Source organism: Mirounga angustirostris, unplaced genomic scaffold (genome assembly GCF_029215605.1).
Source record: "Mirounga angustirostris isolate CCGP_5_RB_7025 unplaced genomic scaffold, mMirAng1.0.hap1 SCAF_6, whole genome shotgun sequence".
NCBI classification, from domain to species: Eukaryota; Metazoa; Chordata; class Mammalia; order Carnivora; family Phocidae; genus Mirounga; species Mirounga angustirostris.
Window position 1 is genome coordinate 63,871,822 of NW_026991714.1, and position 576,716 is coordinate 64,448,537.

General features: G+C 46.1%; 3 protein-coding genes across 7 annotated transcripts in view; 1 reads left to right on the plus strand and 2 right to left on the minus strand.

The window, feature by feature from the left end:
* The first annotated feature begins 34,498 nt into the window (after window positions 1-34,498).
* On the plus strand, window positions 34,499-474,537 carry KIF26B (kinesin family member 26B). Its single transcript, XM_045877594.3, has 15 exons — window positions 34,499-35,498; window positions 36,308-36,709; window positions 208,193-208,729; window positions 246,956-247,122; window positions 340,886-341,069; window positions 389,599-389,805; window positions 394,174-394,267; window positions 395,300-395,562; window positions 398,349-398,532; window positions 411,919-412,078; window positions 454,789-454,951; window positions 455,758-459,151; window positions 463,282-463,484; window positions 464,004-464,154; window positions 473,748-474,537. Exons 1-15 carry the CDS (start codon window positions 35,436-35,438, stop codon window positions 473,894-473,896), a joined length of 6,321 nt encoding a protein of 2,106 aa, XP_045733550.1. The 5' UTR covers window positions 34,499-35,435; the 3' UTR covers window positions 473,897-474,537.
* LOC123846307 (ATP synthase-coupling factor 6, mitochondrial-like) lies at window positions 48,501-49,003 on the minus strand. The gene has a single exon (XM_045877593.3). The coding sequence runs from the start codon at window positions 48,956-48,958 to the stop codon at window positions 48,632-48,634; it is 327 nt and encodes a 108-aa protein (XP_045733549.2). The 5' UTR covers window positions 48,959-49,003; the 3' UTR covers window positions 48,501-48,631.
* Window positions 474,538-509,219: 34,682 nt separating the features above from the next.
* SMYD3 (SET and MYND domain containing 3) overlaps window positions 509,220-576,716 on the minus strand; it is a 713,262-nt gene continuing 645,765 nt past the window's right edge. The window contains exons 7-8 of one of the 5 annotated variants that reach the window (XM_045877597.3): window positions 526,061-526,169; window positions 509,221-510,042 (exon numbers count right to left, since the gene is read on the minus strand). In XM_045877597.3, the coding sequence (XP_045733553.1) occupies window positions 509,941-510,042; window positions 526,061-526,169 (211 nt within the window). In that variant the 3' untranslated portion in view covers window positions 509,221-509,940. Of the gene's footprint in view, window positions 510,043-526,060; window positions 526,170-576,716 lie in introns of all 5 variants that reach the window. The other 4 variants (XM_064594436.1, XM_054508102.2, XM_045877595.3 and 1 more) reach the window with 4 other exon arrangements.

Consider the following 576,716-nt stretch of genomic DNA (forward strand, 5'->3'; position numbering starts at 1 on the left):
TGCTGAGTATGTTCTTGTGAAATAGATCTCCAGAACCTTTTCATCTTGCAAATCTGAAATTTTATACCCATTAGACAATGCCCCTTTCCCCCCTGCCACTAGCAAATGCTATTCTACTTTGTTTCTATGAGTTTGATGACTGTGAGTTAGATACTGTGTGTAAAATGAATCATACAGTATTTGTCTCTTTGCGACTGGCTTATTTCACTCAGCATAATGTCCTCAAGGGTCATCCATGTTGTAGCAGGTGTCAGGATTTCCTTCCTTTTAAAGGCTGAATAATACTCCATCATACATACATACCACATTTTGTTCATTCATCAATCGGGGGGGCATTTGAATTGCTTTTACTTCATGGGGTGCCTGGGGTGGCTCAGTCGGTTAAGCGTCCGACTCTTGGTTTCAGCTTAGGTCATGATCTCAGGGTGGTGAGATCGAGCCCCGCGTGTGGAGCCCCAGATCGGTCTCTGTGCTCAGCAGGGAGTTAGTTTGCTTGAAGATTCTCTCCCTCTGCCCCTCCCCCAACTTGTGCTCTCTCTCTCTCTCTCTCTCTCTCTCTCTCAAATAAATAAATAAAATCTTTAAAAAAAAAAGTGGTAGGAGTAAATATCTGGGTCCTGTCCAAAGGCGGCTGTGCAGAAATAGGCACCACATTTGAATTGCTTTCACTTCTTGGCTCTGGTGAATAAGGCTGCTATGAACATGAGTGTACATCTCTCTCTCGGAGACCCTGCTTTCAATTATTTTGGTTAAATACCCAGAAGTGGGATTGCTGGATCTTTCTTCTTTTTTAAAAATTTGCTGGCAGCCATAGTGCCTTTTTTTTTAGTGCTTTTAAAGTAGCATAAATTATTCACCTCACCTCCTGGAGAAAACTCTCATTCATTTGAGGAAACAGTGTTTTATTTTGATCAAAAAAATTCATGAAGTTGAAAATTTGGGGCCAACTCCAGTTCTTTGGAGAAGGAGATAGGATAAAATAGCTCATTCTGAAAATGCGGACATAGTTTTATAGGCGTGGCTGTGCAGATGATCCTTCCCTAGTTGTCGTCAGCTGCTCCATACGAAATCTTGACAGAGGCGTCTAACCATTTATCACTAAGTTTATGCAATTTATGAAAGTATGGATTATTACCTGACTTTAAGTGTACCTCAAAAAATTCAGGGTTTGTTTTTGTGTTCTGAATGCTTAGTTTTTATTTTTATTTATTTTTTAAAAGATTGTATTTATTTGAGAGAGAGAGCAGGGGAGGGGTGGAAGGAGAGGGAGAAGCAGACTCCCCGCAGAGCAGGGAGCCTGATGCGGGCTTGGCTCCATCCCAGAACCCTGGGATCAATCATGACCTGAGCCGAAGGCAGACGCTTAACCGACTGAGCCTCCCAGGGTCTCCTGGACATGCTCAGTTTTTAAATATCTTGCCGGCTGTGGTGGCTCCATTCGGAGCCCGGTTACCCGCTCAAGACATGATATCCCCGGGGGCAAAGTTCATTGTTAGTGAGAATGAAGGTAAATTGATTTGCCGGCTGGTCTTCTTGATAATTCACAATCTTTTTTAGTTGCTTTTCACGAAATCAGATGAGACTTGTCACTTAGCTGACACACAGCTCTGCCATTTTCTTGGTGCTCACTTCTGCTAACAGGGCCAGTGCTATTTTCAATTCCAGGCCACTTTGTGGGAAACTTTTTAAGCCTCTTATCAGTTTAGGGAGGCTAGTTTTGTTAAAACCAGATAACATCTGTGAATGCTCCACTTCACTGGGCACCCATATATTTAGTAAAGGGTGAGAGTGCGTAGGGGGGCCAAGGCACCCCCGTGCTGCCCTTAGGACACCTGCCTGCCTTCCTGACACACGGACCCAGTGATGATGCATGTGGTCAGATCTGATTCTAATTTTGAGAGTCTCCAGAGGAGAGGGTCTTTTGGGAAAGCAATGTAAAACGTAAAATACTCTAAAAATTGTTACAGTATTTTTAAAGCAATGCATAGCTATTAAAAAGAAATTAGAAAAATACCAGGAAGCAAAAAAGAAAACCCCAGACTATATATCTTTTTTTTTTTTTTTTAGATTTTATTTATTTGTCAGAGACACAGAGATAGCACAAGCAGGCAGAGCGGCAGGGAGTGGGGAGAGAGAAGCAGGCTTCCCGCGGAGCAGGGAGCCCGATGCGGGGCTCGATCCCAGAACCCTGGGATCATGACCTGAGCCGAAGGCAGCTGCTTAACTGACTATGTATCTTTATAGAACTTCTTCAAAATATCACGGGGGAGTCGATTGGTTGGGGTTCTTGACTATAAGGATGGAAACAAGCCTGCTTAACGAAAGCAAAAGGGGATTGATTATTCACTGGGAGGCAGGGGTGTTCACAGAGCCCACGGGAGTGGGGGAACGAGGCTCAGGGCAGACAGGAGCCAAGAGGGCTTCTGGGGGCAAAGAAACAAGGAGCAACACATAGCAACCACCTTCTAACTGGGACAGCCTGTCAAGGGCCCCTGTCTCGGGGGGGTGACCTTGCATGGGTTCAGGTCAGAGTCCTGGGAGGGATAGCCGGGGGCTGAGGAGTTCCTGCTCCTAGTCATCTGTGGAAGGCAGGAATCATCCCAGGGATCATTCAACCCCTGGCTACCCCACCTGGGGGAGGAGAAATAAATAAACACAGCAAATATTTATGACAAGGTTCATATGACACATGCTATTATGTAATCTGTACTTCAATACACCATGAACAATTTTTCTGTGTTCATGTATCTTCACCCAAAATATAAATTTAATCACAGAATAGTATCTAATTGTTGGGATCTGTTGTAATTTATTTAACTAGTTCCTTATTCCTGGTCATTTAAATAATTTCCAGTTTCTCTCTATTATGATAAATCGTTATAAACATCCAGGTAGTTAAATCTTAATTATTTGCTTAGAATATATTCTTAGAAGTAGAATGGTTGAGTCATCTTTAAAGAGCTGGGGACGCCCCTATTTATAAGCCTATTGTTAAGAATGTATTTTCGAGCTGTTCTGGAGAAACCCCCAGCATTTTTTTGGCTTTTAATATTGCCAATTTGACAGGCAAAAAATAGTATCTATTGATTTTTTTAAATGTCTGCATTCCATTGGTGACTTGAGCTTTCTAAAGGCCCATGACAATGTGTACTGGAGGATTCAATTGGATTAGTTCCAGGAGGCACCAAATTTGAGCCCTTGCAGACTGTTTCCAGCCAGACAGAAACAAGAACCGCCCCCCACCCCCCACCCCAGCTGCAGTGAAATGGAGCCCACAAAGCATATCATTACAGCAGAATCCCAACTCAAGGGGCACCGGCGGGGGGCTCAGTTGGTTAAGCGTCTGCCTTCAGCTCAGGTCATGATCTTGGGGTCCTGGGATCGAGTCCTGCATTGGGCTCCCTGCTCAGCGGGGAGTCTGCTTCTCCCTCTCCCTCTCTCTCTGCCCCTCCCCCTGCTCATACTTTATCTCAAATAAATAAATAAAAATCTTAAAAAAAAAAAAAAGAATACCAATTCAAGAGGTACACTCTCACTCTGAACAGTTATCAGTTGGAGGAGATGCTGAGTAAGAATGAGCCACCGTCACACCAAACAGTTGGCAGGATATGTCCCAAATATTCAAGCAAAGAAATAGGAACTGGGGAAATAAACACGCAAATAAGAGGGGAAGAGTGATCACCGAAGCTGGAACGAGGGCCCACGTGGCCCTCTGCTCCACCACCAGCTTCTTGAGATGTAATCGCAGTTCCTAATGGCAGTTCGTCTGCTCATTCAGTCAAGTTTTATTGAATTCCCAGTATGTGCCGGATGCTGTTCTGGGCACCAGTGATGCCACAATGAATGAGACACAGTCCTTGTCCTTGAGAGGGTTCAGTCTTATGGGGGAGACATCAAGACAAGCAGTTATACCAAGCAATAGGTGTTCAGCAGTGTTAGCGAGGTGTTTTGGGATCAGAGCAGAAAGCAGCCAGCTCTGCATGTGGGACTCCCAAAGGGCTTCATAGGGGGGATGACTGGATGAACCACAAGAGGTTACTATGCTCCTGTGGGTATTGCTGCTAGTACTGGGTGGGAGAGAATGTTCTGGAATGAAATGGCTTGAAGCTCATGCTAAAATAGTTTTACAGCATGGCTTAGGGGAAAGAATGGACCTGCTTCTGGGATTCCACCTGTGCGAGGTGCAGGATACGTGACCCTGGGATGGGTCTCTACTTCGGTTGCCCAGCTATAAGATGGCAGTCATCATATCTACCTTGTAGGGATACTCTGAGCATTAAGGGCTTGATAAGTATCTGTCTCTACAAAATGCTCAGTCAATATCTGTTGAGTGATTAATAGAAATACGTTCTTATATAGTAAATCTTTTAGAATTATATAATGAGGTTGAGTTCAGGCCCTTGGAGTATTTCTGGGAATCAGGAAGCCTGTTTTCCTAAACTAGTGACCTCATGAATTTTATGAAAAAGGGCAGACATGTCATTTTAACCTCATTCATTCCGTAAACATTTATTCAATGTTACTCTGTGCTCGGAACTGCTCTAGTGAACAAAACCAAGTCCCTACCCTAATGGAACTTGGCTTCTAGTCGGGGAGACGCAATGAGTCAATCAATCTATATGTCATATAGGAATAAACACTGCAGAGAAAAAGCAAGATAAGGATAAGATGATACTGGGGCTCCGTTCCAGCCAGGGCAATACGGGATGTCCTCTCCAAGGAGGTGACATTTGAACAGTGACCTGAAAGAAATTAAGGAACATTGGGGAAGAGCATTCGCTGCAGAGAGGACAGCAAGTGCCAAGTGTTTGGCAGCCTGGAGGAACAGCAAGGAGGCCGCTGAGGCCGTGGTAGCTTGGGTAAAGAGAGGGGGGCAGGAGTTGGGGATGGAGAGGGAGGCAGGCCCAGAACATGAAGGGCTGCGTAGTCTGGGAAAGGACTTTGGATATTTGCTAACTGTGAAGAGAAGCCACTGAATGGTGTGGAATCAGTCCGTGGCCTGTCGCATGGGATTTTGCCTCTCAGACAAGGGTGACAATGATAGTTGGGGTGAGAAGTGGTTGGCCTCGATCCATTTGGGAGGTAGAATCAAAAGGATTTCCTGATGGATTCAATGTGAGTGGAGAAAGAGAAAAATGTCAAGGAAAACCACCAGGTTTTGGCCAGAGTGACAAGGTGCCATTAGTCAAGCTTTAGGGGGAATGGAGGGTATGGTGGGGGATGTGGCAACATGGAGAAACCAACTAAACACCCAGGCTGGTTGTCAGAGCCTGGAGCCCAGGGCAGAGGCTGTGGTTGGAAGAGTCAGTGTTTGGTGATGTTTAAAGCCGTGGGGTTGGGTGGGATCACTTAGGGAGGGCAGTGGGATAGGGAGGAGGAGGGCTCTGAGGTCTGAACCTGGGGGCGATCCAAATTTAAGTTGGGGAAGAGGAGAAAGACACAGAGGAAACGAAGTATCCATAAGATCCCGGATCCCGCTGCATCCCCATCCACCAGTACCACTGAGGGCCTCTGTGTGTCTAGACCCTCACCCAGGTCTTTCTTTTCAATGGGCTGTCAGACTCCCTGAGACAATTTGGACTCACCTAGATTGGAAAATACTGCAGGTATTTTGCGTCGAACTCAACGACAGCTCCAAACTTTTTACTTGCTTGTGAAATCCAAGAATATCCCTTCTTGTCACATTCTTTTTTTTTTTTTTAAAGATTTTATTTATTTATTCATAAGAGACAGAGAGAGAGAGAGAGAGGCAGGCTCCCCACTGAGCAGGGAGCCTGATGCGGGCCTTGATCCCAGGATCCTGGGATCATGACCTGAGCCGAAGGCAGACACTTAACCATCTGAGCCACCCAGGCACCCTCCTCTTGTCACATTCTTAGTGAACTATCACGATCCCCATGATTTCCCAATTTCTTTTAAACGCTCATGATCTTCAGCCCTGAGTGGAAAGGAGTCAAGATTAATCAGGGCCCAATTAGCACTGTTGGGGGCTTCATTAGAAATTATAGGGGCTAGATCTAGATGAGTCAGCAGCGTCATGGCTACCAAAAGTAAGTCGTTAACAAAAATTGTGTGTCTAAAGATAAATGCGAAGAGATTTGGGGTTCGTAGTGTTTCAATATCAGGAAGGAATTAATGGATAACATGATCCTTAGCATGAAAAGTGACCATCACACTCTGGTGCCTTTGTTTTTGTAAATCGAGTCTGACTCCCAAGTACCTAATGTCCAATCATATCGTGAAGAGCCCTCAGCTTACCTGTGTCACACAAGAATCCGGGCGCTTTCATAATACCTCTAAAACCGACTATATTTACCACAACATGACCATTGTTTCTCATCACCCAGCACCACCTGAGACGTCCTATCATCTTCTCGGGTTGCTGTATGGGGAACTAGCATGGCCCTTGTGAAGAAACCAGTGGGAACCTGAGCACCTTCTCTAAACATGGAGCTTTCTCCACATGATGGGTGTTAAGACTACAGTGAACTATAGAAGAAGCTGAGCTGTAGAGGAGGGAACCTTCCTTCCCCTCCTGCATGCCCGCCCTCCTCTGACCTTCCCCCTCCCCAAGCTCAGAGACCCCACCTGCTCTCTCCAGACAGTTCAGCTGTTGGCGTGTTTGTGGGAAGGCTTTTGAAAGCAAAGGCCTTTTGCGTCTGCCCTGTTTGCGAAAGAAGCCCTGGTTCTCCGGGACTCAAAGCACAGCTTGCCCCGGGAAGGGGTACCTGGGGAGGAGTAGAGAAAGATTCACTTTTAATTTTTTTATCTCTTTTAATAGCTGTAAGAATAATAAGAATAATAACAAAATAATAACTCCATAAATTATCCCGCCAGGCTACAATATACATGTTCTTATAAAATGCTTTTTTATGGGGAGTTTAGTGGGCAGAGTACAGTGAATCCCCACGTCCATCTTCCTGAGCAGCTGTCACCTTGAGGCCAGTTCTGACTCCATCTTCAGGCATTGTCCTCACGCTTGTTATTCTCCCACAGATCCAAGACATCATGTCACCTCATCCATAATATTTTCAGCATGCATATTTTTTTAAAGATTTTTTTTACTCATTTGAGAGAGAGATAAAAAAAGTGAGCAAGAGCATGGGCGGGGGAGAGGCAGAGGGAGAGGGAGAAGCAGACTCCCCGCTGAGCAGGGAGCCAGACTCGGGGTTCGATCCCAGGACCCTAAGATCGTGACCTGAGCCGAAGGCAGACGCTTAACCCACTGAGCCATCCAGGCTCTCCCTCAGCATGCATATTTAAAAGATAAAGATTCTTATTAAAAAAACAACCACAATACTATGATTACCTTTAAAAAATAAAAATTGCTTACTGTTATCAAATACCCAGCCAATGTTCAAATGATCAGCTTTCCCATAAATGTAATGAGAGGTTTTGAAAAAAATATAGTTTGAATTAGAAATCAACCAAGATTGATTGTATTGTAGTTGGTTGATGTGTTTTTTTAAGTTTCGTTTAACATATAATTTTTGTCTCCAACCTTTCTTCCCCCCCCCCCCCCCCAACACGTAATTATTGAAGAAACCACATCGTTTGTCCTGTCGAGTTTCCCCAGGCTGGATTTGGCTGGCTGCATCCCTACAGTCTATGCAGTTGAAAATCGTTCCCCTGTCCTCTCTAATCCATAAATTGGCAATTATATCTAGGCTTGATCAAATTCTGGTTTGATTTTTTGAGACTCAAATTACTTTGTAGGTGTTGTGTCCTTTCATCATGAAGTGCATGATACCTGTCTGGGCATCAGTGCTGTTACTGATGAATGCTAGGTTTATTAATACATTAGGGGCTGCAAAATCATGACAATCTACTTCTTCCTTCTTCATTTATTAGTTGCAATTCTTCTTTAAAGAAAACTATTCCTCATCTACTATTTGGTTACCCAGTGGTACAGTCCTACAAGAAAAAGGATAAATGTTGGGAGGGTTTTTAAAAAAAATTTTTTTAACAATTTTGAAAATAATGATTTGGTTTCCTAGCATTCTCTAACAGTGACCAATGAGTTTTTGTTTGTTTGAGTTTTAGCATTGTCGTAAACTTACATGTGTTTGTTGTAAACTTATGTGTGTTTGGTGTGTTTCCCTCCATTGCAGTTCCTCTTACTGATGCTCACAGTTCCCCATCTTCACTTGGTGGAAGTCTCTTCAGGTTGGCTTCTGAGAGCTTCCTGGGTATAGGGTATGAGATGTTTTAGGCTCATCTCGTCCAATATTTAGTTTTTAATGATGTGTTGTTGATTCTTGGTGACCTGAAATTGGGGCCAACACTGGACCTTTCCTGATGATGCGTTAATAGGCAGTAAGTAGAGGAAGAAAGGTTTGGTTGGTCCAGACACCTGCTTTCCACCATGGCTCTACACAGTAGTGCACAGTCATAAACCCACTGGTTAGACGGGGGTCAGAGAACCTCCAGGATGGTTTATGAACAGCCTGGTATCTCCTGACTCTAGAAGCTAGATTGGAGAACATGGCCGGAACCTGAAGCCAAAGTGGGGGCCTCCTATTTAGCTCATGTCAAGACAGGAATCTCTGGGGAAGTCATGGATGTAGAACCTCTGAATCCATTCTTACAATCACCATATTGAGAGGCAGGCCCCATACAGAGCAAGGAGGTCTGTGAACACTGCTTGGCTTACAGGAACCTGTGCCAGGAGCGGGATCTGGGGAAGGAGAGGTGGGGTGAGGATGAGGGGCCGCTCCTGGAAGCGGGCAAGAAGAAGATGGCAAAAGAAGCACATTCTTGGTCTAAAATCTAAACATGGACCTAGGATGGAGGGTGGCTCAGGGACAGAACAGGGTAAAAGAGGCAGGAGGGGGCAGGATACTGAATACACAGGGCAAGGGACAATGGTCACCTGGCTCACAGGGTCTTTTGGGGGGACATTGGAAGTTAGAGGGGTGCTTTGATGGAGGGGGTGAGCAGAAGAAGTAACAGGTGGAGAACAAGCAAGCTTATGTTATTCTGGAGCTGCCTTTGCAAGGCACTGATCACCCGTTTGAGTGATTCAAAAAGGACTTTCTAGTAAGAAATGTCAACACAAAAAGAATAGGATAAATGGACCCCTGTGTATCCACCACCCACTATCAGCCAGTCTTGCCCTATCTATTCCACCTCTACCATCTCCCCTGCTGGATTATCTCTGAAACAATTCCAGACATCATGTCATTCCGTCTGGAAAGGCTTTGATACTCTCTCTAACAGACAGGGACCCCCTTCCCTTTTTTTCCACACAACCATGAAACTGTTACTATAACTAAAAAAAATTAACAATAATTCTTTAATATTGTCTGATACATAGTCATTGTTCAAATGTTCATAGTTGTCTCATAAATGTCTTTTTACTATTGTTTTATTCCAATCAGGATCCCAAGGAGATCCACCCACTGCATGTGGTTGATGTGTCTTTCAATCTCTAACACTCCCCTCCCCTTCTGTTCTTGTCATTTATTTGTTGAAAAGCCTGGTCACTGGTTCTATAGAATTTTCCATGTTTGGGGCTTATCTGATTGCATTTCTGTGGTAGTGTTTGGTGTGGTTTTCTATTCCCTGTACTTCCTGTAGACCAGTTGTTAAACCTAGAGGTTTGATCAAGTTCAAGGTCAGTTTTGGTTTTGTTTTTGCATTTTTGCAACTTCGTTGGAGGTGGGGTATTTTTATGGCCGTCCCTAGGGAGGCACATGCTGTCTGCATTGTCTCTCTGTTCATCACTTGCTCGGATCCAGTTGCTGTCAGATCCAGTGAACATAAAGTTCCCCATCACCCTTTCCCTAATACTTACCTAGAAACATTATTTATTAGGAGTTGCAAAATGGTGATTTTTAAAAATGCTGTTATTCCTTCTGTATTTAGTATATTTTGATATTTAACATATTTAAATTATATATTTAAAATAATGTGTATTTTATAATAAGAAAACCACCCACACAGCTCGGATGTGCATCTTTTTGGTTCTGTGTCTTCCACTTTAAATTTGGTCATCTGACAACACACACTGGTTACCACACAGTGTGGAGTTGTAAGCCAGAGAGAAATTTAGTAAATTTCTGCAATAATCAGGATGGACCAGACAGTTTCAAAATTCCCTTAATGTAGGAGTGGGGAATTCATGTGGCATAGGAAATAGAAATACTTCCAAACAGTTGTAACCTAACTCCGAAGAAAGGTTGCATTTCTAAACCCCTGATGGACATTACCCGGATACACGGCTAACACCAAGGGCTTGGGTCCTGGGAGCAACGTAGCAACAGTGAGCTTGAGTGGGCAGGCACCAGCCCTGATACAGAGAGGAGAAACCACGGGCCCAGAAGGTAGACACGGGGCCCCATCAGCAGTGGTTGAAAACTGTGCGGGGAGGAGGGGGATCAGGGAGTGGCTCCAGGGAGAAACACACACACACACACACACACACACACACACACACACGGAAATCGTGAGGCCTGCAGGGCGCCATGCCCAGGATCAGCTAAGGCGTTTTATTGACTTTCTGTGCTTGCACGTTGCCAAGTGGAGGCGGGGCCGAGTCGAGAGGCGGGAAGCAGAGGTGTGCATGTAGGTAACAGACCGCCCAGTGCCATGGGGGCCAGGCTGTTCTCCGGACGCACACCCGGAGCTGCACACCGCACCCCATTACCGACCTCCTGTAATACAAACGAAATCGAAGGCTGCTCCAGATGTTGGCAGCTCTCCTACGAGTTCCTGCCGCATCCCTGGGCCTCAGTCTGATCCGAGGACCTGGCCTCTTATTTGACAGACTTGCACACTCTCGGCAACCCGTCGTTGGGCAAATGACCCCTCCAGGACCCCCCAGGCCTGGAGGTGCGGACCCAGTGGGGCCCCGCGTGCCGCTGCCGCCTCCACACTGCCCCCTCCTGGCTCGCGGGCCCCTTCGTCCCGGCTGACGGCTCCCGGGCCGGTTCCAGAGCGACCCTGAGTCCGGACCCCTGGCGCCAGCAGCCCCTGCCAGCGGCCCCTCGTCTCCCAGCTGGCCTGCGCGCCGCCACCCGTCCTTACCTCCTAGCCTCCTCCCTACCGGTCTTCCTCAGCCCTGCATTCTCCTTCCTTTTCTCTTGATCCACCTGTTGATTTCTCTCCGACCCTGATCTTACTCAGGTCTACCCCTCTTTTAAAGAACACCTCCCTTCCGTAGGACGCATGCGCCCCAGCCCTGGTCTCTCCCCGCCCTTCACCACTGGCCTCTGTCCGGCCCTGCGGCCCTTGGTCTGGGGCCCCTGGCCCTGCCTTCTGCCCTCCGCTCGCTCTGCAGCCGCTGACCAGCTCACCGCGCATCCCAGTTGCCAGTTCCAGCCTTAGCCTGTGTGAGTTCACTGCAGCGTCCCACACTTGTTGGATTCAAAGACTTGCTCTTTCCAGATCCCCTCCCCTCTCTTGATCCCCACCCTTAAACATTTGTGTCCTCAGGATTCCAGCCTTAGCTTTCCTTTAAACAACTCCTCTCACCCCTGCCCAAACCCCTGGTAACCACTATCCTCCTTTCTGTTTCTGTACGTTCGGCTACTCTAGAACCCTCCTTAGAAGTGGAATCATACAGTATCTGTGTTTTTATGAATAATACAATACTGGGGTATTTCACTTAGCCTAATGTCCTTAAGGTTCATCCAGGTTGGAGCATGTGACGAAATTTCTTTCTTTTTTATGGCTGAATAATACTCCCATTCTGTGCACATACCACATTGTGTTTATCCATTCATCAAGAGAATGGTTGCTTCCAGCTTTTGGCTCTTGTGGAAAGCGCTGCTTGAACATGGGCATGCAAATGTTTCTTCAAGATCCTGCTTTCAGTGCTTTTGGATATATACCCAGAAGAGGGACTACTGGATTGTATAGTAGTTCTATGTGTAATTTTTTGAGGAACGACCATACTGTTTTCCATAATGATTACACCATTTTACAATCCCATCAACAGTGAACAAGGGTTCCAATTTTTCTGTTTTTTAAACAAGATTTTATTTATTTATTTATTTATTTATTTATTTAGGGCACGAGCAGGGGGAGGGGCAGAGGGAGAGGGAGAGAGAATCTCAAGCAGACTCCATGCTCAGCGCAGAGCCTGACGTGGGGCTTGATCCCACAACCCTGAGATCGTGACCTGAGCCGAAACCAAGAGTCGGACTCTTCACTGATAAGTCACCCAGGAACCCCAATTTTTCTGTTTTTGCCAACACTGTTATTTTCTATTTTTTTGATAGTAGTCATCCTATCACCTGTTTTGATTTGCATTTCTCCGATGATTAGTGATGTTGACCATTTTATCATATGCTTGTTTGCCATTTGTATATCATCTTTTGGAGAAATGTCTATTCAAGTCCTTTGCCCATTTTTAAATTGGGTTATTTGATTTCTTGATGTTGACTTGTAGTACTTTATATAGTCTGCATATTAACCCTTTATCAGGTATAAGATTTGCAAATATTTTCACCTATTTGGTAGATTGCCTTTTTCACTTTGTTGATTTTGATGCACAGAAGTTTTCAAACTGGATAGAGTCCTACTTGTCTGTTTTTGCTTTTGTTGCTTGTGCTGGGCATGCTTATAGAACATGTTTGAGTCACACAGCTCACTGGCTCACAGCCACAGAAGGGCAATAAGAGGAAGTGCCACCATCTTTGTTCCTTACAAGGCTGTTGAATTGGGGTTTGCTAGTTTTTAGTGTGGACTTATCCACCTAAAATTGGAGGGAAAAAAGCTTCTTACTGGGCAGAAACTTCCACCAGGTCCACTGTAATAGACCAGCTTATAGATTGTTGAGAAAAGGACACTTTTCCTTTTTAATAAAACAACAGCCAATAACTACATGTGCAAACTTGTAAGAACCCGTCGACACAGAGTACTAAACCTGCTAGTAAATATATCCTAGGAAAGCAAAGACCAAAATAATGCATACTTTGCTACTAAAAATTAACTTTGTCATTTACTTTTTGACAAAAGGGGATAATGAGAAAGAGCAATGAAGACAATAAAAAGGCAGCGGGGAGACAGCCCTCCCCTTCTTCTTCACCTGGGTCCTGGGTGTTTGTCTAGTGCTCTTGTGCACTGAGTTGAGACCACCAAGTGTGTACGTTGGTGCGAGGAACCAAGGGTGACCTGCACAGGATGTTGGTGCCCAAGCATCTGCCCACCTGCTGACCACAGGGTGACGTGTTTGTAAAAGAAAAATCTGGCTCACCACCCCCTCAATCCTCCACAAGCCATTTGCAGAAAAGAGGGAGCTAAGAACAGTCTCTTTACAGGGCACATGGACTTTCCCAGGACTGCAAAAATCAATTGACTAACGAAGGCTACAGGAGTGTCTTTTAGTTTCATGATATCTGTGGATCTTGGCTCTTTCTTACCTCTTGCAATGTTTCCAGTGCCTATTCTGTTTGTCTCTTTTCTCTTCACTTTCGTGGAAGACAGCTTTTTCCTTCTGACTTTAAAATTTCCTGTGTAAACAACGTAACACCTTTTGTACCTGAGTCCATCCAAGAGAACACAGCACGAGAGCTGGGGGACTTCTCGAAAACCCTCTGGTCACCATCGGCGAATCTGAAAGGATGTGAATGATCCTATTGCTTAAGTATTTCCTTTGAGGTCATCTTTACCATTATTGGAGTTTAAAAGAGGTATCTGTAGCTGAGGGAGAGAAGGTTACTGAAAATTTTACTATATTTGTGTGTTGCTATGTTTAGAAAAATGTGTGAAAGTAAATATGTGATTTTAAACTTTTTCATAGTTTTTTTTTTACTGTGGTAAAATATGCACAACACAGAATTTACCATTTTGATCAGTTTATGCACATGGTTCTGTGGCATTAAGCACATTCACATTGTTGTACAACCGTCCTCACCACCCATTTCCAGAAGTTTCTCCTTCTACACTGTAGCTCTGTACCCATTAAACAACAACTCCTTGTTCCCTCTTTATACTTTTTTGAGAATGATTTTTATTTTTATTTTTTTAAGATTTTATTTATTTATTTGATAGAGAGAGAGAGTGCTTGAGCAGGAGGAGCAGCAGAGGGAGAAGCAGGCTCCCCGCTGACCAGGGAGCCCGATACGGGGCTTGATCCCAGGATCCTGGGATCACAACCTGAGCCGAAGGCAGACACTTAACTGCCTGAGCCACCCAGGCAACACTAGAATTATTTTTATAATAAAAGCTTATATTTTGAAAAACAGGATATATTTTACCTTGATCTATAAATAATGCTTGCTCGTTCTGTTGTGCTCCCAACTTTATTTTTCTTGTGAAGTTTCTCCCCCACAAAAGCTCATTACAGTCTCTTACAAGTGAGTCAGTCAAATGAGACACAGTTGAAATGCCAATTTTATGAGGTTTCCGGCTATTTTTCTGTAAGGATTCAGAGAAAGCCAGTGAGAATTTATCTAGAGTGACTCTTAGTGATCTTAACCTAATCAGTGTTGAGATCGATTACAGATTTTGTCCACTGTGTGAACTATATCTTTGTATTTCTTTGTTGTCTTTTCATTTTTATTATTTTAGGAATAAAATTTATTGTTGGTACTTTTTAAAAGAATTTTAATTGCAGTGTAGTTAACATACAGTGTTATATTTGTGTCCGGTGGACTATATAGTGATTCAACACTTCTGTGTATTGCTTGGTGCCCCTCAAGGTAAGTGTCCTCTTAGTCTTTAAATTTTCTTATATTTGCTTCAGTCCCATGTATAAGGCCCATTGTTGGCTCTACACTGTACTGGGCACCATGGAAAATATAGAAGTTGAAAATGTGGTTATTGTTTGGAACAATCATGCAGTTATGGGGAAAAATGCAATAGAAGGAGCACATACTGGTCCTCCATCTAGAGCTGGCTACAGAAAACATGATTTCCAGTGTAAAATTAATGTGCCACTTATGAACATATGATATGAAATCAGAACTGAAGTCTGGAAACATATTAGAGTAATAATAATGATGATGATATGAACACTTAACAGTCATTAAGCACTTACCATGTGCCAAACACCACACCGGGTACATCCCTCACATGATCTCATGTAAGCCTCAAAAAACTCTACAATAAGTCACTGTCGGTGTCCCTATTCTACAGTGGAAAGAGCTGACGCACAGAGATTCAGGGCACAGTGCTGGGGACGCAATGAAAGGGAGATGGGCATGAGTCCAGGCACCGAGCGTGACATTCCCCATCACTGTTTGGACAACCATTGGTACGCCGTTACATCATTCAGAATGTCTGATCTGGAACTAAAGGAGTTGATCTTGTGCTGTTAGATTTTGTTTGTCGTTGAAATGAAAATGAAAAGGGAACATTGATGAAAAGACTATCTGAATTTTATAATGGTCTCTTGTATCATGTCCCTCATTGGTTTGCAGGCCAGGGTTCTTTTTAAAAAAAGCTTTCCTAGGCTGCCTCCAGATCCCTTCCTGGATGCCTTTCCCTGTGGAAACCACTGTGCAAAGCTCCGTGGTTGACCAGAGGCCCATTTCTGCCATTCTTCATGTCAGGCCGAGGACTTGTTCCAGAGGGAATCCAGTGATACCTGAAGAGCCCGACTGATTGATTGTATGGTCAGGTTTTTCATTTCTTAAAAATGTACTAAAGGGAGATGCTATCGATCAGCTGATGTAAATTATTTTTTTAAAAGAACTATTGCCCACTCTTGAGCTATGAGGAAGGAGAGTTCTTTCACATCCCCCCCCCAGAGATTCAGGGGTGCACTCTCAAGGCAGGACCTGGTGATAGCTGAACCCCCGAGCCACGTTGAGTATCTTTGTCTTAGACTATAGATGTCGAGATGAATGCTGTCAGAGTAGCATAAATACTGCTCTTGTAAAAAATATTTTATCAAATAACTACACAGAGGAACTGTATAATAAAATCCTGGCTCTTTTGCTCCTTATCGTGTGCTGTGTGGTACAAAATACTTTGTTTTTATCTCCCTTCTTGCGGCTGATACTTATAAAGCCAGCAATGATTTTTATCTGACATTCAGAAGTATCAGTGTAAGAGCCTCTAAGCCCTGTAAAGAAAATTACTGTTTTTCCTCATTCTTTTCTCCAATACTGAGAAGCTCGCAAACACATCCAGTGTCAAGCAATTTGCAGTTGGTGTGTTGTTACTGCATGCGGCTTCCTTCTGTCACCAAATGACAACAGCAGAACTAAAGCATGTCCCCTTAGTTTTAAATCTGTCTCGAATGGGAAATAATGGAGGCCAGGCAGGGGGATGGAGACTCATGCAAAAGCCGCAGGGACAGTGCGTGAGAATTACAAAAATCTGACTATTTTTGAAAACTCTGGGAAGGGACTGCCTGTTCCATTTTTACATTATATTGGTATCGGAACTATCCTTGAGTCAAAGACATTCCAATTGTGCCGTGAGAAATAGACAAGAAGGGAATTTGAGTGAACTATGGCACCTACGATGTATTTTTCTAGATGGAAACTGCAGGCCAGTCTCTTCCAGGAAGCCATGAATAAATCTGGAGGAAAAGGAGCCGGGAACAACGTGGGCTGGGCTGCTGGGGAACCCACGGGTGGTTGCGAGGTTTCCAGAGTGCCCTTGAGGTTCACCGTGCAGCCTCCTCTGCAGAATGGGGAGAGACCTTCCGGGATCTTTAGGAACTAAGGAGAAACCCACGGCTGGAAGGTGCTCTGTGTTGTGCAGTCGGTGATAATCAGTGTGCAGGGCTTTGATTTCTAGCAGATAGGATACAGAGAGAAAACTGTGCCTGCTTGGGATGGCTGGCAACTCCTCGGCTTAGAGACTCTGGGCATGATTCAGCCACCTGATGAGGAGCTGGGCAGAGGTGGTGGAGAGCTGGGCGTGCTCAGGCTAGCCACGGCTGTGGATGTTGGCAGAGCACAGCGTGTGCCCCTGGCTATTACGTGGCGGTGGGAGCACTCCACTTGACTAGAGCCGTTGCGATTGCAGTGATCTACTGGTAGCAAGAAATTGTGGCTAGGTTGACAGCTGATTGCAGCAAGGACTTCAAATTAATGGACAAATAAATGAATGCGTAAATAAGCAAATTCTGGACCAAGGCATAGTCATGATTTTTAAGTAAAATAATTTCTCCGTTCTGCTGTGTTTAATGATTATAGCCAACCACACATTTAAACGTAACACTAAGGGCTTTATTAACTCCAATTTCCTCCATCAGAAAACAACATATGAGAAATTGAAGAGCTGATTTCTTTTTCATAATAAAAGTGACCATTATGAGTGAGGAACTGATCCAGTGTGAATGCCAGAGGCTCAGGGAGAGGCTGGTGACCATTTGGTTAAAGAAATAAGGTTGATTGTGGATGTAAAAATTTGAAATCATCTAATTCACTTCTCGAATGAATAAAAGTGCACTTGGTGCAAAACTCAAAAGGTGTAAAGGCTCTTAGGATAAAAATGAATTCTTCTTTATAAACTTGTCCCTCAACCACTCAGTTCCCACCCCACCCCCTCCGAGTTCACCAGTTCTCTGGAGTTCTGTGTAAGCGTGTGGGTGGGGCGCCTACGGTATGCAACTGTATGCATCACACTTTTCCACTAAACAATAGATCCTGCACACCCAGTTCATAAATATCATAAATACCTACCTCGTACACTATCTGCCTCGCATTCTGTGGTGCAAATGCACCATATTTTATTTAACCAGTCCCCTTTTAAGGAATATTGACTTCTTTTCCAATCTTTCAGTAAATCTGAATTCTATTGCAGTGGATGTTCTGGCTTATAAGTAACTAAATCCCAGCTTTGTCGTTACTTTCATTTGCCTGCTAGGTTTTTGGCTCATCCTTTTATTTTCAACATGTTTCAAGCATTTTGGGGGCTGGGGGCTTTCTCTTGTGTACTCAAGTGGTGATTGTGACAGTTTTAGCAACTGCTGTAAGTTCCATTTTAGATACAGAGACACCTGTCACTTAGTACATTGCATGAAAGGGTTCTGAGCTAGTTTCTCAGATGGGAAGTTGCCTAGTGTTTGATATATACACAGTGTGGGATGACGCAATTGGGGGGATAAGTTAAGGGCAGTGTTAGACTTGGCTCACTTTGATTTGCAGCCCACTAAACCCAAAACAATGTGGTGCCCAGCCTTCTACAAAAACCGAATGGTGTATGTGTTGATAGGTATTGTGTCAATCCAGCTCTGCTCTGGGTTTGTCAAGCACAGACTTCTGTTTTCTAAATATTTAGGGCAAGTATAAATCAAAATGAATTTTGCCAATGACATTTTTCCTTTGTTTTGAAAACTTTATAGATTTTTTATAACCATTGAAACCCATACAAATATTTCATAAGTAGAATTTTCAGGAAGCTTTATCCCCTTTTTATAAACCTCTAGTGAAGAAACAAGTAACATATTAAGGAAATAGTAAAGTGCAATTTTGCACAGTGTATATGCTCTTAAATACGAATGCCTGACTCAAGATGGGATCTTTGTTGTTTCAAGTAACAGAAAGCTCAACCCCTAAAGAGGAATTAATCGGCTCGTATACAGAGCAGTCCAAGAGTAGACCTAGCTTAGACACAGCCCTGCCCAGGGCGCACAGGTCACCATGAGTACCTAAGGCTTGGTTCTGTTTCTTTGGGTTGGCCCCACCTTCAGACAAGCTCTTCCCTCATATTCTCAAGATGGCTGATGGCAGTTCCGGAACTTTCTCTTGAGAAGGTGTTCGGCCAGGAAACAGTGTTTCTATCCCTTGTCATGGGCTGGTGTGGTGAGAGTGAATCACTCACATTACTGCACACAATTTATATTTCAATATTAGCCCATTAGAAAACCAGCTTTATGGATGTCGTTCACATGCCATGGAATTCGCCCTTATGAAGTATACAATTCAGTGGCTTTCAGCATATTCACAGAATTGTTGTTCTGATTACCTGACATTGTCATCCTCCCAGAAAGAACCCCATGCCCGTTAGCGTTCCCCTGGTGTCCCTTCCCCCTGCAACCAGTAATCTGCTTTCTGCCTTTATGGATTTGCCTCTTCTGGAGATCTCATATAAACGGAATCCTACCACATGTGACCTTTTGTCTCTGGCTTCTTCTATTTGGCGTGATGTTTTCAAGGTCCATCCCCATTGTAATGTGTGTCAGCTTTATTTCTTCTGTGGTGAATAACATTCCATGGTGCGGATGTGGCCCGTTTTCTTGGTGCGTTGGTCAGTTGGTGTGTGCATGTGGGTCGTGCCCACTCTCTGGCTACTGCGAGTGAGGCTGCTGTGAACAGGGGTTACCTGAGCCCGTTTTACAAAGTGCCTTCAGCACAGCTACTGGGTGGGATTTCTCACTGGCTGCCTTCCCTCTGCACCCCAGTTGCCCCCGGGGTTTTGTCCCCGTGCAACCATGTCAGGGAAGTGCCATCAGCAGAGACGACCAAGGCTGCAGGGGAGCGTCTGTCCCCACGATCAGCCCGAGTTGGTGTGGGATGTGCCGAATTTGAGATGTCCATCAGACATCCAAGTGGAGACTTCTAGAAGAGAGCTGAACCGAGGGTTCTGGAGGGCTGGTGGGAGTCAGGGAGTCTGGCAGCCCTCAGAAAATGGAGACCAGTCAGAGCCTCGAGCCTGGATACACGCACCGATGTGGGGGTGGCGAGTAGACATGAGGACTGAGGGCTGGCCCTGGGTGCTGGGAGGGGACTGGGAGGGAGCCACCAGGGAGGCGGGGAGCCGGGGGTGTGCAGCTGAGTGGGACTGCTGTCCACAGCAAGGGCTGATCAGCCAGGCCGGGGTGCGTGGTGCTGGGCCGCAGGTGGGAGCCCACAATCAGGGCTGTGAGGGGTAACGAGCAGATGGGGAGGTGATAGGAGCTAACACTTCATGAGTCACAAGGTGGTAAAGAGTTGCTGCGCGAAAAGGATAAATCAAGAAATGGCAGGAATAGTAGCATCAGCACATTCAGAAAAATGGAGGCAGACACCTCAAGATGTTCCAAATGGTTCCCCCAGAGGAGAGGGCGCAGGTGGGCAGTGCAGGGGTGCAGCCCGGGACTCTAAGAGACACCTTTGGGTACTCTGTGCCTGGCAGCCTGTTGGACAGGGGAGGGAGGGGGTTTCTTCCATAATGAAAATATAAAGGACAAAAAAAGTGGGCATTTGTGCACACCTGCCCCCTCCACCCGCACTCCCCTACCACACCCCTACACACCAGCCCACACTCCACATACCAGCCTCGCCACCCCCCACACCACACATGCTGCACACACTCCCACATACGTGCACCACATACACACACCAGCCCCAACACACATACACACATCCCACGTCCCCCACACATACACCACACAGACACACCCCACACACATGCTACCCCCCACCCCACCCCACACCCCCCCCCCACACACCACACCCAGACATGTACATGCGTGGTGGTTTCCGAATGGCGTTTTGTGGGTGGTGAGGGCAAAGAGAGCCCTGCTGTGGTTGTGGGGCTGGCAGGGGAGCTTCCCCGAGGACCCCTGGTTTCATGACATCCTATGCGCACTGCTGGGACATTTCACTCTTTCTTCACTAAGCTCTTCTCTGGCTCCGTGAGAGAAAACCGGAGCCCGGGCGGGGCGGGGAACAACACAGGCTCCTGGGGCAAAGAGATGGAAGGAGGTAACTCCTTCAGAAATCTCTTCTTTCTCCCAGGTTCTAGCCCTCTGCTGACTCCCTTCTGCTGGGGTTCCGTAGGGAGAACAGGGTGACACCCCCCCACCCATCCCCGCCACCTCGTAACCTCCCTGGCATGTCACCCACTGCGCCACCCAGGCTTGCGAAAGGTAGTGTGGCCTTTTACTTTGGAAACAGAGAACTCTCAGGAGACCGGCAGAAACGCACGTGGAAAATGGCTGCCATCACCTCGTCTGAGGAGAGAAAGGATGTGGGGAGGCTGCATGGGGTGGACGGGCGCCAAGACTCTGTAGTGACACGATGGGGACCTCTTTGCTTCTTTTCTGTGGCTGTTGCTCCAAATGAGAGGTTTTGGCTCTCACGGGGAAGTGTGTGGCACACCCCAGCCTTCATCATGGCGGCTCCGGGGGGCAGGGGGTCCAGAGGTTTCCCTCGTTTGAGGAAGGGACGTTGGGCATAGTGACACCCCTGAACCAGAAAGAACCAGAAAGAAAAGAGAAAGGGAACCGCCGCTCCAGGCTGAATGTCTGCGTCCCCACCAGCTCATAGGTTGGGGCCGGAACCCCCGCCCCGCGGTGTGAAGGCGCCAGGAGGCAGGGCCTTTGGGAGATGAGTGGTCAGCAGGTGGCGCCCTCAGGACACAGCGGTGCCCCGACGGGAAGTGACAGGAAGATCCACCACGTGAGGACACGAGGAGAGGTTGGCAGTCTGCAACCAGGAAGAGGGTCTCACCAGAAGCTGGCCGCGCTGTCGCCCCAGTGTGGGACCGCCAGCTTCCAGACCCTTCCCAGACCTTGGGACCTCCTGCTTCCAGTTTGCTGTTTAAGCCCCCTGCTCTGGGGTGGTTGGTTATGGCGGCCCACACGGGGACAGGGACCACGAAACAGGAGGTCCAGTGAGCTGAGAGGAAAGGAAGTGATTTAAAAGGCAGGCGGTGGGGGGGATAGGGCCAACACACGTGTGTGTGTGGTGTTCGTGTGCGTGTGTAGGAGGGGGGTGTGGGGGGAGTGGTGTGTGTGTGTGTGTGTGTGTGTATAGGGCTTCGCAGGAAGAGAGGAGGCTGGCCCAAGACCTGGGTTTGGGGTTCTTTTGTGGACTGATACAGTGACTTAATGTGTTAGCTTGCCGGGGCTGCCATAACAGATTGCCACAAACTTGATGGCCCGAAACAGCGGAGGTGTATTCTCTCACAGTTCCGGAGACCTGAAGTCCAAACTCAAGGTGTCGCCAGGGCCATGCTTCCTCCAAAGGCTCTAGGAGGCTACTGCCTGCCTCTTCCAGCATCTGGTGGCCCCAGGAGCTCCTTGGCTTGTGGCAGCACTGCCCCAGTGTCTGTCCCTGCCTTCCGGGGGCCTGTCCCCCAGGTGTCCTTGTGTGGGTGGGTCTCAGATCTCCCCTTCTCTTCCAAGAACACCTGTCATTGGATTCAGGGCTCCCCCCAAGGCCAAGATGGTCTCATCTCCAGATCCTTAACTTAATTACACCTGCAAAAACCCTATTTCCGAGTCGGGTCACGTGCACAGACAGGGGCACATGAGGACTTGGACATATCTTTTTGGGTGCACAGTTCACCCCACTACAATTATTTACATGGTTTTGACTTAGATACAGGGTGTTCTCTAGAAGAAGAGTTTCTCAGGAGAAAAAATTAAAGTTCTCTTTTGGTTTTTGTTTTGCTTTGCAAAAAATAAATAAATCAAATGAATGGGTCCATAAGAATATATTAAAAAAACTGGAGTATGACAGAAAAAACAGGACAATTAAGAATCTGAATGTGAGGCGCCTGGGTGGCTCAGTTGGTTAAGCGACTGCCTTCGGCTCAGGTCATGATCCCGGGGTCCTGGGATCGAGTCCCACATCAGGCTCCCTGCTCAGCGGGGGGTCTGCTTCTCCCTCTGACCCTCCCCCCTCTCATGTGCTCTCTCTCATTCTCTCTCTCTCAAATAAATAAATAAAATCTTTAAAAAAAAAAAGAATCTGAAAGTGAGTACAAGTCTCTGATGGAAGTTAGGGTATGTTTCCCTGTGATCTCACTGGGTTCTGGGATGATGCACAGCAGGCGTGTTGCAAGGAAACAAATATGATGATGACATTTTCAGGAATCCCTGTGCTGAGTGATGTTCTAGTTGCATATTTGACTCAAATGAATGATTATCCCATCTGCTCATCAATCGAACAAACTCTGAACCCCAAAAGACAGGGTCCTGTGAGGGGAACCAACCGGAATATGGCTGAATGGTGTCCCGGGAGAGTTTATGGTCTGATAGGTCCCAGGAGCCCACACAGGACAGCCGTGTGGATTTGAGGAAGAATACAGTGCATTCCATTGGAGGGATCAGCGAAGGGCTTCCTGGAGGAGGTGGCTTTGGGGCTAGGCATTATAGGAGGGAGGACTGAATACGTGGTCATGGAAGGAAGGTTGTTCTGGGCAAAGGCAAAAAACAGAGGTTTGACTGAAGATGTTGTAGTGTGTGGGGGGAATTCAGTTCAGCGGGACGTTAGAGTCTATGCTAAGCTTCCCTGTAGAAGAATAAGAAGGGGAGGGGGTTCTACTCACTCATTATAAATTACTCTGAAAATCCAACTGTTACAGAGTAATGTCCTACGCAGGCATAGAATTGAACATTGGACTAGAGGATCATTCAGGTGTCATTTAAAATTCATCAGGGGTGGGCTTGCCTCCAGGAAGACAATTACACAGTCTGCTAGATTTTTTTTTTTAAGATTTTATTTATTTATTTGAGAGAGAGAGAATGAGAGACAGAGAGCAGGAGAGGGAGGAGGGTCAGAGGGAGAAGCAGACTCCCTGCTGAGCAGGGAGCCCGATGCGGGACTCAATCCCAGGACTCCAGGATCATGACCTGAGCCAAAGGCAGTCGCTTAACCAACTGAGCCACCCAGGCGCCCCAGTCTGCTAGATTTTGCAGTCATTATATTTACCTTGAAAGCTTACCTACACTTTCTTAACTTTAAATCCATCACTTTTAATTTTAATCTCCTCAGACGAGTATGTGGTCCTGTCTTTATTCTCACCTCTAGAAATGGACTCACTGAAAACGGTCTTGTTTTACAACCGTAGTTATTTTTAGACTTTATACATATTCTCGTTGCTTCGGTCTTCACCGTTAAGTGATTTCTCCTAGATTCTTTGATTACTTGTGGTCATACACTACATTCGTCTTTTGGGCTATAAGGCATTCAGAACACAATGCGGTGTTTGACGTCAAGTTTGAAGTGAGCTATTTCCCAGGAAAAGCAAAGCACTCGAATACTGATACACATTCACTTTCACCATAAACGTGTATTCGGAGCCACACCCGGCACTGTCCTGAATGTTAGGGACATAAACATTAAGGACGTGGCCAGTGGCCTCGAGGAGCTCACAGCAGGTATGGTGCCCATAATTTTGAACCCTTAAATGCCTGTCTCAGATCTTAAGTTGGACAGTCTTAGCAACCATCTTGCACTCCAGCATTGCATCGTGGCTGGAGAACTCCAGGGTTGTTGGGGGAAAGGGCAAATGGGAGCAGACCATGGACAGCTCCTGCCTGGCGATGCTGCTGTGCAGCTGTGTGCCTGAAGGGGGATGATGAGGGCCGGGGGGAAGTTAAGACCACAGTACCAGCGGATCTGTAGAGAATGCCCTGGTTAAGCTGGACTCGTTGGGAAGAGCTTCCTCTGCCAAGTGGGCCTGTTTTACTGTAGCAAAAATTTATTTTTAATTTTGAGCCAAATCTCTCTCACTTGTCTTTTAGGGAAAACTGCTTTCTAATTGTCGACCATTCTGAGTCTGGGGTTCAAAATCCACCTCCTTGATGTCGGAAGTTTGATGCTTTTGGCTTGCTTTGTGCTTTTTGTTTTCTCACACTTCTGAGACTCTGCATTTTCACACATCCTCTCACTTTCTTCAGGAGTGTTGGCAACACCTCTCAATTTAGCACAGCTCTGCATTTCATGTGTTGCTGTTTATTCCTCCTTAAAGATCATTTGTTAAGATGATGACTAAGGCCAGACCAACACTTGGCCCCAGGCCCCCCTCCCTGTCTGGGGACTGAGGGCCACACATCACAATTTGTGGTCTTCGGCCTTGGATTGTGCTTTTTTTGGGGGGGGGGATGGGAAGGGCAGAGGGAGAGAGAGAATCTCAAGCAGAATCCATGCTTGGCTTGGAGCCTGATGTGGGGCTCGATCTCATGACCCTGAGATCATGACCTGAGCTGAAATCAAGAGCCCATCATTCAACCGACCGAGCCACCCAGGAGCCTTGGGTTGTGCTTTCAATCCACATGCCCGTGTTCATCTGAGAGATGAGATTTTTAAGATTCACTGCAGGAAAAGCTTTACCAAAATAAATATCTGGCATTTCTAGTGGGCTTTCTTCACCTACCAAATAAGCGAAAGTCTCCAAAGGCAACCTTGTATTCAAGCCACAGCTTCTGTTCTCTGACACCTGGGTATTTGTTGCCCTTCTTCTGAACCTCCTTCTCGTTGGAGGGAGTTTTTCTTTCTCTTTGTAGGTGTTTGTGCTTCTGGGCTGGTAATGAAGTTGGTTCTATGGAGGCCAGCTGAACCAAAGCTCTACAGGATTTCTCCCACTTGGAATAAAAGCCTCTGGTTTTTATTATTGCTTCTTTAGTTGCTTGTGACTCAGTCCTCAGTGGCAGCGGTTTGTAAAAGCTCGCCAGAAGGACCTAGCGCACAGTAGGCATTCAGTGATGATCAGTTTTATTCATGCACTCTGGGCAGCCCGGCTGTCGGCATTTTACCCTGCTACCTGTTGTCACGTGGAGAGTCGGATTAGCCAGCAAGGCTTCAGCTGGGGTTTCTCCAGGCACATTGTTCTTCTCCTGGGATTTGGTTTCTTCATTCTTAACGTGGGAGTGAGAAGGCTGCCTCCCTCACAGGTGGCTGCTAGGAATTATAAACCAATAAAGTGATTGCTTAGCATATGGCTGAATGTCAAGGGCAATATAAATACTTGATCTCATTTATTTAGTAGTAGTTGGGTGGCCACGTGAATGTTGCTGTGGAAACCATAACTCCTGAATTCCCTGACACTTGTCTGTGTTGTTGTTTTTAAATGAGGCTTTAAATGTAAATCCTGTGATTTAAAAAATATATATATATTAGAAAAGTAACAAGAAGGATCACGGCTTGATCTCAATCACAGCCTTTTTATAGAAACAGTGTGAGCTGCCACTGTCCCCCCACTCAGGAGTGTTTGTCATCCAGTTACTCTCACTGGGTCCCTCTTTTTGTGCAGGGTCATGTCTCCCATCCATTCACCCACCCATTCACCCAGCCACCCATCCACTGCCCCCCACCAGCCCCCCAACTCATCCACTCACCCACCCACCCATCTATCCATCCACTCACCCACCCATTCTTCCACCCATCTACACACCCATACACTCCCCCCACCCACACACTCCCTTACCCATACACCTACCCATTCATTCACCCATCCACTCATCCATCCATCCACCCACGCACCCATTCATCCATCTATTCATGCGCCTATACACTCCCCCTACCCACACATCTCCTCACCCATACACTTATCCATCCATCCACTCACCCACCCATCCACCCACCCACCCACCCACTCACACACCCATCCATCCACCCATCCATCCACCCCCCCACACCCTTACCCATACACCCACCCATCCATCCATCCATCCATTCATCCATTCATAAAAACTGCATTTCCAGTTCATGAGCTGGAAATGAGCCCAAGCATGAGTAACTCAGAACTAGTGGTTTTGCAGGGAAGGCACAGCACTGAGAGGACGTCCTGGGTGATGGGGACAAGCAAGAGCAGAATTTGTGCAGCTGGTGCAACCAGAGGCAGAGGCAACAAAAAGAGTGGTTGCTAATGTGAGAGTGGAGGCTCCTCATGCTGGTACCTAGGGCAACGGCAACACACAGCTGGGAGACATCCATCAAGGGTGTGGGCAATGACGGCACTGGTTAGAAACATTGGTCCTGATTTTAAGTCCTCATTGGAGAAACTCCTGGAATCCCACACCTCCTGTAAATTGCTCTCTTCTGCAAACAGGGTCTTCATGTGGCTCCCCTCCCTCCATCATGGTCTTTAAAGCTCTTCCCTGGGCTGTATGTGCCCCTCTGCCTGTCGCCCCCTGTGGCTGGCTGGTGGCTCCCGGTCACTCCTGCACTTGCTGGTGCTCACATGGCTTAGGGGCAGGCAGCCCACCCCCCTCTCCTCTGAGACCTTGCTCTGACGGTCCTTACTGAGATCATAATACCACAATTTTTTTTAAAGTGCACACTTCCAGTTTGGTTTCTGACCCCTCAATTCCCACCAGCAGTCAGCCAGTGTCTCCTGATGCTCTTCCCAGTGTTAGGGTCTGCTCTGGCTGACTGACGATGCCTGCTGTGCAGGGGGTCCTGAAGTGGCACATGATGACCCCTCTTTCTGGGGATTCTGCTTCAGAGGGTCGTTGTGGCCGGATCTCTTTGAAATCTAACATGCCACCTTCCTCCCACGTGCCTTGTGTTGGAAACACTATTGCCACATTTTTCTTATCCCACGCACTGGCCTGCAAACCAGCCTCGACATGGCCACCTTCCTCCTCAGGTCCGTTCAATCTGCAAGCTGAGCTGGCCCAGTGCTGATGACCCGGAATGGATTCCTCATTTCCATCCCATTTGCCTCTTCCACCACTTTTAAAAACAGCTTTCTTGAGATAGATTTTACCTATAATACAAGTCATCCAGCCTGGATGGCTCAGTCGGTTAAGTCTCCAAGTCTTGATTTCGGCTCAGGTGATGATCTCAGGGTCATGAACTCGAGCCCTGGGTCAGGCTCCACACTGGGCATGGAGCCTGCTGAAGATTCTGTCTCTCCCTCTGCTCCTTCCCCCATCACGTGCTATAAATAGATAAATTAAATAAATAAATACTGAAAAAGAAAAAGTCATCCTACTCATGCACACTTTTGTTTTTGTTTTTGTAGATGTACAGCTGCGACCACCACCATACAGCAGTCTCTAGCACCCTGTGAGGTCCCTCAGGCCAGCTAATCCCCGTCCCTCCCTGATCCCCAGGCAACCGTGGGTGTGCTTTCTGTCTCCACCATTTGACTTTTCTGTGTATTTCACATAGAAGCAATCCTACAGTGTGTGGTCTCTCGGGTGTGGTTTCTTTCACTCGGCCTGTCCATCCCTTCCTTCACAAGCCGCAGCCACTTAGGTTCTCTCCACGTTGGGGCTGTTATGAACAATGCTGCTCTGAGCAAGTCTGCTATGTGCAAGCTTTTGTGTGGACATACACACATTTTTTCGTTTTTGGTTTTTTCTCTTGCATAGATACTTAGGAGTAGAATTAATGGGTAGGACAGTAATTTCCTATTGAACTTTTTGAGAAATTGCCAAACTGTTTTCCAAAGTGGCCACATCATCTAACATTCCCACCAGCAATGCCCAGGAGCCCCCATTTCTCCATATCCTCCATGATCATTGCTCATGTGTCTTTTTGATGTCAGCTGTTCCAATGGTACCTCATTGTGGCTTTTAATCTTCATTTCCATGATGACTAATGCTGTTGAGCATGGTTTCATGTGCTTATTAAGCTATTTGTCCACTTTTTTGGGTGAAATACGTGTTCACATCTTTTGCTTGGGGATTAGGTTATTTTCTGATTATCAAATTAGAACATCTCCCATTGCTTTTTACCTCCTAATAGGTACACCTATTTGGAGAAATGGTGCCCTTGTGACCTCCCTGTCCCTTGTCTGATGTCTGTTCTATCTTTTCCTAATCCCTGCTCCATCTTGCCCTGCCCTGTCAAAGGCTCTTTCCCCAGGGGACCCTCGCTGCCCCCTCCAGTGGGAGTAGCCCACCATTCTCTGACCTCCCCTGACTCTGTTTCCTTTGTTGTGCTGGGCTGTACTTGACCTGCCTGTAAGCTGAATGCTGTTCTAGAAATTTTAAATAACAATGTTCTCCCGCACCCACATGATGACATTTGGCTCTAGTTCTGCCCTCAGTTCATCGGAGCAGTCATCCAACAGATGTGGTTTGGTTTTACTTCATGTCCCGGACTGCCACAGCCTTCTTATTTCTACTTGTTGCCAACCAGCTGTTCCTGGCTCCTGACTGGGGACCGAAGAAGGCTCTGTTTTTTTCCTGGGCACTCTCCATTGGCTGGATCCTTGTCTTTGGCCAAACCGCCTCACCTCTAAAGAGCACTGAGTTCCCTCTCTTATAGTCTTAACTCCAAATTTAAGAAGTGGTACAGACAAATGAAGTGTGATTAGTTTCTTCTCTTTTTTTGGTTAAGTGCTTGGAAAACCTATTTTATTGTAAACTATTTAATCACCAACATCCTCTACTCATTTCCTTCCCTGGCTTTGGTTGGTTTTGTTTTGTATCTTGGCCTCAACTAAGCATGCAGGCGTGTGCGTGGGCATGTGTGCATGTGCGCCCGGGTAGGTGTCTGACCACGTATGACCAAGGATGTTTGTGGGGCAGCCCTATCCTTTACCCTCTAGTTCCTTGTGATCCCTTTCCTAAAAATCAAAACTTGCTCTGATTTCTTTTCTTATTTTAGTAACCTTTTTCTTATAATAATAACAAAATTACATTTGTCTCTGAAAATAGAATTGGAAACTCCCAGAGAGCTGTTATACTCTTAATATTTGGATGGATTCTATTCTATTGCCTGGATTCTATTCTTTTTTTTTTTTCTGATTATATACTTTTACTGAGATATCATTATACTGTACCTACTTAAAGTTTTTAATTCTAACACATCATCACTGTCTTTCTATTACTTCCATAAAATTCTTCTTTTATGAAAACATTTTTAATGGCTGCATAGTATTTCCTGGTCTGAGCACAGTGATAAGTTATTAAACCCATCCTCTACAGATGCACGTGTAGGTTGTTTCTCTTCCTTCACAATTATAAACAGTGACACGTGGGATGCCCTGATCCCTTTTCAAAGCAGGTTACTTCTTGTGATAAGTGGTGGCATGGTTTGTGGCTGTCACATCCATGACGTCCGTGGGCTGAGCACATTGTCTTCCTCTCTGTTTTCAATAACTGGTCTTTTCTTCCCCAGCCTGAAAGCAAAATAAAAATAATGATAAAATATTTATCACTCCAGCCACACAAATTTGGTTCACACCCTTTCTCTTTCTCTACTTTTATCTACGGTCAACTTGGGACTGAACTCAAACTTGGAGGTTAGCATAAAAGGAATTTATGAAGATAAAATGATTAGTGATTGAAATGATAGTCCAAGAGTGGAGAGCCTTCCTTCACTTGCAGGATAACAACCGTCCTCTTACACTACAGTAGTGACCAAGCACGCAAATGAAGGTTACGAGCTTGCTGATGACTCTTTGGCAGCCCACACATGATCATATGGTCCCCAGAACACCAGTAGATCAAATGAAAATATTGTGTGCATAGTCATCAAGATACCACATGGACAGTGTGAGCTGCAATATATAGTTAGAGTCTTTAAAGACTAACTTTTTAAGCTGCTAATTCACAAAATAAAAACCCTTGAAACGACAGGAATTCTAAAAACCTAAGGTAGACTTGAAAAAGCCACCATTAAGACTAAAACTGGGGAATACTTTATATACAATTGAATTCCCCAAAGAAAACAATTACAAGCTGGATAACAACAACAAAAAGCCTATTTAAAGGCACGGGAGAGTGGCTAGAAGTAGGCAGCGGCAGAGGGGAGTCAAGGGTTCAGTCCCTGAAAGAAGGATTATATGGGTCTGTTCCAGTATGCTGGGCACAGTGGCTATAACTTAAGGAGAGAGACAGTCTTTCTGGTGTGAGGCACTACCTGGTGGAGTTAAGGGCTGTCACTGGAAAGGGAGAAGGAGAATCTTGGAAAGGAGAGAGGCAGCCCTAAAATCTGCAATTTCCCCAAGTCCTTGGCTGATATTTTTGAATTTTGTATACATAGGAGAGCTACAGGAAGTCAGAGGAAAGCAGCATCTAGAAGCTGGAAGAATTGATTTCAGCTGCTATCACTGAGGGGAGCAGAGCGTGGACTGTAGGTCCCAAGTGAGAGGGTCTGGCAAATACTTTGGGCTTTTTACTGAAATCCCAGAAGTGCCCCACTTTAGGGGTAAAGAACAAGTCTCAGGACCAAGTAATTTTTCTTAGATAGTAAGCCACAGCTGACATAGATCTGGTTTAACAAAGAATAAAGCCAAGTTGCTAACAAGTTTAAAGTGATCCATAACTAGCTTAACTGCCTATTGTAGAACAGAATCAATACTCTTTAAAGGAAGATAATAGAATCTGGCATCTCTATGATGTAATGTCCACCATATTCAGCATGCAGTTAAATTTTATTGGATATCAGATATGAAAAGAAACAGGAAGATGGGATTCAGAGTCAAGAGAAAAATCAGTTCATAGAAAGTGACCCCCAAATGAGCCAGATGTTGGAATTAGCAGACAAGAAATTTAAAGCTGCTCTCATGACTGTGTTCAAGGATTTAAAGGAAAAAGAAGCAGATAAATGGAAACTATGTATGTATGTAGGCATGTATTAAAAATTACAATATCTAAAATAAAGAATTTACTGGATATTCTTAACAGAGAGTGGAGATAGCAGAAGCAATGCTTGGTGAACTTAATAAAGGATTGACAGAAATTATCCAGATTGACGAACTGAGAGGTAAGGATAATGTTAATAAATAGAACCACCTCGGTAACTTATGAGACAATTCAAATAGTATAATAATATGCATGTAATTGGACTCCCAGAAAGGGAGGAAAGAGAGAATGGGGCAGAAAGTAATTTGAGTAAAAAATGGCTGAAATGACCCCAAATTTGGTGAAAAACTTCTAGATTAACTTATATGTCCTAGAAATTCAGCAAACCTTAAGCAGGATAAGTACAAAGAGAACCATATCTAGGAGCATCAGAGTCAAATTGTTGAGAATTAATGGTAAAGGGAAAATCTTCAGAGCATCCAGAGAAAAAGGACATATTACACACAGGAGGAATTCCTATAGAATTACTGTTGATCTCCAATCAGAGGCGAAAAAGGCTGGGGGGCCTGGGTGGCTCAGTCAGTTAAGTGTCCAAATCTTGATTTTGGCTCAGGTCATGGTCTCAGGGTCCTGAGATCGAGCTGGGCTCCACACTCAGTGAGAGTCTGCTTGAGACTCTCTCTCCTGTTCTCTCTGCCTTTCCTCCCCTTGTTCCCTCTCTCTTAAAAAAAAAAAAGAAAAGAAAATTCAAAAAAAAAAAAAAAAAAGGCAAAAAAGGCCAGGAGGCAATGATTGACATCTTTAAAAGGCTGGAAGAAAAATAACTGTCAACCAAGAATTCTACATCCAGTTAAACTATTCTTCAAACACAGAATATGAAAAAAAACTACAAACATTTTCAGACAAGCAGAAGCTGAGAGAATTTGTTGCCAGGAGACCCTCAGTACAAGACCTGCTAAAGGGCATCCTACAGTCTGAAGGGAAATGACCCATTTGGAAAGTTGGCTCAATAGGGAAAAAAATGAAGAGTCCCAGAAATGACAAAACTGGGTACATAGAAAAAACTATATTTAAAACTTTCTAGTTTCACTAAAAGACAACAGGTTGTTTAAGATAAAATTGATAAGATTGTATTGTGGGTTTTCTAATGTAGGTAGATATAAAATTTATCCAAGTAGCACAAAGAGGGAGGTATAATGGAATTTACTCTTGCAAGTTTCTTACATTTTAGGTGAAATTTAGGTGTTAACTCTGAGTGGCCCATGATAAATTAAAGATGCACATTATAATCATTAGAGCTCAGAGGCCAGTAGAGAGATGAAAGCGGAATCCCCCCAAATATTCAGTTAACAAGAAGAAGGCAGGAGAGGCAGGAATGAAAAACAGTACAGGCTGAATACAGACCCGTACCCAAAAACATGAAGCTCAGAAACTTTATATTAAGCGACAGAAGCCAAACACAAAAGAATGCATACCACCTGGAGTCAACAAATAAAAAGTTCAAGATCAGACAAAACTCATCGATGGTGATGGAAATTAGAGCAGGGGCTGTGTGCGAGGGGTGGGGACGGCCTAGGAAGAGGCAGGGGAGAACTCTGCAGGAACGGACATTTATACCTTGACTGAGGTGGTGGCTTATCCGGGAGCCTAGATTTACCAAAATTCACAGATCTGTATCCTTAAGATTTGTGCATTTCACTGTGTGTAAATGTTATGTCCAATTCTTTTTTTTTTTTTTTAGATTTTATTTATTTGACAGAGAGACACAGCGAGAGAGGGAACATAAGCAGGGGGAGTGGGAGACGGAGAAACAGGCTTCCCGCAGAGCAGGGAGCCCGACGCAGGGCTCGATCCCAGGACTCTGGGATGATGACCTGAGCCGAAGGCAGACGCTTAACGACTCAGCCACCCTGGCGCCCCACGTCCACTTTTTAAAAGCCTGGAACCGAACTCTCTGGCGGGGCCTCCAGTGTAGACTGTGATCAACAGAGGGCGCTCCGAGCCCACCAAACACGCTTTGGGGACCCAGCTACTTGGGGATGCAAAGCAGACCAGCTCTGGTCTCCTCCGTCTTCAAGGTGGATCTCGCAGCTCCGCAACAGTTCACCTTGGACACCCCACCTCCCCACCACCCCCACCCGCCGCGGCTTCACCCGCTAGTGCATTTCAGGAGGCCTCACGCTGCTGTTGCGCAGCGCCGAGCTAATCGCGAGGCGGTCTCCCGCCGCACCCCCGCGGAATACAGATGTGGCTGAGAGCTGCGGTGGGCCGCCTGGAGGCGTACCTGTCCCCCTCAGGTCCTCTCTCGATGTGATCGCTTTTAAATTGGAAGCTGGAACGTAATGGAAACTTCCACACTGCTGTCAACATCTTCATTTTGACCTTCTTACCTCGCTTTGGTGCCTGTGAAATCTTCCCACGCGGGGCTGCGGCGAGGAGGTGGGGTGGGGTGGGTAGATGGCAGTGGGAGGGAGGCACAGAAGGAATTTTCCCCGAGCAAAGCGGGAGGGGCGTTGCCCCAGGGTTTCAGCACCCTCAGAAGGCTGTCTTCCTGCCCCCTCCCTATCTCAGAAGGAAGCCAGCGACTGGAAAGCCCCAAACGTCTTTTGCGCCCTCGCCCACCCCCAGGCGGGTGCCTCCGGGCGCGCAGATGCCATTACACCTCACGTGATCCCCGCACTGGGCCGGTCCTTCTCCAGGCGTCTGGCGGGGTGTTAATTAAAGGTCACAACAAAACAGACCTGCAGGCTCACCAGAGGAAATGTCCTCCCGGGAGATGAAAAATGACACCCCGGAGCAGCCACGTGTGGAGCCTGGCATATGCCGGTTTCCTGCACTCCCCGGCGCTGCGCCGGGGGTGGCGGGGGATCGGACAGGGGGCGGTGGCCGGGTGCTCCCGGGGCTCCGCGGGCCCCAGGTGCGGGAAGAAAGGGAAGGAGGGGTGCCGAGGGGACCGATCCCGGAGCGGCGAGGCGAGGTCAGCCCGCACACACCCCCTTTCCAGGCCCGCGCGGCCCGCGCGGCGCTTGTGCACCGCGGCTAATCCCTCAGTTTCCCCTGCCGGGTGGCGGCCAGCCTGATCCCGGGCTCACCTGGGCCAGCCCTGGGCGGCTCGGCACGTCTTAGCTTGGGGCTCGCGGGGAGGGGGTCGAAGGCCCTCAGGTCCTCTGGCTGTGGCTGGGTGGGTGTCCGCCCCCCCGTCCCTCCCGTTCCCCCTGTCCCCACCGTCCCCGGCCGGCCGGGGATTGGTAGGGCAATTCCAGAAAAGGTTTGCAGGGCAGGTCTAGGAGAACAAAGGGCGGGGGGGAGGACCCGGCATGTTTGTGGACTTGTTTGTGACTCAGTCCCTTTTACACGGCGTTTCAAAGGCAGAACTGCAAGCCTTGCCAGGAAGAGAAAGAACTTGGGGGCGGGGAGGCTTGGGCGCATTTCTGTCCAGCCCTTTCGCTCGGCGCTGCCCCTCCGCGTCAGGCTCGCGCAGTGGCGTTTCATTAGGGCCCTGGCCACGGGCCACTCTCCAGGAACTTCCCCGCAACGGGCGAGATTTACGACCCCCGCCCCCCGGCGCTCGCCTCGCAGTGTCAGGCGGGCGCGCCGCAACATAAAATGGATCCCGGCCGGCGCGGCGGCGGCAGCCAGGCGGCGGGCTCCCGAGCGGCGGGGCGGCTGTTCTTGAGGCTCCGCGCTGCGCCCGGGCGCACACGCGCGCGCTGACCGCGGCGGCGCCCGGGCCACGCCGAGCCGCCTCTCCTTGCCCTCGCGCGACTGTCAGGCCGAGCGGGCCGGCGGATATTGGCTCCGCGACGCGCCGAGGCTCCTCCCCGAGTCTGGATCTTTATATTTTGGGAGAATTTCTTTGAACTCAGTTACCGAGCTCCGTGAAGGAGGCAAGTTCCCACCGCCGGCTCGCGGGCGGGAGGCGAGGCGCGGCGAGGGCTCGCCCACCTTCCCCTGCAGCTGCGTGTGCCCGGCTGCCCTCCTCGCTTCCCTCGTGGAGGAAAACGGACCCACTTGGCTGAGGAAAATGCCAATTATCTGGATGTGACCGTGAAAAGAGAACGTGTGACTGGAGGAGGCAGAAGAGGATGAGAAAAGCATTATTTGAAGAGAAGAATAAACCAGCCACTCCAACCCGTTCTGCAAATTAGTGCTATTACTTCTGGGCTCCATTTGCTTTGATTCTTCATTCTCTCCCCCCCCCCCCATTAAGAAACCTTGACTTGAGGGCCAACAGGCAGCCCCCGACAACGGGGGGACCCTTCAGGGTTGGAAGACCTTTTGGATGTAGCGTTGCTGGAACATTTAGACACTCTCCTCTGGAAAAGCCACCATGAATTCGGTAGCCGGGAATAAAGAGAGGCTGGCGGTCTCCAGCAGGGGCAAGAAATACGGGGTAAGTTGTGACGGGTACAATGCGGAGGCGCTTGACCAGAGCCCCCTCGGCCGGGGTCCCCCTTTCCGGGCGCCGTGCGGCCCGGCAGGGCGGCCGCGAGCTCTCCTGCCGCTGCAGAGGCGCCCCGGCCGGACGAGCTGGGCGTGCGCGCACCGAGGCGGGTCCGCGGGCGAGGACGCCGGCACACTCGCCTGGCCCTCGGAATTTTCCCAGTCCTCGCGTTCCTGGCGGTCCCCGCACCCCTAACTTTTGCGGCATTCGTGCACTTCCAGGCAGAGTTAAGCCGAATGCAGGGGGAGTGTACATGAATTCTCTGCCGTTCCTCGGGATCATTGCCCTGGAGCGCGGGGAGCCTTCCATTTACCTTCAGGATCCGGAGGGCCGTACCCCGAATGAATGAAAACCCAGATGCCCCCCACCCCGCCCCCCGCCAGAGCGTCTTCCAAGATCTTGAACCTGGGCTTTTTCTGGGATGGGTGTCGGATTCAAAAGCGCGGGGCGCCGACTGTATGGGTTCCCCCTGCAGAAACCATGGGGCCCCTGGGCGAGCCCTCTCCTCCCGACCCGAGGAGGAATCCGCCGGCGCCCGGAAGGCCGGGACCCACTTAAGGACGATTAACGGGGCAGATGGAAGCAGATTCGGCCGCAGGGCTCGGAGAGGTCCCGAACGCGCGCCCCTTGGCGCTCGGCCCGGCCCTCGGGGGCGCGCAGATCCCGGGCCGACGGGAGGGCGCCCCCAGCCCGGCCCGGCCCCGGGGCGCGGGACCCCGCCGCCCTGCTGCCCCTGACTCTGCACGTCTCCCCCGCAGGTGAATGAAGTCTGCTCGCCCACCAAGCCCGCGGCGCCCTTCTCCCCCGAGAGCTGGTACCGGAAAGCGTACGAGGAGTCGCGCGCCGGCAGCCGGCCCACCCCCGAGGGCGCGGGTTCGGCGCTCGGCTCGTCGGGGACCCCGTCCCCCGGCTCGGGCACCTCGTCCCCGAGCTCCTTTACGGGCTCCCCGGGCCCCACCTCCCCGGGCATCGGCACCAGCTCGCCGGGCTCCCTGGGCGGCTCGCCGGGCTTCGGCACCGGCTCCCCGGGCTCGGGAAGCGGCGGCGGCTCCTCCCCCGGCTCGGACCGCGGCGTCTGGTGCGAGAACTGCAACGCCCGCCTGGTGGAGCTGAAGAGGCAGGCGCTGAAGCTGCTCCTCCCGGGGCCCTTCCCCGGCAAGGTGAGCTCGCGCGGGGGCAGGCGGGAGGGCGGCCTCGGAGCGTGGGGGTGCGGGGCCGGGGGAGGCCGGGGCGGGCGGCCGGAGGGGCCCCGGGGGGCGAGCCCGCGCCTCTCGCTCGCCAGGCCGCCCCGGGGCACAGAGCCGGGAGGTGCGCCCAGGCCTCTCCGCCCACTGGGTACGCCCCAGCTCATCGGTCCCGCTGCCCTCCACTCCTAACAGCTCGCTGTGCTCCCCGCACCCGCCGGGACCTGCTGTTGGACCTGCGCAGGGCGCCCTCCCCGGAGAGCCTCTGCCCGCGCGCCGCCAACCTTTGCGGTGCGGCAGGCGGGGGGACAGCCGGCACCTGCTCGTGGGGGCTTCCTTTCTGCCTCGCGCGGGCACTGCCGGCCGGCGCCTTAGGGTCTCCTCCCCACCGCCAACCGTGATCCTTCCTAACAGGCCCGTGGGAGTGGTGAAAGCAAGCCGATACTTTGGGCTTGGCGTTTCCCATGGCCTGTTCGTGGGCCTTCGTTCCCAGGATGACAAAAACAGAAACTCATTCTCGAATGCCGGCATGTCCCCCTTAACATTCCGCGTGTCTGCCCGCGGAAGATTAGGGGTGGGAGCGCCTGGGAGCGGGGCTGCCTCGCGGCCGGCTCAGCTCCGAGCACATTCGCTCCTCCATGGCAACGCTGCGGCCGTGGTGTGTGCAGTGTAACACAATGCAATTGTATTTGCACTGTTGGGTCCAAGTACTATCAAATGATAATATTTACTCTTCCACTTCAGAGAGTTTTTATCAGTGGTTAGAGAGAAATATCGAGAAAACAGTGCATAGCTGTGGGGGTTTCTGACACTGCTCAGTGACATTTTCTGATTTATATTTCTGTGACTTTCGAAACGAAATACTGTGATTTTGAGTCGTGAAATTTAACGGTAACTGCGTCTGCTTGCCTCATCTGCTTATCCAAATTAACGCACATCAGTGTTTTCGTATGAAAGGGTTAAATTAAACAAATACCCACAGAAGTTGTAAAAATTTTGCATGTGGAAAATTACCACCCAGAGAATTGGTTTTATGAATCCCGAATTTATCTCAAGAATAATTAACTTGTGGATTGTTGTCAGTATGCCATTTTTGTAGTTTGATAATAAATCTGTCCAGACTCCCCCAAGAACAATCTCAGGAAATCTGAAATCTTATTTTATACTTGCATTCTATATTCTCCAATTTAACACTGCTTCACTCACACATTTATTTGTGTGAGTCATTTCTTTTGATCATTTATTAATAGTCTTTGATTTCCTGCTGCATTCAGGGCACTATGTTAGGCACAGCAACGAAATAACAGGTATCTACAGTCCTTGTCCCTGTGGAGCTTATATTCAAATGGGGGATACAAACGACCACAAAATGTACAATTCATACTTTGTTCCCATTTGCCATAAGTGCTTGAGAGGAAGAGTGTGGGGCACTGTGAGATGGTACAACCAGACTAGACCCTCTGATAAATTTTGAAAAACCTCGGTTCTTAAAGATATTATCTGATAGGTGGCAATCCTAGTAAGTTGCAGTCTACCAAAGCATTCTAGGACATTCTCAAGGATCTGTTCTTAAATAGCTTGGTGGTGGTGGTGTTTGCTTCTGTGTGCAAAACTAAATCAAAATCTACTCTTTTCATACAAACGGAGGAAGAAGGGAAGGAAACCTATAGGAAGAAGAAATAAATGTTTGAAATTCAAATGCATCCATCCTGTGTTGTGGACTCATGTGACAAAGTCGATTTGGGGTTTTGTTGGAAGCACCTGGAAAATCCATTCCCAGTGTTACAGTTCAATATATTTGCCAATTGTATTTACGTGATGAGATTTTTTTTTTAAAGATTTTATTTATTTATTTGAGAGAGAGAATGAGATAGAGCGAGAGCATGAGAGGGGGGAGGGTCAGAGGGAGAAGCAGACTCCCTGCTGAGCAGGGAGCCCGATGCGGGACTCGATCCCAGGACTCCAGGATCATGACCTGAGCCGAAGGCAGTGGCTTAACCAACTGAGCCACCCAGGCGCCCTACGTGATGAAATTAAAGTGACCTGGGGAAGCGGTCAGGAGTCTCTGAACCTCAGTGCTCTGCACCCAGACATGTCTGAGGGAGAGCTGTCAGTCACCGGGAGGGCCGCGCGGGGTCACTTGCCGGCACACATCAATATCACCCAGGACCACAGTTGCCTGGTTGCGCAAGACTTAACCAGAAACAACAGTGACCTGGATCGCCTCCTTGTTAGTCATGAGGTATGGGGCCTCAGTGTTAACTACAAATCTTCTGCACGTTTCTCAGGATAATAATAATAAAATTTCAGCTTTGTTTTCCCTTTTTTAAGCATCGGTACCCTCAGATGAGGTAGAATTTCCATTCCCCTTTTAAAGCCTGTGATATTTTAAGGAAACACATGCTGTGTTCTCTTGAGCAGGATGGATGGAGGCCCACAGAATTCAGACATAAGGCCTCCCTTCTTCCCAGGGCTGGATTTATGAGCAAGCTATGGACCTCTGTAGCCCTCAGGCACAAAAAGAGTTAAGTTTCATTAGACTAAGAGATGCCACTGTGACTCCAACATGCAGTTTGCCCTGGAGAGTAAGAGTCTAGAAGAAAAAGGCATGTTCTTGAGGGGTAATTAGCAAAAACCATCATTGTAATTCACCTAAGATGCTTAACGGTATTTAGGAAATATTTTCTTAAACGGAGTACTAAACTCTTCTAGGTGGTATTAAAAATCTCCTAGGTGGACATTTAGAAGTCAGAGGCAGAATGGCACATCCAGGAATCTTTTATTATTTTAGGATGGATTTGGTTTTAGTTCTTTCTCCACCGCTGATATATTTTGTGACCTTGAGTAAATCCGTTTTTGTCCATATTTATAACTTTCTTTGGAGAAAGATGTGGGGTCGTTGATGATTATTAACGAGCCAAGATACTGTTAGATTTATGTTTTATTGAGTTAGGGTTTTTTTTTTAATCAAACATTATCCACTTTCAGTTTCTAATTTCATCAGTACATTTTCCAAATATCCCTACAGCCATTGGAGTCCTCACCCTGCACTCATTTGTAGGTAGCAAGCCCTGTTGAATCCCCCCAGTTTTGTCTCGGGGACAGTTGGTTAAGGAGGGGAGGTGAAGTGCTGGTGAGCCCATCGGGGGTGTCTGGCCGGTCACCCCCGGTGGCCTGAGGAGTGACCGCCCTATTTTGAGCACTCTTGGGGGTCACATGACCACAGGAGACCAAGGCTTCAGGGCAGAAGGCAGCAGGACTCAGAGGTTTCTAAGTCAGGTAACTGCACCTAACTGCGCCTGGCGGGGTTGGTGTTAACTGAGGCAGGAAACGGGAGGAGATACATATTTGGGAGTGGCTCAGGGAGAAGGGTGATAATGGGTTTGGTTTTCCATGCATAGAGTGTGAGGTTTCTGGAAGGAGGCAGGGAGTGGAGGCAGATTGAGGAATAAAACAGACTCTGGAGTAGAGAAACGGCAACTATGATCCTCGTGCACCTGTTGATGCTCTGGGTTTGTCCCTTCAAATAACAACTTACCTGGGTGAGTAAAGATCTGTGCATGGTGGCAGATTGTAAAACATTTGGATTGACTTTTATTGCCTCTGTCAGTAAAAAAAGTACTCACTGGGTTTATATCATGTCTTTCTAGAGCTGGTAAGTAGAAGGGGTCAGATAAAAGAATACTGATTTGTAACGTGTTGGGGGTTGCGGTAAACACAGTACTTTTGCCCATGGTAGCATTCCAACGTGTAAATATAAAACCATTACAGATCCACTGGCATGAGCATCTTTCCTGTTTTACACACAGTCAAGGCACTGAGCAGAAATGAGGGCCAAGGAACAAATCTCCCATTTTGGGGCTATCCTCGATCATTCAGATAACTGAGACGGAACTTTTGAATCAACAGTGTAAGCCCTAAGAAACATCAGCCCAAAGGAATTCCCTGGAGTAGGCAGAAATGTTTCAGGTTGGCAGAAGGGTCTCGGGCATCTGTTCATTTCCATATCAATACAAGAAAATCTTTTATGTTAAAAGGTTCAGAACTACATTCCTATCTGATTTTTTTCTCAGTCAAGTATTCTGGGTCCATTTATGCCCCAGAAATATCAGGAAGATTAGCCAGCCGTACCGAGAAGGGTGGCCAGGAATCACAGAGATGAAAGAAAGGAATGTGTCAGAGGGGTTTAAAAACACCAAACGTAGACTCTAAATAGCCAGAGCCCAAGTAAGTCTAGACTTGGGGAATATGTGTGTGTGTGTGTGTGTGTGTGTGTATTTCTGTATTTTCCCAGCTCCAAAATGGGTATGAAAAAATAACTCTATGGAAAAGTTCCTCCAAAAGCCATGGTGTGATTCTTTATAGATACAATACATATTGCATTTTAAGTGCTTATTGAGAGGTGTTTATCTGAAACCTTTTTAAGAACACATAGTAATTTTCAGAACTTGTGATTTAAATCTTTTCCATTTCAGAAATATTTTCGATAGAAGATCAGCTAATAGATAATATCAGTAATGAGAACATTCCGGAAACATTTTAGGGATTCTAAAAACATTCCCAGTAGAGACACGTGAATGGTAATCTGTTCCTTCGGGCTTAGCAAGCTATGGAATAATGGCATTTCATTCCACCAGACTTTTAATTGTGAACCAACATGGTCAGTTTTTATAGTGACTTAATTCACTTTGTAAAAATCCCTGGGCTGTAGTAATGTCTTCCACACACATCGCAGATAGGATTATTGCATTAGAAATGTGATTTTTAAATGACTGAGGCTAGTAATTTGTCAGCATTTGGAAGGATTAAGTCAATAAAATTTAGGCAACATGAATTGCTCTTTGGCATAAATATCACAGATCGTGCCATTCATCAACTAATCCTAATGGTGATGGTAATGATGATGATTATAAATGACTAGCAGTTATCGGCCTTGGTGTGTGCCGGGCACTGTACTTGGATGTGCCTCCCCCGTCCCCCATACATCAGATCTCTTACAGCAAAGTGCAGATGAACCTAATTTCTTTCCCCAAGAATTCCAAATGATTGATATGGTTCAGGTCACACAAAGGAAGCATGAGTAAAGATGCAAGAACAGAGAAATCCAAGGAAGCTTCCCCCCAGCCAAACCCCTTGAGGGTCACTGTTAGGATAACTGCCTGAGTGGGAGGCCACCCCCCTCCCCCGACCTTGAGAGAGAGAGAGAGGATTATTTTTCCTGGGCTCACAGATGGTAGCATTACTTTTGGGGGGAAATGTGTGGGGTTGTCAGGATGGTGAGCTGAGTAATTTTCTTGGCTGGAATGTAATGCAGGGGGGAAAGGAACTTCCTCATATTTCTATTCACTCACTTGAGACTCCTCTGTTGCCTGCCCTTTCTGGAAAACCTGTTGGGTGGGGGGGCCCTGCGCTGACCTCCTAAGGGGAAGAGTTCCTCAGGGGAACGTCTCAGCACCAGGTCCGCAGGGCTGCCAGACTTAGCTCTGTTTCGTCCTGGCAAAGGCTGCAAGTTGGCTGGCGTCTGTCAGGGTTCCTGGTCTCTTTTCAGGAATACAAACTGATTTCCTTTTTACTATCTTGGGTCCCAGGCTGACCGTAGCATCTTTTCTTTACCCCTCTCTCCCTTTTTTTTTTTTTTTAAACCTCCTGCATGGTCTTACTGTGGCAAAGAAGCACGGTTTCAGTGGGTTCCTGCTGATCTTTCATACTTAGGTGCACCAGTCCGAAATCTCGTAGAGTGCATTTGCATATAGGCACAAAAGGACAGGGAATAAACCTGTATTCCTGGATTACTTTAAAAATATCAATCAAGGTGTGCTTGGGTGGCTCAGTCAGTTAGGTGCCTGCCTTTGGCCCAGGTCATGATCTCAGGGTCCTGGGATGGAGCCCCAAGTCGGGCTCCCTGCTCAGTGGGGAGTCTGCTTCTCCCTCTCCCTTTGCCTCTCACTCGTTCTCTCTCTCAAATAAATAAAATCTCTAAAAAATGTTTTATCAAGGGGTTCCTGGGCGGCTCAGTCAGTTAAGCATCCAACTCTTGATCTCAGCTCAGGTCTTGATCTCAGGGTTTGAGTTCAAGCCCCATGTTGGGCTCCACGCTGGGTGTGGCGACTACTTAAAAAAATGTTTATCAAAGTAGTAAATCAGTTTGTATCCGTCATCCTGCTTACCTCTGCCTTTGGACTGCTCCAGAACCCATCTAAGAAAGTTGGATTTCAAGTCATGGTTACAAAGGCTGTCTGCCTAGCACTTCCAGGTTTCAAAGGAATTGACCTGTTTTCTTTGAGTATTCCTATGGCTTCCTCTTAAATATTTAGATGTCTCATCCACTGGGAAGTTACTTTGGTGTATAATGAAATGTACAGATCAATTTTACCTTTTTCTAAATATCTGTAGTTGTCACCAGACCCTTTATTAAAACATCCAGCTTCCCTCCACTGATCTGAGATACCGTCATTATCATAAACCAACTTTTCAGTTGGATTTGGGTCTGTCTCTGGACCTTCTGCTATGTGCTATTTATCTGTCTCTTCATGTGCCCGTTCCACGCTATTTTATTTTATTTTATTTTTTAGATTTTATCTTTATTTAGAGAGAGCATGCATGTGCATGCGTTGGGGGTGGGGAGAGAATCGGAAGCAGACTCCGTGCTGAGCGTGGAGCCCAACGCTGGGCTCAATCCCACCACCACTGGGCTCAGTCCCACCACCAGGAGATCACGACCTGAGCCAAAACCAAGTCGGATGCCCAACCAACTGAGCCACCCAGGTGCCCACACACTATTTTAAGTACAGAATCTTTGTAGTAAGTTTTAATATTTGGTAGGGCTAGCCCTCCCTCTCCCAAACAGCACCTTTCCTTTCTGGGAGTTTCCTGGTTATTCTTCCTGTTTTCCCATATGAACTTTAGAATCAACTTGCCTAACTCCAGAAAATAACTATTTTAACTGGGACCATGTTAAATTTATATATTAACCTGGGGAACATTTGCCATCTTTATGATGTTGAATCTTTCCCAAGAACGTGGAATGTTATTCCATTTGAACAAGTCTACTTTTCAGCAATTTTCAAGGTTTTTCTCCTATAGAATTTGTGCATTTCTTGTTAAATTTACTCTTAGGTATTATATCTTTTATTGCTGTTATAAATGAACTCTTCACTTTCATCTTCTCTTCTAATTGATAATTGTTTGTATATAAGAAGGATATTTATATATTAACTTTATAACCTATTAAATTCTATTAATGTATTCATTAGTTTTTAAAATTGGCACTCTTGGATTTTCAGAAGAATTTATCTTATACAAGTAGAGATATCATTATTCCTTTCCTTTGCTGTTTTTATTCCTTTAGGGGTCTTCTCTGTTATATTGATTCATGCCTCAGATACAGTGTTAAATGGTAGTGGGATAGTTGATATGTGTATAGTTTTTCCCATTAAGTAAGATGTGGGCTTTTGGACTGAGGTGTATATATAGTTTTATAAAATAAGGAAGTATCCATCAATTCCTATTTTATTTAGTGTTTTTAATCAAAAATGGGTGTTACGTTTTGCCAAATATGTTTTCAGTGTTTAGGGAGATGATCATATGATTTTTCTCCTTAGATGTATTAATATTGTGAATTGTTATTGATTTCCTAAGAATGAACCATCCTTGCATTCCCCTGATAAACTCCACTTGGTCACAGTGTATTTTTAAAATATGCTGCAGATTGGATGTGTTAATATTTTATTTACTGTCTTTGCTTTCATATTCATATGCCCATAAGCATTTTTGATTCCTGCTCACGTGTCAGCTGCAGTGCTCTGCCACATTGTAACCAGGGAACAAAGAAGATGAAAATCCTGCCCTGGGGCAACTCCCAGTCTAGTTTAGAGACAGACAAGGAGCTGGAGTTTGAGAGCAGTGTAGGAAGTTCTGGACCACAGGCTGGGTGGGCTGCCAGGGAGCAGAGGGGAGGCTAGAGCTTCTTTGGCAGGTGGATGGGAGTTCGGCTCACTGAGCACAGGACAGCACCGACATCCAGCTGGAGGGAATGGCAGACATGAAGCACAAGAAGGTTATGCACACTGTGTACCCTTTGGGGAGCTGCAGGGGTGCATAGTAACACAGCTGGTGCATGGGCGAGTAATGCACTGGGAAGATGGCAGGAGTTAGGATGAATGGCCTTGCAGCTGGAGAGTCTCGTATGACCCTGTAGGCCTTGGGCAGCTGTTGATGGGCATTCGGGAAGGGAACGAGGTGATCAGTTATCTATCTACGACAGGTTGCTCTGACAGTGAGGGAAGATGGGCTCAAGAACGGCGTCGGGGAGTGCATGAGGAGGCCCCTTGCCATGGCCTGGGTGATGGAGGGTGCAGGCCTGAGCTAAGGCAGTGCAGTGGGAATGGGGTGGCAGCTTGGACCAGACAGATGTTGTCCATAGAAAACCCATGGGGATATGGGACAGAGGGAAAGGAGGAAGATGAGGGCTCTCCCGGATTTCTGGCCACAAGGGTGAGGAGCTGCTGCCATTAATTGAGACAGAGAGTACAGGAGGGGGTAAGGCTTTTGTTCTTGTGGGTCTGATTTACGAGGATGGTTGTGGATCATAAAACTGTCTGGGCCCTGTAGAGCTTGAAGAAGAATGTTCTGGTGGGTCCCAGTGGGATTCAGAGCTGGAGACACGGGTCTGGGGGATGTTGGCATGGAGAGGGTGGTGGCATCCCCTGAGGGTGAGCTCTTCCCAGAGAGTGAGGCTGTGGACAGTGAGCAGAGCATGGAGCTGTGGGACCAGGGACATTGAAGGCACAGGCAGCCTGAGGAGTCAGGAAGAGAAGTCAAGGAGAAGCCAAGAGAAGGGGAGGAAACTAGGAGAAAGTGGTGTCATGGAAGCAGAGAGGAGCAACTTCAGAGGGAGGTGTAGGTCAGATACCTCAGAGAGATCCAGGAGGTAAGCATGGAGGTTTCCCTTGATTCCATGAATCGGAGGTCGCTGGGGATCTTTGTTGGAAGAGTTTCTGGTGCCTGGAGAAAGGCAGGCAATGACCGTGTGTCCAGGAGTGGGTGGAGAGGTGAGGACATCCAAGGTAGCATTTGAGTCATTGACGACACTAAGGTTAAGAGATCCACTTTTGAGGCTCTTACGACCTTAAAAAGGAAGTTCTGGGGTCAACAAACTTGGGTGCAAAATCAGGTCACGTCACTAAGTGTGTGACCTTGGGCACAGCCTTTCTGAACTCGGTCATTCTCTTCCTTACAGTGGCAGAAGTGATAGGACCCCAGCGGCGTTGTTGTGAGGGTCTGTGAAATGGGCGAGATGACAGTCAACCTTCACTTTCTGTTTATTCCAGTGACTTCCTCTAGGAAGGTAAATTTTATAAAACCAACCTTCCTACCTACCTTCCTTCCTCTGTCCCTCCCTTCCTCTTGTCAGTGGTCTGACAGCAAAATGGAAAAACCGCAGTCAGAGCCAATGAGCTCATCTCCTTTTCCATGTCTTCACCTCCAAGTGGATAAAATGCTCATTTATTCCCTTGTAGGGTGACTCCACAGAAAATTTGGGAGAGCTCAGTTGACGAAAATAGCCACTCCTTTTAGTTGAGAAGCCATGAATATGGAGTGCTATTCCCTGTCACAGATGGAAATCCCTTCTTTGAGCCCTGCCCGGCTCAGAGGCCCTCCAGGGAGCTTGGCAGACTGCTCGTTTGGCATTCGCACTCCTGAACAGAGAGCGTGCCTCCCCCAGTGAGGGTGGGCGATGCTGCGGATCTGGGTAGCACCAGGAATTTGGGCTTATCTGCTTTCCCATCCGGTTTTATCTTTCGCAGACAGTTTTCTTTGCAGTTATGCTTTGCTGATCCTATCGCATCGATTCTGACCAGACTTTGTGGAGGAGTCTGGAAATATAGACCCCCTCCCCCACCAAGCGGTATTTCCTGCACACGTTTCAGCTCTCAGAGCCTTCTTGTAAACTCTTACCCAGAAAGGGTCAATATTCCTGTGCTGCTGTGGGGGTTAACATATCAGAAGGCTCTGGGGTAGCATGAATTCTTTTGATAAGCAGAACTATATCTAAATATATCTTAAGTGTTATAGGCCATGTTGCAGCTGAGGGGCTATTTTGACTCACCATTTCTGCTTAATGGAGTTTGAGTTGGACATTGTTGCCAACCACAAAAAGATCTTGGAAAAATGTTTAGCTTTCCACCCACAGCATGGTTTTAAAATCTTTGATAGTTCTTATGTACAAAATGTCTATTTTTATTTTTTTAAGGATTTTATTTATTTGAGAGAGAAAGTGCGTGCACAAGGGGGGGTAGGGGCAGAGGGGGAGGGAGGAGCAGATTCCCCGCTGAGCATGAGCCCTTTCATGCGAGCCCAAGCCTGTGTCTGGCTCCATCCCAGGACCCTGGAATCATGACGTGAGCCACTCAGTCCCCCCCAAATGTCTTTATTTTTAAAGTGTCAACTGCAAATAATAAGTTAAATCTCCTTTGCCACCACAGAGGTGACAAACATAAGCTTTCGATACTTCTTTATCTAATCTGAGTGATGTCTGAGATTTATAATTGTTAATTCAGAATTTTTTTTCTTTTCTGGGAACTTAAAGAGCTTGAGATTTTTCCGTGGTGTGATTCCATTTTTTAATTAGCAGTGATGAGCAGCTACACTTCCCCGTGAAACACTACCATCTTATTTATCGCGGTTGCTTTCTTTGGAGATAGAATTGCTGCTTTCTTACGCCCTGCTCCATCTACATGGTGGTTTCATGCGGCAACGGGAGACTGACTTATTAACTGAGTAGGAAACCAAGAACAGCCCAAAGCTGTGGAGCTATCTAACCAGCTGGTTGCACAGAGAATAAACAGCCAATCAGGCAAACAGCTAACAACCACACTGCTTAAGAAAAAGGATCAGCTGCCTGGTTCAGCTGTGTGCCTTTCTGTGGAGGGACGTCCTGGTCCTGAGCATGGTGGCTGCCCAGGTGGCCTTGAATGTCTTCCTTGAATCTCTGCCTAGCCAGGTGGCAGGCCATGGGGCTGAGGGCTAGAGGGAGAAGGATGGCAAGGGGAGGAATAAGATGAAGGGGAAGAGGAGGAGGAAGGACAAGAGAGGGGTGACAGAAACAGGAAAGAAAGGGGTGGGGGGTTGGTAGGCATTGTAGGTTGTCGACGATCCCAGATGTTTAGATGAGAAGGGACTGTCCTTAGATGAGGAGACAGAGTTGCTGTCTTGTCTGCAGCACTAATTAGCACTGGGATCCCGGCAAGCCAGCTTGCGCTTCATCCCTCCTTTGTAAACCAAGAGGGTCAGAGTTGATGGTCTCTGCAAGTCTCTGAGAAGCCGGAGAGGAGCTCCAGGGCTATGGCGCCCAATCCTTGCTCCCACATTCCGGAGGGATATGCTTGACAAGGCCCTAGATGGATTTCTGGCCCAACTGGGAGCCTGAAGCTGTTCCTTGGGTTGCCACGTTTGTGGGACTCCCACCACCAGCCAACCAGGCCTGTCCCCCAGGTTTGCCCATCCACACAGGGGTGCTGCCAGCACCGTTATCCCTGAGGTTCCTGCGTTTGGAATCTGGATCATAAACGGATAGATGGGATTCTTCCTGTTTCTTAATAAAGCTGTTTACTTTATTGTCTTCTGTGTTTGTACACAGAAATAAACTTGGGCAGACAAAGACAATTGACTTTATAAGAGCAATTTGGTTAAGGAATGTCTGAGAAAAAATACTGCCTTAGATATAAAGATGCTTATAGTTAGGTTTTGGTTTTTTTTTTTATACACCCAACATCACCAAATAATTTATTTGGAATCAGAATTAAAAGAACAGTTGACAGCTGAGAAATGTATGTTTATTCTGATACAGCTGTACAACTAATCTAGGACAAATTACCAAATAAATTTTACATTCTTTCTTCAGGACTGGGGTTTTTCGATGACTTCAAATTTAGGATCTTCAAATTTGAAGTCCGGGAACATATTCTTGTCTGCTTTACCATACATTTGCTTAAGCTTAAGAAGCTCCCTCTCTAGGTCTTGCTGGTACTCTGGGCCAGTATCAGCGGGTGCTCCAGATGCCTGTTGCTTAGTTCTGTATTCTCTAATCTTGTCCACGAAGAGTTTCTGTACAGGATCAAGTTCCTTATTAAATGACACTGCTGTAACACCAATGTTCCTCCTCAAATGAACTGAGACTGCAGACCAAATGAGAGAGGAGAACCTGAAGAGCCTCTGAAGAATCATGGTGATTTTGTTACTTGCACTAGGTCCTGAGCTGCCAGAGCCTCCGTGGCCACCACCGTTCTCGGCTTATAGTTAGTTTTACATGAAAAAAAATCTGTCATACTGATTAGGATTTATTTATTTTAAAGATTTTTATTTATTTATTTGAGAGAGAGAGAGCATAAGCAGAGGGAGAGGCAGATGGAGAAGCAGACTCCCCACTGAGCAGGGAGCCTGATGCAGGACTCCATCCCAGGACCCTGAGATCATGACCTGAGCTGAAGGTAGATGCTTAACTGACTGAGCCACCCAGGTGCCCCTGATTTGGATTTAGAAATAATTTGGGGGGAGTTCGTCCTGGGTAGCAGTCCAGGCACACCAAAACTCCAGACATTTCATTCATCTTTCTTTAAAAAAAAACTACACCTGGGGGCGCCTGGGTGGCTCAGTTGGTTAAGCATCTGATATCACCTCATGCCATGATCCCTGGGTTCTGGGATGGAGTCCTGATTCAGGCTCCTTGCTCTGCAGGGAGTCTGCTTCTCCATCTGCCCCTCCCCCTGCTTGTGCGTTCTCTCTCAAATAAATAAGTAAAATCTTTTTAAGAAACCTCTACATCTAGATTTTTTTCTAAAACCTTTCTCCCCCCTTTGGTCCCCCCTTTTCCCTCTGCTCCTATGAATGTTTAGACAAGGCCTCAGTTGTTTAGACCAATATTTACATCCCCCGAGCCCACGACCTGGGCGTAACAGTCCTGTCGTTTTGAAGGGTGGCCCGCAGTCAGAGGAGGTGGCAGGTGGCCGGCTGGGGGTGGACAAGGTCCGTTCATTCATTATCCATTTTGTTTTTCTTCCCCGACAACTAACCCAGCTTGTCTTTAGCCCGTCCGCTTCCTATGAGATGTCCCCCTCTTATTTCAGCTGTAACACTTGGTATGTGCATTGTCGTCTGAACACCACTCAGGGAGCCCTATAGATACTAAAGCAGAGCTTCATCTGACCTTGAGCGGGATGAGGACAGTGGTGCCTGCACGGTTGAGGGCAGGCACAGAGCAGCGGGAGTGTACTTGACCCTCCACATTCTTGCACTCGGTTCTCTGCACCAACCCCGGCAGAGACTGACTGCACACCTTGCTGCCGGGCACGCCCAACTCAGCACTGCACACCCTCCGCGTGTTTTCCTCGATCGTGTTCCCAGATGTCAGAGCCTTTGTTTCTCCTCTCGTCCTTTCCCCCTAAATTTGCTCCGGTAACTCTTTCTGGAATTTCTTTTTTTTTTCTTTTTTCTTTCTTTCTTTCTTTCTTTCTTTCTTTCTTTCTTTCTTTCTTTCTTTCTTTCTTTCTTTCTTTATTTATTTATTTTTTAAAAGATTTTATTTATTTATTTGAGAGAGAGAATGAGAGAGAGCACATGAGAGGGGGGGAGGGTCAGAGGGAGAAGCAGACTCCCCGCCGAGCAGGGAGCCTGATGCGGGACTTGATCCAGGGACTCCAGGATCATGACCTGAGCCGAAGGCAGTCGCTTAACCAACTGAGCCACCCAGGCGCCGGACTTTCTGGAATTTCTAAGAAGGCTTTCCACTCTGCTGGGCAGTGCACGTGCGCGCATGCGTGTGCTCACTCTGCAGGAGCCCGGGAGGAAGCCCGCAAGCTGGTAACGCGGTAGACAGCCAGTCTCAGGTTTCAGACATTGTTAGGCTCGAACCTTTATTGGAGGCCAAGGCAGCTCATAAAGCGGGCGGTGCCATTCCAAGGGCACTGAGCGGGGAAGGATGGCGAACTGTCTGGGCGGCCTGCGAGCGCAGGAAGGGGAAGCCCGTGGCAAGTCCGCTAAGGATGGCTTGATGAGCATTTTTGCAGCCAGGGTGGCAAGTGTAATACAAAGGTGTGGTTTTCCTAGGCCTCATCAGGCTCCCTGCTTCCTGTGTGAGGCAGCAACCCCGGGGAAGGAAGTTGCTGGCTGTGGGCTTTTTCTTGGTGGTAGTTTGTGCTAATTTACTTTTTTTTATGGAGTACTCCTTGCTATTAGTGATTCTCCATAATGGCTCTTTATGGTGGTCAGGAGGAGATAACAGAATGATGGAGAGGTGTGGGGGGCTGCTGGGGATCACCCGGAAAACCTCTGGCTCCCGAGGTTCCATCAGGCTCTAGTAGGATTTATTGTTTTGCCCATAGATCTCCTGGACTCTGAGCCCTGGAGTGTGGTCATGGTATTATGGATTTTACATTTTGCTGGGATCTGTGCACCCACCAGACAGTAATTTTTTTTTTGAACATGTGAATTCTCCAGGGATTTCTGGCCTTTGGGGAAAAGAAAATCTCCCCCTTTCCACTTCTGTATGATGGAAACATCCTGGGAGATAAGGGAAGAGGCTTCTGGAGGAGGGGATGCTGGTGGGAGGATATGGTGAGGAGGGGCGTGATGCCTGCCCCCTGACCTGGCCTCCTGTTCTAGAAGAGTGAAATCCACAGGGATGAAATGTGAGCGTGGCTCCTTCACCGGCGTGGGTTCCAGTCTAGGTATTTCTGGATCAGCTAGTTTGGAGGCCCTTGAATTTCTTGTTAGTTGCTATGATCTTGTTTTTGCTCCATTTCATGTGGTTGTATTCATTTCTGGTTTGGAGAATAACAGAAATGTGGGAGTGCTCACCAGATGCTCAGAACGGTCCCAGGTATTCCAGGGAGGAAGCCTGGTTTCACTGGTCAGAACTAAGCCAAGAGGGCAAGCTCAAGGCCACACGCCCGGACACGGGCCCCTGATTTAATTTCTGCCTTCATCTGAGAGTCGATCTGCACAGTTGATACGGCACTGCCTCTGCTGTCTGGTGAGATGGTGACGCACGCTCACATCCAGGCTGGAGGCGGGTCTGCAGTAATGAAGGAACCCCGCTCCCTCCAAGGCTTGGATCTGCCACGCAGTGAGAGGGGAAATTCACTAGGCTGGTTTCAAGTCCTCTGGGGCAGAGTAACAAGGAAGTGGGCTGGTGTTTTCCCCAAGACATGAATGGGGTCGCGCTCGTTCTGAAAAGAAACACAGCAGTGTTCACTGCTCTCTGTAGAGCACACATCAGTGTCTTTTTAAAAGGATCACGAACTTTCCAAGCCCTCTTTATAATCCTTACACAGGGCAAAATTCAATATAATATGTCAATTTAAATGAACACCATGAATTTTTAATTTTATCTGTCACCTCTACTCCTGGACACCTCAGAATATCCTTTTGAATCATTAGCATTTCATAATCCTAGAACTATAGCAGAGAAGGAGCCTTAGAGGTTATGCAGTCTTGGGTTACTTTTGCTATTTTTTTTTTAAAAGATTTATTTATTTTTTTAAAGAGAGGGAGAGTGAGTCACAAGCTGACTCCCTCCTGAGTGCAGAACCCAACATGGGGCTCCATCGCACAGCCCTGAAATCAGGATCGACAACACAGAGATCAGGAACTGAGCTGAAACCACAAGTCGGATGCTCAACTGACTGCACCACGCAGGTGCCCCTGGGTTACTTTTGCTCTTAAGAGCATGGTTCCTGCAGCCAGACCCCTGGGGTGTGAATCTTGGCTCTGTCATTTGTAGCTCTGTGGACTTAGAGGGACTTGCTGCTTTCTGCCTCAGTTTCCTTACTTGGATAATAGCATTAACAGGAATAATTACTTCATTGGTGTGTTTTGTCTGACACATAGTAGGAGTTCACTAAATATTAGCATCCAAACTGCCATTTTATAGAAGAGAAAAGTAAAACTGGCATCTCTAGATGGTGACCTCCTGACCCCAGGATTCATTTCACACAATTAACATCCAGTGTATTTATTTTCTACTTCTCTCATGCTCCATGTCTGTCCATCTCTCGGTCTGGCCAACATTTCTTTGGCTGTTACTGTATGGTGTGCGGTGGCCGGACTTGGCACCGGGACAGAAAGGTGGTTAGGACACAGCCCTGCCCTTGAGCCTCCCAGCCTGGGGGGTGGGCGGGTGCTGAGCTCCAGGCCACCGGGCCCTTTCACAGCGTCCCCGCAAGGGATGGCACGGCCAGCTATGGAGTGGGCTGAGATGGTTTCCAGAAGGGGTGACGGCCGCACTGAGGCTAATCAGTGAGTAGGAGCTGGTGGGCGAAGGCTGAAGAAGGCGAGGTATTCCAGGCATCTCACAAACAGAGAGGGGCTGCAGGAGCCCTGAGGATCGCAGTATTGCCAGACGTAAAGTGTCCAAAGAGGGGAGCCCCTACACCGCCTTCACAAGAAGTTAAATGACAACGTGAGCTTTATATGCCCGGCTTAACAACCAATGAAAGCACGTCAGACAGCAAGATAGCAGTGCTACACCACACTCACAGCTGCATTATTCAGCAGCCCTGAGGTGAGAGCAACCCAAGGGTCCGTCAGCAGGTGAGTGGACAGACAAAATGTGGCATATATACAATGGAAGGAAATATATAACATACATATATATTAATATATATAGTATTTCCTTAATATACAAAAAGGAAGGAAATTTGGACACCTGCTACCACATGGATGAACCTCCAGGACATTATTCTGAGTAAAATAAGCCAGTCACCAAAGGGACAAATCCTGTGTGGTTCCACTTACAGGTGATGCTTAGAGTTGTCAAATTCATGGAGACAGAATGGTGTGGAGTGATGGTTGGTGGGGGAATGGGAGGGCTGGGGGGAGGGGGATGGAGACTTGACACTTAATGATAAGGAGCTTCAGTTTGGGAAAATGAAACAAGTTCTAGAGATGGATGGTGGTGGTGATTGCATGAACATGGGATGTACTTAATGCCACTGAACTATGCCTTTAAAAATGCATTTAAAATTTTATGTTATGTAGACTCCCCCCCGCCCCATGCCACCCACAGCAGTGTAAACTGTGTCACAGAATAGTGATCTAGGGGCGCCTGGGTGGCTTAGTCGGTTAAGCGTCTGCCTTCGGCTCAGGTCATGATCCCAGGGTCCTGGGATCAAGCCCTGCATTGGGCTCCCTGCTCGGCAGGAAGCCTGCTTCTCCCTCTCCCACTCCCCCTGCTTGTGTTCCCTCTCTTGCTGTGTCTCTCTCTGTCAAATAAATAAATAAAATCTTTAAAAAAAAAAAAAAAAGAATAGTGATCTAAGGGAAGAGACATCCCCGTGGATTGCCTGGGCAGGGACACTTTCCTCCAGTGGCTCGTGAAGGGTGATCATGACAACATTTGTTGGTCTGACCACCATCTGCTTCCAAGCATGTTATGTGCAATCACATTCAATCCTATGATTGGGTATGGTTACTGTTCCCATTGCACAGATGAGGAAACTCAGCAAGGTTAGGGACCCAGGCCTGTGTCCTGCAGTGGATGTGGGGCGGGGATAGGATGGGGACCTCCCTGTGAGCCTCCCTACAGTCCCGTGGGAGGGACGGGGCCAGGCGAGGGCCTGTGGAGGGATGCGGGAATTGGCCCCTCACTGCCACTTACCTTCTGAGAAGCAGCCTTTTTATTTGTGCCTGTAAGAGTTTGAAGGTTTTACATGGGCTGTCATCCTCACTGAATAAACCCCTGAGGCTGGCCAGTTCATCTTTTTGAGGGCGGCACGTTAGTGGTCACCTGCATAATAGTTATTAATATAGTACTATGATTATATTGCACATTTTGCAGTAAACTAAAAAAAAAAAATGACTTATTAGCTCTTAGGTTCTTGAGAGCGATATGTTCAGTGGCAGCAACTCTCTTCTGAATTTGCCAACACATTTTATTGTGGGCATTGCGTTTTTGGAGTTGGACCAAACGGACGCCTTTAAAGATTCGATAGGTGGATACAACCTTATATTTAAATAGCTGCTTTTTTGAGGTTACTGTACTGGGCCTTTGCCACTTGGTTTCCCGACTCTGTAACATTCCTTACAGGGATGTGATGGCTGGATATAGGGGTGGGGGGGGGTCTGTCTTAACCTCATTTGACAAACTAGAGAAAGAAAGGAGAGAGAGGCCAAGAGATCTTTCTTCGGTCCTGTTCAGCAAGTGTTCGGACACATCTGCTCCATGCCAGGCACTGTCTGGGCCTTGATCACCGTCACCAGTGAGCTCACTCAGAGCCTCACACTCCTGCCTGCTCTCTTCTGGAGCGCTGCCGTTCTGAGTTGGTGGGATTTCAGGGCTTCATGAGATACTTGCTGTTTTATAATAGGTGTCTGACTCTTCCCAGGTTGCGGGAAGGGAATTTGGCCATAGCGTCACTTACCCCCATAGCATCGACATCAGACTCTAAAACCCCCAGGCTTTTCTCGCAAAGGTTCTCCTTCAAACCATTCTCGTGGGTTCTGGCTAATATGGAGTTTCTTCTGGCGGCTCGTGCGTTGCTCACTCCTTACTGCCTTTCCTGCTTGAGACGTCCTGCAGGGTGAAAGGCTGGAAAGTGGCTTTTGTCTGAGGCAAAGCCATCCACGGCACAGTAACTGCTTTCAGATGCTGCCGAGGTGGCCCAGACTCGGGATGGTGACCCGGAGGTGAAAGACTGCAGATCCCATTACAGCCTGGAGCCAATCCACCTCCAGACTCCGGGGCGTTTGGGCCGAGAAAGGAGGAAGGATAGGGTGACATAGGTGCTAGACAGCAGCGAGAAGTAGGCATGGGAAAGTCTAAGAGTGGGGCTTTAGTCTCTAGAGACGTTTTTGTCAAAGGCATTGCCTATGTCAATACAAAAATATCAACGATGCAGTCCTACAATCTTGGAACATAGGGTGCGTGTCTAGAAGCTACGTGTGTATTATCTGTGAACATATACGGTAGAAGGACATGAATTACAACGCACTAGGTTCAGACGCGGGTTTTTGTTTTTTTTTTCTTTCGATAATCTCGAGAAAGGGTGAAATCTTAGTTACGTTGTTTAGCGCCCCCCAAAAGGAGCGCAGGTCCGAAACCATCTTAGAAGACTGAAACTCTCTTCCTTGCCCGGTCTCGGGTCCAGTTGAGCCTCCTCCCCTGGGCGTGGCTGGTGGGTCACCGTGCTGCGGGCATGACTGGCGGGGGGCTCAGCGAGGTGGTGACTTGAACACATAGCCCCAGAACAGGGAGCTGCAGGGGGTAATGAAGTAGGAAGCAGGGTAGCCTTCTGACCATGAGGGTCTCCATGGCTCACCCTAGAAATACCAGCCTGCGGCCGGTTTCCATTGGCTGAGATCCTTTGAGATTCTGTCAAGTAGAGATTTGGGAAAAAAACAAAAAACAACAGGCACAAAAAATTAGAAGATATAATTTTGTGGCAAGATGTAGAGAGTCACTGAGTCCAGCTATGATCTGAAAAGAACAAAGAGGCCATAATCTAAGTTCTGAGATCTCTTTTATTGTATTCCTGTTTCCTCAAAAGCCTCTTTTTGTTTGTCCTCTAATTGTTTTCTCTTCCCAGCTAGAGTTCAAAGGGTAGAGCCGCAAGCATGGAAATGTTGCTTTTATTGAAAGTGGTGAAATTGTACCTCCATTTTTATTCCCTGTGAGACAGTGGGGTTACTTTTCCAAAAAGGTTTGTTTGGGAAGAAATAGATCTACGGTCTACAGAGACCGTACCAGAATTTACTAGGAAGTAGGAAGTATTCTGTGGAAGGGGGCCAGAGACGTTCGAGAAAGACGCATCCTTGAGGTCTAGGCTGGGATTTTGTTTCTTTTCCTCCTGGCATCCCCTCTGGTATCTGGGATATTCTCCTATCCCACATTTCCCTGTGTGTTTGCTATAGCTGGGCCTGCCCTCAGTAGCCAAAAGACTGGGCCTGCTGGTCATCCGTACCCACCCCTGTTAACTCCCTGGATTAAAGCTGCCCGCCATTGGGAGGGAGGCTGGCAGCCGAGGGCATAGAAGGAGCCGGAGGCCCTGACAGGTGTTATGTAATGAGCCACATCAGCTATGCTCCCCAAGACGCTGGGGAGGCTTGGGAATCTCGTTCACGCCTTTCATGCTCAATATAAGGCTTCGGGGACACCCGGTGGGTCACACCTGCTTTTAACTGTGCCTTCAGCTGCGTGGGGGCTACGGCTGACAGGTTGGGCCCACAGGTGATGGTGCCGCTGAATTTCAGATGATCGTTCTTTATTTTTTTTTTTTAAGATTTATTTATTTATTTGAGAGACAGACAGCATGAGGTGGGGTGGGGCGGCAGAGAGAGAGGGAGAAGGAGACTCCCTGCTGAGCAAGGAGTTTGATGCGGGGCTTGATCCCAGGATCCCGAGATCATGACCTGAGCTGAAGGCAGATGCTTAACCCACTGAGCCACCCAGGCGCCGCTGAATTTCAGACGATGCATTCTGTGACTTTTGTAGGAGATGTGTACTTCTGAGCAGAACCCGGTATGAAGCATTTAGTACTCTGGTACTTTGGTGAAGAGGCAGTTTGCAGGGAGCTGTGCCGTGGTCCCCGCAGGCCATTTGCTGTAACTTCTGCAAAGACAGACAACCCTGCCTTCATGGATCCCTAGTTCCCTCTGAGCAAACACTATCTTTTAACAAAGGAGCGTGCTAAGTAACCCTCCTTGCAGCTTTTCCTGGGTCGGGGGTCATGAGGAGCGTGGGCTAGTGTGGGTGCCCTTGAGCTTGATGCGGCAGCTCATCAGGGCGGCCAGGGGAGCCGATGTGGACACGGTGGTGGCTGGCACCCGGGCGTCTGGGCGAGCCGGCCTCCAGGGAGCCGCTCGCTATGGCAGGGGGGGAGGGGGGGCCGCTGGGATTCATTGCCTTTTGGTTTTGATTTTACTTGTCTTCTGGTGATGGATAACGGTGGTGGAAGTTTGGGCCTGTTTCTGATTAGTGAAATGACCCTTCACCTGAGACTAAGTGCAAAACGCTCTTCTGAGCCCCCTGAACCCAGGTTTTTCCGATGGTGAGTTTAATGGGCTCCGGGCCTGTGTTTTGGCTGAGAAAATGAAAGACGTGGTGTGTGGGGGATTGCAGCTTTTTGTTTAGAGAGAAGGAGGAGGGGTCACACTGAGCTGGTATAGGCTCGGCTTGGCTTCCCCTCAGGAAGGGAACGCTGCAGGTGGAGGGCCGGCTGGGGGTACAGGCGGGGAGTGTCTGTGGCTGCCAGATGAGGGCACCATGCATCCGGGCAGAGACTGCCTTGTCCCTTAGGAGAGGACCGTGCTGAGCTCAAATCCCACCCCACCTGTTCTGTTACAGGAGACAGCCTGGACACCACGATGATTTCTATGCCTGGAGCTGCTTCTTCAAGCGATTCTAGAACATTCAGGAAATAGTTAGAACATCTAACATGTGCCGGGCATTGTGTTAGGAGCTTGGAACGTTCAAGTACAACCAAATAACTGAGTTTGACCTTGGAGCTGCTACCCTGGGTTTGGGGTTGTGTTTGTTTGTTTGTTTGTTTGTTTGTTTGTTTGTTTATTTATAAGGATCTTTATTTGAGAGAGAAAAAGAGAGAGAGAATCTGAAGCAGACTCCACGCTGAGTGTAGAACCCAAGGTGGGGCTCGACCTCACAACCGCGAGATCATGACCTGAGCAGAAAACAAGAGTCGGTTGCTCCACCAGCTGAACTACCCAGGTGCCCCTGGGGCTGCGTTTTAAAATAAAAGAAGTGCTGCTCAAGTGCTTTTTTCTTAGTCTTTTTGGTGATCAGATTCTTAGTCAGCTGTGTCTTGGTGGTCTTTATTCTAAGCGTTTTCTTTTTTAACTGTGGTAAAACACACCAAGTTTGCCATCTTAAGGGCACAGTAAAGCCTGAAGCACGTCCACGCCGTGCAACCGTTCCCCCCCGTCCACCTGCAGGTCTTCCTCCTCTTCTCACACTGAAACTCTGAACCCGTTGAACAGTTCTCCATTCTGCCCTCCCTGCTTTAAGTTATTTTGAAATAAAACAGTGCTGGAAGCACTCCAGAGAATGCTCTCGGGAGAAAGACCTAGATGATTCATTAAATCACTCATTCACTCCTCGAACATCCCTCTCGGCAGCATCCCGCATGTGCTGCTCTCTGTGTTACATGTTCCAGCTTCCAAACCACATGAAACCTGGACTTTGGTCTCAAGAGGTTGATCAACTCGTAGAGGAGACAAGGGTGTACACAAATGGGTCCTTAAATGGGTTACAGAGGCTGCAGGGCAAGCATGGAGGTGCCCCGGTACCCCAGATCCTTCCCAGTTCTCAGTGTGGGAGGGACTCCTGTCTCTCTGTCCTCGGTTGGAGTGTCCAAATTTAGGTGCTGGGGGCCATAGTCCAGTGGCTAGGAGAGGGTACTGGTGTCACTTTTAAAAATGCACACACCTGCAGTGCAGTCCTGAGCCCAGGTTAGCCTTTCTGGCCAAGGATGCTGGGCGGGTTTGTGGCAGTGGTAAGTTGGGGGGCTGTGGAAAGAACCAAACCCCAGCCGTGGGAACATACTGCCCAGAGTGGCATCTGGGTCCCTCTGGAATCAAGAGCAGACTCTTGTCCTCAGCTGGGGGTAGGTGGGTGGGGGTCTGCCCCCCCCACGCCCCAGCCCAGCCAGTCGGAGTCGGAGACCTGTGCCCTGCCTGTTACTTAGCCGGCTCTCATCGGACCTTCTGCACTGCACTTTCTTCTCTCTGTCTCCCTCACACACAAACTCAATCCCTCCTCTCCCTTGAAATCACTTTCATGCTGTTTAACCTCTCTACCCTGGTCCCCCTTCCTCTGCTGCTGCTTTTATGATGGTTTCCGCTGATGGATCACCTGGAGGAGATGCCGCCGGCTTTGTGAGCAGCAATTAGTGCTCCCCCCAAGAAGGGGCTCGGTTGCCTGGTGGCCTTGGCTCGCAGGACAGATTGGGCCTTTCTCTCTTCACATGAAAGTAGGTTATCGATGAGCTCAGGTGCCAAAGCTTACTGCACGGGCTCTTGCCAACCCCTCCTGATCTCATCGTGGTGTACATTTTCAAGATCATATCACATTAGCTCAGGAGAATTCAGGAGAGAAAAATGTACTAGTAAAGCAAAAAAAAAAAAAAAAAAAAGAGAGAAGAAAATGATGATTTCTTTCATTATATTATAACCCAGATGAAAATGAAACTGACTCCACCGGGCTGTGTTCTGAGAGAACCCGCAGAATGTATGTGTGGAGGTGGGTGGGTTATAAGGCATGGAGACACCTAGCCTCAGGTTAAAAGGACTTTGTGTTTTGGTTTCTTCTTTGGATTCCTTGTAGGATTGGTTTTCTTGGGAAATCATGATTTTAGGGAAAAGATGAGACAGGGTGTGTAGCTGGCAAGATCCTTCCAGCGTCGGCTTTGTGAGACATGGAGGCGGTGCCGGCCACCGAGGGCGGGCTGGTGCTACTTTTGGAGACCAGGTTGTTTGTTGTTGGCCAGACTGTTGCACACGCAGGAATGTGGGATCATTCTTTTCTGTTTTTCAGTAGCTTTACTGAAATACAATTTACATGCCATACAATGCACCCATTTTGAATGTGCAGTCTGGTGGGTTTTAGTATACTCCCAGAATTTTGCAACCATTGTCCCCAGTAATATTAGAACATCTCTGTCCCTCCCCAAAGAAATGTGATGCCCATTATCAATCAGTCCCCATGCGCCCATCCCCTCAGCCCCAGGAAACCACGGCTCTACTTTCTCTCTCTATGGATTTACCCATCCTGGACATTTCTTATGCATGGGAATCACGCACTACATGGTATTTTGTGACTGACTTTTTCACTCAGCACCATGTGGTCAGGGCTCACTGCATCGTAGCATGGAGCGGAATGGCATTCCGTTGTGTGGATATACACACTGTGTACCTGTTCACCAGTGGATGGCTATGTGGGTTATTTCCAGTTTTTCGCTATTATGAAAAACGCTATTGCGAACATTTGGGCATCAGTCTCTATGAGGACATATATTTTCCGTTCTCATGGACTGATACTTGGGAGTGGAATTGCTATTGAATGTGGTAACTCTGTGTTTAATGTCTTGAGAAACTTTCAAGCTGTTTTTCAGTGTGGCTGCACCATTTATGCTCCCGTCAGCAACAGATCAGATGTTCGTCCTCCATTGTCTGTCTTTTTGATTCTAGTGGGTGTGATGTGGTGTCACACTGTGGTTTTGATCTGCATTTCACTCATGACTAGTAAGGTCCAGCATCTTTTCATGTGCTTATTCCTCATTCTTAGGTTTTCTTTGGAGAAACGTCTAATCAAATCTTTTGCTCATTTTTTAGTTGGGGTTTTTTGTTGTCGTCACTGAGTTGTGAGAGTCCTTTATATATTCTGGGTAGAGGTTCCTTGTCAGATATGTGAGTGGCTGGTGTTTTCTCCCGGTCTGTGACTTATCTTTTCATTTTCTTGGTGATGTCATTTGAGGCACAGATGTTTTATTTTTGATGAAGTCCAACTTACCACTTTTTCTGTTGTTGCTGTGCTTTTGGTGTCTTATTTGAGAATTCACTGCCCAACTTGAGGTCATGAAAATTAATTCTTGTGTGTCCTTTTAAGAGTTTTATAGTTTTAACTTCAACTTAGGTCTATGGTCCACTTCTTAATTAAGATCTTTCACTTTTCCTACAGTAAAAAATTTTCCTGGACTCATTCAGGTTTCAGTAAGATAGATGTGAATTTTCTTTGATGCCCTTTATTCTTTAACACAACATACCTAGTGGCCATCTCATGCTGGGTAAGCATCAAGACTGCGGAGATGGCCGTGAGAGTTGGCACGTGGACAGGCGGGGGATAGATAGCCCTGCCAGAATCTTGCACGCGTCTTTGGATGGATGACGGGGAGAATGGTCACACGGGCAACTTGCAGGCAGGAGATGGACTCCAGGACCTTGGCACTAAGCAAAGGAAAGCTTGACCTCTTGACCAGCATCACAGGTGACAAAGCAAATGAGCCATCAGAGAGAGACCTTGTGGGATGGCACAGTTGAGTCGTGGCTCCAGGGCAGTCTGCCAGGCAAGCTGTCCGAAGGGCAGGCAGTGATCAAGATTTTTGCTGGGGTGCTGTCATGTAGTTACTTGATAAAGCTCTCTCTCCATTCTTGCTTTCAGTGTTTTGAGGTTTTTTGCTTTTGTTTTTTTGCTTGTTTGTTTGACATCCTGCCCCTCACCCTCCTGCAAAAGGTGCAGGAGCTTTCTTAAGCACACCTTTGGTTTCCTTCTCAAGTCCCCCAAGGATCAGCTATAACTTTTGGGGAAGGGAGGGGGAGAGGTGAGATGCTAGGCTTATTTTTACCAAAAACCAAGACCAGTGGCACAGGATGGAAGTCACGAGATGCAATGACCTCATAGGATGTTCCCTCCTGCGGCATGAATCATAAAAGCAAGTTGAGTGGTAGCCTCTCGAGATGAACTTTAATACTTTGTAACTTGAGTTCCAGGCCAGGTCTCAAAACAGTTTGGGCACATTGCCAGACAGAGCTCAGCCCTCTGGCAAACTGAGTGATAGTGGAGAGCGTGGGTTGTTCTTAGGTGCTGATCTCGGTTGTTTGTACACATGCCTGCAGACCATCATCTGTACACACAAGTACGCGCTGTGTGCACATTCTCTCCAGGGAAGCTCTGCTTCATGTTTAATGTTCTTCCATCCACCACTTGAGTTTAAAATCTTGAGGGAAGTACTGAAAATCAAATGGGGTCATCTCTCCTGCATGAAAATAAGAAGAGCCAGTATTTAAAATTCTGCATTTGTGTAACAAGTCAAATGTGGAGTACCAGTTCTCATCACAAAATGACACATGTCCATGGTTTACCTTTGGAGAGCAGGTTCTCCTTGGTGTAATTGAAATGAACTTTTCAGAATTCTCTTATTAAATATGGAAGCACACCTAAACCTCCCCACTCCCAGGGTACAGACCGAGGCTGTATAATATATAGTAGATGATTTTTAGCAAATGTGGCTCTTTGGTTTCTTCCTCCGAAACCCCAGAGGATTGACATAGGTTTATTACTGCCACAGTAGATAGAGATGTATTGCTGAATGCGTCTCTTGTTTACATCAAGAAAGTCTTTCCAGGGCACTTACTTAAACATTTCTCTGGGTATTTATATCCCTGTACAACAGGAAACCATATGATTCTAGATTGGAATCCAAGACACTCAAACCCACAGTTAATTTTCAGAGCCAAATTTTTTGTATTGCTTCTCTGGGATTATGCTAATCATCCAATTCAGATTAACTTCAACGCACATTTTTGAGAGCCTGCTGTGTGCTAAGGCAGAGCTGGAGATACCTGATAAGATGTGGTTCAAGAATGGTATAGCGAGGGGAGAGTCTGGACAGTATCCAGAGAGGCGTGTTGTGTTGGGACTAAGTGAATCTAAACATCCTTTCCTAGGTTGTCTCACTGCTCTGAAATCAGCTCTGTGCTCCATCAACGAACACTGTCGTCTGCCTTTTGTCTTTGCAGAGCCTGAGGGGTTGCCCTTTGCAGTCTTCATCACAGGGGTGGGCCGTCATCTGGTAATTTAACGACCGACATCAGGAATTCCCCAAAATAGGAGTTTACTCATATTTTTAATGTTTATATTTTCTCAAATTGGGTCCTCCCTCCCCGCCCCCATGTGTGCTGGTTTTCTAAATAAGAGCAGCAACAAATCCCCCCACGACGAGGTGTAGGCAGAGGTGCATTGTGGAGATGCTGGGGGCATCCCCCGAGAGTTGTGTGAAACCTTCCCCAGCAAAGGATGGACCTGCTTCCTTACCTCAGGCCACACGTCATGCACCAGCACCTTCCTTGGAGTCTTCATTTCCCACATTATTTGGGTGCAACTAACCCAGCAAAGCAGCCTTAGTAAGTTATGCCCTGGGATAAAGCAACCTCACTGTGCCAGTGAGGAAAAGGGAATTTCAATAACTGTGTAGAGAGGAATGCTGTTGTTTATAGAGAAGAACCCTGCAGGGCAGTGGGAGGTCCCAAGGTCAGGAGTCAGAACTCCTAGGGGCTCTCGTCCCACTTTCTGCTCTGAGAGCCATGTGGTGAGGAACTTACCTCCAATTTGGTCTTCCATAGAGTGGGAGTCTTCATACCTGTCCTGCTTACCTTTTAGACAAGAATCAAATGCAATAATTGAAATGTCTATGAAATTAAAGTGACATCATTGTCATCATCACCACCAGGGGAGGTGTGATAATATTGGACAAAAGGTCCAGTAGTTTTCTTTTTTTTTTTTTTAAAGATTTTATTTATTTATTTGAGAGAGAGAATGAGATAGAGAGAGAGAGCACGAGATGGGGGAGGGTCAGAGGGAGAAGCAGACTCCCTGCCGAGCAGGGAGCCCGATGTGGGACTCGATCCAGGGACTCCAGGATCATGACCTGAGCCGAAGGCAGTCGCTTAACCAACTGAGCCACCCAGGCGCCCCAGTCCAGTAGTTTTCTTACAATTTAATTGTCCAAAATAAAAGATAATAAGAACTTTGGATAACTGGTGGGGTTTTTTTGTTTGTTTGTTTATTTGTTTGTTTGTTTTAAGAGAGAGAGTGGGAAGGGGCAGAGGGAGAGGGAGAATCTTAAGCAGACTCCATGCCCAGTGTGGAGCCTGATATGGGGCTTGATCTCATGACCCTGAGATCATGACCTGAGCCGAAATCAGGAGTTGGTTGCTCAGCTGACTTAGCCACCCAGGCCACCCGGATAACTGGTGGTTTGGCTAATGAAGTGGAGTGTTTCTTTGGTCACTTGCTTTGGACTAGCCCAAGAGACAGTAAAAGGGATGATTCGGGTTCTTGTTTTGACCAGATGCTCAGTGCCTCCTCTTGTGCTTTAGGGGAATGTGGATTAGAAGGCTCTTGGCATTTCAGTTTTGTGACAGAATGAGTAGTCATGGTGGGGTGGGGGTGATGAGATGGTAACTTAGTTTTCATGGCTTACAAGCTGATGTTAAACAGTTGGTTATTAGAACATTTATTAGTCATGTGGTAGGGTCAGTTGGTTAAGGGCATTGAAGGACCAACAAAGGATCTAGGATTAATTCATGTTCTTGGGCTCAAGACTGAGCTGACGATAATTTGTGGTTGAGGATCACCTTTCTGATCTTGGAGAAATTCAGGTTTGAATGTGTGAGAATCTGACTGAAGATTGAGACAGGAAACAAGGTGCAGATTTAAGACCCTGTAGGACATAGACATGGCTTGTGAGCTGCATGAGGTGGGGGGGCGGGTAGTGAGGCAGTTGTAGGAACAAGCAAAGCCCACCTCTCTCTCTCTGATAGCCTCTGTTTGCTCTAGGATTATGTTTTCATATTGTCATGTTTGGGTTGGATTTAATAGCTCAATTTAGGGAAGACATTTTAAATTTCCCTTTATGCTCTGTAAACTACTAACAAGGTAAGTTTTGAGAAACTAGTTCTCAAATAAATTCCGCTTGCACAAACATTTTAAATTTTAAAATTGTGAATTGTGTGCATTGCTGGTAGGAATGTCAAGTGGTGCAACTGATAATAGAAAATAGTATGGTGGTCCCTCAGAAATTAAACATAGAATTACTGTACAACCCAGCAATTCCTCTTCTGGGCATATACTGAAAAGAATTGGGAGCAGGGACTCAAACATATATTTGCACACCCATGATCAATAGCGGTTTCATTCACAGTAGCCAAAAAATGGAAGTACCCAGTCATCCACTGATGGATGAATGGATACACAAACAAACTATATATGTGACATTTTAACACACACACATAAAATTCAACCTTAAAGAAGAAAGACCATTCTGAAATGCTACAACATGGATGAATCTTGAGGACATTTTGCAAAGTGAAATAAGCCAGTCATAAAAGGACAGCTATTCTGTGATTCCACTTACATTATGAGTCCAGACTGGTCAGACTCAGAGACAGGATGCAGAATGGTGGTTGCCGGGGTCTGGGTGGAAGGAACTGGGGAGTTAGTGTTTAATGGTACAGAGTTTCAGTTTGGGAAGAAAAAAAAGTTCTGGAGATGGATGGGAGTGAGCACAACAATGTGAATTACCACTAAACTGTACACTTAAAAATGGCCAATATGGTAAATCTTACATACTCCACAGGAAAGAAATGGTGAACTGTTCTCTTGCATTGGTGATTTTTTTTCCTTGAAATCCTGGCAAATATAGATTCTAAAATTCTTCTCTTACATTTTCCAGTTCTGGAAAGTTAACTATGGTCATCCTTTTCTTTTTAATGTCATTTGCTCTAGAAAAAAAAAAAAAAAAAGAAAAAAGCAATGATATTTCCTAGGCTAAACACACCCTGTTAACATGTTCATTAACATGCTGCAAAGTGTAATTTAAAGTTTATCTCACTCTGTTGTATTGTTATACCACAAAGAGGCAATGTGTATATCAGGTTTTATACTAGCAGTTGGACTGTCTTGAAATGTGTGTTTGGGGGTGCACTCAGGACTTTGTGGGCCTAAGGCTGTGGAAATGTATGGGTCCTTTCTTTCTGAAGAAGACCCTAAATTCAAGGTAAACCTCATCCCTCCTGTGTGATGCTCCTGAAGTTAGAACTTTGTGTCTTCTCTTTGTGGCCAGGAAGAGGATCATCCTCGCTGGAGTTGTGAGAATGGTAACGGAAGGTGAAAGTTGCTCAGAGAACAGCCCGTAGAAGGGCTCCAAGCCAGCTGCCCATGTCACCAGGACCCCCTTGTCCAGACCTTCCTCTGTCTGTACCAGCTGTTATCTGAACCAAGCCACTTGGTTCGTAACCTTTCCATCTGAGACTGTCTCCTGGGCCTTTTGCCCGGAATTACATGGCATGCGGTCTGGACTCTTGATTGGAGGATGTGGGGTGTGGCCTCATAGCTGCCCACAGTGGAAACAGTCTCATTTCCCCAAGAGCAGCGTCTGCTGATTTTGAACACACCAGTTCCAAATTCCCGTGCCAGTGTCCATTTTCCTTTTCCCTCCATAAGATTCCTGAAATGATTGTCTTAGATTTCTCACCGATGTCACTCAAACTTCAGCACCTTTGTAAAGCGTTCTTTGATTTCAAGAAAGTGGCCGTTTTCCCTTAGTGTTACAATGCCTCAGTTGCCCTATAATAGATGCATACCAAATATGTGTAAATATCAACATTTGTTTATTTGTGATCCTAGCTTTTATTGTGATAAAGTATCACCGAGATTTGGAAGACAGTTGGAAAGAAGCTACCTTCTAACATGGACACTAGTAAAATCAGCACCTATTAGGTGATGTCATCCATGTGTAGAAAACCTTTAAATGAATCCATTGAAGAAAGGATTGATCAGGGATGAGTTGGTATGGCTAGGATGTGCTTTCTGGAAGATAGGACTGGATCATTACTATGAAGAGACATTTATAATCAGCTCAATTGAATTGGTGGTGTCACGGCCGACCAAGAAGAGAATTAAATGTTATTTGTCTGCGTGCCTTAGAAACCTCCAAGGGTGAGGGTGTTTGACAATTGATTATATGCATAAAATAATCCCTGGAAGGAGGGCAGATATCCAGCTGCTGTGTACCAGAAAAGCCTGCCTGGCTGTTTATGACCTTGCGTTTCCTGATTTATTGGGCACCCTTATTGATGGGTTGGGCATCTCTTCTAATTATAATTAGTCAGGGCCCAGGTCAGAATTTTCTGTCTCTACGAATTTGCCTCTTGTAGGTACCTCATCTAAGTGGAATCATACAATATTTGTTCTTCTGCAAACACTGTTAATTAACTTGACAAAATAACGATGAACTTAATCACTGTAATAATTATTTCAAGATTCCATTAAATTGTGAGCATTATTGTTGTCCTCAAGATGTAATTAAAATACTGTCTACTAAAATAAATTTTAAATAGGTAAGAGAATTAAATGTAAGAAAAAAATTAAAAATATAGAAAAATACAGGTGATTAATCAATGGATGGAGAAGATTCTAAGCTGGAAGGAATGAAAGGCTCCCCCATGTTCTATGTCAAATATGTCTCAATAAATAAAAGGGAGAAAGACAAAAAGAGATTGGAAGGTATCATAAGAGAATATAGGGACGGGTGTGATGCTACACATGCATTCTGTATCTCAGAAAACAGCTGAACATTGGGTAAATAAAACCAGTCTGTAGAGGATGTGAAAAATTAGAACACAGTGTTACCATACTTCATATGTAATTTCTTTGTACACTTTTTTAATGTAAACAGCAAGACTCCAGTAGATAAATGGACTAAATTTATGTACAGACTTCGCAAAAGGGGAAGCACAAGTGGCCAACAAATTCAAGGAAAATGGTTCAGCCCCATTAGGAATCAAACACATGCAAATCACAACAATACCAAGATGCCAGTTTTGATTCAGCTTTGCAAAGCTTTTTAAAAATGTGATATTCTTTCAGATGGCCAAGGGCACGACGATAACACCTGTTTTGGAGAGCAGTTTGATGAGCCTTAAGGTTACTCTTTACCGGGCGCCTGGGTGGCTCAGTCGTTAAGCGTCTGCCTTTGGCTCAGGTCATGATCCCAGGGTCCTGGGATTGAGTCCCACATCGGGCTCCCTGCTCAGCAGGAAGTCTGCTTCTCGCTCTCCCACTCTCCCTGCTGTGTTCCTGCTCTCGCTATCTCTCTCTCTGTCGAATAAATAAATAAAATCTTAAAAAAAAAAAAAAAACTGGCTTCTATTTAAAAAAAAAAAGGTTACTCTTTGCCTTTGACCTAGTAGTTTCACTTCTGAGAATCTCGCTGAAGGGAATAATCATAACTACAAAGATCAATGCACAAAGGTATTTCCGAAAATATCATTTCTGATTATAAGAAACTTAAACGACATGTTCAGCATTATAGAAATGGTTAAATGAATTATGACCAATCTGATCAAACACTGTGTGGTCATTTAAATGAAATTTATGAAAAGTTTCCAAGGCACAGGGTGAGGGCTCATGGTGTAATTGACGCTAAGCGAGTAGAAAGCAAGGATGTGGTGCTCCATGGGCAGCATGCCCATGCTCTAGACAATTAGAAAGTTCTCAAGGAAAAAAAAGTGATTGACTTTTGGCTAAAATATTAATGGAGCAAGGTGAATGGCTGCTAATCTTGTACGATAAGCTGTTTTTTGAATTTGTCACAAAGGGCACATATTATTTTAAAATATTTAAAAATTTGGTTCATTTTGCAAGAACTCCATTCTCATGTACCCATTTTTGGGACTTACCTATTGGATGAACCTAGAGAAGTTACACAGTTTTCAAACTTTATATCCCGCTACATGATCATCTGTATGGCTGGCTTTTTAAAATAATTCAATCTTGCAGAAGAGAGGGAAGAACTGTGTTTATTTCGGGTGCCTGCACAGCCCACAGTAACTCCTGCCTTCTGTGGGGGGAGGAGGCCAAAGAGAAGTCACCAGTTTGTGTACCATCTCCAATGTGCTTGACTTCTTGATGCCATTGTGCTCACTAGGCTTGCAGTTGGATATGATGTTGTCTGTTTCAGTTGGCTTTGTAAGAAGAAAACGGGGACGCCTGGATGCCTCAGTGGGTTAAGCATCTGCCTTCGGCTCAGGTCATGATCCGTGCTGGGCGTGGAGCCTGCTTGAGATTCTCTGTCCTTCCTACCCCGCCCCCAAATAAATAAATCTTTAAAAAGCCACCTTTGTGTTCCTGTCTTGCTGCACTTGCATATCTTCCACCTTGGGTTTCATTTCTGTCCCTGTAGCCGGGCAGGTAATCCAGGATCACGTGTTACTTTGACTCATGTGGGCAGTCTCAATTATGCCCATGTTTTCCTGCTGCTCATTTGGTACCCAGTTCGGGGAGCGTTCCTCTTTCTGAGGTGGGAATAGCATTGTTGTTTTACCCTGCTGCTGTTTCTCCATTGTTTAAATAGCAGGTGTGCAGGGCTGGCGAGCCGCCTCATCTGCACCTGCTGGTGTGAGGTGTGCTGGGTGGGCTGCACCCTCTAAGCGGCGTGTTGCTTGACATCCTTGGGAGAAATGGGCCACAAACGTGAACCTGTGATTTTGCTGGGGTTGAGTGTCTGCATTTGCACTCGTGTGAAGTCCTTGCCTTTGATCTTCCCAGGCAGGTCTTCTTGGCCCCTCCTGAATGCTGAGAGAAGGAGGCAGGCCTGTGTATGGCACCCTGGAGGAGAGTCGGTGGCTTGTTGTGCTCCTGCGTGGACGGCAAAGCTCGGGAGCCCTTGCCTGGGACTGAAGTGATCTGCTAGGTCCTCAGGCTGTCCTTCTGTGGAACAAGGATCCTTCTGGTGTTCTTCTGTCAGGCATTAGGACCTTCTGTGTCATGGCTATAGATACAACACAGTGGTTAGACGCTGTCCCTATGGCGAGACTCTGCTTAACAATGCCACCGTTCTCCTGGTTAGGGAGGTTTAAAATAAATGGTCTTTTGTCTCCTCCCCAGCAGCTACTTTGTGGCCGAATCCAAATCCTGCCTATTCTCACTCTGGATCAGGATGTCTGCCTTCCTCTTAGTCTGCACCTCGGCCTCCTGTCTGGTCTCCCAAATTTTCTTTTCCATTCCTAATGGCTCTGAGCACAACGTTCCCTGTGTTTTTCAAGTACGTTTTAAAGGGTGGCTCTTGTAATGTCATGGATCTGCTCAAAAGCCTTCACTGGCTCTGTGCCGAGTGGTGAACTTAATGCAAATTCCTTAGGCCCCCAGGTCTCCTACCCCCCTTCCTAAGGCTGGTCCCCTGGATGTGTCCTATGCCCCAGGCCAGTGCTCTGGAGTCACCTGGAAGACTTGTTAAAACATGGATTTCTGGGCCCCACCCCCAGAGTAGGTCTGCATTTCTAACAGGTTCCCAGAGAGGCTTTGCGGACCACAGTTCCAGCCAAACAGTCTGTAGTCTAACGGACCTCAGACCCTTCCTTGAATTTCTTTTCACTGCTTCTTCCTTCACTTTGAGTACTCCCCTTGGCCCATTCTACCCATCAAAATCCTACACGTCTATCTGAGTTTTGCCCAATGCCACCCTTCAAGAAGTGATTGTCAGTCCCTCCAAATCCGAATGGCTCTGAGCATGCCTTCCTTTGGCCGCAATCCTATTACCTCTTTTATCAGAGCCTACCAGGGGCTGTAGTTATTTATATTCAATCTTCTTTTCCCCTCCTGGATGGTAAACTCTTTGAGAGAAACAAAGTAGAACTCCTTTGGTTTTGGTGGATAAACAATTTTTTTTGAGATAAGAAACCCCACTTCTAGTTGATTCTGTTCTGTTTTAAGGTTCTGTTTTAAAGGTTCTGGCAAATGCTTTGAGACTCGTAAAGGGTGGGGATTATATCTTATTCATATTTGAAGCCTCTGCAGCACTTGACGAATTCCTTGTCCATAGTAGGCCCATAATAAGTATTTGTTGAATGAATAACAAGCTTAAGTACTTGAGATACTGCAGGCCTGAAGAAATAAGGAGGAAGCCCTGCCTAGCCTTCTCGCTTCTCTGCCTGTAATCTTCTTTTAAACTGTGGGCCTTCTAGGAGAACATTTATTATTTTTAATGAACTGGTGTGTGGCATAGTTTAAACCTATTTATTATCCTTCCAACATGTAGCCTTGAATAGTCTCCATTGGCCAGGAAGACCTGAGGAGGGCGGGGCCTGCCTCATCCCCAGGATATTACTTTTCCAGAGGAGAATGCTTTGAAGAGAGAAGACTGATCTTTTATTTTAGCTCAATATAATTATAATAACCTTGTTCTGTAAGACGTACACACACAGTTGCTTATGGCCAGTGATGGTGGCCATGTAGCTACGCACTGGGAGGACTGGAGAAGCAGGGACAAGTGAGGGAGAAGTACATGTTTTTAAGGGTTTATTTTCAGTACTTGATTTTAAAAATTTACAAACTTAAGGAGCAACTGGGTGGCTCAATAGGTGAAGTGTCCTGGGATTGAGCCCCGTGTCTGGTTCCCTGCTCAGCACGCAGTCTGCTTCTCCCTCTGCCTGCCGTTCCCCCTGGCTTGTGTGCGCATGCTCTCTGTCTCTCAAATAAATAAATACAATCTTTAAAAAAAATTTATAAACTTAACATATGCTCACTGTAAACGACACACACTTTACAGAAATAGATAGAGCCTAGAGTTAAAGTACCCCTAGGGCTGGATCCTTTATAAATTTAATGTGATGTATTGGGAGATTTTGCTGTTTTAATGCCCTAAAAGTAAAGTACATGATGTTCACAGGACAGACAGCAATCCGATTCTTCTGATGGCTTCAGCATTATTTGCACTTCTGTACATACCTGAGTGTTACAGGTATGTTTCAGTTTTCCATTTGAGTGTTTCCCCACAGTTCCCCGCCTCAGCCAGCGCGCTCTCAAGGAGCGGCCCCTCATCCAGCTGCTCCAGAGAAAAAGCAAAGGTCTGAGATCCTGCCTTGTGACTTTTTCCCCATCCCTCCCTTCTTTCCTTCCTTCTTCTAGATGATATTCACGGAGTGAATAGTGGCAAGTAGACAGACCCAGTGCCAGCCTTTCGGGAGGTTTGAATCAGGATAGAGTCAGTGCCGTCTCTGGAGACACACAGCTGAGCCCAAATCCCACACCAGGCACTTACTAAGCTGTGTGTCCTCAGACAGCTACCTGTGTTTCTGGATCTCGATTTCCTTATCTGTAAAATGGGAATGGGAGAAATGTCTACCTCAAAAGTTACCATAGGGATTAAAACACATAGTGCATGTCAAATGATTAGAGAGGACCCTAATATTTGGTAAATGCTCAATAAATGTTATTATTTGCAGTTGGGGGAGCACAAAGGCAAAGAGTGCTGCAGGAGGGTATGCCCAGGCGTCCTAACACAGACTGGGACAACAAGGAGGCACAGTGGGCAGCGGGGGTGGGAAGGAGGTCCTTGCGGCAGGGAGGAGTGGGGAGGGAGGACGTGTGAGCCGAGGCTGGAGTCCGGAGCAGGGACAGAGCATGTGGGGCCAAGGACATGTGGTTCACTTCATCCACCTTAGAGATGAGGCAGCCAAGGCCCTGAAGGATGATTGCCTTCAAGTCCCCTTACTCCTGACACAGTGCCTAGAAAACCCTTTACTCCTCAACTTTTATTACTTTCAATTGCCATCGGAGGCAAATCTGAATGTTTTTAGACTTGGGCCTGGTAGCGTGAGAGGTCCCCATGCCCAAAGAGGCCAAAGTGTTGGTGTCTGTAAGGGACCGCTGCCGCTCCAGCCCCGCCCCCCCCCCCCACGTGCCCACATCTGCCCTCCCTCCCTTCCTCTTTCCTGCCTTCCTTCCTTGGCCTGGGGGCACTCAGAGGGATAAGTTGGGTGGCAGGGGGTAGCTGAAGGGGGCAGAATTTGGGCTGCTCCTTTGTTTCCAGATTTAAATGATCTGATCCATGCATCTCTCATTTATCCAGCCAGCCATCTGCTATTCGTTCATTTAGTGACACAGTCCACAAATATTTATTGAAGGGCAGATATAGGTCAAGCATTTGTGTAAGGTATTTTTGATAGTCAACCAACTAACCCGGTCTCTGCCCTCATACGGTTTATAATCTACCAGTAATAAATCAACAGCAATTTAGCACGTGTCCACACTTGATATGTGCTACGGGGTGTGAAAAGGTATGCAGGCTGGTCCTAACCCCCACGAGGAATATACGGGCCTGTTGATCCCACCAGGCTGTTCCTTTACAGCTTATTTATTTTTAATTTCCACAATAGGGGCGGCGATAGTCCCAAATCTCATTTCTCTCCTGCATCTCATCTTCACAAATGCTCAGTGAGGGTTGGGAGAGGGTTGAGCCGCACATGGTATTCAACAAGGAACAGAATTTCGTGAACCAGTGTTTTATTTTCCTTCTGGTCTCTTGAGTCTGGTTGATCTTGTCTAGAGCCCTGATAATCTCCTAGACAAAATATTTAAATCTCCCGCAGCTCTGGGGACTTTGAGGGAGGAATATTGTGGCTGAAATCCTAAATATTTTGGAATATAATTAATGCAAGTGTTACACACAGATGCTGCTCAGCACACTCTCCGTCCCAGGAGAGTGTCACTGTCTTTGTGTGTGGAAGTGTACATGTATGCTCATAAATTTCTCCAGCCTCCCAACTGTGCATCCCTCCCCCTCAGGGGCTACCCCCTGCTTCCCCCCTTCAGTCCCTAGTTGCCTTCATGGACATTTTTCTCTTTGTTTCTAGAAGAGGATGAAAAATTGTCATTGTAAAATGACTATTACGTGTTCCGGAGGAACTTGCCTTTTCGTAGAAATCAGAGCTTTACTCGGAAGGAGTGACTATCTCATTGTTCCATTTCAGATGTGGGTGGGGCTGGTTTTGGGGTGGCAGAATTTTCCAAGCAGTCTGGAAATCAGCACGTACAGGTATAGGCATAACACTCACTGCACCGGGGAGGCTACAGGGTCGCACATTTTTCAAGGAGGGTAAAGGCCTTGTGCTGTCCTGCTGATGCCTTTTTGTCCTGATTTTTTGAAAAAGGAAACCAGATTCCAGAAAAAAAAGTTTATTAGTCCCACAACCAGATTCCAGAAAAAAAAAGTTTATTAGTCCCACAACCAGATTCCAGAAAAAAAAAGTTTATTAGTCCCACACCAGGAACCCAGGATCACCCCTAGAAAAAACCCTGAGAAGGAGGTGTTGCCACTTTATTTGACCCACGAGGCAGCTGGCGATTCCAGCAGTGAAGGGTCTTGCTCGAGGCCACACGGCTGAGTCGGGCTTGAGCCCTGGGCCCTCCGGCCTGGCTCATCTGCCCCAGGGAGACACCGCTCCCGGATCCCCACTGCCTCACCTTGCCTACCTCTTAGCCATTTTCAAGTTGTTACAAGTTACACACACAAATGTGCCAGGTCAGTTCCATTTTGAAATAACACAGCAGTTAGAAGGTGGGTAGTACTGAGAAGAATGTTATGCCCGAAAGAACACCATCCGGGCACAGCCACCTGCCCTCGCGATGGCTGGAAGAGGGGATGTGGAGGTCTCACCCGGGCCAGGGAGGGCCAGTGACTGGCTGCCGAGTTCTCCACGTTTCCAGATTTGGCCCGCTTGCCTTACAGTCCTCAGCCCTGCCTACAGTTTCGTCTGTGACCGCTGGAATTCTGAACTCAGAAAGGTTATTAGCCACCTGGATAATTGCACCTTTCTAACTTTTAAGACAACCACCTAGAGGCAGAGGATCGTTGCAATAAATGTCTTGTAATTCAAGGTCTTAGATCTTTGCTTTGTTAAAGCTGGTTAAAACCAGCTTTCCGCTTCCTTAGATTCACAACCTGGAGAAATCAAAGCTAAATGTTACCAGAAGCCATTATCTACTATTTAAAGCATGTTCTGAAATGGAAACAGGCCTCCTTTTCAGGGCAAGCGGGGTAAGGGGGTCCACTTTAAATTTCGCCAGGCTGCCATAGGGATTGGCTTAATAGGGAGAATTTTTTACCCCCAGCCATTCTTCACCACCGGGGTGTGATGTATCAGAGGAGGCACTTGCCTTTCTGTTTCAGGGAGGAGATGTATTTCCTGTGGGATTTTAAAGTTACTCCTGTTGCTGTTGTTGCTATTTTATAAGTCTCTCTGAATATTGAACGGCAGGAGGCCTGTCGGGCTAGTTATGTTGGCCCTGGGGCATTAGCATGACAGAGCAGCTTTATTTAGGGTTGCTAGGCAGGCCGCATGCACTCAGTTATCCCATTCGGAGCGCCTGTGTCCTTTGTATTGCCCCCCCCCCTCCGGGCAGGCCACCACTCCCTGTCCCTGAGCACTTGCAGCAGGACCTGGGAACCCCTGGCAGGGAGAGCTCATGTTTGTATCCCTGGCCCCTTGCAATACCACCCTGTGCACCCCGCACCTCACTCGCACTAGAGTACACACACTAACGGGGTGTGGTGGGAGGAGCATGGGCTTTGACGTCTGGCAGACCTCTGTCGGTCCAAATTCCGGTCCACAAGTTACTTAAATTTTCTAAACCTCAGTTTCTCCAGTTGAAAGTAGGTTGAGGTACAAGGAAGCTGATCTTGGCACCATAAGACAAGTGGGCCGAAGGATAGTTGCTTCATGTCTGGGCTGCCCCGAGGATGGGTTCTGACACAGCAGATGACCAGAACGTACATGTGACACACATTACCCTCCTCTCCAGCTTCCCTCAGAGGCCCTCACTCAACAAACATTTATTTATTTAAGGATTTTATTTATTTATTTATTTGAGAGAGAGAGAAGGAGAGAGACAGCACAAGCGGGGACAGAGGGAGAGGGTGAGGGAGAAGCAGGCTCCCCGCAGAGCAGGGACCCCGATGCCAGACTCGATCCCAGGACCCCGAGATCATGACCTGAGCCGAAGGCAGACGCCCAGCTGACTGAGCCACCCAGGCGCCCCTACCAAGGCTTCTTGAATATTGTCAGGAATTGGGTCCGGTTCCCCAGAAGAGAATAAACCCCAAGCTCTTCATGTCTGTACACAGATAGCTCACAGGGAGTCAGCAGTTAGCTTACATTTTCACACTAAGATGTTTGAGGTTTATCTCACACATCCTGCTGCAGCCATTGTCGTGCCTGGCTTGGGTGGGACCGAGATGGAAATAGTGGTGGGACTTGGACGGGGCTCTCCTGAGGGGGCTGGAAGATCCATCAGGCCTAGGAAGGAACAAACAAAAATCACCTTGGAGCTTCATGGGTGATGATAATTCACATATGAAATATTCCAGCTGGAACACTAAGTCGAAATACTATTTGGAATGTCACCCTAGAAACTGTACTAATTTGCAGTTATAGTGAAATGCATCTTATGGGTTGTAAGGATCTCTTAAATTCCTCTTATGGCTCTGTCTCAACCTCAAAGCAAATAATTCCTCTCAAAATTTTGGTTTTTATCTTTTTCTGGTACAGGGTTTTATTTTGTGAGATACAACTTAATTGTTCATTAACAGCCCTGATTGGGGCTATAAAGGGGAGTCAATGTGTTTGTTTAACATCCTTTGTAAATTCAGGCCACTAGAGTACCTTCTAGCACACAATCTCCCCAAACACTGGATTTTGTGCATGCCGGGGTAGCAGAGTCTATTAAAAGGGCCATTACTGTAGTTTGTTTTTGTAAATGCAGTTCACTCTAAGCGCAGTGTGCCAGAATTATTCCTATAATTTGTGGTGGTATTATCATTAAGGTGTGTGGAAAGAACACTAATTCTTGTTCGTATAGAATAAAACAGCGAAGGCACAGAAATAATTCTGCCTTATTGAATCTTCTTGTAAGAATCTAGGGGAAATAGTGCTTGAAGTGCACAATAATAATAGTAACAGCCAGCTACACCAATTACCCTATGAGTGATGTGGGTGCAAACCACATTTGCACAATAACTATACAACTGCTCTTCACTTGGGAGAGCAGGCAGGGGGTGACACGGCTGTAACGTAGCCAGCACATTTCCCCATGCACCTCCTTGCACCACATCTGGTTCGGAGCTGATGAGGAACCTGGCGAGGGGCGCAGAGGCCTCTCCATTGACTCCCGCTGTGGGTCCTTCCCAAGGAGCAGGAGTCCCTCATTAATCACCAGCACCCTGCAAAGGCTGAAGACATAACTCTGGGAAAATCTTTTGCTCTGCTGGGGAGAAGTGGCGGGTCCAGAAACGGGGTGAAGCCCGGAGCCTGCATCGTACCTGCATCCGTTGTTTGCGTCTGTCCTGGGCACCGTCCACTACCCTTGCATTTCATGTGACGTGTCTTAAATTGATTTTCCTGATGAGGGGTGAAGAGGAGTGGGAATAGAAGACATCCTGTGATGTGTCTTCTTCCTGGAATAATGTGTTGGTGGCATTAAAATCACAGTGTGTGGCTGTGGAGTAGCCGGGAGCGCAGCCGTGCGCCGCGGTGGAGGCAGCGACTGAGCGGCAGGAAAACCCTCCGTGGCCACTTTGAGGAATGAGATGCATCTCTGTTAAGAGAGGCCGAGAGACTCCTGGACAGCGAGGCCAGCTGCTGGGGCTCTAACCCCGGGTGCGGTGTTGCCATTAGCTGCAGCTGTGCAAACCTGCTTGCCGGCGACACCGCCAGTGGGACTGACTGGTGGGACCTCTGGCTGCAGGCCACTTCCGCTCCCTCTTGCTTTGTTCTTTAAAAGTTAAGTTCCCTTCTTTTTTTCAAGGTTTCATTTATTTTTTTGAGAGACAGCACGAGCTGGGGGAGGGGCAGAGACAGAGGGAGAAGCAGGCTCCCTGCTGAGCAGGGAGCCCGACGCGGGCTCGATCCCAGGACCCTGAGGTCATGACCTGAGCCGAAGGCAGATGTTTCACTGACTGAGCCACCCAGGCACCCCTAACAAGTTCTATTTTAAATAAGAAATTAAAATACTTTTGCTTATAAAAGTGATATATACCCATTATAGAGAATGTGGAACACACAGAAAGAGAGCAAGAATACAAAGGCATCTAGAATACCACCCTCCGGAGATCACAGAATTGTGCCGGCGTGATTTTTAAAAAATTTTTTTATTGTTATGTTAATCACCATACATTACATCATTAGTTTTGGATGTAGTGTTCCATGATTCACTGTTTGTGCATAAACCCAGTGCTCCATGCAGAACTTGCCCTCTTCAATACCCATCACCAGGCTAACCCATCCTCCCATCCCCGTCCCCTCTAGAACCCTCAGTTTGTTTCTCAGAGTCCATAGTCTCTCATGGCTTGTCTCCCCCCTCCGATTTCCCCCCTTCATTCTTCCCCTCCTGCTATCTTCTTCTTTTTTTTTTTCTTAACATATATTGCATTATTTGTTTCAGAGGTACAGATCTGAGATTCAACAGTCTGGCACAATTCACAGCGCTCACCAGAGCACATACCCTCCCCAATGTCCATCACCCAGCCACCCCATCCCTTCCACCCCACCCCCCACTCCAGCAACCCTCAGTTTGTTTCCTGAGATTAAGAATTCCTCATGTCAGTGAGGTCATATGATACATGTCTTTCTCTGATTGACTTATTTCGCTCAGCATAACACCGTCCAGTTCCATCCATGTTGTTGCAAATGCGCAGGGTGATTTTGACCCGTGGGAATGATCCAGTCTGAATCAGCACATGACATTTCATTGGGGTGTGGTTTGCTCTGAAGGTCTCTGCCCCTTCTCTCAGAGGAAGCCTGGGGTCCCGGCACCCAGCTTGGGGCTGGCCCAGAGAGGGCAGAAAGGACTGTTGCTCAGGGAATGAATGAAGCGAATGCAATAGTATGCACCAGATGAAGGCAGGACTCGCCGTGGGAAACATGCCAGCATCGCTGGGGGCTCCTTTTGGATGAAACCTATTCTGAAGGGTTTGGGAGCTTTCCTCCCCACACTCTAAGCGCAGTGTGCCAGAATTATTCCTATAATTTGTGGTGGTATTATCATTAAGGTGTGTAGAAAGATGCCCCGGATGAAGGCAGGTTCACACTGCCCGCCTAACACGTGCATACATCCAGTTCCCACCCACCACATTAAGCGTGCTTTTCGGTCATGAGTCAGGTCGCTCCTCAGCAGGTGCACAGGTTAGGTCTGCTGACATAGGGATGCAGGGACCCAGGAAGGGGCAGCCCTTCTGGTGGCTTCCTGGCTGCAGGAAACCATGGAGAGGCAGATGGAGAAGTCCTGGGAGGTGGGCTCTGCAGCCCCAGCCCCGCCTCAGAGGGACTCAGGCTGGTTTCCTTTCACAGCAGGTTTCTTTTCTCAACAGACAATTATTCTCTGTGAGCTAATGGAGGGCTCCTTGGATGGAGCTCCTCTTCTCTTCTCACCTCTACGCCAGGGACGTTTTCTTGGCAATTGAAACCAAAGCAGTAGATTGGCAGGGGGACTGCACTTGGCGAGGGGTAAAATAACCAATGATTGCACATAATTGCAGAAAACAATTTTGAATTTTATTAATGAGGTGCTCCAAACAATGTCTTTTAGCCCATTGTCCCACTTAATAGCCAATTCACTGGAGTTCAGTGTGCTGGAATGTACATTTATCTTCCCACTCTGAAGGCACCAGGCCCCTGTGTTCTGTAATTGACACAAGTTGGTCATTTTCAGGGGTGGCTCTTCTCCGAAGCTGTGAAATAGACAGACTTGTTGGAGAGCTGCCTTGCTTCAGCCCCATCCAGAGTGCCAGTTGGCTGTGTCTGCTTGGAACCTCTTTTCTTTCCTTAGAGGTGGTGCGGACACAGAGGGTCCTCAGGTTATCGGTTTTGAGGAACAGAGGCCCAGGGAGGCATGCGGATGAGCTTCTTTTCCTCCCACCCAGTGTGCAACATGTCTGGGTTGAGTGGATTTTCAGGGTACCTGGGAAGCCTTCTGGGGTAGGAGTAGAGGTAAGGTGGGGAGCAGTGTGCTGCCATGAACCCATGGCCCCTTTCATGCGTCTGCTGAGCATCGTGTGGCCATCTGCTTTGGGCTTGGCACTCAGGGAAAACGGAGGTGAAACCCATGGCTGTCCGAGGTGCGTTCTGAACACTACTGTGGTTACTTATTTCCCAAACAGGTTGTAAGCCCCTTGAGGGCATGGACCTTGTCTTCCCTTCTCCATCTTTGGAGGCTGCCTAGAACCTGGAACACTGTGGATACCCAGAGAACATTAGCAAATGGATTAGTCTAGTGGAGGAGGGAGGTCAAGTGCAAACATACATGCAGAACTGGAAAGGCAAAGACCCGAAATGATCATTAGAAGGTTCCAAAGGGGCTGTAGGACTTAGACTTTGCCCCTTGAGTTTGGGGTAAGCCAGGAGGGCTTCCTGCGGAGGCTGGCCTGGAGGACAGGCATTGCAGGTGTGAACTCAGAGAACACTGGGCGCACAGGTGAGAAACACTACCAGGTGCCCAGCTGCCATTGGCTTTGACTTGGGGGTTAGATATGTGTAAGGACAGAGTTGGAGGTCAAAGGGGAAATGTAGGTTGGAAGCAGGTTACAGGGGTCTTGAATGCCAGGCTAAAGATGGCACTTGATTTACTGGCTGTGAGGTTTTCTTAAAGGTTTTTGAATATCAGGTCATGTGATCATTCTCATAATGAGGTGGCTTTGTGCAAGATGGAAGGGGAGGAGAGGTGTGGTTGCTCCATCTGGCCCGTGGGCTGCTCTCAGGATATGCCAGGGAGCCACCGCAGGAAGATAATCCTTAGGCAAGGCAGGGGAAGGGAACCCTTGGAGTAATATCTTGAATGAGGATCTAGTATTCAGTTTGGGGCATTTTATTTTCTTCCTCAGCAGAGTTCAGGGCTATCTCATTCCAGTTCTGAGGGCCCAGAGTCTGTATTTTTTATTTTTATTTTTTAAGATTTATCAATTTATTTTAGAGACAGAGAGCATGAGCAGAAGGGGCAGAAAGAGAGGGGTAATCTCAAGCAGACTCCGTGCTGAGTGAGGAGCCCGACTCTGGCCTCAATCCCACAACCCTGAGATCACGACCTGACCTGAAACCAAGAGTCACACGCTTAACCGACTGAGCCACCCAGGTGCCCCCAGGATTTATATTTTTAGTGGTCAGGTGAGAAGTGCAGCTGGAGGATGAGAGCATTTCCAAGGGAGCTTGTCACCAAAGGAGAAGCTCACTCACAGGGTCCGGGAGCCCAGGAGCCTCCCCGGGGCACACACGTTGGATCTTCGGGCATCTGTGGTCAACTTCATCCCTGTGTGGGCCTCAGCACGTGGTGGAGTAGGGATGCTGCCGGTTGCTGGAGGAGCCAGGCTGTTCCTGGAGCGCTGCTTGGAGCATCTGGGCCTGTAGCTTTTTTCTGCCCCCGAGGAACCCCCAGATGAGGGAAACCCTTTCCTAACACGTTTGCCTCCTGAAAGCTGTTCTTTATACCACTGGCGATGTTGGGTTCTCCATGGGATGCCAAATAAGCCTGATTTGTTTTTCGAGACCAAAAATATGTCCCGGGCACCTCTGGCTGTTGTAAAGTTCACACCAAGATGGTGTTTGCATGGGCTTTGTGTTTTCTAGTTGAGAGGTTTCCCAGCAGTGGGCTGAAAGGGAACACAAGCCAACTGCTGCTAAATGCAGTATTCCCTGGTGAGTAAGAAGGCCCGGCTTCCAGCCAAACTGGGGTCTGGCTGGGCTGGGCGTGGGATGGGAACAGTCACCACAGGATCCCCAGATATCTGTCTGAGCCCCTGTGTGGCCTGAGGCTCTCCCCGTTAGGAATGCGATGGAAAGTCTCTCTCCCTTCTGGAGACGGGCAAAAGATGCACCATCCAAACAACTGGAGCCATCCGCAGACCCACCACAATTGTCTAGCTTTCTGCCTGTTGACGGGACTAAAAACTATCAGTCTTTGGAGGCCAGCTTTATAGACCCAGGGCAACTGCAAAGGCGTAGTCACTGTGGGATATGAATGTGGCATCTTCGTGTCCCATAGCATCCCGTTTTTGGTCTGAGCTTGGGGCTTTTCTCCCTGTGCCTGCTCATGGACTTGTCCTTCTGGAAGAAGCCTTCGAATGTGATGGTCATGTTTTGTCTCTTAGGCCAGATTGTGGATTCGTGTTGTTCATTATTATCTTCCTTATGCTCCTTAGTATGTCTGAAAGAGTTCATGATAATTTTTTTATCAAGAAAAAAAAGCCTCTTTTCTTTCTTTTCTTCTTTTTCCTTATGGTGCCTGCAAACAATGAAAGAACTTTCTATCAAGATTCATTTAGTTCTCCCTCGGGAGCAGTTTTTCTTCTCTGTGTCTTAGAAAATACAGTCGGACTTGTTGCTGGCACCAAACCATATCAGACACGATTATTTTCCATTCAGTATGTACCCAGGGACGTGAGCTCCTCAGGATGTGCCCTGGGGGAGGGCGTGGGACTTGGGAGAGAGCGCGGGGCCCCTGGGATCACGAGAGGTGGTGCTCCCCACAGCATAGCAGTTTGGAGGCTGGAGGAAGGGAGCACCCCTTCGCCGTGCCCCAGGATGCCGCTCCTCCCTGCCCCTCCTGGGCCCTCCTGGACGAGGGTGTTTGTCTGGGCTGCTCTGGCTGCACGTGGGTAGTGGGCGTGGCCTCCGGTTCAGGGCTTGGTGATGGGGTGCGTGGGGCCGTCCACAGGAGAAGCACTTTCTCTGCATAGGGAGAGAAGCATACCGTTCATCTCCATGTTGAAGGCTGGGAATTGGAGGCCCAGTGGGGGTAAGTGGGTTGCTCCTGACAAAGTAGAAAGTGGTGGGGCTGGGCCTGGAAGTCCGGTTCTTGCAGGCCACCCCGCCACCTGCCACTGTGGCAGGTTCCTCTCTCGGGATGGACACAAACCCTTGAGGGTCCCTGTTATCTTCTGCTCCATTCTTGACGATGCTATTTCCCTCTCCAGTTGATGAACAGGTTAGGATGCCCAGAGTGAGTCCGGAGTGAAAAACCAATGTAGGTTTTCTGTCCCCTCCCTCCTCGGGGACCCCGCATCGCCCCAGCTCCTGCCAGGCATGTGGGGTTTGCCTTTCTCTTTCACGCCGTGGAAGAGCCACAGTCCAGTGGGCTGCATTCAGCTTTCCTGCCGGTGTGAATGCAGACGTTGCCCCTGGTTTTGGAGCCAAAGTCCGTTCACCTGGTGTGCTTCGCGTGAAGTCACCGCGACAGGTGTCCCTGTGGCGGGACCGAGCTGCCTGGGCTTGCTCGTCCTACTTCACCCCTGTTGCTGCTGATCATGGGTCGCTCTTCAGTTGGAGTACCAGCCACTTAATGAAGACTTAATATCCACAAATTGAATACAATTATTCTACAGCTGGCATTTTCCATGACTATAATCACCAAAGGATTCCAATCATCATTTATGGGTGCTCTCCCTGGAGCGAATGCTGAGTAGGAAGTTGACCCACTTAGTTGAAAGCTCAAGTTAATAAACAACATAAACGCATTTTTAGGTCTATTGACTGATATCCTTTAAATCAGTAGGGTTTTCCAAGGCGGGGGGACCCCTGATGTAGCCAGAGCATTATTTTTTTTCAATTAACCTAGTTCAATTTTGATTTCCTTTTGGTTCAAAACAATTTAGGTCAATCTCCGATTTTTAAGAATGACTCTCTGGAGGGAAAGGAAATTAACTGGCCCCTAAGGGGGCTCAGTTACCACAATTAACCCTGAAAGACAGACTCTTAGGCTGGTGGGGGGCCTGGAGAGGGGCCATATGACCACTTCGGGCCGTCTCACACCGAGACCCTGGTGGGAGCATCCTCTTTTCTTGCTTGCTGCCTGGTTAAGTAAACATTGCCTGTCACAGTGCCTTCTGAGGACTTTCCCATTTCTCAAGCTCTTCCTGTCTTTTTTTTTTTTAGTTTCAGAGGTAGAATTTAGTGATTCATCAGTTGCTATAACACCCAGTGCTCATTCCATCCAGTGTCCCCCTTAATGTCCATCACCCAGTTACCTCATCCCCTCCAACCTCCCCTCCAGCAGCCCTGTTTGCTTCCTAAAGTTAAAGAGTCTCTTATGGTTTGTCTCCCTCTCTGATTTCATCTTGTTTTATTTTTCCCTTCCTTTCTCTATGCTTCTCTGTTTTGTTTCTTGAATTCCACATATGAATGAGATCATATGATAATTGTCTTTTTCTGACTGACTTATTTCCCTCAGCATAATTCCTTCCAGTTCTATCCACATTGTTGCAAAGGGCAAGATTTCTTTTTTTTTTTTTTGGATGGCTGAGTGATATTCCATTGTATATGTATACCACATCTTCTTTATCAATTCATCTGTTGATGGACATCTTGGCTCTTTCCACAGTTTGGCTATTGTGGACATTGCTGCTATAAACATCGGGGTGCACATACCCCTTCGGATCCCTACATTTGTATCTTCGGGGTAAATACCCAGTAGTGCAATTGCTGGATCATATGGTAGCTCTATTTTCAACTTTTTGAGGAACCTCCATACTGTTTTCCAGAGTGGCTGCACCAGCTTGCATTCCCACCAACAGTGTGGGAGGGGTCCCCTTTCTCCGCATCCCCGCCAACATCTGTCATTTCCTGACTTGTTAATTTTAGCCATTCTGACTGGTGTGAGGTGGTATCTCATTGAGGTTTTGATTTGGATTTCCCTGATGCCGAGCGATGTTGAAGCTCTTCCTGTCTTTTAAAGTAGACTGTTCTCTCTTCTCCTGAGAAGGGGGCTTGTCAGGCTTTACTCCCAGGGATCACTGGCGGGGTTCAGGGATGGAGGAGATGGCCCCAGGCAGACCTCAAGCAGGGGCTGGGGAGAAGGGATTGAGGCCAGGACTGTCATTCTCTGCACCCCGGGCCGTAAGTCAGGAGCAAAGTCCTCATAGCCTTTCCCCATCCTTAAAAAGCATTTCCTCAGTGTGGATTCTCACGTGGCCATGTGCTGGACTATTCCTCACTCCTTAATGAGATAGTGGAGGACGTGGTGCCTCAGCTGGACTGCGGGATTTCCTGGTTGAGGGTGAAACCCGGCGCTGCCCTGAAGTAACTGGTGCCATCCTTATACCTGGAATGCAAATGTTTCCAAAATTGGAAATCTGAAATGCAGTTCACTCCTTCCCACGGAGTAAGACCCCTCAGGCCTTCTGTGCCCCTTCCTGTGATGCTCTTTCTTCAAAGGAACCAGAAGCTGAAATTTTGTTAGCAGGGAGATCGTTTTGGAGGAAGGGAAGACATGTGGATGGTACCCACACACTCGAGTTCAGAAACGGGAGGCCCCTCTGGGATGGTTATGCCACGGCTGGAGCGTCTGGGCATTCATTTTTCTTCCTGGAGATCGGTACATCTTCTGCCTCCATTCCCCACAGGGTTCCAGAACTCGGACCTAAGTTAGAAGCCTGACTGCTTTTAGGAGGACCGTTTCCATTTCACAGCCTCGGCTTGCAGGGGCTGGCTGGCAGTGTCCGTGCCTCACGCGGCAGCGAATGTCCTGTGTTAAGGGGAGTGAGTGCCCATCCAAAGCTGGCCCTTCACCCCTCTCTATAAGTGAAGGAGCTTAAAGAACATGCAGCACATGTGGTCACAAACCCCTGTGTTCACACCAGTGGGTATCTTCCATTTAATTCTAAGCAAAGTATACTTTTTTCCAGCCTGCCAGAACTCCAAAAACGAGTTATCTTTGAACAGAGTTGGCTAGCAACTAAAAAGAAATTTTAAGGGGAAGACCTTTTCCACACACATGAATGTATGCTGTGCTGGTCGTACCCGAATGGCCCCATTTTCCCGAGTTGAAAAACGCTGTTCTGCTTCTTGCTGTCAGATGTCATTTCAGTCTCTTCTCCAGTGTCTGAGGCCACGTGGAAGAGAAATCTTTGATATCGGCGTGGATGGGTTTACTGTGATATTCTGACAGGAGGGGTGCGTGTGTGGCACAGTCGGTTGGGCTTATGACTCTTGCTTTCGGCTCAGGTCATGATCTCAGGATCCTGGGAGCAAGCCCCATGTTGGGCTCCCTGCTCAGCATGGAGTCTGCCTGAGATTCTCTCTCCCTCCTGCTTGTGCTCTCTCTTTCTCTCTCTCTAAAATAAATAAATCTTAAAAAAAAATTAACAAAAATTAATAACGAAAGCTAATGTTTTTACTTTCTGCACTTTCTGGCTTGAATTTTGCTTCATCGTTCTCTTGGCATATCTTCCCTTGATGTTTTGTTCTCGTTGTGCCATCTTCTGTTCATCTCTGAATTGCCATACAGCTCTAGTCCTGTCTTTCTCGAATCTCCCAGGCCCCCTCAGAATCTGTAATTTGCTTCTGTCCCTTCTTTTATTCTCAGTTTCAACTCCATTTCCATCAGTCGATGTTTTCTAAGTGCCAGTCATGTCCCCGCACCAGACTGTGGCCCTGAGCAACAACGGAGGTGAGCAAGACGTCATCTTGTCCCAAGGGAGCGTGTGGTTTATTGGGAGTGCGGCAGAGGAAAGGGGTACATGAGTAACTGGTAGCTGCTAACGGAGAAAGGAGGAACCACAAAATGGGGGCTCGGAAGAGGGAGCGTCGTGTCTGACGGGCTGACGAGGGAAGGAGTAGGTGACCCTTCAGTTGGACCTCACTGATAGCTGGTGGGTTACTTCTTCTCTTCTGCTTAGATCTTTCTCTTAGCCCTTCCCTTCTGTTTCTCTTCCTTTTCCCAGACTAAAACTCTTCCCCTGCTGCTTAGCCTCTGCATGGCTCAGGTGGTGCTGAGAGGTGTCTTTGGTTTATGTGCCCGCCCGATGGCTGCCCCTGGGGAGGGGTGGCAGCCGAGTGCAGTTGGCCCTTGAACTACCCAGGTTGGAATGGTGTGGGTCTACTTATATATGTTTATTTGTTTGTTTTTAATAAATACAATCCAGTGCTATAAAGGTATTTTCTCTTCCATATGATTTTTAAAAGTACTTTTTCTCTAGCTTACTTTATGGTAACAATACACCATATACCACATAGAATATACAAAATATGTGTTAATATTGGCTTCCAGTCAACACTAGGCTATTAATAGTTTAGTTCTGGGGGAGTCAAAATTTCCAACCACACAGAGGGAGGGGTGTTGGTGCCCCAACCCCTGCATTGTTCAAGGGTTGACTGTACTTCCTGGCTCCTGGGTGACCAGCCAGGTGCCCTGATGGGATGTGGTCTGAGAAACCTCCCTTCACTGGATTTTTGGGTGGATGTCGGGAAGAATTCCTGTGGAGTAGATACAATTCCGGAGAGGAACAGAGCTCCCCAATTACGGAACATGCCTCTCTGAAACTAGGGAGCTGATGGGCTCAGTCAATTAGGGGATTTCTCTCTTCAGGGCGTGTGGATACAGAACTTCTCTCCCTCCCATTTCTGAAAGCCCATGGAGGCTTTTCCTTCTCTGAGGATTCATCTCATTTGTTAGTTCACTCATTCGTTCGTCTGTCCATCCATCTATCCATCCCTCCATCCATCCGTCCATCCATCCATCCTCCATCTGTCCATCCATCCATCCATCCATCTGACACATGTTCCTTCAGCATCTCCTCCATGCCTGGCATTATACTGGGCTCAGGGGCTGCAGAGGGAAATGGACCTGGTTTCTACTCCTGAGGGTCTTACATCCTTTAAGATTGTATTTTGGACCTGGGAAGCTGGGATAGTAGAAATTGGGTCTCCGTGTATCATATCTGTGCTTTTGTGTTTCTTTAGAGACTTACGTGATAATGTTTTTTTTGGACTAATAATGTTAATTCTTTAGATTATTTGAAGATGTGCCCTCTATGTTCATCATGTGGAATGCTATGACTTTGGCATGACCTAATCTTCCTTTCAAGATTTCATATTAAGGGAGTCAGACCCCAGCATCATAGTTTTAGTGCTAGTTATTTCTTTAGGAGAAACCCCTTCTTCTTGCGTTCCGTTCTTTTTTAAGATTTTTCTTATTTATTTGAGAGAGAGAGAGCACAAGCGGGGGTAGGGGCAGAGGGAGAGGGAGAAGCAGACTCCCCACTGAGCAGGGAGCCTAACATGGGGCTTGATCCCAGGACCCCGAGATCATGACCTGAGCTGAAGGCAGATGCTTAACCCACTGAGCCACCCAGGCGCCCCGTGAGTTCCATTTTTATTGGCTCGACTTGTCTAAATAAATTCCAAACTGCTCGACATTGCACTGATAGCTCATGAAGATAAAGCACCATTTCTTTTAATGGAGCGCTTCACAAGAGCAGATGTGTCTGTACCAGAGACAAGAGCAGGAGAGAGATCCTGCGCTCATGCTCACAAGCGGAGTAAACTCAGAAAGATGGCAGCCCCTCTGCCCACCCTGCCCCCACTCTGTCCTCAAGAGCTCCCAAAGAACAAAAGGCAATTCACACTGCAGAATATTATTTCTGTCACCGTAGCCCCAAACTATTAAAAATAAAACTGTCCCTCAAGGCAAAACATTTCATTTATTTTCCTTTGAATGAGTAACTTGTTTATTAAGATGAACTAAGTGGCTAAGTCTAGATTGTATACAGGCAAGAAAAATTGATTTATTGTAGCCTTTCGGAAAGTGTGCGTTGTGTTCTCGGGAATTATCTTTGGATTTTAAATGAAGAAGAACTCGTATAGTCATATGGGGAGCCACTCCCCTGGAAATAAGCCTCAGCTGGCTCTGCAGCCTTCCGGGTAGGGGTCAACCTCGGTTCTTTTACGGGTTGGTCCTTTTGGTCTAAGTCAGGGTGTGGAAAGATTTGACTGGCTTTAGTGATCCTTCAAGGAAGATTGTATTTTTGCCTTCACTACAACTATAGTTTTTGTTTTTAATTGTTTCATATGAAACAGTGTTTCACTTCTGCCTTTTTTCATATCTGAGACCCTTCTAGGAACACATCCATCATGGTTCTGGGAGAGCTGGGGCTTTGTGGATTCCTGACCCAGCTCAGAGGCACTCCCAGGGCAGGGAAGGATATCGGTCTCAGCAGGGAGAGCCCCCCCGTTGCTGTCTGCTCATCTAGGGATGGAGGCCCAATGGCTAGCTCCCCTCCTAGGCCCTTTTTGCTCTATAATGATAGAACTCAAGAAGAGAAAGAGCTATAAATGGTTAAAAAACAACAAAAACCTGTACCCAACTTAGCAGTGAAACAGAGGAAACTTTGTGTTAAGGAGAGATGTTTTTTGTTCTGGAAAACTTTCCGTCTAAAATTTGGACCATGGATGATTCTTCTATTTTTTGGTTGTAATTGTTTTAATACTGCAACCCACATATTATTTCCAGTATGTAATCTCATGACATTCCCTGGCCCCCCAAGAATCCTGAGCAGTTGCCTGCTAAAGATTATTAACCTCATTTTTCAGATGAAGACGCTGAAGGTCAGAGTGACTTCCTGGCTTGCGTGATGATGACCATGGTAATCGCTGCCTGGGAATGCACAGATCTCATTTGGTCATCACCACCCTGCCCGTTAGGTTTTTACATCACCCCAGTTTTACAAGCGAGGACCAGAAAGGCAAAGGGAGAATAGATGACTGCTCGAGATTAACCAACTGGTGACAGAACTGGGACTTAGCCCAGTGTGTTTTCCATTTTTTCCTGAGTCCCAACTTGGTGATACAGTATTTGGCCATTTTGATCAGTGACTTTTTGCGTTGTGCCTCTGAAGAGAGCCCACCTCCAGTTCAGTAGATGTATGTCCTGTGTGCTGGGCAGAGGGCAGAGGGCAGAGGCTGTGGCTGGGACCCCCAGAACTCTGAGGCTGAGTCCCAGGAGTCTGGCTTTCTGTCAGGATGTTCATGTCACCTGATCAGTGACATCAGGCTCTGGGAGGAAGACCATGCCTGCGGCTCTTCAGTGGAGTGCATTATAGCCACTCCAGCTAATGGGGTTCCGTCCCTTTGGTCTGCTTGGGGTGAGGTGAGCTGGTATAGGATCAGCAGCTGCCTGGGAGCAGGGGAGCCCAGGTGCAAACAGAGAGAGCTCCCGGGCACTCTCCCTCCTTCCTGCTTCCCTTTCTGCCCATCTGAGAAGGAAGGAGAATAGCAGGGTGAGTGAGAAAGCACAGGCAGGGGCTGGATTTTCACCCAGTCAGCTGTGGGATCTGAATATTAACTCTCCACGGGAGGACAAGAACCCCGTTGCCAGCCCCAGAGGGAGGGGGGACCCCAGGAGCTCTGTGGCATGCTGTACTGAATTCGGGGAGCTGCTCAGGAATGGACAGTGTCCCTGCATATCCCACATGTGTGCTTCAGCTAAGGATTTTAATAAACAAATGTGCATTGTACTTTGCTGTAGAGGGGCTTTCTCTTTCCAAATCTATGAATTAGTAAACAGGATGAGGCTTTTTTAAAAGGGAGCTTGGGGCAGAAATGAGCCACTAAAAAGTTACTGGCTCTTAACTCCTGTTTTTTGTACATCTTGGCAAGGTCCTCGTGGCCACACGTGAAACCCTGTTCCCCGGTCGTGGGGGTGTTTCTGATTTTGCCACCTCGGGTTGCGGGAATCCCGAGACTCCGTGCACCAGGAGGGAGCACTGTGCACCCAGGCTGATTCCGTGGAGGTGTTCTTTCTGCAGAGCCATGAGCGGCTCATTCTGACCCTCGGTTTCTTCTCTGCGTCTGTCTGAGAGTGAAAGCAACTGTCACTACAGGAGGCACCAAACACCTGCTTGTATTACAAACCAGTGCCATGCGGTGCCTGGGTGGCTCCGTCGGTTAAGCGTCTGCCTTTGGCTCATGACCCTGGGGTCCTGGGATCGAGTCCCACTTTGGGCTCCATGCTCAGCGGGGAGTCTGCTCCTCCTCTGCTTGTGCTCTCTCTTTCAAATAAATAAAATCTTTAAAAAAAAAAGAAAAAGAAACCAGTGTATTAACTGTATCTTCCCAGTTTCCCGCCTGATTGTTGCTTTTCCTGTCAGCTCCCCCCTTCCCAACAAAGGTGGTGGTGGCAGGGGACAGCCACGAGCCCCCCTCCCGGTTGCTGGGACTGCCCCATCCGGGTCTCAGTAGGCTTTTGGGGTGAGGGGCAGATTCCACCTGACCTCACTCCTCTGAGCAGCTCTGAACAGCCCACGCTCTGCTGAGCTCCTTCATCTGCCTTTGTAGGAGGCGTGATGACAGGTGAGACCCCAACAGGACACGGGGCCTTCAGGGGGACCCCTGCCTGCCAGACCCTTCCTGTGGAGCTTCTGGCTTCTCTGTCAGCGGCACGTGGTCCAGTTCACAGCGCCCCAGCGCCAGAGGGTCATGGGGGAGGTATGGACCAGAAAATAAGAGGAACAGGACAGCGCCATCCCTTTTGAGAATTCTTTGTCTTCCCCTTCACGGTTTAGATGAACAGTTAATAATAACCACCGGAGTGAGTCACACTGACCCGTCTCTTTAGCCTTTCATCTATGTTCACGTTCATTCCAGCTGTAACCCTGGGGGTTGTAGGGTCAGAATTATCACCACTGGCTCCATTTTTCACAGATGTAGGATCGAGGCTCAGGGAGCTTAAGTGACCAAAGGATGGTCTGCTCCTTCCATTCCTCCTCCAGCTCATCCCCCAGCGGGGCAGGTAATGCCCCTGTTTTGGAGTGGACGATTGCAGGTGGTGAGGAACCAGGGGTCAAATTTCAGAGCGATGGGCCATCTGGGATGGCAGTGGGATGATGAGGATTTCCAATGGGGCCGCAGGCCAAGCTGGACAGTGACCCTCGCTAGTCAGGTGAGAGAAGGGATGAGATCTGGGACAGCGTCGTGTTCTGCTGAAGTGTGTGTGTGCATGTGTGCGTGCGTGTGTCTGTGTGCATGTGTGTGTGTATGCGTGCATGCATGTGTGTTTGTGTCCATGCGTGTGCACGTGCGTGTATGTCTGTGTGGACACACGTGCATGTATATGTGTGTGCGCGCGTGCGTATGTATGTGTGCGTGTGCATGTGTGTGCGCGGATGCATGCGTGCATGTCGGTGTGCGCGTGTATGCATATGTGTGTCTGCATGCATGTGTCGGTGTGTGTACAGAGTGTGTATGTGGGCACACATTCATGTGTGTGCGCGTGCATGTGTGTCTGTGCATGTGTGCGTGTGTATGCATATGTGTGTCTGTGCATGCATGTGTCTCCGTGTGTGCACGTGTGCGTGTATGTGTGGGCACACGTTCATGTGTGTGCATGCATGTGTGTCTATGCGCACATGCGTAGGTATGCGTGCATGTGCATGTATGCGTGCATGTGTGTGTGTGTGCATGCATGCGTGTGTGTGTGTGTGTGTGGTGGGCACCGTGGGTGAGGTTGAGATACGTTCTTTGAGGATAAAACACTGTCTCTTGCAAAAAGAGGTTGAGAGTTTGCAGCTGGTTTTCTTTAACTAACAGCAACACCAGCATTGTTTCAGAAAGCCACAGAATTTCCAAACACAATGGGAGTTCCAGGAGTGTAGGGTGTGGGTTTGGGGACCTGGGGTGGGTGAGGGCAAGCTTGGGGAGGGAAGACCACAGCCTGAGTCATTCCGTTCTTCCTCGGGAACAAATTTCACACAGCTGCACTGTCTTCAGTTCTGTCTGCAGGATGCCCAAATTGAAGCCTGGGAAAGAAGGGGGTCAGGAAGGAGCAGGCCCCAGGGATTAGTGGTGGCCATAAAAACCAAACATTAGCCCAGGACAGCCCCATTTGGTTTGACTCTAATGATTGCCTTCCCATCAACTGGTGTCAGTTAAGCTCCAAAGTGACATTTGTATAAGTAAGTTAATGGGAAATTAATTTTCCCTCCCCATATTAAAAAACATGCAGCCTATACCCAAATAGTTTCAAAATAGCAGCAATAGGAACAGCACACAGGGGAGCTAATATCACCCACAAGACCTGGGGCCAAACCAAAGAGAGAGAAGGAAAAAATGGACAAAAGCAAGAATTGTGTTTTTGGAAAGGGTTTCACATCCCTGCAAGCGCACGGGGCCTATTTATCCCAAGCCTGCTGGCCCCTGGCTTGGAGGTGGCCCAACTTCTCTGAAGTCTGAAGGAAAGGAAAACAGCTTTTGGATTTGCATGCAGCTTTTCACTCGAAAAACTCAGGCGACCAGACCAAAGAGCACAGTTGGTGTGGATTCAATTCTGGGTTTGGGAGTAAAATCTTAAAAATGTGGGGGGTTTTTTAGCTTTTGAAACATAGGGAAGTCAGGACCCTGGGTTCTAAGTCTGGCTGTTCACAAGCTAATTGGAATTGACAATCCATCAGGAGGGTCAGGCGTATGTTCACGAGGAGGTTTGGTGCCTGGCGGACGTGGCCACAGCTGTGGGACCACAAAGAGGGTGAACAGAATTCCCCCCAGTTGTGAAGAGCACAATTCTGGGGAATATTCTTGTTTTTTCCCATCAGTGTAGGAAGAGGTATGTCGTAATGGTTAAATATTACATGCCAACTTCATGAGGGGAGAAAGAATCTCTTAATTCATGGTTCTGGAAGAAACACCAATAGCTAATGACATGTACTCCAGAGGAATTAAATGATGAATTGTAGAAATGAAACTGTGAAAGGAGTAGAAGAAAATATAGGTGCATTTTTATTTGATCTCAGAGTGGGAAGTCTTCTCTAAATGGCAAGGGAAGGAGCAACCATGAACGAGCCGAGCCGACCGAGTCACAAATTGCACGGACACACATATTCATAGCAGCACAAGCATATCGAAACAGCGCGGATGTCTATTGAGAGGAGAATTGATAAACTGTAGAATTGTTCCACAGTGGAATTTTAAAAATCATAGCCAACATTAATACCTGCAGGGACACACAATGATATGTCTAAATCTTAATAGACTATTAAGGGCAAAAAAGATTACTTACAGCACAATGGCATTTTAAAAATCTTATTTATTTTTAAATCGAGGTATAATTGATGTAATATTATACTAGTTTTGGGTATACGACAGAACGATAGCATGTTTGCCCCAAATTTTAATGTGACAAGTTTCAAACATGAAGTTTAGTTGGAAGGATTTTACAGTGAACACCTGGATGCCCACCTTCTAATTGATTCCATTAGCATTTTGCTTTATTTGCTTTACTGCATATCCATCCATTCTTCCTCTTGATCCCAGGGTTTTCAGCTGGGGGCTGGTGTGCCGCCCAGGGGACTCTTGGGCAATGTCTGTGGGCATTTTTGGTGGTCACAACTGGGGGAGCGGGCTAGTGGCATCTAGCGGGCAGAGGGTTAGATGTGGCTCAACGCCCTACATCACACAGGACGGGCCCTGCAGCAGAGAATTATCCAGCCCTAAACTTCAGCAGTGCTGAGGTGGACGAACCCTGCAATCCTTAATCTGTCTTGGTTTTTGATGCATTTCCAAGAAGGTTGGAGACGCCCTCCGGAACATTATCAGCGTCTCAGAAAGGCTCTTGCGGTCCCTCAGACCGCCCACCACCGAGGCAACACTGTTGTGATTTTTTCCAGCATAGACCACTTTTATCTGTTCTAGAACTGCATATGAACAGAATCATAAACCATACACCTACCTGTGTGAGAGCTCTTTTAAGAATGCGACACAGTGGTGTTCAGTGTGCTCTGTGGGCCTCTGGGGTGTCCCTAACCCCTTTCGGGGGGGCGGTCTGCATGTCACAGTTAATTTCATAATAACACTGGGAATTTCTCCCCTTTACACCGTGTGCCCTGACGTTGATGGCGTAAAGGCAGGGGAGGTAAATCAAGGCTGTGGTGCCAAATCATATAGTTACCTGTTCTTCACCCCGCACCTGTAGAAAGAGGCTGGCATTACTTAAGAATGCCCCTGATGAGGTTGTAAAAGTGATCCATTTGATTAAATCCTGTTCCTCGAGTGTGTGTCCTTTTAATCCTTGTGCCGGACCTGGAGGTGCTCGTTCAGCTCTGCTGCTCCATCCCACAGGGTCACGGCCGTTGCCAGCAGAGCGACAGGACTGATCCGCGGCCCGAACTAGCCGAAGATCAAATGCCAGGCAGACCGGTTATTTAGCGTGTGTGCAGATAGAGTGAGCCTGTCCCTCGAAATAACTAACAGTATTTGTTGCCACTGATAAGACTGGAACTTTCAAAGGAAGACTAGGATTTTGGAGACTTGCATCCCCATGAGCTTGACAGATGCTCAGTCCCTCAAGGCTTTGCTCATGAGATTGGTGGTGACTTCAGCACATGTGATTTTTAAAATATTGTATGATGACATGCATCACCATTTGGAATTTCTGCCTAACTCAGGGGATCGTTATTTTCCAGATGGCCTGTGTATGATGTCACATCATCCGTGCTCAGAGTTCCATTCCGAGTGTCAGTAGACCAATGAAGTTTCACGTAACAGAGTATGAAAAGTGGATTGATACGCTTTCAGGTTCCACACTGCAGCTTTCCTTTAAGAAACGGCCACTTGTGAGGTTTTGATTGGTATCAAAGATGAATACCCATAATTATCCGAAAATACTCCTCCATTTCCCAAATACATTTCTGTATGAGGCTGAATTTTCTTTATATGCTGTAACCACAAAAACGGATCATGATAGATTGAATGCAGAGGTTGATAGATCTGACCTATGTTCTATTAAGCCAAATGTTAAAGAGATTTGCAAAAATGAAAAAAAAAAGCCCCCCCCTTTTTTTTTGCTTGGGAAAACATAATTGTTTCTCTCAAAAATGTTAAATTAATTGGTAACAGGTTTGTTTTATCATATGTAAATGAATTAATACATAGGTTGGAATGTCCTCATTTTAATTTCCGTTGCTGTAAAATATAACCCACATAAACAAAAGCTTTTGAATGTTCTCAATACTTCAGAGTGGAAAGTGGTCCTGAGACCGAAACCTTTGCACACTGCTGATTTTCATAATGCATTTAAGATGTACTGTGTTCCTGGGTCAGTATTTTATTCCTCTTTATCGTGAGGTGCACGGATTTCTCTCACTATCTCAAAGCGGAGCATTCCTATGAAAACTTTCCTAAGCTGAAGTGGCACAAAGCAAAGAAGCAATTTCTATTCATCTATATGGAAACATTTTTAAGCATTCCCGGACCCCAAAATTAACCCCTCTTAGTTTTTTTTTTTTTCCTCTGATACCGTAGGACACAAACTAAATCGAGATCAAGCACAGATGCTCACAGACAGAGATCATACTGTGGGGGCTGGAGGCTGAGATGCTTAGTGGGGTTTGGGGAAGGAGCTGGGCGGGACCCCTGTTGCTGCTTGGGGGCAGGGGAGTGGGGCGGGGACGCTGCCTTTATAACACTTAATGCAAAATAGACACTGTTTTCACTTTTTGCCTTTTTTCATAAAAGCAAGAGTCCTCTTTGGATTTAGCTAGATGTACGGCATTGTAAAGCACAATTGAAGCACTAGGTATTTTATAATACAAGGAGAAGGATGCCAGGGAGGGGGGTGATTTCCAATAGAAAACCACCTCCCAGAATCAGGATCTGTGGCAGCAATATGGCCAGGGTCTGAATTTTCCTGTCCAGTCTCTGCGTATCTGAGTCTCCTTCCAGATTTCTACAAAGAGCAGTCTGTGACCTCCCGGGTGGCTCATGGGGAAAGCATGCTTTTGCTGCTTCCATTGGCTGCATGCGACAAGAGGAAGGAGCCTTTGCTCCCGCCATTTAGAAATTCCTTTTGGGAGTTCACTACTTCTCTGTTGGGCTTCCCTCACCCATCCATATCCTGGCTTTCTTTGCTGTGGATTCTCCCCTCCCTTCCAGGGCCAGTGTTGGTGGCTGGAGGCCAGTGAGAGGCTCATGTAGCTTATGATCAGAGGCGCCCCGCCCCCAGTCCACGGGGAGAGAAGGATTTAAGCCTAAGTTTATTCACCCTTAGCGAAGCACGACTAGCTTTTATTATTATTATTATTATTATTATTTTAGGACGTGGGATAAAAAGGCCCATAAAAACAAGAGCATAAAACCGCTTTTACTGAACAAACATTATGCTGATTTATTTGTGAGTGAAATTTGAACCATATGGTCTAGTTTCCCTGAAAACACAGAAGGGGTTCAGGATTAAGGGAACAGCACTTGGCAAATTTGTTTTGTGTTTCACTGAACGCGTTAGGTTAAAAAAGTATAAGAGGGGTGCTTGGTGGTCTCACACCACCCTCTCACTGTGTGCGGGACATCGCGCTTGATGATCCGCATCCCTGATCCCTCTTAATCCACCGCAGCCCAGCAGGGGGCGCACCGGACCCTGGGGCAGCAATGGCGCCCAGCGCAGGGCCTTATCACCCGTAGGGATTTTTGACAAAACAGGGAAGATCTGGAATCCAGGCTTTGTCTAGCGGTGACAGCTTTTCCAACTTAAATCCCTGACAGTGAAAGAGATGAAACTGAAAACGGGCCATGAACCCGGGGCCTTCAGGTGAGCTGGTCTTCTCGGGTTGCAGAGCCAAGGGTGCGGCCCTTTAACAAGCTCGTCACAGGTGGCAGGAAAGCGGGGTCTTCCTGACCGTCAGGGGGCGGGGCCGGGGGCGAGTCTTCTTTCGTGGCCACATCACCTGGCAATCTCGAGTCTTCATGGATACACGGGGGTGTGATCTGTGAGTTTTGGAAAGAAGAGGGCAGCGCAGTCGCGTGCTGCCCGCCGTGATGGTGAGGATGTGATTTTCATTCCTGGCCTCACCGAGGTCCAGGTGCGGGCCCCTGGTTTGTGCCGCGGCATTTTTGCACATTCTTGAAATGCAGGCAGTTTGTTCTGAATGAATTGTGGGGGAGGGTGACTGTGAACTCAGTCAACCCCTACAGTGGGCCCGTCCTAGGTCACTTTTTTTTTTTTTTTTTAAGATTTTGTTTATTTATTTGAGAGAAGAGAGGGAGAGAGCACAAGTAGGGAGAGAGGCAGAGGGAGAAGCAGGCTCCCCGCTGAGCAGGGAGCCGGACTTGGGACTCAATCCCAGGACCCGAGATCAGGACCTGAGCCGAAGGCAAACTTAACTGAGTGAGCCTCCCAGGTGCCCCTCCTATGTCACTTTTAAACATATTCTAGGGAAATTGCCTTTTTAAAAGTACCAGGTGACATTAGTATCAAGATGTAGTTGCTGAGGGGTGTGCATCTCTGGCTGAGCCCAGCGGTGGATGGGTCAGAAAGGAAGGAAGGATGCCTTTGTGATGGTGTATGTCACCATGTATTTACCTGTGCCATAGAGAAAAAACCCAACCCATTTATTCCACAGCCAGAGGATTACAAGTCTCCTGAAAACTCTATAATGTCACTAAAACAACAGCATAAAATGTATGACAGAGGCATATAGCAACAGGTTAAGCCAATATGAGAGGGAACCCTCCATGTGTCTTTGTAGCCAGACCTGAGGCGTGGCCTCCATGCTCTCCTCTGTCCTGGGCTTTTTCTTCCTATCCCTGTCTTCCCAGGTCCCTCTGCTGATGGTTGTGTGCCTCTCAGATCACTTGTGTGCAAAGCCACTGCCTTTTCCACTTGCTCCCTGCTTTGCTCTGGGGCATGGAACTGAAAATCAGTAACTGCAAGAGTGGGAAGAACAGTTAAAATTTTAGACCCCTTGTTTCCTGAGCCACTAAATGTAGCAGACTTTGTTTTATTTGGGTTATTTCTTAAAAATCCCATTGTATTTTTCCCCCAGAACTCTGACTATATATATCATTGAAAACAGTGATATAACATTCTTACACCTGGGGCACATGGATGGCTCAGTCGGTTGGGCTTCCGACTCTTGATTTTGGCTCAAGTCATGATCTTGCGGCCGTGGAATTGAGCCCCAAGTCAGGATTCATGCTCAAAGCAGAGTCTGCTTGTGATTCTCTCTCTCCTTCTCCCTCTGCCCCTCCGCCTGCTTGTGCATGCACTCTCCCTCTCTCTTTCCATCTTAAAATAGATAGATAGAAAATTAATAAATAAAATCTTAAAATAGATAGATAAATAAATAAATAAATAAAATTCTTAGACCTGCCTTCAAAAGCCACATGTACTTAGGGTAATATAAAGTGTATTTACCACTTATAAATTCCACAGCAAGTTGGGACACCAGGAGGACCTCTCTGTTCACTCTCTCTTGCTCCTCCTACTGTCCTAGCAGCCCCTTTAGAAGGCTCTTTCAGAGCCTTATGGATTCTCTACACTTGTCTATTTCCACAGCTGAAATCCCCTTTGTATCTAGATGTTTCTAAGGAAGAGCTATCTTGAGGTCCGTATCTTCCCATGTGTCTGAATTAAGAAACAAATGTCAGTTTCTTCTTTTTAATTACAAAGTTTGCTCCAGTTATAATTAGGGCTAGAGGAAAAGAGTAATAATATTAGTGACAGCACGAGACACCCATTGTTGTTGAGTGCTTCCTGTGTGTAGTGATTTACATCTATTATCTCAATCCTAACAATAATCCTAGGAGATACAATCACCTTCATTTTGTAGCGGGGACTTAGCAAGGTTGCTTTTCCCCCAGAGGTCACACAACTAGTATACCCAGTGTAGGAGTAGAACAGGACAGGAGCTCGGGTTTGCCTGACTCTAGAATTTATTCTCTAACCACCAAATGATACTGTCTTCTCAAAGTAGCCTGAAGGCTTTCACAAAAGTGAGTAAGGTTACATTCCAGCTGTAGGGATTCGTTTTACCCATACCTCTCTGACTGGATATACTTTTACATTCCCCAAATTGTATTTTTAGGGAAGTTGCATTTCCCTTCCAAATGATCTTTTAGAAGCAGGATGCTCGCTGCTGAGAGTGATACAGGTACAATTATATTTCGTAACTCCTGGTGGTAAGGAGCTCACTCTTTATAAAACTTTCAGAGGTAATAACAGAGCTCTATGTGGGAGCCAAATCTTGTCTGTTCACTGATGGTGCACAGTAAATTTGGTCTTGGCTATCCTATTCAATAATCTGATGTTTGCTTACTGTGTTTGTATATATTTTATTAACATTTTTAGCCTTATTGTAGTCTGAAAGTGATGGGGATGGTGACTTGAAAATGCTAGTTAAAGGAAGTGTTTGATTCTTTTTTTTAAAGTAATTGTTTGATTATTCTATAATCAAAGTATTGCTTTGGACTTAAACTAAAGGGACTGCCACCGAAACCTGAATTGTTATTACTTTCCAAATTTCTCTATTCATTCTCCTGTTGGTCTGTATAAAGATCCACAAGGAGAGCAAATAAAAGCATTCACAGTCCACACCTAAAGTGTAACTAGGAGACAGAGAATACTGTAAGTTTCAGTTGCATATAAGTGGGGAAATAAGCATCCAAACCCAGCAAAACCAACTTCTCAGTCCCCCGCCCCAAAAGTACCATTTATTAAGATACTGCACTTTAACAACAGAAGAGGGTGCTCTTGAATTAAGTAGCTTAGTAAGCCACCCAAAGGATTTTAGCAACACCTGATCTTACTGGTTGGGGAATATCCAAGTTATTTAAGAATGACCAGAATGTGGGGCACCTGGGTGGCTCAGTTGGTTAAGTGCTTGACTCTTGATTTCAGCTTGGGTCATGATCTTGGGGTCATGAGATCAGACCCAATATTGGGCTCTGCACTGAGCATGGAGCCTGCTTAAGATTCTCTCTCTCCCTCTCCCTCTGCCCCCCGCCCCCACTCATGCTCTCTCTCTCTCAAAAAAAAAAAAAAAAAAAGATGACAAGTAACATACAGAAAAACTGACTGTAAAAGGAAAACAGAAAATGAGAACAAAAGCTTTTCAGTGGAAGGAATGAAATGCTCCCCCTTAAAACAAACACAAAGCGCATGAAAACTCTAACACTTCTTTCAACATGAACGGAATAACAAGCATTTGAAGAAAGAAAACCTCAAATCAGAAATTTGAAAATCTCAGAATAGAAACAAACACAAGACCAGAAGATAGAAAATGAGAGATTATGACATGCAAGAAAGACATTGAAAAGACAAAATCATCTCAGAAATAGAGACAAAATTACAAGTTGTCCATTCAGAACCTTCTGAAAACATAATAAGGGATACTGAGAAGAGGAGCAAAACCAGTCAAGACAACAAAAATGAGCTGGAAAGGGACATGGAGAAAGTGCTAGATAGAGGATGGGCAGTGAAGATCCAACACACCAATAATTGAAAAAGAAAAAGCAGATCAATAGAATAAAACTAATTGACTTTTAAAATTACAATCCAAGAATTCTTTCCAGAACAAAAAAGATGAGAATCTGCATATTGGAAGTTCCTACATGTGTGTGGGAAAACTGACCCAGAATGCTTAAATTTTAGACCTATCCTAATAAACTTGGAGGTTAAAGATGATAAGAAGGAGAAGAGCTGGAAGAGGAAGAGGAGGGTGATGAAAACAGCCCTCTGAGTCTGCAGATAGAATCACTAAGTCACCTAAAAAAGGAAGAAAATTAGGTTAGTATCAGACCTGTTAACTGCTGTATGCAAAGCATGGCAACAATGTGACAATATTTTCAAGAAACTTAAGAAAAGTGTGAGCTGAGGATTTTATATCCAGCTAATCTGTCCTTCAAGTATCAAGGTTATGGGAAAAATTTTTAATCCTACAAGAACTCAGGGAATACTGTACCAACAACTCCTTCCTGAAGGATGTGCTAGAGGATGGGCATCATCCAACTAAGAGATAAGTGGAGACATTTGGCCAAGTAAACTGGTGATTTGAACAAAACAAGTTGCAGAGCTACTTTGAAAGAGGACTTTGAGTTTCTGAGGCTAATTGGATGTATTCATTTATAAGATCCTTGCTAAGATAGTTTGAGTCATAAAATAATGTAGCCAGGTTGCAATGTTTTCACCAAATGCAGAATCCGTGAAGAGCAGTCCGAGTGTGTCTTTGGAGGCTCTCAATGCCAAGTGTGTAATGCAGAAGGAAGAAAGTGGAAATCATTAATGGAGCTTTGGGAAGACCTGAATCACTGCAAGTGGGAAAAGATGAAGAAGTTATCTAGGGAGAGAAGTGCAAGTTTTGAATTTGGTCAATTTTATTGAGAGAAGGCACCCAGATACATTTCAGTTTGTCATTTTTACAAACATAAGAACTATACTAAGGTGATAAAATCCTTAATTTTGTTATCTAGACTTGGGAAGATCCTCACCTAGAAATGGTGGCAAATTTACAGCACATGTGCTCTTTACTTCTTTCCTTCCAAGTGACATTGGTCAATAATTGATCTTGGCAATGGTTCTGTCTTCCACCGAGCCCCAGTGAAGCGCTAAATTCTGCTCACTGTGGCACACCAGGCAGCCATCATCATCCTAGCTGAATTTATTATGAGCTAAAATGTATTTGTTATCCCTGCCCTAATTGTAGATCTGTGGTTTGATTATTTAGCGTCTTCATCTTCTTTGTGGACACTAAGGGAATTACAGACATGCTCTCTCAGCAAGTGTTTATTAGTAATTTAGTAGATGTCAAACACCATCTTAGACACCAGGCATTACAAAATGATTAGGACATGTTCCCATCCCCCCAAGAGGTTCTCAGAGCCCAGAAGGAAATGAGCGATTCTGTAGAATTTGCCTTGTAGATAGATGTGTTACTCCTAAGTTATGTCCAACATTGTAGGGATCATGCAGTATTCAACTTTGTAGAAAAATCATGGAGTCGTATAGACCTCTAGTTCAAGCCATGGCAAAACGTGATGCACAATTTCTCAAGTACAGTGGATTTCCTTGCCCTCATTGTCTAGAACCTTGTTACACAAAGTGTGGTCTGAGGACCAGCAGCATGACATCCCCTGTGGAATGCAGAATCCCAGGCCCCATACCAGACCTACTGAACAAGAGTTCACATTTTATTAAGATACCAGCTGACAGTAAAGTCTGAGAAGCATAGCTGAGTGTGTTCAGCTAGAACAAGGATCCATCATTTGGCTCTTTCTCCTCAACCACACTTAAAAAGAAGTCTCCTCCTAACCAATCACAGACATGTACTCTAAATATTGGTTTCTCTCTTTGCCATCCTATCCTTATGTGTGAAATGGAGATACTAATATAACATTTCGATACTGTTAGTATCTGGTGGGATGGCTGGGAGGATTTACTAAGATAATCCACGAGTGAATAAATGTTGGTTTGTGAATGACATAGATAATATCAGTGTAATGGAAAATTTGGGACTTAAAAATGGCCTTTCTGGGGGCGCCTGGGTGGCTCAGTCAGTTAAACATCTGCCTTCGGCTCAGGTCATGATCCCGGGGTCCTGGGATCGAGCCCCACATCGGGCTCCCTGCTCTGTGGGGGGAACCTGCTTCTCCCTCTCCCTCTGCCGGCCGCACCCCTGCTTGTGCTCTCTCTGTGTCAAATAAATAAAAAATCTTAAAAAAAAAAATGGCTTTTCTGTACCTTAACCTGTTCCTCATTGTGGGGACTTTGGAACCTTCTCGTTGTTGGACTCTCCTTTGATGCTTTAAAGTAAGCACCCAGTCATATGGACTGAAAGCACCCCTGCAGAGCTGGGAGGGGTACCCACACTGGCACTCACATTTGTGTACGTGTCCCGCATGCACCCAGGGAGACCAGCCCTGCCTGCAGATGAGCTTGGGTGCGGAGCTCTGCCTTGTTGGGTGCTCCATGGAGATGGCCCAGGTCCCTGGGCTACCTGGATGTACCTGTTGTTTCTGGAGCTAGAGGGCCAGACAGGGAGTTTCCCAGCACAGCCAGGGTTGCCGGTGAGACAGCAGTGTGTGTCCTGGGCCATGTATGGGCAGACCTGGGTTGGGGACAGCCCAGAGCTTTGGGGCTTCCATTTGCAAGTTGAAGGTTGTCTTGTGGGGTACTTGCAATTCAGAGTTTTGCAACACCAGCCTGCTCTTACGTGTTTCCAAGATAATGAAAGCCTATAGTGTGAAAGCACCGTGTCCTCCATGAGCCGCAGGGGGTGTTAGCCACTGTTGGAGGCCCAGTGGCACTCAGACCAACTTGGGCTTGACCGTGGCCTCCCTGTCTTCCAGAAGGCAGAGTCTTCCTGAAGAGGTAGACTGCTGTCTGGTGAGATAGCCAAGACGCGTCACCGACACTGTCATTTTGCGCTCCCTGCTCTTCTGTCCCCACACTGAGGGGTTTTGCTGCCGGTGGAGGGGCACCCCTGAACCTTTCTTTGCAAGGTTGGTGTATCCAGGAAAATACTTGCATATGCTGGAGTTCTGTAAGTTCGGCCATTACTCTTACTTTAAGGTTGTACTTTAAAGGCCACGGTGAATTAGAAGTAGGTGTCCTTTGCCATTTGAAATGAAAATTTATATCCGTTCCATAAGAACATTTATAAGCAGTTACATTTGCTTTTTAATTTCTGTTAGGGGATAGAAAGGAAAAGTTCACAGAGTACTGGATGGCTTCATGGTGTGATATCCTAGATAAAACAACTGGGGTACAGTGTGAAGGTCCGTAAGCAGGCGCTGTGCTAAATGGGAACCGTGTGTGCGATTTTTAAGGCATGTAAATGAAATCCGGGGTTTATCATTTGGGTAGTTGTTTTGAATAGTTAACTAAGAAAATGCTTATCACCTCCCAAGCACCACCACCATGGGCAGTTCATACTCACGGTGTAATTTATGTTTTGATGGAGAAGGTGCATATAGGTAAGGAAGGTTGGTTCCATATGTTGGTTACATCATTCACCTGCTGTGGGTTTTGGAAAAATTAGTCTTAACTTCATTCACCCTCACCTTGTTCCAACTGTAAAACAGGAATTAGATGTTGCTTACATCGTTGGTTTGTCATTGAAAGGCAAGGCTACTCAATATGAAAGAGCTTCACACAATGCCTGGGGCGCTCTTATGCTCAATAAGTATCATAATTGTTAACGTGTGATCTATAGCATCCGTCATGTGAAAGAACCTTGAAATGAAGTCCTTTATAAATCTATGATATTAACAATCAACTCTGAATTATATTTGTTTTATAAATTAAACTTTTGGTGTATCGAGTTTTCTTAGAGAATACCCAACTTACATTGTATGATGCATAATACTTGGTTTTATCTTGTGCATTCTTATTTTTGGTAAAAAAAAAAAAATCTAAACTGAAGAGCACCAGAGGTAGAAATAAAAGTACGCTATACAGAGTCCTAGGATGCTAGAGCTGGGAGGAGATACCCAGTCTTCGTGGCTGTGAGCCCACGAGGGCAGGGACCCTCTCTGCTTGGCTCTGAGCACATGGTAGGAGCCCAGTAACTATGTGTTGCTTAAATAAGTGAATGGGATCACATAACTCAAAATTCTCATTTGGCAGATGGAAAAACGGGGTAGAGAGGAGTGAAGTGACATGCCCGATATTACTTAAGGCAAGATGGGATGCTGGTCAGTGGTGATGATCATACCTGCCTCTATGGCTCACAAAGCAGTGGAAATCCTCTGAAGTGAAAGTTATGATGTCTTCAGTAACACAACGGCTGGATGCTTATCCATCTCGCTCCCTCCTTTCTTCCTCCCAGGCTTCTGTCCCTGGTGGTGTGTCCTTTGCCAGTATCGGGGCTTGGACAAAGACAGATGCAACCTACATGTCTGTCTCATACCATGCACCTGTGAAGTCCATCCTTAGACCAAGCCTGGAGCAAATGTGGGTGGTTAATGTCCCTTCTTTATGGACAGATGGCACGTTCCCCATTCTTGGTTAGCAAGCCTATTCTCCTCAGGGTGCCATTGGCTCCTGGTGGCCATCTGGATGGAGTTTTTGTAACAGGGAAAGTTCTTCTCCAGCACCAAAGAAGCCTCAGGTGGGTAATGGTGCCAGTGATCACTCGGCTGTGGCAAAGCCCATTTCCCTGGCTCTGGGAAACCAGGCCCTGGTGAATACTGTGATGCTGAAGCAGGGGTCCAGGGACTTATAAACATCATGGCCAAAAAGCCTTCATGGGACCTCCCAGTCTCCTTCTTTCAGCTTTTTGTAAACAAACATCCCCCCCTTGGCCCCCATTTTTTGCTGGCAACTCTATCTTTTGGACAGAGTGCTTAACTTCAGATTATTCCAGGGGCTATGCAGATTTCTGTGCAAACAGGAAAATCATCATTTGAAAGTCACAAAACCCTTGTCTTTTTACTTTTTAAAGAGGCGTAAAGAGCAGCGCTTCTTCTACTGTCTGTGATGAAGGACTGGTTTTTAAAATTTCCAATATGCTCCATATTGGTACATTTGTAAAATACGATCAAAGTCAATTATGGGAAAATTGAAAGTCAAAACCTAAAGACCTATAAAATCCAAGCTCCTCCTGTTTTAATTATTGGAAACAATAGATGGATTTTATACTCAAATTGGTGCACAAGATTGGAAATGCTTACTCTGAATTTTGTACTTATTATCTCTGGCATCGGTAAACTGTCTGCAGGCCCGACTTTGAGTAGCCATTAATATGGAGATATGGCTTCTTATCTCAAAGTTTGTTTTCCAACATGGACTAAAAGGGGTTTTGTTTTTCTGCCTCCCTTTTCTCTCCCCATCCCTGATCTGCTGATTTGACTTCCCTAATCTGAGGGTGACCTGAATAATGGGGACCCCATGACGCTGGGTGGAAGAGGGAGGCGGGCGGGAGGAAATGGGGCTGCTTCCTGCTGCCCTTGGGTTGTTCTCACGGAGGATGAGGCCCTGTTCCTCTTTCATCCATGCAGATATTTAGCTGAAATCCCACAGAAAATTATGATTTTGCACAGTCAAAAGAAAAAAAAAGCAGTTATTGACATAAGACCGATAAAAAAGAATGTGAGCTAATGAAAATGCTCATCTTTCTGGAAGAGCTGCATTTTAGCAATTTATAGACAATGGATTCTTTCTTTGCATTGACTTCTATCAGAAACTCAGAGGAAATGCCCTATAGGTGGCTAGAAGCTGGTTTTGACCTGCTGATTAGGATTTTGGTGAGCACAGTGATCTCCTGAATGTCTTAGGGTTTTCTCACCCAGAAGCCATTCTTCCTGACGGTGTATTTTTCCTTTGCCACGTGAAGAGTCTCTTCCCCGGAAGCCACGCCATCCTCCTCCATACCTAGGAATTATTCAGATGCTTGGTGACTTCCTGAGTCCACTTTTGCAGCATCCAGTACTGCGTTTCCTTTATTGTTTTTTTCCTTGGGACTGGGAAGGCAGGGTGTCCTCGTGGTAACCCGCAGAGTGGGCTTGCTACATTGTACCTTACCGGTCGGTGCCCTACTGGGGAAGTTCTTGACACTTGTAACCTTGGTTGGTAGAATTCGTCTTCTCTTCCATAAATTTGGGAATTTCAAAATCCTGCATGTTAGGTGTGTACACACACGTGCGTATATGCGTAATGTGTGTGTGTGTAAGATTCCTGGGGGGGAGTCCCACTTTCCTCGGGCTCTTGTGTTTGTGCTCAGTCTTTTCCCTTCATGGGGAAATAGGCAGAAGGTGAAAGGGGGCTCCTGCAATACTAGCATTTCTGCCCGAGGAAGGGGCTGGAGGGGAGTGGGAGCAGGGGAGAGCAGTCAGGAGCATGGGGTGGGACAGTCCTCCCCGAAAGGCACGTGTGTGCTGAGCTAGGAGGGGGCGGAAGACACGATCCAGGGTGGAGGCGGCTGGGGCAGGTGGTGTAGGGGGGTGGGGAGGGGCAGAGGCAGGTCAGAAGAGGCTGGGAGGGAAGTGCAGGTGACTCAGAGGACCAGAAGGTGAGAAACCTGCCTCCTCCAGGCCCTCGTGGAGCTGGGGGACTCGGGGCCGGCCCCGGTACCTGTCCCCAGATTACCTCCCATGGATCCTGGGTTTCCACTCTTTCCTGATCCAGTCCTACCAGGCATCCAGTGTGGATGGTTCCTAATCACTGGACCTGACTAAGCAGCTCTTCCTGGGATCAGAATTCTGTGGAGAAATGAATCATCTGTAGTGAGGAACATCTTCCCTGGTTACTAGTCAGTGTCATTGTTTCCCGAGGGCGGCTCTGAAGGACTGGGGGTGTTGTTGCCCCTGAAAGGAGCAAGGAGCCTGGAGATGGAATGGCTGTGTGGCCTGAGCCCAGAGAGGGACCTGGGGGATGACGACGAAACCTGAGGAAGCCCAGGCGGGAGGGAGGCCGCTGGACCAGCGGTCCTGCAGAGACAGTGCTGCCTTGGGGTCTGCGATCCATGGCTGTCTGGCTCTAGGTAGAAGAGGTGGCACAGGCTGTGGGGAGAGCAGCCATGGCAGATGCTGTCCCGGGCAGCTCTCGACTCCCCTTCTCTCCTGTTGGGCAGGTGCTCCAGCTGCGGTGACAGGAGGAGCCGTGTCTGAGTGGCGCTTGCTTTGGGGAGTGGACTCTGGTAGCTCGCCTGCCTATCCCTGGGCATGAGCTCCGGCTGGACTCCTCGGGTGACCTTTGGGGCTCGTTCCTGACTTGGCAGCCGAATCTCCAGCCACTAGAGATGCAGGAGCTTAATCAGTGTTCCTTGAATTTCCCACATATTCTAGAACTGCTGTGCTTTTCAGACATGCCTTTCCCACTGCCTGCAAGATCTTTTCCTTGCCCAGGAGAAAAACGAGAGAAATGCCTGTTAGATTTAAAGTAGCATCTTGAATCTCATGGTTATTTCTAAATGGTTCAAACACAGAGATTATAGAGAACATGTGGCGTGTCCATCACCAGCTTTGTCAGATCTTAACACTAGGCCGTATTTGCTTCAGATCCCATTTTATTCTATGGATCTGAAGAGATAAGAGAGCTGAGGCTCTCTGGGAGCTCTTTCCCACTCTTGCTCTCCTTCCTGAGAAGTGGTAACCTGTCATAAACTTGTGTTTACCCTGTGCTCGTGCTCAGCCTTCATGTTCCAGCTACTTGCTCACATAACAAATACAGACAGATATGTTGCCTCGAGCCATTAAAAAGTTGTGTATAAATGGTATCATACCTTGCATAGCAAGATTCTACAATTTGCTTTTTCACTTGATACTTTGTGTTTGAGATTTGGCCAAGTTGACACATGTATAGTATTGGCTGCTGTATATATTCCACTGTGAAAATCCATGGTTTATTTACTTCCCCACCTTCTCTGATTCGGGGTCTCTGTCTCTGTTATGTACATGTTGCCATGTGTGCTCTTAGATATGTCTTCTTTGTGCCTACATGGAAGCTTCTCTGTGTATTAGAGATAGTGTTGTCAAGTTATAGATTGTATGTCCCCACTTTACCTGTAATTCCCAAATTCTCCAAACTCTCTAAAGTTGGTAGCTTTAAAGATGGATGCCGCCATCTTCTTTCTCCCTTGCCAACACTTGTTTTTGTCAGACTTGAAATTTTTGTCAATCGTATGGGTGAGACATGATAGGTCGTTGTTGTTTTAGTTTGCATTTCCCTGATTCCTAGTGAGAGCGATTATCTTTGCCTGTGCTTATTAACCTTTTGGAGTTTCCCCTTCTGTAAACTGCCTGTTCATGTCCTTTGCCTATGTTTCTATTAGATGTTCGTTTTTTCCTTACTGATGTAGAGGTTCTTTATGTATTTGAAATAATAATCTTTTGTTGGTTATGTATGGGGCATGTTTCTTCTCTCAGTCTGTGGCTGGTCTTTTCACCGTGTTTAAGGAATCTTTGTTGCATAGAAGTTTTGTTTGTTTTTTTTTAAGATTTATTTATTTTAGAGAGAGAGAGCATAGCAGGAGGGGCAGGAAGAGGGAGAGAGAATCTCAAGCAGACTCCCTGCTAAGCACAGAGCCCAATGCGGGACTCAATCCTAGGACCCTGAGATCACAAGCAGAGCCAAAACCAAGAGTTGGATGCCTAACTGACTATGCAACCCAGGTGCCCCTGTTGCATAGAAGTTTTAAACTTTCATATAGTCAGCTTTATCCATATTCTTCTCTGTCATTCATGCTTGTTAAAAGTGTCTGATCGAGGGCACCTGGGTGGCTCAGTCAGTTAAGCATCTGACTTCAGCTCAGGTCATGATCCCAAGGTCCTGGGATTGAGTCCCACGTCGGGCTCCCTGCTCAGCGGGGAGTCCGCTTCTTACTCTGCCCTTCCCCCCTGCTTGTGCTCTCTCTCTCTCTCTCTAAATAAATAAAATAAATAAATAAAATATTTTAAAAAGTGTCTGATCTAAGGAATACTTCCCTAAATATAATCCCTTACTTTCTTCTAAAAGCCTGTTTGTTTCATTATTCTGAGAAGGACAATCCAAATTACTTCAGTCTCTTCTTGAGAAATCTAGATTGGTACCTTGAATATTGTCATGATATCTAATTCTACAGCAGAATCAGTTAAATCAGTGGAAGGGTGAATATTTCACTTTTAAAGTTCTGTGACTGTGGATCTGACTCCTTTTGCAGCTGGCTGCTGGCCTCGTCTAGACTGAGAGCAGGGCTGAGTCATAGCGGGAGGCAGACGTGGAGTGAGCAGGAGGAACACAAGGGGAGTATCACAGGCATGGCTGCAGCACCCCTCTTTCTAGCGTGGCTCACATTGTCCCTGACCTCTGCTCTGTCTTAGCTGTCTTTGGTGTTCATTAGAACCAAATTCCAAGCTGCATAAAGGGTTTGTGGGAAGGGACATGTGTGCACACGCACACACACCCCCGTTCTGTGATTTACCAGTGATCCCTTCTGTTCTCCTCAGCCCTTCCACTCCTTGGTCCAGAAAGAGCCACAGCCACCTCACAAATCAGAGGATAAACTCAGGATTAAATTTTTGGCCCTCGAGCATTTGCTGTCACCTCAGGACTGAGCCAAATTCATTGTTCCTTTTCATATCTGTCAGGTGCACAATTCCATACCGGGAGCACATGAACAGCAGAGTGATTGAGAGGAGAGAGTCATGGGCCTGGGAGAGAGTGAGAATAGGAAATTCACTTGTGATGAAGAGTGTTGACAGTAGAGCAGGTGGGGTCTGAATGGTGGCTTCACGGGGGATCTGCACCGTCTGGCCTGTGTTCCTAACTGGTGAGTCTTCTGTCCCTCATGGGTTGTGTACCTCACAGACCATGTAGGCCGTCTGCTTTGGATCAGACCCCTTGACTGTGGGTACTGCTGTCACCCCGTGGTTGTGTCTCAGACGGGGAGTTTCGGGATCGCTGGGCCTGGCTGTTGCCCCTTCCTGATAGGGTGACGCTAGGCCAGAGTCCGGTCTCCTTGCTCACATATCACTGGTGCTCAGCAGAGCGTAGGGCTTTGGGAAACTTCATTCACATACCTCAGTCCAGAACACACCCTGCAGAGCCCTGAAAGGTTTGCAGGGTAACCCTGTGTCATTTTCTGGATCCGTCGTGGCGGTGGTGGGGCCGGGGACTTAAGATGTACAATCACATAGGGCGCCTGGGTGGCTCAGTCGTTAAGCATCTGCCTTTGGCTCAGGTCATGATCCCAGGGTCCTGGGATCGAGCCCTGCATCGGGCTCCCTGCTCAGCGGGAAGCCTGCTTCTCCCTCTCCCACTCCCCCTGCTTGTGTTCCCTCTCTCACTGTCTCTCTCTCTCTGTCAAATAAATAAATAAAATCTTAAAAAAAAAAAAAGATGTACAATCACATAACAAACTTAAAGATGCAGCCTTGGAGTTTTTGTACTTCAGATGTCACTTTTGAAAAGACGCCGGACGTGGAAGTTCCAACTTTTAAACATTCGCCCAGACCACTTGCATGCCACCTGACTCAAGGCTCTGCTCTTTTTTTGTTGTTGTTGTTGTTATGATTTTATTTATTTATTTGTCAGAGAGAGAGAGAGCACAAGCAGGGGGAGCAGCAGAGGGAGAAGGAGACTCCCCACTGAGCGGGGAGCCCAATGCGGGGCTCCATCCCAGGACCTTGAGATCATGACCTGAGCCAAAGGCAGATGCTTAACTGACTGAGCCACCCAGGCATCCCAAGGCTCTGCTCTTTAGAACCATCAATCCTGGGCTGGGAGATGCCATTGTCCTCATCAGTAACATCCACAGCAGGACTGACATTTACAGGTGTGGGGTTGTGCGTGGCCATGATGGTTGTTAAAATATTGAAACATAGCCACGCGTGCTGGTTAATTACTGCTTCCTGAGCCTGAGTCCCCACTCCCCCAGGATTTCTGGGTCTACCCTCTCCAATCAGCAGTTGGAGGGTAACAACAGGAACAGCAGAGGGCCTTCAGGACCCTGCTGGTGACTCTGGCCAGTTTATATTCTTGTAGGGAGACAGACAGGCAGACACCCGAACACACAGCCACACTCTCACACACACGGTTGTTGAGGAATACATTTTCATTGGTAGATGTTCATGCCACAAAAATTGTTAAATATCGTGACTATCAAAACATCATAAAACAAAAATTTGGGCCCTTTTCTATGGTTGGAGGACAAAGGAATTCCATTGTATGCTGAGCTATGTGCTGGGTTCTTTGGAGACATTATAATAATAGATGGTGCATGAAAAGCTTGCTTGTTGGGGCAGAACACACACACACACAGAGTTTAAAAAAGCAATGCGTCACCCTGTTGACATTGATGTAGAACACAGATGCCAAGGGGTTGGGCAGTAAAGATATAGCCAGACTGCTCCAGAGTGTAAACGATTTTCTTTCTTTGTTCCTTTTAGTGCCTGCTACCACGGCTGCATAGGATTTGGGTAAATATTTAAAAATGTAATTGATTGGGGAATATCCAGTAAAAGAATTTTTAAGGCAGGTTGGGTGGAATGAGAGAGGAGAGAGGGGGATGTTGTGGAGGCGGACAGGGGCAGGGGCAGGGTGCAGCCCTGGCCCGTCACACTGGCAGCCTCCCTAGCAGGAGGGCTGTTGATGGAGGTCATGGTCAGTGGGCCTGAGGGACGGAGAGGGGGCTGGCAGGACCCTGAAGGCTGGACATCAGGGTTTGGATTGAATATAAAAATCAGTAAGAATGCGATGGTGAAGACATTTCAGCCATCCCTTAATTTCTCGGGCAGGTTCCTTGCCCCAGGATAGTTAAAGCTCACCTTTTTGGAGGAGAAGCAGAGCAGTGGGAGGACCCCTACTTCAATCACATATTTTATTACCATCACCTTCAGAAGGCTTTGCTCTGTTTTCTTTTGCTCTATGCACCTTTCTGAGCTTCTCTGCACAGAGATTCTTCAGCAGATGTCCACAGCTTACCAGAGCCCACATTAGCCCCAGTTCCAATGCTCAGTCTCACAGAGGGGTCGGAAGAAAAGGGAAACTACTTTTATTAGTCACACCACCAACAGTGCAAATACTACCATGCACATTCAAATGGCTTCATTATCCTCTTAACATCCTGGGTGAGTCTGTGGCTTACAGCTTAGATACATTGTTTTTTTTCTTCCCGGCCATAAAAATGCTGGTAGTATACTTTTACACCCCCAAATAACAGTGCACATTGATGGAGACATTGTGACCCATGTGGGAATTTTAATATTACTTGGAGCGCCATGCTGGTAGCAGAAGAACCCTCCGCAGGGGCTGCCTTCAGAGGTCGAGAGCCTGTGTTCGTCACTCAGCCATGGAAGGCATTGGCCCTCTTCTGCCTGCCTGCAAGAAGGCAGAATTATCTTGTAGGTTCTTGGATTCCTCTAGATCCTCATGGTGTTTCTATGACTGTTTTATTTATTTTTTTAAAGATTTTATTTATTTATTTGACAGAGAGAGAGACAGTGAGAGAGGGAACACAAGTAGGGGGAGAGGGAGAGGGAGAAGCAGGCTTCCCGCCGAGCAGGGAGCCCGATGTGGGGCTTGATCCCAGGACCCTGGGATCATGACCTGAGCCGAAGGCAGATGCTTAACGACTGAGCCACCCACGCGCCCCTCCATGACTGTTTTAGAATGCCTGTTCACATATGAAGATACTTATGTTTGGCCAAAGACCAAACTCAGGCTATTTCCTGTACTTGGGAATAATACCTACCGAATTCACTTGTTTTTAACGATTATTAAAGAAACATGCTTGCTTTTGCATGCTCTGCCATGATGAAAGTCGTTAGTGCCAAGAACTAAATTGTCCATAAGCTTGAGATGCTCATGTGCACTTCACAGCAGGGATCGAGGCTTAGATAACACTTTGTTGTTTTTATGGGTAAATCTGCCCGTAAAATCTCTTTAAGCTAACACATAATTATCTCCCACAGTAGTTTAAACTGAACTAGATTTGAGAACTTGCTTATTTTCTCTTCTATTTGAGATATTTGTCAATATCACTGACATATATTCTTCTGTGGAAATAAAAACTAAATGTCACATCAAGGAAATCAAGTGTCGATCAGTCGACACCTGGAGTGGAAACCAGTTGTGGGGACCTAAATAAAGTTAGTATGCTCTATTCCCTTTATATGGAAGGAGGCTTTCTGGAGATTTTCTCTGTCTGGAGAAACTCCTGAGGGTTGCTGTGGAGAGGGATGTTTGAAGTTAGAACAAAGAAGGTGATTTTCTTTGGCTTAGTAAGGTGGGGGCACAGGAGGAGTAAAGGAAGAAGCAAAGGGTGACCCACAACATGGTTGGAGCAAGATGAGTATTAATGGCCAAACAGAATTCCTGCCTCCTAACAATGACATATGTCAGCCCCCTGCTTTATGGATACAGGTTAATACAGTTTACTTTAGATACAGAACCCCCAGATCTCATCCAAGAAGGATCACTTTGTTTTGGAGTTTGTACAAGACAGGTTGGACTGATATTAATGTTTGATCTGAGGGCAACCTTAACTAGTATATCTATAAATTGATATGCTGAGAAACTGAAGAAATCCTCTTTTTCTACTTAATAGAAAGTCCTATAACTGTTTGTGTTGAACTTCAGCCTCTTAGTGTCAGCCAATTTATACAGATTATGCAGTATTTCAATTATATTTAAGTCTATGGGAAATAGCATACCACAATCTTCATCCATATTTAGCATGTTGCCGTCTTTACTTCAGATGCATTTTTGAAAGATTTATTTATTTATATAATAAAAAATATTTTATTTATTTATTTCATTTTAGAGAGAGTGCGCAAGCATGAGTGGGAGGAGGGGCAGAAGGAGAGGGAGAGAATCTCCAGCAGACTCTGCCCTGAGGGCCGAGCCCAAAGTGGGGCTCAATCCCACAACTCTGAGATCATGACCTGAGCCAAAACCAAGAGTCAGAGTCGGCTGCTTAACCGACTGAGCCACCCAGGCGCCCCTCAGATGCATTTTTTAATGTAATAGAAGGCCTCTCACTTTCCTCTTCTTCCCCTTCCACTGCCCATCCTTCCCTAGAAATAATGGAAATTAGCCTATCTGTGCTTTGTGGATACCAACACAGCTCTGTATGTAGGAGTATTATATGGTAGCAAAATATAATACTATATATTTTGTGTGTTTTAAAATCATTCACAATGGGGGCTCCTGGGTGGCTTAGTCAGTTAAGCATCCTACTCTTGGTTTCGGCCCTGCGTTGGGCTCTATGCTCAGTGCAGAGTCTGCTGGAGATTCTCTTTCTCTCCCTCTGCCCCTCCCCTGCTCATGCTTGTGCACTCTCTCTAAAATGAAATAAATAAATAAATAAATAAATAAATAAAATCTTTAAAATCATTTACAATGATAGCATACTCTACATATCCCTTGAGAACTTGCTTATTTCAGTTGATATTGTTAAGATTTATCTGCAGATTTAGTTTTTTATGTTCACTATAACTTTCTAATGAAAGCATGATTTACTTAGCCATTCCTCTTTTGATGGACCCTGAAGTTGTTTCTAGCTTTTCCCTAACTAATATAGGCAATGCTACAATAGACACCCTGTACAAAGCTGGTGCATGTACTACTTCACACACACTCACAGGACACACAATTCAGCTCTACTAGATGTTGCTGGAAAGTTCTACAAAGTGCTTTCTCTACAATTGCACCATTGCTGTGTATTTTCAGATGCCAAAATTTTGTCAATCAGATGATCATGAAAGGGTATTTCATTGTTTTAATTTGCATTTCCCCCATGACTAATGAGATTGAGCATCTCTTCATAGTTTTATTAGCCATGGGGTTTTTCTCTTCTAAAAATACTCGGCTTGTTTCCTTTGCCCATTTTTCTCATTGTCTTGCTTGTCTTTTTCATACCCATTATTGTAATTGAATTTTGAGGTTTGAATGTGAATCTTTGTTGCTCATTGTCTCGGGGATCTCTGAGACCACGCCTAGGTTCAGTGATTCCCGTGGGGGCTCACAGGACTCAGCATATAGTCACACAGCAGAGATTCATTATGGTAAAAGGATGCAGAGCAAAATAAGCAAAGGGAAAAGGGTGAAGTCCAGAGGAAACCAACAGTAAGCTTCCAAGAGTCCTCTTCCAGTGAAGTCACACACACTGATGCACTTAATTCCTTCAGGATCAAACTGTGACAGCAAGTATGGAATGTTGTCTACCAGGGAAGCTTATTGGAGAATCCATGCCCCAGGTTTTTATTGGAGGCTGGTCACAAAGGTGTTCTCTGCCTACCGCATACCAGAATTCCAGACTCCCTGAGGGAAAGCAGATGTTCGGCATAAACCACATTGTTTGTATGAACAGGTTAGGCACAGTGAGCCACTCCTATCAGATCTAGGAATGGTGGAAACCCTTCCAAGATACAAGTCCCAGATGCCAGCTAAGGACCAAGTTTGTAAGCAGGCATTTCTAAGGAGAACAGTCAGGCCTGCCATGGAAACATTTTTCTATGCAAGTATGTTCATTTCAAATATCTCCTCCTAATCTGTGTTTATATTGTCTTTGATTGTAAGTAGTAACATCTATGTTTTCCTCGGTGCTTTATAGTTTTAATGTCATGTCTAAGAAACCCTTGCCTGCCCCATTCACAAAGGTAGCTCCTTATCTTTTTCTTCAATATATTTTTATATGCTCATGTGATATGCAACAAACTAGCTGACTCTTAGTAAGTCTAATACTTTGTGGATTCTCTTTAGTCTTTATAATTTGCAGTTATGACCATCTGTCTCTTTTCAATCTTTGCTCCTCTTACTGACTTTTCTTGTCTTACTCCTCTGGCTACATTCTCTAGTACCATATTGAGTGGGAGTCATGATAGAGAGCATCCTCGTCAGTTCTAACGTTTTTAAGGGAATGCCTCCATCACCTAACCATTAAATATGATGTTTGTTATGTGATGCAGGTAGATGTCCTTCATCAAAGTAAGAAAGTTCTTGTCCCAGTTTGTGAATATTTTTCTAAATTTTGTGAATGGGAGTTGAATTTTATGAAGTGCTTTTTCTGTATCAATTGAGGACGTTATAATTTTTGTCCTTAATATGTTAATGAGGGGGCTTTATTAAGAGATTTTTTTATGTTAAACTACTCTTATATTATTCACATTAAAGATACTTTGGAAATTATTATTATTATTAAATACACTGCTGGGCTTGACTTGCTAAAATTTTATTTAGGAGTTTCTCATCTGTGTTCATGAGTGAATGTAGCCTATAATTTTCTTGTACTGTCCTTATCTGGTTTGGTTTCAATGTTATAGTAGCTTCATCAAATGAGTAGGGGAAGGTTTCTTTTTTTCCTACTCTTTGGGAGAGTTTGCTTAAGACTGGAATTGGTAAAACTTGGTAGAATTTGCCCATAAAACTGTTTAGACATGGGGAGTATTGTGTCAGTTTTTAACCACTAACTTAATTTTTTTTAAATTATAGGACTGTTAATTTTAAATTTATTCTTAAATTATATACAGATTAAAGCATTTTTGGATTATACTGTATATAGAATTTTAACTATTTAGCTACTAGAATTGTAACTTTTTTCCTTTAATGGGCATTTCCTACATCCTTAAATCTTCTTCAAGAAGGTGACTTTTAAGCATTGAATTTAGCAGTGGTTTTTATTTACCATTAACTTTCTTTCTAGGATTTCATAAGGTTACGTATGTAACTAGCTGTGCAAGGCACATAGCAGGCACACAATAATTTCTGCTATACATTGCACCCAGAACTTATCAGGTATTGTAACTTTCCAGAGCAAAAAGCTAGAATTTCCTCATGCTGTACTGGGTGAGGGTAAAGGCAGGTCTATGAAAATTAATGGCCAGGGGTAAACGGGGGGGCTTTCCTTTTTGCTAAAGGAAAATAACACATTCTTTTGGAGTGATGACTTATTTTTGAAACACATCCTGCCTGAAATGATGAGTCCAGATTTCTAGGTCTGAGCAACCTCTGTTGAAAGACATTTGTAGAGATTTCCGAAAGTGCATAGAAAGGCGGCAGGTTCTTAGTTCTGGGGGAAGAGTGACCTGAGGAGGAAATACTTTTCCCCTTTATTCTTCTCAGTTCATAGAGCATAGCATATGGTTTTCCATGGGGTTACTCTGCTGCACACTGGGACTAAGGAGTCAGTTGCCTTGTGGTGGGTTTATGCGATGCCCCCTCAGGTTTGGAAATTTTTTGACCCTAATCGCTAATGACATAGCAATTACATTTCTTAATAAAGATAATCCCTCCATTCCTCCCCCAACCTGCCCAAATCACTTAAGTGCCCACCATCACTGTAGCCAGTGTCCTTTGGACAAGACTCTGAAAACTCATGCCAGAGTTTCCTGATTCTCGGGCTTGTGGGTGAAGAGCCCGAATCAGCACTGCCTAGGTGGTGGGGCTCGGAGAGCAGAAGGAGCTGTGAGCAACCCATTCAGACTGAAATCAGAAACATGGTTAGGCTTGTACATTCTCCTTTTATTTTATTTATTTATTTGAGAGAGAGAAGGTGAGAGAGCGAGAGTGGGGGAGGAGCAGAAGGAGAGGAACAAGCAGATTCCACACTGAGTGTGGAGCTCAACACAGAACTTGATCCCAAAACACTGAGACCATGCCCTGAGCCAAAATCAAGAGCCAAAATCAATAACCAATGCTTAATGGGCTGAGTCATCCAGGCGCCCCACGTGCGTTCTCCTTTTAAAGAGCCCTCACCAGTCCTCACACATTTTTTCTCAAAAGCACTCTATACACCCATGCCACGTGTGTGTTTTCTGCTTGTCACAGTCACACACCCTCTCCAACAAGTGCCCGCGTGAGACAGCCAACCCAGTCCTTGTCCAAGGCGCACAGAAGACCATGTTCCAAGCTCTCGTCAAAAGCAACTTGTCTTCCTTTGAGACATTCCTGTTCTGATTGGTTTAAAACAATTCTTTAAGAAAGCTGCAGACTATCTGGGTAAAAAAAAAAAAAAACTCATGTAGCAAACTATTTAAAAAAAATCTGGGATGTGGAAAACTTCCTTTTTTCCTTTTAGCAGGAGGGTAGCTTTAATGTTCTTCTCATTCTTTTGGCCACAGAGTAGCAATTTCTAAGATGTCAGACATGGTGCTTCTTGGGTCTCACATATACCCATTTCTTCCTGCCACTCAAGGTTGGTGAACATTGAAATATTTCCTTCCAAAGTAGAAATGAGAATGTGAAAAGAGATGAAATGAATCACTTATTCTAAGTCATTTTTTGGGTGTGTGTGTGTGTGTGTGCTTGCTCTTGGCTTCCTGCTCCTAAAACTCCCCCTTCCTCCCACTTCCTGTGTTCGAAGGCTGTGGACTTGGGTATGCCCCTTCCCAGGCGTGTGACCTTGAGCACGCTGTCGGACCTCTCGGAGTCTGCATCTTCGCCTCTATAAAATCTAAGATCCCTTCTCCTTTAATGGCCAAGGAATTTATGACAAGATTTAGGCCCCCAGGTTACCACTGTAGACCAGGAAAATTACCAACATTTTGGGACATGACATAAAATCCTGGTTGGACTTCATGGGATCGGGGACTGGGGCCGCCGAGTGCACTCTAGCACATTTGTTGGCTGGAGACGTGAAACGGACACACACATTCTCATGACACTTGGAGGCAGGTGTCAGTGTTCAATTCAGGAGAGACCTTGGTCTTCATCCAGTCCAGCAGTTTCATCTTCCAGATGAGGAGGCCGAGGGCTTGGCCCTTGAGGACGGTGTGCCAAGGTGAGTGGCTGCTCCCCCCAGTGGCTTCTCAGCGGCTCCCACTTTATGAGTCTGTGATGAGGTGGCTTGAGTTTTTATAGGTCATGTGTGGATTCACAGGTTCATGCATGCTCCCCACCAGCTTGGCAGAAGGCTGAAAATGAGAACTGAGCTTCCTGCTGAAGCCTTCCAGTGTCTCTTGGATAGCACAGGACAGGGCTAGGTCTTTGTTAGCCAGGCTGGTGGTCAGAGGGTTCTTAGTCTCCACACATTCTGTGGAGGAGCTGATTGCTGCATGGGCCTGGGGCCCTAGGGCCCTGGATGGAGCTGCTGTTCTACATTGTGCTGAGTGTTCATTGTCATTTCCTCATCATTGTCATCACCCACGAGTTTCGCTGAGTAATCAGGCACGAAGGCCTGACCCCTTCCAAAGCTGTAACACAGGGCCCTGTCTTCCAGGAGGTGGGTGTCCATCCCGCTGAGAGGCAGGACTGACACATACCAGGTAAACAACCCCACCGGGCCTCCTGGGCCCCCTGAAATACGACCTTCAGGTTCCAAAGTGCATGGGGAGGAGTATCGGGGTCCCCCGGGGAATGGAGGCATGGCCCACTCCTGACCCGAATGGCCCGCCCCTCTTCCTTTGCTCCGTGCTGGGGGCAAACAGTGCTGTTGGTATTGGAGCAGGATCAAAGCTCGCTCCTCGCTAACCTGCAGAAAGGAGCAGGTAAACAAATGGGAACCATAAAAGAGAGAGAGACTGAAATGAAGTTTGTCTCCCTGTGATTAGCAACTGGCCCCTTTCCAAATTCCACCTGCTGTGTGTGTGGAGCTGCTGTGGCTCATCCCAAGCATCTCTCACCGCGCTGACCCAGGCCTTTAGGGAACAACCCGCTGGTGCTGGTCGCGGGGAACAAGGGCAGAGCAGCTCCGGGAGGAGGCAGCGGGGCAGCGTGAGGGCAGGACAGGCAGGACCCACAGGTGCTGGTGAGGACGCGTGTCCCAGGCCCAAGCGGCCGGTGACGGCTGCCGACTCACCGTGTTTCTGGAAGGTTCCTCAACTGTCTCTGCTCCAGCTGCCCCATGTGTGAACTTGCTTTGGCGTCCGGCATGCTAATGGGCCTGCTGCCACCGAAGTCACAGCCGCCCTCACGTCAGGTCTCCGCCATGTGTCAGTCGCTTTGGTGCAGTCTCCAAACTTAGTGGCCCCGGGCAGGGGCACAGGCAGGTCCTAGGGACGGCAGCGCATCAGGTGACATCAGACCACAGGCCAGGTGAGTCTGGGGAATGACACTGGGTCCTGAGCCTCATGCAGCTTTCCACTGAAAGAAGAGGCATTGGATTGGCTGGTTTCTGGACGTCTTCCCTGGCTAAGGTCTTCAGCCCAAGTGTCTGGCTCATGGGTGCAGAGCCCGAGTCAGCGCTGCCTAGGTGGTGGGGCTTGGAGAGCAGAAGGATGACACCCGCCCTCCAGTGTCTTCTCTCCCTGGCCCTGCTAGGCTGCCATGCGTCCCTTCCCACTGGACAAGGGCGGGGCACCAGTGTGGCCGGCCAGGGAATCCAGGAATCAGGTCCAGTGAACATAAACACGCTTGTCAGAGTGGCTGTCTGGATTCTAGAGAATAAGGCCTGAGACTGAGAATGGGGTAGAGAGCCCCTGGGCTTGGGTTGGACCCAGCCCCTCCCTGGGAACCTGGTGATCAACCCCTAAGAATGTAAGGAGCATTTTGCAATGTTGACAATAAGAGCTAAAAAGGATGAGTTTGCTTTATTCGCTTTTCTTGACCTGCCTGCAGCAAGGTCGGGTAGGACGCCATTCGTGTGCCCTCTGCAGGGGTGAAGGGACACCTCCCGCTGCCCTTGTGGTGAGATATGGAGGGTGGCTAGGGGCCGTAGCAGGTGCTTGGAAGCTTATCTCCACTGCTCTGCTAACTTACTGCGTGGCCCAGGACAACCACTTACCTCCTCTGGGACTCAGGTACCCATAAGAAAGGAAACGACAATGTCAGACTCTCCCTGCGGACCTGGAATGAATAACCAATACGAATGCTTTGATGCTTGATAAACACAATCGTGTTGGCCCTATAAGACTTCCAGTGAGGCCTACAGGATGAACAACTTTTGAGGCTTGCGTATTGGTTTGCTGTCACACTACCTGGTGGAATTTACTTCCTTAGAATGGCAGGAAGAGGGAAGTTCTTTCTCACATGTCTGTTACTTTCTGCCAAGTGGAAATGTCATGCAGGCATCTGTACTGGGCTTGAATGGGGTAGGTGCCCACCCTAAACTAACACAGTCCCAAGCTCCTGACTGTGAATGTACATCGTTTAGCTGATGGACTTCACATGCAACATTTTTGCAGGTGCCATCTTGTCTCCTAGTCTCCTTTCGTACATTCTCCATGGCACCTCGCCCAAGACCATGAACGTAGCTTCCCATAGATGCTTACCGACGACTGATTGGCTAACTGATGGAGTCTGAGTGGCTAACCCTTGAATTTCTTGATGGTTCTTTATGTGCAAAGTCTGAAATCTGGGAGACACCGGTCATCTTTGGATCTAACATGATCTCCAGCAGTTGCTTGTACGCCTTTGGTGGCTGGTACTTGTGGTCAACATTTATCAAATATCCTATCTGAACTGGGGCATGAAACACTCCAGGTGGGGGCACATTATCACCACTGCTTCCCATGCTGACAGACTGGTCACATCTTTCTATTTGTCTTCAGAGAGCCTTCTCTCCCTCCTGTGTAATAGGTACACCTAAATGCCCACGGACCAGCAGACTGAAGAGGGTAGGAGACAGCCACACATCAAAGCAACTGTCTGATTGAAGGACAGACCAGGGTCTCTGCTCCATTTGATGACTTGTTCTCATTTTGCTTATTTCCTCGGTCAGAGCCACTTCTTTCCTTTTCCGTTGATGCTGAAGAGATGTAGGGAGGGTCCTTTACACATCTGCCTTCCTAACTGCTTTTCCAGGTAGAGTCTCCAGGGAGGGGATGATTTCCTAATGGGAATTCTCGGGAGTCTCACTCTGGAAGTAGAATGGAATTTTTAGAAGGATGGAAGATGGATGTTCATTTCGCATACACACACAACGTCAGTAACAGTGACATTTTAACCAGTACATAGGGTTTAGCCAGGAAGAGAACTTCATCCTCATTGGTTCACACATACACATGTTAAAGCACTTACAATCACACCTGGCACAAAATAGAAACCCCGTGAGTATTTGTTGTTATGAATATGACCATCTTTTAGTCCATGTTCCATGGCAAGGAAACGTCAACAGCCTGCCTCAGACTCATAAGCTCTGGGTTTGTAGCCCCAGGACGGTGGGAGAACCAGACAGTCAGGGGGCCCCTCATCTGTGGCGATGCCCTGTGTCAGGTGCTGCTTCTCCCGGCCCATGAACTCCCCTGAACTGTTGTGTTCTCCACAACCCCCGCCCCCCCACTGCCTCCCGCAGGCTCCAGTTTGCATCTCCCTTGCTTGGCCCAGCATGGAGAGAGGGTGGAGGGGCTCGCGTCTGAGGCTCTATCTCTGTCCCATATGCCGAATCCAGCTCCAGGTTTGTGCTCTTGGCATTTCAGGGCTCCCTGCTCACTCCACAGGCATAGTGTGGCATGTGTGACGAATCGACATGCTCTAGCGAACGGTTCTCAGAGCATAAGCCAAGAACTTCCTGAAGAGATATGCAGATACATCTCATGACTGACTGCGTACTTGGTGCGTGTGGGCACTAAGCGAGGCAGTGGGGATGGGGTGCTGAGAGGCGGCCCCCCTCTTGTTTTCATCTGCGTCCTGCCCCAGGAGCTCCGGCTATGCGGTCAGGGAGCTGATAGACCGTTGGGCCTCCCAGGCCCCTTGAGACACATGGGACTTGTAAGACCCGATTCCTAAAAGCGCAGGCATTGTCGTGGAGGGTTCTCTTTCTAGAGTCGAACATTGGTCATTTAGCCAGCCTGGGTGATACCAAAAAATTCACTTGGAAAAAAAAGAGAAGCGCAGTTAGCGAACAGATGTCATAATGCTAAATAACTGGTTTGGCCGCCTTCAACAAGCTGACTGGTTCTTTTGTCATCTTGTAGCCACAGTCTGTGTGTCTGCTCGGCTTTCTTATGCTGGGGCTTTTCCCTGAGGATCACCATCAGGTTTTTCCAGTATTTAGATGATTAAACTCACAGATGGCAGCTTCTAAGTTATTCTGCCACTGATTAAAGAATTGTTAAGGCAGATTTATTTCTCTAAATACAAACACATGCAAAACTGAGATTTTGGCTCCAACTTTGCTAGACACAATAGCGCATTGTTTCTTGCGTCAAGATGTGTTTCATTATATCCTTGTGTTATAAAACAGCAGCGCCTGGCATTTATATTATGGTGTCGATCACTAAAGAACTCTAAGCTCTTGACCGCAGTTTTAGAAAGATACTCAGTCTTTCCAGTTTTTTTCTTTTCTTTTTTTCCATCGTCACCAACATAGGTGTGATAATGTATGGAAAGCACCACATTGCATACAGTGGGTGCTCACTAATTCTGGTTATTATCTGTATCAGTAGTCTGATCTGACAGATGTATTTGTGGTTAAACATGCATGGTCCTTGCCCCATGTCTCTGCATCCTTTTTTTTTCTTCTGGGAAAAGTAGAGAACTGGAGTTTGTTGCGATCTCTTCCCTTTGTCCTGTTAAAGTTTTATTAAAAAAAACCAAAAAACAGTGGAAATCACCAGTCTTGGTCTCATGCAAGCTGGTCTCAAATTAGTGTTCTTAAAATATAAAAACTCCATCATTATTCACAAGTATAATTTTGTATGTAGAACTCTCCCTTTCAATTTACAAATAAGTTATTAATTTAGTACAAGAGTTTATTAAGATTTTTGTAGTCAAAATTCAAAATTAAATTGTATTTATTTACATCACCAGTAGTTTGATAATGAAAAGGTACCCAGGAATCAATCTAACAAATGATTCATAAAATCTCTATGGAGAAAATTATAAGTTTTTTTCAAAAGACATTAAGAACTCTAAATAAACAGAGAGCGAATACCATGTTCGTGATAGGATGACTTCGTATTGTCAAATGTCAGCTCTCCACAAAGTGGTCTGAAGATTCACTGCAGTTCCAGTCAGAATTACAACAGGTTTTGGGGAGGAGGGTGTGATACACATTTATATAAGGAGTAGAGAGAGGAAGGGAGATTCATTGTAAAGCTATGTAAATAATTAAGAGAATGGGTATCAGTACCTGGGGAAATATGAGACAGATAGCCTTGTGGAAAGTGGGAGAATGAAGGCTTATTTAAGAAATAGTGCTGAGGGGCGCCTGGGTGGCTCCATTGATTAAGTGTCCGACTCTTGGTTTCAGCTCAGGTCATGATCTCGGGGTCATGGGATCAAACCCCGTGTTGGGCTCTGGGCTCAGTACAGAGTCTGTTTGAGATTCTCTGTTTCCCTCTGCCCCTTCCCACCACTTGCTCATGCATGCTCTCTCTTTCTGTCTTTCTAAATAAATAAATAAAATCTAAAAAAAAAAAAATTGTGCTGGGACAGTTGAAAGCCAGCTAAGAGCCTAGCCATGGAATTAGGTCCCTACCTTCACCATATACAAAAATGAATTCCAACTGGATTAAAGATTGAAATGTATAAAGCAAACTCTAAACAGTTTAGGAAAGACTATGGGAAGGTATTTCTATGACCTTGGTGGTAGGGAATGACTTTCTGAAGAAGACACAAAAAACATAAACCGTGAATATAAAGATTGATAAATTTGTATTTAACTAAGAATGTCAGTAAAAAGACACCATAAAGTAAAAACAAAACAAAAACTACAGATTCAGAGAAATTATTTGAAATATATATAACTGAAAAAAATTAGTACCCAGAATATATGAAGAAATACTACAGATAAATAAGAAATAGATAATTCAAACGAAAATGGGCAAAGGACTTGAACAGGTATTTCAGAGAAAAGAAAATAGGAAGAACTAATAAACATATGAAAAGGTGCCTAACCATCAGAATTTAGGAACCCCAAATTTAAACCATAATGTGGTACCATTTTGTGTCAGCCAGATTGACAAAAATGGAAGTCTGACATTATGAAGTGTTGGCGAGGTTACATAGGCCAGTGGGAACTCTCCTATACCACTGGTGGGACTGCGACTGGACACACTGACTTTGGAAAGCAATTTGTTTTTACCCCTATGATCCAGGTAATGGGCTCAAAGTCCGACCAGTCCATTCCCTGGCAGAGACCCTGGTGGGAAGAGAATGAGCTTTGGGGTCAGACAGACAAAGAGTGGAACCCTAGTTTGAGCATCACCTAGTCATATGAGCTAGAGCAGATGACTTTTTGGGTTCCTTTATCTGTACAGTGAGAGTACAGAATTTGTGTATAATGACTAAAAATTAATGGCACAGAGTTCAACCTCACTAAGTGGCAGCTACTTTTATTGTTTTCTGAGTGAAGGGCAAGCTCCTGGAGGACCCTGCCTCATCCTTCCTGTCACTGCCCGTAGCAGGGACCGTGGATAGGCAGTAAAGGTAGGTTTAATGTGGATTCGCAAGATCTCCATTAAATGCCCAGCTCCTACTCTGTGCATTTAATTATACACCAGCCTCCCTGCACCCTGCCGCCTCTGCGCTGCACCACACAATGTTCTTCACCCATGAAATTCCCCGCCTGCTGCCTTCACATCACCGTGGCGTCTTCTCTGCTGGCGTCAGCCGTAGCATCAACCTTTGAACAGTCGTGTGTCCATTCAGAACACAAAAGCTCATTGCAATGGGAGGATGTGTTCTTCCTCTGTTGCTGGGTACCTTTTGAGCTTCTTGCAAGTTACAAACCCGGCTCTGCAGAGAACACGGGAGAGCAGAGGGCTGATGCGTGGACAGATCCGAGGTGCACTCCAGTGACCTTCTCTCAATGCAGCAGTCTCAGAAATAAATTTACTCTTTCCTGAAATATCATTAAAGGGGCACCTGGGTGGCTCAGTTTGGCTGAGCATCCAACTCTTGATTTTGGCCCAGGTCATGATCTCAGGGTTGTGAGATCAAGCCCCGCGTTGGGCTCTGTGTTCAGCGCGGAGTCTGCTTCTCTTTTCTCTCCCTCTCTGCCCCTCCCCCAGTCACATGCTTTTTCTCTCTCTAACAAAGAAATAAATCCTTAAAAAAAACTCATTAAAGAGTACACTTACCTTGATGAGCACAGAGTGATGTATACAATTGTTGACTCGCTGATTGTTGTACACCTGAAACTAATATAACATTGTGTATTAACTATACTGGAATTAAAATAAAAAACTTAAAAAAAAAAGGGAGCATGGCTTTTGAACACCCTTCCAATGTCACACGTGGGCCCACTCCGACCTTGGCCATCGTGAAGCCATGTTTCCAGGCACACTGTTAGGATCATGTCAGCACACAGAAATCAGAGCCCAGGAGGATTAGATCTGACATTTGAACCAGTCCGGGCCCTCTGCCCAGGTATGTCCTCTAGTCTTCAGCCTCTCTTGATGTGACATTTTAATTTCTCTTTTATAAACATCATACTATAAATCCAAGTCTTTCTGAGCCATACTAAGACAACCAAGCATCCGGTTTGCCTGGGACTTGAGGGGTTTCCTAGGACACAGGACTTTGAGTGCTAAAACTGGGAGAATTCCAAGCAAATGGGACTGTTGGTCACTGTAGTCAACACCTGCCTTGTGCACCTGGTGTGGGCAGGCCACAGCTGTGTGTTTGCACGTAGTGGGTTGAATAGTGACTCACCAAAAAAGATATGTCCAAACGGAGCCTCAGAATGTGCCTTGCTTGGAATAGGGTCTTTACAGATGTAATTAAGATTAGGATCTTGAGATCATCCAGGATTAGGGTGGGCCCTAAATGCCGTCAGTGATGAGGGTCTTCATAAGAGGCAGAAAAGGAGAAGACAGAGACACAGGGGAGGCCGTGGCAGAGGTGGAACCATGTGTCTATAAGCCAAGGGACCCTGAGGATTGTTCCTGCTGGGGGAGGAAGGGACAGACTCTCCCTCACACCCTTGGAAGGAACCAGCCCTGCGGACACCCTGATCTCAGACTTCTGGACTCCAGAATGGTGAGGGGATAAGTGTCCGTTTGTTTGAAGCCCACAAATTTGAGGCCACTTGTTACCACAGCAATGGGAAACTCACCCAACTTGGCAGGTGAGTTTGGGATATTGACTGCCAAAAACCGGGCGGGGATTTTAGATTTTTTTTTTTTTTTGCAGCTGTCAGCCCAGCCCACCCCTTTGCTCCAAGCGAGCCAGCCTCTCTCTGTGGCCATTGTCTGCGGCTATTTTTGGGGGGGCTTCCACTCAGTAGTGCAGCAGGGCGCGTTCCTTAGGGCATGAGGGCTGCGCATGCAGGAACCCTGGGGCTGCATCCTAGGGAGTGTGCCAGGCGGAGGCTGGGCCCATGGTCTTCAGACCCCTGACCTTTCTACACCAAAACAACTGTGTCTTAGACGACTTTTTTTTAGGGGATTTAATATAGGGTTTCATTTGGCCTGGAAAATGCCTTGCCACTTAAGAAAGAAAATAAAAGGGAATCTCCAGAAATCTCTATAGTTTGGATTTTCTCTCTCCTTTCTCTTCAAATGCTGTTTTTATGCCCTGCCATCCTGGGCAGAGTTTGGACAACCCCAGTGCTTGGGATCACACCCCTCCGAATGGCCGGCCTCACCCCTGCAGACCTTCAGGCTCTAGGCTGGGTCTTGCGGTTACTGTAAGCACTGAGTGGGAGAAGGCATGAAGGGGGACGGTGGGGAAGAGTGGGCAGGCAGGAAAATTATTCTAAAAGGGTTACAGGAGAAAGGTGGGGGATCACAAAAGGAGATGTCATGTCTCCAGGAAAGTGCTATAATTTCCCCAAGTACAGCTGTAGACATTGCACACCAGACTCTCCGCCATGCATACATTGCAGGAGGACAATTTACCTGCATTGTTCCCTCCGTGTCATCTGCGTCCTCTCTCCCGTGCATCAGTCGGCAGGGCTCTTTTGGCACATTACCACCTGCTGCCCTTTGAGTGTTCATGTCTTTGCACTCATCTGGCTGCCAAAATGTCCCTTTTGCAAGTCACAGACATCATTCAGTGTACTTATTTTACCTCGCTTATCCTGTTCCAGGCTCTTTATTTCATTTACTTTGCATTCAGAATTTTGGGCCTAAATCAATAGCCTCGACATAAAGGCAGGGCCCTGCTTTCTCTCTTTGGCATTAGCAATTCCTTTCCTGAATCAGACATTTCTTTTTCTCTCTAGAAGTCCTGTGTGGAAAATGGCCCACTTAACAAGTCTTAATTTGTTCAAGGGAGAGACGGAGATAAAAAATTGGGGATGGGATTTCCCTGTGAAAGGACTCTACCTACTTCTACCCTCAGCCTTTTACAGTTTGCGCATGGTTCTTGGTTCCAGAATGTTCCTCCCTCCAGAGAAGGGAGGCTTGGGGGCGCCAGCAGTGCGTGCTGAGCTCCAGCCCTGCTCCGCCGCGCTGTTCAGTGCTTCCAAAGTTAACTTGTCTTCCTGTTTTCTCTGCTATAAATTGGAGACTCACGGAATCTTGGGGAGTATTTTGATTGATGGAGTGCCAGGTACCATCCTGAGACGCACCCCCACGCAGGATAATGGATGCATCCCAAACCAGCCGCACCTGACACCTGCAACTCATGCTCTCCTCTGAGTCCTTGTTTAGAACGCGCCTTCCTCACAACGTCTGTGACAGTCGGTTCCAGCGAGGCCTCTGAGTGCGCATGGAGGGGGGGGTCCCCTCCCGAAGGGGATGGGGAGGAGTGGTGGATACTACCCTGATCCGGTTGATGGGACCAGGTTGGGAAATAAGACTTCCCCGGTAGTCTCCGAGCTGCGTGTGTCTGAAATGAAGTCTCAGTTAGCTGAAGCCAAGAGGAGAAGGTCTTCCTACCTCTTCTCCACTGGCTCAGACCTCCTGCCTGTCAGAGGATAGAGCCCGTGGCCTTTCCTGATGACACCCTGAAGCTAAGGCATTCGGGGCTTAGCGCCCTTGGTGCTTTTACTCTATCTGATTTTCATCATGGCGGCTGGACCTCCACCAGAGGCTGACTGTTCTCATTTCTCCCCGGGGAATCTCAACATCCTCCATGCTCTCTTGTCAGAGTCGCTCCCCAAACTATTGATGGCAGGGCTTCAGACCATCTGCTTTTTCCTACTGAGGGGCTCTGAGCACCTTGCTGGCCATGGTGTGACTGCTGTGTGGGAGTACCTAGCCTTGGAGTGTAGAAGCTGGGGCCGTGTGGCCTCTTTCTTTGATTTTTATAGCACAAAAAAAAAAAAAAATGTGTGCAAAAAAGTGTATATAGTGGGAATATAAAGTTAGAAGAAGAGTAGTGAAAAGAACACCCATGTTCTGTCCATCAAACATAAGAAATGGAATATTCTAGTAAATATTAAAGCCCCATATGCAATGTTCCCTCATTGTACCTTCCCCTTTCTACCCCATGGACGAAGCTCTGTCCTGAATTTATTGCTAATCAACTCATTGACATTATTGTATTATTTACTACATATCATATATTCAAATACCTGGAGCCAAATCTGAGAGAGCTGTGTATGTTCATAGTTTTCTCCTGTGGGATAGATTTTCGTTCTAGTTCACCACCCAGGGTGTCCACCAAAGGTTGACAGGTACCCACCTGTTTCCTGTGGGATTCTCTTATTTAGATTCTTACACTTCTGAAATGTTAGGCTTGGTATACAGCAGTAAAACAGAATTGGTTATCTGTTGTCACAATGGTGAGGCATGACAAGCCACAACAAAACTTAGTGGCTTAAAATACCAATCATTTATTGTTGCTCCTGGGTCTGAGAAGTGAGCAGGGGTGTGCTGATTGAGGCTGGGCTCCACTCCGCTTGGCGCCCACCTGTGGGTTCAGTTCAGTCTGCCGCACGTCTCTCATCCTCCTTGGATCAGTCTAGTGGTTTCTCCTCCTCCTCCTCTTCCTTCTCCTCCTTTTCTTTTAATTGAAATGTAGCTGACACCCAGCGTTACATTAGTTTCCGGTGTACAACATAGGGGCTCCACAAGTCCACATGTCACACTACCCTCACCACCTGTGTAGCTCCCATCTGTCACCATGCAACACCATGACGACACACACCATTGACTGTATTCCCCATGCTGTACCTTCCATGCCTGGGACTTAGTAATTCCATAGATGGAAGCCTGCATCTCACACTCTGCCCATCTCCCCCGCCCCCTTCCCCTTTGGAAACCATCATTTGTTCTCTGTATTTTTTTTTTTGCATTTTTTTTTATTCTTATGTTAATCCCCATACATTACATCATTAGTTTTAGATGTAGTGTTCCATGATTCATTGTTTGTGCATAACACCCTGTGCTCCATGCAGAATGTGCCCTCCTCAATACCCACCACCAGGCTAACCCATCCTCCCACCCCCCTCCCCTCTAGGACCCTCAGTTTGTTTTTCAGAGTCCATCGTCTCTCATGGTTCATCTACCCCTCCAATTTCCCCCGCTTCATTCTTCCCCTCCTGCTACCTTCTTCTTCTTCTTTTTTTTTTTTCTTAACATATATTGCATTATTTGTTTCAGAGGTACAGATCTGAGATTCAACAGTCTTGCACAATTCACAGGGCTTACCAGAGCACATACCCTCCCCAGTGTCTATCACCCAGTCACCCCATCTCTCCCACCCTGCCCCCCACTCCAGCAACCTTCAGTTTGTTTCCTGCGATTAAGAATTCCTCATATCAGTGAGATCATATGATACATGTCTTTCTCTGTTTGACTTATTTCGCTCAACATAATACCCTCCAGTTCCATCTTGTCATTGCAAATGGAAAGATCTCATTCCTTTTGATGGCTGCATAATATTCCATTGTGTATATATACCACTCTTCTTTATCCATTCATCTGTCGATGGACATCTTGGCTCTTTCCACAGTTTGGCTATTGTGGACATTGCTGCTATAAACATCGGGGTGCACGTACCCTTTTGGATCCCTACTTCTGTATCTTTGGGGTAAATACCCAGTAGTGCAATTGCTGGATCATATGGTAGCTCTATTTTCAACTTTTTGAGGAACCTCCATACTGTTTCTAGAGTGGCTGCACCAGCTTGCATTCCCACCAACAGTGTAGGAGGGTTCCCCTTTCTCCGCATCCCCGCCAACATCTGTCGTTTCCTGACTTGTTAATTTTAGCCATTCTGACTGGTGTGAGGGGGTATCTCATTGAGGTTTTGATTTGGATTTCCCTGATGCCGAGCGATATTGAGCACTTTTTCATGTGTCTGTTGGCCATTTGGATGTCTTCTTTGGAAAAATGTCTGTTCATGTCTTCTGCCCATTTCTTGATTGGATCATTTGTTCTTTGGGTGTTGAGTTTGATGAGTTCTTTATAGATTTTGGATACTAGCCCTTTATCTGATATGTCATTTGCAAATATCTTCTCCCATTCTGTTGGTTGTCTTTTGGTTTTGTTGACTGTTTCCTTTGCTTTGCAAAAGCTTTTTATCTTGATGAAGTCCCAATAGTTCATTTTTGCCCTTGCTTCCCTTGCCTTTGGCGATGTTTCTAGGAAGAAGTTGCTGCGGCTGAGGTCAAAGAGGTTGCTGCCTGTGTTCTCCTTTAGGGTTTTGATGGACTCCTGTCTCACATTGAGGTCTTTCAACCATTTGGAGTCTATTTTTGTGTGTGGTGTAAGGAAATGGTCCAGTTTCATTCTTCTGCATGTGGCTATCCAATTTTCCCAACACCATTTGTTGAAGAGACTGTCTTTTTTCCATTGGACATTCTTTCCTGCTTTGTCAAAGATGAGTTGACCATAGAGTTGAGGGTCCATTTCTGGGCTCTCTATTCTGTTCCATTGATCTATGTGTCTGTTTTTGTGCCAGTACCATGCTGTCTTGATGATGACAGCTTTGTAATAGAGCTGGAAGTCCGGAATTGTGATGCTGCCAGCTTTGCTTTTCTTTTTCAACATTCCTCTGGCTATTTGGGGTCTTTTCTGGTTCCATACAAATTGTAGGATTATTTGTTCCATTTCTTTGAAAAAAGTGGATGGTATTTTGATGGGGATTGCATTGAATGTGTAGATTGCTCTAGGTAGCATTGACATCTTCACAATATTTGTTCTTCCAATCCATGAGCATGGAACGTTTTTCCATTTCTTTGTGTCTTCCTCAATTTCTTTCATGAGTATTTTATAGTTTTCTGAGTACAGATCCTTTGTCTCTTTGGTTAGATTTATTCCTAGGTATCTTATGGTTTTGGGTGCAATTGTAAATGGGATCGACTCCTTAATTTCTCTTTCTTCTCTCTTGTTGTTGGTGTATAGGAATGCCACTGAGTTCTGTGCATTGATTTTATATCCTGCCACTTTACTGAATTCCTGTATGAGTTCTAGCAGTTTTGGGGTGGAGTCTTTGGGGTTTTCCACATAAAGTATCATATCATCTGCAAAGAGTGAGAGTTTGACTTCTTCTTTGCCGATTTGGATGCCTTTGATTTCTTTTTGTTGTCTGATTGCTGTGGCTAGGACTTCCAATACTATGTTGAATAGCAGTGGTGATAGTGGACATCCCTGCCGCGTTCCTGACCTTAGGGGGAAAAGCTCTCAGTTTTTCCCCATTGAGAATGATATTCGCTGTAGGTTTTTCATAGATGGCTTTTATGATATTGAGGTATGTACCCTCTATGCCTATACTCTGAAGAGTTTTGATCAAGAAAGGATGCTGTACTTTATCAAAAGCTTTTTCTACATCTATTGAGAGGATCATATGATTCTTGTTCTTTCTTTTGTTAATGTATTGTATCACGTTGATTGATTTGCGGATATTGAACCAACCTTGCAGCCCAGGGATAAATCCCACTTGGTCGTGGTGAATAATCCTTTTAATGTACTGTTGGATCCTATTGGCTAGTATTTTGGTGAGAATTTTTGCATCCATGTTCATCAGGGATATTGGTCTGTAATTCTCCTTTTTGATGGGGTCTTTGTCTGGTTTTGGGATCAAGGTAATGCTGGCCTCATAAAATGAGTTTGGAAGTTTTCCTTCCATTTCTATTTTTTGGAACAGTTTCAGAAGAATAGGTATTAATTCTTCTTGAAATGTTTGGTAGAATTCCCCTGGGAAGCCATCTGGCCCTGGGTTTGTTTTTTGGGAGATTTTTGATGACTGCTTCAATTTCCTTATTGGTTATAGGTCTGTTCAGGTTTTCTCTTTCTTCCTGGTTCAGTTTTGGTAGTTGATACATCTCTAGGAATGCATCCATTTCTTCCAGGTTATCGAATTTGCTGGCATAGAGTTGCTCATAATATGTTCTTATAATTGTTTGTATTTCTTCAGTGTTGGTTGTGATCTCTCCTCTTTCATTCATGATTTTGTTGATTTGGGTCATTTCTCTTCTCTTTTTGATAAGTCTGGCCAGGGGTTCATCAATCTTGTTAATTCTTTCAAAGAACCAGCTCCTAGTTTCGTTGATCTGTTCTACTGTTCTTTTAGTTTCTATTTCATTGATTTCTGCTCTGATCTTTATTATTTCTCTTCTCCTGTTGGGTTTAGGCTTTATTTGCTGTTCTTTCTCCAGCTCCTTTAGGTGTAGGGTTGGGTTGTGTACTTGAGACCTGTCTTGTTTCTTGAGAAAGGCTTGTATTGCTATATACTTTCCTCTTAGGACTGCCTTTGCTGCATCCCAAAGATTTTGAATAGTTGTGTTTTCATTTTCATTGGTTTCCATGTATTTTTTTAATTCTTCTTTAATTTCCTGGTTGACCCATTCATTCTTTAGTAGGATGCTCTTTAGCCTCCATGTATTTGAGTTCTTTCTGACTTTCCTCTTGTGATTGAGTTCTAGTTTCAAAGCATTGTGGTCTGAAAATAGGCAGGGAATGATCCCAATCTTTTGGTACTGGTTGAGACCTGATTTATGACCCAGGATGTGATCTATTCTGGAGAGTGTTCCATGGGGACTAGAGAAGAATGTGTATTCCATTGCTTTGGGATGGAATGTTCTGAATATGTCTGTGAAGTCCATTTGGTCCAGTGTGTCATTTAAAGTCTTTATTTCCTTGTTGATCTTTTGCTTAGACGATCTGTCCATTTCAGTGAGGGGGGTGTTAAAGTCCCCCACTATTATTGTATTGTTGTTGATGTGTTTCTTTGCTTTTGTTATTAATTGCCTTATATAATTGGCTGCTCCCATGTTAGGGGCATAGATATTTACAATTGTTAGATCTTCTTGTTGGATAGACCCTTTAAGTAGGATATAATGTCCTTCTTCATCTCTTATTACAGTCTTTGGTTTAAAATCTAATTTGTCTGATATAAGGATTGCCACCCCAGCTTTCTTTTAGTGTCCGTTAGCATGGTAAATGGTTTTCCACCCCCTCACTTTCAATCTGGGGGTGTCTTTGGGTCTAAAATGAGTCTCTTGCAGACAGCATATCGATGGGTCTTGTTTTTTAATCCAGTCTGATAGCCTGTGTCTTTTGATTGGGGCATTTAGCCCATTTACATTCAGGGTAACTATTGAAAGATAGGAATTTAGTGCCATTGTATTGCCTGTAAGGTGACTGTTACCGTACATTGTCTGTGTTCCTTTCTGTTCTATGTTGCTTTTAGGGTCTCTCTTTGCTTAGAGGACCCCTTTCAAGATTTCTTGTAGGGCTGGTTTTGTGTTTGCAAATTCCTTTAGTTTTTGTTTGTCCTGGAAGCTTTTTCTCTCTCCTTCAATTTTCAATGACAGCCTAGCTGGATATAGGATTCTTGGCTGCATATTTTTCTCGTTTAGTGCTCTGAATATATCCTGCCAGTCCTTTCTGGCCTGCCAGGTCTCTGTGGATAGGTCTGTTGCCAATCTAATGTTTCTACCATTGTAGGTTACATATCTCTTCTCCCGAGTTGTTTTCAGGATTTTCTCTTTGTCTCTGAGACTCGTAAGTTTTACTATTAGATGTCGGGATGTTGACCTATTTTTATTGATTTTGAGAGGGGTTCTCTGTGCTTCCTGGATTTTGATGCCTGTTTCCTTCCCCAAATTAGGGAAGTTCTCTGCTATAATTTGCTCCATTATACCTTCTGCCCCTCTCTCTCTTTCTTCTTCTTCTGGGATCCCAATTATTCTAATGTTGTTTCATCTTATGGTATCGCTTAGCTCTCGAATTCTGCCCTCGTGATCCAGTAGTTGTTTATCTCTCTTTTTCTCAGCTTCTTCATTTTCCATCATTTGGTCTTCTATATTACGGATTCTCTCTTCTGCCTCATTTATCCTAGCAGTTAGCGCCCCCATTTTTGATTGCACCTCATTAATAGCCTTTTTGATTTCTACCTGGTTAGATTTTAGTTCTTTTACTTCTCCAGAAAGGGTTTCTCTAATAACTTCCATGCTTTTTTCAAGCCCAGCTAGTATCTTTAAAGTGATGATTCTGAACTCTAGATCTGACATCGTACTAATGTCCGTATTGAGTAGGTCCCTGGCAGTCGGTACTACCTCTTGTTCTTTTTGTTGAGGTGATTTTTTCCGTCTTGTCATTTTGTGCAGAGGAGAATAGATTAATGAGAGAACAAAATGCTAGCAGAGTAACAACGTCCCCAGAAAATATACTCTAAACAAATCAGAAAAGACCTGAAGCAGTGGAAAAAGAAACGGAAAGAGAGAAAAAAGAAAAAGAAAAAAAAGAAAAAGAAAAAGATAAAGATAAAAACAAACAAAAACAAAACAGAACAACAACAACAAAAAACCAGAATGTGATCAGATATGATCAGGCTGGTATATACATCAGTGCCACACACTAGATTTGGGGTGTATTTTGGTCTTTTAGAAGAAAGTGCCTCCCAAATTTTTAAAGAAAGAAAAACTTATATATGTACAAAAATAAGGGTTAATATGATGAAGGGATGGAATATGACTGTAAAGATGGAAATTATAAAAAATTTTATAAAAAGAATTGATAAGTTTGAAAAAAGAAAGAAGAGGATTTAAAAAAAGAAAAAAGAAAAAAAAGGGGAGAGAATGTGATCAGGCAGAGGAGTAGAAAAAACCATATACTAGAGATTTAGGGTATATTTTAATCTGTTAGAAGAAACTATCTCAAAATTTTAAAGAGAGAACAACTTATATATATATGCCAAAATATGGGTAACAACTATGAAGGGATAGAATATGACTCTAAAAATGAAAAATAAAAATGTTTTTTTTTTAAAAAAGGGATTGATAAGATTTTGGTTGAAAAAGGGGAAAAGAAAAACTCAAAAAAAAAAAAAAGAAAAAGAAAAAAAGACCGTTAAAAAAAATTAACTTTGAAAGACTAAAGAATCATGGTAAAAAAGCCATGAATTCTATGTGCAGTATTCCCCTAGCGCTGGAGTTCTGCCGTTCTCCTTGATCGGTAAACTTGGTCTTGGCTGGCTGTTCTCGCTGATCTTCTGGGGAGGGGCCTGTTGCCGTGGTTTCCAAATGTCCCTGCCGGAGGCGGAATTGCCCCGCCCTTGCCCCCTCCCAGCTAAGTAATCTGCTCCGGTTTGCTCTCCCGAGCTTTTGTTCCCTGCGAGCTTTCCGTACAGCTTTGGAGGCGGAGAGTGAAAATGGCGGCCTCCCAATCTCTGCCCCGGAGGAGCCGAGAACTTGGGGCCCTGCTCCTCAGTGAGCCCCCAGAGAAAAGCAGTCAGTCACTCCCGTCTCCCCGGTCTCCGGCCACACTCCGTGCTCACCTGGCCTGTGACCGCGCGTTTCTATCTCTGGCACCCGACCCCGGGTGGAGTCTCCAAACCCAGCAGATCCCTGCAGTGTGCTCCCGCGGGGCTCCTCCCGGGGGAGGAGGGTGAGTCTCCCCGGATCTGCCGCTTGTTGGGTCCCTGCTGGAGGAGCAGGGGCCCGACTGTGCCACAGATCACGGTTTATGGCAACCCCGAGCTGAGAGCCCGCGCCTGGGCTCCGCCTCTGCAGCCGGCTTCCCTGCTCCGTTACCTGGGAGCTCTGCCACACTCAGGCACCCCCGGTCTTTCTGTGACCCCGAGGGTCCTGAGACCACACTGTCCCGGAGGGTTCTACCCCCCGCTTAGCCACCAGAGTGACGTCCCTCAGCGGAGCAGACTTTTAAAAGTTCCGATTTTGTGCTCCGTGGCTCTATCACTTGCCAGAAGCGGCTGACGGAGGCCCCTCCCCCGCCGTCTATCCTCCCGAATATCGCCTCGGATTCACTTCTCCGCACGTCCTACCTTCCAGAAAGTGGTCGCTTTTCTGATGAGAGAGTTGTTGCTCTTCTTTTCTTCGATCTCCTGTTGGGTTTGTAGGTGTTCAGAATGGTTTGATCCCTATCCAGCTGAATTCCTGAGAGGAGACGAAATCCAGGTCTCCTACTCCTCTGCCATCTTGCTCCGCCCCCTTGTTCTCTGTATTTTTAAAGAAAATTTTATTTATTTATTTGAGAGAGAGAATGAGCAAGAGAGAGAGAGAGAGAACATAAGTGGGGGGAGGGGCAAGGCAGAGGGCGAAGCAGACTCCCCACTGAGCAGGGATCCCAATGTGGGGCTCCATCCCTGGGCCTCCAGGATCATGATCTGAGCCGAAGGCAGACACTTAACCACCTGAGCCACATAGGCACCCCTTGTTCTCCGTGTTTAGGATCTGTTTCTGCTTTTTGTTTGTTTATTGTTTATTATTATTATTAAATCATGTGGTATTTGTCTTTTTCTGTCTGAGGTATTTCACTTAGCACAATACCCTCTAGGTTCATCCATGTTGTTGTAAATGGCATCCATGTTGTTGTAAATCATCTTCTTATAAAAGATCTTATAAAAGTGTCATCAGCCATAAGGCTGACTAATATTCCATTGTATATATATATACCACATCTTCTTTATCCATTCATCTATCAATGGACACTTAGAGTGCTTTCATATCTGCCTATTGCCGCAATAAACATGGGGGTGCACATACCGTTTTGAATTAGTGTCTTTGTGGGTAAATACCCAGTAGTGGAATTACTGGATCATATGGTAGTTCTATTTTTAATTTTTTGATGAACCTCCATACTGTTTTCCACAGTAGCTACAATTTTCATTCCCACCAACAGTGCATGAGGGTTCCTTTTTCTCCACATCCTTGCCAACACTTATTGTTTCTTGTCTTTTTGATACTAGCCATTTTGACAGGTGTGAGGTGATATCTCATTGTGGTTTTGATTTGCATTTCCCTGATGATGAGTGATGTTGAGCATCTTTTCATGTGTCTGCTAACCATCTGTGTATCTTCTTTGGAAAAAAACATCTTTCAAGTCTTCTACCCATTTTTTAATAGGATTATTTGTTTTTTGGTGTTAAGTTCTTTATATAGTCTATATGTTTTAACCCCTTATCGGATATATCATTTGCACATATCTTCTCCCATTCAGTAGGTTGCCTTTTCGTTTTGTTGATTGTTTCCTTCACTGTGCAGAAGATTTTTATTTTGATGTAGCGCCAATAGTTTATTGTTGCTTTTGTTTCCCTTGCCTGGGGAGATGTATCTAGAAAAAGGTTTCTACGAATGATGTCCAAGAGATTAGTGACTGTGTTTTCTTCTAGGAGTTTTTTGGTTTCAGGTCTCATATTTAGGTCTTTGATCCATTCTGAGTTTATTTTTGTGTATGGTGTAAGAGAATGGTCCAATTTCATTCTTTTGCATGTGGCTGTCCAGTTTTCCCAACACCATTTACTGAAGAGACTGTCTTTTTCCCATTGGATATTCTTTCCTGCTTTGGCAAAGATTAGTTGACCATAGAGTTGTGGGTTTGTTTCTGGGTTTTCTGTTCTGTTCCATTGCTTTGTGTGTCTATCTTTGTGCCAGTACCATACTGTTTGATTCCTACAGCTTTGTAGTATAGTTTGAAATCAGAGATTGCGACTCCTCTAGCTTTGTTCTTTCTCAAGATTGCTTTGGCTGTTCAGGATCCTTTGAGGTTCCATACACATTTTCGTGCTATTTGTTCTAGTTCTTTGAAAAATACTATTGTTATTTTGATAGGGGTTGCACTGAATTTGTGGATTGCTTTGAGTAGTATGGATATTTTAACAATATTAATTCTTCAATCCATAAGCATGGTATATCTTTCCAATTATTTGTGTCATCTTCAATTTCTTTTATCAGTGGTTTAGAGTTTTCAGAGTACAGGTCTTTTCATCTCCTTGGTTAATTTCATTCCTAGGTATTTTATTCTTTTTGATGCAGTTGTAAATGGAATTGTTTTCTTAAAATTTTCTTTCTGCTACTTTGTTATTAGTGATTTCTGCATATTAATTTTGTATTCTGCAACTTCACTGAATTCATTTATGAGTTCTAGTAGTTTCTGGGTGGAGTGTTCAGGGTTTTCTATGTATAGTATCATGTCATCTGCAAATAGTGACAGTTTTACTTCTTTCTTACCAGTTTGGATGACTTTTATTTCTTTTTCTTGTCTGAATGCTGTGGCTAGGGACTTTTAGTACTTTGTTGAGTAACAGTGGTGAGAGCAGACATCCTTGTCTTGTTCCTGATCTTAAGGAAAAAGCTCTCAGCTTTTCACTGTTGAGTATGATGTTAGCTGTGGGTTTTTCATGCATGACTTTTATCACGTGAACATTTTCTTCTTATGGCAGTGGCAGAAGTCCAAGGCTGCTGGGCAGAAAGATGCCATGTCACTTAAGGTCTAGGCCTTGCACACTTAATTTCTGCCCACATTCCATTACCCACGGCTCTCACATAGCCCCCACTGGGGTCAGAAATACATTCTTCCTCTAGTGGAAGGCACTGCAAAGTCATGTGATAGGCACAGATAAAGAATTTGGAATACTAATTCAGTTTTGAAGAGATAGTGCAGTGTGTGTGGATCTGTGCTCACTGAGTTTCATTCTCAAAAGTTTAAATGTCTTGAGGGTTGGATTTATTAATGAAGTATGTTCATTTTTACCTCTGGGGTCTCTCAGGTGGAATATTCCAGGTGGGATATTTCCTAAAATTAACAAAAAGGAAAGCAGAGGAATACTAACTCAAGCAGACCCCTGCTTCCTCTTGCTTTATTGCTTGCAAAGGGGAGGGCTCCTGAGAATAGGAATTTATGTGGCAGCCTCATCCCTTAAAACTTGTCCCTCATAGGCCAAGGCTGTCACCTGGTCTATGGACTACCTGTGATTACCTGGGGCTTCTTAGGCTGGGGTGGGTAGGAGAAAGTGAAACAAAACCCAACCCCATATATTTTAGGTATTGCTTCTTAAGCTAGTGGTGAGCAAAAATATCATAATTCTGCAGAAAATTCCGAGATACACATGGGTTCATTTTCAGGATCTCTAGATATTTGGCATATGTATTAAAAAGATAAAGTAGGTGGTGGCTATTCATAAATTAAAGATTATTCACTTTATAAAAGGACTTGGTATAAATTGAAGTAGCAATTTTTTTCCAACACATTTAAAGTTTCAATGAAAAATCTTTGCTTTCCTTGCAACTTTTCACAAGATTTTTCTGTTTTTTGTTTTATTTTGTTTTTTTTTCATCACATGTAACAGGAAAATCTTTGTGGATCTGGAACTATTTTTTTCTCTGTGGTGATCACTGTATATTTTTAGGTATTTAATTTTTATTTTAAAAATGTTTAATGATTCATATATGGTTCATTTTACACACTTGTTAATTGGTATTTAAGTCATTAGATTTTCACATTAAGCAGGATTTAAATGTGTTAAAATTGGCCTGTGTTTCCATATTATTTTAATTATCCCTTAGTGTTTCATGAGTATATAATTTTATTCTATCTCTGTTTTCAAGGCTGATTAAGAGATTATTATAAGCTGCATTTTGGTGGCCTGGCACTTTCAGCACATTACAGAGATCACGTTATTAGTGAGAGCCTTATGTCTTTAGTGACACGTGCCCGAGGAAGAGGAAAGAATTCTAACTCCAAGTAATTTAGCAATTTCATTGCAAAGTAGCTATTCCTTTTCATCTCCCCATCTTTATTTTTCCCATCAGCTTCTGGGTTTTGATAATTATCTTTTGAGTGTCCTAGTCATACTGTTGTAGGTTTTGTTAAAAATAAAAGGAATGAGGGGCATCTGGGTGGCTCAGTCGGTTAAGCATCGGACTCTTGATTTTGGCTCAGGTCATGGTTTGGGGGTCATGAGATCGAGCCCTGCATCCACGCTGGGCATGGAGTCTGCTTGAGATTCTGTCTCCCTCTCCCTCTGCCCTCCCTCCCCCTGCTTGCATGCATGCGTGCATGCTGTCTCTAAAAAATAAAATAAAACAAAAATATTAAAAATAAAAGGAATGATAAGGAAACAGCTAGAAAATCCACCAACAGTCAATTTCCATATCCCATATAATTTTCTTTTGCTGCACCATCCTTTCCTCCCACTCTCTTTTAGTGTTGAGCATTATTGCTGGAAGAACTTTTGAATTTTCCAGGAGTCCATCTGCTCTTGCTACTATCTCCCACCTGAAGTCATAACGTTCCAATCCAAGCATTGCAATAATTTTCACAGCAATGCAGAGTGATTTCACACACGGAGATTATGACTTCTGTGGTGAGTGAGTGGTGTAAAATTATTAACCCTGTAGGACAGGGACCCCATTTCACACTAATCTTCTTAGCAACCAACAGAAAACAGGAAAATGGACAGCATGAATGGATTAAGGATAATGCAGCATCCGATTTAATAATCTGTTCTCAATGCCTCCAGAACATAATCTCAACCAGAAGTGATAGCTGACACCAAGGAGTATTGAGCAAATTTCTCTAGAAAATTTGTGGTGGGCCACGGGGCCAGTGGGACTCCTAGAGAGACAACATCACAAGCTGGGTGACTGTGTTCTGAATAGATTGATTCCAACTTACATCTAGTTTCCTTGGATTTCGAGGAGGAAGAGCTATACATCCATTGAACTGAATCTGTGAATCAACACTTAGAACCTCCCAATCATTAACAGCAAGAATAGCCCAAGAGTCTTGATGTCTTGCCCAAAGGCCTAGTTCAACTATTTTTCCATACCTGCTGGGCATATCATACAGGCATCATATAATGGGCTGTACTGTATTTGATTATGCCTGAGATTTGTGCTACCTTTTTATACCATGACTTATATGTAAAAGAAGGCTGTTAGGACTGGTGAGTAAAAGTTGCTCAGAAATAAGATATTTCCCTCTGAATCACCAGTAATTTTGGAAACCTCACCACAACTGATTGATCAAGTCTCAGGTAACTTTTTCATGAAATGCAGTGAACCTGAATTTTGGCTTAATCATAGATGGGGTTATATGGTGGGATTTGAAGGCATCTTCTGTCCTTTGGATAAAAGACTATCACTGGAGAAATTACTGCAAGTCACAGGAATCCAGACATTGTAGAACCTTCTATTACCCCATTCAATTATTATTATTGTGATTTTTCTAGTTAGGGAGTGTATGGACTTGAAAAAAAATCATCTAATAAACATTGATTAGTAGCTGCTCGATGCCTGATAGCAGAAAATTAGAAGGAACCAGATGCACCCTCTTTAATTAATTGGTGTAATCAGTAGTGGTATGCAACATCAAGGGTGAAAATTGCTAACTTAAATTGCGGCTTTGTGGCTCAAATCAGTTTTTGCAGTCTCAAGGTCTTTTTTTCCTCCTTGAATAACTATATATTTGGAGCTTCTGTGTTTCCCTTACCCATCTACCTGAATTTTTTCTTCCTCTTATTTGGAGGGTGGGAGGGGGTTCAATTAAAACTCTTCATGGAGTTATGGGTTCCAAATTGCTGATTATTCTGCAGGAGAGCTGGGAATTTATTCCCTGAGTTTTCTCAGTTCATTCAAAAGACCAACAAAGAGGGAACATGAGCAGTAATGGAATGATACATATCATCCTCCTTTTGACAACAAGTAGCACAGATTGGAAATAGAAGTCACAAATCCCTGCCTAGAAAAATCTTTTCTGGTTTTCCTCTGCTTGGACATCATTTTCTCTGAGAAGCCCCCCAAACTGTCCCCACTCCACCCTCAGTCCTACTTCCAACTCTGTGAGGCTCCCTTTCCTGTCTTAGTGGTTACGATATTGTTTTGCAATCGCCTATTTATCATCTATGTTTTCTTCCATTTGGGACACAGGGCTGTGTCTTTTAACCTGTGTATCTCTAGCAACTAAAACAGCCTGGCATTCAGTAGGTGCTCAATAAAACCTGTACTGAATGAATGAATGAATGAATGAGTGGAAGCAGTGTCTATCTCATCAAGGTGGTGGGCTCTTCCATACCTCATTCATTTCTGTATCTTCGGTGCCTACGTGGTGTATCCATTATATGTTGCTGCAGTGAGCCACCCCAAAACTTAGTGACTTAAAGAACAGTCATTTCTTTAGCCAGGGTTTTGTGGACTGGCAATTTAGACCAGGTTCAGCCAGGTGGTTCTTCTGGGTTCCCTCACGTGACTGCTGTCAGCTTCGAGGTCAGTTGGGGGCTTGTGATCATATATCTTCCAAAAGACTTGCCCAGGCTTTTTTAGGAGGCAACAGGGCAGTGTTCCAAGGGGAAGAAGTATGCACGATGTCTTGAGGCCTAAGCTGAGAACTGGTAGAGTGCCTCTTCTGCTGTATTTTATTGGCTAAAGAAATCACAAGGCCGGTTGAAGGGAGGGGAATAAACTTCACATTTTAATGGAAGGAGGTTCAAAGTCACACTGCGGGGGGCAGGGATACAGGGAAGAGAAGAATTGAGGACATTTTCCCAAACAATCTACCATACGTGGAAGATAGGAAATACACCAAACAAACAAACAAACAAAAAACCCCAACCAACTTGAATTGAATTTAACTTGAGAAGCATTAGATTTAGCCAAAATCTGGGAAAATCTGTCAGAGATGATAAAGTTTCTCTTTGGTTCCATGTTACATCCCTTTCTCATCCTTCGCCCAATTCTCGATAGCTCCATTCCATTGTCAGCCAAGCATTCAGGTCTTCATGTTGCCCTGTCAGTGGACGCGTCCTCTTCTTCAACTGACAAATTATTCACTGGGCATGTGCTCGACTGCCAAGCACCTAGTGCAAGCCAGACTCTGTACTAGGAATAGAGTGGTGAGCAAGGAAAACGTAATTCCTATCCTGTGCTGGTAAAGATGTTTGAGGAGAAATCACCAGTGTGATTAGTTATGAAGACATGTAGGATTGGAGAGAAGCAAGAACAACTGGCCTGTTGAGGGTATGATTTCAAAGCCGAGACCCTCGGGGTAGGTTGGAGATGGTGATGAGGCAGGAAGGCGATGGGGAGCACTTCCCAGGACGAGCAAGCATGGAGGAGGCCCCCACAGAGGAAAAGAGCAGGATGTGTGGGGAACTGGGGGGAGGAGAGAGGGTGTGCAGATCGGGTCTCCCAGAGCTGCGTGGGCCCTAAGGGCTCTTTCCCAGGAAGGATGAAAAGTTGTTGAAGGGTTCCAAATAGGCAAAGATATACCCTGAACCACTTTGAAAAATCTTCCTGGGCTGCATAGACAACAGATGAAAAGTGTATAAGACTGGATATGAAATCCTTTCCATTCTCCAGCATTCAAAGCACCATCCCCCAGTTCCTCAAAAAATTAAAAATGGAACTACCCTACAATCCAACAATTTTACTTCTGGGTATTTATCCAAAGACAACAAAAACACCAGCTTGAAGAGATACATGCAGCCCTGTGGTTATTGCACCATTATTTACAACAGCCAAGATATGGAAGCAGACCAAGTGTCTATCAACAGATGAATGGATAAAGTAGATGTATATGTACAATGGAATATTACTCAGCCATAAAAAGGGATGAGATCTTGCCATTTGTGACAACGATGAACAGACCTGGGGGCATTATATTGAATGAAATAAGTCAGAGGAAGACAGATACCATGCAATCTCATATGTGGGATTTGCTTATTTTTTAAGAAAAAGATTTTATTTATTTATTTGAAAGAAAGAGAGCACACAAGTGGGGGGGAAGGGGCAGAGAGGGAAAAGCAGACTCCCCACTGAGCAAGGAGCCTGACTCCGGGCTTGATCCCAGGACCCCAAGATCATGACCTGAGCTGAAGGCAGACGCTTAACCAACTGAGCCACCCAGGCGCCCCTTCTATGTGGAATTTAAACAATAAAACGAATGAACAAACAAAACAAAAGAAAAGCAGACTCATAGATGCAGGAAATAAACTGTTGGTTACCAGAGGGGAGCAATTGGAGGGCTGGAGAAATAGGTGAAGGGGATTAAGAGACACAGACTTCCAGTTATAAAATAAATAAGTAGTGGGGATGTGACGTGCAACATAGGGCGAATGGTCAGAACGTCGTAATAACCTTGTATGGTGACAGATCATAACTTGACTTATCATGGGGATCATTTTGCAATGTAGTAAAATATCCAACCCATATTATGTACACATGAAATGAATAGGATATTGTATGTCAGTTTTACTTTAATAAAACAAACCAAGAACCTCATTCTCCCCCTCCCCACCAGGTGTTGGGAAGAAAGCAATATGACTGAATTGAATTCACACTAAGATTGCCCATGATCTTGTCAGCAGTACTCGCTCAAATAAATCTTTAATGAGCACGTTCAGGTCCTTCTGAAGCCCAGGTTGGACAGTGACATCTCAGCCTTGGGAGCACACAGTGGCCCCTGGAAGCCGAAGGGACAGGCCGGGAAGGGAAGGGGAGGGAGCTGTCCTGCCTGAGCACCTGCAGGGAAGGTGCTGGGGGCTGCAGAATCCTCAGATAGGCTTTGGGCGTGGCTGAGCTCAGTGGGGACGGTGCCTGAAGCCTGTTCTCCTGGGACAACTTCCTCCTCACCCCTGACCGGTGCTCACTTTTTTTTTTTTTACCCTTTGATTGGGCATCATTTTAAAACCTTGCAACTTGTCAGAACCTTTTACTATCTTAGGTCTTCCTTCTGGCCTCGTCCTGTGGGAGTGTCTTGAAAGCAGCGCTTTACAAGCTTCACGGTATTCTGGGAATAACTGACACATTTTTGTCCAGGGAGTAAACCAAGTGTGTCTGTGTAGGCTCCAGCTGTCCTCGGTTCTGAGCGGGCCACGGAAGCAGCAAGGTGACTGCCCCGCTTCTTCCTGATGGAACATTTAGAGCCTCTTTCTGGCCAGCACATCCCTTCACCAGGTGGCCCCCATGCCCTCCTCAAGTTTTCTTTTCAGCCCAGGTCCTGCTTCTCGATCATGTTCGGTATTGGGTTACTTGCAGAATGGAGTCATTATCTTTAATGTTCAATAACTGTGCCACAAAGATAATATAATAAAATTTGAGAAATGTAATTTCGAGAGGCTTTCTACCCAAGCCTCGTGTGTGTGTGTGTACACGTGTGTGTGTTTAATCTTTCATAATCCTGTCCCCAGGGTTAAGAAAAACCTGGTTTTCCCTCTGTCTTCTGCTTGGGCTGCCCCTTTGATTTTGTTCTCGTTTTTGCTTGGCTGTGTCCTGAGTGATCTGCGTCAGCAATGCCTCAATATGGGGAGCTGGAAGCAGAGGTCACATTGGGCGCCCAGGGTGCCCTGAGCCGCGTCTTTACTGCAGGCTTGGGGGTGGGTTGGTAGACATGGTGTGCCGTGGGCTTGAACTCTGTGCTTTTCATGCACTTGAACACTGTGCCTGGCTCTGGGCGATCTGACTGATTCCCCCAAGCCTGGGCTGCCTCAGCGTCTCTCCAGAGAGAATGTGGCCTCACAGCAGCTGGATGGTTCTTCGTGAAAAAATTCTTGGGGTAAAAGCCTGGCAATAGAGAAGGGAGATTTCTTCCTTTTATTTTGTTTTTCTGTTGAGGAACACAACACTGAATTTAGTCATTCTGATCTGTCTTGAAGAAAATCATCATGATACACAGTCTTTGAATTGGCAAATGAAAACTCTGATTTCCCGTGGGCGGTGTTTCCTTGAGAAATAAGGCAGTTAGACTGTTTTGACTTGTTGCTTTAAGGAGCATACACCATAATGGTGGCCCTGTTTTGCATCCTGAGGGGCTGTGGACAGGAAGTCTATGGCAAGGTTCATAAAACACTTAGAGCCTTTTCAGAGAAAGGAGCCATAGAAATGTAAGGGGGTGAAGTTGTGTTGGAAACCTCCCACTGAGCCTCCAGGCTCTCACTTCAGCCATAAAGGGGAGCAGGGAGCGGATTTGTGACAAGGTCCCCACCCCCTTCCCTCCCCTCTTACTCTCTTCTCAAGGGAAGAACCAAATGGCCCGAGGCTAACTATCCATGAGAATCCTTACAGCAGTGAACCCGTGGTCTCCATCTTATGTCTTTGAGGGAGTAGAGTAGCTTCCCTCTCAAATTTTACCATTTTGCTTTTTCCTTTTTCTGAAATTGCTTTATAAATAAGAAGCCGACTTGTCTCCTTAAGGAGCCCAAGTGAACAAGGCTGCCCTTGAATGCCAGCATAAAGGTGAATCACGTACAGAGCAGGCGTTTGCTTTTCGGTCAAGATCACTAGGTTCTCTTTCAGGCCTGCTTATGCTGGGGCTAGGGAGGGGAGAATTGGTAGAGGCAGAGGTAAGGACAAGGCTTGGGACCGGTTCTTAAAGGAAATATTCTTAAGAAGACCCCATTTGAATTTCATGGGCACTCTAGTTTTCAACTGCTGGGATGTTTTCTTAAACATATCCCAGTCGCTTCCAACTCCTAGGAAAACATCGTGGAGAGTTAGAGCTCAAAGTAGTGTGGCTCGCACTAATCAAGATATAAATAATGAAGCGTAGACTGGTTAAAGACCTTTATTTGGAATGGAGAGAAATGATCCTTTTTCGAACATTAGACACAACTTCATATCTTCTAGGGAAATGTTTATACACGCCATTGGTTTAACATTTTAACGGAATTAATTAGATACTTCAGTTCAACAAATGGTCAATTCAGTCTCAGTCAGCTTCTTAATGGGTTTTTGACAAAACTGAACCAGTCATCTGCTTGAACCAGCTGGTCATTTGTGTGGTAGTCACGGGTCTGGAGAGACAAGTGAAACTGATCAGTGATGAATGCCCACGGTCAGACCTAAGGAAGATTGGAGTGGAGAACTCCAACCACGGAGCCAAAGCAACACCTCCTACAATAGTGAAATGAAATCACAATCCCCACCCCTCAAGGTTTCCTCTGATTTCACATGAAGTGTTATTTTCAGTTGTTGTTGAAAAGCACACAGAAGATGTTGATGCATTTGGCAGGCGTGATGGAGGTGACGAGAGAGAGAACTTCCTGGAGGTATTTGGACAGTAGAGATGATGATTCTACTTGGAGTTTTCTTAAGTCCTTTTGGAAACATTCCTTTTCAGGGACTTGAACTAATTGACAGAAAGATATCCATTAAGTATACTTAGAAAAATTCCTCCATCTAGTTTTATGTAAACTGGATTTGCCTGAGAAACTTTTTTTGGGACTTCATTCTCAGAATGGCTTGGGTGGATTTGCTTTGACTTGATGGCTTTGGGTGAAAGGAGGCCTCAATGAGTGTGAGGCTCTTCTTGGGAATTAAGGCTTGCCTGAGACAGCATTGGTTCAGACTTGAACTTGTGGAGAGGTCTCTGCCTCTCCATTATTCATCTTTATAACCCTGCACCTAGGCTAATGTTGATTTCAAGGTAGGTAGGTTTCAATGAATCTGGAGTTTGGTTGTTTGCCAGCCTATAGCCCTTGAGTTTATTTGTAGCTCTGGGCTCCATTTGCTTTTTGGACCTGTGGCTTTGGGGAAAGGAAGCTTTAGGGTCCTGGACGTTTTGAGGTGTTGTCCTGTTTTTTTTTCTTATGGGGTGGGAAATTGGCCCCAAGGGCAGAGAACAAGGAGGGTAGGCATGGTATATGGCATTGCCCTTTTAGGAGCAAGGGGCTAGTACCCGTGCTTGCTAATTCAAGTCTCTCCTCTTGGGCTTTGTAGTTGACATCCCTTATTAAAAAGTTCGGAATCTCCATGATTACAGGGTAGCACCATTTAATACCAGAGGCGAGCAGAACAGTCAGAGGTGTGGGTAGTAATCTGAGTGGGGATGATAAGGCCCCAAAGGTGCAGTCAGGGAGTAGATTTCGATCTGTACAGTGTGCACTGGGGTCAGTCCTGGGGAGACTGTGATTGAGGGATCTTCCCCATGGCCATTACCCTCGGGATCCCCTGCCAGCATTACCAGTCTTGATGGGATGCCTGGAATGTCAGGTCAGAAACAAAAGCCTTGCTTAGTGAAGTTGACTTTGCTTTTCCCTGGCCATCTACTGGTTTTCACCCCCTTGTCTTTATTAACTTTATGTCCCTTGCCCCGAATTCCAGCCCCTCACCTCCCTGGTAGTTCACACCCATCACTTTCTGAAAGGACTCAATCAAAACTCAGCTCTTCCCAAATCGTTTCTATGGCCTCACCACAGTACCGTATAATTTTGTGCTTATTCTATATATAACTTGTAGTGCTCTTTAGTGACTTCATTTATGTGTTGACTTATTTTTTTTTTTTACTTTATTTATTTGAGAGAGAGTGCACACAAGTGGGGGAGGGGCAGAGGGAGAAGGAAGAGCAGACCCCCCTCTGAGCAGGGAGCCTGACTCGGGACTCGATCCCAGGGTCCTGGGATCATGACCTGAGCAGAAGGCAGACACTTAACGACGGAGCCACCCAGGTGCTCCCATGTGTTGACTTCTTAAATGGCACATTTAAGAATATTTGTATGTTGAAGCAAGTAGAAATGACGTACTCAAACTAAAGTGTATGAACTGTATATACTAATTTTCAGGTTTGGGGATAATATTTGATTCTCAAACTCCGAGAGCAATTATTATTTCCATTTTATACATGTTGAAACTGACATTCAGAGAGGTCCAGTGACCTCTCTGGTCACACAGCCAGGGGAGGGGAAGAGGCAGGATTTGAATCCTTCTCTTCTCTTTTTTTTTTGAGAGACAGTGAGGAGGGTTAGAAGGGGAGAGAGAGAGAGAGAATCCCAGGCAGGCTCCATGCTCAGCACAAAGCCCAACAAGGGGCTTAATCTCATGACCCTGAGATCATGACCTGAGCCAAAATCAAGAGTTGGATGTTCAACTGACTGAGCCACCCAGGCGCCCCTGAATCCTTATCTTCTGACTCCATATCCAATATTCTTTCCATGATCACACACTGCCCCTTAGCTTGGCCGATCAAATAAATTCTGCCTTCAAAAAGTAAGGAACACAATTTAAAAATGGAAACCTTTAATTGTAGGAAGTATCCTTTTGAACATTATGTTTTTTTTTTCTAGAACATAATTTGACTTATAGGCTCAGCCTTCAGAAAAAGATGTTCTAAAGTTTTACCTATTTCTTTATGAAGCATTGGTCAGGTGCCAGCCCTGTTCCAGGTAACCGTGCTGGTTGAAGGGAATGGGGACAGTGTCAGGTGAGGACATGTTTCCTGCCCTTCCCCGAGCTCTCAGCCTGGTGGGCGGGAGGTGGACACCATGGTGGCACATTCCCTGTGTGCTTGTGAATCTGGGAGACTGATGCCTAGTGTTCCAACTGGTGGGCCAGTGTGATCTTCATGCACTACAAGTGAGCTTATACTATATAAAAACTAGTTTTCAGAGTGCTTTGATGGGTGAACAGATACACAAATACATACAGTGGACTATCATCCAGTGTTGAAAAAAGAACAAAATCATCATACATGCTACAGCTTGTGCCATGAATCCTGAAGACACGGTGTTACGTGAAATAAGCCAGACACAGATGGACAAACATTGTGCAATTCCGCTTACATGGTAGGCAAATTCACAGAGATAGAAAGGAGAGGCTACCAGAGGCTGTAGGAGGGGAATGCGGTTACTGTTTCATGGGTGCAGGCTTTCAGTTCGGGATGATGAATATGTCCTAGAGATGGATGGTGTTGATGGTTGCAAAACAGTGTACTCAAATGCCATTGACTTATTATTTTTTTTTTAGAGAGGAGGGGGAGGGGCAGAGGGAGAGGGAGATAGAGAATCTTAAGCAGGCTCCATACCCAGCCCGTGTGGGGCTCCGTGTGGGGCTCCGTCTCCTGACCCCATGATCTCACGATCATGACCTGAGCCAAAATCCAGAGTTGGATGCTCAACTGACTGAGCCACCCAGGTGCCCCATGCCATTGACTTATATACCTCAAAATGGTGAAAGTGGTAAATTTCATCTCGTATGTATTTTACCATACACACAAAAATGATCTTCCAGAATATCATCCGCGATTCTTATATACACGTTTAAGGGAAGAGGAAGATGGAGATTGTCGTGGCAACCCATCTCAGGAAAGCAGAAGAGACCCCACGTCACCAGGCAGTTTTTGGAATGCAGAACTTGTCAGGCTGAACAGCCTTCCTGGGAGATGTGAGCTGTTTTGAGAGTGTTCAGAGCGGTTCTGGCGAGGGCGGAAAACTGGACCAGGATCTGGGTAGCTCTTTCACAGTCGATTGGGTAATGAGAAGAGCTGTTCTCAGAGAAATGAGAACATGTGTACTGGAAGGCTGCCTTTGCTTAATGTCCCACGTGATCCAGGAGGCCAGATGGCTTTTTATGTGGTTTTCACAACTGTGATTTTGGATTGATTACTCAACCTGTTTGTGTTCCTAACCCAGCTCCCTGCCTCCCGCCTGCCTTTTAGCGTAACCCTCATTCCCAGAGCGGGGTTTGAACAGTTGCATTGTCGGATTTTTCCATCTGATGATTGCATCCACGCCAGTCTCTGCTACCTTCAGACCCCTTTGCCTGCCCAGAGTCTAGCTGAGAAGTAAAATCCTTTTTTTCCAACAAGTCTGATCAAATGAATGGCTTTCACTTTGCATTTATATGCAATTCTGGATTTATCTTTTCAAGCTTGGATCAGCCGCCTGATGGGTTTTGAGAGGACAAGTCCTGATCCCATGTTGGCTTTCCTTTACCTGCTGTCATCATCAGACGGTGTTTTCATAAGAAAAGCAAACTCATTTTATACATCAAATAAGAAAAACATAATAAAAGTAATAAAAAGTAATATTTGCACAACATTTCAGAATTTTCAAAACACTTTTCCCATACATAATCTCTTTCAATCCTTATGCAGTCCTGAGAAGGAGGTGAGCAGGTATCCCCGCTTCATATAAGGAAACTGAGGCACAGAGAATTTAAGGAGGGTGCCTGAGGTTGCACAGCTAACATTGGTCAGAGCTGGATCTGGAGATTGTATCTTCTGGGTCCACATCCAGCATTCCTTCCCTCATCCCACACCTCCAGAAAGAGAAAATCCAATTTAGTGTAAAGAATTTCGGCATGAACCACTATGTTGAGCTACATTCAGGTCATTGTTGTTCTTTATTAACTAAGTCATAGTGGCTATTTGAACCTTGCAAGATCTTCTGTTCATGCTCTTCATTCTTCAGTAGCTCTTGTGGCAACGGTCTGCACTTGACCCATTTTAATAGACTGGCAGATGAGTCCAAGACTGGGCAGCATGTGAGGAGGGGCCCCGAGGCAGGGGACCTGCTTTGGCCTCTGGAACTGGGCTCCCGTTGCCCCAGCAGGGAAACTGGAGGCTATCGGATGTTGCAAAGTCCACTTCTGTGAAGCCTGGCCAAGACTTCTAGTAGTGCTGGTCGAACAGGCTGAAATTCTGGTCCGGGGCAAGGAGCGAGTGTGTCTTCATCCTTCTGTGTCTGGTATTTGACGTCGCTGGAACTCAGGAGCCTCTGCAGACATCTCCCTTCTTGTCAGGAATCACAGTATATTGACTTGCTCAATGAAAAGTCACTGCGGTAAGATTGCAGATTTCTTCTCCCCTTCCTTTTCCAAGAGGTTTTCCCTGTCTTTAGTTCAAGGGCCTCTTAAAACACCACCATCATCCTTTCCTTGGTCAGGGCAGAAATGACCTCAGGTCTCATTGAAAGCACCGTGAGCTGTGATGCCAAGATGTGGGTCCTCTCAGGGGTGTCTCTGGGCCCCCCTTCCTCCCCTCGGCCTGCAGTGTGCAGGAGGGGAGGCTGGGGCTTCCTGGCCAAGCTGCTCTGGGTTATTACAGTGACGTATCTTGGAACTGAGCTGGAGCAGGGATCATCCTGTTTCCTGTTCGAATTGATTTTCTGTCCAACTTTCATTTCCTACTGTGCATTCCTTTGGGGTCAGAGCAGCTTTGTCAGACAAAAGCAGGGCTTTCTCCTTTGGAGATATGCCTGGATTCTCTTCAGCTGTGTGTTTATCTAAGTGGACAGCCAGGCAGCGCGGTGCAGTATCTCCCAGCCGAATTCGGGCCAACCCGCCTGGTGTGCCGCTCTTGGGGCTCAGGGGCGGGGGCTGGAGCCCCAGGTCGCCCGTCACTTGCCCCGTGCCTTACCTCCCCGGCACGTCTTCATTTGTCAGTTGGGCTTCCTTCTCTGCAGCCTTTATAGGGAGCTCTTCAGGAGACAGGAAATGGTATCATCTCAAATGTTTACTGCTTCACTGAGTCTGGTTCAGAGCTTAACAACCTGTCCGTGAACCTGAATCGGATCTCCCAGAAATCCCTGGTCAAGCCCTCTGCCTCCAGTCAGTGCCTGACTATTTACCAAGAAAGCCTGAAGATCACAAGTTCCGGACTATTCGACAGGTGTCGAGATGTGTGAAAACCAAATCTTAGCACCCGGAGATGCGAAGCAGAAGCAACCCCATTGTTCTATGTCCCCAGTATCCACTTATGTTTCAGCTGTTCTGTCCCAGTCCCAAGGCCTCTGCAGGTGTCCCGGGATGTTTGAATCAAATGGAATAGCAATGTCAGTAAACCACCATTTTATTAAGGTGACCAAAGATGAAGAATTTTGTTTGATCTGTTATTGTGACTCCTATCAGGACATCTTCAAGCAATCATCCTCCATCATGTCTCTTGGATTTATGCGCAGGAAACAACATCAATGTATTTGCTCCTTCACAATCAAGGCCCTGTTTCTCGATGTGTTGTCATAACGACAGGATTATATCCATCTACCTGTTATTATCAGCAGTAATCAGAAAAATCTAACATAAGTTTACTGTAATGCTATAAAGAGTGTCAGCCCTTTGGGCCTAAACAATCTCTCGTTGGAAGAGAAAGCTGGTAATGTGGTAAAGGTATTGTGGGGCTTGTCTTGTAATATTTTCCCTTTCTTTCTTTCGTTCTTTCTCTTTCTTCCTTTCTTTTCTCTTATTTATTTATTTTAGAGAGAGGGGGAGAGAGAGAGAGCATGAGCAGGAGGGGCAGAGGGAGAGGGAGAGAGAGAATCCCAAGCAGACTTTGCACTCAGCATGGATTCCAATGTGGGGCTCGATCTCATGACCCTGAGATTGTAACCTAAGCTGAAATCAAGAGTCGGTCGGTCACTTAACTGACTGAGCCACCCAGGCGCCCCTGGAATTATTTCTAAAACAGGATGGTTGATAGTACATGAACATGTTTCTGTGAATTGAGTCATGTGAAATCATCCAGTTTTATTCAACCATCAATTGGACATTGCATTATTTCGCTACAGGATTGAAGAAAGGTGGCTCCATAAATTTAGCAACAAAGAAAGCCATAGCTTGCTTGTCGCTCACCTCCCCACTCCTGTTGTATGTCATGGAAGCAGTAAGAAACATTGAGAATTTTCCCAGTGTATCAGAGAATTATGGTCATTTCCTCCAGGATGTGAAGAAGTACATGGTGGTAAAGATGGGGAATGGCCATCTGTGGCAATTAAGAAAAGTAGAAAAGCCAGAACATTTGAGTTCTGTTCTCAGTTGTGCTTCTAACATGTTCAGTGACCTTGAGCAAATTTCTTTACCTCACTGGACCTGCCTTTCCTTGCCTGTAAAAAGAAATTGCCAGACTAAATGTTCTCGAAGATCCTATCCAGCTTGATGTTGAATTCAGTGCATCAGCTCTCTTGATTTATTTACACAATCCCAGCAGAATTAATTTGGATTTGTTAATTGTTTGCATCTGGATAATCATTTTTTGCACACCTGAAGACTGTCTAGCAGGGGTGGTTTCTTATATTAACTAAAAGTGCTGTGAAGGAAAAGTGGAATCCCTAGGAACTGGAACTAGAAGAAACTCAGTTCTAGAGCACATGCTGATGATGTGTCCACATAGGCCCTCCAGCCATGCTGGGCGATTCTGCCCCCTTTAGCAAGTCCTGAGGTTTCAGAGTCTTGTACCATGAAATGTGTGACAACACATACAGAGGGGTGGGAGTGGGAGACTGAAGACACTGTGCCAGTGTGGCCTTCGCCACAGAGCAGATGTGATGCTTCTCAAGCTGGTGATGTTGTTGGAAGGTCCGCCATCTTCCCTACTTCAAGTGAGGATCCCTGGGGAAGCTCCCAGTAGCTGATCACCTTGCACTGAAGAACAATAAAGAAGCATTCCCATTCCAGGAGGGCAAACCAGCCACGTACTCAGGGGGCACATTCTGCACTGTCTTTTGGAGAAAGGTAAAGAACTAATAACAATTAAGCCTGATGGAGTTTCAGGTGGATTTCTGTCTCATTCTCGGATGATACCAGAGAGCCAAGTTTTGGTCTATTCCCTCCACGCTTGGTTCTAAACATGGAAGTGTTCAGATGTCACAGTATCTCACACTCCTCTCTCTGGTCCAGACCAGAAGAAGGCTCAATAGTTGATGGCAAAATGGAGGGGGAGTCAGGAGGGCATTTTTACTCTGGAAGGTGCATCCGACTAATGATACAAAATGGAGTTGGTGTCATTTTAGATCCTGATCTTGAATCCTTAGAGTGACAGAGAAGAAGAATCCCTTGTCCCTTTCACTCCTCCCCTCTTTGGTTCTGGATATCCTTTCTCTGGGGATCTGCTCCATCCGATTCTCCATCAGCTTATAGACAAGCCCAAGTGGAGATAAGAATCAGATAGTCCACAAGCCTCTCTCACCGTTGTCCTCTCTCTCCATCCATTGTCCAACTTTATGAAAGAAAAGCCTGTGCTCTGAAGAAAAATCTACATTGACTGCCTCACAGCTAATTCACTTCTTAATTAATTGGTCATAAATGCCTTATACTGTCCCGGAACTGCTCTATCCCATGTGGTGGGCAACTTTCTGGTCACCAAAGCTAATCACCAATTCCTAAGCTATTTTTTGAGACCTCATGTTTTGGTTTGGTTTTGTTTCACAGCAATGATACTCTTGACTTTCTTTCCATTCTGGAAAATCTTTTCCTGTATTGGCTTTCTCTGCCATCGCACCGATGAGTCTTAAACAGAGTGACGTGTGTGGAGCGCTCAGAAACTGCTCATAGAGTTAATAAGTAGTAACTGGGGTTCTTTGGGGGGCACTCTGTTCCCTAGTTTGATGCGACATCTCCCTGTAGATATCTCTGTCCTTAGCCCAGACTGGATTTCCCAGGAAGCTGGTGAGGTGTGAGCATTAGGGGCGCTCACCTGCGGGGGCCTCTTCACATGCTGTGTTTCCCTCAGGTTTTCACTGAAGGTGGTTAAGACTGCCCTGTTCCACCCTGCTCTCCCCTTGTCAGGTGGGGATGGAGGAGCTGTGAGCACCGCTGATGGCCTGTGGAGCAGAAGTCGAGTTGGAGATCCATTCATTTTCCATGCGGTGGGTTATGCTTACATGATTCTCAGTCACTTCTATGTCTAGGTAAACTATTGCTGGGATCCCCGTGTAGGAAGGGCTCCCTCCTGCCTGCCGGGCCAGCTCACCCAGGTCCAGAGGTCCCATCCTGAGATGAATTTGTTGTCTACTGTGGGCACAAGTGGAGGAGAAAAGAACAGAGCTAGAAGCTGGACTGTGGGAACTTTTCTAAACTCTCAGTTTAAAAATCACCCCCATGCTGGAAAAAGGACTGAATCCTGTTTCTCTTCTCTCCATAAAAAGTGGAATTATGAACTTGTTTTCATGTGAAGAGAAAATCCAAAGTACACTCACAAAATATGTCAAAATATTCACAAGTGGCAAAAGAAAAATAGGTAAATTGGAACAACTCACAGGATGGGAGGACATCTTGCAAATCATTTATCTTATAGGAGACTTGTATCCAGAACATATAAAGAGCTCTTACAACTCAATAATAAAAAGGCAGCCAAATTAAAAAATGAATGAACAAACTGTTGGTTACCAGAGGGGAGAAGGATTACTAGGGGATGGGCAAAATAGGTAAAGGGGATTAAGAGGTACAAGTTTCAGGGCACCTGGTTACCTCTGTTGGTTGAGTGTGTGACTCTTGGTTTCGGCTCAGGTGGTCATCTCAGAGTCCTGGGATGGAGCCCGATGTTGAGTCCCATGTCGAGCCTCATGTCAGGCTCCTCACTTGGCAGGAAGTCTGCTTGAGGATTCTCTCTCTCTCTCCCTCCGCCCCTCCCCCTGCTCTCGCATGCGTGCTCCCACTCTCTCAAATAAATAAAAAAAGGATGTATAATCTTCCAGTTGTAATAAGTCATGGAGATGAGTACAGCATGGGGAATATAATCAATAATGTAATAACTTTGTCCAGTGACAGACAGTAACTAGATTTATTGTGGGGATCATTTCATAATGTATAAAAATATTGACTCACTATGATGTACACCTGAAACTAACAGGATATTATATGTAGATTATACTTCAGGTAAAAAAAACGAATAAAGGATTTGAATAGACATTTCTCTGAGGAAGATGTATAAGTGCCATAAATACATGAAACGATGCTCAAGGTCATTAGCCATCAGGGAAATGCGCATGAAAACTACAAGGAGATACCATTCATACCCACTAGGAAGACAGACAGTGTGACGTGTTGGCAAGGACATGGAGACACTGAATCCTTATACGCGGCTAGTGAAATGAGAAAGGGTGCAGCCGCTGTGGAAACAGCTGGACACAGCCTCAAAAAGTTAAACACAGAGTTATCGTATGACCCCCCGATTTTCACACCGTGGCATATACCCAAGAGAAATGAAAAAAATACTTGTTCACGGGTGTGGACAGCAGCATTATTCATAATAGCCAGAAAATGGAGACAGTCCGTATGTCCATCAGCTGATGAATGGCTGGACAAAATGTGGTCTATCCATAAAATGGGATAATATTTGGCAATAAAAAAGAAGGAAGTAGCGATGCATCTACAACATGGGTGCATCTTGTAGCCATTCTGATAAGCGAAAGAAGCCAGACACAAAAGACCACACGTCATGTGATTCCACTTTTATAAAACGGTCACGGTAGGTTAGTCTGTAGAGACAGTAAGCAGAGTAGTGGTTACCACGGACTGAGTTGGGGAGTGACAGCTAGTGAGTATGTGGGGGGGGATCAGAGTGTTCTGAAAGTACGGATGGTTGCATTACCCTGCAAATGTCCTAAAAACATACACGTTAACTGGGTGAATTGTATGGTGTGTGAACTATATCTCAGTAAATCTGTTTGAAACATGGAGAAAAAGAGCATTATAGAGGCATGTCTGTAACTCTAAAATTTATTCAGTGCCTTCAGATGAAGTCCAGAATCCTCAGCCTGGCTTTCAAGACATGTTATTTATATAGAACCTTTTTCTTCTTTCATCTATTCATTTGTAAACCATACACCTGTTGAAATGTCATAGTTCGTCAAACCGGGTGCATCTTCTCTTCTGGACGGATACTCCCTCCATCCCTCGGTTACAGCCCCCAGCGCAGTCTGCCTCCTGTCATAGTGATTTCTGGCTTGTCCTGTTAGCTACATTTGATTGAGAGCTCTTTGGGATCAGGAAGTGTGCTCACTCACGTTAGCATCCCCCGGAGCACGGGCCCTTGGTCGTACCTGGCTGCTACCTGATCATTTTCACCTCCTGATAAAATGACTGGATTATGAAATTGTTAGAGGTGACCCTGGAGACGACCCTGCCTTCACCTCCTTCACAGGAATTTTTCAAGAACAATGCAAGACCAGGCATACAAAGACATTTCAGGAAACCCTTAAAACCCTAACTGTGCAGGGCACTATTATGATCCGTAACCCCGGTAACTATTCAAATTAGTGCCAATTAACTTTTGGCGGCACTCTTAAGATCCCTTATCAGCTACATTAGTTTGTCAGATGAGGTAATGCACTTTTTTTGGGTACACTTGTCACTGAAGAGATTGGCAGCGTTTCGTAGTCGTAAACAAAACTGTCTCGTGTGCGGGACCATGACAAAGAGGGAATCGGATACCAGCAGCTCTGTGAAAACACTTACATCCATTTCAGCAAGAAGGAGTTGTGATCTGGTAAATAAATTAGTGTTCTGCTCTGTTCCTCCGCTGGCCGCTAATGAGCGGGCCCCAGAGACTCCTGTCCTGGGCCATAAGCCCCTGATAGCCATTCAAGTTCAGTGTAAAGTGCCTTGTCTCTGGCGATCTTCATTTAAAACCAGAATTCTTTTAAGTAAATATGTTTATCAAACTAAACATAGTTAAAATATACAGAAAAGCATAGAGAATGATGTAATAACACTACCACCTGTGTTTAACAAATGCTGTTTTTTAAAATTTTTGCCATATCTGCTTTGGATTGTTTTTTTAATGCAAAATATTTCAAAGACTGTTGAATCTTTCCTCACCCTCGGAAATCCCATCTTCCTCCCCCCTCCTCAGAAGTGACGATTATCTTCAACCGGGAACCTTTAACTGGTTAATCTGTCGGTCCAACTTTGATGTCAGCTCTTGAGGCCAGAGTTCATGTTGGAGTCCACTGAATGGGAGTTTTCCCCAAGCCCGTTTAAATCGGCCTCTGGCCAAGGGGAGAGCAGTGACACGATGACACCACCACCTTCCTGGAATTCTGGCAAGAGGAGGAAGAAGGCTGTGAGCTCTTATCTTTGAAATCTGAAAGTTCCGTGACATCAGGACCTTTTGGATGCGGCAGGCATAGTGCAAATTTTTTTTTTTAAGTAGGTTCCACACCCAGTGTGGAGTCCAACACGGAGCTTGAATTCATGACCCCGAGATCAAGACCTGAGCTGAGTTCAAGAGTTGGACACTCAACTGACTGAACCACCCAGGCGCCCCATTCGTGGTGCAATTTAGCAGACTGTCAAGTTGCAGATCAGTCCAATTCCACAGCAGTTTTGGGGAAGGGGACACAGAGCTAGGCACTGGGGAGAGGAAAACAAAATTACCTCTGTGGGGACATGCGTGGGAGTACATGCATCTTATTTGCTGTACCTACCTCATTCAGAAATAAACTTGTGATGTCTTTTTAAAATACCTGCAGTGGAACAGAAAGAGAATGGTGAGGTAAGGAAAGGAAGATGAAGGGAAGGTGGGATGGAAACATGAGCTCCAGTCTCAGGTCCGGTCAGCACATGGAATGCAGGCTGCGAGGTGTGACGCTCCCCGGATGTGGCCCACAGACTTGGCCATAAGCTTCTCAGTACAGAGTTGAAAGAACAGAAGGAGATCAGTGACACAGTGTAGGGCCCTTATGATGAAAGCAATCTAGTTGCTCAAGGAAGCGTAGTTATTTCTGGCACAGGTGCCTGGGAACCCTTTCCCCTAGGATGTAGTCCTCACCCCTCATGGGGTGGGGAGAGGGAATGATCAGGACATTCTTGCAGAGCGTGCAATGTGCTGGAGCGCTGTGCATGATGTGAGGGGGACACAGCTGAGGGCCAGGGGTAATGTGATCAGGAATGCCTGGTAACCAAGCACTATTAGTGCCAATAATGTGGCCCGGGGCATGGTGATGGTTACTTTTATGTGTCAACCTCTTGGGCCATGGGTTCCCAGATACTTGGTCAAACGTTACTCTGGGTGTGTCTGTGAGGGTGTTTTGGGATGAGATTAGCATTTGAATCCATGGCTGGAGTAAAGAAGATTGCCCTCCCCAGTTAGGGTGGGTCCAGTCTAATCAGTTGAAGGCCTGACTAGAGCAAAAAGGCTGAGTTTCCCTTGAGTATGAATGAACTCCCCCTGCTCTGCTGCTTTTGACCTGGAGCGTTGTTTTTTTGTTTTGTTTTCCTGCCTTTGGACTAGAACTGAAACATGGTCTCTCCCTGGGTCTGGAGCCTCTTGGCCTTCAGAGAGGAACTGCACCATCTGCTCTCCTGGGTCTCACCTTACCAAATCACCTTGCAGACCTTGGGACTTTTCAGCCTCCATAATCACATGAGCCAGTTCCTTACAATCAATCTCTTTCATGAGAGAGTATGAAATCTTATGTATGTATATCTATGTATACACACACGTACACACACAAACACACGGGTACACATGCACATCCCATTACTTCTGTTTCTCTGTAGACTCCTAATACAAACATTCTCTATGCAGAGAGAGAGAGCATGGGCCTTAGCTTCCAGTTGTAAAATTTCTCTGGATTCACAGGCTAACTAAAATCATTGAATGGCAGGAGGATTTCATGCTCTCTAATCTATTAACTTTAAGTATTCTTATAATAATAACAATATCAATAATGACATGGCATACTTTGAAGCACATATCTTAGCTCATATTATAGCATATATATTACATATATTAGCCCACTGAAGCCTCATCACAATATCCTAAGTGAATTGAGGCCCTTAGAGGTTAAGGGAAGTCGTCCAAGGTCACAAAACTCGGAAACGACGTCGTATTTTCAGGGCCCTAATCTGAGTAAAGCCCATCTTCTGTTTGCTCTTAGGGGTGAAAGTAGGAGAGGGCTCCATGGTGGAGGACCACTCAGTGCTTGCCCCCCTCCCACTCCAGGCTCCTGTCTGTCTCTGGGAGGGAGGGACAGGCATGTGCACAGTGTGGGTTGTCGATGTGGTGTGAGCGGTAGGTGGTGGCAGCAGGGGGTCGGCGGTGAGATAGCTCACGGGAAGGGGGCACCCACAGGAGCTCTTGTGTGGGGATCCACCAGCTGGCTCTGTGGAGGTGTGCAAAGGAAAAGTGGTCACGGCAACCACTGATGTCCCCCCAGCCACGAAATTTAGAAAGCACTTCCAGGGGTCATGCGTAGCCTGCAAGGACCAGAGCAGGGATGACAGGGACGCTGTTGTACACTAAGTTCTATGCTCCCTCCCCAGTTCCGTCTGCACCTCAGGGGTCTCTACCCAGGGCATGAAGCTGAAGAGAAACGGGTCAGGGAGCACATGCGGGTTCTGGAGAGGGGGAGAGAAAGACGAGGCTAATGTCTCCCTATTCTGACGTCATTCTTACCTCCTGGTTTTTCCTTTTCAGTGGTCCACTTCCTGGGATCCTAACCACAGCTCACAAAGAGTGCTCATTACCTGTGGGGCAATGCCCAGAGTAGGTCCATGTTTCTGTTACTGTGGCAGGATGGCCCGCCTTGGGTCTGGAGGGTAGTTGTCTCCACCATCAGTGGATTGGTCTGTGCTTAATAAAGCTGTCTCTGAAGTTGAAGCTGGGTGGTCACCCATGTGTCATTGACCCCCCTAAAACAGTGTCCTGTCTGCTCTTTGGGGAGCCAGCCTTGCCTGCTCTATCTGAAATCAGAATCAGCCAAGCTGGTTTGGGGTGTGGCTCCGGGTGTATCGGACTGCAGGCCTCCTGGGGTCATGGGTGGGGACACAACGTGTCAGTCTCAGACCCTCCAGCGTGGAGGTGGCTGTGTGGGGATAATGGGCGCTGAGATCCAAGGATCCTGATCACCTTCCTGGCCTGTCACCCTGCCACCTCCCTTCCCGCCAGGTAAATACTGCTTAGACACCCAGCTTCTGATGAGAGCTGCATGATGGGACTCGTACACGATGGCCCGTGTCAGCTTGTTGGAGTTAAAAAATATATTTTAATTTGTTTAGCTCTCTGGGGAAATTATCTGAGCCTGCATGTGATAATCAGCTTTCACAAAACCTGAAATTATTTGAGCCACAAAAATGAGATTTTTAATCTACATAAATAAAGAAGTTTTTTGCTCCACCCCCAACCTCTTTTTTTTTTTTTTTTTTTTGACAGGAGTGGAGATTAAGAAAATTCTAATTCATTCCTCCCCTTAGCCCCCAGGACACTGTCATTAGCAGTTGTAAGAAAATGATTATACCCCTAGTACTATGTGCAACATTTTCACATACATTTTCTCTTTTTATTTTAAACTTTACACCAACTCTTAAGGTTAGGGGGCTGGTGGCAAGTATTGCTCCCCCTTTTATGGAAGAAAGTGGGTCACTGCAACATTGAGATTTGCTCAAGTTCACCTGGCTGATGGATTGCAGAATCGGGACTAGAACCCAGTTCTTTTGGCAACCAGCTCAATGCCCTTCCACCCTACCAGGCTGCCTCAAAGTAACGATAGTAGTAGAGGGTTTATAAGAGAATAGAGTTGAAGATTCAAGTGGATTTATAATTGCACCCCATCGGCATCAATCAGGATAAGCTGTGTTAAGTTGTGGTAACATTAAATTCCAGTGGTTTAACTCGTTTATGCAAAGTCCCCTGTGGGTCTGGGTGACTTTCCAGAGCTGTTGCTCTCCATATCTCCAAACGGCTTTGATCTCCCGACCCCCATATGTCAGCATGAAGCGTCAGGGTGCACTGAAGCAGGGAAGGGGGACTGAAGGGCTGCATGTTGGCTTTTAAATGCTTCAGCCTGGAAGCAACAAAATCCAATGCCAGCTGCATGGCCCTGCCGAGCTGCACAAGGGGCCGGGAAGCCCTTGTCTTCAGTGTGTCTTGGAAGGGAAGGAAAACCAGCAATACTGGCAAAACCACTAGCAGTGACTGCAGACCAGAAGGCTCGCACTGGGGAGCAGATCCCCTGGGACAAACACCCATGTCACAGATCCCCAGGAAAGCAATTCCTACCACTAGAAGTTACTCTGGAGGCACATCTAAGGATCTGACAGATTAACAGGCATAAATCATGCCATGTCTCCTGAATGTCTTCATTTCAGTTCAAGGTTCATGATGCCTGTTTTACGGATACCATTTTCCTGATGAACCTTCAGTGATCCCCCCTTGACCTCTCAAGCAAGCTCACTCTCTTACCCCTTGGCCTTGACACACGGTGGCCTGCGCCCTGCCTCCTTTCCCCTCCCTCGCTGGCTCCCAACTCCTCCTCCTCTACGCTCGGGTCTCGGCTCAAATACCATCTTCTCAGATCTGGGGTGACACCCCTTCCTTGGTGTCCCATCAGCCCCCCTGTTTAGCTTTATCAGCAGGTACATTTTTGCAGTGTACTATCTGTCCACATACACGAACCCCCACCGAGGTGGCAAACTGGGGGCCCAGGAGGGGCACTGACCAGCAGTGCTAGCCAGTCTGAGTTACACTCAGCACCAGCTTAGCGGGTACGCCAAAGCAACTGAACACATGTTTGCTAGAGGAACACATGGATGACAAATGAGTCGGGGAATGAGGCCTGACAGGGCAGGCTGACGTGACACACTTGGGTCTCATGCTCTTCTCCGCCGGCTGTGTGCTAAGCCATCATCAAGATGGTTATTTGTGAGGGGCACCTGGGTGACGCAATGGGTTAAGTGTCCCACTCTTTTTTTTTTTTTAAAGATTTTTTTATTTATTTGACAGAGAGAGACACAGCAAGAGAGGGAACACAAGCAGGGGGAGTGGGAGAGGGAGAAGCAGGCTTCCCGCGGAGCAGAGAGCCTGATGTGGGGCTCGATCCCAGGACCCTGAGATCATGACCTGAGCAGAAGGCAGACGCTTAACGACTGAGCCACCCAGGCGCCCCTAAATGTCCCACTCTTGATTTCGGCTCGGCTCAGGTCATGGTCTCAGGGTTGTGAGACTGAGCCCCACGTCGGGCTCTGTGCTGAGCATGGAGTCTGCTTGAGATTCTCTCTCTCCCTCTGCCCCTCCCCCCACTCACACTTTCTCTCTCTAAAAAAAAAAAAAAAAGGATGGTTATTTTTGAGCTTTGCCCCTATTTCTCTTAATTTCGGTGTCAGTGCTCTTGGTAAATACTCTGGGTTTGCCAACTGCCTGATATTCCCCTACCTTTCCTTAAAAGTATTTTATTGTTTTTATTTTATTAAAGATTTTATTTATTTATTTGTTAGAGAGAGAGCACAAGCAGGAGGAGCAAGGAGCCCGATGCAGGACTTGATCCCAGGACCCTGAGATTGTGACCTCAGCTGAAGGCAGCTGCCCAACCGACTGAGCCACCCAGGCGCCCCTAGAATTTGCTTTTAAAAACAGTTGTATCTGTCTTTGCCTTTCTCTGACTGACTTGTTTCACTTAGCATATGATTTCACTCATATGTGGAATTTAAGAAACAAAACAAATGAGCAAGGGGAAAAATAAGAGAGAGAGAGAGACAGATTAAGAAATAGTCTCTTAGCTGTAGAGAACACACTGCTGGTCACCAGAGGGGAGGTGGGTGGGGGGATGGGGGAAACAGGTGATGGGGGTGAAGGAGGGCACCTGTCATGATGAGCACCTGTCGTGATGTATGGTAGCGTTGAATCACGATATTGTACATCTGAAGCCAATACAACCCTATATGTTAACTGTACTGGAAGTAAAGGAAAACGACATACAAATACAAAACAGGTTAAACGACTTCATACCTCTGCATTTACTCAGTAACAATTCATTTATCCTCCCCACACCAACATATCTAGATACCTCTGACCACCCAGCAGGGTTTGTGATGGGCTGGGACAGCTAGCCTCTCCATGTTGACCTGATATAACTGCTGCGCTTGATATAATGCGTAAGCGTGAATAAAAGTGTGATTTCCATGGGGCTTTCAACAGACCCAGACTAGCTCAAGTACCCCATTGTCACCTGCACGGAAACCAGGCGATGGGCGGGTCACTTGGTCTGGTGCGTCTCCTTTAAGAGTCGAGGCGCCTGTGTTGTCCTTCGATGGGCTCGGGGATGGTGCGGGGCTCCCTGAGGCCGGGTGATGGATGCCCTAGTCAGGACTGCATATTGGATCTGTTACACGCCAGTGATATACGATTTCAGCATTTCAGGGGTGATTTGGATTCTCTGTACTCCCTGCCTAGAATTTTGCCGCCACGTTGTTTTGTGCCTTCCTGCCCAGCAAAAGGAGGATAAATCTAGAAACCTGCTTGAAAATGGATCTACTGTATTCAATTCTCTATCATTAAAAGATCTTAAAGGCCAGGCTTTCCTTTTCTTATCTGCGGAAGGAAGGAGTTGAAGGAAGGTTCCTTCCATCTCTGGAAATTCTACAATTGTAGCTAACAAATAGCAGTGTTAACGGGGCCTCATCACCCTGGTGTTTTTCTGTCCGGCAGGTCTGGAGGGCTCCTTGTCTGGGTTTCAGACAGTGGTGTTGCTCTTCCTTGGGGCTTTATTCTAAGCTTGAGGCGGGAGCGACAAGGGAGGCTGTTGGTTTGGGGCACTGCTGAGGAAAGCAGCCCGATCACCTAACTCTCACCTCTTGAATAAAGGAAATGTAAAGGACACCGACTGGGGCCTGTGCTTTGATTTGGATGGAGGGAGAGGGATGCATGGTCAGGCCAAGGAAAGCAGGGAGCTGTAGCCTGGAGCCAAGGGATGGTGGCAAGCAGAGAGCTCCCCAGTGCCTCCGGAGGCTGAGCAGCCAGAAGGATTTGGTTTCCTTACATGGCCAGGAGCGGGAGCCCCATTCCAGAGGCTGACCCTTTGGGGCGCACTTCTGGTCATTTCGCTCATGGCCCTGCAGCCCTGGGGCTGCATCCACAGCCTGCTTGGGCAGGTGTGCTGAGCAGAAGAGCTCAGCTCCGGTGCCTCGGGATGGGACCTTTCTTGCTGGCCGTCGGATGATTTAAGACTAAAGCAAGAAAATTTTGCCAAAGTAGAACAGCCATCCGGTTTTATCTTTCTATCTTCAGTGGCCCTGAAAAATACGGGGCACACATGGGAATGTAATGCTTGGAAGCAAGCTAATGTCTCTAAGATTACAGGTTATACTTCACCTCGCTTCTAGGCTAGCGCAGCACCAGACCTCTCTCCAGGGGCAGGCTCATCTAGAAGCAGAGGAGGCATATCTGTTGTTTCTTAGTTCATGTGGCCCCAGTTATGCGGGCTATTAACTCTTGAGACGAGATCTAGGAGATCTTGGAGCATATTAGGATTTAACTCTGGGTCAAAATAGCAAATATTTATTGAATACACACAAAAGGTAGGGCACTATAGACAAAATCGATCCATCAATATGAAGACCTCTCACTGTTCAGGGGAAAGAAGTAGTACATGAGTGGAAAATACAGGTGTAAATTCCATTTAGTCTCGGCAAGATGAAGGAAGAAGAAGCTTCTGGAAAGAGAATTCTGCCAGCACCCGTCCAAGTATCCCTCAGGGGCTTGACTGACTACCCTGGTTGCTTCTGCAAAGGGCTGTCTTTACCCTGGGAAGTATAAAACCCGACAGAATAACTTGCCCACCAGTGTGCTTGACTCCTGAGCTGTGGGTAACAGGGCTGGAATGTCCTGGAGCTGAGTGTTGTCCTTTCTCAGCGGGGGACAGTGTTCCAGTGTTGACCTTTCTCAGCGGGGGTTTTGCTGTGACTCCTGGAGGTCATAAGGCTAAGACAGAAAGCACTAAGCATGAGTTTGGGAGACTCTGACACAGTCCTTAGAGTTCCAGGGTGGAAGGTGGTTCTGGAAACTGCACAAACTGTGCATAACTTAATCCTTCTGCCTACTGGTGTGTCCGTGGTCCCTGAGATATAACATGGTCAGGTTAGGTCCACGTGGGCTAGTGAAACAAGAACCAACAAAACAAAGTAAAGAGAAAAGGGTTTCTCAATAACAAGGACAGCTTACTACTTGAGATTAGCCTAAACCAAGACTGAGCAGGAAAAAAGTTGCCTTTTATTCCTAGAAAAAAAAAAGACCTTTGTAAATAGGAAAAATATAGGGATATTTGGATCGTGGTTCTTTTGGGGATTTATATCAAGCTTTATTTCTCCTCTAGTTAAGAAGCGTCTTTAGCTTAGAGGAAAAATCTAAGATTCATGAAGTATCACACACTGGAAGAAAAAGCTTGGGGATTTTGACAGTGGTGGGGAGAGACATGGTGCAAAATTCAGTCTACAGTAATTCTTTTATAGGCAAAATGCATCCTGAGGTGCCAGGAGATTCAAGGGGAGGATAAAGTTTTCCTTCAGAAGTTGGAAGATCCGGCAGAACCACCATCTTCTCTGCAAGAGATAAGCACTATGTAAAGGTCTACAAATAGGCCATTGAGAGAGATGAGGATGGGAGGGCAGGGAAGTAGGAGGAGTGACAGGTGGTGGTTGGTTCTGTAGACTGTGGGCCCTCAGCGAGGCTGGGACCCTGGCAGGGGTTTTGAGTTGGATGTGATCACTCTGCAGACCGAAGGAGATCAGTTCAGTATAGCTACGGGCATTCTTTTCCTCTACGTTAGAACTCCCAGGGTGCAAACAACAGAAAACAAGACACAAGCTAAACACATGTCACACAGCTAGGTGATATCATGTCCAGATCCCATTCACTCACTCACTCAGCCTTCGAAGACCTAGAATTCTGTCCTCCCGTGTTCATCGGCTGGGACTTCCTGACTTTGGGACTTTTTACAGGTGTCATCATTTAGTACAAATAATAGCCTGCTCAGGGTGGGTGACAACATGGCATTTTGCTGGGCCACTCTTTGCTCAGCATTCCCCATGAAGACTCCAGCTCCTGGCCATGTGCCCGGCCTGACAAACAGCCAGGAAGACAACTTGGCACAAGGTGATTTTTTTAAATCATTGCTGAGGTTACTTCATTACTACATCTTTTGTGCTTGGCAAAGTAATTACTATGCTGGTTTTTTTTTTTTTTTAATCAAAAGAAGCGTTGCTAAAATAATTTCCTCTATCCGGATTACAGAATATTCAGTGATCTCTGAGCTTTGTCTTTCTGTGTGTGTGCATCTCATGTAATCCGTGTCCTTCCTTAAAAATGCATCCACAGGGTGCCTGGGTGGCTCAGTTGGTCAAGCATCTGACTCTTGGTTTCAGCTCAGGTCGTGATCTCAGGGTCGTGAGATTGAGCCCTGCATTGGGCTCCACGCTCAGCACAGAGTCTGCTTGAGGATTCTCTCCCTCTGCCCCTCCCCCTGCTTTGTGCTCTCACTCATGCTCCCTAAATGATAGATAGATCGATCGATCGATAGAATCTTTAAAAAATGTATCCACAGATTACTGGGGATGCACCCTGATTAGAGTTGCAGGCCATTTTCCAGAATTTTTGTGAATAACTTTAATTCCATGATCTCAATACTTATGGGGTCTGCGGTCCATTTCTGCAGTCAGGTTGGACAAGAAAAGTTGTACATGAAAATACAGCCCTATGGCTTTGCAAAGGTGTGAGTGGAAGCATTTTGAGGGTCGGGTTTATGAGTCCGTGGTATTGTTCTGTTGTAGCTTAGGCACCGATCCCTCAAGTGGGAATGATTTAGCAGCACAGAAAGATAGGCTCAGTGTCGTCATTTTGTCTCCTGTTAGCACATACTTTAGAACACATATCTGTTCCAAGCAGTCTATAAGCTTTCATAATGAAATGACATTGGGGGCGCCTGAGTGGCTCAGATGGTTAAGCGTCTGCCTTCGGCTCAGGTCATGATCTCAGGGTCCTGGGATCGAGTCCCGCATCGGGCTTCCTGCTCCTTGGGAGCCTGCTTCTCCCTCTGCCTCTCTCTCTCTCTCTCTCTCTGTCTCTCATGAATAAATAAATAAAATCTTAAAAAAAAAAAAAAAAGAAATGACATTGGTTTTTAGAAAAAAACGTAACTTAAATTTATTCAGGATGGTACTGTTCACAAAGTGCTTTTATATGTTTTATTTTATTTGACTGTTAGGATGGTTGGCCCTGTGAGGTAGATCAGCTATTATTATTCTTATTTGTTCCAGCTGAGAGACTGGAGGCTCCGAGCAGTGACGTGCCGTGCGCATGGTCAGGTCATTAGTGCTGAGGGCCCAGAGGCAGGCACGGAACTACTTCAAAACCCCTTTACCACCCTCCTTTTTGACATTTATTTTTATTGTTTTTAAGATTTTATTTATTTATATGAGAGAGAGAGAGAGCAAGCATGAGTAAGGGGCAGAGGGAGAGGGAGAAGCAAGACTCCCCACTGAGCAGGGAGCCTGATGCGGGACTCAATCCCAGGACCCTGAGATCATGACCTGATCCAAAGGCAGACACCTAACTGACTGAGCCACCTAGGTGCCCCACCCCCTCCTTAAAAAAAAAAAAAGATTTATTTTTAGTATATTTTTTATAAAAAGCAGCTTTGGATTTCTATAGAAAAAAGTGAGCAAAAAGTACAAGAGAATCCCCCTGTGCCTTCTTATCCCACCCCTAGCCTCCCTATTATTCACACCTGGCCACAGTGTGATAGATTCGTTCTAATTGATGGGCCTATATTGATAGATTATTATTAATGATTATTAAGTTCATAGTTTACATTAGGGTTCACTCTTTGTGTTGTACATTCTATGAGTTTTGACAAATGCGTGACAACATGCATCTACCATTACAGTGCGTACAGAACGATGGTTTCACTGCCCTAAACATCCCCTGGGCTCTGCCTGTTCACCCCTCCGACCTCTCTAACACTGATTGCTTCCCTGCTCCATGGTTTGGTCTTTTCCAGAAAATCATATAGTTGGAATCCTACAGTATCCTTCTACTACCTTTTTAAACTCCAGTATTTCCACTTAATTGTTTATATCAATAGCAATGACAGAATTTACTGTGTAAATTTGAGATGAAACATTTTCTGGAACAGATGTGCATCAAGAAGCCTCATTTTTTCACAACCATCTCCTGTCTCATTCTTACCCCTGGCTGGAATATGGTCGATGGATTTCGCACTTGGTTAAAATGTCCTTGCTTAATATAAGAAACCTTAGTGTTGGCACATATCAAGAATTTTGTTCCTCTGAGGAAGATCAGCAAAATTCCACTGTAGCCTAACCATGATCATTTTACAAGAGAATTTTACTTATCTCAATTCAGAAAACCGAAGTGTTGAAAGAGGAAAAGTCTTGCCCAAGTAAATACATTAGGAAGACAGAAATAAAAGCTGGGGCTTCCGTATTCCCATTGGAGATGCTGCTGAGTTTAGCCACATTTGGCCAGTACTCCAGAAGAGAGACCTTGAAAGGAGAGGGCATGCCAGTTAGCTCAGCTGATCAGCATAGAAACTGTGTGTGGTTGAGGCCATGGATTCCATCCTCATGTGAGTGAGTGGGTTAGCTTGGAGCTCACCTTTAAGCTGGAGGCTGTGGGGGTGCAGACAGTATGACTGGATCATAAGGGGAACCCGGCACACAGTTTATCTCCCCTTTACCCGGAAGCCAGGAACAAAGTGAGGCAAACACACCTACCACCGGCAGATCAAACACATGACTTTCTTTTGCTTGAAGGATTTGAATATTAGCATTGGTTGAGGGAAAAGAATACATTCTGAAGTCATTTTATAGTGGATAGAGAAACAATGAATGCATCTAGTAACTTATTTTTTAAATTTATTCATTTATTTTGGAGGGGGAGGTCAGGGGGAAGCGGAGAGAGAGAACCCTCAAGCAGATTCCCCGCTGAGCAAGGAGCCCAACATGGGACTCAATCCCATGACCCCAAGATCATGACCTGAGCTGAAATCAAGAGTCAGACACTTAACCAACTGAGCCACCTAGGCGCCCCTGCATCTATTAACTTATGCATTTGCTTCGCATACTTATATATCGTGGGTTTTCTGTAGCTTGGGTGGTTAATTGTTTACAATTATTAGAGATGCCCAGAGTGACAAAAAGATGAAGGAAAAAAACATTGAGTAAATCTTCTTGCTTTTTTTTTCTTTTTTAAAGATTTTATTTATTTATTTGACAGAGAGAGAGACAACGAGAGAGAGAACACAAGCAGGGGGAGTGGGAGAGGGAGAAGCAGGCTTTCTGCAGAGCAGGGAGCCCAGTGCGGGGCTCGATCCCAGGACCGTGGGATCATGACCTGAGCCGAAGGCAGACGCTTAACGACTGAGCCACCCAGGTGCCCCGCTTTTTTTTTCTTTTTAAAGATTTTATTTATTTATTTGAGACAGAGAGAATGAGAGAGACAGAGAGCACATGAGAGGGGGGAGGGTCAGAGGGAGAAGCAGACCCCCTGCCGAGCAGGGAGCCCGATGCGGGACTCGATCCAGGGACTCGATCCAGGGACTCCAGGATCATGACCTGAGCCGAAGGCAGTTGCTTAACCAACTGAGCCACCCAGGCGCCCCAAATCTTCTTGCTTTTTAACAAGGACTGAGACCTTTATAAAAAAGCTAACCAAGGATTCATTGATGGCTAATGCTTGCTCTTCTAGTGCTTGTGTAACAAATATGAGTGTTTTTCACCTTGTCAGTTAGGTGGCAGCAAAGTGTAGTAGAAAACAGCTCTAGCTTATGGGTCAGTTTCCCCAGTTTGCTCCTGTCATTTATTGATACTGGATTTGGGTGACCCTGGGCAAGTCACCTGATTTCTTTGGATCTCCTTTGCCACATCTGTAAAATGGGAACAATCATATTGACACTTGGCCCTGGCCTAAGACAGATGAGGTGATACATGCTGGGAGTTTTGAGCTGTCAGGATACAACTGTCAGGTGTCCAGATTAGAAGCATCTTACCATTAATATTTATTTTAGATGGCATGTATATACATACATATGTATATATCTTTTACTTGGTATATATGTATTGTTAATGACCATTACACACATGTGTGTATATCCACATATATGTGTGTGTGCATAGTGTATATCCGCATATATGTGTGTGCATGCATATGTGTATATCCGCATATATGTGCGTGTGCGTGCATAGTGTATATCCACATATATGTGCGTGTGCGTGCATATGTGTATATCCGCATATATGTGTGTGCGTGCATATGTGTGTATCCGCATATATGTGCGTGTGCGTGCATATCCGCATATGTGTGTGCATATCCGCATATATGTGCGTGTGCGTGCATGCATGCATGTGTGTGTATACACATATGCCTTACCTGTGTTTTGTGCTTTACAGTTTCACAAAGTTCTTCCACAGGCATCACCCCATTTGACTCTCCCAGCAATCTCTCAGAAGGGGGGGATGTTCTTGCAATCATTTTGTAAATATGGTTGAGAGAGTTTATGGTTCCTGAAACTTGATACAAGTACCATGATTTTGAAATATGGGAAAAAGAACTTCATTGTGGACAAAAGTCACAATCTCAAGTGTTTTTGTAACCAAACTATGAACGAGTTTGGAAAAGTTGCAAGAAATTCATTACCAGAATCAAGAAAATCAGCCTTTTGAAGGAGGCCTCTCTTGATGGAGAAAGACCAAGCAGTACCTATCAGTGAACCACAAATTTGCATGTTGGATTTGATTTCCCAGGAAGGTTCTGTTCAGAACAGTGTCTTCAATCAATCTGAAAATGCTACTTAAATTAGTTCTGAAGAAAGGTTCTAGGGGCGCCTGGGTGGCTCAGTTGGTTAAACCTCTGGCTCTTGATCTCAGCTCAGGTCTTGATCTCAGGGCTATGAGTTCAAGCCCTGTGTTGGGCTCCATACTTTAAAAAAATGCTCTAAGAGCCCCGCTCTCTAAGGAACCACTTGTTCATGTAATTAATTTGTTAATTAATCAGTCCATCTACCTATGTAGTTATTCATCCACTGGAAGCTTTTGTTAAGCTCCTACTGTGTGCCCTGAAGGAGTGCACAGCTGCAGTGGGTGAGGGGAAGCAGACAGCGTGGATGGAGTTGGTTTGGATGCTGCACAGTCCAGGCTGAGCAGGAAGTACGTTTTCAGGCCTGGGATAGGCACCCCATGGTGGACAGAGTTGCTGGAAAAAGGTAAAATCAGAATATATTGTTTAGGACATCTGATCTTCAAGACATGGACTCTTCTTACAGAACCTTGAGGTGTACTGGCTGGGCAGAAAAAGACTTCTTTTAGCGGAGGCAATAAACAGTGGTGCTGTTTCTTACAAAACCCACAGAGGTTGTAGGAAAATCCCTCTGTGAGGGGCTGGGGAAATCTCTGCGGAGAAAGTTCTCTGTACTTCGAGATTACAGAGACTATGGAGGATAAAACGAAGCTGATGCTTTTGGTTGAGATTTATTCTTTTCTCTTTTTTGTCAGTCCTCCTTGGCTTAGTGCCCAGGTCACTTGTCTATCTCCCTTGACTTGAGACATCTACTTTGGTGCCCTGCATGGTATTTGGTGTGTGCAGCATCTGAGATACCCCCCGTAGGGCCGGGCACAAGACAGGAGCTGCCGTGCCTCAAGCATATCACTGCTGTGCTCCCGCAGACTTGTGGACACAAGAGGAGGATCCAAGATACGATGTTCCTAAAGAAAGTCAGTATCTGTTGCCATGGGCTCACTCACATACCCAAGGTGGAATTAATCATTTTCTCATCGCATTTAGATTGTTTACGTGTCTGGAGTCAATGGGATAGGACTATTTCATCATTTACCTTTGAACCTATGACAGTGCAGTACCTGCCACATAATAGATGTTTCATAAAAAAAAATATTTAAAAGCTGAAAGAGGGGCCCCTGGGTAGCTGAGTCGGTTAAGCATCCAACTTTTGATTTTGGCTCAGGTAATGATCTCAGCATCTTGAGATTGAGCCCCGAGTCAAGCTCCATGCTGAACAAGGAGTCGGCTTAAGATTCTCTCCCTCTCCCTCTGCCCCTCCTCCCTCCCCTGCTCAATCTTTCTCAAAAAAAAAAAAACAAAAGGATGAAAGAGGCTAAAAGTTTTCCTAGATAATCTGGTGACAAAATGGCAAAATGTTGCATTGGGGCAAACATCTAGCTAAGGAAGAGGCATTTTACAAAAATCAGAGTTTATCATGTTTATCTGCAAATTTATAGATCTCGGCACTCAGTAGGCAGAGCCCTGATATGTATTTATAGTTTTAAAGTACTTGGTAGAGGTCCTTCCTTATGACAAAACTGTGAGTCTTATTGGAGTCGTTCTGGTTTGGGGGGAAGAATCTAAAGTCCAGTGAGGGGCATGCATCATTTTCACTAGAAGCAGGCTCATTTGCGGATGTGAACTCAGAAGCGAGCCTGTTCCATCGAGTGGCACTTTGCCCCTCGGGCCAGGGAAGGGTCAGGATGAGCTTCACAGCGCATTTCATCCAGCTGTCGGATTCTAGGAATCTGAGCTTGAGTTCCACCCAGTGAATATTCCAGCAGCTTTCCAAGTGTCAGGGGCAGGGCGTGATGGAGGTTTTCCAGTGAGACCTGCCACTGGAAGTAGGCTGTGTTCTTTCCAGACTGCACGTCCACAGCGGCTGCAGTCCATTACCCAACGTGTTTCAAATGTGAGCACAAGTCCTCAAGCCACAGCCCTTTATCTCCAGATTTCGCTCTTGTTGGCGCAAGGCTGTTCTGTTTAGAAAGAAAACAAGCTCGTAGAATATTCCAGCAGGAATAGCAGGAATGTGATGTTGAGTAGGTGGTTATTTCGGATTACTTAGCAAAGTCACGGCGTTTGTGGACAGTGGGAAGTTTGTTCAGCAATTCACAAGTGCAGTGAAGGGGCCCTTTTTCCTTCCCACCAAGGTGGTTATCCTGTCCTCAGCCCGGAGACTCAAATTCCAACGGCCGTCAGATTTATTCCTGGGCCACCAAGCACAGGTTCTGGGCCTTTTTCTCTTTTGATTCCTGTGGCCTCGTAATGCTCAGAAATGTCGGCTTGCATGATGAGGCCAAGACGGGTCCCCACGCGTGCCAGGGCTGTGGCCGTGGGCTCGGCTTGAGGAAAGGTGGCCTGGACTTCCACTGCACACACCACTCACAGAAACCAAAAAGGACTACCACTCACGGAAACCAATTCAGGACGATCTTTTGGTTTTCACAGATTTAGCAGGTGTTTCTCCATCCCTAAGTGTTATATTCATGACTCAAAAAGTCCACGTATTTATCAGTAATTGGAAAATGTCGTAGACCTGAAAGGTGGCTTGAAAGTCATCTTTGGACCAGATTCCAGGCCGTTCCCTCCTTTGCAGATGGAGGATCAGGCCCCAAGAGCCAGGCAGTGAGTGGGGACCCTTCCTTGCCTTCACGTTCACCCCTCGGTCTTATTCCCTGTCTCCCACACATTTCCTTCATTTCTCTCTTGTCCTTACCTACCCTTTACAGTCTAAAGAAGTAAAAAAAAAATGTTATGGCCACAAAGATGTTGGGTCCAGGGGCAGAACCAAGTTTTGGGTGATGGGAACCTTCTACAATTTGGGGGCTCTTCTTTCAGGACAAGAAGGCAGTGTTCACTCACCTCATCATGGTGAATGAACATTTCTCAGTGTTCACTATATATACATGTATAAGGTCATCACGTTGTACACCTTGACCTTACACAATGTTACGTGTCAGTTATATCTCAACAAAGTTGGACAACAAGGAAAGAATGCAGAAGACCGTGTGCATGTGCTGTGGGGGCCCTCCCAAGGCCTTTGAAGGGACCCCTGCGATTGATGCCCCGAAAGCTGGAAACTCCTTCAGCTTTGTAGGGGGTTCTGTCTCTGGTGAGGACCATCAGGTTTCTCCCGTTTTTTCCCTGCTCGTGCTCTTTGTCAGATGACACTGTTTTGAAGGTTGGCATCAAAAAGCCTATCAAAAAACCGTCCTTTATATAGTGGTATCATTTTAGGTGATCTGAGCATGCGGAATAAATGTAAGCAAGCCTTATTGATTCTGTTTGATTGTCACACAGGTTGTTTTATTGTTGACCCTTGAATGGCACAGGTTTAAATTGTGCAGGTCTACTTACATGCAGAATTATTGCAATAAACACGGTACAGTCCTGTAAATGTATTTTTCTCTTCCTGATGATTTTCTTTCTTTTTTTTAAAAAAAAGATTTAGGGCGCCTGGGTGGCTCAGTCGGTTGAGCGACTGCCTTCGGCTCAGGTCATGATCCCAGGGTCCTGGGATCGAGTCCCACGTCGGGCTCCCTGCTCTGCGGGGAGCCTGCTTCTCCCTCTCCCACTCCCTCTGCTTGTGTTCCCTCTCTCGCTGTGTCTCTCTCTGTCAAATAAATAAATAAATAAATCTTTAAAACAAAAAAAATAAAAATAAAAATAAAAAAAGATTTATTTTTATTTATTTGAGAGAGAGGGTGCATGAGCAGGAGGAGCAGAGGGAGAGGGAGAGGGAGAGAGAGAATCTCAAGCAGACTTCATGCTGAACACGGAGCCTGACGCAAAGCTCGGTCTCACAACCCTGAGATCATGGCCTGAGCCAAAACCAAGAGTCAGACACTCAACCGACTATACCACCCATCCACCCCACTTCCTTATGATTTTCTTAATAACTTTCTTTTCTCTAGCTTCCTTTATAGTATGAATACAGAATATAATATATACAATGTACAAAATATGTGTTAATTGACTTTATGTTATTGGTAAGGCTTCTGATCAATAGGTGCTCCTAACTCCTCAGTTATGCCCTGGTCTCTCCCTCCTCCCAGGCTGTAGCTATGACCTAACCCTAGAAGTCTACATTTGCTGGAATAGACAGTAGGTGCTCTTGACCTGGGATTTACAAGTCCCAACTCCCTTGATGCTGTGTGCTGAGAAAGGGTCTTGTTATTTTCATAATTCCGACGATTCCCATGTGCCGAATGCTTCCTGCATGTCAGCTGCTGCATGATTCTGCCTCAGCAGGATCTCAGAGGGCTCCATGAAGAGTCCAGAACCACTGTTTCTTTTCTTTCTTTCTCTTTTTTTTTTTTTTTAAAGATTTTATTTATTTGTCAGAGAGAGAGAGAGAAAGCACAAGCAGGGAACGCGGCAGAGGGAGAAGCAGGCTCCCAGCCGAGCAGGGAGCCTGATGCAGGACTGGGATCATGACCTGAGCCAAAGGCAGACGCTTCACCGACTGAGCCACCCAGGCACCCCCAGGACCCCTGTTTCATAACATTGACTGTGAGAGAGTCTAGCGTCTGACGTCTTTTCTTCTTTGATGACTACAAACATCTACATGTTTTTGGCTATTTTTTTGATTAAATGTACTTTCCAGTGCTTGAAGACACTAGACCACTGCAGGGGGGAAAAAGCGAGTGTGTTAGATGTTTATGAAGGTCATATCTTCAGTGGTAGAGTTTATCAGCCGTCAAGAACTTGTGACTTCCAGAACACGATAATGGGCTAACTGGGGATTGAAGGAATGCCTTGATCCTCTAGCTAGGTTGCAAGAAGAGTGGCAGAGAGCAGGGCCATCTGTTCCTGTCAGAGTTGGCAGGAGAGTGACAGGTGACTGAGGGCAGGGAGGTCCTGAGTGAGCAGCTCTGCTGACAGACCTGTGCTTAGCTGGGGACGGCGCAGGGGAGTGGCCCCAACTGGGGCAAGAGACCTGGTCTTGCTCATTCCTGCGCCACCTGGAGCGTATCCTAGTGGGGCAGTCACTGATTCCTTTTTTGGGTCTCAGGCCTAACACTTGCAAAAAAAGGGGGTTATGCTACAACTCAGGCCCTTGTAGCCCTCAGTCTGTTCATTGCTTTGAATCGGTTTATTCTTGAATAATGCGGATGTTAGGGACACTATCTTCCTGTGCAGTTGAAAACCTACGTATAATTTTTGACTCCCCCCAAACTTAACTACTCATAGCCTCCTGCTGACCAGAAACCTTCCCCAAAACATAAGCAGTCAATTAACAGGTATTTTGTATGTCCCAGGTATTGTATACTGTATTCTTTCACTAAAGGAAGTTAAGTCTAAAGAAAAGAAAATCTTAAGGCAGGAAAATACGTTTACAGGGCTGTGCTGTATTTATGGAAAATAATCCACGTATAAGCGGACCCACCCAGTTCAACCCTGTGTTTCAGGGGCCACCTGTGTATCTCTAAGGTAGGCCAAGATAATGAGTGTGTCATTGTAACTGTACTTCCTAAGTCTTCCTCTTTCGGGTATGTGTTAATTACCAGGTATGTGTCACCTACTGCTACGTTAAACACACAGCTAAACTGAATGCCTGTATATTAGCTGTAGGCATCTGGCCTTGATTCATGCTATGTCTGCGATGTGGTTCTTACCGTTCTAGAGTGGCCGGCTGCCAGGTGACCGCCTCCTTCTAGCAAAGACCGGGAGAGCTGAGGATACATTTGGTGGTTTATAAAAGCCCAGCTCCCACGAGGGGGGAGGGGCACGGCACCGTGGCACTCTGATCACCCTTCACCTGGTCCCCACACCAGCAGGGGCCCTTCCCATTCCTGGGACGGGCCCCCGGGGTTTCCGACAACTGTCACTGTTTCTCCGGGGGAGGTTGTGAAGACAGGTGGCAGAGCAGGGAGGCAGACTTCACCAGGATATTTCATTTGTGCTTGCAGGGGGAGCTGGGTCCCTCTTCAGCTCTTTATGTCCATGGCTGTCTGTGCTGCATTGTGTGCTATTATTAATATATTATCTATTAGAGGGTAATTTTCTCTCATTTTCTGTCATTTTGCAGTTCTTTGCAAAAGGCATTAGATTGTGGATTAAAATGCGGGCATCTGGATATCACTGGAAGAAAACCAGCTGAGTTCACAGGCTCTCCGAGCGGCAGTATGTTTGAAAAGCATTAGCCATTTCTGCCATTTTCCCATTTGTGGAGAGGGGGCAGGAGCAGAGGGGGCCACTGGTCCCTGGAGGGTATTTCCCAAGCGTGTTAGGGTCTCACAGAGGACTGAATGTTTGCATCAAGTTCGTTTTGCATGGGCTCCGTTATAGCCCCTGAATAGCCAGGCCTCAGAGCAGCATCTGACTTGCGGGGGCCAGCAGCCCACCACCTGCCACTAACGCAAGTCCCAAAGGGAAGCCGCCATCATCGGGGCTGTGAATGAGAAGGGCAGAGTCCATTTACATCAGTACCCCGCTATTCTTGATGGTGGCTCTGGAGGGTATGCATGCACCCCGCTGGCTCTCCTGGGACATGGACTAGGCAGACGAGGCCCCCAGAGCAAGCTGTGGGTGGCCGGGAGGAGCAGGAGGGCGCAGTCTGGATGTCTAGGCCATCCACATGGGTATGGCGCGGTCCGGTCCCCTCCCCTGCTCCTTCCCAGCAGGCCACAGTGATGGCCACCCATTCACTGTTCATTTCTCTTTGCCACTGAATGTCCCAGAGGTTCATTAGATCACATCACAGTAGACCCTGACTAAATACTTGTTACACAGACAATGGAGTGATAGATACACAATCAATAAAACCACAGAAGGATCTTGGTATCCGGAACCTGTGTTTTCTTTCTTTTTTTTTTTTTTTTAAAGATTTTATTTATTTATTTGAGAGAGAGAGAATGAGAGACAGAGAGCATGAGAGGGAGGAGGGTCAGAGGGAGAAGCAGACTCCCTGCCAAACAGGGAGCCCGATGCGGGACTCGATCCCGGGACTCCAGGATCATGACCTGAGCCGAAGGCAGCCGCTTAACCAACTGAGCCACCCAGGCGCCCATGGAACCTGTGTTTTCTGAAAGGACACTGCTCACTCTCTGGTCCAAAGGCTCCATGTGCTGAGCTGTCCCCTCGTAGAGCACAGACCCCCCCTGGGCTGGCCTGAGGGGGCGTCAGGTGTGGGGTTCCATTTTCTCCCGGCAGAGAGGCGGGGCCCGAGACCCCCAGGTAGGATGGTGGGTGATGAGCCATAGCGTAGCTGCACACGAGACTCCCCGCAGAGAATCTGGGCAGATGGCTTTGGACAGGCAAGCCGCACGAGGTTGGTGGCAGGCTGCCACCGGCACATTCTGTGAAGATGAGCATCAGGGACGGCCAGCACTGGGGGGCGGGTGGGGAACGAGGGTGCCAGATGAGGTCTGATTTATTCACTCATGCTCTTAATGATTTCAAACTAAGTGATAAGAGGGGCATACATGCTCCCAAATGAGCTGGGGGACACCCCAACCAAGACAGAAAACCTACCTAAGGAGCAGGAGGGGTTCGCGAGTCCAGAGAGCAAGCTGGCAAAGTGCAGCCCGAGGTGATTTGAAACCTCAGTCCCAGAATGCTGATTTCCCGGAGGGAGGAGCCCCAGAGCAGAGATGCAGAAGTGACTCAGGGTGACAGGAAGGGCCGGGACATTTTGGGGTGACAGGATAGTGCCTCCTTCTCTGAAATACAGCTCTGGTTCCGCTGAGGGTCACAGACGAAGGCCTGGGACCCTGTTCTTGCTGGTGAAGCCTGGGCCCCAGAATGGGGCTCATAAGCTCTCCAAGGAGCACTGCACCAAGCCATGGGGGGGGGGGTGCTACATGATGAATTTTAGAAGAATCTGACAAGCCAGCTTTGAGGAGATGGAGGGCTCAAGTTAGTAGCCCTTGACACTCTATTTAAAATAAAAGATACTCAGCCATCAAAAAAAAAAAAAAAAAAAAAAAAAGAAATCTTGCCATTTGCAACGTGGATAGAACTGGAGGGTATTATGCTGAGTGAAGTAAGTCGGTCAGAGAAACACAAGTATCATATGATCTCACTGATATGTGGAATTTAAGAAACAGGACAGAGGATCATAGGGGAAGAGAGGAAAAAATAAAACAAGACAAAACCAGAGAGGGAGATAAACCATAAGAGACTCTTAATCATAGAAAACAAACAGGTTTGCTGGGAGGGAGAGGGTGGGGGGATGGGATAACTGCGTGATGGGCATTAAGGAGGGTACGTGATGGAATGAGCACTGGGTGTTATATAAGACTGATAAATCACAGACCTCTACCTCTAGAACCAATAACGCATTATGTTAATTAATTGAATTAAAATTTAAAAAATAAGAGAATGTTATAACTCGATATGTAACTCAAGAATAAATACTTCAAGGTGCTTTTAAGGAAGCCTTCTGTCATCTAAGAATTTAGCGGAAGGTACGATTTGAAATTTGTTGAAGGAAATTAGAGGGAACCACATTGGTCGAAACGTTCCCGACGTAAGTGCTGTTGGTGGCTGAGAGGGGTGTCGTGCTCTGCGAGACAGGTTCCCAGGCACCCGAGGCTGGGCTTGTGAATGGTCACCTGACGGGCAGCAGCAGAGGAAGGACTTTGTTCTCCACGAGGCCTGCTTGGCTGTGAGACTTGACCCCACTATCTGGATGTGGAGGACACGGGGGTAGACGTCCGCAACATAATGGTTACCGCATTCCACTACGTAAGGTACAGTCATAAAATAATATGCCCAATGGGATGGTGTGTACTTTTTACATATGTAGGAAAGGCAGGGGCTCTGTTAGCTGGGATTCTGTGCTTAGACTGAGGTGTGGGATCAGGAATGCAGTAAGTACGCGGTTGTGAGCTGGATTAAGCTGCAGTGGAATCTTGTGTTGGTGGCTGAAGAGTGCGCAGGTCAACCTTTCTTTGAACTGTCGTCGATTCATTCAGGCACATGACTAAAAGTGACAGAAGCCCTACCGGTCTCCCAGGCGAAAGGGGCGAGGTGGGTATAATGTTTCGGGACAGAGCGGGGGTTCTCACTATTAATGAGCATTCACTCCCCAGATCTGGATTCGCAGTTTGAAATGTGCTCTTCCTGAGCCACTTCCTCTTCATTCATCTTTTCCCCTAGGAAATTCTCTACCAACGGAACTTTTGTCTGGCCCACCTTTCTTTCCCTTCCGAATTATTCCAGCCCCTGCACCTTTCTCCTGCCTTCCCCTGGCACGTCCTCCTCCCACCCATCCCACTACTGACATCACATTACTGTCCCCTGGAAGCCCCCCAAGTCCCTGCACATCCCCCCCTACACTTCACCCGCTCCCTCCCTCCCCCGCCCACTGCTGATGTCACATTCGTGGTCCGGTAGCCACGGCCCTTTTGAGTCCCACAAGGGATCGTTGGGTCCTCATATCAGTCTGCAAAGCTTGCCTATGCTTTGCACAGGAGGGCGAGCATTCTTGGCGGGTGTGCCCATGTCAGGCACTGTACTTGGCTTCCCTTAATGGCTCATCACCTTGCTGTGCTTAGGGAGGGTGGCTGTGCCTTTCTTCCATCCCACTGCCTCTCGTTTGCAGAGGGGCTGGCTTTGTCAGTCAGCATCGGGGTGGGAGGCAAGTTCAGAAGTGGGAATGGACTGCTCAGGCACATCTCCTGGGGAGACTGTATTTCCAGTGGGTCCACCCAGCTAGCTAGCATCCCCAGGATGAGGGCAAAATGTGGGCTAGGCTGATGGAGCCATTGTGGTGGTACAAGAGGATATATTATGCAGCAAAAATCAGAGGGCTGGGAGAAAATACGAAAGTTGAAAGCCAGTAAAGGGAAAGCAGGGCAGACACTGGGGAGGACTTAGGAAAAGGGCTGGAACTGCCCACAGACGCTTCCACATCCATGTTTACAGCAGCATTATTCACGGCAGCCAAAAGGCAAAAGCAATTCATGTGTCTATCAAAAGGATGAACGGACAAAGATAATGAGGTCCATCCATACAGTAGAATATTACTCAGCTTTTAAAACGGGATGAATTTGGACACCTGCGACAACATGGATGAATTTGGAAGGCCTTACACTAAAAAGAAGCCAGAAAAAAAAAGACAAATATTGTGTGATTCCACTTACATGAGGGGCTTAGGGGACAGAAAGCAGAGCGGTGGGGGCCGGGGGCTGGGGGGGGCGGATGGGGAGTCAGAGTTTAAAGGGGACAGGGCTTCAGCTTGGGAGGAGGAAAAAGTTCTGGGGGCGGATGGTGGTGACAATGGCACAACGGTGTGAATGAGCATGTTGCCACTGGATTGGGCCCTTAAACAGGGTTCAAATGGTACGTGTTACTTTCTATTTTGCCACAGTTAAGATTGGAGCCCTATTTTCTGTTCTTAGATACTTCGATTTTAATCTCTCCAGATCTTTAACTGAAATATCTCCCCTATGAATGCACGTGGAGGTGGGGTGGGGAATGTATTTGGGACTCAGGAGAGAGCAGGAGAGGAAAGTTTGGTGGTCTCCCATCCACTAAGGTACAGGAAGCAGTGTGTGTGTGGGAGTCGGCCTCTCTCATTTTTCTTTTGCAGAGGAAGTGGGAGCAGGTCCCTTTAAATGCGCTTTGCATTCTGCAAGGCAGCTTTAAAATCGCATGGATATTTTTAAAGCAATCCCATGGCTGCCTACTAACTTAATTTGTGTTTTGCCCACTGCTAGCACCCAGGAATGTTATTAAAATGTTCTTTCCTGGTCTTCACTAATACCGTTCTGTCCTTGCAGGCTGGTTGATTAATGGCAGGGAAATTGCCCTTCATTTCTTTGCCTTCAAAACAGTGCCACCTGGGTCTTTTACTGCCCTCGGAGCAGAGGTCTTCTGCAAAGAGCAGACTTCCTACCAGCTCAGCCCCTCCTCCTCCAACACGTAGGTGAGAAGCCACTGGGGTGCGCAGGAAGGTGCCCTGCGGGAGCCTTCAGAACAGTGACCCCAGGCCTCTCCCAGATTAATTACCACTGACCGGGCTGGAGCCAGTGCTCCCTGGAGGATCAGCAGAGGAGGAGGATCATCTTCTGGGGAAGAATATGGATGCCAGCCAGGCAAAGAAACAGAATCCACCCCCACGAAGGAGGAATGAGTTTGCAATACGGTGTGTAGTGTGTGGCTGTTGTTAGTCTGTTCTCCTCTGACAAGTGACGTTTTGGAGCGTTTGCTCCGTCTCTGCCTCTGCCAAGCACTTCCCATAATCACCCTCAGGTCAGACCCAGAGCAGGCCTGTGAGGTAGGCATTCCTGCCATTCCGTTTTCGTAGATAAGCCAAAGAGGGGACATAACTGGACCAAGGGCCCACGTGTATCCAGTGTCAGAGCTGGGATCTGAACGCAAATTGGTTTGGTTCCAAAGCTCGTGTCCCCAAACAGGGTACGAAGTGCCCATCATCTGGAGTTCCCAGCATGTTCAATAAGCCTGTGGTCTGGGTCATCGTCCTGAAAGCAGGGACAGAGAAGAGCAGTCGGGCCCAGGGCTGGTTGGTGTGCCCGCCCTGCGCCTGCCCTGTTCGCCTGTAAGCCCTTCTGACCGTCCAGCTCATCTCTGGGCTCTGCTGCCCAGCTGGCCCTTCCAGGCCAAAGGTGAAGTCATAATTGGGTAAGGCCCACCCGCAGATTAGCCTGCTCTCAGGGCAGGGTTCTGCTGACTCTGGGGTACTCCTGTCAACTCAGGCCCAGCCCTGGATTGGGATTGTCCTTTCGCCCATGGTCTTGCCTTGGCCTCCCCTGGCCTGGCATCCCAGACTCCTGCATCCCAGACACTGTGCATGCTGGTGTGCACACACACACGTGCATATGCATACATTCAAATATGACGGCAAGCCAGGGCATTAGCTTTCTTCACCTGAGGAGTGGGCATCTTTGGACTGGATGAGATAGAAATATCTAGAACACACTGCCCAGTGACTGAGGAGGGGCTTGGGAAGTGACTCAGAACTGGCATTCCCTTAAGAGACAGAGAGGTCCTCCATGGTGATTACTGCCCCTGCTCCGGGTAGCTCTTGTTTCCATGCTACAAGGATGCTTTCCAGAAGAAGCACCATCCACTGTTCCCCAGAAGAAGAGAGGGGAAGGAGACAGGGTAAGGGACCGTCAGGTCAGTGCATAGTACTTAAGGGCACATGGCGGGATGGCGAGTCCCAGCTGTTTGTGTGCATTTCATCCTACTGCTGGATGCTTTGTCTGGGCCCCCGATGATGGTCATGGAGACCTTGATCTGCTTCTTTGGGGGGTGGGGGTGCTGTGTTTCCTTCTCCATGAACGTGGAATCCTACGGATGCACCGGCAGGGAAACATCCTCCCCATAGTCATGATTTGCTTCTCAGTAGGTATGGGCGGTGGCCGCTCTGTGAGCACTAGGGCTGGAGAGCATTCTTGAGGAGACCTTGGGGTTTGGTCATTTCCTGTTTTGGTTCCTGTTTACCTTCTGGATCGACAGCACGCTTTCTGGCCTTCCTCACCTGAGTGCTGCGGATGCCCTGCGAGTTCTTAACCCTCCTGTCCCCTAAGTGCTCAGGGACCATAAAGCCAACTTCATTAGACTGGGAAGACTGGCACTTGGATAAGTAGTCCATTTTACAGGAAACTGAAGCCCAGGCTAGGATTTTGGGTTCACCTCCCAGATCACAGGAATTTATTGCCTCATTAACAATCAAATAAGTGTTTTAAATGATCCAAGAACAGGCTGACCACTTGGAATCCCGGGTAGTCTGCTAGGCCTCCTGTCTTTAGCAGGTGTGTGACTTACTTTTGTTTCCAAGGGGGCCCTTCATGCAGAGAAAGGAGGCAGGAAATGAGATGTAAAGAGAAAATTGAGTGCGTGGGCATTCTGGCTTATCAAGAAATAATGTGTGTGTGTGTGTGTGTGTGTGTTGGGGGGGTGCACATACACACAGACAAGAGTAACACTTCTCCCATGAGTCATTTATCTAGCAACCTTGAGTAAAATAAATGACGAATTGGAACATTCTCCAAAGGGCCATGGAGTAGTCACACAGAGGGAACAAAGCTCATGCTCATGTTTCTTGACTCATGAGAGAGTTCTCATCCTTCACAGACAGGCCTACTTTAGATACCGTTCTTGGCCTGGAGCAGATCAGAAATGCAAATTAAAGGTAGAGATAATCACAAAAATAAACCCAACAAAGTGACAGCTCACAGCTTGACAGCAGGAGATAAGACAAAAAGCCGACCTGAGTCCTCTTGAGTACAGCCTTATGGAGCCAGATGGCCTAAGGGCACAACCTTATACACTTTACTGTCCCCTTGGACATGACATCATATGGCACAGTATGAAATTAACGTTCCTAGTAACACTGAATCATCAAAAGCTTAAATTATGTCTTACAATTTTATTAGAAAACAAGATCACCTCTAATTCTTTAGAAAGAGTCCTTTGGATGGTTTAAGTAACTGTTTTTCAAGGAGTCTATGCTTCCATTATCTATACCAGGAAGCAGAAAATGGTGGCCTGCAAGCCAAATCCAGTTTGTCTGTGGCAACTTTTGCGCTATAGTAGCAGAGTTGAGAACTACAGCAGAGACCATGTGGCCTGCAAAACCAAAGGCATTTATTGTCTGGTCCTTTACAGGAAAAGTTGGCCCATCCCGATCTAGACATTGGCTTTTTCCTGGATGTCAGTTTCTGCTTACGTGTACATCTGACTCATTTGCATATGCATTACCAAGTGATCCATATAAATGAGTGTGTATACATACACATTTCTGTGTGCTAGTAAGCACAATTCAATGTGAAGCACCACATTTCCTCTACTTCTCAAACATAGTTCAATAAAAGAGTTTGGATCTAATTAGCCATTACTCTTCCTGCTTCATTCAACTGATGATATGTTGTGACCTCTGATCCAAAGGACAAAGACGTTCTGGAGAACTCCATTGGACACCTCACTGCACATTCACCATCCTTTCAGTAGCTCCGTGAGTATAGGCGTATTGATCATACCCAAAACTTCTATAAGATAGATGTCCTTGCAGTGTGAGGGATTCAACGACTGTGTATCCCAGGCTACTTGGGGTCTTATGGGATATTAAAATGGTCCTGGAAGTCAGCTGTAGTGGCAAGAAATATTATGTGCTTCATCAGGTCAGATTTTGCTTTCAGATTATTCTTGTGGCCTTTGTCACTGACTTAATGGAGAAAGTTTCTCCAGCTTGGCAGTGATGTTGATTGATTATTCTGTGCTGACGTGGCTATACCATGTTAGTGATGGTTTTTCTGACTTCGATATGCTCTTGGCTCAGGCTAGCTAACATACTTCACTTTATTCTATTACTTTTCAAGTACCAAGGGCCAAAATTCATTATGGAAGGTAGGCTTCTGAGATTATAGACTCCAATGGGTAGCGTATGTATATGTACCATTAAAATAAGCACTATGACATGGTTTGGACTTGGGATTGGAAGGGAGTGACTTTTTTATTGAGATATAAATCAGATGCCATAAAATCGACTGTTTTAAGTGTACAGTTCAAGAGTTTTGAGTATATTTACAAAGTCGCACAACAATCTCATCTTTATAAAAAATTTTTAAAATCTATTTATTTATTTAAGTAGGCTCCATGCCCAGCGTGGAGCCCAACATGGGGCTTGAACTCACAACCCTGAGATCAAGACCTGAGCTGAGATCAAGAGTTGGACGCTCAACTGACTGAGCCACCCGGGTGCCCCTCATTTTTTTAACGCATGGAGTGTTTTGTTTGGTTTTGAGGAACTCCATATAATCCACACAAAAGCAGCATGGACACTTGTACTGAAATCTACACATTCATGCCCTCCTGTCCAGATTTACCAAATGGCCTGTGCACCACATGGACTCTGACCATTCTAGGCCCCCAAGTTCATTTTATACATCAAATTGCTCATCCCAGGTAGGCAGTGTTGGGGAACAGCAGGGCCCAGGGTTCCAGGCCTTTATCCTCACCTCAGACCCCAGGGGGTTGACCAACCTCCCTACCTCTGCAATTCTTTTTCCCTCTGTGACAGTGAAGCAGGGAGAACATACCAGAAATGACATGCTGCTTTAGCCAAGCTGGTTCTCAGTGGAATCTCTATTGGATGTAAATGGGACCTGCTTTCATCCCCAGCTCCTTGTCCTCAATGGTCCTTGTCTTGGTCCAAGGTGACTGTTTGTGCATTCACTCATTCGTTCATAAGTGTTTGTTGAGATCCTACACCACACACTAGACCCTGAGAATACAGAGGTAAGACAGACAGGCTCCCACTCTCATAAAGTTTATATTCCAAGGAAGATATGACATTAAGTGACTAATTATCCAATTAATTATGCAGTTATGGTTGTGAAAAGGGCACCAGAAGAAATGTATGGGGCTCAGGATATAAGGGTGCAACACAGGTCAGCCTGAGGCTGCAGGTGAGGAGGCGTCGTTGAGGGTATGAGAGGGTAGCCAAGGTCTGATGGGTCAGGGTGGTGGAGGAAGGAGGGCAGGAGAGGCGGGAGCTACATCACAGAAGGCCTTGCAGTCAGAGGAAGGCTTTGGACTCAGCCTTGGAAAAAAGCCACTGCAGTTGCCATGGGCTGCATGGTCAGAAGGGTGGAGCAGGGGTCTACTGTCCTATGTGGCGGAAGGTGAAGGTGGCCACTATGGCTGGTGTGGGGGCAGCAGCGGGTTTGAGATGTTCAGGAGATGCATCTCATTCATCTGTGGTCGTCGTTCCTGCGGCTGGAATCTGTCCTTCTTCCCTAACCCCAGGCCCTCCATGACCTCATTTCTCTTCAGTTGACTATGTGTGGAGCATACACGAAAAGCCAATCAATGTCCCTGGACTCAAGTGGGAGGCAGCTGAGGGGAGCTTCGGAGCTGTGTCTGTAATGTTAGAGACCCCTGATATATAGAAACGGAAGGTCTCTGAGACTGGTCCTGGGAGCTGTCCCTGGAGAAGCTGGGGGCTTCCAAGAAGGCAAAATCTCGGGGATCTAGAGAAAATCAAAGGGAGGCAAAGACTTGCTCCCAGATTTGCTTCAACCAGCACACTACATTCTGCACATCGAAAGGTGCTTCCGTCTTCTTGAAAGCATCCAAGGGGCACGAGCTGCCCTTCCCATCCAGCAGGATGGGATGTGTGTGTGTGTGTGTATATATATATATATATATATATATATATATGCATGCTGGCTAAAGTATTTAGAAAGGTCCACAAAAATCTGGGTTTTTTTTTTCCTACCATGATGTATGTATTCATGAGAAGCGATCTTCATTTTGCCTCTGCTTGGCCAGGGTAATTGTTACCCTGTACACATTAGGGCCCGTGTCCCAATCAGCATGATGAAGGCCAATGAGACTAGGAATATCTAATGTTCACAAAGTTCCTGCCACATTCCTAACCTTTAGAGTTGCTCCTTTTAACAGGAGCTTATAAGTGGGAGACAAGTCATCTTTGTAACTGACATTAAACACAGACTCTTTCCCCCTAACTGATAAGGACCTCATTCGTGGCAGCCGCAAGATCCAGTTTAGTATTCCCGCCCGTGCCTGACCTTTCTGCCAAGCCTTAGAAGCTCAAGAGAAATAGGTGGATTTGGGCCTTGGACGGTGGCTTGTCATTCTTGGGACTACAGCCTTCCACCTGTACAGGGGAGGAATCGGCAGGGGTGTGGTTTTGATTTAGGAGGGGAAAGCCAGAAAACAAACAGAAAAACCTCTGTTCTGCGGTCCCAGAACACAGCTGTTGAAGGAAGGTGTTAAAAATCCAGAATGCTTACTACACAGGCCACTCCTCTGTGCAGGATTACAGGGAAGGCTGGGGGGTCTCCTGGGGGATCTCCAGGCTTTCTTGGGGTGCAGGTGGGGTTCCAGCCCAACCCTGCTTTAACTAGAACTGATATCTGTTGCCTGCCTTCCTTTCTTCCTTCCTTCCTTCCTTCCTTCCTTCCTTCCTTCCTTCCTTCCTTCCTTCCTTCCTTCCTTCCCTCCTTCCCTGTCTCTCTCCCTCTCCTCCACTCCCTCCCTCCCTTTCTTTCTTTTTTTTTTTTTTTAAGATTTAATTATTTGAGAGTGAGAGAGAGCACAAAAGCAGGGGGGAGCAGCAGAGGGAGAGGGAGAAGCAGGCTCCCCACTGAGCAAGGAGCATGATGCAGGGCTCGATCCCAGGACCCTGGGATCATGACCTGAGCTGAAGGCAGATATTTAACTGACTGAGCCACTCAGGCAACCCCGTCCCTTTTTTTCTTATGTTGGGCTTCTGCATACACACAATTTTGTTTGCAAAAGAGAGTCTCCCCATCTCTAAAAGCAGCTCACAGCAGTTGACTGTGTCTAGAATGTTGGTAATGACCCCTCCGGTGCTGGACTAGGGTGACCCGGCCAGTGATCTGGACGATCTTGGAGTCTTTTGCCAGTTGAGCAATTCCAGAAGAAATCCTCGCTCCCACCACACCAGCCTCCAGCACGTCTCCTGCATTTCCAGTGTGTCTGTCGGCACACCGGCCCTCTACCAGGGAACATTGCCTTCTCCTTAGATGCACAGATAATCCTACCAGTGTGTGGGGGACGTCGTGGAATGCTCCGGCCACGTGTTTTGCTCTAAGGGGTATCATTCTAGGTGTCTCATCCTACAACCCCAGTTTTTTGCCCCAAATTCTACTTTTCAGACCTGTCTATGTCGACACATGTAAAAAGCAGATGATGCTGCTCCTTCCATTCTATCCCTCAGCCTGGGTTGACCCCCCTCCAGCTTCTTCCATCCCCACCCCCACTCCCATGCCTCCACACACGACTGTTTCTTCTCGGTGTCTTTTTCTAGTTCCTTCTCTTCTCTCCGAAATAAATCTTGGAAAGCTCAGCCATCATAACTTTTCTCTATCTGCACTCCCTTTGTGGCCTCTCCCGGCCCCATGGCTGTAAATGGCGTTTGCAGCCTGTTGGCCTCTGCAATGATCTGTCCAGCCTGGGCCTCATGCCTGGACGCCAGACTTGACATTCTCCCTGACCTCACTCTCGACCATCTTCCCTCCTCACTGCCCCCTTTGTTGGTCCCCAGGCATGCTGATCCTGCCCCCACCTCGGGGCCATCACGTGTGCACCTGTCCCCTGCCGAGATGCTTTCCCGAGGTGCCTGCTGGGGCTCACCACCTTGCTGCCTTCATGTCTCTGTTCAGGTGTTCCCTGATGGAGAAGCCATCTCTGACTGTCCTGAGAAAAAAAGCATTCCTTACTCCAACTCTAGACGTCCTTTCTAACCCCCTGCTTTACTGTTCTCCACGTGTCACCACTGAACATATCTTACTCACTGGTTTACTTGTTTTTCTCCAGAAGAGAGGTCCAGGAGGCGGAGACTGTTTTATTATCTGCTCCATCACCAGTGTGGGGCACAGAATAGGTGCTTAATCAATGTAGGTGAAGCGAAAGAATGAAGTCACCACATGAAATGCCTGGACAGATGCTTTTAGAACTCCGTGTCTTTAATTTTTTAAAAGTAAATCTCTTTTAAAAGTAAATGGGAATGGATTCCCATTTCCAAAGTGAATACAATAATAAAGGTATATGTGAGTCTTCTTTCTTCTTCCCTGAAGTTTTAAGACATTTATAAATGTATTTGAAATTGTAATAGAAGATTCCAGAAGGTTTAACAACATGGTTTCAGTTGATGGTAATAGCCAGACATGTTTAAATAACATTAACAGGGTATGGTTTTGCTAAAGGAACATTGTGTTTTTAAAATGGGAACTTCAATAATCCCATTTTACTACTTCCCTAAACCTTTGAAATACACAGTACTCATTAATGTTGAATTATTTGCTAAAAATGCCCCCCCCCAATAAACCCATCCTGATACTAACTGCCTAGGGTTAAAGGTTTTTAATAATGCCTCAGTGATATTGGCTTAAGGAATTAGGTTCTAGGAAAAGTGACCAGGCTTAGTTAACAATAAATCAGGTTCTACTATTTGCAGAAAAAGCAGCTAAAACTCTGCTTGTAAATAATAATGCGGAAAGATCTGTTTTCAGCTCCCAAACGCTGTGGAGTTAATCTTGAGCATATCTATATTTGAAACTTAACACAATTACTCAGTCCTTTGAGAACAAGTTTTGGCAGCAAATCAGCTGGGGATTGCACCTGAAACACATGTATAAAATCATACTTCCAAAGGCTTTGTCTTAGATCATTTTTTTTAATCATGTGGATAGCCTCTTGACCATGCAGTTTGGTATTAGAGAAAAGTGTGGGGAGTACTTTTTGCATAATAATTGCTCTGATTCACTTTTCACGGAAGGGTATAATTGGATTCAGCTGGTGGCTGTGAAGGCAGTTAGCCTGGTCCTGTCCGGGTTGGTGGACGCCCCTGAGTCCAGGTCGGGTGCCAGCCTCAGCCTGTCCAGAGCTGTGCAGTTTGCCCAGAACATTCTGGGCAGAGCAGAAGGTCATTCATCTTGGCAGTGGCCAGACCAGGACCCAGATCCTGCCACATCAGAATCCCCATGTTTCCAAAGGACAGTCCTGGAGAGTTTTCCACCTGTTTCAGCTCAGCCTCCTCTGACGAGCCAGGGGCTTCACTGAGAAATAGGTGCTTTGTGTAGCTTCAGAGACCTCTGTGAAACCCTTTGACCTTCCCTGAAGCCTGCCTTCTGTCTTGAGCTGCAGAAATTTCTGCCAATCCCTCAAAACACGGCTGGTTAAAATCTCATCCCAAAGTGTCCTTCTAATAATCCCTGGGCTGCTGCCTCCTGAATGTGCTCGGCTCATTGCTGAACTTTGACCTGGTTAGACACCGCTATGTGATCTGTGACCATCAGGAACTAGTTGAAGCTGTATCTTATTTTCTAGCCATGCATTCTCTGGAGGTGTGTTTTCTATTTCACCAGCCACAGACTGCTCAGACCCTTCTCCAGGATCCCACGTCTGGTCCCCGAGGATGCACAGATTGTGGAGAGAGGCCCATGAGGCCCACCCGATGGGGGACAGCTCTCTGTGCTCCACTACTTTGAGGTGATTCCAAGATCCCCGCGAACACGCGTGTATGGTGTCGTGGGCCTGGAGACTCTTGGTAGCTCTCCACAGCGTTGACTGATTCCATTTGCCTGGCTTATACGTGGAAGTTCAGGTGGCATGGGACTCTGTTGGTCTGTCCTTCTGGAACATTCCACCACTGCAGTGAGGAGAGAAGGCCAGGAGAGTGACTTCTCACAAGTGTTTCAGTGAGTCTGGCGTGGAGCATACATGAAGTCAGGCTTACACATGGTGAAGAAAGAGAGCCACTTCCTACTTTATCTTTTCTGATCTATCCATTGTGATAAATGTATGAGAGCATTTTCCTGTCTATGGGCAAGATCTGGACAGAGAGCTGGACACTGAGCTGGCTTGGCACTTTGATCTTGGCCTTTCTCTGGAGCCAAAGGCTTACCTGGATGGCCCCCCTTTGGTCCTGTTATTCTGTTAATCCCCCCCTTTCATATTAAGTTTTTAATTTTAATTCTAGCATAGTTATCATACAGTGTTACATTAGTTTCAGGTGTACAATATAGTGATTCAACACTTCCATATATCACCCAGTGCTCATCACGACAGGTGCCCTCCTTAATCCCCAACACCTATTTCACCCAGCGCCCCCCCACCTCCCCTGTGGTAACCATCTGTTCTCTAGAGTTAAGAGTGTTTCTTGGTTTCTCTCTCTCTCTTTTTCCTTTGTTCATTTGTTTTTTTTCCCTTAAATCCCACGTATTAGTGAAATCATTTGGTATTTGTTTTTCTCCGATGGATTTATTTCACTTAGCATTATACTCTCTAGCTCCATCCATGTTGTTGCAAATTTCATTGTTGTTGATGGCTGAGTAATATTCCATCGTGTATATATACACCACATCTTTATCCTTTCATCTATTGATGGACACTTGGCCTGCTTCCATAATTTGGCTATTGTAGATAATGCTGCCATAAACATAGGGGTGCCTATATCCCTTTAAATTAGTGTTTTTGTAGTTTTGGGGCTGTTAAGCCTTTTAATACCTAGGCCTCGAGCTCCCTAGCTGCAAACTGGTAAGTGCAGTAAATAGGACATGGCTTATGCCCTCATCGTTCTTCTTCATGTGTTAAACATACAAAGGACTTATTATAATAATAACAAAGTGTTTTTATGTCTGTGATTCCATTTAATCCTTCCATCAGTACCAAGGATGAGTATTATCCCTGTGTTACTGATGACGAAGTTACTAAGACTCATGAAGATTAGGAAGCTTGGTCAAGTCTGTGAAGCTAGGAGATGGCAGAGCTTGGCCCACACTCAGTCACAGCTCAAGTCCAGAGTTCTGTTCATTCCTTTCACTCCTTCATCGGCTCTCCAGATTAAAAGGAAGTACTGTGGTCTGTGTTAAATCTTCGATTACAATGGGTTTTGTAATATTCATAAGGGTTAGGACCGTGTTTGTTTTCCAACACTTAACAAAGGACCTTGCCCAATTCAGTACTAATACATGTTTGATAAATGAATGAAATTAGTGAATGAAGAGGTGAAAGAGTACTCTTTTGAATGAATAGATAAATTAGGCAGAAATCTACATGTTAGGTTTAGAACGTGGCCATGTACGTGTGGGAGATACGCCTGAATCATTTGTTTCTTTTAGCTCCCCATCAGCATGGAAGGTCTGAATCCAGTTCACACTGTGTTTCTTAAAAAGTGCTCAAATTTTATTGGAATCTGCAGTCAAAATCAAAATTAAAATCTATTCTTAAATGAGTCCTCTGCTCTTGTTCTCCCATTGCTATTTCCCCTTTAAAGTTACCCAGGGTGTATACGGGGCTCAGTTTTGCAGTCTTATCCCCTGGTGGAGCACATGAATCTCTGAGTGCACTGACCTGCAACTTCACAGCAGATCCTGAGGAGAGCTGCAGAGGCAGCTGGGGGCAGGGGGTGGAGCTTTCTTCCCCTGCCTGGAAATCTCACTTGCTGTCTGTCTGTCTGTGCTGCTTCTGCAGCACCCTGCCCACCACAGTCCTGTTTCTCGCTTCCTCCAGGAGAGATGGACTTGTGAATGTGTGTCGGGTGTGTGTGTGTGTGTGTGTGGTGGATGTGCATGTTATGTGTAGTGTGGTGTGTGAGTATATGTGTGAATGTATGTGGGTGGTGTGGCTGGGGTGTGTGGTGTGTGTTTGTGGTGTGTGTGAGTGTGTATGTGTGTGATGTGTATGTGGTGGGGTTTATGAGTGTGTATGTGTATGGTATGTGTGCATGGTGGTGTGTGTGTGTGTATGTGTCTGGGTTGTGTGTGTGCAAGTGTGTGTGTATATGATGTGTGTGTGAGTGCGTGTGTATGTGATATGTGTGGTGTGTGTGGTATGTGTGAGTGTGTGTATGGTGTGTGTATATGATGTGTGTGTGGTGTGTGTGTATGATGTGTGTGTGCAGTGTGTGTGCGGTGCGGTGTGTGCGGTGTGGGGAGAGCGGGGAGTGCGGCCCCCTCGCTCCCCCGAATGCTTCCACGCAGTCTTCGCTCTACCCTCTTGCCGCTGAGGCGGTCCGTGTTCTCGGTAAGATGAACACACCAGACGTTTGGGCGCTGGAGTCGATGTTGTAAGTTTCCTCTACAATTCGTCTATGCAGATGGATGACGTACATGAATTGGCGAATTCAAATCTGTCTTTTATGGGACTTATTAGTCAAAAGCCTTCTTTAAAAATAGGAAGATCAAGGAGCACTTTAGCGGGAGAGCTGTCGAAGTTGAGGCTCCAGTGGAGACGCCAGTGCAGTGGACGCGCCCCCGGGCTCGTCCGAAACCGGCGCCTGCCCCTCTCTGACTGTCAGCTTGTGGCACCGGCATCTCGGGAGGGACGGAGAGGTGGGGGAAGCCCCTGATGAGGCCTCCTGCCCGTTGGCCCTGCCACCTGCCATGCTCAAGGCTGCTCAACTCCGTGAATTTTCGGTTCTGACGTTTTCAGTAAGGATCCTCAGGGAAGGAAGAAGGGTAGGACGTATTGCTGATGATCCCGTGATGAATCCATCCCTCCCCAAATAAGCAAGCGAATGTCTACTGATGCATGGTTAAGTTCTGGGCCCCAAGCCGATATCCCACAACTGGGTCTTGGAGGGGTCCGTCTGTCCGATGTTACGGGCGCTTCCTCTGCCCAGGGCGCACTCGGCCATCTCTGTGTGCTGAGTGGAAACAACAATGTGCCACTCAGGCCCGGCCCCAAAGGATCTACCCTGCAACCGGGGCACTTAGGGCCAAAGCCTTGGTGACTTCCCCCACCGAAACCTAGCCAGACCAGAGCCTGGCTCGCGGTCTGTGCCCCATACGTGTGGGGTCCGCAGGGACGAGATCTCTGGTCTTCTCTGTAATTGCATCAAATTACATCTTTGAGGTGGGTTTCTCTTGTCATGGCACTGGTTTTCCCTGTCCCAGAGGGAGACTGCCAACTTACCATGATATGAAATCTGGGCAGAGGCCTAAAGCCATTTCAGAGTAAGAGCAACCGCAGAGGTGCCTGCTGCGACCCAGGCTGGGCGGCCAGGCTGTAAATGACAGGCCCCGTGAGCAGCCGCCGAAGCAGCGAAGCAGATGAACGTCGTGCGGACAGGACGTGGATCCCACATCAGCCCTTTCCACCACGCCCCTGTAAATAGCTGGCCTCACTGTCAGCAGCCCAAGGGGGCGCGGCAGGTGCATGTGCATCCAGACAGAAGGCAGGCTGGGGGCTGGGGACCCGCTCTCCACCAGCACGGGCGGGGGTCTGTGCCCACCCGTGGCCAGCCTGCGCGCATCTGCAACCCCGCACGACTGTCAGCCATGACCCAACGGTCACAATATGAAGATACCCTGCTTTTGAGAATTCGGGTCTCCACACTGCTGTGAGTGTGGCACAGGAGCCGGATTTGCTTCTGGATTGAGAGCACCCACTTCTTTGCCCGAGTCCTTTCCTAGGCCAGTGGGTGACCAGGAGTCGGAGAGGACGTTGGCCCTGCTTTCAGCCTCGGCACAACTGACCAGGGACTGGGTCATTCTTTGGTATGCAAGGCTTTTCCTGTGTATTGTAAGATTTTTAGCAGCATCCTTGGCCCCTAGCCACTCGATGTCAGTAGCCCCCTCCTGGTTGGGACAACTATGAATGTCCTTGGTCTTTGCAAATGTCCTCTGGGGGTCAAAATCACCAGGGGTTGAGAGCCAGTGGAGTCGGGGAGAGAATTTGGTGAAGAGACATTTGCCTTATACCCGTAGTCTCTGGGCTCTGTCCCACGAGCCATTTACCATTGTCTTGAATTATTGTCTAAAAAGAGCAGCAGTCCCCAGCACCGAGGTTTCCAGAGGAGTGGCAGTTTGAAGGATGGAATGGAGAGCCCCCGCCCGAGGGCCCCAGTGAGGGTGGGGTGCTTGAAAGGGAGGGATGGATGTCCCTTTCCACCTGTTCTTCTGCCTTCCCTCGATCCGTCTCCCTTCCCATCCGTTCATGACAGCATGCCCCAGAATCACCCAGGAGGCTTGCTAAAATGCAGATTCCAAGCCCTACTCCCCCGAGATTCTGAGACAGGATCCAGAGGATCTGAGAGAGGTTCCGGGATCTGGGAGATACTGCTTAGGGATGGGGCGAGGCCAGGTCATGCAGGCCCAGGGCATAGACTGTGACTTGGCTCTGAGGGAAGTCAGGTGGGCCGGGGAGGATTGTAGTCAAGGAAGGTCAGCATCAGACTTAAGACTTTGCGGATCACCCTGGGCGCTGTCTCGAGTAGACTCCGGGGGGCAAGAGTAGAACTTATCATCACTGTTGAAATCATGGCATGGTTTCTGCCCCCTTGGAATTTACTGTGATTGTGGAGATAGAACATGTCCAGGTGTAACTAACAAGGAAGTGTCTGCTAAGTGATACGAATAATTCAGATCAGAGAAGTGCGTTGGAGGTCAGTGGGAGGAAGACATCCCTTCTGAGAGTCAGATTTCATGCCCAAGCTGGGCCTTATGCTGGAGGGACAGGTGTTTTTTTTTTAGCTTTATGGGTATGTAATTGGCTTTCAGTAAACCATACACATCTAAAGTGTACAATTTGATACATTTGGCCATATGTATACACCCACAAGACCACTGCCACCATAGTGGACATCTGCATCACCCCCACAAGTTTTTTCGTGGTTTACGAGGCAGGCTGGGAATTATCAGGGCAGGGACTCAAGCAAAGGCACAGAGGCAGGGAAATACAGGGGCTTCTCTGGACAGAAAGATGCCCACTCTGACTATGCAGGAGGGTCACATGGAGACCCCTGAGACAGGTGTCTGACAGGACGGCTTGAAGCAGATTACACGGGGCCAGAAAGACTGGGTCACCAGGGTTAGGTCACAAGGGGACGAGCAGAGGTATTTGAGTGTGTTGTAGGGTATGGCAGAAAAAGAGTTTGTTAAAATTTCGTCCTTTAAGCACAACACCAAGCTCAAATTGTAGGTACTTTATCTTTTTGTACTGAGTCCAAAAAAATCATAGCCAAGTACATTTCTGCAGCATCTCATGCATATAAAGTCCATTAAAGGAAAAAGAAGCATCAGGCAATTTCATAATTAGATAAATAACAGACTCCTTAACAGCGTTAAACTAGTCCAACTACTTAGAGATTGAAAAAAAAATCCAGTGCCACCTGATGGTACATTATAGCCCACACATAAGAAATACATCTAACCTAGATAGACTTTAATAGTTCAAAGGTAGAATTCTAGTGTGCCACACTAGAATCTTAATTGGGGCTTCATATCTGTGAAGTCCTGCGCTTTATTTTTGTGTCAGGTTGAATGAGAACCTTGCAGTTCAGGGCAATATTTCGTTAGGTGATTCAGCTAGCATCTACTCCCTGGTCCTAAGGCCTTGATCTGTTTGTGAACTGATCCTCTTCCCCAGGTCCTGGGGGTAGCCTGGAGGGCAAGATTTTCAGGTTTGAGGGTAGTTAAACTAAGGTAAAACCATCTTTCTCTTTCTTCACCTCCTGGGGCAGAGGTGGAGACACTGGCCAGTCGCGGCTCTTGTATTCTCGGTTCCATGGAAATGGAGACTCAGATTGTTGCACCTTGGAGCCCAGAGAAGTAGGCTGGGGGCCCCGCGGTCTGTGCTCAGGAACTCCACGGACCCATTCTTACTTTGGTTTCTTTTAAGAGCACCTTGACTTACCCGAATATGAAAGATGTTAACTGAAGACTGTATGTCCTCATCTTTATCACATCCTCACCTCTTAATTCCAAAGGGGTTTGCTAAATCCTCCTTGATGAAAGGAAGGCCTGAGATCCTTGTCACTGCATTGCCATCATCATCATCATCATCCAAAGGACTAAATTCATAAACACAACGTGTGGTATTAGACACTGAAAAGTGTGATGCTCACACTAATTACTACCTTCAGGCCGCCTGGGTGGCTCAGTGGGTGAAGCGTCTGCCTTCGGCCCAGGTCATGATCCCTGGGTCCTGGGATCGAGCCCCACATCGGGTTCCCTACTCAGCGGGGAGCCTGCTTCTCCCTCTCCCACTCCCCCTGCTTGTGCTCTCTGTCTCTCTCTCTCTGACAAATAAATAAAAATCCAAAAAAAAAAAAAAATAACTACCTTCACTTAGCATTTCCCAAGGACTGGGACTGTGTGCCCCACGTTACACATATGACCACAACTAATCCTTGCTCAATAAAACAGGGAAATTCTCAATTCCCATTTTTACATTTGGGGAGACTGAAGATTGGGGAGGTTTTTTAATAGTTCCAAAGCGGTAAAGCAGGGGCCTGAAACTTGCACACTTGTAATGGAACGTTTCCATGAGAATCGACAGACCCCAACCGTGCCATTGAGTTTGAAAAGACGAGGCAGGGGTTTAAAAAATATCCGTGATCCTAATGAGGGACACCGCACCTATTCTTTCAAGTAATCCACGAACTGTTCTTCATTGTATTACGTTCTAATTAAAAAGCTCTGTTCTTCGGGGCGCCTGGGTGGCTCAGTCGTTGAGCGTCTGCCTTCAGCTCAGGTCATGGTCCCAGGGTCCTGGGATCGAGCCCCGCATCGGGCTCCTTGCTCCGCGGGGAACCTGCTTCTCCCTCTCCCACTCCCCCTGCTCGTGTTCCCTCTCTCACTGCCTCTCTCTGTCAAATAAATAAATAAAATCTTAAAAAAAAAAAAAAAGCTCTGTTCTTCTGAAGCAGAAAGGTCTTACCAGCGGCAGCACTTTCGCGCCCGGTGCTGCAAGCAGCTCTGTTAATTGCACCCCGCTGCTGGGCAGCCTCCCATGGGCACCGCGGCCGCTCCCGCCGGAGCCGCCCCCCGCATCTCCCTGCCCTGACGCAGAGCCGGATTGCTTCGGCGGGGCCCATGCACTACATCCCAGGTTAATTTGGTTTCTTATGTACAACAAATGTGGTCTGACACTTAACATTTCTTCCTGCGGCCGTCTTTTTTTTTTTTGGTCTCTCTGAGCTCATTACCTAGCATGCCTTTACGTTCATTCTTGCTCACATGTGAGGATGCGTGTCTGCGTGTGATCGTCATTACCGAGCGGAGCGCCGGTGGCTCACAAAGCAGACGAGGAAGGAAGATGACAAGCCTTGTGTTCAGACGGGCCTCGTGGGCCAGAGGGAGGTTTCACGTTAATGAAACCAGGGTGCTGGCCATGGGAGATTTCGGGGCTAGTTGCTGTCCCTGCTGTGGTGGTGGTTTTGGCTTTCAGGCCTCACCTGGAACGAGCTTGAATGATATCACTCCCTGTGTGCTCTTTCACACCCCTCTGCCTCCCTCCCTCTCGCAAGCACCTAACTTTGCAGAATGAGCCTTGTGTCCTTGTGTCTAACACAGCTTCAGCTTGCACGGTGTTAGTGAGAACAGCAACCCCCACAAAGGGGGTCACTCTCCATCACCCAGGGCAGTGAGATGTCATCACTGTCATGGTCTGATGTTCCCTGGCTTCCTTCCAGGGTAGTCTGATGCCCGTTTGGGGGACTGGGGACTCTATGAACAACAGGAGTGGAGAACTGATGTTTAGCTGCTGATCACTTGCTCTGGGCAGATTCAACAAGACGACTGGATGAGTAGAGTCTCACTTGGGAAGGACTGTTGGTCATCAGGACCGGATGCATCCCCTTGATGTATGGAAAGTGAGGTGTGAGATCAGGGGGGCTGGTGAGCACAGGGGACCATATCACCCTAAGAAGTTACGTCCAGTAATTGGCATTTTGGGTGCATCCTTAGATTTCAGATATTTAAATTCTCCCTTCTGCCCGTGGCTAATTAAGATGTGGTCAGAATATCTTGCTCTTTCTCCTTCTGAAATTACCGAGGCAGAAAAGAAAAATAACCACTTCTTTGAGGGGCATTTGAGTCTAAATATTTGAATATTGAGCTAGGAATGAGAGTGTTTGTGTTCTTGGTTCAGATGCACCTGAGGTCTGCTATCTGTTGGTTTGCAAACTTTCCATTTTGCTGTTTCCATTCAAAAAAGAGAATCATTAACATGGGCACCTGCCTTTGGGGATAGAACCATTGTGAAGAACGCAGATTCTTGAGAAAGAAAGAACACTGATGAGGGGCGTGTTGGGAGGTGGGAAGGGGCGGGAACACAAACCCTAGCTGGAAAGATTCTAAGGAGTGTGAAGGTGAATTCCATTCATCTTCTGGGAAGCTGCTTGCCTTCTCAGAGTCCTGCCCACCATCCCGGGCCTCATGGGACAGCATTTATGGAGGAAGATAGTTTTAGGAACAAAATGGAAAGAAACTGCCTTTGAAGAACAGCTTAAATCTTGATGAGCTTGTCACTAGAGGCCTCTAGAATAATAAATCAGAGCAAACATCAACAGGAATGAGTACAACACATGCGGGACGCTGACTCCTGCTGTTGCCTCCCTTGCAGACCCAGAGGCTTTGGAGGAACACGGTCAAAGTACACTTTTGGCTAAAATTACATGGAAAAAACCAACACCCCTGTCCTCAAAAGTGGCATTAGCATTTATGGCTGAGCAGAGGATGAAATGGGACAGAAAGCAATAAGGACCATTAGCACACGGTCTGCCTGGGGAGTAATTCCTGTGTCCTTTTGCTCCAGCTCCATGATCTGCACTCTTGTGAGCAGCCCCGCCTCACGTGCTGAAAGCTGGCCCCCCACTCGTGGACAATAGCATGCCACCTGCTCGCTGGGGGTCCACCCTGCTGTACCAGGGGTGTCCTGCCAATCTGGACTACTCCTTTATGTAGGTTTCCCTTGTTTTCCTGCCGATGAGCTGGCCTGATGGTAAAAAAAAAAAAAAAAAAGCCTTTGCATATAAACATTACTTTTCTGGCAACTTAGGAAAAAGCATAAGAGAATGGAGAACATATTCTAATAGTTTAGGGAAGAGTCAGGTCAAAGGAGGACATCCGGGTTATGGTTGACCCACATTAGTCTTTCTAGCCAGGTAGAATAGGTTGGAAAACTCTAATAACGTTAGATTTGGAAGAATTTGTTTCATGATAATTGTATAATAGGCGACTAGCTCACTTAGACAAACAATGGGTGGGCCCAGACCAACTTCGTTACTTGGCTGTTTTTGCCTTGCTTGAGTTATTTTCATTCACTTATTTATTTCACAAATATTCGTCCAGCCCTTATTATGTAGTAGACACTGTGCTAGACACAGGGGGAATTAAAAGTAGAAAGAAAGACTATTTCCTCTCAAGGAGCTGATGGTGTAGTAGAGAGGGAGTTCTACAAATAGAAACCACAGAAGTAAGATCGCTTCTCGAGTGCAAGTATAGGAAAGCAAGTGAGTGAAAATTAGGACTTTGAAGATAGAGACTCAGCTTATGCCGGATTCCCACTGTTCCCATGTGATTGTTTCCTGAGGTCACAGGATGAACCAGGATCTGCATTTTAGTAAAATTGTTTTGGGGGTGAAGCAGGTTCAAGGTCAAGGCTAGAATCGGGGAGATTCTCACAGTGATGTGAGCAGTGCTGACAGCTTTATCATGGCAGTGGGCATGTGGTGGAGGGACAGGCAAAAGCTTTTAGAAGGTACCATCTACCTTTGGCCATTAGACTGGCAAGCAAAGGAGGAGACGAGGGAGGTTCTAGATTTCTAGCCTGGGCACCAGAATGGATAAGGATACTATTTCCACTTTGATAGTGACTGTTAGAATACAAATAGGTTTAGGGGCAAATAAAATTAATTTTGAATTGTCAGTTTGAAGAGTATTTATCTGGGTGATATTTTCCAGGGGGTGGCATGAGATGTAAGGCTCAGAGTTCGGGAGAAAGGCCAGCCGGGACAGGAAGAGAGAATTCTCAGTCACCAGGGTATAGATGGATCTGGAAGCCATGGGCATGGATCCCATTGCCTGGGGAAGAGAGACTTTGTTGTAATTTCTTAGATCAGTCTGCCAGAATACCGGGGGTCAACCTAAAGAGAGTCACTAGTCTAAGAGATGCTTAGGGGACGTGGCAGGATGTCCCTTTTCCCAAAATGCCCCTAGAAAAGTAGAAGTGCTTTATATAAAGGGGTCGGAAAACCATCTTACGGAATTTTCTGTGTTCCTTTCCAGCAGTCACTGATGGGGGGCAGATGGGGTGTCTGAACATGACCTTCACTTTTCCCTAATCCTCCTTCTAAGGAACGTTACCAGGTTCCTCAGTGTTTTCTTGAATTCCTCATCATGGCAGATGTGGAGGACAAATAATTTTGTTATTTCTGAGAGGTGACAATGTTTTGGGCACAGAACCCTTAACCTTAAAATTTAGGTTGAAAATATGGCCCCAAACCAGTAGCCCATTTTCGTACGTGAGTGAAAATTAGGACTTTGAAGATAGAGACTCAGCTTGTGCCGGATTCCGGCTGTTCCCATGTGATTGTTTCCTGAGGTCACAGGATGAACCAGGACTGGGCCCTAGGAATGTCTTTGAAGCCCGTGAGCAAGGCAGCAAGCCAGACTGGGGGCTTAATTCCTTCCTTCCCTGGGTCCAGGTTTCTTTTGGTGCTAACTGACCTGAAGGACACTCCTCCCGTCTGTCCCCTGGGCCATGCAGTCCTTTGTGTGTCCGTGACAGAAAAGGTTGGCGCAAGTGAGCCTTCCCTATCGAGGACTCCCCTCCCCTGAAGCAGCATCCTCTTTATTCCAATGCTTATGGAAAGCGGTGTTTGTTGACCGTCCCTCTTTGGAGTTTTGAGTTGCACTAAAATATGTATAATGTATGGACAAACATGTGCAAAGGGTTTTCGTTTCCATAAGCTCCATCTCTTGACCTACCGAGGCCTTCTGAGGATAAGAACGCCCAGAGGGTTTTGGATCCAGGGTTGTTTAATTTAGGGAATACCTCTGATATCAGCCAGCAGTTGCATACTCCTTCAAGAATCAATCTCAGTTTTCCTCTGGATGAGACCCCAGTGGCTCTTTGCTACTTCCCGGCATCGGTGGCCACGTCCATCGCTGTGCTAGTGGGCCCCGGTGCAGGGCTCACGGATGATTTTGTTGATGCCTTGGGAACCAGGAGGGGAGCGCAGAGGTCTGTGTGTCCTCCCAGTGGGTGTTGATTGGTTCTGGACTGGAGGTGGCATCCAGGAACCAAGAAAGTCCCCTGGACTGTGGACTCACAGGAATTGTTTTCATGCAGCCTTAGGCCCTCAGCCCGGTGTGGGGCCTGGCCAACATACATTATTTATTAAATGTTAGAAGTTGAGCAGCAAACAGCAATAGGCTGAGTGAAGAAGGTGCTACTTCAAGGGAGGGCAGTAAAAACAAAGAAAAGGAGTCCTTAGAAGAGGGCTCATGCCTTTTCTATCCACGGATGTGGCCGTTTTCCCAGCTGCAGATGTCAAGTTAAATCCAGATTCTTCAAGGATCTTCAAATGAACTATGATGTGTGGATGGGACTAGTCTCATATCTGCCTTCTTGCTGTGACACTTCTTCCTGATGCTTGAGTTAATACAAATACTCTAAATCAGCAATTAATTCGAGGCGTCATGAAACCAAATAGTTTGGTGCCTTGAAAGCATAAGCCATGCGTTGTGGATTGCTTTTGAAGGCCAGTCTCTGATTTCTTACACTATCTCCAATTATGTAGTAGAACGTGGGAATAAGTAATTGGCCTTTGAAACAACTGAAGGCTAAAATATGGTATGGTCATTAAAAACCACATTTTCAAATGACATTTATCAATAAGGGAAAATTCTCATTATGTAATGTTATATGAAAAAGCAAGAGACATGGGGGCGCCTGGGTGGCTCAGTTGGGTGAGCGTCTGCTTTCGGCTCAGGTCATGGTCTCCGGGTGCTGGGATAGAACCCTACGTCGGGCTCCCTTCTCAGTGGGGAGTCTGCTTCTCCCTCTCCCTCTGCCTGCTTGTGCTCTCTCTCAAATAAGTAAATAAAATCTTAAAAAAAAAAGAAAAAGCAAGAAACTCTAACTTGGCATATGGAGGCTCAAATAAATTTCTTTTGAGTAAATGAACATTTCCTAGGATGGACGAGGTGAAAACTTTATATGTCCGTGCAAAAAAAATGTGAGTCCAGGGAGGAATATGACTCTTCGGCTCTGAAAGTCATGAACTAGTGGTCGAGAAGTCTGGGCATCATCCAAGCTTTTAACCCTTTTGGAGCTCAGTTTCCTTATCTGAAAACAGAAGTGAAGGTCTGCTCGAACGTGGTCCCTGAGGGGCCCCATTTGCCCATTTGGGTGCCACATGCTCTGAGTTGCGATGTGACTCTGCGCAAATCAGCAGTCAGAGAGAAGGATGCCACAGGGCAGGTCTCATATGGTTCGCATCACTTTGTCAACCAGACTTGATCATCCTTGACCTCCTATTATTTCCCGTCATTTTATACGACCGTCTTGAGTTTCTGCCTTGTGAGCCACTCCTTGCTGCTGCTGAAAAAGAGACCTCGTGATTTATTAATCAGTTAATCAGTGCATGCTGAGGAACTCTTCAGGGTAGTTAAACAGGGAAAACAAAATGCTGCAGCCCACACTCAAGATGGGTCCTCATTACAAATAGCCCTCCCACCGCCGATCTTCCTGCCCACCCCTGCTGCCCCACGTGGCCTATTACCCACAGCTCATCAGACCCCATTCAGTCCAGAGGAGCTTCCATCCCATAAAAGCTACAGTAGGTTTCAGAAGGGCAGGTTTTCTTCTAATGTCCTAGAGGAAAACAAGCCTAGAGATGAGCCTTATCCATTATTTGCAAAAAAAATATTGGATCTCAGAAATTTGATCAGGCCCCCAAGGTGGCGTATGGCTCTGTCCATATAATATACAGAACTATTTTCTTGTCCCAATTTCTCTACAACCAGAGTCATGGAGCTGGGAGGACCTTACCACAAGGAGAGGCCATGGCCTCATGTGACAGATGAGGCTCTTAGTGAGGCTAAGTAGCTTATCCAAGGTCACACAGCTAATTAGTAGCAGAGCTGGAACTAGAACCGAATATTCTGGTAACCAGTTAATACTCCTAGCACTTGTTTCTCTGTGAAGTCCCGTCGTCCTGTAAAAATCACATGAAGTAAAGGAAAGAAATCGTCCTCCTTCAGTTCAGTTTCTGATTGCTTTGAGATAAGGGTTTCTGAGCTAAAGAATTTTGAATATTCGTTGTAGATGAAGTTTGTGGGGAACAGTATCTTGGACTGCTTGCCAAGGAGACATTTTTCTTTGAATCGGTCAGGATATCAGACACATGTATCCAGCTTGCCATGAGCAAATGGTAATCAGTGAATCTTCAGACCTTGCTAGGCTGCTGGAGCAGGCTGGGTCTCTGGTCCAGAATCCTCTCCGTTTGGTTTTCTTCCGGTGGCACTTAGCACACAGTACTGATGGGGCCAAGACTTTCTTAGAATGGAATCTCCAACAATTACCAAGGTTGCAAGGGTCACAGGGAACCAGGGGACCACATGCCTCAGCCCAGAATGACTGCACTCCCCCCTTCTTAGTGAACACCTTGGGGAGAGCCAGGCGTGGCTGTAATTCTTTAGCAGACGCAAGGAGAAGAATCCGGAATGTTCTTATTTGACTATCCTGGCTTAGAGATCTTTTTTTTACCGTTGTTGCTTAATGTTTGCACCATCATAATCTTACATTCGTCACCTGTGTTTGTCCACCAGAGGCTGTCCTGCCAGTCTGGCTGCTCGTCTCTGTTGGGTGTCTATCAGACAGTCCAACTCTGGCTTCATCTAGGGCTTAACTCTAGTGTGAATCACACTTACCAGCCTTGAGTGATAGGTTCTCCTGTTTTTTTGCTTGTGTGTCTAGGACCCTGCTTTCTCGGCTGTGATTCACGACAAGCTCCAGGTCCCCAACACCATCCGGAAAGCATGGAATGACAAGGACAACCGCTGTGATGTCTGTACTACACACCTGAACCAGCTGAAGCAGGAGGCCATCCAGATGGTGCTGACCTTGGAACAGGCAGCTGACAGCGAGCACTACGAAGGCTCCCCTGGCTCGCCCCCACCGCTCTCCAACATGCCCACCCTGCTGGGGCCCCGGCCCGGGGGTGGGCTCCAGCAGCCCAGAGAGTGGGCCTTCGTGCCTGCGCCGTGTGCCTCCTCCAACTACACGGCTTTCATCAGCAACAAGCATAGCAGCAAACCCAACAGCCTCGGGGTCAGCAATGGGGCCGAGAAGAAAAGTGGGTCCCCAACCCACCAGGCCAAGGTCAGCCTCCAGATGGCCACCAGTCCCAGCAATGGGAACATCCTCAACTCAGTGGCCATCCAGGCTCACCAGTACCTGGACGGCACCTGGTCCCTGTCGAGAACCAATGGGGTCACCCTGTATCCATACCAGGTAAGTGGCCTCTGAACAAGTTAGAGTAAGTTTGGTTGGAGTCAAAACAGGATGTGGGCAGCACTTCCTGCCTTTGCTCTTTTCCTTCTGGGAACTCCCCAACTCAGAGCCTAATGCCTCCATGTGGCTCCACTGGGTGTTGCTAAATAAAGAGAAAATGTCTGAGGGACCAGTGATCCCTCTAGCACTCTGCTTCCACTGTCTGGACCTTCTAGAAGAGGTGTAGACTCCCTTTCCTAACCTCTTCTGCCTTGATGGACCATAATCCTTTTTTGTTTGCAACTCACTTTAAATACAGTTGGGATAAGGTTTACTGAAAGTGTCTTCCCATTTTCTTATTTTCTCTTTGCAGTTATTGAAATGAGCACATACTGCCAAGTTTCCTTAAAGAAATAAGAGAACAGGTCCTAAATCTGTCAAGGAATCTAAAAAAAAATTGTCTTAATTTCTTTTGGGTGAGTTTTCTGTTGGATAATGGTTGGGTTTACCATATGCATCTGTGTCCCCTGCACCAGGCATGTGGGAAGCAGCAGAAAGCATTGACAGTCGTGGTGGAATGGAGAGGTGGCTGTGGTCATAGAGTGTATTAGTTAGGGAGGCTACCTGGTGTAACAAATGATCCCAGGGTACTTCTTACTCATGGTCCTGCTGTACCGGGTGTTTGGTGCATGGCCTTCCACTGGTCTCCATGTCACCATTTTCCAGAAGTCCCAGAGTCTGCCACCAGGTCTTGCACAAGTGGCCAAGAAATGAGGGAAAAATGAGATTGTGGAGAATCTCACAGGGGGACATGGGGGGCTTAAGGGGGGCAGGAGAGCCCAGCCTGGAAGGGGGATAGGTAACTTCCATCCACATTCCAGTGGCAGAAGTCCAGGTGTTTGGCCTCTCCTTCCTGCAGGGGAGGCTGGGAAAGTCAGTCTGTCCATGTGTCCAGGAGAGAAAAGAAGCAAGATGAGCAAACACAGCATCATTTTTGTTACATGGGGCAAAGATGCAGGGAAACATAAAATGAGTTAAATGTGGCTGATAAAATCCTGGTGACTTTTCTAGAGGGTAGATGGCTTCTCTTGATATCTTGAAGGAACATGCGGAGCCTGGATCATTATCTTAAGAAGTTAGCATTCTTGGATTGCCCAACTTCATTTATTGGGTAGGTGCTTTGGAGTTTACGAAATCTAGCATGCACGTCATTTTATGTAACCTCACGGTGGGCCTGTGAGCAGGCAGGACAGATGTCGGATCTTCCTTTTGTGGACGGGGAAATCAAAGAACCTGCAGCCCCGCAGTTGGTAACAGAGCCAGCACCGACTCACCCCTGATCGGGGGAGCAGGTTTCCCTCCCTCAGCCGCTCCCGACTTTACTGCTGTATCCCAGAGCAGTGACCTATCAACATCTTTCCCAGATCTGGCTCCTTTTCAGCCATGGCATACAAAGAAAACCACTCCTATCCTGACCTCCAGGGCCTACCTGCCACTTTACTTTTAGCTGGAATATTCTGGGTCATCCAGATGAATCTGATGATGAGCCACAGCACCCTGATGGGGCTTCCTAGTCTAATGCTCGAACATATCCATCCAGGGCCTGAATACACTTGCCCCCTCCCATTGCTGAATCACATACATTTTCTGTTTGAAATTTTAAATATATTATTTTGAAAACTACAAAAAGTAATAGGGTTACTGTAAAATAACATGCAAACATACAAAAAAGCATAAGTATAATTTTAAAAGTCAACCTCACCCAGAAATGGACTCTGTAACACTTGGGCACATGTCCTCCCAGTGTTTTATAGGAACACAATTTATGAAATTGTGATGATGTTTAATTGTCATCGGCTTTTCACTTAATATACTGGGTGCATTTTCCCGTGCCATTATATGGTTTTCTAAAATATGACCCTTAATGGTAGCATAATATGCCATTATATAAATATGATCCATTATCTGAGTATGGCCTGATTTATATAACCAAGTGCCAATTACTAGAGTTTAGGTTTTTGCTACTATAAATAAAATGCTCCAGCGCACATTCTTCTCCCCAGGTCATATTTTCAACACATCCCAGGTTGTGCTAGCCATGTACTCACGTTACACAGACAACTCATGTTGCCCTTTCCTGGGCCCCAAAGCACTTGTAACATATATCAGGTGCTGGCTGGAAGACTCAGCTGCCATCCAGCACTAATGAGCAGGGACAGAAGGACTTGGAGCTGGTGCTCTCGTATAAAATGGTCAAAGTGTTAGGACAGTTTGTATGGGTTGGGGGGTGGGGTGGGGGCCAGTGAAGATGCTGCTTGTAAGCAAGTTTGAGGATTATTGGTGCATTTCTCTTATTTGTACTATGATTCTTTCTGCTCCTCCTCCTCTTCTTCCACCGTTGATGAGAAAGAATCTCCAATACAATAACACATGTTTATTAAGCTCTAATCAAGCGCTGGGCATCTGCTGGGTGTTAGTGGGGCTCCTACCATGGGTCGTGTGGTCCTCGGGGGACGAGGCAGGTGAACTGCTCAGTATCAGCCAGGGAGGTGAATGCAGAGGTGGTGAGAGCTGCCCAGCTTGCTCTGAGAGCACACAGAAGGGCTTGCAGCCCAGCCTGTGGGCAAGGGCATGTTGGTGTGGTCTAAGGATGATTCACGTGAGCCACCAACTTGAGATTTTCCTGGGTAAATTTGATGGCTCCTCTCCAACTCCAGAGCAGACTAATTCATGCCTTTCCCCCAGACTGATAAAGGGATCAGAGGGTATCTGTCTGGGATAAAGAGATTTGGTGCCTGGCTGCGAATCAGCATCCCCATGTCGTGAGTGTGTCATCCCGATGCCCGGGGCTGGGTGATCTGGGTCTGGCCAGACTGAATGTCTCCCGTTATGGACATCTCCCTGCAGTAAATATTCTGCAGCTCACAGTCTAGCCAGTTCAGCAGAGACGGTTGACTGCACTGAAAGCTGACCTCACTTTTCCTGCCCATCCACACTCCCACTTCCCTCCCCACAGAGCAGAGAGCCCTCTGGCCTGGTGCCAGAGCCATTCCCCAGGCAGAGAAGCATCTAGGCTTTGTTGCTGCTGAGAGTTCTGCTCCACACCCATGGGCCTGGGGCCTGCAGAAGTGAGGGAGAGGAGGACACTGCTCTTCGCCGTTTCAGTGCAGGGAGGATTGACAGAGACGAGGACGGGCTTTCCAACACTGACAGGGGGAGTCCTTCACATGGGTCAGATAGAGGTCCCTCAAATTCCTCAAGCTCCCCGTTACCCACAGTCTTCAAGAAGCAACCTTCAATTGTCTTTCCCAGAAAGTCTTTCTTTGATGAGCTTGTAGACAGTTAACACAGTCTACATACATTATGTGGGAAGCAGAAAATGCTCTAGAACCTTCCATGGACCACATGGGTTTTGACTTTGAAAACATGTGACTTCCTTGTAGTCAACCATGGATTAATTTCATCTTTTTGAACAGCAGCTGCTTTTGCCTAATTTCTGTTCGTTATAGTAAATAACTGCAGGAAAGACTGTACCCACATAATGCTCAGAAACAATAGAATGTTCATATTCCAATCCAGAATCACAGAATCCAATAGAATGGTTGCTGTCTTTTGCATCAGGGTGGGAGACTCGGAGACCTTCTCACGAGGGCTCAGGTCTGTGACTCCGACACTCGTTGAACTTCAGCTTAGTAGCTTAACATCTTAATTTATTTACTCACCCATGACCCCCCACCTTGTAAGTTTGTTGGACAACAGAGTTAAGAAAAATATGAAAATATTTTATGAACATTCAGGCAGGGATACCAGTATTCATGATCTATTTGAATCCCCTCATTTGCCAGAAGAGAAGCCCGAGGATGAGAGAGATGAAATTCTTCTTTGTTCAGAGTTTCCTGAGTCTTAGTTTGATCCCTCTGGCTAGAGTACAGACTCATTGAGAACCAGATGCCTTTTATTCTTATGTCCCCTGCAGCGACTAGCATGTGCAGAAGTGGTTGCTCCTTAGAGAAAATGTCGATCTCGGGGGGACACTAACGGTGTTTCTCATGACTGGCCCTAGGTTCAGGAAAAAAGTCCGGGCTAGAAGACCTACCCAGACCCCACGATTTTTGGTGGAAACCAACTGGTTAATTGGCGCCAAGTGAATCTTTAACCTGAAATATCTTAACGATACTCAATAAATTCTTGGGTGCCCTGCAAAGAATCCAGGGGGCATTTGATGTCACACTCAATGTAGGTGCATTCGAAGGGACAGAAGAACTTTATTTCATGGCACTTCGGTAAAGAGGACGTGTCAAGAAAATTTAAGATGATGTTAGATTAATACATGAGTAATATATCCATAATGGATCATTAACGTGACGAAGTATTTGACGCGTGTTGCTTGAGTCAAAGGAAGATGTCTTTGGTAAAAATCATCCTGCTTTCTCAAAAAGCATCCATTGGAATCAATGTCAGACAATGGTAGACTGAACTCTGGCTGAAGTCGGTGTGGGGTTACCTCTATTATATCTCCAGATATTGATCGTGCCTTGTAAGCACAGGTGTTACTGGAGTCTACATTTTAGGTCACCGGCAAGGGGAATGCAACAGTGATACCAGCCTAAAAGGAGTCAAGGTCTGCTGAGCTGTAAGACCTCTACGGTACCTCTGCTTGCTCTTCAGAGGCCAGAAGCCTTGGGAGGATGTGGGGCTGGCCCCCCCTTTTTTTCTTTTTTAAGATTTTATTTATTTAATAGAGAGTACGAAGGAGGGAGAGAGGCAGAGGGAGAAACAGGCTCCCTGCTGATCAGGGAGCCCGACTTGGGGCTCCATCCCAGGACCCTGAGATCATGGCCTGAGCCGAAAGCAGATGCTTAACCGACGGAGCCACCCAGGTGCCCCAGTGCTGGCCCTTTTTATGGAGGACTTCCCAATGCCCCTGCAAGAGGAAAGCAAGATTCTGCTCGCTAGTACCCCAGTCTCAGAGGCTTTCCTTCTGATGCGTTCATGGAAACCAGGAGCACAAGTTGTTGTGTAGCTGAGCCTGCGGGAGGAGGCGGACCTGTGCTCCTTCCTGCCGAGTCCCTTTGCAGGCCGGAACCAGGGGTGGGTGCTTGTAGCCAGCCAGGAGCAGAGGATTCTCCTTCACGTTCTTTACTCGCCCGTTTGTCCCCTGAAATATGCACGGTGCCCTGCTCGGGCCAGCCCTGGTGTCCGCGGGCTGCTGATTTCCGGCTCCTTCTGCCCAGCAAGGGCAATAGCATGAGATGTCGCCTTTTGACAAATTCTGACATCAAAATGGTTTTTTAAAAACATGATAGGTTTTTGTTTCCACCTATTTATAGATGGTCAGAGGAGTATTATTTATCATTATGCTTTCTGGCAAACGGAACACAGAAAAGGAAGCAGTTTGTATATTCCGTCATGGACAGAGCGTTTCTGAAGGATATGAGCTCAGGGTGAAATTCTAAGAAGGTCGTCCTATCTTATGGATATGGGCGGGGCCGTGGTCTGAAGAGAACACCCAAACTTCAGCAGGAAATTTCAAAAACACTCCCTTACTTGGTGAGATAGGCTGAATATGCCCAACCCTACCCCCCCAGATGTTTACATCCTAATTCCTGGAAAAGGAAGCCTGTGGATATATTTCCTTACATAGTAAGAGGGGTTTGGCAGATATGATTCCATTGAGGATTTTGGGGGAGATCACCCTTGGGTTATCTGGATGGGTCCAGTGTTATGGCAAAGGTCCTTGTAAGAAGGAGGCAGGACAATTAGAGCCAGAGGTAATTTAGGGACAGAAGAGAGAGCTTTAACAAACCACCAATGCCTGAGCCATACCCCAGACCAAGTGAATCAGAAGATCTGGGGATGAGGCCCAGGCCTGGGTTTGAGCTGCCAGGGTCAAGAACCACAGCTTTAAAGAATAGTTTATGGGCAGTGGGAGCAATGAAGGTGGCAGATGACAGACAGACAGATGATAGTTAGATTATAGACTAGATTGTGTATCAGTTTCCTAAAGCTGCCATAAGAAACCACCACAAACGAGGTGGCTTCGAACAACGGAAACCATATTCTGTCATAGTTTGGGAGGCTAGAAGTCCCAGATCAAGGTGGAGTCATTCTCCCTCTGAAGACTCTAGGGAGGAACCCTTCCTTGTCTCTTCCAGTGTCCTGGTGGCCGCAGGAGTCCCTCGGCTTGTGGCTGCTTCGCTCTGGTCTCTGCCTTCCCTGGGATTCTCCTCTGGGGTCTCTCTGTGTCCTCTCCTTTTATTACAAGGACACCAGTCATTGGATTAAGCGACCACCCTAACCCAGTACAACCGCATTGCAATCCTTAACTAATTACATCCACAAAGACCCAATTCCAAATAAAGGCACAGATCATGAGTTCTGAGTGAAATTGGGGGGCCACTACACAGCCCACTACAGAGAGGTGACAGATGGATAGAAGGATGGATGAACAGGGGAGACAGGGCTGGGAGGTGTGGGCTGCCATGTCCCTTTCAAGCTGAGTCACTGCGGATAAAGGAGCAGGTGCACATGTTTACAGGGGTCAGCAGCAAGGGAGCCTTGTGCACGTCCTTCATTTGGAGACATATTAAGGTGGGGGGAGATACAAAGGGTAAAGCAAAGAGAGGCAGGGCACCTGAGTGGCTGGTCGGTTGAGTCCGACTCTTGGTTTCGGCTCAGTTCGTGATCTCAGGGTCCTGGGATCGAGCCCCACATTGGGCTCCACGTTCAGCATGGAGTCTGCTGGAGATTCTCTCTCTCCTTCTCCCTCTACCCTTCTCCCTGCTCGCTCTAAATAAATAAGCAAATAAATAAAATCTTTAAAAAAAGAAGAGCCGAGGAGGCAGTGAGGTGTTGTACCCACAGACACCCTGACGCTGATGGAGGGAACACCTCAAGAGTCGAAGAAAAAACACAGAGACAAGGTTGAGTGACCAACTTACAGACATGGGCTTGTTGTGGAATAACCACTTCTTCTGGGCTTATGAAATATGTTCACAGTCCATTTGCACCATCCCAACCACAGGTGCAGCTGTGAACAGCACTTCTGGGTCCGCTATCCGGAGGGAGGTCAGCTTCAGTTGAGGACCTCCTCTGACCGCTGCTGGAGGGGTTCCAGGTTTTTTCTACTGACCCAACTGGTGGTTTGGGTTAAATTGGTGGGATGGTCTGTCTGTCTGTATGTATGTATTTATATATTTATTAAGATTTTATTTATTTGACAGAGAGAGACACAGCAAGAGAGGGAACACAAGCAGGGGGAGTGGGAGAGGGAGAAGCAGGCTTCCCACTGATCAGGGAGCCCGATGCGGGGCTCGATCCCAGAACATTGGGATCATGACCTGAGCCAAAGGCAGACGCTTTACGACTTAGCCACCCAGGCGCCCTGGTCTGTATCTATTTTTTCCTTTAGAAATATTTCTAGGCCCCAGAAGGAGGCTAGAGATAGTGGGTAAGGTCTGTGCCCCTGAAGACAGTATTTCTTAGTTATGCCTCCCTTTCCCGGGTGGGGGTGAGAGGTGGCGGGCATGGGGACGATTGTCTCCCGAGCCTGGGGACCGCCTTTCCTCTCCCTCCAGCTCTCCCAGGCTGGGCTGGGGGGAGGGCGGAGCTGAGGATCATTATCAGAGAGAAGATTCTCTGGAACTGGATTTTCACAGTTATCTTTTGTTTTAAATAGCTTCCCACGTCCTCCCTCGTTGGAAACAGCCTCCCCAGTCTGGTTTCCTCAGGCGACATATTTACTTTCTTTATGGAGTTGAGGAAGAGAACTAGAATACCCACCGGCCACAGTGAACTGGTCAAGGGAGTAACGTCAGCCACCGCTTTTTTTTTTTTCCTTTTTAATGACAGTAAACAGAGTTTTTGGGAAAGTCTGAGGCTGGTACTTATCAACGATTTTATCCAAGTCTCAAACAATGAGGCACTCGATGTTGGGTCACGCTAGATTTGCTGCTCATGGACCAGAAATAAAAGCCCAGCATCCTTGCCGACTGTGTGGGGTGACCTCTATCTAGTGGGCTTCCTGGCTGTCATGTGTCCCGGGTTTCTTCTCTGCAAAGCTTACAGTTGCAGAGCTGTGATGGGCACGATATGAGATGATGGGCCGTGTCCGACACAGGCCCTCAGTTCAGCGACCCTCAGGCCCTCAGTTCAGCGACCGGAAGCCAGAGCCAGCTTCCTCCAGCCAGCTCAGGTTCGAGACTCGAGATTGAATGGAACCAGGGTCTGCTCTTCCACTGTAAGAACCAGTGATAGATGAGGAAACAAGACCCAGACCTACAGTGAATACCAAACACATGAAATAAATGGTACTCACCGACTCAGACAACACCAGCCACCTCTGCCAAAGCCCAGCTTTCCATATGGGCACCACAGCTGACGTGAGAAGGTCAGATTCTAAGCAGAATGATCTCCTCCCACCAGGAGGGAATAAATTGGTAAAATATTGAAAGGCCTGCGGACCAATTTTCTTTGTATCTGAAGACCTTTATAAGGAAAGAGGGAGGCCATATATAGGCTTAGATCATTTAAAATTCTACAGAATAGTAGAGAGGTAACATTTAGAATAATCCAAAAAGAGTAAATCCTCATTATTTTGGAGTTAATTTGAAATATTGAGTAATTCAGGCCTAGATCATAGTTCTTACTGGGCAAACACTTTGAAATAGAGTACTCAGGCCTTCCATTCTTTTTTTTTTTTTAAGATTTTATTTATTTATTTGAGAGAGAGAGAGCACATGTGAAAGCATGAGCAGGGAGAGAGGAAGAAGCAGACTCCCCGCTGAGCATGGAGCCCAATGCGGGGCTCGATCCCAGGACCCCGAGATCATAACCTGGGCCAAAGGCAGACGCTTAACCGACTGAGCCACCCAGGCGCCCTCATTCTTGTTATTTATATACCTGCGGTAACATACAATCATTAATACAGGTGCTTTCTTATTATTTACCTATATCTTTACTTATAAAATAAGAATCTTTCTTTTACAATTATTATATAATTTGGAATCTCCAATAAATTGGAAAATTGAAGTCTCCTTACCTACCCCACCCCAGGCACACACCAAATTGCTTTCAAATTGAGATTTGACTGTGCTGGCTGTCTTTAGCTTGACAAATTAGCGTGCCTCGATCTTAAAGAGGTATTTGTGGGGATTAGTTAATGAGTCACATATTTCAAGTGCCTAAGTCATTCCCAGGGAGTAATTTAGGTGTTTAGGACACATATTAGTCACCATTTTTAGAACTCTAGAGATCATTTGGTACATGACTGCTGCACCAGTGGCCTCAAAGGGTTAACATGTCCCTTCAGCAGCTTATCTGAGGCCTGGGGGGTGACTTGGGGGATGACCCTGGGGAGAAAGAAGGTGCCATTTGAGAAGCAAACCCATATCTGCATTCAAGGCTGTGACCAGTTTTGTAATTACACGACCAATCTGAACCAATCCGGCGGTGACGGTTTCCACCACCTTAGCAAGGCTGGCTGCCCCTGGTCCCCACGGATTAGGCTGGGAGGATGGAGCCCATGAGTCCGTTCATGACATGCTCCCTTTTTGTGAAAGCACACAGACCCACAGACCAATGGAAGCAGGATGGGCAGGCCGCCCCCAGGAATTACAGATGACAGACCGAGGCCTGGAAATGTCAAGTGACCTGCCCAAGGTCACGCAGCTAGGAAATGCCAGAGCTGGGATTCAAACGCCCGTTTCCTGTACACGTGTCCCTGCCCCTCGTTGCCCTGCTGAGGGCAGGGGGCCAGTTTCTCCGATTGCTCAAATATGCAGCCGTCCCAGGGAGGGACACCCATGGCACACCCGACTAACACTGTTTTTGGGCAATTCTGGGTCGCCAGAACTTCCAAGTCGGGTCTCATGTTGGATTGCTCTGCACGGTGGTGCAGATAGATGCCCCGTGTCACATCTCACTGGGAGGTGGGGAGGTGGTGGGGACAAAGCTTGAGACAAAGATGGGCCAAAAAAAAAAACCACCCCAAAACCCCAAACAGAAAAGGCTTGTGTAAGCAATGGTACCATCTAGCGAGACCTACTTTGGCTTACCTAAGAGGTAGACTGGACTGATATTTAGAATCTCATCATAAGTTAATTCCCTAAGATTAATAAAAGAAAACAGGGCCATTTCCTTGTCAATAATGTGGCCCTTAATTTCAGAGTAACGTATGTTCAAATTCAATGTCCTAACACATACCCTTTCAAAAGTGAAAATGGAACTCTTGTTTTGAGCCAGTGGAGAGAGCACCCTGATCTGCGTGTGAACCGGGCCTCACCTGCCTATTAGCTGAGTAACATTCTGACCACACAAAATGTCTATATCCATTTCTGGAGTGTCCGTCTGCTCAGATTGCTTTGAGGGTTAGGTTTATTCATCCTAAAATTTATTTTTGAGTTCTAAGCACTGGACTTAAATGAAATTTTACACACACACACAGTTGCAAAATGAGATTACATACTGAGAAGTTCTACAAAACCCAGCACACATGGGCTACTTGTGGAGCGTGGTTCTCTGCCACCCACAGTCACATGGCACATGGAAAGGTGACATTTGCACAACGGAGCAATGCACACCCAGCGCTGACACGTGGTGAATCCCGAGGCGGAGGCATCCCTTACGTCTGAGGGTGGTACAGCTCAGTTCTGATAATCTTCTCGTGATGAGTATCTTTTTTTTTTTAAGATTTTATTTATTTATTTGAGAGAGAGATGGAGATAGCGACAGAGATGGTGAGAGAGAGTATGAGCAGGGGGAGGGGCAGAGGGAGAAGCAGACTCCCCGTGGAGCAGGGCCCTGACATGGGGCTCGATCCCTGGACGCTGAGATCATGACCTGAGCCGAAGGCAGACGCTTAACCAACTGAGCCACCCAGTGGTCCCTCTTTTTTATTTTAGATTGCATAATCACTTCTAGAGAGTTCTAACACCTAATTATTTATCCTGTAAATTATTATTACCTTTCCCCCCATCTTACCCCTCTATTCTGAATTTGTTATGGTTTATTTGCATCTCTGGGGGTGGGCAGGCAAAGGAAGTAAAAGGACCTGCAATGAAAATCAGTCGATTCCATCATATGTGAGCGGTTGGTGCCGAAGATTTGGCAGAAAAAGCTGTGGGAACAAAAGTAGAGCAATTAACAAGAAAGTCACTTATTGAAACGTTGCAAACCTTCGACCTCTTCTAAGTGGCTGCTAACTTCCAACTATGTAATAGTCTAAGTGGAAAACAAACCAGTGCAGCCTTTGGGGTTAATTGGTGTGAATGTATTAATTACAGTGACTACTTATTAAATGTTTAATAAGGTATGTATGTTGCTAGCGTAATATCTATCAAAACATCATCCACTGGATGTACATATATTGTAAGTACACGCAGCTTAATAGAAGCAAGCATTTCAACTCTCTGGGGCACTTGTACATCATAGCACCCTGAATCTACACCCCTGCTAGGTATCGTCAGGAAACCAGTCTGGGGAAGAGCTTCCAAGAAGATGGAAGGAGGAGCAGAGACATAAAGGCTCGGGGATGTCATGGAATGGTGTGCCGGGAGTTGGAGAAGAGGCAGAGGAGGAGGTGATACATGGAAAATGGGCAGAGCGGGGGCTTCACCCCTCCGCTGTCATAGGCAGGGAGAACCCTATGCAGACAGGACTCAGGCAGATAGTGGGGGTGCGTGCTGCTATGAATAGGGAAGTGGGGGTTGCTCGTCTGGGGGGTGGTGAGGGGTAGCAAGCAGAGGGCTTGGATGAGGGGTGACAGATTCCACAGATGTTTAGAATAAGGCCTGAAGATCTGGAGGATTGGTGAGTTGGGGGACAAGGAAGAGGATGGCTGGGGCTGACCCCCGGTCTGTGTTGGCTGCCATGTGGCTGGTGAGCTGCTGGGCCCCTTTGTCTGGAGACAGCTGTGACTGCGAGTCTGGGGGTTAGCGGCGAGGCTGCATTGGGTGTTGGAGGTGGGGACTGATGAGGCTAGGCAAGTAAGAGAAGCAAGAAACAGTTATGCAATTAATTCTTCCAGGACCCGACTCTCCTGACTCTAATTCAGCATCTTCTCCACTGGACCTTTGTGTCTTTTCAATACCTAGACATCAAAAGCAGTGTCACTGTGTTACCCCCACACCATATAAAGTCATCCATGTATTCATTCCTTCAGCAAGCATTTTTTGAGCCGGGCACCATACTAGTTCCTGGGGATAAAAACAAAACACCGTGCTTGAGGTAGGGTTTTGCCTGTTATCAGTGCGTCTCGGTGTAGGAAGTCATTGAGGGATGATGGGCTGTTCCAATTGTGTCTCTTTTACCTGTGCTAATGTGTCCACATGTGGGGGGGAAGGGAGGGCACCCAGGGACTCTAGTGTCCTTGGTGGTGGGTGGGAGCTATGACCCAGACTATTGGGTGGGGGCTCAAGGGACCCCTGCTGCCCAGCTGGATTGCAGCTCTGGAGGAGAACTGGACTCTGACCAGCCACCGTGCAGAAGAATCTTGCCCCCTTCCCCCACCCTGTCCATAAACATTGCAAGGGTCATGGGGATCCCACTGACCTGGCTTCAAGACCCATTCCTCCTTGAAACAACCTCCTTTTAAAGCCATCCATTGATAAGTGATGAATAACCTCCTCAGCCTCACCTATGACGAATGTCACTCTCAGATCCTGGGAGGAGAAAAACAGTTCAGCTGGAGAATATATGCAAATCAGTATTTTCATCCATTTGGCGTTTCGGGATGCCCACCATGTGCCAGGTGTCAGGAGCTAGGAAGTAAAGATGAGGAAAGATCCCTTCAGGGATCTCCCTGAGCATGGCTCTCTGATATGGGTCTGACTGGGGTCAGTGCCAGGGCAGAAATGGGAAAACAGAGCAGAAGCCAGATACACATTCCATCCAGGTATCTGGAAAAATGCATTTTAATATCGGTTACTCCAAAGCTGTGAATTACATGGACTGTTTGGATGAGTTGTGATCCAGAAATAAATAGCAAATACCGTGTTGTTGGATGAAGTAGAGGCTGCATGATCTAGTCTAGCTCTTGATTCCACCTTTGAAAATCTCTTTCTGCTTCCTTTGTATGTGTGACGTTAGCAGCAGGGAGGGCTGTCCTGACACATCCCCAGAGCGTCACTGGCCATGGGTACAGACCCAAGCAGGGTGGGCAGAATGGGAAGGTGCCAAGTCCACTAACCTCCCTCACCCGCTTCAACCCAGCTGCTCACCCAGGAAATGATACGGGTTCTGGGCTGCATTACCAACTTCGGTAGAGTATGTATTAGTATTTTTGAGGCCAGAATAGGCCATTTTGAAACCCTGAGTTAAAAGGTCCTCTGGTCCCATGCCTCCCCTTCAGAAACTGAGCAGTAGGTCTGTCCTTTCTTGTCCAGGTGATTCTTTGGTGCCCATCTCTGTGAGACCGGAGGGGTTTCCAGAAGTGATGTGGACTCTTGTGACTGAGGTCCATGATATGAACATATTGTTGTAGTACAGAAAAACTACTTTCTGAGAAGATTTACAGGATAACTTTCTTTCTGGATCGATACTTTTGGAAGGAGAAGAAAAATATATAAAGTAGCTCAAATTGAAACATATTGTTCCTTGAGAAATGCAGCTAAAGAGACTATTAGAATCATGTGCATCCACTGACTGAGGACAAGATGGCTACCATAAATGCCTAGTCACAGAAATGTCATAGTCCCAATTTGCCCAGATTTGCTCTCTTTCCCCCTCTTAACTGGCACATATGATGTTAGCATGTGTTGTTGTGTTTGAAAATTGCCACGATAATGGCCATGTCAGTGAATCTGGTCCAGTGCACTTTCACCATAAACAGGAGTGTGACTGAGTGTGACATCCCCCCCCTGATTCTTCCACATCTGTCTCCCACCTTCCCCAGAGAGAAGGGAATCTGGGTCATCGTGTAAAGTTGGTACTCAAGTGTACTTCGTGAGGGAAAGGGATACCAGTCCTCCTTTTCCATCCATTCTTCATGGAGTTAAATCTGACCTTCACCTCCAGTGTTTTGGAATTGTATTTCTATTAGGAATGCCCCTCTGAGTCTATATCCCAGGAGGGAAGGCATCCAATCGTTGGGTTGGTTCTGAACCTTGAACCTGCCTGCCGAAAAGCCACTGTGGGGTTTGTGGTCTGCTCATGGGCCCTGTATGCCTGTCTCTTGTGAGGGGATTCTGGAACACTGAACATCGAGAGGCAGTGGCCCTGGGGGCTGGTAGAGGGGCCCTGTAAGTCAGGCTTGCAGTCAGCACGAAGGCTGAGTCCAAGGGATGTCATATTCCCTCTTGGAGGGAGGAGGGAAGTTCCATTTCTCTTACATCTGGCGCTTAATAACTCAAGCATTCACCCTGTGTCCACTCTCAAAAAAGCTCATCTTCATGTACACATGTTCATACTAACACACAAGCATACAACTCTTCGGACAGAGTGGACTAAAGTGTAATTTATCTATCTTTATTACTAGAATTGGCTAAGAGAGCGATAGCTTGTATTATATCAATATTAAAAATGAAATTCCATTTCAAGCTCATTGTGCACAACCATGTTCATCCTTTGGAAGGAGTATTCCAGTCTCTTGAGTATTTAAAGCAATAAGTTATGTTTTGGAAGAAGGCTTCAGTTACTTACAATGTTTAAATTTTTAAACCAGGTTCATCTTTTATTAGTTTTTAAATCAAAGTCATGCATGCACGTAAGTTAAAGAGTTAAATCATTTGACAAGACTTGATGCGAAAGACGCCGTTCTACTGGGAATGCAGTGGGTGTTCATTAATATCTATTTCCATATCATGCCATTCTTCTGTTGCTCCTACTTGATTTATTTCATTTTAGGTTACCTATGACAACCATTCTCCAAGGGTCCTCCATGGACCGGTGGAATCTCCAAGACCCTTTCCCTGGGTCCGTGAGATTAAAGCTATTTTTATGTAATAGTCAGACATGGTTTGCCATTTACTGGGTTGACATTGGCTCTGATGGGGGGACTGCTGGCATGTTTGCATGAATCAAGGCCATGGCACCAAAGTATACCAGTCATTGTATTCTCCATCCTCACACATTTGGAATTTTTTTGAAGTACATTTCCACTAAGAATGTCCTTGATGCGGGTGCCTGGGTGGCTCAGTCGCGTGTCTGCCTTCGGCTCAGGTGATGATCTGTCACCATACAACATCACTTCTACAGTACCATCGACCATATTCCCTGTGCTGTACCTTTCAACCCGTGACTTTTTCATTCTGTAACTGGAAGCCTGAGTCTCCCACGCCCCTTCACCCATTTTGCCCATCCCCTCACCCTGCAGCCATCAGTTTGTTCTCTGGATTTACAAGTCTGTTTCTGCTTTTGTTTGTTTTGTTTTTTAGGTTCTACATATAAGTGAAATCATATGGTACTTGTCTTTCTGTGTCTGACTTATTTCATTTAGCATAATGCCCTCTAGGTCCATCCTTATTGTTGCAAAGGCAGGATCCCATTCTTTTTTATGGTTGAGTAATATTCCTCTGTGTGTGTGTGTGTATGTATACACACCACATCTTCTTTATCCAATCATCTATCAATGACTTAAAGATTTCCTGATAAGATTAGTGGGGATATTAACAAATGTGATTTTTTGGATATTGTATAATGGAATATATCAACATCTTGAAGACAAGTATAATTCAGTAAACAAACATTTTCCAATGACAGAATCTTGTAATGTAATATCCATTCAAAGTGCAAGGGAGCCTAATGGATTTCAGTACAACAGAGTACCAAACGTAGTTTCAGATTGCTCATTTCAATAAACCTTTAAGAAATTACCACTTGTCAATTTTTAGTATAGTATCTAAGAAGAATGTTCCCAATTATATGAAAAGGCTATTAAAATAGTCCTCCATTTACCCACTACATATCTGTATGAGGATAGATTTTCTCCATATAGACAACAGAAACAACATAATCAGATATAAGCCACATAACTGGAACAACATACACCAGGCATAAAAGAGATTTGTGAAAATGTAGAACAATGTCAGTCTTCTCATTAAATTTTTTGTTTGGGAAAATAGATGTATTTCATAAGATATGTATGCCAAAATTTAATGGGCTCCTCATTGTTTTAAAATAAATAAATTGTATTTTAAGTTGTAGTTTAATTTCTAAAATGGCAAATATCTATAGATTTAAGAGGGAGGTACAGATCAGGAGGATCTAGGAAAGAATTCTTGAATAAGATGTGATGACCATATAGTTGGTATTTTTGAACATTTTGAGGGCAGAGTTACAGAACACAGAGGAGAGTTTGGGGTTGAATTAGTGATAAAGATCCAGTACACTAAGCAAATTGAAAAACAAATATAATACAGCAAAGGAAAAGTTCTTTGGGGTCCTTAATAATTTTAAGATTGTAAAGGGTTCCTGAAACTTGACAAGTTTGAGAATTACTGATCTATCTATCGCCTGACCGGTGAGGAACAGGAGGATCTAATTCTCTTTGACCACGACCCTGCCCCCCACTCCCCATGACATATATGCTCACCTGTCTTCTCATTGCTCTAATAATTTGCCATAATTTTGGTTTGATCAATAGCCAGTATTACTATGACTACGTGAAGACTATCTAAAGGTATTGCTGTGACTATATAAAGGCTATTTGCAGCTTGGCCATGTAACTCTGGTTCTTTCCTCCTTAAGTGTGCAAACAGGGTAAATTTTTGATACTTTGGATCTGAAATAGTTCTATTCTTTCTTCACACTTGATTAATACTTTTTGGCTGGGTAACAGAGTTCTAGGTTGGAAGTCAGCATCCCTCAGATTTTTAAAGGTATTTCTTTAGTGACGTTTTAGCTTCCAGTGTCAATGTGGGAAAGTCTGAATCTTGGTTATTGACATGAAACATTCCTGGTTTCTGTCTCTGTCTCTCTCAGGATGTCCTTGATGCCCGGTGCTGTGAAATTTCCCAGGGGTCTAATGTTCTGGCACTTAATGGGCCTTCAGTCTTCATGTTGGCCTATCTCAGGGAATGTTCTTAAAATTATTTCTTTGACAGTTCCTTCCTTCCACTTTCCTTGTTCTGTTTTTTTTTTTGTTTTTTTTTTTTGCTTTCCTATTTGCCAAACTTTATTTTCCCTGTATTTCCTGTCAGGTTTCTTCAATTTTATCTTTGTACTATTTTATTAAGGTTTTCATTTCCACTATCCTGTTTTTATTTTCCAAGAACTTTTTTCAGTTGTTAATTGTTCTTTTCTAAATCTGCTTTTCTTTAGTGACATTCTATTCTTGTTTTATGGATGCAATATTTTTGTTCATCTCTCTGAGAATATTGATAGTGGGTTGTGTTCTATTCTGTTTTAGTTTTATTTTCCCTGCATATATCTCCTCGAGATATTCCCCCTCTTTTGTGTGTGTGTGTGTTTTTTTAAGATTTTATTGATTTATTTATTCGAGAGTGAGAGCATGAGTCGGGGGGAGGGGCAGAGGGAGAGAGACAAGCAGACTCCGCCCTGAGCACAGAGCCCAGTGTGGGGCTTGATCCCACAACCCTGAGATCATGACCTGAGCTGAAATCAAGAGTCAGACGCTCAACTGACTGAGTCACTCAGGTACCCCTTCACCTCTTTTGGGGATGCTTTCCTCAAATATTTGGTGATCCTTGGCTGACAGATCATAATGAATAAGGCACGAAATAGCTGGATGGAGGAGCATGGGAGGAGATCGCTGAGTGTGGTCTTACCCCATACAGTGACCTGAAGGAGCCATTTCTAAAAATGTCTTTAGTTCTTTGCAGTTGTTCAGATCCCCAGGAAAGACTCCTCTAGCCTGGTGTGAATTTTGGCTGCCAGATTTCTGGGAGCCGAGAGGAAGAAGACAAGAGAGGTCTCAAATTCAGTGTGTAGACTTCAACTTAATTGCTCCTTTGTTGGTTCCCTACTCCTAGCAGTACCTGGTGGGTTCTAGTCTGGAGACCCTGGGTGTTAACCTGTCAGAGAATAAATCTCTAGACTCTGCCAGCATGGGCAGGTGCAATCACCTGGACCAGAAGAAGAGAGCCAGAACTCTAACTCCTTCATAAACTGAACTTCAGCCAATCTCCTTGGCTTAGCCCCAACCAGTGTATCCGGTGCCATCTGGTTTTAAGCCTTTTGGGGGATTTTGAAGTATAACCTGGGTTGTTTGCAGCTTTGCCTATTTTTAGCTTGAGACTCATCTGCCTTCAGTCTGCTAATAAGTTAGTTACCACTCACCTGTCTTGGTTCCAGCTTCCAGAATTGTGTTGCATTTGCTTCCTCTCTCATTTTCTGTGGCCTTGTGAGTTTACACTTCCTCAAAAGCCTGTATTGTCATTTCATTGGGATTTCAGGGAAGAGCAGCGCTAAATGCATGCATTTAACCTATTGTCTTTTACCAAAAGGGTTTTAAAACTATTTTAAAGGCATAAAAAATGGGCGCGTGAGTGGCTCAGTCAGTTAAGCATCTGACTCTTGATTTCGGCTCAGATCATGATCTCAAGACTCCTGGAATCGAGCCCCCTCATTGGGCTCTGTGCTCAGTGGGGAGTCTGCTTGAGATTCAATCCCTCTTCCTCTCCCCCTCCCCTGCCTTCTCTAAAAAAAAGCATAAAAAAATGCCTTTAAGATACTTTCTTAGTAGGTGAAATGGCTAATAGTAAGAAGCATCCATTTAGTCCCTACTACTACTTACACACATTTTTTTTAAATTACTCATATCTGAAATATTATAGACCTAAAAGCAAAGTAAGCAGCTTGATTTGGGTTCCAACATTGAGCAATCATAATGCGATACAAGGTTCTGAGTCAGGTAGATCTGGGCACATGTATATGCTGAAGGTAGGTCACCATTGGGGTGTTTTAAGGATGCTCTGGTTTCCCAGGATGGAATTTTCCAGCATCTTGATTTACTTGACTTGACCCATATATTGTCCATTATTTTCATTCCTTTCCTTTTCCAGAAACAGCCTGAATTATGAAATAAAATTAAAAGATAAGGTAGGTGGTGGTGGATGGGACACAGGGCAAAAAAAATATGGAACTTTCCCATTCACCGAGGAGCAAACCAGGAGCCAAGTAGACTTTTCTGGATGTTCTTACCTGGAACCCTGAGTGCTGGAGCGCATATCCAGGTCATGGTGGGAGTGTTTACAGCTTGGAAATTGGCAAGGCTACAAATCATGGTGTTTTTTCCTGGAAAGCTTTGAAGTTTTAAAGTCTTCACCAGCACACCATGTCTAGACCTGACTTTACTCTGAAGGCAGCCTGATGAAATCCCAACACATCATGATGACATCATTATATTTACATTATATGGCATCATTTGTACTCCCCACAGTGTGGCCCAGGGAGGCCGGTGATACATTGGGCAAAGGACAAAATTTGGAGACTGAAGGCCTGCCATTTAAGTGTGGTCTTACCCCATACAGTGACCTCTTCTGTGGCTTCTCTGAGCCCCAGCTTCAGGTACTGAATCTGTAAATGGAGGAAACAGTTTCTAGCTAACAGGATTAATATAAACATTAGCAACTATGCCAGTCTGCCCTCCCAGACCCATGTCTGGCAGAAAGCCCTGGCCTTATGGGTAGGTACTTCTGTCGTCTCCTTCTGTTTTGTGTCAGGGTTGTGACACCATGGATTAGGTTCCTTATTGTTAGAACAAAATGCTAATCCTCCCTGTTGTTTATCTGGCCTCCAAAATTTAGGAGGCCACCTATATCAAGAATATAGGATCGGTGCACTCCAGACTCTCATAAAAGAGTGTGATCTCAAATGTTCTTCTCTCCAGTGCCCCAAATTCCAGAAGAAGTCTGATTAAGGGTCTGTAATTAACAACACAAGTAACAAATTATCCAGCTATATTCTGAGTTATGTCCTGAAGTAGATATTTACACATTTGGACCAAATCAGCTTAATCTTTTTTATAACCCACCATCTACTCTGAATTGTGTCTTGACCTTCTGCTTTCAAGCATTCATCAGAAATTATTATAAGAAACAACTATTCTCATTTTGCTCCAGCATTTGTTGTGAATTTTGAGTACAGATACTGACTATCCATTACATGGCTCAGTTTTCCAGCATTTACAAGGCCTTACACAGCGAATAAACTTGTCTCTTCTGAGGAATTAGTCTGTTTCATCCTCTTAATGAAGGTTTGTGAAACTCATAACTTTTCCCTGTTCAACTTTGTGCCAAGAACATTAGAATCAAGTTTTAAAATCAATCATAAGTACCGTGTAAACTTTTTTTTGGCGTGTTAGCCCTCTCCTCTAGACCCTGTTTTCCATGCGATCATTTCTATTTTATTAATTTTATTGTATTTTTTTAAAGGTTTTATTTATTTATTTGACAGAGAGAGACACAGTGAGAGAGGGAACACAAGCAGGGGAAGTGGGAGAGGGAGAAGCAGGCTCCCCGCAGAGCAGGGAGCCTGATGTGGGACTCGATCCCAGAACCCTGGGATCATGACCTGAGCCGAAGGCAGTCGCTTAACTGACTGAACCACCCAGGTGCCCATATTTTTCTTTTTTTTAAATGACAAATCCTGGGGCGCCTGGCTGGCTCAGTCAGTAGAGCATGTGACTCTTGACCTCAGGGTCATGAGTTCAAGCCCCATGTTAGGCGTGGAGCCTAACTTAAAAAAAAAGAAAGATAAATCTTTTGGGGAATGAATGAATGAATGAGTGAGTGAGTTGTGAATGAGTGAGGGAAGGTCAGTGACTATAACTAGCCATATTTTATAAATTGTGTAGTGTGAGGCATGGCTATGGGACTTGGCGGGATTTTTGGCCAGGCAAGAGAAGAAAGGGGAACATGAAGATGTTTGCAAATGTTTGAGATGATGTGTTTTGGAAGAGACAGTGGACGTGACTTTTATTGGTCCTGGGGATAGAATAAGAGCCAAGATGTAGACTGTCCATTAATGGATTTGTTCATTCCCAAGCTCTTTCTCGTGTGCCTGTTGTCAGGACACGGTAGAGGAGGCTCAATGAAGAAGACAAGTTCCCTGCTCAGAAGTTCTTCCATTTTAGGAAAACAGAGACAGCTGACTCCAGAGGAGAACTTTCTAACAACAAGAGTTATCCAATAGTGGATGTCCTGCTTTGCAAAGTAGGGAGCTTCCCGTCTCTGGAGGATCCCAAGAAGTGGCTGGACGACAAGGAGCCTGAAAAGTACTCTGCGGTAGGAGAGAGGGTGGATTTGTTGCCCTCTAAGGTTCGGCCTTGCTCTGCTTTCATGATCGTCATTATTTGGAGGTTTAGGGGTTAAACTGAAAGATTGGGTGGTTTCACAGTAAGTGGGCGGTCCGGAGGTGGGAAGGGGAAGGCAGTAAAAATGCCTTCACAAACCACTTCCTTTACTCTGTGACCCAGGAAGCTCCCGTTGGTACCTTGACCCTCCATAATCCTGGTTGCTGGTGGTGGCAGGGCAGGCTGGCCAGGGTTCCAGGGAGCCTGTGTCTGTCTCCATATGGAGAGTTTCATGAGCTTTCTAAGCCACTATAAGGATTGCTTTAACCTTTGACGGAGACTTCCTGTATCTCTCCCTGTGGAAGTAAGAGCAGGAGACAGTCACCTGGACTGATATTGAGGCCCATGCTTCTTTCTGTGGAGAAGCCATGAAGGACTCATGGGGGAGCCAGGACTGGGCTGAGGAGAGACCAGCTCATTAGCAGGTGTGAACCCGGTCATCACATGGCATCTTGGACAATGAAGCTCAGAAGCTTGCTATGGAAAGCAGATGGAGAGGACAGGAATGGTCCAGCATAAAATCCTGAATGGAAAATTTGATCTGAAGAATTTTCCCCCCATTTATTCACTCTTAAGGGAATTAGAATTTTTTTTTTTAAATAACTTGTAACACACAGAAAAGTTAAAAGAAGAAAAATGGTACAAAGGACATCCATATTCCCTGCCTCCAGGTTAACTATTGTCCACTATTTTTTTTTCTGAATCATTGAGAGTAAGATGCATACATCATGAGCCTTTATGCCAAAATACTTCCATGTGTTTCCCCCCAGGCAATGGGATATTCTTCTGTATAGCCAGAGTCCAGTTATCAACGTCAGTGGAATTAACATTGATGAATAATTTTATCCAATCTACCATTCCTCTTTCAATTTCTTTCAGCTGACCCCATAATGTCCTTTAGAACATTGTTTCCCCTCTGGTACAGGGTTCAGACTAGGATAAGGTTACAATTAGTTTTCATGTCTCTTTTTGAAGATCTTTTAATAGTTACATTATTACAGTTAAGTGTCTTCTTCTAAATCTTTAGATAAAAACACTTCTCATTGTTCACTTACTACCATCCTGTTGTTCACTTGAGAGCCAAGGCTAGATTCTCTGGACTCTAAGCCCACACATCCGATTCTACAGAAAATGTTTTCACATGTGAGGTGGAAGGGATTGGGGTAAGGAACTTTGGGTGTGTATTTTATGCATGGTTGACTTTCCTTTATTTGATTTGAAACACACAAAAACAGATCAGAAACTCTGAGACTGTTCTCAAATTCCCGTTGTCAATCTGACTAATTGCCAGGAAGTTTCTCCTTTGTCCTTGGGAAGGAAAAAGATCATTTTGAGATTCTTTGTTTTATTTTGAGACAGCACACTGTTATGAATCTAGAAACATTAAAATAAATACCTTTACATTAACTCAGAGTCCTTATCTCAGCACTTCCATGCAATTTATGAGTTAAAAGCAGCAAAACATGTGATGATGAAGCACTTCTATGCGTGCCGTGCTTTGGTTAGCTCCGTAAAGGGTATATTCAGCAATTCTGGCCTCTGCCCTCCAGAACAACTTGCTTAACATGCATCAATATGCATTATTAAGTGTTATAACACATCAAGTAAAAAATATGCCCAACACTTGCAAGACTTAACACAGACTTAGAATTATTGGGATGATTTTTCGGAAGGCAACATTTAACCACAGAGAAACTGAATAATTCACCAAAGGTTAGTTTAAAGAATCAGAGCTACAATACTGGCTTTTGGTGTAATACCTCACTTTCAAAATACCCTATCTGAATGTCTCCTTTAGTATCTAAAAAACAGAGGGATGGTGGAAGAGTACTAGAAGATACATTTTTTTTTAAGTTCACAGAAATCTGGAATAGCTTCTTTGGGAAAAAAAAGTTAAATGGAAAAAAATTTGGCTTCTTGTTTTCCAGAGCATCTGCATTTAAGTAGCTACAGAGTAGAAAACACTAATTTGAAAAGATATATGCACCTTTATGTTTATTGCAGCATTATTTACAATAGCCAAGATTTGGAAGCAGCCCAAGTGTCCACTGACAGATGAATGGATAAAGAAGATGTGGTATATATACACACGCAATGGAATATTACTCAGCCATGAAAAAGAATGAGGTCCTGCCATTTGTGGAAATATGAATGGACCTAGAGGGTATATGCTAAGTGAAATAAATCAGAGAAAGACAAATACCATATGATTTCACTCATATGTGCAATCTAAACAAACAAACAAACAGAGCCATAAATATAGAGAACAAACCGATGCTTGCCCGAGGGCAAGGGGATGGAGGGATAGGCAGAGTGGGTGAAGGGGAGTGGGAGGTACAGGCTTCCAGTTATGGAATGTATAAGTCCCGAGCATAAAAGGCACAGCACAGAGAATATAGTTAGTGGTATTGTAATGGTGTTGTATGGTGACTGATGGTAGCTACACTTGGGGTGGGCCTAGTGTAATGTATGCTCTTATTGAATCACTATGTTGTACACCTGAAACTAGTGTAACATTGTGTGTCAACTATTCTTCAATTTTAAAAAAATTATTTTGTGGGGCACCCGGGTGGCTCAGTTGGTTAAGCATCTGCCTTCGGCTCAGGTCATGATCCCGGGGTTCTGGGATCAAGTCCCGCACCTGGCTCCCTGCTTAGCAGAGAGCCTGCTTCTCCCTCTCCCTCTCCCCCTTCTTGTATTCTCTATCTCTCTCAAATAAATAATTAATAAAAATCTTTAATAAAAAAGTTTTTTTGAAATAGAAGTTATTTTTAAAGAAGAGGCTGCGGGGACTCTGAAGGTTGACAGAGGGTCAGATTGGTAATACTTTCTATCCTGCTCTTCATCACTCTTAACATTGACTTTTTTGGCTGCCCTAAGTATATTCTTTTTACCTAGTTCACTTTATAAACTTTGCCTATTTTACTATGAGTTATAAACAGGAAAAAATTGGACTTTAAAAACTGCATATAATTTTAAGGTTTTCTGAGTTTATAGTATCTAGATTCCTAATTATAACGTGGGAGAGGTGTGCCCATCAGGTCCAAAGCAATCACATAAATAATGAGATTTCTTTGCAGTTGTCTTTTCCTTGACTAGTTGAGGGTTCTATAGATCCTTGCTATCCAACATGGTAGCCATCGTCCATATGTGACTATTGAGCATTTGGGTTATGGTTAGTCTGAACTGAATTATGGTATCTGTAAAGTACACATTAGAACTTCAGGACTTAGTACATGAAAAGAGAATATAAAATATCTCATTAGTAAGGTCTTTTCAGATTGAATATATATTGAAATGATAATATTTTGGATACATCAAGTTAATGAGTTAAATAAAATATTTAAATTAATTTCCTCTGTCTCTTTGCATGTTTTTAATGTGGCTCCCATTATATTTCTATTGGACAGTGCAGATCTGGCAGGAAAGAAAATAGAGAGCTAATAACCCAACTCATTTTGTGTATTTGAAAGTACATTGCTGAAGGGAAAGCTAAATATCCAGTGATCCCAATTTTTTGGTTCGGTTTGGATTTCATTAAAGCTTCTTTAATTAAATCTATTGTAAACCTGCCGCAGGGTCCCAGGTGGGAAGAGAATTGAATCTTTTTGTTTGCTTAAAAGAATTCAAAGAAAATGCTGAATTCATTTCAAAAGTGATTTACTTTTAAAAGCTTTGTATAAAAAGCTTTCCATTTACTGAGGTTGGAGGTATGATTAATAGCGAGTTCTTAAGAGGCTAAAGAATTGGGAAAATTATCCAGAAACTTCTGCAAGGACTTTCCTGGTCTCGAGCAGAGGCATCCGGGGGAGATTTCGGGGCTGTTCGTAGCCTCAGATCAGCCATACACTCTTCTGTTCACATCTTCCCTCCAATAAACGAAAACACTGGGAAAGATAAAATATTTATTCCTAAGTGTCTATAACTGAATTTATGGATATAACTTGCTGGATATTATTGCCTCTGCAAACCCATGCAACTGTGCACGTAAAGCATGTTTTTATTAGTTCCTACATAAAATTTTTATGGTAATGGCAAACAAACGACCAATTTAGTTTAGCTGAGTTTGTTCTTATTACTCCAGCTTGGAACAGATAAGCGACAGTGCAAATAACAGGAGTCAACAGGGAGGAGGGTCAGGTTTCTCAGGGCCAGGGCTCCTGGCCCATGGGTGAGCAAGGTGGAACCAGATGCCTGTTGAGAAGCCCCCAGAAGGCCTGGCCAGCGTGGAGTAGTGTGAGGCTGGTGGGGGTTGCCATTAGCTTTCACATCTGCTATTGAGTGGTTACACTCCCGATTGGTAACCACGGGAGTATTCAAATTTAGTTTCTGAAAAGGTCTGCATAGATGCTTTAGAAAGAACTCCCACATACTGTATTTCAGCTGGAGACTTGCAGAGAAAAAGGGTTCAAGTGGCTTATTGTGGGTCATCTCCCACTCTGGGATTTAAACAAAGCACAAACAGAACAAAGTTCCTTTAAATGGGGTGCCTTCATCTGAGTCCCTCCTGTCTGTGGTTTGGCAGGCTGGCGGGACAGAGAGTGAACCCACGCCTCTCGTTCCCACCACTGCCTTTTCATGTTTGACCCTTGAATGTGGCACATGATCCCCACGGTGGCCTGGAGTGCAGGGAAGTGTTTCTAGAATTTGAAGATGAAGCATCTTTCATAAATCCTGCCTTTTCCTTCCCAATGACTCGTTCATCATTGAAAGTAAGTCTGTAATCTACAGTGAGTGTGATTCCTGAGCCAAAATCCAGGAGACACAATATGACACATATAAATCTACTGAGGGGGACAATAGCAAGAAATATTGTAAACTGCGTGGGGCTGCGAAATGAAAGACCAAGGATGATCATAATGCGACCCTGGAGACGGTCTTAGAAATCAGCTGAGACCTTGAGCAAGCATGCAGCACGTTGGGTTCACTCTGGGCTGAGTTCTGTCTGGGACGTTCATGAAATTAGCACTCAGTGATCAGAGGGCTAGAGTGGTTCAGATTCTAGATGGTGGAAGTACATACCCATCCAAAAACTCATGCTTGTTCATCTCTTCCTCTCCGGGGATCTACACTGGAGCCATTCCAGAGAGCAGGCAACTTTGATTGTCCTTAATAGTCTCTCCAGGAGCAAGGAGCTTCCATAACTCCCAGCAGCCCCCTTTAGGGATGGGCTCCTTTTAGGACTGGTCTAATTTGAGGTTCTTTATTCTAGGCATTTCCTCAGTGGACATGTTTGTTGATTCTCAAATGTGCCTTGTGCATTTCATAAGTTGTTTCTTGGCATTCTTTCTCAAAGACAGCGTTTAAGCAGAGTGTGTGTGTGTGTGTGTGTGTGTGTGTATGTGCACGCATGCACGTATACTCACCTATGTGTCTACTTTGGTCTCATCTTAGGCTCTGGGAAGAAAACAATCCACTAAATCTTAGGCTAACTGTAAAACGCATACATGTTGGTTTGCTCTTGCTAATGTTTTATGAACCTGTTGGTGGTTAGCCCCGTAGGAAGTCATGCAGCAGAGTTTCCATACTTACACCAAGAGGGTTCCTCGGAGCAGGAAAGTAGCTCCAAAGTCAAGGTTGATTTCCTACCTTCCTGGAAAGGACCTTCCAGAATGGATATGTTGCTGTCCATGCTAATAAGGGGTACTGCAATTTCCAAGTAGTCTCAATTTGTATTGAAAATTAGAGCTGTGGGCCCCCAGCTTCCTTTTTTTTTTTTTTTAAGATTTTATTTATTTATTTGAGAGAGCGAGAGAGTGAGAGAGAGAGCGCAAGAGGGGGTAGGGTTAGAGGGAGAAGCAGACTCCCCACCGAGCAGGGAGCCCGATGTGGGACTCGATCCCGGGACTCCGGGATCATGACCCGAGCCGAAGGCAAGTCGCTTAACCAACTGAGCCACCCAGGCACCCAGGCCCCCAGCTTCTTTCCGAGACGGCCTGTTGGGTCCCACGCTCTGGCCCTGAGAGCCTGGGTCTGGGTGTCTGATCACCCTTCATGCAGAAGCTCTGCAGACTTCAGATTACTTTGTATGAAGGGTGGAGTCACGGTCTGGGGAGTTGAGGAAAGGTGATGAATGGACTCAGTGGAGATGTGGATGGCGTTGCTTTCCCTCAAGAGGTGGTTAAGAGAATAACTCAGTTTGGGGGGAATTGTGGTGAGACTGGTTTGTTAATACAGGTTAGAGTCTTTTAACTCAGGATGGGATGAATAGCTTTTCAAGTGTGCGTGAAAGACAAGAATCCCCAAAGAATGGTTCTGTTTTAAATAGCAGGCTCCAGGGACTCAAGGTTTGTAACAAAAGGGCAGATATGAAAGAGATGAACTCTCAGGGCCAACTCTTTTCAAGAATAAAGCATGCTGGCTGGGATCCCTGAGATGCCGGGGTCCTGCCAATCTTGCTGGCTCTGGTTTGTTAGCTAGGGGAATCCAGCGAGATGCTCTCACAATGAGTTAGTTGGTATTGACTTGGCCGGGCCTGACCCATATTATGGAGTTGCAAAAGTGGAAAGTATAGTCGAGCTTTGGGAAAAGCCATAGCATGTACCGTGGAAGAGAAAACCAACATCTTAATTGAACAGAGGAGAAATTTGAGCCAGAAGCACCTAGTGAAGAAATGAGGACACTGGATGGAATGTTACAGCCGCAGCAGAAAGAACTAGAATATGTCTTTAGTGAGGACGTAATGAGATTGTACAATTCCTCTGGTGTCAATTCACATAGAACATCTTTGTCTCTCTGCTAATTATGTTAAAAGCAAGAGGGTGCCCAGAAAATTATATGAATTTGAAGAAATCTGACAACAGCAAAATGAATCTTGGAGTTCAGTGTTACAACCGATAAGGCCCAGGAGTTTTAAATATCCTGAAATTTGAGAATTTGGGGTTAGGGAAGGGCCAAGGAATATCCAAACATTACTGAACTTCTAAAGCATGCTCCATATTAGCTTTACTAGTGAAATATGCAATGAAAACATGCATACATAAATAAGCATATCTTAATAATCCAAATCTGCTGGATGAACCGATTTAGAAAATTGCCAGATGCAAAGTCTGTCATGAGTCTGGTGACAAGATTAGGCCTGATCAGGATCAATAATGCAAATCATAAGAGACACTGAACTCTAGGAAACAAACTGAGGGTTGCTGGAGGGGTGGTGGGTTGGTGGGGAAGGGATAACTGGGTGATGGGCTTTAAGGATGGCATGGGATGTAATGAGCACTGGGTGTTATATGCAACTGATGAATCACTAAATTCTACCTCTGAAACTAATAAAAAAATAATGAAAGGTAAAAAAAACCATAATCTAGAGATTTCTAGTAAGCGACCCTGACATACTCTTCTCTGAATTCTGGACATGTAGGATGGATACGGAAGTTTAAATTACCAGCTTGTACAGTCAGTGATCCTAAGCCTCAAAGGGAATGGACAGAGGGCTAATTCCAAACCTCTTCACGAGGTTCTTGTAGGTGAGCCCAGAAATGATTCCTACTCGTCCGGTTTTCAATGAGAGGCTTTAAAGTACCGGTTTTGTATCTTCAGCCCATTGTTATTTGAGGAGAAGGACTCTTGAGAGTGTTTTTATTTAATGTGCTTTATGCCAGATCTCTGATTTTGGAAGCAACGTTGCGGAGAGGTTAATTGATTTTGTTAAGGTCCCACAGCCAGCCATTTGGCCAGAACCAAGCCCCTGGCTTCGTGCTAAACCACAGAGACTGACTCTCTCTCACTGTCTGTCTCTCTGTATTTAGGGGATTTTCAGGCATTTGAGAGTGCTGCCATTGTTAGCTTCCGATAGGCACAGGTGAGTACTGAAATTAACCACACATGAGATGTGTGCTTTTGGACACCTCGCCTCCCCAGTCTGGCCCCGGGTCTCTTCCTGTTTGCACATGAGCATTGGCCTAGGATAGATCTAAGGACTTTTCCATCTCTGTTTTAAAGTTTTCGGAAAATTGCTATTTTGTTAGTGTAGGATTTGGCATTTCTGCAGTTGGTAAGCAGAAGATGTCGAGTCAGTTCAAAGCGTGAAGGCCTGTGCGTCACTTTGGAACATCCAGCTGACCCTTTCACAAATCAGTTCCTTGTCCACTGTGGACGGTTTGAGACACGGTGGGGAATGTTTGTTGTTGTCGTCATTGATGTATTTGTATGTCTTTGTGTAAAGGCCATGCAGATGTTAAATTGGGAACGCTCTTTGAAGACAAAATGGGAGTATTTCTAAATGTCCCTGCTTTCTATTTGACTATGACTGTAGAACCACAGAGCATTCAGCTGCATCATCATTTCATTTCGGGCAGTCTCCTGATTTCCCCTAGCTGGGGAGATTAGGGCTAAGAGAGGGGAAGTGACTTGCCCAAAGTCTGCCATGTTGTCATTAATGAACCCAGGCCCAGATTAGCCCTTGACATTCAGTGCAGCGTTTCCTGAGGGCCTGATGCACAACACATCCTTTGCCAGGCACCAGGATGACACTGGCCATTCCATGTGGTCCAGTCTGTCTCTGGTCTGGGCATCTCTCCTCTGTGGCTGTGGTTCTGAGCTGGCCAGGGCAGAGCAGAATCAATCACACAGTCTAGAGCCAGTCCCGGCGCTGCCAGCTAGCTTCCTTGAAGGGGAGAGCCCCTCCCTTGGCTGATTTGAGCCCCGAACATCCCCATGTGCTCACGGCTCCTGGTGGGAGGGCTCCAGCAGATGCAGACCTCACCCCTACCTTGTGCGGGCTCTCACTTCTGCCATCCCTCACATCCTGAGTGGTGCATGTGTGTGCACGTGCACGCGTGTGGGGTGTGTGTGCTTGCCTTTGGTGGGGTCCCAACGTTGTCTCCTCAGTTTTGCCCAGAATGTAAGGTTGCTTTGTGCAGACCCTTAGTGAGTCACTTACAGCCAAGTATTATCTACAGGTCCCTCTTGACTTGTTCTCACAAGAGCTCAAAGAAAATATGAGGAAGTCACAGTGCCTACCAGGAAGGCACATTTTAAATTCCAGGCCATAATGCATGGCTGGTTTCCTTGAAAGCTTTCCAAATATTAGGCAAGATTTAGGTGAGAAGGGGCTGCTTCTGAAAGATGCTTGGTGATGGGTTCTCCAGACAAAACATGGCGTGGAAAATGGGTGGAAAAGGCCATGAGCTGAGCTGAATCAGTTCCAGGTAAACCTAATGTCCAGTCTCTTAATCTTGTTGTGCTTCCCTTTGGAAAGGGGGCTTTGGCCTCTTCACGCCATATTTCTAGGGTCACTGGCCTAACATTCCAGAGAATTCCAGTTCCCCAGAGGTGGCCGGCACATGCTCATACCCAAGCTGGCTGAGACAAACAATGACTGGTTTCCTCTCCTTTTGTCATCTTCTTATGTCTGTGTATTTCTTTTGGCTTTTCTCTTGTTCGTCCCCTTTCTCCTGTTTCTGTTTTTCCTTCATCTCAGTCCCTTTGTCTCTTTGTTCCTTGTTTGCCCCCCGCCTTCCCCGGTCATTTGTCTCACCACTATCTTGACTCAAGTATATGCTGAAATACCTCAGTTTTATTGCAGAAAGCTTTATGTACTCTATTCATAGTTTTTAAAATCAGGTGAAAAGAAACTTTATCTCTTAAAAAACAAACAAACTCCAGCCAATCCCAACCCAACTAAATTAAGTTCATTTTGTATTTAATGAATATATCAATTGATTTATTTATCAGATGTCACCTGTATTGAGACTCTGTGCTGTGCAGATAATATCGAGTTGGACCAGACCCAGTCCGCCCACAGCTCGCCTCTGGTTGCAGAGAGAGACCGGGAACAGGCAGTTATCACCAGGACAGGTTGGGGGAACACATGGAGAGGGATGGCCTTGATCATTCAGTAGGGAGAAGACTGCCCAGGGCACACTTCCTTGGGGACTGGCTCGTGGTTGAGTATTTGGGGGTGGGAAGCAAAGGTAGCCTTCCCCAGTGGAAATGCAGCCTCTGGGTGATTCCGTACATGACAAGAGGGGTTAGTCCTCTCAGCTCTTGGGAGCTGACCTAGAAGGAGCCTCTGGCTCAACCCTGATGTCAGGGTTGGATTCATTAGGGTGGCGATGTCCTCCTCACTACTTAGTCTGAGTTGGCTTAGTTGTAAATCGAAAGTGAAGTCAGTTACATTAAGATTCAGACCATTTGATTTTATTTCAAGTTGGTCATAAAAATCACAAAATATTGGATGGAACGAGCCTTTTGTGCATATTGAGAAATTATCCAGATGATCCTCTTTATCAGGTTTTTGCTGTGACTCCATTTCCCAAATGGGCAGCCATGGTTGAGGAGCTGTACTTTGTCAGGAGCAAGAGAAACTCAAGGATAGAAACCAAGCCCAGGGGCATTATCTGTCCCAGGGCTTTTCCACGTGGCAGAGTTGAAGCAATTATTTGGTAATAATTGTGCCCACTTCATAGGGTTGTTGTCAGGATTGGATATGGCAACACGTATAGGAAGCTCTTCAAACAGAATCTGGCCCATGGTAGATGCTCCAAAATGGTGACTTGTATGATGATGATGGTGGATAAGGGAGCTTGCTGTCACTCCTCAGAGTTCTGTCAGGCCAGACTCTGTGTATCATCGTCTGTCACCAAATATGTCACCAAAACCACCCCACAAAACATAATTGAGTATTAAGCATTAAAATCATTGTGACCGAGATCTCTGCAAGGTGAAGTAAAATGCACCTGTAGAAATCCTCCAAGCTTGACGGCAAGAGATTTTTTAGCATTTGTCGTAAGATGTTCCTCAAAGCAATAGCTGAGCCGTGCCTTGAGCTGCACATCTTGGGACTAAGAAATCTAAGGGAAGAGTCCAAGACAGAAATGCATCTGGCCCTTGGCTTCATCTCGCACCCCCATCTTTTTCTGGAACATGTGGGCATCCCTGCCACTTTACCTTTTCGCCACTCAAAGAGTAAGAAAACAGTGGGCAGGGGCCGAGGGGCCAGATTTCAGCCCTGACAATGAAATCATGAAACACAACAGCCTTTTCCATTGGCAGGACCCTGGATGGAGGTGAGGCTATAAATTGAGGGTGAGGAAAAGTCGGCTCTCCTAGGCCCTGGGCAGCGCCAGTGAATGGAATTCTCTCTTGCTAGAGGTCACAGAGTCAAATGCTGTGGATGGATAATTTTATGGCTGCTAATAAAATTTATAGCCAAAGCAAGCTAAGATAATAAGGGTAATCAAACATCCAGCCCTGGGACTCGAGAATCCCATCATGGCCCCTTGGTGCTGGCTGGTGGGAGGTGGGGCTGCACAGCGCAGGGAAGGGCTTATCTGTCTGACTCCAGGCAGAGTCTTCAGAGGTGATTTGCGTCCCTGCGAGCTGGGGATAAACTTTAGGTTAGGTGGCAACAGCCTGTGCTTTGGGGACAGCATGCCAAGAGCCGTAGGAAAATTAACTGTTGTATTGAAATGCCTGCAAGTGAACAGTGAGCCTAGGAAGGGACCAGAAGCAGCCCAGTGTGGGGCCAGCACTGCATTAGGGAAGGAATGTTAGCTGACTGTTCCGTGTGACTGGACAGGCATGAAGCCATGAAGCAAGATACAGGAGGCTGGTGTCTACTCGGGCACTTGTACAGAAATCAGGTGTTTCCACTCAGGCGGGGGCTTCCGGCAGCCCCGTCTTCATCCCAGCTTTCCAAACAGTTGTAGTTGGTTTCTGTTAATGTGGATCAAAGATATTTATTGAGCACCCACTGTTTGCAAAACTATAAAAACATTAAGTGACAGTGTGAACAATAAATAATCATAAAAGAGATGTCCCCAAACAGTGAGATAGCAATCGCCTAAGAGAAAATGCTATTAAGTGTTATTTTCTGGGATTGGGGGGTCATGATGTCGTTAAATGTAAAGACTGAGTAGGATGCGTTTGCAGTCCATGGATGTCTCTATGCAGGAAATGGATACTGTTGGTGTTCCCTGCACCTTGGCAGAGTCAAAGGAGGTGGCTTTCTGGGTCAGTAATGCCATTTAAGATGAAGCCCCCATGCTGTCACATTCTGGGAGCTCTCAGCTGTTCCTGTCTGTGGGAAGTCAAAAGGTCAATGGCTTACAGATTGCAGTTTGCACTGTGGACCCAACCTTGGTTCCTGAGAGCCCAACATCTTTTGTCTTGATTCTGTGGTCAAGATCATAACCACATTTAAGATTTGCTTTTTCTTAAGGGACAAGTGTAGAGTTCCTCCTACTGAGGGATCAGTGCACAAATTTAAATGTGGTCAAAAGAAATGGATCTTGCCTGAGATTAAAATATAGAGAGTAGCTTTATCCATGAGGTGTGTGAAGAGCATCAACCTGGGCCCAGGAATGACACCTGGGATTCTCACACAATGAAGGACCCCATGCATCCTCTCTCTGAAGCCTGGTTCCTTTTATTGCCACCTGGTGTTTAATTTACCACCAGCTGCAGGATGTGATGTGGTGTTTTGAAAGTAACAGATATTGTTACTTTAGTGGTTACTTCAGTGAAGTGGTCCCATGTATCTGAGATGGAGCTAAAAGCAGCTTTTAATCAGAATTAAACAGAACAGGGGGCGCCTGGGTGGCTCAGTCGGTGAAGCGTCCGGCGTCCGACTCTTGGTTTCAGCTCAGGTCATGATGTCAGGGTTGTGAGATCGAGTCCCGTGTCGGGCTCCGTGCTCAGTGGGGAGTCTGCTTCTCTCCCTCCACTCCTCCCCCAGCTTGCTCTCTCTCTCTCTAAAGAAATAAATAAATATTTTTAAAAATCCTTTAAAAAAGAATGAAGCAGAACAAGATCCCGTGGTGAAAATCTAGTCTCCCCTCTAAGTTCACGATTAGGACCCTCAGCAAGTGTGTTCAGTCTGTTGCTCCTAGACAGTGATGGTGACACATGTAATTGTGGCAGTGAGTCCTTTCTGCCCGAACTTTAGGTTTTTCAAATGTGTCAGATGGAGAGTTGCAGGTTTGGGGCTGAGTTTTCATGAAGCATCATGTAGTTTTCATGGAGTTGTGAGAAAAAAGTTCATTCTGAGCAATCTGCAAAGCAGAGGTAAACCATATAGTCCTTTAAAAATAAGGCTCCTGGTTCTGAATTATGCAGTAAAGCTAAAGTTTCGGGTGCCCTGCTGTCTTGGGAATTTTCTCCTACAGCAGATTACGGGGAGGCCCGGAGGGGGGGAGTTCAAGGAGGGGGCAGAATAGGAAAAAATGAAATTATAACAAGAACTAAGTCTTCTCATTTCAAGGCCTTAAGAAAAAAGATTTAATTAGATAAACTTAGAGAATAAGTAGGAAATAAGAACAGCTCAGATTTATCCCACAAACATGGTTTAAACATCTCCATGTGCCAGACATCATGTTGATTTCCATGGATCCAGTGGGTGGGCACACCAGCCCTAGACCCACCGTCCTGGGGTTTTGAGAGACAATGATGTATTGTTAAATGCATAATTAGAACGAAAGTAAAGACATTGAAAGAAAAGATTGCACTCCTGTAACAGCATCTATGCAAGGCTGGAAGGAGTCTGGAAGAAAGCTTCTCCGAGGAAGTAATGCTTGAGCTTGGATCTGGACGACAAGGAGAAGCATGCCAGCTAGAGAGTGAAGGCATGTGCAAAGGCCCTGTGACAGGAGGGAAGTGGGTATGTTTGAGGAACTTAAGAAGGTCCAGAACCCCGGAGTGCAGGGAGGGAGGGGGAGATAAATTGGCAGTTACTGTAGTGATTTGTATATTATTTCTGAAAGTTTATGATCCCTGGAGAGGATACTGGGTATAAATATAGATGAAAACATGAATTTACTGGTGGCAGGACCTACAGGAGCTGGAATCTGGGGGGACACTCTTTTCCAGTTGCAGAACAAGCAGAGCAAAATGAGAGAATGCTCAAAAGAAACTACAAGGTGAGCTCAGCCAGGCTCTTAGGAGGGACAGGGTGTGATGGAAGGCATGGGCTGGCTCCCACCCAAATTATCGTACTGTGTCTGAAAAGGGGGTACTGGGAGGAAGGACCATGTAATCAGGGACCTGGACAATTTCAATTTTATATAGTGCTTGATTTCTTTTAAAAAATGTTTTCTGGGGCACCTGGTTAGCTCAGTCGGTTTAGCATCCGACTCCTGATTTCAGCTCAGGTCGTGATCTCAGGGTCCTAGGATCGAGTCCCACATCAAGGTTCTGCACTGAGCGTGGAACCTGCTTGAGAGTCTCTCTCCCTCTGCCCCTCCCCCAATTTGCGCATGTGTTCTCTCTCTCAAAATAAATAAATAAATAAATAAATAAATAAATAAATAATATTTTCTAAGATAAGTCAAATGTTAACATTTGTTGATTATGGTACTGGATCTATCCCTATGTGTTTTATTATTATTTGGTATTTTTCCTATCTGTTTAAAATTTTTTTAATTAGAAGGAAGGGAGGGAGGGAGGAAGAGGGGGAGTAGGAGCAAAGGAGTGGCTACCACTGGCCTAAGAATCAGGGGCCTGTTCTCAGTTTCACATTAGCTTCGGCAAATCACTTCTGTGCTCCTGGGTCCTTACTTAAGAAAAGGAGTTTCAAAGAGGCTGATCTTGGCAGGCCCTTCTAGCTGTAAGACATTCTGTGTTTCTGGTTTCTAAGAACAATCAATTATTGAATCATTCTACTTACAGGTTTGGGAATTGAGTGTCCCATGTCCACAAATCCTCACTTTCTTTTAAAAGTAAGAGATCCAATCTAGCTTAGCTCTCTTGAAGGAGGCCAGTACATTGAAGTTCACTTGCTGAGGGACATTTCCAAAAGCCAGGAGCCCACAGGATGCTTGCGTTCTTCCCGGGCCAGACTTGGGAATCTGGAATCACCTAGAAACCTGCGCCTCTCGCCACTCACCACCCACATCCGAGTGGTTTCTCTGCGGGTTTGCTGGGTACCTGCAAGGGCCGATCATACACAGTGAGACAGAATCCCATTCCCGTCCTTCCAAACTTCAGATGAGAAATACAGAAATGAGCAGGAAACTCCACAGACAGATCAGATGACAGCCATGTTCATGAGCCCATGGACGTCCGTGGTGACAAATGAAGCAATGCATTCAGCCACTGCTATACTGACTTTCTTCAGATGTCTTTGTGTGCTGAAACCAGTTTGTGGGGGCGCCTGGGTGGCTCAGTCAGTGAAGCGTCTGCCTTCGGCTCAGGTCATGATCTCAGGGTCCTGGGATTGAGTCCCCTCATCGGGCTCCCTGCTCAGCGGAGAGTCTGCTTCTCCCTCTGCCTCTGCCGGTCCCCCTGCTTGTGTGCTCACTAGCACTCTCTCAAATAGACAATAAAATCTTTAAAAATAACTAAAACCAGTTTATGTATGGTAGATTGTAGCTACTTGATGAAAAAATGATGGTGCTGTGATAGTGGGGGTGTTTGTGGACATTGCTGGGAGAGTTGGCATCCTGGAACACAGGGGCATCCTAAGTGCTGCTTAGCGGTGTCATCGGTGTGCACGACGTCGTCCCTCCGGGAGAGTGGCAGCTGGTCGAGGGGAGCCCTCACCCCACAGACAGCAGCGGAAGCCGGAGGAGAGGTGATGCAGGCCCCCTGCCTGGGCAGCAGCTCTTACTGAGCGCATGGAATGTTCCCCAGGCCCTGGGCTCGTTTTGCTGCCTACTCCTCTCTCATGTGGGTCAGGTTTCCTTACAACCCGTCAAGTGAGTGAGAATAAAAAAGTATGTGTTGGCAAAATTTCAGCTGAAAATGCCAAAGCTTTCCAAGTAAGGGCATGAATTTAAGCAAAGTTTCAAGTCAATGGAGCTCAGAGTAATGGTTATGCCACTAATAATGAAAAGTACAAATATTTTTATGTTCAAAGGTTAACAAATGGGACTCTTTCACTGGCCTGCTAGCCTGCTCAGTTACAAAGTAGAAACTGTTCCTGATCTTTGCTTTATTGCACTTGTATTTTGTAGGCAATTAGGAACATTTTCCATTCAGCATTTAAGAGGTTTGAGCTGGCTGCTGGCTCTTTTTTAAACTAAAGCTTCCTTCCTTCCTTTCTCTTTTCTTTCTTTCTTGCTTGCTTGCTTGCTTTCTTGCTTTCTTTCTTGCTTTCTCTTTCTTTCTCTTTCTTCCTCCCCCTCCTCCCCCTCCCCTTCTCCTTCTTCTTCTTCTTGTTAAACTAACATTTTCCCCTTTTGTAAGTGGTCTAAAGTTTTAAAGTAACAGTCTTTCCAAATAGCACACTTAGACTTTACCTGCATAATTATTATATTTGTCATGGAATTAGCACTTCTCAAAAGTGTATTTCTACATGAGATTTTCATTTTGCTCAGACGTGTGCTTCTTCCTAGCACATCATGTGGATTTAGGTAAAACGGCCCCAGCCCGTCCACTGGAACCTCCGTTACAAAGGCAATCATTGCAAACAAAACAGAAGCCATGTATCTTAAAGAATGAGTAGGAAAATCAAGTCTGTTGAAATGATCTAAATCCTCCCAAAAAAGACCCCTTGGTAATCCACAGTGGCTGTATTTGTTTCTACAAGCTTCTCTTAGTCATTTGCGGACTGCTTACAGCAAACAACAACAACAAATAGTGTTTTCTTTAATTCCTCACATTCTCCATTAGCAGGTTCGCTTCTCCTTTAATAAATGATACCTTGGCCCCTCTTGTGTGTCAGCATTTGGGGCCAGTCCTGGTAAGAAAGCTACCCTGGTTGATACTTCTGCTCAGGTCTTGGGCTGCAAACTGTGGATAATGGTTCATGCTTCCCTCTCCAAATGGACAGGAGACACTGGCTTAATTGAAACAGTGTCAGGGGGGTAATTTTATTCCATTATTTTTAATGAAAATGAGGAGGTCTCCAGGCTAAAACGCTGGAAAATAGCCTCTGAGAAGCCCAAATCACCCCCAGCATGCATGCAGCGTGTCCCTGGCCCCCCCGCCCCCGGGCACCCCCGCTCGCCCCACCCCATGCTGGGGGCCCCTCCCCCCAACAGAGTGATGCCGTCAGCCGTGTGCGGGAAGGGCAGTGAGCCACAGGTAACAAGCTCAGTGTCCATTTTCCTTGTCAGATCTCCCAGCTGATGACAGAGACAGGCCGGGAGGGGCTGACCGAGGCGGCGCTGAATCACTACAACGTGGACAAGCCTTCGGCCTGTGGCATCCCAGCCTCCCAGGGCTCCTGCGTGGCCAACGAGACTTCGCCAGGCCCCTCGGTGGCCGCTTCCTTCTTTGCCAGGTAAGAGAAGCATCCGGAGCTCACTTCTTTTGGGCCGGTCCATCTGCTTAGCCCCTCGCGGGGCCGGGTTAGCTAAACCACTAGCAAGAGTCTGGGGCCGCACTTGGACTTCACGCTTCAAGACGGGGTTCCTCAACCTCAGACTGCTGATAGCTGGGTCCAGACGACTCTGCCGTGGGGGGGCTTGTGCCCTAGAGGATGCTCAGCGGTGTCCTTGGCCTCTCCCCGCTGGACTCCCATCGCATCCGCGCCCCTTGCTGAGGCCTCCAGACCTCCACGTGTGTCCCAGCTTGAGAGCTCTAAGAATACGAGGCTCTCACGATGTCCTCCTGGGACGAGGACTTTGGTGGGCCCGGCCCCGCGGCTGGTGTTCCCAGATTGACTTTCTCATCACAGAAAATGAACTGCTTAAAAATGAGCGAGGAAAGAGTTGGCAGGGTTTTTTTCCCCCCGTTCTGGACAGACGGGCTGGATAGTTACCATATATTATCCAGCTAATCTTAGGGCCTTTAAAAACACGAGAAACCCAAACGAAAGGTATTTCAACAATGTTTTCTGCCTAATTTTAACTGTGTGGCCGAGACAGGGCAGGAGACAAAGGACAGCTGAGCAGAAGGCACTTTGGGGATCATCTAATTCAGTCTCCTTCTTTTATGAAGGAGCAGACTGAGGACCAAGAAAGTTAAACTATGAGTTAATTTATAGCAAAGCCAGAAATAGAAACCAAATTCCTCAGCTTTATTTTCCCCCCCTCTGTGACTCATTCTTTATTTGATCCCCAGAACTTAACTTTAGAAAACTTTTTCTACCTAAGAGGTGCATGTTCCTGGGTAAGCAGGATATAGAATAAATAGCACCAGATCTGAAACTGGAGGAGCCCTGAGGTCTGCCTCGATGTCCTCATCTATAAAACGAGGACAACACTCCTCATCTAAATTGCTCTGAAGATTAAGACTGACAATTGTAAGTGATGAAGTACTGTACAAAAGGCGATTCGAGATGGACTTTGTATGTCAGGAAGAAGGAATATTACATGGTTTCTCTTGTTATCCTCATGAGCGGTGCCATCCAAACACAACTATGAGGACGGGGCTCTGAATAGGAAGGAGTCAGGTCAGAGGGAGAACAGAGGCCAGTGCCCTGGATTAGTAACATCCACAGTGAAGACGGCACAGAGGCTTGTTGGAAAACTGGCTCTGAGGGTCTCATTGTGCCTTGGTGCCATGTTTATTGTCCTGTGAAGAGTTGGGCCAACCTGGGTGGATGGGAAGTAATAGGAAATGTGGTCGTCTCTGCTTATCCACTGGACATATGCTCCAAGACCCCCAGGGGGTGCCTGAAACCGAGGACAGAGCTGAACCCTGTATGTACCGTGTTTTCCCCTATACCGACATGCCCGTGTTAAAGTTCAATTAACAGCTGAGACACAGTAAGAGGTGAACTGCAGCGACTAATAATAAAATACAAGTTATCACAATATATTGCATTAAAGTTAGGTGAACATGGTTTCTCTCTTTCTCTCAAAATAGCTTATTGTCCTGTCCTCCCCCTTCTTGTCATGGTATGAGATGATAAAATGCCTATGCAGCAAGATGACGTGAGGTGGATGACACCAGAGTTATGGCCTGGCATTAGGCTACGATTCACCTCTGATGCTGGGTCAGGAGGAGGAGCATCTGCTTTCCACAGGCGGTTGACCGCAGGGAGCTGAAATCAGGGAAAAACAAACCGCGGATAAGGGGTCTACAGTATGTGTGCACTGGCCCCACCTGCCAGTGGGCGCTATTGTATTAGTTCTGTCTGTACATGAGTTCCTGTGGGACACTGAGCAAACCAACTGGGAGGCCAAGTCCGTGCCATTCAGGGAGGGAATGAAGAGGTGGAACAGAATATGGGGAAATGCCACAAGCACAGAAGATCCCAGGACTTAGGTGGGTTGTGAGAGCGTGTCCGCAGGAGGGTGACGAACGTGCTGAGGAAGTGGGAAGCCACGTCATGGCAGGGTTAGTCCAGAGAAGATGGCCCTCATCTGTCTTGCTATTGTGTAAACAAGGAATTTGGTTGGTTCTATAAGACACCCAAGTATGTGGGCAAAGGCTGAATAAAACCTGATGATAGAGCTCAGCTCAGATTCCATCCAGCTCAGCTCTCCCAGCTCAGAAAGAAGGAAAATTTGCCCCTAGCTCAGACCGCCCCGGGAGAGAGTGAGGTCCCCGTCCCTGAGGGAGCTCAAGCTTACAACGGGTGACCGCCTGGGCTTGATGCTTCAGAGAACATTTACTGCCCAGATGGGGCTTGACCTCCAGTGCACCTTCCTGACCGGAAATACTTTGAATGTGAGAAGCCTCAGCTCAGATTCCATCCAGAGACTTTTCTAGATCAGCTACCCACAGAAAACCCCAGAAGCAGGATTGGAAGCAGAAGGAGCTCAGAGGCTCCCGATGGTCAGTGTTTAGGGAGAACAAGTGTTTCCTGCTACCAGGAAACCAGCAGTGTTTTAGAGCAGGGGCAGCGTGTGGACTCGAGGCAGGCTGGGCAGGCCCGCATGCCGGATGTTCGGTGAGCTTGAGGCCTGCTTTCAGTTAATCAGAGGACCATTTCCAAACAAGCCAGCACACACCAGGGTAAGGAATGGCAAATGACAGGCAAGGGCAGCCTGCCCTGAGACTTGCTTGCACGGCCAGGGTCGGAATGGAGACAGCGGGGTGAGCCCAGAGTGGACGGGCTGCAGAAGTCAGTTGTGGGGGAGGGGCCGCACATGATGTTGGCGATAAACCAAGACTGGACGGAGTTCAGATGGCAGGGGCTTGTGGTGTGAGCTTTCAAAGGGCTGAAAAGGATCCATAGGGCTGCCTGAATCCTTATTATTACTTTCTTTGTGGTGAATGCTGGTAGCACTTGGAGCTTAATGGTTTAAGGCATTCAAAGCAGTGGTTTGTGTATAAAGGGTTTACAGTGTATAGCGGGGGGAGAAAGTACCATGTGAAAAGAATGATGTTTTATGCACACACGCACGCACACATTCCCTTTCACACCCTTTGCCCTGTTTGCCCTGCCACTCTCGCCCACCAGAGCTGGGCTTTCACACCTCCCAAGGAGGGAAGCAGTGTAGTAACAGCCTCCGTCACTGATGGGAACCTAGAGCAGAAGACTGAGTGACTCGCTCAGGGTCCAGAATGTTAAGAGTAGGAACCAGGGATGTATCTCACCTCTGTGGATCCCCAAAGGTCCACGCAGTAGTCAAAACCAGCCCAGCTTATGTTGTCAGGCTGTCGATGGAGTTCAGGGTCAGGGGCTTTCTGCTTCGGATCAGGGAAAGCTGCATAAGGTGTTGATGGTACAGGTGGCCTCTGGTAGGGGAGAAATCTGGATCTGTCGCTGGTGCCCAAATTGGAAATGCTCTAGAGGTTGTGGTTTCCTTTGGAAGCATGGGAATGTCTTTCTGCGTGGGGACTTGGGGGCAGAGTTCACTCCTATGCCTCAAACCTATGCTCATCACTTTGCAAGTCCTTCTGCGAGACTGTGTGATAGAGCTGAGTCCGCAGGGTTCTGGAACCCTCCTTGCAGCTCTAAGTGGCCGGGGTGGCCTGCTCTCACGAGGCTGTGCTGGACATCATTTCGTCATTTTATGGGGGAGGGGTGCCATTTGCCACGTTTGTGGCCAGCGTGGCTGACATTTCCTGGACAGTCAGTTCGCATCACTCACTGTACTGAGCTCCTAATGGGCAAAATCTCCCTTAGTCCTCTGACAAGCCCTGGGAGGCAGATCCTATCATTTCCCTGTTGGATGGATAAAGAAAGAAGCGTCCTGAGGTTGAGTCACTGACCCAAGGCTGCGCAGCCAGGAAGTGGCAGAGCGGGGAGCCCACCCTCATTCCTGTCACACGTGCGTGAGCCCTTGTTGCCCTCGGTGAGAAACAGGCATGATAAGACACATCAGTGTTTTCTTCACCATCATCATGAACTGATGATCATTGTTTAGGAAACAACATTTGCAATAAGTGGGAGCTCTCATTTGTTTGAGGAGACGAGTAGAACAACAGACCCCAGTTTGCCGAGGGTTGTAGACCTCCACTCTTGGCAACATCAGGCTTTCCTTGTAAATGTTTGCTTTCTATGGGGAAAGGTGAGATGGACGTGACAGCGTTTCAGATACAACATCTGAAAAATTAAGAATTCCAGTTCTGAATAAGCCATGGTACCTTTGTGGCCAGAGCTACTCCGTGTGTGGTCTGTGGGGCTGCGAGGCACACACCGTTCCTGGTCTGGGATGGGCATGGAGGTGGACAGGAAGCATTTAGGAACTTCTGGAAGGCAGTGAACAGTAATTTTATAGCTGTTGGATCTAGGAGCACAGAAGTGGAGCTTGTCTGTGTTTTCAAACCCTTTGGTGTGTGTCCGTTAGCTCCCTGTTGGGTCTATCCCATGTGTTAGTGCTTCTCCCTTCCTCCCTCTCTCTCCCTCTGGTTTTCCAGTAACAGGGTTGTTTTGTACTTACTGATTTTCTTCTTGAATATTCTGACCTGTACACAACGTGTTGCTGTTGGTTAAAAATACTGCTGTCCTGGGGTTGGCATCTTCTGGGTAAATGTTGGTGTTCTCAATATCAGGGTGCCCTCAGATACATTTTGTGGGGTCCATTTGCTCTGCTCTCTTTCTCGCTTGCCTTGTTCCTCATTTCCTTCCACCAGCTCCCCCAACCCCTTGCCTTTGGCTCGATCGCCTTCTTTCCTGAGGGATGTTATTATACTTCTGTCCATCTTGACCTGTCGTGGGGTTTCTTCCATCCGCGAGTTTAGACCCCTCGTCTCATTACCCAGCTGCTTTCTCCAAGTCCTAGAGCATGTCACTGACTCTTCATGACCGATTGGCCCAGTTTCCCCCTTCAGGCATTCAAACCAAGACCCGCTCGGGCCCTGGGGCCAGGGGCCAAGCCGAGCGGTGGGAGGTGTGTCCCAGCTCCGAGATCCTGCTTTGGGACTGGGTGGCTCCACCCATCACGCCCCTTGGGGCACCTCCTCTTTGTGCCGGGCCCATGTGCATGCTATGTGTGCACAGCTATTATTCATACAGGGACGGCCGTGTCTAAAAGCCCCTGCATGTTCTTGCTGACAGCCGATTCAAACAGTGCCTTGTTGCTCTGGTTAGAGCACGCACTTAACACATAATCTTACACAGTGAAGCCTTTCTTCGTCCCTGGACGTGTGAGCACAGAACAGTGGTCCTTGGTTCCACACTAGGAGTTTATGAAGTCAAAGAAGGATGAGAAGGAGCCATGAAACTGCTCATGGTCCTCTTGTTCTCCCATCAGATACGGTTCCCCTGAGGGACGCGCATATCTTCCCATGATCAACACATCAGCAATTAGCACCAGAGAAGAACTATTGCAAACAGCCCGGTTAGTCTCGGGTGATGCAGGCGGAGGAAGAGAGAGCCGGATGCACAGGATCCGACTCTTCCTTGATAACTCACTGCAGAGCTTCCACCTCGGTTCTGCAGACAGAAGTAAATTTCCATGTTAGTGTCTATTGTAATAGGACGGCACCTACAGAAGAAGAAGAGCTCCTGAGAGCCCACCTCATGGAACTTGTCAGCATGATTATGCTTTTCCTGTTTCTAGCTTTCGGTGAAGCCTGTCATCCCTGGGCTTAACCTCCTTGCCAGAATCTCATTCTGACCCCATGTCTGTTCCTTTCCCCTCCCCCCCGCAAAACTCCTCTGTCGCCCACTCTGGCTCCCTGCTGACTTAGTCCGTGGCCCCCAGGGAAGCGGGGCTTCCACCGACTTCCTGTGGGACATTCGTGGTCAGGGTCAGCATGCAAAATTGTGCCGTCTGCTCACGAGACGAGAGCAACAGTTGGAGGGGCAAGTGGGGCTTCAGTGCAGCAAGCGCTCTGCTGGGGGAGCTGGTGTGATTCCCCCGGGCTCCCTCTATCCAAGAGGTCCTCCGTGAATCAGCTGCCCGAGGTACAGTGTGGGTGTGTCTACACCAGCTGCTCCTGTCCCCTTCCCCCCTGGTGGCTCAGCAGGGCTGGGGCAGCAGTTTAGAAGACAAATCCCCACCCTCTGAGCTTCTTGTTTATTTATTCCTGGCAGGTCAACCTCCCTTTTCTTAGAAAAGACTCTGTGGACTTCTCGGAAAAGAGGGGGCTCTGGCTTATGTATATGGATGAAGCAAATTTGTAGGAATCGTACCTGCGTGAATAGGGTTCTGCTTGAACACACATCAGTTGCCGTATGAAAGGCAAACACTAAGAAGGAGCAAATGGATATTGAGTGCCATCAGGTTTCAGGGGGCCCAGGGTCAGAGCTTCAGGTGTTCACTGCATGAAGAAGTAAATTCTTGATCGCTTATGAGAGACAGTGAACACACTGAGGGAAAATTCAATATCTACACTATTATCCTTTGTGTTCAAAGAAAAAAAAATTCTAGATGCTTGAGATAGATAACCTGAACATCTGGCACCAACCTCAGCAACCTCCAGAACTATTCTGTTTTGGGGTGTGCAGACCATTACAGAAATGGCATTCATGGCTTGGCCCACCCCATTCGGAGCTGGTGATCTAGGCTGAAGAAAATGACCAGTGTTGGCAGCCCCTTCCCATCTCCCGCTGCGGGGAATGTGTAAAATCGGGCAGTTTCTGATTAAACAGGGCTTTTGTCTTACTGATGGTCCATTGGGGTGTTGGCAATCAGCTCCCCACATCTGGGAATCATTTGCACAGCTTTGCCTCAGCTAAAAACCCAATTCATGCCTTGGTGGGGCTGGTTGAAGGCAAAGTAAATGCCGCGAGCCTGAGGGATCCCAGTGATTCTTGTCAAGCATTCTCAGGGTTAGACATTCTGGTTCTTTCTGCACATTTTTGAATATCTTTTTTTTTGACCAGCGTTGGGGGGAGGGAAGAAGGGTATGGGAAAAAGAGAAAGAGGAAGTAGTCTGGGGTCGGATCCACAGCCTGCCACGGACATTCTGGACCGGACTGGATCTGGACTTGAGGCAAGTAACTTAGCCTCTGTAGGCATGTTCCTTCTGTTCCATGGCGGCTGGTCATCCCATCTATTTCACACGGTTGTGGAAACGTCATCAAAATCCTGCAGATGATGTTAAGATGGCACATGCTAGGAAGAGGATAGAAGTCTGCGCTCCCTGGGAAGCCCAGTGCATTCTCAGTGTTCCCTCTGGAGTGGATGACTTTTGTCATGCCCACCTTCACACTTATGTGCCACTTTTTCACTAGCCTCGGCTAGTGACCAGGAAACAGATTTTAAAAGCATACGCTAATGAAATCTTGTCCTCTCTCCATCCATCCGTCCTCTGCTCTTGCGGAAATGACTCCATGCAATCTCATCCTCCCCTGTTAGACCGTGGGAGTGTTAAGAAAGAAACAGACTGTTTCCCCTTTTGCTTCCATTCTACTTGACGTTTTTATTCATTTTCACCATCAGCTTTGCAGCCAAATTCCAGCTGTCTGTACCTGAGTCCTCCCTGAGCTGTAGGATCATAGAATTCTTCATCACTCCTGCCTTCCCTTTCCTCCCACTGTTTTCTTTTTTACCATAGGGGTTTTTCTAGGGCTATAAAACTAAAAGATGAAACCCCCTCAAGAGAGTTAGAAGTGTGTAGTCACTAACTGGGCCCTCCTCGGATGCAGCTCCCGGAGGTCAACCTCGCCTTGTGGCTCAGTGGTGTTTCCAATCACCAATGGCGCCTGGTTCCTCAGAGGTGAACTGTGCTCTTCAGCCCCGTGTGAGCAGTGTTTGTCTCTGAGGTGTGATGCCCGGTCTTCACAATTGCTGCAGATGTCCTCGGTGGTCACTAGACCAGAGTGATAGTTCTCATACTTACTCATTTAAGAATAACGATAGCCAACATTTATGGAATGTTTCCTATGTGCCACATGCAATTCTGAGTTCTTGACACAAATTTAAACTTCAGTAGTCCCCATGAGTTGGCCCTCTTCTTAGCCCATGGCTTAGATATGGAAACTAAAGCACAGATTGATGAAGTAGCTTGACTGACATTATGCAGCTAGCCGATGAGTAGGTCCTTGAGCCCAGCTGTGTGATCTCAGAGCCCATGAACTAGAACATAAGCTCCGTAAGGGTAGGGACGTTTGTATCTTTGTTCTTGGCTGAAGCCCTAGTGCCGCAAAAAGCACTCCAGAAATGTTTGTTGGATGAATAAACAAACACTCTTAGCCACTATGCTCTCCTGCCTCCAAAGTCAAGATGGGTTGTGGTGGGTGGGCAATCACGAAGCCTCCGCACAAGCATCGTAAGTAACACCAAAGAAGAGAATGGATGCAAAGCACAGCACAGAAGCTACAGAGAAAAACATTTTGGCCAACTACTTTCTACTTCTCTAATTTTGTTTGTTACCAAAATACTGCTTCCTGTCTCACTCAGAGTCAAGGCTGAAGGTTTTTCCGTTACTTGCCATCTGCTTTTCCCCAAATTTCTGCTCAGCTCGGCCCTCCCTTTATTCAGATCTTTGTGCAAATGCCTTCCCTAACCTATTTATTAGTTTTTATTTTTTTAAAGATTTATTTATTTATTTTAGAGAGAGAGAGAGTGTGCATGCACGAGTGGTGGGAGGGGCAGAGGGAGAGAGAATCTCATGCAGACTCCACACTGAGTGCAGAATCTGATGTGGGGCTCAGTCTCAAGACGTCAGATCATGACTTGAACCAGAATCAAGAGTCAGAGGCTTAACTGACTGAGCCACACAGGTGCCCCCCCGACCTCCCTATTTAGAAGTACAACCATCCTGTCTCTACATCCCTCCTCCCATGCAATACCTACCGTCTTCAATATTAGTGGAAGGAAGGAAGGAAGGAAGCTCAGACTAAAAGCGAGATGGGCAGCTAAGTCCCCAGGTTTTCCTCCACTGAAGTTCTTTGAAAATTTCACATCTTTTCCCATTCAGTTCAAACCCCATGCTCAGGAATTAAATTATTGCTTTAGTTTTAGGACGTTCTGGGGAGATAGCATCATAACAAAGCATGAAGAAGGCATCACTGGGAAATCGAGATTCTTACAAAAGCCCTGAGCACCTAGTAGTCTTTTCAAGAGGAAGATTTGCAAGAGCGGGGTATGTGGCTTGGGACAAACAAAGAGTTAAAACAGAGAAAAGAGTCAGGACTAGCACAATGCAGTAGGGCTCTCCATCTTTTGTTCTGTCTCATTGCAAATCTGTCTTTTCCTCCCTTGAATAAACCTCTTTGCTTTCTGTCCCCTGCTTTGATTTATTATTTTAATTCTATAGCTGTCCTAGTGAAGTATGTAAAGCATTTGGGGATAAAATCATGTGGAAGACATTCTAGAAACTAAAGATGTATTATATTATGTAGTATCGGGTAGAGGTTCTGCGTATGGCTGATGAATCATGTTGTTGATGAAAACACAAATCTGTCCATGGCGTTGTCTATCCACTAAGTAAGAAATTGGCTCCTCATCGAGGGGATGGGGAGCAGGACTTTAAGGGATACTGTTATAATAATTTGCTGAGAAACAGGTTGAACTGAAGCATAAAGAGACCAATGGAAGTCTCTGCTTTTTACACTGAGGATGTCCCTGAAGGTGGGATTCTTCTTTTCTTGCCTCTAAAGTGGAAATAATGAATTTTTCCTTTTCTCCTGTCTGATTACCAAGGTGTAAATCTCATGAGAACAGTAACTGTGTCAGATCTCCCCCTGCACTTTGCACCGTGCCTTGTATACAGTAGGAGCTCAGTAAGTGAATGTTGAAACAGGGAGCCAGCCGTGCTTGAAAACTCGGGCCTGTCCTGCTTCTCAAAAGAGTAAAGATGCTTAAAGAAACTAAAACTTAAAACGAACTATGGGACTATACTTGAAGATTGCCAAATTTATTACGTTGTCTCAGATTTCTCATCATTCCAAGTACTGGCATTATGAAACATCATGATGGCTAAGTAATAAAACAGAATATTTTTCATTATTGATTTCCACACAGGTAGATTCTGCACACACGATTTCTGACCATCATCTTTTCATTTAGCTTATGCGAAAGTGAATTTAGCATCACACTCTAATTAGACGCTTTTCCTGGCACCTGGCATGTATGTTCGTGAGGTACTCTGAAATTCAGGAAATCTAATTTCATGAGTCTAGAAATAATGGCCTGTGTCATTTTCTTGGCACCCTCCAAAACCAAAGCCTTAAGAGTCCATACTTTGTCCTTTTAAACTCCAGCAAAGGGGGAAAAGGGCCTTGGCCATGACAAAGAAAGAGAAATTTCCTGGCACCTATCATGAAAAGGGTGTAATCAGCACCAAGCAGGCCACTTTGAATAAAAAAAAAAAAAAGAACAAATATATACCATCACTCAAAATTTATTTCTAGTCCTTCAGGTGCTTCAGAAAATAAATGTAGTTCATTTTTCTCCAATGAATTTTCATTTATTATCGTATCTGTCTCCTTGGCACTCAATTTAAAGCAGCAAGGTGGCCTTTGTGGAGAAAGTGGACTTTCAGAAACCTGGTTCTGAAATTTTAGTGACACTTTCTAGGGAATAAAAAATACTCAAGTCTTAAGTCCCCGTACATGCTCTCACCACCTGCAAGTATTTAAAAATCAAAATAAGACCTTGTTCCCACCCTTGAGGAGCTCCAGGGGTCAGGGTAAAATTGAGAGAGAGAGGGGCACCTGGGTGGCGCAGTCGGTTAAGCATTTGACTCTTGTCTTGGTTTCAGCTCAGGTCGTGATCTCAGGGTCTGCGCACAGGGTGGAGTCTGTTTGAGATTCTCCTTTTCCCTCTGCCCCTCCTGCTAGTGCTTTCTCTCTCTAAGATAAATAAATAGATCTTTTTTAATTGAGAGAGATAGCAGAAGAAGGCCAAGGATTACCAACCAGTGTGTCATAAAGTCCGACACTGGCTGGGGTCTGGCTGTCAAGAGCCTCCTCTCCTGGGCCTGTAGTCCCTCACATGTCACATCCAGGCACCCCCAGGAATTCATGAGATGAACATAACTGGCGGCAGCCAGTCCTGTTGGCCTCAACCCCCTGTGCCCCGCACACGTCATTCTCTGAACAAAATCTTGTAGCTCCCAAGGTCTAGCCCTTGTGACACTGCCCAAGGGTTTTCTCTGCTGGAGCCCACTGCGTTTGAGCATGGGGCTGGCCAGAGCACCAGGGAGGCAGTCCTCTTGGGAATAGCTCCCAAATAAGACTGACAAGAGTTGGGGGTAAATGCCCCAGCTCCCTTGCCCCTTGTCTGGGACATGCTGAGGCATGGTCCACCCTGACCCTAGGTGGACCTAGGGTCCAGATTCCTAAGTAGGACTGAGCCCCAGCTGCCTATATCAGCAGCCTGCTTGATAATGTATCCTCTGGTGGTTTCCTTCCCTTCCTGTCTCTCACACCCACTCTCCTACTGCTGCTTCCTGGTATCACCTGCCAGTCAAACCTTCTAGCACTCTCATCCTCATCCAGGGATGCTTCTAAGAAGACGCAGCATAAGATATTGGCAGTATATCCTCATTCACTCATCATCCATCCATCCACACATTCACTCATCCATCCATTCACTCATCCATCCATCTCCATCCATGTCTCCATCCATCCATCCATCCATCCATCCACACATTCACTCATCATCCATCCATCCACACATTCACTCATCCATCCATTCACTCATCCATCCATCTCTCCATCCATGTCTCCATCCATCCACCCGTCCATCCATCCACACATTCACTCATCATCCATCCATCCACACATTCACCCATCCATTCATTCAGTCATCCATCCATCTCTCCATCCATGTCTGCATCCATCCATCCATCCATCCATCCATCCATCCATCCATCCATCCATCCATCTATCCATCCATCCAGCATTTTTTAAGTCCATGCTATATGCCAAGCGTTATACGAGACACTGAAGATGGCAAATGGGCAGCCACTGCCATCAGGGAGCTCCCAGTCTCATTGCTGGGCAGTTATAAACAACATGGAAGTTTAGGACAGAGAAGAACACCAGAACTCCCAATATCACTCTCCCTGAGTCTTCTGGTCATTTCATATTAAAGGTGACTTCATAGCACCTCTTATTATCAGAGGTTATCTTATCCATTCATTTGCTTACTGGTTTATTTCCTATCTCCCCTTCTAGAACGTGAGGCACTTGTCTCTCTGTTCCAGTCACATCCTCACCTCTTAGAATGGGGCTGGCGCTCAGTAAATACTTGGTGAGCGCATCTTGGAAGTGTTAGGAGTCTGCCTGGGAGCCCGTCAGCCTCCTCCTCTTCCTGCTGGGATAGTTCATCTATGCTGCAGTGTAGCTAAGCTCTACTGTGGACATAGTGTCTCCAACACACTTGGTCTATCCATACCATGGAGTACCACTCGGAACCATTGTTTTCATGCAGTTATGATAGCATCAACAATGCTGATGAATCTTAAAATAATTAGAGTGAGTGAAAGATGCCAGACTCCCCCACCAAAACCAGAAGACTACATATGGTATGATTTCACTTATCTAAGATTATAGACAATACAAACTAATCTGTAATGACAGAAAACATATCCTTGGTTGGCTGCGAATGGGGAGGGAGGGAGAGACAGACGACAAAAGGGCTTTTTGGGAATAACGGATACATCTGTTATCCTGCGATGGTTTCACAGGTGCATACGTAGGACAGAACTCACCAAATTGTATACTTTGAATACACACGGCTTATTATATATCGGTTATACCTCACTAAAGCCGAATTGATGAGTTTTGTGGGGATGAGAGAAAATGTTTTGAACTGGAGAGGGAATATTGTCTTAGAGAGTAAATAAGGAGTTTGGCTAAAGGATCGTTTTTCTCTGGAGAGAAAAGTGTTAATAATAGGAACCCCTAGGAAAACATATTGAACTGGCCTTATTTAACATTTTTGCAAAGGATCAAGATAAGAAAGTACTGTGGGAAATCTCCAAATTTGTGCACAAAACTAAGTTCCTTCGGGTAATAAAATACCATCAAGGCAGAATAAACGGGCGAAGAAGTAAGCAGAGAAACTTTAATGAGAGCAAGGAAAAATGTTTCTGGGAAAGAAGTTCAAACTGCCCTTATGGGAGGGAAGACTCTGAGAAACTGGTTGTAATCGAGGACAAGAACCTAAGGACTTAGTCACCGGAAGATTCACTCTAAGATCGTGACCAGAGAAACCAACAATAGCAAAGTCTGTTGGACATTATCAGAAAGGATATTGGTGATGCAGTAAAAGGTATCATCGTGTCCTTAGACCAAATAAAATTTTGTTGGAATCTGGAAGTTCTTATGAAGGTTTTTTTTTTTTTTAAGATTTTATTTATTCAAGAGAGAGAGTGAGCGAGCCCATGAATGGGGGGGAGGGGCAGGCAGAGGGAGAAGCAGACTTGCAGCTGAGCAGGGAGCCCGAAGCGGGACTCGATCCCGGGACCCTGAGATCATGACCTGAGCTTAACTGACTGAGCCACCCAGGTGCCCCTTCTTATGAAGTTGTAATAAATACACCTTAAAATGTGAAAGGGAAGCAAAACACTACCGAGGGTTAGAGGAACTTCCCTTTGAGTGTTGGCTTTTGGAAGAGCTCTTCCTTCCAGAGACGGGATCTAGGAGGGATCCGAGCCTCTTACCTGACATGTGGATAGATGACTCTTACAGGGGGAAGAGGCTGCATTAGGTTAAAACAAAGCAGACTGTCCTCCACGCGCTAAGACTGAGCGCGTATTAAGCCTTCAAGTTCAGGTTCATGCACAGCTGGTGGGCTGGTTGGAAGCTACTGGAACTGGGCAGGGGAGCACATCCCCAGCTTCTCCACCATAGAGGCTGACCACCTGCCTTTCTGGCACAAGAAGAGATGGAATTCTCCGCTCAGTGCGTTAGGCTTCCGATCCAATAGCATGGCTGTTCTTGTCTGTTTCTGAAAGTCTTTTCTACAGCATTTTAAAAAGTGGCTACATTATCCTGAGCATTTTTACTAAGCCAGAAATCGGCTGATATACACGCTTGAAGTTTGCTGAAAACAGGCCAGGATTTAGAAGGCCCTTAGCAGGTTCCAGGCTGGACACACATCACGGGCCCTCTCCCTTAGGAGGCAGACTCGCGGGTGGGCCGGGGTCGAGTGACCTCTGGTATCTGATATGAGTGTCATTAACAGACGCTGGGCACGTCCCTCTGGCACCTGGATTGTTTCATGCCTAAAAGGAGGCAAGACAGGAAGGAATACAAATCCAGATCAGCACAGTCCCTCAGAAGGAGGGCAGCATTGGCCCCGTCCTCTCTCCTTGGCTTTGTGTGGCCTTGCAAAGTGCCACTTCAGGACTGTGAACTCTAGCCATCGGCTTGCTTGGAACCCGGAGAGCAGTGCCGTCCGCATCTCCGCCCTAATTAAGAAGGGGTGCGGGACATGGAGGCCTTGCCGCCCCGTGTTCATCCAGGACGGAGCGCCGCGTGGGAAATGCTGGGGGGAGGACACAGGGAAGCCCGATGGCTCCCCAAGGACACAGCTGCCCGGCTTCCTTTGTCAAAGGCATGGCAGGCTCCAGTTTAGAAAAAAATGTTGACTCTCTCCCTAAAATGTCTGTGCTCTAGCCACAAGGGAGTAAGAGTCTTTCTCTGCCACTGGCCTCTTGTTTGCTGTAATTCTATCACTTTCCAATGTTTTGGGGACGGTCTGTGCTTCCTTTTGCTTCCTCGCTCTGACCCCCCCCCCCATTTCACCCGTTGGTTCCTGGCAGCGGAAGTCCCAGTCCTCTCTGCTAATGAGTGTGGGATTCCGACAGTAATGAGCAACCCGGGGGGACCCCAGGAGGGGAATGGGAATAGGACGTTCCTATATTTTTATGGGGAGATTGATAATCAAGGCTAACAATCCCAGCAGAAGGTGAACAGCGCCTTAAACAGAGGGGAAAAGATAATAAAATATCGCCTACTGCTTAACAGTCGTTGGGTGGAAACGTTCCCTGGAACTATCCAGCTGTTGCACTTGATGGCTCATAAAGCCTCCCTAACGTCCGTCAAGGGCCTTTTTTCTTGGTGAGGAACCATTTTTTTCATGCAGTTATGATAGCATCTGGTTCCTGTCCCTGGAAGTGCAAAGAATTTGCAGGCACAGGCAGATGGCTGCTGGGGAAAAGCCAGGCTCTGGAGGCATCTGGCTCCTTTAATGGATTGGGGGGTCACTTCTGACCCAAAGGGCATCATCAAAGTGCAGAGTTGGATTCGGCAGGCAGTTCCCGAGCACCCGCTGTGTGCCAGGCAACTGCGTTAGGAGTTCTCATTTAATCCTCATACCTGTAAAACGTATCACCGTTTTAAAAAGAATACCATAAAAAAACAAACAAACAAACAAAAAACCCAGAGCCCGGACCCAGGTCAGTCTGCTGCAGGGGACCGGCCAAGGTCGCCCAGCCTGGTGGCCTTTGTTCTGTGCCACCGTGCCACACATATGGAAAAAGTGAAAGTGTGTGACATCCTTCTGCATGTGACCATCCTTCCTACCTGGGTGCCTGGGCCCATGTGTATCCAGGAGAGATGACGCCTCCCAGAGCACCCCAAAATAAACCAGGGGAGTACTCAGTGACCTGCCATTTTAGGTTGGGCTCCCCAGAAGCGTATCCGGAAGTGAGGCTCCCCTGTGCAGGTGACTGATTAAGAGCCTGGTCCCCGGGGACCTGGTGAGGGAATGGGGGAGGCAGGGAAGGAAGGGGAAGCCAAAGAAAGGTCCATCTCTGTATCTGTCCTGTGGCGGCATCCACCTGCCGGGGAGCTCCGGGGTGTGCGTTCGGTTCCAGAGAGCTCCTGAGCTGTCGTACCCCTGACCAGACAGTGAGGCTGCAGACCCCTCCAGGCAGCTCTCTGCCCATGCGGGCGCAGCAGGCTCCAGGAGCCCGAGGGCAGACCTCTGGAAAAGAGCAGCAGGTGCAGGAAGCAAAAGCACGCTGAGAGGAAGTGCACAATATGCAGAAAGAAGGTTGAGGGACCTGGGCTCAGCTCCGACATCAGCATCCGAACCTGCCCTTGGTCACACGGCGCCAGCAGAGGTGGAGGCTGGTGGGAGGGAAAGCAGCAAGATCAACCAGGTGACACCAAGGGCTGTGTAGCCATAAGAAAGGGCATTGGTTTTCCTGAACTCTGGGGATGCTGTTTCTCATCACTAAGTTCAGGTGTCTTTCGACCTGAGTCAGCGGGAACAGAACGTTGGGTTATTTCACGTTGGATGACATGATGGAACCAGGCCAACAAATGTCCCTTGGGAGCGAAGGGAAGTGCCAAGTGAATTTCCATGTTCTCTCGCAAGGTGGGAAAAGGAGAAGGTGGGGGGTTGCCCACGACAGGGAGCCTCCCCGTCAGGATCCATGCTGGGACTCCAAGTGACCCAGATTCTAAAATCCGTGTGTGTCTCTCTTGAAAACCAATAAGATGGGAACCCATAGCAACCATATTTTAAGCGAAAACAGATTTCTTCCATTATAAAGAAATGTCAACTCTTCTTTTGGAGGCGGGGGCTCCTCACATGCGTCCCAGCTGAACACAAAGAGCAAATGCCTGTGTAATTTATAGCCGAATCTGGTTCTGTCCTCAGCTCACTTCCTATGGGTCACAGCCATCAACACCGAGGACTCTGAATGCCAAGTACATTATGGCTTTAATGTTGTGACTGAGGAGAGACAGGAATGAATATTCCTCCTCCTGGGGCTGTTGAAGGGCAGAGAGAGTGAAATCCAAGGTGTGGTCATCAGGAATTGCAGGGAAACCATGCTCGCCTTCTGAAACCCTGGTCTTCCAGGTGAGCCGAGCCCGCGGAGCATCACCAAAGGGGCATACATCACAATTCAAAAAGGCATATAAATTATGATGTTTTTGATGATGATAATGGAATTATCGTGTGTTTTGAGGGTGTAGTTATCCCTTAGAGATATCTCCCGGGATGTTTACAGATGAAATGTTATGATTATGGTATTTTCTTCACAATAATAAAGAAGAAGAGAGAAGTGGGGGGCATTGGAACAGATGGGCTATGAACTGATCCATGTTGAACCTGGGGGATAAGTACATAGACGCTTCTGTCCATTTTCATATGTGTTTGAAATGTTCCATAATGAAAAGTTCATGAAACTAGCGTATACTTAAAGATCCCGTCAGAAGACTCTCTGATGGCCCAGCGCTGCTCATCCTGGAGGATCCCTCACGTTTCATCTGCCTCAGAAACAGAGCAGCCATGCATGACAAGGCCTCAGACTGGCTCAGAAAAGGGTTGGGTCTCGGATCCTAACCTAGCCTGACTCCCAATTGAGTTTTTACATCCCAGGGACACCTCCTTTTTGGTAAATTTGGAGGTTCTAGAGCTTAATTAAAAGGAATCTAAAGAGTACTCTTTGGGCTTAAGAGTAATCTAAAAAGTAATTATAAAACCCGTTATTATAAAGAAGTTTACTTTAAAAAAACAAAGAAGTTTAGGGCACTTGGGTGGCTCAGTTGATTGGGCGTCTGCCTTCGGCTCAGGTCATGATCCTGGGGTCCTGGGATCGAGTCCCAGGTCGGGCTCCCAGCTCAGCGGGGAGTCTGCTTCACCCTCTGCCCCTCTTCCCTGCTTGTGATCTCTCTCTCTCTCAAATAAATAAATAAAATCTTAAAAAAAAACAACAAGTTTATCAGAAGGTATCTGATAGAACTGTACATCCTGCTCTCTCCCCATTCACAAAGCATCAAAGGGAAACCCAGCCCCTCCCATTTTATACAAAGACAAATCATGACTGCATCACTAGGGAGTTCCCACAGACACTGATGTGGATTCTGGAGGAGAAAAGGGGGTTCCATTATTTGGGAAGTAAATTTCATTTTCTTTCCTATTTGGAGATACAACATCTGACTATAGCCAGTGGCCTCCTCCATGAAGATGTGTGTACCATGGACACTATAGACTCTTGGGATATAATCTAACTGAACAGTAGTCTGCCGGACAGTTGCAGCCCTGGGTTCTGTTTGAGCTTCACCTCACGGTGCATGGGGTACATCCATCAACTGCCCCTGTACTCTCGCACGCTCGATTTGACAGCTCACAAGGTGCTTTGATCTTCTGCTCCAGGCCACTTGGTACCGATAATGCCACGAAGCTCATGGGTAATGTTCGAGGCTTGATGTTTTAATTCTGTTCAATCCAGCTTATCTTTTGTTCTGAGCACCTCCTAAGTGAGTAAGAATATGGTTAATACTGGGAGGATACATCATAACTCTTACTAAGGGCTAATCTTAGAAAGAAGGAATTAATATGTATCTTCTCAAGGTATGGCTGACATTCTAAAACCTGGAGGAGATGCTGGAGCTCCCCCAGTGTCAAGCGTTATAAAAACATTCCAGGGCTCGTCCCAGTTTGGTCCGCAGTTCCCTAGCTGTCGGGTAGATCCAGAATTGACATCACAACCTATAAAGTGTTGAATCCTCTCCTGCCTACACAGAGCTACCTTGAATTTTAATAACTTCATGCTGGCCATTCACTGAAAACTATATTGAACATCTGTTGGTTCCAGAGAGTGGGATCCTCTACGCTTTGGCTAGCCCTGTGATTTTTTTACACCAGTAGCACCCAGCAGCTGTTGAGTCCTTCCAGCAATACAAAACATACATGTCATTCTCAGACTAAAGAGCCGTCAATGCCTGAAACGAGAAGACTTTCCGAATAGAATAGCGTCATGTGGATTTGAAAACCCAAAATGAATACAGCTACGGGCGGTCCATCACAATACAGAAGGGCGGAGCCTGCAGCTGCCATCCACATTGAGGGCCTTGCTTGCACTGAGCTCTGCGTCCCCGTGGATCGCTGTCATATTGGAAGTGATTGGGGTGAAAAAAACCAAGATGTTTCTAAAAATCAGGGAGAGCAATGTGCAAGCCAGAGTCAGGAAACATGCTGGATACGCCACAAAGGAAATGCATTTCCTCAATAACTTTTTTTGGAGGCGGCTTTAGATAACTTGCCTTTCACTTGCATTTGTTTATGAAATGTCTAGTAATCACCTCCATTGTAGCTGGACCAGAAGGGGCTCTGTTCTCGGCTCAGACCTAATTCCTATGATTCAGTGTGCCCCGAGAGCTCCGTCTTTATGCCCCCTCCCCCCATGGCTGCCGACATTTCCGCTTTGTACCGTTAATCCAATAAGTTTCTATGAGCTGGGAAGTGCATCCACTAAACACCTGACTAGCCTCGAGCTCTTTCTACCTGACAAAATGAGAGACAAATGATAATGACTTTCCCATTTTAGACTGGATTGAGGGATTCTGTAATTAAGGTTACTTTAAAACCCTTGGTTGAATAAAAAGGTAAAATATCCCTGATACTTCACTGTTGGGAGGGAAATGTATCCAACAAAAGACAAAAACGTAAATTTCAAATGTCAGTTTGTCCCAAGGACACTTGCCTACCATGAGATGCTTTCGACAGTCTACTTGGTATCTGACACAGGTTAGATTAGTGCTTTGCACTAATGGATTTGCTCAAGTGGATTTACTGTATATGGAATCTCTCCGTTCTCATGTGAGCATTTTTCATTCTTACACACGTGAGCTCTGTCCATACGTGATGGATGTGCTACTTATTGATGGGGACAGCAGGATGTGTCGATGTGGTTGGCTTTGGGCCGCACCAGCATTGTCCTATGAGATGCAGTTGGGGTATGTTTGGCAGAATGTGGTGAGTTTGCCTTGCTTTCATTCCACTGACCCACGTGCAGAAATCAGCACTTTCTCCAGTTGGTATTGCTGGGGGCCATTCTCGTTCACTCTTCTCTATGGACTTTACGGTTCTGTGTGCAAGTTGCTTTCCCTGTCTAGCTTGGAAGCAATGGACTTGGCTCCTTCCAAATCACTGAGTCTATGGGGCTGAAGGAGCTTGTTTGCCACCCACATTAGTTGACTGGGATTAGAATTTGAATGCAACAATCGGAAGGGATGGACTAGCACCATGCTTCTCTGACAAGATCTTCACTGTCGCTCAGGTGTTCTGAAAGGGGGAATGAGTCACGTTCTCTCCAACTCAGTGCTAGAAAGGAATCATGTTAATTATCTGGGAAGAGTAATCTTTTTCTCTCTAAGATTTTTTCAATAAAATGTAGGGCCCTGTCCAGTGGGCCCAGTGGCTATGTGAGAACAATGATGGATGGTAAATTATTGTTTCATCTCTGCTACTAGTTGATTTTGGTGCCCTTGGTTTAAAAAAAAAAAAAAGTCACTTCGTTGTGACTTAATCTTTCATCATAAAACTGAGGTGACCAGTGACCTCTTAGGTATGTGTAACCTGCAGTAGGATTTAGAATGAATGAGGGTAACTACTGAAGGGATCTTTTTAGATTGGGTTACCTGAACCCCAGTGAGGCAGAGCCATGTGCCAGGGTCATCCAGAAGCTGTTGGTTATATGGTACATCTTCCTGGGGCATGAGTTTTTCTTGAAGACTTGGGAGGTGGGTGGGGGACCAATTTCTTTTAACAATAAAAAACCAGGGGTGCCTGGGTGGCTCAGTTGGTTAAGCGACTGCCTTCGGCTCAGGTCATGATCCTGGAGTCCCGGGATCGAGTCCCACATCGGGCTCCCTGCTCAGCGGGGAGTCTGCTTCTCCCTCTGACCCTCCCCCCTCTCATGTGCTCTCTCTTTCTCATTCTCTCTATCTTAAATAAATAATAAAATCTTTAAAAAAAAAAAAAACAATAAAAAACCAAGGAGACATATTATGGGATACATTGTGAAATCTGGGTGAATTTTTAAGCTAGAGAGTGAACTTCTAAGCATTGCTTGCTAGATTTAGGTTGTTTGGGGTTATGCCCTCACTATGGGAATGAATTCACCTTGTAGATTTACTACAGGGAAAAGTTTTGTTTTGTTTTGTTTTAAAGAATCAGCATTTTCATTTATTTTTTATTACTTCTGTTGTTTTTCTGTTTGCTAACTCATTGGTTCTGCTTTTAATTTTATTATTTCCTTCCTTATGCTTCTTTTGGTTCACTTTATTCTTTTTTTCTTTGGAATGGGGAGCTGACTGCATTTATTTTTATTGGCATAAATATTTAGGCTGTGAATTTTCCATGGATTACTGTTTTAATTGTATTTTACAGATTCTTATATGTAACAGTTTTATTAAAAGTCTGTTTTAGAAATTTTGCAATTTTGGTTTGTGTTTCCCCTTTTAAATGAGAATTATTTAGTACAGGATTTTTAAATATCCAAGGGGAAGAGGCTTTTGCTTTTAGTACTTTGTTATTTATTTCTGGTTATATTGCATTATGATCAGATAATGTTTTTACTATTTTTCCTTTATTAAACTTTCTTGAGGCTTTCTTCATGAGTTAACATAAGGTCAGTTTTTATGAGAAGAAGGTATTCTTCTGTTGTCTGGAGGTTCAGAATATGTTGTATAAGTAAAAGATTTTTTTTTTTTTAAGTTACTGTGGTAAAAAAATATCTACAGTAAAATCTACCATTTTAACCGTTTTTATAATTCAGTGGCATTAATTACATTCACAGTTTTATGCAACTGTCATCAGTATCTGTTTCCAAAACCTTTTCATCACATCAAACAGAAACTCTATAGCCTTGAAGCAAGCGGTAACTTCCATTTCCCGCTTTCCCAGCTCCTAGTAACCTCTATTCTACTTTTATGACTATGAATTGCCTATTCTAGATATTTTATGTAAGTGGAATCATTCAATATTTGCCTTTTTGTGTCTAGTGACTTTCACTTAATATAAGTTTTCGAGGTCCATCCAAGTTGTACCATGTATCAGAATTTCATTCCTTTTTATGGCCGAATAATATTCCATTGTATATAGAGACCACATTTTGTTTATCTATTCATCTGTTCATGGGCACTTGGCTCTTCCTACTTTGTGGCTACTGGTAAATAATGCTTTAACGTTGGCATACAAGGCCCTGTTTTGAGTTCTTTAGGCTCCCAGGGTCCTGGAATTGAGCCCTGTGTTGGGCTCCCTGCTCAGCAGGGAGTCTGCTTCTCCCTCTCCCTCTGATGCTTCCCCCGGCTCGTGCTCTCTCTCCCTCTCACTCACTCTCTCTCAAATAAATAAATAAAATCTTTTAAAAAATATTCACAAATGTTATACTTTTGCTATGAGTCGTGGCTTTACTATTACAATGTCTTTTGTCTTATTTAATGCTGTTTGACCTGGATTCTATCTTGCCTTGATATCAGAATCACAAACTATAAGGGAAAACTTGAGAGTCTAATAATTCCTCAATTTACAAATGATGAAACTAAGGCCCAAGGACTTGGGAAGAAGTTGAAGTAATTATGCTCATTAGATTAAAAATATTGATTACTCCAGTGTACTGATATAGTAACAGCCTTGGTGTATTTCAGTGTGGAAATGGTATCATTCTGAAATTGTATAAGTAGAAATCACAGTGAATATCCTTATCATGTACAAGTATCATATGGGCCACAGGCCCACCCAAGGGCTTGGGATGGGCAGGCTGGGGAGACTTGTGGGCTGAAAATGGTACCCCATTAGGTGCTGAAACTCACACCAATATGCAGGACGTGTGCTGAAGGAAGGCCAGTCAGTTGAAATAGGGTGATTCAATTTACTCAGATAGGGTAGTTTGAAATTTGGGTTTTAATAAGATCCTGGGCCTCCTTTTTGAGCCACTAGAAGCTTTATGAGTGAAGAAGGGAGCTGTTTCATGGCTCTTCACAGGGTAGAGTCTCCTTATTTTTCCCTTTTGTACTTACCATAACCTTATAGCCTCTCCTAATTCGCCTGGCTTCATTCAAGCAGCTCAGCAACATTCAAGACTGCCTTCTTACCTTTCTCCTAAGTAGTTCTAGAGTCTGTGTCTTTGAGCATCTAGGGAGGTAAATCTGAAGAGGGTGGAAATAAAATATGGCTTCATTTTGGCCTTTACCAGCCCCTTCCAAAAGCATTCACGCTGTACATCTTGTTACGTGAATGGAAAGAGGGGGGAATAAAGCACATTTTGGTCCGGCGGGTTTTCTTCCCTTTGTCTCCTTCGGAGGTGCTCAAAGGCATCTGGCCAAACAAAACTTCGTATTTTCCTTTGATATCTTCCATTGGGAGGCCTCCTACAATGCACTTTGTCAGCAAGCTCCTGCCAGGCAAACATTGAGAAAACTATTGAGGGAGGTCTCAGTGAGAAGATCTGATCTGCCCTAGAAACTGCCCCAGTTCTCTCTCCCGGCACCACCAGCAGTGGGAGAGAAGGTTGCCCCCTGCCCTGCAATGGTCTTTCTTTCTTTGTCCCTTTTTCTCTCCTTTCTATTGTAAGAATTGTGGGAACTCTCTTTAAGTGAAAATCACTCTCAAGCTGGGCTTTGTTTGCCAACATGGATAGATGCCTAGAGATCTCATATCCACTCCGTAAAACTAGCGTGTCAACTGCAGATTATAACAAACTTTTGTGGGACAGACATTTGAGTTCAAGGTGGAATAAGCCGTAGGTGTTGTGTGTATGGTTTTTCAAAGCCCCGAAAAATTAAATGCTTGTTCCTTAAGCACCTGCCCAGGAGCCCTCTGCTCCCTACTCACTGGTCTGTCATGTGCACGTCTGCACGAGGCTGGCTCTGGATCATATTTGCATTGGTTTCCAATGTCTTGCCACTGCCCCTTGCTTGGTTTTAATTGGATTAAGTGTTTCTGAACCCCTGAACATCTATCGTTTTTTAGAAACTATGCTATGTTACTTTCTGTTTGCACTTGAACCTTATGTTATAAGCAGATACGTAAGGGGGTGATGCCAAGCTACATACAGCCCTTCTGTAGGTGCCTTTCTCTCCCACTTGTGGTGATGAGCTCCACTGGATACAGAGGGATGAATAGTCCAGAAATGAGAGGGTGAACTTTGCCCAGAGCGCTTGTTCATGCTTGTTCATGGACCCCTGGGACCCAGCAAAGGCCTTCTGCTCTTCTCTAGGTCTTTCTCCGAACATGGCTCCAGGCCAGGAAGGGGAGAGATCCACTCGGGAGTGGTGCCACCTTCACTTAACATCTCCCCATTTCTAAAAATGAATGGGTCCTCCCTGGATCTCAGTTTTTATAATTATCTGAAAATCTGTGTCTTATGCTAATTATAAAACAGGCCCATTGAAAAATAGACGAGGATATAAGGAAAGAAGATCATCATGATCTCAGGGGGTCAGAGATAACCACAAATGGCTTTTTAGGTTGTCTCTTTCCAATCTTTTCCTGATACATATAGTTATTTTACAGAATTGGGTTCTTGTGTCTATGCAGTGCTGTCTTCTGTTTTCTTCAATGGCATTGTCTCTTGAACATTTGTCCCTGTCATTTAATATAACTTGAAAAACAAATATATGAAGACTGCAGATCATTACATGGTGTGAATGATAATTTGTTTAATGAATACCTTGTTATCATATATTTAGGTGTTTTGCTATGACAAATGATGCTGCAGTGAATATCTTTGTGCATGAATTGTTGTGCATATTTTGGTTTGTTTCCTCAGTATGTAATCCTAACAGGGGAATCATTGGGTCGAAGTGTATTGATATTTTTAAGGTGCTTGATGCATAATACACATTATCCACCAGCCATATGTAAGTACCCAATGTCCTGAAACTATGCCAATACTGACTATTACCTTTGCCAGTTTGACAGTTTTCAATGATACCTCATTTTAAAATCTGTTCATTTTATTGCTCTTTGGGTTGACTGTTTTTCATGTGTTCATTAGTCATTTAAATTATTTTGCAAAAATTTTTCTGTGTCTTTTACTCGTCCTTCCGTTAGAGTATTTGGGTTTTTCTTAGTGATTTTTTTTAAGAACTCTAAAATTCTATTATTGTAATATGTGAACTAAGTTATCAAAATGTTTTAAATTTTCATGATGCTACAATAGTCAGTCTCCTTTCATAATTGTAACCCTATTATGATTTCCCATCCCTGGTGCCTGGAACAGAGCTACACACAAGGGGCTACATAAATGCTTTTAATGAGAGGAACATCCATTATCTAAACATGCCATCAATGCCCCGTGCTGGCTAGCAAAGCTAAGATGAGAATTTTTAGGCACCTGGGTGGTTCAGTTGGTTAAGCAACCAACTCTTGATTTTGGCTCGAGTCATGATCCCAGGGTTGTGAGTTCGAGCCCCAGGTTGGGCTCCACGCTCAGCGCAGAGTCTGCTTGAGATTCTCTCCCTTTCTCCCCACTCGTGCACATGTGCGCACTCTCTCTCTCTAAAATAAATAAATCTTTAAAATAAAACGAGAATTTTTAGTCCATGGGAAGTTATAATAAGGGAAGCCTTTTAGAATGAATTGTCCCAGGAAAAGAAGATGGAAGGAAAACATAAACTGTATTCACATATGTGACCTTACACTAGCTGAACATCAGAGAGGACAAATATTACAAATCAAAACAAAAGCACAGCTCGGAATTCTTTTCAAATTAAACAATATTTTATGCATGCAAAATAAGAACAAAATCAGAAAGGCTTTATCAAAGGTTCACGTTTTGTCATAGGTTTTTCCTGATTCTTTTTTTTTTTTCAAAGAGATGAAGCATCACAGAATAGCTGAGGCCTCCTGGCTCCTTCCTCCCTCTCCCCCTCCAGAGGAGCTATTTTTCCAAATATGGTAGTTTTTATTTGAGTGCCTGTTTTTATACTTTTGTGACATGGGTGTATGTCTGTAAGCAATACGGAGTATTGTTTTCCATTTTTAAACCTTTTATGAGTGGTATCATTCTGCAGGCTTCCTATTGCAACACTTCCTTCTTCATTCAATATGATGTTTTTTGTATTGATCCATTTTAATAGTATTCTATTGTGGGGAAGACACAACTTCTTTCCCCACTCTCCTGTTGGCAGTCATTCCAACATTTTGCTCTTGAAAATGTTGCTGCAGTGAACGTTGCCGATTGCGTCCCCTTGTTCACATGGGTAAATTTCTCTAGGATGGCAATGGAAGTGCTAAGTCATGGGTATGAGCATCTCCTCCTTTTCTAGAAAGTGCCAAATTATTTTTCATGTTTGTAAGGTATTTTCTAACCACCAAAGTCTCCCCCGTGGACACTTCCATAAACAGTGCCAGTTGAATATTTTTGGAGTGCATACTTTGGGCCAGGAAATGTTCTAAGGGGATTTATAAGATGCAGCGCATTTAATCCTCACCTGATTCCTTTTGCAAATGAAGAAACTGGCCTACAGAGAGCTTGTCAATCCTGTCTGCAGTCATACAGCCAGCGACAGAGCCCACTCAGACCCAGGCAGTGTAGCTCCTAAAGTCTTATCTCTTGACACAAGGCTGCTCTCGAAGTCCCAGAGAGACACCAGCCCCACCATGGTTATAGTGGTACCAAGACACCAGCCCCGTTGCCACCGCCAGGAAACCTCTGTAGAAGGGAGCAGCCTTTCTAGAGTGTTCCTGTCCTACAAATTAGGACGAAGAACCAAGTGGCTGCTGAATCCACCCAAGGTCCACTGATCGGGGAGGGGCTGATCGGAGTCTGAATCCCAGGCATGCCAGCCACGTTGTTTTCAGCTTCTCTCTCCACCTGTGCATTCATAAACGTGTATCGCTACGTCTTCATGCACTTCTAATTTCTTTTAGTCTAAGGTAGACAGCTTGTAATATAAAGGTCAAATAAATTTTTTAGGAGTAGGAACAGATAGACTCTTGCACGTGTAAATTTTAATTGCAGTGCTTTAATCCCCGTTCTGAGGGCCAAACTTTCAGGATTAATTTGTTGCATCTGTTGGTAACACGGTGCTCAGTCTTCAGACCAGATTCTTTGCCCAAGGGCCCTCATTTACTAATGAGTAATTGCTGCAATTTTCAGAGAAAATGCTACCAGTACGGTCATGTTTGAACATTCATCAAATATGATGGGAGCCCAGTTAGGAGAGAGATGTTAGCGTCCTTGGCCGGCAAATAAGGGCATAGAATTGATCTCCTTCCTACACTAGGATCATTCCTGCCATCCATGTTTGCAACTGTGGGTGAGGAATTTCTACCTATGGCCTGTCGAGAGGACCACGTGGGAAGTCAGGCTTGCAGAACGGCTGACTGAGGCCTTACTCCCTGTTGCTTCGTATTAGTCAGGCCCCTGTTGGAAAGAGAAGGCAGAGGGGGAAGTGGAAACTACCTCAGCAGGAATGCATTTCTCTTCTTAGACGCACCATAGACACATGCCATTGACAAACTATAACTTTAGCAGGGAGCATTTCCTCATTCTGCATTTCATTTGCAAACAGCCAATTACTTCCATCCTGTGTGCTGGAGAAACACAAAAACCACAAAGTGAACTAATCAGTTATGTTACTGGGTGAAGTTCAGCTCTCCACGTATCCCCCCCTCTCTTGGTTCTATTTTTTTTTTTTTGGGTGGGGTTTCTAACCCCTCTTCCATCCCCACCCAGCTACGTCTTGTGTCATTCTAACCTGCCTCCAGACCAGTGATTGGAGTTCCAGGTGTATGTTATCTTAACCGTGTTCAGTCTTATCTACTTTGGAATGTCCTGAGAGAGTCAACAAAGCCAAATACCTCTACCTTCCTTGAGACAACAAGTATGGCCATCCCACTACATACATAGCACATCTCCAGTACATGGGGCACTGCTGGTCACTAGGAGGATGGGGTGAGATATACAAGCCAGTGTGACCTTACCATAAAGGACCTTAGGATTGACTAAGTCAATAAAAGAATGAATGGGTGCTTTGGGGTCACCTGAACTGGAAAAAAAAACCCAAGTTCTAAAGAGAGGCGGCAAAACCAGAAAGAACCATCAGAGTAGCATATAAACCCGATACTGCAGATCTGGGGCTCGGTGCCTGTTCTCTCTCCTGGCACATAAAAGGAGGGAAAGCTCTTGAAAAGTGGAACTGTGATTCAAAGTCTCTCTCTGGCCCCCTCATTTCTTTCTTTCTTTCTTTTTTTTTTTTGTCTGCCTATGACCTATGGATGAATGAGGAAGTCAAGAAATGCCCTAGATTAATTATCTCCAGAGTTTTCTTATAGCAGAATTAGTTTATCATGTCTCTCTGGATCATTTTTCTCTTAGATCAAGAGTTAACAAAATATGGCCCAAGGGCCAAATCCAGCCCAAAGCCACCTGTTTTTGGAAATAAAGTTTCATTGCCACTCAGCTACCCCCATTTGTTTACGGGCTATCTGTGGCTGATTTTGCACTTAGAACTCACTGGAGTCGAGTAGTTGGACGGAGACTACACAGCTGAAAATCCTTACCACTTGGCTCTTTGTAGAAAGTTTGCCCACCCCTTAGAGTACAGAAAAAAGAGACATCATGTAATTCCAGGGTGGAATGGTTCTTGAAAAGTCATTTGGTAAAGCAAAGTGATGAGAAAAAGGTGTATATTTTGTAAAAGAAATAGAGACAACATGGACAGGTGCCGGGCTGCCACTGCATCCAGCGGCAGGGAGCGCGGAGCTGTGACGTCTGCATGGGGGGCTTAAACACAGCTCCCAAACGATAGCACTTCTCTAGAGTTATTTTGGCCATCATGGCCCAAATCCAGACTTTCCTTGAAGACTTCTGCCCTCAGAATACGTGACAAAAAGATGGAGAAAATAGAAGCCGGCCCCTGCTTCTGAAAAGGCAGACATGCAGATAAAACTCACAAACAAAAGTTGCCAAATCAAATATCCCAGTGAGTACGGACATGGGGGCAAGGTGGACAGGAGCCCACCCCTTGCCTGGAGAGGCAGAGAAGAGCCCACTCTGTGGTTCTGGTGTGTGGTGCCTTTCATTCTTATGGGAGAATCTGAATGGAAACCGAGAGCCTATCCATCCACCAAGGACATGAAGCGTCCACTAGCTGTCTTCCCGCTCACGACTAAGCAGACATCCAGGAAGAAGGGTTCTCATCTCAAGTCTCAAACAACATTTGGGGACCCAAGTCAAAGCCTGGATTGCTTAGGGGTGATGCCCTAAAATCTGAAGTGACTCTTTGTGTTGCTTTTCCATAAAGTCAGCCTTGTTTGCTTAGTCTTATGACCAATCAGATCCATGGAGAATGTGCTCGGCAAGCCCACAGCAGGAGCCAGAGCTCCCAGCGGGTTGTGGCTGGTGGCGACTTGTAGAGAGAAACACACTGAGAAGGAAAGAAATGAACAGCCATCTTTCATTCCATCACGTGGAGCTGCTCAAGCCTTGCCCAGAGCAGACCAGAGCCTCCCAGGAAGCTGGGAGCTGTGTGCTCCTCTCCTGCTTACTCTGTGCTCTCGGGTGTGTTGGCTGCAAGGCTGGTGCACCCAGGGTGGCCCTCTCCAGGCAAGGGCAACGTTTTCATGGTGATGGGATGGAGGTGTTCATGTGACTTCATGATTGCCTCGGGAATTTAATTTTAGGTATCTTAATGACCAGAGATTTGGACCAGTAATGTGAATTTTGCAGAACTCCATGAATCTTCCTTCATCCTCAGGAAGACTGTTGAGAGTGGAGTAAGTTTTCTCAAAATCTGATCAAATGGAATGGCTTCAAGACATACCAAAAGTGTGCCGTTCCATAGGCATACTTGCTTTTCCTAGATAATATTTTCTGAAAAGTAATTTCCAGAATGTTCTAAAGTCGGGCTTTCTGGTAACTTCTTAAAACATATAGACTAAACATATTGTACGTTATTGAGTATTTCAGAGAGCAAGTGAAAGCTCAGAGAGGGTAAGCAACTGGCCCCATCTCACAGCTAAGAAACAGTGGAGCCAGGTTCACGCCGCGGTGTGGCAGAGGGTGGAAGCCTGAACATTCCCATGATAGCTTGTGTCTCCCCTGGAAATGCTGCAATTCTCTGCTGGGTTTTAGTTCCTCCTGGCAGGAAAGGGCAGCTGGGGGCTGGGATGCTCAGGGGGTTGACAGAAGCAAAGCCATGAACCTGAAGGTATTTGGATCATCGGGGAGTTCCTGGTTCTGTTCCTCAAGGACTTCCCGGGACTGTGCAGCCCATGATTGCAGAAATTGAGATCTGCTCCTCAGGAGACCTGGGAGTTCAGTGTATTCCCCGCCCTGGGGACCAGCAGCTTATCGGCGTGGGGAACAAAGGGAGATGAGGAAGCAGCAAAAGAATCGCTTTGTGTCCTCGGCGACAGGAAGCCGGAGGCGGGCAATGTGGGACCGCGCTGCGTATAAACACCTCCGAGACGAATCCAATCTGACTCATTTCTACTTGGGGATATTGTACTGTGAGGTTTATTGCCCCAGGCCTCCCCGTAATGATTTTTTAAATGATTCATTCCTCAATTAGTGATGTTTTATTGCTGCTTTACCACGGGGCTTCCAGAACTGTGAGGCCCCCCTCCCCTGGAGAGGGTGCACAGACTCTGCCCACACTGAGTCACACGGTCCCCTCCCTTTCTAGTCTGTCCTCCAACTCCCGCCCTTCCTACTTCTCTAGGCTGAGAGGAACACGCATCAGTCAGAGGAAATAAACACCGAGTTAAAATGCGTATTTTAAAGACTGGGCCAGCTTCCGTTTCTAAAGATGCTCCTGCTGCCCCATCCAAGATAGCTCCCGACTGTTTTAAAAGCGGTGGGGAGTGGGTGGACGCCTCAGGAGACCGTGGGCCAGGCGGACGAAAGCGGGTTCACTTCCCCCGACCCGGTGCGTGCGCGTGCGTGCGTGTCTGTGCGTGTGTGTGTGCGCCCAGCACAGTGTTTCTTACTGGACTGAGCTTGTGGTGCCAGCATCCAGAAGACAAGCACCCAAAGGTGTGTCCTAGGGAGGGCACAACCTAGCGAATCCTATCCAAAGCAGGTGACTGCTCCCCGGTGGGGGAGGGGGACAGGCGAGCAGAGGGCAGAGCCGTGGTGCAGAGCCACGGTGCGCATGCGCACTGGTGCGGGCTGCCCCCGGGCACCAGGGCTGCATTACCTGGATGACCGCCTCTCTCCCTCCAGCACCTTGAGAGGTGGTGTGTTTGCTGCAGTTTCATAGGTGAGACTTGAGGAGCTGTCACCCCTTAGCCTAAGTTCATGACCAGATGGGGGAGAGCAACAGGATGCACTCGTAGTGCTCGGGGATCATCTAAAAGCATGGGGAGTAGAAAGATTATATCAGCCAAAGGATGGAAAGGAACCACAGAGCAAATGTTTTTGGGTTTTCCGCCCAGTTCCCTGGAGACTCATTTTCTAGTTTTCGCTATATTTAATATCCTTCGGATTTATACAGATTCCTTCAACATGTAAATATTCCTAATTTTTGGGGGTCAGCAACCTCTTAATCATTCTCAGGATCTGGGCAGAAAACAGCACACTCTGTATAATAAATAAACAGTTTCAAGAGGGGCTGTTTCCAAAGCTGTGGCAGGTGCAGAGAGATGCCCCTTGAGCCAGAAACGGAAGTGCTCCTAACACCCGCAGGCCTGAGGGGCAAGGAGAGGAAGCCTAGCACAAAGCAGAGAGGGAGGAGCCCTGATCCGAGCTGGGCACATCAGCAGAGAGACACAGCCAGCCTTCAGTGGTCCCTCAGGGCAGCCCCTGGGCGCCAGCACCCTGTCCTCTCCCCTGTGAATGGTCCCTCTGCTGAGACATCCTGAAACCACAGGAGATCTGTTTGTCCGTGCAGCATGCACAGAAGAGGGAGGACAGGGTTGGAAGCAGAGCTGGAGGCCCAAATGGAAGATTCTCAGCACGAGCATCTAATGGAAACAATAGGCCTGCTCATCAGAAAAATGCCCACACATGCAAAATATTACATATGTTTTCAGCGAGTTTATGCACTCCTTTCAGCCCATCCTGGACCTCAGGGTAAAAGTTCCTGATTGAGATTGATGGCAGTAGTTTTGTTTTCTAGATAAAAAGCCTTGGGTGTGTGGTCTCCTTGAAGTCTGTTAACAGCTGAGTGAGCAAATGGCCTGCACGCTGGTCCACAGGTCACACGTACAGTAGGCAGACGTTTATTTTCTGGTTTCTACATAACAAAAGAATAGATAAACCCTGAAAAAGGATTATTTTAACGGAGTGTTTAAAATGATGGCTATTTAAAGGAAAATCCGTGGCTGGGATTTACAAGGTAAATGGAATCAACTGTAGGAAGGAAAAGGAAGATTTTGAACCAAAAACATTTTCTCTCTATTTGGTTTACAAAATGAACAGCAAATGTGTGGGCAGACAGTTGGGAGGCTCTTGACGTAAATGTTTGATTGCTTTCTCTCATAAATGCTTTCAAAATCCTCCAGCTTCTTAAATTATTGGCAGTCACTTCAAGAAGAAGGCCTAGCTAACCTTTAGCTTTAGTTCTGCATTCATCTAGATAATAAAGTCACTTGGGATCTCGGGGCCAACAATGTCACATTCTGCTTAAAATGGTGAAAATGGCTGTTTTTGCTCAGAAGACATAACACTGGAAATTCACAGATGGCCAACAGACAGACAAAAAGATGCTCAACAGCACTCATCATCAGGGAAATGCAAATCAAAACCACAATGAGATATCACCTCACTCCTGTCGGAATGGCTAAAATCAAAAAGACAAGAAATCACAAGTGTTGTCAAGGATGTGGAGGAAAGGGGAACCCTCATGCACTGTTGGTGGGAATGCAAACTGGTGCAGCCATGTGGACAACAGTATGGAGGTTCCTCAAAAAATTAAAAATAGAACTACCTACGATATGATCCAGCAATTCCACTACTGTGTATTTACCCAAAGAAAATGAAAATACTAATTTGAAAAGATATCTGCACCCCTATGTTCAGTGCAGAATTATTTACAATAGCCAAGACATAGAAACAACCTAAGGGGCCATCAGTGTGAATGGATAAAGATGATGTGGGGCATATGTGTATCTATCTATAGCTATATATCTATATATAGAGAGAATGGAATAGGATAGGATAGGATAGAATAATTATTTAGCCATAAAAAAAGGAAATCTTGCCATTTGGACAATGTGGGTGGACCTTGAGGGCATTATGTTAAGTGCAATTAAGTCTGTTGGAGAAAGTCAGATATATCTCACAAGTGGAATCTAAAAATGAAAGAAAGAAAGAAAGAAAGAAAAGAAAGAAAGAAAAAGAAAAGAAAGAACAGAAAATAATACCAAGCTCATAGATACAGAGAACAGATTGGTGGTTGCCAGAGGTGGGGGTGTTGAGGGGGGTGGGTGAAATGGGTGAAGGGGGTCCAAAGGCACAGACTTCTAGCTCATGGGTGTGTAATGTACAGTGCGGTGACTATGGTTAATGATACTGTATTGCGTATTTAAAAGTTGGTAAGAGTAAATCTTAAAAGTTCTCATCACTAGAAAAATACATATATATAGTGACAGATAGATGTTAAGCAGACTGGTTATAGTGATCATCTTGCCATATACACAAATATCAAATCATTATGGTGTACACCTAAAGCTAATATGTTATATGTCAATTACAACCCAATGGAAAAAAAAAATTTTAAAGAGAGAGCGCGCTGGGGAGGGGCAGAAGGAGAGGGAGAGAGAGTGAGAATCCCAAACAGACTCCCGACTCAGCGTGGAGCCTGATGTGGGGCCCGATCCCACAACCCTGAGATCATGACCTAAGCTGAAATCAAGAATCAGACGCTTAACTGACTGAGCCACCCAGGAGCCGCCCCCATTGAAAAATTTTTTTAAAGACGCTGCAAACCGTTTACTCTGTTTTTAGTTTAATCATGAGGGTGGTACTTCGCGGAGTATTGCATGCAGGCAGTAATGCCTGGCATGCGTCATTTCCTAAAATACTGGTTTTGGTAGCTTGTGAGAGGTCGAGGTGACAGTCTGGTTCTGAGAGAAGAGCGGTTTCCGCCACTGCTGAGCACATCGTGTTTGGGACTCGAGGGCCTGCAAACAAAAAGAGGCCTTTTTTCCCCAGTTTTTTCTCCCTCTGTTGGCTCCAAGATGGAAACCATGGGACCTGAATTCCCAAGGGCTCCCACGAAGCTGAAGTTTTAGTCAGTGTGGCCTAACATTGGTTGGCAGTGGCTTTCACAGCAGCGACTCCTGCCTTAAACAATGGCCTAAATCATGTGTGAGGTGCAGGACATTTGTGAAATGTAAGTGAGAACCAGGGTGAACACCTCTTAAGCCTCTGCCCTTTGACTTGGACAGTTACCTCTAACTTTTGAACTTTCCCAGAACGTGCTGGCGGTGGGTGGGTATCACCAACTTAGAATTTTTAAAAATCCTTTCTAATGATTTGGAATTATCAGAAACTTAGAAATTAACTTCATTTCTGCTTTTCACCCTTCCCTGGGCCTCCATCAGCCTCCCTCAGACCTCCATCAGCCTCCCCTGGGCCTCCATCAACCTCTCCCAGCCTCCATCAGCCTCCCCTGGGCCTCCATCAACCTCTCCCAGCCTCCATCAGCCTCCCCTGGGCCTCCATCAACCTCTCCCAGCCTCCATCAGCCTCCCTCGGGCCCCCATCAGCCTCCCCCAGGTCTCCATCAGCCTCTCCCAGCCTCCATCAGCCTCCCCCGGGCCTCCATCAGGCTCTCCCAGCCTCCATCAGCCTCTCCCAGCCTCCATCAGCCTCCCCTGGACCTCCAGCCTGAATTTTTATCTTCCACCAAGACCTCTCCCCTAATAACTCTTGGAGAGAAAACAACACTGGGAGTTAGCATAAACCACCTCCCCTTGGTTACTGACAGAGAAGCATGCAGAGGAGGTCACTGGTCCCTAGGAGGAGGGGGAGGGAGACTCTCCGTGCGCCCTCCATCCCCTTACCAGATACCCCACTGCTTCTGAGGACCCACTTTCTCGTGCTCTCATCACGAAAGAGGTAGTTACCTTATTTCAGGCATCCGTCTGAGAGAGCAGGTGGCAGGCATCAGGGTAGAAGTATCTCATTCTCCTGAGAGTGGAACCTCATCGGAAAATGTCCCAGGAGCCACGTGCCTTTTTCTATGAAAACCTGAAGAGGTTAGAGAAAAGAATGAGAAAATAAAGAGGCTTTTGCTGAAAAGGAGGGAGCTGTTTGCCGAAAGAGGGAATTCAGGCTTAGAAAGTTATGTTTTGAAATTCTTATTTCTTGGCGGTGGGGGGGGGGGCTGGGCTTGTTACTGGGATGAGTGACATTTCTCTTTATTAAAAAGTTATAAAGTCTGGCAGGGGAACTGCTGATAAAAGCTCAGTTCTACACTGTGGCTTGGTTTTGTTTTTTGCTGGCTCTGCTTTTTTGGCTGTTTGCATCAGGACTGTGAAATTAAGGGTTCTAGCAGGGGACATGGTTGTTATTGTTTTTACAAGTGAAACTATTTTCAAATCTGTGTATATATATTTTTTAATATATATATTATAGCGTGTGTATGGCTGTTTTGTTGTGTTGTTCTAGCATCAGCTGAGGTAGAAAGGGAAGGGTGTCTGTGCTATAAGATCTTTTGTAAAGAAGCGACTGGCTGCCATAAGGGACCTCCCTTCTGCCCCCACCGGCGTGGCCCCTTGTTGAGCCCCAACACCAGCCCCCACAGATATCACCTGTGGCTGTCCTGCTGGGCCCCTGTGTCATGGCACATAATCAGGGCCCCTCAGGGGAGGCTGTCAGGAAGGGATGGTCTGCCTCTCATCTCCACTAAAATCAAGCCATTAACTTGGCTTTAATGTGGAGATTTTGTGGTTCAATTTTCTTTGGTGGTATCCATTAAAAAGCGGGGGAGGGGTAGCTGGATTGATTGGCATATCCTTCAGGCATTTAGTATCTATTATTAATATTTAGTATGTATTATTAATATTCCCTCCTTGTAGCAAGGGTTGTCGTGGCTTAATCTGAGTTATCCTTTACTCCAGAATTAAACCACGTTTTTTGCAGTTATCTGAATTCCAGGTTGGACCAGATCTGATATCTGATATCAGTATCTGATCTGATAGCATCTTCAAGTGACTTTTGTATTAGCCAAACCTTTTTTTTTTTTTAAGATTTTATTTATTTATTTTTGCAAGAGAGAGCATGAGTGGGGTGGGGGCGGGGAGAGGCAGAAGGAGAGGGAGAAGCAGATACCCTGCTGAGCAGGGAGACTGACGTGGGACTTGATCCCAGGACCCCGGGATCATGACCTGAGCTGAAGGCAGACGCCTAACCGACTGAGTCACCCAGGCGCCCCTAGCTAAACCTTTTTAAAAATGCCATACAGTGGCGCCTGGGTGGCTCAGTTGTTACGCGTCTGCCTTCGGCTCAGGTCATGATCCGGGAGTCCTGGGATGGAGCCCCGCATCAGGCTCCCTGCTCAGCGGGAGGCCTGCTTCTCCCTCTCCCACTCGCCCTGCCTGTGTTCCTGCTCTTGCTATCTCTCTGTCAAATAAATAAATAAAATCTTTAAAAAAAAAAATGCCATACAGACCTGTCAAAACTTGTATTTCTGTCTGTTCTTGTTTCATGGGCACTGTCACCATGCCTGTTTATTCTAATGAAGTGGACAGCGTAGAGCCCTATTGCAACACATCCCAAACCCAGTTGACTTAAACAATTAACTACAATTTTTTTTTACTGCCTACCTAAAATGCTGTCCTGTGCGAGGGGGACATAATCTAGTCCGTGTTTTTTAGGAATTCAAGATCTCATTGGCAAGAGTACTATGGGCCCAATTACATAGATGCTGAAGGTTGTCTGTGGATCTATACCAAGTGAGGAGTACCAGAAGGGAATTCTGCAGGAGTTCAAAAGAACAGGCAGTCATAGCGAATTAGGGTTGGGGAGAGTCTTTGGGGGTTTGGCTTAGGACTTAAAAGGACCACTAGGGGGTGGGGTGCCTGGGTGGCTCAGTCAGTTAAGTGTCTGCCTTCATCTCAGGGTCCTGGGATCGGGTCCCACATTGGGCTCCTTGCTCAGCAGGGAGCCTGCTTCTCCCTCTCCCTCTGCTGTGCTTGTGCTCTCTCTCTCAAATAAATAAATAAAATCTTAAAAAAAAAAAAAAAAAAGAACCAGTAGGATTCGGCTGACCTAGAGATGCCAGAGGGGTTCCCTGTCACACAGCAATTATTCAGAGTTTGGGTTGCTCAGCCCAAGGGTGCAGTCCCTTGCAAGGTGAGTCTGACTGGAGGGGACCTTGACACCCAGGCCTCTAGATCTTGTGGGCAGGGGCAGTTCCCTGAAGGTTGTGAAGTACTAAGGGCCTGGACGTGCTAATGGATTAGGCAGAAGGGAGATGCTCTTGGAATAGTCAAGACTGGAGTTTTGGACACCTGGTGGCTCAGTTGGCTGAACAGCCAACTCTTGATTTCAGCTCTGGTCATGATCTCAGGGTCCTGAGATTGAGCCCCACATTGCACTCTGTGCTCAGCAGGGAGTCTGCTTGAGGATTCTCTCTCCCTCTCCGTCTGCCCCTCCCCCCCCACTATTGCGCTCGTGCTCTCGCTCAAATAAATAAATAAATCTTAAAAAAAAAAAAAAAGACTGGAGTTCCTGACAGTCTGGATCACATGGACATGAAAATATTAAATAAGTAAACCAGAAAATATCTGAGTCAAATATCTGGAATCAGCCAGGCTAAAATCTAGGGGGAGAGCCTGCCAGGCACATCTCTGCTCCCGTAAGGTGTACAGAAAAGCACAGGGCCTCGCACATGGGATGAACTCATTGTGCATTTATTGAGTGAATGAATGAATGAATGGATGCATTTATCTTCCTGCTCATAAAACCTTCACCAGTAGACTGTTGGCCCCTAGAACTTTATTACACTACTAAAAGTGATCTTGTGTAGTATTTTCCCTCCAAAGACAGTTGGTAGAGAATCCAGTGGCTTGTTAGTTGGCCCCCTTTCTCTGGGCTCACTTCCCCTCTGGCCCACAAATTGTTCAAACATGCCAACTCCTCCTTACCTTTCAAGGCTATGGTTCCTCCGGGAAACCTGAGCCCCTTGGACTGGGTCAGGAAGGTTCTCGTGGTCCTGTGTGGAACTACAATGTGCAACTGGAATTACAGTTTATGTGCCTATCTCTTTCTCCAAACCAGGCTCCTCCATTGTGGGCACAGAAAGTTATGTTCCTAATGTAGCCAAGAAGGAGATGCCGAGGAACCATTGCGTACCGAGATGGAAGCCACCAAGCCTGGCCATGTGCCTCTATGTATGTGGCCCTGTTTTTTTCCCTAGGCCTCTGCTCCCTGCCCTTGTGCAATTTGCCCTTCATTTGGGGAACCAAATAAACTGCAAATAATATTTGCAAACCGGTATGGTGAGCCCTTGTGGAGAAATGCAGAGGGGAGCAGAGTAGGAGAATCAGCCGATCAAGTGGGCGTGGATCACCCAAGTTCTCCTCCATTTGCTCCATAAAGACCATTTGGGCAAAAGGGATAAACAACTGGTCTTTATCTACCTCCAGTCTTTATTGTAAGATGCAAAGCTATTCGGTTTGGGAGGGCCAGGATGCCGTGGTTACCTGATGTGTCTTTTATATGATAGTTCTTATTATTTCCAATTTTCTGGTTGATATTTTTGATTTGCCTGGAAGCTTTAAATATTTCATGATCTTGGGGCGCCTGGGTGGCTCAGTCAGTTAAGCGTCTGCCTTCAGCTTGGGTCATGATCTTGGGGTCCTGGGATCAAGTCCCACACTGCTCAGCGGGGAGTCTGCTTCTCCCTCTCCCTCTGCCCCTCCCCCAGCTCGTGCTCTCTCTCTCTCTCTCCCTCTCTAATAAGTAAAATCTTGAAAAAAAAAAATTTCATGATCTTGGAGTGGCAGAGGGCTTGTCACCAATGCCTCTCATTGCCACTTGAATGAGCTAGTGACGTTACTGGGGTGATGGTAGTTGGGGTGAGGGTGTTCTGTCCATGGGGAGAGAAGCTGAAGAGCTTCTCTAAATCTGCCCTCTAAGGACTGCCTCCCTCTCTCACCCACTTGCTTTTTTAATTACATGATTAATCCATTCTTAATGGGGAGGAGTGGGAAGAAAGAGGGAAGAAAACTAAAGCAAAAAGAGAAAAGTTAAACATGCATGATCCCAGCAGCTGCTCGTTAGGATCTCGGTGTACAGCTCCAAATACTTTGAGAAATTATTTCTTTCTAAGATTTTACAGCAAATAGGATTACACTGCCAATTTTCTCACTAACAGAGAACTTCCAGGTCAATAAAAGGCATCAGTCTGTGTTCCAAGGAGTGGCAGAAATTGCCCCACTCAAGAGAACAGGGACCCTGCAAAGTCCAAGGGCCCATCTGGTTGCCCTTCCTCGGGGCAGCTCCATTCTTATGGGAATATATTTTATTTGAAAAAAATTTTTTTTTTGCAAAAGATTTCACTGCTCAGAGAAATAGAAACTTGCAAACTAATGTTCTTATAGTTCCATTGAGTAGGACTATGTATGTACACATTTGAAGTTAAAAACTTTGATAAACATCCGCGTCCATATAGCCTCCCGCACTTAACAATGGCCTTTTGATTGGAGCTGGAGCAGCCATTGGCTGTGCCCTGCCAAGACCTTGCCTTCCCGGCCTGTTGGACTGAGCCGTGCAAAGTTGACTCAAGACTGGTGACCCCGTTTCTTATGAATGGGAACCAAGTCATACTTGTGCATATTTTTCGGGGGTCATGTTTTTACCCCAGCTCTGCTGAGGAAGCCTTGGTTGGCTGACAACTTAGGAAGAAACTGGAAGGTGCCATTGTTTACCCTTGTTGCAAGTGCTGAGTGGGCACGGGTGAGGGGCCCCCCCAGACGCTCTGAGGTGGGTCCTGGTTGGGGGTCAGAAGGTCACTAGACAGGTAGGAATAAAAACAGTGAGAATGGGAGAAAATATTTACCAATCGTGTGTCTGATAAGGAAGGGTCTAGAATATAAAAAGGACACTTACAACTCAACAACACACAAACTACTTAATTTAAAAATGGGCAAAGGATTTGTATAGACATTTCTTTAAAGAAATGTGGAGCAATTAGAGCCCTCACACCTTGCTGGTGGGAATGTAAAATGATGCAGCCTCTGTGCAGAACAGACTGGCAGTTCCTCAGAAGGTTAAACATAGAGTTGCCATTGACCCCGGTATACGCCCATGAGAAATGAAAATATATGTCCGCACAAAGTTGTACGCAAATGTTCATGGCGGCATTATTTGTAGGAGCCAAAGAGCGGCCAGACCCAATGGCCATCAACTGATGAATGGACAAAGAAAATGGGATATATCCATGCAATGGAATGTTACTGGGCCATAGAAGGAGTCAACTACTGAGACATGTTAAAGTGGATGAATGTTATGGTAACACACAAAGCCAAACACAAAAGGCTACACGTTGCATAATTCCATTTACAGCTGACTCTTGGACCATGTGGAGGCTAGGGGCACTGACCCCCCCCCCCCGACACAGTTGAAAAGCTGCATATAACTTTTGATTCCCCCTAGAACTTCACTACAAACTGCCTACCATTGACCAGAAGCTGTACTGGTAACATAAACAGTTGATTAACACATATTTTGTATGTTCCATGTATTAGGTACTGGAGTCTTATAATAAAGGAAACTAGAGAAAAGAAAATGTTATTAAGAAAATCGTAAGAGAAAATATATTTATAGAACTGTACTAACCAAAAAAAAAAAAAAATCTGCTAGATAAGTGAACCTGAACTGTTCAAACCTGTGTTGTTCAAGGGTCCATTTTATATAAAATGTCCAGAATAGGCCAGTCTATCAAAACAGAAAGTAGACTGGTGGTGCCTGGAACTGGGGGCTTTGGGGGGATGAGAATGGCCCATAATTGACCTTGATGGTGTTTGTACACATCTCTGCCACTGTACTGAAAACCACTAACTTGTATACTTTAAAATGGCGAGCTTTATGTTATGTGAATTTGATCTCAATAATAATAAAAACTCAAGGAAGAGCAAGTTTACATAGTTTCTGGCTCCTAAGAAACTGCCTTTAAAGGCCCTCTTACACTTTGTAGATGGGAAAGTAAATCAACAGTCAGCCTGAGTATAAACAGTAGATGGGCCACCATGGGGCAGAGAGCATGGAGCGTGTGTGCTGATGGGGCTGGAGAAACAGACAAAAACACTCTTTACTTAGAATAACTGGAAGAATGATTGCACCTCGATGGGAGAGGGAGAAAGAGTCAAAGTCTCAGGTGGGTATGGGACTGATATTTCTAAGAGTGGGCCAGGACATTTTTGGCAAAATAGTTTAGTGGACTACTGCTTTGTAGAAATTAAACTGCCAGACTGAAGCTAATTTTCAGCCTTGGTTTTCAATTCCTGGGATGAGTGGCTTGTCCCTGATGCTTAGTCTTATCTCATTTCTCTTTTCCAAATCAAAAAAAATCCTGTTCCAAATCTTGACTCAGAGTGCTCCTTTTTTTTGAAGCTCAAGGAACAACATTCATTCATTCAATATTTTTCAGGCACTGTGTGGGGCACTGGCCCAGGTGCCCAGGACACACCCTCATGAAGCTTAGAGTCTACTGTGTGTGGAGACAGACCCTACACCCCACACATGCTAAGTCAGTCAGGTGATAGATAGAAGGTGATAAATGCTGTGGAAAAAAAGGAAAAGGAGAGCAGGTGTTGGAAATAGGTTGGCTCGGGTGGTTGTGTTAAATACAGTGGCCAGGACTGGTTGGAAGGCGAGGCTTGAGCAAAGACATAAAGGAAGTGAGGGCGTTCACCAGGCAGGCATCTGGGCATCTCGTAGGGAAAAGCATTCCCAGCAGATAGAACAACAAGATCACAGGCTCTGAGGTGAGAACAGGCCTGTCATGTTCAAGGGTGAGCATGGAGTCCAGGTTGGCTGGATAAGAGACTGAAGAGGAATGGGAGGTGAGGGAGTCAGAGAGGCCTCAGGAGGGTCCAATTATGTAGAGTCTACATAGGATGCCACTGTGAGGACTTGACCTGTTTTTAAAAATTGAAATGCAATTCACATACCATAATATTACCCTTTTAAAGCATACAATCCAGTGGTTTTTAGTACATTCGCAGAGTTGTGCAACCATCACTACCATCGATTTCCAGAACATTTTGATCACCCCAAAAAGAAACCCCATACCCTGTAAACAGTCATTCCCCCCTCTCTCCCTTCCTCCCAGCCTCTGGCAACCACTAATCTGCATTCTGGCCCTGTGGATTTACCTTGTTCTGGAAATTTCATATTAATGGAATCACACACTCTCTGAGCTTCTGTGTCTGGCTTCTTCCACTTAACATAATGTTTCCAAGGTTCGTCAAGTTTAGCATCTATCAGCGCTTTGTTCCTTTCTCTGGTCAGAGAATATTCCATTGTATGGACATGCCACATTTTGTTTATGCATTCATCAGCTGATGGACATTTGGGTTCCCCTTTGTGGCTCTCATGAGTAAGGCTTCCATGAACATTGTGTACCAGGTTTGGTGTGTGTATGTGTTCCTATTTCTTCAGTGTAAGTCTGCAAATAGAAGGACTTTGGTTTGTTTTTCCTGTGTGCAATGGGTTTTTGACATATAACTTGCATTTTGAAGGGATCACTCTGCCTGCCCGTTGAGAACAGACTCTGGAGTGAACACCCAGTAGACGTAGGGAGATGTGTCAGACTATCGTGTGATCTGGGTGAGAGAGGATGGCGGATAGATCAGGGTGGGAGCAGCGGAGGTGCTGAAAAGTGGTCAGGTTCTGGATATATTTCACAGGGAGCCAGTAGAATTTCTGTTTAGTGGGAGGAAGTGAGGATATAAAGATAAATCCAGAGATTTCGGCTTGGTCGCCCAGAAGGAGGGAGCTGCCATTAGGCGAGATGGAAAAGGCGTGAGAAGGGAGGTCAGGAGCTCCTTCTGATGTGCTGTGGGAGATGTCCATTAGACATCCGGGAGGGGCTGTCAGGCAGGCAGCTGGATAAATTCGTCTGGAGTTCAGGAAATAGTCTGCACTGGAGATATAAATTTGGGAGTCATTGGCATAGAGATGGTATTTAGAACCATGAAAAGATCACCGAGGTCCCCATTTATTTTAAGGACAAAATAACATATACGTGAATAAGGAGTGGTAATATTTTCTGTCTATTGAGCTCCAACAATGAGCTCATGCTATAACTGAAAACACACATCACAGATAAGCTTCTCTAGAAGTGCATGTTTAATATGGATAAGCTACAGGCACCCCAGGGACATCGACGGAAGCCACTCATCAACACCTTAGGGGCACGTGAAGCAATATTATGTGAAGTCTCTTTGTTCTAATTATGCTGTTCATTTTTTGGTTATTTTTCTGTTCTTCCACATACAGCTCAGCTTGTGGTAGGTATGTATAGGAGTGGGACTGGTTGTTTGGTTGAGACATTTGCAAAAAGTAGGTGGCGACCTTACCTAACAATGAATGTACACTCTTCCAATGTAGAGAAAGTGGTTTGACAAAAGAGGGCAGAGGATGGTCAAAAGCAACCCTTTACCTTGTGAGATCACTGAGCAAACGTCGAGTCCATACAGATGAAGCAAATGGGATGTTGACTGGCCCAGAAACTATGCCAGGGAAGGATAATTGCAAATCCCAGGGGTTGAGTCTGGAGAAGACAGAGAGGAGGATGAGTCGGAATTATATTCAAATATTTGAAAGGGCGCAGACCTATTTTATGGTTTTTTAATGTTTTTTTGGTGGTTTTTTTGTGGGTTTTTAATGGGGTTTTTTGTTGTTTTGTGTTCAGTTTTTTATGTTTTTTGTTTTTATGTTTTATTTTTATGCTCTAGATAGAACTAGGATTCATGGGAGAGGATTGCAAATAGACAAATTTCCAAGTTTTTTTAAAAGACTTTATTTATTTTAGAGAGAGAAAGCTCGTGACCAGGGGGAGGGCAGAGGGAGAGAGAGAATCCTAAGCAGACTCTACACTGAGCTTGGAACCTGACACAGGGCTCAATCTCAAAATCATGACCAAAGCTGAAATCAAGAGTTGGACATTCAGGGGTGCCTGGGTGGCTCAGTTGGTTAAGTGACTGCCTTCGGCTGAGGTCATGATCCTGGAGTCCTGGGATCGAGGCCCACATCGGGCTCCCTGCTCAGCAGGGAGTCTGCTTCTCCCTCTGACCCTCCTCCCTCTCATGCTCTCTGTCTCTCAATAAATAAAATTAAAAGAAAAAAAAAGAGTTGGACATTCAACCGACTGAGCCACTCAGGCGCCCCTAGACAAATTTCCATGTAAATAGGGAAGCACTTTCAAATAATTAAAGCCACAAAACTATGGTTTGGGCACAGTGCACCCACCACCCTGTCACCATGACGTGTGGAAGCTGAGTGACCTGGGCCAACTTATACATTCCATGATTCTCGGGGAGCACGTCTTTAAAAAGATGGGATGGATTTCGGAAGGGTATTGAGTGTCTACATTTCTATGATACAAACAGGCCCTCACTCTTCAAAGGGATGAAGAGCAGCTGATAAACCAGTATGGTTTAACCAGCACATCTCAGGTTGAATTGAATTGTCGGTTGTAACAATGCATTCCGAAAGTTAGAGTTGGTGAGTGAATATTGGATTCTAGGAATAGGTTCAAACTAAGGAGGGAGGTTGTCAAACAGGCAGTTCATGGGGGAAAGACATTTATTTTTAAGTGGGAGCTTCCAATGAGTCATCTTTTATAACCAACCTTAGAACCAGATGTTTTACTAGGGGGATGTGCATGGTTTTTCCTCTGAAAATCCAGAGGGCTAAATATAAACATCATTAACCAGGCTCTTCTGAGGGCTTGGGACAGACTTTCTGTGGGCGCTCTGCTTTCTACACAAATGACCTATTGCACTGGCCTGAGTCATCTTTCAAATTGAGAAGAGAGGATACTGTTGGCTGGGTTTGGGATGGAAAGGGGGAGCCAGTGGAGAACTCGCTTCATTGATGGGTTATGAAGCCTCAATTAATATGTTCCTCACACGCCTCCTGGAGAGTTCTGTGATTACTTCCAGTGTTCCTGCCAATGATTGGTTCACCCACAGGCACTTGTGGCTTTCAGAGGAAGGGGTGTGCCATGAGTGTCCAATTCTATGGAACCAATGCACACATATGGAAGGCACACATAGTCTCTGCTGTTGGGGCCTCGAAGTCTGGGAGCGTGGTGTGATAAATCAGGGTAACAAGTGCTAGGTTCAGGGAATATGACACTTCATCAACTCAAGTGAGTCCAAGTCACTGGGCAAAGCTTCCCCTTTGAAAGAAGGCACAAGCGGTATGTGCTGGGTTATGCTCCTGGACGTGGTTTCCTTTGGAAGGTGGGAAAATGGGTGCTGCTCAAGGCTCTAGGTCATCTCCTTTTGTGTCCCCTTTGGATATCAGGGTTTCATGAGTGCCTGGGGTCTGACATTCAATGTAGAATCCAAGAGCTTGGTGAAGAGATGCTGTCTCGGATCTAATCATCATAAAACTAACAACTAAGAGTTAACACATATAGAACATTTATTTTGTGTCAAGCAATATGCTAAATGCATCACTTCATTTAGTCCTTACAGGTTCTATTAGTGTCCCCACTTATGGAAAAAAAAAATGAAACTTAGGGACGCCTGGGTGGCTCAGTTGGTTAAGTGTCTGCCTTCGGCTCAGGTCATGATCTCAGGGTCCTGGGACCGATCCTGCATCGGGCTCCTTGCTCTGCAGGGAGCCTGCTTCTCCCTCTGCCTGCTGCTCCCCCTGCTTGTGTTCTCTCTCTCTCTCTCTGACAAATTTTTTAAAAATCTTAAAAAAAAGAAAAATGAAACTTAAAGGGGTCAAGAGAGTGGTCCAAGGTCACCCAGCTGGAATTGAAATCTGGGTCTGCCTGACCCCAAAGCTCAAGCCCTGAACTGCTCGGTCTCCTCCCAGACCTGGCTTGCATGTCTGAGTCTTTCCTACGCTCTCTTTCCCGCAGGTGCTTACACCTGCTTTTGGGGAGTGGGGGAGGTGCAGGAATAAAGTTGAGATAATGAAAAAGAAATTTCACTCATGAACGTGGGGAGGATGTGTTGAGTAAGCCTGTGATGCCACAGACACCATCACAAGTGGGCACATAACGTGCACCTGCTCATGAAGAAGGGCTCGTGCCATGGTCCTAACAGTGGGGTGAGGTGGCCGGAGGCTAAAAAGGAGGAGGCAAACCTCAGTGCTGGGGGCATGCCCAGGTGGCTCAGTCAGTCAAGTGTCCGACTCTTGATTTTGCCTCAGGTCATGATCTCAGGGTCGTGAGATCGAGCCCCACGTCATGCTCTGCACTCAGCGTGGAGTGGAGTTGACTTGAGATTCTCTCTCTCCCTCTGCCCCTCCCCCCTGCTTTCTCTCTCTCTCTCTCTCTCTCTCAAATAAATATATCTTTAAAAAAAATCTCAGTGCTGGACCATTCCTTTTGCTAATTTTGTCAAGTTTGGTGTGGGAATCCCATATTCTGATTATATGGAACAACTCCTAGGGATTCAACCAGAAAGAACAGGTCTTTTTATCTTAGTGTATCAAGTGTTTTTCTCTTTGCTACTCCTAGTAACATATCAGTGAGGTGTTGCTATAGAAATCTGTGAGTTAGCTTCCTCATTCTACTTTTACGTCTTCCCTCTGTCTTTCCTTGACTCCACAACCCCTTCCCGGAGGGCAGCTCTTTGCTTGAATGTGCTTGTCCAGAGTGAGCGGCTACCAAGCAGCTGCTTATTTCTGCTTCCACTCCAAAGATTCTCACACCTCTTTTCTCTCCTTCCCTTGCCCTCTGAACTCTCTGCCTTAACTCCCTTGTTACGGGTTCCCATTCTGGGTTATATTTTCACTCTTTCAGGGCAATATTCTGAATCTTACCTCTCACTATAGAAAGTGCTAATGAGATGTTCCCCGTTCTGCATCAGCGAGCTCTTACAAGCGCGTGTGAGCTCAGAGCACCTAATGGCACCACACGGACGTACTGTCAGGACTCACCTTGGTCACTCTGTCTGTCGTACCTAGTAACCCTGAAACTGGATACTGCATAACCTCCCTAACACATTTGAAGTGACCAGTCTTTCTGCTGGCCCACGTCGTTTCTGGGTTAGATTCCTTTTTGAAATATTTGCCTCACAAATGAGGCTGATGGAAAGGAAAATTTGTAGCGCAATGAAACAGATTTGGGAGCATTGTTCAAGGTTTGGAGATTTGGACTTTGTTCTAAATCACAGATTTGGAGGTTATTCCAGCAATTCAGAATTCTTCTCCCCCCCTCCCACCCACACACACCCCTAAGGAGAAGCTTCTAACAGAGTAGATTTGTGTGAGAGGACCTGGTGATTGGGGGGCCCAAGAGTGCTTTTTCTGAGTTGAGTGAAAGGACAAAAGACAAAGCAGATACCTATGCTTTCCCAATGGATATATTTTTTTAAGATTTTATTTATTTTTTGGACAGAGAGAGACAAAGCGAGAGAAGGAACACAAGCAGGGGGAGTGGGAGAGGGAGAAGCAGGCTTCCCGCCGAGCAGGGAGCCCGATGCGGGGCTCGATCCCAGGACCCTGAGATCACGACCTGAGCTGAAGGCAGACGCTTAACCGACTGAGCCACCCAGGCGCCTCTTCCCAATGGATATTGAGAAATAAAAACAGTGTTCGTCAAGTATCCATCAGCAGATGAATGGATAAACAAAATGTGACATGCCCATACACTGGAGCATTATTTATCCATAAAAAGAAAGGAAATTCCAACACAGGCCCCAACATGGATGAGCCTTGAAGCCAAGTGAAATAAGCCATCTACAAAATGACATATGTACAATTCCACTTCTAGGAAGCACCTAGAATGGGCAAATTGATGAAGACAGAAGTAAAATGGTGCTTCCTGGGTTGGGGGAGGGGAGAACGGGGAGTTACCCCTTCATGGGTGCAGTTTCCATTTGGGAAGATTAAAAAGTTCTGGCGATGATTGCACCATATTGCAAATGTACTTAATGCCACCAAAATGTACACTTAAAAAGGGTTGAAATGGCAAATTTTATGTTATATTTGACCACAATAAAAAAATTATTTTATTTTTTTAAAGTATTTATTTTAGAGAGCATAAGCGAGCAGGGGGAGGGGCAGAGGGAGAGGGAGAGAGAATCTCAAGCAGACTCCCCACTAAGTGCAGAACCCATTGCAGGGGCTTGAACCCATGACCCTGAGATCATGACCTGAGCTGAAATCAAGAGTCAGATGCTCAACCAACTGAGCTGCATGCGAAGGTAGCCTTAGGAGAAAACTCTGCTGCTTCTCATAAATTGGTGACCCTATGCAGCCCATTCCTGTGATCCCAGGTCCTTGGCGGTCCATGAGACACTGTAGCCCTTTCACACAAGTGATGTTGACATTTTCTCCTTTGTTGTGATGAGTAAATAAATAAATGAAGGAGGGCATTGAGATTCCATACTGCTTTGCATCTTGATCAATAGTCATCCTATCTTCTGGTTAAATAGGAGAATTTTTCTTTGTAGCAACCTCCTCCCAGCTGTTATTCTTAAATATACTGGCATTTACTTAGACTTGACCTTTCCTAGAGGAGGTTTAAAGAAATCCATATACCCTGATTAAAAATAGAAAACTGTATGCTTTCTCAAGGGTTAATGTAGGCAAAGCAAAGAAATGTCGGTTCTAATTTAAGTACCTATTTTTGAAGGCTCCTTTAACACATTCTCGTTTTCTCTCTCCATCCATTTGGGCTAACGCTGATTCATTGAGCATTTTATAAAATCACTGAGAAACTCTGGAAAAATATTCCTGCCTTGTTTTAAGAGGGTCATATTTGAAGCAAAAGAAGGAAGAAAAGTATCTGTCAATTTGATAAATCATTTCCAAGAAAGAAGTTTCTGCAAAGCATAAGATTGTGCAGGCAATTCAAGAAACAAAAGAGAAAAAGAGAGCATCACATACAGTTGCTTTAAGAATGGCTTTTACGTAGAACATTCAAAGTCATAAGGTAATTCCAGGGGCGCCTGGGTGGGTCAATTGGTTAAACGTCCAACTCTTGGTTTTGGCTCAGGTCATGATCTCAGGGTCGTGAGATCAAGTCCTGCATTGGGCTCCACACTTAGCTTGAGGATTCTCTCTCTCCCTCTCCCTCTGCCCCTTAGCTTTTAAAAATATCCTCTAACCACATGAAGAAAGTAGACAAAATGCTTTGCATTGACCTGACATTTGCCCACAATCTTGCCAACAGATCCCAACAAGAAATTACTGATCATTAGAAATATGTCCATCATAAAGTATCCTTCTGAATTTCGGGCATTTTCTTGGATGAACTTATTGAAACATAGGATGGGGAGGACTGATGCATGCTTGGTGCTCCCTCCTCCTAGGGAGGGACCGTCTCGGGGATATGACAGCTGGAGAGGGCCTGGCCGAGGCAGGTCACACGGCATCAGGGCAACAGCACACAGCCCAGTCCCCAGAGCGGGGCGCCTCGGGTCTGGCCACCGCCGGGGTTGGATCGGAACCACAGATCAGCTGCTCCTCTGCTCTGGCCTCTTCCTCCTCTGTCTGGCTTTTGATGAACAGAAGACCCAGGTCTGGTCTGTAATGGAGACTTGCAGACAAGTGACGCATTTGAGCTTGGAGAAGATTATTGTAATTATCCCAGGGCCCTGGAGTGGTGCTCGTTTGTGTTTCAGACACTAAAATCAAAGAGCAGATCTCTGAGACGTTGATTCTTTGAGTGAGTCCTTAATAACAGAGGCACCCAGACTGGATTCTGTGTGCCTCGGGCTGGGTTTGCAGCGGGAAGATGTCAAGGATGCCAGGGAGATTGAAGGTGCTTCTGTGCTCTTAAGCCTTGTGCTGTTTATCTGCAAACCTCCTCGACCCGCCATCTCAGAGGAGTAGGGCTCTCGTCCTAGAATCCCTGGCAGCAGGATTTGTCTGGACGGGAAAGCAGATTCTTATCTCCTGCAAGTCACTGCCAGGCATGGAACCGCTAGCCCAGCGCCCACATTCTGGCAGCTAGGATCTTCACTGAGGATCTAGGTAAAGGCCCTTTACTGATCATAGAAATATGTCCATCACCAAGCAGTCCTTCCGAATTTCAGTCGTTCCCTTGGACTGACTTATTGAAGCACAGGCTATGGGGGACCGATGATGCATGCTTTTCAACCCTCGGGAGCAGATAAGAGAAAGCAGCATTCGCTACACTGCGATTGTGCATCATCTGTGAAAAACCATGGACTGGATTCATGAACGCACATACAGGAAAGATATACCTATCTCGTGCAAGTAAATCCAGGGGCTCATTTTCTTTTAAAATTATGCAATCTGTGACCAAGTCCTGGGGTAGAAATCTAAGATTTCAGCCCCATTCCGGGCTGAAGTGACTCTGGGAGAGCCTGCAAACATGATCTCAGCCTGTCATTGTCTGAGACCGTCAGAATCAGGGCATCTGTTAAACACAGCACTGCGTCCCTCTTGAAAGATTTACTTTTAGTGTTTGCCAAGTTTGCAATTAAAAAATGGTTCCACTTCCAATTCCTCTTTGGTTATGTGTGTATGTGATATCTAGAGGTATTGGGAGGAAGAAGCAAACTTGCTCAGAGGGCGTCACAGTATAACACACGTGGTTTAGTTTAATATCGACCAGAACTCTGTCTCTTTAGACACTGACAATTATATTCATTATTCGATTACAACTAATAATAGCTAACATTCATTGAGCACTTGCACTGTGCCTGGCACTTTGCTGAGGACTTCACACTAATTAACCTGCTTAATTATTACAGAAACATTTTGAGGTCGATCCTGTCAATATCTCAGTTTTGCAGAAGGAAGAGACAGAGGGTTAGGGAGGTTAAGTAACATGAGCAACAACCGCTTGCCAAGAAATGATAGAGCCGTGCATAAACCTTGTTCATCCAAAGCCCATACTGTAATAACTGTACTGCTCTATGGAGAATTGCTTGACTACCTGGCATAGTAAGTCAGTTTCAGCTTCCTCGCCCACTATAACCAAACCTTGGCCTCTACCTTGAGTCCTGACTGTGGCAGGAAAATAGTGCTGTCAGCGACTGATCTGTCCTACCCACGATGGGTAGATCCGGGACAGAAGAAAGATGAAACTGGAGTTGCCATTCCTATATTAGATTATCCTCAGTCTACCCCCAAGGGACTTCCATGTGACCCACATGCCATCTGGGCTTCTATAGAACACATTGTTATCACACAGGCCATATTTGTATTTCTCGCCTGTCAATGGGCTCTGTACTAATAAAAAGTAGGCTGTTTTGTATTAGTGTCTTATCAAAAGCAGTGCCCATTTTCCATTAATTCTACTTTTAGGTTTGTTTTCTTCCCCAATGTGGAATCCTTGGGAAATGTTATGTATGATGAAAAATATTTGAGATAATCTGAGAGTGATTTATTGCTGTGTGTGAACCTTTCTATCAAGAATCCTAAGTACTCTGTGATTTCCCTATTTGAGAAACACATTGCTAACTCTAATTGTGGCTGGGGAAATAAAAAGAGAAATAAATGGTGTTTTGAAATACCTGTAATATTGGCTATAAAGTGTATCAGATCATCATAATTCTTCACTTTTTACAGAAAATTCAAACACATATCCACCTCTTCAGTAATGAAGAATTTTTTCCTTCTTCATGTTGTTGCTTAGATTGGCATTTGCCCATGAGAAATCACTGAACAGATTTAATTTTGTTTATTCTTTCTTTCGAGACAGCATATTTATTCTCTGCCAAAATTATCTGAAGAATGAAATGAATTTCAACCAGAGATGTAAGGACCTAAAAAATTTAGGTCAAAGCTAACATATATGTGGCTTTGTCTTGCTGACATCAGGGTTTTCCTGTTTCTCTTCTGGAAAGAAAACAACTATATGTTGATATTTCAGAATTAAAAGTAGCCCACATTACTGACAGCTATTGTTTCCTGTTCCTCTGATAGAAAAACTTTTATTTTCTTTGTCTAAGGCATTCTGCTTATATCTCACACAGCTGGACAGACACAGGTAACCTAAAAGTCCTGAACCAGATTCAGCGTTATAGTGACATAACTTTGGCTAGGTCATAAAAGCAAGCCCAGAATGTTCCTATAGCCTCAACAGGAGCCTCTGGCCTTTAGGAGCTCCTTATGGAGGACAGAAATCAAGCCACCCTAAATAGGACAATGGATTAAAAATCTAGTAAACTGAATTCTGGATAAGGCCTTACCTCTTGTTTGGCTAAGTTACCAAATTTCTCTTGACCTGTTTTCCTGATTAAGATGGAGATGATGAACCTGAAAATCTCTAAATTCTTGCCAAGTTTAAGAGTTTGAGGATTCCATGATACTCTGTGCCCAGGACCTTCCTGATGTCTGCTGTTTCATTCTGTGTCTTGGGACCACTCCCCATGAGCCCCATGAAGATGAGGCCTGCATGCACACTATCAGCTCAAACCCCTCACAATTGTCAGAAATGTCACTTTGGTGGCCTCTCTAGGTTCTTGAGGTGTTTCACTGAAGCAGGATTCACGTCCTCTAATGTCCTCTGGGCTCAAGATGGTATATACAAGCTTTGTAAGCTTTCTTCTGATGGAGAGGGAAGAATTCAATTCTCCTGAATGCAGCCACCTGGGTGGATCAGTTGATTAAACATCCAACTCTTGGTTTCAGTTCAGATCAGGATCTTGGGGTCGTGAGATCCAGCCCTTGTCAGGCTCTGCACTCAGGGGGAAGTCTGCTTGAGATTCTCTTCCTCTCTCCCTCTTCCTCTGCCCCTCCCTTGCTCTCTCTCTCTCTCCAAAATAAATAAATCAATCTTTAAAAAAATTAAAAAATTAAATAACACCATCAAGGAAACAGATAACATGATGAAGAACTTCTCTAGAAAACTGGAATTTGTAAAAAACCGTTCAGGAATTCTGGAACTTAAAAAACAAAATAATGCATATTAAGAACTCAATAGGTATATTTAGCTGCAGGATGCATTAGAAGAAAGAATAAGTGAAATGGAAGACAGATCAGTAGAAGATATCCAGTGGATGCATAGAGAGCAGAAATGATGAAAATACAGAAAAGAGCATGTAACAGATGTTAGTCCCTATAACAACATGTAATTGGAGTCCCAGAAAAGGGGAAGAAGGAATGAGACTGAAGCAGTATTTTCTGAAAAGGATCAAAGACATCAAAACAGGGATTCAAGAAGTCCTGCATGCCCCATCCAGATACATACAGAGAAACTACAACAGGGCATAATATAGCAAAACCACTGAAAACAAAAATCAGAGAGAAAAATTGCAAAAACAGCTGGGATGGGGGAGGGGGTGGAATCATGATTATCAAAGGAGCAACAATAAGACTTAAGGCTCACTTCTTAGTAGAAGTGATGGATGTCAGAAGACAATGGAATGTCATATTGTGTTGACAGAATGTAACTGCCAACCAAAAGCTTTATAAACCCAGCAAAAATATTTGGCAAAGGTTAAAGTGAAATAAAGATATTTTGGGGCAACTGGGTGACACAGTTATTTAGGTGGCCAACTCTTGGTTTCAGCTCAGGTTGTGATCGCCAGGTCATAAGATAGAGCCCTGAGTCAGGCTCCACACTCAGTGCAGGGTCTGCTTGGAACACTCTCTCCCTTTCTCTCTCTCTCTGTCCCTCCCCCCCCAAAAATAAATAAAATCTTTTAAAAAAAGAAAGATATTTTAAGACAAACAAAAATTAAAAGAATTCATCAGCAGTAGTCCAGCATTAAAAGAAATACTAAAAGTATTTATACAGGTAAAATGAAAATGATCCCAGAAATGCAGGAAAAATGAAGAGTGAGAGGAAAGGTAAATATGGTTTAAGCTGATATATATTAAAAATATATAATCGATTGATGACTAGATAGAGGGAATGGACAGATAGTTGATAAAAACAAATATAGAAAATATTAATTATAGAATCTGGATGAGGGCTATATGGGTATACATTGTACAATTCTTCCAATTTTATTTTTTAAAAATTTCATCTTAGAATAAAATGTTGAGAAAAATGTATGGACAAATATAAGTGAATATTGATCATATAAAGCAGAAAAAATAAGGCCGTGTGGGCTCTAAAATACATGTAGAATTCAATGTATGACCAAAATAATACAAAAAGTGGAAGAGGTGTAAATGAAATTAAAGGTTTATGAGGTTAGAGCAGCATCCAGGAGTATTAAAAGTTGTATTTTTACTAGACCATAGTAAGTCAAAGACATGTATTGTGATCTCCACAGTAACTAGTAAAATAATACTTAGAAGGGGAAATATAATAACAAGCACTTGATCAATCTAAAAGAAAGCAAGGGAGGTGGGCTCTTGTGTGGCTCAGTGGGTTAAGTGTCTGACTCTTGATTTAGGTCAGGCCACGATCTCAGGGTCATGCGATTGAGCCCTGCATTGGGCTCCATGCTTAATGGGGAGTCTGCTTCTCTCTCTCTCTCCCTCTCCTTCTCCCTCTATCCTTCCCCCTGCTCGGGCTCTCTCTCTCTCTCTCCCTCTCTAAAATAAATAAATCTTTAAAAAAAAACAAGAAAGGCAAGAAAAGGGAACATAGAACATGTGGAACAATAGAAAACAATTCTAACATGGTAGCTCTAAACTCATATATATCAGAAATTGAATTATATGGAAGTTGAGTAAATATTCCAATTAAAAGATAATTATGGTCGGGGTGCCTGGGTGGCTCAGTCGTTAAGCGTCTGCCTTTGGCTCAGGTCATGATCTCAGGGTCCTGGGATCGAGCCCCACGTCGGGCTCCCTGCTCTGCGGGAAGCCTGCTTCTCCCTCTCCCACTCCCCCTGCTTGTGTTCCTGCTCTCACTGTGTCTCTCTCTGTCAAATAAATGAATAAAATCTTTAAAAAAAAAAAAAGATAATTATTGTCATACTGTATTTAAAAAACCTAAAAAGTCTTGGGCCATCTGGGTGGTTCAGTCAGTTAAGTGTCTGCCTTCAGTTCAGGTCATGATCCCAGAGTCCTGGGATCAAGCCCCACATGAGGCACCTCGCTTAGCTTCTCTCTCTCCCTCTATTCCTTCCCAGCTCTTGCTTGCTTTCTCCCTCTTGCTCACTCTCTCTCTCAAATAAATAAATAAAATCTTTAAAAAAAAAAACCCTAGAAACTCTAACTGTACTGCTTATAAAAGAGACACTACTTAAATATAAGGACACAGAGAAAAATTTTAAAAATAAAAGAATGGAAAAGGATACACCTTGTAAATAACAGAATAAGCTGGTGTAGTTCTAATACCAGAGAAAGTATACTTTAAAGGAAGAGTCATCATTAGAGATAAATAGGGACATTTTGTAAACATTAACAGGTCAATCCACAAGGAAGTTATAACAATTCTAAATTTGTGTACATCTAATAACAGCACTCCAAATGGATAAAGCAAAAATTGATAGAATTAAAAGGATAAATAAGCCAATCCGTAGTCCTAGTGGGAACTTAAACACCCCCTCTCTCAAGAACTGATAGATCAGGCAGATAAAAAAAAAAAAAACGCATGAAGATATACAAGATCTGAACAACACTATTCATTTTACCTGACTGATGTCCATGGATCACTGGACTTAACAATGACACAGTATAATTTTTTCTGAGTTATCAAAACTTTCCATATGAGGGCTTTTTATAAGGTAAGTCTCAACAAATTTCAAAGGCCTGAATCCATTATGTTTTTCAAACAAAGAGAAATTAAGCTAGATATCAGTGACCAAAAAAATAGAAAATCCCTAAATGTTTGGAAATTAAGCAGTCTGCTTATAAATAATCCGTGGGCTAAAGAAGAAATTAGACAATATTTTGAAATTAAAAGATAATGAAAATTCAACATGTCAAGTGCTAACTAACTAATCATCCCTAAAATATGTATTTCTGATTAAGGCATTTTAAATGTTAAGTAACTATCCCTATGGTGTAAATTAGTACTAAACCATATATTTGTATTGCATATGTATGCTGAAAGGCTGTATTTTATTTTATTTTTTTTAAAGATTTATTTATTTATTTATTTGAGGTGGGGGAGGGGGAGAGGGAGAGAGAATCTCAAGCAGATTCCTTGCTGAGTGTGGAGCCCAAAGCAGGACTTGATTTCATGACTCTGAGATCACGACCTGAGCCGAAAGCAAGAGTCAGGTGCTCAACCAACTAAGCCACCCAGGCGCCCCCAAAAGACTATTTTAAATGTAACAAGGATAAAACAAGCGCTTTAGGTAGGATTTCCAATTATGACACACAAAGCAACGCTTAGATGAAGCTATCCTGAAAGCACACTTACTCCATCTTATTATATTCATCCATCTAAGAAAATGATGCCTATAATTGCCAGGTGATTGCTCAGCATTGAGACATCATTTGTTATGCATCAGATGGCCATCTCCCATTTCCCTGGGTATCCCTTTCCCGGATGGAAGCCCTCCTGGGAGCAGAGGGAGGTAGAGGCATGAGAAGCAGGTCTGCCACATTTTAGAGTTTTCTCCACCCTATCGCTGTAGTGTGATCCGAGAAGCTGGAAATGGAATCAGAGACCCCGCGGGCAGCCCAAATGAGGAGTCAGCCTGGAGGGGAAGGTGATCACTGTTGGCTCCGTGTGCTTAATTAGAAGCTGGTGGAGGGGCGCCTGGGTGGCTCGTTAAGCATCTGGGATTGAGTCCCACATCGGGCTCCCTGCTCAGCGGGAAGCCTGCTTCTCCCTCTCCCACTCCCCCTGCTTGTGTTCCTGCTCTCGCTCGCTCTCTCTGTCAAATAAATAAAATCTTTAAAAAAGAAAAAAAAAAAAAAGCTGGTGGAATATTATCATTCACTCCACCCGTGAAAACCTGCACTTGTGAGGCAGCTGGGTGCGGGAAGAACATGCTGAAAACAGCGGTTGGGGGCCATGACTGAAAACTGTTTATCCACAGCAGCCGGCAGAGAACGAGGGGTGCGAGGAAGCATGGCCACCTTCTCTGGGCGCGTGTGGATAGGCGGCAACTTCCCCGAAGCTATAGATGATGGCCCTGTCATATAGGCTGGGCTTTCTTCCTGACATCTGTGCGGATGGCCTGGTTTTCTTCCTCCCAACAATACAGTCATTAGTACTTGACTTTGTTTCAGCCTGGAACATTCAGGAATGTTGTAGCTGCCTGTGAGTAGGGCTGGTCCTGCCCATGGCCACTTGGCCCTGTGCTTCCGCGGTGCAGAGTCTGAGGGCCTTGGCAGAGGAGGCAGGAGCAAAATTAGTTTCTCCCCCAGCCCTCTCCCTGGCCTACCTGCGCACACTCTTCTCCCCTTGCATCAGGTGTGTGTGTGTGTGTGTGCATGCACGCACATGCACCTGTGTCTATGGGGGCAGGGGAGTAGCCTTTCGTCCTTTCCTGAAGGGGACACAACACTTTACAGATATAATCTAGATTAATGCAGCAGCATCAGAGTATGAAGAGGTTAGATAAGTCATTCCAGAAAGACTAGCCTTGGCTGTATCGTGAATTTTTTTCATATATATTTATTTTTGTGAGAGAGAGAGAATGAGTGTGTGCAAGCACAAGGGGGGAGGGGTAGAGGGACAAGCAGACTCCCTGCTGAGCAGGGAGCCTGACTCGGGACTCCATCTGAGGTCCCTGGGATCATGACCTGAGCCGAAGGCAGACAACCGACTGAGCCACCCAGGCGCCCAACATGGTGAATTTAGAAGTAAACTCAGAGTTCCTACTTCACACTGACTTTTTCCTGCCATGTTCCATGGGAAATAAGGTAAAGACTATTGTCACCTGATTTTATCTTTCCAGGACAGGTAAACTTGGCTAAATTGCTGGAGGCACGCAGCTGACCCATAGATGAATAGGTAACCGCTGCGTTTATAATTTTAGTGACCCGAAAAGTCTCCACCCACAGACGGTCTAAATCTCTGCTTGTAAGTAAATTAAGGGGGCCATGGAGGCAGCAACTGCAGCTGGGCTTCAGAAATCATGTTTCTTGAAAATAGCTTATTAGTACGCATGGCTTTCAGATTAACCAATTGATGTCCTGGGCCCGAAGGGATGGAAAACTGGATGGAAGCCTTGTTTTGTTGTGGTGGTCAGGCTGGTAGGTCTGGAGCCCGGTAAATGGATGCAAGGTAATAAATGATATGGAATGTAGGAAGAGGTCACTTTCCTAAGGGGGAAATTCTCCCTCCTGCAAGAGTCTGCAATGCTTTGCCTTGCTAGAATGACTTTCCAATGCACACTCTGTTTCGGGCTGGGGAGCTGTCATTAATTAGAATGCAGACCGCCCCAACTCTTGCTAAGAACACGGGCAGTTTTTAGGACTCCCGTGACTTAGACATCCATTCTCTGAGCCCCTGAGCAGAGCATTCGGGGGCATCCCTTCCGGTGAGCTTGACTGGCCCGCCTGGGAGTGACTCCTGTCCCAGGCTTTAGCTTTATAAAGCGATGATCTGATTTGAACAAACAGGGTTGATCACTTAGTCCACATCCTGGTTCCTAAATAAGACACACTTGAAATGAATACATTTCCCCTTTGAGGACTGAGTTCTTTAACACATGCTCTAAGTTTTCCAAGTTAGAGAAAATACATTACTTCGTAAAGTGCAACACCTGTAACACTATAGAACTCAAACAATGGGTTGAAACAGGGTTTGTTGTAAGGAACATATTAATAACACCTGGTGTAATGCCTGTTAACACGCTTAGTGCCTGAAGCAAATTGGCCGGCGCTCCTTCTACTTTTGCCAATAACTTGTCAAAAACTGACTTAGAGTTCCTTCCAAATTCTCAGAAGAACATCCAAGACAAGGTAGCTTATGCAGCCCTCAGCCTTCGCCAGGGCAAGGTAGCTTATGCAGCCCTCAGCCTTCGCCAGGGCAAGGGCTCCAAGGAGTTGAGGGGGGCCTCCGGATGGCAAGGTGCCCAATAAGAATGCGATGAGTTAATTGATTTGTAACTTACACAAGCGTCAGGGTGAGGACAAAGGTGAAATTCATTTCCTTCAACAGCTCCAGCTCCTTATTTCTGGAGCTCAAACGCTGCCTCTGTCCCAGGAAGACTAGAGAGGAATCTTTATATTGAGCCCAGGACTTAGGACTTCCTGAGCCCCGTTGCTTAGACCTGGAGCACGGTGAGCACCATTCAGGGATTCGTTGTGATGGTTGTTTTTAGCGGTGCCGGAGATTTTAACCTGGATTCCTTTGAGGTGAGAGCTCTTTGTCACCTGTTGTTAATCATTTTATCAAAGTGAGGGGAGTAAATGTTTTCTCTCACCGCTAAAAAGAGATGATCGGTATCATGGAGCTTCGTTTTTATCTGCAGAGCGATTTTTAAATGCAGGATAATTGCTGTGCTGGGCTGGTAGTTAGAATTCATACCAAAATTAGACTTTGTGACCTGAAGTATAAACAATTGCATTTTTGCTAAGACTACCCATATTTAGAGGCACACAGCAGTCCAAAATAATTCTAGTCCTTTGTCAACACACAGGATTGTGGAGCCTCTTTTACTCAATTTGGCTCCGCTACACTCCTGTCTTTAGAACTAGGCGGTTGCTTCATTATGCGCACATAGTGCTTCCCTCGTATTTTGGTAACCACTGCTCTGGTGCACGTTTCTTTGGATGCCGGCTGAACATCTAAAAAATTCTTTGAGAGTTTGGCCCATTGACTACCCAAAGCCGACACATAAACCCAGTAAGGTGGCTTGCACTTCAGATCAGACAAACTCCAGACCCAGGATCCGTAGCGAGATCCTCCCTTTCTGATAAGAAAGTCGTTTTGCCTATTGTTTTAGAACTACTGATAAGAGGGGTCATTAGAGTGTGATCTCTTCCGACTGGAGACTTAACATTTAATGAAAAACTAGGTAAAACATAGATACTTTCTCAGATCTTTCTGAGAACAAGGTGGAATGAGAGGAGGTTATGTTTAGAAAGAAGCAGCAGCAATTATTCTAGAAAACGTGACTCAGTGAAGATCAAAACCAGGTTCGTCTTGCTCTAGGCACTCTATACACACTTGTTTCACTGAAGGAAGGAAGGGAGGGAGGGAGGAAGGAAAATAATGGTCGTGATCATAGACATAGTCTGGGTATGAAGAAAACGCCTCTGGATGAAGAAAGAGAAGTAATGTCAGGGGCTAAAGAACCCAGGACGTCAGCAGGTCCCAAATTCTTCCATGAGTGGGATGGGATCTCCCCGAAAACTTACCTATACTAACTGGGAAAGAAGCTTATGGTGAACTCTTTTTTTGAACTAGACTTAAGTTTTCCTAATTTGTCTTTAAAAAAAATTACATCTAGGGGCGCCTGGGTGGCTCAGTCGGTTAAGCATCTGAGTTCCGCTCAGGTCATAATCCCGGGGTCCTGGGATCTAGTCCCTCGATGGGCTCTATGCCCAGTGGGGAGTCTGCTTGTCCCTCTGTCTCTCTCTGCTCCCTCCCCTACTTGTGCTCTCTGTCTTCTCAAATAAATAAAAATCTTTAAAAAAAAATTACATCTAGATTTCCATGTATCATTTTTCCTCGTGAGTATACCTAATTAACAAAGATTTTGTGTCTATGTGGCCATACATGACATGAATTAAACTTCTAATTTATATAAAGTGCCAAGTTTTTCATGCTCCTTTTGGGTTGTGCCGACCACCCTGTACATACCACATGTCAAAAAGTTTTTAAGATACTGGCTTTTCCCAAATTCAGCATTTATATTCTTGAAAGTGCTTCTCCTGCACCAACAGATCTAACTAAATATTAGAGGGATTTGACCTTTTATTTTAAAAAAAAAAATGTTTGATGTTCTGACTATTTTCAACAAAAGATCTCTGTTCTCAAATGCATTCTATGGAGAGAATCCCTCAGTTCTTTTGAGAGGGATAAAAATTCTCTCTCAAGTCCGCCAGACTGAAGATCAAGGGCATCAGAGCACCACATGTCTGGAGAGTGATCATCATCATGAAAGGAGGCTTGGCGGTGGGGAGGATGTTTCAACCCCGGATGGACCAATGGATTTGGAGCTAGAACTTAGGACTTTCACTCTCGGCGTTGTCACGGGGCGGGGTGGTGCCTTATGAAGGTTTGAATCTCCATCTCTCCTGTGAGGCTTTCACGGTTTTCTAGGACCAGCCCTAGGTTGGCTCACACCTACCCATCACTCGCTCCCCCTCTTCTGGGCACCGATGGCCCCATTCTAGGACTTCTGCAACCCACTCCACCTGCCTTCCTGGCTACTTTCCACTCTTCCTTTCTCTCTCTTTGCTTCTTCCCTTGTTTTCTCAGATAAAATTGGAGCTTGATCAGGGTTATCCCCTCTCATAACCAGGCTTGGAAAACAGGGAGCTGAAGACCAGAGCAGGCTGTGGAAGAAGTTGTAAAACTACGTATCTTAAACACACAAATCCTTAACTTCCTACTATAAGCCTAATTGTATAATGATCTTCACCTGGGAAAATGTAGCAATAAAACATAGTATTGTTTTAAAAAAAAAAAGCAAGCTGTATCCGTCTCCCACAATGCCTGACAGCTACAAAGAGATGGTGGGACCGTTTTCTCATTAGCGGACTTGGGATCCTTCTCTGTAGACCGTTGAAGTCTCGAAGGTAGGAAGGGCTGCGTACATTGTGTACAAATCGCATATAAAGTCCCTTCATTCCTTCCATCAGACCTTTTCTGAATGGCACGGATCTTGAGACTCATGACTGAATGGAAACATTCATAAAATGTGTAGAATCAGCGGCACATCAAGGAACACAGACTGCTTTTCAACCCCCTCTGTGTTGTGTTTTCAGAATACACAGGATCCGTTTTAATCTTGGTGTCTTGAAATGATTAAGGATTTTCATACTTTGGCTATTTCCTGTGGGGAAACTCACAGGTAATTTACGCATTGGTTCTTTTAGAGTTCTTTTCATTGTTTGTAATGGTTTAGCAACCACTGAACCTTCTTCCTTGCATATGAATACCTACATTTTTATGTAAAAGGTGTCACTGGCGTTTTAGCTGCTTAGATTTCTTTTCTTTTTAATCATTACTGGGGCAGTATTTTCTTACACGAGGATATAGGAAACTACTCTTTCTTAGGCCTGCCGCAGAGACAGCGGGGCCTAATTTCGTATGTCCCCCAAGACAGCCTTCGTCTCACACACACTACTTGCTGTGTTTTGGGGTGAGGAAGATCACTGGGAACGACAGCCAAGGAATTTGGTTCATTGAACTGAAAGCTCTTTCCTCTGTTTTACCATCTTAAATCCTTCCGATAGACCCATAAACTACCAAATTCTCCAAGTCCTCTGGGAAGCCGTTCTTAATCCCATCATGATTTATGTAGTTCCCCTTCTTCCCAGTAAACCAGAATTGAGCTGTAAAGGCATCTGCTGCCAAATCTCTCTTATGATCTTGTCTTTATATGCGAGCTCATTTGTTTTCCCTTAGGTACTTCGTTGTTATTCTACCTTTTTCATGTGTCATCTGAGGACACTGGTAACATCATAGAATGGTACATGGGGGGGGTGGGCACCAAGACCTCCCTTGAGGAAAGATCTAGAAGGCACATCTTCATATCCATTACTCATGGCCACTGGAAGTTCTGGTGACCACAAGAGATGGGGAGAGGACAGTGGTGGGGGCTTTTCCAGCCATCTGCCAGGCCACCCCAAACTTCTGGTTTGGATCCCCAACGCAATGGTACTGAGTATGATGCTAAACAAACGTGTTGACAAACAGACCAGACCTTACGTTAGCTTCTCCTTCTCCTTTGTGCTTCTAGATGGAATCCTGTGGGTAGTCTTCATTTCATTTTCACCAAGTTTAAGGACGATTTTCACCTGTTGGGATTTAATTTGGTACAGAGGGAAACGCAGCAGATTACTTGTGGAAGGATTTGGATTCTAGGTCTTGTTTTGGAATTTATTAGCTGTGTGACCAATAGCAAGTGATTTAACTTTTCAGAGCTCTGATTCTTCAGTCATTCATGGGGGACTCACGACCAAATGAAACACTTCAAAAACTATAAAACGGTACTTAAATTGCCTTTTAGATAATGGGTGTTGTTCTGGACTCTCTTCCTTTAACACTCCATCCATCTGTCCGTTCATCCATCCATCCGTCCATCTATCCCATTATTTTTTTATATATTTTTTAAAGATTTTATTTATTTATTTGAGAGAGAGAGAGCAAGCACACAATCGGGGAGGAGAAGCATAGTCCCTGCTGGGCAGGGAGCTCGACACGGGACTTGATCTCAGGACCCTGAGATCATGACCTGAACCGAAGGCAGATGCTTAATTGACTGAGCCACCCAGGTGCCCTCCCATTATTTTTTTTTTTTAAAGATTTATTTATCTATTTTAGAGAGAGTGGGGGGGAGGGGCAGAGAGAGTCTTAAGCAGACTCCTTACTGAGTGCAGAGCCCAATATGGGGGCTCCGTCTCATGACCCTGAGATCAGGACCTGAGCAGAAACCAAGCGTTGAATGCTTAATTGACTATGCCACCCCGGCGCCCCTATCCCATTATTAGCATGAGTGATTTCTATCTTTTAATTTATAATTCCTCCCAGCCAAGTAAATGGGGGATTTTTGTTTCTGCTAATTTTGGCAATCCCTCTCCAGGAGAGTTAATGCAAGCTCTTCTCGCACTTCAAGCAGCCCATCTCTGTTCAGGACATTTCTTTGCCACTGTCGATTGCGAATGTGACAACTTTGTGAGCCTCAGAAACATCAGTTTATCAGAAGCCACCTCCATAATATTGCACATCTGGTTCACTTCACTCTGGTATTTTTTTTTTTAATTTCTATCAATTTTTATTTGATGCAAGATCCAATGCCACTATTTAAGTGTAACTATCTGTATAGTGACTTTTTCTTTGCAAAATTATTTCCAGATTCTTTTTTTTTATTATGTTATGTTAATCACCATACATTACATCATTAGTTTTTGATGTGGTGTTCCATGATTCATTGTTTGCGTATAACACCCAATGATCCATGCAGTACATGCCCTCTTTAATACCCATCACCAGGCTAATTCATCCCCCCACCCCCCTCCCCTCTAGAACCCTCAGTTTGTTTCTCAGAGTCCATAGTCTCTCATGGTTCATCTCCCCCTCCGATTTCCCCCCCTACATTCTTCTCTTCCTGCTATCTTTTTTTTTAACATATATTTTATTATTTTTTTCAGAGGTACAGATCTGTGTATTCATCAGTCTTGCACAATTCACAGTGCTCACCATAGCACATACCCTCCCCAATGTCTATCACCCAGCCACCCATCCCACCCACCCCCCACCACTCCAGCAACCCTCAGTTTGTTTCCTGAGATTGAGAATTCCTCATATCAGTGAGGTCATATGATACATGTCTTTCTCTGTTTGACTTATTTCGCTCAGCATAACACCCTCCAGTTCCATCCACGTCATTGCAAATGGAAAGATTTCATTCCTTTTGATGGCTGTATAATATTCCATTCCATTCCATTGTGTATATATACCACTTCTTCTTTATCCATTCATCTGTCGATGGACATCTTGGCTCTTTCCACAGTTTGGCTATTGTGGACATTGCTGCTATAAACATCGGGGTGCACGTACCCTTTCGGATCCCTACTTTTGTATCTTTGGGGTAAATACCCAGTAGTGCAATTGCTGGATCATATGGTAGCTCTATTTTCAACTTTTTGAGGAACCTCCATACTGTTTTCCAGAGTGGCTGCACCAGCTTGCATTCCCACCGACAGTGTAGGAGGGTTCCCCTTTCTCTGCATCCCCGCCAACATCTGTCGTTTCCTGACTTGTTAATTTTAGCCATTCTGACTGGTGTGAGGTGGTATCTCATTGAGGTTTTGATTTGGATTTCCCTGATGCCGAGCGATATTGAGCACTTTTTCATGTGTCTGTTGGCCATTTGGATGTCTTCTTTGGAAAAATGTCTGTTCATGTCTTCTGCCCATTTCTTGATTGGATCATTTGTTCTTTGGGTGTTGAGTTTGATGAGTTCTTTATAGATTTTGGATACTAGCCCTTTATCTCATATGTCATTTGCAAATATCTTCTCCCATTCTGTTGGTTGTCTTTTGGTTTTGTTGACTGTTTCCTTTGCTTTGCAAAAGCTTTTTATCTTGATGAAGTCCCAATAGTTCATTTTTGCCCTTGCTTCCCTTGCCTTTGGCGATGTTTCTAGGAAGAAGTTGCTGCGGCTGAGGTCAAAGAGGTTGCTGCCTGTGTTCTCCTTTAGGGTTTTGATGGACTCCTGTCTCACATTGAGGTCTTTCAACCATTTGGAGTCTATTTTTGTGTGTGGTGTAAGGAAATGGTCCAGTTTCATTCTTCTGCATGTGGCTATTCAATTTTCCCAACACCATTGGTTGAAGAGACTGTCTTTTTTCCATTGGACATTCTTTCCTGCTTTGTCGAAGATGAGTTGACCATAGAGTTGAGGGTCCATTTCTGGGCTCTCTATTCTGTTCCATTGATCTATGTGTCTGTTTTTGTGCCAGTACCATACTGTCTTGATGATGACAGCTTCGTAATAGAGCTTGAAGTCCAGAATTGTGATGCCGCCAGCTTTGCTTTTCTTTTTCAACATTCCTCTGGCTATTCGGGGTCTTTTCTGGTTCCATACAAATTTTAGGATTATTTGTTCCATTTCTTTGAAAAAAGTTGGTGGTATTTTGATAGGTATTGCATTGAGTGTGTAGATTGCTCTAGGTAGCATTGATATCTTCACAATATTTGTTCACTCTGGTATTTTGCTTCTTGTCCTGTTAACCTCCTTTTTAGGCTAGCTCATTGCAATTTTTTTCTATTCATTCTCCACTAAGTCCTAATTTTCTAGATGAAATCCCAGATGTTATGACTCAGTTAAAATTTCTTCTTTATTGTCAAGTGTATTATGCGTACAAAATAATATATGAACTGTAGGTAGATGCTCAGTTTGAAGACCAATAAGAGAACAAGCCTCTATGTACCAGCCCCCTAGGTTAAGAAATACTCTTATGATATATTTAGCCATTTAATTAATGCATATTTGTTGAGTGCTTACTTTGTATCCAGAATGTGGTAACGTATAACAATGACTGAGAGATCATCTACTTGACATGAAACAGCACATCATCATCTAATAGGGAAGAAAGACTGGCCAACAAATAGTTGCGACGCATAAATGTACTTGCAGGGAGAAATACAGACTAGGTGTGACTGGGACCAATGCCTACACCTGGAGAGTTAGAAAAGCTTCTAAGCAGATGAGACTTTGGACTAGGTTTTTAAAGCAACTCAAATGGGCTTTATTTATTTTTAGAGAGGAGTGGGGAGGGACAGAGGGAGAGGGAGAGAGAGAATCTTAAGCAGGTTCCACACCCAGCACAGAGTCCGACTCAGGGCTCCATCTCACCACCCTGAGATCACGACCTGAGCCGAAATCAAGAGTTGGATGTTTAACTGAGCCACCCAGGCGCCCCGACTTTGGACTGGGTTTTAAGGGATGGTTTGCCTGGGGAAAAAGAGAATTCTTGGCAAAGGCAACAGCATGTGTAGTCTCAGAGCTGAAACGCCCGGTGTGCTTGGCAAGTGGCCAGTCCTTCTCTCAACTCCCATTTGGCTTCTGCAATCCCTCTCTCCTGCTTCCAGCCCCATGGTGTTCTCACAGGTGTTGCCTTCACATCTCTCCTCGCTTTGTTCAGTCTGTCATTCGTTCACCCGCTCACCCAACACTGGGGAAGAAGGGAGTCTTTGGAAACTTTCCCTGCATCTGAAGCACCTGTGGAACTTGTTAAAATGCAGATTCTGGTCCCTTCAGGCTCCATCAGAAGCCTGGGGGTGGGGTCCAAGGATCCACATTGTCGACATGCTGTCCCCAGGCACTTCCAATGCAGATGATGGGGACCACGCTTAGAGAAACGCCATGAATGGATGCCTTGTGTGGAGAGGGGAGGGTTGCCGGGAACACGGGAAATTGGAGGGAGATGGTCTCGTGCTGTCCATGATCACGGCTGCCCCTCCAGCGTGCATGCGTTATCCGTGCCTTTCTTGCCTCTGCCTTCCGCTTCGGCTCCCCTTTGCTGTCACTTTTTTCTCCTCCATGCCACCACCTGTTCCCGCACGGTCTCAGAGCCCTGTTTGTGCACCTCCCACCCCTGCTCTGTGCCACTCTCTCCCTCGGGCATGACCCGTGCCTTGGCTCTGTGTGCCCAGCATCCTAGGATGCGCGGCCACTAAACAATGGAGTGACACGTAGAGTTGACAGTCACACTGAAAGCCCCCGCCTCGCCTCCCTACCCTCCTTCCTTTGGAGGGTTCCCTGAAGCAAGGAAAAAGAAACAGGAATCTCCCCCCTGGCCCCCCACCGCAGGGGGAAGGCACGATTGGAGATACCCAAGGCAAAGGGCGCGGGTTGTCTGATTCACACTTCCATTACCGAGAGCATTTAAATAGTTTTAAGACCCGTAAACTGTGAGACTAGATGTTTTCACTGAAATATATGCATGTAGATATTATTCTCATGGGGACATATGCCTGCATCTGTTTGTCGACAAGTATTTACTTGCAGACTCACACGCATATCCAGAACCTTGGTTCTGTCGGCTTTGTCTGCACCGAATGGGTGCACATGGATGTATAATTAAAGATTTTAAACACTTGACTTTGATCGTCTGCTTTGCAGCTGCTGTGCTCAGAAAATTCCTGAGCTTCTGTGGGTTAATGGGAGTTCCAGCAAGTGTTTCTCTCCCTCCCGGTCTCTATTAGTAAAGCTCCTCTCTTCTCTGCCTCTCTCCCTCTCCCCCCTCCCTCCCTGTCTGTCTCTGCTCTTCCCTCCCTCCCGCTCTGAGATAGCAGACAAGAGAGAAACTGGTGCGGCGTCCCCCAAGAAGCGAGAAGCGTGCCTGCAGGCGCCAATGGGCAGGACCTCGCGAGTTCCTCTTCATCCGATGCCGTGTGCTTGGAGGGAAATGCAATGTTGGAGCAGGGGCTAAGCTGGACTGGAAAGGTGGCTGGGAGCTCAGGGAGGCCAGGAGCGTGGTTTAGCCGAAGGCTGGAATCACAGGAATGTTTCACCGGGGTCTGCCCTGAGCCTTCCCAGACCCCCATGGATTGCAGAATTCCCCAGCCTTTTTTCCTTTACCTTCGCTCTATCTCCCTTCCTCCTGAGATGGCCCCAGATCTGCAAGAGACATTTGCAAGGAGCTATTTACTAACAGATGTGAAGACATGGATTCTGCACTTGATTATTTAGCCATGATTTATCAATGATGATGGATTGGAAGGCATTGTAAGTAACAGCTGTCTCTATGCCTGTAGTTAGATGGTCTTAGTTGCTTTTTTTTAAAAAACTTTAACTTTTTCAGTGAATTTCCTTTTTGAGAAAGGTGAAAATAACATGTATCAAGTATTCCAAAGTAGTTAGGAGGGTCCAGATGATGCGAGTTTTCTTCTTGTTCTATTGACTTGCAGAATACTTAGAGCTCTATCAGATGAGACCCACAAACTACTGAATACCGAATCTCCAAACATCCCCCCAGAGGGTGACGCTGAAATGGGAAATAAATGAACCGGGTTTTTGAACTGACAATCATTGCTATAATCAGACTTAATCAGAGTTGCTAAAATATTTGACATTGTCTCGCCGCGGAATCAAAGCTGGAATTGAAATGTGTTCTCTTCGCAGGGTCATAAAAATGAAGTTAGCCTATGGCTTTCAGAACAGGCTCTGGCTACATACATGGGAGATGGATATTTTCCCCCTAATGTTAAATGTCAACTCAATTTCCCTTCTATTTCAGCTTTTCTTGAGACAGACCACCTACCTCCCTGTTCTAGCATATAATGTCTGGTCCCCGTAGGGCTGTAGGACACTGTGTGCTAGTCAGAGGGCTTTCCATCTTTCTGTCCTGGGGCTTGATTTAAGCACTTAAACTGCCCAGGCTTAGGGGGAAAAAACAGAGTGACTTGAAGACCAGAATCGGTTTATTTCACAGGAGAAAGGAACAGCTGTCTGAAAGATTAGAAATTGTAATGAAAGAATATGATTTACCTTTTCTTCGAAATTTGAAATGAGGTTAATTTTATATAGAGTGACTTAGGCTTTCTTGATTAAAAAACAGTATATTCTAGGAGACTTTTAAGATCATAAATCACTTAGGTAAGGACATCAAAGCAGATTGCTGGTCTTTTTTTTTTTATGGCCAGTTGCAACTTTCTCTCTTCAGTCTATACAATAGTATCAATGCCGAGATCTCTGACTTCCTAAAACTTGCTGAGATTTGGAAGTGGGGTTTCTAACAGCGACACTGTAACAAGCTTTTCTGAGTGACTTTGGCTTTCTCTCCTCATCAAGTCCAGAACCCAGGCTGGGTTGTTGCCCCTCCCACCTGCTCATCCCCCTGCCTGTCTCCCAGCCTCCATCCTTCCCCCGCCCCGGAGTCTTGGAACATCATGAAAGATCCTTCTAAAGATCCCCTCGAGCGCGCCCTGCCCAGCTCTGGACAGAGGGAGCACTGTAATGTAACACACAGGGCTGCCAAATTTGGAATTGAATGAGCTCTGTTGATTCCTGAATATGAAATCAGTTCTGTGAGCAACTGAATGAGATCATATCTCACAAACCTAACCCAAAGTGTTCCTAACTTTATTGATTGGCATTTAACATCATCAAGCGTTACAGCACCGAGCACCGGAGGGGACCAGCCTAAGGCCAAACTAAATCCCCAAACTCTTCTCAGATTCCTGCTTGGGCAAATAGACCTCGGGCCACGCCTTTTAAAATATGTCCTTTGTTATCAGGGGGAATCTGAGACAGAAAACACATGTTGGCAGGGTCACGTGAGTGCCTTGCTGCACACGAAAGTGGTTGTATCACAAGGGGAAATGCTTTCAATCTTGTACTGTTTTGTTTCGGTTTTTTGTTTATATGGATTCCGTCAGACTCGCGCATCTGGAAGAGGTTTGGAGGGGAGTGAAGAAGCTAAGGCAGCACATGCAGGGAGAAGGAAAATCACTAAAAAAGTCGGATTCAAAAGGGAATCCTTCTCTTACCCTATTCCAGTTCCCACCCTTGGTCTCGGTTCCACGTTAAAGCAGAGACGCATGTAGCCTTCCTTGGCTCGTGGAGATAGAGATTCTTTCATTCTGCTTTTGGATTTCTAGCAAAGGAGGGAGGTTGCTCCAGAAATCTTTCTTAAAGGCAGTAAGAAACCATCTTTCGAGTTCCTGCTCACTTGAACTTAGCAAGCAACTCCCATCCCCTCCTGCTTTTCCTCCTCCACCCCACCCCCACCCCCGTGCCTTCTCTGTGCCTTGGTAGCATCCCTGGTGAGCGGCTCTGAAACCCCCAGGGATCTCATGGGTGTCCTCTTAGGGCAAAAAGACCAGCTGCCAAGGGCAGGGTTTGCATGGAGGGTGGAGAGTGCTTTTTAGTGGTGAATGAGCAGTGGGGCCAGATATGCTGATACCATACAGTCTTTGAGCAAGGCCGCTGATTGGCATCAGTAAAACTGCTGAGCAATTAAAAACCTACTGCAGTCAAGGTGAGAGAAAGAAGAGAAAGAGAAAGAGGTGGGTTGCCCCTGAGGAGTCTCAGGCAAAGTTCTGTTAAGCGCCCAGAAACTCTAAATTGATAACGCCAATGGTTACGAGTGTGAAGCTGATCAATACCTTGCAGATGGAATGGAGCTTTCATGTTGGCCCCGTGTTTTGTGGAAAGCTTGCTCAGAACAAACTGCCAGGTCTCCCACTCGGCTCTGCAGTCCCGGCTGTGAGGGTGTATTCTCCCTGCACACCCTCTTCCTTAGTGACTGGGTCCCCTCTCAAAGTTAGGAGCTCGGGCGCCGGGGGGTGCAGTCGGTTAAGCACCCAACTCTTGGTTTCGGCTCAGGAACTGATCTCAGCATTGGGCTCCATGCTCAGTGTGGAATTTGCTTGAGATTCTCTCTCCCTTTCCCTCTGCCTCTCCTGCTTGTTCTCTCTCTCTCTCTCTCAAATATGATAAATAAATCTTAAGAAAAATAAATGAAAGTTGGGTCTTTGGCTGAAGACCACACCAAAACCAAGTGTGGTCTTCAGATCTTCAGCTCCAAGGAAAAGTGCTGCCTTTAGGGTCATCCTCACTTTTCTTAGGTTCTTGTCTTTGCCCTTTGTCTGAGCTGAAGTCCACAGTCTTATACCTTCAGGATCCTTCTCACCACGAGCGCCATTCCTCTCTAGTTAGTCTATACCACAGGGAACTCTCAGGTTCCTGGTGAGTTTGGCTGCAAAGCAATGATGTATCAACACAGCACGCCCATCCCCAACCTCAACTTTCCACCTGTTCCCTTGCAAAGGCTGCAGGGAGGGCACCTGTCTTCAGTAAATTTGGAAAAGAAATCTCACCTGTGAAAAATGCCTCTGGAAGTTTTCCTGATGGGAAGACAGACTTGCCTTCTCTGCCACACACTTTCTCATTGCCTTCCTCTAGGAAGCACTGTGATCCCACCACACCTCCTTTCCGCGGGACCAATAGTTAGTACGCACATGTGAGCTACTGACCAGTACATCTCTTAGCTTCTCTAAGCTTCTGTTCTTGGCATCAAATGCATAATCGAATGGTGACATGTGCTTAGCATGGTGTCCTGCTCTGTCCTTGTTGGTGACACTGTCCTCATGTTCTTCTGTGCTTTCTACAGAGGACCCCAATCCTAAATGACAGGGATCCCAGGGAAGATAGCACGATAGAAGAGAAGGGGTGCTGGGGTAGGAGTCAAGACCTGGGTCCACTTGTATGGCCTTGAGAACATGATCACATCACGTCTTCCCTGCCTCCACAAATGGAAATAGCTTCATTTACCTAAACAGGTTACACCACCAAGATTCACACTGGCCCTCAACCCAGCAGGTCCTCCTTCCCTGCTGGTCTTGGCTAATCCCTTCCTTCTCTTGCCCTGTGGAACCTCCCCTGACCCCCTGTGCCTGGGTCAGGGCCCCTCCTCCACAATTCTGGGGCCCCTGCTTCTGTCCACCCGAGGCTTCCCCACCACAGAGACATCATGGTGTGCTCGTCTGCCTCTCTCGATAGACTGTAATCACCTTGACATTGACTGCCCCCCATCCTGAACGCCAAGACCAGGACCCTGCTCAACAGACATTTGCTGAATGAATGCGTGAATGAAAGCAAGAGAGAATGGAGACCCTTTGCCCTGCCTCCATTGGAGGTCTCGAGCGAAGATGAAATGAAAGAATGTGTGAAAGGCTTTGATCCATGGAGAGTGCTATGTGGTGACCTTTAGTTTTTAAGTTTGTATAAGGCACAGTGTGCTTTTAGTCCCAATATTTTAGGCAGATTTTTTGGATACTAAGAATCAGAACTTTTAGTGAATGGAAACAATCTTCTTTTCTTGTACTGTCCTTGCAAGATGGCTCCATTCTTTGTCACAGAAGCAGGACAGGCTTTATGTGCACCAGAGGCTCTGATGTTTGAAAATCTGTGAGCGACAAAAACGTTTCATTCCAAAATGAGAGATAAGGCTCTGAAAGCTAGTGCCTCTGGGAGGGATTGCTGTGTGACTTAACTTGACCCAGGGTAAGTGGATGATTGCAGATCTGTGCCTGAGAGGATGGGGGAGGGAAAGAGCTTTCCAAAGGGACAGGTGGGGAGAGAGGAAGAAAGGGGTCCTGGGGCACAGGGGGTACCGCTCGCCCACTGCTCAGCTTCATCCTGGCCGAGGAAGGTGCTAGCAAGGACTTTGGAGCCTGATGCATCTGGGTTTGGATTCCAGCCTCATATTTGGGTCTCTGCTGCGTGTCATAAACCCTCACACGGGAGGTTATGGTTTTCCCTAGCAAGGCTCAAACTCTGGTCCACGATGAAGCAAGCTCTTCCTTGGCATTAGGGTGGGTTTTCCTTCAGAAAATGTTCTTTGCAGAGGAGGGAGGGGAAAAAAAGCACGTTTAAGAGAAATAGTCATTCCCAGTGGCCAATGCAGAGCCACCAGATGGCCCAGAGGGTGACTGAGGTCAGGTCCACGAGGAGGCTTTGGTCATAGATGACCCTGTAGGAGTGTGTATAGGAATCCTGCACACATATATGGAAAATCCCACCGCGGCTGCCTTTGCCATTCGACAGAGCGCACTACAAATCTATTATTCACCTCTCCGGGTCCAGCCCAGGGGTGTAGAAGCTCAGTTTTAACTTTCCGTTGGCTCTCAGGTAAGCTCCACAAATGAGCCGCCCACTGTGTCTCGATGTGCAGCTGGGGATGGAGGGTGAGGCCATGAGCCTGCAAAGCCCTCTCTGCCCACTGGCTGGCTGTGCAAAAGGGAAATTGAGGAATTCTGCAAAAGCCACAAATCTGAGATGTCAGCTCATAAATATGTAAACTCCTCGCTTAGGTAATAAGCTCCTTGACAGCCAAAACTGTCATTTGCACATTCTTGTCAGCTGAACGCAGAGTTCCAGTTGCCAGATTGTCCCTGGATGCTGGGGACTCAAAGCTGGGGAGTGGGAGTGGGGAGGGGAAGCTGGGCTGATTGTTCTGGAAAGATCTCTGGCTGCTCTCCATGGGTGCTGTCTGCCTCCACCCCACCATCAGGGGGCTTTCTCTCTTGGTATTTTGATTACTAAGTGTAGGCAAAAATTTTGCAGTGTGGCACTTGTAATAGGAAAAAGGTTGAATATGAACATGCAAATGGAGACTGGGAAAACAGTTGCCAGCATTTGGCTTTTCAGCAACAGTGACTGAATCCGGACAGATTTCAATCTCTGTTGTATTATGTTTAAAACTCTATCGGGAGCTTAACCAAAATCAACAGTTGCCTATATATATCGAATTTTAAATATAGGCCTGCAGATAAAAATCAGGGGAGGAAGCAGAGATTTGGTACATAAACATTCCTTGAGCATCTGTTATGTTGCAGGCACTTTGTAAGGTTTGGGGGATTCCAGAATGAATCAAGGAAGAGGGATGCTTAAGACACAAATTCTGCTGTAATACTTTATGATAACCCCCAAAGTAGCTCTAGTAGCAAAATACTACCGGAAATTACGGAAGAAAAGAATAAGTTCTCCTTTGGGTGGTAGGGTAGGACTCACACGCATTAGAGGTGGGTCTCAGGGATGAGGAGGCAGGTGGCATTTCAGACAGAGCTGTTGGCATGAGTCTCTGCATGGAAGCATGAAAGTGCATGGGTGTCATGTGATTATATTGATGTTGCATGATGATTAAAACTAAATACAGCTGACCCTTCTACAATGTGGGGCTTGGGGGCATCAACACATCCCCCCCCACCCCCACCGTGCAGTTGAAAATCTGCATATAATTTCGGACTCCCCCCAAACTTAACTACCAATAGCCTTTGGTTGACCAGAAGTTGTACCAATAACATAAATAGTCGATTAACACATATTTTGTATGTCCTATGTATTATAGATACTGAATTCTCACAATAAAGTAAGCTAAAGAGAAGAAAATGTTCTTAAGAAAATCATAAGGAAAAGATAATACAGTTACAGGACCGTATTTATTGAAAAAAAAAAAAAATCCGTGTGTAAGTGGACCAGCACAGTTCAAACTGGTGTTCAAGGGTCCACTGTATTTTTCAGATTCTCAAAATAGGCAAAGATTAGTGATAGATTGCAGTAAATAGGATGGTATGATGAGGATGATGAATAAACAGCTATCTCAGATAAGATGTGAATTCATGTCCCCTTTCACCGCTGATGGGAAACAGCACATTGTGGGTCAAATATAGTGAGAGGATGTAAGACCCATGCCTGTGCTTGGCACTGGGCTTCTGTGACTGGGTGGTTAAGTGGTCTTAGACTATTTGTTCACTCATTACATCTGTATGTCCATTGGTGAACATCACGGCATAAAGAAGAAAAGCTGTTCGAGAGAGGGAAGAAGAGATTGAGTCCAAACAACTTGATTTCCTTTGAAAAGTCAAAAGTCACTGGGAAACTTAGCTCTAGTAAAAGTACAGGATCTTATAGTACCTTTTAAGGTAATTTTTTTTTAAGATTTTATTTATTTATTTTAGAGAGAGAGTGCATGCAAAGGGAGGGGCAGAGGGAGAGGGAGAGAGAAAATCTCTAGTAGACTCCATGCTGAGCACAGAGCCTGACGTGGGGCTCGATCCGATGACCCTGAGATCATGACTTGAGCCAAAACCAAGAGTCGGCTGCTCAACTGACTGAGCCACCCAGGCACCCCCATTTCAGGTAATTTAAAGTCTTTTTACAATTATAGTAAAATTATAGTCAACACTCTGCCTGCCACCATTCTGCTAATCGATTTCCTTTATTAAGGTGGACACCCAAAATTCATGATATTGGGAGATATTAATGAGCCTTCTAAAACACCAAAGAAGGATAGGATAATAATTTGGATCCTTGTAAGAGTAAGTCAGAGCATCACAGTATTATAGAAGTAATAGCGTTTCCAAGCTGGAAGAGTCCTTGTGGGGTCATGTATTTTGCTGACTTCCAGATCCTTGAAGAATGGCCTTCTGGGAGTTGAGACTGGGCTGCTCTCACACAATCCTTCTTGGATCTGTTTTTGCACCCATGTTTTCCATTCAACAAATGTTCATAAGGCCCTTGTGACATGTAGGATAAATATTTGCATGAGATACTGGCTGTGCCCTCCAGGAGTTGCCAGTTTTATAAGGGGGTAAGACACCTATGTGAAGAATGTAGACAGGAAGTTATTTTTAAAATACAATGAAAGCGATCTAGGAAAAGTCAGAAATGGAAAATTATTTCCACGTAAAATGGAAGACGGGCCACTGAAATAGAGAATTTGCTCTATTAATGTGAACTTCCACAGTCACATTTGTCTTATTTAAGAAGTTTTGGGCATCCAGCAGGAGAGAAAAGTTAGGTGATGTTGCATGCTGGGTGTTACCCATGTTTTTATTCTGGGGAAATGCAGAGCAGGATTAGAACTGAATTGTCGAAATTTGTTCTAATTTGTCACTTCTTCGTAGCCTAAGAACATACTCTTCAAGTCCAAGCACATTATTGATTTAATTACCTTGAAAATAGAATTTTGAAAATTATCTATTTAAAAATATCAAAGATTCATAAGTTAGTTAATAAGAAATGTGAGCAGTACCTACAGGCTTGGCTATCATGAGAACGACCCCAGGGATAGGCCAAGGAAATGTGGGCTTTGAGCCCCCTCTGGAGGAAAAAAAGAGAGCCCTCCCCTGAAGCTCCGGCAGCAAAGGGTTTCTTTTCTAAAGGTCAGAAATGGAAAAAGAGTCATCTAATCAAATTGACTTTTGGAATTAACCTTATAAATCTGAAGTCTACAGTCTTTAATTCAACAGAGAACCCAATGAAGATATTTCCTACAAGAGGCAACTTCAAAAACATCCCTCCCCCAAAGGCTTGGTAGAACAAATGTTGGACACGGACTAATAATGATGTGGAAAAAATAATTATAATGAACACAATAATTGTATTTGTTTTATGGACATAATAGCCTGCAAAACCCCATACAACACAGCATTTCATAGATTAGCATCATTTAAGAAGTCAGCAAACAATAAAAACAAACAAAAAAATGTGTTTATTCATTCTCTCATTCTACAAGTGTTTATGGAGAATCTCCTGTGTCCCTGTGGGCAAGACTTACGTCGGAGTGGGAGATATTAAGCATCAGCTCTGACTGTGTGCCTTCCCGTAGGAGGAGCAAAGGTTGTGGGTATGGAGACAGGGAAGCAAAAACACTGGGTAGTCGGGAGATCTCTTGGAAGGCTGGACTGTCTGCACTCTTTAAAAAGCAGTCCCCAGAATCCTATTTTAGCCCCCCTACAAAATAGAAAATAATCATCTTTCCCACTGATTTTGAAGAAACTGTTACTGTACCTTGCCAGTCTTGCTTTGGAAATATTTTGAAACTCAAAGACATCCAAATAGGCCCCCAAGCATAACCTTGCAGAAGCCCTGGGCTGGAGGAATGCGTAATTGAAAGTCACCTCCACCACGGTTTCCAAGCTCCTTCATTGATGGGAAGACCTGGAGCCAGACTTTTCTTCTTCAGGGTCAGTGATTTGGGGCCAATCCTCCATCCACCCCTCTGTGGGTATGTAGTATTGGGAACACAGCTGCAGGAAATATGGGTCGGCTCCTGACTTTATGGTGTTTGTGGTCCTGTGAGAAAGACACTAGTAATCACAGCCAGTTGTAAGACGCAATATGGCGGGCGACGCGTCACTCCTTCTCCTCACCAGGGACCACACTGGCAGGTGCCCGGCTGGTGTGAGAAACACGGTGGTCCAGTCTCTCAGCCTGTGGGCAGCCCAGACAACTTCTTTCTAGGGCATTGAGGAAAGAGTTACTGTCTATACCCAATTTCAGTCGTGGACGGGTTTAAACCAAACTGCGTTAGTTTGCTTAACACAGCATTTGGGTTCGTATTTGTATTTATTTGGCACCTGCGCTCTCCGAGTGCCCCCGGACACTGTGAAGTGTGCTGGTGACGGTGATCGTTGGCTGCCCTGCCCCTGGTCATTCCCGCACTAGGATGCTCATCACAGGAGAAACCGCCAAGAAAGTAATTGCCTCCTGCACACAAAGCCTGCAGACACCTGCTTGACGGAAGAATCCAGTTCCGGCCGGTGGTTTTCAGGCCAACGCATGGCGCTGACGGAGATTTTCTTGACGTCTGATTTAAGGATGTCGAAGACTCCAATTCGTTGGCTCAGATTGAGAATGTCCTTTTTTCTGACCTTTCCAGGCCACCAGTAAGGCCTTCCCAGCCAACAACCCAACCAAAATTCCTATTCAAGATGCCCGGGACCTGAGACCCATCAGAGTCAACCTCATAGCGTGGATTGAAGGTTGAGAAGCCCTTGGTGGGGCCAGTGTTCACAGCTGGTCTGAATGCAGCAGGGCCAAAAGCAAAGGCGTGGCTTTCACCTTGCTTTTCATTATTCACCTATTTAGAAGCTTCCAGAAAAGAATCTCTAAAAAGAAACACTTAAGATATGGTTTTCCTATTAATATTTCATTATGACAATAATTGTAACAAACACTGGGTATGTACTCTGGGGCAGGAACTGTTCTAAGAGATAGATCGATACATAGACAGACAGAATATATATAGTTTAAATCTCACAACTCTGTGAGGTGTAGCTACTCGTGTATCTTGTTTGACAGCTGACAAAACCATGACACAGCAAAGTGAAGGCACTTGACCAAGGTCACAGAGCTGTGAGGGGCAGGAGGCAGATTTGAATCCAGACAGTTTGGCTCCAGAGGCCCTCCTCTTGGCTGTTTCTCTTTTCTGCCTCTGGAGACTCTGAAATACTAAGACACTCAGTAAATGTTCACTAAAGCATGCACCAATTCCTAAGCTAATACCTCTTCCCCGCCCGCACTTTACTGGGTGGTCCTGGAGGCCCATCAAAATCGTGGGCCTGAGAGCACCCTGAGAGATCTTCTAGTCTAGATTGAGTCTAGAGTTTTCATCGGCTGGTCATCTAGAATCCAGCCACACTTAAAGAATCAGGACCCACCTAGCTGAACTGACTTTGAAAGAACTACAAGAATTGATGAATACAACATTATGCTATGGTATGACATTGGGTGGGAAGCTCCTCTTAGCCACCTCGATAGAAGTCGGAGCAAAAAAATCACCTAGAAGATCAATGAATAGCAGAGTAGGTACAGGTACCGTTTGTTTAAGGATTTATACCTTATCGGTTTCCCCACAATGGTTCTAAGTGGCTTATAAAATGAAATATTTATAAAATAAATTAGATCTTAAAATATATGTAGGCAACCAGTTAGAAGAAGAGAGTAAGAGAAACCAGTTCCTGGACCAAGTTGGTTATTGCAGTTGGACATTAATTATGCTCTGAATTTTATGGAAATGAAAGCAAATGGATCAGAAAGGAGTGAAAGAGGAAGGGACGGAGATATCTGCTGAGCTCCTACTGAGGGCCTGTGGTTCTGATGGCCACTTTCCAAGTTACGTCCTTTATCTTCCCAACAGACCCTTGCACTGGACGTCATTATTTTCATATGTGTCAAAGAGGTAGCAGAGCCAGGATTTGAACCAAGTCTCTATGATTCCTAAGCCTGTGCTTTTTCTATTGGGTTATATTATTATCATCCACTAAAATGACACATAGGATTGTCTGCAGGCTCCTAGCCTTTCTCCAAGAATTTGTTTTAATGGATCCTTATGTAGGGAGCAGTGGGTAATAACATAGTAACCTATGAATAGTAGGTACTCAGTCAGTATTTGTAGAATAACATGAATAAATAAATGCATACATAATAAGATGAAAGATACCTTCTTTAATTTTTATAAGCTATAGAAATGGTTTTTATGGGTGCTCTTATATCAGCCCCTATTTAAACACAAAGTCGTATCGTAGCATCATAAATCGGTACAAGGCATTTAGGTAAAGGCCTAAAAATATAACGTTTTATCTTTTTCTTGTTTAAAATTTCGAAATAGCAGTGTAGGCCTCCTTATCTTTACTTCTTCAGCCCCCCACTTATTCTTCAACCCCCCCTAAATGTACTCTGCCTCTCCTCTGACTCTGTTGAAGATCAATGATGAGCTTATTAGTTCTGGTCCAGTGGACACTCTTCATTTGCTGTCTTTGTTGGTCTCTTAGTGGCATTTAACATCGGAGACCACCCCCTGTCTGTCTTTTGCCCCCAGTCTCCACGGCTCCTTAACAGGCTCCTTCGCCCTTCCCTCTCTTGCATCACTCAGCAAATGTTGAGGTCCTCACAGTTCTGTCATGGGCCACTTTCTGTTCTCGTTCCACTCGGCACCTCCCTGGGCACCTCCTCCACTCTCATGACTTCGGTGGCCATCTTCGTGCTAAAGACTCCGCCATCGGAAAACCTAAACCAAATATTTTTTATTTCCAAATACTAAGAAAGATCTAAACCCTGACTGTACATCTGTTGGAAAATCAGTGGCTCCTCTTCATAAAGTCAAAGGCTAGGGAAAAAAGTGAAAACTCTGGTATGTTTCTTAACCTTTCCTTGGTAATTAGTCCTACATCAGGAGTCACTTCTATGTATCTTTGAACAACTCTTTGCATGGGTGGTAATCTGTTTGACAGAGTGGAAGGAAAGCACAGACATTTAAAGATAAAGTGCTTGTAGCCACTCTCAACTGAGTATCATTCATAAAGATAAAATGCCTTCTGAAATTTTAATAGAAATCAATGTGAAATAAGATCTGATTTCTAAAAACTCAAATTACGAGCAATTTGTAGAGCATGTCTGTTGTGTAAACGTGGGAATCCACACGAGAAGATGATTGATCATTTGACTGATTACATAACGTGAATCATATTCTGTCTGTGCGTGAGTGTGTCTCAGACACAGCTGGATGGCATTCTGCTCTAGAGAATGCGTGTTCTCTTCCTTTCACGCAATCTGTTCCTAGAAGCTCTGTTAGAACAGAAATGTTATTTTTCTGATAATAATATCAGACCTGGGAGTTTTATTCTTAGCCAAGGATTCAGTGTCAGAAAACCATAGTTATAGTTAACAATGAGTTAGTAAAGTTGAGATAACACTTTAAAAGTATATGGCTACTTAAAATAATATAATCATGCTCCCAATTCTGCAAAAATGGGCTCCATTTAATTTAGGATTGCAATAACTAACACTAGCCACAGCATAAAAAATGGAATACTACCTACTATAGATTTCACCGACCTAAAAGTAATATGCCTTCCAAAGTAAATGTTAGTGAATTGGGCAGCTTTACCCAGGCCAGATTTCTTTCCAGAGTTACCCAGGAAATGTGAAAGAAATCTTCATTTGTTTTGATAAATTTCTCTATTGCCTGCAATTTATTTCAAAATAATTCCTTTTGTGATAGCAGTGTTTAATCTTTTGATCATTCTTTTCAAAAATACTTAACTGCAAGACAAAAAAAGTATGAAGAATGTAACAAAAACTTTAATTGAAAGGAATCCACTGAGTTATCTTCTTCTTTTTAATTTCTTTGTTATTCTTCTTGTCTTCTCCCTCCTCCCCCATATTGCACCCATGCACACACACATACACATAGACACACACCCCTGCATGTGCACAGCCCCCAACAACCTCAGGAGCAGCATTAGGGACAGTAAGTGCTATAGTGGGAAGGGAGGGATGGGGGGACAGTCCCTTCTCGGTGCTCAAGTCATGTCCTATCAATGGAGATGTGCATCCCAGACCTACCTCCTTTCCTTTCCCATGCTACTTTGTAGCATAACCGCCCTACACCTGCAGAAATAATCAAATAAGCAAGTATGTGCAAGAAAAAGTAAAGTATAGGGGTGCCTGGGTAGCTCAGTCAGTTAAGCATCAGACTCTTGGTTTTGGCTCAGGTCATGACCTTAGGGTACTGAGATCGAGCCCTGGGTGGTCTCCATGCTCAGCGCAGAGTCTGCTTGTCATTCTCCTTCTCCCTCCTGCCTTTCCCCCAACTCATGTGCTCTCTCTCTCTCTCTCTCTCAAGTAAGTAAGTAAGTAAGTAAATAAATAAATAAATATTTTTAAAAAGTAAATTATAGGTCATTGTTAGCAGCTTTGATTCAAAGTCACAAAAGGTTCACTCCCATCTCATAGGCTATGATTACTATAGATTCTCCTTTCATGAGTTATTTTGCTCTGGAGTAATCTCTCATCTACGCTGCCTGTTCTGTGGAGATAGCTTCTGTATTGAAAGCAAAGCTGCCTCCTTTCTCTGCATTAGAGCTTTTGGACATGCTTGTGGTGAGTGCACTTTATTGCAGTATGCCTCTACCATGCTTGTCAGCAGTCTGCACAGACTCCAACCCACGTGGCTCAGCAGCAGAGTGGGTAGGGAAGGAGAGGGTGTAAGTTTCCGCCTCTCTCCCTCTAGTGGAGCTGCAGAGGTGCCGGCAATCAAAAAGACGTCCCAGGATCTGGGTCAGTGCAGCCTTGCAGCAGAGTCAGGGACAGACTCTCTGTGCCTCTGCCATGTCCAGTTCGTCCCATTGTATTGCAGAGACCCCATGCGAATTGTCATTCTTTGAAATAACTTACTTAATGATGTCCTCCAATTTCAACTATAGCAAATAATTTGTTGAACGAAAATAAATATATTGATATTAAAGGAGAAAAAAAATTACGTCCTTTAGCAAACAAAGCCATTATATTCAAATTTAATTAACCAAGAAGCCCCCAAACCACAGAGTGTGTCACCCAGCATTGACAATTAATTAGCTTTGCTCTGAAAGAGCCACAGGTATTGAGCAAAGAGTTATGGATTAAAGGCTTTATTTTCTCTACTGATGCTGTCCATTTCTAGCTATCACACCCTGATAGCACTTGGTTGCTTCAGGCATCAAATTATTCCTGGAGTGAGTAGCTTCATGTCAGTTTCTCATTTCACATGATCAAAATATGGGAAGAGTGAGAATAAAGCCCCATTTCTTTTAAAATAAAGACCTCAAAAGTAAACAACACAACTGCTGTTCAGTTTCTTCTGCCTTTCAAGATAATTCTCTGCCAAACAGCTAAGGAAGATAAATATTAAGGAAAGCTCGAGGGGAATTAGTAGTCACCCTTGGCTTTTAAATGGGCTATCTTGTTTATGGTAAATCATGCAGTCTCTTCCTTTAACATTACATTAGCATATGTATAAATGATTTAATTAGAAACTGCTGGAGTTAGCATTTACAATGCAGCATGATGTAATGAAAAGAACATTAGATTCATTAGATTCTTAAAATCAAATTATCTGGAATATGCTTATTCCTTGAAAGAATCTTAACTTTAGTTGGTCTTTGTACTGTAGAAGATCTGTGTGCACGCACACGAGTGCGTGAGCACACACACACACACACACACACACACACACTGGACAATTGTTTCCACCAGAGAAATCAGGCCTTAACATTCCCCAAGGAATGGGCTTTAATTAGCCTGTGATTGTCTTTTTCTGTCTATATCTAGATGGTAATTACCCAGTTTCATCCACTTCATTCAGGAAGACTAGCTGGTTCTCAATTATTCATGTTTATGAAAGATCCCAGTAATGGTGGTTAACTAAGATCATATATATCTGCTTTGGGATGGATTTTTAAACTTACATTTGCGTTTACTTGGATCTGGTGTCCTAGGTGCTCACAGTCCTTTTTTTTTTTTTTTTTTTAAGATTTTATTCATTTATTTGAGAGAGAGCCTGAGTCGGGAGAAGGGCAAAGGGAGAGGGAGAAGCAGACTCCCCACTGAACAGGGAGGCCAAAGTGGGCCTCGATCCCAGGACCCAGGGGCCATGACCCTGATGTAGCAAAGACGTTAGGGTTCAAAGCCAATAGCCAAGAAAAGATTCTTAAGACATCTTTGGTGCAAAAAGGTGTGGGAACAGGACCCGCTGCCCTGCGGTTGTGAGGAGTGGCTGATTATGTAGTTTCAAGTTGGGAGGGGGTTAGGGAGAGCATAAGTCTCTAAGGAATTTGGAAGCAAGGTTTCCAGGACCTTGAGGGGGCTAGGTGTTGTTGGGAAAAGGTCATTTATTACTGTCTAATAAAACCTTAGTCATGAGACCCTTCAGATGTATATCGGTGGGTCTTATGCTTGGGGGGTGATTGCCAACGTGTATCTTGGGGGGTTTAGAGGTAAAGGAAGTTTCCAAAGGAATTTTTATATGTTAAAGTAGACTTACAGGATCCTGGGGGGTCGGGCTAGGATTGCCTTTTGCCCTTAGGAAAGTATTAACATCGAGGCAGCTGAGTCCCTAGAGGAAGGCCACTCTGCCTGTTTCAAGGACTCGTCAGTGGACTATGGATAGTAAGGAAATTTAATTTTTCCTTTGCCTTCATCTCCCACATCAACCCGAGTGGAAGACAGACGCTCCACTGACTGAGCCGCCCAGGCGAAGCGACCCCACAGTTCCTTTAATTCATGTATTATCAGGCCCTGTTTGCAAAGGTGTGGCTCTGGAAGAGACTAAGCCCTGTAGGTTCCCGGGTACTAAGCCGGCTTGGGCTGGGCAGAGCAGGCCAGAGATGAAGATCTACAGACAGGAAGCACCTGGTCAGAAGGGACTAATGACCAGAAGATCAGTCAGCACATGGACAAGTGTGTAAGGACCCAATGCAAATGAGGAAGAAAGCTCGTGGGACGGGGGGGGTGGGGGTGGGACCCAGGCTGGAGCAGAAGGGCTGTGAGCAGAAGTCCAGCTAGCAAGCAGAAGCCAGGAGGCGGGAGACCAGGAAGCTGGGTTAGGAGTCTGGGAAGACCAAGCCCCAGGGCTTGGCACGGGCTACGTAACAGGAACACGTAAGTGCTGGGTCATCAAACCCGGGTGCATGGCCACTGGCCCCACGTCACACAGCAGGCAAGGCCGTGTCCCACGGAAACAGGACAGTGTGCCCACCCTGGGCATGCTCCTTACCTGGCGTTGTCCAAAGCATCTGTAGTCAATGCACTTCAAGGATAACGCCCTGGAGGCCCACCTCCAGACTGCTGGGTCCCTACGGCTTTCTCCTCCCTGAGAGAGTTCTTGCGGGGGAGTATCATGTATCACGTATCAGCAGGTTAGAGCCTTGCCCCCTAGGAGAGCGGGGAGTAAAAGAGGTGTAGCTTTGTAGGTGTGCGTGGAGAGCAATAATGCTGTGCAGGTAATGAGGAAATTAACAGCTCTGGGGTCGAGTTCAGGGGATGTCACACAGCATTGAAGGCAGTGGACAAATTGACTGTGTGCTCCTTTAGACCCTGCTGTTACGCATGCATTGAGGGTAAGTTTGGGGTTATTCCATCTTCCAATGTTCTTGAAAGAATGAGGGTGCACTCACTTGAGATATGACAGATTGCAGAAGCTTGAAGCAAGACGCATCTTCCCGAGGTCGCTCCGTCTCAGAAACAGAACTTCCCGGGCTCTAGTGAGCGTTTCCCTCCAGGTCCTGCCCTGGTGTTTGTCATCTTGGTGGTACCGGGGTCTGACATGAGGTTTGCAGGACATGCAGAGATAGGAAAGGGAATAAGGAAGTCCACATGTCCCCAGGCTGCCGATAGAAGGTGGCACCAACTCGTCAAGTTCTGGACCAGTTCGCTGGAGCAGAGGTGCCCAGCCTTCTCTTCGGCCCGGGGACCCCGCATCCTGCAGATGGCTCCCCACTCCATCAGCGATCCCCTTGCACAGAATATCCAAGGAAGCCGAGAAGATCAGCTACAATGTCTGGTGTCCGGCTTCCAGGCAGCCGGAAGTGAGCAGAGCTTAGTGAATGGTGGGTTGTGAGCAGCGGCTGCATTTTTTTTTTTTAATCAAACATCTTCTGCTTTATTTGGGCCTATGAAAGCATTTCTATTTTCACACAAGGACCTTGGCTCAGCAAACACTCTCATAGGTCCCCAGCTTTACACAAAGGAGAAGGTTTTACTTTGAATAGCTTTTGTAAAAACCATAGTTTATGAATGGGCTCTTTTTGCTCCCATTATTTTTGATGTGAGCCGTATTTTTTCATTTATCCATTAAATTCTCCCTCTGACCATGAAAAACATCCAGACACACATGGATTAGCAACATCTACCAATAGCATGGTTTTCAAATACTGCTTTTTACCCAGTTTGTGCCCCCGGGTATGGGTGAATGGTGTGCCACTCAGATAACACAGTTTGGGAGAAGCTTCTAGCTCTACCCTGGTGGTGAAGCTCTTTAACTGGGTAGCGGGTCACCCGCCACGTGTCTGCAGGCTCCTTCACGCTTCTCTTTATCTCTGCTGCCATGGAGCCAGAATAAAGTTATCAGTCGTGCTGGGTGATGTGATTCTTCTCATCTGTGCATTTTAGCAGTGGACTCTTGAACACAGAGCGGCTGCTGGGTGACTCACAGATGACTTCCGCGATATCCATAGCCCACTGACTGCATAGTTGTTTTGTGCAGAGCTGCCATCCAGTAAATACTGACGGACTGATTGAGTGTCCGGAGCATTCAGATGCATTCCAAGCAGCTTCCAGCATTCCGTTGGTGTCTATAGATGGAGAGGCTCGAGGTAGCGGAGGATGGTACATACTAATGTCTGTTGTTATTGTCATGCAAGGGCTCACTCCGGGTTGGGACTGGAGGGACAGAGAAGCCATTTTCATATAATTTGCCATTCACGTCCTAATGCTGGGTATGACCTGACTCACTCAGCGGAGACATTTTCCCCCTGTGCTATGAAGGTATGTTGCTAAGCAACCAGATCAGTAATTGGTAAATGCTTATATATGATTTGATTTGAGTTCCACACAAAAATATATAACTGCTTTTTTGGGGGGAGGTCTTCATTATTAAGCAAATGATTATGATTTGGTTTTATTTTGCCCAAATAAAATAAAATAAAATAACTGCTTTCATTTATCAAGTTGCATAATAACGTGATGCCGTGGACAAACCTGGGCCCCAGACAAGCGAAAGCTTGAATGTTGATCTCAAGTCTGAGAATCACGAGTCCCACACTCCCTGCTCAGCTTCTTACCCCACATTGCTGAGTGGGGATGGGTGTGACCGTGGGCAGAAAATGCTTTAGAAAGAGTAAGACCCTCCAAGGTATGAGCATTATCTAGAACTCCAGGCTACTTAAGTGTAGGACTTTCCGTGTGTTGTCATCCCCAAGGCTGGATGGATTCGGCTGCACCGAGCAGTGCACACACTGTCCCCTCAACAAGGCACTAAGCTCTGGGGCGGGTGGCAGGTGCAGAAGAAAGGACGTGTGAGGCATTGACCTTCGGGGAGCTAATACCGCGGTGTGGGAGGCAGCGCTAGAAACACAGAGAGACAAGCACAAGCCCCCAATGCAGAGCAGCATCTCATTAAGGGTTGGAACATAAGATAGATTCTCTCAAGACCAACCGCTGTAAGACTTCAAGGCGATGGATGAGGACCCCCGAAGACTGAAGGAGTTGATGACGGCAGCTTACACAAGCCCTTGACGAATGGGCAGATTTTTAAAAGAAGAATACAGGTGAATTCATAGAAATGATCACTGTGGGTGAGTGTTGTGCATTAAACGCTAGACGTCAATTCATTTTCGAACTCTAATCTCACCTGGCTGCGCTGTTTTGCGCAATGTGGTGTGAGGTTAACGGTCAGCCATGTTTTGCTCCTGATGGTAAACATTTTATTTGACTCATGTCATGAATTATCTTCCTACACTAATGAAATGGATCATTTACATAAAAATCAGAAAAACCCCAAGACCCGTATGCTTTTCAGCCTCCGGAGACATGGAAATGACCTCAGTGACAGCCAATTACAGCCTGGAAGGGTGGAGGAGGTTGCTCTTCTTCCCTGCTGGAAAGTCTCCAAACTGAGTAGCAGGCTTCGCGGCGGTGCCTGAACGCTTTCCAATCAGGGTGATTTCAAAATGATGCGTAACTGTTGTTTTGTTGCTGTTGTTTTCGTTTTTTTTTTGTTACGTGCATGTGGACATCTTGCCTGTTTCCAGAAGCTTTGCCTCGGACCACTGGTTCTTGTCACCTAGCCTCTCTATTTCTAATCGGCTTTATTTTCTTCAACCCCTGCGTCATTGACCCTGTGGGTTTCCGAGGAGCTGCTGTGATCTGTCATGTCATTGCTCATTATCAGGCAGTCTTAATCCTCCGAGCATTGAAATATTTTATAATGGCGCAGAAGCCGTTGCAGCCCATGGCAGCCCCGGCCACTGTCACGTCAGGTAGAAGTTAGGGTTGTCTTTTACATGCTGACAGTGGACACCCTATCACCGTCGTCCCCTCCTGGGTCAGGAGATGTGGCAGTGTGGAGGGCTTCTGTCCTGCCCTCCTCTGGAGGAGCTCTTCAGCTGATGCCTCAACCAGCCAATTGCCTGGGCCCAGTGTAGTTGAGCTTGAATGACCTCTTAATTTGTATAGACCATTTACCCACCTATCTGAGCATCCCACAGATAAGAAGAAATGCTTTCTTGGGGCACGTAGGTGGCTCTGTTGGTTAAGTGTCTGACTCTTGATCTCTACTCAGGTCTTGATCTCAGGGTTGTGAGTTCGAGCCCGGCGTTGGGCTCCAAACTGGGAATAGAGCCTACTTTAAAAAAAAAAAAAAAGAAAGAAAGAAAAGAGGAAATGCTCTCCGAATGTGGTTAGCAACACACGGTATGTCAAATTTTTAAAAAAAATAGTGAATCCTTAAAAAAATGACTACACTGCCTGATACTCCTGCCTGTTCCCTAAGGAAAGTTCTATTCCTCCTGAAGCTAATAATTCTTAAGAGATTAAGTCAATATTTTAGTAATCTCTAGACACTAAGGGTGGCAGACCCCAATTTAACTCTCATGAGATACACTTATCACAAAGGGCTTTCCATTTTAAGCACCCACAATTCTGAAAATTCAAGGTCAAATAGTCTGTCACACAAATGCAAAAAAAAAAAAAAAATCCTCATAAAATCCCCCTCTGATCTATATAACTGAGACCTAAGATTTCCCCCCAACTAACCCAATTACAGTTACCAGGTAGTTATTTGTCTCCTTTTGTTTTTTTAGATCTGGGTAGATCTGGCCAATGAGAATAAATAACTGTCCCATGTGAAGGTCATCTCAATTCTAAACTGATTTCTGAATTCAGATAACATCCCACAATGTGTTAGGATAGTTGTCTCCTGGGCGAGATGTCCCCAGAGGGAAAAACGGAGCTCACCAGTTTAAATTCTTGCCAAGTTCCCAGCCTCATAAGGCTTAGCGTGACACCACTTTCCTTATTCAGTAAATATGAATTTCATCCTGTTAGAGAGACTATCTTTTTTTCTTGAAACAAGGCACAGAGAAGTAAATGAAGCTTATGGATATTTAAGGATGTGTGCTGGGATGAATAGCTTGAAGGTAATATGTGATACTCTCCATGGTAAGAATGAGACAAGCTAAATATAGCTTATAGTAGTGTTTTAGGGTTTTTTTATTGTTTGAAATCTTCTAAGACGACCCACTCACTCATTTTTCATCCTGTGAAGAAAGAACTTATTAGAAGGCATTAATTACACAAAATACACGTCTGGCCAAAATGTCTTTACCTTTTCAATTCTTTCATGACTCCCTCTCCTTTATGTCACTGAATAATACAATTATCCATGAGTGATTTCTGGACCCTAACCTTCCCCTCTCTGCCTGTCATTAAAGTATTATATAATAAAAGCAGAAGCTGCTGACTTCCAAGATACTGGAACATATAAGACAGATTAGATCAAACAGCTGGCTCTAATGATGTCGAAATTAAAGTAAAATGTTCTCATAGAACATAAGGCTATAAAGTGGTTCTTATTAATTTTTCAAATTCTGGAATTCTCTTTAGTACATTTATTTCATATACATGTTTTAAAAAGAAAGTAATTTTTAACTGTATTCTCAAAATAATTCCCTCCATTACTATTTCTCTGCATTGAAGCCAACAGAGGCTTCCCTAAATGGAATTTAGTGATTCTAGGAATCACTTCAGAAACTCTGCCTTGGAAGAGATTTTGGAAGACATCTGATGCATCTTTCCCCCTGATATTCCCTGGAAGTTATTTTCTGGCTCCTACTTAGGCACTTCTGATGACAGAAAGCTCACTATTTCGTGAAGCAGACCCTTGACTAATGGGTTACTCTGGTTTCTAGAAAGATAAACCTTATACTTATAAACCCAAATGTGTCTTTATGTCTCGCCTACCTGTTTTGCTACCTATTTAGAGACAGTGTTGTACAATATGGGGCAGGTAGACCTACATTCAATCTCAGCTTCACTACCTATAATCCTACAAAGTGCCATCTATTAAGAACTTCCTTTGTATTGAACCTCTAACGTACAGTCTTATTTCATTTTCCTAAAAAGTCTACAAAGGTAGGTACTATTTTTGCTGGATCTTACTACACAGAACCTGAGGCTGATAATCATACTGATGACAGTGATGATGATTGTATTATCGAGTGCCAACAACACGCCAGGTGCTATGTAGATCCTTCGTATACATTATAAACAATCGGGATTGAAGTAATTTGCCCATTATCTGCCCAGATAGTAGCTGACGAAGTTTGATGTCCAGATTCAGGTCAGATGCTAAAAGTACTCTGGATTTAACTCTTTGAAGTCCTGTTCCTTTGTGAAATTGGGAGTAGTGTTGTCTTCCTCATCAGATTTTCTGAGATTAAATAAAATAGACTGTGAAATTATCTGGCATTCTTGCTTGAAAAATACTTCCTGCTACATATCATTTACTCATTTTTTTAAAAGATTTTATTTATTTATCTAGTTATCTATTTATTTATTTATGAAAGAGAGAGAGAGAACGCCTGCGCTTGAGCAGGGAGGGGGCAGAGGGACAAGCAGACTCTGTGCTGAGCATGGAGCCTAATGCGGGACTCGATCTCATAACCCAGAGAGCATGACCTGAGCTGAAATCAAAATTCGGACACTTAATCAACTGAGCAACCGAGGCACCCCTGTTCTTTTTTTTTTTTTGAAGACAGTTTTTTAGAAGACTTTTCCTTCCCTTTTCTCCTGGTTTATATTCTCTAGGCTAAATATCCCCAGATCCTTCAATCTTCATTCATTCATTCAACATATACATATGCTCCTTTGACCCCACTGGGATTTACATTCTAGAGAGGAAACAGACAATAAACAACACACATGGGGCGCCTGGGTGGCTCAGTTGGTTAAGTGACTGCCTTCAGCTCAGGTCATGATCCTGGAGTCCCTGGATCGAGTCCCACATTGGGCTCCCTGCTCTGCGGGGAGTCAGCTTCTCCCTCTGACCCTCCCCCCTCTCATGTGCTCTCTCTCATTCTCTCTCTCTCAAATAAGTAAAATCTTAAAAAAAAAAACACATGATAACTAAATAAATCACCTGCTGCGTTAGAAGACAGGAAGTGTCATGCAGGGGTGGGTGGGTAAGACAGGCAGCGTAAGGGAAATGAGGAGATGGGGGGCGGGTGCTGCTGGTTCATTTACTACGGATGTGTAACCAGTTATCCTGAAACTTAGTGGCTTAAGTCAATAACGATCACTTACTATCTTTCATGGTCTCTGGAGTTCAGAAATTTGGGACAAGACATAGTAGGGATGGCTTATCTATGCTCACAGTGCCTTGGGCCTCAGCCAAAAGACTTGAAATATGGCCCCCGCAATCATGTAAAGGCTCATTTACTCAGATGTCTGGTAGTTGATGCTGGCTATCGACTAGAGTCCTCAGTTCTTCTCTGCATGGCCTTTTCCACGTGACCTGGGCTTCCTCACAACACGGAGGCCGGGTTCTAAGGGTGAGAAAGTTGGTAGAAGCCATATTGTCTGTTATGACCCAAACTTGGAGGTCATTCAACATCATTCCCACCACATTTTGTTCATCAAGGCAATTTGGAAGTTCCAGTGGGGTTCAAAGAAAAGGAAAATAGACCATGCCTGTCAATGTCATGTCCTAGGAAGAGCATGTGGGATGGGATACGTATGGGTGCAGCCATCTTTGGAAAGTACAGTCTGCCATGGTGTGGAGTTCCTGTGGTAGCATTTGAAGAAAGCTTTGAAGGAGGTAAGGGAATGAGCCATGTGCCTTGCTCGGTCTGGGGCAGAGTGTTCCAGGCTAAGGCAGGGGCCTGTGCAAAGGCCCTGCAGCGGGAGTGTACCAGGAGTGTTTGGAGGCTAGTATGGCTGGATCAGAGTAATTGAAGACGAGAATAGTAGGAAAGGTGGTCTGAGATAGGAGGGAGGATATATGGGAGGCCTTATAGGTCACTGTAATTACTTTGGCTTTTACTATGAGAGGAGGAGCAGAATGGGGGAGTTGTGTTTTATGAGCAGTTATGTTTTAAAAGACCCACTCTGACAACCATGTGGAAAACAGCCTGGGCAGTGGGGGTGTGGGCTGGGGGGCGACAGAGGAAGGGAGACGAGTCAGGAGACTCTTCTAGGAACCCAGGCAAGAGGGGTTAGTGGCTCAGACAGACAGAGTGGCAGTCAAGGCGGTGACAGGCGATAGATCATGGACGCATTCTGGAGTTCAGCCCATATGGTTTCCTGATGGATTGGCTGCCTGGTGTGAGAGAAAGAGGAGTCAGACATGTCGGGGCTGTTCCACGGGTGGAACTTTCATTTTCTGGAAGAGGGAAGGCCAAGGGCCCACAGCTTTTCAGGAAAAGATCAAGAATTTAGTGTCTAAGTCCGAGACACCAATTAGAGATCCAAATGGAATTGTTGAGGGGGTAGTTGGATAAATAAATACAGAGATCCAGAGAGAGGTCTAAGCTGGAAATAAAAATTTAGGGGTCACTGGCATTGCGATGTTATTTAAATGGTGCTCTTGGGAGATAATAGCCAGAGACTGAGGGTAGACATGAAAAGGACCGAGGACTGAGCCCTGAGGCATCCTGCTGCTGAGGCGAGGGGAAGAAACCAGCCAAGAAAACCAGAAAAGCATGGCCAGGAATGTCCTAGAAGCCTCAGGAAGAAGATACAAGAAAGCGAAGGATATAATCGGTGCTCTGATGGGTCGGGAGAGATGGGGCTGAGAACCATGCCACTGAGCTACTGTGCAGGTCGTCCCAGCCGGGACAAGAGCAGCTGGGGGTTGGACCCCCCCTGGAATGAGCTCAGAGGCAGGGGAAGGAGAGGAACCAGAGAAAACAAGGATAGACCACTCTTGCCCTGAGTTTTGTGCAAAGATGAACAAAGAAAGAGAACGGGAGCTGGCTGCGGAAAAAGAACCAAAAAGAGGTTTTGTATTTTTCCTTTAAGGTGGGAGAAACTACAGCAGGCTTGTATGCTGTTGGGAATGATCTGGGATTTTCCAGAGTGAAAATCTGGCACTGTAGGAGAGAGAGGAGGGAATCCTGGGGTGATGTCCTTGGGAGGGCCCTACATATGCTTTAACTTCCAGGACCCTCACTCTCCTCCTCTTCAGGGTCTGTGAGTGGGGCGTGGGTGGGCGTGGATGGTAGACTAAAGAAAAAGGAAGAAGCCAGCGGCCTGCTATCTCTGGAATTAATCCAGAAGTGAGTATATCAGTGTCTCTGCAATAACTTGGCCTCGTGGCCACTTGCTTTGATTTCTTCCCACCCACCCCCACCACCACTCGCTATAATATGGTGTAACTGTTGCAGAACATTTGTGTGGTGGGAGATGATATGTGAACCCCCAACACTATTAATGATGCCGGCAACCTCCTTCCCGCCTTTCCCCATCTGCCTTCTCTGTACCACCTTTGCTGGCTCTGACCCTCACCCCTGGTGCTTGCCCGTGTATTGCATTTTTTTTTTAAAGATTTTATTTATTTGAGAGAGAGAGAGAGCACAAGCAGGGGGGGAGGGACAGAGGGAGAGGGAGAAACAGGCTCCCTGCTCAGGGGGAGCAGGCAGTCTGACGCGATGCGGGGCTCTGTCCCAGGACCCTGGGATCATGACCTGAGCCGAAAGCAGACGCTTCACAGACTGAGCCACCCAGGCGCCCCCATGAATTGGGCTTTGTATCGAAAGACCACCCTGCACAAAGCCCGTTTTCCACACGAGCAGCCCATAGTCTCAGCACCGTACACCGTGGCTGGACTCTTCTGATTTGGTGTTACATTTCCAAAACCAGGTTGATTTATTTTTCCCCGTGGTCCTGGCCTGTGTGTTTTTCTTCCTCAGCCACACACGGAGTGTGCTTGATTGGTCGCCACGCGGTTCTTCATCAGGCTGGTTGGGATTTTACAAGGTGTTTGAATTTCTAAATAACTCATAAGGCCTCTCACACTTGAGTTCATACCAGAGAAGTTGTGGGATGATTAACCTCATAGATGCTGTTTTTGCCCAAAGACGACCAGCTGTATTCACGCTTAGGCTGAGTGTGGATCGCAAACAAGTCTTTAGAAACTGTGATTGTAGAACCATGCAATTGTATGTGTTTGTTTTTTTCCCCCTTCTGTATAAGTGATTGGGTGGCTCACTAGGTTTACTGCGCTGTAGTAAGGGGCCGCTTCTGAGGATGAACAGGGAACTATCTAACTTCAGGAAGAACCGGGGGTTCTTTAAGGGAAAGTGGCTAAATAAAGTGAGCCTGGCATATCTGATTGGACATTGGACCATACTTGCCCCTCATTGTCCCTCTTCTGCATTTTTTTCCTTCCAGAGCTGCCCAGAAGTTAAATCTGTCTTCTAAAAAGAAGAAGCACCGACCTTCCACCTCGTGTGTGGCCGAGCCCCCTCTCTTTGCCACCAGCTTCAGCGGTATTCTGCAGACCTGCCCTCCACCGGCCCCACCCTGTCTGCTGCGGGCCGTCAGCAAGGTGAAGGACACGCCAGGCCTGGGCAAGGTAGGAGCTCGGCCGGCAGGGCTGTGCACAAGGGGTAAGAAGGGCACGAGGAGCCCAGTTTGGCTGTTAAAATGAGAGGGTGATGGGGAGAACAGGAGACAAGCTTAAATTCACTTGGAAGGACCGTAAACTTTTCTTTAGTTACATGCATTGCGTTGCAAATGAAGACATTCAAATTACTGGAGATCTGATTGGGTTTGGGCAGGAAGAACCAGCTGTGCGGTGTGGGACAGGACTGTAACCATCTGAAGACAAGACACAGAGACACAAAAGGCAGTGGGCAGAGGCAGGGGCCCAGGGAAGACACACCTCCCCAGAAAGAGGCCCGCCAATAGGCCAAGGTTATCAGGAGATGCGGCTCAGCTGGGTTCGGGGTAACTTTGTTCTCAGGCGTCACCCCCAAACTCTCTGTGCTGACATGGGCATCCGGGTAAAGTCACCGGACTTTAAAGTCTTGCCCTCCAGTTAGAAAACACGCTGGGGCTTATAAGAACATTGAGCTCCAGGAAAGTGGTTGTTGCCTTTCTTTCCTTTCCGTCGGAAGTAGGACGGGGCACACAACCTCGCCGGTGCCTCGCCGACTTCACATGGTCCGCCCCGGCTTCTTTCTGGAAAGTTGCAGGTCTGGCTGAATGGGGCGGCTGCTATGCTATGAGGACCCAGCTCTTACTGTCACCGTTCCTCTTTCCCCTTGACCCCCAGACTCTGCTGTTCAGGTTCATGGTCTTCCCGTAACTCGGAGTCCTTCTGGAGTTTGGGACCCTCTGCCCCTTCTTCTCCTCCCAGTTTCTCTGCCTCCTCCCAAGCTCTCCCCCGCACCTCAATTTCACCAGCCCATTGGGAAAGTATTAACATGCTCTGTTACTCTTCCCAACGGCATTTAAACTTTAAGATTATGTTGAATAGATCAATGCTTACTCCAGTGGAGAGCATCCAGTTCCGGAATGTTCCATGGCATGGGGCAGGGTAGGCAGTTGTGCGCTGATGGTTTTTCCAGCCCTGAAGCAAAGTAGGCAAGAAGGCTGCAGGGCTGCCCTGGCCTCACCAGCCAGGACGGAGATGGTGAAAACCCTACGGATCAGGATCCCTATCTAGGGAAGTACTCACGGGGGAGCCGCTGAGGGAGAGCAGGGACACCCTCACTGGGGTAATTATGGGTGGTTAACATGCTACCTTCTGGGGAGATTGGGCACAAGCAACTGCAGGGTGTTAAAATCTCCTTTCTTTTTAATCGTGCTAAGATACATGTAACATAAAATTTATCATCTGAGCCATTTTTTAAGTGTATGTGGGCTTTTGTTTTGCTAAGGAGTTTGGAACTTTAATACCAGAGCTGAACTGTCCTGGACGATATGGAGTTAGCATTGTAGGCTCCTTTTCTCACTTTCTGAGCCCACATCCAACTTCTCCTCTGAACAAATGTGAACAAATATTAAATGTTATTACTTTGAGGACACGAGATTATTAGCCAACCTGGCCTACTCATATACCCCAACATAGCCCTATCCAGGATACCTCAGAATGAACCACGTAAGAAACTGCCTCCCTGCATCTTTAACAGTGGTCCTCTCTGTGGTTCCTATAAGGGTCAGGGTAGCTCCATCTTCAGGTAGGCCTGGACCCCAAGCCACGGGCCTCCTGTCCTCTCCTGCCCCATCCCTAATCCCCCTCCCTGCAATTCTGAGACAACGGGACCAGGTCACCAAGGGACTGAACCAACAGAAAGAGTGTCACCAGCCAAGAGGATGACCCAGCACTTGCATCAAAATAGTTTGGAGGGCACTGGTCAGATATAAGCAGACTGGATATTATTCTACACACATAAGTAGGATTATAAATAAGATAAGCAGGAGTAAGACCAGGTATAACCACAATTAAGGTTATAATTGTTAGTAAACAAAAGCATGCAAACACACTTATTTTCTTAATGGAAGATACCCTCTGTCTCATGCATTTGCAATCCCATATGCTTCTTTGAGTGGGAGAGAAGGGGGTGATGGGGGCCATTAACTGGCCAGGAAGGGCAGGAGGTACTGAGTGTGTCTGAGGAAGTATGTCATGGATGGGCCCATCAGATTGGGCGTTCCAGAAGGTGACGGAGGTGGCACCTGTCTGCGGAGCATGGTGGGGGGCCATGGTGGGAGGAAGTGGCCGTGGGAGGGAGGGACTTGGGAAGGGAGTAGTAATCATATACTCCTTAAAACCGGGTGTATGGCTGAAACGAGAGCTTGATAAGAACTTGCATCCTGCCGCCTCTTCCGCACAGTGCTGGGGGGCCTGGACCTACCATAGGGGCGCTCATCTCCCACATCCCCACTCTCGCACCCCCTGCTGCCTCACCATAAGGAGCTGCAGTCCTTACTTACCCATATGGAAGGATTCATTCCCATCAATGTAGCTCTGTTGCAGAACTTGCGTATTAACATCTCTAAGAAATACAGTGGAGTTTAATATGGAACATAACTGGTGCTATATATAAATCTATAGGTTGGAAGTAGGGAAGCTTCATGGAATCGCCAGAAGCAACTTAATTATTTACACCTGAGGTGGGGGTTGGGTGCAAACCCAGTTCAACCCTGACCTTTTGTGCCTCAGCCACCCCAGGACTTCCTCGGAAGACCTGGGCATGGAAGAGGCGGATGGGTTTATCTAGAGAAAGCCTCTCATTTAGCGAACAAGGTAACTGAGGCCCCCAGAGGGTAAGAGATCTCCCAGTGCCTCCTGAGTCAGGAGCATTAAGCCATTTTATTTTCTAGGTCTCGCTGGGCTGCCACTAGATATACATGACCTTTAAAATTTGAGGGTGGAGTCAAGAATGTGAGGGGGCCACGGGCGTCACAAAATAACCTTGGGCTCCAGTTGTCTTCATCCAGTGGAGGCTGGGCGAGAAAGGGCAGGTGGAGCAGCCAAGAGCAGACCCACAGTGAGATCAGAGGAGCTCCATGGCGCTCCCTGCTGGTGTCAGCTGCTCCCCAGACCCTCCACCCAGGGTCCCTGCAGCCACTGAGCACCGCTTGAGGCAAGAACTCTTCCAGACGCCAAGGTGACTGAAGGATTTGCAGTGACTTCAATGTACTTGGAGCTGCAGTTCAGCAAACACAGGAAATACCCTGACGTTGTCAGCACCTGGCACTCTCCTGGGCACACTGCAAATATTCGTTGGGCATCTGTTGTGTGTCAGGCATGGTGCTAGGCACTAGGCTTGCAGTCATGGACACACAAGGCAGAATGCCAGTCCTTACGACACTTATAGCCTTGTGCATTATTCCAGTCAGTCTTAGAAATCTCACCAGTTTGGGGCGCCTGGATGGCTCAGTCAGTTAAGCATCTGACTCTTGATTTCGGCTCAGGTCATGATTTCAGGGCCGTGAGATGGAGCCCCGCGATGGGCTCCATGCTGGGCGTGGAACCTGCTTGAGAGTCTCTCTCTCCCTCTGCCCTTCCCTCCCTGCTCATGCACATGTGCACATGAACACGTGTGCATGCACACGCTCTCTCTCTAAAAAAAAAAAAAACAAAAACTCACCAATCTGGACCAAAATGAAGGACAATCTGATTTAAGGAAGAGTTGGAATTACTTCCAAGTAATATAAACAAAGCTATACTAAATGGTCTTGTAGAGACATTCTTAATGAATAGATAAAAATGATTAGTGGATGAAAGCAGCTTAGTCCCCATTTATATTTCATTGATTTAGCTTATATGTAAATTATACCTCTAATCTGTCTGAAAATGGCTCCTTCTCCTAGTCAGTAAATGCTCTTCGTGAAATTTGTTTGCACAATTAATTAACATCCATGTTTAAGGTTCATTTGTTAGTTGTCACAGCTTAATGTCAGAGCTCTGTGTCTTGGATTACAAGCTTCTAGAGCAAATCATGTTACCTGTTTAGCTCACTGAGTGTGTGGTTCTGCCGCCATGCCTCCCATGTGCAGCGCTCTTGAAGGCGAGACTGGTAATGGTGATAGTCATGTGCACCAGTACGTTGGCTAGTTCTCCTCTTCCCAGAAGAATATCTGAAGGGAAATCCATGAAGCATGAAGGCGGAAAGGAGCCTTCTTTTTCCTTTAGAACCTCTGGGAATGCCTCCAAAGCACGGAATGAGAAGCGCTCAGCCCATTTTCCCCCAGTTTGTGTTTTGGGAATATAAGAAAACTCTTACAGGTGAGTGCTAGCAGCAAGAGAACAGACTCTACAGAATATAGAAAGATCACAGAAAATTGGATGGAGCGATCATGAAGAGGCATGATGGAAACTTAAGCTGGGACAGGTTGGGAAGGGCTTGTCATACTTGATTCACTCAGCGAATATCTATAGAAGTCCTGCGTCCCAGCAGGGCACAGGACAGTGGAGCTGGTTGGCTGCTCTGTGCACATCCCTGTAAAGGAAGGGGGGGGGGTGTCCTGATTTCCATGAACTCGAGGCTCCTGTAAAGATGTTTGCCTGGCATGCAGCCTCAGCCACCGCTCCTGTATCCTCCATGCTGTTTCCTGCTCCTGGGGATCCCCGCTAAGGCATCCCCGCGTGGTGTCCATGTGGTGGCTCCCCCTCACCATCCGCCCACACCCATCTGTGCGTTTCTCAGATGCTTCCCCAAAATCTCTCTTCTTTGGGCCATGCAGCCTGGAGGCAGGTGACTTGGTGGAGTCTTCAGAGTTTCGATTTAGAAATAGACTTGCTTGCCTGGCTGGATTACGTCTCCTGTGCAGTAAAGGCTGTGGCTGTTCATTCTTTTCAGCCCTTAATTTTAAGCCATCTGTATTGTATTCAACACTATTTTTCAAGCCCAGTAGCAGCATATTTTGATCTGTTAAAAGGTATGTGTTCTAAATAATCTCTCTCTCTGTCACACACATACACACACACACACACACACACACAAACAACTTGGCCAGTGTTACCACTAGGTCCTACATTGTCTAGATTTAGCTTCATTCTAAACTGTCTCTTGTTTGATGTGGAAGTTCATAGCATAGGAAAAAAATAAAAGAACCATGTGAGCTTGTTAGTGGAGACTATTTTTCCTTTACAGATTTATAAGCCTTTTTACGGTCAAAGCCATTCGATTACAGGCACACCTCAGAGATATCGCACGTTCGGTTCCAGACCATTACAGTAAAAGCAAAGATCAAAATAAAGTTGGCCAAATGATTTTTTTTGTTTCCCAGCACATATAAAAGTTATGTTTATATGATACTGTGGTCTATTAGGTGTGCAGTAGCATTATGTCTAAAAAAACAATGCACATACCTTAATTAAAACTACTTTATTGCTTAAAAATGTTACCCATCTGAGATTTCAGCAAGTTGTAATCTTTTCGCTGCTGGAGGGTCTGTCTCCATGGTGGTGGCTGCTGACTGCCCAGGGTGGTGGGCGCTGAAGGTTGGGATGGCCGTGGCAGTTTCTTAAAATAAGACCACAATGAAGTTCACCTCATCGATTGATGCTTCCTTTCATGGAGGATTTCTCTGTAGCATGTGATGCTATTTGATAGCATTGGACCCCTAGGAAAACTTCTTCCAGAATTAGAGTCAGTCCTCTCAAACCCTGCTGCAGATTTATCAACTCAGTTTCTGGAATATTCTAAATCCTTCGTTGTCATTTCAACCATCTTCATGGCATCTTCACCAGGAGTACATTCCATCTCAGGAACCACTTTCTTTGCGCATCTGTTCAGGTTTCATCATGAGATTGCAGCCCGTCAGTCCCGTCTTCAGGCTCCACTCCTGATTCTAGTTCTCCTGCTCTTTCCTCCCCATCTGCAGTGACTTCCTCCCCTGAAGTCTTGAGCCCCTCAAAGTCACCCAACTTCTTCCAAACTCCTGCTAATGTGGATATTTTGATTTCTTCCCATGAATCACAAATATTCTTAATGGTATCTAGGATGGTGAATCCTTTCCAGAAGGCTTTCAATTTACTTTGTCCCTATCCATCAGAAGAATCACTATCTATGGCAACTGTAGTCTTACAAAATATTTTTTCAATAATAAGACTTGAAACCTTGACCCATGGGCTTAGAATGGATGTTGTGTTAGCGGTCATGGAAACAACACTAATCTCGTTGTCCATCTCCACCAGAGATCTTGGGTGCCCAGGTGCATTGTCAGTGAGCAGTAATGTTTTGAAAGGAATCTTCTTTCTGAGCAGTAGGTCCCAACAGTGGGCTTGAAATCTTCAGTAAACCATGTCGTAAATAGATGTGCTGTCATCCAGGCTTTGTTGCTCTGGTCACAGAGCACAGGCAGAGTAGATTTAGCATCATTCATAAGGGTCTTAGGATTTCTGGAATGGCAACAGAGTGCTGGCTTCACCTTAAAGTCACCAGCTGCACGAGCCCCTAACAGGAGAGTCAGCCTGTCCTTTGAAGCTTTGAAGCCAGGGATTGACTTCTCCTCTTTGGCTGTGAAAGTTCTAGATGGCATCTTTGTCCAGAATAAGGCTGTTTCATCTACACTGAAATCTGATGTGGCCACCTTCATGAATTCTCTTAGCTGGATCTTCTGGAGAACTTGCTGCAGCTTCTCCATCAGCACTTGCTGCTTCACCTTGCACTTCTGTAGAGACGACTTCTTTCCTGAAACCTCGTGAACCAACCTCTGCCAGCTTCAGACTTTTCTTCTGCGGCTCCCTCACCTCTCTGAGACTTCCCAGAGTTGAGGACAGTCAGGGCCTTGCTCTGGGTTGGGCTTTGGCTTAAGGGAATGTCGTGGCTGTTTGGTCTTCTATCCAGACCGCTGAAACGTTCTCCATATGAACAGTAAGGCCTTCTTCTTCTTTCCCTTTCTTATCGTCCATGTGTTCACTGGAGTAGCACTTGTCATTTCCTTCAGGAACTTTCCCTTTGCTTTCACAGCTTGGCTCTTGCTTGGCACAAGAGGCCTAGCTTCCACCCTATGTCAGCTTCGACACACCTTCCCCACTCAGCTGAATCACATCTAGCGTTTGATTTAAAGTGAGAGACATATGGCTCTTCCTTTCACCTGAACACTTTAGAGGCTACTGGAGGGTTATTAATTGGCCTAATTTCAATTTTGTTGTGCTCAGGGAACAGGGAGGCCCAAGGAGAGAGAGAGAGACCAGGGAATGGCCATGTGGTGGAGCAGTCGGAACACACACAATATTTATTGATCAGGTCACCGTTGTATACGGGCACAGTGTGTGGTGCCCCAACTACAATAGTAACAAAGATCACAGATCACCACAACAAACATATGAAAAAGTTTGAAATATTGGGAGAATTAGCAAAATGTGACACACAGACAGGCAGTGAGCAGATGCTGTTGGAAAAATGGTGCCAGGAGACTCACCACAAACCTTCAATAAAAAACACAATGCCTGTGCAGTGAAGTTAAATGAAGCACAATGAAATGAGGTCTGCCCATACTGAACCCCTGTGATACTGTAGGGAAGAGGAAGCCGAGATTTCTGACATTCTGATTACAAGACAAAAACAACAAGACAGACAAATTTGATAAAAATCAGATTTTTAAAAGGTATTCATGTAGCTCTTATTTATTCAACAAGTAGAAATGGCTGGTGTATCTCTCCCTCATTCAGGAAGTGATGCCGGGTTATGTGGAGGAGAATTTCATGCCTTCCAGCCCAGCAAGGTTCAGGTTATTTAAACAGTATGCAAATTGTCAAATTCCTCATTATCGTTTCTATCATTCCTCATCCTGAAACTCTATCGGAGAGAACGGGAAAGACTTGAGCCAGCCTTTGACATTCATTTCAAGCATATATAAATGATAGAAAACTCCGGACTCCACTACTCACCAGTGACTACTCCATCCTTAAAAGCTACAGATGGGAAAAGTGACTTGTGAGCTCTCTATTTCAGTGTGCTGGAGAGGGGCAAGAGCAGGGGGAAGAATGTGTAAATAATACTGCATGAATAATACAAAATAATTCATCGAACGGCTAGTCTGATAGCTTTGTAAATTAAATTGCCAGCTCTTCTGGGGAGTAAATTCATGTGACCTTCTACTCCCTAATTACAGATACTCCTTTCTATGCTCTGCTGGTTTTGCTGGAGTCTGCTAAGCTCTTGTCTTTGGAGTTGGTTTTCTGTCCTTCCATTCTTTCTTATTCTGACCCCTCCTCCAGGCTGCATCTGAGGAAAGGAGACTTGGAGAAAACTTTTTGACTCATTCACCTAGGTGGGTCCTTTCCACTCCCCCACCCCTCCTACCCCATGCAGAGGTTTCCACGCAGTCCTAGCGCCCTCCCATCCCAGACACCCAGGGCTTCTCCAAGGGCCCAGCTGCTTCTGGAGCAAACCCAGATGCCCTCAGTCATGGGGGCTTTTGTCTACACCTCCTGCCATGCCACTCTCACATTTAGCAGCTTTCATTCTTGCAGATGAGAGGGAAGTATTAGAAGATGTTCTCCATTAAAGGCCACTGAACAGAAAGAGTCCAGGTAAAACACGTGTAAGGAAAGTGGGGTGCCATTTTGCTTTTCATTACTAGTGTGATTGCCTTTAATACTGCTGGTCAACTCATATGGAGGTAATTTTTTGTTGCTTTTATTATCAGAAGGAAAATTAGAAGGGTAAGCAGCACATTTCAGCTTCATTTAGATCTGATTTTGGACAGGAGGGTGCATTACCATATATAAAATACTCCATTTGGGGCTCTCTTTGCCCGAGTTATCTACAAAGAGCCAACTGGATGAAATGGTTCTTGGGTAAGCAGGGAGGAATAGTTGGGTCGGCAGCCCGGAATTACCTGTCTTATGTCTCAGTCCATTATTATGTGTTCAGAGCACAGGAAAGGGAAGAGATTTGTAGGTCCATTTTCTTCATAGAGCTTCTACATTTTCCAGTCCTCTGAACTTCTGCCTGCCTTAGGTGGAGCGGGGGTCTTCTGAAACCTTCTGGTTCAAGCTCCAGAGATGTGAATCCCCCAGACAGCGATCTCCATGGCCACGCTGTAGAAGAGATCTCTGTGGACAAGCCAGCTTTCCATTCCTTGCAATTCTGGTGAAATAGCCTTCTTGGTTTCTCTCACTAGGTTGCACATTTCTTGGGGGAAGGGAATCATGTTCTTTCCATCTTTGTACCCCTTCAGTGCCAGCTTCCATGAGGGACGCTCAAAACCTGTTGAACATTCACGTAATCCTGGTTAGAGCCTGGGAGGTTCTGATTGGGTGTTCGGCACGTGAAGGATCTGTCCTGCGTGGTGAACGCTGTGTAGAGGAGGCAGAAACATCGAGAACATCCAGATGGCAAAGACCCTGGAGGTCCTTGCCCCACTTACTCTGTACCATGTATGTTGCCCCGGGAGAGCGACATCCATGAGAAGATGCTGCCTCGTGTTCGCACCCTGGCAGAGAGCAAAGGCACTGGACACCCCTCACTGAGGAAGCTTCTGGAACATCATCTCATCACATCCTCTCCTTGTGACTCTCAGGAAACCGAGGCCCAACAAGGTGAAGTAACTTATCAACCCATTTATGTGGGAGAAGAGAGAAGTTTTAACTTAGGAAGCTGATCAGTCATGAAGACTTTAAGGCATAATTTGCAAGAGAGATTGTTCATCTTTTTCCCCATTTTGTGATTTTCAGCCTCAAATCTACTGGCTTTTTTTTTAGGGTATTTTTTTAAAAGACATGGAGATGGTAGGTGTTGTATGTGTGTATGTGTGTGGACATGCAAGCATATAGAAAGAGAAAGAGGAAGGTGATTTTTCTAAGGGAACTTTTTAAAGGCTAGAAACCTGTGCCATAATTGGATAGGTTTGGGGCCTCCTGGAATACCTGTAATCCTAATTAGCATCCTGACTTATGGAATGAAAGCACAAGATAAAATGAGGGAATTCTCTCTGGGATAAATGCCACGTTCTCAATTAACCAAAGGGCAATAAGATGGATTATAATGCCAGAATAGGGCTTTTGATCATTCTTTGTCCAAAAGCCACATTTTGGTCAGGCTCAGCACAATGAGACAATTACTGATATCAAAAGAATGGGAATAGTAGGTGTACCTTAAGCTAACATTTCTCGCATCTTATCTTTCTATGTCTTTCTCTTGCTAATGGCTGCAAGGAAAGTTAATCATGATTTGCTATAATTATCCCATTAAAATGGGATTGATAGTAATGCTTTATAAAAAATGGTGAGTCCAAACTGCTGAGTTAATTAGAAAGTTTTCCTTTGTGTCTCAGAGTAAGAAATGCTGTTCTGGCTTCCTGAATGATTTGCATAACAAAATATTTGAATTCCTTTCCAATGCTTCATTGAACTAAAATGAATCATTATGGAGGGGGGAAGTCATTCTGATACAGTCTTAAAAGCAAACCATAATTTTCTTTAGATTTTTAAATAGTTCCTGAATTAAAAGTCCTCTGACTGCTCATTCTCTCCCATTGCTTTATGGGTCCATCTTAGCTCTGTTCTGTAATACCCTCTGAGCCCACTGGGCTGCTAACCGAAATACCATATAGACTGGGGCTGAAACAAAAACTTACTTCTCACAGTTTTGGAGACTGAGAAGCCCAAGTCAGGGTGCTGGCCGATCTGGGGTCTGGGGAGAGCTCCCTTCCTGGCATGTACATGGTGGTCATCTTGTCATACCTCATATGGGAGATGGGAGAGGAGAGAGGGCGAGGAAGCTCTCTCATCTCTTCTTATAATGGCACTCATCCCATCGGTGAGAGCTCCCCCCTCATGACCTAATTACCCCCAGAGGCCCGACCTCCTAATGCCATTACCTGGGGATTAACATCTCAACATAGGAATTCGGGAGGCACACCAACCTGCAGTCCACAACACTGGCCTCTAAATTCCAGCATTGAATTTGAGTACTTGACTTCCCAGGTAAACAACCAGAAATAGAACCATTATAGTAGCATTTAGTGCTGGGGACAGGATTCCTTTCAAATTCTTCTCCTGTTCCCTTGGTCTGCTCTGTGCTCCATGCCACAGCCAACCACTCAGGTAGACATTTTGTCCACTCGGAGCTGAGATCTGTTTACCACCACCAGTAAGATATTTGGTGGATTCTTTAGTGGGGCACTGTACCAGCTTTGGCAACCAGAAACTTTTTCTTGCTGAGACCAGTGATGGTAAAATCAGCGTCTTTCCCAGTGCTAGCTCCTTCTGTTTGCAAACTCAGTTCTCTTATTCCAGAGTGTGAGAGCTTGCTGGCAGAAAGCACTCTTGCCTGCTCCATCCCAATGCTCCCAGGTAGTCCAGCCGACCAGGGGGGCCATGTAATAAATGCTCCACCCCCACCCCAGAGCAGCACCACCTGCACTGCACTGAAGACCCCGCTTATCTGTGAAAATGGGCGGGCACAACCCTTAGACCGGAGCAGTTCAGGCCAGTGTGGGGCGAAAGGCAGAGGACCGAGACCGTGTCATGAGTTTGGTTCAGCCATAGTGATGGATGAGCTGCTGGCGGCCAGGCACTAGGAAAGCCTTGGGTGTGTTGTGGGGTGAAGTGAGAACAAGGTCAGGCAGGTGTGTTCCCTCCAGACACACCTCCAGCCATCATCACCACACAAAGCTGTTTCTCTCTCAGCCTTGAAACAGGGAGCCCTCTATGGAATCTTGTGACTTGTTTGCAGGGAAAAAAGGGACTCTTTTCTCCCAAGGGTTATTTCCTTCAGCTGCTTGGCCAGATGCTCCCCTACCACCCCACCGTTGATTTGGGGAAAGAGGAGTAAGAGCCTTTGGGAATGCCTCACCCCGTGGATGAACTGAGAGCAGGACTTGCTGCTCTGCCTGCTTCCCACTCCATCCCCTACTCTGTAAAAAGTGGGAAACATAGCACCCTCATAGGACTCGAGGACAAATAGAGCCATTCAGACCGCCACCATCTACACAGCCCTGGACTCAGCTGTGTGCTCTGGTTACAAGTGCGAGTGGTAAGGTGCCGCGTGAGGAGGGGACGCAGGAAGCCCAGCCCAGGAGGGGACGCAGCAAGCAAAAGACCATGAACACACTTCCCCCGGAAAGCTTGCTCTCATCTACAGGTCTGCTCAACCTTCGCTTGGCTGGTTCCTGCCCATCCAATGGATATTGTGGGAACGCCATTTCCTTGAAGAAGATTTCCCTGGTTAGGGGCCCTAATTTTCTCTTCTTTGTATCTATCACCCTTTGGATGACCGATCTCCATAATTCAGTGTTTAATGGATCTCTGTTGACTATAAACTTCTGGATGGCAGGGTCACCTTTCTCTTGTCCCCCTTCGAATCCAGAACACTACTCAGTAAATGGTGCTCAGTAAATGGTAGGTATGTTACGTTCTCAGGGAAGCCGAACCAACAGGATGTGTGTGTGCGTGTGCATGTATATGCATACGCATGCACATATACATATATAGAGAGATCAGCTGTGGAGGCTGGCAAGTCCCAGGTAGAGACCCACAGGAGAGCTGCAGTTTGAGTCCAAAGCAATCTGCTGGCAGAATTCCCTCTTCCTCCAGGGAGGTCAGTCTTTTTCTAGTAAGGCTTCAGCTGACTGGATGAGGCTCAACCACAACATGGAGGGTAATCTGCTTTACTCAAAGTCTATTGACTTAAATGTTAATCTCACCTAAAAAAACACTGAAACTTTTAAAATAATGTTTGACGAACATCTAGGTACCCTGACCCAGCCAAACTGACACATAACTTACCATCACGTATGTGAAATAGTGGAGGATGGAATCATGACCTTGGTCTCCATTGTCCTGTGGTGATCCTTCACTTCTGTGTGTGATGCCTACAGCTTCTGTCATCTGGATCCCCTCCCTTGACCTTCAACATAGCCCTGAGAGGTGGGCAGCAGGGAGGATGTGGGCAGAGTTGACCCTACTCGTGGACAAGGGCACTGAGATTCAGAGAGGACAAGAGAATGACCAGAGGTGACATGGCTTTTCCGAGCAGATGGGGAGACCCTGCATCTTGTCTCCAGTGTTCTCTTCCTGATCATACAACAGAGATTGGCTGTTTCCTTGTGCCAGGCACTGGTAAATCCTCATTTCCGCCCTGTGGGGGGCATCTATGATAATCACCCCTCTTTTATATCCCCGGAAGCTGGAACGGATTCGAGGCATCTGCCCAAGGTCACAGACCCGATCCACGATGAAGCTGGGGCACGAAGCCCCGTTTTGCGACTTGCTCTCCACACCACTACACGATACTGTCTCTCCACACACTTCCTGTGTCGCCGTTTGGTTTCAGAAAAGTCCCGGTGTGCAGATGTCCCCCACTGCGGGGGTGCAGCTGCTTGTGTGGGGCAGTGGACCCCGGGGCCGGGGCAGGCGCGGGGCGGGCCTCCTCTGCTTCCAGAGTCCCACCACTGTCCCCCTCCCTCGTCATCTTGGAGAGCTTCGTACTTGTCACTGTGCTGCGTTATTCCTTGCACTGAAAGCTATACAGGTACAGATCGCCTTCTGCGGTTTCCGTGCAGTAAAGATAAATTACCAGTGAAAGTCAATTAATATTCAGGATGATATTTAAAGGCCCAAACAAATGAACAAACAGAAACCTGTTCTGAATTCCGTGGGAGAAAGAGCCCTTGCATGTCAGCCCTGCTCCAGAGTAGTGAGAACTCAGGGCCAGAGCTCGGCAGGGACGGGACCCCTGGAGCTGACTGGATATTTAACCCCACCCTGACCACATCGAGCTATCCAGGTGATTCAGTCCCACGAGAGTTCTGTGTCTAGAACACCAGATCAGTGACAATAGAAACGGCTGAGTTTCAACTTTTGTTAAAAGACGTCTATCTTGAGTGTGCGTTGAGCTGTGGTCCCCAGAGGCAGTGTGAGGAGAAGACCTACCCTGAGCCCCTCGTGCCTGCCCTCCCTGATGGCCACTGCTCCTGCTTTTCCCTCACCGTGGGCCATGTGTGCACACACACTTGCTCCTCCAGATGTGGCTAAATGCCTGCTTCCGTCATATCCTGTATCCACCCCAAGCCGGCTCCCTCTCCTCTCTGACGTCCTGTGCCGTGCTGACCCCCAGCACGGATTCTGCTCCTTAACCACTTCCCGCCTTACATCGCCTTCATTGTGTTACAGGTATAGCTTGTCTCCTCCACCAAGTCTTGTCCGCGTGAGGGTTTATACTGCTTTCATGCCCCCCAAATGCTTAGCTGTACGCCTGGCAGGTAGAACCCATTGAACTGAAAGACATTAAAATACAGAGTAAAGGGACACCCCGGCGGCTCAGTTGGTTAGGTGTCAGACTCTTGGTTTTGGCTCAGGTCATGATCTCAGGGTCATGACATCAAGCCACTTGTTGGACTCTGTGCTGAACTCGGAGCCTGCTTGGGATTCTTTCTCTCCCTCTGCCTCTCCCCCTGCTTGCATGCTCTCTCTCTCTCTTTAATAAATAAAAAATAGAGAGAGTATAACGATTTCATTTAATGATTATTTCTTCTGCTTTTGCCTCCTTCATTCCTCATTCATTTATCCACCATCCACTCACCCACGTGTCTGTCCACCAGGTGATGAATATGGCATGCATGGCAGACCTGCTATGTCGTGGTTACTTTGCGGACACACAGATGAGTTCAAAATGATCTCTGTCCTTAAGAATCCCGGAAATTGCTATTCAAGAGAGTTAAAAATCATTCTAGGTAGACAATGCAAACTAAAAATACCTATTATTATTATTATCATCGCCACACTGGCTTATCATGGCAGACGAGGCTGAAATTCGTGCAAGATAATAGGCTTTCCGGCGAGTTTTCTCCCTTACTCCTTTTTACTGAGTACACTCTAATATTCCTGCAGGATTCATATTGGATCATGATGACAACTGATAGAGCAGCAGGCAGGAAAGGATGTACTTTTGTTTCATTTTTTAACACACTGGTGTACTATTGCAATTCCCCTGCAGTTAGTTTGTATGAATGAATCATGGTGGCATGTGAAGCAATTGTATTCACACAGACTCTTGCTCAGGAGAACTCACACATCCTTTGCTCACAGAGAAAATTCTGCTGAAAGCACATGCTATGGAAGTTGTACTTTTCCCCTCCGAGGTGGGGTGAAGAGAGGGGCTTTGTTCAAGGTCATATAGAATGCCAGCTCCCACTCCAGGTTGTGCCTTCCTACCTTGCAAAATTCCAGTGTTGCCTCCTTTCCTTTGGGAATGCTCCTGTTATGATGGGAGACTGGCATCCGCGATGGGTCAGGTTCTGAAGTTATCTTGCAAAATATGTGTACTCGCAGGGGGTATGGTCTGGAGTGGGGAGGGGAATAGGGGAGCAAAAGAGAATGGAAGGAGTTTTGTATGAATTAGAAGTCTTTTTAGTTTCAAGCAACAGAAATGCAAACTGTCAGAAACTGGAAATGATGAGGGGTATTGGCAGCTCCTGGAACCAGACCATGAGATCAGGGAGCTCTGGAGTGAGGAAGTGCTGAGGGCTTCATACTCGCTCTCTCTGTCTTCAGTTCAGACCAGCTTTTGCCTCACCCAGCTGCTAACAGCTCTCAAGTATCATTCTTACAGTTTCCACCAGACCAGACAGGGTCCGATCTTCTCTGGCCCTAAGCTCGAAATTCTAGGCAAAGGCTGGTGTTGGCCCAGGTTGAGCGTGGGAGGACTAAGAAAGTGGCTGCTCCCACTGGGCTGGAGTGAGGAGGAGCATGTCCAAGTGGAAGACGATGCTGTCCTATAAGAAGGAGACAAATGAAGGTCATCCCCTGCATTTATGGGTGCTTTGCAGGAAGCACGAATGAGCACTTAGAAGGAATGGTCAATGCAGGGGATGATGTGCCTTAAATTCAAACGCGACCCATGTCAGACCCAAGCAGTATTTATTGAGCCTTTGCTATGTGCTTGTGAAATAAGGATTTCTTTGGGAGTTCATGTTGTGGACCACTATTTCACAATCATTAAGCAGTTTCTAGGGGAGAAGAGTGATGTATGTATTCAAGAGAGTTTAGAGCAAAGCCGCCATGCAGAGATTAGCCCAGGGAGTGAAACAGGTGATGGGCATTGGGAAGAAAATCTAAGGCCTTGGAGACCTTGGAGGAGGACCTGGGTGTGGCTATGCCAGGGAACACCAACGTCCTTGTGGATTGTGGATCTCAGAGGAGATGGACACACAGCCCTGAGTCAGATCTCCAGCTTGCAGGACATCTAGATGGGTAGTCTCATCTCCACCAGTTAATGCTGGCCACGATCTGCTTCCTCTGTAGGACAAATGTTGCACAGAAATGCCTCGATTTCAGCCACATCAATCTTTATGAAAATGTTCATTTCTCCTTTTATCCGTTCCCATGGTGGCTCACCACAGCCATCCCATTTCCCTAGCAGTGGCAAGCTCCTGGCCAGAAGCACAAGCTGCCAAGTTAACCCTTGTAAGATTACATGGTGAAACATACAGATGCTTGGTGGTGGTCTCACTCATTCCACAAACACTCTGAGCCCACTCGGGAGTACCAGGCACTGTGAGGGAGACAATTTGCTATGCAATGGGAGCAAAACAGACGTGGGATTTTTTTTTTTTAATTTTAGATTTCTAGAATTTTCCAAATCAGTTGAATAGTATCAATAATTGATATTCATGTGTATTCATCTTTAGTCAGCAGAACAACTGAACAGGTTCGTAGATTTTAAGTGGACGTGAAGCCTGAGAAAGGCTGCAGATCTCTTTAAAGAGGGATAGCCAGAGGCGGCTCTCAGTGTCTTCGCGTTTCCCATCACCACCGGCAGTGTGATGAGTTGGGGATGTGTAGGTCAGTGTAGTGGACAGAACGTGGAATTAGAGGACATGCATTGGAATCCCAGCTCTCCTCTTATATTTGCTGGGTGACCCCAGGGAGGTGTCATAGTCTGTTCAGGCTTTTAAACAACAGAAATTTACTTCTCTCAGCCCCGGAGGCTGGAAGTCTGAGATCAGGGTACCCATGTGGTCTGGTAGGGCCCACTCCTGGGTTACAGATTTCTTGTACCCTCCTGTGGCAGAATGGACTGGGGGACTCTGTGGGGTCCCCTTTATAAGAGCACTAGCTTCATTCATGGGGGTGCCACCCTCATGACCTGATCACCCCCCAGAGGCCCCCACCTCCTAAATCCATCACCTTGGGTGTTAGGTTTCAACATACAAATTCAGAAAGGACACAAACATTCAGTCCATGGCAGGAAGATACTTATTTCTCTGGGCCCTGAGTTCCTTATCTGTGAAATGGAGAAAGTAATCATTCTTCCTCACAAGGTCATTGTTAAGTGTCAGATGACTGTGCAGGACACGTGGCTGGCTTTGGGCTGTGGGAAAGCCTCTTCTGTGGGTCCTGTGGAGCTCAGGGTGTAACGTTCCAGACCAGGGAAGCTGGAACCCAGATTCCTGCTGATCCCGTGGGTGTGGAAGCTTTGGGTGGTTGTTCAAGAGATGGGTACAGGGGGATGGGAGTCCATGCTTACTTAGGTCTGAAACTAGGATTTAAATGATAAAGGGAAGAAGCACGGGTCAGGTACAGATATTTTTGAGTAAAATATCTGCATTGCTATGCAATGGCAGCAAGTTGAGGCCAATCTCAGAGAATGTTCATCCAACCAGAGGGGAGACGTTCAGCCAACAGCCATGGTCAAGGGGCCAAGGGCTGGCACTGGGGGGAGTGATAGAGGCTCTTCCCAGGAGGCTGGTCACTGGCAACCCTGGGTTTCAGGGACAAGAAACCCATCTTAGGTACCAAAAAGGCCCCTGACTCTTAGAAAGCTAGGGTCCAAGGATCGGAGCCAGGACCGCATGAACTGCCTAGATGCTGGCCCAGCAGGTGACCCCCGGCAGCTTCTCGGGTTCCTCTTGTGAAGGAAGCCATGGTTCCCAGGCCTAGCCCTGGACGGAGCCTGGATTATGCCCACGGCTACTCTGCCGTGGGTCCAACCCAGATTCTTCACGGTGCTCCCATCCAGCTAATCACACGATCCCCAGTCAAGCTGTCCCTTGCCTGTCTTCGAAAATCCAAATTACTCAGTCCCGCCCTCCAGCTCCACCCCTGACCCTCAGGGACTGGTTTCCAGTGCTGTAAGGAGGGCCCTCTTCCTTTGGCTTCCAGGCCTTTGGCCATGCCACTCCCATCCCCCGCCCCACCTTCCCCCTTGGCTCTTCATTCACCTTTCTCCTTCAGACTTGAATTTGGGTGTTGTTTCCCGCAGGTAGTTTCCCTCAGTCTCCCAAGGCCTCTTGCTAGCCCCACAGCACCCTTGGGGGGGTTCCAACTCTGCATTTATTCTGCTGTGTTGTGTGTGGCCTACTGCCAGACACCACAGTTCTCTGCAGGCGGAGATTGGGTCTGACCACGCCCCATCCAGGACAGAGATTGCATCTGACCACGCCCCACCCGGGGCGGAGATTGCATCTGACCACGCCCCATCCCCAGTACCTGCCTGCACCAGGTGGGTGCTGCATAAATGTTCGCTCAGGATCAGAGACAGAAAGGTGCAGGGACAGGGTACCCACCGGGTCCTTTTCCTGCCTGCCCTCTCAGAGCAGCCACCTTTTACTTGAATAACAACGTGATACTTGGGAAACACACACTTATTTGCAAGGCAAAATGCATGACCTTGTCACTCAGAAGACCTCCATCCCAGGGTCTCACTTAGCCCTGGGATTGAGTAGTGCTGATAAGGGGAGAAGGTTAGTCAGGCATTTCTGTCTAGGTGATTTAGTTTTACAGAAGATGCTCTCAAATCTTCAGTGGGAGTCGAGGCAGAATTTTTATCAGATTATAAGAATATCAGCACATCATTATGCTACTCGTGCTGGAAGCTATTAAGTGTTTTCTCTGAGCCTTGGCATATGCAGGCTCATAGGACTTAAATTACAATTTAAGGAATTCTGTTTTTACTACCAAATGGACAGTGACTGACAACAGGTTTTGTTTTCTTCTTGGGCTCGGCCATTCTTTTTTTTTTTCTTTTTTTTACATTTTGGTGCCAGACAAGAGGTTTTGATGCCACCTCATCCCTCTATCTGCTCATCTGCCCTTGGCTGGGCCAGGGATGCTCACCTCCCTATCACTGGTTGCCCTTAACAAATGCTGTTTGTCCCTTGAGGTTCAGCTCCCACGTGACCTGCCACCTGTAGCCCCTCCCACTTGAACCACCTGCGTGAGCTGGGCATGCGTCCCATGCGGACCGTGAACTGTGGATGAAGGGGCTGTATCTTTAGTCACCTCTCGTGGTACATATTCATCTGAACACGCAGAGCTCCATCGCTTCAGTGCATCGAGCATCTGCTGTTTGCAGTCTGCCCTCTTGGAAGGAGACCCAGACGCCCCCAAGATGCAGACCTGGCCTTTACTTAAGAGCTTTCCTTCTGGTTAAGACAGGAGGAAGACTGATTGAGCTCTGCGAGTGATGCCGGGCCCACAACCTGCTATTCCGTCTCCTTCCTGTGAATGAAAACGTAGCTTATAGTTTTACTTCATTTTAATTCTGCCGTGATACTTGTTTTAAAATTCAGAGATCACCGGATGTTAATCCTCTTATTATCTCCTGTTGCTAATTATATTAGAAGGACAAAGAGGGAACTTGGATTTTGTGATGCTTTCACAGAGTACAGAGGCTTAAAACATCTCACTTAGACTTCCCCGAGGTTCTCAGGAACCCTTCCGTTTCTGGGAAAATGCAAACGTGTCAAACCTGGCAGTCTCCCCCTCCCGAGGAAATCTGACATGTGAAACTCAGGTTGTTAGACCTGCTGTCAGAGGAGCTGTCTGCCCCAGAGCATCCTTCCCTCTGGCCGCCTGCAGCCTCTCTCCGCCGCCCCTCGCCCCCTGTCCCGACAGGGTTTTTGTCAGATGAGGGGGACCAGCCTCTCCACCTCGGTAGCCTCCCCGAGACACCCCTGGGCTCTGGAATGAACACATTCTGGACTTCTGGGTCTCACCTTCAAAGCCCCAGTCCCCAAGGGGAGCCGAGCTCAAGTGGAACGCAGGCTGTACCCTCCTTGTCCCAGGGGAGGCCGGATTGGCAGCAGCCTATGCAGACACAATCAACAGAAGTGGGGCCCAGCCCCTTTGGGGGAAACCAGAGCTGCCCCCCGAGGTTCGCCAGGTGCTCTGGGGAGCTGGGAAGGTTTTCAGCTCGTGGGCGGCTGTTTGTCATGAGGGGCATTCAGCACACGGGAGGCAGTGTGGAAACCCAGCAGCACAAAGCGATTTCCAGCTGGATCGTGGCTGATGAATAATGAAACAGCAATGGTGCAGCCGCGAGCTGACAGTAAGTAGGTGGCGGGAGGGGAGAGCTGGACATTTGCGGAGCCATTTGGTGGATGTGTCGCTCCCCTCCCGGGGGAAGAGCAGACCTGAAAGAGAGAGGCGGAGTCGTCTGTCTGCACACGAAAACCAGGTTGGGGAACTGTTGTTGCCACTGAGGGGCGGGTGGGTTCCTCTGCAGAGAACCTCTCGACCTGTCTGTAATTCTGACTCGGCGTTGATATTTGCATCCCTGCTGACAAGGGGAGAACATTCCTATTTCTGCTGTGACGATAATAGCCACTAATACTTACGTAGTGCTAACTGTGCAAAGTGCTGTGCTAAGTGCTTTACATACATTGGCTCATTTGCTACACAGTACATCTATATAACTAATCATTTGCATACACAATGCATTTTCATACATTGGCTCATTTACATACATAATACATATATAATGTTTGCATACATTAACTCATTTATATACACAATCCATTTGCATACTGTCTTAGTCTGTTTGGGCTATTATAATGGAATACCACAGACTGGGGGGAGGCCTACACAGCAAACACTTATTTCTCACAGAAAGTTCTGGAGGGTGGAGTCCAAGATGAAGGTGCGGGCAGATCTGGTGTCTGGTGCGAGCCAACTTCTTGCTTCGTAGATGGCCATCTTACCCTGTGTCCGCACGCGGTGGGAAGGGCAGGGAGCTCTCCGGGGGCTCTTCTGTGAGGGCACTCACCCCATTTCTGAGAGCTCCACCCTCACGACTCATCCCCTCTCCAAGGCCCCACCTCCAAACACCACTGTGGGCTAGGTTTCCAGCCCCTGAATTTTGGGGGAACACAAACGTTTGTTTGGTCCATAACACACATAATACATTTACATATATTAACTCATTTCAATCACCTATTTTATTGATGAGGAAACTGAGTCACAGGGAATCCCGTGCCTGGGGTCGCAGGGGTCAGCGCTGGCTCCAGAGTCTCAGCTCCTGAGTGCCCAGCGTGCTCCTCATGAGGCTCTGGCGGTTTGGTTTGGATCATCCCCTAGCTGGGCACCTGTCACCAGCTATTACGTGTGTGGGTGCCCTGTGGTTTGCTAGGCGTCCGTCAGCCCGCCTCATCCTTGAAGCAGATGGACAGAACACTTTACAAACCAGCCGTAACCCAGGGCTCCTGGTCGTGGGGGGAGTTCAGCGGGGATGCCAGGCCTTGTCCCACTCTCTGTGGCCTCGCCCTCCTGCTGCATGAGCTGCTCCCCCAGCACCACAACGACCGCTGTCCCACGCCGGGATGGCTGTTGGGACAAGTTCAGGAGGGGCCAGATCGGACTGGTGACTGGGTCCCCCTGCTCTCTGTTTCCTCTGCCAGGCGTGGTGGGTGCAACCCCACCTCCCAGCCGTACCACCACCCACCTCTGAGAACAAAGCCCAGAGATTAGGAAGGGCAGAGGGGTTGGCATGGGGGGCAAAGGTCAGAAATCCTACAGAGGGGCGCCTGGGTGGCTCAGATGGTTAAGTGTCTGCCTTCGGCTCAGGTCATGGTCCCAGGGTTCTGGGATCGAGTTCCGCATTGGGCTCCCTGCTAGGCGGGGAGCCTGGTTCTCCCTCTGCCTCTGCCTCTCTCTCTCTCTCTCTGACTTTCATGAATAAATAAAACATTTAAAAAAAAAAAAAAAGAAATCCTACAGAGAGAGGTGAGAAAGTCATTTGGTTTATGACTTTAACCTTTTGCCCTTAATGTGACAGACTCTTCAAAAAAAACAAAAACAAACACATAACCTTGTGGCAAGGAATGGCGATTTTTAGATTGTCCCCTTAAAATAGGAAGACCCTCATGTTGTGTAAAAGGGATCTTCGGGGAAACACTTACCAAAAATCTCATGCTGTGTTGGCACATTCTCATGATGAGAGCCAAGCCCAGGCCCCACGGCGTCTCTCGTGACCAGCCCATTCCCTGTGTAAGCACGGTTACTAAATCTACCTGTTTGCACACCGCCGAGACCCTGGCCCCTCTCCCTGAGCTCTCTCCCTGCCTGGCCCACCCTTGTTCTTGGAGAAGTCCTTGAAAGCCCCCTGGGTAGAGTGTGAGTCCCCCTGGCCAGGGCCCCACGGCCCTCTGCATGCACTGACCAAGTGGCATGGTCATTACCTGCCCCACTGTCCCATGAGACAGCGAATTCCTCTTGAGAATTTGAAAAAAAAAATCATTGCCTTATCTTCTCTGCCCCCTGCTGCCTTCCCCCCCCCAGCCACCCACACAGGACCTGGCACCCAGGACATGTGCGTTCAGGGAATGAGTGTGAGGTCATTGGTGGAGGATTCTGAAAGGCATCTATTAAAGGTAGAAATCGGCACAATTCCAATGCGTGGTGTAAATGTGACTCGGCATCTCTTCCTGCAGATACGCCCTGAGTCCAGAGTTGAACCCGTCTTAGCTCCCATGCTCCCATCAGCCCACGGTGCCCTTCATGGGGAACTCATCACCCGCTCCCATGTTCTCTCCCTGCCAATGCATCATCCTCTTTCTGCTCTCTCCCAGCAGCCAGAAGCATACTCCTAAAGTCCCAATGCGATCGTTATATTTAACAGCTGGATTCCATTACACAGCTAAGTGGGTCCTGCCAGGCTCTGCACAATCCAGTCCCAGAGACCGACATGCCTCCCAACAGGCCTCCTGCCCCCCAGTGCCACTCCCCCACCCCTGCACTGCAGCCACATGGAAGCCTCAGTCCCTTTTGTCTGCTAGGATAAGCTTTCCCCCCATTCTCCGCTGCAGGAAGTGCTCCCCATTCTCCTGGGCACAGCGTGCTGGCTGCTGGCTTCCTGTCTGTGCCAGGACCCTCTGCTTTCTGGCCTCAGTCTGTCCACTGAGCCCTCCTTCGGGGCTTGCATTTCCTGCTCCCAGCATGATGCAGGGGTGCTGCCCCTCCCCCTCCTGTGTTACCGGGTGTGAGAAGGACATCAGCGTTTGAAAGCTTTGGGTTCAGTACCCTCTGCAGTAACTCAGAAAGATAGGGAAAGAGAGCTGTGGTCTTTATTTTTTTTTCACTATTTAAAAGCTATTTATTAGAATTTAAGCTATTTGGGGCCAGAGATGATGTCATTAAATTCTGTCTACTCCTCAGAACATTACATAGTACCCTGAGCTGTGCATCTTTAGATGAGGCCTCAACAAAGACTTTTTCGTGGAAACCCAGACCTCAGACACATGTCCCCTTCCATCCATGCAAATGTCACAGGCTCTGGGGGGAGGGGGAGGGGCGCTTCCTTTCCAGAATAACATTGGGAAGCACAGAATTCGAATTTCCACAGTTTTTTTTTTTTTGAGTTCTTTGGGTGAAATGCTACACCAATTTGGTTGTCACCGTCAGGAACCCTTAGCTGTTGGTGGCCCCAGAGCACATATAACTCTGGGTTCTGTGGTGCTCTCCCTGGTCGTTTTTGGCGCTCCTTACATGAGCGTTCTGGTTCGGGGGAGAAAGCATTCTATCTCCTCTGAAATCTATGTGGAACAAAGGAGATCATTTCATTGCCTGCTTTGAGGATACTCCTGGTTCATGCAGATTACTTCTGCGTTTTCCACAGAGGGTCAGTGACCCCTTTTCACAATCCTGGCCAGCCCCAGGCCAAATGTGAAATGAGTGGCATTTGGTTGTGGTGATCTCTTCTTTGTGGTTCAACTTCTACACGAGTTAATGGCCATTTAGGTGCTCACTCTGTAAAATCTTTTCTGGACTAAGGTAAAATGTGAATGAATGAAGGGATAAATACCAAACAGATGAATACCCTTGCTTGTGCCCAGATTACTTTTAAGAGAAAAAATGAAGAAACGAAGGGCAAAAGTATTAGTACTTCTTCCTCCAAAGCAAAAGCTTTCAGGTGTAACCCACCAAGTTCTAAAACTTCCTTCTCTAGCCCAGAGGACAGGGCCAAACTCTAAATGGCAATGTGTGCACTCCCATATCCTAGGTTCCCAGAGTGGAGAGCCCTGCCCCCCAACTCGGGCAAAGCGTCAGGAGCAGCAACGGGTGATTAATCAGGTGGCTCCTGTCTAAGGACACAGTCAACGTTTACTGTCTCTGCAGACCAGACTGTGGAAATAAGCAGACCCATAAAGGCCAGCAATTAATATTTCCCTGGCAGATATTCCAGATGCTACTGGGGAGACAGTGACATTGTAGGGCCCTTCCTGCTCCTGATTTATTCCATCAGGGAAGCACTTTCCTTACATGGGGAGTTTGCACAGAGGTGACCCCTTTTGGTTTTTCAGGAGCTGTCTTAAGGCTTCTTATCTGCCCACCTTTCCGTGTGCCGGGGGACAGAGCCGTGCCCCACAGACCCACCTTCGCACCCAGTGAAGTGGCAGACTTGCCTTCCCCAGCTCCAAAACCCACCCTCAGCGCCCTTCTTCCCTTCCACTGGCCAGGAGCTGCCAATGGGTCCAGAGAGAGCGAGGCAATGGCTTGAAGTGTCCTCTCCCACCTGCAGCCACACACTGACATGCCACTGTGGCCTCCAGGGGCCTGCAGCGAGGACCCGTGGCAGGAATATAGGCTGTACTCACGAGACATTGTGGTTGGGAGGGCTTTCTTGCATTCTTCAAACCAAACCATATAGATAATTCTGGGGTCCACCCTGAAAACACTGAGAAACAGGCTTATTAGCGGAATAGCTCCCCATTAGGTGACCTCTGCAAAACTGTGGGACGTGGTGCAGCTGGATTTCAGGACAGAGCTCTTCTTCCTTTAAATATTGAGAGGGCAAGTAGGATGGGGTTGGGCAGCGGGGGTGGGGGGCTCGCCATTGCCTCTCCATTCTCTGTTATCATTTTCTGTTCAAAAGCTTTCATCTAAATTAAGAGTCTTTGATTGGAATTCAAAGGGAAAAGAGCTTTCAAAACCTACTAAAAGACTTGAAAGGCGTGGGAAACATCACATAGTTGGAGGCACTTGCTGGCTGGATGCAAAGGCGTGGAGAGGAACCGGTAGCTGGTGGGAGTGTTTACTGACCAGCTGTTGGTCCAGACTAGTAACATCATACTCTGGTCCTTGGGGTTACGGGGTCTCATGGGGGCTCCAAGTCTGCTTCTCCCTCTGCCTCCCCTCTCCCCTGCTCATGCTCATTCTCTCTCTCTCTCTCAAATAAATAAAATCTTTAAAAAAAAAAAAAAAAAGAAACTTAAGCATCATTTTTGTATTTCTGAAAAGAGTTCTGAAAAGAAATTGAGGTCATGGGGAATTCATTTATTTTATATCTTCGCTGCATGTTCTGATTCTTCGCTAACTGTCATAGCAATGGTCGAGGATATAGGGAATAATGAACAATCCCAAGAGTTTCACCATCTCTGAGAAGTTTAAAGCCATCCATCCAAGCTGTGCTTTTGAATTGAGTTGAACCAGAGCAAATACAAGAGGAGCCCAGGACGAATGATTTTTAAATTAGAGATCTCATTCTGTGGCCCTCCCACTCATAGCAAAAGGAGGTGACAAGTATTGCCAGGTGTAAGATGATGAAGATGGTTGCTTTGCTCCATGCTCACTGAACTAAGATGAGAAATAGGTTTACCGTGTGTCAAGACAGTTGGGCGTGAAGAGGATGATTCCTCTTAGGCACTGAGTAGGTGCTGTGATTGGCCAGTGGGGAAGGTGCAGAGTCTCACCGCTGGAAACTGAATTTGGATTTTCGAGCTGGAGGATTAGGCAAATGATCACTGAAGTTCTATTTTTTTCTCTTTGTATAATGTTCTCTGCTGTGTATCGCCTGTCTTCCCAGATCATCCCACTGGAGAGAATTGAAGAATCCAGCTAGGGGTTTCTAGAACAGTCAAGAGTTCTTTTTGTCTTTTTCTGGGTGCTTTTGCATGATCATTCCTCTTTCCCTTGAGGCAAACCTATGGGTTAGTTAGGGACAGATGTGTTTAATTTCCACTTCATAGACAACAACACTGAAATTCAAGGATGTCTGGTGATGATGCCACTTAGGTTTGAAACTTCAGCCTTGGGGTGCTTGGGTGGCTCAGTCGGCTAAGCATCTGCCTTCAGCTCAGATCATGATCTCAGGATCCTGGGATCGAGCCCCGTGTTGGGCTCCCTGCTCCACGGGGAGTCTGCTTCTCCCTCTGCCTCCCCTCTCCCCTGCTCGTGCTTGTTCTCTCTCTCTCTCTCAAATAAATAAAATCTTTTTTTTTTAAAGAAACTTCAGCATCATTTTTGTATTTCTACTACTCATCCCACATTCAGTCCATCACCAGATGCTGTTAACTTTTTCCCTAAGGTTACCTGCCTCTGCTTCTTTCTGTCCAATTCCAGTGTCACTAGCTGGGGCTTTCATCATCTTGTGCCTGGACTATCACATTGGTTTCCTACCTGACCTTCCAGATGCCAGTCTTGCATCTTCCTTGATATCTTCCCTGAGTTTGGGGATCTTGAATCCTCATCTGCTCCATTCACTGGGCAACTCCCATGGGTTATGGGCACAGAGCCAAGGAGGCACCATAATGCCTGAGACAGGAAAGGCTTTGCAGAGCTTTCTTAACATACTTGTGCCCTCACCCCATGATTCTAAGTCACAAAAGCTTCCCATATTTGCTTTTGGACTGTGGTCCTCTGTTTAGGGTAGACCGATGGTTGGATGAATCTGCATTTCTCTCTCAGTGTTACACCGTCAGCTCACAAAGTCAGTAAAAGCTCAAACTGAAATTCTTTTGTTTTTCCCAGAATTTATGGGAATGATTGCCAAGTGGGTACTGGGGCCACATATTCATACTTGTAATACCATGTTCATGTTACTTTCCAGATGTCACCAGATTTTATTACAAGTGATTCTGAGGTTCTATTTGTTATAGCTAAATTTTAAAAATCTACCATAATAAACTAAAATCTATCAGTTGGAACAATTATACTGCCTGCTTTATAATCCACATTTTCATTGTATGAAGTAACAAAATTGCATTATGTCATCTTTAGTTTTTTGGGTTTTTGTTTGGTTTGGTTTTTTGTTTTTAGAGAGGGAGAGTGTGCAAGCAGGGGGCAGGAGGGGGACAGTGGGAGGGGCAGAGTGAGAGAGAGAATCTCAAGCAGGCCCTACCACCCAGCGCAGAGCCCAATGAGGGTCTCGATCTCTCGACCCTGAGATCAAGACCTGAGCCAAAAGCAAGAGTTGAATGCTTAACTAACTGAGCCACCCAGGTGCTCCTGTCATCTTTAATTTCTATCATGCCCTCTTCCCCAGTAAGATGATAAGTCCCCCAATGACAAAGAACCATATTTGCTCATGTGCTCAATTACTCAGTAAGACACGGAGTAAGTACCCATCATGTAGAAGGCTCTACACTGAACCCCTCATCCTATAGGAGTTGTGTCACTCGACATCAGTGATATGCCCGGGGGTGGGAAATAATGGTGCTAGGAATTAATGGGGCTCCTGTCCCCAATTCCCACTCTCAATCAAGATGTGTTTCTACCATGACATCACACCACTTCCAAATAAACATTGTTGACTCTGAGAGATCGACCCAGTTGCGAGAAGCTATGTGACCCCTAGAAGGAGAAGCAGATCAGTCTGATTTCCAGGTAGTAGAGCTTCTTTATCATCCTGCCCTAGTGTTCCTTCACAGATGAGATGACCAAGCGTAAACCGTTCCATAATTCCATACCGATTGGCTTTTCTTGAAAGGTGCTTGTCCATCAGCTTTTGCCTTCCTTTGATTAGGCTCTCTAAGCACTTTCAATAACAAAATTAATGAAGCCTTTCTCTTGGTTTTGGAAAAATAAGCAGAAACTCAAGAGAGGAGTCATTCTGTTATGTTCACTGTGTATACAACGGATTCTGCATTATGGCCTCTTCTGTCTGTCAAAGGCCAGGGTTCTGTAAGGTATCTTCAGTGTGTTTACACAGATTCCTTGGTGAACCTCCAGATCACACCCTCCAAGGACATTCTTCCCATCTCTGCCCTTGATAGACAGAGGAAAATTATTTCCTGGTGAGAAAGCAGGTGCTTGTGAGAGCCGGCCTTTCAAAGAGGTATCTACCGTCAAAGGGCTAATCATCCAAGTGACAGATGTGCATGGCTGGCTTCCCTCTTTATGCCGCCTTGATTGAGAGGGGATGAGCATGCTGCTGGCCTTAGCAATGGAGAATTCTGTTAGAACAATATCCTCAGGGAACAGCTTTATCTGCTAAGTATGACAAGTGTGGTAAATGTGCACGAAGCCCAGATCTCATGGCCTGGCTTTAAAAAGGCTGCAAGAGCAAGGAGCCTGTGTACCTGCTTCCACAGACAGGACTAACTTGTACCCCATTCTTGGGGGAGCAGTTTGCACTGGGCAGGCGGGATTTATTTACCTTTTGTCATTTGGCCTGGAACGTTCCCTATCACCCTTTCACACTTGGCCGTGACTCCCGTGGCAGTAATCACTTTTGGAAACCGAAGGAGGTAGATGTTGTTTTCATATTTCAGATATTGAGGGTGAAGCCCCAGGGTTTCGCCACTTAGCTCCTGACTGTTCATGAGCACAGAGGTGCCACCTGACCAGGCGGGGCTATTTGGAGGGTGGGACCCTGAGAAGGAGGCCGGGCGCACGACTGTTCCTCCTTGCACTGTTTCCAGGCACGAACTCCTGCATGCTGGCCCGCAGCCGTCACTAACCATATGGAGGACCTTTCCACTGGCCCAGCCTTCTAGAACAGTCTACCGTCCTGCTCCCTGTGTGTGCCTGTCACTGCTCCCAGGACAAATGAGGATGCTGCGATGGCAGCCAATTGGAATCCCCTCAAAACACTCATCGTCAGGCATGACCACAGGGACAGAAAGTGGGTCGGGGACTGCCAAGGGGCTGAGGGAGGGGGAACTGGGAGTCGCTATTAAAAGGAATGGGATTTCTTTTGGGGTGATGGAAGTATTCTGGAGTTAGGCAGTGGCGACGGTTGCATAATAGTCTAAGTGACTTTTTTTTTTTTTTTTTTGAAAACCCTCTGAATTGTCCTTGTTCAAACGGGAAATTTTATATTATGTGCATTTTATCTCAGAACACAAAAAGTAAAATTTAAAAAATGAAATATTAATCTCATCTCTTGATAGCAGTATTATCCCTCAGTCCTCACACTGTCCCGTTCTAATGCCCAAGTTTATTTCAAGATCTGTCACATACAGAGAGCGCCTGGGTGGCTCACTCAGTTAAGTGTCCGACTTTTGATTTCGGATCAGGTCATGATCTCAGGGTCGTGAGATCGAGCCCTGTGTCGGGCTCCACACTCAGCACATTGTCTACTTAAGATTCTCTCTCTCTCCCTCTGCCTCTCCCCCTGCTTGTGCACTCTCTAAATAAATACATAAATAAATAAAATCCTTAAAAAAAATTTGTCACATACAAATACGATGTGTTTATTTTTACATGGTGTGACCCTGTAAAATGCCCATCTGACCAGAAGGTGGCCACGTTATAAGGCCCTTTTGTGGCTCAGACGTGTGTGCCATGAGCAGTGGGCTCAGCTTCATCTGTCGGAAGGGGCACCTGCCTGATACAGAAACAGAGAAACACATCCTCACCCCTTCCTGCTGCCTGCCCTAAATGCTTGGGTTGCGTCATGTAGGAAGCCTTCTAAATGTACATATGGATAGAATTCTTGGCATTTCACGCAGTACCTGAAGAGGAAGAGCTGAAACACGCACAGAACAGAGTGCAAAACCACAAGGAAATCCCAAGAACACAGAAGGGGAACCAAGGGCGAGGCTCTGCCACTGTCCCTGTGATTGTTACAAGTGGGACACCCAGATACAAATTTTATCAGAGTTAAAATACTTATTCTCACATGAAAGCCCCGAAGTTTGCCTAGGCCACAGTGCTTTCGAAATTATGAAGAGGGGCACCTGGGTGGCTCAGTCGGTTGAACATCTGACTCAGGGTCATGAGATCGAGCCCCACGTTGGGCTCTGCACTCAGTGGGGAGTCTGCTTCCCCCCTGCCACTACCCCCCACTCACTCTCTCCAATAAATAAATCTTAAAAAAAAAAAAAGAAATTGATGAAGATTATTCTTCCCCTGCATGCACTTTTTTCTGTATCATATTATACCTTATTTTTTCTTTTATTTGATATTTCACTGACCTATCCCCACTCAGGTTGGCTCTTGCTTATTGAAAATTGGCTAAAGGGGGGGAAAAAAAGATCAATTTCTTCCATTTCCGAGAATGAAGATTGACATACTTTCATTTGGGGCCAGTTTTAAATCAAACCTCAGTAGTTCTTAGACACTATTTAATTTGAGTAAGTATCCAAACAAGGCAGGTCTAAGGCCTTAGAGTGGTTGGAGAAGGCGCCCCGGAGGGACCACGGGGTGTGGCCCGGAAGGCCAAGCAGCCTCTGCCTGGCTGCTCTCCATCAGGCCCCATATCTCCCCACTAGGATTCTGGAGGTCAGGCTGCCTTGTAGCCCACCTTTTGCCCCTCTTGTTCTGTGGTGGGACGGCTGAGGCAGAGGTGACGAGGGCCAGGGATGGTACCGTCCACACCAGCATCGTGCCTGTGAGCGGAGCGGGGGGCTCTCTGTTGCCCCAAGCACGCCGTTGCCTTCTCCTTGCACATTGCCACCCTCCTTTTCCAAGAATGGTGACAACAGAAGTTGTGATGTTTGGGGGAAATCTCGTGTTCCTTATCTTTTTCAATGTATGAGGTAAAAATAAAAGCAAAAGTCTGTTGATGGTTCGGTGGAAGTTAGATTTTGCTCACTGGTGTGGTTTTGGATGCTTTTTCGGCACTCCGGCTCCCAGATAGGTCAGGGTCCTGGAGTTGGTGACTGCACTCACTTCTGCATTCTCTGTCCCCTCAGAGAGTGATTCTGTGCAAATCACAGGGACTTTGTCATGTTGGGGAAATGACGACTTAAAATCCATAACATTGGGGCACCAGGGTGGCTCAGTTGGTGAAGCGTTTGCCTTCAGCTCAGGTCATAATCCAGGGTCCTGGGATCGAGCCCTGTGTAGGGATCGTCCCCCTCTGCCCCTTTCTCCCCTACTCGTGCTCACTCTCTCTCAAATAAATAAATAAAATATAAAATAAAATAAAATCCATAACATTATTAGCACTGTCAATACAATAATTTAATCAATGTTCCTAGGAGGAAACTGGTCATTGACAGAGGCCACCTTTTCTATCCATTTTCTTTTTGTGTGACATTTTCCCTGAATGACTTCTGTCAAATTAGGACAATGAGGTGGCCATCAGTGGGGGTCCGCGGCCTGAACAGCCTGTGCCGCTTCCCCGTGCTTGGACCCTCACACACGGCTCGGGCCCCATCACTGTCTGCAGAGATCACGCCCACCCCTGCCTGTGCACCCTCAAGACCACAGCAGGTGCCAAGAAGGCAGAGAACACCCCACCAGGTGAGGGAGCAGCCCTGCCCTTCCAGCCGGCGCCCACAGCAAGGACTCAGCATTACTGTCACCTTGCAAGAGCCCTGACCTTGGAGAAGTCTGTGTGACTCATGTATGCCCCACTTTCCCCCAATCTGAAAATTAGAGAATGAATTCTAAAACTTCAGCCTCATTGACCTGTAAGCACAGGTTATCCCTGGGGAGGCCAGGTGGGCATTTCCAGGTAATCCAGACGGTTCCTAGAGACAGGGCTGGAGTTTTTGAGGGGACGTGGCTTCTGTGTCCCGGCCACACCAATCTGTGTGTGCAGAGTCACTGTGCTGGAGCGCCCTGCTCTAAGACTTTCCCCTTTTCCCATAGTTCCCCCCATGCCGAGGACTGTCTTTGCTGTCACTTGTCTTTGTGAGGATTCAGGGACTTTTCGAGGGTCTGGGCATAGAAGAGTCTTTTCTGGAGCCTTCCCAGGCTTTTTCTGCCTTGTTATCTGGATTATATAGCTAACACTTCTTTAGGGCTTAGGCAAGGGGCTGCTTTAGGCAGCTCCTCTAAAAACCCCATTTCCACATGAACCACCTCTGGCCTTTCTCTGTGTGGCACATTGTTTAGACAAAGAGGAGTTTGTACAGATCACTTCCCACCAGACGCTCTTGAGGGGAAGCCTGGGATTTGAAAGCTGGGGATTTTTTTCTGCTCTCTAAATGAATGCCTTGTTGGGTAGGCAGTTGACACAGTGCAGTTTCTCACCTCTTTATAGCATAAGGGACTGCGGTAGCCCCAGGACACATTCCCTTGCCAGTATTGATGCGAGCCACTGTATTTACACTTGTACACGTTAGGCAATTAATGTTTGCTTCTCGGCATCATTGGTGATGTGATTCATATCTAACTGTAAAATTGTATACTTCCCCAAATACTTCAACTACATTTCAGAATTTTGGTCTCCATAAATGTATTTTTTTAATGACGTAATGCAAACCTCTCCTTTTACAGGTGAAAAGAACAGAAATCTAGAGCAGGGTTTCTCAAGAGCAGCACTATGGACCTTTTGGGCCAGCTAATTCTGTGTTGTGGGGAGAAATGGCTGTTGCATCGGGCGGTGTTGAGTACCATTCTTGGCTCACTCCCTTTAGATGCCAACAGCATCCCCCAAGTGCAAGGTCTTCACATATTGCCCATGTTCCCTGGTTGAGAACCGATGGTCTAGGGCTGGACGCACAGCTAGGTTGTGACAAGGTCAGAAACAGAACCTGGGTGTCCAGAGTCTCAGATCCGCCCTTTCCAGTTGGGCAAGCGAACTGAGCTCTCCACCTGACCAGAGCTCAAAGGAATGGTCAAGAGCACCTCCAGAGCTCTCGAGGGATGGAAAAGGGGAAAAGGAAGCCAAGGAACCCAGAGCAAGGGAGAACTTTGTGGGACTCTGGGCTGATGGGTTCACTCTACCCCATAGAACCCAGCCCAGCGATCCATCGACTCAACTGCTGTGCATGAGCTTCCACCAGGCGACATGTCCTAGAAACTCCTAAGATCTGTGTCCAGAGTGAACAGACTTAGGGGGGCATACAAGGGGCAGAGGAATGTCTCGCCGTGCGCTAACCACCTTCACATCCAGAACCCGGACTAGGCCCATGGTAGAGGCTCCACAAGCCTCACAGGGAGAGTTCGACTCCTTCTTAGCCACAGGTGGACAGCAGCGGGTCCCAATCTCCTTCCTCTGGGGCAAGTCCCGATTCACTGTTTCTTTGGCACTTTTTTCTACGTATAACAAGCATCCAGTTAGTATAGGGCTCTGTCTGTCTTTTCCTTTACATCTCTGTCACTTTCCACTCCTGGCCAGGGGCTTAGAGCACACCCCAGTATTAAATGTGTAGAATGTGGCAGGTAATGAATGTCCCGGGGTTTTGTGATTTTCTGATGGAGAAGGGCAGACATCAGTACCAGGGATCTCGTGCGTAAGAGTTCAGGATTTTTCATGCTGAGCCTGATTCTGGAGCTGGAATGAACCTGGGTTTCCACTGTGTAAAGAAAGAAAGCTCCACCATCCAGGTTCTGGATGGAAACCATTCTAACATTTGTCCACTGAGCTCTGCTCTTGGCTCCGAGACTCCATGGAGCTGGTCTGAGGTGACTTACCTCTAAACACAGGATTTCACTAGGTGGCTGTGCCTATAGGCAAAGCACAAATTTCCCTCAGCTTTCTGAGTCTTTTGTTTAAATGATGCCAGAAATCCTGAAATTGAAACAGGAATTTTGCATGAAGTTACTTTCGTGGAATTAAATAGGCTCTGGGAACAGAGTTAATGAACCAAGGGAAAATAGGTTCTGGTTATGCTACTAGAAATTGGGGTTTTATTCTAATAAATCGTTGCTTTAGAGAAAAGTCCTTTCTAGACTTTCCCTGTCCTATTTCTTTTTTTATTCTTTGAATGAACATTGGGGTAGTCTCTGTGTTTCTGAGTTATTTCCTTCCCAGCCAGACCTGGTCGTAATCCAGAGGGAAAAACAAATGAGATTGAATCTGTGAGCTGTACCTCATTGCCATTTGCATGTGGACCCTAATGCTCCGTTTTCCATGAAACGGAGAACATTCTAGAAATTTTGCACAATTCATGTTTATCTCTACAGTTGAAATTTCCTAGAGGGAAAAAAAATAGTAAAAGAAGCCTCGACTTTCACGATTACCATCTGGGTTTCGGAACATTTTTCTCTTTGAGGAAGGGTTGTGGTGTCTCCTTCCCCTCGGTGAGTGGTCGGTGTGCGTGAGGCCAGGCACTCACTTCACTCGCAGGCCACCTTCCTCCAGAGCTGTGTCCATGTTATTCCAGCTGCTGTGCTAGTGGGAAGAGCTCAGGCATTTACCGAAGAATATCCTGTCATCATGATGGGCCAAATCCCCAGCATGCCCCCCTGGGGTGAGAGGGGGTGGCCCCTTCCCACTCCACCGTGGATTTTCCCCTTTGCCAGTGAGGTGTCAAAACTAGAGACCCCTCTGTCCTCCCTCCCCTGAGAGGAGCCACGGCCAGCAAACCGAGGGAAAGGAGCAGGACAAAGCAGGTCCTGGCTGGAAAAACTGGTGCACACTCACATTGAGTATTTTGCTAGGAGTTCGGTAAAGGGATGTTGACGGAAGGATCGGGCGGGTGCAGAAAACTAGAAGGAGCGGGGCAGTAGGGAGGGCTGGGAGGAGCGGGCGCCAGTGTCCCCTGGGTCTGAAGGTCCCAGGAAGGTGGCAGTTTTCAGAGCCAGAGCAGGGCATATGTGGAGAGGCCTCCGGACTTACCCGCCTCCCGCCCGGGGGTCCAGACAGGCCGGCCTCCCTGGGCACCGGCAGGATGGGAAAGGGTGGAGCGCACCTGGAGGGCACAGGAAAATGGGCCCAGCATGGATCAGAACGATTCTTTCACAGTAGCCTCCCTCACTCCCTGAACCGAAGAGGCACCCTAGCCTCTGCTCCTGCCACCGCCCCCCACCCCGTCCACAGACGGAGGCCCCTTACCCCTCCCGCCCCTGCCTTGCCTATTGTTTTCCAGCCTGTGTGCTGCCAACACGGTCCTCATGGGCAGAACAAATAAGGGCCATTTCCAAACATCTCTTCTGGCTGCCAGCAGTGCAAGGCTAGCTCTGCCATTGGCCTGACACGGACCCAGGGCAAGGTTTTACCCTGAGCTCATGGCCTCCGTTTTCCACGGAGCAGACCATCTTTCTCAGCAGCCCCTGCCCCGCTAAGTCTGGCTGTGTGGGAGACAGGGATAGCGTAGGCCCCTCACCAGGCAGCTTCCCAAAAGGAAGCTTCCACCTGCGAGTGCGTCTCACACTGTGCAGCCTCTGGATGTGACATTCTGGTCCTCTGGAGCGACATTCAGAACACTGTTTCTTCAGACACATTGTTGATACCCAAGAGTCCTCCAAGAGCTGATGCTGCCTAGGGGGGTATTCACACTGTCGACCCCTCGTTTTTTCCCAAGTTTGTACCAAGAGCTACTGATGAGACTTTGCCCTGGATCCAAATAGCACTGAGTTTTGTTGCAAGTATGTTTGTGAGCATTATAATGATGAAGATGGATAATTGTAGAAGATAGACGTGTATATGTGCGTGTGTGTGTGTGCGTGTGTTAAGGAATGGGGTCAGTTTTCTTGGAACCATCCATTCTCTTGCCTTCACCTACATTCAGTGAATGGCTTCTATTGGCAAGATGGCTGACTGGGGGTTCAGTCCTAGGGGTCTGCCCGGCATGTCTGCTGAGGGACTAACAGGTCCTCCTAAGGGATGACTACACAAGCTGTGAATTTAACATGTGCCCACCAACGGGTCATTGCATCCATCAACCTGTCAATAAACTACACGGTAAAGATTTGAATCATAGAGTGGAAGTTTCAAAGGACTTGTTACAATCTATAGAGTCAGTAAGTTACAATTTTAGAAAATCCCTGAATACAAATTTACATAATTTTAAGTTGTTTTACAACTTATCAGGCCATAAATCTAAGTTTTAAAAGTCCCTTAATATACTTAATCATAGCCTGTGCGTTCTTGAAGTGCGGAAATACGTTTCAGCATGCCGAACCACAGCAACACCAGGAAAAAAATGACTTAAGGGAATTCCATAAAACTTGCCAAGGCAACTGTAAATATCTTCAGTGTGGAGTCTGTTTTGTGTACGATTTATATGCAATAGGTGGGGCTTGATCTAAAGGGTTTGCGTTTGCCCTTGTGCCTTATCTCCCTGGGTAGGCAGTTGGGGTAGAAGAAAAGGTTCATGACCTACAGCCAGAGCTGAGTTTGAGTCCCGCATACTTACCTCCTTTGAGACCTTAGGGAGGCCATTTCAATCCCATGATAAGAAAGGCCAACCATATAGGGTAGCTGGGAGGTTGGCACAGAGCAGAGCAGAGGTAAGCCCTCAAGAGATGCTTATTGAATTGGAACCACATGAAAGAGCCAACAATGAGCATAGGGTCGACAGGATTTTCTACCGCCCATTTCCCAGAAACCTATACACACCTGCTCTGTCCCTCAGAAAAACTAGCGGTCAGAGTATTTTTACCTCTGTCTGTTTCGTAAATTGAGACACAGTCCCCACCCCACCAATCAGCACAACTACCACCTCGTGTCCACCCCCTAAAAATACAAGAAGCAAGAGTTTACAATCTGGGTGGGTTGCTTTGAAGACATTTCCAACCCCTGACCTCATTTGTCATGATTATTTCTGGAGCACTCTTTCTCTTCCTTCGTATATCCTTTCATTTCCTTTTGTGCCCTCATCCACAACCATCCCAGGGAAGATCCCATCTCTCATGCTTCCATCTCTCCTTTCTACCTCCCAGATTGAAAACTTACTGGCGCAACCGAACTAAGCTTCAACTGGGTGAAAGGCACTATCAGTGTCCCTGGGGATGTAAGGATAAATAGGATGCATGCTGTCCTTCCAGGCACTCAAAATCTTACAGATTTGTAAAGGAGTTTTTTTCCCGGAGACTTATTGCCACCATGCCCCACCCAGACAACCTAACCCTAAACTCAGCCTTCTGGGGGAGAGTCATTATAGTCTCATTTACTCCATTTTGGTAGATGGATGTTTCTTATCATGCAGGAGAGTTTATTAAATCAGTTCACTCTGAGTGGAGTTCTCTGGAGCTCTCTTGATGCTACCAGAGGGCCCTCGGCCATCTGGACTGCGTTAGAAGTGGACAGTAATCATAATAAGATCTTCTGGTACCTAAATGGACTACAAGATGGATTTCGGTTACATCATCATTCTCACTTGTGATAACATCAAAGCTGGAAACACTGGCTGGAAGGTTATGAGTTTTCACCTACCCAACAAAGCAAAATTAGCATTTCCTCTGCCCTACCCAGTGGGTATCACGTGTTTTCAGTGACCAGTTTATTCTGAAATATTTCCATCAAATTCAGACATCATTCTGGATGAACCATGACCTAGAAGCAGAGGATCCTTCTCTGGTGAAATGATCCTAAGTTTTTGAATTTTAATAACTATTTTCCGCACGAAATAAATATTGACCATTCTACTCATATTGACCATTCTATTCAATGACCATAAATGCTTATTGATTTCCGAAGTTGTAAATGCAGGTGTTAAACATTATTCTCAAGTGTGCTCACACTCGCATGCATGCACACGCACACACATGCTCGCGCACACACACATGCACACGCAAGCACATGCATGCACATGCATGTGCATAGTGTTGCCGAGCCAGGACAGCATTCTCTAGGAGGAAAATGGTCTTGGAACAATTGTTGATTTGCTTTAATGTTGATTTCCTAAGAAGTATAATTTGTATACAATCCTAAATAATCATGAAGAAAGAGAAACAGAAAAGAACCTAAAGGAAGGGTTGGTTTGGATTCTGTTGTGGAAAGTTTATGCCTCCTTATGAGTAATAAAAGCGGGGCGGGGGGGGTGGCAGGGGAGAGCTGCAGAACCAGAGAAGTATAGATCCAAGACTAGGGCTACTTTCAGAAGAAGAGCTCTTCAACCTAGCGATCCTTACTAAGGTCGATGCTTACTCACTTTAGAGCTCGAGAGTTTTCCTCCAGTTGACTATGGAGCAGAGTCAGAAGCCACTTCCATTTTGACAGCACCATAATGTTCTTTCGTTAGGTATCAGAATCCTTAAAATTAATAAGACTGTCATTTCCCCAGAATGTAACATTCTCACCAGTAGTGTTTCGGACTCCCAGTGGAATCTGAGAGAATGCTTCCGCAAGGAAGAAGCCAACATACCCACAGAACGGTGTTTCTTCAAGTGAGGTGCCCACAGCAACAAAATCAGCAGGGTCTTGTTAGAAATGCTGATTCTCAGGCCCCACCCTAGACCTACCGAGTCTGCAACTCTGGGAGCCCCCACCCCCCAATCTGTGTCTAAACAGTCGTTTCAATTCGAGTAGTTTGCTGCTGTTGAGTAAGACAACACGTGCTTCCCTTCGCGTGCTGATGTGAAGTCAGTTCCTGGGGACCTGTGCTTAACTGTTGTCACTTCAACAAAAATGTGCCTGGAGAGACCACAGCAAGTGGCCAGTTGCCTTATAAAAGCTCACAAAGTCAAGAATCTGTGCTGTTTCCCTTACACGTTAGACACCTTGTCACTGAGTGGGAGTCTGACCCAGACGCAGGAAAGAGCAACGTCCAGTGGGTGAGCTGATACGAGATCCTGAGGACAGAAGGGCCAACGTTGCTCTTTCTCTCCCACTGCGGAGCAGAGAGGTGTTTCTGCCCCAGGCAGCCCCCTGGCTACCCCGACATAGTCTGTTTGGAGGCTGGAACCGAGCAGCCTACATGCCGTGGATTTAGGTACACTCCTGTAAAACAGCATTCCCTCTTCTCGAGAGTTCCGAAACGCATCTGTCTCCGGCTCTCTCCTTGAATGCAAATGTTTTGGCATACTTTGCTTCCCTAGGTAAGGCAAGTGCCTTGCTCATTGGCATTTTAATAAATATTTATTTGTTGCTTGACTGAGTCATTATTCTCCTTGTCAAGTTACGGGGCCGCTGCCAGCACCAAGTGCACACGCACACAGCAGGCTCTTAACTGCACAGTTGTGGGTCCTCCACCCAGTCCCTGCTGGAGACTCACTGAAAAAATCATCAGCACATTTTAGAATGTTTTGTGATTTTAGAAGTGCAAGTTGCATGAGCATTGTCTCCCTTAACTCCATAGCAGCCCAAACTGGAAGACTGCTGGAGGGGTTTTCAGATGGAGAGATTGTGGCCCCTGGAGCTTTACTGCAGAGCAGTGGGGACCTCCTGCTAGTCTCACTCTCCATCCATCCATGGCTCCCTATTGTCCAGGTTAAGTACAAAGTATTTAGTTTGGAAAAACATCTTCTAAACATCTTCATCATGCGGGGTGGCGATCCATCGAGTACTTGTCAGCCTTCAATGTAAGTTAGTTTACCTGACTTCCTAAATTTTACCCAGGACTGTTCCAGATTTCAACCTCTTGACCCCAAAGTTTCCTCCAATGTGTGTTCTCTTGCCTGAAACCGGGGCTACTAGGTTCCAGGCTGGACAAGAGCCCAGTCCTGGAGTGTGTGTATCATGGCTTTTTAAGGAGGAGACTCCCCACCCGGCTTTGAACCCACCTGCCTGTGGGCGCCGAGAAAGATGCCTTCTCTCCCACCACCAGGCAAGCAGTCTGTAGGCAGGGGAGGCCTTATTGCTGAACCGAGGGGTTCTTTCTGATCTGGCTCACCTGACATCTGTCCCTAGGAAGCTCTGAGAACTCAGGCCAAACTGGCACCCCGAGGCTGTGTTCAGGTGTCATCCATGCATGGTCCTACTGGAAGCAAGATTATCATCTTGTGGGAGATGCACATACTCAGGAACTTGGGAGCCCGCATAGACAGTCTTCCTAGATGACAGCTTTCTATGGAAAAGGGTCTTCAGGGATGAATGCCAGAAAGATATATGCCTAATTATTAGATGATCGTGGCTCCTGTCTTTGCGTTTTGGATAACCAGGTGGTTTCTTATGGTGCCTTACCGAATTCCGTGGTGTATCTGGAGCTGGTATTTCTAGACGGTCACTAGACTGGGTTCCTTGACTTCTTCTCAGAGTTCCGGGTGTTAGTTACCTAGGTCAAAGACCGGGAGCAGTGGGGTGGTGAATTCCCCGGGGCTGGGAGAACCCCACAACAGGTGCAGAAGACATGACATCAAGGGTCAGGTTAGCACGCTGAGGTTTTCATATTTATAATAAAGTGGGCTGCAAAAGAAAGCAACTTTCCCTTGGTCCTGTTGTTTTCAAAACCAGACAGCACCTCCCTGGTGACAGACGGGGTCTGCGTCTGTCGGACGCAGATGCAACATTCCCCGAGTGTTTGCTATTTAACGACAGATCTACTATTTAGCTCTGCCGTCGTAACACATGAGTGAGCTTTAGCGGTAAATGGGCCCTTATTAACAATAAGTGCCAAATGCCAAACTGAGTGCATCGGAAAGAATTCTAATGTAAGGAGTGCCCACGGCTGCTTTGCTCAAAAAGTCCATTTTGTCTCTTGAATGGGTACTTCAAAACATAAAATAACCACAGTAACCACAAACTAACCACAACAGTATTCCTACCCGATATTCAGAAAAATCTCCAGGTGTCACTTACCCAGGATTTACCAAAACTCAGGTGAAAGAAAGAGTGGGTGGAAATTGGAAATCCTGAGCTTCACCTTGGATCTGTAAGAATTGGGGGGCACGGGGCAAGTCTGCACGGCGGGACACTTTCTCTCTCTAGGCCTCTGGTGCGTGTGGCATAAACCAGAAAGGGTCTAGTAACTGGGTCTGCGGAAGCCCTGGGCCAAAGGTGGTGGAAGGGATTGCTGAGAGAGCCATGACCTCGTGTTGGGCTCTGGAGGGCATGAGCTCTCATCACCGCCATGAACGTGGGTTCAGGGTGACGGTAAATCGCTGTAGAGACTGCTTTGTGCCAAGTGCATAGCACGATTATCTGCCTAATAATCACGTAAGTCCTTCCAGAGAATGGTTATTATCCCCTATACTGGTGAGAAAACTATGTTCAAATAATATGTTCATGGTCACACAGCTAGAAAGAGCTGGTATCTGACCTCAAAGTTCATGATCTTTCCAGTAGACTCACACCCTCAACAATAGTCATTTTTAAATTTATATTATAAATTTGTGAAATACTAAAACTTTGTCGTATTGATATGCTATCACATAATATAGGTATTATAAAGTCCTAACAGCTAGGATTTACTGAACATTCATTATGTAGCAGGTGCAGTTGTAAGGGGTGCTGTAGGCATCTGTTCTTTTTATGATCACAACAGCCCTGCTCGGGGCGTTGTGTTCATTAGGACAAGTTTCTAGATGCAGGATGGAGGAGGTTAAGTCACTTGGGCACAGATACACATCCGTGAACAGCACAGCCAGAGCTCAGGCCCAGGCAGCCTGTCTCCCAGACTCCAGGCTACGCTGCACATGGCCATAGGGAGGACGTGCGGGTGTCCTTAACCTTGGAGCTGCTCATCTCCCGGGACGCCTCAGAACCCCATATCCCACGTCACTCTGGACCCAAGAATGACTGTGTCTTAGGACGTGTTTTTAAACCAGCTCATCCATCTGAAATATGTTGCCAGATACGCTGCGCTAAGAGATGGGGCCTCTTCTGCATACACTGTGAGTTCAGTCCCTGCCTCCAGCCCAGCTCCTGAAATATGCCCGTCCTCGTCCTCCCAGCCTGGCTGGCTTTCCCCCAGCTTGCTAATTGGTGTGAGGGACCTCGCTCCCAGAGGCTGCCTGGCCCAGTGCAGCGCCTCTCGCCTCTCTGGGGAGGGATCCTTCCCTGGCCACCGACTCCCCTCCAGGCTGCATTCCCCACTGGGCTGACAGATGCACCAGCCAGGAGCCTGGGGACTTTCCCTCCTCCTCCTCCATCCCCCAAGCACTTGTTCAGTGAGCACATCTCATTATTGGGCTCCATTTTCTGGTCTCACATTTAAGCTTTCTTGTGCCACCACTTCTCACCTTTCCCAGCCTGGCTTTTAATAATGTAAATCTGCCCCTCCCTCTCTGATGGCGTCGGGGCTCATTATTTGCTGTCTGGCACCACATGCTCACCCACTGGCACCTCTGAGAAGCCAGTCGCCCAGTGCAGGCATCTTCTCTCAAAGGTGGTTCAGCTCCGACCCAGCCCGGCCAAACGGGTTCAAGCCCTGCTGGGTTTGGGGTGAGGCTCCAACCGACCTGGGATGCTCAGCGGGCAGCTGGCTCTGGACAAGTCACTTAAGTGCCCAGCACCCAGTTACTTAAGCCTCCTGGGTCATAAAGCTAGGATTATGCTAGTAATAATCATATTAACATTTCCCCAATAAAGCTGTTGCAGAGAATCAAATGGAAATAAGATATGAGAAAATCCTCTGTAAATACAAAATTTGTGAGATTGTGAAGAAGTTACATTCGCTGCACAGATGGCAGGTGCCAAGTGAGTGATAAAGTGATTCATTTTGTTGACACAGAGTAGACACTCCCCCAGAATAAGTCGGGCGGGGTGGGGGGCACTCACCTCCTGCCCCCCAAACTCGGCACTAGATCCTATTGCTCTGGACCTTCTCCAGGGGCCTAGCCCCACGACCCTTGACTAGATCACGGAGGATTACCATTGTGTTTTGATCAAAGAAATTCAGTCCAGTTTGGTTTTGTTCCATCAGTGACCACTGAGCTGTGGTTAGTGGATCTACAGTTCTTCAAGGTAACTATGCCTCGATGGAACCCAACTTTGTCAGCTGTGTTTAAAGGCTCCCTCTGTAAACTTAGGGAGCACAGGTCCCTGGATGAGGGTCGTTCCAACACCGTTGCTGTTTGACCCATGCCTCCCACAGCCTCCTAAGAAACTTCTGGAGCCTTTCAGTCACGTGAAATCATCAAGATCTGCCTCCAGAAAGAGCAATTTCAGATTCTTTCTAAACATTTTACCAGAGAAGTGTTTAAGCTTTCTCCTTTTGTAAAGCCCAGCTTTAATTTGCTCCTTTATGGAACCTCTTTGCCTCTGTCTCTCGTCCATCAGGTCAAGTAGGCACGTTGAGTAAATCAAAAGGGGGAAGGAAAGTCATACGAATGGGGGTCGGCAGGTGAGCGGTGGGTTAGCAACAGAATCAGGTTATAGAGAGGAAAGTGCTCTTTGAATAATAGCTGGAAAATTGCACCCTTAATCCCTCATGGTGCGTTTTAGAAATCAGCACTTCATCAAACTCTTTTACACTAGATTTGTCAGACTGTCCTAAGCATGGAAGGTTGCGGAGGGTTGCTGAATTTCTTGGTAGATTGGAAAAGTGAGTGTGTCGAGAAAAATGCATACTGAAGACACACCATTCACAGCTCCTGTCCTTCTAATCATCTCAGTCGGAAAGCCTGAAGAAGCTTCCGGAAGGAATTAATGTGCCATAAGTAGACAACGTGAGCACATCCAGCTCATCTGATCAAGACAGAAAAGAAAGGAAAAAAATAAAGGAAACACTACATCTCGATTTTAGGTGTTCAGATCAAATTTAAGTGATTACTTACCTTTGCAAAAGATGTAAGCAGACCACATCGTCTTTAATTTGTTGGGGGGGGAGGAAAATAATTTGATCTCATCTCTCATGTCACTATGTATGTGCATGCTCATTAAAGAATTTTTTGCTTTAATTTTTAAAATTAAGCCTAAGGTGCCTGAGTGGCACAGTCAGTTACATGTCCGACTCTTCGTTTAGGCTCAGGTCATCATCTCAGGGTCATGAGATCGAGCCCCACGTCGGGCTCCGCACTCAGCACAGGGTCTGCTTAAGACTCTCTCTCCCTCTCCCTCTGCCCCTCCCCCCTGCTCTCTCTGTCTCTCTCTCAGATAAAATAAATCTTTAAAAATTAAGCCTAGTAGAAAGGCTTCTGATATGATTAATCTAATATAGAAAAGTATTTTCTACGTGTTGATTTGAGGGATATGCATCCTTTCTTTTGAGAATAATATTTTGCATTTGTATGCTTCCCAACTGTCCTTCAAGGGGGGTGGCACAACAGGCCGTTTTAGGGATAAGGATACCAAGGCCCACACGACTCTGTGGTGGTGCCATCTGGACTAGAACCCAGTCTCTGGGCTCCCCGTTCACTGTGGTACATGCTGGAAACTGTTAGAAAGGAGATACACTCATGATAGGCAATGGACCCTTCTGTTGTCCTTCATTTGTCCCTCAAGAGCTGAACCCATCTGAAAATATGTAGAAACCAGGGAAGGCGTCCTGGTGCGCACTGAGACCAGCACGGGGCTGCCTGCTTGTGCCCCACCCTGCACTGCCACCAGGCAGGGCTGGGATGCCAACTCTGCCTTTTGCCCGAACTCGTGCTATCTCTCATCGGAGGTGGAGAAGGTCACCTGCCAGGGCAGGGTGGTGGATATTTCCGTGGCTTACATTCGTCACGAGGAACCCCAGCACCCCCACTGCAGGCGCCGGCCTCAGTAGGTGGGATGTGGGGTCCCGGGCCAGACTCATGGGATGCCTACCAGCTCTGCAGTTTGGCTGTTCTGTCTGTTCCATCTCAGTGGGTGAGTCCTTTGTTCTACGCTCCCCCTGACAATCTTACTTGTTCACTTTTCTCGCTCTTCTTCTTGTTGGTGGATTTTGACAAACCTAAGACATTGGTGTCTGATTTGCCTTGAACTATTTCCAGACACGTGTTAGGAACTTAAGAATCGATATGGAAGGTTTGGAAATAACTCAGATACTCTGGGATCAAGACAAAGATGATGCAAAGGGTGTTTCTTGTTAGGTTGATCTGGCTTCACCTTGACTCATTTCTACTGACCTGATTCTTAAAACTTTGTGAACATAGACATCAGTGTAAGGAAATTCAAAATATAAAAGTGTAAACGAAGTAAAAGGTGTTAGTGCTTAGTGTATTCTGTGGCCTCTACCCTTGGGGGGGAAACAGCGTCCCCCCTCTCACACTTACCTTGAGCGTTTGCTGGGGCTGAGACGTGACCTGGGGACCAGTCACTGTTTCCCGTGTGTCTGTTGAGCATCATGGGGACCCACAAAGGAGTTTAAACAAAGCTGCTGCATGAGAATGGTGATTGTGTTCTCTCCCCCACCTCCTCACCACCAGCTATGGTATTCTCTGGGTGGTGAGAGATCCTTCCAAAGGTCACATTTGCCCAAAGCCTTCCTTTGCCTTAGTGTCTGAAGGAAGCCTCCCACTGGACAGCTTCTGGGTCGAGAGGTGGGCAATGAGGAGACCCCCAGGGGTGTACCATGTACTTGTACCTGGTGACTAGGGCCAGACAGGAACACCCATGCTCATGATCACGTGTAGAGTCAAGAGTGAGTGCCTGCTGGGGCCCGCCCCTCACGAGCGCCCGGAAGGCCGTGGGGAGGCCCGGCCATGTCTTCCGCTCTGATGGAGAGTCCGCACAGCTCAGGAGCCAGGCCCCGCCTCTCTCGACGGTCTCGCACAGATGCTCTCTGAGTCCCTCATGCCATCCAGGGGGAGGTGCTGCCATGATTAATGAGCAAGACACAGAGGCCACGGCCACCCCGAGGGACGGCTGGCTCCACTGTCCCCTGAGCAATCACATAAATGAGGCAAAGTGGGGTCCTGACCCCTGAGGGCTTGGGTAGGGAAGCACCAGTCTCCTGTCATTTGAACGGGGGTGCCGGGCCAGAGTGTGCCCTGGCTTTCTGGATCTCATTCTGCCGGTTCTGCCTTTGGGACTGGAATCAGAGACAGGCCCCTGTGCCCTGAGAGCCGGGAGAAGGGGGCACGTTCCCAAGTGCAGGGACCCTCTCCGCTGCCCAGAGCCTCCAGGGGAGGAAGGAACCCACCAGCATTTGCCCCCAAAATGAGAACTCCTGGCAAGAAGTCCGGGGGACAGTCTTGCTCATAAGTGGCATCTCGAAGCACTTTAATTACAGAGGATTTAGCAGGAAGTGGAATGCGGACGGAAAGGATAATGACACCAAGGAAGTCAAACAGAAAAACCCCATTTCCTTCCTTTAAGGGGGAAAAAATATACCCATTTATTGAAATGAATTGCAAAGGAAAGAATGAGGGTAGCATTTCCCCGCCCCCCACCCCGAGTTCAGGGGTGTGGAAAGGGCCGAGTACCTCCTTGGCCAGGCCCGCAGCTGGGATCTTCAGCCCGTCCGCCAAAATGCAAGTGCAGGCTTGGAACTTCATTAGAATGCAAGAGCATTCCCCCTGGCAAATTCAGCCCCCTCTCTCCTGCTTCCCACAGGCCCTTGCCTGGCTTAGCTCATATTTTACATTCGGCACCTCTGGTTACCCAGAAATTGCATGCGCAATTGTGAAATAGAAAAGCAGCGGGCCATGTGAGTCCATCGGTTCTCCCTGGCGCGGCCTCATCCCTGACTTGCACCACTCTGAGGCTGGCGAGAGGATTTGCTCACAGAACGCCCAGAGGCCCCCAGACACCTACCGGAAGTCGTGACCGAAATACGTGCCCTCAGCACACCTGCATCACTAGGGCAGAGCTGTAGGGGTGGACGGAACTGAAATAAGATCAGAGACATTAACGGTGAACAAGAAAATTGCCTGAGTGGAAGGTAGACAGATGGGGTGATTTGTGGTCATATATGCAGTGACTGTTTTACTAGCAGGAGCCTGTGAGGACCAGCACCTACCACCACATGCTGTCCGCAGTGACCCCCCGTGGCAGCCTGTTTGTGACTCATGGTACCCAGCATCCAGGGCTGGGTTCTAAAACCTCGTCGTTAACACCGTAATGAGAGAACATAAGGATGTCACCATTCACAGGGAGACCAGTATGGGGGAGGGAGGAGGAGGAGGATGAGAAGAAGAAATCGAGCACCACCCTGGGCTCAGTCCTTCACATGTCCATTCATTTCATTCTCCCCACAGTCTCATGAAATAGGCCTCATTGTTCCCATTACACAGGTGAGAACACTGAGGCTCCAAAAGGCTGGACCACATAGGGGAGGCAGCAGTTGCCATGATGGAAAAAGTGTGGGCTTTGGTGTCAGACAGAGGTGGGGTCAGAGCCCAGCCTTACCACCTACATTTTCAGGGATGGGGGGTAAGTTCTAGAACACCTGTTCTCTCTGTACAATCTGGACAGGTATGCCGATGTGCTGGCTTCTCAGGAGGACGACATGATTCCCTGTAGCTGACAGCACAGCCCTGGCACACAAGAGACCCCCTGGAAATGCAGGAATCATCACATGACCTCCCAGTGGGAGAACCAGCATTTGAATCCCAAAGGGTCGACCTCATCCCAGCCATGGGCTCCTTCCACCGTGACGCCGGGCCCCTAGATCCGGGGAAAAAGACAGGGGAAAGACAAGTGGGAGGATGCCTTCACTCCATGATGCACAGTCCAGATGATTCTCTGAGAATTTCTGCACATTCGAAATACTCATTTAAAAATTCACAACCCCTCTCCCCAAAACCGCACAACTGCCATTTCATCAGACCTGACAATTGATCCGATGAGGAAGGCGAGACAGAGAGGAGCTTAGAAGGAACCTATACATTGCTGCAGGATTCACCACGCCTGTCTCTGTCTGTCGCCCTGTCTATCACCAGCCTTCACATTCCCAGTGCCAGCCTAGCCCAGGGCCTGGCATATAGCAGGTGCTGGACACATTTGGACTGAACTAGCAACACAGTGACAGAGACTGGGAAGGGGGCAAATGCTGTCCAGGCCCCAGGCCTTGCGCCCGCAGAGCTGTGTGTGTGTGTGTGTGTGTGTGTATGCGCGTGTGCGGGTGGCTTTGGCCTGACTTCCACTCGCCGTAGGGCTCCGGGGCGGCAGTTTCCTCCTATGCATGCTCTGCGTGGCCGCAGGGGTGGAGCGGGCAGTCGTGGTCACGTCTGGTCCCCGGTCGGTGACTCGGGAAGCGGGTTACGCGCACCGCTCCTGTTTCCCGCCCAGATGCGCTTTTGTTCTCTGAAATGACAACTTCTACGCACTCACTTAATGGGATCCCAAATAACATGTTTCAAACAAATCTTTCATCACTGTTGCTCCTTGGAACACATTTCAAATGCTGGCCATTAAAAACAGGCCATTTCTCCAGCCTTTAATGATGACACTAATCACGGTGGGTTTTTGTCTCCAAGAGTCCTGATGAGCAGAGGCCAGGAGTAAATTACAGGGCTAACTTTTATGTCCATGGGTTATTGATCTGCGAGTAGTTCTCTTCAAGGGAACTACACCGGCCCCAAACCCTCGGCCATCCACACTCCCTTGTCTTCTCTGTAAGTGGGCCACCAGCGTATGGTCTTCAATTTATATTAATAAGAAGACAAGGTGATGTGTCACTTCTGTAATAAAGCAATGGACGTATCAAAATATTCCACTAGTAGCTATAAATAAGCTGGTTTTCCCTTGACCCGTTGAGGGTCATCATCATTTACCAGAAGGTTCCCTGCCACCGTGTACACTTGCATCTCCAGAGCCCACGAGGCGGCCCCTTCAGGAAGCATCCAGCCATCTCACTCCATGTCCTGTCCTGCCTTTGTGTCTTGGCAGGTGAAAGTCATGCTTCGCATTTGCTCCACACTGGCTCGAGATACCTCAGAATCCAGCTCCTTCTTAAAGGTGGACCCACGGAAGAAGCAGATCACCCTGTATGACCCCCTGACATGTGGAGGTCAAAACGTCTTCCAAAAGAGAGGCAACCAAGTTCCTCCTAAGATGTTCGCCTTTGATGCTGTTTTTCCACAAGATGCTTCTCAGGTGTGTGTCGCCCTTCCCACCCCCTCAGGCTCAGGCAACGTTGATTGGTTTTGAGAAGCTTTGACCATTCTCGAGGGCCTGTGAGCCCAGAGGGTGTCTCCCAGAGCACTCTGATGCGTTGGTTCTTCCATCCCTACAACTTCTGGAAACCAGTCAGAGCTCCACTGAGTAGCTCAGTCCTTTTGAATTATTGGTGTCAGACTTTGGGCGGGATCTCTGTGCCGGGATCTCAACAAAACATATCCTTGGAGAGAAGGAAGAGGGGGCCAGTCAGCCGATGGCTTACAGAAGCAGGAAGACAGAAGGCAGAAGTGGGAGTTTCAGGACCACCTGCATCGAGGTGGTGGTGTCTGTGGTCCATGAGGACCCCACTCCTGCCTGGGCTTCTGGGGGCATCCAGGAGCTGGGTTAGAGTTAGGCAGGCTTCTAGGGCAAGTGGTAGGCAGAGAAGCTGAGGTTGACAGGCCCGTGGCCCAAGTCAGTAGAGTGGAGTGGAGGAGAAGAAGAGAGGCTCAGGACAGCTCCTGTATTAGCTAGTGCTGCATTACAAACCACCCTAAAATTCAGTGGCTCAGAACAATAAGCATTTATCATTCCTCATGAATCTACAGGCCTGCCGAGCATTCTTGTTTCCAGCTTGGCTCACGTATGGATTGCAGTCTTGGCTGGATGCCGTCACATGTTTGGGGACTGGCTGGCTTTGGGCTGATCTAGAATCCACGTTGTCTCTCATCAGCCAGCAGGCTTGCTCTCATGGCAATGGCATGATCCAAGTACACAAGCCTCTTGAGAAGTAGGCTCCGAATTGAGAGCACATTGCTTCTGCTGCGTTCTATTGGCTCAGGTTTGAGGGGTGGGAAGAGACCCCACCTCTTAAGTGGAGGAGTTGCAAATTCACATTGTAAGGGGCACACACACACAGGTGGAGAATTATGGCCATACCACAATGACGATAATTTGGAAGCTTCTTGGGGGCCCAGGGTGCCAAGATTCCTGGACCAGAGCTCCTGGAGCCAGTCCCAGTAAGAACAGATGTCTACTGGAAGATTCAGTTGCACCATCTGGTGCAATTCATCTGGAAGGAGTTGGCGTGACAGAAGCTTCTAGTAGACACATAACCCAGGTTATAGGTATATGGTGACCTACTTTGCCTGCATGTTGGCCTCCGACAGCTCTGTCTTCCAGACAAATTTCCAGCACTTCCCAAGATTTATACAAAACGGGGTACAACGGAGTAACTTAGGCCTATAGCAGAACCTAAAGAAGACAAGATGTTAATGGCTCCTGTTAATTCCCTCCATGCTGCTTCTGAGTGTGGGATGTGGTGGTGCTCGCTCGGGCCCCGATAGTATACCAGACCCACAGCACATTAGGCTGCATTCATTAATGAGCCATGCAGGTGGCTTCCCCAAAGAGTTTTACCATGAAAAGACAAAACACTTTACAAGCCAGTCCGATGGTTTCTCTCTTATTACATTTTGTGTGTTCTGCCCGCCCATGGGCTCACTCATCTAACCCTGATGTTGTGTCTAATAAATGGCCTACAAATAATTTAACTAACAGTTAAAAAACTTTTCTAAAGCAATTCTCCCCAAGTTGTAAGCATCCCAAAGCAAACCCCAAATTCAGTGTGGACTATTAATGAGTTTTAGATTTATTCCAGAAAAAAGAGCCATTTTTATTACTCCTGTTTACTGGCATTTCACACTTGGTTGCAGAGCCCAGACGCACAATGCTATAGTCACTCTGGCTTTGGAATGCTTGCCTTTTGTTAAAATGGCCAGTATCCTAATACAGTGCTTCACATCAGGCACAAGGAAACCGAGGTGCAAAGATTAGTCTCACGTTCACCGTCTCTCTCCTGAGGAGACAGCTCTCCTGGATCCTTCCCCTTCAACTGTGTCGTGCACAGTGTGCCCTCCCACCATCCTACCCACGGAGTCAACACACATGAGACCCCTGGTGAAAGAGAGCCAGAGCTTAGCGAGGGTTCCAAACACTTGAGCTCTTACCGTTCTGTCCTCGCTGAGGCTGGGAAGGTCATGCTGCTGGTCGCGGTCAGCCTCCGCGCCCCAGCCGTGAGCTCCCTGTGAGCCTCTGGGGCAGGAAGCTGGACAGAGGAGGCCTCTGCTCTCAGGTCCTCCTTGTGACTTACGAAGCAGCAGCCCCCAGGGAGGCCCCAGGCAGCGAGGAACTCGGCTTTCTGTCAGTCTGTCGGGACATCAGCTTCCTGAAGCTCAGCAGAGACCAGAACAGCCCTTGCTCCTCGTTGCCCCCATGAGCCCCCCTTAGGACGCCTGAGAGGCCTTGGCAGCCACCCACTGCCCCCTCCGGGGCAGACCTCTGAGGCTCTGGCTTTGGGAAGGTGTCATGGTCCATTTGGGCGGCCATAACAAACGGCACAGACTGGGGTGCTTATAAACTAGGGAAATATCTCTCTCACAGTTTGGGAGGCTGGGAAGTCCCAGGTCAAAGCACTGGTAGATCCAATGTCCAGCGAGAGCCCCTTTCTGATTCATAGCTGTCCTCCCGCTGCGTCCTCACGTGGCCCAAGGGAGCTCTCTGGGGCCTCTCTCCTCAGGGCACTAATCCCATTCAGGAGGGCTCCACCCCCATGACCTAGTCACCTCCCCAAAGGCTTCCTCACCTCCAAATGCCATCGTGTTGAATGTGAGGTTTCAACATAGGAACTGGGGGGTGGGAGAGGACACAAATATTCAGTCCTGAGCAGGAAGAGGGTGGGGAGGACTCACACCTGTGGGAGAGCAGAGGCTTGCTGCCGACCTGGCCCTGCCTTGGGGGCCTGGGCTGGGGAAGGCTGCCTGCTTCTGCAGGCCCAAGGCGAAAGGCAGCAGGGCGCTTCCAGGGGCCATGTCAGCTCCTAGCAATAAGAGACGGACAGGTCACTGACCACTCTCTTCTCCGTGGATGGTGGGCAGTAACTCCGCAAGGGGAGGCCTGTCTCCTGTGTCCTCGGGCCTTTGCACAGATGATTCGATGAAGGCCGTTTGGTCCACACACACCCAGCTTACTCCCTGCTGCCCTTGCATCGAGTACAGCCTATGTCAGGGTGGGCTCTCAGCCCCCTGGCCCCCACCCCACTTTTTGTCCAAAGAAGATGGAGGCTCCTCGCCGCTCTGCAGAGGCCCCTGTGGCAAGTTCCATCAAGATTCTCCAGCCTCCGTCTCGGGACTTCCAAATGGCCTCTCGCTGGGGAGGCCCTGGGGGTGTGACAGATCCCGCGGTCCCCACGGCAGCCTCATCCTTCCACCCCCTCGGCCCAGGAGGAGCCCCCAGCCGAGTTGCTGAGGCGACCACCAGAACGATCAAGAACGGGTGGGAGTGTGGTTTTTTGATTTTGGTTTGGGAGAGAGAATCGATTTCCTAATATTCAGGTCGGTCGCACCCCCGCAGCCACGTTCCTGGCAAGGCTGTGGCTCTCGGATTCCCATGGGGGGTGCGTTGCTTTGACGCCTCCGAGGGATTCCTGGAGTTCTGACTCTGGTGGGGACAGCACACCGGGCGTGATTTTGTCCTCCTGCCGCCCAGAGGGAGTTCTCAGATCTCCAAGTGAAGCCGCAGAATTCACGGAGTTCTCATGGTTGGCGGAGTGCTGTATTACGGGGTGTTAATGGGGAGATAGAAAGTCAAGAGCCTGGCCGCGGTCTCAGGATTTAAACAGTCGTGTAGGAGCTGAGCCACGCTGGCTGAAGAACCACCATCGTAACATCCTGACAAGTGGCCTTTGACATTGTACGTTGACTCTGCACAGAGAGAAAGAAAAGGCTGGTTTTGAAAAGAAGGGGATGTGGATCAAGAAAGAGGAAGGAGGCTGGAGAGAAAGCAGATGTAGATTACAGGCCTCCTGCTTCTGTCAGAAATACAATGTTGCCCAAGGTCATTTTTCTGAAATGGCACATCATCTTTTTCCCACTAATAAGCTTGGTCCATTTCATGTGCTGTGTGTGTGTGCGTGCGTGTGTTTGTGTGTGTGTGTGAGTGAAGGATCCAGAGGGCCAGTGAGAAGTTTAAAAGGCTTGTCCAGGAGGCCAGAAGGGCAGATCAAGGGAGAGCCTTAGGTCCACGAAAGCACCTGGTGTCCCACGCCAGCCGGTTCCCACCTGGCTTGCAGACACAGCAGCTGAAATGCACTATAAATTAGCAGAGGGGTGATTTGCAGGTCATGTGTGTAAGGCTCAGGCTTGCAAGAGGCAGAGGTCCCGGAGGGTTTTGAGCACCCCAGAACTGCATTACGGCCTGACCCATCTATCATGCCGTGACCCTGGGACCCAAGCCCCGGGGAAGGGGGCTCCTGTTCCCATCGCTAATGGTCCACTCACTGCGTGTGTCTCGTCTCGTGTTTGCCAGGCTGAAGTGTGTGCCGGAACCGTGGCAGAGGTGATCCAGTCTGTGGTCAACGGGGCGGACGGCTGTGTGTTCTGTTTCGGCCACGCCAAGCTGGGTCAGTGAGAAATTTCCTTGTTCCTGCCGCGTGTATTCCCAGGCACATGGTCTGGTCTTCTGTTCTGGTCCCAGAGTCTGCAGATGAAAGGGAAGGTTGTCTCCTTTAGGTGCCTGCCCAACTGAAGAATCACCAGTCACCATTTCTGCTTTTGACATGTAGCATTCATCCTAAGTGGAGACTCAGTGTTCTAGGAAAGTGGTGATGGGGTCCTTCCCACTTGGTGCAGGTCAGGGGCATGCCCAGAAAGCCAGCAGGAGGAGGAACACGTGCCAAGCAGGGCTCTTGGGTTCGTGGTGGTGGATGGAGCCCACAATAAGCCAGAGGAGCGGCCTCCAAGCCAAGCCCACAACCATGTCAGGACCCGTCGGGGGAGTGTCTGACAGCCTCCAGCCTGTGCTGAGCGAGAAAGGAGAAGGGGGGCAGGGGAGTACCCGGACAGGGGTTTGGTTGACTGGACCCCCTTCAGGGGCCTTCTTAAACTGGCCTGGGGCCATCTGCTCAGCAGGCCTTACCTTACGTGCTGGGAAGTTAGGAATTTGGGGAACTCCAGAAGTGCTCCTTGGCAGAGGTTCCCACAAAGGCTTTGCAGTGAGGGAGGCCAGTTCGAGGCCGAGACAGAAAGCTCATTTCAGCTCCCTTCGGTCTTCTTGATCTCTGATCAAAGCAGCAATGCAGATTTTAATAGAATTTGCTCCTGCTATAAAAATATACACCGCATTTAACTTGAGGAAGGATATAAAGTGCAAGTCTGTAGATTTAATCTGTGGGGTGGTGATAAAAAGAACCATCACAGTGAGCTCAGTCTGGACTTAAATCCTGTCCTCCATCTGGGTGCTCACATTCTTTGTCCCTAGTACTAGGAAATGCCCTTTGTTGTTGTGTCATCAATGCTTAGTATTTCCCTCTTTTTCCTTTCCTTCCTTCCCTTCCCCCAGCTTCCCTGCAGGTTGGGGGGGAACACTTCATGGAATGCATCCCCCCCTGCCCTGACACTCACACTGTGTTCCTTCCTTGCCTCGCTCCCCCCAGGGAAATCCTACACCATGATTGGAAAGGACGATTCCATGCAGAACCTTGGCATCATCCCCTGTGCTATCTCTTGGCTCTTCAAGCTGATCAATGAACGCAAGGAGAAGACCGGAGCCCGGTTCTCGGTGCGGATCTCAGCTGTGGAAGTGTGGGGCAAAGAAGAGAACCTGCGGGACCTGCTGGCCGAGGTGGCCACGGGCAGCCTGCAGGATGGCCAGTCCCCGGGAGTGTACCTGTGTGAGGACCCCATCTGTGGCACGCAGGTGAGCGGCTCCTGCCTGGGGCGCCGCACCCCGTGATCCCCGCAGCTCCGACCACATGTAAACCAGGTGGGCTTGCGAGTGTTTACCTGAAGGTGGCCGGGAACTTTATGGCCTGCAGCGGCAGAGCCATCCGCTCACCCAACCTAAATATTTGTACCTTGAATCTAATTGACAATGAGCAGGAGCCGCGATTGTTGTAGCGTTTGGGGGAAATGGAATTCACTTTCTTTACTCCCCTTTCGAAAAAAGAAAGTCCAGTCTTTCTTTTGTTTAAACAACAAGCCGAAATATTTACTGCTCTGCACAAAGAGCTCCAGCCATTACTGGGGCTGTTTATGGATCTATAAACCGTGTTTCTGGCCCTGGCTTTACTGCCGGCTTACTAGTGCGGTAGGAAAAAGTAATAACCACTTTCTAATTAGAGCCATGATGTAATTGCTAGAGCTGTGGAAGCCCAGAGAAGCTCCAGTCCACCTTTGCCGGGCATGATGCAGGACTGCTGTGTGTGTCTGTCCCTCACCGGCTGACAGTAGGTGGAGGAAGGACTCTGAGCTCCCTGGTTCATATCCAGAAGAATCGGTTCTTTCTGTCTCCAGCAGGCTTTATTTCTAAGGGTTTTTTTTAGATAAGTTCATTTCGATGAGTCCCTGCCTCATCCCAGGTGGGATCTGTTTGCACAGGTGAGGATACCTCCCTGTTACACCCATCTACTCACACCTGGCCACGTTCTTCTGATCCGAGCACCTCAGATCCTTCCGTTCCTGTTATGAATCCCCTCCCCGTGCAAACCTCATCATGAGTTGCACGGTCCCACGTGACCCGCCCCCTGCCTACCTTTCTAACATCATCTCTTTCCACTCCTCGTAAATTACATGCAGGTCCCTAAAAATGCAGTGCCCCTCAAACTTCAGTGTGCATATGAGTCACTGGGGATCTCGTGACCATGCGGGTTCTGGCTCAGTAGGGCTGGGATAGGGCCCCTGGTTATGAGTTTCTCCCGAGCTTCCCAGTGATTGACCACACTTTCCGTTGTAAGGCCCTCAGATGCCAACCATCCTCCCTCTTACCTATGTGCACGCAACACTCCCCCTCCCCTCCTGCTCTTCATCTGGCAAAGTCCCTATCCTTCGGTAGCAGCTCCATGTCACTTCCTCCAGGAAGCCCTCTTAGATGTTTCTCCTTTGTTGGTTGGGATTGCTTGGTTAATTCTCTGCAACTGTTTAAGGGTGGACACCATGTCTGACTAAAATTGGCTGCTCGTAGTTTTAACAGGTGCATCCAATACCATTTGGATATGGAATCTAATCAGAATGCAAACTAATAGGTCTTGCAAAGCTGAACCCAAGGGTTCTCAGACTGTAGTCTTCATCCGTCACCTGGGGGACTAGGTAAACACAGCTGGCTGCACTTCTAGAATTTCTGATTCAGGAGGCCTGGGATAAATCCCCAAAACATGCACGTGTAGCAAGTTCCCATGTGACGCTGAAGTTGCTGGTCCAGGGACCACACTTTGAGAAGCTCTGCTCAGTGGCATGGGCCTGCTGTTCCCTTTCCGAGAATTACTTGGATGTTCAAATACGATGTAGCCTCCATTCACTTTTTTTTTAATTTAAATTTTGTTAGTTAACATATAGTGCAATATTGGTTTCTGGAGTAGAATTCAGTGATTCATCACTTACTTACAACTCCATTCACTTTTATAAAAACTCTGCCAGTGAAGTCCCATGTAGGTGAAGGATCGGGTTCACTGAAGACTAAGAAGAACTGATAAACATCCTCTTTAACTCTTATTGAAAAATCACAAAAATTCTTTAGCTTATCTTTCTGCCATAGTAAGAACGGGACAGTAAACACAATAGAGTCTCTCTTTGAAGTCTGAGGATTTTGAAGGTGCCAGGTTCCAAAATCAGCTCTCACAGTTCAGAATTAGAAGTGCGGTCAGAGTCAGAAATAGAAAATTGTCAGAATGTGTACCAACCCTGGGGCATATATCACAGATTGTTTCTTTGAATAAATCAGATGTATCCTCTTCTCTCCCCAAGGAGTGTTAGTCGAATTCTGATAATATTGTTTTGATGCAAGTTTACTCTAATTTCCAAGGGATCTCATAGGATTTAGACACGTGGCCCACAGTGCTTTCTTAATATGCCATGATCGTGAATTTAAAAACTAAAGATAAAAATAGATATTTCTTAAGCAATAGAGATGAGACATTCAAGTATGTTGGGTGTTTTGTTTAACCCATGCTCGTACAGGTAAGCCTAAAACTGGCTTTAAGCCACTGGAGAAATTGGGAGTGGAGTTAAAGTTAACCAGCGTTGGTTTTTCCTTCTTTGGGGAGCCAGTGCTGTCTGGCCTGAGATCCCACTGTGTCACCTGCCTGTCCGCAAACATTCTAGTCTTTGAGATCAGGTTGCGGTCGCGTCCCCCGGGTTTTCTTAGGTAGGTGGGTAGCCCAGGGTATGGGTTTGCTGGGCTCTGCTGAGGTCAGGCTGGGCCCCCTGCTCCCCCCGGTCACTCAGATACGACCACTGGCTCTTCACACCCGCTAAGACTCAAATTGTGAAATGGGTAAAACCAGCTTTCATCCACTCTGTGTGCTCAATATTAACTTTCAGAAAAGGATTTGTGAAGCAGAGAATTGTGTGTGAGTCCAGGCCCTTGTTCCAGAAGGATCCCTAGCCTCCGAGAGGCACGTAGCTTTTCTGCAGAACGGAGGGCCAGGCGTGGGTAGTGCGCAGGCCCTCCTCGGTCTGAGGCCTCAGCTCTCGGCTTGTGTCTTCCAGCTGCAGAACCAGAGCGAACTGAGGGCGCCCACGGCCGAGAAGGCCGCCTTCTTCCTGGATGCTGCCATTGCCTCACGCCGGGGCAGCCGGCAGGACTGTGACGAGGACGACCACCGCAACTCGCACATGCTCTTCACCCTGCACATCTACCAGTACCGCATGGAGAAGAGCGGGAAAGGGGGAAGTAAGTGCGGGCCCGGCCCAGGCCAGCCCATCATCCAGGCATCCTTGACCCCCCATGCCCGACGTGGGGCTTGAACTCATGACCCTGAGATCGAGACCACCCCCCTCAGTCCACCAACTGAGCCAGCCAAGCACCCCTGACCCTTTCTTAGCGGGGTACCATTGCACTGGTCCCGAGGGTGCTGATTTGGAGTTCCAGACGATGAGAGAGTCTGGGCTGCAGTTTACTTTGAACTGTCCGGGAGAAAAGGGTTTGCCTTGACAAGGAGAATGGACAAATGCAATTCCCAGGGGATGGTGAGAGAGAACAAACTTTAAATGGAAAACAATTGGTTAGTTGTATTTTTTTGTTCACACACTTTACAGGTGCTCTTCAGGAAAGGCCAAGATTTACACCCCAAGCACCCTGGTGATAGGTTATTCATCATTAGCTTGAGTCCATTCTATGGACCTGGGAGAAACAAAGGCATGTTTTTTTTAAATAATCTATAAATCAGACTTTTGAATAACCGGATTCTGGCTGCCTCCGTCCCTCGGTGGCGTTCTTCTGTAAGACCCAGGGCTCTGGCCAGCTCTGTGAGGAGCTGCACTTCCGGGACCCCAGTGTGCTGGGTACACAGTCCCCTCTGGGCTACAAATCCAGCACTGACCTCGGTGAGGCGCTCTACACTTTGTCTGCCCAGTCGTGTACGCTCTGAGCGCTGGGGAGTGTCTCAGGTGGGATTTTGGACCATGGGCCACGTGGTCTGTTGACCCAGCTGGGCTTTTCCCCTGTGAGCCACAGGGCTTCCCTATTCTCTTGATGTCCACTTCTAAGGGCTTTCAAAACACAGGCCGCTGGCCCCCAGTGCTCGCTGAAAATGATTGCCTCAGGACACTGGGTGCCAGGGAAACAAACACTAGCCCCGAGCTAGGAGACTAACCCAGGTGCCTGGAAATTGTGAAGCTAATTGACTAACACAGAAGCAATCGACAAACCTAATTCTAGGTGGAGCTTGGAGTTAGGCATCCAATTGGGATCAGGGGACAGGCTTCCCAGTTTCTCCGCAAGTCTGCCTGTTGCCCAAAGACCTGGAAACCAGTATCCTGGGGACAGCTCTCGGGGCTTCTCTTGTCCCCAGTGGATGCTCTGCCCTTCCCCAGTCTCAATGCCTCTGCTGGCCCGGTCGTCTGCCGTTGCTCCTTCTCCTTAACTGTTGTTATTTTAATTCAGGTGTCATGAAGTCCAATTTACATTCAGAAAAACTTACCCTTTTGGTGTGTTGTTAGATGGGTTTTGGCAAATCTGTATGGTCGTGTAACCCCCGCCACCATCCAGATAGAGAACAAAGCCATCAGCACCGAAAGCTCCCTTCCCCCGACCTCTAGCCCCTGGCGACCACTGATCCGATTTTTGTCCTTTTAGTTTTGCCTTTATCCAGAACCTCATATCAATGGAATCACGTGGTCCTCATGTGGCCTTTTTGTGTCTGGCTTCTTGCATGTGGTGTAATGCATCTGAGATTCATCCACATTGTTGTGTGTACCGGTTGTTTGCTTATTTTTCTAGACCGAGCCTGGAGACTTGCCCCTGCCTCTCCTCCTACCCCCAGGCCTGAGATCTCCCCATCTGCCCTGGCCTTGGGGCTGCCCAGGAGTCTAAAGATACTGGCCTCACTGGTGGGGCACTGGACCTTTCTTAAACCAGCCAAGGTCATGAGGGTCTGACTGCAGGGAGGGCAAGATAGTTTGAAGGGGAAACTTCCAGAGGAGATTGATTCTCAGTGATGGGCTCACACCAAGTACCGCACATCCGTTTAGAAAAACTTTCTCAAAGAAGGAAACAAGGGATTAGGATAGGGATGAGAAGATCCAGACCTTTAAGACTTGTCACAGAATTATCCCCCCTAACAGTCTTGGGGGCTGGCTTTCAGTTCTGCCTGCACTGTTTTTTCTGGGTTGGGTCTTAGCAGCATGAACATGGGAGTCTGAGAAATGTTTTATTCTTTTAAGTTTTTAAATTTTATTTAAGCTTTATTTCTTTTAAGCTGTTCTATTCTTTTAAGTCAATAATAATGATAATAATCAGAGCCTGCCATGGGTGCTTGTACTTTTAGCAGAGAGTGACTCGCAAAAGATCCGAATTTTCAGCCAAATTGCTTCCAAATGTGCTGAGCAGAAGATCTCAGTAGATGGTATGATCTCGTCTGCATTCCTTTCAAACCGCGCTGAGAACAACTGTTTTAGTTTTTCACCTCCCCCCCCCATGTTTCTGCTCTCAATTTGGAACCTGAAAGTAGGGAGGAATCTTGAAAATAAACAGTTAATTAAAAGACTGTAACTGTGGGGCGCCTGGGTGGCTCAGTTGGTTGAACGACTGCCTTCGGCTCAGGTCATGATCCTGGAGTCCCAGGATGGAGCCCCGCATCGGGCTCCCTGCTCAGCAGGGAATCTGCTTCTCCCTCTGACCCTCCCCCGTCTCATGCTCTCTCTATCTCATTCTCTCTCTCAAATAAATAAATAAATAAAATCTTTAAAAAAAAAGACTGTAACTGTAAGAACCTGAAATTCAGCTTCCCAGAGGTGTGGGCTGGGCCTTTCCCTCAACCTGTCACTACGCAGCGAGGAATCCCCGCCAGGATATGCATAGCCGGCCTCTGGCCTATGGTTCACTTGACTTCAGTGAATTTATATCTACGTAAAATATAATGAGATTCAGAGTGTTGTTTAAAATGGAAATTTTTGCTTATATATAAGTAATAATCCCTGTGGGGCTGGCAGCCAGAACTCAATTAAAGGAAAGTTTATTAATTAGTTACCCTACAGGGAAGCAGAGAGCAGAGCGTGCTGTTGTGAACGGGCCATCAGAAGCTTAGATGGTAGATTTCAGAGAGGTCTCCCTGTAAGAACTAGCCATGTGTATGCATGCACCTGAATCTTACACATGTATGTATTCTTTATGCACATATGTATACAGACATATGCACATATAAAGAGGTGGACAAAAATGTTTTAAGTGTGTCCAATCAGAATAGAAGAGAAAATTCTACATTGATGTATTACTGTTTTGCACATAGCATTAGGTTAGGCTTAAAATATTGCCCCGGCTTAAAGAGTTTTTACAGTCTTAGTGGGGCTAACTCTCCACCTGTTCTGGAACCTTCGCCTACTTTGCCAAGCTCATCTCTAAAGGCTGAGAACCCCTGATGGAATTCGAGCCTTGGGAAAGAGCCCAAAGGCCCTAATGATCAAGAGCTGCTCCTCATAAAGATGGGTCTATCAGGAGCCTGTCCACACTGTATTAAATCAAATGGAACGTGTGCTATGTTTTCAAAACATCAGTGTATTTCTCTGTTACCTCGTTTAGCTATGTTTCTGAAAGAGAAAGACCCTCTGGTTATCACATCAGCAGAGGGTGTGAGTTCAGAGAAGTCCTCTCATGCAACACAATCAGGAGATGATTAATTGAAAAAGTTAGTCAAAAGGGGGACTCCTGTAAAATGATACATTCATGCCATGAACATTTTATTTTAACTAAAAACATACACATGGGTATTTATTCATCCATCTTCTGATACAGGGCCATGGCTTTCTCTTTGAGATGAGTTTGCAACCTAAAGTTCTGCTTTTATAAACCATGCTCATATTAATAGTCTGGGTTTTGCTTTAAATTTTTTCTAAGTGATTCAAGAACTCAAAAGACATTTATGTAGCCAGCTGGTATTAGACCTTTTCTAGATTCTTAAAATTTTTCCCACTCTGTAATTTCTCATTTCCACCTAATTCGGCATCTCTTTTTAGTTTTAACAGGATTTTATTTATTTGAGGGACAGAGCATGAATGGGGTTAGGGGGGCAGAGGGAAAAGGAGAAGCAGACTCCCCACTGAGCAGGGAGCCTAACGCGGGACTCGATCCCATAACCCTGGGATCATGACCTGAGCCAAAGGCAGATGCTTAACTGACTGGGTGGCTCACATACAGCTCATGTGCGGGGAGCAAGAGAGCACAGACAAATGAGAAAACAGCCCACATGGGCCACGAGGCTCCCGCATGCCTAGGGCATCAGTAGACATGCCTCACAGGTGAGGGCCATGTGGCAAGGAAGCCGTGCCCAAATTTTGCTGCAACTGAGAGTCACCTGGGGAGATTTTCGGGTGAAACCCAATGCCCGTGGGGCGCTCCAGGCCCGTTAAATTAGAAAGCCTTGGCGTAGGAGCCAGACATCTGTGTTTTCTTAGATTCCAAGGTGATTCTGATGTGCAGCCAAGTTTGGGAACCACGAAGTTAGGAGAAGGTGAGTTAAAAGAGCTTCTACATGCTTTACAGTTAGCTCCGGATTTTCATCTTTGATTCAGCGTTGATTTTCTCGATGTTGAGCAATTTATTTTTTATTTATAGAGGGGCCATTTATTTAAGCCCTGTGAACCTCGTTTTCCTCATCTGCCCCATGGAAGCGATTCTCGCATTACAGGATTGTTGTAGGAATTAATTGCTATCGGAGAAGAGCATTTCCTGGCACCTCCTGGGTCCTAGGTAAACATGAGTTAGGAGGGTGGCTCAGGAATGGGATGAAATTAGGATTGCGTCCTGTAGGGAGAGTAAGGCATGTGGGTGTTTGGGTCTGGTCAAGCTCCAGACTTACCGTATATATACAGGAGAGGGTGAGTGAAGGGTGACTGAAGGCAGTTTAGCTCCTTTCACCCTGCAGCTGCGACCCCAGAAATCTGACGAATGGGCGAGGAATCTGCTTCCTACCTGCTTGGATTATTCATTGATTACGGAACTTTCTCGCCAGCCATCCGTAGTAACATACGTTCTTGCCAGTAGCAAATGGCTGAGGCGCACTCGCCTTGCGCCCTTCCGAGGAAGCACCACGTGTGGAATCCAGAACTCTGTGGCCACTCCAACTTCAGTGGCTATGGCAGACAGACTCAATTTTCCATTGTCTGAATGTGACTCCCATTTTGAGTCATGAAGCTATAATTATAGGTATTTTATAACGTTCTTTTTCGGCACGGTCTAAACTGTGCCTTTTGTTCTCTGTCTTCTGTTTTACTCCATGTACATTATGCATTTTATTCCATTACATCAAATGGACTATTAGAGTCTGAAAGTCCAAACCGGTCCCTGTCTTTGCCCTTTAATCTACGGCACAGGTGGAATATCTGAGCTGCTCTTGTCTAATTAGGTTGCAAAGCAGATGATATTTTGCTTTAAAAATAACTATTTCCCTAGCATGCTGCCGTGACCTGATCTTGCATGATACGAAATGGGATAAAAGAGAAGTCACGTATTTTATCTTCCCTCATGAGGGTTTTTCCTGGGGAGAGCAGAAGGTGAAGAAAATGTAGAGTTCTTGATGTGAACAGTTCTTGGCCATGGACGTACCGGAGTCACTGGACCCCCGTGAATGGAAATGCTGGGCTTTCCGTAAACACTCATCACCTTTTTTCCTAGATGTGGACGTTGAGGGTGGGGCCCAGTAGAGGCCAAGTGAGGGTTAGGACGGTGGTTCCCGAATGTTTCCGTCCTACAGGGTGAGCAGAGCCTCACCCTCCCGCATCCACACTCGTGTGGGCTCTGCCTGCAGATGTGGGGATGCCCAGAGACTGGCCACATGCTCATCACAAGCCCACCAGGACCCAGACCCCGCCCCACCCCCTGCATCTACTTTCCCACCCAACCCCTTTTCCCGCCTTGCCCCAAAGGTCACGGTTTCCACAACAGCTTCCAGAAGTTTCTGCATCTACCTTTGCTGCTTGCCGTCCACACGGAGCAGGGGAGGCAGGAGGAATAGTAGCCATCCCAGAAGCAGGAGGAGCTGAGCCACCCTGGAAGGTGGGAATGCAGAGGCCTGAGGAACCAGAGTCTGCTGCTGCCCGGGGAGTGATCTAGAAGCTGGGGTCATGTGCTGGGGGTGCACTCCCCTCAGTGGGGCGGGGGCAAAAAAGGAGCCTGGTGCCCCTGCCGTCTCGGGGACTGGCTGAAACCACATAGCACAGGGTGAGGGGCACAGGTCTTGAAGGGGTGAAGCCCAGCTGCCCCCTGACAGGATGGTCACGACAGGTTTCCTGGATGAGAACAAAACAGGGGCGCCTGGTTGGCTCGGTCGGGGAAGTGTCTGCCTTCAGCTCAGGTCATGGTCCTAGGGTCCTGGGATCGAGCCCCACATCCGCGTCCAACTCCTTGCTCGGGGAGTCTGCTTGTCCTTCTCCCTCTGCCCCTCCCTGTGCACGCTCTTTCTCAAGTAAATAAAATTAATTTGAGCTCTTTCTCAAACAAAATCTTAAAAAAAAAATAGCTTTAATGAGCTTTAATGAGATACACTTGAGATACAGTAATCCACATATTGGGTAAGTTTTGCCATATGTATATACACCCATGAAAGCATCCATACAATCAATGAACATAGCCCTCACCCTCAAAACTTCTTTGGTGAAGTGTCTTTTGCTCTTTTGGAAATGTTTTTTGTCTTATAATTAAGTTTTAAGAGTTTTTTATGTACTCTGGATAAAAGTCCTTTATCAGATCTATGTTTGGCAGATATTTTCTCCCAGTCTGTGGCTTGCTTTTTTATTCTCTTAACCATGTATTTTGAAGAACAGAAATAGTCAGTTTTCACAAAGTCCAGTTTATCTGTGTGTTCTCTTATAAATCACGTTTTTGGTTTCATAGCTAAGAAATCTTTGCCTAACCCAAGATCAGAAAGGTTTCATGCTATGCTTTTTTCTAGAAGTTTTATAATTTTAGGTTTTATATTTAGGTCTTTGATTCATTTTTTTAGTAAATTGTGCAATATATGGATTAAAGGGTTTTTTGCATATATGTGTATATATTATGGTAATATCTTCAGTCTGATAAAAGTGCTTCTGAAAAACCTGCTAACATACTGGTAAAAGACATGCAGTTTATATATATATATATATATATATATATATATATATATATATATACACACACACACACACACCTATAATTAGAGCGAGAGAGAGAGATAGCGCATGTGAGCGGGCAAATGGGGCACAGAGATCTCAAGCATACTTCGCACTGAATGCAGAGCCCACGGTGGGGCTTGCTCTCACAACCCTGAGCTATATATAATGGTTCCAGTACCGTTTGTTATGAAAACTATTCTCTACTAAATTACCTTTCTTAAAAATTATTTGTACATATTTGTGTGGCTCTGTTTTTGGACTCTGTATACTCTTCCATTGTTCTCTTTATCTTTACACCAGTACCACACTGTCTTGGTTTATGGTGGCTTTATAAGAAGACTTGAAATCATATACTGTACTATTAGCCTTCCAGTTCTGTATTTATTTTTAAAAGGTTGTTTTGACTATTCTAGGTCCTTTGCATTTCCATATAAATTTTAGAGTTGGCTTCTAAATTGACTTTGTACCATCACTTTCTACCCAAAAAGACTGCTGGGATTTTGATTGAATCTATAGATCTGTTTGGCGAGAATTAACATCTTAATGATACTGAGTCTTCTGACTCATGAACACAGTTTCTCTCTCTGGTTTTTAGGTCTTCATGAATGTCTCTCAACAATATTCTGTAGTTCTCTGTGTATAGATCTGTCTATATGCTGAATTTATGCTGAAGTATTTCATATTTTTATCCTGTTATAAATGGTATTTTAATTTTTTTAAAAGATTTTATTTATTTGAGAGAGACAGAGAGCACAAGCAGGGGGAGGGACAGAGGGAGAGAGACAAGCAGACTCCCCTCTGAGCAGGGAGCCCGATGCGGGGCTCCATCCCAGGACCCTGAGATCATGACCTGAGCCGAATGCAGATGCTTAACTGAGCCACCCAGGTGCCCCTGTAAATGGTATTTTAAAATTTCAGTCTCTAGTTGTTTGTAAATACTGTATAGAAATATAGGGGCGCCTGGCTGCCTCAGTCAGTAGAGCATGCAACTCTTGATCTTGCGGTTGTGAGTTCAAGCCCCACATTGGGCAGGGAGCCTACTTAAAAAAAAAAAAATACAGTTGATTTTTATCTGTTCATCTTGTTATCTGGCAACCTTGCTAAGCTCTCTTTATTCATTCTTGTTGCTTTTTTTGGTGCATTCTGTTAGATTGTTTATGCAAATGATCATGTGAGTCTATAAATAAAGACTGACTTCTTGCTTTCCAATCTGGATACCTTTTCTGTTTTCCTGATTTATTTTATGGCTACAACTTCCAGCACAACATTGAATAGAAATGGTGAGAGTGGACATTCTTGTCTCATTCCTGATTTTAGAAGGCATTTGATCATTTACCATTAAGTATGATGTTAGCAGTAGATTTTTCAGAAACTATCAAACTGAGGATACTGCATTCTGAGCAGTATTTTGCTGAGAATTTTAATCAGGAATGGTTGTTGAATTTTGTTATATGTTTTTCTGCATCTACTGAGTGAATCCTATAGTTTTTGGTTTTGTTTTTAGTTTGTTAATATGGTAAATTATATTGGTGGTTTTTTTTAACCAATCTTGCATTTCTGGGATAAATCCCACTTACTCGTGGTGTAAAGTCCTTTTTATATGCTCCTAGATACAATTTCCTAATGTGGTTCTCTAATTTGTTTAGAAATTCTGCATCCATGTTCATGAGGGATATTGGTCTTTGGTTTTTTTGTCTGTGTAATATCTTGATCTGTTTTTGGTATCAGGGTAATCCTGGCCTCATAGAATGAGTTGGAAATATGCTCTCCTATTTAATTTTCAGGAAGAATTTGTGTAGAATTGGTATAGCCTTTTCCATTCTTATACTTTATCATTTCTTAAGTGTTTGGTTGAATTCACCAGTGCAGTCATGTGACCCTGGAATTTTCTCTGTGAAAAGCTTGTTAACTGTTGTTAACTACAGATCCTATTTCTTTAATGGACAAAAATCTATTCATCTTACCTGTTACTCCTTGAAGGAGCTTTGGGACTTGGCATCTTTCAAGACATTCGTCCATTCTTCCAAGTTGTCTAATTGACTGGTGTGATGTTTCCTTATTATCTTTTATATCCATAGAAACGGTAGCAAGGCCATCTCTCACATTCCTGACATTAGTAATTTGTGTCTTCTCGCCTTCTTTCCTGATCAGCCATTCTAGAGATTTATTGAAGAACCAGCTCTTGGCTTCATGGATTTTCTCTATTGTTTTTACTTTTCTATTCCATTGATTTCTGCTTGTATGTTCATTCTTTCCTTTCTGCTATTTAATCTTTAATTTGCTCATTTTTTTTCTTATGTTTTAAGGTGGAAGTTGAGATCATTGTTGTGAGACCTGTTTTCTTTTTTTTAAAGATTTTATTTATTTATTTGATTGAGAGAGGGAACACAAGCAAGGGGAGTGGGAGAGGGAGAAGCAGGCTTCCCGCAGAGCAGGGAGCCAGATGTGGGGCTCGATCCCAGGACCCTGGGATCATGACCTGAGCTGAAGGCAGACGCTTAATGGCTGAGCCACTCAGGTGCCCCGAGACCTCTTTTCTAATCAAGGCATTTAATGCTATAAATTTCCTTCTCCATACTTCTTCAGTGATCTCACAAATCTTCATTCACTTAAAAATGCTTTCTAATTTCCATTTTGATTTCCTATTTGACCATAGGTTATTTAGAGCTGTATTGTTAAGTTTCAAAATACTTGGGAATTTTCCAGATATCTTTCCATAAGGACTTCTAATTTAATTCCACTGTGTCAGAGAACGTACTTTGATGTGAATCCTTTAAAATTTATTTAGACTTGGTTTATGGACCAGAATATGGTCTGCCTTGGGAAAGTTTTGTGTGTATTGCAAAAGAATGTGTATTTTGCTGTTGTTGGGTTGAGTGTTCTATAAATGTCAAGTAGAACAAGTTGGTTGACTGTGTTTTCAAAATCTTCTACATCTTTACTGGTTTTCTGTCTACGTGTTATATCAATTCTTGAGAAAGGGTTATTTGAAACCTACAACTATAATTATGGACTCGCTTATTCTTGGAGTTCTATCAGGTTTTGCTTCAAGTATGCATAAATATTTTTGATTGTTAGGACCTCTGATGAATCATCCCTTTTATGAAATGTTCCTATTTGCTTCTATTCACATTTTTTGTCTTCAGTTTCTTTTGTTTAATATTGATATAACCAGTTCAGCTCTCTTACGGCCACTGTTTGCATGGTACAGCCTTTCCCACTCTTACACTTTTAATGGATTTTTTCTTTATATTTGAAGTACATTTCTCATAGGCAGCCAATAGTAAGGGTTCGCTCTTTTACCCAGTCTAACCATTTCTACCTTTCAAATAAGAGTATTCAGACTATTTACATTTCATGTAATTATTGACATGGTTTGGTCCAAATTCTTATTTTTCCATAGGTTTTCTATTCAACTTATCTGTTCTTTCTTTTCCTTTGCTTTTTTTATCTGCCTTTTTTGGATTTACTGAATATTTTTAAGAATTTCACTTTATATCCTTTGTTGGCTTAATAGCTATAACTCTTCACTATTTACTGATTGCTTTAGGGTTTATAATACACACCTTTAAGTTATTACGGTCTGGGGGTTCTGGGGTGACTCATTTGGTTCAGCATCTGCCTTTGGCTCAGGTCATGACCTCAGGGTCCTGGGATCGAGCCCCACATCAAGCTCCCAGCTCAGCGGGGAGTCTGCCTCTTCCCCTCCCTCTGCCTCTCCCCTTGCTTGTGCTCTCTCTGTCTCTCTCTCTCTCTCAAATGAATAAATAAAATCTTAAAAAAAAAAAAAAGTTATCACAGTCTGCTGTCAAGTGATATTATAGCACTTCATGAATGGAATAAGAACCCTACAGTGGAGCACCTCCATTTCCTCACTTCTAACCTTTGTGCTATTGTCATGGAACTTTCAGATTTTGCATATGTTATAACCCATATATGACAATGTCCTTAGTTTCGCTTTAGCAGCCAATTATCTTTCAAAGAGATTTAAATAATAAGGGGGAAAGTGTACATTTATTGGCATAGTTATCATTTCCAGAATTCTTCATTCCTTTGTGTATATCCTCTGTGGGTTTGCTTTGGTGAATTCTTTCAGCTTTTTTAAGTCTGAAAGAGTCTTTATTTCCCTTTTGCCTTTGAATGATACTTTTGTTGGATATATTATTCTAGGTTGACAGTTTTCAGTACTTTAGAAATGTTGCTTCACAGCCTTCTCACTTGTATTAATTCCAACAAGAAACCTGCCGAATCCTTATCTTTAGTCCTTTATATGGAACCTGTTTTCCTTCTCTGGCTGTTTTTGAGATTTTTCTCATTATTACCAGTGTTAAGCAGTTTGATTATGATGTGCCTTAGCATAGTTTTCTTCATGTTTCTTGGGCTTGGGGCTCATGGAGCTTTTTGGATCTGTGGGTTTATAGTTTTTATCAAATTTGGGAAGGTCTTGGTTGTTATGTCTTAAAATATTTTGTCTCTACTGCCCTCTGTGTCTTCTCCTTCAAGGACTCCAATTACACACATATTAAGTCACTTGACATTGTCCTATAGCTTTTTTTTTTTTTTTTATGTTTTTGTTTTTATTGTTAAATTTTCTCTCTGTTTCATTTTGGACAGTTTCAATGACTTTATCTTCAAATTTATAAGGCTTTCCCTCTGTAATGTGTAATCTGCCATTGATCCAGTATATTTTTCAACTCATAGTTTTCAGCTCTGTACAGATGCAGTTTTTTAATTATCCCATGTTCTACTTAACTCTTTAAACATTTGAAATACTGCCATAACTGGGTTTTTCGTTTTTGTTTTTGTTTTTTGAGAGAGGGGGAAATGCGTGTGCAGGGGGGTGCTGGGGCAGAAGGAGAGGAAGAGAGAGAGAATCCCAAGCAGGCTCCACACCCACTGTGGAGCCTGATGCAGGGCTTAACCCTGAGATCATAACTTGAGCCAAACTCAAGAGTCAGACACTTAACTAACTGAGCCATCCAGGCACCCCTGAAATACTGCCATAACTATTTTAATGTCCTTCACTGTCAATATCTAATACCAGTCAGTTTTGCTTGGTTTCAATTATTTTTTCATTATGAGTCTCCTTTTCTTCTTTGAATGCCTTCTTATTTTTGATGGATGCTGGACATCTTTGTATTTTGTAAATATTAAGCATTGTTTTGGGATACAGTTATTTGTAAACAGTTGGATCCTTTCTGGTCTTGCTTTTAAGATTTGGTAGGTGGGACCTGGTCTATGTTCATCTAGGGCAAAGTGTTCCCTACTACAGAAGTGAGACCCTTCTGTGTCCCCACCCAATGCCCTGTGAATCTGAATCTTGAGGTTTCTAGTCTCGCTGTTGGAAACAGGCATTATTCCTGGCCTTGTGTGAGTGCTGTGTGCTGTCACTTCTAAACTCCAGGTGGCTAACTCCCCAGCTGTGTGGTTCCCTTGCATGCCTGTGCTGACCAGTACTCAGTTGAATATTTGAGGGGATCTCTGCAAATCCCAAGTTCTCTTCTCTGAAGTACTCTGTCCTGCCAGCCGTTGCCACCTTGGTCTCCCCAGACTCTCCACTCTCTCCCCTCAATTCTGACAGTCTGCTGCATTCCCCCTGAGCTCCCCATCCCTGAGGCGCAGCCTGGAAACCCTCTCAAGGCAGTAAGCTGGGACACAAGCAGTGATGACCTTCTTTGTTTCCTACTTCCCAGGGATCACTGTTGTTTTTACTGCCTAATGTCTAGTGTCTTAGAAACAGTCGCTTTATACATTTTGTTTTTAGATAAGAGCATCGACCTCGTCCCTGTGACTCCATCTAGGCCAGAAGCAGAAGTACTCATGAGCAGGTTGCTTAACTTTTCTGAACTTCTGTTTTCTCATCCATATTTTAAAAAAGAACAAGAGTATTCAGCTTATTTTTACTGCGGGAACTGAATGAGAATGGTGTTTGTGCAGCACCCGGCACTTGGTAGATACTCAGCAAATACTTGGGTTTTTCCCTATATCTGCACCTGGTTGTTACTTCTTCCTGATTTTACCTTGGGGTATCAACCTGATTGCTGGCTGAGCTTTCAGTCAGGGGCTCTGTGATGGTCACCCAAAGCGCATAATCACTCCTGGGCTATTCAGACGCAACTCGATCAGTTTCACAATTCTATCCAAAGGTCACGTAGGTGCGAAATTATCCTCCTATTGGACATTTACCTTCTCTGAAATCTCCTCCAATTCAACCTATGGGAATTACTCATTTGTTTATAGGATGAATGTCAGTAGGTTTTAGGTCGGTGATGTGTGGTGGACAGAATTCAAGATGACCATGCTATTCACATCCTAGCATGATTTTGTTGGGGTTTCCTACTAAGTCATGAATGTCAACCTTTTCCTTCCCCTTTTGGTTTTCCCTCAGACTTCCCAAGGAGCTGTCTGAAGGACAGACGAGCATTTGCCAGAACTTAACCACCTGTCTCTTCTCTTGTCTTCTCTGTGTCAGTGTCTGGAGGCCGTAGCCGCCTGCACCTCATTGACCTCGGCAGCTGTGTGAAAGCTCTTAGCAAAAATCGGGAAGGAGGCTCAGGGCTATGCCTCTCACTGTCCGCTCTGGGCAATGTCATCCTGGCTCTTGTCAACGGCAGCAAACACATCCCCTACAAGTAAGTGACCCTTTCACTGGATGAATGGGCCTGGGGTTACACAGTGCCAGGGCTGGGTGTGGGACTCTCAGTCCAGTGACATCTTGGGAAGATGCACATGACCGAGGGATAGTCTGGACCGCACTGTTAGTTCTTTGCCCAAACCAGCCTTTGCTAACAATTGTGTAGTCCATGATCTTTCAAATTCGGAAGCTGGGAAAATGCTTCCATTTGCTCCAATCCTGACTTTGGGCTGCTCAAGTCCGAGAGAATAGGAAGTTCCCTCGGTTAGGGTCTCCAGTCACAGTTGCTACTGGTAGATCATTGCCACCATCACACAGATGTTTTACAGTAATGACAGCAAAGGGTGGAAGATTGAGCTACCTTCTGTTAGGAGCTGGCTGTCCTATTTAACCAATAAAAATACAGGATACCCAGGAAAATTTGGATTTCAGAGAAGCAACAAATAATTTTTTAGTGGAAGTATGCCCCCACTATTGCACGGACATTGGGGAATCCCATATTTTATCTGGCAACCCTACTTAGGAGAGCTCCTAAAGCTTGGCATTGCCACCCACCATCCCGTGCAAATGTTTACTCTACTCCTAAGATCCTTTCCCTCCTTCCGTTATGCTCCAAGAGGATGAAATTAGAGCAGCTCCTATGTCTGGAATGGCCAAAGCCTGGCCCTGTCATCCACGCCCATGAATGACCCAGCCAGGGGCCATCCCTCACTACCATCACCCGACTCCGCTCTGCCCCTGAACAACGTGATGATGGTGCTGGGTGCCCCCTGCTTGTTCAGGCCCCTGCCAAGGCCCAGCTGCTCCCCTCACAAGCTATCCGAACCTTCACGTGCTATAAACCGTCACTTCTAGCTATATGTCTTCTCCGTGTCACAAGGATATGAGACTCAGAATGGTAGGTGTGTGAAAGTTTTTTGTAAAGTTTAGAACACTGTAGCCAATAATGAATAATGATCCTCTAGTTGAGCCTACCCACATCTACTTCATAGGAAGAACATCTGCGGAGTTGCCATGAGGATGAAGCAAAGGTACATGGTCTTTTTTTTTTTTTAATCAGTAAAATCATGCAAAATCTAAGTCACTATTGTGTGGGAGGAAAAAGGTTAAGTCGGCCCATTTGTTCTATAATGAGTGAGATTCGGGACTAGTCCTTGCATTCTTCTTCCCCTCTGCCTGAAGGTGATGCCCACGCTGTGATTTACTTCAGGAGGACCATTCATAGACTGATTTTAGGAGTTTAAATAGTAGGTATAATCCTATCCATCTCAACTCCTGAAATTTGGAAACCTCATTGGGTAATCCCAGAAATGGTTTTCCCAGCCCTTGTGAGGACCCTTTCCTTTGAGAAATAATTTCAAGTTGAAGGTTTATAAAGTTTTCTTCAGTCTCATTTCTGCAGTTGAATAAACTCAACCTGTAATTACAAGAGAGAAAGGGAGGGAGGAAGGAAGGGAGGGAAAAGGGGAAAAAAAGAAAGGTCTGGATTGGTACTGTCAGGGATGAAGACTTGGAAAGAAAGCGTACTGGCCTCAGTTGGTTTCCCTGGCCATAAAAAGGGAAACCTGTCTATTAATGTGAGAATAGATCATGATGTAAACAAAATTCAAAATACCATGTTCTAGGTCACTGATTATATATCTTCGGTGTCTCTCACATTTCTGTGGAGTGATATGCTTTTAGGATTTCAGTAAATACTTGTTGAACTGGTGATGGGGGATGGATGAGAGTAAGCACATGAAATGGCTTGTACTTCAGAGAAAGTAACTTCCTTTTGGTTCTAGTTGAATTTCATTGTAAACATATAGGGAAACATTGAGAACTGTTTTTAGTATATGTGCTGCCGAAGCGAGCACGAGAACTGTTTTTAGTAGTAGTTGGAGGGCATTTGTAAAATGAAACCTATGCAGCATCAGTTAGTCACGAGGACCGGACACCTGCTCCCTGGGGAGGGCTGACAGAGCGTGAACCCTCCACCCACCCTTCCCTGCTTCACCTCCAGTTTTCGTCCTTCGCATGATAGCCTTTGGGATTACATTGTTTGTATGTCTGAAGTAAGCACAGACTTCATGTAAACTCAGTGTCTGCTCCAGACCTAGAGTTGTCCCACCGTCAGGACCCTCCTGGAGATCTTGTGAGGCCACCCATTGCTCGGGGCCGGGAAACATGGCAGCCTGGCCGTCCTCCCCCAAACGCTCGTTTACCAGTGACTTGTCTAGCATCCCTCAGTCCCTCATGCCCATCTTTGTGTTTGAGCCTTAAAAGATGTTTGCTGTACTAACACCTCAGCTTTGGTGTATATTCAGTATTTGGCCTCTGCAAATCACCTTTGCAAAGTGATTCATCGACTAAGACCTCTCTTTTTTCTAGGTCCGGGAAAAGAAGGCAAAGATTTACTCAGATCCCCGAGCCAGGATCTGAGGATCAAACTGCATCAGTTTCTAGGGCTCTGAGACCTTGGCAGCACTGAACCCACTTTGCCAATCCACTCCCCCAGCCTCATCAGCTGCATTTGCTGCACATAGCAGGGGGCCCTCAGCACAGCGGGAGGCCTCAGATATCCTTTATCAATTCAGTCAAGGCTCTAAAGCCACATTATGCAGCATTTTGTTAGCATACTAAACACCTTTCACGTGTCAGACCTCATCTTTTCTGGGAGGGAGGGGAGGTTTCCTGCCCTGGCAGCCTTCTCTCATTCTTGCTCACTTACAGCAAACACCAGAGAAACGAAACTCCACATGCCTAACCCCCACCCCTCCAAAGCCACAGAACCCCACTACCTCTTCATTTGTCACCCTAGACAACTCTGCGCTTGGAACCGGCATTACTTGTGTTTGCTTCTGGGAAATTAACTGGAATGTGCACGGAGGGGATACCGCCTGTCCTCATTTCTCTTCATCATCCTTTCAGACTATTTGTCATGTGAACAAGCTCGAATGTGAGTTTGGAGTCATTACCCATCCCAGACACTCCTGTGGGCACCTTAGGGTTGCCCTCAGTGGTTTTGATTTTGCAGATGATTTTGCCTTTGTAGATGTCAGGCTGGCGTGGATCGGGCTCCCAGCCTCAGCCGCTACCCGGTTCAGGCTTGCTGGCTGCTCCGAGTGCTATAAACCAATCCTGTATTCAGAAGAGCATGCAGGGGAGGCCGGGAGACCACCAACCACTCCATCCCCCTCTTCAGTTCTGCACTAGCAGGCTGCACCCATTTGCTATTATCCCCCCGCCCCTTCCTGGGTACCAATGTAATAGGAGTCTTCCCATTTGGTAGATGAGAAAAAAATAGGCTGAGGCATTAACAAATTCCCATGCTAGAATCCAGTATTACACACACCACTGAATCTGGCTCCCAGAAGGGCTACCCCAAGGATCTGTCCATGTGAACTTAGCTTTGGTCTAAGTGCTATCATGTCCCAGCTGATCTGCAGGACTACAGTCTTTCCAGAGACTTGGACATTCTAACCACCACCCAGTCTCTCGATATAGAATTTTTGGTCCCTTTTAGATGTTGTCCTATGAGGGGTACAGACCCTTAGGAGACATGCCCTCTGTACTGAAGCTTCTGTTTTCATTTACAACTGTTACTCCATTTGGAGAAAGAATTACTTTAATAGGCCAAACGATCTGTTTTCTGATTTGCCAACAAGATGCTTGTCCTGTTTCCAAACACCAGATGTTTTATAATGTCTTGGTTTCCATTTAACAAGAGGTCATGGAAGATCATTCTGAGACACTTTTGTGTTGTGTCTGAGACTCTCTTCCCAAGTCAACTTGAGATATAGCTCTGTATTACAGTCCCATGAAGGAAGGGATGCTTGATGCTTCTCTTCAACGGGTTTGGTCTGTGGTTCCAACCAAGACCCCCTCCTTGTTTATTTGCATCAGTCACTGGCCTGTCTGGCGTCACTGAACCTTCCCCTTCTCTGTGGAGAATCTGATGGTGGCAGCAGGGGGCCTGAGGCAAGCTGTTGGCTTGCAGGCTGGAGCTCACGATAACACCACCATGGAGGCCACGGCGAGAGGCCTCTACTCCATGGAAGCAATGAGGAGCCCACCATCAGAGTCTGGGATGGGAGCACGTCTCCTCCTCAGGCCCTCGTGAGGTTGGGAACCAAGGCCATATTAGGAACGGGCCAACATCAGAGCGGTCCGTTCAAGCCAGCGAGCAGCCCTGGAAGCTCAAAATCAAGTCCGTGACTTGTGGAGAAATGACATTTCATTAACAGAGGCAGCTTTTCCAGAATGTCCACACTTCTTCTCATCTGTGATGGGGTGTGGTGTGGACTATGTGGGTGGCACCAAGGGCCACAGGCCTAAATTCAGAAGGCCTTTCCCGGACTTGCTTCCTGGTCTTGAGAAATATTTTCTCCTAGTAGCCACTTAGATGGTCTCTGCTCTCCCAAAACCAGAGACCCACTTGGTGTCCATGAAACTTGGGAAGGGCGCTGTGGATCGATATTACCTGCACTATTATTTCCCCGGTTCACACGGGAGATGAGAGGTTTGTTCAAACGTATATTATTTATACTTAGTATAAAATTAAATGGATATTTTCCAGGAAAAATGTAAAAGAATAACCATTCTCCAGATTTGCTGACTATAGCACAGTAAGAAACTGTAAGAATCTTCCTGTGAGCGCATGCGCGTGCGCATGTGAGTGTGTGTGAGAGAGAGACAGACACGCGCATTTAGCAACCCTTAAATGTACATTAATGCTGTATTATCTCCTCCTGATTTAGAGGGAGAACATCAATTTAGAACTATCTGCACAAACCCCGGGTACTGGTTTACAGCATTCCCTGTTTAGAAATAAAGTAACTGAAGCCTCAGGTTGCCAGGCAACCACAGCAATGATAATTCCTGCATTGCTGCTTCAAAAGTATTCCTTTTTATACATTTTAGTGACTGTTAGGATGCAGAGAAAGTGGGTCTGGAAAAACCACCAGGACACAGACACCCTCCCCCCCCCCTTTTTTAATGAGATTTGAACATTCTTTCTATTGTCCTTCCCTCCTAGCTCCATTTACTTCCCTGGCCAGTGGTATCTTCATATTCAATTATGAGCATTTCCAGAGACTGATCTTATTTTCTTAAGACTTTAGGCAGCATGACCAGTAAATGAAGTCTGCCAGGTTTTTCCAGAAGCACGGAAGTCACTTGGGGAGAAATCGGCTGGGGCCACAAGCCCTAGGTGCAAACACCAGTTGTTTCTCCACTGGTTTGGCACCTAAGCTCTGTACATCCCCCTTCTTGTTCTCGAGAGGGCCACTTCTTGCCCCCTCATCCATAGCTTATCCCCACTGGATTATGGGCCATGTGCTTGCAGCACTGGGTAGAAATGAGGAGATGACCTCATTTCCCTCCTGGCTCTTTAGGAAGTTTCCTTCCTTTACATGCAGTCCCGGGGATTACTAACAAAACCCTCTCCCCTCCAGATTCTGAACCAATTGGCAAATAGTTACAAGAGTATGATTGGGAATTAAAACTGTCTATCTGCTTAATCCTGGCAGAGTGCAAGGAGGTCCCCTGTCCCTCCACAAACCAGACGCTAGGACCCACCATGGGCAGAAGCAGGCCAGCAGGGCAGTCATGTGGCTCAAGTGCCAGAGAGAACATGTGACTTGCAGGGAGGGAGACGGATGGACAGAAAGACAGACAGACAGTGTTGGGCTGGACTTGCCCAGCCTCACCGGTCAGACCTTTCTTGTGCTGTAGGAAGAAGTGAATAAAAGGGCAGAAAGAAAGGTGGGAACTTTTTCCTCAATCTTTCCAAGAGGATAGAGGTTCCTAACTCGTGGACTTGCTGGGTCACAGGGAGAAGCAGCACATCATTTCCGATACTTATTTTCTGGTTCTCCAGCAGCATCCTGGGTAGTTAGCATGGTGCATGAGTGAGCCCAGAATTTGGCTGATTTCATAATGGGAGCATAATGATGACAGCTCATAGTCCTTGTTCTTCGACTGTGCCTCAGAAACTGTTCCAGATGCTTGATGGGCATCATTCTGCCGACAGCCTGACGACATAGGCACTATTGTGAGCACGCGCGTGTTACAGATGGGAGCCCGGAGACAGGAGGGATATGTCGGTTGGCCGCGTTTGCACAGCTGGTGGGTGACAGCCGGCTTCCTCACACAGTGTCCGGAACACAGGGGCGCTCAGTCAGCATTGGTTGCAAGAGCAGATGAGCTAAGACAGTGGGTCCGCTGCATCTGCAGAGCTCAAGCATGTGTCGTAAGTTGGAAGTGAAGGCGTGGTTCCAAGGAGGGGGCCCGGCTGTGGCCAGCTGTGCGTGCAGGGACAGCGTCCGGGCCTCCGCTTTATGGGATGGCCACGGCAGGGCAGGCGGACTCCCGGAGCCTCATGGCAGTGGGCGAAGTGGAATGGGGAGAGTGGTGGAGGGAAGGGGACCCACACCACTGAACCCAAATCAGAAATACCCAATAAGAGTGTGGGAATGAGTGAGACTCCCCTCACTCAGAATCTGGGCGCAGGACCTGAGGTAGAATGTCGGAGAACAGGGCTTGGGTCGACCTCCTTAAATGGCACTCAGGGGGACTCCTATTCCGGCCAGCACCTACCGGATGGTCTCTGCAGAGTGTCTCAAGGCTTTTGTCTTTCTTAATTTCTGTGCTCCTGCCTGACAGTGTGTGGAGCCTTTCCATCGGCCCAGTGATGGGAGAAGTGGCAGATTCTGTGATGCTCTCTCAGGCCGCGGGTCCCCGGGACCCCCATTAACCCCCTGCCCCACTGGGTGGGCTCCAGCAGGAGAAGGGTGACTGGGTTCCCCTGCCGGGCACGGCTGGCCAACGACACGGTTTCCCACACTCTCTGGAAGTTTCTAGGAGGTGCATGGAGGCATTTCTGGGTGAAAAGATCTGTCAGAATAGGAGAGGTTATCACCCAGCCTGTGTCTCAAAGTTCTGAGGGGACGAGAAAGGCAGGGAAGGGGTAGGCTGGCGGGGAGGGCGGCAGCCGGCTGCAGGGCACAGGATGACGAGCTGCCTCCAACCCCTGGCCAGTAAGAGCAGCTGTGGGCCTTTCCATAGCTGGCCGGCCAGGGAGTCAATCTGTCAGCTAGAACTTGGGAAGTGGCTCCAGGCTTGGCTCCCAAAGAACTGTGTAGTCACATGCCTGTGGTTTCTAAGAGCTGGTCTGCAGCAGGGGCTGGGGGCCCGGCGCTGAGCTGTGAGCCCTGTGTGGGTCCCCTCGCCCATCTCCCCACCCCCCTGCTCCCCTGCCTCTGGCAATCACCCATCTGTTCTCTGTATCTGAGTTCGGGTTTTTAAATTGCACATATAATTAAGATCATACAGTATTTGTCTCTCTCTGTCTGACCTCTTTTTTGTAGCATAATTCCTTCAAGGAGTACCCATGTTGTCACAAAGTGACAGGATATAACTTTTTAATGGCCGAATAATATTCCATTACATGTATACGCACAAGAGCACGTGTGTGTGTGTGCGGGCGTGTGTCTCTGAGCGAGAGAAAGAGGGAGAGGGAGTGTGTATAACATTTTCTTCATTCTTCCATCGATGGACACTTGGCACCATCCTATCTTCCTTGATTTTGAAAGGCCAAATGAATTGTAATTACCTTTTGTTAAAATGGAAAGCTCATAACTGGATGTTATATGCAAACAATGAATCATGGAACACTACATCAAAAACTAATGATGTAATGTATGGTGATTAACATAACATGATAAAAAAAAATGGAAAGCTCATAAATTGATTCATTGAGAGTCTGTGCACCTAATATGTGGGTAGGATTACTGCCTGATACAGACATTTAATTTAAGAGCATCCAACCCTATGTACTCCACACAAAGAAGTAATGGCTTAAGGACGTGAACGTCTCTACCTACAACTTCCCTCAATGAGTCCGTCGAGGCTGAAGGTGAGTGGGAGTTGGGGGTCAGATGCTACTGTGCCCTCAGTTGTATCTGGGTATCCCACTGACCAGGGTGGGATTCAAATCTTTAAAGATGCAAACTTTTCATGTAATATGACCCTTAAATATAAGGTGAGTCCTTTTGGTGCTCAGCCAGAGACCATGATGTGTTCCAACACTGAAACAAAACTTGACCGTGTTGGGTCTCACAAGAGAAGGGTTTTCTTCCAAAGAGATTTTCCAAGACAAAGCCGGATGATAGAAATTTCACCCTATACTTCCAATCCCAAGTGATACATAGAGTTTAACTCCATTCATCATGGAGCTCAGCGCTGCTCTGATCAGCAAGGTGAATTCTGACCCAAAGGACCTGGCTAGTGGTTTTCAGGGACTGATTTTGTTCTAAGTCAGATTGAGGCTAGCAAGCATATAGGAAATAATTTGGAATACTCAGAATATTTGTAAGTTCTTCTACACACGTAGTCCTTCATTCACTCATTCAAAAATATTTATCAGACCCCTACAATATGCAGGGCACTGGGGATGCAGCAGAATAACACAGGTGCTCTCCCCCCTTGGACAATGTACGGTCTAGTGCACTTACCAGGTCTGACACCTGATAACACGCGAGCACCGAGTGCTCACCCACCACCGTGGGAAGGAGGGCCCGAGTAAGGCTAAGGGAATCAGAAGGACTGGAGTGAAGGCTGTCTGGGCAGATGTGGTGACTCAAGCCCTCTGCTCGTCTACACCACTCTCTCGTACCCACACATGGCGGCTTTGTCAAGTGTCCCACAGCCCATCCTTGAAACACCTGGGCCGTTCGCAGCTGCCCCGTCATCAGCCGCAGTGATGTAGATCCTGCCTGACGCAAATCGTGATAAACTGCTGAGCCAAATGCAGGACTCCGGAACCAATGCTAATTGGTTCCTTTAATGATAACTAATCACCATATCTCCAGTCATGCTGGTACTGGAAGAAAATAGCCAAACTGGGTCATTTGGGGCCAGTGCACAGAGTGCTTGAGATGCCCCTGGGCACCCAGAGGGCCCCGTGAGCGCTCAAGGGTGGCCAGATTTAGGCACAATTAGACATTAGAAGGGATGGAGCATACAAATGAGTTGCGGCTTAATTCATTAAGAAACTGTCTTGAACGTTAATAGAGCTTCAATCAGAGTATCCAGCCATAAATTCTCACCTGTTTCACAACTGGTTCAGGCTCAGTTGAGCATTAATAGATTTTTTTTTTGTCCATGCAAATGAGGTGATAATTTAGTTCATGTGTAATTGAACAATTTTCACATAGTTACAGTCACGGAGCAGTTAAGTTGTATCAAATTGTCTAATGTACCAGTAATTCTTTAACAGAGAGCTGAGTTTCATTTTGATCTACCAAAGAGAGGGGAGAGAACTGGAGGTTGTAGTAAATTTGTTAATAATTTGAAGGATAATCGATTTTAAGAGACTTGACAATATTCAGTCCTTTGGGAGCAGCACCCACTGTGGCTCTTCATTTTTGTTTGCACCAACTTTCTCTTACCCTACTCCTAGCAGCAAGATCAGGACAAATTGTGGTGGTGGGGTGGTGGTGGTTCTAGGTTTAGGGTGACAGGAGGGGTTGGGCCCCCCATTTGTGAGCATACATTTCCTAGTTCTGTGCCGATGTGCCAGTTTTTCCAAGCATTACAGTGTGTGCGCCCTCGAAGCCGGTGTCAGCCCCTTCCCACCGCGCGTCTGGCTTCCTGCTCCCGGGCCCCTGGCCGTCTGCACACGGACTCCTGCACCGAGGACCAGCTGCAGGTGTTTCTGAGAGTGTGGAAAGCATTTGTATGTCGTTTTTGGAACAAAGTTCACTACCCTTTGCTCAGGGAAAAGGCCACACGCTGCTTCCTTCTGAGGATGCTCTTTGGCGAAGGCAAGGGAGACAGCAGTGTCCTGGCCCTCGATATACCTGCCAGAATACCCTTTTAAGAGGAAATCTGATGGCACCCCCTTCTGGAAATCCCGCAGTGGCTTCTTGGCGGCTACAGGATGGAGTATCAAACCCTTTTATGGCCCGTGAAGCTCTTCATCGTTTGGGCCACACCCGCCTTTCCGATCTTGGAAACTGCCGACAGGCTCCCAAACCCCCACACCCTTTCCTGGACCCCAGGCTGTGTACACGTTACTTTTTCTGCCTACAAATGGCCTTGTTCTTTCATTCATTTGTTCGTTCATTCATTCATTCATTCATTCATTCAACGACTGGTTATCAAGAACATGCTGTATTCCATACAGTCCTGGATCCCCTTATTCAGGTAGTGACTTTCTGCTTATTTCCCTAACGTGTTTTCATTGTGAAATCTGCCATATACACAGATGTAGAAACACATCTGCCCAGTCTACGAACTAACAAATCAAACACCTGTGTGCCCACCACCCAGGTTAGGAAATAGAACATTTAGAAGGCCCATGTGCTGTTCTAGGACTATGTCACCCTCCCACCTTTCCTGGAGGGGACCACCTCACTGAATTTTGTATTTATAGTCCCCTAGCTTGCCTTACACTTTTACCACCTAAATTTGTGTCCATAACAATATATACTGTTTAGTTTTGTCTGATTTTGAACTTCACATAAATGGAATCATACTTTCTCCTTGGCTCTTCTTGAACTTCTTTTTTTCCAACCAATATTTTATTTCTGACATCAATACTGATGTGTGGAGCTATAGTTTATTTTCTTTGACGTAGGATTTTTCCATTGTCAGAAGATATCAGAGTATTAGTTCTTCTGTTGAAGGATTTCCAAGAGATTTTTAAAAATTGGTTGTTGAATTTTGTCTAACCCATTTCTGTACCTAATGAGATGATCATGTGATTTTCTGCCTTTAATCCTTTAATATGGTAAATTATATTAATCAATTTTTTAATATTAAAAGTCCTTGCATCCCTTCCTGCTTATTTTTCAAGGCTTACCTCAAATATTATCTCCTCTTTGAAGGCTTGTCTGATCTCCTTTCCTCCCTCCCGCTTCTTTGTTCCAGAAAAGTTGTTTCCCTCCTATAATCCCCTATGGCATTCTGAAGTATTATATTATAGGCACTGATGTTATATTTTAATTATTTGTTTGCATACTTATCTCTCCCATCATATGAGCTCATCAAGATAATGACGGTCTTGGGCGCCTGGGTGGCTCAGTCGTTAAGCGTCTGCCTTCGGCTCAGGTCATGATCCCAGGGTCCTGGGATCGAGTCCCGCATCGGGCTCCCTGCTTGACAGGAAGCCTGCTTCTCCCTCTCCCACTCCCCCTGCTTGTGTTCCTGCTCTCGCTATCTCTCTGTTAAATAAATCAATAAAATCTTTAAAAAAAAAAAAAGATAATGACGGTCTTTTTTTTTTCCAGGTTCCTTATTTTTGCACTAATTTGCATTAAATCAACCTGATTGAAACCGTACCTTTTTGTTAATTGAAATATAGTTGACGTACAATATTACATTAGTTTCAGGTGTAGAGCATAATGATTCAACAATTCTATACGTTATGCTGGGCCCACCACATGTGTAGCTGCCGTCTGTCCCCATACAATGCTATTTCAATACCATCCACTATATTCCCTATGCTGTGCATTTTATCTCCATGACTTATTCATTCCATAACTGGAACCCTGATTCTCCCACTCCCCTTCACCCATTTTGCCCAGGCCCCATCCCAGCAATCATCAATATGTTCTCTGTATTTATAAGCCTGTTCTGCTGTGGTTTCTTTGTTTTTTTTAGATTCCACATATAAGTGAAAATTCTATGGCATTGATCTTTCTCTGTCGGAGTTCTTTCCCTTAGCATAATGCTCTCTAGGTCCATCCACGTTGTTGCAAATGGCAAGATTTCATTCTTTTTTATGGCTGCATACTATTCCATTGTGTATATACACCACCTCTTCTTTATTCGTCTGTTGATGGACACTTGGGCTGCTTCTGTATCTTGGCTATTGTAAATAATGCCACCATAAACATAGGGGTACATGTATCTTTTCAAATTTTTTTTTCCTTTGGGTAAATACCCAGTAGTGGAATTACTGGAATATATGGTATTTCCATTCTTAACTTTTTCTGGAACCTCCATACTCTTTTCCACGGTGGCTGCACCAGTTTGCATTCCCACCAACAGTGAACGAGAGTTCCCCTTTCTCCACATCCTCGCCAACACTTGTTGTTTCTTGTCTTTTTGATTCTAGCCATTCTGCCAGGTGTGAGGTGGCATCCTCATTGTGGTTTTGATTTGTATTTCCCTGAAGATGAGTGATGTTGAGCATCTTTTCATGTGTCTGTTAGCCATCTGCCTATCTGTACTGAAAAAAATGTTGATTTAGGTCCTCTGCCTACTTTTAATCAGATTATTTGGGATTTTTTTCATGTTGAGTTGTGTGAGTTCTTTATATATTTTGGATATTAACTCCTTATTGGATATGTCATTTGCAAGTATCTTCTACTATTCAGTGAGTTGCCTTTCCATTTTGTTAATAGTTTCCACTGCTGTGCAAAAGCTTTTTATTTTGGTGTAGTCCCAATAGTTTGTTTTTGCTTTTGTTTCCCTTGCCTGAAGAGACATATCTAGAAAAAGGTTTCTATGGCTGATATGAAAGAGATTACTGCCTGTGTTTTCTTCTAGAAGTTTTACGGTTTCAGGTCTCACATTTAGGTTTTTAATCCATTTTGAGTTTATTTCTGTGTATGGTGTAAGAAAGTGGTCCAGTTTCATTCTTTTGCATGTAGCTGTCCAGTTTCCCAGCACCATTTGCTGAAGAGGTTGTCTTTGTTGTATATTCTTTCCAACTTTGTAGTAATTGACCATATAATCCTGGGGTTATTTCTGGGCTCTCTGTTCTGTTCCATTGATCTATGTGTCTGTTTTTGTGCCAGTACCATACTGTTTTGATTACTGCAGCTTTGTAGTATAGCTTGAAATCTGGGATTATGGTGCCTCCAGCTTTGGTCTTCTTTCTCAAGGTTGCTTCACAGAGTCTTCTATGGTTCCATAAAAATTTTAGGATTATTTGTTCTAGTTCTGTGAAAAATGCCATTGGTATTTTGATAGGGATTGCACTGAATCTATAGATTGCTTTGGGTCATTTGGACCATATGGGTCAAACGGACATTTTCACAGTTTTGATTCCTCTAACCCCTGAGCACTGAATGTCTTTCCATTTGTGTGATCTTTAATTTCTTTTATCAGAGTTTTATAGTTTTCAGAGTATAGATCTTTGCAGTAATCAAAAGGCATTTTATTCTTTTGGTGCAGTTGTAAATGGAATTTTTTTTTCTTAAACTCTCTTTCTCTCACCTCATTCATAGTGTATAGAAATACAACCAATTTCTGTATGTTTATTTTGTATCCTGCAGCTTTACTGGGTTCATTAATTACTTCTAAAAGTTTTTTGATGGAGTCTTTAGAGGAATGCTACTTCTTCAGTAGCAGATATGAGTCAGACATCTGCCTTCAACTTTTGGTGGTCTGTCTCCAACCCGGATGGGCTTTATCCTTTGTCATGATCGACTTTCTGCAGTGGGTGAAATGACAGTCTGTCTTGTGTAAAGCCCAGGAAAGTGCCTGCAGGCCCTTCCCATTTCTGGTTCGTTGAGCCTCCACCACCGTAGGGAATGGACAGGTCCACAGCCCAGAGCCCTTGACAATCAAATTCTAAAAAAGCAAACCCCCCCCCCTTGATTGCTTACTAGAATAATGAGATCCTTCTTAACAATTTCCCTTGGAAAAGGAGAATAGCCACCTTTAAAAACCATACGATTCCGGGCACCTAGGTGGTGCTGTCAGTTGAGCATCTGAGTCTTGGTTTTGGCTGAGGTCGTGATCTCATGATTGTGAGATTGAGCCCTGTGTCAGGCTCTGCACTCAGCATGGGGTCTGCTTGAGATTCTCTCTCCCTCTCCCTCTGTCCCTCCCCCTGCACTTGCTTGCTCTCTCTCTCAAATAAATAAATCTTTAAAAAATTAATAAAGAATAAAAACCATACAATTTGACCTTTCCGAAAGCCAAAGGCTCTCCTCACCAAAGTCATTTATTTGAGCCTATAATTTGTAAATGTGAAGAACCACGTGATTATTCCTCAAAAGCCTTCTGGATGGAGTCTGAATCACCCTCTTGTCATTAAGTCCTCCGTTCAAGGACCCATGTAAGGACCCACTTCACACAGTCTTGGAACCATGGGTGTTGTGCTAAGCAATTGGTAGCAAAGTTGCCACTTTGAGTATTTGTTGAGTGCAAGTCCCGTCTATACAATACAAATATTCGCTTTTAATCTTCACATGAACCTTAGAGAGAGATGCTATTGTTCTTCCCTTTCTATAGATGAAGACAGACACAGAAAGGCCTGGAAAATCACCAGCTGTCACAGGTACAGAAACTGGTAAGCTAGGATTAGAACTCAGGTAGCAGAAATTGGTCTAGTTCCGTTTCTTTTCCCAACATGGCCAGAAGCAGAAATTGGTCATCTCTGATGAATTTCTTGTTTATTTTGTTTCTTCCTTCTCAGGTCAAGTTAGAATGGTCCTATCTAAGAACAGTCTAACCACATAGAGGGTTCCCATTCTTCCCAACCTTATCAACACTTGTGTTGTCTGATTTAAAAAAACGTGTGGCCGTCAGGTGGGTGTTGAATGGCATATCATAGTAACTTTAACTCCCATCTCCCTGACTACTGGGAAGGTTGAGTGTCTTCTCATGCTTGTTGGTTAGTACTCTCTGTCTCTGTTGCTCTCGTTTGCATCTTTTGCTTGGTTTTCTATAGAGCTGCTTTTCTTTTTGTTGATCAATTCATAGGAATTCTTTGTAAACTCTGGATCCTACCATTTTGCACCCTTTATCGAATCCCCACAGATCTGCAAGGCTCCTTTGGTCATATACCAAGTGTCCAAATATGCAGGGGTCTGTCTCTGGGCTCTCTCCCTATGCTGATACGAGACTGTCTCAGCCACTTCGGGCTCTGTGAGTTCTTTATGGTATGCTTGCTTTCCATTGAATGCATTTCTGCTCTTCACTATCTCCTTTCTCCTACTTTCTTTTGGTTTGCTTTGCTATTCTTTATCTCCATCTTAAGATGGCTACTTGGCTTAATTTTCTCTCTTTCTTGCTCTATAATATAAGCACTTAATTCTGTACATTACCCACTAGGTACTGCTTTGTCTGTATCCTCAAGTTTTGATAATGACAATTATTTTCACTATCACTAGTTCAACATATTTTCTAGTTTTCATTATATTTGCTGTTTGATCCATGGGACTAATGTCCACAGTTAAGTTATTTGAAATTCATTTGCTCCTTTGGGGGCTTGCTTTGCTGGGCAGGTACAGAGCACCTAGGGCTAGTTGGAGCCACTGTTAGAGGACTCTAGCATTGTTGTTGTTGTTGTTGTTGATGTTGTTGATGTTGTTGATGTTAGCCCCTTCTGAGGACTCCATCCCAAACCCCATATATTAGCAGATCTTTCCACTCTGTCTGCTTGAACACACATGGAATGCATGTTCTCTCTCTTTCTCTCTCTCCAGCTCTCTCCTTTTTCTTTTCTTCTATTTTGCCCTGCAAACTGTAGCAGCCTTGGCTGCCCCAAATTCTGAACTTTGTCTCCCTGTCTCAGTAGCGTGACTGCCTGGCTCTGTCTTGGCCTCCTTCTTAGTCCTGTGGCCTCTCCAGGTGGTGAGCTGGGGTGTTTTCGGGGCTCCCATCATTTGGTCCCCTCCTCTCAAAGATGGCTTTTCTCTGATGCTCTTGCCCAGTATCCCAAACCCATTTCTGTGCTAATATTTTGTTTGGTTTTCTGGTTGTTTAAGGCTGGAGTAAATCTAGTTCCGTTTCTTTTCCCAACATGGCCAGAAGCAGAAATTGGTCATCTCTGATGAATTTCTTGTTTATTTTGTTTCTTTAAACATCTTAATTTCCTGAAGCATGTTAATCAACTTTTCGGTGTTTATTTGTAATCTATGTTTGAACATCTCATTCAGCCATCTGTTGTTTCTGCTGGGTCTTTCTCATGGTGCCTTGTTTCTCTGTGTGTATTTCTGCCCCGGGGCTGTTCATTTGCATTCACATTTTTTTTTGTATGTGGGAATTCTTTGAGACTGAGGATAAAGATGGTTTATTTTAGCATTTGTGTTTACTTCTGCTTGGTGCCTGGGATCACTACCAGTTGAGGAGACCCTACATGATATCCTCAGCTTGAACTGTTTTGGACCACCCAGATATTGAAAATTAAAACTGCCAACTTGCATTAATCCAGCCTATGGTTCCAAATTCTTGGGACAATTTCTTTCCTACTCAGTGCTGTATTTCAAGACAGACGTGTTACATGGTGAGGGAGGCAGGTGTTGTCGAAGGGGATTTTCCTCTTAAAATCCTCATGTTGGGCAGGCTCTTAGTTCTGTCTTCTGTTTTCCACGCCCTTTGAAGCCATATTAAACGAAGCTGAATATTACCTGGTTTGGCAAATACCTTCAAGGTCAAAGTAAACTTGCGTGTTCTGCTCAGTTCTGGTGAGTTCCCAATTTCATTTATTTCTTTCAGCATGACAATTCCTTACTCTTACAAGTTCAGCAATGCATTTAATAAGATTTGTGAAAATATCTTCTCCACAGTGTTTAACTGTACTTTATAAGAAGGTTTTCTTAGGTACCTAGACTATCATATTGCTTTTTTGGATACTTTTCTATATTCTGTTACACATTCTCCGTGTTCTAAATGATCAGTAAGGGAACCTTATAATTTACTGTCCAAACTGGGACACTTTTCAGAGCAAAAGACTTAGTTAATATTATTAACTTTGTGAAATATTTTCTGACAAATCCATTTACATTAGTGGACTTATAAAATAGTTGTATTCAAAATTACCTTCAAAACTAAAATGGTTTCTTACCAAAAAAATCCATGTGCACCAAAGAAAAAAATTTAAATCTCTTTATATTGTTTCTCAAAACCTTCAAATAAAGTAAGCAGAATAGTTATTCTCAATACATTTTTGTGTATTTTAATCATCTTTACCAAACCTGTGCCTAATATCCTGTCAGTGGTGTCTTTTTTTTTTTTTTTTTTTTTTTTGAGAGAGCGAGAAAGAGATCACACAAGGTTGGGGGAGAGAGAGAGAGAGAATCTTAAGCAGGCTCCACACCCAGCACAGAGCCCGACACAGGGCTCGATCTCACAACCCTGAGATCATGACCTGAGCTGAAATCAAGAGTCGGATGCTCAACTGACTGAGCCACCCAGGCGCCCTGATGGTGTCTTTCCTAAGACTATATTTTTTGCTAGTATTATCTTAGAGCTAGTGCTTTTCTTCTTCACTTACCTCATTGCCTATGTATGTATGCCCATATGTGCATGTGTGTTAACATATAAAACTATATGTTTCAATCAGTGCTGTTTCTTACTGCCTAATATTCATGTAGTTCTTTCCTTGCTCTTGCAGGGATGTATTTCAGGATCCTGCCTATTTACAAGTCTCCTTTCATTTAATAATCGCAATTCATTACAAGCTTCTGAGGCTGAGGGTTTGTTTTTTTTTTTTTTTTTCATTTTATTTAAGTGAATTTATTTTTTAATTTTTTATTTAAATTCAATTTGATTAACATATAGTATATTATTAGTTTCAGAGGAAGAGGTCAGTGATCCATCACTCTTATTATAACACCCAGTGCTCATTCCATCACATGCCCTCCTTAATGCCCATCACCCAGTTACCCCATCCCCCACTCCCCTCCCCTCCAGCAACCCTCAGTTTGTTTCCTACGATTAAGAGTCTCTTATGGTTTGTCTTGAGGCTGCAATTTTTGTATTTCGTTTGTTGAACACCTGATAACTGACTTACAACTTATTTTGAACAAAGTGTAATCAAAATTTAAAAGACCTGCTTCCAAAATTTCAATACCTTTTTGTAGAACACTGAGGTAAACTCATACAATATATTTTGAAGTTAAAAAATGTCTAATGCCAGCAATTTCAGATCATTTAAGCAGATCTTGAGAGCCCCAACATTTCTCAAATCCCACCGATGACAGGAGACAGAGCTGCCCGTCCCCCTAATGAAACAGTTGTTTGTTTAACAGAAGATTGATCACAACATCTTTGTTAAGGTCAGTCACTCTATAGACATAAGTCTTGCCAATTTTCAGAGCTGCAGCTTGTACTTCTCTGGGGAGAAACAGAAGTGTGTTTGAGTCCCATTACATCTCTGCGCACTGTAGCAAGTGACAAGTGCATTTCTGCACATGTGTCTCCAGCAGTGGGAACAGCACATCCTCAGGTGGGAGCCCTGTCCACTGCACATGTCCCACACCCTACTCGATAGGGCCCATGGAGGCCGAGCATGAAGGTCTGTCCAACTCTTCCATCTCACTGTTTCAAGTCCTAATGATAATGTTATGGAACCTAGACTGGATCGCCCGATGGAAGAACCAAGCAGCACCCAGAGATCATGGAGGATAGGAGGTTTATTTAATGCCCGCGGGCTCAGAGGAGAGTGATCTCCAAAGGTCTGAGCCCCAAGCACAAACAAAGAGGGCAGTTTATACACTTCTACTTACACACACTTGGCACTCTTGGCACATGCACGAAGCGAGGCAGGGAGAAGAACTTGGATTGGTGTGCACGGGAAGCAGAGCAGGGAGAAGAACCCAGAAGAGCCCCAGGGCATGGACTGGGACTCTCTCGCTGGCTTGGTCGGCCATCTTAGGACACAGATTTTCCTTATCATTCTGCCCTTTGATGCCCCTTTAAACACCTAGTTTAGAGGGCATCATTTTCATTCCCTAAGGGGCAATAGTGAGTAAGGAGCAACTGGAGTCTGATCTTAGCAATTTGAGCAGTGTTAAACCTAGTAAGGGCATTAAGAATACAAGGACCAAATGCTGCTGTGAGGAGAAGCAATAGGAGGGGGCCAACGAGGGGGGCAAACCAAGGGAACCACTGTGAGAGGGTATCCCACCAAGTTGTCCACTGGAGTGTTTCCCACCAGCAATGTACTCGTTCCTGTAATTGGGTCAGAGTTTCTTGGACCACCCGGACTCATTAGCATAGAAACAACTTCTCTCCTGTAAGAAGAGGCGGAGCCCCCCTTGTGCGGCCTTGAGCAAGTCGAGCCCACGCCTGTTTTGGAGGACCACTGAGGCCAGTGAATCTAGTTGGCGCTGCAGGGCCAGGGCCGACTGAGTGAGGGCGGAAAAATCTACCGTGCGTCGTTGAGTTAGACCCTGGTACTGAACCTGAGACATCCCAACGCCAATGGTGCCGAGGGCAATGCCTGATGTGGCCAGCAGGCTCACGATAAGAGGGATGGCTGCGGGGGAGCGCCAAGGGCAGCTAGGAGGTCTCCATATGAGTGGGGCATCACTCCTGGGGAGGACTGAAAGATTGGGTAAGAGACTGACAAGCGTGCATGATTGATCGCGTGGGGTGATGCAGATGTATACACCTTGATCACAAGCCAGAAAAGTGGTGTTAGGCGCACAGACCCGACTGTGGCCCGTGATGGGAGAGGAAGAGTTTCCATACAGCGGTACCAAAGCCAGAAAGGGATAATCTGAGGTCCCCAGTGCCGAGGTGGGAGGTGACACAGTGGACTGGTTGAGGATGACACCTAGGTATTGGACGGGACCCGGCTTCATACAGATCCAGTAGTCAGACACTAGGGGTGGATTTGAGTGGTTAAGTGCTTGGTGGGAGGTGTTAATCATACCTAACAGTTGTGCTATAGATGCTTGCTGTGTGTGGATGGGGGACCCAGGGATGAGCCAGGGCAAGTTATTTTCTGTCTGACTCTGGGGGTTGACTGCAAGGCTTGGGGCAAACACGGACTCAATCATAAACTTGTCCATGGGGTCGGTCCCCATAGGGTGATATTGGCCCAATAGGAGAATGATTCCTGCAGCCCATGAGGTGGCATTGGGTTCTGAGACTGAGAGGGTGAGAGGTATACAGTGATTTTTAGGGCAAGAGGATGGGGTGGCATTGCATACCAAGGAAATCTGGGTGTCACCTCACTGTTTGAGGTGCCACCACCTGGTGGACCATTGTTTCATTCCCGGCCAAGTCGCCACCCATGACTCACATCCCCAGGCTTGCAAGCAGAACTGAGGGCAGGTGTTTGGCTGTTGAGGCATCAGGCCCCCACAGATGTAGATATCTACCAGCTGGTAACCTGAGTGAGGGCCATGGTAGGAACACCATCTGTGTATCAAGAAGCTGGCATCTATCAAAATGGAGGTTAACCTTTGGTGTGTGTTCATCCCAGGTGGAAGAAGTCAATGGGGGTGCTGGTGTGGGATTGAGGGGGATAAGATGGAAACGCCACTTGCCAGTGATGGTGATACGAGAGTTTGCCCCCCTTGCCTGGCCGGGCAAGCTAGAGGCAGTGAGGAGGAACCGCACACCAGGTAGCAGAAGACCGGAACTGACTGGGGCCAGGAAAACCACGGTGAAATGCACTCAGGAGTAGACAGCAGAGGGCCAGTAAAAGTGGGGTCTATGACCTTAGGTAAAGGGAGCCACCGTGGCTAACCCATCAGCAGATGAAACCCGTGGACAAGTAAGTGCAGTAATACACCCTAGGGACACCCACTAAGCAATGACAATAGTAAGCCTTGGGGGGAAAGTCCAGTCAGGAAGGGTAACAGTGTCTGACTCCCAAGATGAGGGAAATCATGCCGATGAGAGCCAGGGACCACGGTGAGCAGGTGTCCATCAGTCGGTGGGGTCTTGTCAAAGGTTAAGCCGGAGTGGGTTTGTGAAGTCTGGCTGGACTCTCCACTGGCGCGGCTCCTCATCCGAATGATGAGCTTTCTTCACTCTGGAGTGGTGGACCCATGTGGTGACACCTGAGACCTTGAGGGCAGTAGGGGCGGTTAGAACAACAGTGTGAGGCCCTGTCCACTGTGGTTTGAGGGGGTCTTTCTTCCAATCTTTGACCCCAACTGAGTCCCCTGTCTGGAAGGAGTGTACCTGAGACCCTAAGGAGATTGGGGCCTCTCAATGGTGTACTTTTGTAATTTATTTAGGGTGGCCCCAGGGCCTGAAGCTGCTCCTTTATCCCTTTATCTCCAACCTGATTCAAGTTTCCTGGAAGGCTTCCCAAGCACGGGGGAGGCCGTCCATATATTAATTCGAATGGGGAGAAACCTGATGTCCCGGGCGTACAGCGAGCACGCAGGAGAGCTAGGGGTAGCAGATCCGGCCATGGGAGGTTAGTCTCCTGATAAAACGTTGCTAAGGTTCCCTTGAGGGTGCGGTTCATTCACTCTACTTTCCCTGAACTTTGGGGCCAGTAAGTGGTGTGGAGTCTCCAGGTGATGTTGAGAGACTTGGTCAAGACCTATACAATGTCTGCCACAAATATGGGTCCATTGTCACTATGGATTGTTAATGGCGGGCCAAACCAGGGCATGATCTCCCGCAAGAGGACTTTAGCTACTTCCCAGCTTTGCTCTGCCCTTGTTGGGAAGGCTTCGACCCACCCAGACTATGTGCATACTATTACTAGGAGATATCTGAACCCCCTGCTCGGCTGCACATCTGTGAAGTCTACCTCTAGATCTTCGAAGGCGGTTGCTCCCATCCTTTGGACACCTGGCGGGAGCCGTGGTGCAGACCGAGCATTTTTAGCACATGTTATGTATCGTTCACTCGTTGCTCGGCATAGTGCAGGCAGCTGACTGAGGTAGTGGTGCTTCTTGAGAAGGGCCTCTAATGCAGTTTTCCCCAGATGAGTGAGTTGGTGGTATTTCTTGACTAGATGCCCTCCAGTTGCTGTTGGAACAAAGATGCGTCCATCTTTTCAGTCAGGGTGGCTCCCTCAGCCATGGCCCATTCCTTTTCCTTTTCAGTATAACTGGGTGGAGGGATTTCTTCTGGGGGTGTTAGGGCCATGGTAAGGGAAGGGGCTCTGTCCATGTCCTCACTGGCTGCGGTCTTGGCTGCCTCATCTGCCAGATGATTTCCCCATGCTATGGGGTTGTTTCCTTTCTGGTGTCCCTTACAGTGCTGGATTGCTACTTCCTTTGGAAGCCAGACAGCTTCGAGGAATCTCAGTATCTCCTCCTTGTTCCTTTTTTTTTTTTTTTAAGATTTTATTTATTTATTTGAGACAGAGAGAATGAGAGAGAGAGAGCACATGAGAGGGGGGAGGGTCAGAGGGAGAAGCAGGCTCCCTGCCAAGCAGGGAGCCCGATGTGGGACTCGATCCAGGGACTCCAGGATCATGACCTGAGCCGAAGGCAGTCGCTTAACCAACTGAGCCACCCAGGCGCCCCTCCTCCTTGTTCTTGATAGCTTTTCCTGCTGCAGTTAGGAGGCCCCTTTCCATGTAGATGGCTCCATGTATATGTACAGTAGCAAAGGCGTACCGAAGAGTCTGTATAGATGTTGACTCGCTTCCTTCAAGAAGGGTGAGGGCTTGGACTAAGGCATATAATTCAGCCTGTGGAGCTGACCATCCAGCTGGTAATGCCTTAGCTTCTAGGACTTCAGTGGTTGTGGTTACTGCATAACCCGCTTTCCGGGCTCCCTCTCATAGGTAACTGCTGCCATCGCTGAACAGTGTGAGCTCTGGATTCTCTATGGCTTGATCCCACAGATCTGGACGGCTTGTGTAGACTTCATCAGTCACCTTGGAGCAGTCATGATCTGGTTCCCCATCTTCCATGGGGAGAAAGGTTGCTGGGCTTAATGTGCTTACTGTTTCGAGGGTGACCCACGGGTTTTTGCAGAGGAGCCCTTGGTATTGTGCTAGCCGAGAGTTGGAAAGGAAGAGGTGTCCCTGTGCGTTCATGAGGGACACAACTGCATGAGGGACCTTGACATTAAGTTCTTGCCCCAGGGTGAGCTTGTCCGCCTCCTTGATGAGTAGGACTGTGGCTGCCAGCGCCCTGAGGCATGGTGGCCATCCTGCTGCCACAGAATCCAGCTTCTTTGACAGGTAAGCAACTGGCCATTGCCAGGGTCCAACAGTCTGGGTGAGTACCCCAAGCACTATTTTTTCCTTTTCATGCACAAAGAGATTGAAGGGTTTTTCTACATCTGGTAAGCCCAGGGCAGGAGCCCACCCCAGGGCAGTCTTTATCTCTGTGAAGGCAGCTTCTGCTTCCTCAGTCTAGGTAGGGGGTTCTCGATCTGGTCCCCCTAAGAGATCATAGAGGGGTCTTGCTATTGTCGAGAACCCAGGGATCCAGATGCGGCAGAATCCTGCAGCCCCCAGGAATTCTCATGGACCCCTTTTTGTCTGGGGCTGTGACAGGGAGATGATGACTTTCTTTTTCCCCAGCCCTAGTTCTCTTTTCCCTTGGGTGAGGAGGAAACCAAGGTATCGGACCTGTTGTTGGCAGATTTGTCCCTTCTTCCAAGAGGCTCATTATCCCGAGTCTGACAGGCTGTAGGAGGGCCTTTGTGCCTTTTGTGCAGTCTTCTTGTGTGTCACTGGCGAGGAGGAGGTCATCCACATACTGGAGGAGGGTCCATCATGTGGCCTCTCTTGGGAAGCTGGCGAGGTCCACGGCCAGTGCTCCCCCAAAGATGGTTGGTGAGTTTTTAAGCCCCTGTGGGAGGCATGTCCAAGTCAGTTGCATCTGGCGCCCTGTATCAGGTTCAGACCATTCAAAGGCAAACATTGGCTGGCTCTGGGGAGCTAGGTGGAGGCAGAAGAAGGCATCCTTCAAATCTAGGCAAGTGAACCACCTGGCCAACCCTGGGATTTGGCCAAGGAGAGTGTATGGATTCGGGACCACTGGGTGCAGAGAGATGGTCACCTTGTTGATGGCCCACAGGTCTTGAACTGGTCAGCATCCCCCTCCTGGCTTCTTGACTGGCAGGAGTGGGGTATTCCAGGCTGACTGGCACTTGACTAGAATACCAGCTTCTTTGAGTTTGGTCAGATGTTCTTGGATGCTGATCTTAGCTTCTTGTGGAAGGGGCTATTGCCTTTGCCTCTGAGGTTGGGCTCCTAAGATCAGTTCAACAATGTTAGGGGCCTGATTCCAGGCTAGTCCAGGTGGGTTGTTTTCAGCCCACACTGAAGGGAAGGCAAGTCTGAACTCTGGCGGGCTGCTCGGTTGGGCCTGGGCACAGAACAGCCTCCATTCTTCTTCCCTTGGCATGGTAACTGCTAGTACCAGAGACCCCATCTCCTCTTGCCTTGTGTTTAGTTGGAGGCTAGTGTGTCCGGTGGGCTCAAAGGTTATCTGAGCCCTAAGCTTGGAGAGTATGTTTCGGCCCAGGAGAGGGATGGGGCAATCAGGCAGATACAGGAATTCATGTTGGACCTTGTGGCCCCCGAGTTTGCACTGGCAAGCCTGGCAAAAGGGCTGTTGTATCGCCTGCATCCCGGTGGCCCCAAGGATGGTCGCAGTCCTTTTGCTGAAAGGGGCCACTGGGGAGGTGACAACAGAGTGCTTGGCCCCAGTATCAACCATAAAAGTCACTAGTTGGCCCCCCATCTTCATTCTGACCATGGGCTCATGGGGGCCAAAGAGGAAAGAGCCCGGTCCCCCGTATTCCCACAAGGCCTATGAGGTCCTCCTCTCGGGGCTCTTCTTTGTAGCGGCTGGGCTTCTGAGCCTTTCCCCGGTTGGGACATTCGTTTTTCCAATGCCCTTTCTCCTTGCAGTAGGCACATTGATCCCTTGCCAAGGGGTCTGTGCTTCCCCCTTTTGGTGGTTGGGGTCTCCCCATCTTCGTGTTGTCCTTTTCTTTCAGGGCAGCAGCAAGGAGGCTGACTTTCTTTTTCATCTTTTTGTCGGCTTCCCATTCAGCTGCAACCTCCCTGTTCACGTAGACCTTATTGGCAATCTCTATTAGTTGGGTGATGTTCATCCCAGCGAAACCTTCTAGTTTCTGAAGTTTTTTTCTGATGTCTGGGGTGGCCTGAGCCACGAAGGAGGTGTTTACCATCTGTTGGCTTTCCTGTGCCTCAGAGTCAAATGGAGTATATATCCCGTAGGCTTCACATAGTCTTTCATAATAGTCCCTGGGGGACTCCCCTGGTTGTTGAGTGACTGAGGATACCTTAGTCATGTTCATGGGTTTCTTAGCTTCTGCCTGGATTCCCCAGAGGAGGGCCCCCTGGTACCAGCAGATGTGGGCCTGTCCCTTGGTTGTGGTGAAGTCCCATGCTGGGCGCTCTTCGGGTGCGGCCGTATTAGCCCAGGCAGCAGGGTCAATGACTCCCACTAGTGCCCACTCTTCCAGGTACTGCCGTGCACCTTTCATTATTCTCCTCCTTTCCTCTGTGTTAAACAGGGTGTGGAGTAACTGTTGACAGTCTTCCCAGGTTGGCCGATGAGTCTGGAAGAGGGATTCTATGAGGTCTACCATAGCCTGTGGTGGTTTCTCAGAGTAGAATGGGGTGTTATGTTTCCAGTTGAGGGGGTAGGTGGTGGAGAAGGGCTGATAATACATCATGGAACGGCTGGGTTGGACTGTCCCTTCTTCATCATGCCCCTTGGGTTCCCGCGTCTCTCCTACAGGCATTTGGAGGGCGCTTGCACCCAGCCTGGGTGCAGCCTGGCTGCTGGTCGTAGAGAAAGTGCATCCTTTGGGCCTGGGGGCACCAGTGGATTCCTCTGGGCTTGGGGGCACCGGTTGGTCCTCTGGGCCTGGGGGCACTGGTGGATCCTTTGGGCCTGGGGGTGTCGGTGAAACTGATGGTGGTGGAGTGTCTGGAGCTGAAGGGCCAGGTGTAGACGATCTTGGGGGTACATATGGTGGGGGCAGGGTCGATTCATCCTCGGGATCTCCAGCTAGGATTTGTGGAGCCTGGGGCTTTTGCTGATTTTCTTTAGGTCACTTAGATGAGGTGATTAGGACCCTGGCCTGTCCCTGCCTATTGCAAGCACATCGCACCCAGAGGGAAGGGTCTGAGCAATTCCTAGCCAGGAGTCAATGTACAGAAACTGGTCAGGTTGTCCTGGTTCTCCTGCTACGACTTGCCATACTCGACAAATCGTTGGGACATCCAACGTCCCTTCAGAAGGCCACCCGACATTAAAGGAGGGCCATTGCAATTTACATAGGGCTCTCAACTTGCCAGGGTTCATCCTGACTCCATAGTCTCCTGAAAACCCCTTCTTGAAATTTTTGATCATGGTCTCTAGAACCGTAGGTTTACTCTGCCCTGACCCCATGGTGATGTCCCCGTGTGCGATGGCGCAGAGACAGACAAAGTGGGGGGTGCCTCCTGAGGTGAGGAGACCAGATACCCATCTGGCCATGTCCCGAAGGAGCTTAGGTGAGGCTTAGCCGTAGTGGTCTCAGCGTTGTGACTTACAATCGGAAACTATTCCGATGCCGCCATAGTCTATATGCTGTTCACCACAGAATCACAGACGGGCCCACTCAGACTCCGTAGGCTTCTGGGGACCTTAAGGGTGCCCACCCGTGGAGTCACAGAATCCGTCTGCTTGAGCAAGCCAGGTCGGACTGCACATTCACTCACACATTCACACTCCAGAAGTTATTACATTCCCTCCCTGGGAATCCCTACCTGTGAGACCTCTAAGAGGTCTCTGGGAGGTGATCAGGCTCCCCTTCCACCCTGATGATGGGTGGGCCTGTCTGGTTCCTAGGTCCCCAGGCCTTACCAGAATCTGACATCGGGACCAGGTCCTCACCTGCCAAGTCTCCTCGAGTTCGGCGGGAACAGCAGAACAGGGCCGGCCCGAGGCGACCGGGGCGAGAGACTGCTGAAAATTAGGCAGGGCGCGCCTTCTCCGTTACGATCTCTCATTCCGTCACTGCCCCACTGTTGCCCTCAAACTGGTGGCAACAATGGGCCAGTGCGGTTGGGTTTCCCAGTCAGGGAACCAAATGTTACGGAACCTGGACTTGATCGCCCGACAGAAGAACCAAGCGGCACCCAGAGATCTTGGAGAACAGGAGGTTTGTTTAATGCCCACGGGCTCAGAGAAGAGTGATCTCCAAAGGTCTGAGCCCCGAGCACAAACAAAGGGGGCAATTTATACACTTCTACTTCTGCACACTTGGCACTCTTGGCATGTGCACGAAGGGGGGCAGGGAGAGAAACCCGGATTGGCCCGCCTGGGAAGCAGAGCAGGGAGAAGAACCCAGAAGAGCCTGGGGGTAGGGGCTGGGACTCCCTTGCTGGCTCAGTCGGCCAGCTTAGGACACAGATTTTTTTCCTTACCGATAATACTTTGTTTTTAAAGAACGAAAAATCCATGACAACGTAACCTGGGAAGGACGCAGGGTAACGGGCATAAACAGAGACTTTTGTGGGGAAACCAGAGCCTGTGATCAGCCTTGCAGAGCAGGGGTGCGTCACATTTGTGTTTGCAACCCCAGGGTGCACAGAGGGCCCACTTCGGCCCTCAGTTCTTCACGAATGCTGGTTGGCTGAACTACCTCCCAGCAAGCCGAATGGTCTGAATAAGATTTTTTGGTGTTAGCACAAAGGAACATGGATGGGGCAGCTCCAGGCTTCATAACAAGACCCTCAGCATCAGCATGTGGGGAGACGCCCCCTCTGCTGACCTTCACCTGCCAGGTGGGAGATCCCTGGGTTCTATTGTGGAACATCTGTTCTACAAGCCAGGGGTACTGACCTTGACTCCATAACCTGGTTTTATTAGCCTGTTTAACCCATACACACTGCTGACACCACACATTTTCACTCTGGAGACCTTCATTCTGTACAGCATCAACCTCAGAAAAGCCATGGGATCATGACATGGACACAGCTGATAGACGGGCCAGAGTCTTGTTGAAGATGAGGGCTTCTTGGTGGTTCTGGCTGTTCCTCTTTGGGGAATGTTGTACCTGAGTGTAAATGTCCCTCCTGTGATCCGTCCTCGAAGGCGGTGGGCCACATACACCTGAGCAGACCACGGCGTGTCCTCTGGAATGCTCTGGGAGAGTTGCCCTGCCATCACATGGGGAAGACCATGAGCCTTCTGCCTGGCACTCAGTCCATCCAAGGCGGTGGCAACTGCCCTGGTTTTAGTGTGACTGTGGCTCCTATGAGGAAAAGGCAAATGTAGTGCCTTGGAGTTAGGAAGCTTGGTGAGGAGGCCTCTTTTGTTGAGGAGGTACTCATTTGATATTTATTTAAATATTTATAAAAAAGCAACTCTATGCTGGATACTGTGTTGGGACCTAGATGCGTAGAAAGAAAAGAAGTGATCTCTGACCATCTTACGCAGTTCTTCAAGAAGTAGGCATCCTCTGTGGTATGTGACCCACTGAGAGCCCTTCATAGCACTTGTGAAAAATTTTGATGTGTTGAAATTTTGAAATTTTTGAAATTTTTCTTTAAAAGCAAGCAGGCGCAAAGAAGGGGCATAGTAGATGTGATGAACTCCTAATTTGCAAGCTTCTTGTCACTGGTGGGATTTGAGAAACTGCCCAGTTAAGGCTCTTGTGGGATATCGGTGATTTGGTTCTGAACTCAAACCACATTAACCCCATGTAAGAAATGAACAGCCATTTGCCATTAGATGTATCAACTTAAAAGATATAACTGTTGGGGGCGCCTGGGTGGCTCAGATGGTTGGGCGTCTGCCTTCGGCTCGGGTCATGATCTCAGGGTCCTGGGATCGAGTCCCGCATCGGGCTTCCTGCTCCTTGGGAGCCTGCTTCTCCCTCTGCCTCTCTCTCTCTCTCTCTCTGTCTCTCATGAATAAATAAATAAAATCTTAAAAAAAAAAAAAAAACGATATAACTGTTGTTCCACAATAGACTTTTTTTTTTCAGACAAAATAATTATCACTGGAAAACTTGAATCAGCTTCGTTCTTTTTCAAGAAATGTGCAATTTCTTCATGTCGTTCCCCATTAAAATTTTGCAGACTCTCTCTCAAATTATTAAATGTTTGCATTGCAGCCTCAGTGTAACATCTTATTTTCAGACATGCATCAGTAATGGAAACCATTCTCAAACTTAATTTCCTTTTAATTCCTTCCAATTACTATGCCCTGCTCTTAGTGCCAAGAGCCAATCCCGTTAGTACATTTTGCAAAGACTGTGGGATCGTGTTTCTTTAAGCCATATATGAGACCCGGAAGGCATTCTAACAGAGTTGCCCTCATCATCTCCTGAAAGTTGGTTTTACGTGTTTCAAAAGAAGTTTAGCCCTGGGCAGTCTGGCACATGTGTTTAACAACAGTCTTTCAAGTTTTCCCCAGCTGGTTCCTGGTTAGTGGTCTGCGAGTAACAAGAACCATATTGGACAAAGATCTTCACGAAATTCCACAGGCAATGTTTGGTCACTCTTATTGGCAGGCCTGTCACAGGAAAAGCAACATCGGAAGGTTTTTGAACCACAGGGGCCACAAAATGTGAGTTAAAAATCTAAGAATGTTGAAGTGTTGCTCAAAAAGTTTGTGCATTGAAGAACACTATCCAGAGATTGAAACCCCACAGAATGGGAGCAAATCTTTGCAGATCATATTTCTAGTATAGGATTCCTACCCACAGTATATAAAGAACTCCTGCCATTCAACAACAACAGCAAAAATTCAGTTTGCTTCACAAATAGGCAGAGGACCTGCATAGACATTTTTGCAGAGAAGACATACAGATGGCCAACAAGCACACGAAAAGATGTTCTGCATCATTAGCCAATAGAGAAATGCAAACAAAACCACAGTGAAATGCCACCTCACATGCGTTAGGATGGCTGTTATTAAACAGAAACAAATGTTGGCAATGATGTGGTAAGATTGGCACTGTCATGCACAGTTGGTGAGTGTAAAATTTGCAGTCGCCCCAAAGACAGTCAGCAATTCCTCAAAACGTTTAAAAGAGAATTGCTGTATTATCCCAGGATTCCACTCAAAAGCTTCAAAAGCAGCAATTTAAACAGATACTTGTTCACGGCAGGTTTCTTCACAATAATCCACAGGTGGGAACTTTCCAAGTGCCCATCAGTATATGAACAGAAAACAATATGGTATGTCCAGGCACTGGAATAGTATTCAGCTCAACTGGATACTTGAAATGACTAAAATAGTAAATTTCATGTTGTATATATTTTGCTACAATAAAAAAGAAGAGAAGGAAAGGCAGGTGATTTCCAAGGACACAAAGTCCCTGGGAGTTGCTAGGACAGATTTTTCCTTTCCTTTATTTATTTTTTTGTTGGGGGGGGGGTGGAGATAATTAGTGGGTTAGTGAATGGAGCTGAATATGAAAGAATTTCCATAGGATCAAAGTAAACAGCATTCTAGACTGAGCTCCTGGGATGCATTTAGTGCAGGAGAGGCACTAAAGTCCACACTTGCTCAAGGAGCTGTGGGTAGTGGGATGGCCGGAGTCCACCTGACGGGAGGCATCTAGAGTATTTCCCAGCATCCTCCTCACTCTGTCCGGCTCCAGATCCAAAGCCGCCAAATCATCTCCATTGTCACCTTTTATACGATGAGGAGGAGGTCTCCTAGACTGTTGGTCAATGAAGTAACAGATGGATTGGAACCATAGTCATGCCCATCTCCAGCCCATCTGGCCGGTGCCCACGTCCCCCATCTTGGTGAATAATGGATTTTGTGGCAATGGCGCTTCACCCTTCCTCCTGGGACAATCTTCAGTGTCCCCAGCTGAGTCTTGGCAAGGCCATTGGTCCGGGACAGGGGCAGGGGTGGAAGGAGAGGGCAGCGAATGGCTTGTCCTGACCTCAACAGTCAGAATCCTGTTTGAAGCTCCATGCTGGTGACTTGAAGGAAAAGCCACCGCACAGGGAGAGACGCAAGCTCAATCACAGGATGGGACACGTTTAATCATCTAATCCATCCTCCCAAGAACTGGGCTGAATCCTTTCCGACGGGGTGATATTCAATACCGCTGACCTCGAATAATGAGCCAGCTTATGTCCTCTCTCCTGGAAGGTTGTCCTACAACACAGGGGTGCCCACTGATGGGCAGTCCGATTGACCAAAGTGAGATTGAACTTCCCTGCCTTTTGTGTGCACAAGATCAGAACACTGTCAAGGGAATGCAAATGACATGACTGCTCAGGGCTCAGATTTGCATTTCCTCTATTTATTTTGAGAGACAGCAAGCATGGAATAGGCTAAATTGAACTCTGGAGACTGGAGATAGTCATGATTATAACCCAGTGTTAGCATTAAGCCCAGACCCTTTGGCTAATGCCATTTGACCTCTTTCTAGCCTTTCCAAGGAATGTGGTGCAAGAGGGACTCACCTGGGTTTCCAGCACTGGAGAATAAAAGCCCCATAATTCACCCAGGACCCACACTGCTCTGTTATCTTAGGGTTTTGCTTAGAGAGATTGGTCAAGAAAGTAGGTGAAACCATTCCAGATGCCTCCCTGCCATTTTTTTTCTTTTGAAAAAACTCTGTTTACACTTCCAGATTTTCAAAGCCCAAACTGTACACAGTTCTAATGTCAACCCTGAGGGACAGCCACAGACTGAGCTCTATCTAGAGAGGTGCCATCAAAATGCAACTTAGGCATGTACTTCCTCCTATATGTTTCCTAACTGAAACAAACATCACAACTCATGGAAAAGCATAGGGAAATTCTTAAAATGTCGGTGTATTGCTAAGGTGACACAGGAAGTGGGGAATGGTGTAGTAGGAAGGCAGTGGGAAAGATTTGAGAGAAGGCACTAGGCAAGAGTAGGATTCCATTATGTCAAGAACTCCTTTGTAACCTTCGTTTACTCTCTGAGAATTCTTTAAAAATCCACGGAGAAGGACAGGAGTGAGCAGGTCCTGGGAGGGGCCCTCTATCACCATGGCAACATGACTCTTGCTGCCATCTCTGTCACCCATCGGTGCCTAACTCCCCTTTGGATTACCCCAGAGATCGCTGACCTTAGAATTAATGCATGCTTGCAAACCTGAGGATGATCAGCACTTGAAGAACAGCAAAGTTTCTGCACAGTACAGTGAGCTCATCTTTACCCAGAGGATGTGTAAATAGTTATAATGCAACATAATTGAGATGTTTCCTCATCCCTCCCCCAGTAAAGCTGTCCTCCACGGCTGTTGTGGTTCTATAAAACGTGACTGGACTATAGAAATGTCTTTGCATCAATAACTAATAATGGCTGAGGCCAAAGGAATTTTTTTATAGTGAACATACAGGGTTCTATTAGTTTCAGATGTACAATGTAGTGATTCAAAACTTCCATACATCACCCCGTGCTCATCACAACAAGTGCACTCCTAATCCTCATCACCTGTTTCCCCCAACCCCCCATCTCCCCTCCACCCCCCCCACCCCATAACCACCAGTCTGTTCTCTAGAGTTAAGGATCTGTTTTTTGGTTTGTCTCCTTTTTTTATTTGTTTTGTTTCTTAAATTCCACATATGCATGAAATCATATGGTATTTCTTTCTCTGTTTGACTTATTTCACTTAGTATTATACCCTCCAGCTCCACCTTTGTGGTTGCAGATGGCAAGATTTCATTTCTTTTACAGCTGAAAAATATTCCAGTGGTCTATATATAGACCACTTCTTTTTATCCGTTCATCTACGATGGACACTTGGGCTGCTTCCATCACTTGTGAGGCCAAATGAATTTTAAAAAGGAAGTGAAACTTCATGAGGCGCCTGGGTGGCTCAGCTGATTAAGCATCTGCCTTGGGCTCGGGTCATGATCCTGGGGTCCTAAGATCAAGCCCTGAGTCAGGCTCCTTGCTCCGAGGGAAGCCTGCTTCACCCTCTCCCTCTGCCCCCCACTCGTGGTTGCTCTTTCTAGTGCATGCTCGCTCGCTCTCAAATAATAAAATCTTTAAAAAAAAAAATAAACTGCAGTAAATGATAGAAACATTATTACTCCTAATCTGGTCCTGCAGGTGGATTAAAGAATGAGCATGCATCTATCACAGATCAGTCTGCATGTTTAGGAAATGCAGAAGATCTTGTTATTGACTCATTAAGCACCTCTTGATAGCATCTTAAGCCTCATTAGCATACACAATTTTTGGCAATCTGGGAATTCAGGGGAAATCTTTGGGTCTACTTCCTATTTGTCTGTAAGGTCTACTAATTTGCCTTCTGGGCTATTGTTTTTAGTTTTTGATTCGTCTTATTTTTCGTCCAAGTAATGATGACATTCTTAGCTCCCAGTCATGCTAAACAAAGTAAAAATAGATATAAGATCTTTTCCCTTCTGTCCTAGAGCTAATATGTCATTAACATGTCCAAGTTACTATAAAGAAAGGTCCAAATGAAAAGAAAGATCAAAATAAAAGAACAGCTCCTATCCAAAGGTTCTCAGGATCGTGTTGGAAAAAGCGAGCTGGCATTAGCCACACTGTGGGGTATGAGGGCACAGACTGCCAAGTTGGACTTCTGTAGAGTCCAACTGAAAAGTTAGAAGAGTTCACCTAAGCCACTCCCACTTCTGACACCAACAGCAAGTTTGAAGGGTTCCCAAAACCACCCTCGAGTTTGGTAATTCACTAGGAGGACTCCCAGACTCACTGAAGGTACCCACAGCTGTGATTCGTTACAGAGACAGGATACAGATTAAAACTAGCCCAAGGAAAAGGAACATGTGTGTGAAGCTTCTGTTGTCCTGTCCTGTGCAGTCATAGTGGGTTACCCTTCCAGTGTACATGACAGTACATGCCACCCAAAGGCTCACTTGAGCTTTGGTGTGCAGAGTTTTTATTGGGGCTACATTATATAGGAATGATTGATTGATTGATTTCCCACATGGTCTCACTCAGTCTATACGTCAACTGATACAGCATGACCCAAAGTCCCTGACCTAAATCATACAGTTGATCTTTGTAGTGTGGCCAGCCCCCACCCTAAGATGGTCAGGTGTGGCCCTCTGATCTGGGGTAGCCAGTCCCTGCCCTAAACAAAGACCCTCCTAACAGATATGACATAGATTACCTCCCAGAGGCTGAGGGCAAAGGCTAGACTTCTTTGGGCAAAGCCATGTTCTTTACTACACAAGAACTCTGAGCAAAGAGGAAGTGCTGGGTTTAGGGGGGATTAGTATGAGCTTGGATGACCAAATATTTGAGGAGCAATGGAAGGCATGTGGAATATTCCCAAGCAAGAGAACCTATAAGGGAGGATATGATAAATGTCTTTTAAAAATGGGAAGGGCCACTGTGTGCATGAGAATTACTCTTATGCTGTGTTGCCCCTAGAATACAGTGAGTGCCCTTGGTTAGATGCCTAAGGAAGATTTAAGTTCAGTATAAGACAGAGCTTTTTGATAATTGAGGCTCTTCAAAAGTATCACACAGGCTACCCCAGGAGTTGGTAAGTTCTCAGTCATTACAAGTATTCTGACAGAGAGCAGATCACCTGCTACAGTGACAATTCTTTTCCAGAAAATGCAGTGACCCCTGAGAATCCTTCCAACTGTGATACTCTGTGCTTCTAAAAATACTGTTCAACCTGACTCAGAATCATATCCTGGAATCTCTATCCTGTAATTCTTATTGTATGAATTACCTTTAAAATACCTTATGTCATCCCTGTGTGCTATGGCCTTGGAATGAATGTACATTTTCCTGAGCAAAACCAAGAATATCTAGAGCAATTCAGATTCTACTAACTCTGAGTGGTCAGCAACTTAGACTTGATGGAAGTTTTTCCTTGCTCTAGATGAGGAGGCTTGAGTTGTTTAAAAAGTGAATAATGTAAAAAAAAGTTTTCATGGAACACATTTAGCTTCTGAAAGTGAACCCATGTGTTACGATCAGTTTAGTCACTGCAAATATGTCTTTTAAAAAAAAAAAAGATTTTATTTATTTGAGAGAGAGAGAGAGAGCAGGGGGAGGGGAAGAGGGAGAGAGAATTCTCAAGCAGACTCCCTACTGAGTGCAGAGCCTGACACGGGGCTCGATCTCTCGACCCTGAGATCATGACCTGAGTGGAAATCAAAAGCCAGATGCTTAACCGACTGAGCCACACAGGCGCCCCACAAGTATGTCTTATTACATGAGTTTGAAGCAGATTAGTTAGGATTTTAACTGGAAACCTTCTGATACCTTTATCTTAAAATATTCTGCCAAGACTATTCACTGTTTACAGTTTACAGGTGGTCTTTCTCATGAAGCAGGTGGAATTAATGTGAATTTTATCTTATTCAGATAAATGGAACACTGATATCCAGGATCAAATGGATTCGTGCAGCCCGGATTTCCTTAGATTTCGTCTTCCTCTGTGTACAGTGGTAAACTATTAGTCATAAAGCAGGTTTCATTGGCCCCAGCCCATATATGCAATGCAAACCCTTTAGCTTGCGTGAACTGGTTTTCCATCCAGATATTTTCCAATGTCCCATTCTCATGAATGCCTGTCACATGCCTAGTCCTGCCAGGGACAATGCTGCTTCACTGAGAATAGCAGGCCCCTGTGGGCCACCATCCCTTCTTTCCTGCCTCTCATTGGGCACAGCCAACAAAGCTCTAGAGCCACATGGTGCCAGCCCTGGGTAAGCAGGATGACATGGGGATGAGGCATCTCTCCCGTGTATGTTTTTTAAAATATTTATTTTAGAACGCACAAGATGGGGGAGGGGAGAGGTAGAGGGAAAGACGGAATCCTCAAGCAGACTCCATGCTGAGTGTGGAGCCTAACACAGGGCTCGATCTCATGACCCTGAGATCATGACCTGAGCTGGAACCAAGAGTTGGATGCTCCACCGACTGAGCCACCCAGGCATACCCCCTCATCTCTCCCATGTATTACCCTGTGTCAGAGGACTTCCAAAATGGTGCCATTTGTGTCTCAGGGTTCTACGATGTCTAATCAAGAACCTCGTGAGGGAACAATTAGGTTAACCTTGTTCACTCTCTGCAGTTACAGTTTCAGGCCCTCCACCAACAGCAGGTCTCAGGTTAAGCAAGGCACGAACTCAGGCCAGGTGCCATATTGGTTGGGTCACCAAGACTGGTCCTTCAGCTGGCACTGGGTGGCTCTCCACAGGGTCCTTCTCTAAGCTCTCCCCTGATGAGGGAAGTCACCACCTCTCAACTAAATGCTGGTGCTTCTAGACGCACCTCTAACACACGTGTGGGTATCAGGGTCCCTGTCCCATCTGAGAGCTGTATTTCTCTGTCCAGTTTGCCTTATTACACATCCTGCTCCCCTGCGTCCCACAACGGACACCTGCTTATGCTGTCGGCAGCACAAAGGGAACAATATCTGAACCATTCTAACTTCGTGTAACTTCTTTTGAAAATGCCATTAGGATAACATGGCTCATACCAAGCTTTTGCTGCTTTTGTAGCAACCAGAACCAGATCATTCATGCCCTGAAATGTTGGCACCCTCGAGGGGAACATTGCCAAGAAAAGGCCGTTCCTGCAGAGCAGATGGTTTCCCTAAAGAGAAGGCGTACCAAGTCTTCTCCCAAAAGTGCACGTGTCTGTGCCACAATCATGAGAAGGGGGTCACCAAGTCCCTTACAGATAAATAAACTCAAGGGAAGTTCTTTTCCCCTGTGGATGTACATATTTCAGTCTGTCAGCTCAACAATGTCACAAAGCCATCTGCTTGGGACCTAGAAGACAGGATGAGAACTGCCCTCATCCAGGAGCATCCTGGTCTCCAGTACTTGGGCTGGCATCAGGAGTCACTGGTGACCCCTTGGGTGATAGTAGGAAAAGATGTTCACAGGCCAATGGGGTGTGAATAGGAAGGAGGCAGCGGGAGAGAGCGCATAGAGTACCATTTGAGTGGCCAAAACTAGGTCAAGTTCATGACATTAACCTACCTCTTCTTTTCCATTCTGTCCCTGCTTCCTTTTCACTGTCTTCTCTCCTCCTGGTGGCTGGTGCGTGGATGCAGGGGCCTGGGGGCAGAGCTGCAGGGTCAGAACTCTCGTGGCTGACTTGGGACCTAGCCACTCTCACCCAGCACATCAAGCTGCCTGTCTCAGGCTCTACAGCACATTTCGGCAGTTTCCGGGTAACATGGGTAGAAAACGGGATGGTTTCTAGAATGCAGTGTGGCTCCAGGGCCATATCCTTAAGAACTCGAGGGATGCCGATGTTTTCTTGGCATTGTCCATTACCTTGATCTGGGATATCTGATGCCTCCCAGAATTTCGCATGTGTGGTTTCCATTCTTGGATACTGATGGCACAACACTTGTAGAAAAACACTCTTCTGACTCTGAAGAAGAGCCTGCCTGTGCGCATGCGGGGTGGGTGCCCATGTGCCTGAGTTTGGGGTTTGTAGGTCTGCTGTGGTCCTAGCCGCCCACAGGAGGTTTTCTCTTGCAAATTGTTCTGGAGCTTAGTTTTCTGGATTAACGAAGCTCCTTTCTTTCCACATTGCGGGGAGTCTGCTTCTCCCTCTAACCCTACTCCCTCTTGCGCTCTCTCTCTCTCACTCTCTCTCTCTCTCAAATAAATAAATAAAATCTTTAAAAAAAAAAAAAGAATTATTACGAATTGACAGGAGTGGACATCTACAGACTCGCTCATGAGAAGCAGAGTCGAAGGGAGGGCATCCCGGGGGGCTGTGGGCAGGCTGCCTGACATGGCGATTCAGAGCTCACCACCTCTGTCTCCTTCACAAGGACTTGGTTCACAGATGCCCCACTTGGTACCTCCAGGGTTCTATCACCGCCTTTCTGGAAAAGGAGGCTACTTCGCACTGCTCACGAAAGGAATGGCCTTCTTCGTGTGCCGTGACCTGGCCGGCACTGCCGTGTGACACGGAAACCTTGTGTTTCAGCAGAACCCCGAACGGTCTCGCCATCTGGGAGGGCTTGGGAAGGTTTCCTCCCCCGAGGGTCCACATACAACGCGCTGCAGATTCCAAACCACCCTTTCCAAAAGGAATTTAGAGTTTTGTGGGGTGTTTGGGGCAAATAAATGTTAGCCACATAGGGGAACCGAGCCCAGGAGACAGACTGTGCTGTCACCATGGAGGTGAGGGTGTGTCTAGAAGTCGGGGAGTTACGGTGACGATGGGGGACAGCCCTCAGCCTCGGAGTGGGGGGATCTTTGCTTATCACGTGCAGTGTTAGATGTGCCATTGGCGTTAACAAATGATGTCGTCATGTGTGTGCCTCGCTGGGTAGCCGGCTCCATGATTACGACCTTGTCCCTCCTCCCTGCCCTGTCCCTGTCCCTGCACCTTGCATCCAGTTAGCGCATGCTCACTATGCGCTTCTTGAATGAGCTGCTGCTGACGTGAGTGAATGAGTGTGCGCAGCCTCACGGCCCCTTAGGAAGGACAGGCTCTGCTTCTGTGTGTGATAGGAGGTGATCTGGGCAGTTGCCCGTAGCTGTGTCCTGGTGCTCGAGTGATTTCTGAAGCTCAGGATTTGCTCCTCTGCCGGTTTCTGTTTGGCAAGAGATGACTGAATAGCGAGGAAATCACCACCCTCCTTCGTGCTCTGGTTGGTGACTCTTTGGTGCTGTGTCTGGGATGAGACCATGCTATGTCATTACTCTCGGACACAGGGCAAAAACAACAAGAACAACAAAACAGAACAAACACCCTTTTTCCGTAAAGGCCCAGATAGGAGACATTTGTGGCTTTGTGGGCCACACAGGCTCTGTCGTAACCACTCAGCTCTGCTGTCGTGGCACCAAAGCAGACAGAGCCAGTATGTTAATAGGCATGGCTGTGTTCCAATAAAACTTTATTTATAAAAGCAGGTGGTGGTCCGGCTTTGGCCTGCAAGTCCTGGTTTGTCAGCCCATGTACATGCTCATCATGCTTTAATTTTAGCATTATCACTATGAACATTTGTTCATGATCCTGTTCTTGCTGTGTCTAAGAAAAAGTCGACTTGTTTTAAAAAACAAGACATTTTTCCAAAATTTTTAAAAGATGTGTGCCATTTGGGGTGGGAGGGAGGTGGAATATGTGTGCATGGAATGTGGCTGCTTCAAAGGGGGCATGGTCCCTGGGCGCTGGGTGGCTCAGTTGGTTAAGCGACTGCCTTCGGCTCAGGTCATGATCCTGGAGTCCCGGGATCGAGTCCCGCATCGGGCTCCCTGCTCGGCAGGGGGTCTGCTTCTCCCTCTCCCACTCCCCGTTTGTGTTCCCTCTCTCACTGTGTCTTTCTCTGTCAAATAAATAAATAAAATCTTTAAAAAAAAAAAAGGGGGGGGGCATGGTACTTCCCCGGACCCGCCGGCTCTGCTGTCACCGGCCCCCTCCTGCCCCAGCTGTCCTGTCTAGCCAGGACCCCTCCCACGTAGCCCCCGAGTCCCTACAACCCTCCTCCAGCCTGGCCCTGGGGCTTGGGGGCTACTAGTTCCACACCTGCGAGCTTCTCTTCCTCTTGCCTCAGCCTTGATGCAGAGGCGCGGACCGAATCTCTGCTGGCTTTTGCCCTAGAAACTCTGAATCTTTATTTTCCTACCAAAGACACTGAGTGAAATCTACAGTTTTTAGCCTTTAGTACCCTGCCCCTTCTTTCACCTTCCCTCCCCAACTTAACTGTCTTTGTTCCAAGTTAAAAGATCATCACAAGGTGGAAAAAACCCAAAGCTTTATAGCCACCATTTTTCATTCCCATAAGAGGATGTTTGAGAGTCTAGAGAGGCCCGTGTGAAGGAGTCTTGCTCACGGTTTTACTGGCTTTCCTCGAGGAGAGCTAAAATGCCGGTTGCCAAGCAACACACATGCCCTGGCTTCTTCCAACAATGTGGACTTGAAAAAAAAAAAAAAATCGTCCTGTGATTGACTCATGAATGGGGAATCAAGTGGAAATGCACCGGGCAGACAGTTTGGTGTGACAACGTTCTGTCTTGATTCTGGCCCCTTTGCCTGAGGACTCACACGTGGCCACACAGAGAAGTGAGCAGAGTGTGTCCTCAGCAGCGTTCACCTGATTAACAAGCATTACATGAGGGATTTCAAAGCCTCGTGGACCCTCGTCATTTGCGGATTCCATATTTGCGAATTACATTCAAAACCAATGCTAGCGGTGTGTTTGCGGTTATTTGCAGACATGCGTGGTACCCAAACTTTTGAGTGGCTCGATGCACATGTACCCAGCTGAGGTGGGCAAGCCAACACTCTGCCTCCTTGTTTTGCCTCTCTTCCTGTAAACCAGGGCCCTTTGCAGGGTTATTTAGTGCCATGTTGTTTGTATTTGCGTGCTTTTTGGTGGTGGTTTTACTGGCCCCCAGCACAGTGGTCCCCAGCACAATGCTGTGGGGGTGTCCGTGTTCCTTGGTGCAAGAAGGCTGGGATGTGCCTCACGGAGAAAATATATATGTTAGAGAAGCTTGGTTCAGGTATGACCAGTGTTGTTGGCATGAGTTCAATGCTAATGAATCAACAAGATGCTTCATCCAGAAAAAGGAAGAGGGGATTCACTGATCTATACATCAGGCTGCTCTAGAAAGTATAAGGTAACCTCTAAAGTGTGTGATGAAGCTATGGGAAAAATGGCTATATTTGTGGATCCGTAAGAGGACTGATAAAATTCTTTTTTTAAAAAAGCGGGCTCCTGGGTGGCTCAGTCGTTAAGCATCTGCCTTCGACTCAGGTCACGATCCCAGGGTCCTGGGATCAAGCCCCCCGTCGGGCTCTCTGCTCCACGGGAAGCCTGCTTCTCCCTCTCATACCCCCGCCCCCCCCCCCACCACTTGTGTTCCCTCTCTCGCTGTCTTTCTCTGTCAAATAAATAAAATCTTAAAAACAAAAAACCAAAAAAACACAGTGGACAATCTTGTGAGGCTAAAAGCCAAAGAAATTTATGTTCATATTACCCAGAGTCAGGAAAATGTTAAACCGTTCTCAGCTAGTGTTCTATTATAATGAAAGGGTGCATATAATTTATAAAATTTGTAAGAAAGGTGTGTTAAATCAGGTGACTTTAACCAGGAACAGCTGGAACAGGGTTACATACTGACCCGTTGCTGGGTGCTGTCCTGGGCAGGGTTCACGGCCTCAGTGTTCACAGAGACTTAGACGAACATGACCACCATGAACAGTAAGAACGAATGGACTGAAAGGATCACAACTTCACCCTAACGGGATCTGTCTTCCACTTGAAGACACGGGAAAAACAAAGCCTGGGACTCGCCCCGATGCTGTGTCGCAGTTCAGCGTGTCTGCCGGGGGTGGGACCGGATTTCCCGTCCGGCCATCACTGGTGGCGTCCCTGGTGCGCCTGCTGGAAGTGAAGTGTTGACCGCTAGGCCTGGATCCTCCGGCACACCCCCCTTACCTGTCCTAGTCCATTAAGGGGGCTAGAACAGAATACCACAGACTGGGGAGCCGGTGGCGGTGGGGGGCTGAAACCACAGACCTTTATTTCTCTCTGTTCTGGAGAAGTCCAACAAGGCACCGGCAGATCTTGTGTCCCGTGAGAGAGGTTTCCTGGTTCACAGAGGGCCACCTTCTTGCGACAGGGGTGAGGGAGTTCCTGCAAGTTCCCTCATTAGAGCCCCATTCCCGTTCATGAGGGCGCCACCCTCATGACCGGTCCCCTCCCGAAGGTCCCACCTCCTAATGGCATCACTCTGGGGGCTAGGTTTCAACCTACGAATTTGAGGGACATAAACAGTCCGTCCAGAACACTCGCCTTGCATGACTTTTATCACTAATGACTTCTCCTGAAGGGAAACCCTGCTGTATTTTTTAAATTGCCCAGGACCTGAGCCACAGCAAGCCCGGCCTCCCCAGTTGATGCCTTAATTGGTTCCAGGTGGAAAGGCAAACAATGGCTTGTCTATCGGGATCTTCCTCCCTGAAGGCCTGATGCAGGTCACGTGTGAGATGGTTTCCCTGTGTCCGAGGCCTAATCTCTGCTGACAGCAGCCTGCCTCTCACAGCCGGCCTGCCGAGCTGGAAGGCCCCTCTCCAGGGAGCTCTGCGGAGGTGGCTGGCAGACAGCCTGGTGGGGACGCGGGCGTGAGGACAGGACCCTTGCACCTGGTGTCACGAACACGACACAGAGCTGTGCACGCAGGGCACGGGAAACACAGAGGCTGCCTCTGCCCTCGGGATCAGGGAAGGCTCCGGGGCGGAAATGACATCTGGCAGCAGTTGAGGGGATGAGCACTGATGATGATGTAAGCAGAAGCCTTTAAGAGCAAGGCAGGGAGAATGCGGGGACGAGGGTAAGAATGGAAAAACAGGAGTCATTCCTCCAGGTCAGTTTTTGAAGAGCCTGGAAACACCATCTGTGAACTCCCGGGCCTCATTATCACCACTCAGGGCCCCGGCCCTACACGGCGCCTGCAGAGTCTCCAGAGGAGGGCTTTCTAGAAAGTTCCATGTTCCGTGGCTGGCTGGCTGACTGCTTGGGGCGATGTCTGCATTGCCCCACTTGAGATCAGGAATACATATACCTTCTTCTGCATTTCCACTGTGTACAAATACGAGAGTAAGAGACAATGGTAATAAAGCACCTGCAACTCTGCAAACAAACCGCGTACGTTACAAACACGCAGATCTTCCGCGCGAGTTCATGGCTGGAAGGCTGCTTTCCCCTGCGGGGACTGCTTGCGTGCAGACACTTGCAGAGAAGGGCCATGTGCGCAGACAGCCTGCCGATCACTAGCCACAGAGCCGTTCTGTCCTGCTCCTTCCTCTCTTTCTATCCCCAGGTCCCGTTATGCGCAATGTCCTGTGTGCGCGCAGACACACAGGATTACCCAACGGCAGGACAGCAGGGCCCAGGGAGATGTTTTGCATGGAGTCCATCCTTGGGTTTGGAGCCCTAGCTCAGCTGCCAACTACAAATAGCCCCATGCTAAAAAACAATGCTCATTAGTATGCCATTTAAAAACAATGGGAAGAAAACCCAAAACCCTGCGGCCCACAAAAACAAGAGCCACGTAGAGGCCCGAAGTCCCACCCTGACAGCCAGAGTGAAGCCTGGCCCACTAATGCAGCCCTAATTCACTTTGTCCGGCAGAGAGAGCAAGCTCACCATGCTGCTGCGGGAGTCCCTAGGGAACGTGAACTGCCGCACCACCATGATTGCGCACATCTCGGCCGCCGCCGGCAGCTACGCTGAAACCCTGTCCACCATCCAGATCGCCTCGAGGGTCTTGAGGATGAAGAAAAAGAAAACGAAGGTAAGGAGCTCCCGGGAGGTGCAGTGGAGGAAGGTGCTTTGGGAGCCCGACCGCGAGCCCCCAGCCCCAGGGGCAGGGCTGTGCGGGGCTGCCCACGCCATCTGGCGGTCACTCAGGGCGGGAGAGCTGTCAGGCCGGCGATGTCCCATTCCCCTGACAGTGGCCGGTCATCCAGCCCGGACCCCTACCCGGGAGTGCTCAGCCCACTTTTAGGCAGTTTGGATGGACTGCTACTCCTTTGCGATGAAGAATTGGCCACGGATGAGAAATATTCCACGTCTCTCTCCCCGCCTTGGTCCCACGTAGGTCAGAACCGTGTCCTTCAAGCAGTTGAGCCCACAGGGGGTTGTCAGCTCCCTGCGCGCATGGCCCTACTTCCCTGGCATTTCCAGGAATCGTTTCTGGGCTCCTGGGTTTTGCCATGTGAACTCTGTGTCTCTGGCTGAGGCCCAGGGTCTGCTGGAATGACCAGCTTGTGTTCTCAGAGGCAAAGCCAGGACAGTTGGTGGCGTGACAAGAATGTGACCCATCAGCCTTCCAGAGGTCAGACGGGGTCTGGGCTGGTCACCTTTCCTGAGCAGGCTCTGTGCCCGGTGGGCCACACAGGGGCTCCTCTTCCCACAAGAGGCCATGGTGTGCAAGGCTGGGGCACTCCAGCCTGCTGCACCATGAGAAATGGCCCAAGGCAGGGAGGCCAACTGGGGTGGCCTGGGGGGCCTGCCTGGAGTCTGCCTGTGGGTTCACGGAGGGGGTGGTGCATCTTGGGAGAGCTGCCCCTGCTGACCTCCCTCCTCTCTCACCCACAGTACACGTCAAGCTCCTCTGGCGGGGAGAGCTCCTGTGAAGAAGGCCGGATGCGCAGGCCCACCCAGCTGCGGCCCTTCCAGGCCAGGGCCGCGGCGGAGCCGGACTTCCCCAGCCCTCAGCTGCCCAGTGAGCCCGACTACTCCTCCAGCAGTGAGCAGTCCTGCGACACAGTCATCTACATCGGGCCCAATGGCACGGCCCTGTCGGACAAGGAGCTCACAGACAACGAGGGCCCCCCCGACTTTGTCCCCATCGTGCCGGCCCTGCAGAAGGTCCAGGGCGACAGCCGGCCTGCGGAGGCCAGTGGGGCCGTGGCCAGCAAATCGGAAAGGGACTGCTTGAAGTGCAACACGTTTGCCGAGCTGCAGGAGAGGCTGGGCTGCATCGACGGCAGCGAAGAGCCCAGTCGGTTTCCTTTCGAAGAGCTGCCTGCCCAGTTTGGGGCAGAGCAGGCCAGCAAGTGTGCCCCGTCAGGCCAGGCGGCCGGGTCAAGCCCACTCTGTGCGTCCGACAGGGAAGATGACGGGTCCGACGGCCAGTCCACCGACAGAGAAGGCACCGCCCCTCCCGCCTCCAAGATGCAGAGAAATCACTCGCCCGGCCGGGCCCCTGCCCCTGGCCCCGCGCCGCCCAGCAGCCCCAGCCCTGCCTCGCCCAGGAGCATCCCGGGCAGCAGCAGCGAGCACAGCGCAGCCAGCCTCCAGAGCAGCCGAGAAAGCCTGAACTCCTGCAGCTTTGTGGAAGGCAAGCCCAGGCCGATGGGCTCCCCGCGGCTGGGCATCGCCAGCCTGTCCAAGACCTCAGAGTACAAGCCGACCAGCTCTCCCTCCCAGAGATGCAAAGTCTACACCCAGAAGGGCGTCCTGCCTTCTCCTGCCCCCCTGCCTCCACTGAGCAAGGGTTCCGGCCTGCTCTCTAGCGAGTCCCTGATGCAGCCTGAGGTGCGCACCCCCCCGGTCGGAATGAGCCCCCAGGTCTTGAAGAAATCCATGTCCGCTGGGAGCGAGGGGTTCCCCGAAAGCCCTGGCGAGGACGAGCCTCAGGCAGTGACTTCCCCGGATTCTAAGAAGGAGATCCTGAGCACCACGCTGGTGACGGTGCAGCAGCCGCTGGAGTTGAACGGTGAGGACGAGCTGGTGTTCACGCTGGTAGAGGAGCTGACCATCAGCGGGGTCCTGGGCGGCGGCCGCCCCACCAGCATCATCAGCTTCAACAGCGACTGCTCCGTGCAGGCCCTGGCCTCGGGCTCCCGGCCTGTCAGCATCATCGGCAGCATCAGCGAGGACCTGGAGTGCTACTCCAGCGTGGCGCCCGTCTCCGAGGTCAGCATCACGCAGTTCCTGCCCCTCCCGAAGCTGACCCTGGACGAGAAGGCCTGCGAGGCCGGGAGCAGACGTTCATCCATCAGCTCCTGGCTGAGCGAGATGAGCGCCGGCAGTGATGGCGAGCAGTCCTGCCACAGTTTCATAGCCCAGACGTGCTTCGGGCACGGGGAGGCCATGGCAGAGCCCCCGGCCTCGGAGCTCGGCGGCAGCATCCAGAACAGTGCCGTGGTGTGTCGGGAGAAGCCCAAGGCAGGCCCCGACAATTTGCTCATCTTGCCTGACGTGAGCAAAGACTCTTTCAACAAGGCGGCCCCCATCAAAGGCTGCAAGATCTCCACGCTGGGCAAAGCCATGGTCACCATCTCCAACACGGCAAATCTGGGCGGCTGCGAGGGCTACATCCCCATGAAGACCAACATTACAGTCTACCCCTGCATCGCCATGAGCCCCCGGCCTGTCCAAGAGCCCGAGGCGACCATCGCCCCCACCGTCAGCTCAGCGCCCAGAGCAGCGCAGGCCCAGGACAGCAGGGAGACTGGTGCAAAGACAGAGATGAAATTTGAGGATCCTTGGCTAAAACGAGAAGAGGAGGTCAAAAAAGAGAGTGCCTATCCCAGTGAAGAGGGGACTGGGTGTGAGGCTGCCACAGGCCCCCCGAAGCCCGAGGCCAGGGCAGAACAAGACAGGAAGGCCAGCCCCGGGGACAGGCTGAGCAGCAGCAGCAGTGAGGTGTCCGCCTCGCCAGGGAGCGACACCTTCAGAAGGGTGGTGGATGGCTGTGAGATGGCCCTGCCGGGCGCAGCGGCCCAGAGCCCTGTGCACCCCAACAGGAGCCTCAAGTCAAGCAGCCTGCCCAGGGCTTTCCAGAAGGCCAGCAGACAGGAGGAACTGGGCAGCCTGTTCTACCACTGCGCCGCGGAGACCAACGGGCTGGGCGCGCCCCCCTGCAAGGCGACCCCGGAGAGGAAGGTGGCGTCACCCAAGCACGGAGTCCTGGCTCGGCCCAAAGGGACGCCCCCTCTGCCGCCGATCCGCAAGTCCAGCCTGGACCAGAAGAACCGGGCCAGCCCCCAGCACAGCGCCTGCAGCAGCAGCACCGGCAGCCCCTCGCACCCCTCGCACCCGCCGGCGCCCTTCCTGGCCGCGTTCCCGGACGAGGCCGGCGGCAGGCTGAAGGAGGCCAGCAGCAGCAGGCTCTTCAGTGCTAAGCTGGAGCAGCTGGCCAGCAGGACCAACTCCCTGGGCCGGGCCACGGTCAGCCATTACGAGTGCCTCTCGCTGGAGAGGGCCGAGAGCCTGTGCGCGGGCAGCTGGCGGGCGCACGCGGGCAAGGACAGCACGATGCCCCGCGCCGGCAGGAGCCCGGGCCGTGGCGGCGCCGCCGGGGCCTCGCCCACCGCCCCGGGCCCCGCGCCGCCCCCCGCCACCTCCGCGGCCTCGTCGCCCAAGGCCGGCCCGTGCAAGATCTCGGCCGTGAGCAAGCTCCTGCTGGCCAGCCCCAAGGCGCGCAGCCTGGCCACCGCCACCACCAAGACGCTCAGCTTCTCCACCAAGTCCCTGCCGCAGTCGGTGGGCCAGAGCCCGGGCCTGGCGGCCAGCGCCAAGCCCACGTCCTGGTCCACGCAGTCCCTGAGCCGCAGCCGGGGCGCCGGGCCCGCCTGCAAGCTGCCGCTGCGCGCCGTCAACGGGCGCATCTCGGAGCTGCTGCAGGGCGGCGCGGGCGCGCGGGGCGCCGACGGGCGCGCGGGGGCGACGGGCGAGGAGCGGCCGGCCGCGCCCCCACTGCCCTCGCCCTACAGCAAGGTAACGCCGCCGCGCCGGCCACACCGCTGCAGCAGCGGCCACGGCAGCGACAACAGCAGCGTGCTGAGCGGCGAGCTGCCGCCCGCCATGGGCAAGACGGCCCTGTTCTACCACAGCGGCGGCAGCAGCGGCTACGAGAGCGTGCTGCGCGACAGCGAGGCCACCGGCAGCGCCTCGTCTGCGCATGACTCCACGAGCGACAACAGCAGCTCCGTGGGCGGCCGCTGCCGCAGCCTCAAAGCCCCGAAGAAGCGCTCCAACTCAGGTAGGCGCCCGGCCCTCCAGAGGACCCCGCACCCCGAGCCCTGGGCGCCTGAGTGCAGTTCCGGGAGTGGCTGCACCACTGCACAGCGCTTTCCTAAGCGTCGGGTCACCGTCACTAGCCTCGCAGCATGGCGGCTGCGGGTGCCAAAACGTGGGGCTGCTGGCCCCCCGAGACCCGGCGGCCACCCTCCCACGGTGGCGTAGAGCCCGCTGGTCGCATGGGCTGTGTGCTGGAGAGGCCCTTCCTGCACGTCCCCCAGGCACACTCGTGGACAGTCGCGTATGCACGGCCGCCGTGGCGCCTACAATGTGCCCCACCCTCTGAACTGATGCGAGCGCGCACACGTGCACACACACACAGTGCACCAGCACGATCCCCCCCACACACACAGTGCACCAGCACGATCCCCACACACACACAGTGCACCAGCACGATCCCCCCACACACAGTGCACCAGTACGATCCCAAAACACAGTGCACCAGCATGAACCCTCCCACACACACAGTGCACCAGCACGATCCCCACACACACACAGTGCACCAGCACGATCCTCACACCACAGAGTGCACAAGCACGATACACACACACACAGTGCACCAGCACGATCCCCCCACACACAGTGCACCAGCACGATCCCAACACACACAGTGCACCAGCACGATCCCCACACACACAGTGCACCAGCACGATCCCCACACCACAGAGTGCACCAGCATGATCCCCCCACACACAGTGCACCAGCACGATCCTCACACCACACAGTGCACCAGCATGATCCCCCCACACACAGTGCACCAGCACGATCCCAACACACACAGTGCACCAGCACGATCCTCACACCACAGAGTGCACAAGCACGATCCCCACACACAGTGCACCAGCACGATCCCAACACACACAGTGCACCAGCACGATCCCTCCCACACACAGTGCACCAGCACTAACGTGGTACACCAAAGCACCCTGGTGTCCAAAATGCATGCTCTCAGAGAACGTCTTCCATCTCCAGGAATCTCCTATCAAAAGGCAAGTAATGAGTCCAAAGACTCTAATGAGGTGATAAAGGCCACTGACTTCTGAGTTGGAGTTTAGGGTTACAGGGGACAGGAACTTATGATGGGTGAGGAGGAGGACCCAGGTCAGAGCTGGTGGCCCTGTAGCCATGGGGCAGGTGAAGGGAAACAGCGCAAAGAGAGGCCTGGACAGAGAAACAGAAGGAACAAGGACAATGTGAGCTACTGAGGAATCCCCTGATTCAGCTCCACTCTTTAGGGGATTCCACAGAAATTTCCCCTCCTTCTTCTTGAGTGAAGGACACATTTTTTAATGAGGCCATCTGACGCAGAGCCCTGTGTGCAGTCTGTGCCTTGGCCAACGTGAGGGGGACATGGGGTCCTGCCCCCCAGCCTGGCCTTCGCCATCCATGGCCCTTCCATGGGGCCCTCGGAAACCATGGCCCCCAGAACAGTGGTGCTATGGGCTTATCAGGAAGTAAAAAATGGGGTGAGTCCACGAAGTGGGGTCTCCCCTTTCCTGCAGCTGCTCCGGCAACTGCCCCACGGGCTTTCTGTCTCGACCACGGGGTTTCTCCTAACACATGCGAGCACAAGCTCTGGAATGTTCCAACCAGAACATAATGCGCATCATAAACCGTTTGTCTGCCTCAAAGAAGTCAACCTTGTAATTCTAGATGCTGTGGTGTAGCTCTCCCCACCTGGGGTACAGAGCTCTATAAAACAGCTGAGCTGATAGCGGCCAGCAGGCTCCACACCTGCCCGTGCCTGGTGCTGTCTCCTTCCATAAAGTCTGTCCTCTGAGGCTCTCTTGTTGGGTGAGGCTATCGGAGGACACGGTGTAGGACTGAAGCACCAGGCTAGGGGCCAGAGATGGGTTTAACACAGAGCGCCAGGAGAATCAGATGTCTGCGAGCAGGTGCCAGGGATCCAGGGCCCCATGATGGACGTGGCAGTGGAGATAAGCTACTTTCAGGTTAGGTGACCTTGTCTCTCTTATTTATGGTGATTATTAAGAGAAACGCTGGCTGTCAGACATGATCAGCATAAATCAAAAGCAACTTCTTTAAGAAGCCATAAAACTCCTCAAAGGAAATTCCTAGCTAGATGGCTGGATTGTACAATTCCTGGAGATGTTTGCAGAGGAGACGGGCAGTTATCTTTTATCGGAGATTGCTTTTGAATTTGGAAAATTGTAATGATTTGGTTGAAAAACGAATAAAAATAGATCACAGGGTGGATAACCTCGACCTCTGAGTGCTTTGGAGTGTGTAGCATGAGAAACAACCAAATGTCATTAAGGTCACCTTATGGGTCCCATTCCTGGAGACCCATGTTGGTGGAAAGTGCATGGAATTAGCCAGAGTGTGGTGTAGTGAGAAGACTGAGCTGGAGAGCAGGAGACTTGGGCTGTTGGGCTGTGGCCTTCAGGGAATAACTACCCTCTCTGGGCTCACATAAAAGTAAAATGAAGGGTTTGGTAGAGCACCAACATGGTCTCTCTGATGTTCACATCATAGGAAACAATGCAGATAACATAAAGAATGTTGGTGGTCATATGACTTCCTTTCCATAAGACGATCCACAGTCCATGGGATTTCTTTTGTTAAATCTTGATCCGTCCCCCTCTTCTGTGCTCTTAGAGCTCGCTGACACACAAGGTTCGAGCGTGGTGGGGAGGGGCAGGCAGCATCGAAGACGAGGCCACTGTAAGAGGTTTGTCATCTAATTGGAGACAAAGCAGGAGAAGCATGGAGCAGAACGGTGACCGAGGCAAACTGACAAATCCCGAGTGGGGTCGTGAGGCATAAGTGTGGGAAGCGTTCAGACACAGGGCAGGCCAGCGCAACAGCAGTCCGCTGGGAAGCACCGCGATCAAGCCTCATAGGAGGTTAGGGCAGAGGGGGTGGAGGCCCTTGTGGGCCGAGCACTGAGGGGAGCACAAGCCTGGGCAGCAGGAGCATGGCCTGCAGGCAGCAGGGTGAGACTAACCCACCAAGGGGCTGTTCTTGTCGGATGTAACGACCATAGAAGATGTAAGCCCAGGCAGACTTACACCTCCCCTGCGGGGCAGCTAGAGTACGGATTGTCATTGGCGGTGGGGTGTCTGCCTCGGTTCTTGGCCAGGAGTGTGATAACTCCTCGCAGGGGCTGGGAGCGCCCTGCTTTGCTCTGCCCGCCTCCTGCTGTTCACTCGGTCACCAGATAGGTTCTTGTTTTGTCCCTGCCTCTCCATGGAGCTGTGACCCCAAATCTGTTCGAGAAAAACGAAGTCCCTAAAAAAGATCTGTGTAGATGATCTTGTCAAAGTCTCGAGGGTGCCCGGAGTCTAGGCCCCTCCTGTGTCCTTTTTGTGTTGTTGCTGATCTTCACCTCCTGAAGCAGGCGTCATATTTCATCAAGGACAGAGGGGACAGGAAGAGGGGGACGACAGACCCCCAGCCTTTAAGGACGCTGTCTAGCAGCTGCCCACAGCACTTCTGCCGATGCCCCATCAGTGGGAGCTTGAGGTGCAGGTCCCAGGGGCATGGTTCCCATCCTGGCGGCTGTGCACCCTACTCCTGTTCTGTCCCCTTCACGGAGGAAGCAGCGCATATTGGGGACAGCTAGCCCTCTGTCACAGGTTGTCAAGTGTGTTGAATAGGGTCTGGCACATAATCAGTGCTTCTCACAGTGTTGGCTGTCGCTGTAAGCAAAAAAGCAATGTTTTTTAGAACTATTCCTATAATACCAAATACTAGGACCCTTTTTCCCCAGAACACAAGCATCTCTTGAATTCCATGGTAACATACATTCATGCTGAGGGTGGGGCCAGTATGGCCGACAGGTCTAGACCATGTGTTTTGGGGTGCGTGTGTGCGTGCACACATGTGGTTCATGGGTGGAGATTGGAGGTGGCTCTAAGGGAAGGCAGAGAGTTGGTGAGCTTTTGGAGGTGAAGCCAGATTAAGGGAGTAACTGTTGAGGTGCGTGGCAGGGCGTTGGCATGTTTCACAGTCAGCCCTGCCACAGACCCTGGGGTGCCTATCAGGGTCCTAGCACGCACATCAGAAAATATGTTCATTTAAAAGACTGAAATCCAAAAAGATAAACTTTGGGCTTCGTTCCCTCCTCAGGTTCTCAGAGACGGAGGCTCATCCCGGCGCTGTCCCTTGATACCCCATCCCCTATAAGAAAGCCCGTCAGCAGCACTGGGGTCCGCTGGGTGGACGGCCCCTTGCGCAGCACCCAGAGGGGCCTCGGGGAACCTTTTGAGATCAAAGTCTATGAAATCGATGATGTAGAGCGGCTACAGCGGCGACGTGCGGGCAGCAGCAAGGTGAGCTGTCTCGTCCCCACATGGTGGTGGCAGCCCCCCAACCCCAGCCCGCAGGCAGGTGCTGGAGCAGGGCCCTGAGCGGCATGCTCAGACCTGCGGAGACTTCCCCGCGGGGTCCTGGGACAGGTGGGAGTCGGTGGTTCTGCCCCAGCCACAGACAATTTGCATGGACAAGGAGAGCTCCGTGTTTCTCTGCCCGGGTGTCTAGAAGGCTCAACCGCTGGGGAAGCTGCCGGTCCTGGGGGCTTCTCTGGCTCCAGCCTGGAACCCCAGCCGCCTCCTCAATGTAAGACATGCCCATGATAGTCCTACCCTGCAGCTGGCTGAGCGGACTCGGGCAAAAGGCACAAACATGGCTGGGAGAATCCAGTCCTTCCCAGCTTCCCAGCGAGGGGCCAGCTCCCTCATCGCTGACTGCGCACAGAGCATTCCCATCTCCAAGAGGTGGCTTGCATCGGAGCTGGGGGGCCTCTTCTCCCTCTCTCCACACACCCCCAGTCCTTCTCCTCTGCCTTCTAGGAGGTCACGTGCTTCAATGCGAAACTGAAAATTCTGGAGCATCGCCAGCAGAGAATCGCCGAGGTCCGGGCCAAGTACGAGTGGCTGATGAAGGAGCTGGAGATCACCAAACAGTATCTGATGCTGGACCCCAACAAGTGGCTCAGCGAATGTAAGTCCCTGGGTTCCTTCCTATCACCGGGGCTGCCAGGTTCACCAGCTCAACGGGCCTGCACACAGCCCAGAGGGAGGTGTACACAGACTGTGTGGGGGTCTGGGGGCCCACAGCCTCACTCTCCTCAGGGAAGATGGGATGGGCAGCAAAGGTGTAGCCAGTATTGCTCTTGCAAGAATTTCTCTCATGTGTCTCAGTCCCAAGCACCTGAAAATGAGATTCCCCTCCCCCCACATTTGGCAGAAGATCCCCCAGACTTGAAGCTGAGTTACAAGCCTGCTCCTAGGCCACAAAATCACATTGCATGTCTAGCCCAAATGACATAAGACTTTCTAGAGCTCCTAATAGGGTAGAGTGTGAGCCTCACAAAGAACCCAGAAAGCAAGAAAAACATCTTTGAGAGGGAAAGAATAGCATTCACTGTGTTATTTCTGTTCAATAGAAAGCCCAGGATGACAGTAACCATCTCATAACAATTCAGAACAATTTTGCTCTCTCTCTGACAGATTCAATTGTCTCGAATTTATTTGCTCCTAACCATTCTATTTACCACAAAATAAAGCTCAAATAGGGTCCCAACTATTTCATTGATAGGGGACTCAACATTGGAAGACTTAGTCTGTGGAATAAAATGCATGACTGCCATTAAAATTCCTTTCCCTCACTTGTCTGACACTCACCAGCCCCCCAGCCTCCCTGTGCCTCGCTCCCTTCACCCCTACCCCCTGCAAGCCAATCACATGGGATGACCACCGTCATGCGGACCAGCCTGGATGCTGGCTTTCCCACATACTAGCTGTGGGACCTCAGCGAAGACGACTAACCTCTGTGAGCCTTGATTTCCTTAACATAATGGAGCCCACTTCATAGGGTGTTGTGAGGCATAAGCACTGCTGGGCCCATGATGAAGGCGTGGTATCTGGTAGTAAGATGATTATTATTATCCCAGAGTTGAACCAAATAGAAGACTGCTCCCTCGTGCCTGCTTCCGTAGCACACCGACTTAGGTCCTATGTGAGAGGTCTGGACAGAGACATGCTCTCAGGGTGTTGTCATCCCAGGCACTGGCGGGGGAGAGGACATGAATGAGAACAGTAGCCAAAGTCTGGCTGTGGCACAAATACAGGGCCCAGTGCTTCCTTCTCTCCCACTCTCGGCTTCTCATCTCCTCCGTCCATGAATTCCAGGCAGTTCAGGTCCCAGGGTGCCCCTGCAGGCAGCTCCCCTTCATTTGTACTGTTTGCATTAGAGCTTTCTGTTTTGAGAGCTGTTTATGCCTCAGGCAGGCTCGAGAATGGTCTTCATCTCACAAAGTCACATTTTTTCCCCGGATGGGAGCAAACGTACACATCGGCACACACGTGTAGATGCTTCCAGGAAGCAGTCACTCCCTTCATGCCTTTGTATGTGTCAAAAATCAGTAATCGTTTGATGCTGAGGAAGGGATTGAACAGGAGGCCACATGAAAGGAGAAACACAGATCGTTCCTTTAAGATGAAATGAAACCAAGAATGAGAAAAAAAAAAAAAAAACCAATAAGGCAGCACGCTATTTGCCGGGTGTGGGTGATAAATCGAATACTGGCATAGAAATCTATGTGCCGGCATCCATTTTTATTTTTCTTTCTTAATTCTGATGCCACCTTTGAGGTGGTCTAGTAGCAGCCTGAGGAGGTTATGTCCTGGTGGGTTCTTTTTTCAGTTTTCAAAAATTTTATTGCTTTCTTTATTGGAGTCTAGTTGACACACACAGTTACACTAGTTTTAGGTGTACAACATACAGATACTATACGTTACACTGTGCTCACCCCAAGTGTGGTTACCATTTGTCACCATACAAGGCCATGACAGAACCATCGACTTTATTCCCTATGCTGTGCATTCCATCCCCATGACTTATTCATTCCATACCTGGAAGCCTGTACCTGACCATCCCTCCACCCCCCTCCTCCCCTCTGGCAACCACCAGTTTGTCTCTGTATTTATGGGTCTGTTTCTGTTTTTTGGTTTGTTCATTTTTTTGTATCTTTTAAATTCCACATATAAGTGAAATCAAATGGTATGTTTTTCCCTTAGCATAATGCCCTCAGGGTCCATCTATGTTGTTGCAGATGGAAAGATCTTAATCTTTTTTATGGCTGAGTAATATTCCAGTGTGTGTGTGTGTGTGTGTGTGCGCACATGTGAATGTGGGTACTATGTATATAATAGCCATTCTGACAAGTTTGAGGGGACACCTCATTGTGGCTTTGATTTGCATTTCCCTTATGTTGAGCATCTTTTCATGTGTCTGTTGGCCATCTGCATGTCTTCCTTGGGAAAAATGTCTGATCAGGTCCTCTACCTATTTTTTGGTTGGATTATTTGTGGGTTTTGATCTTGAGTTGTATAAGTTCTTTATATACTTTGGATATTAACCCCTTATGAAATATATTTGCAAATATTTTCTACCACTCAGCAGGTTGCCTTTTTGTTTTGTCAATGGCTTCCTTCACTGTGCAAAAGCTTTTTATTTGGTGTAGTCCCAATAGTTTATTTTTGCTTTTGTTTCTCTTGCCTCAGGAGACATACCTAGAAAAATGTTGCTAAGGCCAACGTCCAAGAGATTACTGCCTATTTTCTTTTAGGGGTTTTGTGGTTTCAGGTCTCACATTTAGGTCTTTAATCCATTTTGAGTTTATTTTTGTGTATGGTATAAGAAAATGGTCCAGTTTCATTCTTTGCATATAGCTATCCAGTTTTCCCAATGTTATTTATTATTCAGTTAGCCAACATATAGTACATCATTAGTTTTTGATGTAGTGTTCAACAATTCATTAGTTGAGTGTATTATCCTTTCATCACAACATGTGACCTCCTTAATACCCATCACCTGGTTACCCCACCCCCCCATCCCCCTCCCTTCTATAACCCTCAGTTTGTTTTCCAGAGTCCAGAGTCTCTCATGGTTAAAGAAGATGTGGTTCATATATACAATGGAATATTACCTGATGCCATTTATTAAAAACACACTATCTTTTCACCACTGTACATTTTTACCTCCCTTGTCATAGATTAATTGACCATATAAGCATGGGTTTATTCTTTTGGGTCCCTATCTGTTCCATTGGTATTTCTATTTTTGTGCCAGTATCATGCTGTTTTGATTACCGTAGCTTTGTAGTGTACCTTAAAACCTGGGTTTGTGATACCTACAAATTTGTTCTTCTTTCTCAAGATTGCTTTTTGGGGTCCTTTGTGGTTTCATACAGATTTTAGCACAGTTTGTTCTAGTTCTGTGAAATTACTGTTGGTATTTTGATAGGGATGACATTGAATCTGTAGCTTGCTTTGGGTAGTATGGACATTTTAACAATTTTAATCCTTCTAATCCATGAGCATGGTATATCTTTCCATTTGTTTATGTTGTCTTCAATTTCTTTCATCAATTATTTTATAGTTTTTAGAGTATAGATATTCCACCTCCTTGGTTAAGTTTTTTCCTAGGTATTTTATTCTTTTGTGTGTAATTGTAAATTTTTTTTTTAATTTCTCTTTCTGCTAGTTCATTATTCTTGTATAGAACTGCAACTGATTACTGTATATTAATCTCATATCCTGCAACTTTCCTGAGTTCATTTATTACTCTTAATAGTTTCTTGGTAGAGTCTTTAGGGTTTTCTATATAAAATATCATAGTATCTGCAAATAGTGACAGTCTTACTTCTTCCTTACCAATTTGGATGCCTTTTATTTCTTTTTATTGTCTGATTTTTGTGGCTAGGACTTCCAGTACTATGTTGGATAAAAATGAGTGGGCATCCTTATCTTATTCCTGATCTGAGAAGAAAAGCTCTGTTTTTCACCATTGAGGATGATGTTGGCTGTGGGTTTGTCCTATGTGGCCTTTATTATGTTATGTCCCTCTAAAACCATGAACAGATGTTGTTCTTTGTTAAATGCTTTTTCTGCATCTATTGAGATGATCCCATAGACAAAAACTTCAATTTGTTAATGTGGTGTATCACGTTGATTGATTTGTGGATATTGAACCATTTTTGCACCCATGGAATAAATTCCACTTCATCATGGTGAATGATTCTCCTAATGTATAGTTGGATGCGGTTTGCTAATATTTTGTTGAAGACTTTAGTATGTATATTCGTTAGAAATATTGGCCTGTAGTTTTCTTTTTTTTTTTATAGTGTCTTCATCTGACTATAGTATCAGGGTAATGCTGGCCTCATAGAATGAATTTGGAAGCTTCCTCTTCTACTTTTTTGAAGCAGTTGGAGGAGAGTAGGTATTAACTCTTCTTTAAATGTTTGGTAGAATTCATCTGTGAATCCATCTAGTCCTGGACTTTTGTTTGTTGGGAGTTTTTTATTATTGATTCAATTTTATTACTAGTAATTCAGATTCTGTGTGTCCTGATTCAGTTTTGGAAAATGGTATATTTCTAGGAATTTATCCATTTCTTCTAGGCAGTTCAATTTGTTGGCATATTTTTCATTACAGTCTCTTATAATCCTTTGTATGTCTGTGATACTGGTTGTTACTTTTCCTTTTTCATTTCTAATTTTCTTTATCTGAGTGCTTTTTTCTTGATGAGTTGGCTGAAAGTTTATCAATTTTGTTTTTCTTCTCAAAGAACCAGCTCTTGGTTTCATCTATCTTTTCTATTTTTTTGGTCTCTATTTTATTTATTTCTGCTCTGATCTTTATTATTTCCTTTTTTCTACTAGCTTTGAGCTTTCTTCTTTTCTAGTTCATCTGTGTATAAGATTAGATTTTTGCAGATTTTTCTCGTTTCTTGAGGTAGGCCTGTATTACTATAAACTTCCCACTTAGAACTACTTTCACTGTATCCCATTTGGACCATTGTGTTTTCATTTTCATTTGTCTCCATGTATCTTTTTTTCATTTCCTCCTTGATTTCTTCATTGACACACTGGTTGTTTAGCCTCTACAGGGTTGTGGTTTTAGTTTTTTTCCTGTAATTGATTTCTACTTTCATACCACTGTGGTTGGAAAAGATATTTGATATGATTTCAATCTTCATAAATTTATTGAGACTTGTTTTGTGTCTGGACATGTGATTCATCCTGGAGAATTCCCATGTGCACATGAAAATAATGTGTATTCTGCCATTTGGGGATGGACTGTTCTCTTTGTTAAGTCCATGTGGTCTCATATGTCCTTCAAAGCCGTTGTTTCCTTATTGATTTTCTGCTTGGATGATCTATCCATTGATGTGAGTGAGGTATTAAAATCCCCTAGTATTATTGTATGACTGTCAATTTCTCCCTTTATGTCTATTAATATTTGCTTTATGTATTTAGGTGCTCTAGTGTTGGGTGCATAGATATTTACAATTGTTATATCCTCTTGTTGGATTGATTTCTTTATCACTATGTAATGCCCTTGTCTCTTGTTACTGTTCTTGCTTCAAAGTCTCTTTTGTCTGATAAAAGTACTGCCACCCTGGCTTTTTTTTTTTTTCTTTTCTTTTTTTGGCTTCTATTTGCATGGTATATCTTTTTCCATCCCTTCACTTTCAGTCTCTATGTGTCTTTAGGTCTGAAGTGAGTTTCTTGTAAGTAGCATATCGATGGGTCTTGGTTTTTTAACCATTTTATCACCCTATTTTGATTGGAGCATTTAGGCCATTTACACTAAAAGTAATTATCAATAGGTATGTCCTTATTGCTATTTTGTTAATTGTTCTCTGGTTGTTTTTGTAGTTCTTCTTTCGTCCTTTTTTCTTCTCTTGCTTTTTTTCCTTGTGATTGATGACTTCCTTTAGTGTTATGCTTGGTTTGGTTTCCTTTATTTTTGTGTGTCACAGGTTTTTGGTTTGTGGTTCTACAATATCCTAAGTATATAGCAGTCTATATTAAGTTGAAGGTCACTTAAGTTTGAACACACGCTAAAAGAATTTCATTTTTACTCCTCCTCCACATTTTATATATATGTTGTCATATTTTACATCTTTTTGTGAGTCCCTTTAATATTTAGATATAATTGGTTTTATTTTCTTTTAACCTTCTTTTTTTTTTTTTTAAAGATTTTATTTATTTATTTGAGAGAGAGAGAATGAGAGAGAGCACATGAGAGCGGGGAGGGTCAGAGGGAGAAGCAGACTCCCTGCCGAGCAGGGAGCCCGATGCGGGACTCTATCCCAGGATTCCAGGATCATGACCTGAGCCGAAGGCAGTCGCTTAACCAACTGAGCCACCCAGGCGCCCTCTTTTAACCTTACAAGCTTTCTTAAATGATTGATTTACTACCTTTATGTTTGCTTTACTCATGAATTTTTTCCTTTCATAATTTTCTTCTAATTATGGCCTTTTCTTTTCTACTTAGAGAAGTCTCTTTACACATTTCCTGTGAGGCTCACTTAGTGGCAATGAACTCTTTTAACTTTTGTTTGGGCAATTCTTTATCTCCCCTTCAGTTTTGTTTTTTTTTAAGATTTTATTTATTTATTTGACAGAGACACAGTGAGAGGGGGAACACAAGCAGGGGTAGTGGGAGAGGGAGCAGGGAGCCCGATGCAGGGCTCGATCCCAGGACTCTGGGATCATGACCTGAGCCAAAGGCAGACGCTCAATGACTGAGCCACCCAGGTACCCCTCTCCCCTTCAGTTCTGAATGATAATCTTGCCAAGTAGAGTGTTCTTGTAGTAGGTTTCTTTTTTCCTTTTCAGAACTTTGACTATGTCATGCCACTCCCTTCTGGCCTGCCAAGTTTTTGCTGAAAAATCAGCTGATGGTCTTACGAGGTTTCTCTTCTATGTACCTAGCTGCTTCTCTCTTGCTTTGCCTTAAAAATTCTCTTTATATTTAATCTTTGACATTTTAATTATTATATGTCTTGATGTGGACCTTCTTGGTTCACCTCATTTGAAACTCTCTGTGCTTTCTTCCCCAGGCTAGGGATGTTTTCAGCTATTATTTCTTCAAATAAGTTTTCTGCCTGTTTCTCTTTCTCTTCTCCTTCTGGGACCCCTGATAATGTGAATATTAGTATGTTTGATGCTGTCCCAGAGATCCTTAACTTATCATTGTTTTTTGTTGTTGTTGTTATTTTTACTCTTGTCATTCAGCTGAATGCTTTCCATCACCCTGTCTTCCAGATCACTTATTCCTTTTTCTGCCTCCTCTAATCTGCTGTTGATTCCCTCTTATGTACTTTTCATTTCAGTTATCATATTCCTCAACTCTGATTGGTTCTTTCTATTTTTTATCTCTTTGTTGAAGTTCTCATTGAGCTCATCCACTCATGCACTCATTGAGCATCTGTCTGACCAGTGCCTTGAACTCTTCATCAGGTAGACTGCTTATCTCCATTTCCTTTAGTTCTTCTTCAGAGGTTTTGTCTTGGCCTCTTGTTTGGAGCATATTCTTCTTCTGTCTCTTCATTTTGTCTGTGTTTCTGTTTCTTCTTATAAACTTGAAGGAATGGTCTTGTGTAGGGACATCCCCTGTGTTGGCTGTGTGTACCCAGCATCTTTGGCTGCTGGCTGGCTGGAGTTGTAGCTGGTATGCACTGGAGGATGGGGCAATCTGTGCTGGGGCTGCCCTTGTGGGATGACCAAAGCTAAGGTGGTGCAGGCCAGAGGGTCCCAGGGCTCTCCACACAGAGAGTGTGCTGGTGGGACAGCTGAAGTGGGTGCAAGGCAGGGGATCCCAGGTTCTGGGCAAGGATCACCCTGGCTGGAAACTGGAGCTGAAGCAGGTGTGGGTTGGGGGGTCCCAGGGTACTCTGCACTGGGGGTGCCCTGGCAGGTTGTCTGCAGCTGTAGCGGAACAGGCTTGGAGTACTGCAGGCCCCTGTGTCACCTTGGCAAGATGGCCGGAGCTCTAGTGAGCACTGTGCAGGGCTGTCAGGTGTGTGCTGTGCTGGAACTGGCTTGGTGGGACTTCTGGGGCTGCTGTGGGCTGGGGCAGTGGCAGGCCAGCTAGGGTGTCTCGACCCTGCCTCTGTCTGTGCTATCAAGGGGCAGGGGGTACATAAAACATGACACTAGTCATTGCCTGTGCCGTGGAGAGAGTTCTAGGGCTGGTTCTTCTGCATTCTAGTTGCTTTTTTAAACTGTGGCTTTTGTTTTCTGGATCCCAGCAGCTGATGGCATCCCGGGCAGACAGACTCCTCCTCCTCCTCCCTCTCCCCCCCTCCTCCTCCCCTCTGTTCTTCTTTAGGAGGATTTGCTCCACCTGTGTGTGCAAGGAGGGAGGAGGGGAGTTCAGGGTCCTCCTCCGTTGCCATCTTGGATCCTCCCTCTGTATTTTAAACATTATCATGACACTCAGGAGCCCTCAGTCTCATTCCTAGCTCTCCTCATTGTCTGTGACCCCAAGCAAGTCACCTCGCTCCTCGGAATCTCAGCGCACCTGTAAAAAGAGGCGGCCTCCATTACAACCCTTGTGGTTGTTTTTTTTTTAAAGATTTTATTTATTTGACAGAGAGAGACACAGTGAGAGAGGGAACACAAGCAGGGGGAGTGGGAGAGGGAGAAGCAGGCCTCCCACAGAGCAGGGAGCCCGACGCGGGACTCGATCCCAGGACCCTGGGATCATGACCTGAGCCAAAGGCAGATGCTTAATGACTGAGCCACCCAGGCGCCCCAACCCTTGTGTTTCATCGGAGTCTGTGTTCCAGTTCCCGAGCCATGTTCCCATTTACCCTCTCATTTTTATTTTACTCTTCATGGCAACTTGAGTCTGGTAAGGGAGGCAGAGTAGCAGTTGTGCCTATCATTTCACTTTTAAGTAACCTGTGCCGGCAGCAGTGAGGCATGGCCGAGCTGGGGGTCCTAGGACAACGTCCTCTTCCGGGGCCATCTCCTTTCCCCTCCCCAGCTGCTGTCCCTGCTGGAGCCCCTGCCGCTGCCCTAGTCGCCACTGGACAAAGCGGGGGCCTGGGGACAGGAGGGGATGGCCCCACATCACTGCTCCTTAGGGACAGAAGGAAGCAGACTGTTTGCTGTGCTGGCCTGACCGTAAGGGATGGCCTCTGGGTCCTGAATCTCTGCTTGTCTTCTGAGTGCAAGGAATCTTAATTATAGATTTTAGCATCATCATTTCCTGAACCACCAGTGCATATGTGAAAGCAGGAAGCACCCAGAGACAGGGTCAGGTTTTTCAACCTGCTCAGAGAGGCTGCCGCCTATGGCTGTGGGAAGGAATAAAGAGAGAACAAACAGAAGTAGACAAAGGTATAAATGTCACTCAGGTGAGGCCCCCCCCCCAAAAAAGGAGGGAATACTCTGCACCTCAGCTTGGAGATTTGTTTTATAGCTAATCAAGAAGAACGGTCCTGGTAGAGTCTCACATCCTATGCTGGAGGTGGACAGAGGTGGGGAGAGCCGGAATGTCGCCTTATCCTTCTGTAGAATCTCAACAAAATGGGAGGGGCCTGAAATCATCATAATGAGTGCAAAGGGCCCCAGTATCCATGCAGGCAGCAAGCAGAGCCCATTGGCAGCCCGAGGGAGTCAGAGGGTCCCATGCTGCCCCAGGTCTCCCCCCGGGGGGGCTGGGTGGGGCGGTGACCAGGAGGCCACCCTCCTGTGCTGGCCACATCTCCACCAGGCTTCTTCTTTGCAGTTGACTTGGAGCAGGTTTTGGAGCTGGATTCCCTGGAGTACCTGGAGGCCCTGGAGTGCGTGACGGAGCGCTTGGAGAGCCGTGTCAACTTCTGCAAGGCCCACCTCATGATGATCACCTGCTTCGACATCACCTCCCGGCGCCGATGAAGAGCCGGTCCGGCCTGCCAGCCCCTCACTGCCCAGGCCCCCCCCCCCCCCCCGCCTCAGCAGGCCCTTGGTGCCAGCGGCTCGGAGACAGCGGAAGGAGGACGAAGGTTGGTGCAAGTCTGGAGGGAGTGCTGAGCGGAAGGCAGTTTTCTTTTGTTTTCTGTAGGAAAGGTGCAAACACCACACGTGTGGGAGGAGGAAATGATGGGAAGCCCAAGGGACGTGGAAGCCCCGTGAGACTGAAAAAGCACTTTGAGGAACTTTCGAGAACTTGTTGATACGTAAGAACTGCTGGCAAGAGCCCCCCTCTTCTCTGGCTTTGCGAGAAGGGTCAAGGGTGCGTGCAGGATTGCTGTCGGAAGCAGACACACAACAGATGACCCAGAGCGACTAAGTGCCTTGCAAATCTTTATTATCCAAACAGTTTTGAGACTTTCTTGTGTACAGATGGTGCTACTCCAGATGAAAACACCACCACCACCACAAAAAAGAAAATCAAACGCATTTTTGGAAATGTATTTACAGCTCGTTTTCTCTTGGTGTTTTATCCTATTTCTGACTTGCTGTTTCTAAATAAGTAGTGTTTGTAGCTCTATCCCCTAAGCAGTATTGCATATGAATAAATGTTCACTGTCCTTTACGGTTCTTCTGGTAAGGCCACTCAGAACAGAGAGACTTGATGGGCATGAGCCGGTGTGTTTCCAAAGACAGTGGGGACAGCGGGTGACACTTCGTGCCACCTCTCTCACCAGGGGTGCGGGTGGTGGGCAGCCTCACGGGGCAGGTGCGTGTGAGCTTGAGAGAACAGGGGCTGCATCTTTCCGGGAAAAGGAGCCTTTACGACCGAGGCTTTCCGTGTCCTTTGAGAGGGGTGTTTGATCCAGATACAGCCTCTCCCTCCAAGTCCTGACTCACGTACTGATTGATTATCCCCAAACCCAGGGTTTTCATGGCCCTCAAAACCTTTTTCATAGTCATTTTTATTCCAAAGACTGGATTGAAAGCTTGAACCAACTCAGTAGAGCCATATTTTTTGTTCTCTGGTTCCGTGACATTATCAGAAACAGGAGATCTTTCCCAGTTTAGAGACCCTCTCAGGCTGGTATATGCTCAGAGACTTGCAAGAGTCTTGATTTAGAACAAGGAAGGCTGTTGGGATCACATGACATCTCTGTGGTCCAGAGTGCTATTCAAATGCAAAACAGCCCCATCCTCCTATGTCCCGAGGCCACCATCTCAAGGAAGGACAAGGCTTGTCCCCCCAGGCTTGGCTGCGGAAGGCAGGTTTCCTGTCGTGACTCACACCCCCCCTGGAGAGGCAGCGCACAGAGCTTCGTGCATAGGGCTGTCCCAGGAACATAGGACTTTGTCCTCAGATGGAGGGGCTCACCCTGCCTCGACTCCCTTAGGGATTATCATACCCATTTAGCGATGGAACCCCAAGGCACCAAGTGGCCAGGGGATTATCCGATAACAGCCATGGAGAGGCAGGGGCCGCCTCCTACTCCTGGGGCCGGGAGGTGAGGGTGCTGAGGGTCTTACAGAGTACTATCCGGTTTTGCCCTCCAGCACAGTGTATCATCACGAGCCAATTTCTAGGTTCGACAGTCCCTGCTACCCAACACCTCAGACCCAGCTGCACCCCGAGGAATCAGACCTGAGTGTACGTGTGGACGCATGTGGCCCAGCAGAGCTCAGGCAGCCAGTGAAGTTCAGCCGAACTCTGTGCATAGGAGCTGGGGTCTCGTGAGCCTCACGGTACCCGGTCCTTTACTGGTCAGAACTGGCACAGATGCGCTGATGGCTCATGTGTCTGGAAGTCCGCCCCCCAGACTGGAGGCCAGCCCCATGGATGACCAGTCCAGCTCTGCTTTGTGTCCGCACCTGCTCCCGGACAGAGGGACACGCAGAGCAGATGCTCACCTCTGAGAGCTGAACAGGCTCCGACGTGGTGAAAGGTGCTCCAGAATGGACCGTGCTCCCCTTAGTTTAACAAGTTGTCTGTCACCCTGGGAAGCGGGGCCTCCCCCAGCTCCTCAGCCTTCACCCCAGCCTGCAGGCTCTGGGCATGCCTCTGCCCTCCCAGCACCTGTATGAATGGGCTTGTTGAACAGCAACATTATGGAAGCTTCTGGACCCCAAAGGATGCCCATCTTTTGAGTCTGAGTTTGCACCCCTTTTGGTTGCTGCCCTGACATATACCACTTCGTGAAAAGCCTTTAATTTGCGAATGGTCAGAGGTGAGTATGCTGGTCTCTGTTGGAAACACGTTCACTTGATGAGTAATCCCCCATGTACTTAGCTTTTCCCTGGCACATCTCCCCTGGCCCCAAGGTCACCACACAGCGCTGCCTGCCTTAAACAGACCAGCCATGGGATCCCGGTGCCTTTCCTGGAGCGACACCACATCGAGACATCTGCAGAAATTTAAAATCTCAATCCAGGGAATCTTTCCTACTCCCTAAGCCTGCTTTTCTCCACTTGCTGCAACTTCGTGAGCAGCAAAAGGGTTGAATGAAACCGAGAGCCTTCTTACCGAGTCAGACTGGCTTCTCCAAGATGCTGTGCCATGGAACATCTCTTGGGAAATTGTTGGCCAACTTTGTGTGGAGGTTGTCCATTCTGGCTTTTTCGTTTCTTTTTCTTTCTTTCCTTTAAACTTCAGTGAGCTGCAAACATCTTCATGTACCAAGTATTGCTTAACCATGTGAAGACATCATGAATTTTGAGCTGTGATGGTTCCTGGTTCTTCCTAAAAGTTGACTAAACCAACGATGCTCTTCAGGCACAAAGGGAAGCAGGTGTGGCCAACTCTTTCGAGGCAGTCCCAATAACTGAGGAACGCCTCATCCGATGACCAGATGTGACAGAGCTCCACAGTTTGGTTCTGGTGAGAGAGAACCCAAGAAGCAAAGAGGAATGTCAAAGAACCCATTTCCATGTCCTTATCCACAACCAGAAGGACTGGAAACTTTCTATGTGAAATTAACATCTAGATCCATCAGCTTTCATTCCTGGTCTGAAATTTAGTGTGAGGTGAAGCATTGGCCACACAACAAAACTCAGACCCACAAAAGGGAAATGGCGATATTACTTCTGGAGAGTAAATCCAGATTACTTTCCATGAGGTTGGTTCGTGCTGTGACTGAATGACATTGGGCTTATCCTGGGCTTGCAGTTCCCATCTGAGAGCTGCAACCTTGGATCTTATGGTCCTTGAATTCCCCTGTCCATCACGGGGAAGCTGTCGCTGACGTTCATCTCTTCCAGATTTGAAATCAGAACACCCCGTGTGTGGTTTGATCTCCAGTCGCTATTCCAAACACAGGGAGCTCATGACAGATGCAGAGGGCAGTCTCTGCGGATGCCAGTGGGGGTCCTCCAAGGGACCCTGAGCTGGGGCGGGGGTGGAAGCTGGGACAAGAAGCCAGGCAGCCCAGCCTGGGGAACTTGGCAGGCAAGAATCTGGCCAGTTGTCATAAATTAGCCTAATGCTTCAAGTCTCTGTCCCTGGAAGGTGGCAGTGATCTCACTGTGGCCACAAAAGCCATCTGGGCAGATGGTTCGAAAAGTCTGACACACACACTTACAACTTATGTTCGTTCTTAGACTTCTGTGCATGCTGAGCAAGAAGCCCTTCTCTGGGCTCCAGATTCTAAAGTTATGGCAAATCTGGGTTGATCTGTAACCCTTTTCATAGGTGTCCCTGTGGGAAAGCAGCTGATGGACCTGGTCTTCGTGGGAGAGGGGGCCAGGTTTGCAAGAGCCTGCAGACACCGTGGCCAGCATCCTTGGTCACGGCCGATGTGTAGTTGAGGCTTCCAAAAATTCCAAAAAGGATTTCAGGCTGTGAAAGAAAGAACTAAAGATGTCTATTTCACAAGTGAAACCAGAAGAAATCATGAGTTGACTCATTGTTCCTTCCTTCCGGAATATCAGCCCACTCTGAGCATATACTGAAAGAATCCCTTGCCTTGAAAGGCAATTTCTTTTAAACCCTGAAACCATGTCAGTAAGAAACAGGTAGAAAGTCTTGTCACAACTAGTCGATGCTGAAAACGGCCTGGTCCCACTGTCCCCCAGGGCCTCGGGTGGTGCAGCCAGGCCTTCTGTGACAGAGGGACACAGCTCATCACTGCCCCACAGGAGACCCGGCCCCACAGAGAACAGCCAGTGGAGCCTACTCCGCTCTGTGCCCCATGAAGCCAGACCACATGCCCAGCACCACTGACACTGCTGATAAGTGGCCTAAAGTGGTCGGGGGTGGGGGGAGGTGGTCAGGGCACGGGCCCTACAAATATCATGTTCCTTTGGACTGGAATCTCTTTCTCCTCCTCCTGCAAATATCTGTCAACATTTGTGGGTAAGAACTCATAAATTGTGTCACTTAGCAATTTCCCTAAAACACACACACATATTTTATAATTACAAACTGTTCATTTCCAGATAAAAACCTAATTCCAATCCAGGAGAAGCTCTTGTAACTCAAGCCCAGCTTCTCATAGAAGTTTTCTGTCCATTCTTAAAAGCTGGTTTACCCATCCCTAAACGAATACACTCTGCTTCTGGGTGGCCCTCCACAGAACTGGACACTGATGTCCTAACACTGAGCACGGAGCAGGTGCTCGAGGCGGCAGACAGCCTTCAGCGCGCCCAGTGAACACACTCTGAACGCCCCGTGTCCGTGAACATCGGGGTTGGCACCGAGCTTGGGGCACGTGCACACCCGCTCCATTCCCCACCCCTCTAACCAATAGCCTACAGTCCTGTTCCATTGTAGGAAGAAGTAAAATTGATTTGTAAGCTCAGGATATTGTCATGTAGCCTCGCCTGTGTTTTGTGATTTATTTCTACATCACAGTTAGAAGTGCGGTCCAAGGGCAATGCACTGAAGTATACGTGGGGTGCATCTGTGGCTGTTTTTGCCCCTCCCTCTCGTAAGCTCCGTTAATGGAGGCAGGGTCCTGGGGGCAGAAAGATAAATCAATCAGGAGACCAGGGATGAGGATCCAGTCCTCAAAGTATCAAGCTACGTTCAACATCTAAGCCGTTTCCATAGCGAGTAGCTGAGGGGGAAAGGTCCCTTCATTTTGAATTTGATGATCATGGGCTTGGAAACCAGCCTTCACAGGCCTGGATGGGATTTCTGAGAAATTTCTGCAAAAAGTACAGATCGTATTAGGTCCCCACAGTCCCCTGAAACCCCCACATGCCCCTCAGGCGCTACTGAAGGGGGTTTGGAGAAGCAACTAGAGGTCCTGACCTTGGGTATGTGTCGTACCTGTTTGTTCTGGAGAAACCAAAGCACCTTAGTGAGGTTTACAACCCGTAATACTTATGGCGTCTTGTCCCCTCCCTGGATGCCTGAGGGGCAGGGAGGGGCTGGGGTCAGTAGTCTCATTTGAGAGGCAGCTCTACCTAGGCGAAAAAGCCTGGAGCCAGGAGTCAGGAAGCCAGCGCCCAACCTAGTTCCCTCCCTTGCTATGCAACCTTGGGCTCCCCAGTGGGAGATCCAGGCTCAGAAAAGCTGCCCTTCTGGGATGGCGTAGAGAGAAAATGGTATCTGTGATGGGAAGTGCTTTGAAGAAATTACAGCTCTGTGTAGGAGCTGGGGATCATCATTTCTTGATGAAGAAGCTCAAGTCAATAGTCAGTGATTGAGGCCCAAGTCCACAGAGTCACTTTAGGGCGGACCGTGAACTGAGTCCAGAATCTTGGGCTCTCCCCATGAGCTGCTGCTTGCACCCGGTGCAGGAACAGGTGGCCACATGTCACGCCTATGTACTGGCATGTGTGTGCGTGTGCACGGGGCATAGAGGGATGCGTGTGTACAGGTGTGTAGCACGGAAAGAGCATAGGACAGAAAGCCAGAGTGTCAGAAGTCCTGTGGCCTTGGGGACATTACTGAACTTCTCCGGAACTCCCATGTTCTAATCTGTAAAATGATGACATTGTGCTAAATGAGCGTCGTGGTTCCTGCGGCTCTAGAAATGTATGTATGTATATATAAATATGCTTATCTGTAGAAATGGGCCAACTTGGAAGTTGGAGACAAGGCCTGCCGAGTCATTCGTGTCGCAAACAGCCAATTCACAAACCAGTTCACAGAATCATGTTTTAAGATTCAGTGGTAGTAGTTAATAAGGTCATGGTTTTAAATTCACTGTTTAACTGGATAAAAGATCGGTGCCATGTTAAAAATTAAGCTCTCAGCTTACAAGTGTTGGCTGTTACCACTTTTTAATAAAGTTCGTGTGTTAAAGGCTGAAATCCCAACCATTCTGTACTTGGGCAGGTCCCAACAGCCTCTTGGCCAACAGGCTGGGTTTTGTGTCTGGGCCCTCACATCGCTATATACAAGCTAGCTGTTGGCTTGGTCATGATAACTATGAGCAGGCTATCTGGAGAACAGTCTGGAAGAGAAAGTTCTAGTTCTCAAAAACTGATGACATGAATCCATTAAGTTGTGTGCCATTTCCAGTGAGAAGACATGGTTTGCTGTCTACGATCTCGGACTTTTTGTGGCATATGAGGTGTAAAATGTTATCAAAAAAGAATCTAGTGTTTAAAAAGAATCAAACTATGGTGGCATTAAATGTTCACTTCTATTCTACTCCGAGTCCTGGATGCCTATCTAATGTATCCTTTTGTTCAGAGGGGGACACAATTCAGGGCCAGGAAGGCAGGTTCTTCTCCCTAGAGCAACACCCTGGCTGGGGGCTTCCTCCCAGGCCCCTAGGGACCTCCCAGGCTGAGGCCTGTCTCCAGCAAGTTTGGACACTCGGCCAGGGCTGGGTGGCTGTGGGGGCTGAGTCCCAGAGACCCAACATCGTGTGGCATCCCTGAGAGTCAGCCAACTGGGCTCTTAGAGTACCCCTCCCCACTAAGGACAATCTCTTCCCATCCCGACCATGCAAATGCTCTCCCCTGAGCAGCCATCCAGCACTTTCTGAGATGTCAGTACCACATCCATGCAAACATCTGAGCACCCCTCTGCACTCCCGAGAGAGGGCAGTGGCCACTTAGAGCAAATGCACACTCTCCATTCCTGGCACGGCCCTGCTCTGACTCCGTGTCTCCTATGCCGCAGAATTGGCCTGGACACCCACACCTTCCAGGCTCCCCACTCTTCTTCTCCCCAAATAGCACATCAGAACTTCCTGGGCTCCCTTTGGACCCCTCAAGGCAGAAGCTATACATTCTTAAGAAGCCACAAGCCATAAGGATTTTCTAGAAATGATGCCTTCAATATTAGTGTAAGCGGAGGTGCTGCCTGACTCTGCGCACCCCCCTAAGAGAGGCCAGAAAGGCAGCTCCTAGAACGGATTCTCACCCCCTCACGCTTAACCTTGGGGAAAAACCGTCTCTCAAACCATTAAGTTCTCAGAATTGTTATTAGTGTTACTTTTCTTCTTTTTCCCTTTCGATCCTGTGCGTTTTCATCTTGGAGCACATTAACACCCTGTCCACCATGGCATCCTCCTCCAGATGGATATAAAAACAAAGGACGGTGACGCCATTTACTAGCAAAGCACATTGGGCTGTCCTGGCACCTGCATGGAGAAAATGTCTCCACATCTGATGCTTCCACTTGCTCTTCTAGGTGAAGGCTTAGTTTCCAGAAAACTCCTATGAACATACAGAGCACTTGGAGTGTAAACACTTAGGCCCGTCAGTGGCTGGTGTGCTCCCAGCACCTGAGGGGGGCCTCTCATTCTATATCTTCAGCCTCTAGAACAGAGTCTGGGATATAGTGGCTACTCATAAATTGGATGGATGGATGGATGGATGGATGGATGGATGGATGGATGGACGGATGGATGGATGGATGGATGGACGGACGGACGGATGGATGGATGGATGGATGGACGGATGGATGGATGGACGGACGGATGGACGGACGGACGGATGACCTTTGGGAGAAGAGGAGGGGCCAGAAAACACTTGGGAAAGAGTGTGCTGAAATTTCAAACACCCTTAACAAAGGACCCGAGGTCTGCATTTGCAAATGCTCAGTTGGGATTAAGGCCCCGATTCCCAGTGGAGAAGGAGCACCAGGGAAGGAGCACCAGGTCCATACTAGGTCAAACCCATGCCCTGGCTTCAATATATGCATAACCTTGACCTCCCAACTACTGGCCAGCCTTGGCTTCCGGCCTCCTGAAGCCATCTCTCCAAGAGATGACAAAGAGTAGTGCTCAAACACTTGGATCCCTACTGATCATTGAGAAAAGCAATCAACAGACAGACCTTTCCCAAGCATTTGCTTTGTCGACACTGCTGGCTGCTGAAAAATAAAACAGACTCAGGCTTCAAGAACTCACTTACGTTGGCAAGACTGGCTGGCAAACCAAAACCTATTACAAACAGGCAAACATACTCCCCCTCAATGAAGGATGAAGTCTCCTCCCACCAGCCCCCAACACATGCCCTCTTTCCTGGATTTGGGCCCTTAGCCAGCCCTCACTTCCAGAAAAGTCGTCTTCAGCCCCAGGGTTGGGAGGGCAAAGAGAGGAGAGAGAAGGAGGGGGACATACACAGGTCACCCTGCAGGTCACGTCATTTCTGCTATGGAAATTCACTCCCTGTGGAGCCCCCAGGCAGGCCCAGGCCTAGGGCCCCCCTGCTGGGGAAGAGCAGAGGCCACAGGCTGGACCGTCCCCAGGCCCTCCCCCAGAGCCCCTCAGCCAAGGCCTTCCAGCCCTTGCTTGGGAAGCCTCCTCCCTGCACTTGAAAGAGTTCAAGAAGGAGCCTAGAGGCCAAGGGACTTAGAGGGTGAGGCATGAGCTGTCCTCAGAGCCACCTGGCCAGCAGGGGAGGTGACCTGGAGCCACTGGAAGAAACTGCTTGGGGGCTCAGCGTCCCTGCATGCTGGGTAAACAGCGTGCCATTTGTTTTTCATGTCAGAATCATTAAGTTCCCCTCCATCAGCCCATCCTCTGTGCCCCTTCCCTCCCTGGAGGTGTTGGGTCCAGACATGTACACACACCTTATGTGTGCTCTGAAGAAAAACTCAAAATAAAGGCCCTCCACCAGGCCCCAGAGATCCACCAACCACCAAGGTCCCTGAGAGGAAGGACTTCTGTTCTTTACCTGGACTTCTGAAAAGCTGGAAATGGAAAATAAAAATGGCCTTCAATCTTACTCCAGAGAGAACCACTGACATTATTTGATAAACACACAGTGGCTTATAGTTTTACAAATTCTCGGTCATCGGGACATAACTCTTTTGGAATCTTTCTTCCCCAGAATAATCCTAGCCTGCCCATTTACTCCCCATCAGCTCATGTGCTCTTACAGCTGAATCTTAACAGCTGCAGAATATTCCATCAGACGGACCATCATGGAGGTACAATTCCCTGCTGCTAGACCTTACCATTGTTCCAAGTTTTTGCTCTAATAAATGACACTATAGTAAACATGATGAACAGAAATCTCTGTTCCACTCTCTGACACCTGCCTTAGGATAACCTCCAGAAGCGACACAGCTATACCAAGAAGACAAAAACGGTAAGGCGTTTTATACCCCGAGGACGGCCATGTTTTGATTCGTCTACCCTGAGCAAAGCGCGGAAGCCTTCCCTGGCGGTCCCATGACCTTCACCTCGTCCTCCCTGGACGTGCATTTCACGGATCCAGTTCTCTCCAGAAGTATATACTGAGGTTCCAAAGAAGACCCTGCTGTTGGACACCCCAAGTTCTCAGTCTACACTCCTCTGGCCCTACGGGAGGGAGGACATGCATACCGGTCCCCAGACACAGGCTGGGGGAGGGTTGGGGTTAGGCCCCTCCTCGGGTCTCTGCTGGGCCTGAGAGCCTAACTGATGTAACACAGGTGAGCGGGATAAGGGCATACACGCTGCGGTTAAATTCTACGAGACACAGGAGATTTCCTGAGGGAAGACCCGAAGAAGGGGCAAAACTGAAATGCTCTCATACCCGGTTGAACAAAGAGAGGCGCTTGTGGAGACGTACCTCGAGTACACGGGGAGACGGGAGGAAGAGGAGTGATTTTGACGAGGTTGGGTGATTCCTCAGCCTCTAGCCCCAGCCCCCATAATGAGAACACTTCTTTTCTCCTGGTTCTGGCAGGGCATCTTTCACATGGGGGTTCTACCTCCTGTTTTGGGGAAGAAAGGGGGAGATCAGAATGCTTTCCGATACATTACAAATACGCTGTTTGCGGAAGCTTCCCTGAGGGTTGTGACACGCGTCTCACCTCTCGGCCGAGGAGTCACGAAGCCTGGCTGCCCAGAGGAGAAGCGCGGGTCACGCTTGCCTGTGAGGGCTGCCAAGCGTCCCTGGGCCCCATTTCGTCGTCTGCGCGGGGACAGAGAACCGCATCTGTCTGCCCAGGTCCGCCGTGCTTGTTCTGAGGACCGGCAAACACTGTGCGCAGGAGGACATCGGATCTGCTAAGTCTCCCCCCGCACGAGGTAGTGGAGAGACAGCCGCTCATCACGCGCACGGCCCACGTCTGCCTTGGGCGGCTTTCCTCCGTCAGCACTTGTCCCTTCAGTGGCCAATGTCAGCGGCAGTAGACGGGCCGTGTGTCCCCCCTCTCCTGAAGTCTCGCTCCCGGTGGGATGATTAACGGCAGGACATCCCAGGAGGGACTCTGCCGCACGTAGACGGCTGTGAGTCAAGGAGCCGCTGCGGTCCTGCGACCCCGTCCTCAGGCACTCTGGGGGCACCCATCAGGAAAGGCTCACCCAGGTCAGCCCTGGTGGCAGGAGTGGCCAGTCCTCCGCTACGGCGAGGGGACACCAGCCGAACGCAGCGCTAGACCCAGAGCCTCGCTCCGCGGGGGAGCCTCGACCTCACCCCAGCAAGGATGGGGGAGCTGACACCTCTCGGGGCAATCACGTCTTCACGTCCTCTTATTTTATGAAGAAACAGAATGTCTGAATGTCCTAGATGTTAATTCACGAGCATCCTGGTTAGATTGAGGTCACGAGCTTTAAAGTGCTTATTGAAGGGACTTCCGGAGGGTGATTCCCGGTCAGAGGCCTTCCCGCGCTTCAGACGTCACGCAGAAGCTGCCAACGCCGTCGTCCTGAGGCGAACGTCGGTGCACGCACGCACGCGCATGCGCACACACGGCGCGCGCGCGCGCACACACACGAAAGACTTGAGGGGAAGAACCCCTAGATACGGTAACAGGCCTCGTTCTACTCAGCACACACCCTGTGTCACCCCCTGTCCTTGGTGGCAGGCAGAAAGGCTTGTGGAGCCCTCCGCTCCCTCCCATCGCCACCATTTTGCACCTGCAAAGGAGCTGGTAATAGTCGTTGCCTGATGCTGTTCCTTTGAGCAACAAGCCCCAGGAATCGAGACGACAGCGGCTGCGCCCACAGGCCGGGCAGGAAAGGCTGCTGCCCGCCCCCCCCCCCCCCCGCCCCTCCGGGAGAGCGCAGGGTCTGCGGGGACAGGGCACAGGCTCGCATTTCTAGCGCTGCGCCTAAGCTGCATCCCCATCCTGCCCCTCCCTGAGCTTATGGGGGTGATGCACAGTGCTGCCCTCATCTGGTTGCTGAGGCCTGAGGACAGAAGGGTGTGACGCTTGGCTCCGGGCGGTCACCGTGTCCACACCAGGCACGGGGCAGCACCGAGCTGGGCTAATGGGCCAGGGACACGCCCAGCAAGGTGTTGGTCAAGTACCCCGGGGACCACTCCAACACCTGCACCAGCCCCGCACGCGCGGGGCAGCCCTCACTGGGGTCACCCTCATCCAGGGGCAGCGCACCCTCAGCGCAGACCCGGGAGCAGTGGGTCCGCCCGGGCACGAGTGACCTGCGTGGCCGCTGTTCAGAAGGCACAGCTCTGGGCTGTGGATTTTCCGGGAATGGGAGTGCGGACCCCGGGGGCAGAGGGCATGTTAGTCCTGCCTTGTGGGGGTGCAGAGGAGCGGGGGTGGAGTGAGAAGCGCCCTGAGCTCCAGCGGAGTAGATGCGCCCTCTCACACATCTGCGCCCAGGCTCCCACCCCCACCGTTTGCCCTCTGGGCACCTGAGAACCTGAAGTGACTTTCCCAACACCCGGTCCGCACTGGCCCCCTTCCTCACGCACACGTGTCTGGGGAGCTGGGGATGGAGGCTTTCTCCCTACCCTTCTCCCACCTCACCAGCACCACGTGACTTTCAGTGGGAAGGCAGAGGGGTGTGCGGACCGCCTGAACATGCAGTGTAGACTGTGGGTGCTGCTCTGGCTCAGGGAAGGGAGCCAGCACAACCCTCAGGGCTCTCACAGGCCCGCGAGGTCGCCTGGCCTTCCCCTGTCTTCCCAGGCTGTACTCCTCCACCCTGACAAATGATGGAGAACCTTCCAGCTCTGGGAAGGAAGCTCCTCCCCCCAAGGCATGTCTTCAGTCACTCAGGCACAGACAAGACAAGGGACTTGCTCCAGATGGCACTCTCTGCAGCCTCCTGAGCCGTCTCAGGCTGCAGGGCCGTGAGGCCCCCTAAACACCGCCCCCCAACACTCCCCCCAACACACAGCTCATTATTTACGCCTGGGCAGCGCCCTCCATGCTCCCGCGCCACCCGGTTGGTGTGCAGGCAGTCGGTATCCCCTTTCCATATGTATGCACATCCTACTGGGTCTGTTTCTCTGGAGAACCCGGACTAACACAGGTTACCTCCCACTGCGACTGTGGGTCTCTCTTCCGCTAATAAGAGCTCCCTTGAGGAGAACTCAATAAGAAAAAAAGAAAAACCCTCATTAGGGCCGGCCCCCAGAGCAGTGACTGCATGAACCCTAATTACTGCACGTGAATTATTCTTGCCTGGTTGCAAAGGAAGGAATCTCTAAGGTCCTTATTAAAACCTACGGAACATGTAAAGAATGGTAAATTGAGAATTCCTGGGTCTGTTTTGCATTGACAGGAGCATAAATAGGTCCTGAGGGCATCTGAACCCCAACCAGGTCAGCCCAGCACGACTTCATCCAACATATCCCTTGGAAGGGAAGAGGCAGTGAGTACTAACTCATGTTTATAGAAAACTTTATACTATGCTAAGTGCTCTCATATTTATTACTGCCTTTGATCTTGAGCACCACCCTCACTGAGGTAAGAATTAGCTCACACCTTTGGGCGAGGATGAGGCAGAAAGTGAGAGCGAAGGTGGGAAAGGCATTTGAAAAAAACAGGAAGGTCTTGGCTGTCGGTTCGCTTATGCATTCACTGCACAAATATTTACTGCTTACCACAATGTGTTAGATATGCCGGGAGTTGGGGAAACAGCCATGAACCAGGCAGACGTGGTCCAAACCCTTACGGAGCTTATAGTCTAGCAAATGTTTCTTCAATACTTGCCCTGGCAAAGCCATTGGCAACGTCCAAGGGCATGTCAAGCCCAGTGTAATGGAAGGCTCTCCAATTTTGAAAGGCTCCCTCCTTGAGCTCTGGTGCCACCTCAAGCTACCCATCCCATTGTAGTGCTCATACCCCTTTGCTGTGACTGCCCTGTGGGCCTGAGAACTCCCCCAGGGAGGAACATTCTCTACCCAGCCAACAGAGCGCCGGGTCCTCTCAGGACATATTTGTTCAGCCGTGACCTACCATGAGCCAAACACGATTTCAGAAGCTGAGACTACAAAGAGAAAGAAACCCAGGTCCCATCCTCCAGGGATATAGAGTCTAGTGGGGAGAAAGAGAAATAAGGAGCGATTATGTTGATGCGATACGTTTTCAGAGAAGGAAACGGTAGGGAAGGTCAGGAAGGATGAGCAGAAAGAAGCATGTCGACGACTTACTGTCAAAGGGTTCAGGAAAAAAAAAAAGTTTTTGTGGCCTGTACTTGCAATTTTTCTGGGATTTTTTAAGTTGTTTTTTCTTTGTTGTTGTTTAATATCCCAATAGAATAATGCTTAGTGTGTTGGTTTGCTTGGGCTGCATTAACAAAATAACCAGAGACCGGGTGGCTGAGATAACAGAAATGTATTTTCTCTCAGTTCTGGAAGCGCTGAAAGTCTAATCAGGACCCTGCAGGGCTGGGTTCCTTGGAGGCCTCTCTCCTTGGCTCGCAGCCAGCCAATTTGTGTGTCCAAATTTCCTCTTCTTCTAAGGACACCAGTCAGATTAGATTGGAGCCTGCCCTAATAAGCTCATGGAGCTGAGTCACCTCTGGAAAAGCCCTGTGTCCAAATACAGTTACATCCTAAGGTACTAGGGTTTAGGACTTCAACACATTAATTTGCAGGGAGACTGAATTCAGTCCCTAATAGTTAATTTCTTCACTTTCCCCTATACTTTCTTTTTTGAGTTAAATGTGCTCTATCTGCTGGGAATTGCTACTGGAAATTCTCTAGAAGGCCCATCTTGTCTTCAGCACCCACAGGATGGGTACTTGGTGACAGAAAAGGTCCCATTTGTCACATATTACTGTTCTGCATGCCTAATGTGTCTTCGCTGCTAGACCATATGTCCTGATAGGACAAAACAGTGTCTGGTTCCCTAGGACCTAGCACCATACCTTGCGTAGGATAGATATTCAATTTATTTCCAGTGGGTGAGTGTGTTCATTAGTCACATAACAAGGACTCTCAAGTCTTTAAAGAAAACCAGAATAGCAAAGAACTGGATAATACTTAATCTTTTATATTAGTTAGAAGTGCATCCTCTACACATAGGACATACAGAGCCATAGAGCGAAGCCCCAGAGCACAGTTTCACATGGACTTGAGATGTGTTGAGTCAGCGTTCCCTGAAACCTCATAAGAATCTAGGAATAGTCCAATATTTAATGTATGAAAAAGCCACCTAAATCCCAAGGTGATGTTGCTTAATATGGCACAATTTTCTTATCTAAGTCTTATTTCATGATTGTAAATGCATGTGCAGCTGCACGAACATCAACATCAAAATCTGGTTCCTATAGTAGATTCCTTTTTTTTTTTTTTTTTAACAGAGAGAAAGAGAGCAGGCAGGTGGGGAGGGACAGAAGGAGAGAGAGAGAATCTTGAGCAGGCTCCGCGCTCAGTGCAGAGCCCAGTATGGGGCTCGATCTCATAACCCCGAGATCATGACCTGAGCCGAAATCAAGAGTTGGGCACTTAACCAACTAAGCCACCTGGGCGCCCAAGGGAGGAAACCTATCTGCTTTGCTAGCATCTCACAAACTTAGCGCATTGCTATGAACAGGTGCATTCAAATCCTGAAATCACTCAGAAATTATCCTATTCTAATAAAATATACTTATTATTTTTATAGGTTTTGCTTAATGATTACCCAGTTAGACTTCCTCGCACTGTTATGCTAGAGGCACTGGTTTCTCACTTCTAAGAAGCAAAATGCCCACAGGAGAAATAAAACAATCAGTGTTTGATCCTTGTATTTAGAAAAGAAAGAAAGAAACAGTAATTCCAGTTCACTCATAGTGGGTCATGCTTCTTAGCTACAGGGAAGTCCCAATTCATGCAAAAATAATGCTGTCTTCATTATTCCACAATCCAGGGATGTCTACAGTAATTTCGCCACTCCTTTGCTGAAAGGAGATCAGCATATGTGTCTTAATAATGCATTTTTCTTGGTCTTACTGCAATGCGGCTTTAGTAACTGCATTTGATTTCGACATAACCTGGCCTAGGCCCCCTGCTGTGCTTTTACAGACCATTATTAATGTGGACCCCTTCAGGGGCTGTAATTTGGGATTCAATCTGCCATAAAATTATCCTAAGTGTCACCTTAGTAATCGGAGATCATGTGACCCATGAAACATATTAAACTGCAAGATGGCTCCTCTTAGAAATTAATGTCACATTGTCCCCAGCAGTAAAAAGGCACTAGCCATTACATCTGAAGTAAAATTTCTCTGTGCTTCAGAGATAGTGAGGGGTTAAGAGGAGGGTGTCCCACCCACACTCCTGAAGCTGGGCCTACAGGGCCTCAGTGAAGAGCCTTCCTCAGTAAAGAGCCCAAGGCTCAGACTGGTCAACCCAGGACCCCCTCTGGTTGATTTCAATGGTACTTTTCTTCTTTTTTTTTCTTTTAAAATTTATTTATTTATTTGAGAGAGAGCGAGAGCACACATAAGCAGGGGAAGGGGCAGAGGGAAAGGGAGAATCAGACTCCCCACTGAGCATGGAACCTGATGCGGGGCTTGATCCCACAACCCCAAGATCATGACCTGAGCTGAAATCAAGAGTCAGATGCTCAACTGACTGAGCCACCTGGGCACCCCGGTACTTATCTTCTTTTTAACCAAAAAACCAGAATATTGCATATATCATGAGTATATGCAATATTATATAGCAAAGGATTTTTATCTGATTCTGGATATAAAAGGCAGTTTAGATGTTAAGTCTGACCACACAAAAGGTAGTTTGGCTAATCACTAGGGAAATGCAGATCAAAACCACAATGAGATACAACTTCCTACCCATTAGGAGGGGTCTCACTAAAAAACAAAACAAAGCTGGAAATAGCAAGTATTGGCAAAGATGGGGCAGCTGCTGTGGAAAACAGCATGGGAATTCCTCAAAAAATGAAACATATGATTAGCATATGATCCAGCAATTCCACGTCTGGGTATGTGCACAAAAGAATCGAAAGCAGGAATTTGACCAGATATTTGAGCACCAATGTTCACAGCAACATTATTCATAATAGCCAAAAGATGGAAACAACCCAAATCTCCATCCACAGACAAACGGATACACAAAATATACCACACGTGGTGTACATACATGCTGGAATATTATTCAGCCTTCAAAAGGAATGAAATTCTGACACCTGCTACAACATGGTGGAAATTCGAGGATACATTATATTGAGTGAAATAAGCCACTCACAAAAGGACAAATATTGTATGATTCCACTTGTATGCGGTACATAGAGTAATCAAATTTATAGAGATGAAATAGAATGGTGGTTTCTGGACACTGAGGGGAGACAGGAATGGAGTGTTGTTGTTTAATGGGTATGGGTTTCAGTTTCATAAATAAGATGGAGAGAGTTCTGGAGATTGGTTGCACAACAACAGTGAATATACTCAATGCCATGGAAGTGTACATTTAAAATTGTTAAAATGGTAAATTGTATGTTAGGTATGGTTTATCACAATTTCTTTTTTGGACACAACCCAGAATATGTGAAATCTGGGAATGTGCTGGAAAAATCAATGCATCCAGGTGGTTACCTTGTAATTGCTATAGGTAAGACAGGACGCCCTGGGGATATGCAGGCAGAGGCAGAGCGGGGTGTCTGCCTCTGTCCCTGGCAGGGCAGATGGTGGCAACTTGCTCACCTTCAGCCTGATGCCTCTGCCTACGGGGGAGGCCAGCACTAGCACCTTCGTCTAGCCATTGGCTCTTTTGGAAATTTCAGCCAAATCCACTATGTTGTAGCCTTGTTTTACAGCATGTGTTTTTGTTGTTTCTTCTTTTCCTGATGACTCTCTTGATGCTGAATTTAGGCAGGCAGAGTGAGATGGCCTGAACAGGGGCCCCTCTATCCATGGCCTTCACTCTCACGTGTATCCTCCCTCCTCTCTCCCCCCAGTTACAAGGCAAAGGTAGCAACATTCTTTAATATGTTCAATAGCAGAGATCAGAGCAAATATTACCGATGGTAATGGAACTTATGGGCCACTGCACACAAGGTGCTCTTCAATGATTCTACTATGAAAAAAAAGATTCCTATGATTTATATGGTTACCTGGAGAGGCCAGACACAGTCTCATCATGATTTTCTTTTCTTTTCTTTTTTTTTTTAAAGATTTTATTTATTTATTTGAGAGAGAGAGAATGAGACAGAGAGAGCACATGAGAGGGGGGAGGGTCAGAGGGAGAAGCAGACTCCCTGCAGAGCAGGGAGCCCGATGCGGGACTCGATCCAGGGACTCCAGGATCATGACCTGAGCCGAAGGCAGTCGCTTAACCAACTGAGCCACCCAGGCGCCCTCATCATGATTTTCTTAATAAATGCAAGAGTACTTTTAATGAAGCAAGATCTTCTGGACAGGAGATTAAGTCAATATTCTTTAACACATTGTTGAAGGCATGTTATACTTTGGCACTGACTCTCTCCACTATGCCAATTTCAAAAAAGGCTGTGAAAAATCAAAAAGCTGAGTAGAACTTTTGACAGCTTCAGGGACTATGGGGCAAAAACTGTAGTCTAGGGCTCAACAAGGGCCTGATATCCCCTCGTTTTTAGACCACAAAGGATTATACTCTAAGAGAGAGGATGAACTGGGATAGACCGAAACTCAACTGCAAATCATCTCAATTCTTGAAATTGGATTAAGGTGATCCAAGATTGCTAGTTTGCCTAGTCAAGGTAACATTTTCCTGTATATGATTTCTATAACTTTTTATATATCATGAGTATATGCAATATTATATTAAATTTTTTAAAAATCGGGCATACAAAGATAAAAACAGCATGAAGGAAAACCAAAAGAAACAACATATACTTCAGCTACAGCAGTCCAGATAATGGCATGATCAGATACAGACTTTCAAATAGATATGCTTAATATATTCAGTAAGAAGAAAGACAAAATTGAGAGTTTTTTGTAGAAATGGGCTATTAAAAAAAGAAATCTCTATACATAAAAAATAAAGTAGCTGAAATTAAGAACTAAGTGGTTAAGCCTAACAGCAAATTAGACTCAGCTGAAAAAGAACCAATAAACCAGAAGGAAATTCAGGAGAAAATATCCCATATGAAGTGAAGGAGTCAAAAAAATGGAAAAGAGAAGAGAGGGAGCAGACAAGGGGGTACAGAAAGAAGGTCTAACACACATGGAATTGGAGTCTCTGGAGAAGCAAAAGAATGGGTCAGGAGCAGTATTCAAATAGATATTTGCTAAGAATTGTCCACGACATTGAAAAACATCAAACCACCACTCGTTCAAGGAGACCTACAAACTCCAATTAGGATATATGAAAGGAAATCCCAAGTCAGACACATCATAGTAAACCTGCTGAAAGGGGAAAGAAAAAGAGCTACATGGGGAAATAAAACTGATGTCGTCAAAGGAGCAACAATAGAACCATATATGACTTCTCTACAGAAACTATGGTAGTTGAAGGCAATAGAATGAAATCCTCAAGGTGCTGAACGATAGCATTTGCCAATCTAGAATTCCAGTAAAAATATACTTCAGCGGTGAAGGGGAAATGAAGCCATTTTCAGACAAATAACAACTGAGAGAATTCATTATTAACAGATCTGCCATTAAGAAAAGACTAAATGGTATTCTTGAGGCAGAAGGAAAGTAACACTAGATGGAAGTTCAGAAATGCAGGGAGAAACAAGCAACAGAAAGGTAAACGTGGGCAAATCTAAATGAATATTGATCTATAAAACAACAATCTCATGGGATTTAAACTATATATAAGACAAAGACGCAGCAAAGATAGCATGCAAATCAGGAGAGATGGAATGAATTTAAGAAATGCTAACATTTTGCATTGTTGGGGAGGAGCATGAAATACTGAGAAACGTTAGACTTTGATAAGTCAAAGATGAAGGCTGTAATTTTTAGCCTCCACTAAAAAACACTATAAGAGTGTCACCTCCAGTTAATGGAGAGAATAAAAAATGTAAAAAGTCTAAGAGAATAGGGGCACCTGGGTGACACAGTCAGTTAAGCAACCAACTCTTGGTTTAGGCTCAGGTCATGATCTCAGGGTCATGAGATCAAGCCTTGTGTCAGGCTCCACACTCAGCGTGGAGTTTGCTTGGGATTCTTTCTCTCCCTCTGCCCCACCCCCTTGCATGCTCTATCTCCCTCTCTCCAAAAAAAAAGTCTAAAAGGAGGCAAGAAAGGAACATAGATCAATTGGTATAAATAGAAAGCAATAACAAAAAAGGTAAATTTAAACCCCAATAAATCAGTAATTATATTGTAATTAATAGTTATTAATTACAATAATTAAAATTATTAATAATTTTAAATTATAAATTTAATTTTATAAATTATTTTATTTTAAATTATTAATTATTATAATTAATATAATTTAGATTTCCTCTTTTGCCTGTTTAGATTTTCTACCATTTGAGTTACTTGCCTTTCATCTTTAATATGTATAAGTGAGTTCATTAAACATTCTTTAGTAACTTCATGGCTTCCATTTACATGTTTGAAGTGTGCCTTCTCATCAATTCTTTTTTTTAAGATTTTATTTATTTATTTGCCAAAAATATAGAGAGAGGGAGTACAAGCAGTGGGGGAGTGGTTGGCAGAGGGAGAAGCAGACTCCCCAGTGAGCAGGGAGCCTGTTGTGGGACTCGATTCCAGGACCCTGGGATCATGAGCCGAAGGCAGATGCTTAACCAACAGAACCACCCAGACGTCCCTCTCATCAATTCTTCTATAGAGATTCATATACTGGTCACTGATTCAAAGTACAAAAACAGCCATAGGGACAGGACCCAACCTCCTGCATTTGTTTCTAAGCTGGTGTTTTAACTGAAGGTGTATTGGACCATAGCACTATTCTGTTGTCTCAGTTAATTCTGGATGGGGGTTACCTAAGACTGTTGCATTCCATGCACTTGAGCACACTGTCATATTTCTTTTGCTATAAAATGCATTCTTTAGTTTTAGTCCCTTAGTTGTGGGGGTACCAGGAAAGTAAATAAGGCATTCTGCAAATACATGGACAGTGGTTCTGACAGAGATATCGTGGAGAAGGAAAACTGATCAAATACACACACATGTATTTTACACATATATATGTAAATATATATTTACATAAATGTAAGTTATAGAATATATATGTATATGTGTACACACACAATAGAATATATATATATATATATATATATATATATATATATATATATATATATATATATATGTTGCCAGTAAGAACAAATCATTTTCCCTTCCATGATGAAATGTATCCAATATAATCAACCTCAATCTGTCTCCAGATGACAGCTGGTCTAAGAAATGGTGGACTTTTGGGTTCTCTGAGTATCCTGCAGAGCCTTCCTTGCCCAAACTAGAATATACAGCCTTACAGGTTACTTGGTAAATGGATCCATGTGGCACAGTCAAGTGCAGCATCTACTACATCAAAATCCAAAGATGCTTCTCAAGTCCTACACCATTCCCTTCATGGTAGGTTCCGTAACGTGCAACAACTCATCTTTAACTTTGAAGAGAATAACACAAAATTATCTATGCTATTATGTTAGAAACTTGACTTTTGTGACCAGGTCCTCAATTTCGAGGAGGGCTTATCTCCCACTCTCTGGCAGGTATGGACTTAATAAATCAGTGAAGGTACTTTTTCCATTTACTGTTCACTAAGTTAACTTAGCATGATGTCATCAATGTAGTGGACCAATGGGATGCTCCAAGGGATGCCAGAATAATCAAGATCAGCAAAGGCTAGATTTTGACACAGCCCAGAAGCCAAATGGCAAAGGGGTCCGGCTGGTTCTACCAAATGAAAGCCAAGTGCTGTGGTGGTCCATGTGAATTGATATTAAAAACAAGGGTCAGAAGTCAAAATATTCTGATCACCACATTGTCCATGCTGTGCACTGTACGTGTTGTTCCCATCTTGTCTCTGGAGGGTAACCTCTGTTATCTTGTCATTCCCAGTCATACTGGAGAACCCGTTTCAATCCTAGCACCTCTCCCCATTATCGCTGGGTCTGAAGAGTCCAGTCACCACAGTTATTTCAAGGATGTTGACGCTTCTAACACGACAGCATTTTTCAGTGCATTAGTAAAGGGGGTGTCCTCTGAGAGATACTACAGAGACTGGGGGGTCATGGGAATGTGGCAGCAGGTGAGAAGGCATGCATTCTAACATTTCGATCTCTTTAACTCTTTGGATTCTTTCCTCTTCATCATATCTGGGAAGATCTGACATCCTAACCTCACTAAGTGAGCCAACTGAATCTAGTTTTTGGTCAACCAAGCAAGCAAATCGTTAGAGCCTCTCTCAGGTTGAAACATTAAATCCACAATCTCTTACTTATCTCTGTGCACCCGTATTAATAACTGCAGCCTTATCCAGAATTCTATTTTGTTCTATTCTAGTCCTAGCTCTAATATCTTTAGACTCATTTCCTACATGCATTCCTCAGGATACATAAGCAACCTCTTCCCGAGGTCGTCCCCATATGGTGTTTGAGATCTGATTCTAGTTAAGGATCTGGAGGTAATGAAGGGTGGTAGGAGTTTCTCATTTGAAAGAAATCATTGTTTTGTTTCTTCCCTTTTGATTCTTAAATCTTTAATGTCTTTTCCTTGCCTTACTACATGGACTAGGACCTCCCATACAATGGTGAGAAAAGTCTTGATATCAAAGGCAAACTTTCTTTAAAATTATAATATATTTGACATATAACACTGTGTAAGTTTAAGCTATACAGACGGGGCTCCGTAGCTCAGGGATTAGAGCACTGGTCTCATAAGCTATACAACAGGTTGGATTTGATACATTTATATCTTATAATATAATTGCCATTGTAGCATTTAGCACTCTTACCACATCACGTAATTATCACTTATTTTTTGTGGTGGGAATAATTAAGATCTAGTCTCTTAGCAAGTTTGATGATGATAATATTGTTTTCTACATTCATTATGCTGTGCCTTATATATTCAGGACTTATTTTCTATCAGAAAAGGCAAACTTTAAGCATCCCCTATTTAGTATGATTCTTGTTATATATAGATTTTTGTAGGTATACTTCACCTTTTAGAAAGTTTCCTTATTCTCAGGTTGCTGGGCTTTCTTTTTAATCATGAAAAGATTCTGAACTTTATCAAGTGCTTTTTCTACACGTACTAAGGTGTTCACATGGCAATGTCTCTCTAATGTGTGAATTACTGGATGTATCATTGTTTTATATGTTGCTAACATTGGCTTAGCAACATACTATGCATCCCTAACTCCTGTTTGCAATTATTCTTTAGGAATCTTACATCTATACTCTTGAGTTAAATTGGTTTGCACTTTTCCATTCTGTACTGTCAGATTTGGGTATTATGGTAAAATGAATAAATTAGTTGGGAAGTATTACATATTATTCTGTTCCCTGGGGAAAAAAATTGTAAAGAATTGAATTTTTTTTCTTCCTTAACTGTTTTGATAGACTGTACTAGTGAAACTAAATCAGCTTGTCATTTTCTTTGTGGAAAGAGTATTAAAGAGTATAAATTCAACATTGTTTTCCATGAATGGTTTTACGATTTTTCAGATTTTTAAAAAAATTTTCTCGAGTCAATTTTGGTGATAAATTATATATTTTTAAAGGAATTTGCTCTGGCATGAAGTTGTTAATATTCTCTTATCATTTCTTTAATGCTAAGGCATCTGGAGTGATGTTCCCTTTCATTCCTGACACTAGATGTATGTATCTTCTTTTTTTTTCCCATTAATTTTGCCAGAGGTTTGTCAGTTTTATTGATCTTCAGAAAACTCACTTTGGTTTCGTGGTTATTGCTGTTGATCCACTCCATTTTGAGCTTGCTTTGTATTTCCCCAAGTTCTGCTCTGATGTTTATCATTTCCTTTCTCATAGGGCATATTTGCTGAGGTTTTTCCAACCTCTTGATATAGGTTCTAGTTTGAGATATCTAATTCTGTATTTATACAAGGACTTTAGAACATTTCTAGCCTATATATTTATGACTATATCTGATTAAGTATTACTGATCCTACAATTTTTATCGTTCAGTTAGAGTATGTTCATATTTCCATTGTAATTTCTTTTCTGACTCATGAGTTGATATCTCATGATGATTGTTGATATTTCTATTTGTCTTAATGATTCTGTTCATTTCTGTTTTATATATGCTAATGTAATATTATTACAGGCCCACAAATTTTAGAATTGTATCTTCCTGGTAGATTGAACTATTTACTATGATTAATATCTCTGTTTCTAATTATATAATTTGTCTTAAAGTATATATATTATATATTATATTACACATATATATATATTAAAGATTTTATTTATTCATTTGACAGAGAGAGAGAAAGAGGGCACAAGCAGGCAGAGCAGCAGACAGAGGGAGAGCGAGAAGCAGGTTCCCAGCTGAGCAGGGAGCCTGAAGTGGTGTGGTGCTCAATCCCAGGACCCTGGGATCATGATCTTAACCAACTGAGCCACCCAGGTGCCCCACATATTATATTATCACATTATTAGTAGCCACACCAGATTTCTTTGGTTAGTATTTGCATATTATGCTTTTCTTTTACTTTAAACATTCTGTATCCTTATGTTTTAGATGTATCTTATTAACAGCATATAGTTGGGTTTTTTAAATCCAGTCTGTTATTATTTTACTGGAAGTATCTTCTCCGTTTATACTTACTTTTCTTTTTTAAGATTTATTTACTTATTTGAGAGAGAGAGAGAGCATGAGTGGGTGGAGAGGCAGAGAGAGAGAAAAAATCAGCAGACTCCCCTCTGAGCCCAGAGCCAGACATGGGGCTCAACCTCATGACCCTGAGATCATGATGTGAACTGAAATCAAGAGTCAGATACTTAACCAACTGAGCCACCCAGGCACCCCTATATTTACTTTTCTTAATAAAATGAATTTAGTGTAATTACTGATATATTTTTATTTAAATCTAATATCTTATTTTGTGCTTAAAAATTCCCTCTTATTTTTTAAGTTTTGCTCTCTCCTCCTCCCTTTCCTCCCTTGCTCTATTTTTTTGATGAGGAGATGTCTGAGTACTTTTAAAATCATTCCCCTTTTCTCTTCTAAGAGTTCGTAAGTTATACACTCTCTCTTTTAGTGGTTATCCCAGAAATTAAAATATGCATAATTAAATTATCAAAGTCTAAAGTTAATCAAAATCTTTACCCTCAATTTGGACAATACAAGGACCTTAGAACATCTCAACTTTATTTACTCCTTCCTTATGTACTGTTCTCATAATCTAGTTTATATCTTATTTTTAACCTTAGTAGATGTATTATTACTGTTTTATAAAGATAAATTTTATGTATACTTGTCCAAATATTCACCATTTTCTTTCTTTTCCATTTCTTCTTGCAACTCTAACCTTCTAATTATGATTACTTTCCTTCTGTATGATGAATCTCCGTTAGCATTTTTTTCAGTCAGTTCTCTTAATAATAAGCCCTCTTGGTTTTTGTTTTTAAATGTCTTCATTCCACCCTCATTACTGAAACATCCCTTTGCAGACACAACAGTTTAGGGTAACTTCTTTCATCAACTGAAAACACAATTCCATTGTGTCTGATTTCTAGTGTGCTGATGAGAAGTCACCTGTTTTTCTACTCACATTCTTTTGGAGGTAATTTGTCCTTTTACTCCAGTTGCTTTTAAGATTTTCTCTTTTTCTGTAGTTTTATTTAAGTTCACAATGTTCTATCTGTTGTTAATTTCTTTTTACTTATCATGCTTGGGATTCACTGGACCTTTAAATCTGTGAATTAATGCTTTTCTTGGTTTTGGAAAATGTTCAACCCTTGTCTGCTCAAATCTCTGCAAATTCTCTCTCTTCTATCCTATGGGTCTTAGATGAAAAGGACAGTAGACTTCCCTGCTCTTTCTTCCTCATTGCTTAACTTATTTACTAGATTTTCTATATTTTTCTCTGTGCTGCATTATGGGTAATTTCTTCTGACCGATCTGCTAGTCCACTAACTTTGTCTTCTTGATGAAAAGGCTGCTGTGAAAGGTCTCCACTGTAGCTTTCATTCCAGTTACTGTACTTTTCATCTCTGGCATCTTGTCAAATATGTCACTTTTTATAATTCCTTATTCTTTGTAGTTTAAAAAGTCTATCATTCATTTATTAAAGTAGTGAACTTAACTGTTTTAAAATATGGATATTATATTTCCAGTATTAAGAACATAGGTTTGTTGCTGTTGCTTGTTGTTTATCTGGAACTCATGTTGTTTTTGTTCTTGAGTTACTGATTACCATTGGCTGGTCATTCACTGACCTTCAAAAATGACTTGTGGGCTTTCCTAGAGACCTAGGATGAATATATCCTTCTCTGGTGAGGTTTCTTCATTTGTTTCTGCCACAGATTTGAAGGAACTACCAGTTGAGAACCACCTCAAGTCAGTTCACAACTAGATGCTCCTTGGTCAGCCCAGGCTTTAACTACTTGGATTGCAAATTCATATAAATGCTGGTCTCATACAAATGGCCAACAGACACATGAAAATATGCTCCAAAGCACTTGGCATCAGGGAAATACAATTCAAAACCACAATGCAATACCATCTCACACCAGTCAGAATGGCTAAAATGAACAACTCAGGAAACAACAGATGTTGGCGAGGATGCAGAGAAAGGGGAACTTTCTTACACTGTTGGGAATGCAAGCTGATGCAGCTACTCTGGCAAACAGTATGGGGGTTCCTCAAAAAGTTAAAAATGGAACTACCCTATGACCCAGCAATTGCACTACTAGACATTTATCCAAATGATACAAACACAGTGATTCAAAGGGGCACATGCACCCCAATGTTTATAGCAGCAATGTCCACAATAGTCAAACTATGGGAAGAGCCCAGATGTCCATCGACAGATGAATGGATAAGAAGGTATGGTATATATATGCAATGGAATATTACTCAGCCATCAAAAATAATTGAAATAGTGCCATTTGCAATGATGTGGGTGGAACTAAACTGTATTATGCTAAGTGAATTAAGTCAGTCAGAGAAAGACAAAAGCCATATGATTTCACTCATATGTGAAATTTAAGAAACAAAACATGAACATAGGGAAAGGGAAGGAAAAATAAAATAAGATAAAAACAGGGGGAGGCAAACCATAAGAGACTCTTACATATAGGGAACAAACTGAGGGTTGCTGGAGGGGAGGGAATATTTGGGTGATGGGCATTAAGGAGGGCACTTGATGTAATGAGCACTGGGTGTTATATGCAACTGACAAATCACTGAACTCTACCTCTGAAACTAAAATACACTATATGTTAACTAAATTGAATTTAAAGAAAAAATTTTTAAAAACTCCATGGGGAAAAATAATGTAATAACATCATATACTGACAGATGGTGACTACTGACTGTGGTGAGCACAGTGTAATGTATAGAACTGTTGAATCAGCATGTTGTACACCTGAAAGTAATATAGTATTGTGCATCATCTACACTTCAAATAAAAAAGAAAAAAAAAAAAAGACTTGAGGGAAACATGCCAGACTGCATATAGGGTAGATCTCTGCATATTTGAAGGAAATGTAATTTTTACTTTCTGCTTTGTGATAGTGTTTTTCTGGTTTTCTCCAAGGAGAATGTTTTTGTTTTCAGGAAGAAAAGTATTTTAGTTGGTTTATCTAATTTAGCGGTGATGAACACTTTTAAGTTTTGTTGTTTGGAAACTCTTTATCTCTCTGTAACTCTGAACAATAAACTTAACAGGCATTCTTGGTTGTAGGTTTTTTCCTTTGAGTACTTTGAATATATCATGCCACTCTCTTCTGGCCTGCCAAATTCTGCTGAAAAATCAGTGAATAGCCTTATGGGGTGTCCCATGTTTGTAACTAGTTGCTTCTCTCTTGCTGCTCTTAAAATTCTCTTTTTATCTTTCATCTTTGACATTTTAATTATTATATATCTTGATGAGGACTTCCTTGGGTTCATCTTGCTCAGAACTCTCTGTTTCCTGAATCCGGATGTCTGCTTCCTTCCCCAAGTTGGGAGGTTTTCAAGTATTATTTCTTCAATTGTGTTTTCTGCCCTTTTCTTTCTCTCTTCTCCTTCTGGAGCCTTTATAATGTGAATGTTGGGATGTTTGATGTTGATCATCTCAATAGATGCAGAAAAAGCATTTAACAAAATTCAACATCCATTTATGATAAAAACTCTCAACAAAGTGGGTTTAGAGGGAATAACCTCAACATAAAAAGATCATATATGATAAACATGCAGCTAACATTATATTCAATGGTGAAAAACTGAGAGCTTTTCCTCTAAGATTAGGAACAAGACAAGGATATCCACTCTTACCACTTCTTTTCAACATAGTACTGGAAATCATAGCCACAGCAATCAGACAAGAAAAAGAAATAAAAGCATCCAAAATGGTAAGAAAAAAGTAAAATTGTCACTGTTTACAAATGACATGATACTATACATAGAAAACCTTAAAGACTCCACCAAAAAATTATTAGAATAAATGAATTCAGTAAAGTTGCAGGTTACAAAATTAATATACAGAAATTTGTTGTGTTTCTATATACTAATAAAAAAGTAGCAGAGACAATAAGAAAAAAATCCATTTATAATTGTACCCCATAGACTACTTAGTAATAAACTTAACCAAGGAAGTGAAAGGCCTGTACTCTGAAAACTAAAAACACTGATGAAAGCAGTTGAAGACAACACAAATGGAGAGATAACACCATGCTCATGGATTGGAATTAATATTGTTATAATGTTCCATACTACCCAAAGCAATCTACACATTCAATGAAATCCCTATCAAAACACCAATAGTGTTTTTCACAGAACTAGAACAAATAATTCTAAAATTTGTATGAAACCACAGAAGACCCCAAATAGCCAAAGCAATATTGAGAAAGAACAACAAACCTGGCGGTCTCATACTCCCAGATTTCAAGATATACTACAAATCTATAGTAATCAAAACAGTATGGTACTGGCACAAACACAGACACATAGATTAATGGAACAGAATAGAGAGCCCAGAAATGATGCTTCTATGGTCAATTAATATACCACAAAGGAGGCAAAAATATTCAATGGGGAAAAGACAGTCTCTTCAACAAATGGCTCTGGGAAAACTGGACAGTACATGTAAAGAATGAAACTGGACCACCTTTTCACACCACACACCAAAATAAGCTCAAAACGGATTGAAGACCTAAATGTGAGACTTGAAACCATAAAACTCCTAGAAGAAAACATGGGCATTAATCTCTTTGACTTCAACCTTGGCAATATTTTTTTATAGGTCTCCTCAGACAAAGGAAACAAAAGCAAAAATAAACTATTGGGACTATACCAAACTAAAAAGCTTTTGCACAATAAAGGAAACCATTAGCAAGACAAAAAAAGGACCTAATGAATAGGAGATGTTTGCAAATGATATATCTGGTAGGGAGTTAACATCCAAACTATATAAAGAATTTATGCAACTCAACACCTAACAAATAAAGAATCGAATCAAAAATAGGCAGAGGACTTGAAACAACATTTTCTCCAAAGAAGACACCCAGATAGCCAATAGACATATGAAAAGACACTCAATATCACCCATCATCGGGGAAATGCAAGTCAAAGCCACAATGAGATGTTACCTCAAACCTGTCAGAATGGCTATTATCAAAAAGGGAAGAAATAACAAGATAACAATACAAGGATATGGGTAAGAGGGAACCCTTGTGCACTCCTGATGGGATAGTAAATTGGTACAACCACTGTGGAAAACAGTATAGAATTTCCTCAAAAAATTAAAAATAGAAATATCATATGATCAGCAATTTTACTACTGGGTAATTACCCAAAGAAAATGAACACAGTAATTTGAAAAGATATAGGCACCCCTGTGTTTATTGCAGCATTGTTTACAATAGCCAAGATATGGAAGCAATCTAGGTATTCAATGACAGATGAATGGATAAAGATGTGATATATGTAATAAAATAGTACTCAGCCATGAAGAAGAATGAGATCTTGCTATTTGCAAAAACATGGATGGACCTAGAGGTTATTATCATAAGTGAAATAATTCAAACAAAAAACCCAAAATACCATATGATTTCACTTATATATGGAATCTAAAACACAAATGAACAAAAAGCAGAAATGCCCATAAATACAGAAAATAAATGGGTAGCTGTCAGAGAGGAGGTGGATGGGGGGAAGGGTAAAATGGTGAAGGGGGGTGGGAGGTACAGGCTTCCAGGTATGGAATGAATAAGTCACAGGGATGAAAGGTATAGCATAATATAGTCGATGGTATTGTTATAGTGTATGGTGACAAATGGTGGCCACACCTGTGGTGAGCACAGCATATGTATAGAGTTGTTGAATCACTAGGTTATACACCTGAAACTAATGTAACATTGTGTATCAACTATACTTCAATAAAAAATAAATATATTTTTAAAAAGATTAGATAATTAAATTCATCCAGTAGGTCCTAAGAAAGTACTTGTGGGAAGCACAATTGAGACGCTTACAGTCTTTATTCTACAGTTACTTTAATATGCTAGGTTGGCATTTATTTTTAAATGGTCTATAAATAATTTTCTCTCACAATGACAGTTAATAATGCATTTGTGGAATTTTTGCTTCCTATCCCTGTGACCTTGAGATCTACTAGTTTATATGTCTTGGTTTCTAAGGGAGACAGGATTCCTCCAGGGAATACAACAATGGCTCCGTCATTGTGGAAACTGACACAGCCTTATGGCCATCTGGGGCTCATCATGCCTCTGAATCAACAGGCAAACAGGTTGGATGGACTGAATCCCAGTATCAAATCGCTATCATACAGCAGGGTGAAGGAGGACCACATCTGAACCAGGGGCTGCTTTAACATGAAAATTAGTTTGATGGAACATTGAGACAACCCCAAAGAGGCAAGACCACCAAGTATCCAGACAGCTCAGGAATGGTAAACTGAATCGTTCCACCAGGTAAAGAACCTCGAGTAGGCAGGTGCTGGCTGAAGACAGGAAGATCATAGAATGGGCAGTAGAAAAATGTTTTTTTAAAAGTATCCACTCGGGGCACCTGGGTGGCTCAGTCATTAAGCATCTGCCTTTGGCTCAGGTCATGATCCCAGGGTCCTGGGATGGAGCCCCGCATCGGGCTCCCTGCTCCGTGGGAATTCTGCTTCTCCCTCTCCCTCTCCCCCTGCTTGTGTTCCCTCTCTCACTGTCTCTCTGTCAAATAAATAAATAAAATCTTTAAAATCAATCAATCAATCAATCAATCAAAATATCCACTCAACTCAGGAACAGCTAAGAATCAAGGACCATCCAGTGCTCATCACATCACGTGATATTATACACAACTAAGGATTCATCGAACACTACCTCAGAAACTAATGATGTACTATATGTTGACTAATTGAATTTAAATAAATAATAATAAAAAAAGAATCAAGGACCATCTGGGAAGTTTGGTGGTACTATTGTAACTTTACAATAGAACCCTGGTTTATCCTGGAGTAGATTTCTTATGGAGTGTTTTTGGAAAATGCTATTCAAAGGAACTCAGGGCAAAATATTAAAGCAAAGTCAAAAAACGAGTGACAAACTGAGAGATTAAATGTTAGAGATAAAGGAGAAATCTTCCTAACATAGAGGCAACTAAAGATAAGGAAAAAAAGATCAAAAAATTGGATAGAAAAATGACAAAGACCTGTAAATATAGTTCACAAAAAAAAAATTAGACAAAAAGCTTTTAAATGTTTGAAGACATAGAACTTCACCAATAAGAAAATTAAAAGTACACTGAGATACGCATCAGCTTAACAAAAAATGCAAAAGCTGAAAAACCCACTTTGGTGGCAAGACTGAGAGGAAGCAGGTATCGTCGTGCAGTCCCTCTCAAGGTAAATTTGACAATACCTAATAAAATTACATACGCATTTACCCTTGACTTGGTGATTCCACTTCTGGGAAATTACCCTAAAGATACACCTCTATGGCATCATTTGTAATTGAAAAATTTATGTTAATATATATTATGTGTTTATATTGATTTTTACATACCAACATAAAGCAGTAATGGGGGAATCCTTAAAGTTGAATAGAAAAAATCTAATTGGATATCAAATTGATATCCACACTGAAAAGAATAATTAAACTTTTAAACGTAGTGTTGTGACATACAATTTTTTGCCTAAGGGCATAAAACCTTAGAAAAAACTTTAAAAAATTTTACTTCATAGGTTTGCTGTTGGTAGTGGTTGTAGTGTAGTAATTTCAAAACTATTTTGTGTGTATGAGAGAGGTACAAATATGAAGGAGGGAAATGAAGAACCACCCCGGGTGCTGGATTTTAATTGACAGGTTCACTGTGAACTCATGATTTTTAAAAGGTCTAGAAAGAACCATCACTCCAGTAGCAATAAACAAACATAGTGTGGGGATTAGGGTTCCTGAATACCATTCCTTACTAAAAAGCCCAGGGTTCCTTGAAGAATAGCTGGTTCCAAGTCTAGAGTGGAAAAGTATAAAGTGAGCCTGAAACATCTCACTGTACCTTGGAGTAAAAAAGTGTTTCCAAAATGATAGGAACACACAAGACATTTAACCTGAAGAAAATCCCAATAGCCAAAGCTGACAGGACTTGAGCATCACATAGAAGAATTATGGTTACAGACTAGACCATATTTCAATTAAAAAGGAGGAAAGAAACAGGAGGATGGAGGCTCAGGCTAGGTCTTTGCAAATTGGTAAGAGACAGATGGAGAAGAGGATTAGGTCAGTATCAACAAACAAGGACCTGTCCAAGAAGAGGACAAATTCAGGAGACTGAAGTGGGGTGGGGGGTCAGGGGCAGGTACAGATCCAGCTAGAGTGGTAGGTGCATGGGGGGGGGACCAGGAAGTTTAAGATTCAGGGGTTTGGGGCCATGAATCAGTGGTCTAGGACCACGAATGCCAGTCTGAAGACTTGACTGAGTCTAGTGGCAATGGGGAGCCAGTGCAAGCTTTTGAGCAGAGGGGGTTGTAAGAGATGAGGAAACGGGTATTTCTGGAAGGTGCCTCTGGCAGCTCTGATGGAGGACAGAGAAAGGAGGGGTGAGATGGAGGAGGTCTTTGCAGGGGGCTGAGGAACGACGTGTTGGGGCCTGCAAAGAGCCTGGGAATAGGTAAGAATAGAAATGGCCGAAATGAAAAAAGCACTTTGGAGGACGGATAGACAGAACTTATTCCTTTGTCAGAGGAGAGAGTCGGTGACTGAGTTTCTGTGCTGAAGAGCCGGGAGGATGATGGTAGTGCGGAGCTGAATATGCTGGGCAGAGAACTGGTCTCCCCTGTTCTGAATTGGCTTTGACTAGGTTGATTGTGAGACCTTAGATTTTTGATGCATCCAAACCTTGAAAGGTTAAGGGAACGTCCCACGCCGGGGGGGTGGGGGGCGGGTGTTGCTGGCCCTTCTCCACCAGTCCAATCTCTTACAGACCTCAGGTAAAAGGAGGGCTCCAGTGTGTTGCTGAAGCCGCTGCCGATGATTGCTTGTCAGAGGATTTTATGATGCTCCAAAGATAATGCCCAGAATCTTCTCACTGGGGCGTCCCCTTGGGCTCCTCTGACTGAGCGTGACATCATCTCCTGACTGGGCCAGAAGAGAATTCCCAAGACCTGACTCCGGGGCGGGCTCCCATGGATGCCCTTCTCTGTCATCCTGCAGTGAAGCTGGACAGGGGCGCCTCATGGGGCGCCAGCCACCCTCTCTGCCCAGCATTCTGGCCTGGCTGGATGGCGCCAGCCCGGAGCCCCCATAGCGAGCTGGCTTCCCAGGCAGCCTTCCTCCCTGCACGCTTGGCATTCATGCGGCCTGGCTATAAATTATGCCCAGTGTGTTCATTTTCACCTTAAATGTGTTCTCATCCCAGAGGAGCAACTAATGGCGTCAAGTTACTGATGTGCAAAAAGCCTGCCGCTACAATGACTGTGGATTAATGAAATCACAGTCATGGCGGCTGGGGTGGCCATAAGTCGTCAGCCGTTGGTGACACGGATTTTACACCACGCTCCCCATCCCCTCCCCTCTTGCCCCAAATTATTTTGTGGTAAAGATGCTGGGTAAATGTTTACCATTGCTTGAACGTTTGCTTTCTATTAGAAGCCGATGCAAGCCGAGCCCCTCACTCCTAAGGGAACCTTCTCCCACACAACGGGAAGGGAGCGGAGAGGGATTTAAAAGCCTGTCACGCTTTCTCTAGGAGGCAGAAGGGCAAATTGCTTTATCCAGGATCATCACTGGCTGATAAATCTCACTCCGAAAATTGGCCAACACAGGGTTCTAGTGGTGAACCCTGCTCATTTGGCCTGTGAGTGACTACCCCTGCCTCCTGTTACGGCTTTTCTCTTTCCCTAATGAATTTAAAATGTGTAATTCCCGTAAGTGATTCTGAAAGGTAGCAAGTCTATTTCTCATTAGACGAAGGACTCTGGGGAGTCCACTGACGGACAACGGGGAGTTCAAGGGTCCCTGATCCTAAGAGCAAATTGTTCGGGTGGATATGGTTTTCTAGAAAGAAGGTCTATGAATTTCATCCAATTCACTGAATGTTCTGGAACACCAACACGGGACTGCTATGTGGATCACCTTGATGGTCACACTATCTTCCTCTCCACAACCCCATGCCATGCAATAGGATGACTTCGAGGAGGCTCTACCTACCCTCCATTCCGGGCTGGCCTTGTGCTTGGCTTTGTCCCATGGGATATCAGCAAATGCAATGCCAGCCGACAGGGAAGCGCTCATCTACTTCCTCTTCCTGGAACCCTGCTGCCACATGAACGAGGCTGGGCCAACCCAGTGAGCTGCATGACCCTGTCACCCTCCTTTCCCCAGCTGACCCACCGGCAACTGCAGGCAATGAGTGTACCCGGCCACGGTCAGCCACGCCTGGGCCAGCAGAAGCCGACAGAAAGCCTGCAGAATGCACCCGTGTGCCGGACACTGTGCACATTTCCACGATCAAAGTGATCACCAGGCATTTGGCACATCGACTCCAGCTTCCGGCGGTCAGCCTTCTCTGCCGCCAAGCAAGGCTGGTTCCTTCTGGCCTGAGCAGGCACCCGTGTGTCATTCTGACAGTGGCCTGCGCCCCACGTGGCCACGGGGCTCCTTCTGTGAGGGCGGGGCGGATCCCGGGGCCTGGGGAACAGGACACCATCCCCAGTTAAGTACCTCCTTTCCTTGCTTGTAAAATAAGGTGGGGGTGACTGGAGCCTCCCTCATTACCGTAATTACTGCCTGAGCCCATCTAAGCAGGAGGGACGAAACTGCTCACAGGGTCACGGCGCCATAGAAGAAATCACCTCCTTTTTCTTCCCCCAGAGGAAAAGTTTCTCTGAATTTGAATAACGCAGAAAGGTGGAAAAGTGGGTAGATAGAGAGGAAGAAGAAACAAAAATATCTGTTTTGAGCTGGGATGCAGGATAATGGAGCTTCGGGGTGTGCACGTCACACGGTCAAGCCACAGATATAGGGAATTACAGGAAAAAAACTCCAAGGAAAGAAAAAGCATGACATGTACAAAATGGTATAAAACGCGCAGAGGAGCCGCAAGACGTTTGAGAAAACGTTTTTTCTTTTCCATTAAGACTTCCTATGCTTTTCTTTTCTTTTTTTTTTTTTAAAGATTTTATTTATTTATTTGACAGAGAAAGACACAGCGAGAGAGGGAACACAAATGGGGAGTGGGAGAGGGAGAAGCAGACTCCCTGCTGAACAGGGAGCCCGATGCGGGACTCAATCTTGGGACTCCAGGATCATGACCTGAGCCGAAGGCAGTCGCTTAACCAACTGAGCCACCCAGGCGCCCAAGACTTCCTATGCTTTTCTAGTAACACCTAAAATGACTTCTTTCTAGGATTCAGGACACCACTTTTTGTATTAGAGATGTATTCGGGAGTAAATAAGGGATGTACATGTCACTTACCACAACTAGTAAAGAAAACATCTGAAACTCTGCTTTCTTGACAAAATAGACAATAAGCTTTTGCTTGTGAAAACACTGATTTTTAATTCAATTATCCCCACAGATAGCCAAGGAGAAAGTTACAACTTATTCTACCATGCTTTTAATAGAACTTTCTATCCTTCATGTTGAGAATGTTGAGATCTTAAACACTGAAGTCAACCAATGAGGAAGCAAACGATTACCAGATGGCATTTTTCAACCAAATTTTTTATATTTCTTATAATTGTGCTTCTCTACAACGAATGATTCTTGTGGTTTGCACACTGTATGTCTGCCTTTGTTTACCTACATGACCAGAGAATCACATTCCCAGTAGGGAGGCTCACACAGTGTAGAGTGTGTGACCTCTATATGACATTCAACAAGGGTAGAAGCCGTCCTTCCCTCTGACTGCACCCCTTAGGATGCTCTTATGTTGGCATCACATTCTTCTAAAAGTAGGATCAAATCTTCAATCAGGCTGTGCTCTCTGCCGTGGGTCACTCTCATAATATCAAAAGCCTAAAGGAAAAAGAAAGAAGATGGATTATGTTAGAGTAGGCAGTTAGGTTTTAACAGGATGCCTGGAGGCCCGTAAAGGGGGAGTCATGGGCAGCTATGGGGGCTGGGGGGGTTGGTTAGAGACCTATCCTGGCAACAGTCCAAAACAGAGCCACAAGAAGCTGGATCAAAGCAGACAGGCCCAAGACAAAGAAGACTGGAAACCCTGACCTAGTAATGGAGAAAAGTCAAGAAACACTGCTCCCAAGAAAGTCCCTCCTCGAGTTAACAGCTGTCAATAAGATAGAGACCCAAACCTCAGGGCAAGCAGCTCTCCCTTGAGCTGGCCTGAGCTCACATCTTGCGAGTGTACACTCACTTTAATAAACTTACCTATTTGCACCACTCAACCATTGTTTGGTGTGTCCTTGAATTCTTTCTTGCAATGAGACCAAGAGCCTTTGGCAACACCCTGGGGATGGGCTGGGTGGAGGTCTCAGGGTCTGGGGGCGGTGCTCAGTCTACCCGGCAACATCTTGATCCCAAAGTAGAACCCCTGCCCACTCATCTTTGTCCCATGATCCTAGTACGGTGAACCCCACAGTACATAGCGAGAGCAGCACTGTGGCTCCCCAAGCCACACAGTAAGGGACAGTGTGAATTTTTAATGTGATGTTTGGAGAGTGTGCTCACGACTGGAATCCCGCTGGGGGGTGGTTTCCAGCAGTGATCTTCAGGGGTTGTTGGTGAAGAGGTTCCCACTGGGGGAATCCCGCTGGGGTGTGGTTTCCAGCAATGATCTTCAGGGGTTGTCGGTGAAGAGGTTCAGTGGGTACTTAGGTTTAAGAAGAGCTACTAAGAATGATTAAGTAATATTAAAGATGAAATACCATGCTGCCACCAGACTTAAAATAACATTTCATTTTTGCATGATGCATTTACTTCTCATCTTTTTGTGCTGATTTTGATGTGTATATTTTTGTGTATTCTTTTCATGTCCTAGGACATTAAGCATCAGCATTTTGACAGTCGCTTCCTTCACTCTCCATGTTTAGTTGTCCATCAGTAAGTCTTATCAGTTCTGCCTCCATAATATCTCTGAAATCTGGGTGGGCCTGTGACCACTTCAATAAAAAGAGAACAATATAAGGAATGCTATTGACTTCCAACGCTATTTTAAAAAGGCCTTGTTCAAGAGCATGTTTGCTCCTGGAGCTGTGAGTCTCCATGCTGTGAGAAGCCCAAGCCCACGGAGAGGCCATGTGTGGGGCTCTGGTGGACAGTCCTCCCTGAGTCCATCTTCCAAGTCATCCTGGCCTACACACCAGAGTTGTGTGTAAAGAAGCATCCAGGGGCCCCTGGCCAGCCAGCTCAGTCAGAAGAGCATGCGACTGTTGGTCTCAGGATCATGAGTTTGGGGAGCCCCATGTTGGGTGTAGAGATGACTTAAAAATAAAATCTTAAAAAAACAAAACAAAAAAACAGGGCACAGATGACCAGCCACTAGCCAGAAGGAAGCCAGATTCCAGTCTTCCCAGCTGAAACCCCCGACATTGTGGCAAAGAGGCAAGCTATTCCTATTGTGATCTGTTTGAATTCCTGACCCAAAAGATCTGTGGGCATAATAAAGTGGCGGTCGTTTTACTCTGCTAAGTTTTGGGATGGCTTGTTACAGAGCAATGATATTTTTGCAGTCAATAAATCAGAAACAAACAGTATCATCCTGCACCGCCCACTAGGGGGCTAACGGGAAGGGAGGACCGAGCCACGGCACTGAATGTGCAGGTGCCTTCAGGAGATGCGTGAAGACATCACTTGGTGGTCATTAAGCACCCACCCAGAGAAGTTCCTGGCACACAGGCTCTTAGCCTTGGCGGCACATTATTATCAACCAGGGAGCCTCAAAAGAGACCCCAACGCCCAGACCCCACATGTGTGATTCATGAAAAGTGCCCTTGGGGCTGAGAATGACTGATACGGTAGCTCTTGACAAACAAGAGCAGCTTTTATTCAATATTAATTTATAGCCAGCATAACTACCACTTTAATGGTTGTGTACAATTAATTACATCATGTTTACAGACCCTCATTCATTCACTAAGCTACTCTCGGAAATGTAGATCACTTCTGATTTTTAACAAAAAATGACATGATGTAGGGCGCCTGGGTGGCTCAGTTGGTCAAGCGACTGCCTTCGGCTCAGGTCATGATCCCAGGGTCCTGGGATCGAGCCCCACATCGGGCTCCTTGCTCCGCGGGAAGCCTGCTTCTCCCTCTCCCACTCCCCCTGCTTGTGTTCCTGCTCTCGCTGTCTCTGTCTCTGTCAAATAAATAAATAAAATCTTTAAAAAAAAAAAATGACATGATGTAGTTCTTCCAACTTATGACATTTTTTGCCTTTGTGGAATATTTGCTTAAACTAAATTCCTAGGGACTCCTGGGTAGGAAGAGCTTTGCGGCCAGAGACTACGGAGCTGGGGAGCAATATAGTCACATCCTCAGAGCCCTTCATTCTGTGGGGAGGAAACCCAGGGCAGCTAAGTGGTCAGACCCAGGACTGTTTTCCTTGCCTGTGTTCCTGGCCTCTTCCCTGCCTCTTTAAAAAGTCCTCTGTAGGCTGGAATGAGGGCAAACAGGCAGGCAGAGGGGTCTGGATGTAGGGAAGAGAAAGGAAGAGGAAGACCTGCCTGCTCAGGCTCTGGTCTCCAGCCTGGAAGACAGCAGCATGCACGGAGTCCAGCTGCGACCTGCAGACAGGCAGGCCCATCCCCTGGTGAAATCCCAGCTGGCAAACCCTGAAGGTTCTCATGAACTTGAGTGGGTCGGCCCCGTGGGTGTACAAGTGTCCACAAGCACATCGTGGCGGGGGGGTGCGGTGCTGTCTACTACTTTGCCGGCGGCAGCCAGGCTCCATGAGATCCCTCCCAACAGGAGATCAAAAACAAATGTGGGAACAAATGTATCCTGTTTCATCCCCTCCCCCCACCTCCCTGGGGCACAACTCTGGGTCCTCAGTTGGTCTGGACACATGAAGGTCCGAGGCGGAGAGCTGCTTGAAAGCAGGATGGCCGCGAGATTAGAGAGCTGCTTCACGTCCTTCACAGGCAATCCTCCTACTTGAAAGCTCTCTTGGATGTTCTCTTCCCTTCTACTCAGCAGAGGGTCAGATGTCTCTGGGATCCGGCAGAGGAAGAGGAATGGGCCAGAAGCACTGCCTAAAAACGTCTTTGCATGAAGGGAAATAACCCTCCATGGGACCCCACTAACAGGGAGTCCAGAAAAAGGTCAGGCCTGACCTGGGAGAGCTCACCTCCATCCCTGTCCCTCATGGAAACCCTCTGCTGGATTGGGGCCTGGCCCTGTTGCTCAGGAGGATGCCCCGATTAGCTTTTTGTGCCCTCCTGGCCATATTTCTCCAGGTTCCTCACCTCAAGGATATTCTGGACATTTGACTCAGAGGCTAAATGACAAAGGTCATCTTCCTAGCACTCCAAGAAGGTAAGGTAGATTTGCATGTGTTTAAACCTTCCTTTTGGCCTTTCTTCCAGTTGTAAGTTTCACTTTCTTCCAGCTTTAGAAATCAGGTCTGCTCCTCAAGAGCTGAAGTTAATTGTGGCTGATCCAGAATCTCAGTGCTTGTCCTACAGCAGGATAAGAACCTGAGCCTCTGTAGGAGGCTTCTGGAATTATAGAACCTTCTGGAATTACAGAGCCACAGGCAGAAAGGGGAAGCTGTGTGGCTGTCCCCAGGCCTCACTCCCACACCTTCATGCCTGCTTCCTTACGGAGGGGCCACAGAGGACCACAGGGTCCAAAGTCCTCAAGGTACGGCCTGAGAGGTGGGCACAGGGTGAGCGCTTACTCTTCAGGACTCAACCTGGGGCTCCCTCCATGACAGCACTGTGCAGCCTCCTATAGCAGAGGGACCCGAGTCTCCCCTATACCTAGATGTGGCTTCTGAGACACCCAGAGGGATCGCAGGGTCTTCCTAGTCAAGATGCTCTTGATGGTGCTCTGTGTTCTCTTATTTGGTGGTGAACACAGCCTTGGAAGCAAAGGCGAGAGCAAGGGGCGACCCCTGAGCATTATGTATAAGATTTGAGACACTAGGATTAGAAGATTTTATCCATGGGGGTGGCTAGAAGCAGAGAGGACCCAGAGGGTAGAGCTAGGGCAGAGGACCAATTTGAAGAAACTGAAAAAACATCGACATCATTCGTCTAGAAGGTGAAACTAAATATAGATACAATTAACAAGCAGACATGATCATTTTATGAGTGATGGGGGGAGCAGAAGAGAACGGGAGAGAAAGGAAAGAAAGAAGTAGGATTCAGTAATGTGCAAAGCCTGGCTGTGACCGTCTTCTGTATGTGTGCGAAGGTTGTGTCTCTCCAGGGGGACAGGAGGTGAGTGGAAACACAGACCTGCTAATGCAGGATATCTGGTCCTTGTCTTGGGCGTCAACCAGGCAGACAGGTGAGCTGGGTAACAGTTCTCAGTGAGGCAGGGCGAGAGCACCCCGTGGCTGTGGGCACAGCTCTCCATGGGGGCTGCAACCCTTCAACGCACTGGGAAGAAGAGGGCTTTTCCCTCCAAATAAAGTGACAGTAAATCCCTGACAAACCAGAGCAATTGTTTCCTCTAGCTCTGCGTCTCCCTTCGCTCAGCCCCTCCCACCCGCCACATGCACATGTCAGAAAGGACAATTTTGGTTTCATTTCCTGCAGGAGCATATAAAACAGATTACGGAAATATAAACTTGGAGCCGGCTTGCACTGGGAAAAGCTTCTCTCTTCCCATTACATTTGATTTTCTTAATAGTAGCATTTAAAAAGAGCCTCCACATAATCTTCCACAGAGGACTCACTTGAAGCCTCCAGGGTGGCTGCTACACCGGGTATGGACTAAATGTGACACGAGAGATGGTGGCACTGCCTGTCTGCCACGTGACGGGCGTGGTTCATTCCGGAATAAAGACAGGGTCCCAGAACTGACTGCAGTCTTTTTTAAGTAATTTTAAAACTGTGGTCTTAAATACGTGAAATCAAATCATGATTTAACATTGCAAACAATAGCTTGCTTATTAATTTTTAATACAAATATATTAAGCTTATCAGGGATCTCATATACTCTCTACCATGAGCCCGAGGGGATCCAATAAATGGCTTCCCCAAGCATGATTTAAATATGGATATACAATCAGAGGGAAAAGCAATGTATGCCTGATAAGCACAAGAGGGAAAAATCCAAGTTTTCTTACTCTGCACATCTCAGGTTGAAAGCTGAGTGGAGGAGGGGGAGGGGGACATGGTCTGAGGCATCCGAAGCGGGAAATGTAAGAAGCCAGACCTACAACACATCCCGCAGTTCCAGAGCAAGAGCTCTTTCCAATGGGCAGCAGAAAATTCCACAGCCTTTGATGACACGCCTGAGCTCAGCAGCGCCCCTGCTGGCTTTGCTCTGCTCTACGTCTTGAATAACAGCATAGGATCCACAGAAGGACCTGCGTCCCATGCCTCCCTACCCTGGGAGGCAAAACTTCCTTAGTGAAAACGTGGATCCATTCATTCACTAAATATTGTCTAAGCAGTTCTAACGAGTAAGACTTGGCCTTACCTGGAGAAGAGTTCTGGGTAGAAGAAGGAGACAGAATTAGGGCAGAGTTGTCTGTGATCCAGGGAGCTGGGAGGTGCTGGGTGTCCAGGGGAGGGAAGGACCAACACAGCCCAAGGGGACCGCTGAGGGGTTACAGGGGTGGTGAGCTCAGTGTCTTCCACTGGTAGTAAAAGGGCTGCTTCATATTGTTATATTTAACTAATCAATCAATCCAATGAGTATGTATTGAGCACCTGAGAGACCCTGAAGAAGTCATGTTGCCTCCCTGTGCCTCAGTTTCCTCAATTTAATAATGAAGAGACTGGACTGGATTAATTCTAGGGGTAAACCAAGTCTCAGAGAGAAATCGGTGGTGTGGATTTGGCTTTGTTCCAAATATTGTGTTACTGATTTCTAATTTAATTCTATCTGGTCAGAGAATTTACTCTGGGCGACTGGAATCCTTTTATCCTCACTGAGATTTGTTTATGGCCCAGCATGTGGTCTGGTATATGATCTGTAGGCACTGAAAAGAGTATGTATTCTGCTATTATTGGGTGGAGTGTTCTCTAATTTTTTTTTTTTTTGAGAACTACCATACTATTTTCCATAGCAGTTGCACAATTTTGCATTCCTACTGGTAATGTACAAGGGTTTCAATGTCTCTACATCCACACGAACACTTGTTTTCTGTTCTGTTTTGATAACAGCCATCTTAAAGGGTGAGAAGTGTGGTTTCTGATTTGCATTTCCCTAATGAATAGTGAGGTTAAACATCTTTTCATGTTATTTGGCCATTTGTCTATCTTCTCTGAAGAAATGTCTCATCAAGTCCTTGCCCACTTTTTAAAGGTTTTATGTATGTATGTATGTATTGTGAGCAGGGGGAGGGGCAGAAGGAGAGGGAGAGAGAATCCCAAGCAGACCCTGCACTGAGCATGGAGCCTGATGCAGGGGCTCGATCCCATGACCCTGAGATCACAACCTGAGCCAAAATCAAGAGTCGGATGCTCAACTGACTGAGCCACCTAGGCACCCCTTTGCTTACCTTTTAATTGGGCTGTTTTCTTATTGTTGAGTTTTAGGAATTCTCTATATATGCTGGATATTAATCCCTTATTAGATATGTGATTTGCAAAAATGTTGTCTTATTCTGTGGGTTGCCTTTTCACTGTTGATTGTGCCCTATGATACACAAAAGTTTTAAACTCTGAAGCAGTCCAACTTGTTTATTTTTTTGTTGTTGCCTGTGCCTTTGGTGTCATATATAAGAAACTGCTAAATCCAATGTCATGAAATTTTTCCTCTGTGTTTTCTTCTAAGAGTTTTATAGTTTCAGCTCTTCTATTTATGTATTTGCTCCATCTTAAGTTACTTCTTTAAAAACAGTGTTAGTAAGGGTCCAACTTCCTTCTTTTGCATGTGGATATCCAGTTTTCCCAACATCATTTGTTGAAGAGACTGTCCTTTCCCCATTAAGTGGTACCCTGGTCAAAAATCACTTGAACATATATGTGACAGTTGATTTTTGGGCTCTCTGTTCTATCCCATTGGTCTTTATGGCCGTCTTTTTGCTGGTACCACATTCTTCTGATTACTGTAGCTTTGTAGTAAATTTTGAAATCAGGAAGTGGTGAAGCCTTACAACTTTTTTCTTCTTTTTTAAGATTGTTTTGTCTATTGGGGTCCCTTGAGGTTTCACATGAATTTTAGGATAGACTTTTCTATTTCTAGAAAAAAATCATTGGGATTTTGATAGAGGTTGCACTCATTCTGTGGATGGCTTTGTGTAGTACTGACATCTAACAATATTCAGTCTTCGAATCAAAAACATGGAATGTTATTCTATTTACTTATGTCTTCTTTAATTTTTTTCAGCAATGTTTTACTGTTTTCAGGGTATAACTCTTTCACCTCCATGGTTAATTCCCAAGTATTTTATTCTGTAGATACTATTGGAAATGTTTCCTTAATTTCTTTTTTGGATTGTTCACTGTCGTATAAGAACACAACTGACTTTTGTATGTTGATTTTATATCCTGATACTTTGTTGAATTTCTTAGTTTTAACAGTTTTTTTGTGGCATATTTAGGGTTTCTCTCTATATAAGATCATTTATCTATAAACAGAGATAATTTTCTTTCCTTCTTTCCAATTTGAATGCTTCTACCGTTATTTCTTCAAGTACTCTTTCCACCCTGACTTCTTTCTTTCCTCCTTCTGGGACGCCAATGTTGCATCTTTGTTACTGGTCCCACGGGTCCCTGAAATTCTGTTCAATTATACCTTTTATTCAGTCAATTCCTCTGTTTTTCAAGGTTGGGAGCTTCTATTGTTCTATCTTCAAGTTCACTAATTCATTCTTCTGACCTCTCCATTCTGTTGTAAACTGCCAGTCTATTTTGGTAATTGTATTTATCAGTTTTTAAATTTCCATTTGCATCTGCTTTATATATATATATTTTAAGATTTTTTATTTATTTGAGAGAGAGTGAGAGTGAGAGGATCACAGAGAGGAAGAAGGAGACTCACCGCTGAGCAGAGAGCCCAATGTAGGGCTCGATCCCAGAACCCTGGGATCATGACCTGAGCTGAAGGCAGATGCTCAACCGACTAAGCCACCCAGGGACCCCGCAACTTCTTTATATTTTCTATCTTGTTGCTGAGACTTTCTGTTTTTTCATTTGTTTTGAGGGTGTTCATAATTGCTCATTAAAACATTTTTATAATGGCTGCTTTAAAATCTCTGTCAGCATCTATGGACTGCCTTTTTTTTTTCCCCATTAAGATTGAGATCTTCCTGGTTCTTGGTATGACAAGTGATCTTCAATTGAATTCTGGAAATTCTGGATATTCGGTTGAGATTCTGAATTTTATTTAAACCTTCTGTTTTAGCTGGCTTTCTCTGACATTGCTCCAGTAGGAGAATGAAGAGGTAATAATGGGGAGAAAACACCTTGTTACTGCCAGGTGGAGATAAAAGTCCAGAATCCTCACTTGGCTTCTTATTTGTACTGGGCTTACACTTTCCTGTAGGTAAGTTTCTGCTTGTTTCCTTTAATAGGACTTAATCACTATGCTTTCATTTTATTTACCATTCTGTTACTTAACTTCTCCTTTTTTGGTTCAGAAACATACACTTGAAACTAATATTCTCTATTTGGAGGCCCGTAGGAGGCATTCATATGTATCAGAGCCAGGGACATTCAAATAACTCTTTGAAGGCATTATGGATGATTATGGCACAATGTGTCTGTCTGTACTCTGTCCCCTCTCTCTCCATCCCATCTGCCCACATGCTAAGGTGTGATGTTACACATTTAGAAGACAGCTTTTTAATCCAGAGGCTATGGGCACTTACAGAGTCCAAGGAAGAGTTTCAGGCAGTCCCTGAAGTCCCCACCTCCACCCAGTGTACAAGGTGTTGTGTGTATGTACATTTTTCTCTAGCAAGTCAGTGGTTCTTATCAGATTTCTAAATAAGAACGTGATCAAAGAGGTTAAGAATCACTGTAGCAGATTAAAGAATGGGAACCACAGAATTGCATGCTCTAAATCAGCCATTTTGGGGGCCGTAAATTTAGGGTATAGGCTGGAGTAGACAGAGACCTGTATGGTTATGCTTTGAGCTTTCCCTGGATGAACTAATAGCTCTATGACAATGAGAGGAACGTCTAGGAGCTCCCTGCTCAGGCCCAGCAAAAGCTAGAAAGATCCTCAAAATGCAAAATGCTTCAACAAAACGAAAGGAAAAGGGAAAGGAACGTTACACTGTAATGTAAACAATTTACATCTAAATAAAAAATGATTACCGAAGGGGAAGAAGTCTGGTGTTTTCCAACCTGCCTTCAGCTAACAAGGCACTAACAAAGCATATAGTCTAGCCCAGGGTGAGGGAGTCAGCTGCGTGCAGAGCTCCCAGGAAAGAAACAGGTTCACTGATGAGACAGCCCCGACCAAGACAGTTGCCCGTGAGCTCCAAGAAGTCAAATTAGCGGCTAACAAAATTCTTCCAAGAAATAAGTGGAAAGGAATGAAAACAGATTAGAGACAGGAGAAAGAAGGAGAGAAACACAGCAAAAGGACCCCAGGACTGGCCTTTCAGCTGAGCCCAGTGGAGATGAAAGCCTAAACCAAATCAGGGTTGGGCTAAGTGGATCCCTTTCCTGGCGGAGGCTGGCCTAATGGAATCTGTAACCAATTTCTGTTTCTGAAGCTTTTCTCATTTCTGCTCCAAAATCAGCCTTTGAAACCCTTTTCAAGTTCTTTCATCCTATTATTTCCAGAGTTCCTAAGAAAGAATATCTAAGAAAACGTCAGTTTCAAAGGCAAAGAACAGATCTTCCCTTTCCCCTCTCCGGGTTACCTGAGGCCTAAGAAAACTGAGGAAGACAGGCTTTCTGCAGAATGGACTGGCCTGCTCCTAGGCTCCCAGGTCCTATGAGCTTGCAAAGCAATGGACATGTCCTGCCTGTCCCTCTGTGTGACATCATAATTTGTAACAAGACAGATGTATCTTTGGTCTTCAATCCTAGTTTCTGACCCGGAGCTTCTAAAACCCTTGGAAGTTCCCTAGTGCAGCAAGCAATAAAAATGTCTCTTGTTATGTTAATAAGGTGACTTTCTCAGAAAGCACTTAAGGCTGGGGGCTGGTTGCCAGGAAAACCAACCACGTGATTGACCTCTGAGGAGCAAAGGGAGTTAGAGGCCAAATTAATCCTACCTACGTAATGAAGCCTCTATAAAAACCTTAAAGGATGGGGTTTAAAGAGCTTCCAGGTTGGTGAAGACATGGAGATTTGGGAAGATGGTGAGCTCTGAGAGAGGATGGAAGGTTTGTGCCCCCTATGCCTCTCTTCTCTCTGGCTGTTCCTGATTTATAGCTTTTATAATAATAAATAATAATAATAATAAGCCCCTCACCTGTGGCATCTGATGCTATTTCTGGGCAGACAGTGTCAGAACTGAACTGAATTATAGGACACCTAGCTGGTGTCCCAGAATTGCTTGTTGGTGTGGGAAAACCCTCACCAAACACTGGAATTGGTGTGATCGGAGCCTCACTCTGCTAGTAAATGGTCAGCAAAGGTCTAGACAGGATCTGGTCCACTAGCCAGAGACATATTACATATACGTATTAGCTAAAAGGACAGGATCAGGGTGGGGCTTTTAAAGATCTCAATTCATTAAAAATTCTATTCATTCAAGTACATATTTAGTAGAACTTGCTATGTTTGGGGCATGTGTCTCTGTTAGGTGGTGCCAGGAGATACAAAAGGTACATAAGTTCAGGGCCCCTTGTGGAATTCCCATTCAACTCGGGGAAACAGAACATGCCCATGTGAAATGCTGGGGAACTGTTACAGAACAGAACTGTTCGAAGTGGAAATGCCATATCACCCCAAACTACAGACCCAAGTGCTGAAGGGACTGGACAGTGGGAGAATGATCAGAACGACGATTCATGTATCAAGAAAATCCTTTATAGTCTCAAAATACTTGGGCCTTGGCAAAACCCTCTCACACGCTACCTCGTTTACTTATCCAAACCACTCTGCGGTGTAGGGATTATCTTCATTTTAAAAACAAGAAAATTCTATTCAGAGGGATTCAGAGTCTTGCTTCAAGTCATGGGACTCTCACGTGAACCTCCTCACTCTAAACCCGAGGGCTCTCCTCACCAGGCAACACGGCCGGGCACATAGCTGCATTTCGGTTGATAATCAAAATCTGGTAAGAGACTCAGCGACTTGCAGAGCCAAGCAGGAAGCGTGGGGTCAGGCCGTGCTTTAACCCCAGGCCTGGGGGCAGCCTTGCTGATGCTGGTCCGAGAATCTTCCGTTTGCAGCTGTCAGGGTCCTTGCTGGGCCTTCCTTCCGTACCAGGAGGAGATGATGCTAAAACAGTTAACAAAGGAAGCTTCTGGAGGCGAGGTAACATCGCAAGAAGAATGTGAGGAAGGCAGTATGGAACCAGGCCCGAGGGACACAGAAGGGCAGAGGGCCGTGAGGCGGGCTGGTGATGGCCTCGGCATCCACCCAGCCCACGCGATCCTGTAAGTCGACCTCTAGGTATCTGTCCAAGTTCCTGCCTTTGCAGCTGATGTTTCCTCCAAGAGTTCTGAGCAGAGGTGATAATAAAGCCTCACACGAGGAATGAAACGACCCAAATCTCCCCTGAGTTGGCATCAGGGGCTCAGCAGATCTAAAGGGATTTCTGCAACTGAGTCTTACTAGCGAGTCTCACTGGGCTAGTTTAGAGGAGAAGCACAGAGCCTGGGATTCCAGCCTGGATTTAATGACTTGTTCACATGTCTGCCTCCCCCCACTGAATTGGAAGGACAACACTGAGCCTTATTCAGATTAATAGAAGAATTTAATCAACATATTAAATTGAACAAACTAGACCTGGCTCTACCTCAGTATGACTTTAGACAGACTCCTGAATGTCTCCAGGCCTTAGCTCCTTCAGTTTTCAAATGGGAATGAAACTATCTGCCCCACTGACCTCATCTGTCATGGGGACCAGATAAGTAATGAGCAGTAATTTTTAAAAAGATTTATTTATTTATTTTAAAGAGAGAGGGGAGAAGGGCAGAGGGAGAGGGAGAAAAAATCTTAAGCCAACTCCACCCTAAGCCTGATGCAGGTGTCGATCTCATGACCCTGAGACCACTACCTGAGCCGAAACCAAGAGTTGGGACACCTAACGGACTGAGCCACCCAGGCGCCCCTACATGTGAGCAGTATTAATGCTTTCTAGTCCCACAGAAATACAAAGGATTAATTTGAGCACTTATAAAACAACTTGCAGGTGACCCTGGGTTGGATATATCATATACGTGGGAAATTTCCCCCCCGTTATTTTTCTGTCAAAACTTTCACAGTAGACCCTCTTAGGGAGTATTTTCTGCCTCACTGATTCGACCAGCTGACAGGTAGTAGCAGGCCAGTGAAGGGAAGTTTTCTCTGGGACAGCGAGAGCCTGCTAGGTGTTCCTCCGTCAGTCTAGGTGGGGCTGTCAGACAAGGTAAAAAGCACAGGAAGAGCCGTGCGCCTTCAGGAATCCCAGTGTTCTTCCTGTTGACCATGGGCTTATTTCAACAAAAGACTGGGAAAGGGAACATAGCTATCATTAAAAAAAAAAAAAAAAAAAAAAGCAAAAAACCAGCACTAGGAAATTTCATTTTTAAGGAACTTATAGGCATTTGCGATTTTTCTCCTCTACATGTGGGTAGCTGCCCCTGTCATGGGACCAGCCAGTCCCTGGGCCTTCCCTGAGCAACCTGAGGGAGGGCTGGGATCTCTCCGCTATAGCTCTTCTGCACACAAGGGCCCTGTGGCCCAGAAGGTCCTGTTCAAGTATCAGGTGCTCTGTGGGAAACCACACACAACAGGTCGCCCTGAGACCCGCCAACACCTGGACCAGGTGAGCACATCAGCTCTCCATCTGGAAGCCATGGTTGGGTGAGAGGGAGCTCTGCTGGGGTGGAAAAGGCCGGGGCAGCAGAGAGCCCAGGGGCATGGAGGCTCACTGATAGGGTGAAAATAAACATCACTCTTTCTTTTTTTTTTTTTCAAAAATCTTATTTATTTATTTGAGAGAGAGAGAGAGAATGAGAGAGAGAAAGCATGAAGGGGGGAGGGTCAGAGGGAGAAGCAGACTCCCTGCCGAGCAGGGAGCCCCATGTGGGACTCGATCCCGGGACTCCAGGATCATGACCTGAGCCGAAGGCAGTCGCTTAACCAACTGAGCCACCCAGGCGCCCAACATCGCTCTTTCCTGTATTCCAACACAGACCCAGTTTTCCCATTTAGTTTCTTGTCACTTACTGTTACCATCGTATGGACCTCTCTCCCTCCCTCCCTCTTTCCTCCAACAAGGAACACCTCCTCCGTTCCAGGTCCTTGTACAGCACTGAACCGGTTACCAAGATAACTGCAAAGACCTCAGTCTCCTCGGCGACAGGTAATCCTACTATGGGATACCTTGTCTTATTGCTTTATTGTGCTTCCCAGATACCATGCTTTTTTTTTTTTAATTGAAGGCTTGTGGCAACCCCGTGTCAAGCAAGTCTACAGGCATCATTTTCCAACAGCATTTGCGCAGTGTCTCTCTTGGTGTCACATTTTGGTGATTCTCATGACAGTTCAACTTTTTCATCATTATTATATTTGTTATAGTGATCTGCGATCTTTGATGTTACCATACCAATTGTTTTGGAGCACCATGAACCATGCCCATATAAGACACATGTAATAAACATATTATTATATACAACAATAAATAAATATTGTGTGTGTTGACTGCTCCACCAACTGGCCATTCACTACCACCCCCTCCTTGGGTCTCCCTGTTCCCTGAGACATGATATTGAAATTAGGCCAATTAATACCCCTCCAATAGCCTCTGTATGTTCAGGTGAAAGGAAGAGTCGCCTGTCTCTCACTTTAAATCAAAAGCTATAAATGATTAAGCTGAGTGAGGAAGGCATGTTGAAGCTGAGAGGTTGAAAAAGCTAGGCCTCTTGAACCAAACAGTGAGCCAAAGCTCTTGAAGGGGGTTACAAGTGTTATTCTAGTGAACACACAAATGATTAGAAAGTGAAACAGCCTTACTGCTCATATGGAGAACATTTCGGTGGTCTGGATAGAAGATCAAACAGCCATGACATTCCCTTAAGCCAAAGCCTAACCTAACTTATGGAGTTATCCATAAGATCCAGCCAAGATAATTAATGAAGATGGCTACACTGAACATCAGGTTTTCAATACAGACAAAATAACGTTATAGCAGAAGAAGATGCCATCTAGAACTTTCATAGCTAGAGAACAGAAGTCAATGCCTGGCTTGAAACCTTTAAAGGACAGGCTGACTCTCAGGCACTAATGCAGCTGGTAACTTTAAGTTCTGACCTACTACTTAGAAAAAAAAGATTCCTTTCAAAACATTACTGCTTACTGATAATGGACATGGGCACCCAAGAACTCTGATGGAGATGGACAACGAGATTAATCTTGTTTCCATGACCGCTAACACAACATCCATTCTAAGCCCATGGATCACAAAGTAATTTCCACTTTCAAGTCTTATTATTGAAGAAATACATTTCATTGGGCGATAGCTGCCACAGAGCATGATTCCTCTGATGGATCTGGGTAAACTAAACCAAAAACCTTCTGGAAAGGATTCACCTTTCTATTTCATCTACTCTAGATGCCATTAGGAACATTTGTGATTCATGGGAAGAGGTCAAAATATCAACTTTCACAGGGGTTTGGAAGAAGTTGGGTGACTTTGAGGGGTTCAAGACTTCAGGGGAGCAAGTCGCTGCAGATGGGCAGGAAAGAGCAGGAGAACTAGAATCAGGAGTGGAGCCTGAAGACGGGACTGACGGGCTGCAATCTCATGATGAAACCTGAACAGATGTGCAAAGAAAGTGGTTCCTGAGATGGAATGTACTCCTGGTGAAGATGCCATGAAGATGGTTGAAATGACAATGAAGGATTTAGAATATTCCAGAAACTGAGTTGATAAATCTGCAGCAGGGTTTGAGAGGACTGACTAATTCTGGAAGTTCTCCCATGGCTCCAATGGCTATCAAATAGCATCACATGCTACAGAGAAATCCTCTGTGAAAGGAAGAGTCCATTGATGAGGCAAACTCATTGCTGTCTTATTTAAGAAACTGCCACGGCCACCCCAACCTTCAGCGCCCACCACCCTGACCAGTCAGCAGCCACCACCATGGAGGGAAGACCCTCCAGCAGCAAAAAGATTGACTCGCTGAAAGCCCAGATGACAGTTAGCATTTTTTAGCAATAAAGTATTTTTAAATTAAGAAAAGTATATATTTTTCTTTCGACATAATGCTGTATACACTTCATAGACAATAGTATCATGTAAACGTAACTTCTATATACACTGGGAAGCCAAAACATTCACTGGACTCTCTTGATCACGATACCGGCTTTATGGCAGTGGTTTGGAACCAAGCCCGCAGCACCTCTGAGCTGGGCCTGTACTATGTGATGAACGCTCTGCTGGCGGTGTCGGCACACTGGGAGGAGAAGCCGACCTGCTCACCTGGAGCAGGGCACAGGTGTAATGGTGTCCTGAAGGCCAGTTGCACCCGTTAGCAAGAGCTCACTATTCTAGTGTCATGAATTTTAGGAGCTGGTTGATTTTATATGGGTAGTTTGAGATCAGCCACATTGCGCACATTTAGACCACAGAAATCAGCAAACATCACAAATCAGGTTTTCTCAGAGCTGGTCATTAAACATTTATGGGCATGCACGTACACGCCAACGTGTGTGTGCACGCGCGTGTGCATACAGACAAGTGTGCATGTGCAGAGTCGCTAAAAATCACAAGGAAATGGCCTAGCGACAGGCAGACCTGGTACTCCCTGCAGAAGGACACGTGGTCTCGGCACACTCACCAGTCTGAGGTTCTTCATCGCCTGGGGGAACATGCCTTGGTGCAACTGTAGTTTGCCCACTTTCATTACCTGCACCCCTCTGACAGGATGGCTTCCAGGGAAAAAAATCCTGGAAGAAACCAAAGGGCAAACAGGGTCAGCAGGTCTCACCTTTGTGGTCGGCGTTCCATCAGGAGACCATGAAAGGGGTGGGCAGACCCCATTGACCCCTATCGAGAGGAAGCTAGCTGGGCGGTCAGGATGGGGTGGCGTCCTGTGTTAGGAAAGAAATGACAGGACTGGAAAGTCTCTCTAATCAACACGAGAGAAAGGAGACAAGGTTGGACCTCTGCGTTTCTCTCTGGGGGTGGGTTGGAGAGATCAGTTGATGAGCTTATACTCCAGCCTCGCCTGTGAGGCTCCAGCACTTAGAACAGCCTTCGAACAGAAGATGGCCGCTCAATACATATTGAGTCGATGAATGAAGTGTTCGCGACTCCCCACAGAGATACTACCATGCCCTCCTTTTAACTGCCAAGCCCTTGGAGTTCATCATGGCCCATCTTTCGTACAGGACCTGTGTATTTACTTATCATCTCACTGGATTACGGAGCTTTTATTCCGGCCCCCCATCTGTGTTTGCCATGATGTCCTGCGTGCAGGAGAAGCTCAATATAAGCTTGACCTCTTTCCCACGTATCAGAATAGAAGAGGGTGTTGTAAGGAGAGCAAAGAATGAAAATGAAGGGCTATGCTCCAAACCTGATATAACTTGCATGTGATTCAACAAGAATTTATTATATCAGAGTCAATAAAATGTGTACAGTTTGGCTGCTTCTATCCCCCGCAACATCTATCCTTAGAGTCTACCGAACTCCTCCTGTATGTACAGGATTGTTCCTGGGGCTCGGGGCTGTTTAGCTATACGCTTTCCCCTCAAGGCCCAATAATCCCACCAGACACAAGACAAACATTCATACCACAGTTACAAAATATGACAGGAGAGGGCATGATTTTGTGCCTACCTTAGTACATGGTAATGCTGAGTTCAAGGGGATTGAATACATTGAGAGAATAATGCAAGAGTTATGAAAGAGAGAGAGGTGCCTGGTGGTTGGTTGGAGCAGGAAGGTTTTCTGGAGGAAGGAAACAGGATATAAACTGGCTCTCAAGGGTTTGGGCAAGCCTGGCTGGATGGGGAAGAGGGAAGCGCATTTACACTGCTAACATGAGCAAGGGCACACTCCAAATGCTGCTGGTCCAGAGACCACAGGTTCTGCCCTAAGAGTCATGACTCACATAGGGCTCGCTATGTGCCAAGCTCTGCTCTGACCACTTCTCACTTGTGAACTCATGGAACCACATTTAAGCTCTACTGTGTAACAGAGGAGGCAGATCTACCAGGAGACACATATTCTCTGGTAAGTGGACACACGTCTCCTCACCATTTCTTCTCCCTGAACCTCAACTCTTCCCCACACGAAATGTGATACATAGAAACTCCTTTCATTCGTGCTCTTCAAAAAGTGGAAAGCAGTCCTTGAGAGGGAGGTATTTCAATCGATAGAAGGTCGGCCATGCTTCTTTGAAAGAACTGCAAAGGGAGGGGGAGGGGAGAAACAAAGGCGACACCTGGGTCTTGGATTTTTCTTCATCGCTTGAGTAGGCCAGGAGATCAATCACTTCACCCCTCACCCCCGACAAAATGAACATCATTATCTACTTGTGTGGAAGAGATTTTAAGATCTGCAGACAAAAGGCTTAAGTACAGGACACCATTATCAGGAGGTAATAGCCCCGGACACTTTCCCTGAAAAGCACACCTGGATTTGGGATTTGATTTTATTGCTATGAATGTGGAATAATTAAATTTAAAGGCAAAAAGGAATTTTATACTAAAAATCATACCACTAAATGGATGTCTGTCATGCCAGTTAACAGAAGGAAAGAAAAATCCTCGGTTCCATGCCGGGAGAGAAAGTGGCACATAATTATGCCCTGACAAGTACCTGCTCTTGTTGCTTAAAGATACTAAACAAAAACAAAGTGAAGTTCAGTCAGGAGAGGATGAGCGGAACGTGTCTGCGAGGGGGACTTGCACATAAATATTTACGGAGCAGTGTCGTGGCTCCAGCAAGTGCTGACCGTATGCCTGGATTGTTTCTGGAAGCCTCCCAGCTGCCATCTGGAATAACAATCACGATTACTTGCTGGAGTCGCACCAAGAGCAACACCGGCGAAGCTCACTCCTGCTGGGAGAAGGTCCCCAGCAAGGGCGCGTGGGTGACCGCGATGAGGACAGAGGAGGGCCTGCCGGCTGTCTTCAATCATGGCACTGCCAAAAATGAAGGCCAGCAAAGAGTCTGACCCAGGAACGGCCTCAGGGGGGCCTAGGAGTGTGGGGACCAAGGTAGGAGTCTGAGTGGGAAGGGGAGGGCGTAGAGGAGCCTATGAGATGCTGTGTTCTGTGCCCAGAGTGGTAAGGAATGAGAAGTCCCAGGAGAGTCGCTGCCCTGGCTGAGACACAGTCTAGTTGCAGAAGTGAGGCAGATAAAATCACGACACGGAGAGGAGTGTGAGGGCTGCCATGGCACAGATGTGGGGCTCCAGAAACAGTAGAGCCCTCGGTGACCAGGGGAGGGTTCCCGGAGCCACAGAACTTGAACTGGTCCAGACCGGAAGGGGCCATGGGCTCCTGGAACGGTTGTTGGGGCCTTATAAATTCCCTTTCTGTAGGTACAATGCTAGCGATCATGCGCTCCCGAATGCTGGGCCTAGGAGGGAAAAACTGCCTTTGGTGTTTCTGCGGTGAGTAAGTGCCTAGGAAGGAATGTGTTTAAACAAGCAGAGCAAAGCAGTGGCACACATACTAGCTTTAACTCAGACCCATAAGCACCAAGATTTTGCTGCCCTACTTTGCGAGGAGGCTGCAAATCCAGAAAGTGGAATGCCTCAAGCTCAAAGGCTATTGAAGTCCTGGTGGCAGGACGTGCACTGCTGCTCCTGCTGAGGTTTCTCCACATGATGTAATTACCAATTATACCGCTTCACTACAGGTAGCAGTCTGGCACTGAAAGCAGGAAAAAAACACTGTTTGGGATGATTTTTTTTAGAACTGATGTAAAAGACATGACTGAATTTATTTTTTAAAGGTTTTATTTATTTGACAGAGAGAGACACAGTGAGAGAGGGAACACAGCAGGGGGAGTGGGAGAGGGAGAAGCAGGCTTCCCACAGAGCAGGGAGCCCAATGTGGGGCTCGATCCCAGGACCCTGAGATCACGACCTGAGCCGAAGGCAGACGCTTAACGACTGAGCCACCCAGGCACCCCAAAGACATGACTGAATTTAAAAGAAGAGCTTAACTTTCCTCTATAAACTGTATTTCACAGTAACCAAAGAGATCAAAGAATGATGGAGAATTTTATAATGGATGGATTACGTTGTTACCATCAGAACCCACTGATCAATGTTAGCATCCTTACAGTGTAAAAATCAGACATCGTGTGCTCTCTGATGTCATACAACAGGAATTACTCTGCACTACCTATAAAGCATCCTTGCCAAAAGCAAAACTGAATTTAATCAAGCCCATGCAGTTAAATTCCATTTCATAGGAAAAACAAGTGATAGAGGCTCAAATAAAAGCAACCAGCTAAACCAAGATATGGAAAATTCTACAGGACTTTGATGCAGAATTTCAACAGGTCAATGGCATGAAAAGAAAAAGATGGCAGGGGAGGAGAGCACTCTACATTAAAAGAGACTCAAAAGATACAACAACCAAATGTCACATACAGACCTTGTGTATTTGACCTCAAACAAAACAATCATTAAAAGACATTTCTGGGAATTCTAGGAAATATGAACATGAAACAGCATTGTTGGCATATAAGGAAATGTCCGCATTTTTCCAAGATGCAAGCTAATGAATGGATAAAATGATGTAATGTCTGAGATTTGATTTAAATTTCCTCAGCAGAATTTGTCTTCCAGCAATGGTGGATTAGTTCGTTTCAGACCAAACTCCTTGTTAAAAACAAGAAAAGTTAGACAAAATTTACAAAATAATTGTTTGAAGGTATTACAGACCCACTGAGGCCGAGGGATCTGGAAGAGTCAAAACTGCGGAAAGAACAGAAGCTCAAGAAGATGATCCTTACATCTGTTGCCACTTTTCCCTTTGCTCACTTGAACGCAGAGGCAGACAGGCTCAAGAGCTGAGCAGAGGTTTTGGCAGTCTCACAGAAATGGACACACAGAAACAAGCTCAGGGTGCAACAAGGATGGAAAGGAGCCCTGGTAAACATCCTTGGCTTTCATTTGTGACCCCCAAAGGGTAAGGTAAGAGTAGTAGTAGGCCAGAAAGAGACCAGCCCTCACAAAGACTCGATCTGTTCAAACCCTGAATGGATTAAGGTGATCTGTTCCTACAAACTACCAGAAGCAAAAGTAAATTCTCTTTGAAGTAAAATGTCATCCTGAACCTATAATTATTCCTGTTCAATGTCCAACTGCAGGACATTCAGTAAAATTATAACGGGGCATACAAAAAACAAAGGACTGTCTGAAAGCCAAGAGAAAAAAAACACAGACAATGAAACAGACCTATAGATACTCAACAAGTTGGGTCTTTAAACCAACAGGTCTTTAAATGTAAAAAAGTATGTTTGAGAACTTAAATAATAGAAAAGAACTTTAGCAAAAAAATTAGAAATAAAATATAACCAATGAAATTTCTGGAACTGAAAAATAGAAGACTGGAGTTCAGAACTTAAGAGCTTAACATCAGATGCATCATAGCCAAAGAAAGAATTAGTAAACTGGAAGGCAGGTCAAAACATGGAGAGGAAATGAAATGGCAAGTAAAGGACCCGGGTCTCATATATGTTAACTAGAATTTCAAATTAGGTTAGAAAGGGAATGGGGCTGAAGCAATATATGAAGCCATAATGGCTGAGAATTTCCAAAAGTAATAAAAGACAGCAAGTAACAGATTCAGAAATGCTAAGAACCGCAAAATAGAATAAAACAATTCAACAAAAAGGGGGGAGGGATAAAGTAAGTGTTGTAAAATTTTGATAATTATTGAATCTGGATGAGGGATATAAGAAAGTTCATCATATTACTCTATTTTTGTGTATGTTTGAAATTTTTCATAATAAAAAACAGGACACTGGGTTTTACTTTTTCACTTTTGGGAATTATGGATTCTGGCAGATAACTGCCTAAAGTTTAAAAAATTCTGGATTTTTAATGAATTCTAAGCCTCATATAGAAATGACATGGAAACTCACGGGGGACTGGGCCAAGGAAGTGTGAAAAGGCAGATGGAGTCATGTGATGTTCCTCAGGCTTGGCTTAAGTTAAACCAGCTGCTGTATGAAAGTTATTTATGCCTTTGTGGTAGGGTAGCTTCATTTGTAATATGTAACACTTTTGTTGCTGTTAGTTTAAAAAAGAAAAAAAGATCCTAACATCGGGAAATGAAACCAAAGAAAGAAAAGATCATACCGTCCTAGAAACTGCCTTAGAACAAGAACCATCTCTTACCATGAGCTTAATTAATTACACAGTTAGTCGAGAGAAGTGCTCTTCCCCAACAGGGGCAATGAATCCTTACTTCTCCATCACTCCTACTGCCTGCCTTGCTGGTGACAGGAAGATCAGAGCTATGAATTCTCACTTGTTTCCAAAAAAAGATGATCCTGGGTTCTGGCCTCAATTGAACCCTCACCTCCTGTTTTATCTGTGATATGTGTTGCTGGCCCCACATCACTGACAGGTGCATCTGCCACCCAGCCCCACCACCTACCCCTTGAGTATGAGAAAATAAAATTCATGTGCCTCTTATAATTCTACCATATATTATGACAGCATTTTATAACATTACAGTGAGATTTTTGTCTCACTGCAATTAGATTTTTCTTGGGTTTATTTTATCCCACAAAATGAGTAAGGAGAATCATCTCCTTACACAAAGATTATATATATATTTTTAAAGATTATTTACTTATTTATCTGACAGAGAGAGACACAGCGAGAGAGAGAACACAAGCAGGGAGAGTGGGAGAGGGAGAAGCAACTCCGTGGGAAGCCTGCTTCCCAAGCAGAGAGCCCGATGCAGGGCTTGATCCCAGGACCCTGGGATCATGACCTGAGCCGAAGGCAGATGCTTAACGACTGAGCCACCCAGGCACCCCCACAAAGATTATATTTCTAACGCCTCTTAATTTCCACTAAATAGAGGTCCTCCACCCAAAAGGCAGGACTTTCTTACTCTTAGAAGTTTAACAATTTATAGTTGTTGGTACATTACCTATTGTTATAAAGAAACTCTTAATCAGAGAAGAACAAAAGAGCTTTTTGTTTATTTTAAATGTTTATGTAATTCGGGTTCAGAAGCAGAGGTTTTACAGTAGATAAATTCGAATGAAGGAGTTAGGACATTCAGGCTCAAGACCTGCGTCTTCCAAGTAGTTAGTTGATGGACCACTTCACATCACAATTAACCTGATGCTAAGACAAGGAGTGGGAGAACATTTAGAAATGTTCGCAACTACATATAAACACAAGCTAGTATCATTAAGTGTCCAGGGCTAGTGAACGTATGGTAATCAGATGTAACGCACTGTTACATCCACATTGAAATAAACAATGGGGAAAACTGCCTGATTTTATTGCAAAGTTAAAAAAAAGTGGCCCCATAGCATAAAAAAAGTTATTTCCAACAGCCAAAGGGCTCACTTGGATCACCTCTACGTTTCTCTGTTGTTGTTTTTTTAAATGCAAGCTGAATGGGTAGCAATGCAGAGAGAAGCCTGGCGGATAATGGTAGTTGAGATGATACTGGATGAGGGGCACGGAGCTGCCTTGTTAAGGAAATGCTTCTGTTGCAGATGGGGTTGAATTTTGAACCTGAAAGTTTGTGTTTTCATCTTCTTTTTGAAAAGTGAACTGCAGGGGTGCCTGGGTGGCTCAGTCGTTAAGCTTCTGCCTTCGGCTCAGGTCATGATCCCACGGTCCTGGGATCAAGCCCCACATCTTGCTCCCTGCTCAGCAGGAAGCCTGCTTCTCCCTCTCCCACTCCCCACTTGTGTTCCCTCTCTCACTGTGTCTCTCTCTGTCAAATAAATAAAATCTTAAAAAAAAAAAAGTGAACCGTGAAGACATTGCCTGTACCATATTTGTAACTTGCAAATTATGTTTAACTATTTTCATGTAATGCTGGATTCATGCACAATTTTCTCACCCACTTGCCAGACCTGGGCTCCTGGCAGTTTGGCTAGCAGCAGGGAGACCACGTGGTGCTGCCCATGGAGCTGGTACTGCCTGTAGCACAGTGGTAAGGACTGGTCAGAATCCTCCAGGCAGGCAGGGTGGTACTCCACTGTATGCAAATAGTTTCCTTTAATGCTCATAATGGGGACAGTGCTTTCCTGTGTCTGGCTTTTGCCCATTTCATGTCTTGCAGTCCTCTTTTTTAGGGTGTAAAATATTTAACAATATTTAGAAGTATTTCAAAAAGGCTGGCCAGCATGACTGAAATATAAAAAGATATTTTAAAATGTAATAAAATGCTGGCAAGATAGTAAAGAATTGTCAGGCCAAAATCTAAGTGAAGAGGGACACCTGAGAAGTAAGTAGAATGGTGCAACTATGGTAAGCTCATATGCTGGAGCCTCTGGCTTCCTCTGTTTTGTTTGTTTGTTTGTTTGTTTTAAGCTTGGGGGGCATAAGAGCAAGTCCAGTGTCTACCTAACATCATAGGGTCTAACAGAGAATCCTCCCTTCTTGCCAATTGCAGGAGACAGACTACATTGAAAAGAGTCACTGTAAGGATAACAGAAAGCCAGAAGCCAGTAGAATAATATCTTCAATGTGCCTAGCACAAAGAATTCCTGTATCTTTCACGAATCTGAGTGTACAGGTAAAGGGTTCAGGGTTGCTTTTTGAGGTGAAGAAAATGTTCTAAAATTGAATGTGGCGATGGCTGCACATGTCTTTGAATATAATGAATTGTATGTTTTTGATGGGTAAATTGTATGGTTCTATGAATTATATTTCTTTTTAAAAAGATTTTATTTACATATTTGACGGAGAGAGAGAGAGCGTAAGCAGGGGGAGGGGCAGAGGGAGAGGAAGAAGCAGACCTCCCGCTGAGTGGAAAGCCCGATATGGGGCTCCACCCCAGGACCCTGAGATCATGACCTGAGCAAAAGGCAGATGCTTAACTGACTGAGCCACCCAGGTGCCTCTCTATGAATTATATTTCAATAAACTATTAAAAAAAGAATGAGACATTAGTATACCCACCCAAAATAAAATACTGAGATATAAATCTAAAGAAATATGTACAAGCTCTATATAAGGAAAACTACAAACCTCTGATGAATGAAATCAAAGAACTAAATAAATGGAAAAGTATTCCATGTGTGTTGATAAGAAGATTCAATATTGTCAAAGATGTCAGTTTTTCCCAACTTGGTTTATAGATTTGATGCAATCCCAATCAAAGTCCCAGGAAGTTATTTTGTGGATGTCAGTAAACTGATTCTAAGTTTACATGGAGGCAAAAAGACCCAGAATACCCAACATAACACTGCAGAAGAACAAAGTTGGAGGAATCAATATACCCAACTTCAAGACTGATTCTAAAGCTACGGTAATCAAGACGGCGTGGCAAAGAACAAGCAGATCAAGGGAACAGAACAGGGAGCTCTGAAAGACCCACATATGTATAGCTGACTGATCTTTGACGAAGGAGCAAAGGTAACACAAAGGAGCAAAGACAGGTGTTTTCAACAAATGGTGCTGAAGCAACAAAACATCCACATTACAACAAACAAACAAACAAACAAACAAACAAACAAACCCAGGTCTTATGCCCTTCACAAAAATGAACTCAAAGTGGATCATAGATCTAAATGTAAAATGCAAGCCATGAAACTGCTAGCAGACAACCCAGGGGAAAGCCTAGATAATTTTGGGTATGGTGATGCCTTTTTTTTTTAGTTTTTTTTAAAGATTTTTCATTTATTTATTTGACAGAGAGAGCAGGGGGAGCGGCAGGCAGAGGGAGAGGGAGAAGCAGGCTCCCTGCTGAGCAAGGGGCTCGATCCCAGGACCCCAGGATCATGACCTGAGCCGAAGGCAGACGCTTAACCAACTGAGCCACCCAGGCATCCCCAATGATGCCTTTTTAGATACAACACCGAAGACATGATCCAGAAAAGAAATAAGTGATAAGCTGGAAAACTGAAAGCTTCTGCTCTGCAAAAGACACTGTCAAGAGAATGGGAAGGTAAGCCACAGACTGAGAGAAAATATTTACAAAAGACACATCTGATAAAAGATTGTTATCCTAAATATACAAAGAACTCTTAAAACTCAACATAATGAAAAACCTGAAAAAAAAGAAAGAGAACAGACATCTCACCAAAGAGATACAGATGGCAAATTAGCCTATGAAAAGATGCTTCCATTAGATGTCATTGGGGAAATGCAAATTAAAACAACAATGAGATACCACTACACATCTAGTAGAACGACCAAAATCCAGAACACTGACACTACCAGATGCTGGTGAGGATGCGGAACAATAGGAACTCTCCTTCATTGCTGGTGGGGATGCAAAATGGTGCAGCCACTTTGGAAGACAGTTTGGTGGTTTCTTATAAAACTAAACATACTAAATAAACTAAACCATAAGATCTAGGAATCATGCTCCTTGGTATTTACCCAAAGGGGTTGAGAACTTACGTCCACACAAACACACATATAAACTTATAGCAGCTTTATTCATAATTGCCAAAACTTGGAAGTAACCAAGATGCCTTTCGGTACATGAATGGATAAATAAACTGTGGTCCATCCAGACAATGGAATATTATCTAGTACTGAAAACAAATGACCTATTAAACCATGAAAAGACATGAACAACTTTATATGCATATTACTAAGGGAAAGAAGCCAATCGACAATGGCTACATTTCGAAGGTGTGACATTCTGGAAAATGCAGAACTATGGAGAAAAAAAATCAGTGACTTCTGGGGGGTGCAAGGGAGGGATGAATAGGTGGAGCTCAGAGGATTTTTAGGTTAGTGAAAACATATGATACCATAATTATGTACACATCATTATACATTTGTCCAAATTCATAAAATGTACGACACTGAGAGTGACCCCTAATGTAAACTATGGGCTCTGGTGATAATGATGTGTCAGTGTTGTAACAAATGTCCCACCCTGGTGGGGAATGTGGATAATGCAGGAAGCTGTGCATGTGTGGGGGGTAGGGAACATATAGGAAATCTCTGTACCTTCAATTCTGCTGTGCACTTAAAACTGCTGTAAAAAAATAAGAGTCTTAAAAAAAAAGGAGTAAGATGAAATAGAGACATTTTTTGAAAAAACAAAAACTGAGAATTTGTCATCAGCAGATCTTAACAAAAGGAATTTCTAAAGGATGTACTTCTGGAAGAAGGAAAGTGAGCCAAGATGGAAGGTCTAAGGTACAAGTAGGAATGAAGAACAAAGAGAATGCCGAATATGGGCAAACCTACAAACAGACAAATAAAACAGTAGTTTTGTGGGAGTTAAAAATATGGTAAAAATAAAAATATACAATAATCATAGTATACATGTCAATAGTAAATAAAACAGGATTCAAGTACCCAAAAGTCCTTCTCTATCCAGGAAGAACATAAAGCAGTTATATGCACACTTTATAACTCTTTAAAAAGCTCACGTGTGATTTATATACCCTTTGGAATGTATGATATATTTAAAAATAAAAAGTCTTAAAACCTGATTTAATGCTCTGTTTTAATTTCAAGGTACAAAGCCAGTGTGTAAAGAACAATTAGGTTAATAGATAATCTAGTTATTTAATGATCTCCAAAGACTGAATGCTGAATCAAGAATGGAACGCTGTGGTTTAAAAAAATGTACATACAAACAAACATCCCTTATTTGGAGGGAAAAATGATACATATAAAAAATTAAAAATTCATTAAAAAAAGCTGCATAATCTAGTTGTAAATAGATGAAATACAGTTTGCCATCAATAATCTTACCAAGTTGTGTGTCTGTATCTGACAACACTGTTGTTGACATGTATTCCAGAAATATGACTGGTCCTTTTATTGAAATCAGCTGATACAGATGCCAAGTACTTGAGAGCCCAGAGGCCTTGAAGAAGCGTAAACTCCCAGAGCACAGGTGTTGGGAGGTTCTGGAATGTGGTGCTGGGAAGTAGAAATGTTCTCTCTTCTTTGGTGATTTAAAAAAAAAAAAAAAAAAGTCTGTTGGGGTATAAAAGTTGGCACTGCTGAGATGCAGCCTCATGAGAAAGTGAGTCTACAGCAGGATTGGCAAACTACGGTGCCAAGGCCAGATCCCCCCTGTGGCGTGTTTTCACAAATAGTTTGACTGGTGCACGGCCACACCCACTCCTTTGCAGATGGTCGGTGGCTCCCTTCCTGACACATCAGCAGGACTTAGGAGTTGACTGTATGGCTTGCAAAGCCTAACACACTTACCACCTAGCTCTGTACAGAAAAAGCTGGCAGACACCTGGTCTGTAGTAAAGGACTTTCTAGAAGAAAGAGGCTGGAGGGTCGCAAACAAAAGAAAAAAAAAACAAAAAAAGCTCTATAATGGGTAACTATGAATATGCTGGAAATGTGACTGTCTAGTTGTTTTTGTCACTAGTAACAATAATGATGATTATAATAGATACAGTTAGAGCCCTTGCTACATATCAGGTCCTGATCTAAGGACTCTACCTGCTTTAGCTCAGTTTCTTTCTTTCTTTTTTTTTTTTAAAGATTTTATTTATTTATTTATTTGAGACAGAGAGAGAGACAGAGAGCATGAGAGGGAGGAGGGTCAGAGGGAGAAGCAGACTCCCTGCCCAGCAGGGAGCCCGATGCGGGACTCGATCCCGGGACTCCAGGATCATGACCTGAGCCGAAGGCAGTCGCTTAACCAACTGAGCCACCCAGGCACCCTCTTTCTTTCTTTTTTTTAACATTTTATTTATTCAGAGAGAGAGAGAGGGAGAGCGTGCACACAAGCAGGGGGAGAAGCAGGCTCCCCGCTGAGCAGGGAGCCTGAAGTGGGACTCGATCCCAGGACTCTGGGATCATGACCTGAGCAGAAGGCAGACGCTTAACTGACTGTAGTTCAATTTATTTTCAAACAACCCTATGCATATAAACTTTGGTAAAGATGGTATGAAGTGATCAGAGTCTTCTCTGCAAAAACGAGTATAAAACTGGACAGAATTGCCAAAAGCAACCACCTCAGGGCATTAGAAATTGACCAAAGGTAGACAACAAATTGGGAAGTTGTTCATTCTTTAAAAAGAACAAAAAACAAAAAACAAACAAAAAACTAGCTAGAGCTTAGGGTAAGCAAAGCAAGAGTCTCTAGTCTGCTTGCCTGGAGCTATTCCTATCCACCACCCTCCCCACAGTCCTAGAAGAACTGAGACAAGCTCTCCATACATAGCATCTGGGTAACGAGGAAACTGCACATCCATAAGGGCGGCGCAAAAAAGCCTGACAAAAAGTAGAAGCCGAGTGAGAGGACTGCAACTTTGACCTGCACACACCTTCCCACACACAGCAGAGGGAGGGAAGCCTTTTAGGTTAAAGATGTTTGAGCAACAACCCTGGCCATGTCACTGGCTGCCCACTACTCAATCACAGGGGAGACCTCTAGGGAGCTAGGGCTAAAACAAAAAACTGAGCAAAGACATCATTAATAAGTTGCACCCCACACTCCACAGTTTACATCCAGAAAAGTTACAAAACCACCACAACAACCTTCAGAACAATAAAACAGAATGCAGAGTTAATGTTATTTTACAAGTTCGGTTTTCAATTAAAAAAATTATTAGGCTGCAGTAGGGCGTGAAATGGCCCCCAAATAAAGCTACAATCTAATCTGCACAGCCTGTGAATATGTCACCTCACACAGCAAAGCAAACTCTGCAGGTGTGATTAAGGCCAAAACATTTGAGAGGGGGAGAGTAGCCTAGGTCACCCAGGTGGATCCCATCTAATTTCACGAATCTGGAAAAGCAGAAACCCATCCCCAGCCGGGTCAGAGAAAGAGCTGTGTGGTGAAAGCAGGGTCAGAGGATTGTTATGTTGTTAGCTTTGAAATTCAGAAAGGGAACCACGAACCAAGGAACATGAGCAGCCTCCAAAAGCTGGACAACTTAAGGAAAGAGGTTTTTCTATAAAACCCCTAGGAAGGATCACAGCCCCACTGGCACCTTGATTTTAGTCCAGAGAGACCTGTGTCAGGCTTCTGACCCACAGAACTATAAGACAATACATTTGTGTCATTTGAAGCCACTGAGTTTGTGATCATTTGTTACAGCAGCAAAAGAAAACTTGTCATACATACGTAAAAGACAAGGAACCATACTTAAGAACACAGCTGTCAAAAGAAATGGACTCCGGGTGGACTCAGATATTAGATTTAGAAAGAAAAATCATTAAAGCAACTATGATAAATATTTCCAACTAATTAAATAATATTCAAATAACTAAAGGAAAACAGTTTTCAAAAAAGGTGGTGGGAGGACGTTCTGATAGAGAAGTAAAACCTGTAAAAAAGAACCAAATATAAATTCTAGAGTTGAAACGAAAAGTTCATCAGAGGGACTCAGAGTTGATATGGCAGGTGAAATCATCAGGAAAAAATCAGAAGCCAGATCAATGAAATATCGAATCTGCAGAACAGAGGGAAAAATAAGTGAAGAAAAATAGAACACTCAAATACCTCTGAGAAGTCAGGTATATCCCGAAACAAGAGAAGAAAGGGAATAGGGCAGGAAAAATAGAAACAATTATGTCCAAAACCTCCCCAAATTTAATGAACACAAAATTTAATTAATATAAATTTAAAATTTAACTAATACAAAATATTAGCCCATAGATCCCAAGAAGCTCAACTATCTCCAAGTAAAATAAATGCAAAGAGAATCTATCCAGACACATCATAAACTGTTCAAAATTAAAGAGAAAATATTGAAAGGAGCAAAAAACAAAAACAAAAACACCTCACCAACCAGAAGGGAAACAGCAGACTTCTCACCAGACACCATGGAGACAAAATACAAAAGAATAACAATGCTGAAAGAAATAAGCTGTCAACTAAGAAATCTGTACTTAAACTATCCTTCAAAAGCAAAGGTGAATGTAGTTAAGATGTTGATTCTCCTCAAACTGATCTATAGTGCAATCAAAATTAGAGTAATAAAAAAATCTATAGTTGTAATAAAAATCCCAACATGATATCTGTAGATATAGACAGGCTGGTTCTAGAATGTACATGGAGATTTAAAGACACCAGTAGAGTCAAAACAATTTTAAAAAAAGAATAAAAGAGGAGGATTCACATAACCCAATTTTAAGATTTACTATAAAGCTATAGTAATTAAAACAGTGTGGTACTGGCAAAGAGACAGACACAGATAAATGAAACAATAGATATTTCAAAAATAGAACTACACAAATATGGCCAATGTATTTTGGACAAAGACACAAAAACAATGTAGTAACACAGTTATTTCAACCATCCGTAGGAAAAAAAATGAACTTTGACCTGAACTTCATACCTTATACAAAGATCCATTATGAGCCCATTAACTCAAAATGGATTATCAATCTAAATGTAAAATGTACAATTATACAACTTTAAAAAAAAAAGATACAGGAGAAAATCTTCATGATCTTGTGTTAGGCAAAGATTTCTTACATATGACACTAAAAACATGATCTGTAGAAGTAAAAATTGACAAATTGGAATTCGTAAAAATTAAATGTCCCCTATAAAAGATATAAAGAATAAAAACAAGCTAAAGACTGGGTGAAATTATCTTCAAAATATACATCTAAGATTTCTAACCAACATATACAAAGAACTCTTACAACTCAATAATAATAAGGCATAAACAAAAAAATGAAAAATGGGCAAAATATTTGACAGGTATTTCAGAAAAAAAATATGAATGGCAAGTCAGTACCTGAAGAGATGCTCAAAATAATTAGTCATCAGAGAAATGTTTTACAGTACCACTATATACCCAAAAGAAGGGCTAGAATCAAAAGAAACTGACAATATTATTTTGTATGTGTTGGCAAGGATATAGAGGAACTGGAACTTCCATACATTGTGAGGGGAAGTAGAATGGTACAAGTGCTTTGGAAAACATTTTGGTGATTTCTTAAAAAGTTACACAGAAGACAAATAACCCAACTGAAATGAACAAAGGATGTAAACAGACATTTCTCTTCAAAAAATAGAAGAATTTCACTTCATTTCCAATAAGATACACAAATGGCTAATAAATACATCATTAGTCATTAGGTAAATGCAAATCAAAACCATAGTGAGTTGCCCCTCACACCCACTATGGCTGTAAGAGCCAGTGCTGGTGAGGATGTGGAGAGACTGGAACCTTCATACACTGTTGGTGAAAATGCAAAATGGTGTAGCCACTTTGGAAAATGGTCTGGCAGATACTATCTGTTGTATATTGTCTGATCCCCATTTACTGAAATGTCCAAAATAGACACATCCATAGAGACATACAGTAGATTAGTGGTTTTCAGGGAACAGGGAGAGGGAGAGGAGAAGGCTGGGGCTACCAGGTCTATGATATTTTGGTACAGCCACCTGAAAGGACCAAGGCAGCCCCCGAATTCCATTACTAGGAATCCATTCAGGAGGAATGAAAACATGCCCACATAAGGACTTATATGCCAGTGTTCATTTCGGTATTATTCAAAATAGAAAAAAAAAAAAAAAAAAAAGTGGAAATAGCTCAAATAATCAACTGGTGAATGGGTAAATAAGATGTGATTGAGCCATACAATGTGCTACTGTTCTGCCATACAAGGAACAAAGTACTGATACACACTGCATCACGGATGAACCTCAAAAACAGCCTAAGCTAAAGAAACTAGATAAGACTACTTATTATAGGATTCCATGTATGTGAAATTTCTAGAAATTTCTAGAAAGTCTAGAGTTGTGGTGGCCTGGGGCTGGGCATGGAGGTAGGAACCAACACAAACAAGTGCAAGGGAACCTTTGGGGGTGACAAATATTTAAAAAATGGATGGATGGTGGTGCTCATTTGCACAACTGCAAAAATGTCTACAATTTATAGAGCTGTACAGTTAAAATGGCTGAATTTTATGGTATGTAAATCATGCTTCAAACAAGCTGTTAAAAAGAAAAATCAAACCACCTTCTGAGCCTGGAACTACTATCACAATTTTACCACTGGGGAAACTGAAGCCCAGAGAGATTAGGGAACTAGCTAGAAAATGGCAGAACTAGGAGCTGATCAGAGGCAAAATGGCTGCGTCCTTAGCCACAAATCAGACCTGTGTAATCTGCTAAGTATAAAAGTACAGTCCTTGGAACATGGCAAAAAGTCCTGCCCCCTTCCCACAGGCAGTCATTTTCTGTGAATACAAAGAGAACGATCACACGTGGAGCATTATCCTATAAGCCTAACTCCGAGCAAGGACCATTCCTCCCCTCCATTCCCTGTGATTAGCTGACAATCTGCCAGGTAGTTACGATCATCCTCTACTGGACAAATTAAGAAACTGGGCACAAAGAAATTAAACAATTTGTTTAAGATCGCACAGCTAGTAGGTAGTTTGGGTGGAATTTAAATCAGGGTCTGACTCCAAAATCTCTGTATAATGCCTCCGTTTCTCACAAAAATGGATTCCTCTTTTAAACATGTTATTTCCTCTCATGTGATAACAGAAACTATCCGGCCTTTTTACACTAAAATATGTAATTTTGCAAAAAGTAATGTGCTTTTTAATGGATTCCCTGAATTTCACAAACCATGTCTATAAGAGAAAATACATTTTTCTGCTACCTGTGTATGTAAAGCTTTCTTTGCTAATGAATGGATCCTCCTTTCACATTATTGAAGGCTAGACAGGCACAGAAAACTAGTTCTCCACCCCTCCCCTCTGAAACCCAAATATATATATCACTCCCTCTAAATTATAGAAATACTCATTCATTTTATATACTTAATTATATTATCAAATCCCTCAAGAGGTCAAAATTACTCATTCCTTTAATCTTGTTTCTAGAAGAGCCACTGCAGCCATGACTAATCTTTTTTCGTGCTTATCAACTTGTAAGATTTTGACATTTTTCAGGAATGCAGACATTATACACAGATATAAATAGTGCATACACGGAATTTTTTCAAAAGGAAGAAGAAGGGAGAGGAGATCAAGGAAGAGTAAATGTTCACAAAAAGAAGGGTGGTGTGTTCCTCTTCTTTGGGGACTTGTTTATTCTGCCACTGTTGAAGGGGAAGTGCATCAAGAATTCACACACACTATAGAAGTAGCAAAACCATTTGGATTTAACTTGGATTCAAGAAACCTCTAGCAATAACTTTTCTTCTGAGGGAATAATTAATGACGCGCTTGCTCTTTTCCCCATTTAATGCAGGAAGCATGACTGCCTGTGACAAAATCAGTGATCAGTCAGGGTACTCACAGTCAAAAAGGCATCTAAAAAGCTACCTCTGATAGAACACTCCCAATTTATTATCAAAATGCCTATCAAGACACAAATATAGATTTTTAAAAATCGCAATACAACTTAAAACTAGTACTAATAGCCAACCTAATGCCAGAGTCTAGGAAGTGTTCTTAGCCACAACTTGGCTCAGAACAATGCATAGTAAAACATCACCTGGATAAGCATGTTTGCTTGAAAGTGTTGGGAAGGTTCCCTTCCTACTAGCTGAATCATGGACCAGAAATGCAAGTCTGGACCAAGCAGGAATCTGTGCAGCTGTCCATGCATTATGGTGGGGCTGGTTTCTGTAGTAGCCAAGGTCAGTCATCTGGGACCCCTTTCTCCTTTAGCCAATTCAGACTATTGTTCCAAAAATAGGGTAGAGAGTAGAGTTAAGGGGCAAGAGTGGAGGAGTAGGTGTGTCACATCAAATACTGACAAGAGCAGGTGCCCTAAATAACAGTTGGTAAGTGGAGACTGAGATATGAGGAGCCTTGACAAAAGTGCATTGTGAGGTGTGTAGTTTACGGTATACTTTATCTGTCTCATGTCCCAGAAAGCCAGGATGAGAACAGATGCCATTTAAGTCCACCAGTTCCCAAATGAGGAAAATCCACTAGATTATGAGAACTGGCTGTACACTGAGCCCATCTATCTGCTGTCCAGTTAGAGATCTGATAAGAAGATCCAGAGAGGACTGGGCTAAGGGTAATTTATATACCATGTCCACTGGCAAACACTAATACTGAATGCTTTCTCACTAAAATTGGGGAAAAGGCAAAGAAGTCCACTGTCATTATTCTTATTCAACATAGAACTAGAAGTGCTAGCCAGTGCAATAACAAAAGAAAGGGGATTAAAAAGGAAGAACTAACTGTCCCTATTTGCAGAGACATAATTACCTATGTAGAAAATCCTAAGGAATTTACAAAAGCATTCCCAGAACTAATACCTAAAATCAGTAAAGTCACAGGATACAAACTCAACACACAAAAATTAATGGCATGTCTGTATACTCACAATGAACACATGAAAGCCAAAATTAAAGATACACTACTACTTACAAGCACTATAAAAAATGAAATACTTAGGTATAAACCTATAAATATCATGTACAGCATCTATGGGCTGAAAATTATAAAATGCTGGTGAAAGAAATCAAAGATCTAAATAAATACATATATAGTGTCTATGGATTAGATGACTCAGTACAGTAAAGCTGTCAATTCTCCTCAAATTGATCTATAGGTTAAATACAATTCCTATAAAAATCTCAGTAAGAGGGCGCCTGGATGGCTCAGTTGGTTAAGCATCTGCCTTCGGCTCAGGTCATGATCCCAGGGTCCTGGATTCAAGCCCTGCATCAGGCTCCTTGCTCAGCGGGGAGCCTGCTTGTCCCTCTCCCTCTGCCCCTTGCCCCCACTCATGTTCTCCTCTCTTGCTCTGCTCTCTAATAAAAAATAAAAATCTTTAAAAAAACCCCAGTAAGAGTTTTTGTAGATATAGACAAGCTTATTCTCAAACTTGTATGGAAAGGCAAAGGAACTGGAATAGCTAACAACACAATTTTGAAAAAAAAGAAGAAAACTGAAGGATTCACACTATCTGATTTCAAGCATGTCTACGGAAGTACAGTAATCAAGACTAGGTAGCAAACCCTAGTTCTCTTCCTAGCTTTTGGCATGATCACTTCCCACATTCCCTCCTTGTTCCCAGGTTTCCAGTGTACCCTGGCAAAGCTAGTATGGAAATAATATAGGAAGATCTATGGATGACAAATGTTTGTTCAACATTTGAATTATCTACTGCTATGTAATAAGCCATTCCAAAATGTAATGGTATAAAAATAACAACCATTGTCTTACGCTCACATGTTTTGTGAGCGTTCCTGCTCTTCAGTATGTGGGGTTGGGATGACCTGAATGGCTAGAGGTGTCTCAAAATAACTGGAGGCTGGAACGACTGGGGTCAGAGGATCTACTTGATGACACCAAGATACTAAGTTGGTTTCCTCATTCTCATTCTGGCACCTGAGCTGGAATGGCTGAAGAATAAGCTTAAGCAGGGACTGGTGACCAGAGTACTTAGGTGGCATCTCCATGTAGCTTCTCAAAGCATGGCAGCTGGGTGTTGAGAGGGAATGTCCCAAGAGTGAGCATCTAGACAGCAAGTGTTCCAAGGGACCAAGATAGAGGCTGCAAAGATTTGTCTTATTCGTAGAGAACAAAGCTCTGTAAGAACAAGCACTGAATTGAGATCAGTGTTGGTGATGGGGCCAATAGTGGCAACAGAGTATTAAGATGTAAAGAAGGCTACAGAAGGCTGGCTGGGCACCAAGGCAACAAAGAATATACTAACAACTCCCTGGGCACAACAATGCGATTTCACATCTACTATTTCATTGATGTAATTACAACTGTGTACTTTATTATCTTGGTTATACAGATGTGTGGATGTGGACCCCAAGGTTCTGAGAGGCTGTGGAATTTTCTCAAAGTGGTACAGCCAGTAAATGGAGGAGCTGAGATCACAACCCAGCAAGCTTTCTGAATCTAGTCTCTTTCCCGTCTACTCACTAAGCCTCGCCAATCTAATAGTTTTGCTGTAGATTAGCTCTGTGCACTTTGTTAACTTCTTAGGGTGTGGCTAAAACATTTCCAATCACTTCTCAATAGCCCCTGATACACAACTCTGATCCCACTGGGTACAAACATGCCTGAGGGCTGTCATTACTTCTCACCGCCAGAAGCCTACAGGTGATACCAGATTCATCACACAACTGAAAAGAACAGTGTTGGAAAAACGTGAAGCTAATGAATCGGCCAGCAAGGTTGTCTTACACAGAAAACCTGAAATCCTGCATCCAAATAAATGGCAGAATACTATTGCTACCAGCTGGGTTTCCATTTAAGACTCCACTTGTGGAAAATATTTATCACAGTCTCCCATTTGCTCCGTGCAAAATCAAAGAAAATTGAGAAATGCCAAATTACATTGTCTTAAAAAATCCTGTCATTGAGTAACCCAGCTCCCACAAGCTATTTTCTGAAGACATTACTGATGTCCTACCAAGTTGATGGAGTAATGTAATTTGCTAGCTGGAAAAAAGGCTGGAAACAGAACTGTGTTCATTAGAGCAATATCTTTACAATGCCTTATTCCATTTTCATTACTTTTCACGATCACACATCATATCACAGGGCAGAATGGTCGCCTTGCTATGCCCTAGATATTATAGTGCCTTTATAGTTGGAAGTAGATTTTTAGCACTTGTGCAAATTATAGCTGTTCTTCCTAGAAAGGGCTTATTTATGCTGGGGAAAACAACTCTCTCTGAAGGTCTATGTGGTCTTTGTTTAAGTGAAGCAACCATTCCTTCAGACTCCTAAGTTCCTGTGGGGGCAATCTCTTCCACAATCCATTCATCAAGCCCACTCCTAGTGCTGGACCAGTGCACATCAAAGTTTTGAAAGAAGCACCATTTGTCTGCTGTCTCTCTTCATCTCTCCTATTTCCTAGAAACTCTTCTCTCTCTTCCAGGCTGGAGCACTTCCCAGTGGTGCCTCACCCATGTAGCCTTCCCCAGTGCAGCTCCCCACCAAAGATCCCTCTTCACCCAATCAAAACCCCCAAGCTTCCTTTAGAAAAGTCTGATTTCATCAAGGTGTGAACAGAAAGCAATCTTACTAGATTAAATTACAGCTGTGCATGATTGATAATTTCATAGAGGCATTTGCTTTTGAAGGAGAAATTCTTATTAACTGAAAATAATTTCTAATGGGTAAAAACTAAATGAATGTAACTAAGGGATGAATTTCCATCAGTGGAACGGAAAAATATTTTCGGGCACAGGTACCTCCCAGGAATTTAGAAATCCACGGAAAGCTGAGGTTCACGTGTGTGGTACTCGACAACCAAGCATGGTAGAGTCCCCGTGAGCAATGAGCTGGTCACACCCTCAGACTTACTACTGAAATGTCCATTATGTGCCTGTTAGTGTAAAGGGGTGGGAGGTGCTTTGCTTACAATGGTTAAAATGAATAACAGACTGTGTAGAGGTGGAAAAAATCAGGGATCGCCTACTTCAACCCCTTCAATTTAAAGATGATGTAAGAGCCTAGAAAAGTTGTTCTAGGTCCACTGACTTCCTGTACGTCACGTTACAGGGTAATATGCCATCTTTTGGGGACTGAATGCCTATTGGGCTATAATTTCTTCTAGAGATATCTTATAGGCAATGAAGCAAACGTCCCCATCATTATGAGGACCTATAGACAGAAAGCTGCTGCACAAAGGGGATGAGGGCCTTTCCGACTGAAGCACAGCAGGACTGGCACTAGAACTTGGTGCAGTTTAGCACAGCCCTGGAGCAATCAGTAGTCTGCAACATTGCAAGCTCTGAGCAAACAAGGATTCCAATTACAAAAAGTTCAAAACAATAAAAGAGCTGTAGTCGATAGCTGATTATTAAAGTCAGGGGAGAGAGAACACGTGACTGGGTAATAGAAAGAGGAAATGAGGGCGCCTGGGTGGCTCAGATGGTTAAGCATCCGCCTTCAGCTCAGGTCATGATCCCAGAGTCCTGGGATCGAGTCCCGCATCAGGCTCCCTGCTAGGCGGGGAGCCTGCTTCTCCCTCTGCCTCTGCCTCTCTCTCTCTGTCTCTCTGACTCTCATGAATAAATAAATAAAACATTTAAAAAAAAAAAAAGAAGAGGAAATGACCCTAAATCCTTTCTACTGGCTCTAGGATATTATTTTTATTTACCTTTGAGTAGAACTATCTGGTCTCTGTTCTGGAAATTTCCTTCAAACTAGACACTGGTGCAGGACAAGTGAGGTCCAAAGTAGAGAGAATTTCATAAGCTCTCCCTTTTACCTATTTCCACCATATTCTCTACTAGGCATGGAGAGCTGACTTCTCCCAGCTGTTCTCAAAACGTCGTGGCACAAGGAGCATCAACAGGTAAGTGGGTTTCCCTACTCAGGGGACTGAACTTCCTAGCTGGAAAGCAAAGCTCCTTATAGATTCTTTTTTAAAAAATATTTTATTTATTTTGAGAGAGAGAGAGACAATGCAAATGGGAGTGGTGGGACGGGCACAGAGAGAGGGAGAGAGGGAATCTTAAGCAGACTCCACACCGAGTGTGGAGCCCAACGTGGGGCTTTATCTCATGGCCCTGAGATCATGACCTGAGCTGAAATCAAGAGTCAGATGCTTAACCAACGGAGCCACCCAGGCTCACCTATATTCTTGATCAGAGAAAAATCCTATCTTTGATATGGCATACACCTTGAGGGAGACACACCAGGAAAATCCATTTACCTGTTCTTTCCTTCATTTGTTCGTTCATTCATTCATTCACTCATTCATTCGTTCACTCACTCGCTCTGAGCACCCATTATGTGACAGGCACCATGAAGTGGAAATAAGGCAGGCAGTGGTTCCTGTCCTGGTACAGCTTACATCTCTGTGGGCACGGAGAAGACATCGAGAAGCATTAGCAAGTTTGGTGAGTACCGGCTAGGTCTCTGCAGGAGTCTATAGAGGGGGGACCTACTCTACACTGGAGGGTCAGGAAAAACTTCCCAGAAGGGGAGACATTTTAGTTGGGGGCTGACAGAGGAGTCAAATTTGACTGATGAAGAACATTCTGGGCAGAAGGAACAGTAGGTGCAAAGGTCCTTGGGCACAGAGCAACACTAAGTATTCAAGGAACTGATAAAATGTCCAGAGTGTCCAGAGGACACAATGAGGGTTATACAGATAATATTGATTTGCAGTGAGAAAGGAAGGGTGTGCTACCTACCTGCTGGGTCAGCTGACTGAACCCGCCCTCATCCACCCTCTCATCTGGCAGGTCCCCCCCGCAAGGGAGAGTCACCTGAGTTAGGGTCAGCAAGCTCTTCCAGGGCAGGGCCTGGAACTTGAAGGCGCTCGTACCTTTCACTCCTTGTGCCGCACAAGGCCAGCACCCATTACAGGTGAATGCTTTCCAAGAAGGGAGAGCCACAAGGATGCCATGAAAGAGCGGCAGCTAAGTTTCTGAAGCAGGAACGCCCCAACAGGAGACGAGCGTACTCTAGGATTTTCTGGCACCATCGTCTGAATGTCTGTGCTCAAACAGGTAGACATCTTTCTGCAACCACCAGACTCTGAAACTTCAGTGGGAGGGCTGCATTTGAATCTGAGACTCTGGACGGCTCTCTTCTCCATCCAACCAGACCTGTTAGTTTCCACTGTGAAATAATGCATTTTTTGCTTAATGCACTCTCTAATCCCGAGCAAACTGTATTTTTCAGTTGAAAAAGTGTTCTATCTACCTCCAAACCCCATGGAAAATGAAGATGGGTGCTATAGGTGGGCCCTTGCTGAGAAGTAATCATGGATGGTGGGCTTGGTCTCTGTCAGAAGAAATGAAGCAGGGCAGAGAGAAGAAAGGAGCAGGCAGGAGCTGATCAGCCAGGCCTTGTGCCTTCAGTAAGCTGTGCCCTTAAAATTCGATGTTGCTACCAGACAGCCAATTCCTCAATTCCTCCCCGGCATCGAAGGGCTCAGTCGCGGCCTCCACCTGGTCGCTTTCTTCCTCATACACCAGGGATGTCTTTCCGAAACTGCTTTGGGCATTGTGTGGAGAACGAAATCAGCTGGGAAAAAGAGAGCCTGCTATGTCACCAAGGCAGAGAGGTCTGCCAAGCGCAGCGAGAGCCTTTCCAAATCCCTCTCGGGCACCGAAGTACTACTTGCAACACTTAGTAATGCAATTGATCCGTTTATCCTGCTCACTCTGTGATGCTGCGAGGTGGCATATGGAAGCGGCAGGTGTCCCCAGCGCAGGCCATCATGACACCGCATCTCTGTGGGTCACCAGGGCTTATGTACTCACTGTGGTTTTTCTCGAGTAGGGCTGTGGAGCAGGGCTCTGCCAGACAGATGAGCATTTTCTCTAGTTAATGAATTTATCTGTCTCTTAGGAAAGAAATGGAGAGAAAGGGACGGAGGAAGGGAGAAAGGGTAGGAGGGAGGAACAGAGAGAATGCGCATGCTCGTGTGAGCATCAGTGGACATTTGTTCTGCAGAAATTCAATTTATTAAACAGAAATTCCAGCCTTTTTTGGCCTCCTGCCAGCTTGCTTCTGATACCCAGAGGTCGCATGTGTTTGGGAGCCAGTGAGGAAGCAACAGTGAGGGGCTTCTGCAGGACAGCCAGCCTCCTCCTCTCCTCCGTGGTTCTCTCCGGAGAACTGCTGTCTGCCCCTCTCTCCCTGAGCGCACCACCCCCACTGCCCGCTCTCCTCTGGTTCTTTCTGATCAGGCCCAGTGACACAGAACCACCTGCTCGATGCTTTTTAAACATGCTAATCTTAAACACGTACATGTGTGTGTGTAGCAGCACATGTAGATTTCTTCCTCAAAGGCTGCTCTATGGAATTCGGTTTTTGTCATGGTTCTTGGTTCCCTCCCTCCTTCCCGTATTTCTTGAGCACCTGCCATCAGCTGGGTGCTGTCCTAGGCACTGAGTACCTGCTCTAGGGAAGTGCGACCCCCATGAACCCTCACAGCAATGTGAGGCGAACATCACTATTCCCAATTTCCATGAGAAGACCCAGTTCGACTGGCCTGTCTCTAACTCGTAATGTTTTTGTGCTGCTAGAAGCTGCCAGCAGACAGGGGATTTCTTTGTAATCAGATTTGGTTAATTAACACGCCTAATTCTTCATGCCGTAGTGGATTCCAAAAAATGATTTGTTAATGATGACAACCAATGGGCAAGATCCTGATCCCTTTGAGAACAAGTCGAGAGAACAAATTTCTATCCCTCTTCATGTCCCAGTAAGCAAGGAATTTTGATGTTCTAATTTTTTTCCTTTTTTGGGGTACAGGGCTAATGGGGAGCACAGTGAATCTATCGAAACTGTCTGCTGGCCAAGACTTCAGTACTGTCTGGAAATTGTCTAGAGTGAACACAGCTTCTTTATAAATGGGGGCCTAATACACAGCTGAAAGTGCAGGAGCCATCTGCAAGGTCAGGGCTGCAGTGGAAGTGGGGAGGTCACGGCGGGGGGGGGGGGGCGCGGGGAGGGAGGAGTCAAAGCTCAAAGACAGTGGAATGCTCTCAGGATTCCAGCAGACTCTGCTCATTCATCTTGGGGGCTGCTGCCATCTGTATCGTAATGATGACAAAATATGCTCCCTGAAGTTATAAAATACTGTGTCAAAAATGATAGCCTCTGATAAAGGGATTCAGCCTCAAGTAGCCTCATACCCTTGGCTGCCTTTCTAGTCAGAAACAGTCTTCCATCAAAAGCCTCACTGCCCATCTCTTGGGGGTGGCAGACACCCTGCAGATTAGCATTTTCCAGACCAGATGCAGGTGGGCATGAAAAGGGTTGGGGTAACTGGCTCCCTACCAGCAGGGCTTGGGCACACCTCCTGGACCTCTCCCACCCCCACTGCTGCGCTGCAGTGAATGCCCCCCAGAGGTCCCCCCACGTCACCCCTCAGCACCCAGTGGTTCACCACCCCCTTTCGTCCCAATGGGCCCTCTTAGCATCGCTGAGACATACCTCTCCATCCCGATGCCCTGCCCTGCACTGGGCTGAGCCCTGCTCTGTCCTCCATTCTTGTTTTCTGAAGTGACTGCCCACATAACCCCTCCCCAAGCCCCAGATGACCTGCTTCTGCCTACCTCTCTCTTTTGTAATTACACAGAATTTTATCCTTACTAATGCTTTTGTTTTGCCCTAACGCCTATGCTGTCTGATGATGATAAGGATATCCAGCGTTCCTCTGGGTAATGTTGTCTTGGTCTATCTGTCTCCATCTTACTATTTTTAATCATTTGGTGTCCTTTTCTCCCTAGGCAGCATGCAGTTTGGCTCTTTTTCTTTTTTTTTAAGATTTATTTATTTGAGAGAGCGAGCGAGCAAGCAAGCAAGAGAATGCATGAGCAGGGGGAGGGGGAGAGGGAGAGGGAGAGAAGCAGACGTCCCCCTGAGCCTGATGTGGGGCTCAATCTCAGGACCCTGAGATCATGACCTGAGCCGAAATCAAGAGTTCAACGCTTAACCGACTGAGCCACCCAGGTGCCCCATTAAAATACCTTCCTTTCATTCTTACTCTTGAAAAACAGTTAAGCTACGGGCAGAATTCTTCTGTGACAAGTACCACATCTGTACCACATTGAGAACAGTATTCCCTGTGTTCGGGCATCAGAGGCTGTGGTGAGAGATGCTCTGTCAGCCTAACTGAAATCAGGCGTTAAGATCCTTTCTCCTTCATGTTTTGAAGTTTCCCTATAGTGTGTCCAGATTTGGATTTCTTTTATTGATCCTTCTCAGTACTTGCGAGTATGCTTTGTATTTGAGGACTCCTACCTTTTTAAGATTCTGGCAAATGAAAAATTTGCTGGCCATTGGTTCTATTCTTTTGTTTAGAACCTCTCATTAGAAGTTTACTGGAGAGGCTCAAAATATCCTTCATGTCTATTAGCTGCTTTTTCATATACAATTTTTTTTTTCTTTCTGAGCTGCATTCTGAGCAAATTCCTAAGTCCTATTTTTAAATGCAATATAGCTATATTGTTGTTTTAATTTCTGTAACTAGTTTTCATTTCTAAGATTTCTAATTGGTTCTGTTCCTATTCTCCAATCCTATTTCATTTTTGTCTGTTCCCCACTCTAGTAATTATTTTTCTCTTTAAGGATTAAAAATATATTTAAAACTTTTATTCTGTAACGTTATTTCCATATGGAATCTATCTTCTGACTGTAGATTTCACCGGCTCTCTTCCTTGATATTGTATTTTCTCCTGTGTTTTGGAATTCTGGTGTACGAGTTCATTTCCTATGGGAGATTCTCTCTCATCTGTCTCTGTCTCTGCACGCTGTCCCCACAAGCACCTGAGCCCTCTTCTTTGAACAGAATCTTAAGTGATGGCCCAGGGCTCCCACCCTCAGTGGCAGGAATGTTGCAAGTCCAGTCACTGAGGCAGCAGGTGGTTTGGCTCAGGTTCTGGTCAGGGTCCTGCATCTGGGATATACAGATATGCAGACTTCATATCAGCCACCATTTTAGGCAGTGCTTTTATCGTTCTCCTGATAGAAGTGAGGGTGCCCTCCTTCACTTAAAAACAACCCTGGTCTTACACAGTGAGCCTGACTCCATTTCCCGAATCACAGAGTACATATCTAGTTCCCAGTACATTGCAGGCGCCAAAGGACCAGCCACTCTGCCTGTTTCACCCCAGAGCTGGGCAGCCTGCAGCTTCAGCCTGGTCCCTGCTTCCCATTTCACTTTTGTGTCTGATCCACACAGATGTTCACCTTGCTTGGAACCTTGCTTGGAATCTTTTGGTTTCCTTTTGTTACATTCTGTCTCTTGTGGCTTAAAGGATGATCTACCAATGCCATGTCACCAAGATGTCCCCTGACGACCTTTATAACCTCATCTCCAGCCAGTGGGCCACATCATCTTCTGTGGCATCTCCTCAGTCATCTGGTCAACCAAGACTTCTTGCATACCTAGAGAAGAGCCAAGCACTGAAAACTCTGTGCTCCTCTTCTGTTCAAATGCCAACCTCTGCCTTCCCATTTCAGCTCCAGTACATCTCCTCAGAGACTCCTCTCCTGCCCACCCTGTCTCAGCAGCACACCCTCCCCCCCATTTATTATGGTGTCTGGTTAGTTTTTTTCAGAGCAAAGTCGCAAACAGCCGCAGGCCACGCTTCATCTTTCCGGCAAAACCTCCCCGTAAGCTCACTGACGATAGCGCTCTCTATACGTGCAAAGGTCAAGAGTAATGGTGGGGACGCCCTGACGTGAAAGGGAGCTTACCTCCTGGGTGAGGAAGTCTGATTTTGTTTTTAGGACTGAGACGATGGGATTATTTGGTATTATGTCTAATAAACGATGGTTCTGGTATATCAGCATTATAGCAAAAAGAAAATATACTAACACCTGGTTGGTTAGGAATAACTGGGATGGTAAAACACCTTATTTGATGGAAATTTGAAATTCTGGATCTTTCAGTAGAGTTAGATTTTTGTTTGTTTGTTTTTTGAGCCTGTACAAATAACACCAGAGTATTGGCTTATGGAACACTGCCAAACAGAGACTCTGCTGGGACCTACTTTAATGAACAGTGAGGGACTGTCTGGATTAATAACGTTTATTTGGGATTGCATGCTGTAAAGGCAGCATGAACGATTTAGTATTTCCCTATAATTTCCTAGGTATTGGCCATTTGCTTAGAAAACATGTTTTTTCCTTCCACAGATACCGGAAATGTGAAGATTACCAAAGCCCTTTCTAAATTACCATAAATTCAAAACCAGTGAGGCCAGATCAATGGGATTTGAGATACACACAACTCCTGCATAGTTGGATCTGAATTTGAAAGGGGGCACAGGGTGTCACACTCCACCTCCCAGCTAGTCTCGGGGAACGTGCAGGGGGCTCTTGGGCTACATCAGATCACGGCGCCATTCTGTTTCAAACATGCAGCAGATATCTGGGGAAGTGAGGAGTCTCAGGGTTTCTTTCTCACTCTCTCTACAGAAAGCATCACAATTCTGGTCAGTCTGTCAAATAGGAAAGGTGCAAAGTCCCGGACAAAGAATGAGCAACCTGGATGGACAGGAGGAGACATATCTGTACCAGCCAGTGTGCTAAGGAATGGAGGAAGTCGCTTCCCTGGTAGGAGGGGTGAGAGGTTTTCAAAACGGTCACTACAAGAAATTTCTATCAAGAACCAAATTGCAGGACACAGAAAAAGAAAGATTTGTCGCCTCTTTCTTTGGAATGGAGCTTTACTTCAAAGAGCTCTAGTGACAGTGTAGGAAATGGCCAACTCTGAAGAGATTATAGGGCTGCAGCAAACACCCCTTACCAGGTAGGTCTTCAAGACTGTGCCAAGATGGGCCCCTTGACAGCTTCTGGGTTCCCAAAGAGAGATGGACCCACAGATTGTCAAGGCTCATTACCAGTGGTCTGTTTCCTGTGTGTTCTAGGGAATTCCATTTTCAAAGGCTGTAAGGCTTTTCATGATATGGGTTCAAGGATGCTCAGTATCTGAGATTAACAGCTTGGGGCACAGAAACCAAATAAAGATTAGGCATAAATGTCCAATATCTCCCAATGTGATCACATTGCAGTCTAGAAAGTAGAAACATTCCTACTTTAAAAAATATATACTACTCTTGGCTGTTACTGGCTATTTCAAATTCTAGGAAACCATAGAGGATTCTCACAACCAGCTGTGGTCCTCGGGTCCCCCATCCCTGCCCCACCACCCAGCCTGGCCTGTTACCTCACTGGGTAGAACCCATGCTGTGCTTGGAGGCAGTTCCAGTGTCAGCCAGGGGGGATCCCCACCAGCAGGAACTGTAGTCCCAGGAGTCTTCAGAGTGAGCACACCCCAACACAAACACACTCCACGCTCACACTCCTGGGTCTTCAGGTGTTGTCACCCAGCTGCTCAGTCTGTCCACGGCCATGCAAGGACAAGAGGGAAGTCTCCAGGGTCTTGGGCTAAGTTCTCTCTGACCCCAGGAAGTGTCCTCTCCGGGCTGGGCCCATCCTGAGTGAGGTGGGGGGAGCACAGAGGCCATCCTTGCTTGGCCATCACTATGTTTCCCATGTGCCCTGTTTTCCCTCACTCACGCTGTCTGGACCTCTTCAGATTGCACTTCCTGCCTTTATTCCCCATTTCCTCCCTGCTCTGAGGATGCGTCTCTTTCATTCCCCCAGGAACAGGCAGCCCTCTGTCCAGTGTCCCTCACTCCCCTCAGTCTGGCCTTGGTGTCCCCATCATGTCCTGCTCCCTCCTCTTCCAGTCTCACTGTCTACAGCCTGACCAAGTCCTTGTTACTTTCTTTCTTTCTTTCTTTCTTTCTTGTTGAGTGTAACTGACATACAGCACTGTGTAAGTTTCATGTGTGTTGCATAATGACATGATTTACATACACTGCAGAATGGTGACCACAGTAAATTAACAGCAAGCACTGTCTCACACAGACACACCCACAGATGGACTGTCCTGCTTGTGATGAGAGCTCTCAGGACCTGCTCTCCTCATAAGATCCCTCCACACCACACAGCAGTCACCATGTATGCGACATCCCCAGTGCTTACCTTGGGCACTGGGGCTGTTCCCATGTCTTGGCTGTTGTTACTCACAACTCCTATGTCCATCCCTCCCACATGCATTCTTCCCCCTTCACCCATCCTCACGCCCTCCATACTCCTCACAGAAGATCCCCCAGCCCTTCCCACACTCAGAGAACCCGCTACTCCCAGGAGAAATAACTAGCGCTCCCAGGGGAATCAGAAATGCGTGTGAAAGCTTCCCAACCAGACTGAGTGCACAGAGCACCACAGGAGGGGCTGAGCATCCAGGTCCGTGCTCCTCCAACTCAGGGGCACAAGGAGCAAGGCAAGGAGGTCAAGAGCACTGAGAGGAATGGGCAGCAGGGCTGGGGAGGAACCTCGATGGCTCAGCAGGAAGGTCCACTGTGTGCACCACATCTGAAGACTCAGTCCTGTGGATTTTGACTCCTGCACCCAGACCCAACTCAACTGGTAGGACCCCCAAAGCTGGCTTCCGTGAAGCATCTGCAGACAGCGCACTCATCAGAATCACCAGTGAGTGTTATTACAGGCGGGAAGCCCTGCCTTCCTTTCCAGAAGTCCCTCTCCTCTCCTTTCTAATTAAATGAAAACTTTATGGGTTTGAATGCATGCAGTCTGGGATATTTATGACAAGAAGTAGATTCAGCTGCCCCGAGGCAGACTAGATGATGAGTGAGTTTATGCAAATGAGCGTTTTGATGCTTTGTGGTAAAGCGTAAATAACGTTAATCACGGGAGTTAACGGCATGCCACAGTGTTCTCTGTGCGCGCTGGTGCAGCCCCGACAGAGGAGGCATCCGTCCTGCCCTAGACCAGGTTCTCGGTGATGTCTGCTAATGCACCAGTGAGCCAGAGCATTCCTGCGGCATCTACAGCCCCAGGCTGCACCTGCCCACCTGCCCACCTCGGGGTGCAGTATAGGAACTCACACCAACCGCGAGAGCAGATGGCACCCCCTCCCGGACACCCCACAGTGGCATCTGCACTTAACAGAAACCTGGGGAAAGCTGCCGTACAGCAGCTGACCTGAGCACATGGCCACCTGCCCAGCCTCATCTGGGGCCACTGCTTCTGCCCCTCTCCCCTCACCCCCCCGATCACACTGCCTGTGTGCAGGTTCTTGAGTGTGCTGTACCCCTCCTGCCCCAGGGCCTGTGGACAAGCTTTCCTCTGAGGCTGGCCTGGCCCCTCGGTTAATCCCTATCACTCTCCCAGAACAGTGGTCCCTCTCAAATACATCCCTCTCCAACCTAGACCATGGCAAGTCCCTCCATCTCAAGCTCTCGTCCAGCTTTCCTTCGAGCTCTTAACACAGTTCATCGCTCTATGCAGTACTGTCATCATTACATTCTTAAGGTATGCCTCTCATGTGAGGGCATAAGCTACCTGGGGGCAGGGTTCGTATATGCTTTTTCTAAAAAAACAACGCTAGATCTAGTGCTTGGCACATGGCAGATACTCAATAAATATTTGAGAAGTTAATACGTGAGTGGTAGTAAAAATGCCGTCAGAGAGACTCAGGGAGACAACACAGCCCCATCACGCAGCGGTGCCTATGGAAACAGGCAGCGAACTTTCACTGAGCATCCTGGCTGAGAAAAATGAGATCTACGGAAAACAACTAATGATGAAAACTTCGTTCTTAAAGACTACACAGTTGGTCCTTGAATGACACGGGGGTAAGGGGCACTGACCCCATCCACACAGTTGAAAATCCATGTATAACTTTTGACTCCCCAAAATCTTTTTTTTTTTTAAGATTTTATTTATTTATTTGAGAAAGAGAATGAGATAGAGAGTGCATGAGAGGGGGGAGGGTCAGAGGGAGAAGCAGACTCCCCGCCGAGCAGGGAGCCCGATGCGGGACTCCATCCCGGGACTCCAGGATCATGACTTGAGCCGAAGGCAGTTGCTTAACCAACTGAGCCACCCAGGTGCCCCGACTCCCCAAAATCTTAACTCCTACTAGCATATCATTGACCGGAAGCCCTCCTGATAACATCAACAGTCGACTCACCCGTACTTTCTTTGTTATGTGTATTATACACTGTATTCTTACAATAAAGTAAGCTAGAGATAAGAAAATGTTACTAAGAAAATCACAAGGAAGAGAAAATACATTTATAGTACCATGCTGTACTTACCAAAAAAAAAAAAGTCCGTATATAAGTGGACCTGCGCAATTCACACCCATAGTGTTCAAGGGTCAACTATTTTTTTTGTACAAAAGCATAAGACAAGACTGACGTTTTTGTAATTAGTAATAAGGACCCTAAAACAAGTAGTGGATAAGCCACCTGTAGGAGAATGAAAGCCCCCCAGAGGCAGGTCCCCAGGCCATAGGAGAAGGATGCGGGCTAGCCGATGGTAGAGACTCTTTTCTTGGACACTGTGGCTCAAGATCAGCACAACCTTCTCGATGGGGAAGAAACAGAAACTAGTACAACAAGGGCATATTTGTGGTTGGTCATACACAACTGTGTTAGAATGAGTTTTATGCAGTTCTCATCACAGAGCATAAAGTGTAGTGATTCTCACCAAATTCTTTGTTCATCACATAAAATCCTGAGCTGATGAAGGCCTCTAGATAATCTCATGCAGGAGAGCCAGAACTCGTGGAGTCCGAGCTGGCTTTTAAAATCAAGTTTCTGATGGACGAACCAAATAAAAGGCCCCACTTAGAGAATTCGATCTTAAAGAAGTTTATTTTTGTCTGGGTGTGCTACACATTATACCAGAACCAATTACAAATGTTTAAAATAGCTAAACTTTAAAAAATGTCTGTGATGCTTTTATATGTAAAAGTGTTTTCAAAAACAATAATAATGTCAATAAACAGAGTATCAGATTTGACAAGGTGGATTACACAGTGGTTGAAAACTGTTCCCAGAGGATGTTGATTACCGTTTCCCTCCAGCCTGGAGGTCACTGGAAGCAGACCATCCTTAGGCTGGATTTATTCAACATAATTTTTAGCTACGATCTGGATGAAGATATCTGAGACATGTTTATCAAGCCTGCAGCTGCTACAAAGCTCAGAGGAAGGAATAATTGCTCTATAATCTTGGTCCTGCTACCCAATCCCCCAGACTTACTATTTCCTCATCTATAAAATGGGGATAGCAACTCCTACTTCACAGGTTACTGTGAAGAATTCACGAGCTGCAAGCATGTAAAGTGAACCAGTAAGTTGGTTTTCCTCCTTCACACACAGTGATGGAATCAGGATTTTTAAAAAAGCCTCAAATTGGGAAAATGGGTTGAAACTAACCATCATTCTACCCAAATAAAAGGGGAATCCTGCATTTAATTAAAGAAAAAAAAAGACTCTAGAAAAGGACCACACAGAATCCATGACACATGAAGACAATGAATGACAAAAACCAGAAACAAAACATAAAAAATACAAACTTGGAATAATGTCACCAAACCTGTTCTTCCCAAATACAGCAATGCCGTTTGCAGAATGTTGATTAAGGCTCTGCTGCGTCAGGCAAGTGATCCTATTGGTTAAAGGAACGGGACGCATTCAACAAATTCAGTGATTCCCAGAGAACTGACTTCAGGAATGCGTCAACATCGCAGCAAATGTATCCCGCGGTGTTACATCTCATAATCATTTGACTTATTGAAAGTAATCGGAGTTATCTTCACAGTAAACCTGCATATAAGCAAAGGTTACTGAAAACTCAGAATGGGAGAGATCCAACTTGGCAGTGCTCCTGAGATGGGGTTCTGAAAGTCGACACGGGCCACTGCTGCCCGCGGATGGCTCGAGTCCTGGAGCTGGGCCAAGTACTAACCTCCCTTTCCCTCCAAATCACGAGGAGAGTCTTCTTTTACTGTAAATTATAAAAATAGCTACTTGGTATTAAGATCAAAAGTAATTTTATTTTGGGGCACCCGGGTAGCTCAGTTAGGCATCTGACTCTTGATTTGGGCTCAGCTCACGATCTCGGGATCCTGGGCTCAAGCCCTACATTGGGCCCCCTGCTCAGCAGGGGGGTCTGCTTTTCCCTCTTCCTCTGCCCCCCCCCCCATTTGCGTGCTCTCTCTCTCCCTAATAAATAAAATCTTTAAGAAATGATTTACTTGATCTCTTACAAAAATGATCAGCTGTTTTCAAGGTTGTTTTGTTTTTTACTTCTTCTGCCTCCCCAAAGCAGAAGGTTCGAGACAATTCAGGCCTGCTTCAGCCACCCCAGGGCAGTGGTTGCAGGATGTAGTCCAGGGCCTGGCTCTGGGCCCCAGAGGTCTCTGACTTCTGAGATGGCTCCAGTTTCCACATTCCCTCATGAGCCTGTCTGTGACCTCAAGTTCTGTAGTTTCTGTAAAGCCACAAAAGCCAAACTATGAAGAGGGTGGGGCATGAGCCTCACTCCCCACTCCACAAGGCCAGCTTAGCTCTCTGAAATGATGAACTAGGAGGGGGAGGACAGGACTGGGAAACAGGGACTTGAGCCCTATCCTCCTTCTGACTCTGAGCATTTTTCTTAACTCACCGAGACTTACCAGTCTTGTCTATAAAGTGAGAGGCTGCAGCTAGCTCATCTGTGTGGTTCTCTCTAGTTCTGAAATTCTATCACCTGTTCACTGCCTTGGCACACAGGTAGACTGGGCTTCTAGGGATTTATGGACACCCCCCAACCCTGCCAACAGTGGCAGAAATGAGTTAAAAAGCATGAATGTTCAAGACTCACAGGACTGGCAGAGAAGTTTTATAGGTTCTAAAAACGTCTTCTATCTTTCTTCATTATCCGATTCACAGAAACTAATTTAATGGTGGGATTCCAGAAAAGCACGCCAGAACCAAACTGGGACATGAAAGATGGTCATCTTGGGCGTGGGGCTCAAAATGAATGACTTGCCTTATGCTCAAGCACTCTGTCATTTGCTTCCAGCTGTTTATACACAACACAAGGCCCAGGGGAGGTGCCAGTAACGAACCATCAACAATAAAACAACACCAATTTATGCAAGGCTTTCAAGACACATTCCCCACTCCAAATCTGATAGCCTAGGTTGAACCACATGGACTTGCCAACCCTGTAGATCAAGAACGGTTGCCTATGAATAGTTTCATGAAGTTATATCCTCCCAAAGATCCCTGATGGCTCCGGTCTTCCTTTGAGTGTGGTGACAACAACCCCACACAAAGCCTGGACATGTGGAGGCCAGATGCTTCTTACAGAACAAAGGGACAGTTATGGATGTACCTTCTGGGAGTATTAGAATTAGGTGAGAATTCCTAAGGAAAAAACCAAATTCCTGATTTCTAGAGTTAACAGAGATGAATAGAAAAATGACAGAGTCACACACACCCATCAGCTAAAAAAGTTTTTAAAAATTTGATGTGCCTGATTATGAAGCCAACAGACAGAGAGGTAAACAGAGAGATGGAGAGAGACAACGTCTTACCGTATCCTTTGAGCCCTGGATTCTGCTATGCCTGAAGCCCGACACCCTGGACTTTCTAGTTACACGAACCAGTATATTTCTTCCTATTGAAACACACATTCCCATACATACATACAATAGCAATTATGATACATATATATACATACATATGATGCTAGATCAAACTGTCTTAAAATGTTGACCTGAATCACAAGAGGTAGGACCCACTTCCTATCAAAAATTCAAAAAAGCTTAGGCTTCTCGTCTGATTCACAAATCCATGAGGTCCAAGGCCCAGTAGCTGTAGAGATGAACTATTTATCTAAGATTCTGGGTGAAAGAAAAAAAAAATCTGTTTCCTGTTAAAACAGGAGAAATGAAAGAGAAGCTTCCACATCCATAGATGCGGCCAGCATGCCTGTGTCAGACACAGAGCTGAGAAGGGAAGAATCGGACTATTTCATAATCAAGTCTCCATAATATAAGATAGAAGCCAGCTTGTTACGCCCTCATCACAGATGGAGGTCCGGTGAACTGTGTAAACTTGCACAAGCCAAGAGCTAAGATTAAAGTTATCTAGTTGTCATTAAAGTTACTAGAATATTCCCATGTTATTTTAATAATAAAGATTAAATGGGCGCCTGGGTGGCTCAGTTCGTTAAGCGGCTACCTTCAGCTCAGGTCATGATCTCAGGGTCCTGGGATCGAGCCCTGGGTTGGGCTCCCTATTCAGCGGGAAGCCTGCTTCTCCCTCTGCCCATCTCCCCCTCTTGTGCTTGTCCTCTCTTCTTTCAAATAAATAAAATCTTAAAAAAATGTATTAGAATAGTACTCCACGTCCCAAATCAGTTTTGTCTCTTTTCTGAGCTGGCCGAACACCTGCTGATGTAGGTCTTCCTGCCTACATTCTGCTCTTACAATTTACCTATTTTGGCAAATATTGATTTCCATTTACAGCCAAAGTTTGTGGCATGGGCAAAGGATAAGGGGGCACTGGAAAATATTTTGCTTTTTACAATCTATTAGTCACCATCTGAAAATCAATATTCAGTGCTCACCTCACCCATGGCTCCGGACAACCAAAAGAAGATTGTGTACTGCTCCCAATTCAGACGGATGATGCATGGTGCCATTATCCTGTGAGTTAATATGGGATTCAGTAGCTGCTGTCTTACCTGACAAATATGCCTTCAGAATCCAGGCATGGGCACATTATTTGTAGAATCTGTGGTTAGGACTTTCATAATTTATACTCCCAAGTCCCTCACTACTGCTGTTTTTTTTTTTTTTTAGAAGATTTTATTTCTTTATTTTAGAGACAGAGAGCAGGAGAGAGAGCCGGGGGAGGGGCAGCAGGAGAGGGACAGAGAGAATCTCAAGCAGACTCCGTAACGAGTACGGAGTCCAACATGGGGCTTGATCCCAGGATCCCAAGATGGTGACCTGAGCCGAAATCAAGAGTCAGCCGCTCAACTGACTGAGCCACCCAGACGCCCCCCTTCACTACTGCTTCTGCGTGTATAGCATGTGACTTAAGATAGGATAAAGAAACCAGAGTGGTTCTCTTCTTTCCCATCCCATCACTGAACTGGTTTTGCACCTTCCTTCCATCCCTGTCGCCATCTCTTACATACCGAGTGCCTCCTCTAGGCCCCGTGACAAGTTAGCAGCTGGGAAGATGGTGATGAGTCAGACAGAGTCTTTCAAGTTGTTCAACTTCTTTGCTATTCACAGGAAAGATCAGGAAGAGAAAGAGAAGAGAAAGCACTCTAGCCTGGAAAGGGGATAGGAAGTATTCTAAAATGACTCGAAGTGGGGATGCAGAATTAAAATCTACCAAGCACAAAATGCTGATGTTCTAGCCCCTGGGTCAATCATGAAATCAGCAGCCACTAATATTTGCTGAGTGCTTACTTGGTGCCATGCATTTGGCTAAGATTTATCCCAGTTAATCCTTATTACAACCCTACAAGGCAGGGTGTAATAAACCCACTTCAGAGATGGGAAAACGGATGCTCAGGGAAGTTAAAAATCCCATGTCTCAACAAGAGACCTCAAAGCAATGGAGTTCCAGCAAAAGCCTATTTGGCTCCAGCACCTGCACGCTTACCCGCCACCACGCTCTAGCGCACTAACTGTACTCCTAATCTTACACCCAGCCAGTCTGGGACATGTGGTAGTTCTCAAGATGAATTCTTAAGCATGGGAAATGCATAAAGAGAAATGAATCCGACTGAGGCCCGGGTGTGCAGGTGGGCCTCTGCTACCAATCCAGACCCGTGAAGCTGCCGCCGCCCGCATCAGGTCCAGCCCGCTGGGCACGGAGCGCCTCCTGGCACAGGCGGGCACGTTGCTGGGGTGCTGGGGTGCGGGTGTGCAGGGTGCCTTGCTTAGGGGCACTGCAGTGGGCAGCCCTTACCCCCACCTCTGACCAAACCGACCGGGGCTTTCCCCCTCAGCAAAGAGACCTAATAGCTGACTGGGTCTCCGAGGGGCCACTGACCTCAGGTCAAAAGTCAAGAAATCACTTCCTCGCACAGCTCCGCAACACAAAGACATTTTCACCAGCACGGAGACAAGCAGGTAGGAGAGCCGTGGAGAGAGCGGAAGGAGAAAGCATCTGGCCAAGGGCAGAAAGGGTCAGCCAGTGTAGCCCCGCTTCCAGCCAAATGTGGATAACCTTCCTGGTGACACCTCGGGAGCGAACCCTAACTTGCACAAAAGCTACCTGAGGAAAGCGAGGTGGCCACACGGTGATAATTACTGGCACACAGTCGTGACGACAGCAAGAGCTGACTCACAAACGGCCTTCTGTTCATGACTGGTAGTGATGTTCGGGTCTCCAAGAAACCAAATAAAATTAAAATGCACCATTAATAACAATACTTGACAATCCCCCTTTCCCTTCCAGAGACCCATCAGTGACTGCATCTGATCAAAGCTGAATTATTAAATGTCTATAGATTAATCCCATAACTCTCAAGGGCCTGGAGTCTGTAATTTCCCTGAAAAAAACATACACAATCTACACCGTGAAAAATTTAATTGCACTTTAATTACCAGTTAAGCTGAATAGCATGAGATATGGGTGCCTTCAATTTTTAATAGTCATTATGATTCCAAGAGAATTTTGAAGGGAAATAATTGAATCTCTTGGGAGGATTCTCTTCTTCTGCCACTGCCAAAATCAAAATGAGAACGGGCAAAAAGAAAAAAATAATGTAAAGGGTGATTCAAATTCTTCCAGATCATAACCCAGGCTGGCCCCCGGCCGCTCCCAGGCAGCTGCACGGCACATTCTCATGATATGCTAACACAGAAATGAGTTTCCTGCAGCTGAGTTCTGCTACATTAAATAGATAAAGGCTCTTGGCTGGGGTGTTTCTTTTTACAAATCAGATCCAAAGATGCCATGCTTGCTTCTTTGTTTCTCAGAGCTAGGCACCAGCATGGGAATGCATTCCACCCCCTCAACACACACACACACACACACACACACACCACATGCATCCACGCTCACGTGCACACCTCTCCCACCTGTTTCCATGATGTTTGGAAACCATCAGTTCTAAAGGGAAATGGGAAGAAAGTGACACCACCACGCAAGTCTCTAGCAAAATGGAACTCAGAAGGTCTTGGTGAGAACTCAAAAGGAGAACACTTTCAAAGAGCTGGGAGGTGGTGCAGGGGCGGGTGGGGAGAGAGCTGAAGGTGACCACTTCTTCACTTCCTCGGGCATATGTTGACCTTCTAAGCTTCCTGAGGTTCTTGAGGTGTTGAGGGGGCGGTATGTATCTCTAGACTGCAAGATGCCTCAGTCTCTTTCAGGGGATGCTATCCCACCCTACTACAGGACCTTCCACATGGAGAGAAACCGGGGTGTGCTTATATAAACTCAGGCTGGGGTCAAATAGGACTTTTCATGGGGTCTCCAATCAACCAAGAGCTCCTACTGCCACCGTGGTGGCTCACTACTAGCAGATTCGTCACAAGTGTGTACCTTGGTATTAGTGACCATCTGATAGTGGGATTGCACATCCATCTGTCAGACAAATAAGAGAAAACAAAGATGGTGCAGAACCACCTGTCACTTCTCTCTTCTCCAGCTTTGCACCCATTTCCCCCTTCGGACCACCTCCAGCCCTCCATCAAACCTGCAACAACACCCAGAGCTGTACTGATTGGGCTTTGGGGTAATCTGCCCGCATCGCTCTCAGGGACCCAACACCTGGGTTGAGCTGCAACCATCCCAGTGTGCAGGTCACAGTCGACAGGGGAGCGGCACAGGCCCCTTCTTTTTGAGCCCAATGGGTTTGGAAGGAGAAAAGAGTAGCGTTCTTCTGTGTGCACCAGTATGTAGAGGTACAGCTTCTTGGGGTGTCCGCTGCTGACTTGCTCGGGATGACAGTCCCACAGACACAGAATTCTTGGGTTAGGGAGACAGAGGGAGGCGACATCAGGATGCCCCTCTTCTGATTACCAAGACTGCTAGTTTGCAGTGGTTAGGAAATGAGACATGGCACACGAACCAGCTCAGGCAAACCTGGCTGACAGGACAGGGTACCCTGAAACGAGGATCCAGGCCAGACCAGCACAGAGGCTGGTCCTAGAGCCGGATGGCTCAGGGTTGATTCCTTAGTGACAAGGGACTGGAGCCTGGAAGTTCCTCTGTATCCTCACAATATACCAAGGGTGAGCTCTCTCCCCTCCTCGCCTTCATAAAGCCTGAAGATAAAGACATGCCCTAGGTAGCTGACATGGGGGTGCCCAACTCACTGCTAAAGCCAGGATTTGGGTCTCAGATGGGGCAAACCTAGGTCATCAACCCTTTTTGGACGCTATGCATTTCACCACCAGAAGCCCATTTCATGAAAGCTAACAGTTCTCCCAGCTGCCTGGGCAGAAGGGGGCCTTGCTCTGTAGGTTTAGGCCAGGCTAGCATAGCTTCTGAGCGAGAGCAGCTTCTTTGAGCCAACACCACCTCCCCTGCTGGGTACCAAGCAGAGGGCTCTCACCCAGCAGGCTAGGAGAGGCTGCTGTGGTCTTGCGTTCACAGAACTGAGAATCTAGAACTTCTGGAGCTCCTCGAGTGTGAGACGTGCTCTCCCCTGGGGAATGACCGCACACAATAATAGTGCTGTCAGCTGGGGCTTCCACTCAGAGTTTCCCCAAATCCTCCTCACTCCATTTCCAGAAACATAACATCCTTGTCCGCAAAGGATCGGAACTGCCAAGACCATGATCTGCTGGTGCTCTGGAAGTCTGTCTATGGCCCCATCTTCCTGTGATGCGCCCAAAGCTCCGTCCAGGCTGGGCAGGCTGATGCAAAGACTATCAGCCCCCCCGGCCCCCAAGCTGGGCTACGAATGCCCCGTGTTTTGGGGAGCACTGAGGTGCTGCTGGTTGACGGGGTTTACCCCTGTGGCCTCGCCACTTCCCTAGCGGGATGCAAATAGACACTACCGCAGGTAAACGAGCACAACTCTTACTTATAGACCAAACACCTGCCATCAATTTAAACAGTAGTTACCTACCTTGAAAGTTGAGCAAGAGACTGAATGCCCCCTTGAAGCAAGTAATTTTGAAGCAGCGGCTCATAAACACAGATGTGTTTAAAGCCTACTTTAGAATGCTGTAATTATCATCAAAAAGACAGGTTCCATTAAATGTCAGTTATGCTTTGAGTACCTGTACTCCCAGACAGATCTGAAATGTTGAAAGTCTTGGGTTTCTTAACACTATACTTTTAACATTATTTCTTTAAAGGACGGCGGCTTCCGATCTTTGGAATTGGGAAAACCACCTGATCTGAGGTTTCTGGAACAGTTAATGATACAATTTGCTTTTTCCTGTCATTTTGCCTTTTCAACCACAGTTCTGTTTCTAGCCTCTACGAGACGCAAACAAACTCAGTATCTGGAGACAGTGACCTTCCCAAACACAAATAGTGAGTGAGCAAATCTCTGGCCACAAGCGACTTATAACCATCACTTCCCGAATGTTAAAAATTAGGCGGCATGCGGTGCAGGTGCTCTATGAGCATTATTCCATTACTACTTTCTTTTTTAAGATTTTGTTTATTTGACAGAGAGAGAGGCAGTGAGAGAGGGAACACAAGCAGGGGAGAAGCAGAGCAAGAGAGAGAAGCAGGCTTCCCGCCAAGCAGGGAGCCCAATGCAAGGCCTTAATCCTAGGACCCTGGGATCATGACCTGAGCCGAAGGCAGACGCTTAACGACTGAGCCACCCAGGCGCCCCTTCATTACTACTTTTGATGAACTCTGAAGGGCTGGGGTTGTTCGCTTCACTTGCCATGTGATGAAAACCAGGGTGCTCAGGGGTTAAGTCCACTGCCTGAGATCACTCAGCTAGTAAGTTTAAGAATCTGGATTTGCAAAAAGTGCTGGCCAGGCTCTGAAGCCCCCGTTCTTTCCACTACATCATACTAGCTTATAAAATGCCCTTTCTTCTTTGCATAGGTTGTTTCAAAATTGATTTTTTAAAAAGATTTATTTAGGGGGAAGGAAAGAGAGAGAGAATCTCCAAGCCAACTCCCTGCTGAGCACAGAACCTGACTTGGGACTCCATCACAACCCTGAGATCATGACCTGAGCTGGAAAACAAGAGTCGGACACTTAACCGACTGTACCACCCAGGCGCCCCTCAAAATTGATTTTCTATTCACAGGGATAGAGAATGTCATTCTGGAAGTAGATGATGACTATTTTCAGAGGCTTGAGATTGGCCTGACCTTAGGGGCATGACTCCACCCATGGACAGGATTCGGCGGCAAGCCACGTAAGTTAGTCACGTGCGTGGGCAAGTCATTCACATTTGTGAACTCTAAGAACATCATAAGAATGCGCCAGAGGACTTTACAGTCTCTTTTAAGTCTAAAATTCCATTTATCTCTGAGTCAATGACTGCTTTACCCTCTGGGGCAACGAAGATAGCTCAAGAGGGCTTGGGACGAGTTCAGTTCCCTGAAAGTGTCAGCTGTCCTCCCGCAGGATATGTTCTGGGATGTGTAAAAGCTTCCCCCCTCCACCAGGTACCAAGACTGCTGTTTGATGAGTGGACGGGTAATGAGTGAACATAGTCACGCACAGTCCTATGCTCTGTGGGAGGGTGTGCTGGGCCATCACTGTCCTCCCCACCTCCTTCCATTATGACCAACATGACACCTACAGCCGGATTCAACCCTGAGGGAGGAAGGAGCGTTTTTCTGGGAAAACAGGCTTGGGGTCAGTCTAGAAAACCATCACCTCATCAGGGTAACTGGACAGAGAACATTTCTAGTCGTTCGGCATGAATGAAAAACACCTAGTAGCAGGAACAAAGAAGAAAGAGGTGCTCACCCAAAGACTGGCGTGAGAAACCAGTGCTTCGTCATTCATCAGGATATGATCATTAGCACCTCTTCTCTGTTTTGGTAAAAACTGTTGTGGGTGAGTGGATCTCTCCCAAAGGGCACGCAGAGTTTGATTTGAGCAAGGATTAGAGACAGAGCTGGGAGGTGGGGGGTAGGTGAGGAAAGTGAGGAGGAGGACTGATAACCAGACTGCTCTGTTCACTTGACAAGGTTCCCTTGGGTGAGAGTTAGAGGGTCCACACACAACCTGAGAGGCAAACCTCCCTCCCCAGGGCGCAAGCTCAGCAGGGGCCTCGAGGTAAGAGTTAAACGAATCCAGCCTGTGAGGGAGGGAGGCTGCCAGGCAGAAGAATCACCCCTTATCGATGGCAGGAAAGGAAACTATTCGCTAGCCTACGGGGATTTGGGAGAAGTTCATGAACAGGAATTACCTGAAAAGAGATAACCAACAAAGATTTAGGAGGGCAAGCCCCATTCTAATTCATCTACTCACCTTTACCACAAGACTAGAGACTAGGTGGGTAATGGCCCAGCAAGTCAGAGTTTATTGGGATTTCTAAAAGCCCCACAGAAGCCCTCCCAGTAAGACCAGGAAGCTGGGGGAAGGCTCTGGAATCCACAAAGAACGGGGACCAGTAGAGGAGCGGTCCGCACGAGAAAGGCACAACTGGGTGTTCACACTGCTCTTTGTGGATGCTGATGGGTGCACTGGTATGAAACGAGCTAAAACATTAATCATAGTTACTTTTAGGAGACGGGATTGTGGGTCTCCTCCCTGCTTTACCTGGTACACTTTAAGAAATTGTACAAATTGGACAGCATGACGTTGATGATCAGGAAGAAAGGAGAAAATAAAACAGGGCCAACCGCTGTCCTTAGGTATTGTGGGAGCTACAGAAATGGACAGAAGTCACTGTTGGTGCAAATCCCTGTCTTGCAAGGACATGCAACATGGCTGTTTAGTGAACCGTTAACTCCGGTTTGACCCGCAGTTCTGAGCGCCCGCTCGTGTTGCTGGAGCCCTCCTGCCTTGAGTGGAAACAATTTAATAATGTCATTTATATCTCCGTCCAATTATCCAAGCCGTGGTCTTCCCAGAAATATTAGGAAGTTACGGTGGAAAAATGTGTGGGGCAGCAGCAAGTGTTAAGCACAGATACAGCTCCGCCTTTTTTTTTTTTAAGGCTCCTCCTTTCTTGATCTTCTCCATTAATTGGGGGCAAAAAGAGAACTCTATCTTTAGAGCGCGCACTCATTTTAAAGCCTCGTCCTTCTGGCAGTGCACGCGTGCAGCCCCAGGGGCTGGCGAGTGGATGCTGCCACAGGATTTCATTTAAATGACACATTTGATCTGTGCTGTGACCGGCACGGTGGTGAGCTGCTCTTTCTAAGGATCTGAGGTTGCTTCGCCGCTGTAGGCTCTGCGAGGGGCATCAGTGAGGAAGACTCTGGAACCTTCCACCTGACAGGATTTTCACATTCCCAGCGAATTTCACAGCTCCCAGATCTTCAGCAGTGAGCTCACATCGTGGGTTTGATTGCACACACACCCTCCTCACTGCTCCCCAGGCTTTGTTGTCACAAAAGGGCCTTGGGTTAGCGCTGAGATGAAGGGCAGGCAAACCAAGCCCACAAAAGTCATCAGGGAGATGGAGGCTGGAGCGGGACAGTGGTCTGGATTCCTTCTCTACATCTCCAGGTACAATCTCCAAGGAAGAGGATTTTCGGCAAGCCAGGTAACTAGTGTGGTGCAAGAAGCAGGAGACACTCCCATCCGGGATGCCGACCACTGAATTCCCATGGACTTTGCCATGTGTTGGAGCTGGAGTTTGGGATGCGCTCCAGCCTTGCCGCCAAAGTTATAAATGGATTCAAAACTCGGCAACAGAAATCTGGGGGCCCAGTGTTGCTTCTTACCCACAACTACAAGAAGCCAAACATCCCACCCAGAAAAAAAACCAGGAAGCTCTTGTTAACAAATGGGGATGCCATGGTGGCAGAGCCAGAACTGTTGCTGGCTAAGCGCTCTGTGCTTGTGGCCCAAGGGAGCCCGTGGACACTGCAAGGCTGTGCTCTTGGCGTAATCTCCGTGGCCACCGAGTCTCCACGGTGCACTGTAATCTTCCCCAAAGTATAACTTAAGGATAACCTGCATCAGAACAGCTGGGGCGTTGGGGCGCCTGGGTGGCTCAGTCGGTTAAGCATCCAACTCTTGGTTTCGGCTCAGGTCATGATCTCAGGGTCACGCTTAGCGCAGAGTCTGCTTAGGATTCTTTCCCTCTTCTTCACCCTCTGCCTTTGCCCCTCCCCCCACTCATGCATACACACACTCTCTCAAATAAATAAATAAAATCTTAAAAAAAAAAAAAAAGCCTAGCTGGGGCGCTAGTTACACATGCATCCCAGACCAACTGAGATTTTCAAGAGGTACCTAGAGAATCTGTACGTTTAATCCCTAAGTGATCCTGATGCATATTAAAATGTGAGCATCCCACCCAAGGAAGGACTCAGATCCTGTTGCCAATGGCAACCAGACGAGTGGGGGCAGAAGCGTCTCTGTCCCTGCAGTCCCTCCTCTGTGACACGGTTCTCCTGCTCGGCAGCATGAGAACACCCTTCAGAGATGAGGATGGTAACAAAAGGTAATTTCTTTAGCACTTTACAGTCTACAAAGCATTTCCACAGCCGCTGGCTAATGGCATCAACCCCTCTGAGGGAGGCATCAGAATCTCCCTTTTCACACACTTGGAAATGACAGGCCCCCCAAACACCACCCAGCCTGCTAGTAAATAGCAGAGCTGAGGCCTTGGACCTGGGTTTGTGATTCCATATCTGATGCATCTGCCATTCACCTGAGCTGCCTCCCGGTGTCTAGGGTGCTGGCCCACAGTGTCTGCCTTCTCCGGGTGAGTGGGTAAGTTGCAGCCCAAGATTCTTTTAAAAGAACAGTGCAACTCCGTGGAAGAAGGTGGGCCAGAGCACCTCAAAGATACTGTGGTCAAAGCCTCGGCGTGTGGGGGAGGAGTCCGTGCATCCATCGAAGCTCAGAGAACAACAGATCGAGGGCTCCTTCCTATAGTCAGCCTCCGCTAAATATCTCTCCCAAGAAACCCAGAATTTCCTCCCAATGGATTACAATTGAGCATCCACACAGAAGAGGAAATGGAGGCTGTTTCAGTGCAGATAGCAGTGGTAAACTCCCCTGCTCCAGGGAGCACTCCTGGGAGGCACAGCACCATCACCCAAGCAAGAGAGAGCAGGGAGTGGGGCTTGCACTCTTGTTGGCCGTAGCCAAGCTCAGCCGCATGGGACACTTGGACACCTTACAGAATGGGAAGCTGGAAGCAACGCACTATTCAGCTGAGCCACTGCAAGGCCAGACAGAACCCCATCCAAGGGGACCTCTACTATGAGAAGTCTTCTTCAGCTATGTAGAAAGAGCCAGATGCCGCAGCTGCTGCCTGGGTCCCAGAGGCTCAGGTGTCTCACTGCTGATGCTGGACTGTTGGGGCATCCTTTGCATAGTGCTTGCTTCCCCAGCTGAGGAAGAGGACTCCCCAGAAGTCACTGTCTACGACCCACTGCCCCTCCAGGGTGGTTCCTCTCCCCAGGCCCCTTTGCCCTGGGCCCTTTATGCGTCCTCTGACTCTCCCATCAGAAGACACTTTCACTCATGTGGCATAAAGCCCATTTTTATAAAATCCTCCAACAGAAAGTTTTCTTCAAACCTCTACTGGAACAGGGCTGAGTCAAAGCAAAGGCTTAATGAACAGAACTGGTCCCCTGCTGTGGTTCCTGCCTGTCCAGGGTGCTCAGATATTGTGAGAGCAGAGGGGTCTCCGGGCCCTGCCTCCTTCATCACAACATTCTCTGTCTGCCGCCCCACAGGCAAAAGGGACTGGATGAGGGAGAGTGCAGTTCTGTGCTGCGAAGTACGGAGTGACCGAGGAAGGGGCCTGGGTAAGTAAACACAAAAGGGAACAAAGCTAGTTGTAGAAATGGCATTTGGAGGGCCTGATTCATATCATCTTTCTTGCCCCATCTTAGGATAATTTTATTTTTTAAATTTTTAATTGAAGTATAGTTGACATACAATATTAAATGTCAGAGTGATTTGCCAATTATATACGTTACAAAATGTTCACCACAAAAGTGTATTACCAAAAAAAAAAAAAGTGTATTACAATATTATTGACTATATTCCCAATGCTGTATGTTATATTTCCAAGACTTCTTTACTTTATAACTGGAAGTTTGTTCCTCTTAATCCCCTTCATCCATTTCAACTGTCCCCCAACCTCTTCTCCTTCAGCGACCACCAGTTTGTTCTCTATATTTATGAGTCTGTTTCTTTTTGTTGTTGTTGTTTGTTCATTTGTTTTGTGTTTTAGATTACACATATGAGTGAAGTCATATGGTATCTGTCCTTCTCTGTCTGGTTTATATCACTTAGCCTAATACCCTCTAGGTCCATCCATGTTGTCCCAAATGGCAAGATTTCACTTTTATAGCTAAGTAATATTCCATTGCGCATGTATACCACACATCTTTATCATAGCCATAACAATGGGAGAGGAAAAAGAAACAAAAGACATCCAAACTGGTAAGGAAAAAGTAAATCTGTCTTCACTATAGAGAAATCTGTTGCATTTCTATATACTATTAATGAAATAGCAGAAAGGGAAATAAATAAAACAATCCCATCAAAGCAAATACAGTAACTAGAAATAAACTTAACTAAAGACCTGTAATCTGAAAACTGTAAGACACTGATGGAAGAGATCAAAGGTGATAAAGATAAATGCAAAGATATACCATCCTCATGGACTAGGAGAATTAATATTTTTAAAGTGTCCATACTGCCCAAAACGACCTACAGAGTCAATGCAATTCCTATCAAAATACCAATCGTGTTTTTCACAGAACTAGAACAAAAAAATCCTAAAATTTGTATGGAACCACCAAAGACCCTGAATAGCCAAAGGACAATTTGAAAATCCATTTTTTTTTTCCTCTAGCCCTTCGTCTCTGCCTCCTCCCTAAGCTTTTATGTGCTCGAGCTCTCCCTCACTCACTGGCATGGGCTTGCACTCACTCTGTCTGTCTCTCTCTCTCACACACATACGCAGGAGCACACACACATTCCTTTTTCTGAGGCTGTAGGCATCAGTGCATGGAGAAGCATACCTTAGAAAGACAATGAAGGAAGGGGAAATAAGAGCACGTATCCTTTAACCCAAACATCTAAGTTTGGTGCTGCACATTATTGCGATTTCTTGAGCCAACTGTTTCATCCAGGCAAAGCTCCCACTCATGTCAACAGTTTCAGTAGGATTTATCAAATTCGGCCATATGGATAGTTTTCATAGATGTTCATTCAAGAAGCTCTTGCTATTCGTACTTCCACTCTGTTGACTTCCTCTCCTCTGTTTTTTCTCCAAGTCATTCACTTCAGTTGTTGGGTGACCTTTCAGAAAAGCCTAGAAGACAGGGAATTTGGCCCTCTTATTCTGCTGACAAGGGGACAGGCAAATAACAAGAATGCCAGCCGAGGAGAGAAAATTGGAAGAACTTCCTTGATTCCGTGCAGACGCGCTCCAGGGTAAGGCTGCACCATACCAAGAACTCTGGCAGGGCCCTGGGTACCGAGGGGCGGGCGAGCTTCCTGGCTTCAGCGCGTCACAGCTGACTACACCCAGGAGAGCAGCGTGCTGCCAGAAAAGAACAGCGCACAGAGGATGCCACGGCCAAAAGGATAGCAAGGCGTCGACTCCTCACACATAGGGATCCGAAGGGCCAGGATCACATGCTCTGTGGCATGTCGCTTCCTCTCCCACTCAGGACTAACGGGAGCTGTGGGTTCTGCCCCCGGTCATCACAGCGGACTGTGAGTCGTGTCTGAAGCAAGTGGGGCCCAGGCAACATAGCAGTGCTTCCTGTGGTGTCTTCACGTGGCAGAGAGCGAGCGAGCGAGCTGGTTCTCTGGTCTCTCTTTAAAATCTCATCTTGAGTGCCTGACTCTTGTGACTCATCTAAACCCAATCACCTGCAAAGGCCCCACCTCCAAACACCATCACACTGGGGGTTAGGATTCAGCAGATGAAATTTGGGGGCCGGGACACACACACACACACACACTCAGCCCATAACAGTGGCCCCTTCATCCGGCCTGCTTCCCTACGTCCAGGCTAGAAGGGGCTCATAAAGCGGAATGAAGCCCTGCCTGGCCCTCCCTGAATGCCCCCTTTCATAATGCCTTTGTGGTTTTTGCAGCGGATGTGCCTTTCTTGCGCCTGGCCCATGAGACCACGAGCCTCACAGAGAGAGGCGTCAGTGTTTAGAGCAAGAATGGGATGATGATGGGTGCACTCATGGGGTGTGTGGAGCATGTGCCCATTCCAAACACCTTCTCATTTAGTTCCTCAGACAGTCTGTGAGCTAGATATGAACTATTCATACTTATATTTACAAAAATCTAAAGTTTAGAAAAGTCAAGTAACTTGCCCAAGGTCACAATCCGCAATAGTGTATTTGGGATTTGAACTGAGGGATCTACGATGTTTTCCATTATTTTCTTCCCCGAAGGCAGGGACTATCTGTGCTTTAGTGTCTTGGTATCTCTGCTCCTGCTTCTAGCACCTAGCACAGAGCCTCACGTATTGTATCACGTATTTATTAAATAAAAGCTAAAGAATATGCTTCCCTCCACCAGATTTTGTTCTCCATCACAGTTCAGGAATGTTGGGTATATTTGCAATGTTGTGCAAGAAATATCCAGAACTTTTTCATCCTGCAAAATCAAAACTTTATCCCATCGAACATCTCCCCATTTGCCCCTACTGCCAGCCCCTGGCAACACCATCCTACTTTCTGTTTCCAGGAGCTTGACTGCTTCAGATATCTCACCTAAGTGGAATCATACAGTATTTTTTTTCATGACTGTCTTATTTCACTTAGTTAGCATCATGTCCTCCAGATTCATCCACATAACATTTCCTTCTTTTCCAAGGCTGAATAACATTCCATTTATGTTCCCACAGGTGTTTTAATGTCTTGTTTCATCAAATTGTTTCCTTAGAAGCCTCTTTTAATTCAGATTCACTAATATGACAACCCCCACTGCCACCTGCCAAGCACTCACATTGTGCTAGTCGGTTCTTCTCACACTGTCCTCGGAGCAACCCTC

What these genes read in the sequence shown, in the direction of transcription:
- KIF26B (XM_045877594.3), top strand. Translation starts at nt 35,436, where the DNA reads ATGAATTCGGTAGCCGGGAATAAAGAGAGGCTGGCGGTCTCCAGCAGG. An exon ending in TTCCACAAGATGCTTCTCAG is followed by an intron (nt 389,806 to 394,173) that starts GTGTGTGTCGCC and finishes CGTGTTTGCCAG; the next exon opens with GCTGAAGTGTGTGCCGGAAC. An exon ending in TGAAGAAAAAGAAAACGAAG is followed by an intron (nt 454,952 to 455,757) that starts GTAAGGAGCTCC and finishes TCTCACCCACAG; the next exon opens with TACACGTCAAGCTCCTCTGG.
- LOC123846307 (XM_045877593.3), bottom strand. Translation starts at nt 48,958, where the DNA reads ATGATTCTTCAGAGGCTCTTCAGGTTCTCCTCTCTCATTTGGTCTGCA.